The sequence below is a fragment of the Odocoileus virginianus genome, chromosome 9 (genome assembly GCF_023699985.2).
Source record: "Odocoileus virginianus isolate 20LAN1187 ecotype Illinois chromosome 9, Ovbor_1.2, whole genome shotgun sequence".
In the NCBI taxonomy this organism is placed as follows: domain Eukaryota; kingdom Metazoa; phylum Chordata; class Mammalia; order Artiodactyla; family Cervidae; genus Odocoileus; species Odocoileus virginianus.
The window spans coordinates 39,466,627-40,040,294 of NC_069682.1; the positions used below are offsets into that span (position 1 = coordinate 39,466,627).

The window sequence follows — 573,668 nt, forward strand, 5'->3', positions numbered from 1 at the left end:
GCTCCCATATACTACTGTGGGCAGGCCAATTAGCACAATGTGTAATGAGTAATTCGGACACGCGTCAGTCCTAAGTCCTTTCAGTTGTGTCCGACTTTTTGAGACCCTATGGACCATAGCCCGCCAGGCTCCTCTGTCTATGAGATTCTCCAGGCAAGAATACTGGAGTGGGTTGCCATGCCCTCTTTGAGGGGATCTTCCTGACCCAGAGAGCGAATCCATATCTCTTAGTCCCCTGCATTGGCAAGCAGGTTTGTTACCAATAGCACCACCTGGGAAGCCCAATTTAGCCCTATGGATCCAAATATTTAAAAGAAAAAAAGGCAAAGGACATATCCTCTACCATTGCAATTTCTTTTCTGGGCATTTCCCCCACAGATATACCGACACATGTACACAGAGATAGTCCTTGGGATCCTGTAGTATTAATCATGACAGCAAACTCGTAGAACAAGGGACAGTGCCGGTTAAGTGTTGCCTGAAAAACCACATCTCCTGGCTTGGCCTGTGTTGGGTGTCTGAGACAGTGAATAATATTTTCTGACCTAAGATGGAACCACGAGACTGAAAGAGAAAGCAGCAACTTTATAGAGCAATGACGAAGTTTATTGTGGGTGACATACACAGGCATTCGAAGCTGCACTCTTTGCTGCCAAAGGGGTACAGGGGAACTGAAAGGGACCAAAGCTAAAAATAGAATCTGACTGTGGGGAGAAATAGTGTTACTGATGGCAACCAGAGGTTCTTTCTCCCCTGGGGAGGAGGGTCTCAGTGACCTTTAACCATCTACACAAAAGGCGCTCTTCCAGGGTTCACAGCAGTTGAAGGCCTGGCAAAACACTGATGGGAACTTACCTGGCTGGCATTCGTCACTTATGAGCCAGCTAAAGTTAAGTCACCCAGAACAGGGAAGTGGTAGCACTGTGAGCCCAAGGTGGAGCTGATCAAACAGAGTCAGTGTTAAGCCACACAACCTGGTAAATGAGGCCAGTGTCCCACCAGGTGCTGGCAGTGAGGAAACGCACCCCCTTGCCCACGCCTGGCCTTAGTACTTTTGTACCTACATCCACCTGTCAGCACCCACTCACTCTCAACTGCCCATGCCTCAACAACAAACTCAGGAAGATCCCGGGATTCAGGAACCACCAAGTTCTCCCAGGGCCAGGCCTGCAAGGGGCGCACAGACACCCCATTGGCAGGGTGCCGTCTGTCACGAGGGCGCATCCACAGTAAGAGATGCTGGAAGGCCGGCCGCACTGTGGCCAAGAGAGGAGACTGGCCGAGGGGACACGTGGGCAGCCCTGCCAGCAGGACCCTGAGGAAACAGGGCTGCGTGAACGGCTGCTCTGACCAGGAGCAAGGAACCGGGGCCGCTTCCAGGAAGAGACAAGAACATGGGGGCCACGGCACTGCCTGGCCTGTCGTGGTGGCATTTTCTACTGTGAATTACCTTAAGGGAAAAGAGGGACTTTAGATGTCGTGGGGGGGAACCCGAGAAAAATCAAAACTTCCAAGGCTAGTCAAGGTTGTGAGACTGCAGGGCTGACTCCGGCCAAGCAAGATGCAGACCTGCTCCGCCGTGCCGCGGAGGAGAGCTAGTCAGCCACACAATCGAGACCGCGTCATCCAGGACTACACCAACCCGGCCCACGACGCCTGCGCGCTGGGCCGCCCCAGCCACCCCACCCCGCCTCCATGCTGCGCCTGCGTACTTTGCCGCCCCGCCCCCCGCCGCCACGCTGCGCCTGCGCACTGGGCTGACGCGGGGCACACGGGGGCGGGGCCGAGGCTCCCGGGTCCTCTGCCCGCGGACCCGGGGGGTGGAGGCCGTGCCGACACTGGTGTGGCAGGACCGCGGGGAAGCGGCCTCGGAGGCCTGTGAGCTCCCCGGGGACCGGCACTCCGCTCCGCAGGTGGGGCTCAGGGCGCTGAAGGGTAAGCGGCGGGTTCCGCCGGCCCCGGGGTGCGGATGCACGTTCCCCGCCCCCTCCCCCCCACCTCTCCGGGCACTGTGCGCTTCGCCCCGGGGGACGGGGCAGATCTGGAGCCTCCGGGGTGCAAACCCGGAGCCCGGCTACTCCCGTCTTCGGGCGGCAGCGCCTGGAGGTGTCCTCAGGGTCACTGGCACCCCGGGCTCCGCTGATGTCTGTGTTCTGGCACGGGAGTGGACAAGACCTCCCGGGTGTCCACCCCGGGGAGCCCGGAGCCTGCCTCATTCATTAAGCCGGCGTCTGCCGACCCGCTCCCAGCCCGGGCGCAGAAGACCCGACAGGGGCCTGATCAGCAGGGGAGGAAAGCCTATTGACACCTACCAGGGGGATTCGTGTTTGGTTATGCGCTTTAATTTTTGGATAGGTTTTCAGCATCTGGGCAGTCATTTGCGCGCACGGCCCTTTGGGGAACTTTACCCTTGAAGAAACGGGCCTACAGATCTAAATCGGATAGAGCTTGTATTTCGCGAGCCGACCTGCCAGTCCCCAGCTCCTAGAAAGCTTGCCCGGGGGGTGGGGCGGGACATCGCTGCGCTGACCTAGGACAGGGGGAGGCAGCCCCACCCCACTGCTGTAGCCAACTGGGAGACAGGTTAGCTCAGCCAAACCTCTGTTTGCCTTTGTGCAGCTACATCCTGCCGCACCACCAGCCGAGTCCTCATTCCCCACCACCTTGCCTTATCAGCGCTGTTCTAGACTCTCCTTTAAAGAGCAAAACTGAAGGAAAATTATTTTCTTTGGCGATCCTCTCGGGAGGTGTCGGTAGTGTCACCGAAATGTGACCCACCTCCTGCGACTGTCTTAGCTCTGGACAAGCCCCTTACCCCAAGGAATGAAACTGGCTTTTAGGCTCCAGCCTCAGGGACATAGCTGTTCCTGGCTCGGGCCCCCTCAGAATTATGTTCTGTTAGACCTGTTTATGCCACCCTGAACTTGCTGTGTAACTTGAATGATTGTGCTCAGTCATGTCTGACCTTTTGTGACCGCATGGCCTGCAGCCCACCAGGCTCCTCTGTCCATGGGATTTTTCCAGGCAAGAACACTGGAGTAGGTTGCCATTTCCTCCTCCAGAGGATCTTCCCCACCCAGAGATCATCGAACCCGCGGCTCCTGCATTGGCAGGTGGATTCTTTACCACTGAGCCACCTGGGAGGCCCCCTGTAACTTTAATGATTATGTGTATGTAACTTCACGTGTTTTCTGGTCATCTGAAGTAGCCTTGTATTCACAGGGACAGGGAAGTGATGAATGAAGCACGTTTGATTTGGATTCAGAAGCCTGAACCTCCTCGGCCTTGAGGTGTGCCAACCGTGTGATCCCAGGCAAGTCTGTTTACAGACATTCCTGGGCATTGGTCCTGTTGTATGGAAATCAGTCATCATGGGGTATATAGGTGCCCGCACTGTGGGCTCTGGTAACAGAATATATTCATAGCGTGTTTAAAGTGGTGTTTTTAAAATGGGTAGACAAATTTAATTAAGAGCAGCCTTTGCCTCAAAATGTAATATTCTACCCGTTAATCTGATTATGTGTACTATGGCTCTCAGGCTAACATAGGACATGATGAAATTTGCTCATAAACAATAAAACAGTGAGCTCAGTAAGTTAATTATCCCTATGACATGCTCTCTGCACACAGAGAAAAACAATAATTTCTGGACCTAGCCTGACCCCGTAGGGACAAGAAAGCTCCCCTGCCCAACCTGAAGGAGGAACTAATGATGGAAGCATCACATCTACTCAAGAAAGACCAGGAAGTTCTCCGCCTTCCCACTTTTCCTTTGATTAGAAAACTGTAGCCCAGTAAGTTCTCAGGGCATGGCATTTCTCGCCCACCCGCTTATAAGCTTCACAAGTTACATTCTAATAAATCCCTTCTTATCTTAAAAAAAAAAAAACTGATTATGTAAAAATAAAACACTTTCAGAGTTGTAAGATGTTAGTTAGCAAGATGGTCCTTGCTAACCATCCTTGGAAATAGCTGCTTTAGAACTTAATCTGTAAGTACTTTTTTCAGAGATCACTTAGCCATGGGAAACTTTGAGTTACTATAACCTAAAAACAGGAAGCCTCTGAAAGGGCCTGTTCCTGGGTGGAGCTGGCTGCTGGAGGATGGCTGCTCAAGCACCAACCCCAAACCTAGAATCTCTCACAAGGCTCAGTTCTGTGTCCAAATGGAGTCCTGCCATCATTTCAAACTCCACATGTGGAAAACCTGGTCACTGCCATCTCCTGCCGAAACATTCCCATCTCAGATGGCCATCATCAGGGTCCTGAAGCATCCTCCATGCCTCCCGGTGAATTGCTGCATCATCAGCTAGCCTTCCTCACCTGCAGGTGTTGGCTGAGCAGCTGCTGGTTTCTGGCCTTGTGTTGTGGTCGGGAAATCAGGATGAGTGGGCTGGTCCCTGCTTCCGGAGAGGCCCCTTCTCTCCAGAGGGCAGGAAGGCATAAAGGAACCGCAGCTTGCTCAAGAGTGGGAGGGGAGAGCACCAAGGAGCCTGGATCCCAGCTGCAGAAGCTCAGGGAGGGGTGTGCTGTCTCCCCTCCATCCCCAGGCCTCCAGGCAGGCCCCCCCCAGCAGGGGCACAGGGACCCCCAAGATTTGGGCCATGCTCCAGGGGCTGCGGGCATCCAGGTGTGGCTGAAGGACTAGATCCCCTACTGTTTTGTCTGTCCTCCCCCAGACATCCTGGGGGTATCATGAGTCCACCCAAGACTGCTCCCTGCTGTCCAGACCTGGCCTCCACTCCCCCTCCCCGGCAAGTGCAGTCATGCTGTTCTCCAGCCCTCCTCCCCCACTGTCTTTTGTATCCTGAGCACCGAGCCCCACCACTTACAGGTGAGACCAGCTCCCTGACCAGGGGCTCACCCATGGGCATGCACCCTATTTCCCACCCAGCTAGCACTGCTGTCTTCCCTCCCCTGGGGTGTCCACTCCACCTCCCACAACTGACAGTGAAGGTGGACAGATGGTGGACGTCCCTGAGGACAGGGGGAGCCCAGACAACCAGGCGCCTCCCTTCTCATCCTCTGAGCCTCTGGTTCCTGCCTGGTGCCTCCATTGAGCAAAGGCCTCCATTTTGAGGTGCGCTGAACCAAAAATAGTGGGGCCGAATCAATTTATTTTGTCAGGGACTTTGAAAGCTCATGGGCATGATTTCCTTCTCGGCAGAAACATGCATGTGAATGAAAGGGGGTATCTGCTATGAAACTCCCAGAATGAGCTGTTTCTCTGATCTTGTATGGCTCTGGAGTCCCCAAGGAGAAGGCAGTGGCACCCCACTCCAGAACTCTTGCCTGGAAAATCCCATAGACGGAGGAGCCCGGTGGGCTGCAGTCCATGGGGTCGCTAAGAGTCAAACACGACTAAGTGACTTCACTTTCACTTTTCACTTTCATGCATTGGAAAAGGAAATGGCAACCCACTCCAGTGTTCTTGCCTGGAGAATCTCAGGGACAGGGGAGCCTGGTGGGCTGCCATCTATGGAGTCACACAGAGTTGGACACGACTGAAGTGACTTAGCAGCAGCAGCAGTCCCTAAAGGACCAGAGTTTAAACCTTTGGAAAGTAAATTACCAACGTGGGAGGAAAAGTGAGACTGGGGAGAATGAACTGGATATACGTCTGTTCCCTTGAAAAGTCCAGGGACACCGCGTGCACTTGGCTTTTAAAATAGCACCGAGTCTAGAGCCGTCTGCCTGGACCAGCCCCTGGAGGGCACCATGGGCCTGGGGGCTGTGGCCCTGGTCGGCACCACCAGGAACATCGATCTTGGACAGGTTGTCTAGTCTTTACAAATCTCAGTTCCTCTTCTGTTCCATGGGGAGTCCACCATCCAGAATCATTCTGAGAAGCAAATGAAGCTTCTGATTCCACAGGAAAAATGCAGATCGGCGGGGAGGTAATTAATATTTATTGATTATTATTTATTTGGCTGTACCAGGTCTCAGTTACGGCATGTGGAATCTAGTTCCCTGACCGAGGATCGAACCTGGGCCCCCCCACATTGGGAGCGCAGCATCTTAGCCACTGGACCGCGAGGGAAGTCCCTGTGGAAAGAATTGTGGTTGAACAGATTTTGTCCCTGAACACAGGAATTTCCCACTGGCCTGGAACCTCACAGCCTAGCGTGTTTTTCCTGCCCCTCTCCCTCCCACCAGCTGCTCTAGCACCATCTTCCGCACACGAAGAAATGAGAAAAATACCAAACAATGGGAACCTGAGGATGACGAAGGTGGCGTACCCGCTGGGGCTGTTTGTGTGCCTGTTCATCTACGTCGCCTACATCAAGTGGCACTGGGCCTCCGCCACCCAGGCCTTCCTCGGCATCCCCGAGGCGGCCACGGGGGCCCGGAGGGGCCAGCAGGCCCGCAGTCCCCCAGGACCGGCTGCCCATGGACCTGAGGTCTCCTACGGCATCATGTTTGACGCGGGCAGCACCGGCACCCGTGTGCACGTCTTCCAGTTCAGCCGGCAGCCTGGAGGTACTGGGCAGAAAGCCCCGACCGTGTCCCCTGCCCTCCATCTCACAGCAGAGCACAGGCCCTGGGGTGGACCGGACCTCCCGCCCGGGACTCCCCGGGGAGCTTGTCGACAGGGCTGGTTCTCGGAAGTCCCCGATGTCCTCACTCACACTGGTGTCTGGTGACCAGCTAAGAGCAGCTGAGATCTCAGAGGGTGTGGGGGTGTCCTGTCCCCTCCCAGCGTCCCCAGCGGGTTGGTGGCTGGGACCATGACTTAGGCCAGAAGTCACATGGGCTGAGTTCAAGGCAGCTGGTAGCCCCAGGTTTAGGCCAGTGGGAGCCGAGAGTTCAAGAAAGTCAGGTACATGAGCCAAGACACGGAGCTGCCCACTGGGGCCAGACAGCAAGGGGGTGCCCGATGGCCGTGGCCTCAGTGAAAGGGGAACTGCGGCCATCGCCCAGGGGCCTGCTTCCCAGGTGGGGGCTGGGGAGGGATGAGGGTAGAGCTGGGCATCTTTACCTGCTGGCTTCTCCCATGGGGAGACCCCCAGTGTTGCCCAGTACCCCCCACCTTGGAGAGTCAGTTCTCCAAGTTCACCAGTTCACCAGTTCTCACATCTGGGGTCCCTCTTCTCTGCTTCTGTGCTGACCCTTCTATGCGTTGAGCTGACCTGGAGGCACTGGGCGCCTTCAGGAGGCCCCTGTAGGGCTCTTGTGGCACATTTTCCCACTTTTCATCTGCTTTACTTTTAAACTTGTTAACAATAGTTAAATGTTCATATGCTGGACTTTGCCTACCTCCAGAATTGATTTGAAGCTAAGTTTAAGGCAACACATGTCAGCGTATAACCCTTTAGTAGCCATGTTCTGGTGTAGTTTCTTTGGAGAGATGTCCTTGCAAAAAGTTTGTCCCTGACCTTTCCTCGTGTCTGTATTTTGACAACACTGCTCTGCTTCGGTGTGCCTGGGAACACTCTCCCCTGGTGTAAGCACATGAGAATTTAAGACACTGAATTTTTTAAAAAGAAGAATGAAATATTCTTTAGAACCTGTAATGTGTCCATGCTAGAATCAAGAAAATTATTTTACTTTTCTAGTTTGAAATCATTTGCCCTGCTCCTCTGCTTGTTGAATCAGCAAGAACTAACTGTGTTAAACTTTAACCACTTTAAATGGATAGGTTTTTTGTGTGTAAATTATACCTCAGAAAAGTTGATTTGGGGACTCCCTGGTGGTCCAATGGTTAAGCATGCATTGGACTCTATGCTTCCAATGCAGGGGACAGGGGTTCAATCCCTGGTTGGGGAACTAAGATCCCACATGCCTCGTAGTGTGGCCTAAGTAAATAAATAAGGTCCTTTTTTTTTTGAGAGGAAAAGTTCTAGCTGAAACACTAAGTATAATATTCCTCATTTAGCCAGACTAAAGAGGCAGAGTTTAGAGAAGAAACAGCGAAGGTTGTTTTCAGATGTCTGCCTTAAAAGTGTGGCTCATCATAGTTGTAGAGATTCCTGGATTTGTGTTTATATTCACACTTGTACCTTGTATAAAACATGATTTTTCTTTAGAAACTCCCACCTTGACCCATGAAACCTTCAAAGCACTGAAGCCAGGTCTTTCTGCTTATGCTGATGACGTTGAAAAGGTAATAGTTTTCTCTCATGTTTCTTTGTTCATCAAGTTTGTCTTTTGTAGCCTTATTACAGTGACTCTCTTCCTCTCAGATGCAGAGTGGTCCACCCAGGGCAGCATCTCTGCTGTGCTGACCTGGGATGCTCCATAGCCTAGGGGGTCTGTGGAGGACACTGGTATCCATGGGAGGCCCCCATATATACACCACACCATATACACTGCACATGTGTGCACAACCACATACATATCACACACATATACACACCACACATGTATACGTGTATACATACACGCACACAATGACACCACACATACATCACACCATATGTGCAGACACACACACTATATATATACACACACACATACAACCACACTACCCCACATGTGTATATGCACAGACACATACACGCATACACAACCACACACTACCCCACACGTGTATTTACACAGATATACACACACATACACAACCACACACTACCCCACACATGTATACACACACCACATACATATACCACACCATATATACAGCCACACACACCATATATATATACCCATACACACAACCACACACCGCCCCACACGTGTATATACACAGACACATACACACACTGGCCCTGGTCCAGTGTGTGGCGCTCAGCATACCAGCAGGTGAATCTTTGGTGTCGCTCTTCGTGGATTTTAGGGCCATAAGGGACCCTGGAATTCTCTCATGGTGTGCCGAGGCCTTGCAGCTCACCTGGCACTGCCCGAGGTGGCCAGGCCAGAGTGTAGAACCCCGGTCCAGCCCATGCCCGCGCCAGCTCCACTTGAGTCACTGTTTCTGTCAATTTGTAAAGTCAGGAAAAAATACATTTACAGGTGTATAAAGCCTAAAGGGTGGGGAGCAACCATGACCATGCTGCGGGTGGACCAACCCTGCTTTACCCACCACGTCCACAGAGCACCCCAGGGATCCAGGAGCTACTGGACGTGGCCAAACAGGACATCCCCTTTGACTTCTGGAAGGCCACCCCCTTGGTCCTCAAAGCCACAGCTGGTCTGCGCCTGTTGCCAGGAGAAAAGGCTCAGAAGTTGCTGCAGAAGGTGAGCACCTCCATTTCCCCCAAGGGTTGGCTGATGATAACTGAGACTGTGGAGCATCCATCCACGTCCAAGCAGGACCCTGAAGAAGGTCTCACAGGAAGGAAACATGTCAACATGTTCACAGTGTCACCTTAGGTGGAGGGCTTGTGGATGAATGATGCTTTCTTCCTCAAGATGTTTAAAGCCATTCATGTTTTCTAGAATGAACCTGTTTTATAAAAAGAACAAGTTTGTGTGAAAAATAATATGTTTGAAGGGCTTCCTTCCATCCAAGGACTTGCTGTGTGTCTGAGGCAGTGGGACCTGAATTCTTGAAATTTCGGCTCAAGCTGGTCACCCTCGCAGGAAGGGCAGGCCCCTCTCTTGGTTTGACGCTCAGGTGGGACAGCTCAGGAGGCTGTTGGCATGTGCCCAGGCACTACACCTCCCGAAGGTGGCCCTGGAGCCTGTCTTTGACAGGGGCTTGTAGAAGTCTTAACCATCAGGAATCAGGGAAAGTGTTCTCAGCAAAATGGTCCTGCTCCAAGCTGTTTCTGCACCTGTCAGCTACTAAATGACGTTGTTGCAAGCCTGTCAAGGTCCCTTTATAGAAACTACTTTCATGCGCTCAAGTCAGATTGTGGGACACAAGTGCAGACATGCTGATGTTTCTGTATATCTGTTACGGCTAAAACATGGAGAAGGAGCTACAGCCTAATGCAGCTCTCCCAGCGTCCACCTCCCCTGTGCCAGGCCATCCCCTGGGCACATGCCCGCCAGTCTGCATGGGGGCCCAGGGCTGGGATCTGCCCCATGGGGCTTCCTGCCGCCCCTCCTGTCCTGTCCTAACGCGGGGCAGTGACTGGGGTCTGGGAGTTTAGATTCTCAAGGTTAAAGATGCGTCTTTCTTTACACTTAGGTGAAAGAAGTGTTTGAGGCATCGCCATTCCTTGTGGGGGACGACTGTGTTTCCATCATGAACGGGACAGACGAAGGTAGTTACTGAAAGTGCCGCAAGCCCATCCCTCGAGGCGGGCTGCATGCAGCACTGCTGTCAGCATCTCGCTGGAGCCTTCCCTGGCCAGAGGCATAGACACTGGAGTGACAGCCCTGCCCCACCCCCCTGTCCACAGTCTGACCATCTCAGAGCCTCCTTTTTGGGGCCAGTGTTAGGTTCTCCTCGTGACTGGCTGCCAGCCTGGCACAGATCACAGTCCTGAAAACAAATCCTCTCTTCTCAGAACATTTAGAGAGAATCCCCAGTTGCTGTGTGAGTACATTGCTGTTGCCTTATTTCCAAGAGCATCGCTTAATAAGGTTCCTTACCAGCCCCGACTCTAAATGTGACCTTAAGAGTTTGTGTGGGTGGAAGGAAAGAGAACATTTGGTTCTCGTCCCTTCTCTTCTGAAAAAAGGCAGTCAATAAAGAGTGGGAGCGCAGGATGGGACATTTGGCCAAGCATTCCGGCTTTTATTGTGGTGTCTTCTAGAGCAGTCTGCCAGAAGCCACTGTTGGCTCTGAGTGACGCCCGTTCCCGTAGCCAATCCAGAGGCTGAGAGTAGTGGGGAAGTGGTCTCCTCATGCCCTTGAGCCCCCGGTGCTGTAATTACAGCCTCTCAGGTGCCCTTTGTGACCCTATCCTGCAGGTGTTTCTGCGTGGATCACCGTGAACTTCTTAACAGGTGGGTTCCCTTCATCACAGAGCCCACTGTTCACAGACCCTGGTCTTGAGAGCAGGAGCCTCATTTCTGCTCTTTAAAATAACTCCCCAGGGTTTTGCAGTGTTACTCACCCCAGCGTGGGGCGGGCCCCGAGTTTGTGGATGCAGGTACTAGGGGTGGTTGTGGCCTGCGGCAGCAGCATCCTCATTCCTGAGAAAAGCCCTGAGTCACCCCAGTCAATGTTGAAAGTGAGGCAAGTGCCGATTACCTTATAATTGAAGTCCCGCTGGAGGAAGACCAGGTACCAGGAACATGGGTCCTTGGAAACAGGAGTCGTTTGTCTCAGATGACTCTCTGGATGTGGGTTTCTGTCCCTTTGTTGTAATTATGGACATGCCCTGCATGTCTGACAGTGGATGAGAGGGAGGGAAGTTGCCTGCTGGCTCTGTCACCCGGGAGTGGAGAGCCATGCCAGGGGCAGGTCCAGAGCCCAGGTGAAAGCTCAGATGAAGGCCCCACCAGGCAGCTGCTCTTCGTGCCCTCCCCCAAACATGTGGAGATTTTTAAGTGGCTGCAGCCTCTGCTGTCTTGTTCTTCTTTCCACGGAAGGGCCTAGCTTCTGACCTCTCCCCTTTTTTCTTTTTTTTTTTCTGTTCTGTTTATTAACTGTCATTGCCATGTGGATTTTACTTCCGGTGCTGCAGGCAGCCTGAAGACCTCCGGGAGGGGCAGCGTGGGCATGCTGGACCTGGGCGGGGGGTCCACCCAGATCACCTTCCTCCCGAGACTCGAGGTAACCAGCCCCCACCCCCAAGGCTGCCTGCCCTGTGGGGGAGCCGCAGCCCCCTGGAGACCCGTGAGCTCAGCTTCCCTCCTGGGGGTCATCACACACAGTGAATCCTGCTTAGTTTGATTTTAACTCTGCCTAGAAAAAAAAATAGGAATTTGCTCTTTGCTGGGGTGATAAACTATTAGCAGATACTACCTGGAGCCCTATGGGCAGAGAGGGTGGGGTGGGTTCCTCCCTGCCCACCAAGGGCTTCCAGGGAGGGGCCATCAGTCTGACTCACATGGGACAGGGTCATACTCCTTTTCAGGATGGACTCATTTCCAGTTAAGATTGCATGGTGTTTTTAAAAAGTACTTTCCTCATCCACCACTTTTTATTTTTATTTTTTAGTTTTAATGGAAGAACCTTAAATATACTCAAAACTGTTCTGATTAGGCCATATTTCTCAAAATGGATAAATATCACTCAAAAAGAGGGGAGACATGGGACTTCCCTAGCAGTCCAGTGTTAAGACTCCACTGCCGGGGATGAGGGTTCCACCCCTGGTCAGGGAGCTGAGATCAACCCCCCAAAAAAGGAAAAATCCAAGTGCTTCATTGCTTGGTCTAAGCTGTTTCATGGCTTGTGATTTGATGAAAAGCTAATTGAATACATCTGTGCATATCCCTGCTCTCTCAAATGAATTGAGGGAGGTGGGGGATGGTTTTAAAGGCCAGCAGGAAAGGAGCGCTAATCCTGTGTTCTTCCCAGGGCACCCTTCAGGCCTCGCCGCCCAGCTTCCTCACATCCCTCCAGGTGTTTAACAGGACCTACAGACTCTACTCCTACAGGTGCGTCCTCAGGACTGAGGGTGGACAAGGGCTCAGCTTTCCACCGCAGGCCTCCCCTGGGGAGTGACCAGAGCACTGTCCGCAGACTCAGTCCCCGGACCCTGCCGTGGACCCGTCTGCAGCCTCCCCCTTCCCCTGCGGCCACCCCCTCCCCCTTCCTCTTCCCTTTTCCTCCTTTTAAAATTCACCTGAAGTATTTCTGCTTTTGTATGTGTTCTCTTCTGCCTCGGAAGAGGCTTTTGGGGAAGTGGGGAAGAGCCCATGGATTGTGCAAGGGTTTTCTGGGTCACCTTCTTGCCACTGGCACCTTAAGTAGCTTCTTTCCACGAGGCCTGTCCGCACCATGAAGGTGGAGGCCTGCCTGTCACACTCCGCGGTGTCCACAGCTCCTGATGGAGCTCCACCAAGGAAGGGTCTTGGCTTATTGAGCCGAGGAGCTCCTGGGAGAAGCAGGAGGCTGCTGCCCTGCCCAGCCCCGGCCCCCCTGCCGCCTTGGGTCCAGTGGACAGGCCCAGGCGCGTGCAGAGCGGCACCTGGGCCTCTGGGCGGCCTCTCCTCACCAGGGCACTCTCTCCACAGCTACCTGGGGCTTGGCTTGATGTCGGCGAGACTGGCAGTCCTGGGAGGCGAGGAGGGGAAGCCTGGTGAGTGGGGTGCAGTGTCCAAAGCCCTTCTGGCCAACAGGATTTGGGAGCCTTGGAGAGTGTGCCCGTAGACCTTGCTGGGGGCCCCTGAGGACCTCCCCAGTTACTTTTTAAAGAAAGATGGCTAGTGAAGTGGTTTCTGAATCACTAAGGGAGAACGTCTTAGGAACCTAAGAAACAACACCATCAGCATCGGCTTGTTTATAAGGATTTACCACGAGGCAGCTCCTGAGATCATGCCCTGTGTTCTCCTGCACTGGAGGGAACTTGGAACAGGCCTGACCTTCCTCCAGGTGTGGCATTTGGGGACAAAGCCTTTGTCTGCTCCCAGGCCCTCTGCATGCTGTCCTGTCCTGACGCACTTGGCTCAGACAAGCCAGACATTGCCAGCAGGCACTTGAGTTCCTGGAATATTTAGGGAACCGTGTACCCAAGGCAGGCCAGGGCTCTGCTCTGAGACCACCTCAGCCTGTCCCCCCAGAGGCCTTGGTCAGACGTGCACAAGCCCACACTTGTTCCCCTGGAATCCTCTTTCACACATGTCCTGCTTCAGCACCTATATTTCAGATCCTGCCATTTACACTTCTAACAGTGTCCCCTTTGTTGCAAACCAAAACCGTGTCCGTGTCTCACAAACACCTACAGCCTCGTTCTGGTCTAGAAAACATCCATTAGTCAGCGGAGGATGGCAGGCACCCACTTACCCGTCTGCCCCAGCCTTGGGGTCCTGTCCCTCCTGCACCCCTCCTCTGCCCCATCAGAGCAGCAGGGGAGCCATGTTTCTCCCCCAAGTGTGATGGCAGCTCCTGCCTTATGAGCTGTCGTCACTCAGCAGACCACACACCAGACTGAGCGGTTGCAGACAACAGTCCTTTTTATCTCCTGCCTTCACAGGCAGTGGCATCCCTGCTGGGGTTCCTGGGGTCCTGTGGGGGCTGTTCCACTGGTGCGGGAGGGCCCATACCAGAATCAGCAAGGACAGGGGCGCACTCAGCGGGAGGCCAGCCACCGCCCTTCCTCTGCCAGTTGTGGGCCCAGCTGCACAGGTTTCTGGTGAGCAGGTACCCGCTGCGGGTCCTGGCCCCACCCCTGCTCCATCACCTGGAACCTGGAAGCCCCTCCTTGGCAGTGAGCTGGGAATGGCTCTGCTGGGGTTTCTGCCCCCCTGCTGCTGACCTGGGGTGCTCCCAGAGGTCCAGCCTCACGGCAGGAAGGAAGCGTGTTCCCTTGACCCTCTGAGGCTCTTGGTGCCATGGGATGCCCTCCATGGGACTCATCATTCTTCACCTCTTCTCTTCTTTCAGCTGAGGACGGACAGGAGCTGGTCAGCCCCTGTCTGTCTGCCGGTTTCAGAGGAGAGTGGGAGCATGCTGAAGTGACGTACAGGATTGCAGGACAGGAGGCAGGTATGGCATGGAGGAGGGCGGCTCAGGAGGGTTGACGGCAGCCCCTTATCCCCCAGCACCTGAGAGAAGCGGGGGGCCTGTCCAGCCTCCTTCACAGACTGGCCTGTACTTGCCCATGAGATAAACAGCTCTGGAGCTCCTGCCTCCCGCGGGCTCCCTGCACAGGCCTCCCTATCTGCCGCCAGATGCTCCTCCAGAGGCCAGGTTTCCTAGCAGGCCTCCAGTGAGGAAGGGCCTGGACGTCCCCCAGGCTCAAGCTGACAGCCAAGCCCGGCTGTGGACTGTGCCACCCTGGCCCGTGCTCCAGCGAGGACAGGAGAGGCCGAGGAGCCCCTGGCCTGTCTCACCCACAGCGCCCCATTGCTCTGTGCTCCGAGTTTCTTCTGAAAGGGTTACTGAGGTACCGTGTCCAACCTGGACATGCCACTGATGGGGCTGTTTCCACAGACAGCACTTCTGACCTCAAATGTGGGGTTTTCCCCTGCCCATCCAGCTCTCTGGATACCCAGTGGGTATCCTGTGATTCAGCTTAGTTCTGACACTTACAGAGTCAGGGCAGAGACCCCTCGGGTTGAGCCTCCCTCCTCAGACACCCTTTGCAAGTGCTGGGCCCACATTCCTCTGACTGACCTGTTACAAATCAGGGGGTCCTCTGACCCTGTCCTCAAATCCAATAATTTGCTGGGAGGGATCACAGATCTCTGGGAAACACGTTCCTGTCGCTGGTTCCTTCTGAAGGACATAGCTGGGAAACAAATGGGAGAGAGGCAGAAGGCAGGCATATGGGGAGGGTGCCTGGAGCCCCCCGCCTAAGGGTACTCCCCCACACACACACGTCTCCAACCCAGAAGTTCTCTGAACCCCTTCGTGAAGGCGTTTTCCAAGGCTTCTTGCAGAGGGACTGATCAATTCAGTGGCCGGTGGTGACTGACTCAGTCCCCAGCTCTCTGCCCATGCCCTCCGGGGGCACTGAACGTCCGACTCCTCTAACCACCAGCCCCCATCCTGAAGCCCTCGAGGGTCCCACTGGGAGTCACCTCATTAGCACAAAATTAAGGCTTATTGAGAATAACAGGACACCCCTCTCACCCTCACCACTCAGGGCCTTACAAGTCTTTACAAGCTCTGTGTCAGGGACCAAGGACGGAGAGCAAATTACTATTCTTGATTATCCAGCAATAAACAGGAGGGGACTGGGAAGGGGGGTCGTGGTTTAAGGACAACCAAGGAAGCCCTCATGGCATGAAGAGACAAGATGTGACAAGCTGGGCAATGAGCTCCAAGCTGAGGGGGCAGCTCACCAAAGGCCCTGAGCTGGCTGCTGCATTTAAGGAGCAAGGAGGAGGCAGTGTGAGGGTCAGAGCAGGGAGAAGGCAGGGAAATGAGATCCAGAGGGCGAGGGGGAGCCTTCGGGGACCACGGGGCAGCTGGATGGAGCTGCTGTCAGACGTGGAGCAGGGCTCGGGCAAGATCAGAAATGGGTCTGGGCATGGGCTGTGGGCCATCCACATCCACTAACTCAGTCTGTGTGTGTCACACTTCTGAGCAAGTGTCATGACCAGTCTCGTGAGCTTGGCAAGCTGCCACTGAGGCCCAGCCCCCCTTCTCTGTGACAGGAGAGGGTGCAGGCCCCACCCAGGTGGCTGGTGAAGTGGGTGCAACGCTACACATTTGAGCTGAGTGCAGGGCAGGCAGGGCGAGCGTGGGGTGGACCCACTGGGTTGTGTGAGGGCAGCACCAGGAGCCCAGCCTGAGGCTGCTGGCCTTCAGGATTGGGGCCACCCTCCAGCCACCTTTATGCTCACAGTTTCTCCCCTTGACCTGGCCTTAGCGCGTGGCCCCTGAAAGGTTGCTGGTGAGCACCCCCAGGTTGTGGCCACCTTGGGCCGCGTGGTCAGATGCCCAGAGCCCCATGACTGCTGAGTCTGCTTTCCCTTCATCCCAGCGGGGAGCCTCTACCAGCTGTGTGCCCGCCGAGTGTCCGAGATCCTTCGAAACAAAGTGCACAAGACAGAGGAAGTGAAGAACGTGGAGTTCTATGCCTTTTCCTACTATTACGACCTTGCCGCAAACGTGGGCCTCATAGGTAAGGGTGGGGCTGGGTTTGCTACGTAGGGGCCTGGGGTGTGGGACCTCGGGCAGAGGGCTCGCCAGTCACATCAGGGTGGTGGGAGGGCAGGGACCTGTCGTGAGTAGAGTGTACTAGGCCTCTCTTTTATAAATAATTCAGTTCTCTGAGCTGCTTAGTGCAAGAAGGCTTCCTGGCTGTTGGTTCATTCTCCTCTCACTTGTTGTGATTCTCAAACCCTCAGCTGCTGGCACCCAGGCTGGCACCCACTCCTCAGACCACCCTCAGGAGCTTATGTGTGTCACCCTGACCCCTTCCCGACCCGCGAGTGCCATCAGAGCAGAAGACGGCATTGGGAGTCTGGGACTGGTGACCCACTAGAAAGTCTCGAGAGGGTCACGAGGTCACTTCACTGGGCCAGGACTGGAAATGACTTTTGATGAGATAGATTAAGGGTGTCAGAACGTTGTCCATGGCAAAGATGAAACATTAGTATGCATAGAAAATCGCGCTAGAGAGACAGAGGCCATCAGGTTGGCTGTGCTGTTGGGTCTCATGTGGGCTACGGCCAGCAGGATGAGGCTGGGATGGGGGAAGGTGACCCCTCACCTGGGCCCAGGTCCCTCTCTCTGGGGCATCTGAGCAGCTGCCCTGCCTGCAGGCTCCCCTCAGCTGGAGCCAGGGCACGTCGTCCTCATTCTCTGATGCCCAGACACGCAGCCGTCCACCTCTGGACCCCTCCCCTGGGGTGCGTGGGCCCTGGGGCCTCGGTGCCACCTGCTCCGCAGCCCTGGTGCCAACGGGGCGCTTGGTCTCATCCACAGATGCGGAGAAGGGAGGCAGCCTTGTCGTTGAGGACTTTGAGATCGCGGCCAAGTATGGTGAGTGGCCTGGAGGCTGGACACCGTCCCAGGCTCGAGGCAGGCCCTGGCCCCGGAATTGCTCTTCGGCCCCTGCCTGTTGCCCAGACAAGCCTTCAGGGGTGTGAGTGTGTGAGGGGCCACTGAGCTGGCCAGACGCCAGCCCGCTGTGCCCTGTGTGGTGGGGGCGGGGGTTTTAGTCCTGGGGTGTGAGGCATGGACTCACCTGATTTCACTTTTTCTGATTCTGTTTGGCTAGGGTAACCTCAAGCCCCCAAAGTGTCCCAGCAGATTCACAGTTGCCAGGGACCCCTGCACAGCAGAGCCCAGAGAGGGGGGACCGAGATCTGTACCCCTGGGGTGTGGCCGGGGGCGGGTTGCCCACCCCTCCCTCCTCACTCCCCACCAGCAGGTGTGCAGGCCGCTTGTAGCGGTTCCACCCTGAGTCCCTTTCCCAGTTGCAGGTCCAAGGAGTTAAACTCTGTATTTCTCCATTGAAAGACCTTCCCCTCCCCCTGCCCCCAGAAAGGCTTCTTTTCCATCATCCTCCTCACTTCTGGGTTTGTCTCCTGGACACCAGCGGGAGAAGGCTCTGAGCAGAGGCTGTGGGTGGTTTGTCCTCGTGAAGAGGGGTGGATTGCTCTCTCTCAACAGCTTCGAGGGTGTTTCCAGTCCTCAGGAGGTTGGGGTCCACACCCAGGAGAGGTGGCTGGGGTCACCGGGTGGAGACAGGGCTGGGGTGGGTGATGGACCCCGGGCTGACCTCGAGTCCCTGCTGGTGCTGGGCTCTGACCAGCAGGGAGGCCCTGGGCAGTGCAGGCCCCGCGTGGGTGGAGCTGGCGGCCTGGGCCCGGCCCCCCACCCAGGAGCTGTGTCCCCCGCAGTGTGCCGGACGGCAGAGACCCGGCCGCCACCCAGCCCCTTCCTGTGCCTGGACCTCACCTACGTCAGCTCGCTGCTCCAGGAGCTCGGCTTCCCGGGGGACAAAGTGCTGAAGGTAGGGACCCTGGGGTGCCCCCTCCCTGCCCCTCAGGAGCACGTGCCCACCTTCCCCACACCCATGCTCCTCTCCCCGCTTGTCTCTTCAAGCTGACCCGAAAGATCGACAACGTGGAGACCAGCTGGGCTCTGGGCGCCACTTTTCATTACATCGACTCCCTGAGCAGACACAAGAGCCCCGCCGCGTAGCCGCCAAGTTGCCAGCCGTCCCCGCAGAAGCGCAGGCTCTGTGAGAGCAGGCCCCTTTAGGACCCCTAACTTGCGGGATGGGGGCCACGGTGCCGGCCGGGACCCTCCTCCCCACGGCCACACACGCCAGCCCCTGGGTGCGCTGGAACGCAGCCCAGGCTTTGGCTCCAGGTGGACGGTGTCCAGACGGGGCAGGGGGAGCAGACTGAGGCCAGGGCGGCCCCGCTGCCATCCACACTGTCCCATCTCAGGCCTGGGGCGGCCGTGACACGCATCCTATGGCAGGAGTCTTGTTCTGTGCTGCTCTCCAGCGGGCGTCCCCCTGGGCTGGTGGGCCTGGCGTCCCCGGGGGTGTGGACTGTGACATCATCCAGAAGCCGCATCCTCAGGGCCTCAGGCTCAGCTGCCGAGTTGGCACTGAGCGTGGGAGGTGGGGCTGGAGGGGATGCCTCTCTGTGGCCCACCTGCCTGGGCTCCCCGAGGAGTCTGAATGTGAGTGTGCGCTGCTGTGAAGAGTGTGTGTATGTCTGTGTGTGACATCTGTGTGGTGCCAAACACTCACGCAGAAGCTGTGTCCTGAGCCGTGTATGGGTGTGTGTGAGTGTGCAGTGCTGTGAAGAGTGTGTGTGTGTCTGTGTGTGACGTCTGTGGTGCCAAGCGCTCACGCAGAAGCTGTGTCCTAAGCCGCGTGTGTGTGTGTGTGTGTGTGTGTGAGAGAGTGACGTCTGTGTGGTGCTGAGCGCTCGCACAGAAGCTGTGTCCTGAGCCCACTGGATGTATCGCTGCCTGAGCCTTTGGCCGCCGAGCAGTGTCCACCCGGCCACAGCCCCGGATCCACCCTCTGGCGGCCCAGCCCCCACGGGCTCGCGGGGTGCTGGCCGAGCCAGGCACAGGGCTCTATGGGCCCCAGGCCCACAGCTGCTCCTGTGGTGAATGTACAGTTCTCGAAATAAGCTGAACCTCATGTGTTCCACTTGAAATAAAGGGTTTTCCAGGGTTTCTGCTCCTCTGATTCCTCTTGGTGAGCATCAGCACTGTCCCTCCACCCCAGCGCCCACATTGGGCACGGGACGTTCCCGTTCACCGAAGTTGAAACAAAAACCTGCCCCCGTGGGTGATGTGTGATGGCAGGATTAAAGTCCCGTCAGTGCCTCTTGGGGAGACAGCAGCAGCAGGACACACAGAGGCTCCACTGGGCACTCCTGGTGTCCCCTGTCCGGGGTGGGCCTGTGGAGGTCTAGGCTTTTCTGGGGTCCAGCAGAGCAGAGCCCCCCTCTGAGACTGACATCTGCAGGCTCATCACCTCCAGGGCCGAGTGGTCTGGAGCGGGCACTGACCTCCAGCTGCAGTGTGTCTTGTGAGGATCTGGTTTTAATCAAGGGCCAGCAGAAGTGGGTCACAGCCAGGACAAAGACCAGACAGACCCTTCCTACGCCTGAAGGTGTAGCCTTTAGACCCCTACGGCTGAAGGGGTCCAGAGTGGCATGACTGCTGCATAAGCCCACATGTCAGGCCTTCAGGGATGGAGCCCTGACCTCTGAGTGTGCAGGACCAGGAAAGAGAGACAGGTGTGAAACCCGAGAAGACCTGAGCCTGCCGGACAGACATGGGGAGTCTGCACCCTCTCCCCAGGGGCCTGACTAGGTGGGGGTTACCACATCCCCAACTCCAGAGGGCTAGGGGCAGGCCATCAGGACACAGATGCTGAAAACCGGAGCCAACAGCCCTCTGCCCAGTGGGTTCCCCAAAGTGTCAACCTTGAGGTGGGGGACATAGGTCTGCGTATGGACACAGCAGGAAAAGACAGTGGGGAGATGCTTTCCCCAGACAGAAAGCCACCTCCGGACTGAAGCCTGAGGATCCACTTGACAAGGAAATGAAAACTGGCTCCCCGCATCTTGCACCCCCACCTTGGCGGGCCTCCCAGCCCCTTCCTTCCACGATAGCTAGAAGCTTAGCTACTGTGCAGACTCCAGAGGCCAGGAATCAAAAATGCATGAAGGCCAAAGTGAAAATTGATTTGGTCCATTTATAGGTTGGTGATCTCACGTCTGAAAAAGTAAACAACTGGACGTCACCCAAGAGAGTCCCAAATAAGTCATGGAACATTTGCCGAGCAGACTATGCAAGTCATTCACTGTCTTTGTGATAATAAAGCAGGCTCTTGTTTTTTCAAAAATAGCCAGACAATGCACATCCCAGCACGTTGTGGGTGATGCACACGGGCAAGAGGTTCCCACCCACGTGCCCTGCCCCATGGGTCCTGCACCCACCTTCCCACGCTCACTCAGAGTAGCCACCCCGTCTATATGACAAGACCCCGTGCTTTCCAGCTTGCACTCCTGCATACGTGCGTGAACCAGCCTGACACTGCAGACCCAACGGCAGCAACATGCGAATGTGCCTTGTTTCAGGGTGCTTCTCAGAAGCGTATTTTAATAAGGAGTTTAAAATCTAAGTTAAATTGCTGCTTAAATTGAATGGTGGTGGAGAGGTGTGGATTGACTGAAATTAGAAAACAATGGGATTAAGCTGAATCTTTCTCCCTAACATGAAATGTACCCTCTGAATACTCAGAATCATTCAATTTACTTCCCCTTCATCTTCACAGGGTTAAACATCGAGAAAATAGGAAATATACCTCGAGCTCTGTGGTCTTAGGTGACTCACTGAGGGGTTGACCTCTGGGGTCGGGTTCTGAGAGGCTGTTGTGTGGAGTTGGGAATCTATCTTCCCCACCCTCGTGAAGAGGTGGGACGAGTCTTGAGAGAGATTAACGTTGTGGTTGAAGGGGCAGCCTTGTCAATCCAGAGAACTGCTCGAGTGACAAGCACCCGTGAAGATCAGGGCCCTGTTGGGAGCCAAGTCCTTTAAGAAGCTACACTTTCTCCAGAAGACAGTTCTGAGAACCCCTAGAAGAGCTCTGGGAAGGACTTCACTCAAAATGCTCCCAAGGGCTTGCCTACCACTCTTTCCCCATCTCACGTAGGAATGAGTTCCCCAGCCAAGACAGTCTTAAACTGTTCTTTTCTTAATTGAGGTTTAGTTGACGTATAACTGGGTTAGTTTCTCTCTACGACATAGAGTATATGTTGTGGGATGATCACAGTAAGTCCAGTTAACATACATAACATACATAAGTCTAGTTAACATAACAGTCACCATACACAGTTACAGAATACCTTTTCTTGTGATACCTCTCCTCTTAGCAGCTTTCAAACAAGCAATGCAGTATTGTTAACTATGGTCACCATTCTGTATGCTACATCCCCAGGACTTTTATAACTGGAAATCTACCTTCTGATCTATTTCACGCCCCCCACCATGTCCCACCTCTGGAAACCAGCATTCTGATGTCTGTTTCAATGACTTCTGTTTTTTAGATTCCATGTGTATGGATACTTCAGTTGGTAAAGAATCTGCCTGTAATGCAGGAGACCCCGGTCTGATTCCTGGGTCAGGAAGATCCCCTGGAGAAGAGATAGGCTACCCATTCCAGTATTCTTGGATTTCCCTTGGGGCTCAGCTGGTAAAGAATTGGCCTGCAATGCAGGAGACCTGGGTTTGATCCCTGCGTTGGGAAGATCCCCTAGAGAAGGGAAAGGCTACCCATTCCCGTATTCTGGCCTGAAGAATTCCATGGACTGTATAGTCCATAGGGTCACAAAGAGTCAGACACAAATGAGCAACCTTCATTTTGTGTGATCATACAGTACTTGTCTTTCTCTGTCTGACTTATTTCACTTAGCATAATGTCCTTTAGGTTCATCCATGTTGAAAATGGCAAGATTTAATTCTTTCTTATGGCTGAGTGATATTCCATTACATACATAAACCGCATCTTTATCCATTCATCTGTTGATGGACATCTAGGTTGCTTTCATATCTTGACTATTGTAAATAATGCTGCTATGAATGTCAGGGTGCATGTATCTTTTCTAATTAGTGATTTCATTTCCTTTGGATATAGTCCCCGAAGTGGAATTGCTGCATCATATGGTAGTTCTATTTTCCTTAAAAGGAAACTCCATATTATTTTCCATGGTGAATGCACCAATTTATATTCCCACCAACAGGGCCCAAAAGTTCCCCTTCTCCACATCCTCGCCAACACTTAATTCTTGGCTTTTGATGATAGCCTTTCTGACAAGCATGAGATGATGTCTTATTGTAGTTTTGATTTGCATTTTCCTGATGGTGAGTGATACTTAGCATCTTTTTCTGTGTCTGTTGGCTGTCTGTATGTCTTCTTTGGCAAAATGTCTGTTCAGATCCTCAGCCCATTTTTAATCAGATTGCTTGGTTTTTTGCTATTGAGCTGTATGAATTCTTTGTGTAATTTGGGTATTTGCCCCTTATCAGATATATGATTTGTAAGTACTTTCTTCCCTTCAGTAGGCTGCCATTTTGTTTTGTGGGTGGTTTGCTTTGCTACGCGGGGTGAGAACATTTCAAATTGTGACTATTTTGCCAAATTTCCCTACAACTCCAGTGGCAATCAGGTGCCAGCTTCTTGAGCTCTCACCAACACAGCTCTGGTCAGGCTGTTTGCTCTGCCATTCTAGCAGGTAAAAATGATAACTGATAATTTTACTAGGCACCATTCTAATTCATCTTGTATGTGTATGTCTAGGAGTATTTCCTTTTCTGTGAAACATCTGTTCATGTCCCTTGACAATTTTTCTATAAGATTATGGTCATTTTCTTGCTGATTTTTAGGAAACTTTTATATACCAAGGAATTAGCTATTGTGACAGAATATGTTGCAAATTTCCCCCATTTTATTAATATTAGTACATTTTTACTTTACAGTATTTTTTCAATACACAGTTTTACTATTTTAATGTATTCAAATGAATCCAATTTCTCTCTGTCTCTTTTTGTGGCCATACTGCTTGTGGGGGGTCTTAGTTCCTCGACCAGGGATTGAATCCTAGCCATGTCAGTGAAAGCACCAAGTCTTAACCACTGGACCACCAGGGAATTCCCTAAATTTGTCTAATTTATGACAGTTTTTGTACAATTTATCTTACTTGTTGAATGCCGGGTTTTGTGTCATCATTAGAAAGCGTCCCCCACTGAAAGAGTTTTAGAAGTTAGCAAAACAATTTTTTTTAAGATATAGTTTTCATTTTTACATTACTTTCAGTATCCCTGCACATGCTTTGGAATACTCTCAAGGAAAACAAATCATTGTTTTAGGGTGGATTTGATTTTTAGAACAATTTCATAATCGTTGGAGACAAATGGATAATACCATTTTGGGGATAAAATCAAGGATGCAATAAAGTCATGAGGCGATTCCCTAAAGGAATTTTCAGAAAGTGTCCAGAATCATCACAGGTCAGTAATATAAACACTGCATCTCCCAAGGTAAGCACTGTGAGAAGCCACACCTGGATGTGCAATTTCTGGTAAAGCTGATTTTAAATGCCTTGTTTGGAGACCATGAACTGTGAAGAGGGTTCATCCTCATAGAGGAAACTCTTGTTTTCTACCACTCCACTCACCCCTCGATCTGCTGTCAGCGCCTCACGCTGAAACCAGACGTGTGGGCATTTTCCCACCAGGCAGTTCTCCGAGCCCAGCTGGGTGTCCTGCAATTCAACTCTGACACCATCCACCCGGAGACGGCGCCAGACCACGCAGGTAAGGGCTCAGTCCTACACGACCACCCGCCCTTCAGAGGCCCTTCTCAAGTCCAGGTACTTGGGATCAGACCTGTGCTTCCGATTGACCAGCTCTAAGTCAGAGGTCCCTGCAACGCCCCCCTCAGATTCTGTAATTCTCTAGAGAGGCTCACAGAATTCAGGAGAACAGTTTACTCCTTATTGCCAGTTCATCACACAGGATACAAACCAACAGGCAGACGGAAGGGACAGGAGGGGAGGGCATGGGGGAGGGTGAGGAGCGGGTGAGGAGCACCCACGCTCCCTGGGCACACCACCCTCCTGGCACCTCATCACCCTGGGAGCTCTCCGAACCCTGAACTCTGCGGATTTTTATGGAGGCTTCGTTATATGGGTTTGGTTGACTAAGTCACTGATTTCCAGCCCCCATCCCCACCCCAGAGGTTGGGCCTAAAAGAGGCAGACTCCCTGAGCACTCTAATCCTTTGGTTGGTTGCCCCGGCAACCAGCCACCACCCAGATGGTTACCTGGAGGCTTGCCAAAAATCACCTCACTAACCCAAGTTCAAGTATGATTGAAGGGGCTAACAGGACTGAGGATAAGAGACCAAATACAACAAAAGATGCTCCCACTGCTCCTATGCTTATGAACGCCCCAGAGTTTGGGGACCTGTGAGCCAGGAACAGGACGAAGACCAAACATATATTTTGTTCTATAAATCATGACATCACAGTCCTGGAAAGAGGTTTTAGATGGGCGGGGATCCGACAGCCCCGTCTTCAGTACTGTAAGGGTTGGGACTTCCCTGGTGGTTCAATGGTTGGGACTCCATGCTTTCATTGCCCAGGGTGCAAGTTCAGTCCCTGGGTAGGGAACTAGGAGCTGGCAAGCCAAATGGCACAGTCTAAAAAAGTAAATAAAACAACCTGAAAGGTTTATCAGAGCCTGGCCCCGCCTGTGTGGCTCCAGAGGCCAGAATTCAGACTCAGAGAAGCTGGTAATGGGGAAAGATGTCCTGAGAGAAGATGGCTCTTGATTCAAGGTTCAGCATTCATGGGTACCCAAAAAGGGCTCCCTGCTGGGGGATGAGAGGTCAGCTTCGGTTGCCTCCCTGGCTGCTTCATACTTCCCACTTCCTTGGATTCACCTTGAAAATTATGTTGAGTGTGTGGCCAGATAAGCAAACCACATGCTGCGTCCCTTGGTTCTGAGCTACAATAACAACTATGGCCTGTGTTGATGGAGCGCTTACTGGGTGTCAGGCATGGAGCCAACAGTCCATCATGCAGCTCAGGGGCTGGGATGTCTGAGCTGAAGGTCAGTGACAGGAGATGAAGGGGGTCCCTTGCACCCAGGTCTGCAGGCTTCCAAACCCCAAACTGGTGTGCCTCCCAAGTTAAGAGTGTCTCCTGATGAATTTTTCATCACATCAGGCCTTGCATGTAACTATTTATCAAAAGTGGGTTTCCCTGCTGGAGAATCAATCATTATGCTACTCATGAGCATGGAATATTTAGAAAAATAAAGAATCAAGAGAAATTTTTTAAAATTAGCTCCAGGATTTCCCTAGTAGTCCAGTGGTTAAGAATCTGCCTGCCAATGCAGGGGACTCGGGTTTGATCCCTGGTCTGGGAAGATTCCACATGCAGTGGGGCAACTAAGCATGTGAGCCACAATTGCTGAGCCCTCACTCTGCAACTACCGAGTCTGCGCCACAACGAGAGGAGTCACGGCAATAAGAGGCCCATACACCACAAATGGAGAGTGGCCCCCACTCCACAGTTAGAGAAAGCCCGCACACAGCAGTGATGACCCAGGTCTGCCAAATAAAAAAAAAATTTTAAAGAATCACATTAAAAAAAGAAAAGAAAGAAAAAACCCAGCTCCAGGCTTGACTGCCTCTGTCACTTTGGTAGTCCAGATGTCTTGCTTTGCCGCATTATTGACTGGTGGATACAATCGTCTCTTTAAGAGCCTGAGTGCAGCCTGTAAACCTTAGTGTCTGCCTCGGGTGGATGTGGCTAGGAAGCAGACATCTCCAGTATGGCACCCTCTCCGGAAGCTTCTCTGAAGGTCAGGAGGGCGCCAGAGTGGTGCATTTGTGGCATAGAACACAGGCAGTGGGATGGCTCCAAAGATACCTTCCAGGGAGAGAGGTGATCAGCCTATGCAGCTGATGGTTCTCCAGACCCTCTGGAAAGCAGCTCCAGATTGAACGGGTTTGCACAGAAAAATGCTGTAGTTCAGGGCCTGCAGATCCTTGTTCTAAAGCAACAAGGGGAGAGAGGAATGTAAACCAGGCTTTTCAGCTTTCTCTTCTCTTTAGAGAAGAGATTTAAAAGAATTTTTAAAAATGACTCTCCTTGCATTTGGAATATTATTTGGCAGTAAAAATAGCATTATCTATAACATGGATGAACCTTGAAAAAATGAGGCCAAGTGAAAGAAGCTAGACACGAGATCACATAGTGCATGATTCTGTTTACACAAAACGTCCAGAATAAGCAAATCCATAGAGACAGCAAGCAGACAGGGGGTTGCCTAGGGCTCGGGGATGGGGTGAGGGGAGAACTGGGAATGGCTCCTAATTGGTGGGGTACACGGTTTTGGGGGGTTGATGAGAAGGTTCTAAATTTAGGTTATGGTGATGGTTGCATGACTCTAAAATATTAAACACTGTTAAACACTACTGAATCAGGCTCTTTAAGAGGGCAACTTATGGAATATAATTATAAGATGGTATTTAATATACCATATATAATATCTCAATAGTTCAGTGTGCTGAGTGCCCAGTTGCTCAGTCATGTACAACTCTTTGTGACCCTGTGAACTATAGCCCACCAGGCTCCTCTGTCCATGGAATTTTCCAGGCAAGAATACTGGAGTAAGTTGCCATTTCCTCCTCCAGGGCATCTTCCTGACCCAGGGATAGAATTTTAGTCTCTCGTGTCTCCTGCATTGGCAGGAGGGTTCTTTACCACTGCGCCAAAATAGAGCAGTTTGAAAAATGAAGACTAGAACTCTGGGAAGGCAGCTACCTAGAACAGCACATTTCCACTAAACAGTTCCCTCTGTGGTTAACCACATCTTATCATTTTGTTCCAGTCTGAAAGCACAAGGTCCTTTCTTCCTTTTTCAGCTCCTAGGCATTTTTAAAAAAATTGATTTCTCTAAGTTTACTTACTTTTAATTTAATAGACATATAACACTGTATTAGTTCAGTGTGTACAAAGGGGGCTTCCCTAGTGGCTCAGATGGTAAAGAAACTGCCTACAATGCAGGAGACCTGGGTTTGATCCCTGGTCAGGAAGACCCCCTGGAGAAGGAAATAGCAACCCACTCTAGTATTCTTGCCTGGAGAATCCCATGGACAGAGGAGTCTGATGGACTATAGACCACATAGAGTCAGACACGACTAAGCGACTAAACAGCAGTAGAACATCAGTACAAAGTAATGATTCAATACTTGAATATATTGCAAAATGATCACCACATCTCTAGTTACCATCCACCACCTCACATAGTTACAATAGTTTACCCTGGGGTTTCCCTGGTGGTCCAGTGGTTAAGAATCTGCCTTGCAATTCAGGGGACACGGGTTCAGTCCCTGGTCCAGGAAGATCCCACATGCCCCAGAGCAACTAAGCTGGTGAGCTACAACTACTGAAGCCTGCAAGCCTAGAGCCTGTGTTCAGCAACAAGAGAAGCCACCACAAGGAGAAGCCCCCACACGATGACAAAGAGTAGCCATGCTCTCTGCAGCTAGAGAAAGCCCTCCACAAAGACAAAGACCCACCAGTCAAAAGATAAATAAATAAATCTTTTTAAAAATTTATTTTGTTTTCCTTTTGATGACAACTTTAAGATCTACTCTCTTGCATGGGTGCACGCTCAGTTACTCAGTCGTGTCCAACTCTTTGTAACCCTATGGACGGTAGCCCACCAGGCTCCTCTGTCCATGGGATTCTCCAGGCAAGAATACTGGAGTGGGTTGCCATGCCCACCTCCAGGGGATCTTTCCGATAGGGATGGAACCTGAATCTCTGTGTCTCCTGTACTGGCAAGTGGATTCTTTACTACTGAGCTACTTGGGGGAGAAGGGAATGGCAACCCACCCCCGTATTCTTGCCTGGAGAGTCCTAAGGACAGAGGAACCTGGCGGGCCACAGTCCATGGGGTCAGAGATTCGGACACAACTATAGTGACTTTGCACACATGCATGCACCTGGGAAAAGCCAAGATCTACTCTCTCAGCCACTTTCAAATATGCAATGCAACATTAGTTGCTATAGTCCTACTGTATGTTACATTCTCGGGACTGTTTTTTTTTTTAAATTTCTTTCTTTATGGCTGTATCGGGTCTTCATTGCAGCCTGCAGTCTTCTCTCTGGTTGAGACTCATGAGTTTGGTTGCCTTGCAGCATGTGGGAGCTTGTGCAGCCCCGCAGCATGGAAGGTGGGCTCTTAACCACTGGGGAAGTCCGTAAGTTTGCACCTCTTCACCCATCTCACCCACCCTCAATCCCCTACCACTGGTAGCCACCAAATCTGTATCTTTGAGATTGGTTTTTTTTTTGTTAGTTTGCTTTGTTGTTTAGATTTCACATAGTGAATTCGTGTAGTACTTAACATTCTCTGTCTGAGTTATTTCACTTAGCATAACATCTTCCAGGTCCATCTGCGTGGTCAAAAGTGGCAAGAAGATACCTTCTTTTTTCTGACTGAGTAGTATTCCATTGTATACATATACCACATCTTTATTCATTCATCCATCAGTGGATACTTAAGCTGTTTCCATATCTTGGCTATTGTGAATAATGCTGCAATAAACATAGAGATGCATATGTCTTTGAATTAGTGTTTTTGTTTTTCTGGTAAATACTCAGGAGTGGAATTGCTGGCTCAAACAGTAGTTCTATTTTTATTTTTTAAGGCACCTCTATACTGTTTCCCATAGTGGCTACACATTCCCAGCAACAGTACTCAGGTTTTCCTCTTTTCCATATCCTCACCAACACTTCTTTTCATGCACTTGGCCATCTGCATGTCTTCCTTGGGAATCGTCTGTTCAGATTCTTTGCCCATTTTTTTTTCTTTGCCCATTTTTTAATCAAGTTATTTGCTTCATTTTTGTTTCTGTTTTTGCTTTGCTACTGAGTTGTAGGAGTTCTTTATATATTTTTAATATTATCAGATATGTGATTTGCAAGTGTCTTCTTCCATTCAATAGGTTGCATTTTGTTGTTGATGGTTTCCTTTGCTGTGCGGAAGCTTTTCAAAATCTTGTACACTGGAAATTGTAAGACATTGATGAAAGAAATTGAAGAAGACACAAGTAAATGGAAAGGTATTTCACGTTTATGGATTGGAAGAATTAATATTGCTAAAATGTTCATACTATCCAAAGCAATCTAAAGATTCACTGCAATCCCTATCAAAATTCCAATGGTATTTTTCACAGAAATAGAAGATTCCTAAACTTTGTATGGAGACACAAAAGACTCTGAATAGCCAAAGCAATCTTGAGAAAAGACAAAGCCGGAGGTATCGTGAACTATAATAACAATATTATAATAATCAAAATGTTGTGGGATGGGCATAAAAACAGATACATAGATCAATGGACCAGAATAACAAGTCCAAAAATAAATACATGCAATGTGGCCAGTTAATTTACAGCTAAGGAATCAAGAATATACAATGGAAAATGGACAGTCCTTTCAATAAATGGTGCTGGAAAAACTGGAGAGCCAAAAAAAAAAAAAAGAATGAAACTGAACCACAATCTTACACTACACACAAAAATTAACAAAAACTGGATTAAAGACTTGAACTTGAGACCTAGAAGAAAACTCCTAGAAGAAAACATAGGTAGAAACTCACTGACGTCAGTCTTGGCAATTATTTTTTTTTATATGACTCCAAAAGCAAAGGTCATGAAAGCAAAAATAAACAATAAACAGGAAAAAGCTTCTGCACAGCAAACAGAACTAGCAATTATCTGAAAAGGCGACCCCTAGACTTTTTTCAGTCTCCTTGTGGTCTCCCCTCAGGCCTGGGGGCTGAGAAGATCCTCTCACAGTTGGAGTGAGAGGTCAGGTCAGCTCTTTCCTAGTGAAGCCGTGGATCCTGCAGGGGTTGGACTCATGGGGAGGGGCCCTCAGCTGCCCTCCTGAGTCATAAAAGATTGCCTAAAAGAAAGCAGGAGATTTGAAAATCCAGAGAAGAGGGATACTGACCTTACCTCCCCGCCCCCCAAATTTCCTTGTGGAACCAAGGATTCTCTTGTTTTCCCAGTGAGAGTGCCTGGTAGGACTCCACCCAAAGCAAACAGCAGGGCTAAAGGGTTAGCAAAGCAAATAAGGTTTCAGCAAGAAACCTTCCTTCACTTCCCTGTTGGGTGAACTCTTCTCACACAGAACCTAGGCTGGAATTTCTCTGAACTGAATGAATCTCAGAAGAAACTCAGTGTCGCTTCCCAGAGGCCTGGATTTTCAAAAGCTGCCTGTTTGACGGAGCCTGTTTTTGGTACTTAAGCTCTTTCTAGCTTTTACTGCTGACCTAGGGATTTTTTTTTTTTTTTAAGAATATCTTTATTGAGGTATTTTCCCGTAGTAAAATGTACCGGTCTTAAGTATAGAGTTCAAACAATTTTGACAAATACAACCTGTAGCCTACATTAGTCTGTCACCCCAGAAAGTCCCCAGACAATCCCCCTACCCTTGGTCCCTAGGGGACTGTTCTGAATTCCATCCCAACACATTCCTTTTGCCAATTCTGGAACTTCATGTAAATGAAATGGTACAGTGTGTGCTCTTTTGTGTCTGGCCTTCTGTTCGGCATCAAGTTTGTAAGATTCACTGGTGTCGATTCATTCCTTTTTACAGTTGAGTTAATATTTCACTATTTCAATATCCTGTTGACAGTCACATAGGCTATTTCCACTTTGGGGTAGTAGTGATAAGGCTCCTGTGAACCTCCTTGCACTTTTTGTAGGCATACATTTTTTATTTCTCTTGGATGAATACCTAAAAGTGGAATGGTCGGGCCACATGCTAAGTGTCCATCTGACGATTTGATAAGAACCTGCCACACTGTTTCCAGTGTGGCTCTAAAGGTTACTCTCCCTTGAGCCGTATGCTTCAGTCTCTCCATGCTGTTGGTCACTTTCATGTTGAGCATTGTAACAGGTGAGTCCTGGGACCTGCTGGGGTTTTTATGTGTCTCCCTGATATGACCTAGTGAATTTTAAAGAGGCTTCAAGAATCCTGCCCAGGCCAGCCACCTCTCCCACCCAGTGCACCCTGCCTTGCATGCGGCAGGTAGAACCACAGGGATTTGCTCTATCTGGAGTATAATCATGGAGCCTAGCGTGGCAGGCCATACTGGAGACATGGGGCCCTCTCAGAGGAGCACATGTTCTAGGCCAGGGGCAGCACCCTCTGTAAAGGGCAGATTCAGGGCCCACAGCTGACATCAGTCACGATGCTCAGCTCTGTCGTGGACGTGTGAAAGCAGCCTAGACAAAATGCAGAGGAATGAGTGTCACTTTACTTGTAGGCAGTGACGTTTGAATTTCATGTAATTTTCATATGTCATGAAAATTACCCTTCTTTTGATTCGTTTCAATCATTTAAAAATGTAGAAAGTGTTCCTAACTTGAGGGCCATACCAAAACAGGTGGTGGGCCAGCCTGGGCCAAGGGTAGGCAGAGGCAGTGCCCTGAGATGCAGCTTGAAGCCAGGCCGGCAGCCTTCACAGCAAATCTGCCCCACCAGGAAGAGGCTCCCCAAGGGCGAGGGCTGTGGAGGGTGAGAACCAGACCAGGGAGGCATGTGGATGTCGGCTGTGTGTCCTTCACCTCCTCTCACAGCCCCCCAGGCAGACCCCAAGCTCCACCATTTGGGCACTGCTTCTCTCTCTCCACCCCCAGCTCTCTCACTGACCCTGGCTCTGACTGCTTCCACTTTGGCCTGGTCACCTCAGAATGCCTGCCCATTAGCTACAGGGGGGCCTGCCCTCACCTGTTATCTCAACTCCCCCAGTTCAGCCTGGACCTGCTCGGGAGGGACTGAGACTGCTTTAGCAAGATCACCTGGCCAGGGTCATGGTTTGCAGAAGCTGTGCTGAGCTCAACCTTCTGCTGAGGGACTGGCCAGTCCACCTTGTCGGGGGGGATGGTTCTGGGGAGTGTCTGGGAGGCAGGGGAGCCCATGAGGAAACTACCATGGGAATCCTGGCAAGAGGACCCAAAGGAGTAGCTGAGGATGGGTAAAGAGACTAGAAACACTGGGCACAAATGGCTGGAGGCACCAGACTTCCTTTTGGAGGACCAGCTCTAGAGAGAGAGAGAGAGAGTGCCATGGAGACACCCCCCCACCCCGGCTATGTCCATCCCTAAGGCTCAGCACCAGCCTTAGGTCTGCAGTCCCAGAGACTGGCCAGTCCTACACCCTCATGTGAGTGGAGTCCTGAAGTGCTGCCTTCTCTCAGGCAGCATTGTTCCTCTGTGCTGTTGGATGTGGGCCATCGTTCTCACGGCTCTGGGCTATGCAACCATGGGAATATGCCACAATTTATTCAGCAGCCCAGCACTGGTGGACATTTGCGTGGTTTCCAGTTTGGGACTGTTGCGAATATTTGAATGTTACGGGCATTTCTGTACATGCCTTTTGGTCGGCTTAAGCATTCATATCTGTTGGGTATTTTCTTTGGAGTAGTATTGCTGGGTCAGAGGTAGGTGTTTGTTTAGCTTCAGTGAATGCTACCAGTTTTTCCACGTTCCACCTACCTGTCAGGACTCTTGTTGATGCAGAAATCACAGAGGCTAAGATAGGATCAAGGAGGAGCTGCGGGAGCAAGACTGAAGCCAGGGACCGGAAGATGGCCCTGGGGGACAGCAGCGGGTAGTGCTGGTGAGAGTGAGTGAGGGGGTCCCAGCCCAGGACCTGCGGGTAGGAACTAGCCGAGAGGCTTTAGAGAGGGTGAGGAGCAGGAGGAGACGCCGTCTCGGGGGCGTGGACAGGAGAGAGATGCTGGCAGGAATGGGCCACAAGCCCAGGACCTCACGCTCACCTTTGCGCGTGGAGAAACTCAACAGTACTCCTTCCCGCAGGCATAGGTACTCCGCCCCTTCTGCGGCCCCGCCCTCCAGCAGGCCCCGCCCCTCCTGCGGCCCGGCCCCTCCAGCAGGCCCCCGCCCCACCCGCGGCCCCGGCGCTGCGCGCAGTCGCGCCCGCGGCCCCTCCCCTCCTCGCCGGCGCGGCGCACTGCGCAGGCGCGGCCTGGCGGCTGGTGAAGCCGCAGCATCCCTGGCGCGGGCGTGTCCCAGCGGCTCTCTTCGTCCTCCTCCTCCTCGCCGTCCTTCTCGTCCCCATCCTCCCGGGCGGCCGGTGCGATGGCAAAGCCGCTGACGGACGGCGAGAGGCGGAAGCAGATCAGCGTGCGCGGGCTGGCGGGGCTGGGCGACGTGGCAGAGGTGCGGAAGAGCTTCAACCGGCACCTGCATTTCACGCTCGTCAAGGACCGCAATGTCGCCACGCGCCGCGACTACTACCTGGCACTGGCGCACACCGTGCGGGACCACCTGGTGGGCCGCTGGATCCGCACGCAGCAGCGCTACTACGAGCGCGACCCCAAGGTGAGGCGCGCCGGGGAAGAGGGCGCCCGTGGGGAAGACGGCTGCAGGGTGACTCGGACGGGGAAGCGTCCGCCTGCAATGCGGGAGACGCGGGCTCGGTCCCCGGGTGGGGAAGACCCTCTGGAAGAGGGCACGGCAGCCCAGTCCGGTGTTCCTGCCTGGAGAATCCCATGGACACACGAGCCTGGCGGGCTGCGATCCGCGGGGTCGCAGAGTCGGGCATGACTGAGCGAATCTCTGTCTTTGTGTCTGTCCCGGCTGGAGAGAGACCTCGGTGAGGAGGGACCTCCAGGGTCGGGGGAGAGACCCCCAGGTGAGAAGGGACGCCTCTGAGATGGGGAGAAACCCCGCACCCCCAGGTGAGGAGAGAACCCTGGGTAAGGAGAGATCCCTGGGGTGGTGAGAGACTCCCAGGGCGGAGAAGGACCTCTGGTGAGAAAAGACCCCCCCGGGTGAGGAGAGACCCCAGTGAGGAGGGATCGACCACCCTTGAGATGGGGGGGAGACCGTCCCCACCCTCTGCCCCGGGTAAGAGGGGACCCGTGGGTGAGGAGAGATCCCTGGTGAAAAGAGACTGGGTAAGGAGGAACCGCTGGGGTGAAGACACACACACCCGGGTGAGGTGGCCCTGCACACACACACACACACACACACACACACACCCTGGGTAAGGCAGCCCTGCACGCACGTGCGTGCACATGCACACACACACACACCCAGGTGAGGTGGCCCTGCACATGCACACACACACACACACACACCCTGGGTAAGGTGGCCCTGCACGCGCGCACACACACACACACACACACACACACACCTGGGTAAGGTGGCCTTGTACATACACACACACACACCCCCTGGGTGAGGCGGCCCTGCACTTCGCACACACACACACACACACACACACACCCTGGGTGAGGTGGCCCTGCACACAGTTTCGTCTGCACCTGCACACCACACGCTAAGCGCCTGAAGTCGAGCGGGGGGCCTGCTGTCCTGTGGTGGAGTTGGGGTCACTGGGAAGCCTCTGAGACTGAGGCCCTCAGGGATGGGCCCTGCCTTCCAGGAGCACACACCTGCTCTGGAGAACTTGTCTTAGCTGAAGGTTGGTAGACAGTAAGGAACTGTTGATTCTTTTTACATTTCATACAAGCATAGGTTTGTGGTAGATGAGTACAAGGTGCACAAGAGAGAACTTGTTCATCACGTCCATTACTAACCATGTTAAGAATGCAGGTGTATGTCCTGCATCTTCTCCTGTTCTTAAATAAATATGCACACCTTTCAAAAGCATATTGAGTGTACGGTTTTGTGGCTCTTCTGTTTCATTCATCAACATTTGTAACACTTGTAGCTTTTTCAACAGCTTTCCAAGTAAATATGATTCTTCAGTATCATTGATAATTTTCAGTCTGATGCATATGTCATAGGCTTGGCCAGGCCCCTGCTGCCAGTTTTGCTTGCTTGGTTTTTTGGTTTTGTTTCTTGCCTCTTGACCATGGAGCATTTTACCCTTTCTTTTATACTAATGTAGAGTGAAAACTGATGAGGGAAGGACACACCTGTAGACCTAACACCAGTTTGCAAAATTTGATTTGCAGTGGACACCTGGGCACTGGGCAGTTGCTTTGTTGATAGTATTTTTGTAGGGCGTTAAGAAATGTTTAATAATTGCTAAGTCTGAGATCGGTTGCTTTTCCAAGATTTTTCTGGGGCACTCCTTTTTCTAAAAGAGTAGTGGTAAAAAAGACAGTTTTGTTAGAATACTAACCAGCCTCTTGGTGTTTAGTATGCAAAACAGTGAAGTCACACCAAATGGCTAAAACAGGTTATTTCAATGAGGGCTTGGGTCGACTTTGCCAGGGAAGCTGGCCAAGAGGCAGGACTCCCCCAGAATTCCCTGTTGGTGGCAGAGCTCCACTTTGCAATATCATTGTTATTTATGCAGCAGGTGACAAGCGACATCTCTGCCTGCACACTCAAGGGCATTTCCCTGCAGCTGAACCAGAATGTACCACAGCACCCAAGGGACCTGTTAGAGTCTTTATTCTATGTTTAGATCCAAAAAAGACTGGTAATGGCCTCAGGGATTGCGGAAATAACCTTTCCTGAACAGGATTAAATTCCTCTAACAAAACAGGTTTGCTGATCCTCAGTGATGGCTGCGGTGGCCATAGGCATAAACATTCCTCTTTTAAGGAAACCACAGCCTGTAAATGGAAGGTTGTTTGCCTCTCCTGGATAGGAAGGTCCTTTGAAAGTGGAAATTTCTAATTTGACTGCTTCGATCTGTCTGATCCATGTTGAAAATAGGCTCATCATCTCCTTTTCCTGCAAAAGTTACATGTTTGCTTATAAAGCTGGGGTCCCCAACATTTTAGGGACCAGGGTCCGCTTTCATGGAAAACGGTTTTTTCACGGCCCCTGGTGGGGTGGGAGGGGATGGTTTCTGGATGATTCAAGCACGTTACATTTATTGTGCACTTTGTTTCTATTATTATTACATTAGCTCCACCTCAGACCATCAGGCATTAGATCTCAGAGGTTAGGGAACCCTGTTGGAAAGGATAAGAAACCCTGTTTTGTTAGAGGAATTTAATCCTGTTCAGGAAAGGTTACTTCCGCAATCCCTGAGCCCATCACCAGCCTTTTATGGATCTAAACATAGAATAAAGACTCTAACGGGTCCCTACAGTGCTATGGTACATTCTCATTCAGCTGCAGGGAAATGCCCTTGACGTGTGCAGGCAGAGATGTAGCTTGTCACTGCTATAACCTCTGATCCCAGGAGGATCAGAGCATGAGGGAAGGTGGGAGGGCTTTGGCAGCCTGATGATCTGAACAAGAATCAGACTGCTTTTATTTAATATTTTTATTTACTTAAAAACAGTTATGCAGGTCCTTGTGATTATTGGAGACAAAAATTCGAAAACACAGATAAGCCAAAAGGATAACTGTAATCTCACCACCTAGTGATAACAATGTAAATGCTACAGATAGCTTGTGTTCCACATCTCTTTTTCTGGGCAAGTAGAGACACTTGTTTTTATTACACAAAATAGTGCAGTGCCATGCTGCACCTATTGTTTCGTAACTCTTTCAAGCATTCTATTTTTGGTAATAGTAGAAACAATTGAAGCTCAGTGCTCAGAGGAAGAGTTTTCAAATAAGCTGCCTGGCCAAGCAGCAAGTCAAAATATCTGGCTAAAATTTAAGAGGTCTGCACTTGGCAGGACTCAGCGCTTAATTCTAAAGAGGCTCCAAGAGACTGAGGAGATGGGGAGGTCAGGACTCCACTCCAGACTCGGGGACGGAAAAGAACTGGGTGGTAAGGGATGGCTCACACAGATCCAAGCCCCTCAAGGCCTGGCTTTACCACTCAGATTGTTCCACCCTGGGCTGGGGTAGGTTTCTTTCTTGGTCTCAGTTTTTTCATCTTTAAAATGAGGAAGGTCAAGCTAGGTAATCCATTTCTGAGTCCCTTTCCTTTCTAAAATATCATAGTTTTGTGTTTGCCGGTAAAATGTTTCCATTTTACATTGACATTCCATCCAAAAAGAATTTGAGAATGCTTGAGCAAGACATGATACAGGGGCTTCCCTGGCAGTCCAGTGGTTAAGAATTCGCCTGCCAGTGCAAGGGACACAGATTTGATTCCTGGTCTAGGAAGATTCCACATGCTTCTGAGCAGCTAAGCCTGTGTACCACAATTACTGAGCTCGTGTGCAGAAACTGCTGAAGCCCAAGGTCCCTAAAGCCTGTGCTCTACAAGAGAAGCCACTGCAATGAGAAGCCTGAACACCACAACAAAAAAGACCCAGCACAGCTAAAAATAACAAATAATTTTTTTAAAAAGATACAATACAAAAGGCTCAACTTCATAGAAGACCTCAAAGAGAAAGTTGGGGCAAAAGACAGTAAGGGTAGGAAAGTGGATTAAGTTCAGGTGTAAAGTCAGGACACAAAATGCCAACCTAAGTTCTGGCAACCAGAGCATGTGTCAGGTTATGCCCAGTTATGGGAGTCCTCAGTCTCTACTAGAGATTCTAGAATGGGCAAGTGGGAGATTTCTTCCATGGATCTCTAGAGCAGACATTGTACAAGGTGGACAGCTGGACTGATGGCACCCCTGCAGTGGATGGACTGGTCAGTTTCCCATGGCTCCTTCCTCATGAGCTCTTGGCATAACCATCATGGTAGACTAAGAACAGAAGCTCTACCACTGGGCCCAAGCTCTTGTCTTAAATATTTCTAGTAAGATAATCATAAAGAATACAGTCAATCTTATGGTTTTAATGGATTTGGGAATTGAAGGAAGATAATCTAGAGCAGTGTTTTATACCCTTGGCTGCCCACAAGCCCCACTTCTGAACTTCTGTCCTAATAAGGCAGGAGTGGGACCAGCACTGGGATCTTTTTGACCCAGGCAGCGGTTCTGATGTGTTTGCACTCTGTGCTTCTGGTTGTGGCTGTGGTGCTCTGATGTGTTTGCACTCATCTGTGTGAACTTGATCTTGTATCCTGTGGACAAGCCTCCCTGATAGCAGAGAGCTCAGAGTTACTTTCTGTGGCTAGAAGCTGGGGAGGGACAGGCAGTTCGTGTTGCTGATTACCCTGACAGCTTGCAGAGCAGAAGGTCGGGTGAAGCCATTGTCTATGAGATGGGGAAACTCTGTGTGTGTGCCACGATTTCTCATAGAAGGCAGCCTAACCTCTGCTCCTTCGGGCTGTGATGGTTCATTTTCTGTGTCAGCTTGGCTGGGCTGTGGTGCCCAGATATTTGGTCCAGTGTTAATGTGGATGGATGTTTGTTTGAAGGTGTTTTCTGACTAAACGTGAGAGTAATGTTTGGTCAGTGGATTTTGAGGAAAGTGGTATCTTCTGTAATGTAGATGGGCCTCTATTCTCTTGAAGACCTGAACAGAGCAAAGACTGACACCCCATTTAGAGTCCAAATGCCACTCCTCCATACCTCACCTCGCCAGATTTCGGTCTTGGACCTCCGTGATTATGTGACCCAGCTCCTTAAAATAAGTCTCTATGTGTATGTCCTGTAGATTCTGTTTCTCTGGGGAGCCCAAGCTGCTGTGGATGGCAGGCCCTTTGTATCCTTATGAAATGTTGTAACCCATCTCACTTCTGCATCCCAGCCCTTTTTAGATGATTTTTTTAAATTTATTTTTTGACTGCATCACATGACATATGGGATGTTAGACCCCCCACCAGGGATCAAACATTTGTGCCCTACATTGGGAAGGTAGAGTCTGCATCACTGGACACCCAGAGAAATCCTTGATGATTTTTTAAATGTTTATTTTACATGATTTCAGACTTTCAAAAGTTGCAAGAATGATGTAAGACTCCCCATATGCTCTTTATCCGAATTCCCCGTTTTTAACTTGTTTATTATACCCTTCTCTCTTTATACATAACATTTTTTTTTCCTGTGAACCATTTGAAAGTAAGTTTTAGACTTGATAACCAACACTTTCCCTCTAAAAACTCAAATATGTGATTGGAAAAAATCAGGAAGACTCCCTTATATTAGCAGAGGACTTAGAAAAAACTTGGGGTGTTCACACCATCACAGTGTTGTCACCTGCAGACCTTACTTGGCTTTGTTGGTTGTCCCACTGATAAGAAATACAAGTGAGAAGACTGAGAGGACTTTATGCATCTTTTCAGATACACTGCCTTCCCCACTCTACCCCCACCCCCTCATTAAGCGGAGCAGGCTCTAACCCATATGGAATCCCATATATTTTAAGACACAAAGCAGGTAAACAGCAGGCAATAGATGGTTAGCTTTTTCTACCTTATAGAGAAGGGGGTTCTTAGACTATGGCAAAAGGGCAGGAGAAATGAATACAGAAATTTAGAAAGGTGATTGGATGACAGAAAGGTTTCACTAGATCTTCTGGAGTGGGAATTACATATAATTTCGGTTTTAGCTGAGTGTCTTTTCTCAGCCTTGAAACATCACTACAAGGTGAAAGTAGCTCTGTTTACCGGGCTTTCCAGGTGTCGCTAATGGTAAAGAACCTGCCTGCCAGTGCAGGAGACATAAGAGACGTGGGTTTGATTCCTGGGTCGGGAAGATTCCCTGGAGGAGGGCATTTCAACCCACTCCGGTATTCATGCCTGGAGAATCCTATGGACAGAGGAGCCATAGGGTCGCAAAGAGTCGGACACGACTAAAGTGACTTAGCAGGCACGCACAGCTCTGTTCACAACACTGAGTCATAAGCTGAGTCACAGGTGGAGCTTGACGTGGTCCAGATCACTTAATATAAATTGATCAGGCTCTGGCTATCAGTCAGTGACCAGGAGGCCTCCTTGACTGTCTGGCTCTGGGATGGGCCAAGTGGACACTTTGTAGGTAGGGCCTAGCAGCATGTGAGGTGGACGGCCCAGGACTATAAAATTGACATCATGGAGTGCAAAGTGAATCTGTTCCCTGCAGAACTAAATGATCTCTAAGATCCCTGCAAGTTCTCATATCCTGTAATTTTATCCTATTTTACATTTCCCAGATTTATTTTGAGCAAACAGACCTGCATTCTAATCCTAGGTAACAGTACCTAAAGTAAAAAAAAAAAAAAAGAAAGAAATTTGTGGTCTACATTGAGACACAGCCTGCCAGCTAGGGGAAACCAAGATTCCTTGGGATTGCACTCCAAAGGAGCGTGCTGAGTGTGACTTTGTAGGTTGGGCCTAAGACGTCTGGTAGATACCACCCTTCCTCCTCCTGCGAGCAGAGTTGTGGTTTTATATAGAAAGCCGTTTCCTCCAGAAAGCCCCTGGGACGCAGTGGTGTGGACGTGGAGATGTGCTCAGGTCAGGAGTGAGCCTCAGCTCTCTGGCCAGTTGGGGGGCTACCCCCCTCCACAGCAGCTCTCCTCTTGCAGTGGGATAACAAACACGAGGGGGCCTCGGTGGCTTTGGAGAGGCCGGGGTGGGGGGGCCCACCGGAGCTGACCTGTGTGTTGGGTCAGTGATCAGTGTCCCTGTGTCATGTCAGGGCCAGTTCTGTCTGGTAGGAGCCTCTCTGCACTGGGAGAGGGCAGCTGGTGAGTTAAGATGACAGGAGACTGTGCGGCTGCATGTTCCTGGCACAGATAGAATCGGGTTCTTGGTGGTGGAGAAGTGGATTGCCCCAGTTTGCACCCAGCTTCATTGCCCTGAGTGTTGAGAAAGTTCTTTGTTTCTTCTCCTGCAGAGCGTTCAGACCCTGCTGTTAAACAAGGGCTCTAAACACACTTCTAGGAGAGGGAGAAGAAAGCCCAGTTCTATTATTATTAATCTCAGTTCTATAGAGAGCAAAATGAGGCTGTACCTATTTACATTAAGCTCCATGTTCATAGAATTCATTAACTCCTAAGACTCTTTGTGAAGTTACTCCATGGTGTCCGACTCTTTGCGACCCCATGGACTGTAGCCTGCTAGGCTACTCCGTCCATGGAATTTTCCAGGCAAGAGTACTGGAGTGGGTTGCCATTTCCTTCTCCAGGGGATCTTCCCAACCCAGGGATTGAACCCGGGTCTCCCACATTGCAGGCAGATGCTTTACCATCTGATCCACCAGGGAATCCCCCTAAGACCCTTTAGCAGATTAATATGCTATATAATATTTGCATTGATCATGTTTTCATCTGTTTTTGTCGAAGAGCTTTGTTGATGCTTTTCTCTGATGTTACCTGTTGGGGTGGGCTCAGCATGTAATAAATAAAGCCAATTGACAAAAAAAATCAAGCCTGCCTCTAGGCCATATAACACTTGTTACAGCCGTATTGCAAAGAATGAATGCAGCCAAAAGGTTCAGTGACCTAGTTCAACCCTGGAGATGACCCCCCAGAGGTGTGTGGCAAGGTTAAGGGGTTCCTGCTGTTCTCTGGCTCCAGGAGATGAGTGTCTGGTCCTCAGTCAGCACCCCTGAGCTGGGAGGCCCTTTCCAGGGTTGCAAAGATGGTGCCAGGACACTGGGCCGGGCCTGGAGGGCTGTGGGCTCACAGCAGCAGAGTTTGGGGCCAGCAAGTATTGGCCCTTTGCAGGTGAGCACCCAGGCTTTTTCTTGGACCAAGCCTGTGCCCTCAGCTGTTTTTTGTTTGTTTTTTCCAGAATTACCACCCTGTTCTACAGGTTCCACACCCCTCCCCGAAAATCTGGCCTGGTGAGGGGCCCAGCATTGCTGAGTCCAGGGTGGACATGGTGCTCTCAGGGACATAAAGGGACCAGGTCACCCCATCTGCCGGGGAAGGAGCCAGGATGGGACCCAGTCTGTGTGGTTCAAATGCCATCGACCAGCTTCTCAAGAGCCTTCAGTTTTGATGGTTTCACGCCAGACTATCTTAAGGAAACTGGGGAAAGCAAAATCAACATGTGTGGTGAAGTTATAAAAGTACTCCTCACACAGGCAAAAACAGCAGCAGAAAATAAGGCACCGCCCCTGAGACCAGAGCTCCGGCCAGGCGGGGCCTTCAGAGGTGCCTGGCACAGGGCTGACCCTGGTCGGTCCCTTCTGAGTGGGGACAGTGCTTGGGGGGCCCCAGTCCCATGGGTCCCTGCTGTCCTCTTGTGCAGGGGGCCACAGGAGATTCTCCCCGGCCTGTTTGCAGAACTAAGTACACTGCTGAACCCTGGGCACCTGTGTTCAACTTGGGAGGAAAGTGGAAGAGATTCAAAGATTTTAAGGCTGATTGCAATGTTTTATGCCTCAGCACCCATCTCTTAGGAAAAGAGATAATCAAGCTATTTTCCTAGTGCTAGTTAAAAGTTGGAAAGATCAAACTACAACTTTAAAAATACATATTTGTATGAATAGTTACAGGCAAAACGAAAACATCTCAACCATATCCCTGACCTGCCAACTTCTTATAAAACCTCTCGGGAGAACCCCAGAAGTTCAGTGGGGGAAAATGCCCCTTGTGTGTGCCTGGGAGAATGTTCACTCACTCAGATCGCTAGATGCTGTCATCTCGGTGTGTTTGCCTATTGGTTACCAAGCCTCATGGGAACCCGTATACTAATAAATCAGTTCAAGTGTAGGGTAAATACTGTCCAGGACGATGAAAGTTCAGGAAGAGGCAATGGGCCGTGAACAGCAGTGATGGCCATGGTGGGTAGAGAGAAGCTTGTTACACCGTGATGAGTCTGTGATTTAAAGGACACTGGAATGTGGATGGGAATTTTGAAGCCAGGCATTCATATAATCAAAAAATGTGGAAGGCTGTCTGGGACCGAAATCTCTGTGTTTTTTTTTGTATGCATGCATGTTCTTTTGATTTGTAGATTCGATATGTATGGAAAGTTTTCTTAAATTATATTTTTTAAAAGTACGTTTCTTTATTTGGCTCCACTGGGTCTTAGTTGTGGCATTCAGGATCTTTGCAGTTGTGGCCTGTGGGATCTGGTTCCCTAACCAGGGATCAAACCTGGGCCCCCTGCACTGGGAGCATGGAGCCTTAACCACTGGACCACCAGGGAAGTCCCCCCAAGGCCTTACTCTGGATGACAGGAAGCAGCATGGAGGTCCCGTATAGGAACAGGACTCTGTGGGCCGGATCTCGATCTGCCACTGCCTTCCGTGGCCCATTGGGTGGTTGTAGCGGGGGCAGACAGCCCCAGGCATGGGAAGCATTGGAATCCTGCATGATCCCCAGCAAGTGTTGGTGGTCATCTCTTCTTTTATACAAAAGTTTATCTCTCAGTCCCCCAAAGCCAGCAAATAGGCAGCAGGTGGAAATAAGCAGACATGTCCATCCATCTGTCCCACTGTATTGGCCTTGCTGTTGGCGCTGAGTGCCCAGTGCAAGTGTCAGGAGCCAAGTGCAGACAGGGCTCGTCTGTCCTGGGGGTCAGTTCCCCACCACCACCCTGTCCCACCTCCCTGCCCTCAGGGGAGGTTCCTTTTTGTCCCCTGGGGGACTCCAGAAGGGCAGTGCACAGAATCTGCTTTTGAAGGACCCTCCCTGGGGGGCAGCCCCTGGAAAGGTGGGGTTGGCCAAGGCTGAAGGGAAGGAGCCCATTTTAGGGGTGCAGGTAAGCGCAGTGTTGGCTGAGTGCAGCCTCTCAGAAGGTCCGCTCTGCACTGGGATCTTCACGTACGTGGGGCTGAACCAGCTGTCTCAGATGCCTCCTCTTGCTCCCTCAGCGCATCTACTATCTGTCCCTGGAATTCTACATGGGCCGCACCCTACAGAACACGATGGTGAACCTGGGCCTCCAGAATGCCTGCGATGAAGCCATCTATCAGGTGTGGTCCTTGGGGCCGGGCTGCTGGGGTGGCCTCCTGTGGGCACCGAGCCTTAACCCAGGCCCTGTGGAGGCGAGTGCTGCCGTCTGGGACCAAACACTCGGGCATGGGCGGGGGGGGATGGGTGGTGGATGACGCGCCTTTTCAAGGAGAGAAAGTGAGGCCTGGATGGGAGCTAATGCCCAGAGGGCAGAGACGGGGGCGGATTATGATGCCGAAACTCGAAGCTTCTAGACCATTGCACATCACATGTCTACCCCACATGGCAGAAATGCCTGATATTGTTCCATTTCTCTTTACTTTATTGAGCTGGTGGCCCACCTCGAGCTTCCCTCTCCTACCCTAAAGACACTTGTCCTGCACCTGCTTGTAAAATTGACCTTCTCTCCTACTCGGAATTGTTGTCGTTCAGTCGCTAAGTCATTGACGACTCTTTGCAACCCCATGGACTGCAGCACGCCAGGCTTCCCTGTCCATCACCAACTCCCGGAGATCACTCAAACTCATGTCGATCGAGTTGGTGATGGCATCCTATCATCTCATCCTCTGTCGTTGCCTTTTCCTCCTACCCTCAATCTTTCTCAGTATCAGGGTCTTTTCCAATGAGTTGACTCTCTGCATCAGGTGGCCAAAGTATTAGAGCTTCCATGGACAGAGGGGCCTGGTGGGCTATAGTCTATGGAGTCGCAAAGAATGGGACACGACTGAGTGACAAATACAAGCAATAGAAAATACAGGGAGGCATGGATCTTTTTAAACATTGTACATTCTTTTCCCCTAAAATGCTGTTTCACTTGCTGCTTAGCTTTTAGTTAAGCTTGTGTTGGGGAGATTTCCGTGATGACGGAACTTGAGAATCTCAGGCACATGTTGGCAGTGCCTGCCTTTTAGGCAGGACGTGGGTACCAGAGTCTGTGAGCTGGAGTGTCGATGGTGCAGGGCTGGAGGGCCTCCTCCCCAGGCTCCCCAGTTACAATGCAGTGTGAAAATAAAACACGCGAGACTTCCCTGGTGGTCCACAGGTTAAGACTTGACCTTCCAATGCAGGAGGTACCGGGAGCTAAGATCCCACACGCCTCATGGCCAAAAAAGCATAAAACAGAAGCAATATTGTAACATGTTCAATAAAGACTTTTTAAAAAATATTTAAAAAAAGAAAAAAACATCCCACTGCTGCATCACCCCAGGCTCCAGTTCCAGAGCGGGTTCCACTAAAAACTAGAAATTCAGAAGAAGCCATTCTCTCCTGAGTGTGCTATCAAGGACACACTTAAAATTACAGGAAAGTTTAAATATACATGGAAATTGACTGCTATGATGAACGTCTTCACACACCATCATCACCTGGCTTCCCCAGTCCTCAAGCCCAAGTCATGGCTGGTCTTATTTCTCGTACAGCCCCACCACTCCCAAGTTATTTAAGAGCCAATATCAAATGTCATAATAGTTCACATGTAAATATTTCACTCGATATTTCTTTTCTTTTTCTTTGGCCAAGCTGCACAGCTTGCCAAATTCCTCTATCCTTCACTATCTCCCAGAGTCTGCGCAAACTCATGTCCATTGAGTTGGTGATGCCATCCAACCATCTCATCCTCTGTTGTCTCCTTTCTCCTCCTGCCCTAAGTCTTTCCCAGCATCAGGGTCTTTTCCAGTGAGTCAGCTCTTTGCATCAAGTAGCCAAAATTCCTATTTTATAAATAAGTTCATTTGTACTATTTATTGGTTTGCACATATAAGCAATATCACATAGTAGTTGCCTTTCTCATCTGGCTTATTTTGTTTAGTATGATAATCTCTAGTTGCATCCATGTTGCTGCAAATGGCACTATTTTGTTCTTTTTTATGGGTGAGTAATATTCCATAGATACACACCACATCTTCTTCATCCATTCATCTTTCCATGGACATTTAGGTTTTTGTTTCCGTGTCTTGGCTATTGTGAAGAGTGCTGCAACAAACATCGGGGTGCATGTGCCTTTTCAAGTTAGAGTTTTCTTCTGATTGATATATGCCTAGAAGTAGGATTGCAGGATCATATGATAGTTCCCTTTTTAATTTTTTGAGAAACCTCTGTACTATCCCAATGGCTGTACCAATTTACATTCTCACCAGCAGTGTAAGAGCGTTCCCTTCTCCCCACATCCTAACACCAAATTTTTTTTTTTTTTACTTTTTCAACCACTTTGTTATTATTTTTGTTTTAATTGGAGGCTAATTACTTTACAGTATTGTAGTGGTTTTTGCCATACATTGACATGAATCAGCCATGGGCTTACAGCAAATTTTAATGTTGTGTTCTGAAGTCTAAAAGAAAGCAGACTCTAACCTCTGATTGCTACAAGCTCACAGGGTTTAAATATCTTTCTACCTATTACTTGAGGGAAAATATGAAGTACTATTAAAATGTTACCTCTCTTTCTGTTCACAGTTGGGACTGGATTTGGAAGAACTGGAGGAAATAGAAGAGGATGCTGGCCTGGGGAATGGAGGCTTGGGGAGGCTGGCAGGTAACCCCGGCCCCTGTCCAGAACAGGCTTTTCCTAACACAGTGCTTGGTCAGTGAGCAGCACACAGCGAGGCCATGGTCAGCCGTGCTCCCAGCGCTGGCCTGTCGGGGCAGACTGGTCACTCAGAGTGGATGGGACAGTGTGTCCTCCAGGTTGAAATCTTTGCCACCAGTAGGAAGAAAAAAATGCAGCTTATGCTATTCTCTTTCATACAAGGGGTGCTTCATAGTTATGGAGACCAGACTTGCCAATCCTGGGGACCTGGTGCAGAGAGGTTTCTGACATACCTGCCACCTTCCTGATGGGGAGGAAGACAAAGGGATAGAATCACACACATTTACGAACATAGCCCAACTTAAAGCACCTGCTCCTGCCTTACTGCAGTGAGCTGACTGCCCTGAAGAGGCAGAGCTGTTCCTCTCGTAGCTGTCGCTCCCTTCTCACCCAATTTGAGAGCAGCCTCAGTTTGGTGGTTTTTTTCGTTTAGGGTATTTTTCCCCCCTTGTTTTAATTATTTTTGCTGACCTTTATGGGGTGAAGGAGCTGGGTTAAGAACTTGGAAGTGGAAGCAGCAGTCCCAGTGAGGCTGGATCGCACTGTGTCCTGCTGGGCTCTTGGGCCCAGAGCTTCTGGAGCAGAAAGGATCAATTCTGTGCCACCCTGGAGTGTGTGGGGCCCCAGAGTTTACAGTACCATGCAATGGCCCCGCCTGCCCCTTCTGAGAGGCATCCTCCTGTGAAGGGAGCAAATGCCCTAACATTGATCTCTGTGTGTGTGTGTTTATGTTTTCAGAATCCAAGTTAAATTCTGCAGACATTATAAGTGCAGCATATGTTTCTGGCAGATGAAACATCCCACAGATCTTCACCCTTGGCCGGGTCTGCCCCACATCCAGGGAAAGACCCTGTGCACCCCACTTGAGGGTGGGGATGGTGTTTGGGGCCGAGTTTGGCCGTGTCCTTTGTGTTTGTCCACCTTCCCACGCCCTTAGGTAGTCCCCACACTGATGCTGTTTTGGCCATAGGCTCTCAGGTCGAAGAGCCTCAGTAGTGGCCCAGCAGCCTCAGCCTTTCCTTTTCATGAGACCTGAGGCCAACACGTCCCCACGGAGCCACTGCCTGCCACCCTGGGGGCTGCTCCCCCCACCACGGGGTGTCTGCTTGCCTCGGTGTCCGGGCCTGGGCTCTGAGGCCTCGGATCTGCTGATTGTCCCTGTATTTGGACTTCCAGCCTGCTTCCTTGACTCGATGGCCACCCTGGGCCTGGCGGCGTACGGCTATGGGATCCGCTATGAGTTTGGGATTTTCAACCAGAAGATTGTCAATGGCTGGCAGGTGGGTGTGGTTTTCTTCCTTCGCTCACTTGGCGGCCCGCGGGCACACAAGAAAGTAACGAGGCACTGTCGGATCTGTGTTTCTGCTTCTCCAGGGAGGCTGTGTTCCGGCCCTGGGCAGAGTGGAGGGGGCAGGGGGTCGGTGCTGAGGGCCCTGGGCGCTCCGTGCTCTGCGTGCCGTCCCCTCAGTCAGCAGGGCCTGTCACCCGTGCGTTCTCATTGCACGTGGCTTCTGTGTGGCGACAGGACACCTGGAGGGCTCGGGCCAAAGCCTGACTGGGCCTCTTGTATTTGGGAAGATGCTGCTTCTGCAGACAGCTCGTGGTCCTGCTCCGCAGAGGGGACCAGGCTCTGACGTTGGCATCTCACTGATGTACAGGAAAGGAACACCTTCCTGCCACCAGGAAGTCAAAGGCAGGACCAGTTCTGTGATGAGTGTCTGCCTGCTCCAGGCAGAAGGGTCTCGCCTTCTATGGAGTCCTGAGAGAGGGACTCGGGAAGCAGTAACCTCAGCCACATCACTGTCCCCAACCACGACTCAAATGCTCCTTCTTGGGACTTCCTTCCTTTCTGTCTCTGTGACTTGGCTGTCCTGGACGTGTGGTATAGACAGAGCCATCTTTCTTTTGTGCCCTGACTGTCCTGGTCACATCGTGTAGATGGAGTCACATGGTGCGTGCACTCTGAGTAACATCTCGAGGTTCGTCAGTGTGCCTCAGGACTTCTCCCTTTAACTGCTGAATTCAAGCCATTCTTAACATCTTTTTATTTTGGTCTGTTCTTCTGCATTTTATATGAATTTTTTTAATAGTCTGAAAGTGAAAGTGAATGTTGCTTAGTCGTGTCTGACTCTTTGCAACCCCATGGACTATACAGTCCCTAGAATTCTCCAGGCCAGAATACTGGAGTGGGTAGCCTTTCCCTTCTCCATGGGATCTTCCTAACCCAGGGATTGAACCCAGGTCTCCTGCATTGCGGGTGGATTCTTTACCAGCTGAGCCACAAGGAAAGCCCAAGAATACTGGAGTGGGTAGTCTATCCCTTCTCCAGTGGATCTTCCCCACCCAGGGATCAAACCAGGGTCTCCTGCATTGCAGGCAGATTCTTTACCAGCTGAGCTACCAGGGAAGCCCTAATAATCTGAAGCATTCACTTTTTTTTTTTTTTTTTTTTTGAAGCATTCACTTTTAAACCGAGAGCCTTGACCAGAATTGGGAATCTTTACCTTGTAAATCAACTGCAGTTGTGTTTCCATGCTGGGGCTCATCGTCTGGGTGGCGTGGTGGTGCAGGTGGAGGGCAGGGTCCACTGGTGCCCAGGTCCGCCGCCTCCGCCTTCACCTGCCACCTGCCCTCACCTGTCGCCCCCCCACCTGCCGCCCCCACCTGTCGTCCCCGCCTCACCTGCCGCCCCTTCAGGTGGAGGAGGCCGATGACTGGCTGCGCTACGGGAACCCCTGGGAGAAGGCGCGGCCGGAGTACATGCTGCCCGTGCACTTCTACGGGCGCGTGGAGCACAGCCCCGAAGGCGTGCGCTGGCTGGACACGCAGGTACCACAGACACTTCCCGGGGTGGGGGGCTGAGCCCAGGGACCCTCGGCTTACCTGTGGGAGCTGCCTCCCCACACACTTGGTCGGGACGGTTCAGACCCCGACCGTGAAGCTACTTCTGCTGTTTAACAGGAGCCGTGTTCAGGGTGTTTTGTGGCGAGGAGGTTGGTGCCAGAAGGGGCTGGGCACTGCGGGGGCGGTGAGAACAGCTCTGCATCCAGGGGGCCGGCGCTCGCTCACCGTGTAGCCCTGGCTCTCAGTAGGGTCTCCCAGTGCAGCTTACCGATTATTTGGAGCCATCAGCGCCCTGGGCAGGGAGCCCTGGGTGGATGTCGCAGAACAGAGCACCCCCACCCAGCTGGGCCCTGGTAGGGGGACCAGGGCAGGAACACCAGGCGCTGGAGGAGCATGGTGCTGGCCCCGGTGGGCATACACACAGAGTCCCCCCGGCTCAGAGATGGGAGAGTCAGAGGACGGCTTTGTGGGGGGCGGGGATTGGGGGATAGTTTGCAGTGAGTAAGAAAGAGTCCACTGTCCAGTGATCTGGGCAGATGAGCAAGAACAGGGCAAGCCCGTGAGCCACAGGTGTTCTTGTGGGCTGTCCAGATTTGAGTCTGAACTGGGACTCAGGCCAGGCAGGCTGGCGACCCAAGATGCCAGAATAAGTTGTATTTAGTTTTAAAAAGTGGGGAAGGGGTCTGGTCTTCTAGGTGTGTGTGCCTGTAGAAGATGAGTGGACGAAGGCCTGGAGACCCCAGCGGGATGCGGTGAGGGCCTTCCCTTGGGCCCGGGCTGTGGAGAGGGCTGGAGCGGTTTGCAGATGCTTCACAGGACTGGTCAAGGCCAGGGTCAGGGACAGGGTTGGGGGGAGATGGAAAGGAAGGATGAGGCTGGGGAATAGCCCCCCACCCAGTCCTTTGTGGCTCTGGGAGCTGCCTTCACACCCTGAAGCCACCCTTGGAAGTGGACTTGAGTGTGAGCAGCCCCACAGGTGGACCTGAGGGCAGCGGGGACCCGAGGCAGGGGTGCCTCTGTCAGCTAGAGCGAAATGGTGCTTCCGGGCACACAGGGATGGGGAGAAGGGAGCATGCAGGCTGCCTTGGTTTGCTGGAGTTCGAGGCCAAGGCCACAGGAGGAGTCTCCATAGACGTGGGGCATGGTCAGAAACAGCGGCTATGTGCGGGGAGAGGCTAAGTGAGTCCCAATATCGAAGTCGCCCACGCAGAGTTGAGGGACGAGAGGGCAGGCGTGGAGGGTGGAGGCCAGGGACGCAGGAGGAGGGGCTGCCCAGGGCCCAGTGACCATGGACACTGGCGTGGAAGGTAGAGCTGGAGGAGGCCTGGAGAGCGGTTGGTGGTGTTCGGGCCGGGAGGAGAGAAGCCAGAGGAGGGCGGACGGCAGCCACCAGCGGGCGGCTGCTTCTGTGAGGGAGCCACCCCAGCCTTGGGGGGCGCGGCCCAGGTTGGGGACCACACTTTCCCTTGGCAGGTGGTGCTGGCCATGCCGTATGACACCCCGGTGCCGGGCTACAAGAATGACACCGTCAACACCATGAGGCTGTGGTCTGCCAAGGCGCCCAACGACTTCAAGCTCCATGACTGTGCGTCCCCTCCTGTCCCCACCTGGGGCCTGATCCCACATCAACCCTGGTTGCACTCACAGCCCATGGGGCCCCCCAGCACGGGAGGGCTGAGGGCGGGTTTCCCCATGAGCCTTAGGCTTCCCAGGGACCCTGCGTCCTCCCGAAAGAGCCAGGGCCTGGGGCTGGGAGGGGCCGGGCAGCAGAGCAACCGTGGGGCGCCTTCTGCTCGGGAGCACTTGTCCTCAGACCCATCAGGGCGCTTGGGAGCCTGATAGGCTCGCAGATCCTGACCCCACTCTCTGCCTTCAGTCAACGTGGGCGGCTACATCGAGGCGGTCCTGGACCGGAACCTGGCCGAGAACATCTCCAGAGTCCTGTATCCCAACGACAACGTGAGCAGCTGCTGTGGCACCAGGGGGAAGGGGGCTCTCATCTGTGCTGCCTCTCAGTGCGGGAAGCTGGGCTCCATCAGGGCCCCCGTGCGCCTCACACTGGTCTCAGCTGACCTCCCGAGAGTGAGGACGGACACGGCATCCCCGACGGGGCCCAGGAGCCCCCGGCCTCACACCTCCAGTCCTCCCCATAAAGACAGGGCCGCGGAGCCCTCAGACCTCACCTGCCCCTGGAGTCTGCTCTTCAGCACCTGGTGTGGCTCCCTAAGAAGCGGGGGGTGCACTTGTCGGGTGGGGCCGGCAGTTCCTGTCCTGCAGTGATGCCTTGAGACCCACATGGTCGTGGTTTGAAAAGCTCTTTGTAGGTGTTTCCCCACATGCGAGACGGGGGTCTCAGCGACATGCTCCATGGCCCCCAGATTCTTAGCAGATGAACCCTTAGGGTTTGCCCAGCTCTGTGGGTGTGGTTTCTTATTTTACCAGCAAAATATGTGCACGCAGCAGCACAAGGCCCTGGGCTGAAGGGCTCACAGGATAATGCCCCCACTCCCCATCCCACCCCCCAAGATTGCAAGCAGAGGCTCCCACTTTAGGCGTGAGGCCTCTGGAGGCCCGCACCCCGGAGGTTGTGTTACTGTCCTTGGCCCCTTGCAGGGCGCTGTGACCCTGTCCTGGCTGCCTGTGCACTCACTCCCTGTCTGAGGGTCACTTGACCTTGGCCCCAGATCTGGGCTGGACCCCAGCCTGGCCCCACCCTGGGTTGGGGGCCCCGGGGCCTGAGGCCAAGACTGAGCCCAGACATGTCCTCTGGGCGTGTCCGCAGTTCTTTGAAGGGAAGGAGCTGCGGCTGAAGCAGGAGTACTTTGTGGTGGCCGCCACCCTGCAGGACATCATACGGCGCTTCAAGTCGTCCAAGTTCGGCTGCCGCGACCCTGTGAGGACCTCCTTCGAGACGTTCCCAGACAAGGTGCGTGAACAGAGGGCCAAATGGGGAGCCAAAGCTGGGCCATTTCCGGGCAGGGCCTCCTCCTTCCAGCTGCAGCGGGTCGGGCCGGGTGGGCAGCAGCTTGGTAGCCTGGGTCTCCATGTCCCCGGGGACCGGGCCTGGGATGCTGTGAAGGGCCCCGTCGGGCAAAGCAACCAGGTTGCAGGCTCAGTGGAGAGGCCAGCTGCCCACATCCGCCAGGCAGGAGCAGCATTCTAAGGTGACCTGCTCCCTGCTCCTCGCCCAGTTTCCACACTGGGACCCGGAGCTGTGACCAGGCTCCGCGGGTGGGCAGCTGAGGACCCCAGTTCTGCACAAGCAGTCGAGAGGACTGAAGGGGTCGCCCCGTGTCAACGCAGGTGGCCATCCAGCTGAACGACACCCACCCGGCCCTCGCCATCCCCGAGCTCATGCGGATCCTGGTGGACGTGGAGAAGGTGGACTGGGACAAGGTGAGCACCGAGCCTGAGGGCCTGGCGTGGGGTGAGCTCCGTGCCCTCCCCGACGGCAGGGGAGGACTGGGCTGGTCCTGGGACAGGGAGCGGGGCCTCCCTGGGGGCCTCAGGAGAAGAGAAGGACGCTGTCCCTGGGAAGACAGGCCCGGGGGTAGGAGTACGTAAAGGAGCGGGTCTGGGGTTTCTCCCAAGGGCAGAAAGCTGGGTACAGGCAGCAGGGCAAAGGCCAGAGAAGAACCGTTTTCTGGACAAGAAAAGGATCCTGACACTTGTTGGAGCTTCTCACGTTTGCTTTGTCATCTTAGAACTGTGGCCAAAGACCCAGAGGTGTTCAGCTTACAGAAATACATCGTTTATTTATGGGCTTGTTCTCCTCACTTCACTTATTTTGGTCCTAGACTCTTCAGTGGGGTTTTCTTGATATCACTAAGTCAACATATAAAGCCATTTTTCCCCCTTTTTTAGTGCCAGAGCCCCTTTCTGGTTCGGGGTGCACCTGTGGGTGGGGCTGAGCCGGTGCGGTTCACCTCTGGCCAGCAGAGGGCGGGGCCGCGCACTTCACCAGCTGTCCCTGGACCACGGGTGTGAAGTCAGTTTGGTGGAAATAAAGCTGCCTGGAGCTCTGTTGGGGGTTTGCAGAGGAAACTGGGGTGATTCCCAGGTAGTGAAGAGGTGCTCGGTCCCATGTATGCCCTGGGTCATGTCAGGAGAGTGAATCGGTTCGGTGTGTGTGCTGGGTCACAGCAGGAGAGTGAAGGGCAAAGCACTCACCATGGGTCTGGGAAGCTCCAGGCCACAGAGCAGAGACATGCAGCTGGCAGGGCCCTCCCTGGTGGCATCTGAGCGCCTGCCTCTGGCCCTGCACGTGCCCCTCGGCTTGGTGTCCAGCAGCTGGTCTTCTCTATTCACTGTGGGGTTTCTGGAGTGTTGCGAGCTGGTCTTCTCTGAGCACTGTGGGGTGTTCTGGAATATTGTGAGCTGGTCTTCTCTGAACACTGCGAGGTGTTCTGGAGTTTTGGGAGCTGGTCTTCTCTGTTCACTGTGGGGTTTCTGGAGTTTTGAGAGTTGGTCTTCTCTGTTCACTGTGGGGTTTCTGGAATGTTGTGAGCTAGTCTTCTCTAAGCCTTCTCTAAGCTAGTCTTCTCTAAGCCTTCTCTAAGCCTTGTTCTGGAGTGTTGTGAGCTGGTCTCTGAACACTGTGGGGTGTTCTGGAATATTTTGAGTTGGTCTTCTCTGAACACTGAGAGGTGTTCTGGAGTGTTGCGAGCTGGTCTTCTCTGAGCATTGCGGGGTTTCTGGAGTTTTGGGAGCTGGTCTTCTCTGTTCACTGTGGGGTTTCTGGAGTTTTGGGAGCTAGTCTTCTCTAAGCCTTGTGGGGTGTTCTGGAGTGTTGTGAGCTGGTCTCTGAACACTGTGGGGTGTTCTGGAATATTGCAAGCTGGTCTATTCTGAACACTGTGGGGTTTCTGGAGTGTTGTGAGCTGGTCTCTGACACTGGGGTTTCTGGATTATCACAGGCCTGGGAAATCACAAAGAAGACTTGTGCGTACACCAACCACACGGTGCTGCCTGAGGCCTTGGAGCGCTGGCCGGTGTCCATGTTTGAGAAGCTGCTGCCGCGGCACCTGGACATCATCTATGCCATCAATCAGAGGCACCTGGACGTGAGCACGGCGGAGTGGCGGGGGTGCACCTGCAGGGCCCGCCCGTCCTGTCATGATGGGGGGAGGAGGGCTGCACCTGCTTCCCTGGGCCCTCCTCTTCACTCCCCATCGCACCGTCAGGCCTGGGACAGGTGCTTCTTGAATAGAAGAGCCTCTCCTCACAGAGGACTTGGGGCCTGGGGGCTGGCCCTTGGCAGAGGTGTTGGCTGGTCTCCACACTGGGAGCCCTGCTTTCGGGGTTGGGGGGAGCCTTTTTTTCTATATCTGAGGAGGTTCAGATGTAAGTGTCTTTTCCTGGCACGCCAGAGGCCTTTGTCCTGAAACATCACTGCAGCATTTGGGTGATGGGGATAAAGTCACCGCTGAGACATCACTACAGCATTTGGGTGGAAACGCTTGGGGGAAAAGTCACCTGTGTCTTTTCTCTGTCAGGCATAGAGAGGATGCTGGTACAGGAATGGGGGAACTTAGGGTTCAGGTGTGATGATTTTCCTCTTTTTGATCTTTCGGTGAAAGAGTGGCTGTTCTCACTGGTAGACTGTGGTTACATCCTGCCTGGACCACTGGACACAGCATCTTCATGTCTTCCTGTGGGTCACACAGCACCTGCTCGCTCCACCAAGTCCACAGGCTGAGCCCGCAGCTCAGGGCTAGCCAGCCTGGGCTGCAGCCACCCTGGGGGAGCAGCGCCCGCCCTCCCACTCACCGCTCTGTCCTTGCAGCATGTGGCCGCCCTGTTCCCTGGGGACGTGGACCGCCTGCGGAGGATGTCGGTGATTGAGGAAGGGGACTGCAAGCGGATCAACATGGCGCACCTGTGTGTCATCGGGTCCCACGCCGTCAACGGCGTGGCAAGGATCCACTCGGAGATTGTGAGGCAGTCAGTGTGAGTGGAGGGCGCCCTTCAGCTCCACCCGCAGTGCAGTGGCTGAGGCCGATAACCTCCCAGAGCTCAGTGGTGGGAGGGTGAACCTCTCGCTCAATGGACAATGCTGGGGGCTGAGCCCTCTTGTCACCAGGAGCCCCTCTGGCTGTCGGTGTTCTCCATCTGTCCAGGCAGAAGGTCTGCTCCTGGAGCACGTGCCTGGGGATGAGGGGCCCGGGCCGGACTGGGGGAGGTCAGGGCAGAGGTCAGGCCTGGGGCTTGTCTCCGAGAGGAAGGAGGGATTCCGAGGGCAAGTTCCCTGCTCCAGCCCCTCTCCGTGGGACAGGATCTCGGAATTCCTTCTTTTAGTCCTCATCCCAGTTCTCAAGTGGGACACCTGCCATGATTGCGCCTGGCGGCCTGTGTCCCCAGTGCTGGCCTGAGGCTTTGTGTGATGTTTTTATCCCCGCTGTCTGTCCGCAGCCTGCTGTCAGGACCACTGGGAGGAGGCCAGGCTCCAGCCACCTGCCGGGGTGGTCAGGCTCCTGGGGAGGCAGAACAGCAGGCTGGGTCCGGGGCCCCTCCAGAGGGCCCTATGCCCTTTGCCCGCCTTGTTTGAACCAGCATTTGCTGAGTCGCCTGTGGTCTGTGTGCTTAGCTTTAAGGATTTTTACGAGCTAGAGCCGGAGAAGTTCCAGAATAAGACGAACGGCATCACGCCCCGCCGCTGGCTGCTCCTGTGTAACCCGGGGCTGGCAGAGACCATCGTGGAGGTGAGGCCGGTGGCCCCCACTCCACCTGGCGCTGTGTGGGCACGACCCACCCCCTTGCATGTGGAGAGTGGAGGCTCCTGGACAAGGGGGTGGGCACTGCCGCCTACAGGTGTGACCCGCCTGGCGGTTGGTCGGCAGCCCTGGCGGCCCATGCAGGAGTTCAGAGGGGGTCCTGGGCTTCAGGTCCAGCTTGTGAGTCCTGACGAGATGTGTGAGCTGTGGACACAGTCATGGTTGACTTGTTCCCGTGTTCTCGAGCGGCTCCAGTGTGCAGGACCTTCCGGGAGGGGGTGTGGTGGAGAGGAGCGGCCAGAGGGGATGCAGAGTGCAGAAGCTGTGTCGCCCTCACGGTTCCGCAGAGGATCGGGGAGGGTTTCCTGACAGACCTGAGCCAACTGAAGAAGCTGTTGCCGCTGGTCGGGGACGAGGCACTCATCAGGGACGTGGCCCAGGTCAAGCAGGTAGGCCTGGCATGGGGCCAGGAGCTTAGCCCCCACTTGGCCCTGTGGAGGGGCCCCACGTCCTCAGGGAGAGCTTGCCTGGAGGGGAAGCACATGGGAATCAACGCAGGCCCCACATATCCACTCGAGGTGCTGTGTGCATCCTCAGGGCCCCCGCAGCTGTCTCATGGCCAGGCTTTCTGGACAGCCTCTGAAGACCGAGACTGACCCTCTGTTGCGCCACTGGTCTGGCCCTGGGGGCCCAGAAATAGTGTTCGCTTCAGGGTCTCCGTCCCTGTCTTCTTGTCTCCTTTTTCTGCTTTTCTCACCCTCGCTTCTCCCCCAGGGTTTGCCTGTTGGTCTGGTTTCTCGCTCAGCTCTGAGCTCTCGTGCAGATCCACTCTCAGGGTCACGCTTCCCTGCTTCCGCCCACGTGGACCCCCGGCCCTCCGTGTCCTCCCTGGGACGGCCCCTCCCTGCTGCATCTCTGACGGGCTCACAGGCTCAGCCCTGTGAACACCCCACTGTCCTTGCCGCTGTTCTCCCAGGAAAACAAGGTCAAGTTCTCCGCCTTTCTGGAGAAGCAGTACGGGGTGAAGGTCAACCCCTCATCCATGTTCGACGTGCACGTGAAGCGGATCCATGAGTACAAACGGCAGCTGCTCAACTGCCTGCACGTGGTCACCTTGTACAACCGTGAGTGCCCTGCCTGCACCCCCGCCACCCCGTGGACCAGACCTTTTTCTCACACGCTTGATCTGACGTGACACGTTCACTTTAAGCAGCGGCTTCTGGTTTTCTGTGTTCAGAGCAGAGCAGCTACAAGGAGTGAGATGTGAACTCAGGGGTTGGGGAGCTTGAGGCCCAGGGGATGCCCTGCCTCTGGGGTGGGGCCTTCGGATCCCTGGAGGCTGGGTTGTAGGTTCGGTGTAGCCTTTCACATTTAGTTATTGTTATTAGACTTGTCTAAAGTTACCCGGAGACACTTTACTCAGCAAGGGAGGCATTTAAGGTGCACTCTTGGAAGATGAAATAGTATGTTACATCTCTACACCTTAGTAACATTTAAGTGGCATTTAATTTTGAAGCAAATGTGAATCAAAGAACCTCCCCAACCACAAAGTCACTATGAACATTTTCTAGTTCTATAAATGAGGTAATAAAACGTCAAAGAAACCTGCTAGTTTTTAAATTTTTGTAACATAGTAGTAGTAACATAGTAGGAGCAATATTATCATAGTAATATTAATAGTAAAATAGCAAAGTGGATCCTAGTTTTGAAAACGAAGGAACCACAAATGCAGCTCCTCTGGAGACTGTCAGCTCCCCAGTTCCCATGAGGGAGACTTGGTCCCGAGGGCCCCACCCGATCACTCCTGAGACAGTTCAGATGCTGGTTTCCGTTGAGCGGCTCTGACCCAACGCTCAGAAAAGGCTCAGGGGAGCGCCCTCCTGTGAATGTGACGCAGGCATCTCCTGGGTCAGAGACGGCAGTTCCTGAAGACCTTGTTTTGTGCCGTGGTTTGCTTTCACTGTTGTGATTTTCTGCATTTTCTTTGTCATTGCCCCAGCGGTGCCCTCGAGTCCCCTGCTCCCGAGCAGCAGGGCGGGTCTCCCGGCGGCCTGCCCTCTGTCACTGCCCCCTCTGGTGGCCCGGGCCGCCTACTGCCCACCCCCCTCCACCCCCCACGCCGCCTACTGCCCATCCCACCCCCACTCCCCACGCCGCCTCTGCTCGGGGCCTTGGCAGCATTCGACAGGGCTGGCAGGGCGTGTACCGCCTGCCCACTCATCCGCTGGTGTGCTCAGTGGGGTTGTGGTCTCCCCACGGGCAGCCCCCTCGCTGTGCCCTGACTTGGGTCACCGTCTGCTCTGAGGGCCGTCCGGTCGCCTTCCTGCTTGGCTCGTGCGACCCGAAGTCTTCCGTGTCTGTGGCATCGGCGGCCTTTCCCAGGAAGGGTAGCTGGGCTGAGGTGACATCCTCAGCCTCCCTGTCTCCTCGGGCAGCGGGAGGGTGGTCCTCGGGGTCAACACTCTGGGCCGGCACTCATCCGGCTGAGCTGTGTCAGCCGCTGGCCACCGCGGTCAGTTCTCTCCATGCTCACGGCTCTCTGAGCGTGTTGGTTGGTGTCTTCTATCCCGGCTAAGAAGTTCCTTGAAATACGTGGAAACCTGGATTCGGCTTCCTCCTCCCAGGGCTGCAGTGAGCTGTGTGGTTGATGCTTCTCCCACCTTCTTTTTGCCCATCGATGGCATGCTCTCTGCTTTTCTGCTCCCTGCTGTCTGCTGGTCCTGCTCCATGCTCTGTGCTATTCTCTGTGAGTCTCTCCTCCCTGTGGTTTCTGTGATCGGGTCACACCTCATGGGGCCGTTCTGCATCGTGGCCCATGTTTTCCCTATCTTGGTGTTGCGTTTCGGGCCATGGTCTCCCGTCTGCATTGACCATCTTCACAGGCTGGAGACTTAGCGGGGTGGCTTCCACTTCCCTCATCTGTGGCGAAGCTGTGTGTTGGGGTTGGAAGAGCTGCATCAAGACCCCGGCCGGAGCCTCATGAGCTCAGGGCAGCTGCAGGCCTCCCAGCTCCAGATGCTTCTCTGAGGCTGTGTCCTCTCTCTGTGGCATGTCCCCTCTCCGAGGCCGTGTCCCCTCTCTGAGGCCGTGTCCCCCTCTGAGGCCGTGTCCCCTCCCCGAGGCCGTGTCCCCTCTCCGAGGCTGTGTCCCCTCTCCGAAGCCGTGTTCCCTCTCCGAGGCCATGTCCCCTCTCTGTGGCCGTGTCCCCCCTCCGAGGCCGTGTCCCCCTCTGAGGCCATGTCCCCTCTCTATGGCCGTGTCCCGCTCTGAGGCTGTGTCCCCTCTCTGAGGCCACGTCCCCTCTCTGAGGCCACGTCCCCTCTCCGAGGCTGTGTCCCCTCTCTGAAGCCATGTTCCCTCTCTGTGGCTGTGTCCCCCACTCTGTGGCTCCAAGTCCAGGCTGGCTCAGGAGGCGTCGTGGCCTGTGGGCCTATGCCTACCAGGATGTCCAGGCCCCTCTCCGAGGTTTCCCTGTGGGAGAGGGGCTGACATAGTCCACCCACCCAGCCCTCGGGGGCTCTTTGCCTGCCTCCTCCCTTCCCTCCCCAGGAGGCCAGGATTCCTGAGACCCTGCGCTTACAGCCCCATCTCCCACCCATCTTGTGCCCCGGCAGGACTTGCTCAGTGATCCGGCATTTGCATATTTTTCTTCTCTACAATGTAGCTTGTGGTTTGGGGCTTTTTTTTTCTCTTGTTCTCTAGGTCACTCTGTCCGCTATCTGGAAGCAGGAAGATTCAAAACTCAGGGACTACAGGAGCCTTAGGTCAAAGGTTAAAGATCAGCCGTGCCCTTAGTGGATACTGTAAATCTCGTGGCTGATTCCTGACCCTGGTGAATACTGTTCAGGGCAGCCCCGCACCTCTGTAGACACCACCACCCCGATGAAATCTGAAGACCCAGTGGCCCGGCAAGGACAGCCCATTCTGCTGGGGCTGGAGGCGAGCTGTCTGCTCCTGTGCAGGAAAGCTCTGGGGGGCTTCTCACCCTCTGTCCCAGCAAGGGGGGCGCTTGGTCTCTCACTGACACCCCGCGCAGGCTGACAGTTAATCACCACTGTCCCAAGGTCAACCCATTTTTGAGTGCCCATCACATGCAAGGGCCTTCAGTCCTGGTCACCAGACCCAAAAAGAGCTCCTGTCTTGGGCTGTTCCAGACACAAAGGCGCAGCTTTTCCACTGAATCTTCTGGAAGAATCTGCTCCTGGTTAGTCTTTGGCACCAACCTGGACGCAGTGCAGAGTTCTGTAAACGGAAGCTCCTGGCGGCACACCGCTTGCGTCAGGCTGGTCTCTGAGGACACTTGTTACCAAGGCAAGCACAGGGCTCAGGCATGTCTGGCTCCAGTTGCCTTACTTGGTTGTCTTCTGTCTGTCTTACAGGAATAAAGAAGGACCCGGCCCAGGCCTTTGTGCCCAGGACTGTCATGATTGGGGGCAAGGTGAGGTGACGGCTTCTTTGCTCTTGCTTGGTGTTGGGCGGGAACATACAAACCACCATGCTTTTCCACAGTGTCCCTGTATCTGGGCTGGACGCTGCAGGTGGCTAGGCACCGACCTGCACACAAAGCCCAGAGGTCCCTGCCCCAGTGATGACTCTGGGCCAGGACGTTCAGGTGTCTCATCAGCTCGGCCACAGGAAGGGAGCTGGATGGGACCCCTGCCTGCCCAGGGCAGTGGGGTGCCCAGGGCCAACCTCCAATGGGGAAGCACCCTTCCTTGTTGTGATTGTCAGCATTCCACATGTCCCATGCACTTTTGTGCTGAGTGGACACCGGTCACTGGCTGCTTCATGAGCTAGATGTGAGCCTGCTCTCCGCCTGGCCTCACGCATTTTATTTACCGTGGCACGTGCTTTAGGACATGTGATCACAGACTCCCAGTGTGTCGCCAGAGGGCATCGGCAGGTCCCACCACAGGTCTCTGGACTCTAGCCCCCATGTCCTCACCCTCTGCCACTTTTCCACAGAGCCTGGGCACAGCTGCTTCATGGGGCTGCTGGCGGGCCCAGGTTTGTTCTCTGCTGCGACTTGAGCACCTCCACAGGTGGAGGCATGTGGGCTCCCCCAACTCAGACAGCAGCTCACACCCGCCTTTTTCTGTCTCAGCCCCCCCCACCCCACCCCTGACTCCTGTTCCTGAAACAGATTCTGGACAGTACTCTTTCATTTGTCAGTATTTCCATACGCATTTCTCAGAGATGGGGACTGTCAAAAAGTTTTAAAATGTTTTTTAGAAATGAGAATCTAGAGAAAAAAAGAATCGTAGAACATCTGCAAACCTGTTGCCTGACTTTTGCTAAACCTTTTCGAAGTAGATTACAAACATTTCACCCCTAAGAACTTCATTAGTTGTCTTCCCAATGACGTTTTCCTGCAAAACCACACAACGCCACCATCACACTTACAACACTTGACAAGAATTCCTCCACGTCATTAAATATCCAGCCAGGGCCACATGCCTGGCTGTCTTATTAGAAATCTTGAGTTTGTTTGAATCAGGATCCAGTAAAGTTCTCACATGGCGCTGGGCAGCTGTGTCTCATCCATAGGTTTTCGTGCACATCCCCTCTTTTTTCCTCTGCAGTTTTTTACTGAAATTGGGTTGTCTCCCCCAGACCATGTCCCTCTGGTATCTCCCAGAACCTTCATGGGTTCCCCGTGTTTCCTGTAGTTTGGTAGTCAGTTCTCAGGGGTCCTTGTTCCCTCTCTCCATTTCTAAAAAACAAACTAGAATCAGGAAACCAAGCTTGAGGCTGACTGATCTGTGCGTGTGGGTAAAGGGCTGTCACGAGAGGCGCTCACTTGGCACCAAGGGGGCGGCTGGGGTGCTGTGCCCTGTGGGCCCGTCTGTCAGGTTGAAAGACACACAAGGATGCCATGACCTCAGCCCCCATGGGGCCCCCTCCCACCAGCCGAGCCACTCAGCTGGGCTCGTCCAAGCCGGGCTCCAGCGACCCTGCCCTGAGCACAGGGTATGTGCTGTGTGACCCTTTCCCTGTGGCAGGCAGCGCCCGGCTACCACATGGCTAAGAAGATCATCAAGCTGGTCACGTCCATTGGTGACATCGTCAACCATGATCCGATTGTGGGCGACAGGCTCAAAGTGATCTTCCTGGAAAACTACCGGGTGTCCTTGGCCGAGAAAGGTGAGCCCGCCCTGCCTGGCTGCAGCGGGTGGTTCTTGCTGGTCAGGGCCTGTCTTGCCTTCAGGCAGATTAATGGCCCTGATACCACGTTCCCCAGCCAGAGGGGCCCCGGTCTGGTAGCCAAGGCCCTGGTCTCTGTACTTCCTGCCCTCCCCTCCTCATGCCTCCGCCCCTCAGCTTGGCCTTCCTGCCCCTGGGCTCGCTCTTGGTGGCCCATGCCCCCCACCCTCCCCCTGCCCCAAGGATGATTCTGCTTGTCCCCACCTGTTCACTCTGGCCTGCATCTGCTCTGGGGGCATCTAGCTGGGGCCCTCCACTGTGGGGGTCCTGGGTACGTGTTGCCACCCAGAGAAGGGCCTGTGGCCACATGTGGCTCAGAGTAGGGTTCTCCTGAGCTGGACTGGCCTTTCTAAGGCAGCCGCTTCTAGAGACCTGGCAGAAAATGCTAGGAAACCTGAGCCTGGAATCGTGGCCCAAGTTGTAGCCCCTCTGGTCCAGGGGACTGTACGCTGCCCTCCTGCATCAGTGGAGGGCAGGCTATCACACTCCTTCCCCCTCCAGTGCAGCTTGGTCATCAACATCATCCCTGTGGTCCCACCACTGCCCTGGACCATCTGTGGCACCAGGGTTGTGTTGTGGTTCGTGCTTCACTGAGCTTCTCACAACGTCTCAGGCCCTATGCCGCCTGGAACTCCCAGGCTAGCTCTTGCACTTCCTAGAACTGACCTCGGGGACAGCCTGGGGTCAGGCCTCATGCTCCCCAGCTCTTGGACTTGCTGTAGTCATGTGTCCACCATCCTGTCTGCCCGTGTCCCTCTGTCCGAGGGGCCGGGGGTGTCTATGTCTCCATCCCAGCACCTGGCCCTGACCATGAAGACGGGGCTGGACTCTGGACTTGGCTGACCCCGAGTGCCCACTGACCGGGTCAGAGAAGCAGCATCTGTCAGCCCTGAGGACCCGCTGAGGATGCGGGAGCAGGGTCGCTGAGGCAGGCAGGATGGAAGCCGTGCTCCTGCCGCCATGGCAAGACACAGGAACCCACGTGTGGGAGAAGCTGCCCGGCTGCTGGGGGGTTGTGACTCGGCTGCTTTGCCCAGGCTGTACAGAGGGACTCCCAGGCATAAGGCCACAGGAAGACTGTCCCCAGTCCTCTGCTCCTGTGAGAGTCGATTCCTTTCAAAGTCATTTAAGGAGCCTATGGGCTGATGGACTAAGACAGCAGTGATGTCAGGATACAAGGGAAAGAATACCCAACCCAGCTTTGGTATGGCCCTGGTCCACAGGTTCTAGGACAGAGGTCCTCTGCCACCTGCAGGGCTTCTCGGCATCTCCACGTGGACCCACTGCCTCGAGCTGCCCTTGGTTGGGAAGGGGAGCTGTGCAGGGTGGGGGGCAGTGCATGGTGTCCCCTGGCCATTCCTGTTTCTCTTTTGCCTCCTGACTGATGGGTCTTGTCTGCGCCCCACTCCCCGCAGTCATCCCCGCCGCCGACCTGTCTCAGCAAATCTCCACCGCGGGCACTGAAGCCTCAGGCACGGGCAACATGAAGTTCATGCTCAACGGGGCCCTTACCATCGGCACCATGGACGGGGCTAACGTGGAGATGGCCGAGGAGGCCGGGGCCGAGAACCTCTTCATCTTTGGCCTGCGGGTGGAGGACGTGGAGGCCCTGGACCAGAAAGGGTGGGTTCTTCTCGAGGCCTCCATCTCCTCTAAGTGTCCTCACACCCGTGGATACCTTGAGGGGGTCCCAGCTCAGCCTAGTTGCCTGAAATCCCTCAGGGGACCCGGGGAGGCCTCAGGCACCAGGGGCTGAACCCAAATGGTGGGAACCGTGTCAGCCTGCAAGCACTGCCCCTTCTGGCCTTGCCCTGTGTCTGCCGCACGCCTCCCTCTCCCCGGATTCCCTGATGGCTCTCAGGTCCGACTTCACATGTCATTTTCTTCTGCAAGGTCCTGGCACGGATTGGGGGTGGGGGCTCTGCGGGACCCTTTGAGCAGCCCCTCCTGAAGGACCATCTCAGCCACCACATGTTTGTACCAGGAGGAGGTGGAGGTGACGTGCCCTCAGCAGCCAGCCCAGCCTGACTGGGCCTGGCCCTGCCTGCTCACGAGTCCGCCGTCTCCTGCAGGTACAACGCCCGCGAGTACTACGACCGCCTGCCCGAGCTGCGGCAGGCCGTGGACCAGATCAACAGCGGCTTCTTCTCCCCCAGGGAGCCCGACTGCTTTAAGGACGTTGTCGACATGCTGCTGAACCATGACAGGTGGGATAGGACCCTCGTCCCTCCCCACTGCTCGTTCAAGACCACACATCATTTGGGGTGAAGCCTGGGCTTCAGTGAGGCTCACCCCCACCTCAGCCCACCACCAGAGGCTTGGCCACATCCAGGCACTTGGGCTTGTGGGGCCTCTGACTGTGCTTGGCGAGCCTCAGAGCCTGGTGATGGGATTGCATGACAAGCAGGAGGTGATGTCACGTCTGTGGGTGGATGGAGGTGACGTGCCTGGGATGCAGGGAGCCTGGGTGTTAACCACTCCTGGGAGTCCAGGAGTGGTTCAGGTGGAAAGAACTTGTGAGGCTGCAAGTCTCCACGTGGTTCGTGTTTTATGACAAGGCCACTGACACGGGGTGACGCTCCTCTGGGCACAGCCTTGCTCACTTGTCACAGGTCGACAGTGGCATCTGCCTTGACCACAGGCCTCTGCTCCACCCTGGTAAAAGGCAGGTCTGCTGAAGGCTGAGAATCGACCTTTATTCCACTTTCGGTTCCTGTGGGTTAGTCTGTTGTGTTCCAGTGAATGTCATCTGCTGGCTTCTGTCAAACCCAATCATAACTCCATGCACATCTGGGGCTGGGCGCTCAGCCCTGCTGATTCTGGGATCTAGGAGAGATTTTACAGGGTTCTATGAATCGTGATCCTGAATCAGTTGTAAACAAAACACATTTATGTGTCATAAATCCTGTACCACCAGTTGTCAGCTGACGAGACCTGAGAACAGGTGGTGGTGAGTCTACATCCCCTGGGCCCCCCTGGAGGTGGAGGGGACCTTAGTCTGTGTTCCTCTAGCCCAAGGGCACGGTTTCTTTCAACAGCATGGGGCTATAATAAGGTTTTTCTAGAGTAGTGTCTCCAGGACAGCACTGCTGCTCAGAGAGCAGCCACTGTGGCCACCCCTGTCCTGTAGAGCACAAGGATGCAGCCAGCCAAATCTGGGGGCCCTTTTTCTGACCTCCCATTTGCCACCTGCCCAGCCCAGCTTCCTGTCTCCCATTTCAGGTTCAAGGTGTTTGCGGATTATGAAGCGTACGTGGCGTGCCAGGCCCGGGTGGACCAGCTGTACCGGGTGAGATTCTTGGGCCCTGGCAGGGAAGTTGCAGGGTGGGACCGTGTCCTGCTGTCTCAGGCCACTCCCGGGAGCTCACAGCTGACCTAGTGGCCCAGAGCAGGTCAGGCTTCTTCCTCTCTTGCTCAAGGACTGCCTCAGCTGGGCAGCTGCCTGGGCTATCACCTGGGACCCTTGGGGCCAGGCTGCTGTCCACACCAGCACACATGCCCCTGCAGCCTGGGCGCCGCCACAGAGCCAGCGGGCAGGGCAGGACCTTGCTCCCAGAGGCGCTGCCACACCCCGGCTCAGTCTGACCGCCTGCGCGCGTGTGAGGAGGACATGAGGGGCATGAGGCCTGAGGCAGGAGACGCGGATCGTGGGCAGCGAAGACCTTTGTGCTTAAAGGGAGGTGAATGGTTTCTCAGGCAGTGGACGGGTCACCAGCGAGCAGGGTGAGGACCTGCAGCTCCAGGGCGGGCACGCTGGAGCTGGCTCTCCACTGCCGCCCCAGGTCCCGCCTCTGTGTGACCTGCAGGGAGCGGGCACAGCCAGGGGAGCCTCCCGGGAAGACTCAGCTCCTGAACCTGGGGAGGTGACAGGGTGTCATAGCCCGTGCACCTGGCCAGGCTTGGCCGCAGGAGGGGACACTGGCAACGGGGGCGTGGCTGTGTAGTCGCTGCCCAGATCGTCAAAGCAGGTTTTTGGACACAGCCCGAGGGGCTTGTATCTCACCATTCCCCTCAACTCAGGAAACAGCTCCTGAAGTCTCCTCCTGAGACAGGACAGGAGGGGGCCTGGGAGGCCAGGTGACCCTGGGCTCAAGGAGGTACCCTGACCTCCCTTCGAGGAGTGCCCTCCTGGCGCTGGCTGCAGTCTGGGGGCGAATCCCCTCCTGGCAGGGTGTCTGCATTGTGTGCACTCTGCCCTGGCAGGACCCCTCAGGCTCCAGGCCGTCTGCTCACCTGGAAGCTTTCCTGGTGGGTGGGCCCCCTTCCCAGTGAGCTCTAGCTGTGAGGGCCTGCCTTCCATCAGGCTGCCCAGGGCTGAGCGCATCTGGGAACAGACTGAGGTCACTGAGCGCCAACCTCCCTCTGCAGAACCCCAAGGAGTGGACCAAGAAGGTCATCAGGAACATTGCCTGCTCGGGCAAGTTTTCCAGTGACCGGACCATCACAGAGTACGCCCGCGACATCTGGGGCGCGGAGCCGCCTGCCCTGCAGGCCCCACCGCCCAGCCTCCCCAGGGACTAGGCCCCAGCCTCGGGACCAGCTTTCATCCCCTTGCTGACTCTGCCCGTTGTCTCCAAGCATTTTGCTAGCGCCCTGCTTCTTTCAGTGCCACTTCCAGGAGGGTTGGGGGAATCGTGGTGGTGGCTTTGAGGGGCTGGGGTGTGGAGATGCCCCCTCATTGCCTGCCGGAGAGCAGGTCCCAAGCACTGACAGGGCTCGCCCCCCACACACCCCCACCCCCCAGGATGCCCACTCAGCTTCCCCACAGCCCTGTACAGACCTGTGTGAGCTCGTATTCAGTTTTGAGCCTCTGCACTTTGGAGTCCAGTCAGGTAGCCATGACAAAGCTTGGGCAAGCGTGTGTTTCTGCAGCACACAGGCTGGCCGTCCAGTCTCTCCCAGCCCAGCTCTGCCTCCTGGCCCTGCTGGGAGGGTCCAGGGCGCTGGGCCATGTCCTAATAGCGGCCATGTGTGCACCTGACCCGGGGTTTCCAGATTGAGCAGGTAGCAGGGCCCCAGGGGAACTGAGGGTGACACTGGTGAGGACACCTGTGTCCAGAACCAGGGGCTTCGGTCAGGACAAGGCTGGCTGGTGCAGAATTGGTTCAATTTTGCTTTTTCAAAAGATCTTCCACAAGGAAATGAAACTAGCTGAGGTTTTCCTTGTTTTAGCAAGGGAAAATAGCACTTTTGAAGTTTATGCCTAGAGAGGCAATGCTGGGGTGTTTTCACTTGGGGTCCCCACCTAACTGGATAAGGCTGAATGCCCAGCCCTGCACCAGGCCTGCACCCTCCCTCTGCCCGTCAGGCAGGAGGCAGCAGGACAACCTGGTCTGGAAAAGGACTGGTGGGCCCAGAGGGGAGCCCACCCTCCATTCTACCCAGACGGCAGGATGGCACCAGGGATGGCGGCTGAATGGTGGGAAGGATGAAGCCTGGGAGCAGGCGGGAGCTGGGGCAGAAGCTTGTGGAAGCTCTGCACTCTCACATGCTGGACCTGGGTGGCTTGGGGTTCTGCCCTCACCCCACCAGAACTGGGGGGTCTGCAGTCGTGCCCCCAGCACCCATTGCTGCCCGCTCTTTAGGCCAAGTGTGACTGTCACTGTGCCCCTCGCTGTCACTGCCTCGTGTGAGAAAAGCAATTAAACCTGCTTGTGCTCAGATGCTCTGGCCTCTGTGTGTCTCTGCACCCAGGGCGCTGCGTGTCCCAGCCTGGATACACTATGGCCCACCGCTCTGGGACTGGGGACAGAACGTTCTCTCACCCAGCTGCTGTGGGACTCGGAGCCCCGTGAGCCTGAGTCATCAAACCCAGCATTGCGAAAACGTCAGCTGAGTGTTGGCGTTTTGGGTGTGAATTGTACTGCTCTTTTGCACCTGTCTTTTGCCACCCACTCCTGGTCCTGGGAAGTGGAACTCCTGGGGACCAAATCATTCCCCTCCCCAAACTATATGGCTGCAAGTTAAATAAAAAACCCAGTGAGATGTGAACTCAGGGCTCAGTGTTACCCAGAGAGCCCAAGTGTTGGGGGAGGGGCACCTGGTCTCGGGTCTGGGGCAGCTCCCAGGACACGTGCTTCCATAGGCTGTGACCACAGATCAATGTGGGCATCTCGAGCTGTTCTTGACCACAAACTGACTTTGTGACTCAACAAAGGGTCAGTCCTACTCCACAGTTTAAGCTGAGCTTCTTGGACTGAGGTAATAAGCGGAGACACCCCCAGGCAGAGACATGTAGACCTAATTACATGAAAGGTGTCGAGAGCGGGAGCTACCTGCTCAGCAACCTTGTTATGCTTTATCTTCAGGCTGTCAGACCTGTAAAAACACTAACAGCTTGTATTTTTACTTTATATCTTACTTTATCCTCCCCACCCACCCCCCACGGTAAAATCTGAGGCAACTTACACAGACAAAATTTAAAGAAAAACAGGATGAAGGCTTGAGCCCAGGCAGAGCAAGCGAAGTGTAGACAGTCTCAGATGGCCTCGCTGGTCAGGACGAGCAGGGGATGTGGCCCTGGGCTGTGGGGCTGCCAGGAGCCCCAGTGACAAAGCCTGAGAAGCCCATGGGGGCCGCCCTGACCACATGGGCTTTGTGCTTTAGTTACATGAAGGCAGTGTCAGATCAGGATAGGCATCCCAGAAAGCCAAGGGGACGTGAAGCTGAGGACCAGGTGGCTCAGAATTGCCATGGGCAGCTCTAAGGTGTTTTGAAGAGGGTGTAATCTCCTGTTTCTGGGCCTCCAGCCAGTTCACAGCTGCTCACAGGCCAAGGGCAGTAAGGGAGAGAAGGCAAATAAGCTCCTCCCCACCCCGGGGAATTTCTGCACTGACTCGAAAGTGTCAGAGCCTAAGGATCTAGGGGAGGAAGACCTGCCTTTAGGAGAAGGTGAAAGTTACTCAGTTGTGCCCGACTCTTTGCAACTCCATGGACTGTACAGTCCATGGAATTCTCCAGGCCAGAATACTGGAGTGGGTAGCCTTTCCCTTCTCCAGGGGATCTTCCCAACCAGGATCAAACCCAGGTCTGCATTACAGGCAGGATTCTCTACCAGCTGAGCCTCAAGGGAAGCCCAAGGAGAGTGAACCAAAGTCCTCTGCCTTGAGACTAGCCCTGTACTGTACGGTGTGCAGCCCCCTTAGAAAGCCACACACCATCTCCCTCTGGTGGTGAGAGGAGGGTGGTGAGTGGGCACTGGCGTTGTGCGTGGGAGGTGGGCTTGGCCAAACGCCACGACCAGTGAGTGAACAAGCTGACACTCCCAGGGCAGAACGGGAGTACCTGGACTCCAGCAGCCTGAGTCCTTTCACGAGTAGCCAGGGGCTCGTCCCGGGTCTCTGAGGGAAATCCCACTGCCCATCCATCAACACAGCAACATTCAATGAGCTTGTTAACTGTAAGGTTGAAAGGCTCACCCACAAAGACCTGGTTTTAGGAAAAGGCCATCTGCCCCACCGGAGAAGACAACCTCCCCGTGAACATGCCTCCGACACAACACCCCTCCCTGCGGGACCTCAGTGTCTGCAGGAGCTGGAAGAAACCCTGCAATCCTTGGCCTTACAGAGCCACCCCCTCCTCACATGGCTGGGTTCAGAGAGTGGCCTGGGGCTGTGGGCACAGCCTGGACACCGCTGGAGGCAGCAGTGAGAAAACAGATAGACCACCACCACGATTTTATTCTTAAATAAATGCTCAGTCTAAGGCCTGGTTAGGCAGACAAGTGGGTGGACATCAGAGGAAGGCAGGTCACCGGCCCCTCCCCAGCAGGGAGCAGCGGGGCGGCCCAGGGAGGCAGGGACAACGAGGAAGGCAAGCAGGGTGGGCAGGGCAGGAGGGGCTGGTAGAGCCATGAGCGTCCATTCTGGAGGGAACAGAAAGAACCCACGTTCGCCCACGTTCTCAAGGGTGGTGCCAGAAAGCTCAGCGTGGTCCCAAGACCCCTCACCTCCTGTCCCAGGCTCCCCGTGCCTGGCTCAGGAGGTATGGGATCAACTAGCCAATGGCCAGAAAGTTCTGTCACTGTCTTCCCAACAAGCCTTCCGGCTGAGGGGCAGCATGAGGGGGAGAGGGTCACATGCCGCCTCCGCGTGGTCCACAGAGACCCCTGCTCCCCGCCACTCAGGACAGTGCCTCAGGTCTGCCAGGGCTTCCCCTGGCATCCGTGTTCCCTCTCCAGGCGCATCTCTGGGGGGCCAGGCTGGCAGGAGGAAAGGGGGACGAGGGCAGAGGCCTTCATGTTCCCAGGCACGAGCAACTCAGTGCTGGCGTCCCGGTTCCGACTTCCCCAGGAACTCCCTGGAGCAGAGGAGAACAGCTGTCAGCCAAACCCCTCCGGGCCAGATCGGAGACCCCGCCTCCCACCGTCCTCCCACAGCCCACCCGGGAGGCCGCAAAGAAGCTCCAAGGACCACACCCTGCGAGGCAAATGGGCAGGGTGCCAAGGGCAGCGCCAAGTCAAGTCCTGACGGAGTGAGGACAGGTCACTGCACCCCGATGCTGGAGCGGCTCTCTGGTCTACATTTTCTGTGATGTGTGCCTTTTACAGGGAAAAACCACAGTCCCAGAGCAATGCCATGCTCTTACCATCCCCTCTCAGCAACACACATTCCATGTGCCAAGAAATGTCAAGACCAAAGAGCTGTGCCCCTGGGACTTCGAGGGCCTCACATACCAGTGGAGTTCCCCAGCACACATTTCTCCAAGGGCTGATTCCAGCAGCCTGGGCTCAGCAGAGGCCCCGCAGCCGGGACGTGGGGACAGCCTGCACCCCCGAGTGGGAGGCCAGGAGCGTCTGGTCCATCGAAACCCTTCCCTCTGCCATCCGGGCACCCTCATTCCCAAGCTTGGGACAGGTGGCTGGGCTGCAGCCCACGTGCCGGCCTCCCTCCCTGAGGCATCTGGGGACCAACAGGCTTTAGGGGAGCTGGCCCAGACCTGCATTACCCCTACCACACAAACCCCATGCAGGGGCAGTGACCTGACAGGCCTGTGGGAGGGGACAGGGGGGCCTGAGCACAGCAGCCGTGGTGTCCTCACTGCCCAACCACACACAGGGGACCGCAGCCCAGCAGGCCACACGTGCTGACACCAGACCCCCTTGACCAGCCTGGCACGACTGTCCCAGCTGTGGCCACAGGGGCTTGCCCAGCTCCCGCATGCCATCCTGCGTGGCGGATGAGGGTGGCGCCTCACCTCAGGATCCGCGGGAGCTCGGGGCTCTTGTAGATGTACTTGTGTCTGTAGCCGAGGTCCGAGTGGAAGGGGATGAACTGAACCTTGAAGTCCCGGAAGCTGCGTGATGGCGCGGCGATGTTGTAGAGCTGGGGGAGGGAGAGGAGGGTCGGCGCCCGGGGCCTGGGGTGACCTGCCTCAGCCACAGGACCCTTGGGCCACCCCTCAAGACCCTCTCTGTCCTCACCCCGTCTCAAGACCAGCCTTCCTCAGGGGCCCTCAGCACCCTCAGGCCACCTGCCCCGGGATGCCATGGTGGCCTGAGTGCCCAGGGCAGCCTGACGGCTCTGTCCCAGGGCTGGGTTGGTCGTATGCCTGGGTCAAGGCCCATCTAAAAGCTGGCTCAGGGTCTGTGGCACCTCAGCCCCTCCTTCCAGCACTAGATGGCCAGGTCCTAGGCACAGACCTGTTCGGAGGCAGCCTGGGCCCCCTGCCCTCTAACCTGCCCCTGCCCCTCACCACTGCCACGGTCAGAGGTGCTCCCTCCCACCCTACTCCCTACCTACAAATCTAATCCTGCTGCCTGGCAGCAAAGGCAGATGCAGCAAAAGCAGACACAGAGGCCCCACAACAAGAGGACGTCTGAGGATGTCAGCCCCATCCCAGAGGCAAGAGAATACGTGAGAGTTCTGAACCATCAACCTCCCCTGCCTTCTCCCTCACAAGGGGCCCGGCCGGCAGCGGGACCCTCTTCCACAACTGCCTCACCCGAACATGAGTCTGCCTGACACCCACCTTTCTGCCAAGCTGGAAGGGCACGACCGGGTCGTCCTCGGCGTGCAGGATGAGCAGGGAGCAGGAGATGTGCTTCACACTGCGGGAGTGGGGAGGGAGAAAGGCACTGGATGGCCAGGACAGGCTGGGCCTCCCGGGTTCCCAGACTGCCGACAGCAGGGCCCAGTGAGGGAGCACTTCACCGTGGTGCAGAAGGGCTCAAATTGCCAGGCACTTTTAATACAGAACTAGCAACTGATTTCTTAGATGTTTCCATCAGTATCTGTTCTAGGTGACAAGTGTCAATCAAATCTAGAGATAAATTCATTCACCAAATCGGGTCCCTGAATATTTCCTGGAAATTTAAAAAGAAAACAAACAAACTTTGCCAGTACACTATTCTTAAAAAATTACAAATGACATTTACAAACTGACTAACAGGTGGGCCAGGAAACTTACCGCAAATGAGCATTACTGGACACCGGCTGGCAAAAGAGCCACCTCTAGTTTCTCTCTTGTGTATACAACATTTAATTCCTGAACGTTTCAAATAAATGAACATTCTCAAAATGGTCACTCAATCCAAACCCTTCAGCAAATCGCCTACCGAAGGACAGGCTGCAGGACTGGTAGGCCCTGGGCGTGCCTAGCTGCCCCTCACTGAGGCCTCCCGGGGAGCTGGTGGACGCAGCAGACGCCTGCTACTGGCAATCTCATCCCGATCTGGGACTTTGTGCGGCAGCCCCAGGGCAAGCCTAGCACCTGGCAGGACCAGGCCTGGCTGTGCACCCAGCCGTCTGGCAGGCTGCACTGCTGCTAGTGGCACACAGATCACCCACGCACCACATTTTACTCCCACGGCGAAGTGCTTGCCAGTGTGCAAGACATGCTTTGACATTCTACATCTTTTCATAAGTTCCACCCGCCAAGCTGGTCCTTTGTTTCTCCAACTCTTGAGGCCTGGCTCACATGCAGTCACCTTGGCAAGTATTTGGGAACAGACCTGCCCACCAAGCAGGGGCTCCTGACTTCCAGGGGGTGAGGCATGGCCAGCCCCACCCCAGCATTCATACTGGCTCAGCTGGGGGACAGCCACAGGGTGACTTTCTCACTGTCATCACTTTTGGAGGAAATCCAGTTTATTCAGGTAATTCTTCTTTTAAAAATGAATATTCACTGAATATTCAGATAAAAATTTTATTTTTTTAGAATAAATTAAGGCCATGAAATAAAGATATCACAAAGATAATGTTACTTGAACTTGAACGTTGTTCAAAGAAAGAGCCCTAAAAATAGAATATGTAACTTCTGGTTTACTTAACAGAAATATATATATATATATATATTTTTTTATGCCATAAGTTTATTTACAAACGTATCTAGGATGCTGAGTTCAAGGGTTTGATCCTTTTAAGAGACTGCACCTCTTAATATGTTCCTCTTCATATCTGTCTCATGGGTCACTTTTTAAGCAGTTGGTGTCTCACTATAAAGAAAGGTGCAGCAAATCCAGACCCAAAGAACAAAGTCATCATAGCTAGTAACCTCCACTTGTTTTCCACTGAAAATGGTATATTCTTCCCTGGACCCTCCTTGTAGTGGCTCTGACGAACCACAGAGGTTGTGAACCTCCGGATGCTCTGTCCCAACATAGCGCTGTTGGAAGCTCTACAAAAGATCAAGACTGAAGGCGGAAGAAATGGCGGCCGCAAAACGCGTGCTGCTTCCTCACGACCTTGTTCCCCCAACTGTCAGAAATATTTTTAATATTAACCTTCAGAACTTCTTTCCATAACTAAACACAAATCAAATGGCTAAGGCAAAGTCATTTTTTGAACAACGGTTACTCTTGCTGCTTTAACACCTGTTCAGGAGTTCTGGTTTTGACAAATAATTTTCAAGTAAAACAGTTCTATGGACCAAAGAATACGCTGTTTTCCTATTTCTTTAACTCTACAAGTCTTTCCACCTTCCTACTTCCCTTTCTCTACCTGACGTTCCCTTTATAGAGATGTGTTGCTTAGAAAAGACCCCTACATGTCCAGAATCCCACCCTCCTTGGTTAACATGACTCAAGACACTTATTCTGAGGGTTCTTGGGGTTCTTCTAAATTCTCTCCCACAGTACTCACTTTTCATCATTTGCAAACTGAATTCCACTGCTTGTGATGGGATCAAGGAAGAACCAGTCAAACCCAGGGAAGTATCGATAGATCTGGAGGTGACATGTTGACAGAGAATCAATTACTATACCGCCGTGGGGCTGGGGTCACCCCTGCTTCCAATCAGGCTGACTGGTGGACCCAGAGCTGAGGGGGATGGGTGGTAGCCAGGGTCACCCCTGCTTCCAATTAGGTGGCCCCAGAGCTGGGGGGGATGGGTGGTAATATACCTCCATAGGGGCCGGGGTCACTCCTGCTTCCAATCAGGCTGACTGATGCCCCAGAGCTGGGGGATGGGCAGAACTATACCTCTGTAGGGCCAGGGTCACCCCTGCTTCCAATCAGGCTGACTGGTGGCCCCAGAGCTGGGGGTGGGTGGGGGGTGGATGGCGGTCCTGCTATCCCTCCCCCAACCTTCAGACGCCCAGTCAAGAGGCCCCAGACTGGCTGCGGGGGATTGCCCACAAATAGGGCTCCCACACCCAAGCCTCAGGGACCAGGCTTGCCACACACAACAGGCCACAACGCCCAAGAAAATGGAGGACCGTGTGATTCGGGAGAAGAGCAATATCAAAGAACACCCAACAAAGGACTCTTCTGTCTGCAACAGGCAGCGTGAGGTCAGGCAGGGCTGACACGGTGCCCCTGGACACACAGAAGCAGTGGGAGGAGGAGGAGGAAGCAACAGGACACAGAGGGCCCCCCTCTGGACCCAGCCTGTAAACGGAGGGTCTCAGGCCTTGAGGCCAGCCAATGAGGACCCAACAGCACGGGATTCCCACCAAGGGTTCTCTGGGGCACACAGCAGCTCCACTCCCAGCCCGCACTGGGCCCCAGGGGCAGCAATGCCAGGTGGGCAACCTGTGCCATGGGGCAAGGCCTCCTGTGGGTCTAGCCTCCCTCAGACAACCTGACTGTGACCACACCCTTCTACCTGGCATGAAACTATAAATATCGTGAGTGGCTCTGCAGTCAGGCCAGTGCCCAGAATTAAATGAGAATTAACTTTCAATAACGTCTGTATTTATTAGAATACTTAAATAATTTTTGACATTTTAATTTACTTATATGCATATTTACTCATTTTTATATGTTATAGCTATTATTTCCATTACATAAATAAGTCTGTCTTTAATAAGCTCTGTACTTGCCACTGAGAACGGATGGCTCTTGGCTTCTTCACGGATATTAGTGAACGGAGATTCCAAGATGAGGGCATCTGGAGGAGTCTCTAGATAAATAAGACCAACAGGGAACTGGGAGGTGAGCAAGAAGCCCCAGTGGGACACTCCTCATGCCACCACCCCCTCAACAGGACCACGGACCCCAGGTGCCCACCTGGCTGGCCCTGCCCCTCAAGTCCTCCCGGGGTCACGTGAGGGAAGTGGTCTCAGGAGACCCTGAGAGCCATGTCTGCTGAGGCTGCCTGTATGGAGCCCAGCCCCTGTCAAGGCTCTGCCAGTTGCCAGAGAATCTGGGGAACAGGGTCAGGCCTTCGGGGGGACTGCTCAGGCCCCCATTTCAACCCCTGGCTCTCATCTCACCACCCCGTTCATCCACCACCCCCTCTTCACAAGAAGCTGGCAGGGCCTGGAGCACAGCCGGTGCCCAAAGAGCCCTCCTGCGTGGGAGCCAGGCCACACCCGTGGCATAGGAACCTACGCAAGTGCCTACCTCGCTCACAGAGGCGCCGCACCAGGTTTGTGGCCACTCTGGAAAGAGGGAAAAGTTCAGCTGGATCATGACAAAAACTATTGCAGACGAGACTGTTCCTGGGGAAGCTAGAACCGGCGCGGTGACGGGTGGGGTTTTGGGTGGGGGTGCGCAGGGGCCCAGTGGCCAGCCCCTCCAACAGGGACTCCGTGATGGCACCTCCACGGCCCCGAGGCACGTGCTGCGCCTCACCTGGAACCGCCCCTGCAGGCTGCACAGCGATGCTCCAGTTCACACCTGGTCCTACAGATGCAGATGGGAGGGGCCCAGAGCACTGTGGGACCCAGGAAGCCCTGGCGGTGGGGAGGCGGCCCCTGAAGGGGGCGGCACCTGCACTCTGCCCGGCCTAGGCCTCCTGCCTTCCCAGGACCAAACTGGGCAGGTCCAGGCAGACACCCACGGCGGGACGGCCTGCTCCCCTCTGGCCAGGGCTCACTCCACCCACAAGGACGGGCCAGGAGGGCCAGTCCCAGACACCGCCCAGCCTGCAGCCAATGTGTCCAAAGGAAAGGCAGCAGGAAAATAGAGTTGCTGAAGGTCTGGGGCACCTTTACACTGGCCCACATGGAACAGAACGCTTCCTCTTTTAGCAGATGGAACAAGGGAACCCCAACTGCTGCCTCCCCAAGTTTTTAAGTAATGACACCATGTGTGGGCCAAAGGCCCATGCTCCTGGATGCGCTGCGTAGCACAGCCATGGTCGGCCAGGCCTGGGGAGCCCGAGTGCCCTGCACTGTGGGGCTTCATCCCCAGCGCCCAGCAGGACTGCTGGAGGCTGCAGGACACCAGGGGCCCCTCTGGCAGCCGGGGCTGGAGAGTCGCCGTGCAGACCTGCTCCCGCCACTGCCACGCTGGGAACTCTCACCCGGTGCCGAGAGAGTGGCCCCAGATGTACACGGGGTTGTCTCCACTTCGCACTTTGATCCAGTCAAAAACATGGAGTGCATCATATGTCATGCCCCGCTCCGACGGCGTTCCCACTGAGTCACCCCAACCTGGGAAAGCAGCATCAAAGAGGACGTCACGGGACTGCAAGGGGCAAGCCCCCCTCCGCCCCCTTCTCAGCAGAAGGCCCAGGCCATCTGGGGCCTCAAGTCTCAGCCAGGCCGGCTTGTTTCTCCCATCTCCTCAGCTGTCGCAATCTCTGAACCCAACCACCACCCTCACCTGAGTCTCAACAAGCAGAAGTAGACAGGGTGGTCGGACCACAGACCCCTGGCACCAACACCTGGGGCTTGGCCAGGCTCAGCTGTTGACAGTCCAGCCCGCCCCGGCCTTGAACCCAGCCCTGGCTCTGTGGCCCAGCTGTGAAGAGGCTTCAGGCGGGGCAGATTCCAGGCTCAAGGTAACGCTGACCCACAAAGGAAGGGGCTCCTAGCATCCTGTTTGCATCACAGAGCAAAGCCAACTAAACTCTGACCTCCCAAGGGCCCTTCCCTCCAGATTCTGGAAAAGTCAAATGTGACTGTCATTTCCAGCAGCTCAGCAGTGAGTCATCATCAAATGATCTGAAAGCACCACAAGGCTCATAGAGAGCAAGTCCTGCAACACAAGCAAAACCTAGAGGCAGGGGCACCACAGGCCACCTCCCCGGGGCGTCCCAGACCCAGATTAGCGGAGAAGCCAGTGCCAGGAACAAGGCCAGAGTGAGGGCTCAGAGCCCGAGCTGGGGCAAGGACAGAGACAGGGAGAAACAAGAGAGACGGAGACAGAAATGAGAGAAAGAGACGGGGCAAGGAGCCACAGGCAGAACTTTGGTCTCTTGTACAGCTTAGAAAGAAAGAGACTCAACAGGAACTGAAGAGAGGAAGTGTTAGATGGGACCTTATTTCTGTTAGACAAGCAGGAAGGTGAACAAGGGAGAGGGTTGCCCCCTCACTGCCCTTAGGCAGCAAAGGCAGGAGGGAAGGATATGCCTCCTGTCGGAGTTTCTTCAACCCAGCACCTTCCTCCTAACGGAACACTCACAGAAGAACCACCCCGCACTCTAGGCCGGTGGAATAATGGCCCTCAAAGACATGCACGTCCACACCTGGAAACCTGTGCCTCTGGAACCTCACACAGCAAGGGCAGTGAAGGGTGCAGAAGGAAAGAGGCTGCCAAGCAGGGGACCCCGAGACAGGACAGTGTCCTGGTCAGCATGAGCCCCAGGTAATCCTGGGTCTTTACGAGCAGAAGGGACAGAGTCAGGACCAGAGTAATGCAGATTCAAGGGGCCACAAGCAAGGAACCAGTGTGGCCTAAAGAAGCTACAAGAGGCCAGGAACCTGACTCTCCTGGAGCCTCCATCATGACCACATCTTGACTCATCCCAGTGACTAAAGACTTGGAACCTTGACGTCCAGTGCTTCAAGATAGTACATCCATGCTGCTTTGGGACGTTACACTTGTGGCAGCTGCGGCAGCAGCAAGGGGAGACTCTCCCAACGTGCACACCCAGGCGATGCCAACAGCTGCTGGGTTTGCGGGTGTGAAGCCCCACCTCTCCCCAGCCAGGGTGAGCTGGACGAGAGGCCTCAGCCCTACATCCTCTCCAGGCAGGAACTGTCTGAGGCACACATCACCGCTACTGCGGCTCCCCATTGACACAAAGCATCTTCCTCACGCAGCAAACTTCGGGAGGCAAGGAGAAACATGGAGGAACAAGAAGAAGAGTCCCTCTTTCCTGTCTCTGTAACTTCAATAAGACAAGCTCTGCTGAGCATGAAACAGGCCCAATACCCAGCTGTGGGGAAAGTCTGAGTCCCATGAAGAGGAGACAGCACCTTTGACACGTGAAAGGGGCCGGCAGAGGGCACGTGCCGGGGTTCCAGGCAGCCGTGCCTCCCATCTGGGGGAAGATGCACGCAGGATGCACCTCCAAGGACCCAGACCCTCCACTACCTCCACACGCTGACAATCTCACAAGGACTGCAGGTCACAGCAGAGCCACCAGCCTTTCAGAGTGACACCTGGTCACCCCCTACACCAACCTCGAAGAGGCAGGGTGAGCAAGGAACCCTCACCTCTGTAGTCAAAGGTGACCACGTGGTAGCCGAGGGAACTCAGCACCTGGAAGTGAAAAACAAAAACTGAACAACGTGGCTCTGACTAACCCACCCAACCTCACTCGAGGGAACTTAGTGAAGGCCGTCACCTCACCGCCCCATCCTGACGGGACCTCCCAAACCCACATGTCAGCCACTGTGGGACACTCAGGAAGGCAGAGGCCGGCCCGAGCAGCACCCCTGCCCTCTGAGGGGCTTGCAGGCTGATGGCTGTCCAGGGGTTGCCAGGGGCTCTGACCACTCAGAGACCCAGGAGGAAGGATCCTGCAGTGTGGAGTTCACACCTGGTAACCCTTAATGCATCCTAGCATTGTTCAGATTTAAGCTTCCGTTGAATTTTTCTCATTTAAAAGAAGAAAATCTCTGAGGATTAGGTGACTGCTTTCATGAAGTCACTATTCACAGTCCCACCCAAGCCCTGGCTGGGTGTGCGCAGAGCCACGAGGAAGCTGCCACCTACACCAGTGACACCACCCTGAGGTGCGCTCCCATCCCCGAGGAGCCCAGGGACTCCCAGGCCACACAGGACCTGCACCCTCTGGAGCCACAGCTGTTCAGTCACCTACCCCACCCCCACCTGGATCCAAGTCGCTCCAGGGAACCAGCCCTCCCACAGCCCAGAGCCGTCCAGTCCACGGGGTGCTGGACGGCCGCAGTGCCCACATGTCTGCCTTGTCCCTTTGGCCCTGTTTCCAAACACAGATCCACCCGCGAGGAGGGTGACAGGCGTGGTGGCCCCAGACGCTCCATCAGCAGCACGTGTCAGCTCGAAGACCCACACACCCTCTGACGACAGCCACATGGCGGGGAGGGTTTGCACACGCCCTGGGGCCCTGCACCACCACATTGGCTGGGAACCTGCGTCAATGGTGCCCTGTGCCTGGTGGACATGAGAAACCCCAGTGCTGGCAGAATTCCTGAGCCACAGCCCAGAGGACAGTGTAGCTCTCGGGCCCCTCGGTGTTCTCCCATCATTTCCTATGTGAGTAAGTAACTTTACAAACGATTGCAAATCACTTTATGTTAACTTGTTAATTTCTGGCATACAAGCCACAAAGTCCATTCACCCTGATCTTGGAAACTATCCCCAGAGGCAGCAAAATGGGAAGCACTCCATGTGGAGATGTCCGTAAAAAGCAAGATGAAAAAGACCAACAGTGATTAACTCAGACTATTAGGAGGAACTCCGTTCTGTTCATGACTCCTGGAAAGAACAGCCAGAGGCAGTAGGCAAGCAATGCTCTCTCACAGTGAGGGTGGGCACTGCTCCAGCCATCTGTCCACTGCATGGCCTCTTCTGTGTGCCATAAGCTAAGGGCACTGCTCGCCGTTGGACGCCATGAGCCAACCTCACCTACCTTATAAAGCTCCACCCGGTGGTCACCACCTCTAGATCGTCAGGGAAAGGAAATAAGAACAGCTGTTAGTGCATTTTTTCAGAAAGGAGGCCCGGGATGAACACTGCAGCATCTGGGCACTTAGAGCCTGGTCCCCAGATCCATGTGGGAGGGTGATTGACAGGGCACCTACGTGGCTCCCAGCTGGACTCCACGTATGGTGCCAGGCAAGGGACCATCTGAGCATTGTGGGGATGTTTCTTAATTATTACCTCACCTCTGGTTTGACTAGGTGGCAGAACCTAGGAAACACAAAGGCCCCTCAGCTCCCCAATGTCCAGGACCACAGGTGAACAGATGGGACACACGTCCTCGCTGGCACACACACCAGGGGGACGGGCCACAGGCACCTCCTGCCTCCACCTCCTCACCCACGGAGCCACCACCGACCCTCAGGGCACTCCTCCTTGGCTGTTCACGCCCCCACCACCAGGTGATCTGGCTCTTCCCCACCTGCTCCTCATGGTCTGCTGCTGCGCCTCCCATCCTGCCGTCCTTCCACACACGTGTGCCCGCAGGCAGACGCTAGGTCAGAGGCACCATTGTGATCCGACAGCCGCGGAGAGCCTCCCAGGCCCTCACTGGCCGCCTAATGCCCACCCCTCTCCGGGCAAGGCCTGTCTGCCTCTGCCTCCCACTTCCTGCGCAGAAGCTGTCCAGCGGTTCCCTGCAGACACCCCAAGGGGAACAGGGCTGCCTGATGAGTGGGAAGCACATCAGTAGGCAGGCTCACCCTCGACAGACTTCTCTGCTCTTTCCCTTTCTCATAATGAGCATTTGTGCCTTTCCGGTGTGTGTGTCGAGAAAGTGTCCTCAGGGGAGGTGAGAAAAAGATGGAGGAAGAAAGCCAAAATAACCCAGAAACAAACATCAAAGGGCTGAGTTTCAAGACTGGAGAGAAATAATGCAAAATGTTTTCAGTTATCTTTGCAAGACTTTCTCACGATTCTTTTGTAAGATCTCCAGTATCCTACCCTGAGCAACAAGAGAGGTTCAGAGCAAAATGGGGTCTCAGAGAATCCTTGGAGTACAGGCCTCAGGGAGCCATGGCTGCTGCCATCCTGCCCGAACGGGGAGGCCACCAAGAACTGCACACTGTGCTCTCCTTGGGGACGTGGGGAGAGGGGGGCAGCAAACCTTCAGAGTCACAAGATGCCTTCCATCCTGAAGCTACAGACAGACTTTGTCTTCTTTACCACGTGACTGGTAAGAACGCCCAACTTCCCTCATTTATAGAAAGAGGCTACAGGAGCTGTTTGCAGTCATTTGCTCTTTGAAAAGCGGAAGAGAAACCCGCCACAGCTTGTCCTGGACAACGGGGACGCGGGCTGCCAAGTGCGTGCTGAGTCAGCAGCTCAGCTCTCTGGGCTCAGGGCACCCTGGGGGCCACGTCCCAGACATCCTGCTGACCCTCTGTGCAGCCCCTCTGCCTAGACACCCACTGTGGCCTGCTCTGTCCCCCTCGCTGGCTCTGCCTGTGAACTGACAGGCCCCAGCCCAGCCCCATGGAGCCTGACTCCTGCAGCTGCAGGGGCGCCCTGAGGGGTTTCAGGCAACACGTGCTCAGGTAACGCCCTTCTTCTTCTGCCCCTCTGGCTCTCATGCAGATTCCTCTCAACAAGGCCGCAGTGAGGACTGGAAGGAGCCCTGTTTAAACAATGGGATCCAAACCCACAAGTCTGAAAGATGACCACTGAATCTGCCCTTGAAAAGCTCCCGGGATGACCGTGGGTAAGGACGGCTACACAGGGACGCGCTTCCTTGATGGCCCAGTGGGATGTGCTGGCATTGCCGGCTCAGGGCTGGAGGTACCTGGCCTGGCAGCGTGGCAGGGCGCCCCTCGAAGAAGCTTGTCCCAGACTGCTCGGCTGGGGTCTCTCCGTGTGCCCCCCAGGAAGTGTGCCTCCCCTTCCAGCAGGGCACGCTTGCCAGTGAGAACTGTCCCCAGGATGGCAGATGCTGGATGAGCAGGGGCGACTTCCCAGGCACATCACGGCCTTGGAGAGTCTCAAAGCCTCCCAAGGGGCTGTGCCTCCTGTCCACTGAGGAGCCTGGGTCCCTAACCCAGGAAGAGCGAGTCCCCCTGGCTGAGGCTCTGGGCTGCTCAGGCGGACACAGCCACCTCCATTGTCACCCCAGGTAGCGCTTCTGACCAGGGCTTTCTGGACACAGCTGCCAACCTCCACTCAGCCGGCAGTTCCCAAGCAAACAGGCCCGGCCCACCTGGCATGCAGCCCTGCCCTGCTCTGGGCCTGTGGGAACAAGGGTTCCCAACCACCCCTCTCAAAGCCCAGACGAGACCTGGCTTTCCCCGAGCTCTCAGGACGCCCGTGCCCAGGTGCACCCTCTCTCCCTGCGGCAGGCCCCTGCTCACCTGGTGCCCGCGTTCCCATGCAGGTACAGGATGATCGGGTGGCTGGAAGACAGGGCATCCTCGTACCACATCTGGTCCTTCCCCTGGGCATTCTTCCACCAGACAGCAGGGACCGTGTGCCTGGAAGCAGCAGCAGAGGGGAGCGGCAGGTGACATGCCCGCAGGCAGGATGCCCATGGCTGGGGACAGCTGGGCAGAGCAGGAGGCTAGGGGGGCAGACCCCATGCTGTGAGGGCACCGTCTGGCAGCTGAGGACACTGTCTGACTCGCAGAAGGTCCCCCTCTTGGCCCCAGGAGCTCGCCCCGGCAGCAGTGACTCCGTCCATAGAAAGGGAAAGCCACGTGAGGTAAGACCCCCTCCAGCTGGGTCAGAGCACGGAACGGGCACTGAGGCTGTCCCACATCCCCTCACACTCGCCCATGTTTATAAGCTACATGGAAGTGCATCCATGAGTACTCGGGACAGTTTCGTCTGTCACACATGCTAATTCAGTTAACACTGGTCTTTACAGGCTGACTCGAAGCCTGGCTGTCCTTAAAGCACCATTTCTAACACAGAGCCTGTCCACAAGCCATCTTGGCATTAGACTCACCTCTGCAGGAGGCGTCACAGGCCCCGGTGGGCAGCCTGGATTCTTGTACACCTGGCCAGGCATGCAGACACTTGGTCTATGTGGCCAAATCCTCCTTCAGAGAGGTGCTCTGATTACCCTTAACTCAGGACACATCAAAGTCACTGCTCATCATGGGGGAGGGTCTGATTTAACACATTTTTTTCTGTAAATGTATTCGTTTGTGGGAAGCCTTAAAAACACTGCATGACTGATTTCTTCTTCTCCAGGTCTAAGTGCCAGCATCTTGTTTCTGATGTGTGTCTGACCATTTCACAGGATAGCATTTTGGGTGGTTCTGACCACTGCAATTACCACTCTCCCATAGTTACAAACCTGTGAGAGAGACAGAAAGGTGCACTTGGCAGATGCTGGGAGCTGACATGCCTCCAGGAGCCAGCCTACCCGAAACTCGGAGCTCTGAAAAAGGCCCTGGCAGCTCTCTGTCCCTGGGCTCCGGGTCTGCCAGGCAGAGAAGGAGCTGCTCTCCCCGCTCCTTGGCCGTGGGAAGACCTGGCGGGGCGCCAGGGAGGGCAGTTGGTGAGCAGAGCGGCTGCCGCCCCAGGGTCCGCGCTGCCGTCAGGATAGCACTGGGTGTAGATGTGGGTGGGCAGAGGCGCCCACCTACACACAGAGCTTGTCATTCCTGGAGACCCACATGGTCATCACCAACACGAACCTTCGCGGGTAACTGCCCAGATACCCATCCTGTCACACGACTGCTCTGTTTGAGGAAGAAGCCTGGCTGAACCCACGTCTTCAAAGCACAGATCCTAGTAACCATCAGGAAAGTCGCCAAGTCCCCCAGACAGCTCTGAACAAGACGTGCAAGCTTGACTGAAGACGGACATGCAGAGCAGCCTACATGCACATGCTGGCCCTGAATGCTCCACTGAACCACACCAGAAACGGCCACAGGCAATCCCTGCCTCAGCCACTCAAACCAGAGCCTCTCTGGGGTCAGAGACAAGGCTTGATCACTCAGAGATTTTGTGCAATAGAGTTTAAGTATAAAAGGGATAGAGAAAGCTTCTGACATACGCATCAGAAGGAGGCAGAAAGAGTACCGCCTTGCTAGTGTTAGCAATGGAGTTATATACTCTCCAATTAGTTAATACAATGAATCAAAAGAATGTCTGGAGGTTGTAAAGACCTCAGTAGACCTACTCCCATAATTTACATTTTAAGATAACAGGATTAGCCAGAAGGTTTTTTTCCAGAGACTGTCCTTAAACAGGATACATTATTGTTATATAATCCTAAAGAATGTAGAGGAAAAAAAGTTTGTCCTTTCTTTCTCCTTGAGAATTCCAGACCCCTCTCTCCTTGGGGACCCCTGGACTTCTTATCAACCTGCCTAGGAAATGACTCTCTCACTTCTCTGAAAGACAGGTGTGGCTCAAGCCTGTGCTCATGATTCCGTGATACAGTCTCTTTTCTGGCTTTCTTTCCCCCTGGAAATAGGGCTTTCTGCAAAAACTGCCAGGGGAAGGAAGCATGCTGACTGAAACCGCCCACCCTGGCCAGGTATCATAGTAACCATTTGTGTGAGTTATTTTACGACAGGAAGTTCTGGTAAGAAACACGGAACTAATAAGCCACCACTAACCAGAAGAGTTCGGGAAAGGTCTAAACCACGTGTCCAGCCACCACCCAGAACCCTTCACGCTGGCATCCATCTTGGTTAAGCAATGAGTGCAACCCCCAGGAAGGACTCTCAGTCAGAGTGATTGGTCAGAGACAACCAGGAAACTAATCCCATCACCATAAAACCCAAGACTGCGAGCCACGTGGCAAAGCAGTCCTCCCGGGTTCCCTTTCAATCAAGTCTCTTGCTTTGTCAGCTCATGAGTCTCCTCAGACAATTCATTTCTGAGTGTTAGACAAGAGCCCACTCTCGGGCCCTGGAAGGGGTCCCCCTTCCTGCAACAAAAGCAATCTGGTTTACAAACCCTTTGCTGTTTGAAAACCTGAGAACAGAGTTGATGCAGCTGTCAAGAGCTCCATTATCATGGAATCGAGCAGAGATTTTTCCTTTGGAAACAGATAAAGATAAAAATGGACAAGCAACAACAGTTTCAGAGCCTGCTGTCAGGACAATACTGGCCACGCCTCACAGGCCCTGCTGCCTTGAGGCCACACCGCTTGACCCAGTAGTCCTGGGGCCAACACTCACCAGACTCCAATGGTCACGTCTTCCTCTGGCTGGAGGTAGTAATTACAGGTGTGATTCAAACCTTGATCCTGCGGTTTTTTCAAATCAATGAAATAGGGAACCCGCACTGTAGGGGACAAAGAGATGGAAACAAGGATTAGGGGGGGTGTTACTTTGACAACAAAGGTCTGTCCAGTCAAAGCTACAGTTTTTCCAGTAGTCATGTATGGATGTGAGAATTGGACCATAAAGAAAGCTGAGTGCAGAAGAATTAATGCTTTTGAACTGTGGCATTGGAGAAGACTCTTGAGAGTCCCTTGGACTGCAAGGAGATCCAATGAGTCCATCCTAAAGAAAATCAGTCCTGACTATTCATTGGAAGGACTGATGCTGAAGTTGAAATTCCAATACTTTGGTCACCTCATGCGAAGAACTGACTCATTGGAAAAGACCCTGAAGCTGGGAAAGATTGAAGGTGGGAGGAGAAAGGGATGACAGAGGATGAGATGGTTGGATGGCATCACTGACTCAGTGGACGTGAGTTTGAGTAAACTCCAGGAGTTGGTGATGGACAGGGAGGCCTGGCGTGCTGTAATCCATGGGGTCACAAAGAGTCCGACATGACTGAGTGACTGAACTGAACTGACTGAACAGACCACCCTGTATACAGCAGAGCTAAAGCTCTCAAATACTTTCTAGAACCCTAATGCCTGGGGCACTGGGCCCTGCAGCGTCAGGAGCAGGTGTGGGCAGGTACATCTAGAGATCCTTCAGCAAGGGTGAGGTCCAAGCAGAGACCAACCTCAGAGAAGGTTGTTCAAGGTGTGAGAGGACACAAAGGAAGGAAGAAGAGATCCTTGGGGGACCTGAGGATTGGCCTGGCCATGAGAGGCTGGAGAAAAGAAGGCTGAGAACTGAAGGCTGGGACCAGGGTGCTGGGGGAGGGACTATGGGAAAGGTGACAGAGGGACATGTTTTTTGGACCTGCAGCCACGGGCTTGATGACCACCAGAATGTGGGTGTGGCCAGGCGAGGGGGACACTGAGGTTTCTAGTGCTGCCACTGACAGAGTGAGGCCCAAGATGAAGTGTGGGTGCAGGATGTAGAGGAATCCACAGGACCCAGAGCCCAGGAAGAGTGGAGAGAAGTTATGGGGAGGAGACGGCAGCTACTCATTGAGCCCTGAATTTACAGGGGACCTGCCAATAGGGCAATGACTGAGGGACTGCGGTGTACCCACCGATGGGAAGCCCCGGGCCTTCACACAGAGACAACCGATACCCACAGATCTGGAGGAACCTCTATGAGTTACAAGTAGGTGAGAAGAGCAGGGAAGGACAGTTAAGATTACTGTGATGCTGCTACGTGATCCCAGGTCTTCAGTGAATAAACAGGCCACACCAGCATCAACACCGAGTGCGGCCTGGAAAACACAGAGACACACTCCAGGCTGTGAGTGGGAGTTTAAAGGTGTGTGTGGGGTGGAGCATATCCTTTTTGTATGAAAAAGTGAAAGTGTAAGTCACTCAGTCCTGTCCGACTCTTTGTGATCCCATGGACTACACAGTCCATGGACTTCTCCAGGCCAGAATACTGCAGTGGGTAGCCTTTCCCTTCTCCAAGGGATCTTCCCAACCCAGGGGTTGAACCCAGGTCTCCCGCATTGCAGGCAGATTCTTTACCAGCTGGGCCACCAGGGAAGCCCAAGAATCCCTTGTATACCACTGCACTTTTAGTCTTTGAGGTGAACACCATCTTTCAAGTTTTATTTAGTTGAAAAACAAAAACAAAACAACTTAAACCTTGAGATGGAATTCACTCACATTATAAAATGGCAATTCTCAGAAGGGGTAGCGACAATGGAGTGTGGCCATGACTTCCAGCCAGTCTCACCTTCAATACGGAAGTCACGCAGGTTTTCTCTGGTGAAGGGAGTAGTGTCCTTGAGTAACCTACCTGGTCACGTGGCATCAGAGCCCAGCATGCCCACCTGCCATGCTGTCGCCTCCAGAGCCCAACTCCCACCCCAGGGCCTCTACATTGGCTGCCCTGAATGCTCTGTCCCCACATACCTGCATTCCAACTCTCAATTCCTCACATGTCCCCATGGCTCAGAAAAGGTTCACTGAAGAAATGAAACAGCCAACTGGTGAGGCCATGGGAACACCTACACACTCCTTCCCCTCGGGCTGCTTTTGAACCTCCAACTTCTTTATCCATCTCTTTCCCAAGAAGCAGGCTACATTCTAAAAACTTAAAAAGGAAACTGACACTCAAAGGAGGTGGCATCTTACTTGCTGGTGCACGTTCCCTGTACTCCAAACACCATCCCCGAAATAGGCAGGTATGACCATGACCACAGTGCTTGCTCAAGCATGATGCACATGGGATGACTCTGGGATTTGCACCCAGGCGACCAGACTCCACACTCTTGACTACTCAATAGGAAGTTGGAACAGTAAACCGATTCTGGTCCTGGTGGACCCTGAATGCTCTCCAATTGGGTCCCCTCAAAGGACGGTAAAGTCCTAACCCCAGCACATCAGAAGGGGACCTCAGCTGGAAATAGGGACTTCACAGAGATAGTCAAGCTTAAGTAAGGTCATTTGGTGGACCTGATCCAACATGACTGGTGTCCTTGTCAATAGAGGGAATCTGGACACAGGGACAGACAGAGGGAAGACAACATGAAGTCCCGGGGAGAAAGCGGTCCTGTGATGGAGGCAGGGGCAGCAGTGATGCAGCTACAAGCCAAGGAATGCCAGCCACCACCAGAGGCTGGCAAGAGGGAGCCTGGAATTTCAAAACTCCAGAACTGGGAGAGAATACATTTCTGTGGTTTTAAGCTCCCCCATCTGTGGTGTTCGTTATGCTGTGAAGGGACCAGCAGGCCTGGAAAGGTCTCCCTGGACACATCTCTTTCAGATGCAGGCTCCCGCTCCTGCCACACCCTGACTGCTCCGCTGGGCAAGCCAAGGCTGCAGCATCGTGTACGACTGAGGGGAAATGACTGAGGGGAAATCAATAAAACTCCGAATATGCCCAACGAACCCAGATTCAATCAACTCTACCCCTGAGACTGGAGATTCCATGCCACAGAGGAGACGGTGCTGCCGAAGGCACCGCTGTCAGGTCTGGCAAGTTCTGTCCCAGAAAAGGTGGCCATGTGGTTGAGTGCCACCCCAAAGCTCCAAGGGCTCCCCAGCAGCGAAGAGTGTCTTCCTGGGATCAGCAGTTAATCCTAAAAGCTTCCACGGCTGAGAAATCTAGAACCAAGATACTCGATTCTGCTCTAGGACAGGCTCATTCCACAATGCTCATCCTCCAGTTCACTTCCATTTCTATTTTAGAAATAACCATGGAGGGGCTTCCCTGGGAGCTCAGTGATGAAGACTTTGCCTGCGTCCGCCAAGGACAGAGCACCGAGCACGCCAGCAGCCCAAGGTGGCAGGGCAGGAGCCGGCAGGGTGACCCAGCTCCGCATCACTGTCAGTTACAAGCTCTGCTGCACACAGAGGTCGGTGCACAGCCAGCAACCCAGCACACAGGCCCAGGCAGCTTTCAGAGCCAGGCCCTCTGGGGTCCCCTGCTTTCCCAGCTGTGTTATCCACTGAGCATGCTGTCATTTATCAGCAACCACAAATGTCACGGGGGTGACTAAGAAAGGCTTCTGAACAGACATGCTCGGTAAACAGTGAGTAAATACATGAACGAACAGAAAACAACTGAGTCAGCCATCCTTTAGATGCTGGTAGGGTGGGAGGCCAGAACTCCTGGGCTTCAGGGGACATATTCAACCACCTGAAAACTATAAACACTGGGGCCACGCCCTATCCCAGGCACTGAGTAAAGAGCAAGAGCAAAGAGGTGGGGCGCCAACAAGGGAAGGGCCCTCCTAGCAGGGTTTTATCAAACTCCAGCTGCCCCATGGACTCTGGGCTTCCAAAGAAGGAAGAGATAAGGAAAGCGATCAGGAGTCACCAGAATGGCCAAGGGGAAGGAAAAAGAGGAGGCTGAAGGATGGCCATCCCTTGAAAGCTGCAGTGGACAGGCTGTTGCATTAACAACTAAGTAATTCAGATATTAACTCTTAATCTCCAAAAAAAGGCCCAGAGCGGTGTGTAGAGAAGAGCATTTCTACACCAGCCTCTGAAATGAAACACTCCTTCCCACCAGGAGACAGCTCTGGATTCCAGGGGAAAGACTTCGAGAACCGGCTGGTATCACCCTGACATTGCTGGGGGCGGGGGAGCTGACTTTTGAGTGTAGGTTTTGAAAAGCATGTATATTTATGTTTAATTGTACAGACACACACACAAAAGACCAACAGGAAATAGACAACAATGTGACAGCAATTTTCTCTCAGCAAGTTTCATTTTCTTCTTCATGCCATTCAGAGCTTTTCAGTTGATTTAGTTTCAGATAGATTTGTTACAAACTTAAGAATACTTTAATCATGTTTTGGGGCTCAAAAGATCGTTCTACTTCCTTCAACATCCAGATAGAAACCCACAGCTCACGATTCACACCCTGAGAAGAAGGAAGCTGCCCCAGAACACACAGGCCCTCCAGCAGAGCGAGGTGAAACTACCATGTTACTGCCCAGAAGACCCCATCTCCACAGGGGAGGGCAGGGGCCCTGACAGCTACCCACCATGCAGCAGGCACAGGGCGAGCAGTTGGGGACAGGCATCTCTCTGCGGGGGTGCAGGGCGGCCCTGCCAACCCCTTCTCTTCTGTGTCTGGAGCTTAAACAGGAGAATCCAGGAACATCCTGCCATTTCATTAGGAAATCAACAGTGCAAAATTCATGAGCTGCATCTAAAGTGACCCCAATGATGGAGCTAAAGAAAACCAACTTAATTCAGAGAGCTGCTGGGACCCACAGTGCAGCAGCCCAGAGGGCAGCTGGGCAGGGCTGACTCTAAGATCTGCCATCAGGAAACCTGAAGCCTGTGGCCTCATGTTTGCATGTAACCCAGACTCTCTTCCACGCTAGGCTGACTGGACACTTAAAGGACATTACAGTCAGAAAAACAGAACCTTCTTGATTTTAGTATGTTGTGAGCTCCTTCCAAATTCGGGCTTCTCACAAGCAATGAAAACTCAGAGATAATAAATTCCTAGAAGTTTAGCCATGTTTCTGTTAGAAAAATCAAATCTTTCTTAGTGTACTGACATGTGTTTTACACTTACTTTCAGACAGCCAAATGAAAACTTCTTTTATATTTATTATATTTTATTATCCGCCTTACTATCTCTGTTCCTCTTCCTCCTCTGGCTCCTCTTGATTTCTTGGCTGCCCCAGGAAGCACATGGGATCTTAGTTCCTGGACCAGGGATGGAACCCAGGCCCCTACATTGGAAGTGCAGAGTCTTAACCACTAGGCAGCCAGGGAAGTCCCATCCTGCTCCTCTTTAGAGCACAAATTCCTTCTCAGCAGTGACATCCACTTTTCTGTGATCAAGTCTACTGCAGACTTAACACCCCAAACTCATATGTCCCAGTGCCCTGCAGAGCCTGCAACACTGGTGTTACTTAGGTGTTACCCAGCCGCGCCCTGCTGCCCCAGGCCAGTCATCACACAGGACACCTCAATACCCCCAGTCTGTCCTCTCCTCTCCCCCCCCTTCACCAGCTCCCCTGCTGCCTCAGAGCACCAGCCTGGTTTCCCAAGCCTCCAGTTCCCACACACACGAGTCCGAACCCACTCTTTGCAAACTGGCACAGCTGCAAGAACATAGAGACCGCTTCACCTGCCCCAAATACTCCCTACACCCAGTGGCAAGGCCAGCACTCACGGGGCACTGCTGTGTGCCAAGCACCAGGTTCTATCCGCAGACCCCCAACACTGCAGGTGCGGTCCCTTCCCTCCTGGCCTCATCTTGTGGGTGTAAGAAGATGTTCCTTATAATGATTATTCCTGGCAACTATACACTTTCCACTTCATAAACCAGATACTTCCACCCTTTTTCCTCCCACTTGTCCAAAAGTAAACATATAGCATAAAAAATAAAAACAAAAACAAAAAAACAACTTTGGAACACACCAGGTCCAAGTTAACTGAAGGGGATTATAATCTAACTTCTAACCCTTACCTCTAAAGCCAGCATACAATTTCATAGGAAACAAAGCAGCATGCTAGGGTTTTTTAAGGGGAGAAAAAAAGGTGTAGGTGTGTGTGTGTGTGTGTGTTTTAAAGAAAAAAGACCAGATTTGTGTGTGTGTGTTAAAGAAAAAAGACCAGATTATTTTTTCAGTCACTACAGTTTCAGTGACCACCTTTTCCAAGGACAGCTAACCTCCTAGACTGCACTACAGACACAGCAGCCCCAACATGACAGCTTCAGAAGACTCTACATGTCATCAACACTTCTACCCACCTCAGTGAAGAAAGACCCCCAGACATGCAGCCGTCATCTACGCACACAAACGCCAGCCCTAAGAGAAATGCCCTCATTACAAACATCCCTTAACTGGGAAGGGGCACAGGGAACCTTTTGGACAGTAGAAAGGCTCTACTTCCTGAAAGTGAAAGTCACTCAGTCGAGTCCAACTCTTTGTGACCCCATGGACTATACAGTCCATGGAATTCTCCAGGCCAGAATACTGCAGTGGGTAGCCTTTCCCTTCTCCAGGGGATCTTCCCAATCCAGGGATCAAATCCAAGTCTCTTGCATTGCAGGTGGATTCTTTACCAACTGAGCCACCAGGGAAGCCCTACTTCCTGAGCTGAGTGGTAAAAATATAAATACATAAATCACTATGAACATGAATTCTTACTAAAATTAAAATGAAAATGGACACACAGCACTTACCGAAATTCAAGAAAATCAGTTTGGCCTGTATCCCAGGACATAGTTTGATGAGAAATGGAATGGCCACGTACAATCCCAGGACACAGAAAAGTATCTTCCTCAGTCGGAAGCACAGGCCCTTTCGCCTGCAAGAGAAAAGCAGTGCACAGGAGTGAGTCCACTATGGTTTAGTAACAGTATCGTCAAAAATCACTCACCAAGACCCACACCTACTGTGCCCAACAAGAATATCACCGAAGACGAGAGCAGCCTCCCACTTGCGTGTGCCTTGTCATTTGCCCAGAACTCTACCAGAAGGGTAAAATTTGTTTCTTGAAAGCCAAAGAAACAGTCCTGCTGATTTCCTATGGGGGCCCTGGGATCCTTCAGATCTTCAGAAAGTGCCCAACCTCATGTCAGACTGTGGCTGCAACTTCCCCTCAGGAGAGAGGCTGCCTCTGGGCCTCTGATTCCCCTCCAGCAAGCGGGCGTGGGCTCCCCAACAGAGGAAGCACCTACGCACAGAACCTGTCAAACCAGATCCCAGGAGGGAGCAGGGGGCTGAGGACAGGACAGTGGCCACGACTCCATGTTCTCATATTTCTGCCTGCATACCTTCCGGAGGCCCCTGCTCCGGAAGCCTCAGACCAGGTCATCAGCCCAGGTCTCAAAACCCTCTCTAATCCACAACCAGCTCCAAGACTTTCCTCACTCTGGTCCTGACACCCTGTTAAAACGGGTTCCTAGCCCAGAGATCCTCAAACTTGGACTATGGGCCTCTTGACAACTGAAAAACTGAGGGCCCAAAAGACCTTCATATGATTTGTGTTTATCACTATTTGTTTTATGAGACACTAAAGAAAAATTTTAAGTATCTATTATACTAAGTCATTCAATAATAATAACCCATGACAAGTTAATATAATTAACATCTGTTATTTAAAAAAGATTAAATTTTCCAAAAGGAAAAATTTTAGTGAGAAAATTTTTTACAAATTTCTTCAAGACAAACAGCTTAGCAGAAGACAGATGGGTTCCGGTACGTGCTTCTGCATTCAATCCGCTGCAGTATGACACATCACGTAGCACCCGAAAAGCTCCTGGGACCCCACAAGAGATCAAAAGTGAAAAAGGCAGCCAGTGCTACCACAAAACCTCTCTGACATCAAAGATCAACCTCAGTGGGGGTACTTATATCTGCGCTATTTCAAAAAAGTATTCAAGGTGGTTTAAAAAATATACCTAGAACTCATTAGTTCTAGGTATGTGAACTCATCACATGCAACAATACGGAAGGCTATAAAAGCATCAGGCTAAGGTAAATAAGACGGATACAAAAGACTACACACTGTATAACCCCATTTGTTAAAAATTCCAGAAAAGGCAAAACTACAGAGGGCAAGGAAGCCTGGCATGCTGAGGCTTAAGCGGTCACAGAAAGTTGGACGTGACTAAGTGACTGAACAACAACAACAACAGGCAAAACAGCAGAATAGTGATCTCCAGGGCCGGGAGGAGAGGGAAGGAGAGATTACAAGGGGTGAGAGGCAACTCTTGCAGTGATGGACAGGTTCATTATCTGGACTGTGGTTGTGGACACATGAATGCATACACTGGTAGATTTTATCACATGTAAATCAACACTCAACAAAGCAGACTGATATAATACTTCAGTACAGCTGATGACAAATACACATATTTGATAATGTAATCCTTTCACTCAATCACCTGGCTCATCCTCCAGTTGTTACTGAGCACCAGGTACTCCATGGGCAGTGGACAATAAGAGCAGAAGAGGATGCATCTGCCTCTGTGCTGTGCTCTCAGCTCAGCGGGGCAGACGAAAGGCTGTGACAGCACACCTGCACAGGGTGATCTGACCTAGTCTGGGCTGCCAGGGAAGGGCCACTGGTGGAAACACTAAGTCAGGAATAGAGGAGTTAGCCAGGTGGCGCAGGAGAAGTTCAAAAGGGCATCTTGGGACTTCCCTAGTGGTCCAGTGGTTAAGATCCACCTTGCAACCGGGGACGTGGGTTCCATCCCTGGTTGGAAAACTAAGATCCTACATGCTGTGGAGCAACTAAACCCACGCGCGCAAAAACTAGAGTGCCCACATGTCAGCTGCAGCAACTGAGCCCGTGAGCTCTGGAGCGCCCACACCGCAGATACTGAGCCTGCACGCCACAAGAAAAGATCCTGCATGATGCAACTAAGACCTGACAAAGAAATAAACACATATTAAAAGGGCACTTAAAGTCCATGCGCAATCTACACTTTCACTAACAAAAGGCATATGATGCGGTGGTTAAATGAAAGCTGTGGAGTTAAGGTGATCTGGGCCAATACCCAGTGTGCCACTCACTACTGTCATACCCTTCTTGAACAAGAAATACATATATAAATAGAAATTTCAAAAAACTATGTATCTGCACCAGTGAGGCTCTTCTACATGAAAGTCGTTTTCTTCTAGATTGAGTTATGATTATTACCATACACATGAATCAAAATGACAAATGTTTCATTTTTGATAAATCATTACTAAGCATGTGTAAGCTTTTACTGAAAACGCATCTCTAAATGAGATGGATTCCACCTCTTTCCCAGATGCATCATGTCTCTTTCTATATATATTACTTATTGATATAGAAAAGGGAAGGGTTAACATTAATTAAGGCGGGAGGAAAAGGGGATGACAGAGGATGAGATGGTTGGATGGCATCACCGACTCAATAGATATGAGTCTGAGTAAACTCCGGGAGTTGGTGATGGACAAGGAGGCCTGGTGTGCTGCAGTCCATGGGTTCGCAAAGAGCTGGACACGACTGAGCGACTGAACTGAACATTAATTCTAGTTCTGTTTTTTCGGTTTTTGAAAAATATAAATATTGAGAACTTATTCACAACAGTAAAAGGGAAAGGAAGTTTACTAGTATTACCAATTTTTCAGGGTTATATGCCAAAAATCACACAGTGGAAAATACTCAAGTCCTTTTTCATTTTTGTTGACAGCTAAGAATTTTACACCACTGGACTTGTACCATTTTATGCAGTCATTAGATAGTCACTTAGTTTCTCAGCTTTTACCAAGAACTGAGCCCTCTCTTCCTCTGTGCCTTGACCTTGACCTGCTTTAGTAAGAATTCTGTTAAGTCACCCCCATATTGATATCTCATCAAGCCCCTCATCCCCACCTTTGATGTCCAAACCACTGACCTGCTTTGCAAGATCTTCCCTACCCTTGACATCTCAACTTTTTCCATCCACTGACCCCCTAACTCTACTTTCTGTCTGGAAATCCCAAGCTGTCTCCTCAGAAGGCACTCCAGACAGGACTGCATGCGAGACTGACCTTTCTACTGACTTCTCTGTCCATCCTGCCAGGTCTTTCCCCACCTTCCTACAATCACTAGGGTTTTAGGCCTCTGCCTCCCTGGGGGGCTGTTAAGGGACTCAGGTCTTCACACAGCCTCTATCTGAGTATGAAAAGGAAAAAATGACACACGGGAAACAAGTTGGGTATTTTACCCACTCAGCTGAGCTATGGAAACACCCAGACTGCTGCTTGTTATTTTTAAGAAGTCCCTGACTTGAAATTTAGTCCATTGCCTCCACAGATTACAAATTACGGGAAATGAAAATCTTAAAAGTTAAATATTGTACAAAAGCATTAGTCCTCATCTTGGGCAGGTAACCTTAAATTGTTCCATTTGGCCCAAACTAAATTCAGATAAAAAGACAATTAAAGCAGGGCAAAGACGAGAACCAACTCTTATGTTACCTAATCTGGTGAGCTTGGTTTGACTATGGTTATGCTGACTGGTGGCTCAGCTGTTAGGACAAGTGCAGTAACATGTGTGTGTGTGTGTGTGTGTGTGTGTGTGTGTGTGTGTAACCTACAGCTGACCCTTGAAAAGTGAGGGGCGTAGGGGTGCCAACCCTCCATGCAATTGAAAATGCGAGTGTAACTTAGAGCTGGTCCTCCATTTTTGCTATTCCACATGTGCAGATTCAACTAACTGTGGATCACGTGGTACTGGCATCTTTGGTGAAAAAACCAACCCGTGTATGAGTGAACCCACACTATTCAGAACCATGTTGTTCAAGGTGCCACAGTATTTGTGATGTTTTCCTAGCCCCTGGGTGGTATTACCAAGTTAATTTACAAAATCCCTTAAAGGAGCTCTGCTCCAAATGACTTAAAGAGAAATAAGTGCTAAATTAAATATTCCTAAAACTCCCAGACACATAAGAAACCAAATATTTTTCAAGTTCATGTATAAATAAAACCAGTTTAGTAGTGTCACTTTAATAAAAGCAGTTGTCCTCTTGAAATGGAGGGAAGGGGACAGGGCACAACCTTTAAAAGAATGACAAGGCCATAGGACATGACAAAACTGGTTAGAACCAAGTAGACCCAAGATAGCAGGAGATTCAACTTTCAGTAGACCTTGAGCCTCATTATATGCCCATTGTAATACATTAACTAAATGACACATCAGCCAGCACCACACTTCTGAGGCTGACCAAAAAGGCCAAAAGTGGGTGGTGGCCCAATTTGAGGAAATCCCCACCCCTTCCCTGAAATAAATGGAATAATCCTCCCCCTCATTGTTGTTGTTCAGTTGCTCATTCCTGTGACTCTTTGCAACCCCATGGACTGCAGCATGCCAGGCTTCCCTGTCCTACACCATCTCCCAGAATTTGCTCAAAATCATGTCCATTGAGCCAGTGATGCCATCCAACCATCTCATCTTCTGTCAACCCCTTCTCCTCCTGCCCTCAATCTGTCCCAGTACCAGGGTCTTTTCCCACGAGTCAGCTCTTTGCAATAGGTGGCCAAAGTAGAGCTTTGGAGCTCTTTGGAGCTTTAGTTTCATTAGCTTCCCCCCTACCGTTAGCTTATGAGTTTACCTGGCCCACAAAACCCACATTATATTTTGGTGCCTCTTGATGGCCCACACTCTGAGGAGTGTGTTTCTTTCTCAGTTAATTCACTTCTTACCTATCACTTTGTCTCCCAGCGAATTCTTTCTGCAAAGAGACATAAAGAATCTGGGCTTCATTAAGTCCTGACACCAAGTGTGTGACCTCAGTGAAAAGAGTGTTTCTTGACCGGGTCTGACTCCCTCACTTGAGTTCAAGTCCCATCTGCGGTGCACATCTCCACCCTGAGTTATTAGCATTAAGTATAACATGAGCACACTTTATTTGACAAATAAACCCAGGTAGAGTAACAACCTAATATAATCTACTATTAACAGATTTTTAAAATTATAAATTCAACCTAAAAGTATAAGTAGATCTGCAGTGAAATTGCTTGAAATCCATTATTTCATGTATACCAAGTGCAGCAATAAAACAATAAAAAAAATGAATTTAACTTTCTAAGGTTTTTTACCTTCTAATTTTTTTGAAATCTGCCTAACACACGTGTTATAAAAATAATAAATAGGGAAATAACCTGACAATGATTAGCTTATGGCAATTTCATGAACAATCCAAGTATAACTGTTAAGAATCAGTGTGTTAGGTTGATATAAGTGAAATAGAAATTGTATGAATGGATTTTTCAACAACAGTTGACCCCTCCAGGACATGAAAGTCTTTCTGCATCTTCTGTTCCTAGGAAACAGGCTTCACTCAGCCTCTTTGACTTTCTCTGATTTCCAAAGGGCAGATTCAGACAGTTCCTACTCAGGGAATGGAGCCAAAGCAGAAACAGTGGAGGGGCAGTTAAGAATAGTGCAGCCTTGGGACAGGGTCCTGGTTCCGCCTTTAGTTCAGAATCTGTATGTACTGCAGAGACAAAGGTCTGTATAGTCAAAACTATGGCTTTTCCAGTGGTCATGTATGGATGTGAGATCTGGACCATCAAGAAGGCTGAGAGTTGAAGTATTGATGCTTTTGAACTGCGGTGTTGGAGAAGACTCTTGAGAGTCCCTTGGACTGCAAGGAGATCAAACCAGTCAATTCTAAAGGAAATCAATCCTGAATATTCATTGGAAGGACTGATGTTGAAGCTGAAGCTCGAATACTTTGGCCACCTGATGTGAAGAACTGACTCTTTGGGAAAGACCTGTTGCTGGGAAAGATTGAAGGTGGGAGGAGAAGGGGATGACAGAGGATGAGATGGTTGGATGGCATCACCGACTTGATGGACATAAGTCTGAGCAAGCTCTGGGAGTTGGTGATGGACAGGGAACCCTGGCGTGCTGCAGTTCATGGGGTCGCAGAGTCGGACATGACTGAGTGACTGAACTGATACTGATCTTGGCTTGGCTCTCTAGCTTCAAAAGACTTAAAAGTCTAATCTGAGATTCCTTATGAAACGTTCTAGCAAAGGAAACTTTTAACAGGCTTATGTGGCCAACTGGCATTCTTGATGCACCTGTATAAATGATTAGACCAATTTAAAAAAAAATCTTGAATTTGAGTATCTTTGCTCAAAGAAGGACATGACTGTACAAAGAAATTTAATGTTTCAACAGAAAACTAACACACCCTAGTGGGTTATTTGGATTCTAGTCCTCTTCATTATTTTTGACCTTTTATGATCTGTCTGTAAACTGGCCTAGATCCTGCCCTCTTACACATTTTATCAGTCTTTACCAAACTCTCAATTCTTTGGTTTTCCTTCAAAGGCTGGTTACAACCCTCCTAACTAACATTTCTAATTTTCTACCTGATGCAGGAAAAAGCCAATTCTGACTCCAAGATAGATCTGTTTCTTTGACTTTAATCTTTGCTTTTTTTTTTTTGGTATTATAACCATACATAATGGCTTGCCTCAGGGGACTCTGCCTCTCTGCCTTACAATTAAACAAAAAATGCCTTTATTTAGCTCACAGGGAGATAATCTGACCCTGCCCACCGGTGAATGGCTGTAAGAATGAAGAGATTAACACATCCTGACCCCAGGCTGCAATGTGTTCTCCTAGAAGTTAACAGCAGTTAACTTTCCCTTGACATCTTGGGTTGATCAATCTTTGAAAGTGAAAGTGTTAGCGTCTCAGTCCTGTCTGACTCTTTGCAAACCCATGGGCTGTAGCCTGCTAGGCTCCTCTGTCCATGGAATTCTACAGGCAAGAATACTGGGGTGGGTAGCCATTCCCTTCTCCAGGGGATCTTCCAGACCCAGGGATCAAAGCCTGGTCTCCTGCATTGGCAGCCAGGTTCTTCACTGTCTGAGCCACCAGGGAAGCCCAGGGAAGACTTGACCAATCTTTCAGTTCAGTTCAGTCACTCAGTCGTGTCCGACTCTTTGCGACCCCATGGACTGCAGCACGCCAGGCTTCCCTGTCTATCACCAACTCCCGGAGTTTACTCAAACTTATGTCCATCGAGTTAGTCATGCTTTCCAACCATCTCATCCTCTGTCATCCCCTTCCTCGCCTGCCCTCAATCTTTCCCAGCATCAGGGTCTTTTCAAATGACTCAGCTCTTCACATCAGGTGGTCAAAGAATTGTAGTTTCAGCTTCAACATCAGTCCTTCCAACGAACACTCAGGACTGATCTCTTTTAGGATGGACTGGTTGGACCTCCTTGCAGTCCAAGGAACTCTCAAGAGTCTTCTCCAGTACCACAGTTCAAAAGCATCAAATCGCTCAGCTCTCTTTATAGTCCAACTCTGTCATCCATACATGGAAAACCATAGCTTTGACTAGATAGACCTTTGTTGGCAAAGTAACGTCTCTGCTTTTTAATATGCTGTCTAGGTTGGTCACAGCTTTTCCTCCAAGGAGCAAGCGTCTTTTAATTTCATGGCTGCAGTCACCATCTGCATTGATTTTGGAGACCAGGAAAATAAAGTCTCTCACTGTTTGCATTGTTTCCCCATCTATTTGATCAATCTGTAGTCAAAGGTAAATAAATCTTGCAATTAGAGCTTCTGGTGAGGGTGGGTCAATAATCTCATCTTCTCCTGAGAGAACAACAAAATTGCAACTAGCTGCCGAACAACTTTCAACAGTAAGGCGCTGGAACCCATCAAAAAAAAAAAAAGATACTCTGTGTCCAAGGACAAAGGAGAAGCCACAAAGAGATGGTAGGAGGGGTGCAATCACATTAAAATCAAATCCCATACCGGAAGGCTGGGAGACCCACAAACTGAAGAACAAATAATACCAAAGAAGTTCTCACACTGTTTCGAAGGTTCTAGACCCCACATCAGACTTCCCAACCTGGGAATCCAGCAAAAGGGACTGGGAATCCCCAGGGAATCTGACTTGGAAGGACAGCAGGATTTGATTACAGAACTTCCACAGGACTGGGGGAAACAGAGATTTGTGGGGGTCACAAACAAAACCTTGTGCACACCAGGACCCAGGGGAAGGAGCAGTGACATCACAAGAAACTGACCCAGACCTGCCTGTGAGTGTTTGAGGGCCTTCTGCAGAGATGCAGGCCAGCAGTGGCCTACCACAGGGACAGGGGCACTGGCAGCAGCAATCCTGGGAGGCACATGTTGGCATGTGCCTCTTTGTTCGCCTTTACTCTTACTTATGGGACTTCCCTGGTGGCTCAGACGGCAAAGCGTTTGCCTACGATGTGGGAAACCCAGGTTCAATCCCTGGGTTGGGAAGATCTCCTGGAGAAGGAAATGGCAACTCACTCGAGTATTCTTGCCTGGAAAATCCCATGGATGGAGGAACTTGGTAGGCTACAGTCCATGGGGTCGCAAAGAGTGGACATGACTGAGCGACTTCACTTCACCCTTGCTTACCACAGAGCCCGTAAACTCCAGGACTGGGTCGCCTCAGGCCAAACAACAGGGAGGGAGCACAGCACAGCCCCTCCCTGAGAAGAAAATTCAATTAAAGATTCCTTGAGCACGGCCCTGCCCGCCAGAGTAAGACCCCAGTCTTCCCCATAGCCAGTCCTTCCCATTAGGAAGCTTACACTAGCCTCTTATCCTCATCCATCAGAAGGCAGACAGAAGAAGCAGGACCTACAATCCCATAGCCTCAAGAATGAAAACCACAATCACAGCAAACTAACCAAAATGATCACAGCCTTGTGTAACTCAGTGAAGCTATGAACCATACTATGCAGGGCCACACAAGGTAGACGGGTCATGGTGGAGAGTTCTGACAAAATATGGTCCATTGGAAAAAGGAATGGCAAACTACCCCAATATTCTTGCCTCAAGAACCCCTCAACACTATGAAGAGACAAAAGATATGACACCAGAAGATGGGCCCCCCAGGTCGGAAGGTGTCCAATATGCTACTGAGGAACAGCAGAGAAATAGCTCCAACAGAGGAAGGCCATGGAAAAAGGCTGGGCAAAAGGGGAAACGACGCTCAGCTGTGGATGTGTCTGGTAGTGAAAATCCAATACTGTAAAGAACAATACTGCATATGAACCTGGAATGTTAGGTACAGGAATCAAGTAAAATTGGACCGTGGTCAATCAGGAGATGGCAAGAGTGAATGTTGACATTTTAGAAATCAGCAAATTAAAATGGACGGAAATGGGCAAATTTAACTTAGATGACCATTATATCTACTACTGTGGGCAAGAATCCCTTGGAGGAAATGAGTACCCCTCATAGACAACAAAAGGCTCTGAATTACAGTACTTGGCTGCAATCTCATAAACAACAGAATGCTCTGTTCTTTTCCAAGGCAGACCATTCAACATCACAGTAATCCAAGTCTATGCCCCAACCACTAATGCCGAAGGAGCTTAAGTTGACTGGTTCTATTGAAGACCTGTAAGACCACCTAGAACCAACACCAAAAAAAGACGTCCTTTTCACCATAGGGGATTCAAATGCAAAAGTAGGAAGTTAAGAGAAACCTGGAGTAATAGGTAAGTTTGGCCTTGCAGTACAAAACGAAGCAGGGCAAAGGCTAACAAGAGTTTTGCCAAGAGAACGCACTAGTTATAGCAAACACCCTCTTCCAACAAGACAAGAGACAAGCCTACACATGGTTCAGCTGCTCCCAGCACCTGAGGCTTCACTTCCCACAGGCCCTCTGCAGGGCGGCTGGCACAAGTCCTCAGAGTTCCCTGGGCAATAAAGGCTTGGCACCTGCAACATTCCCTGTGCAACCCAGCCTGTCTGCTTCCAGACGGACAATTCCCATGTGCGGCTCTGACACCCAGTGGCTGACAGCTGTTGGGAACTGGCCACCCTCTCTTTCTTGGCAGTGTAATCTCAGGCAGTATAGCTACTGCTGAGATGAGTGTGCCCAGCTCTTCAGCCCTCCAGGCACCAACCCAGGGACTGCCTCTACCTCCATGGGCCGGGTAAGCCGCTCTCAGAAGCACCCAAACAGGCAGACAGGCTGCAGTTCTGGGAAAACGTGTGAAGACCAGGAGGCAGGTGCCGGAGCGGCACTTGCTACCCTCCAATTTCCCAACTGGATCGTGACTTGTCTTCCTGACTTACTGCTCCCCAGGCAGATGCTCCAACCACCTGCCCAATCCCTCTGCCAACAGAGGGAATAGAGTACTGGGTGAAGACTCAGAGCAAAGCCCCCTCCAGTAAAACACCCCCTCAGGCCGTGGGGGCCCCGACATGCTTCCCTCCAGCGGGAGCCCCCAGAAGTTTGAGGTACCACGCTCCCGAACCTGGGCTCCGAGTGGCAGTGGGGACAGAGCTGGCCTGTCCCTCCTCACATTCCAGACGCCAGGGCCGATCGACTCTCTGAGTCTCGGTCTCTTCAACTCTAACGGACGGAATCTACCTGAGAGGCCAGCTGTGCAGAGCAGACCTGCAGGTGAGAGGCGTGGCGCAGTCACAGTCTCCGTCTTGACTCTGGGGAACACTGAGATAAATCGAGAGGGTCTCCGTCACCACATTAGTACGTAAAAGCAGTAGTCTGACACTTCAGAAATGACCCTGAACTCTGTGTGCAGCATCAGAAGGGAAGCGAAGCGGAACTCAGGTACCGGGCAGTGGTGGGGCGGCCAGCCTGCCCAGGGTGGACCCTACCCGGGCCTGGCAGCTCAGAGTCAGACCCACCTCACCCTGAAGCCCTCGGGCCCCAGCCCACACACACTCTCCTAGCAGTCACAGGACCTACCTGTTCAGTTTAAGTGGTGTTCCGCTCCCGGCCCCCAAGGACACGTCCCAATGAAGGGAGGCGGGTCACGGCGCTCTGAGCTCAGTGCTACCCAGGCCTGGGGCTCCTCGACTGTCACCTGCTCAGAAAGGCTGCTGCTGTCAGCTCATGCCCAGAACTACGTGGCGGTCATCAGACGTGAGCACTGTTATCTCCGGCTCTGGGCCTTCCTAGGCCACGACTTTCCCCTGCAGTTAGGGGCGGCCTAGTGACTTGCTTTGGCTCAGGAAACGTGAGTGGAGAGATATGTCTCTTCTGGGTGGACACTTCAGGAGGAGCAACAACCCACAAAGCAGAGCGAGAACACAGGGAGCTGAAGGCCTGCCAGCCCGGCTCCTCGGCAACGCTGGCGAGAAGAGTCCACGCTGGACCCCCAGCGGGCAAGAACCACCAGTGAGCTGAGGGTTCTGCTCCATGACCTGGTCTGCCCTGACAACACTCGGGTCAGATCAACAACAAGCAAGCCTGAAAGGACTGAGTTCCCAATCTGTGTGTCTTATGTGTCTCCAGGTAGAATCTCCCAGACAAACCAAACTAACACGTCCAGAGCTAAACGAACACTTGGGCTTCTGTCCTCTCCTTCTGCTTCCCCTCCAGTTTTCCATCTCAGCAGATACCTGTGCCCGCAGCAAACCCTTAGCAGTCATTCCTGACCCCTCTTCTTGCCCTACCTCCACTTCCAACGCCACCAAGTCTCCAGAACATTTCAAATCCATCCACCTCTAGTTCCCTTGCCTGCTGCCTCTCTGCTCCAGGCCAGCCACATATCTTGCCTAAACCAGCAGCCCTAAACTTTTCGATTACACATTCAACCAGTAACATTTCTGAAGCATGCTCTCAATATACATGTACATATTAAATTATGCACATGTACAACTGGGTGGTTAATATCTGAATATGAACATAATTAGAAGTCCCAATATTTCCTTCCCATATCTTAATGACTGTCTCACCCATCTCCTGGGTGAACCTACCCACTTCTAGAGATCAATACCTTGGCCTTTGGAAGAGACTTCTTAAATGGAACCACCCCCAACCTCCACCTGCCTGCTACATAGCCAGAGAGAGCCTTTGAGTCTCCTCAAAAGAAGACTTGGTCATAGCACTGCTCCTATTAAACAATAAGATGCAAGAGCATCTGAAACAGGTCCCAGGAACACTGTGCACCTCTGACTGTCCAGCCCTCAGTCTCCAGCACAGGCCTAGTGCTTCCCCACTTCCTCGGACCTTCCAGCTATGTCTCGGGCACAAGTTTAGTTGCTTCCCCACTTCTGAGACCTGTCCACATCCCCAGCCCTGTTTTCCCTCCAGGTTTCAGCTTCAAGGCTGTTTGCTTCAAGGTCTCCTTGGCTCTTTATTCTAATTCCTCTTACAATCATTATATTTTAAGAATATTACCCCTCTGTCTGACATTATATATATTAAAATATTTTCCTCTACCATTTGTCTTTTTAACTGGGAATATTTATAAGAGAACTTCTAACGTCTTTTCTGTCCTTATTGAAATACATGCAAGTTTAGAAAAGGATGCTGAAAATCTCAGCCTTCTTCCTCAGCTCCCTGAGAAGCGGTGAGCTCAAGAGCAGCCTCCCCACTCTGACCACCCTCTGCTTACCACCGAGTCCCTGGTCCCTAGTCCCTGGCTTGCTGTTTGCAACCGTGGACGATCTGTGTTCCCAGGACCTACTCATGACCGTGCACTCTGCTGTCCGTACAGGGAAATTGAGGCAGACTGATCCCAAACAGAACTGCATTAAATCTATTTGGGAAAGAAACACCATCTTTGGACTTCCCTGGTGATCCAGTGGTCACAAATCTGCCTGGCAATGCAGGGGACATGCGCTGGATCCCTGGTCCAGGAAGATTCCACATGCTGCAAAGCAACTAAGCTCCTGCACCACAACTACGGGGCCCAAGCACCTAGAGCCCATGCTCTGCAACAGAGGCCATGGCAGTGAGAGGCCTGCGGACTGCAACAGACCAGCCCTTGCTCGCCGCTAGAGAAAGCTGGATCTGGGGTTCAGTTCAGTTCAGTTCAGTCGTTCAGCCGTGTCTGACTCTGTGCGACCCCATGAATCGCAGCACACCAGGAACTCATCACAAACTCCTGGAGTTTACTCAAACTCATGCCCGGTGGCTAACACATCACCAGAAGTTTGTACTCACCCTTTCTTAGGGCAGAGCTATTTTCCTCTTACAAATTTTGTATATATCTTTCCAAAGCATTATTCCTTATAGGTATTTTTGGTTACTGGCGTTTTTGGTCTTCTCTTCCACTACATCTCACAACCGATTTTTGTTGCTTTTATCAATTAAAGCTATGGTCCCAGCACCTTAACCTTCTGCCTCCCACACAGGGGACCATGCACCCACACACCAGGGGTGGCATGCAATGATGGGGGGAGAATCTGTTCATGTCAGGGGAGATGGGGGTAGAGAATTTACCACTTATGCTTCAATATTTTTAAAATTTTTAAATATGTTTCTTGTATATAATAAAAGATGTCAAAAATGGAGGGACTGTATTAGCATGAACAGGCTACATCTCACGGCAATAACGACCACCCCCAAATACAGCAGCATGAACAACAGCTCACACTTCTTGCTCTGGCTGCATGTACAGCACAGGTCACCAGGGGCTTCTGCTAGTCCTCGTTGCTCAGGAAGCACTGCCGCTTCATGACATCATCAACTCCACAGACGGTATTAGGAAGGATGGCACGGAGAACCAAGAACTGGCTGTGAAACACTTCTACCTAGAATCACATGTCACTTTCTACAGATCACAGGACCACATCTTTGCTTCAAATGGGCAAGGCCTGGAACTGGAAATTCAGGGAGTGGCAAGGACATGCCCACACGGTGGAAGAGCTACGAGTGCGAACACAGCTCTCACAAACGGATAAAGTGAGCTACTTCACAATTTCACATTGGAAAAATTTGCTCGTTAAAGGAGCCCTGAGTAAATTTTTTAACAAAGGGCTATTTTTAGATGCAAGTGAACCTGCCTTCTCACTTTTGTTTTCTTATCTGAGAAGCCTTGCCCTTCTCAGCTCTTTACTCTATTAGAAGAGTGCACACAGGCATTGCAAAAACCCCTACTTAACCTCATTACAGATGCCCGGGACATGTTCTACCTCCAACAGCCAAGGTGCCCAGTATGGATGGCGTGGGAGTCCCAGATAACACTGGCTCATCAGAAAGCCACAGGGGCCAATGAGGCTGGCTCCGGGGACATTGCCCCCAGGCTCCTGGCTTCCCCTAGCACCTGCCACGGATGTGCAGGCCATGTCAGCTACTCCAAAGCTTCCACAAGGAGGGGGTGCCAAACCAACCAGGAGGTCCCAGAGGGTGACACCCACCAGAGAGAAGGCTCTGCACCAGGCCTGTGAGCTTAAAAGTCCACTCCTCAGCACCTCACTGTGTCACTAACGTGGTCAGAAAAGGAAAGGAACATCCTGGCTAACTCATTAGTTTCCCTCAACTGACATCTGCCCAATATTTTCAACCCATGCCATTTCCTTGCTCTAACAGTCAGGCTGTGTTGCAGCCCTAACAGAGGCAGGAGCACTCCAGCTCTGCCTCCAGTGGCTGTGTCACCCTGGACAAGCTACAATGTCTAACTATCTGTGCCTTGATTTCCACATCTGTGAAATGGGGTTACAGTACCTTTTGAGATAGCTGTAAGCATTTAAGTCAATACAGGGGATTCCCTGGCAGTCCAGTGGTTATGACTGAGTTCAAGCCTTAGTTGAGGAACTAAGATTCTGCAAACCACATGGTACCAAAAAAAAATTTTTTTTTAATTATTATAACCCCCCTTTCACTCAAGAAGAAGTATTTGTCCTACACTAGAACTGTCAATAAGAGACAGTACAAGTCTCTAAACAAGGCAGTACCCACCCTACCAACTATTAATAGAAACTACCTGCTCTCCAGGGCTAGTTTCATAGCAAAAAAGTATCTGAGAAAGTTCTGAAACCTGTAGCAATACAAAGCAAAAAAATAAGGACTTAACAATACAGGTGGGACTTCCCTGATGGTCCTGTGGTTAAGAAACTACCTTCTAACACCGAGGGATGCAGGTTCGATCACTGGTCAGGGAATTAAGATCCCACCTGCCACAGGGCAACTAACCCGTTGCACCACAATGACATGGCCCGCGTGCTGCAATGAAGACCCAGAGCAGCCAAAAATAAATAAAAACACAACCAACAATACAGGTAGTTCAATTATCTCCCCCAAAAGCATAAAAACTAGGGAAATAAATTAACATGTAAAATAGGTGTCTCTTGTGAACATCTTTTAAACACAAAAAGTAGATGGAGTGAGTGGACATGAAAAAAGCACTATACCCCTCACTCTATAATGATACATACTGCTGCTATGACCTTGTTGAAATCTTAGTACAACTCCATGAAGCCGGTAAAATAGGTAACACTCCTCTTTTAGAGATATGGAAACCAGGCTCACAGTATGAATTCATTTACTCAAGGTAAGGCCTCATCTGAGAATGAGTTCTTGTCCTGGGACTCTCAGTCTGCTCCCTTCTTTACATTCCACCAAATTTTCATTTGAAATGAATTAAATTGCATTGTCAGAAATCCAAAAAAAATTGAGAATGAAACTTGATCCTCAGCTTCCCTAGTTTTCTCCCTGCCAGGTTCCTCCGTCCATGGGATTCTCTAGGCAAGAATGATGGGGTTGTCATGCCCTCCTGTCAAAGAGGTCTAAACCAAGACAAATTACAATTAAAATAGCAAAATTAAAGATAAAGAGTCTTAAAAGTAGCAAGAAAAAAAAGCAATTAGTTATGTGCAAGAAAACTCCGTAAGCTGACTTTTCAGCAGAAATTTCACAGATCAGAATGAAGTGACATGATATACTCAGTGATGAAAGGGACAAAAAATCTATACCTGTAACCAAAAATATTTTACTTTACATATAAGCAATAGCTAAAAGAATTCCACACCATGACACTGGCATTGCAAGAAATGTTCAAGGGACTTCTCTAAGCAGGATTTTAAAAAATGGGAAAACAAAAAAAAAACCTTCAGAACTACAAATGTGAAAATTATGAAAGGAAAAATCTCATTGGTAAAGGCAAACACACAGTAAAAGTAGTGCATCAACCACTTATAAAGCTAGGAGGAAAGACAAAAGCAGCAAAATCATCTATGTCCACAGTAAGTAGTTAAGACATATACAAAACAAAAAGTCATAAAATACGCTATCAAAAACACTAAATAATGTGGGGGAATAACACACGGTTTTTGGAGTGCATTTCAACTTAAAAGATCATCAACTTAAAATAATAACACATTATTACTAATTGTGTGTGTATAATTGTTATATATGAGCATCATGAAAAGTGAAAGTGAAAGTTGCTCAGTCATATCTGACTCTGCAACCCTATGGACTATACAGTCTATGGAATTCTCCAGGCCACAATACTGAAGTGGGTAGCCTTTCCCTTCTCCAGGGGATCTTCCCAACCCAGGGATTGAACCCAGGTCTCCTGCATTGCAGATGGATTCTTTATCAGCTGAGCCACAAGGGAAGTCCAAGAATAATACAGGAATGGGGAGCCTATCCCTTCTCCAACTGATCTTCCAGACCCAGTAATCGAACCAGGGTCCCCTGCATTGCAGGCAGATTCTTCACTAACTGAGCTATCAGGGAAGCCCATGAATATCTTGGTTATGAACATCATGGTAACCACAAATCAAAAGAAAACCCTATAACACAGACACACACACACATGCACTCACTCAAAGAGAAAGCAACCCAAATATATCATCAAATCAGATGGGGGGAAAGAGCAAAAGAAGGAACAAATAAGAACTATAAAAACAATCAGACAAGAATTAACAAAATGGCAATAAGTATATACCTATCAACAATTACTTTAAAAGTAAATTGATTAAATACTGTACTCAAAAAGACACAGAACAGCTGAACAGATAAATAAAAAACACAATCTATTTATACGCTGACTACAAGAGACTCATTTCAGATCTGAAAACAAAGAAACTGAAAGTGAGGTAATGGAAAATGGTATTCTATGCAAATGGAAACAAAAAGAGAGTTGGGGCAGAAATATGTATACCAGACAAAACAGATTTTCAAATAGACTATAACAAGAGACAAAGAAGGACATTATATAATGACCAAGGAATCAATCCAATAAGATATAACAATTGTAAATAAATACACATCCAACATAGCAGCAACTAAATACATAAAGCAAATATTATCACATTTCTGACTGGAGGATTTTTGCAGAAACTATTGCCGGTAGCCGGCGATTTGTTATGTAAATGAATACTGAAATGTCTCTGGTCAATAATGTTCATGTAACAAAAGATATATTAATACATCTCTGGTCAATAATGTGTTAACAAATATAAAGGGAAAAACTAACAACAACACAATAATAAGAAGGGTCTTTAACACCCCACTTACATCAATGGACACATCATTCAGTGATGTGTCCAGTGAAAAAAATCAATAAAGAAACATTGGCCTTAAATGACCCATTAGACCAGATGAACTTAACAGATATATCAAGTCTCAACAAAGTTAAGATGGAAAGCATACCAAGGATCTTTTCCAACCACAGTGGTATAGAGTAGAAATAGACTACATGGCAAAAAAAGCAAAAAACACAAACACATATGGAGGCTAAACAATATTCCTTCTAAACTAACGCTGGGTCACTGAAGAAATCAAAGAGGAAACTTAAAAATACCTGAAGACAAATGAAAATGGAAATACAATGATCCAAAACCAAAATCTATGGGACAAGAACAAATTTAAGAGGGAAGTTTATAGCAACACAAGCCTACCTCAGGAAACAAGAAAGATCTAACTATCTAACCTTAAATCTAAAGGAACGAGAAATAGAAGAACAAACAAAACTCAAAGTTAGTAGAAGGAAATAAACAATAAAGATTTGAGCAGAAATAAATGGAGACTAAAAAAACCAATAGAAAAGACCAATGAAACTAAGAGCTAGTTCTTTGAAAAGATAAAACTGGCAAACTCTCACCCAGACTCCTCAAGAAAAAAGAGCAGGTCCAAACCAATAAAATCAGAAATGAAAGAGAAGGTATAAATGATACCACAGAAACACAAAGGATCATAATTGCTTACTACAATTATACACCAATAAAATGGACAACCCAGGGTAAACGGATAAATTCCTAGAAACATTCAATCTCCTAAGACTGAAACAGGAAAAAACAGAAGATACAAACAGAAGGATTATCAATCATGAAACTCAATCAGCAGTGAAAAAGAAACTCCCAGCAAACAAAAGTCCAGGATCAAACGAATTTGCAGCTGAAATCTACCAAAAATTTAAAGAATATCTATCTTTCTCCAACTACAGCAAATAAGGAAGAGGAAAGTGTGCTTCCAAACTCACTGTACAAGGCCAGCATCATCTTGGTACCAAAATCAGATTAGAACACCACAAAACAAGGAAAATATAGGCCAACATCCCTGATGAATACTGATGTAAAAATCCTCAACAAAATATTAGCAAAATGAATTTAAAATATTAAATTACAGTCAATAACATTAAAAAGATCATATACCATGATCAAGTGAGATTTATCCCAGGGTTTCAAGGATGTTTCAATATCCAGAAACCAATGTGATACACCATACAATAAATGGAAAAATAAAAATCATATCATCATCTTAACAGATGCAGAAAAAGCTTTTGACAAAATCCAACGTGCATGTATGATAAAAACTTTCATCCAACTGGGTATAGGGAAACACACCTCAACATAACAAAGATGTGATACACACACAGACACAATAGGATATGACACGGCCATTAAAAAAAAATGAAATCTTGTCATTTGTGACAACTTGGATGGACCTGAAGGTTTTATGCTAAGTAAGTCAGACAGAGAAAGACAAATACCATATGATTTGTCTTGTACATGGAATCTAAAAAAAAAGAATAAACATAATAAAACAGAAACAGATAGACAGAGAACAAATTGGTAGCTACCAGAGGGGAGGTAGGTAGGTGGATGAATGAAATATGTGAGGGGGGTGAAGAAGTACTTCCAGTTATAAAGTAAGTCATAGGGATGAAAAATACAGCACAGGGACTAGAGTCAATAATTCATAACTTTGTAGAGTGACAGAGAGTAGCAACTTAGCATGGTGATGCTTCTGTAATGTATAAAAATATCGATTCATCACTATGTTGTACGCCTAAAACTAATGTAGTAAGTCAATTACACTTCATTTACAAGGAAAGAAGGAAGAAAAGGGAAGGGGGGAGAGGAAGGAGATGAAAGGAAAAGAAAAAAGAGAATAAATTCTACTTGGTTGTTTTCTGGGTTTTTGTTGTTGTTCTTCAGTGTTTTAAAGATGCTGCCCCAAGGCCTTCTTTCTCACCTTTCTGACAAGAAACCTGCTATCACCTGCATATGTGCTCTTCTATATACAGTCACCTGATGAGAAGAGCCAATTCAGTGGAAAAGACCCTGATGCTGGGAAAGACTGAAGGCAAAAGAAGAATAAGCAGCAGAAGATGATACAGTTAGACAGCATCACCAATTCAACGGACGTGAATCTGAGCAAATTCCGGGAGATAGCCAAGGACAGGGAAGCCTGGCGTGGTATGGTCCATGGAGTTGCCAAGAGTTGTACACAACTTAGTGACTGAACAACAACAATCCAGTAGCTCACAATATGATTGTATTTGGAAACAGAGTCTTTAAAGAGGTTAAAATTTTATCTGGTGTCCTTATAAGAAGAAACCTGGACAGACATGCAGAGGAAAGATGACCTAAGAGGAGAGAGGCCCTAGAAGAAACTAACGTTGCCAACACACTGATCTCAGACTTCTAGCATATATGTATAAAGTACATTAAAAATTTACTGTTTTAGAGACTCAGTCTGTAATACTTTGCTAAGGCTGCCCAAGCAAACGATTACATCTGGTAATCCTTGATTTTGAGCATTACTTTGCTAGCGTGTGAGATGAGTGCAACTGTACAATAGTTTGAGCATTCTTTGGCATTGCCTTTCTTTGGGATTGGAATGAAAACTGATCTTTTCCAGTCCTTTGGCCACTGCTGAGTTTTCCAAATTTGCTGGCATATTGCATGCAGCACTTTCACAGCATCATCTTTCAGGATTTGAAATAGCTCAACTGGAATTCTATCACCTCCACTTGCTTTGTTTGTAGTGATGCTTCCTAAGGCCCACTTGACTTCACATTCCAGGATGTCTGGCTCTAGGTCAGTGATCACACCATTGTGATTATCTGGGTTGTGAAGATCTTTTTTATACAGTTCTGTGTATTCTTGCCACCTCTTCTGAATATCTTCTGCTTCTGTTAGGTCCATACCATTTCTGTCCTTTATTGAGCCCATCTTTGCATGAAATGTTCCCTTGGTATCTCTAATTATCTTGAAGAGATCTCTAGTCTTTCCCATTCTATTATTTTCTTCTATTTCTTTGCACTGATCACTGAGGAAGGCTTTCTTCTCTCTCCTTGCTATTCTTTGGAACTCTGCATTGAAATGGGAATATCTTTCCTTTTCTCCTTTGCTGTTCGCTTCTCTTCACAGCTATTTGTAAGGCCTTCTTAGACAGCCATTTTTCTTTCTTGCATTTCTTTTTCTTGGGGATGGGCTTGATCCCTATCTCCTGTACAATGTCACGAACCTCTGTCCATAGTTCATCAGGCTCTCTGTCTATCAGGTCTAGTCCCTTAAATCTATTTGTCAGTTCCACTGTATAACCATAAGGGATTTGATTTAGGTCATACCTGAATGGTCTAGTGGTTTTCCGCACTTTCTTCAATTTAAGTCCAAATTTGGCAATAAGGACTTCATGATCTGAGCCACAGTCAGCTCCCAGTCTTGTTTTTGCTGACTGTATAGGGCTTCGCCATCTTTAGCTGCATAGAATATAATTCATCTGATTTCAGCGTTGGCCATCTGGTGATGGCTATGTGTATTCTCTTGTGTTGTTGGAAGAGGGTGTTTGCTATGACCAGTGTGTTCTCTTGGCAAAACTCTATTAGCCTTTACCCTGCTTCATTCTGTACTCCAAGGCCAAATTTGCCTGTTACTCCAAGTGTTTCTTGACTTCCTACTTTTGCACTCCAGTCCCCGACAATGAAAAGGACATCTTTTTTGGTTGTTAGTCTTATAGGGCTTCATAGAACTGTTCAACTTCAGCTTCTTCTGTGTTACTGGTCGGGGCATAGGCTTGGATTACTGTGATATTGAATGGTTTGCCCCGGAAATGAAGAGAGATCATTCTGTCGTTTTTGAGACTGGATCCAAGTACTGCATTTTGGACTTCTTTGTTGACTGATAGCTACTTCATTTCTTCTAAGGGATTCCTGCCCACAGTAGTAGATATAATGGTCATCTGAGTTAAATTCACCCATTGCAGTCCATTTTACTTCGCTGATTCCTAGAATGTCGACATTCACTCTTGCCATCTCCTGTTTGACCACTTCCAATTTGCCTTGATTCGTGGACCTAACATTCCAGGTTCCTATGCAATATTGCTCTTTAAAGTATCAGACCTTGCTTCTATCACCAGTCACATCCACAAAGGGGTGTTGGTTTTGCTTTGGCTCTGTTCCTTCATTCTTTCTGGAGTTATTTCGCCACTGATCTCCAGTAGCATATTGTGCACCTACCAACTTGGAGATGAGCACACAATTGTACTCATCTCACATGCTAGTAAAGTAATGCTTAAAATTCTCCAAGCCAGGTTACAGCAATACGTGAACCATGAACTTCCAGATGTTCAAGCTAGTTTTAGAAAAGGCAGAGGAACCAGAGATCAAATTGCCAACATCCGTTGCATCATTGAAAAAGCAAGAGAATTCCAGAAAAACATCTATTTCTGCTTTATTGACTATGGCAAAGCATTTGACTGTGTGGATAACAATAAACTGTGGAGAATTCTGAAAGAGATTATGGGAATACCAGACCACCTGACCTGCCTCTTGAGAAATCTGTGTGCAGGTCAGGAAGCAACAGTTAGAATTGGACATGGAACAACAGACTGGTTCCAAATCGGGAAAGGAGTATATCAAGGCTGTATACTGTCACCCTGCTTATTTAACTTATATGCAGAGTACATCATGAGAAAAGCTGGGTTGGAGGAAACACAAGCTGGAATCAAGATTGCTGGGAGAAATATCAATAACCTCAGATATGCAGCTGACACCACTCTTATGGCAGAAAGTGAAGAACTAAAGAGCCTCTTGATGAAAGTGAAAGAGGAGAGCGAAAAAGTTGGCTTAAAGCTCAACATTCAGAAAACTAAGATCCTGGCATCCGGTCCCATCACTTCATGGCAAATAGATGGGGAAACAGTAGAAACAGTGGCTGACTTTATTTTGGGGGACTCCAAAATCAGTGCAGATGGTGACTGCAGCCATGAAATTAAAAGACGCATACTCCTTGGAAGGAAAGTTATGACCAACCCAGACAGCATATTAAAAAGCAGAGACATTACTTTGCCAACAAAGGTCCATCTAGTCAAGGCTATGGTTTTTCCGGTAGTTAGGTATGAATGTGAGCTGGACTATAAAGAAAGTTGAGCCCTGAAGAATTGATGCTTTTGAACTGTGGTGTTGGAGAAGACTCTTGAGAGTCCCCTGGACTGCAAGGAGGTCCAACCAGTCCATCCTAAAAGAGATCAGTCCTAAGTGTTCATTGGAAGGACTGATGCTGAAGCTGAAACTCCAATACTTTGGCCACCTGATGCGAAGAGCTGACTCATTTGAAAAGACCCTGATGCTGGGAAAGATTGAGGGCAGGCAGAAAAGGGGATGACAGAGAATGAGATGGTTGGATGGCATCACCGACTCAATGGACATGATTTTGGATACATTTCAGGAGTTCGTGATGGACAGGGAGGCCTGGCATGCTGTGGTCCACAGGGTCGCAAAGAGTCAGACACAACTGAGTGACTGAACTGAACTGAATCCTTGATTAGATATATTAGACATTGTGAATTTTACTTTGTTGCATACTGGCTATTTTTATATTCCTATAAATATTACTGAACCTTGTTTCAGGATGCAGTGAAGTTACTTGGAGACGGTTTGATTCTTCTGGGGTTTGTTTTTGTGATTCATGCTGAGCGCACATATGGGCTGAGCAGCACTCTGCTGAATACAGAATACAACTCTGGATGGCTCTCCAGAGTTCTCTGTGCCACTGTCTCTCCCTGGTCCTCTGTCCTGTAAACTGTAGGCATGCAGGTGTCCCCAGGCTCTCAGCACCTCATCCACGGCTCAGGGAGTCAACCAGGCTCTCCACATCGCTTTCCCCTTCCCTGAGCTACAGTGGAGAAACTCTCACATACACAGCGGGAAGCTGGAGCTGTTGTAGGACTCACTTTGTCACCTTTCACAGACCACTGTCTCTCACTGCCAGTGGCCAGTGTTTGGAAAGCTTGTTTCATGCATTTTGTCTGGGCTCTGTTGTAGTTATTTCGGGGTAAATTTAGCCCCTGTTACTCTATCTTGGCCAGATGTGGAAGAATCAGATTTCTATTAAAAAGTGTCTATACTTAGTTTTCATCAATTCTTCCAAGACTGCAACAATCAAAATTATTAAGAAAGAGTTTTTGGCTTTATTTGCTATGTTAATAGGTATATCCCAAGACACATTTTCTATTATAATAAATACTTCATCATATATGAGTGTATATATATATATATATATATATATATTCATTCCATTATATTTTCTCATATTCTCTCAGAAGGAACAAAAAAGTAAATCCAAAATTCACATCTGAAAACTGATAGTTGGACTAAATTCTACCTAATTTATAGGTGGAAACCTGAAGAACAATCTTCAAACTCTTACTCAAACACAGTATTGGGAGTAATTTCACTGGACAGAACTGAAAACTTAATACACAAGAGCAATCCATAAATTTTCCCAGAGAAGAAAACAAAAAGTCATGAGGATGTTGGCAGAGTTTAACAGCTGGTTGTCCTACTGTGAAAAGGCCTTATTCTCCTGACAGTAACAAGGATGTTTTATCACTACAACATAGCTTATTTTCAAGCGCTTTATACATAATTGCATTACTTACTGTTGAAAAACAAAATTCACCTGAGCAAATCTTAAAAGATCTTACTGGCTTTATTCAACAATTCATCAATTGGGCAGCATCTCACATAGTAAACATGAAGCAGCTCCAAAGAGCCATACAAAATGAAAGACTTTCCTAGGCAGAAGGGAACAGGAACAAGGAAGCTTTACGAGACAAAATAACTGGGTTTATTCCAAGGTCACTTTCCTTTAGGAGGCGACAAGGTTCTAACAGGCAGATGACCTCATCAGTGCTGACCAGGTGATTCCCAATTAACTGGTTTAAGAATTTGAGCCGAGACTGTAATAAAATTTCTGTCTGGTGATGTGGGGCTTATTTAGCATAAGCAATTCCATTCTGGGTATGTTATCTGCTTTTTAAAACTACCTTGCTCTATTTTTCTTCATAGCACTTTACCACCTCCTTTAAATTTACTATATATTTACATCTACCTTTTTTTTGCTATCTTTCTCCCTCAAGAGGGGAATGTGAGTTACACAAGGACTGGGAACTGTCTGACTGTAACATTCTATTCACAGCCTCCACCACACAGTAAGTCTTCAACAAATACTCACTGGATGAAGAAAAGAAAAATCATGCTAGCAATCTTCTGTAGAGCTGCCACACTGCTAATAGGAATTATCCACAGGACAATTTTACTTTCTCAATTATATTCTGTTTTAAATATGTATTAGGAAATCCTTTTCATTTCTGCAATCAGAAGAAAAAAAAAATGAGAGGGGAACAGAGAGAAACAGACAAGATCCCTCTGGGGCTGCCTTTCACCATGGCGACTGCCATCTCTCACAGTGGCCTCACACCAGGATCCCTTCTCAGTCCCTGCAGAACCTCCCTGGTGCTTCCTCAGGAAGCCCTGGGCTGTACCAGCAGGCTCCCAGCTGGCCGACACCGTCTCTTCCTTCTGGAGCCCAAAGCCGGTATCCAGTGTCCTAGGATGGCAGTCTTATTTTCCTTCCTGTAGGTTCTGCTGTCACGTGCCTTGTCAAAGTGTGCTCTGTCCCTAAACTGTGAACATTTATTTTATCTACAGATAGCTTGATATGCCAGGGATGCATTGAAAAATTAGTTACATCCTGTCAGAGAAGTGGAAGCCTAAAACACGAGATATTCTGAAGATAAATCAGTACAAAAAAATGACAGGAGTAACAAAGGACAAATGTGAGATCAGACTATCCGTCTCCAGCCATCCTTGCATTGTCTCTACCACAGACATCATGAAAATGTCACACATAAAAACTGACAGACAACAAACTCCCTGAGGATTGGCACTGCCTTCTTTCATCTTTCTCAGTGCCTAGCACGATTTTAAACAAACAGAAGCAAGTTAACTGTTGGTTGAATAAAATAAACCTATGAGCATGAAACACTGACAACACCACTTTCAGGTAGGAACAAAATGATGTTCCAGGCCCAAGAAAGGCACAAGTCAAGCATGAAACAGTAAACAGTCTATGCTATACACATTATTAGGAGAAAGAAACAGCTGAAAGTTAAAAGCCATACATGTATTTTAGGGCCCTGAACTATAGCATCCAAATGACCTGCTTCCACTCTGAACATCTTTCCCTTCCCATTACAAAGAATTCAGTCAATTCATCTAAATCTTGCATGGAGATCCAAGTTTGCTAAGGCCTGAAAAGAATTTCAACTTTCTTTTCTTTACCCTAAAGCTCAAACCAGTCAATCCTAAAGGAAATCAACCCTGAATATTCATTGGAAGGACTGATGCTGAAGATCCAACACTTTGGCCATCTGATGCGAAGAGCTGACTCACTGGAAAAGACCCTGATGCTGGCAAAGACTGAAGGCGAGAGGAGAAGGGGGAGACAGGATGAGATGGTTGGATGGCAAAACCAACTCAATCAACATGAGTCTGAGCAAGCTCCGGGAGATGGTGAAGGACAAGGAAGCCTGGTGTGCTGCAGTCCATCAGGTAGCAAAGAGTCAGACACCACTGAGCGACTGAAGAACAACAAAGCTCAGGACAGCTTTCAAGATTCAAGAACAAACCCTAAACTCCAGCATTCCTGAGTTGTGCTTGTATTTCTTCACTGACACTCTTTCTCTGTCTTCATCTTTGCAAAATGCCACTCCTCACACTGACACTCATCTACCCCCTCCTCTTTTCACCTTCTCAGGGCATTTCCTGGTACACCAGGGCATACCTGGAAAACAGAATACACATAAAACAAAGCCCACAAGCACCATCTCAAGACAAATTCTGCTAGAAACCTCTATTTGTGTATTAGCAAAAACCTGAGGGGCAAGAATTCTGCTTATGAACCATATGATCACTGATGTTGCCCTCTGTTCATGTTGATTTTTTCTCCACCTCAAATCCAGCTTAACACCCTCCTCACTGGCCTGCGTGTGGAGTCCTCAGGTAGGGGGTGCGAGGGGAGCTGCCCTCAGACCTCCCAGGACCAGGTCGCACTCAGCTATATAGAACACACAGCAAGTCACAGCTGCAACGACTTCCCATGAAAACCATTTCCGTCATCCACTGTTGCAACACCACAGGTTAGAGAAGTGAGTCTCTGCCAAGGAGACTGTCTGTCTTGATAATGAGACTTTAGCAAATGGTAGGAAACATCCGATTAGGCCAAAGATAGAGAGCTAAGACTGGGTCCAGGTGGAGAGCTGAAAAAGAAACACCTGTGGTAGCTCCTCTCCCCTGGGCAGAGGGCTTTGCTCTTATTTCAGAGAAAACAGAAGCACCCAGAGAACTTCCAATGCTGTCCCACACAACTAACCACCTCCCTGCAACTTCACAGCACCCTTGGGGATCCCTAACCTGTCTCTGAATCCCAGAGACATCATGCCACCAGCAGCTCTTTCATACTGGAGCCTCACCCCGCTTCTATAAGGGAGATTTTTATCCCCACATCACGAGGAAGAAATAAGCTCAGAAAGTTAAGCAATTCTCCCCAAGACACAAACCTGAGAACACTCACTTGAGACTATGCAAACTTTCCTCCAAAATATCAAATGATACTAAGATGGGCACCAAGCCTAAATAACAGGTCTTTCTACTAACCGGACATCTTGGGCGGGTTTCTGGGCATCACACTTCCTTGTGTCAGCAGCCTGACACTCCAGACACTGGCCCTCAGTTCAGGAAGAAACAAAACACCTGTCCACCCTCCATGTGGACACTCAAGTTCTATGGCATCACGTTAAGCATTTGACTTAATCTGTCAGTTTTCAAGATTGTATTACAGTTAAATTTTCCCTATAAACTGCATTTTGGAAGGAAAAGTGCTCTTCTGGGAGGAGCAGGAGGAAGACCTGGAGTCTGGAAAGGTGTCCCATCTCCACTGCTATCAGCAGAACCCTGAGGTGATAACCCATCTAAGCCTCTCTCCAAGACTACCTCTATGATAAGTGTCTTCTGGAGCTCTTAATCTACCTAAAAAGTAACTCCTGCATTTGAACAGTCCATGCCCAACATTACTGTAGAAGACAGGCACTCTCTTGAGAAGGGAGAGTACTCATTGGCTGAAAGGAACTGGGAAGTAAGCAGAGATACAGGACTCAAGTTCCAGGGTCCTGAGTTTCAGGGCTGCAATGTGTCCCTGCTAAGATAAACCACAACTGGGAAGAGAGGGACTCAGCTGGGAGCCCCACTTAAAGCACCATAACATAGCCTCCCTGGCTGCTTGTCATGGTCCAGGAACCGACTCTACTCTGGGGAGGGGGAGGAGAAGAAGGTGGAGGAAAGTAGACTTTAAGTACAAAAGCTAGCTCTGAGAGCACTTTCTTCTCTCCACATGTAAAGAAAGAGATACTAGGCACAGAGCCTTGTCTGGTGAGCTCCCTATTTACCCTCAGGAAGGTGAACCACCTGGCTTTCTGGGTTATGGTAAAGCCTTCTGCAACTCTGCATGAAGTTCCTTCTTTTGGGTCAAGGAAGAAACAAGGGTGAAGCCTGCATTCTTCTGTATTTTACACACAAAGGTCATCAGACATGAAATCTCCCAGGCAGTCCACTGATTTTGATTATCTGGCAGATTTGGACAGTCTAGTTCATTTAAACACAGACCTATACATCTCACCAGGCTTCCCAAATGGCCCTAGTGGTAAAGAACCCGCCTGCCAATCCAGGAGACACAAGACCCACAGGTTTGTTCCCTGGGTCGGGAAGATTCCCCTGGAGGAGGAAATGGCAACCCACTCCAGCACTCTTATCTGTAGAATCTGGACAAAGGAGCCTGGTGGGCTACAGACCATGGGATCACAAAGAGTCAGACACAACTGAGCATTCATCTTGAGTCTTGATGCCTTTACTGAATAGTGCCAAGAACTCCAGGATTACAGAAGAGAAGATCAAAGGCCCGTAGAATCCCTCATTTGCCTCTCCTACCAGACATGTGCAAAGCAAAAGCAGTATCCAGTCCCTCCTTTCAGAGTGCAGAGCTAACCTATAAGCCAGATGCCTTCCAAAATGACCCTTTAGTCCAACTAAGTCCAAAACAAACCCAAAGGGAGCTACATTCAATATTCTGTAATAACCTAGAAGGGGAAAGAATCTGAAAAAGAATATATATATATATATATATATATATAAAACTAACACATTTCAAACCAACTATACATCAATTAAAAAAAAAAAACAACACCTGGTTTTACCTCCAAGGTGGTTGTCTTTATCTGTATTAGTCTAAAAAGTTTATCTAAAAAGTTAAGAGGTCACGGACACACACCCAGCTACTGTTCAGGAAAGACTGAAAGATCTGGATGCCCTGGATGCCCTGGAGCCACATTCCTGCTGGGCAGTCACAGGAAAGAAAGCAGCTCTTGCTGCCCTCTTCAGAGAGAGAACGTTCTCTCCACTTCTCCACAGTCTCAGCGCCATCCTGGGGTCCCAGAAAAATACACACAAAATATTTTTTTATTCAGGAGAAAATTCAAAATTTTTCTGTGTGTGCACACATGTGCTACAGCAAGGAAAAAGAGGGGAGGGCATGTAAATACCTAAAATAGGAAATAAGACTAGGGAAGAGCCCCAAGTATAGGGGAAAAGCTAAATGTAACATGATTTTCTACAGACATATAAACCACCAAAACTGAACCCAGAAAGAGACTGCAAATCTAAGAAACTATAACAGTTATAAAAATGCTACAATCTAAAAAAGCACCATGTTCAGGAAGTTTTACAGGTGAACTCTACCAAAATTTAAAGAAAGAGGTCATTTCAAAAGTACAATATTTAAACTGGCTAATGAAGAGAAAGAGAAAACTTCTAATAAAGCTATAAAAAACACTAAAATCACTTGGTAAAGATGGCATTAAAAAAGAAAATTACAAACTAGTCATACAACTAACGGTGTAAAACTCCCTAGTAAAATATTAATAAATAGAATCTGTCTACATAATAAGAGTTATTATTGATGATTCAATAATATAAAATGATGACTCAATGATATGAAATCTATTACTACGACTCAGCATATTAACAGGTCAAGAGACAAAATTCATATGATCATTTGACAGATGCTGAAACAGCATTTAATATAATTCAACAACCATTTTTGATCTTAAAAAAAAGACAAAACAGCAGCAACACACCCCTTAGTAAAATAACTAACTTGGCATAAACACTGAAAGAATTCTCCTTAAAGTCAGGAACAAGATAAGGATACTCAGTATCACCCCTATTATTCAACCTTGTTCTGGAAAAACAATGTAATCAAAAAAGAGGAACAAAAGACATAAAAAGTAGAAAACAGAATTATTATTAATATTTGCAGCTGATATAATAGCATACCTGGAAAATTCAGGAACTGCAAAAACCATCTGAAACTAAGATTATGTAAATTGCTAGATACAGAATTAATAAGTACAACTAGTAACAATGTATAATATAAGAAAATAAGAACAAGAGATTAACTAGAAGTACACTTAAGAAATGTACAGGATTTTAAAACTGACTTAAGAAGACATTTCTAAGACAGGGAAATGTATATGTAGACTCATGCTCAGTTGCTCAGTCATGTCTGACTCTTTGTAACCCCATGGACTGTAGCTTGCCAGGCTCCTTTTGTCCATGGAATTTTCTAGGCAGGAATACTGGAGTGGGTTGCCATTTCCTACTCCAGGGGATCTTCCCCACCCACATCTCTTTGTTTCCTTCATTGGCAGGCAGATTCTTTACCACTGCACCACCTGGGAAGCCCAGACAGGATACTAAATAATATTAAATTAATTACAAATAATAAATTGCTAGTTTTGATACAATTCAATAGTAGTATTGGGGTTATATATATTTCAAAATCCTTATTTGCTCAAGATACACTGAAAATATTCATGGATGAAATCAGTTGTTTTACAGTCTAGTCTCCCCACCATATCAAAAGTGGAGGAGAGGAGGAAGAGATAATTTAAGACTGGCAAAACATGGAAAACTATTGAAATGAAGGGACGGGCTCATGGAGGTTCATTATACTGACTCCTCTACTTTTGTCTATTGAAAATGTGCACAATAGAAAGTTAAAAGAAATGTGCAGGGGGACCCAAACAAGGATGGTTCAAGATGTAAATAATCCCAAAGATGTATAATAAGCTTACAAAAACATACAGAAGCTGCCACCTAACCACTAAGAAAGGCAAATTAAAGTTACAAATCAGATGTTGATTTTCAGCAACCAAGTAGAAAAAGATCAAAATATCTGGTAATATTCAATATTTGGGTGAGGAGACTGACACTAGTGGAGGGTGTACCAATCATACAAGTTCTTGGCAGGGCACTTTGGTCTTTCCTTTCAGTCATCAGCATACACCCCTTGGCTCAGCAATTCCACTTCTAGGAATCTATTCTGGATATTCATTCAACAAAATATTTTCTCCCACCTAAGATGTGCCTCTGAAGACAGAGGCCCCAAGAACAATGTCCCTGCTCTCACAGGGTTTCCATTCTCCTGTGGGAGACTATGCACAAAGTCAGTCAAGTGTGCAAGCAATTAAGGGGGATGAAGAAACAAGGAAACAGAAAGGGGCTGGTGGGGGCCCAAGGGCTATTTTGGATGTGCTAGTCTCAGAAAGCCTCTCTGAAGAGGTGACAGCTGAGCAGAGGCCAGGCTGAAGGAGAAAACTCAGGAGGGGAAGGTCCAGGAGAGTATTTCAGGCAATAGGGAAGGAACCATGGGGTAACACAAATTTGCCCTTCCTGCCGTCTGCTTTTCTTTTTATTCTCATAACAGCCTTTTGTTTATCCAAAGGAAGTGACACCACTAGAATGTCTCTCTTTGTCCTCAACTCAAAAATAAAAATAATCAGGCTCCTTCAATACAGTAGATCTTTCAAGGGAGATTGTTTCCCCAAGCATTACTGTGCATCACAATTTGTCTTCTTCAAAGGAAGAGCTTACAACCTAAGTGTTATGTCAAATCTGTTAATAAAAGTGCATTAAAGCCAACTGTGCATTTTTAGTGCAGATAAACCTTTCCACAAAAGAGATTATCTTCACAAGAGATGCTGATCAGTTGCTACATAATTTTACACAAAAACAAAAATTCTGCCGATCCCTGGACTTCCAGCAGGAAGGGAAACCACTGACTGAGATGTGTATATAGTTTAACCTCGTGATCTTTAGGCAATTAAGTTAACATTTTTAGGGGCTCTTTGGATAGCTATTTTACACTACAGACGCCTGTGTCAATTAAGGCCATTCCAGGGGATCTCAAAAGCAGTGACTCTTGCTACAACATCTGAGAACATTACATACTAACTTTTTCAGTCACCAAGAAAGATCAAGACTTCAAAACTGTCATTCCTGATAAGTTCCACGAACAGCCAGATAATAAACACACCAGCCTAAGGGGAGAGTCCAGCCGGCGTGAAAAAACGCCCTTCTCTCAACTGTGAGATGAATTCAACGTCAACGCGTTCATCTCCCCAAAGGGAGGCCGAAAACATCTTCCGGACCGGACAGCGCTTCCCAAGGGGTCGACTCGGGTGGACACATTCCACACACCAGAAGCCAGCGGCTGGGGATCGCCGGGCATCCACCTGCCCTCTGCATTCGAGGGCGCAGCGCCCCGCTACCTCGCACCCCACCGAGCCCTCAGCCTCCCCGAGAAGGTGGCGCACCCCAGTGCCTGCACACTGCGGACCCTTCACCGTCCCCAGGGGCCCCGCGGGCGCCGGTGAGCTGCCCACCCCGTGGGAGGGACGCTGGGTCCGCGCCGCGCGCGAGCTCCCCAGCCCCGCCGGGCATCCAGGGGCCCCCCGTCCTCTTCGGGAGGCGCTCTCCAGCCGGGCGCCGGGGGGGGGGCCCGCAGGCCCAGTCGGGGAGCCACCAGGGATGGGCCGGCTCGGAGAGGCCGGCGGGGCGCACGGGGCGGGCAGCTCCGAAGGGGCGCTGGCCCCGGCCGCCCCCGCCGCCCCTCACCTGCCCAGCGCCCGCTTCATGCCCGCGTCCGCGGCGCAGCGCTGCTCGGCCGGCCCCGGGCCCGCCAGGCACAGGTTCTGCTTCAGGCGGCAGTCGGCGTCCAGCGCCGCGGCGGCCGGGCCGGCGGAGGGCGAGCCTGAGGCGGCGCGGCGTTCATGCTCCAGGGCGACGGGCTCGGTCCGCTTCCTCATTCCGTGGCCAGCACGGCCAGTCTCGCCCTCGCCGCCCGCCGCCGCCGAGGGGAGCCACCGCCGAGGTGAGCCGCCGCAGCCCCCGCCGCGAGCCCGCCGCCCTGACGTCCCTGCCGGCCGGCGGACCCGCCCACAGCCGGTCAGGGCTGCCCAATGAGCGTCGGGAGGCCGCCAACCCGCACCGCCCTCCCAGGCCCGCCCCCTCCTGGCGCCCGCAGCCATCTTAGAGACGGGCAGAAGACGCCGTCGCGGGCGTCACTGTCCGGGCGTGACGCCGCGGCTGGGCGGTGGAGCTGCGCTGCGTAGGGGTCGCGCTAGGTCCGAGCCGGGGCCGCCGGCTTAGCTACCCGAAACGGACTCTGATCCCCCGTCCCAGGCGCTCTGACTTCCCTCAAGAGTAGAAACCCCCGAAAGGGTCTTTTAAGGGTTTACACAACGAAAAGAGAAAGGTGACATCACAAGTCTGTCCTAATAATGCTTTACAACTATTAAATTTTCCCACAAAGCCTTTAAAAAATATGCGATCAGGTAGGTTTGTTTTTTAATTTGAAATACACATGTATATATTTTTTTCTTTGGGGCCAAACATGAAAACCGAGCTGCTAAAAAACCAGTATTAGATTTTTTATAAAGCAATTAGAACTAGTCAATGAGGGAAGAATCCGTTCACAAATTCCCTGTTGTGAAACACAAAGTAACAATTCAACAGCTCTTAAAAACACAAAAGAAAGTAGTTTCATCTATTAGTTTTATAACTTTGGCTGTCTTTAATATGGCATTATTTTTGTACAAATGAGCTACAACCAAGAGATTTGCTTGTTTGTTACAAAGTAACTTGTAATTTCAAAATTTGTGCTAGTGAAAACTACTTATACCTGATGATTTAAAATTAATTAGAAATGTCTTTAGAAATTCAGTAGCTCCTTATATTGGCTTTCTAATGACACTTCAGTTCAGTCGCTCAGTCGTGTCCGACTCTTTGCCACCCCATGAATCCCAGCATGCCAGGCCTCCCTGTCCATCACAAACTCCCGGAGTTTACTCAAACTCATGCCCATTGAGTCGGTGATGCCGTCCAGCCATCTCATCCTCTGTCGTCCCCTTCTCCTCCTGCCCCCAGTCCCTCCCAGCATCAGGGTCTTTTCCAACGAGTCAACTCTTCGCATGAGGTGGCCAACGTACTGGAGTTTCAGCTTCAGCATCAGTCCTTCCAATGAACACCCAGGACTGATCTCCTTTAGGATGGACTGGTTGGTTCTCCTTGCAATGCAAGGGACTCTCAAGAGGCTTCTCCAACACCACAGTTCAAAAGCATCAATTTTTCAGTGCTCAGCTTTCTTCACAGTCCAACTCTCACATCCATACATGACCACTGGAAAAACCATAGCCTTGACCAGACGGACCTTTGTTGGCAAAGTAATGTCTCTGCTTTTTAATATGCTATCTAGGTTGGTCGAAACTTTCCTTCCAAGGAGTAAGCGTCTTTTAATTTCATGGCAGCAGTCACAATCCACAGTGATTTTGGAGCCCCCCAAAATGAAGTCTGACACTGTTTCCACTGTCTCCCCATCTATTTCCCATGAGGTGATGGGACTAGACGCCATGATCTTAGTTTTCCATGTTAAGCTTTAAGCCAGCTTTTTCACTCTCCTCTTTCACTTTCATCAAGAGGCGTTTTAGTTCCTCTTCACTCTCTGCCATAAGGGTGGTGTCACCTGCATATCTGAGGTTATTAATATTTCTCCCGGCAATCTTGATTCCAGCTTGTGCTTCTTGCAGCCCGGCATTTCTCATGATGTACTCTGCACAGAAGTTAAATAAGCAGGGTGACAGTATACAGCCTTGACGTACTCCTTTTCCTATTTGGAATATCCAGTTCTAACTGTTGCTTCCTGACCTGCATACAGGTTTCTCAAGAGGCAGGTCAGGTGGTCTGGTATTCCCATCTCTTTCAGGATTTTCCACAGTTTATTGTGATCCACACAGCCAAAGGCTTTTGCGTAGTCAATAAAGAGAAATAGATGTTTTTCTGGAATTCTCTTGCTTTTTTAATGATCCAGCAGAAGTTGACAGTTTGATCTCTGGTTCCTCTGCCTTTTTTAAATCCAGCTTGAACGTCTGGAAGTTCTTGGTTCATGTATTGTTGAAGCATCCCTTGGAGAATTTTGAGCATCACTTTGCTAGCGTGTCAAATGAGTGCAACTGTACGATAGTTTGAGCATTCTTTGGCATTGCCTTTCTTAGGGATTGGAATGAAAACTGACCTTTTCTAGTCCTGTGGTCACTGCTGAGTTTTCCAAATTTGCTGGCATATTGAGTGCAGCACTTTCACAGCATCATCTTTCAGGATTTGAAATAGCTCAACTGGAATTCCATCACATCCACTAGCTTTGTTTGTAGTGATGCTTTCTAAGGCCCACATGACTTCACATTCGAGGATGTCTGGCTCTAGGTCAGTGATCATACCATTGTGATTATCTGGGTCGTAAAGATCTTTTTTGTACAGTTCTTCTGTGTATTCTTGCCACCTCTTCTTAATATCTTCTGCTTCTATTAGGTCCATACCATTTCGGTCCTTTATTGAACCCATCTTTGCATGAAATGTTCCCTTGATATCTCTAATTTTCTTGAAGAGATCTCTAGTCTTTCCCATTCTGTTGTTTTCCTCTATTTCTTTGCATTGACGCTGAGGAAGGCTTACTTCTCTCTCCTGGCTATTCTTTGGAACTCTGCATTCAAATAGGAATATCTTTCCTTTTCTCCTTTGCTTTTCACTTCACTTCTTTTCACAGTAAGGCCTCCTCAGAAAACCATTTTGCCTTTTTGCATTTCTTTTCCTTAGGGATGGTCTTGATCCCTGTCTCCTGTACAGTGTCACGAACCTCTGTCCATAGTTCATCAGGCTCTCTGTCAGTCAGATCTAATCCCCTAAATCTATTTCTGACTTCCACTGTATAGCCATAAGGGATTTGATTTAGGTCATACCTAAATGGTCTAGTGGTTTTCCCTACTTTCTTCAGTTTAAGTCTGAATTTGGCAATAAGGAGTTCATGATCTGAGCCACAGTCAGCTCCTGGTCTTGTTTTTGCTGACTGTATAGAGCTGCTCCATCTTTGGCTGCAAAGAATATAATCAATCGGATTTCGGTGTTGACCATCTGGTGATGTCCATGTGTAGAGTCTTCTCTTGTGTTGTTGGAAGAAGGTGTTTGCCATGACCAGTGCATTCTCTTGGCAAAACTCTATTAGCCTTTGCCCTGCTTCATTCTGTACTCCAAGGCCAAATTTGCCTGTTACTCCAGGTGTTTCTTGACTTCCTACTTTTGCATTCCAATCCCCTATAATGAAAAGGACATCTTTTTTGGGTGTTAGTTCTAAAAGGTCCTGTAGGTCTTCATAGAACCGTTCAACTTCAGCTTCTTCAGCGTTACTGGTTGGGGCATAGGCTTGGATTACTGTGATATCGAATGGTTTGCCTTTGAAACGAACAGAGATCATTCTGTTGTTTTTGAGATTGCATCCAAATACTGCATTTCAGACTCTCTTGTTGACCGTGATGGCTATTCCATTTCTTCTAAGGGATTCCTGCCCACAGTAGTAGATGTAATGGTCATCTGAGTTAAATTCACCCATTGCAGTCCATTTTACTTCGCTGATTCCTAGAATGTCAACATTCACTCTTGCCATCTCCTGTTTGACCACTTCCAATTTGCCTTGATTCATGGACCTAACATTCCAGGTTCCTATGCAATATTGCTCTTTACAGCATCGGACCTTGCTTCTATCACCAGTCCCATCCACAACTGGGTGTTGTTTTTGCTTTGGCTCCATCCCTTCATTCTCCTCAGTTATTTCTCCTCTGATCTCTAGTAGCATATTTGGCACCTATCGACCTGGGGAGTTCCTCTTTCAGTATCCTATCATTTTGCCTTCTCATACTGTTCATGGGGTTCTCAAGGCAAGAATACTGAAGTGGTTTGCCATTCCCTTCTCCAGTGGACCACATTCTGTCAGACCTCTCCACCATGACCCAACAGTCTTGGGTGGCCCCACACAGCATGGCTTAGTTTCATTGAGTTAGACAAGACTGTGGTCCTGTGATCAGATTGGCTAGTTTTCTGTGATTATGGTTTTAGTGTGTCTGCCCTCTGATGCCCTCTCGCAACACCTACCGTCTTACTTGGGTTTCTCTTACCTCGGACCTGGGGTATCTCTTCACGGCTGCTCCAGCAAAGCGCAGCCGCTGCTCCTTACCTTGGACGAGGGGTATCTTCTCACGGCCGCTCTCCTGACCTTGAACGTGGAGTAGCTTCTCTCGGCCCTCCTGCGTCCCATAGAAGCCGCTCCTTGGAGGTGGGGTTGCTCCTCTCGGCCACCGCCCCTGCCCTTGGGCATGTGGTAGCTCCTCTCGGCCGCGCCCCTGACCTCGACAGTTAGAAACTGCAAATGAATTTCACTGACTATATTACTAAAATGTCACAACCAGCATTCATATTTGTCCAAACATACTTTTGGTGAATTCTTTAAAATAATGTAGAAGCATATACTGATAGATTGGGAGTCCAGAAACTAAAGTTGGAAACAATTTTTACTCCATCACTCACTAAATTCTTTTCAATCAATAGACAGACAAAAAAGCTAGGAAGGGAGGACTAGAAAAATAGAGTAAGGGTTACTGAGTCTTTCTTGATGGTATCAGGCCTAGCCCATCCAATTCTCAACTCTTGGTTCACACTCCATGTAATCTTTTCCAGGCTCTGATCTTATCCAGTGTCACCCGACAATAGTGACACCTACACTAGTATTTCTGGTCCACACCTCTTCCTTGAACCCCATGCTCCTTGTCTCACTCGTCCACTCTGATATCCTATAGGCACTTAAAATTATGTCCAAAGTTGAGCTCTCAGCTCTTCTCCCACCCCAACTCCATCCATAACCTTTCCCACCTCCAGGATGCTAAGTCCATGCTTGTAGTTTCTCAGGCCAAAACCTTGGGATCCTACTTGATTCCTCCCTGCTTATGACATAGGAGGTCTATCACCAAGCCTGGTCAGCTCTCCTTTCACAATCTGTCCAGGGTAGACCATTTCTCACTACCTCCACCATGGGCCAAATTGCCATCATACCTCACTTGGATTATTTATTTTTTCATTTTTTGCTGGGCTACATGGCATGCAGGATCCTAGTTCTCTGACCAGGGATCAAATCTATGTCCCCTGCAGTGGAAGCATGGAGTCTTAACCACTGAACCGCTAGGAAATTCCCTACTTTTGGAGTGGGGTGGATTATTTTAATAGCCTAAATGGTCTCTTGCTTCACTTTTGTCTACTTAATTCAGTGGCCACAAAGCTTTTTTAACAACTCTAGATTCAGTTCTGTCAGTTACGTGCTCAAAATACTTCAATGGCTCCCTACCTTAATGAAAATAAAACTGAAAAGCACGAAATGGGTCAAGAGCCCTACCTGACTTGGCCTCAGCCACCCACTCACCCAGCTCCAGCATCACTGCCTCCATGCTGCTACAGGGGCCCCCCAGGATATGGGTGACATGTACATGCATTGTCAAATCCACATGGCGAACTCCCATTTACTTAAGGTCTGTACCTTCTCTGAACGCAAACTTGAAACCTTCAGGCCCTCTCACTGTCACTTTTCACCTTTACTGACTTACACTCTTCTTAGCACTTTTCACAAATATACTTGTCATCAGTATATCTGTATTTACTGTTACCCACACTAGATCTTAGGCTCTGACAGCAAGGACTCTGCTGCTTTATCTTCAGTGTCTAGAAGAGTGCTGAATAGGCACTTCATAAATAAATACTTGCTGAAGGAATTATGAACCATCACAACCCCTCAGAGGCAGGTACTATTACCCCCCACCCCCACCCCCAACACAAAGATAAAGAAGTCAGTCTCAGGCCTGGAGTCTTAAATTGAAAAGGTTTATGACAAAGCTCTAATACTTTGGCCACCTGATGAGAACAGTCAACTCCTTGGAAAAGACCCTGACTCTGGGAAAGATTGAAGGTAAAAGGAAAAGAGGGCAGCAGAGGATGAGATGGTTGGACAGCATCACCGACTGAATGGCCATGAACTTGGGCAAACTCTGGGAGATGGTGAGGGACAGAGACCTGGCATGATGCAGTCCATGGGGTCACAAAGAGTCGGACACGACTGAGCGAAGGAACAACAATAGGGCAAAGAAAAGATATAGATACTGGTGTTCTTTAGATTACAGTCCTGGGACACCCAGAGTCAGCGCTGTCAGGTTTGAAGTGGTGACTGTTCTCAGCTGTTGCTTTGGGTCTGGGCTCCAGGTGCCAGTATGAACTAGACTGCAGAGACAGGTATGGCTTTACGCCCTTCATGGACACTGTTCAGTGTGGCCACATGGACGTGGCCAGACTGCTCCTCGAAAAGCACAAGATAGAGAAACGGTTTGGTTCAGTCCCTTCAGTTATTCCTACAAGTTTTAGCCCAGGGGATAAAGAGGAAGCATGGTGATTCAGATGGTGGGTTCAGATCTCAAATCTGCCACCTTCCCTGCTGTAGGCCCACTTTACCTCCTTAAGCATCAGTGTTTCCATGTGTAAAACAGACAAGTTTCAGTTTTTCACAGGGTTACTATAAGGATAGAACAATGTAAGGTACAGAAAGCAGTTAGCAAAATGTCTTTAGCACTCACAGGCAACCAGTCCCTCACTCCAGGGCTGCAGAGGGAAGCGACTGAGTTCAGGGACACAAACTTTCCCCTGATGGCAAGGGAGTGACACCCAGGATCTTCTGGCTCCCAGGAAGCATACTGGAAACCCTCAGTGTCAGTTTCCAACCAAAATGGAAGCTGTGTCAGCAGTTTTTCTTTCGTTACATCTTTCTGACTCATCGTAATATTTTCTCCTTACACAGAAAATTCATAAAATTTTGAAAATGTCTTCTGTATCATTTAAAGTCTCCCGTTTCTCATTTACTGACTTCTGTGTTTTAGACAAGTCTCAAATCCTCCCCTATTGATTATATTACTTTTAAAACCATTTTTGACCAAATCAGATTAAAAGGAAAAATGTTCAGATCTAGAATAGACAGACTCATGGGAATGAATACAAGACTATGAAATCTGTGCAGCTGAAGGAACCAGAGTTTCTATCAGGGGCACCCGGCCCCTGTCTCTACTGCTGTGGGTGATGCCCTGAGCTGGGTCCTCTGTCCCCACCCAGCCCTGCACCTGGCCTGCTCGGGGCAGCATGCGGCCTGTGTCCAGTTCCTCCTGAGCTCCGGGCTCCAGGACTCTCCGGACATCTCGGGCGCCCTGGCTCAGCATCTCACACGGAGCCCCGACGTCCTTCAGTGCTTCAACCACAGCACGATGGCTGAGGGCGTTTCCAGAGGTAGATGATGAATCCACGGGAACACGTGTGCTGCTGCTTCAGTCGCCAGCAGGTGCAGTGAAATAGGCCAGGAGCCGGTGTTTTCTACACACCCCCTTGGGTGGAGGACTGCCCCCCTGGGATGAGGCGGCTGGCTTCCTGGCTTGATGACAGCCCATTGCACAGTTGGACTCTTTTCAGGGTCTCTGATTCACTTCTTCTACCTTTGAGTGGAGTCTGGAGTCGATGATGGGGATGAAGTCGGCATCTGAAATCCTTAGAGAAGCATGAAAATACAGGGTGGGGACTTCCCTGGTGGTTCAGAAGTTAAGACTGCGCTTCCACTGCAGGGGCCAAGGTTCAATCCCTGGTCGGGGAACTAAGTTCCCCACATGCCTCAAGGTACAGCCAAAAAATAAAATAGTTGTTTTAAATAAGAAAATCCAGTGTGCAGACTGTTATATGTGTGTGAGATGTTTTGTAATAAATCGCCTGTGGCAAGGCCTTGGTAATAACATTTAGAATATAGCAACTTGCCTTTGCCTTGAGCCACAAAACATGACTGGCCTGTTTACTTTCTTCTTTCACAGGCTTTTCATTGGCCAACAGTAGTTGAACTTTTGGTTTCAAAGCCAGGAAGGAAATGCTGGGATATTTACATAGACATGACTTCCCTGGTGGCTCAGACGGTAAAGCATCTGCCCACAATGCGGGATACCTGGGTTCAATACCTGGGTCGGGAATATCCTCTGGAGAAGGAAATGGTAACCCATTCCAGTACTCTTGCCTGGAGAATCCCATGGATGAAGGAGCCTGGTGGGCTACATACAGTCCATGGGGTCCCAAAGTGTCTGACACAAATAAGCGACTTCACTTTCACTTTCTTTCTTTACAAGCAGTTAATGGAAACACTTCTATATTCTAAGCTCTGCTTCTTAATGTTAAACATTAAAACATTTAATGTGCACTAAAGTAATTAAACATTTAATGTTTAATGTTGAAACACTGGACTATAATGTTTGAATCGTGAGATTATTTTTTAAGTGCCAAGTTCTGTATTGGCTCACTTTGGATAATAAATGCATCTAAAATATATTGAAGATATTTTCAAACCTTTTTAATAACCTTGTTCGAAGGATGGTGTTTGTTCTTGAAGCCACAAGTCGAGTGTCCCGTCCTACCTGCCCACGGAAAGTGATTTGTGACTCTCCAATAAATGAGACACGTGACATCGTAACTTTAAGAAATTCTGTAGCAACTTAGATTGGAGAGGAGGAGGCCTCCAACATTTAGAATCTTTTTCTTTTTTTTAATGCAAAGAATAATTATCAGTCCCAGCCAATCTGTTAAAGAAAAATGTATGTGTCAATCACAAGCAACTCAGTCCCCTCGTTCAGAGTAAATCTGGTGGGAACTTAACAGACGTGGCAAGAATGCCCAGTTCTTCGTTCTTCCCAGATGGCACTGGGGCTGATTTTTATCTCTAGCAACCAGATACATGCTCTGGTAGAAACATGATGGGCTTCCCCCGTCACTCAGTGGTAAGGAATCTACCTGCCAATGCAGGAGACATGGCTTTGATCCCTGGGTATGGAAGATCCCACGGAGAAGGAAATGGCAACCCACTCCAGCATTCTTGCCTAGGAAATCCATGGACAGAGGAGCCTGGCGGGATACAGTTCACGGGGTCACACAGAGTCGGACACGACTGAGCGACTAACACAGTAACAACAGGAACACGACTGTGACCTCTGAGTCACACACTCTCCACCTGTGCCTCCTCGAGCTGCACCTTTCCTGTTGCCCCGGAGGTGTCTCTGGGTCACTTACTCTGGTCTGAGGGTGGCCTATGAGGAGGACCCCTACTTGCAGGTGGGACAGGAAGACCCGCCGGGTGCTGCCCGTCACCCCTCGGTGCACACGTGACGCAGCTTCTCCTCTGCAGTGACTGCTCGCAGGGGCCTTCCCGTCCGAGCTGTGCCCCTGATGTACGCACTCACCGTGACGCTCGTCTGTGGGGTTGCACTTGGTTCCCCAGGACGCGGCTCTCCATCGGAGAGGCTCCTGTAGCTGGACCCAGGCCATCAGACGTGCTGCCAAAACCACTGGGGAGCCAGAGAGGACAGTGGTAATGGTACCATTCACTGGCAAAGATAGGGCAATGATACAATTACACCTGTTCCTGCAATAGTGACGCACTGAGAATGCTAATACAGGGGTGGTGATCATTGACATCATTCCCTCACTTCCTAATTGTAGGTAATTTTCTCACTTCCTTTGGGTCTTCACTGAATGGGGCCCTTCCCTGGCCACATGATCTAAAATTCCTTTCACTCCTTTAATGTTATATCTTCTTCCCTTAGTTTATGCTTTCTCCATAGCCCTGACCACTCAGGAACACACCATACAACTTGAGTTGTTTCTTTTGTCTACCCTCTGTCTCCTCAGCTAGAAGGTAAGCTCCTCGGCCAGGGTTTCTGTGTCTCTTGCTCACTTACTGTATCTACAGGGCCCGGAACAGCCCTGGTACGTGTGATCTGGATACGGTCAGTGAGTGGAGGATGACTCCCATGGTCTTGAGTGCTGACTGCATCCTGGATGCTGTACTGAGCACCCTTCCTAGCCAGCCTCGTCCTTCCCTGGCTCTTCTGCAGTGCAGCCCTTCTGACCATCCTCGGTCTCAAGCATCCTTTCTCATCCTGACCTGCCCTTGGTCCCCTGCTCATCGGCACTGCTGGTCCCTGCCACCAGCTTCCAGCTGCTGCTCTAGTTCACAGGGACCTAACTGCCAATTCAGGTGACGTCCTTTGGCCCTCCTGTTCCTGAGGCTTTCAGTTCAATGAGTGATCACTCCCACCTTCTGGAAGCTGGTTTCCTGTCACCTCCAACAACCTGTTTCTGGGCTTTGCTCTCTGTTTCCTTTCCCGTCTCCATCAGGCCCTGACCTGTAAGGGCTTCTGTCCCTGCTCCGTCCTGCACAGCCACGTCTCACCCACTCTTATCCCACTGCCCCTGACCAACGAGTCCCTCCAGCCCTGACCCTCTGCTGCTGGCTGTATGTTTTTGTATGGACGTCCTAAGTTGGCCCCACATCCAGCTCACTTAAAACCTAGGCTCCCCTAACATCAAAAATTTAGACTTGGGCCCCAGGTCGCGCCTTCATCCTCCCAGGCCCAGACTCCAGGGGCACTGAGTCGCTCACCAGCTTTTTGCTCTATTCCACCATGACTTGCTGCCCCTGGCTATTCTTGCACCAGATAGGCACATGGTCGATCATCAGCTCCTCGTCGGCCGAGGTGAAGAAGACCTCCAGAGTGCTACACACGAGCTTGGCCCTAATGAAGCTGCCCTTCCCTTCAGCAAGGAGACAGTTGACCATGAAGGGGGTTAACTTGAAGAGATTCAGCTTTTTTCTCAACTGATATCTGGAAGGCATGTCCTGAGGGCACAGGGTGGGCTTTCCTGGTCATGTGGGACTTGTGTCCCCCACCTGCCCCCATCTCTCTGATGACACCACCAGGTCCCTGGCAGCGGCTCATCTAGGTGAGGAAAAATGCTTAAAGGGCTGAGTGCTTCCAGGCCACGTGGGACTGGAAAGGGCTCCATTCGGCTTTCCAAAATTCACATCTAATAACCCAGGAGACAAAGTGGCTCACAACAGACACTGCTCTTCCACAGTGTAGACAGGACTCCAAGAGGCCCCAGGGGGACCTCAAAGGTCCCTGAAGCCTTCCTATCCCAGGGAACACAGCTCAGAGGCCCCAGGAGCCTAGATCAGGTGCCTCTTAGCCTTGTCCTTTCCTCTCCTGCTTCCAAGGAGAGTCTTATCTGAACGGGTCAACCAAGCCATTGGTGCCCAGGACTGCAGACAAGTCATCTGACCCATGCCTAAACTCCAGACACACAAGCCCGCCTCCCTGGGTGACAATGTATCTCTCTGGGGTAAAAGTATAAATCACTAAATCTTTTGTTATACTCCCTGCCTATGAAGGGAGATTAGGCACTAAGTTCTCTCCTGTGAAAAGCAGTAACCAGACGTGATGGTGACAGCGGCACCAGGAAGCTCACTTGAGCCCGATGTGATTGCAGGTCACAGGGTGGACATGACCACAGGCCACAGAGTGGAATGTCTTGCAGATGATGTGGCTTGGGAAGATGAGCTCTGGCTGCCTGGTGATGATCTTATTGAAGGTCAGGTATGGAAATCTGCTCTGAGACCACTTCTCGGCACATGTGACCAGGGTGGAGGTCTTCCCAGTGCCTGGAGATGCCAAGAGGAAGGGGGTCACCTCTGAACAGGAAGATGCATTCCCACAGTGCCCTAACAGGATCTGCCCATGCTCATCTCGCCGCCAGCCAGGCACCCAACAGCAGCACACTCTTAGTACCAATGAGAACTAAACACCAGGTGGTGAAGGGAACAGCAGAGTGGAGGCAGAGCCACCCGGGTTGGTGTCAAGGCCCTGGTAGCTCCAGCGAGGGGCCCCGTGACCTCCCTGGGCTTCAGTCTGCTCCTCAGCCGTGTGCCTGTAACACACAAGAAGCAAACGCTGTATAAGCAAAGCTCGAAGATTGACTAAGCACTTTAGGAGCCAGGCAACACAACTAGCTAACCCTGGCAGAACACTAGACATTGTATTTGGGGATGCATGTTCAGACCAGAAAGTGGGAGGCCCTTCTAGGCTTCACTGTACAGAAACCCAGGAGCTCCTGACACTGTCTGAACAGGAAAGTCACATGACCAGCCACCCCACAGCCATCTGTGTCTGAGCAGATGTGTTGATAGGTAACAGGCTGGATCAACCCCCACCAGATGGGCCATCTGTCATCTAGGGCGGATGCTCCCTGGAGTGGTAAGAAAAAGCAATTATTCCTTAACAACTGTTTTTTGGGTGATTTAATTGCAACAGTTCAATAATAGATTAAGGTAAAGACACTCCGGCAGGTGGCAGGAAGGGGGACACAGTGACGAGAAGTCTTCCAGGAATGGCAGCCCCTTACCTGCAAATGTCATTATTTTCACCACCTGGAGAGGCTCCACTTCGTGGCTTAGGGTCAGCTGTTTGTTCATGTGTCAGCTGGATGGTAGTTTTCTTGCTGTAATCATTACAGAAGACAATTAGGGAAAGCGCAAGAAATTGAAAAGAACAGGTGATAAACTACCGAAATGAGGCTGGGGTTGCTCCTGGCTTCCAAGACATTTAAGAACCCCTGATGATAGATTCTACAAGATGGAGGCAGAACACAGAGGACTATTTCCAGCTTCTCATTAACTCACTGTGTGTCAGCATGAAGCCCTTCATTTATCTGGTCCTTTCAAATAACCCAAGTTGTTACCAATACAGTGGTCTGCCTTGTAAAGATATCCTTACTGATCAGTGTTCAGAAGCTAGATGACCATCCTCTGCTGGGACTGCTCAACAGAAGGGGAAATTGGGTGAAATGCTTTTTAAAATTCCTTTCAAATTAAAGAATCTGTGGCCTTTTATTTCTCTAAGGGACCAATGACAAAGATTAAGGCTTCAAAGCAGAGACTGAAGGAAGATTTTGAAAATAAATCTAAAATAACTTTTAGCCAAACTTGACCACCAAGACACATTCTTCCAAAGAGAAAAGGTGACACCTCCCCAGCCCTCCCCACAGACTCTTCACATATGGCAGGGGCAGCGTAGAGGTCAGGGAGGTGTTGGCACATGTAGGCCTCTACCTCGGTAAGGAGGTGCTCCATCAGACTCCACAACACCCGTCCAGGGTCCACACTTAGGGAGCACTTCGTGGTGTCTGTGTAGCTATAAGACATTCACAGCAGCGTCCGTGGGAAAGACGATCCATTAAATCCTGACATCTCTCGGAAAGGACTTCAGAAACCAACTTCCTCCCAGGAGACGGTGACTTACCAGATGAGGCTCAGCATGTACAGGTCTGACTCCTCCTCTATGCCATAGCTCAGCAGGATGCCATGCACCCTGCTGATAGTTTGCTCTTCACTCATCAGGTATTGGTGATACAACTTTTTCTAAGGAATGAACTAGATAGTTTAAGAAATCCAAAAGAGCATGCAGGCAACGGCTATCAGAGCACAAATCAGGCTACAAACATACAGATAGTTGTTTAAAAAACAACTGGAGCCCACAACTCAAAAGCTGGAGAAAAGGGCAGAAACATTACACATCCTTTAATTTGAAAGGAATTTTAGTTGGAAACTAGGAAAGGGGTGGGGGTTCATTTTTGGTTTCAACTTATTATAGAATCTGTGAAGAGCTAGTGCTTCAATTTTCCTATCTGAAACAGTGTCTAGTTCCTGTTGGGACACTAATGACTCAGAGTTTCAAAGAGGATTAAACAACATGAGAGCTGTGGCTATAATAGCATTAAACAAAACACACTTTAAGTCAAAAATTTGACGAGACAAAGAAGATTATAAAATGATAAAAAGGATCAATTCACCAAGAAGATATAACAATTATAAATATGCACATACCAAATAGAAGAGCTCCTAAATCTAGGAAGAAAACACTGACAGAACTGAAGAGAGAAACAGACAACAGGATAATAACAGGAGACTTCAATACTCCACTTTCAAGAATGGATAGAACAAACAACACTAGATCAACTGGACCTAACAGACATATAATGAACACTCCACCCAACAATATATAATCTTTGCAAGTACACACAGAACATTCTCCAGGATAGATCACATGCAAGTAAAAGATCACACGAAAGAAGTCTTAACACATTTTAAAAGAATGAAATTATAGAAAGTATGTTTTTCAATCACTAAGAATGAAACAAGAAATCAGTAGTGGAAAGAAAACTGGAAAACTCACAAATATGTGAAAATTAAAAACAAAAACATTTTTAAAGCAACCAATGGGTCAAAAGGAAATCACAAAGAAATTAGAAAATACCTCGAGACAAATAAAAACACAGATACCAAAATGTATGGGATGAAATGCAAGCAATGCTAAAAGTTAATAGCTATAAGCACTTATATTAAAAAATAAGAAAGATCACAGGGACTTCCCTGGTGGTCCAGTGGCTAAGACTCCAAGCTTCCAATGAAGGGGGCCAACGTTCCATCCCTGGTCAGGGAACTCGATCCCATGTGCTGCAACTAAGACACTGTGTAGCCAAATCATAAATAAATAAACTTATTTTTAAAAAATAAGAAAGACCACACATCAGCAAGCTAACTTTACACCTAAAAGAACGAGAAAAAGAACAAACTAAACCCAAAGCTAGCAGGAGGGAGGAAACAATAAAGACTACTGAGCAGAAATAAATGAAATAAAGAATTTAAAAATATGGGGAAAAATTAATAAAACTAAAAGTTTTCTTTTTTTAAAACAAAATTGACAGCTCTTAGATATATAATGGGAAAAGGGAAGAGCTGAATAAAATCAGAAATGAAAAGGAAACATTACAACTGATGTCACAGAAATAAGAAGGGTTGTAAGAATACTTCAAACAACTGCAGGTCAATCAAATGGATAATCTAGAAAAAATGAATAAATCTTTAGGAACGCACAATCTACCAAGACTGAATCATGGAGATACAGAAAATCTGAACAGACCAATAATGAATAAGGAGATTGAATCAGTCATCAAAAGCCTCCCAAAAAGGAACAGTCCAGAAACAGATTGCTTCACTGAAAAAGTCTACTGAACATTTAAAGAACTAATATCAATCCCCCTTAAACTCTTCAAAAAAACTGAGGAGGAGGGAAAACTTCCAGACTTATTCTGAGGCCAGCATAACCTTATACTGAAGCCAGACAAAGACACCACAAGAAATAAAATGAGAGCTGTGACAAGGTCACTGAAAGTAACTCCATCATGTCATTGCTAGCGATGATAAAAAGAGTACTGTTCTAACATTTCAGGAGGTAAAGATAAGCTGAGATGTGTTCCCAAAATCTTCTCAAGCAGAGTGGAGGGAACCCTCACACATTCCCATTCCCATCAGAGATCTCAATTAAGTGAGTAGATTTACTAACCCAAAACAAAGTTCACAATTCACAACTAAAAACAGAACAATATTTCTCTGAAGGTAGGAGACAAAAACCCCAGCAAAGAATGGAGCAAGTGTGATGTGAAATTTCCTCCAAAATGTTTTGGGTTTGGAAGAGAAATGTACTGAGCCTTGACATACCCATCTTGCCCTCAATCTCTAAGGTTTTAAACTTCAATACATTTGAAGAATGGGTTAAATTCTCCACCTCTGGATTACTGCCAATGGCTGGTCTAAGGGACATACAAGTTAAGCAGAACATTCTCACAACTTCAGGCTTCCTGGAGACGTGAACCTGGTAAGCATAACGACTAAGGGAAAAACAGGCTGTGGGCTAATGGTACTGGGAAATCCTTTCTGAGAGCACGGGGCTGCCCCCTGTGTCATCCTCAGAAGGTACTCCTGAGACTACACACAACATGCATTCAGTAATCACCTCCTATTAATATATATATATATATATATAATATTGGGCCTCCCAGGTGGTCTGCCTGCCGATGCAGGAGACAGAAGAGATGCGGGTTTGAACCCTGGGTGGGGAAGAGACCCTGGTGGAGGGCATGGTAACCCACTCCAGTATTCTTGCCTGGAGAATTCCATGGACAGAGGAGCCTGACAAGCTATAGTCTGTAGGGTCGCAAAGAGTCGGACAGGACTGAAGCGATTTAACAACAAAATATCGTGAGATCCAATGGAGAATGCACAAACAGGACAATCAGCCCTCCAGCCATGCTCTAATAGCTCAAATTAAGGAGGAAGCCTCTTAAGACCACACCTGAAGTAACAGGCTTGAAAGTGAAAGTCGTTCAGTCGTGTCCGACTCTTTGAGACCCCATGGACTACACAGTCCGTGTAATTCTCCAGGCCAGAATACTGGAGTGGGTAGCCTTTCCCTTCTCCAGGGAAAGGCTGGATCTCCCAACCCAGAGATCGAACCCAGGTCTCCCGTATTGCAGGCCGATTCTTTACCAGCTGAGCCACAAAGGAAGCCCAAGAACACTGGAGTGGGTAGCCTATCCCTTCTCCAGGGGATCTTCCCAACCCAGAGATCAAGCCGGGGTCTCCTGCATTGCAGGCAGATTCTTTACCAACTGAGTTATGAGGGAAGCCCACAGAGGTATAAATCGCGTATAGCGGCACAAAGAAGAGAGACAGGGTGAAGTCCGTGGGATGGAGCAGAGGAGTTACTCGGGGAGTGGAGCCTGGAAGAGGTGAGACGTCCACAGAGACATGAGGGGGCCCTTTGGGCTGGCTGGACGTGGGGTGCAGATCAGACCAAGCTAAGGAAGGTACCATACGGTAAACAGCCGGGATCGTTTGCCATGGACAGAATACAGGGATGGACGGGAAGAATAAACAACATGCTGAGACGCACACAGAAAGGTCTCAGGTGCTTCCAGGGGTTGGGATCTGATTCCGGAGGACAACGGGACACGAACATTTCTGAGGAAATATTTTCTGAGGAAAATTTCTGAGGAAAGGTCACCGTCAGGAGCACGCTTTAAGCGAGGCGGCGCCGGGCACTTTTAGAGAGAACTTCAGAGAACTTGGAGAAGGAAATGGCAAACCACTCCAGTACCCTTGCCTGGAAAATCCCATGAATGGAGAAGCCTGGTGCAGGCTACAGTCCATGGGGTCGCAAAGACTTGGACACGACTGAGCGACTTCACTTTCACTTTCAGACAACGAGGAGCGCGCTCCGTACCAGCGGATCACTGACGACCCTCCTCCAGAGGGGCACACACGCTCAGGTTCCGGGAGAGGGCTTTCACCCGCAGGAAAGGCAAAGATGTGAGCGGGCTGCGGGTGCGGCTAGGGGCAGGGCCCCAAGGAGCCCGCAGGGAGAGCTAGAAACGGTGTCCCGACCAATGTCCTCCACCTCCTGGTCGGGAGCTCCAGGCTGCGCGCAGCGCCGCCGCACACCGTCCTCCGCTTCGGGCCGCGCTTCCACGAGCCGTGAGCACAACAGGCGTCCCCGAGAAGAGCTCCCCCCCGAGTACTCCGCCGACCGCCTTCACCAGCTCCGCCGCGGCCGCCGCCGCCGCCGCTTCAGCCGCCGGGAGAAGAGCCCGCCGGCGACACTGACGGAACGTATCCCCGGCCAATCATAGCGCGCATACGGAGGGGGAGCGCTGACGGACGACTCCAACAGCCAATCGGAATGCGCATCCTCACTCTTCCCCCCCCCCAACCCCGCTAGCGGGCCACGTCCAGTCCGAGCTTCCGCTACCGCGGAAGAGGCGAGCAGAAACTTCACCAAGTTCCTCGAGGCTCTGGGTCCCACTGAAGGGCAGCGGCGGGCGCGGGTGGGCGGGGGTCGAGGTTGTGGGCGGGGTTGTATTCAGAGGGCGGGGCCGTGGGCGGGGGCCGGGCCGGAGGCACGTGTGACCCAGGCCTTCAGCGGCAGTCCAGCGGGTTCGCCCCAAAGTGGAACCAGTGCGGGCGGCGGCCTCCGCGGCGGCTCGCGGGGCGCGTAGTCAGCCAGAGGCCTGAGGGTCTGGGAGGCTGGGGTCGTCCGGAAGAGGGTCCCCAGGGGCCAGACGGTCCCGGGGGAGGATCTCGAAGGCGGGCCCCGGCGGAGGCGGGGAGGGCCCGGAGGAGGGTCCCGGGTGGTCCCCGGCTGGCCCGAGTCCGCGGCCATGGCCGCGCCCGCCGACCCGCGGCGGCTGTGCCGGCTGGTGCAAGACGGCCGACTGTGCGCCCTGCGCGGGGAGCTGCAGGCGGCGGGGCACGCGGGCTGCGCGGGGCCGGCCGGGGATACCCTCCTGCACTGCGCCGCCCGCCACGGCCGCCGGGACGTCTTGGCCTATCTGGTCGAGGCCTGGGACATGGACATCGAAGCCGCCAACCGGGACTACAAGCGGCCTCTGCACGAGGCTGCCTCCAGGGGTCACCGGGACTGCGTGCGGTACCTGCTGGGCCGGGGGGCCGCGGTCGACTGCCTGAAGAAGGCCGACTGGTAAGTGGTGGGCCTTGCAGAGAGACCCCCTCCCCTCCCTGCTGATGGCAGATTCCTACTCTTGGTCGGCCTTCACACCGTAGCCGGTCAGCCTTCCCCTACAGAGCAGAGCATCGTTTCTGCCCTTGTGAAGTTAACTGTTGCAGCCTTCTGCTCCAGACTGCCTCCCGTGATAGAGCAGAGAGCAGTAAGGAGCATGCTCAGATAGAATAGACTCGAACTACGACTTGCCTGTAGGTACTGCGTGTTGCATGGGCCCCAGATGGGATGTTCTGGAAACATCTAGCTAAATGATTACTGCACCCATGACACTTTTTAACTTTCCGTTTTGAAATTCCTAATTATCGCTTCTCAGAAATTTCCAAAGACAAGTGGGGAGTTCCATGCACCTTTCCCCAGTCTTGCCCCAAAGTTAACATCTTGCTCCAAAGTTAAAGGGGGAGTACAGTAATAAAAAGAAGAAACTGACATTGCTACAATCAGGACACTTACTCAGATTTCACAGTTATACAGGTGAGCACAGGTAAGTGTGTAGGGTGCTCTGTGTGGCTTATTACATGACCACCTTCACAGGCACAGTGCTCACATCTAGTCCGTCAGTTCAGTTCAGTCACCCAGTCATATCCAACTCTTTGGGACCCCATGGACTGCCGCACACCAGGCTTCCCTGTCCATCACCAACTCCCAGAGCTTGCTCAAACTTACATCCATTGAGTCGGTGATACCATCCAACCATCTCATCCTCTGTTGTCCCCTTCTCCTCTCACCTTCAATCTTTCCCAGCATCAGGGTCTTTTCCAGTGAGTCAGTTCTTCACATCAGTTGGCCAAAGTATTGGAGTTTCAGCTTCAGCATCAGTCCTTCCAATGAATATTCAGGACTGATTTCCTTTAGGATTGACTGGTTTGATCTTCTTGCAGTCCAAGGGACTCTCAAGAGTTCTCCAACACCACACCTGTAACCATCACATGAAGTAATTGCATTCTGTTAAAAGATCCACATGGTTTTCCATCCTCACTATGTCTGTCCATGCGCTTAGATGTTTGAACACCTGAAGGTTCATAACATAATGAAGTTCCTGAATGAATCCACAAGGAATCCCTGATCTTATATAAAAAAGAATTGCATCAGACAGCCATATAGCTTTATAAAGTGCATCTTGCCCACTGGCATGGGGGAATAGGCATCCTTATGTTTTGAGGTTTGCGCTTTGGCTGCGACTTAGCAGCAGCAGCAGCAGCAAGCACAAGACATTTTCTTCTGCTGCTAGTAAGTTGGTCTAAAGATAGTGGAGGCATATTACCTCTTTTAAAACAATTCTGTGCATAAAGAATAGCAAGGAGAAATAAGATAGCCTTCCTCAGTGATCAGTGCAAAGCAATAGAAGAAAATGATAGAATGGGAAAGACTAGAGATTTCTGAACTGAACTGAACTGAACTGTGGATAAAGAAACAGCCTCCCCAAACAACCATCACAAGGGCAAGTTTCACTTGATTGTGGGCTTAGAAAGTGCAGTTAGAGAGACATTTTTGACTGTTCTCACCTTGCTGGCTTCTCCAGTCCCTTCTTCCCTGGAGTCATTCCCTCTGAGAAACCCCTTCTTGAAGATTCCAGCCTTCATTCATCCAGGTTTCTCCCTCTTGATTTTTCATTCACTCTCATTACTACATTACCAGAAATAAAAAACTGAAACATTTTAAATGTAGCAGTGTGTACATGACCATCTCAAATGCCCTAGCTGTCCCAATAAGGACATACTGTATAGCACAGGGAACTTTGCTCCATGTTATGTGGCAGCCTTGATGGGAGCGGAGGTTTGGGGAAGATTGGGTCCATGTATATGTATGGCTGAGTCCCTTCACCGTTCACCTAAAACTATCACAACATTGTTAATCCGCTGTGCCCCAATAAAAAATAACAAAATGAAAACAAAATTGTTGATGATTAAGTAATACCAAGGCAGTCTCAGGACAAATCCTGGCTGACACCCATCTAGTTGTGTTGAGCTCCGGCTGGCCCAGACCCTGGGGATAGGAGGTAACCAGGGTCTACCTGCTTTCCAGGGGTCATGGGCATGAGAGGGTTCCCAGGTCACTCAGGGAATACCCTGCCAATGCAGACAATGCAAGAGACACAGGTTTGATCCCTGGGTCGGGAAGATCCCCCAGAGGAGGACATGGCAACCCACTCCAGTATTCTTGCCCCTGGAATCCCACGGTCAGAGGAGCCCAGTGGGCTACAGTCCATGGGGTGTCAAAGAGTTGGACATGACTGACTGAGCACGCACACACACAGGAGCAGATGAGAAGCAGAAGTATAGAATCAGTTTGGTGGGAGGAGAGGAGTTGACAGTGATGTAGTTCAGTCTCCCCAGTGTGGACACACATCAAGTCAGGAACTTACCGTAATATACCGCTGTTCTACCTGCTCTATCAGTGTAGGCTCCTTTCAGCAAGGTGCTGTGTCAAGTGCTCCTTTTTTCTTTTATTTATTTATTTATTTTAAAAATATTTATTTGGCCCTGCTTGTGTGTGCATACTTAATCTCTCAGTCATGTCCAACTCTGCAACACCATGGACTTTAGCCCCCCAGGCTACTCTGTCAGTGGGATTCTCCAAGCAAGAATCCTGCCATTTCCTTCTCCAGCAAATGCTCTTTTTAAAGTTGTTTCACCACAGTTTAATAAAGGGTTACAGATTGAAGTGAATGGGATGATCTTGCAAAGTGCCTCTTTTGCAGATATTCAGCACAAACTGTAACTTTGATGGGTTCTGTCCCAGTTCAGTGCTATACTAAAAACTAGTTCAGAAGCACTTTCACCTCCTCTGTGTTTCCCACTTTGTAGGGGCACCCATATCACAGTCGTTTTTCCCTGGTTATTTCTGCCAGCTTCCTCACGGCAGGCAGGGAAGTTGCCAGCCAAAGCTGTTTGCTTGCTTCCCAGACCCCCTGAGTCCTCCAGGTCTTCTGTCTCCGCCATGGGTGTGCATTTTTCTGAAGCCCCAGTCCCGGGCTTCCAGGGTCTCAGCTGCTATTCCACCTGACAGCTTGTCCCATCGGCCTTAGGACTCCTCTGATGATGGCCTGCACGAGGAGAAACCTCGAGGTGATCCGGGATCTCGTGGAGCACGGCGCCAATCCACTCCTGAAGAACAAAGACGGCTGGAACAGTTTCCACATTGCCAGCCGCGAAGGCGACCCTCTGATCCTCCAGTACCTGCTCGCAGTTTGCCCCTCTGCCTGGAGGACAGAAAGCAAGATCGGGAGGACTCCACTGCACACGGCAGGTGTGGTCCAGACCTGCCGGATGTCCCCCGTGGCGGGGGTGGTACAGGGGAAGTAGGGGGCAGGGAACACAAGCTATTTTGGGGTGTTTTGGCAAACAGTTTCCAAAGCCAATGTCACTCGGCCCTCAGCTTGCACTTCTTTCTTGTTTTAGGTGACTTTTCACTTCTATCTGTCTTCTCCTCCCCAGTTAGTTAGATGGTGATGGTGGTGGTGGTGGTTTAGTCACTAAGTTGTGTCCAACTCTTGTGATCCCCAGGGACTGTAGCCCACCAGGCTCTTCTGTCCATGGAATTCTCCAGGCAAGAACACTGGAGTGGCTTTCCATTGCCATCCACAAGTTAGATGGTGGGCTGCTTCTGTTCCTTACTATGTCTCTGACCTTGGGCAAGGAAATTAATCTCTTGAGCAGGTTTCTTAGCCACAGAATAATGGCAGCAACGAAGCCCATATCATAGGGTCATGGGGATTAAGGTGCACACACATCACTCAGCATAGCGCTCTACACACAGTGAGCTCAGGATGGCTACAGCTGCTGTTTTCACATCATTATGATGATGATGATTATTAAAAGCAGAAGGAAAGGGGACTGTCCCCTCATATCTTCAGCAACACCTGCCACGGTGCTGTCCATTTAAATAAATACAAACGAGAGTCTGCTCAGTCGTGTCTGACTCTTTGCCACCCCATCAACTGTAGCCAGGTTCCCCTGTCTATGGGATTCTCCAGGCAAGAGTCCTGGAGTGGGTTGCCGATTCCTCTTCCAGAGGATCTTCCCGACCCAGGGATTGAACCCACGTCGCTTGCACCTCCTGCATTGACAGGCAGGCTCTACCACTAGCGCCACCTGGGAAGCACATGGGTCCTTATAATTAAATCCCGAAGCCCAGTGGATTGTGACTCATCCAGTGATAAGGTCGAATATAATTCTGGGCCACTCTTTTGATTTTTTGGAGTAATTATCCTTAACTCTGGACTAAATATTTGTAGATTATCTTAAATTAGTTAAAAGCGAAAGTGTAGCAGTGTAAGACGAAAGGGGCATTAAGTAGCTCAGGAATCCAAATAAAGACGTTTAGACCGTAATTGGTAGCCTACTGGGCAGTACCTTGAACTTGAATACAGGGCTTTTAGACTTCTCGGAAGTCAAGACCTGTGACATGATATCATTGAGGAGGTAGGCACACAGTTGTTCTGGTCACTGGGGGCAGTTAGGAACCAAGGTATCCTTTTTAAAACTTTGAACATAGGGGCTTCCCTGATGATCCAGTGGTTTAGACTCCATGCTTCCACTCAAGGGGCATGGGTTCGATCCCTGGTTGGGCAGCTAAAGTTCCACATGCCTTTCAACAGCCCCCCACCCCCCTAAAAAAGAAAAAAACTTTGCATATGAGTGGAAAAGCTTCTCTGCTCATAAACTGATGAGCTCCCCCGCTCTTGTGAAGGAGCAGTCAGCACCCAGTCATTCACACAAAACAGTGGAAAACAGAGAGTCAAAAATCTTTGTTATGGAGTATAGTTATTTTTAGGAGCAGAATTAAATTCCTGGTTATTTTGTCATAGATTACTCTTACAATGTTTTACATTTCCTAGGCAAAAACTGCCTGGCCCTAGGGATTTGTAGCATGAGGATGAGGATGGAGGTTTAGAGTTAAATGTTTGCCAAGAAAGTCTCATAAAGACAGGATGATAAAGGGGTAGCCTTGTACCCATTAGGTGAAAATAGGACTCTTCCCCACTCCTCCAGCTGAATCTGTCCTTTTCTGGGGGCGGTGGCAGCAAGCCTAACCTAATACTCCTTCCTGGGAGGTGCAGCTACAGGGCCAGGGCAGAGAGAGGTGCCAGGAGGGAAGAGGCATTCTAATTTTGCACTAAAAAGCTCTCATTCTCAATTCTCTCCTCCCAGCAATGCATGGCTGTTTAGAGGCAGTAGAGGTGCTTCTTCAGAGGTAAGAACAATACAGCAAATTGAGGACAATATATGCTAATTCTGACAGAGTTAGTATCATAAAGAGTTGCTGCATAAAGAGCTCAGACAAATTGTTCAGAAAGAATCTAAGGTACCAAGAAGGAAATGAAGAAAGGACATAAGCAGATAAAGAAGGTGAAGCAAAAACAGCTAACAAACCTGGGGAGAAGTTATCCGTTTATCTGTTCATCCAACAAACATTTGTTCACTCACTTGCACGTCAGTTTTGGACACATTGAGTTACATGTACCTGTGAGACACCCAGGAAGAATTGTCCAGCAGGCGGTTAGACACAGATCTAGGCCCAGAGAATAGGTGTGACCGAGATATAGGAGTGGGCCTCGTTGGCATAGAAGTGACGATTGAATCCAGAGGATGGAAGAGGTTACCTAGGAGATGGTGAGTGAAGAAGAGGAGGCCGAATGCAGTGCCCTGAGAGCATCGCTGTGTAGGGCTCACCTGCTGCATGTTGGGACATACGTGTTGTCTGCAGTCATAAATACTTCATTCAACCAGCGCTTTCTAAGTGCCTCCTATGTGTTAGGCGCTAGGCAATAAGCAGTAAACACAGTCCTTTCTCTGGTTGCCTGCAGGCTAGTGCGGAAGCCGAGTATAGACACACCATCACAGAAATGTCATAAAATTACAAGTTGTGATAATATTGCAAAGGGAAAGTCCACAGTTCTGTGCGGGAGCACCAGTAGTCCCTGTAGATCTGGGGGGAGAACAACTCTGTGAGGTCTCCTTGAAGCTATGATTCAAAGGATGCCTTGGAGGTGGCAAGGTGAAGAATGGTGCTGGGATGTTCCAGGCAGAGGGTCCAGGAAGGGCAAAGGCAGCAAAGAGCCAGTAGCTAGAGGAGCAGGAGGAGGTGGGACAGGAGGATTGTTGGAGGTAGGAACAGAAGAAGATGGGACAAGTAGGAGATGGGGCTGAGAAAAAGGGGAACTGGGTAGGACCACAAAGAAGATAGAAACACAGTAGAAGGTAGAAACGGAAGAAGATTGGACAGCTAGGAGGTGGGGCTGAGAAAAAAGGGAGACAGATAGGACCACGAAGATAGGAACACAGGAGAAGGTAGGAATGGAAGAAGGTGGGGCCAAGAAGAAGGACCACAGAAAAGGTGGGAGCAGAGAAGCAGGAATGGAAGAAGGTAGGACTGGTAGGCAGTGGGGCCAAGAAGAAGGAGAGATAGGTAGGACCGCGAAGAAAGTAGAAACAAGAAGAGAAGGTAGGGATGGAAGGAGGACAGATGGGGTGTGGGACCAAGAAGTGAGACCAGACTGAAGGGGGTCTCCTTAAGCACAGGGAGGAGAGGCCCGAGGAACCTGGAGAAGTAAGTAGGTTCCACGTAGTCCTGACCTACAAGGTCATGTTGAGCTTTGTAGACTTTGTCCTTTGTGGTTAGGAAGCAGTTAAAGGTTTTAACCAGGAGTGGCCATAACCTAAATATGTGGTGAAAAGATTACTCCATTGGTGGTGAGAACAAAATGGCTGGGGTGGAACTAAAGAGAGAAAAATAGGTAGGAGGCTGTTGCCTGTTGCCTCCGTCTTGAGGGGTGAAGATGAAGCTGGAAAGAAGGATACCAATTTGTTTCACATGCTGGCTGGAGAATTGAGAGGTTTTGTGAGCAATAAGGGGCGACTGTAAAGCTCTGCATAAGAATCTGGAGAGATGACGATCCCTAAAATGGGATGGGATGTTGGGGGAGGAGCAGGTTTGCTGGGATACCAACGTGCTCCCCAGACGCTGAGGCGGGGACACAGGGCAAGCACATCAGGTCCTCATGGATACTCTGTAAGGCAGGTGGGCCAGAGTCAGCGCTGTCAGGTTTGAAGCGGTGACTGTTCTCAGCTGTTGCCTTGGGTCTGGGCTCCAGGTGCCAGTACGAACCGGACTGCAGAGACAGGTGTGGCCTCACGCCCTTCATGGATGCCGTTCAGTGTGGCCACACGGACGTGGCCAGGCTGCTCCTCGAAAAGCACAAGGTAGAGAAATGGTTTGGTTCTGTCCCTTCGGTTGTTCCTAGAAGTTTTAGCCCAGGGGATACACAGGAAGCATGGTGATTCAGATGGTGGGTTCAGATCTCAACTCTGCCACCTTCCCCACTGTAGGCCCCCTTTACCTCTTTAAGCATCAGTGTTTCCATATGTAAAACAGACAAGTTTCACTTTTTTCACAGGGTTACTATAAGGATTAAATAATGAAATGTACAGAAAGCAGTTAGCAAAATGTCTTCAATAAACAGCAGCTGTTTCATAGTAATAATAACAACAGACTCTCCCTAGTGACTATACTTTTTTGGCACCTTAGCTTTGAATCTTAAGCACTTCTTTGGTTAGAGCATCCTTTGAGAATCCGACAAAAGTTCTGTATGACCTACCCAGAAAAACATATGTAGACGGCAGAGTTTTGCCAACACGTCAAAAGGTCTGTGGACCCAAGTGTCTGTGCTTCTTTTTGCTCATGTCCGTCCTCACCTCCTAGGCTTGCGTGTCAGCTGAGGACTCACTGGGGGCCCAGGCGATCCACCGGGCAGCGGTCACTGGGCAGGATGAAGCCATCCGATTCCTGGTCTCGGAGCTTGGCGTCAATGTTGATGCAAGAGCAGGATCCACCCATCTCACTGCGCTTCACTTCGCAGCTAAGGTTTGTTTCTTTCCAGAATGGTGTTCCAGCTCCATAAGGGCTTGCCTAACCCTGTTGATGAGTAACCTGTAGTCCTGATTCTTCTGCTCCATCTCTTTGGAAGAAAGAATTTGCTCATAACATACTCTTGAAATGGTCCTGATTCTGAAGTCCTGGGTTCCTTTACATAGAAACCTGCCTCTGTTTGTTTCTAGGTAAAAAAGAAAAGCCCTTTACTCCATGTAATGCCCGTGCTAGGTGTTCCCTCCTACCTTTTTTGTTTTCAGGAATAATGTTATTTGAAGCCATAAAAATCCATCATATGAAATTCCTAGCTCTTTATCCTTTTACTGGATTTCAGAAGATTTCTTTAGCTAAGAGGAGGGAATTGCATTTACTGGGCTCTCTGACTGATATATGAAGGGATTTCCTGGCGACTCAGTGGTAAAGAACCCACCTGCCAGTGAAGGAGATGCGAGTTCAGTCCCTGGGTCAGGAAGATCCCCTGGGAAAGGAAATGGCTACTGTCAACTGAAAAAGATGTACAACTTTAGAGTTTCGAGTTAAGTTTTATTTGGGCCAAAATGAGGACTACAGCCTGGGAGGCAGCATCTCAGATAGCTCTGGGAGACTGCTCCAGAGCAGCAGTGGGGGAAGGCCAATATATACATAAGGTTTTGGTGAAGGGGGAGTTCCATACCATGAAATACTCATTTTACAAAAGGTTTTTCTGTTAGTCATGAAGATCTGATGTCACCATGAAGAGATTTAGTGCTTCTCTAGATATGAGGAGATACAAGGATTGAAATCATAAAATCTGTTCCTAAAAACATCCAACTATCTATAAAGACCTGTCCCACCAGACTCCCTGGAGCACAGAGGGCCTCACTCCACCCTGAACTCCCTCAGGGATTGTTGAAGGTCAATAGCTATAGCAGCATGGGGTTCAATCTCCATAGAGACAGATGGCAAATGTCTTTGTTGTTCACTCATTGTCAGTGCTCTTGTTAAGTGCCAATTTGTAGTTGACACTACCCACTCCATTATTGTTGCCTGGGGAATCCCCGTGGACAGAGGAGCCTGGCGGGCTACAGTCCATAGGGTCACGTAGAGTCGGTCACAACGACTAAACAACCACAACAACTGATGCATGAAGTGTTAAAGGAGTCCAGAACTTTCTGCTAGGAAAGTAGTTGGCTTTCACCCTCCTCTTTCACAAGATGTGAGTGTTTTGTGTATAATCTTTAACATTATTGGCTGCCTGCCTTTCCTTGTTTTCTAACCTCAGGAATAGATGTTCTTCTGGGGACCTGCACTCTCCTACCTATGTTCCCCTTTGACAACATGGGTATATAGTTGAGGGTGGGCTGAGTGTGTGGTCTGGGGCCACAGGGGGACAAAAGCGAGTGGGAAGATTGAACCTGCAGCCTCACTTTCCACCTCAGCAGTTACTGATGGGCTGACTGGCCGGATGTAAGGTGTGTCAGTTGCTTCACAAAGGACGGTGCCAGCTGTGATAAGAATCCTGTCCGGGGAGGTTACATTGTGTTCCAGTCTATTTTCTCCCCTAAGGGGTTAGCAAAGAGCGTGTTTGCTTGGAAGATTTAGAATTGTGTCTTCTAAGAAAATCACAAGATTTGAACTCCTTACACTGAGATGAAACCCAGCCGTGCACCACTTTGTGCGTGCTCAGTCATGTCAGATTCTTGTGCGACCCCCTGGACTGTAGCCCACCAGGATCCTCTGTTCATGGGATTCTCCAGGCAAGAAGCCTGGAGTGGGTTGCCGTTTACTTCCCCAGAAACCCAACGATAGTGGTCAATAATTTGGCTTCAAAGTTGATTGTCTCTCTTCTAATAACTAAACACCACCTGCATCTTTATTTAATGATTGACACTGGATTTTGATAGTAATGTGATGAGCCTTCCTTTAGATATGAAAATTCAGTTTTAGCAGGTAAGTACTTTTGATGCTTTCAAACTATGGTGCTGGAGAAGACTCTTGAGAGTCCATTGAACAGCAAGGGAATCCAACCAGTCAATCCCGAAGGAAATCAACCCTGAATATTCATTGGAAGGATGAAGCTGAAGCTCCAGTACTTTGGCCACCTAATGTGAAGAACTGACTCATTGGAAAACAGCCTGATGCTGGGAAAGATTGAAGGTAGGAGGAGAAGGGGGTGACAGAAGATGAGATGGTTGATTGGCATCACTGACTCAACTGACATGAGTTTGAACAAACTTCAGGAGATAGTGAAGGACAGGGAATCCTGGCATGATGCAGTCCATGGTCACAAAGAATTGGACATGACTGAGCAACTGAACAACTACTTTAGAAAAAGCACCTAATATGCAGTAGAGTTTGTGTTTAAGGCTTGCTTTTGTCATCACTGCAGTGGTAACACATTTATTTCAACACTCAGGAAGGTCATGTGAGCACAGTCCAGACGCTCTTATCCTTGGGTGCTGACATCCACTCCAAGGATGAAAGAAATCGATCAGGTATGATCTCATTTTACATGGACTTTGAAAATTGTTAGTAAGCTGAATGTAAACAAAATTAACAGTGAACTTTTGTGTTAGAAAAATTAGTCTTAAAATATTATTCCTCAGCTCAGTTGGTAAAGAATCTACCTGCAATGCAGGAGACCCAGGTTCAATTCCTGGGTCAGGAAGATCCTCTGGAGAAGGAAATGGCAACCCACTCCAGTCTTGCGTGGAGAATCCCATGGATGGAGGAGCCTGGCAGGCTACAGTCCATGGGATCGCAAGAGTTGGTCACGACTGAGCAATTAAACCACCACCAAACAAAATTAACAGTGAACTTTTATGTTTGAAAAATCAGTCTTAATATTATTCCTCTAAAAGCTCAGTACCTTTTAATTCAAATAACATATCCATTTGCAAAGCTATAGAACTATTGCTATTACCATGGCAGCAATGATACTTTACTGCCGCTACTGTGTTCATAGTAGCTTAAATCACTTAACATATGTGACATCCAAGCGCTTTCTTTTTCAACTTTTTGTTTTGTCTTGGGGTGTAGCCGATTAACAATGTTGTGATGGTTTCAGTGAACAGTGAAGGGACTCAGCCATACATACACATGCATTGATTTTCCCCCAAACCTCCCCCTTCCCCCATCCAGGCTGGTGCACAATACTGAGCAGAGTTTCCTATGTCAAAGCGCTTTCTGTGTTAATCCGTGATCACACCAGCCCCCAGGGTGTCACGTGGATTCTTCATAGGCCGTCTCTCTTGGAATGTATTTTAAAACCTTAATCACTATAATTTTTTAGATTTGAGGCTCAGATATTTTTAGACCTAACCCCTTAGTCTTGGGCTTTGGAATAAACTTTCTTAGTAGCATTCTGTGCACCAGTGACCATCTTGCCAGGGTTTAGTTTGACCTATGATGCTTCAAGGCTCACAGGTAACCCACCTCTTACTCCAGGGCTGCAGATGGAGGCCACTGAGTCCAGGCACACAAACTTTCTCCTGATGGCAGGGGAGCAGGACCTAGGCTCTTCCAGCCCCCAGGAAGCAGACTGCGAACCCTCAGTGCCAGTTTCTAACCAGAGTGGGAAGGCGTGTCAGCAGTTTTTTTCTTTCCGTTACATCTTTCTTACTCATAGTGATATTTTTAACTTACACAGTGAATTCACAAAACTTTGAAAACGCCTTCTGTACCATTGAAAATCTCCTGGTTCTTATTAATTTGCTGTGTGCATGTCAATCGTGTCCGACTCTTTGTGACCCCCTAGATGGTAGCCCGAGCCAGGCTCCTCTGGCCATGGGATTCTCCAGGCAAGAATACTGGAGTGGGGTGCCATGTCCTCCTCCAGGGGATCCTCCTGACCCAGGGATCGAACCCGGGTCTCCAGCGGGTCTTCCACTGTCAGGCAGATTCTTTTTACCACTAGGCCACCTGGGCTCCCTGGTGGCTCACATGGTGAAAAATCTGCCTGCAATGTGGGAGGACCAGGTTTGATCCCTGGGTTGGGAAGATCTCCCTGGAGAAGGATATGGGACCCCACTCCAGTATTCTTGCTGGAGAATCCCATGGACAGGAGAGCCTGATGCAGGCTACAGTTTGTGGGGTTGAAAAAGAGTCAGACATGACTCATGAACTTACTTCTGTGTTTTAGACAAGTCTCAAATCTTCCCCAATTGGTTCTGTTACTTTTAAAACCATTTCTGACCAAATCAGGTTAAAAGGAAAAATGTTTAGATCCAGAGTAGACAAAGTCATAGGCATGAATATGGAACTATGAAATCTGTGCAGCTGAAGGAACCAGAGTTTCTATCAGGGGCACCCGGCTCCCCTGTCTGTACTGCTGTGGGTAAAGCCCTGAGCTGGGTCCTCTGTCCCCACCCAGCCCTGCACCTGGCCTGCGCGGGGCAGCACGCGGCCTGTGTCCAGTTCCTCCTGAGCTCCGGGCTCCAGGACTCTCCGGACATCTCGGGCGCCCTGGCTCAGCATCTCACACGGAGCCCCGACGTCCTTCAGTGCTTCGACCACAGCACGATGGCTGAGGGCGTTTCCAGAGATAGATAGTGAATCCACGGGAATGCATGTGCTGCTGCTTCAGTCGCCAGCAGGTACAGTGAAATAGGCCAGGAGTCGGTGTTTTCTGCACGCCCCCTTGGGTGGAGGACCGCCCCCCCGGGATGAGGCAGCTGGCTTCCTGGCTTGATGACAGCCCGTTGCACAGTCGGACTCTTTCCAGGGTCTCTGATTCACTTTTCCTACCTTCGAGTGGAGTCGATGATGGGGATGAAGTCGGCACTGGGAATCCTTAGAGAAGCATGAAAATACAGGGTGGGACTTCCCTGGTGGTTCAGTGGTTAAGACTGCGCTTCCACTGCAGGGGCCCAGGTTCAATCCCTGCCCACCCCGAGGTACAGCCAAAAAATAAAATAGTTGTTTTAAAATAAATCACGTGTGGAAAGGCCATGATGATATTTAGAATGTAGCAACTTGCCTTTGCCTTGAGCCACAAAACATGACTGGCCTGTTTACTTTCTTCTTTCACAGGCTTTTCATTGATCATTACAGCGGTTTAGCTTTTGGTTTCAAAGCCAGGAAGGAAATGTTAGGATCAATTTACATAGATGTTTACAAGCAGTTAATGGAAACGCTTCTATATTCTAAACTCTGATTCTTAATGTTAAACATTAAAACATTTAATGTGCACTAAAGCATTTAATTAAACATTTAAAGTTTAATTAAACATTAAACTTTAATGTTTTAATCCTGAGGTTATTATTTTTTTAATGACAATTCTGTAGTGGCTCGCTTTGGATAATAAATGCTTCTAAAAACACATCAAAGATATTTTCAAACCTTTTTCATAATCTTGTTTGAAGGATGGTGTTTGTTCTTGAAGCCACAGGTCGAGTGTCCTGTCCCACCTGCCCACAGAAAGTGATTTGTAAGTCTCCAATAAATGAGACACTTAAGAAATTCTGTAGCAACTTAAATTGAAGAGAGGAGGAGGCCTCCAGCATTTGGAATCTTTTTCTTTTTTTTTAATGCAAAGAATAATTATCAGTCCCAGCCAATCTGTTAAAGAAAAATGTGTGTGTCAATCACAAGCAACTCAGTCCCCTCGTTCAGAGTAAATCTGGTGGGAACTTAACAGACGTGGCAAGAATGCCCAGTTCTTTGTTCTTCCCAGATGGCACTGGGGCTGATTTTTATCTCTAGCAACCAGATACATGCTCTGGTAGAAACATGACGGGCTTCCCCCGTCACTCAGTGGTAAGGAATCTACCTGCCAATGCAGGAGACTTAGCTTTGATCCCTGGGTATGGAAGATCCCACGGAGAAGGAAATGGCAACCCACTCCAGCATTCTTGCCTAGGAAATCCATGGACAGAGGAGCCTGGCAGGATACAGTCCACGGGGTCACACAGAGTCGGACACGACTGAGCGACTAACACAGTAACAACAGGAACACGACTGTGACCTCTGAGTCACACACTCTCCACCTGTGCCTCCTCGAGCTGCACCTTTCCTGTTGCCCCGGAGGTGTCTCTGGGTCACTTACTCTGGTCTGAGGGTGGCCTATGAGGAGGACCCCTACTTGCAGGTGGGACAGGAAGACCCGCCGGGTGCTGCCCGTCACCCCTCGGTGCACACGTGACGCAGCTTCTCCTCTGCAGTGACTGCTCGCAGGGGCCTTCCCGTCCGAGCTGTGCCCCTGATGTACGCACTCACCGTGACGCTCGTCTGTGGGGTTGCACTTGGTTCCCCAGGACGCGGCTCTCCATCGGAGAGGCTCCTGTAGCTGGACCCAGGCCATCAGACGTGCTGCCAAAATCACTGGGGAGCCAGAGAGGACAGTGGTAATGGTACCATTCACTGGCAAAGATAGGGTGATGATACAGTTACACCTGTTCCTGCAATAGTGACGCACTGAGAATGCTAATACAGGGGTGGTGATCATTGACATCATTCCCTCACTTCCTAATTGTAGGTAATTTTCTCACTTCCTTTGGGTCTTCACTGAATGGGGCCCTTCCCTGGCCACATGATCTAAAATTCCTTTCACTCCTTTAATGTTATATCTTCTTCCCTTAGTTTATGCTTTCTCCATAGCCCTGACCACTCAGGAACACACCATACAACTTGAGTTGTTTCTTTTGTCTACCCTCTGTCTCCTCAGCTAGAAGGTAAGCTCCTCGGCCAGGGTTTCTGTGTCTCTTGCTCACTTACTGTATCTACAGGGCCCGGAACAGCCCTGGTACGTGTGATCTGGATACGGTCAGTGAGTGGAGGATGACTCCCATGGTCTTGAGTGCTGACTGCGTCCAGGACTGCGTCCTGGATGCTGTACTGAGCACCCTTCCTAGCCAGCCTCGTCCTTCCCTGGCTCTTCTGCAGTGCAGCCCTTCTGACCATCCTCGGTCTCAAGCATCCTTTCTCATCCTGACCTGCCCTTGGTCCCCTGCTCATCGGCACTGCTGGTCCCTGCCACCAGCTTCCAGCTGCTGCTCTAGTTCACAGGGACCTAACTGCCAATTCAGGTGATGTCCTTTGGCCCTCCTGTTCCTGATGCTTTCAGTTCAATGATCGATCACTCTTGCCTTCCGGAAGCTGGTTTCCTGTCACCTTCAACAACCTGCTTCTGGGCTTTGCTCTCTGTTTCCTTTCCCGTCTCCATCAGGCCCTGACCAGTAAGGGCTTCTGTCCCTGCTTCATCCTGCCCGGCCACGTCTCACCCACTCTCATCCCACTGCCCCTGACCAACGAGTCCCTCCAGCCCTGACCCTCTGCTGCTGGCTGTATGTTTTTGCATGGACGTCCTAAGTCGGCCCCACATCCAGCTCATTTAAAACCTAGCCTACCCCTAAAATCAGAAATTTTGAAAACATTTAAATCAACTATACCCCAGTATAACATAAAAAGTAAACAAAAAAACTCCCAAACTCCCTACATTCATTCCAGAGCCGGCACAACACCCCTCCCCTGGCCTCCCTGGGGCCTTCCTTGGAAAGGAGGCCTGGCTGTCTGGTCGACTCCACCCCACAGTGACTCCCTGGTCCCGGCTTCAGCTCTGCACCCTGACTGACGCTGCTGCAGTCCCTTAGACCCACCCATGGCGCTCTGCCATGACCCAGCGCATTGACCGCTGATGCTTTCTCCCTGTGTCCCCTTCCAGAGAGTGGCTGCCACCTGCCCCGGGGTTTTCAGCACCCTGCCCATGACCAGCACCCGGAGGCCACAGGCGGTCCTTCTGAGAGCACAGCTGACCCACCTGAAATTTTAGGGTGGAGGCTGGGAAGAAATACAGTTTTGTCATTTGAAAATAGCTGAGACTCCACACATTTTACATATATACGTGTAAAAAATATATATATATGTATATATGCAAGATAGTATTTACAACAAAAAAAAGTTTAAAGGGATTGCAACAGGGAAAAGAAAGTGCAACTCACATCCAGAAAATGAGAGCACTGTGCCCGTGGCAGTGTATCCAGCTTGCCATTCCTAGAGCCACCAGAAGGTGGCGGGCCAGGGCAATATTGCATTTATTCTCCCAGGATTTTTTAAGGTTCACTGATTAAGAGACTCAGAGAAGGCAATGGCACCCCACTCCAGTACTTTTGCCTGGAAAATCCCATGGACAGAGGAGCCTGGTGGGCTGCAGTCCATGGGGTCGCGAAGAGTCGGACACGACTGAGCGACTTCACTTTCACTTTTCTCTCCCATGCATTGGAGAAGGAAATAGTAACCCACTCCAGTGTTCTTGCCTGGAGAATCCCAGGGACGGGGGAGCCTGGTGGGCTGCTGTCTATGGGGTCGCACAGAGTCGGACACAACTGAAGTGACTTAGCAGCAGCAGCAACAGCAGCAGTTAAGAGACTAACTAGAAACCTTGAGTGAACAGATACAGCCTGAATGCACTGGAGTATGTCTGTTTGGATTAGTCTCTGATAAGTTCAGAGCAGCTCTCAGAGCTTTAGAGTGTTCTCCTATCCTAGCTTTTAGCATGCATGGGCTTTATTTTTCCCCGTTTCGTTGAAAAATCCATCATCAACCAAGATTCAGGTGAACATGAAACACCTAGGAACAAAGTCCAACTTGCTGGTTACCTTGTCCCTTAGTCCACAGCTCTGGGCCTCTCACATGCTCCCCGCTCTCCCTGCTGATAAGAGCTTAGCTAGCTTAGTTTAATCATTTAACATTCAGTTCAGTTCAGTTCAGTCGCTCAGTTGTGTCCGACTCTTTGCCACCCCATGAATCGCAGCACGCCAGGCCTCCCCGTCCATCACAAACTCCTGGAGTTTACTCAAACTCATGCCCATCGAGTCGGTGATACCATCCAGCCATCTCATCCTCTGTCGGCCCCTTCTCCTCCTGCCCCCAATCCCTCCCAGCATCAGGGTCTTTTCCAAAGAGTCAACTCTTCGCATGAGATGGCCAAAGTATTGGAGTTTCAGCTTCAGCATCAGTCCTTCCAATGAACACCCAGGACTTATCTCCTTCAGGATGGAGGCGTTGAATCTCCTTGCAGTCCAAGGGACTCTCAAGAGTCTTCTCCAACACCATTGTTCAAAAGCATCAATTCTTTGGTGCTCAGCTTTCTTCGCAGTCCAACTCTCACATCCATACATGACCACTGGAAAAACCATAGCCTTGACCAGACAGACCTTTGTTGGCAAAGTAATGTCTCTGCTTTTTAATATGCTATCTAGGTTGGTCAAAACTTTCCTTCCAAGGAGTAAGCATCTTTTAATTTCATGGCTGCAGTCACCATCTGCAGTGATTTTGGAGCCCCAAAAAATGAAGTCTGACACTGTTTCCATTTGTCTCCCTGTCTCTTTCCCATGAGGTGATGGGACCAGATGCCATGATCTTAGTTTTCTGAATGTTAAGCTTTAAGCCAACTTTTTCACTCTCCTCTTTCACTTTCAACAAGAGGTTTTTAGTTCCTCTTCACTTTCTGCCATAAGGGTGGTGTCATCTGCATATCTGAGGTTATTGATATTTCTCCTGGCAATCTTGATTCCAGCTTGTGCTTCTTGCAGCCCAGCGTTTCTCATGATGTACTCTGCATATAAGTTAAATAAGCAGGGTGACAATATACAGCCTTGATGTACTCCTTTTCCTATTTGGAACCAGTCTGTTGTTCCATGTCCAGTTCCAACTGTTGCTTCCTGACCTGCATACAGGTTTCTCAAGAGGCAGCTCAGGTGGTCTGGTATTCCCATCTCTTTCAGGATTTTCCACAGTTTATTGTGATCCACACAGTCGAAGGCTTTGGCATAGTCAACAAAGCAGAAATAGATGTTTTTCTGGAACTCTCTTGCTTTTTTGATGATCCAGCGGATATTGGCAATTTGATCTCTTGTTCCTCTGCCTTTTCTAAAACCAGCTTGAACATCTGGAAGTTCTTGGTTCACGTATTGCTGAAGCCTGGCTTGGAGAATTTTGAGCATTACCTTACTAGCATGTGAGATGAGTGCAATTGTGCGGTAGTTTGAGCATTCTTTGGGATTGCCTTTCTTAGGGATTGGAATGAAAACTGACCTTTTCCAGTCTTGTGGCCACTGCTGAGTTTTCCAAATTTGCTGGCATATTGAGTGCAGCACTTTCACAGCATCATCTTTCAGGATGTGAAATAGCTCAACTGGAATTCCATCACATCCACTAGCTTTGTTCATAGTGATGCTTTCTAAGGCCCACTTGACTTCACATTCCAGGATGTCTGGCTCTAGGTGAGTGATCACACCATTGTGATTATCTGAGTCGTGAAGATCTTTTTTGTACAGTTCTTCTGTGTATTCTTGCCACCTCTTCTTAATATCTTCTGCTTCTGTTAGGTCCCTACCATTTCTGTCCTTTATTGAGCCCATTTTTGCATGAAATGTTCCCTGGTATCTCTAATTTTCTTAAAGAAATCTCTAGTCTTTCCCATTCTGTTGTTTTCCTCTATTTCTTTGCATTGATCGCAACGGAAGGCTTTCTTATCTCTCCTTGCTATTCTTTGGAACTCTGCACTCAAAATGGGAAGGTCTCTCCTTTTCTCCTTTGCTTTTCACTTCTCTTCATTTCACAGCTATTTGTAAGGCCTCCTCAGACAACCATTTTGCTTTTTTGCATTTCTTTTCCATGGGGATGGTCTTGATCCCTATCTCCTGTACAATGTCATGAACCTCTTCCATAGTTCATCAGGCTCTCTGTCTATCAGATCTAGTCCCGACTGAAATAAAAATCACTCAATGAGAAAAGTCTGCAAGCTGCCAGGGCAGACTTGTGGACACAGCAGGTGAAGAAGAGGGCAGGGCACATGCAGAGAGACTGAAGCGACTTAGCAGCAGCAGCAGCAGCATTAAGACATATATGTTAGAATGTATAAAATAGACAGCCAGTGAGAATTTGGCGTATAGCACAGGGAACTCAAATCCAGTACTCTGTGATAACTTAGAGGGTGGGCTAGGGAGGGAGGTAGGAGGGAGGTTCAGGAGAGGGAACATATGTATTCCTACAGCTGATTCATGTTGATGTGTGGCAGAAACTAACACAGCACTGAAAGGCAATTATTCTCCAATTAAAATATAAATTAAAAAAAAAGTCTGCAGGTCAAGAAAAACATGCCCTCCAAAAGCAAAGAAGGAACCATTTGCTCCATGAGTGTGGATCCCATATACTCTCAAAACCCTCCCCTTTCCTGACCTTATACATGTGCCCATGGGGAAGGCAGATCAATAAAACGTTCATACACATCATTGTTCCTTCTCAGAGCTTCCGTCCACTCTATCCACACCTCCCTTGTTGCCTCCATTAGTTAGGATATCAGTTCTGCTCCCATAGTTAAGATCCAAAATAACAGTTGCATACCTACAAATGTATTTCTGCCCCAAGTAAAAGCCTGGGTAAAGCCAACCCAGGGTGAGTTAGGACAGCTGGGGACAGGCAGACCCTCGGTGCCAGTGGTCCAGGCCCTGACCCTGCTCTCCAGCCTATGAAGGGAGTCATGTCCCCTTTGAGGAAGGGCCGCAGTGTAGCCAGAGTCTAACGGACACTGTGGGCCAGAGATTGTCTGGCGTCGATGCTGCTGGTTGGCAGCTCAGGTATTTGCAGGGGCCTCCCTCAGAGGCCTCTTTCTATGGGCTGATGTGAGCGTCTTCATCGGGTGGGGGCTAGGGTCCCAGAGGTGAGCATCCAGAGAGGGGAGAGTCCACACTGCCTTTCCCCATCTGCCATCGGTCAGGGTTGGCTGGGGAAGTCTTGCCCAGCTTCAGGGGCAAGGCGGACAGCCTTTACCTCGGGAGAAGGGGTTTGGGGAGGGTGGACAAGTTCCAGACCAGGTGGGACAGCAGGTGGGCCTGGAACTGCTGTGAGAGCCACTGTCCACACCACCTCCCCTACATCTATCTGGCCTGAATTCCTATAATGGCCTCTGACTGCTCCTGCTTCCTCCACTTTTATGCTTCCCTTCATGTAACTCTCATGAGCAGCCCCCAAAGCTGATAACACACCTGATGGTTTCCCCTGCTTGCAGACTCATCGTCTCCACTTGGGGTGGAGCAGTCACAGTCCCACACTGCCTGTGGGCCCCTGCCTCCCACCCACCAGATAGAAAACCTCTCTCTGGGTCCCACTTCCCTGCCTTCAGTTCCCCAAACTGACTAGACTTTCTTACACTTCGGTGTCGTCTGGAAATTTCTCTTGACTTGTCCTGTGGGTTCCTCCTGTTCATCCTGGCCCCTGACAGCCTCAGAGCAGCCCTCTGCCACACTCTGTTCCATCCTTTCACACAACTGCTCATAACTGGCCTGAGAACACCAGGCTTTTCTGCAAAATGAAAACCCACAAGATCAGGGTCCACGCCTGCTTTGCACTTGACATAGGTGCGTGCGTGCATGCTAAGTCGCTACAGTCATGTTCGACTCTTTGCAACCCCATGGACTATAGCCTGCCAGGCTCCTCTGTCCATGGGATTCTCCAGGCAAGAATGCTGGAGAGGGTTGCCATTTTCTCCTCCAGGTGGCATAGGCGGGCCCCACGTAAGTCTCTGTGGAATGAGTGAAGGGTCAGTGAGGGGCAGCGAAGAGGGGACCAGACTCTGCCCTCAGGAAGCTGACATCTGTTAACAGGAGCAGGGCTTGTTCTGTGGCTATGTCAGGGCTCTGTGTGGTGGGGCCACGTAAGGAGATGGCTTCTTGAAAGACATGGCATCTGGGCTGGGCCTGGAAGGGCGGAAATCATGTTGATTTTTGGAGACGGTGGGCAAGGGTTTCCTGAGCAGAGTCAACACCTAGGATGTGATACAATGAGGTCATGGTTGCCAGAGAAGATGCAGTTACATTTGAATTTCAGATAAACCACGAATGCTTTTTTATTATAATACATCCCAAATATTTCACAGGATGTAATTCCACTGAAAAGCATTGGTGGCTTATCTGAAGTTTAGATTTAACTGGGTGTCCCAGATTTTGCCAGGTCTGGCGACCCTGAATGAGACCCCAGTTCACAGAGAATACTTGCCTCTCCCAGTGGGTTTCTGCTGAACAGTGGTGCCTTTGTTTCCCATCTCACAAGCCAGGGACAGAGACCTGTCACATGAAGAGTCACACGGCTCCTCTAGTCATTGCTGCCCTGGCGATGCTGTCTTCAGGTGCCCCCAAACTCACCGCTGCTGAGTCAGGGCAAGTGTGTAAGATAAAAGGAAGGAAGCAGACTTTGGTGGCACAGAACTCTGTTTAAGAAACAACCCTGCATCTCCCCATTCAGGAGAATTCAGACCAAGTGACTCAATGTTCTCACCTATAGAAAGGCCACGATGCCAACCTGCCAGAAGGGTCCAAGTATAGTACCTGGCACATTGAAAGCACTAAGTGAAGGCCTGGCTCTCTGATATCCGTTATTTGCTTTGTAACCTCTCATTAAAAGCATTGCCACTGCTTGTCATGTAGTGTCAGTTTCCCCCGTTGCAACAGAGAACAGTATTATCAAAATTTCTTTGAGTTTTAAGTCTAAGAGTCCATTCAGTCCAGTGAAGGCTCAGCAAAGTTCAGTAACTTATCTGCTCTTCAGCCAAGCATCTGAAAACCCAGCTGGCCCCCTGCCCTCTTAAGTCACGGGCTTGACGCTCCATGCATGTCCAGTCAGCCAGACTCGAGCTCTTGAAGGCATCAGAGTGCATCACTGCTTCTTTCCAATAATCGAGAGGTTTTCTCTCTTTTAAACATCAGTGACAAGGACTTCCCTGCTGGTCCAGTGGCTGAGACACTGCATCCAAAGGCAAGGGGCTCAGGTTTGATCCCTGGTCAGGGAACAAGATCCTGTATGCTGTAACTAAGACCTGGTGCGGCCAAGATAAATAAATAAAAGGTTTTAATAAATAAATATCAGTGAGAATTGTGCCAAGGCAGGAACTTCAGTTTCCCTTTCAGCTACCTGAATATAATCCAGGGAAAGAAAAACCTGAGAAATTATCCGACCTCTTCTCACTGGCCTCAGCAAGGAGCTTGACTTCCTGGTGCGGTGAATTTCACACACACACACACACAGGTCTTACTCTTTTTTTTTTCCCCAGCACATAGAACATAACAAGCAAACACTTTTACTATCCAGGCTTCAATCTAGACCAAAAGTGGGTTGCTAACAACAAGACAGTTTAGCAGCCCGGCCACACTTCCGCTGCTTTGCCTTTTGGTTTTCACCTCAGTGTCATTTCTCCAAATCAAAGGCGCTCACAGGAGGGGAAGCTGCAGAGCCTGAGGGCGTGTACTTGGCACTCCTCCACCACTCGCATCATCGCTGGGGTTAATTGATCTTCGTCATATTTCTTCCAGATGTCAGGGTAGCATGGGGGCAGGGGCAGAGAAGCAGCGACTTGTGACTGCACTTCTCAAACGTCCCAGCTTTGCAACCCACTGCAACAGCCTGGGCTGGTTCACCCACTTGCCAGAGTCCAGAGATAGGACAGGGGTCCCCAGAGCTCAGGGAGAAACAATAATCTTCCCTCTTCTCTTAATCCAAAAATGGGGTGGTGCTCTCTGTAGGCAAGCTGCTGTTCAGTCGCTCAGTCCTGTCTGACTGTGACCCCGTGGACTGCAGCATGCCAGACTTCCCTGTCCTTCACCATCTCCTGGATCTGTAGGCAAGTAACATCCTTTAAAAGGATTAGCCTATGAGGAAGTGTGAGGGGCAGGGACAAAGGAGGGACAGAAAAAGAAAAAAAAAAGATCAACCCACAAAACACCTGGAACCAGTTCTTCTTTACAAGTGGTTTTCAAATCAGTAACAAGACTCAGTTCTCTAGGTATTTTCACCAGAGCAAATCTCAAGACAGATGGTCCCCCTGGCCAGCTGAAGGGTAGATAGGTCCAAGGCTACGTTACAAGTGAAATACTCAGTTCTGCAGGAAGACTCGAAAAATACCTCTGAGTGAAGTAAGAGGAGGCCATGCTGAGGCTGTGATTTAGTGTGTTTCGTGCGAGATTTGAGAGGGTGCTCCCCGAGAAAGAAGCCATTACTGCCTCCAGGAGGGAAGAGGAGGCTCCTGGAGGCAGGGGCTCCTTTGGGTTGACCTGCGTGTGAGATGAGAAATAAACCCCCAGGCTCAGAATTGTGGGATTCCTGGACCAGCAAAGACTCACAGTGAAGAGGAAAATCGCGTATATATGGAATCTATAAGGATGGTACTGATGAACTTATTTGCAGGGCGGGAATGGAGATGCAGACATAGAGAACAGACGTATGGATCTGGGGTGGAGGAGAGGGGAAAGAGAGAGGGGGACAGATGGAGAGAGCAGCATGGAAACGTACACACTGCCACTTGTCAAATAGCCATATGACTCAGGGAACTCAAACCACAGCTCTGTGACCACCTAGAGGGACGGGATGGGTGGGGAGTGGGAGGGAGCGGACATACGTATACCTGTGGCTGATTCATGCTGATGTATGGCAGAAAACGACACAATATTGTTGGGTAATAAAGCTATTATACTTCGATTAAAAACAATTTTTTAGAAAAAGAGAGACGGAGAGAGATCTCACAGATAACTGTTGATAAGACCAGTGATGAGGTCCAGTTTCTCTAGTTTATCCCCTCTGAGGTGGTCTCCATCCTTCCTGAGCCCATGCTAGACAAGCACAGCCAGCTTCCACCCAGATAAACAGGAAGGAGAAAGGAGAGAGAGAGAGAGAAGGCAGCTATGGGAGGAAATTAGTACTTCCACAGATGAAAATAGCTGGTGATTCCACATTTTCACTGCAGGAGGAAGAACAGCTGCTCTTCCCACCCAAGAGCCCAGTGACTTGTGAAAAGCTAAATACAGTGCTGGTTCAGAATCGAGTCTGTGCTGTCCTCAGCGTGAGCCCAAGTGCCAAGGGTTAGACTATTTTTTAATGCAGTTACCAAAAAAACAAGCTAAAATGGGTGATTTATTCAACAAGGACCTACTATGTATCACAGGGAACTCTACTCAGTGTTCTGTAGTAGTAACCTCTATGGGAAAAGAATCTAAAAAGAGTGGATGTATATGTGTAACTGTATCCCTTATTGTAAATCCTAAAACTAGCACAATGTTGTAAATCAGCTGTGCTCTATTATAAAATAAAAACTATATTACAGAAAGACACTAAAAATAAAATAAAATGGGTTATTTGCATTTTTTATTCCTAACTACAAAATTAAAACATGATCAAGTGCAGGGAAACATAAAAGAGAAGAAAAGGCTTAAGATTTTAAATGTTTATGAAAATAAAGTGTATGCACAGAAGTAATGCAAACAATACAGAACTACAAACACAGAAAATGAAAGTTCCCTGATAGCCTTCCTGGAACCAACCAGAGCAAATGATTTAGTGGACAGTTTTCCAGATTTTTCTCTGTATATGTGAAATCAAATATATACATTTATGTTGTTTAGCTGCTAAGTCATGTCCAACTCTTGTGACACCATGGCCTGTAGCCCATGAGGTTCCTCTGCCCATGAGATTTCTTTCCCAGAACAAGAATACTAGAGTGGGTTGCCATTTCCTTCTTCTTGGGATCTTCCTGACTCAGGGATGGAACCCAGGTCTCCTGCATTGCAGGCAGATTCTTTACCAACTGAGCCACCAGGGAGAGTATACATTTGTGGAGTGGGGGTAGTTTTACAAAAATCTGATCATGATTTAATACTTTCTTTTGGGAGTTCACTTTCTTTTTTCTCATAACTACATCTTGGACATCCTTCCATGCTAGTTCTTTATAGACAAACTGTATACTACATAACTGCTACACAGGGTTTCACTGAGTAGGTATAATTGCAGGTGAATACTTTAACCCGAAATTTATCTAATAGCATTATAGTCATACCAAAAGGCAATTTCAAGGGCTTCAATGTCATCATACTCTCATTACATAAATACAGTGTTTGCCATTTATTCTTGTTTCCTTCCTGCCTTCGTCCATCTGCACACACTTCTCATCACTTGTTCATTTAACCCAGAACTTCCCATGGAATCCTTGCTACCAAGGGCTGCTGGGGGCCGCCAGGTCCTAAGAAATGGGCATGACTAAACAAGCAAATGTGTTAAGACAACATGTCATTGTTAAAACCCTCTTACAGTTAAATATAAGTAGGTCTTTTGTACACATTTTAAATACCTTCCTGAAAAAGCAAAAGGCTTTCATTTCCGTCAAATACTTTTATAAAGGCAGAATTCCCTTTCCCTGTCCTGGGTCTGTTTTGTCACAGCATCTGGGAATCCCAGGGGCAGGGTGTGGAAGGCTCTGCTGGGTGTGGTGTCCGTTGGTTTGTGACAACATTTAGCCAACTGGTAACTTTACTTCAGGGTTTCTTGGTGGCTCACTGGTAAAGACTCTGCCTGACAATGCAGGAGACATAAATTCAATCCCTGGGTTGGAAAGATCCCCTGGAGAAGGGCATGGCAACCCACTCCAGTATTCTTGCCTGAAGAATGGACTCCATGGACAGAGGAGCCTGGTGGGGTACAATCCATGGGGTTGCAAAGCGTTGGACACGATTGAGCAATTAAACATTACCTCACAGTGCTCTCAATTCCTCTGGGGCCTGACAGGAAGTGGACTGTTTTTTCCTGTAGATCATCTGTGATACTGCTACCCTACAAGACTCGTCAGGTGTAGATGCTACAAACACATCACTATTTAAAAATAAAGATGGGGTGAGGAATTGGGAGATTGGGATCGACACATATATGCTACTGATACTATGTATAAAATAGATAACTGGTGAGAACCTGCTGAATAGCACAGGAAACTCTTCTCAGTGCTCTGTGGTGACCTAGATGGGAAAGAAATCCCCAAAGAGGTAATATATGTACACATAGCTGATTCACTGCTGTGCAGTAGAAACAAACACAATATTATAAAGCAACTATGTTGTTGTTGTTTGCTCATTAAGTTGTGCCCGACTCTCTGTGACCCCATGGACTATAGCCCGCCAGGCTCCTCTGTCCATGGGAGTTTCCAGAACAAGAATACTGGAGTGGGTTGCCATTCCCTTCTCCAGGGAATCTGCCCAACCCAGCGATCAAACCTGCATCTCCTGCATTGGCAGGCGGATTCTTGCCTGCTGAGCCATCAGGGAAGCCCCCCAAAGCAACTATACCCCAGGAAAAATTAATTTAAAAAATAAATAAAAATAAAGATAGAATCAGGGACTTGGATTATTATGAGAGCAGAGATGTGAAACTTCTAGCAGGTAATAAGGTTCATTCTTTTGTGGGAAAGTATGTGTCCTATGTTAAGGAATTAAATAGTTTATATATTTAGAAAACTCAAGAACATATTTAGAAAACTTGAGAACAGATTGATTAAAGAAATGTTCACCTGCTGGAGTATGGGGAAGTCATTCTGGCTTATCCCTGAGTTAATTCGAATTTTATGCTAACTAAAATAGCCTGCTTATGGTCTATCAAACTTACATTGTACATCTGCTTTAGTTATTAAAGAAGAGGACACACTGATCAGAAATAAAGACAACCCATGATAAAAATAAAGATTAAATGCCCGTCTTCCTAGGACTAATGCTGGCCCTTCTTTGATGCTAAGGCTGCCTTCTCTGGTGCCATGGCCGTCCTGACTCCCAAGTACCTGCTGGTCTGTTCTTTTTTTTTTAATTTGAAACCTCCTCCCCATAGAAAATACACACCCAAATACCTCCCATCTCTCTGTAAACACACTGTTGCTACTGCAAAAATTTCATTTTTACTCTGTTGAGACATTACATCATTTAGGAGGGTCATTTCTCATTATATGACATTATATGTCATTTCTTCAATAACTGGTTTATAGTAGTGGGCAGTTTATTAACATTAAATTTAGACCCTGCAGATCTGAGCGAGGGGGCGTGGAGGCAGCAAGGCAGGATGGAATGAAGAGCCCTCTGGACAGGCCCCCTGTGTCCAGACACAGAGGTTACTGGCCAAAGGAGGCCCCACCAGCCCTTCTTGGAATCCTTCACCAAGCCTTCATCATCCTGTCTGCCTCCCTGGCCATGGTCCTCTGCCTTGTCTCCATCTGTGCTGGCAGTGGCTCCTGGCCGACAACCTCCCCTTCAGACTGTGGTACTTCTGGGCTGCATTGCCTCTGAGACCCAAGTCAGGCCCACGTGCCCAGGCTGGTCTCAGGCATGCTGGTGGCCTGCATCGTGGCCACCTTGGCAGTGGTGGTCACCATCTTTGGCCTGGAGCTCCTCATAGTGTCCCAGGTGTGCACGGATCCCCTTTCACAGCACAAGTGGGCTGTGGGCTCCACCTTCATGCTTGTCTCGTTTGCCCTCTCCTTCGTGGGGCTCCTGAGTTTCCTGACCTTCTCAGGAGCCAGGTCACACTCACAGGCCTCACCCTGATGTTCTGGAGTGACTCCATGGCCTCCTTCCTCCTCTTTCTGAACCCTTGCATGTCAATAGCATCACCCATATCAACAGCATCATGCATCCCTGGGGCCTGCCTACAAAAGTTTAGGGTCCCCTCCAAGGACATCAAGTTCTACCAGAAAGTGTGGTCAAGATGAGACTTTTCCAGACTTTTCTGCTGGTCCAGGGGTTAAGACTCTCTGTGATTTCAATGCAGGGGTCATGGGGTTCAATCCATGGTTGGGGAACTTAGATCCCACTTCCCACGTGGTGCAGGAAAAAAGATTAGACTTTGCCAACATGTGACATTCAAACTGCTGTCTCTTGGCCTTGGGGTGGTCTGGCCAGTGGCCCAGGGGCCTTTATAGCTGGTCTGTAGCCCAGAGGTTAGGTGGTGCCTCCAGTAGCACCAGCTTAGCCATGGCCATGTTACTAGGCTGTTGATCTTACAAGAATAAACATATATTAAAATCTAAAAAATAAATAAATTTAGAGTATGAAGCCTTTGATTGTGTAGATCACAACAAACTGTGGAAAATTCTTCAAGAGATGGGAATACCAGACCACCTAACTTCCCTCCTGAGAAATCTGTATGCAGGTCGAGAAGCAACAGTTAGAACTGGACATGGAAAAAAAAAAAAAAAAAAAAAACTGAACATGGAACAACAGACTGGTTCCAAATAGGGAAATGAGTACGTCAAGGCTATATATCATCACCCTGCTTATTTAACTTATATACAGAGTACATGATTCAAAATGCCAGGCTGGGTGAAGCACAAGCTGGAATCAAAATTGCCAGGAGAAATATCAATAATTTCAGATACACAGATGACACCACTCTTATGGCAGAAAGCAAAGAAGAACTAAAGAGTCTCTTGATGAAAGTGAAAGAGGAGAGTGAAAAAGTTGGCTTGAAATTCAGTATTCAGAAAACTAAGATCATAGCATCCACTCCCATCACTTCATGCCAAATACATGGGGAAACAATGGAAACAGTGAGAGACTTTATTTTGGGGGGCTCCAAAATCACTACAGATGGTGACTGCAACCATGAAATTAAAAGATACTTACTCCCTGGAAGAAAAGCTATGACCAACCTAGACAGCATATTAAAAAGTAGATGTTACTTTACCAGCAAAGGTCCATCTAGTCAAAGCTATGGTTTTTCCAGTATAGTTACATATAGTTTTTCTTGGACTATAAAGAAAGCTGAGCACCAAAGAATTGATGCTTTTGAACTGTGGTGTTGGAGAAGGCTCTTTGGAGTCCCCTGGACAGCAAGGAGATCCAACCAGTCCATCCTAAAGGAAGTCAGTCCTGAATATTCATTGGAGCTGAAACTCCAATACTTTGGCCACCTGATGCGAAGAAATGACTCATTGGAAAAAACCCTGATGCTGGGAAAGATTGAAGGCGGGAGGAGAAGAGGACGACAGAGGATGAGGTGGTTGGATGGCATCACAGACTCAATGGACATGAGTTTGAGTAAGTTCCTGGAGTTGGTGATGGACAGGGAGGCCTGGCGTGCTGCAGTAATGGGGTTGCAAAGAGTCGGACACGACTGAGTGGCTGTACTGAACTGAACTGATGAATCCTATCCTGCCACTAACCAGGTGTTTACCTTGGCCAAATACCAACCTCCCTAAGTCTGTTTCCTTATTGGTACAGCAGACCTAGTAATTCCTGCATTATGTAGTAATTATGAGGACTAAATGAATCAGCTTATGGTGAGTACTAGCCAGTGCCCGGCCAAAGCAGAAGCACAAAGCAGTGGCTTGAATCTTTGTCAGAGACCTTGAAAGAATGGACAGGTGGAAGAGGATTCATGGGGAAGAGAAGCAGGGGTCTGCTATTAATTAAAGGAAAGGTCTGGTTGGCATGGGGGCTTCTCCAGTGGCTTAGTGGGAAAAGAATCTGCATGCAATGCAGGAGACACAGGAGATGTGGGTTCAATTTCTGGGTCGGGAAGATCCCCTGAAGCAGAAAATGGCAACCCACTCCAGTATTTTTGCCTGGGGAATCCCATGGACAGAGGATCCTGGCAGGCTGCAGTCCATGGGGTCGCAAAGAGTCAGACACAACTGAGCACATGCTGTTGGTTGGCCTCAGAAAGGGGCCTTAAATGGGGAGGGAAGCCTAACACAAGGGGAGATGGGGGGTGCCGATGCCTTACCTTTTGTAAGTGTTCTGAACCTTCAGGGAGCACACCTGCATTAACTCCTGGGCCACACCTGCCATCAGGTTCTGCTTGATTCCATCGTCAGGTACATCCAGGCAGCGGCCCCTCGCCTCCCCCGTCCCCACCCTCAGCAGCACTCAGCCCAGACCTGATGGGCAGGACTGCCCAGGGACCCTCAGACACAAAATGAGGTGCTCTGTGCGATGGAAAGAAACCTCGCACCTCACAGGGTGGCAGTTCACCCCCAGAGGAGAATGTGGTTTGTACACTCTGCTTCACCCACACAAGGGTGGCTTTGTCCTGTCCAGGAGTCGCACTGCCTCCCCTGATGCTGTGCAACCTCCCTGATGGGGCAGGGGACATGGGGTCCTTGGAGCACAGCCCCGCCTCCCGCCTCTGGACAAGCGAGCTCTAAACAACTCCAGCAGCACGGATGGCCCTGCAGTGCAGGCCTGTCTGCCTGGTGAGCAGCCCCAGCCTTCTTGTAAACTGGAAGGAAACGGAACCATGGGTCCCTGCACACAGCTGCACTCAGCTCCATTGCTCAGACAAAGCATCTATCTCCCCAGGGGAAATCTGTGCCCAGACGGCTCTCCAGACCCTACCTGGCACTTAATCACCCCTCCTCCTCTGCTGGCCTGAGTCCTCCACGTGTTGTTTAACTTACCTACAATTTCATAGGCGTTTTTCTTTTGTTTTTCACAGAGGTGAAATTCACATTATGTAAAATGAAGCATCTTATTTATTTATATTTATTTATTTGGCTGTGTCAGGTCTTAGTTGCAGCACGTGGGATCTTTAGTTGCGGCAGGTGAGATCTAGTTCCCTGACCAGGTATCAAACCTGGGAGCAGAATTGCTGGGTAATTCTGTTTACATTTTGAGGACCTGCCAAGTTGTTTTCCACAGTGGCCACACCATCTTACATTTCTGCCAGCGATGTATGAGGGCTCCTGTGTCTCCACCCCCGTTGTTTCGCTTTTCAATGTGACAACCATCCTCAGGGGTGTGTTCTGGTATCTCATGATTTTGATTTGCATTGCCCTCATAACTAGTGATGCTAAGCATCTTTTCATGGGCTTGTTAGCTCCATGTATATATCTCCTTTGGAAGAATGTCTATGTAAGTCCTTTGCTCATTTTTTAAAAATGGAGTCTTCTGTCTTTTTATTGTTTTTTTTTTTTTTTTTTTTGGTCTTTTTATTGTTGAGTGGAGAGATTTCTTTACACACCCTGGAGGCATTCGTATGTCTTTATTGCTGCTCTTAACACATTTCAATCTCTTACCTGTTTGCCTCCTCTGCCAGGTACAGAGAACCTGAAGAGCAGGGCCTATGCCTTAAAAAAAAATCCTCTAATTCCTGGACCTTAAATAAACTACCATGAACATATAACATGAGTTTACACCTGTATATATAGAGAATGTTTCTGGAAAGATGCATGAGAAAGTTAAGAGAGGGGCGTGGAGGTCTGGGGCAGAAAGAACAGATGCTACTTTCCATTGTATACTCATCTTATTTGACTATTTTTTAAACTATGTGTGTTATCTTTAAATCAAAAATTAATAAAAATATATACCACTGGCTTTTTAAGGGTGAACTGCAGTGTAAGTATTCTGACACCACAGAAACGCTGGGCTCTAAGGTCCATACCTGAGGAGTTCTCCTGCCCACCAGCTGAGCTGCAGAGTTGGTCAAGGCCAGGTCCACATGTCACAGGAAGAGAGGGACAGTCCTTGTGCAACACAGGGTCCCTATGTGCCTCCCACCTGGGGACTGGTGCCTGTGACCTCAATGTGCACATAATGCTATCTGACCAACATGCTTATTTTCAGAACAGTTTTCTAGGATGCAGCTGGGTGAGCAACAGGAAGGGGCTCCCTCTCTGTGTCCATGGCCTCTATCCACATCCCAGGCCCTGGTACTCTGCATCTTGAAGTGAACAAAGACCCCAAAGAGAAGAGCCCTGAGAAACCCAGCACCTGATAGTGCTTGGAGGACAGAGAGAGACAGAGAGATCGAGAAAGAAACAGAAATAGAAACAGAGAGACACAGACAGTTAACCATACTTCAAAAAAAAGAGAAAAGCTTAAAACACACACATCCCCTGTAGGCCAAGCACTGCCTCTCTACTTTACCTTAACCTTCATCATTCCCTATTTTTAATATCCCAACACACTTCACTTATTACTTGCAGCTCTACAAACTTCCACCATATTACTCCTGAAATCTGAAAAACAATAAGCTTGGAGATACAGCATCAATATCCATATGCTAAGAAAATAATATTATTTTTGTTTCATGGGAAAAAAATTAAAACACACACACAATGTTAATGGGATTCCACTGCTAGAGAAATTTAACTTAATTAACTGACAGATGGTGGTTAGAGGTGCAAGCTACCTAGACTTTCTTAGGTGTGGGTTTCTTCATCCATGGAATGGGGAGCTTTTGTGGGCCCTCCCAAGTCTTTTCCCATCTGTTCTAGAACCTGGCGACTCTATAATGTTTGAAGAGGGTGGAGCCATCAACATCAGAGACCTGAAAGCGTTAAGATGGAACAGAAATGAGATAAACATGATGACAAGCTCATCTGAGTGTGAAGGATGACAAGAATAAAATGACTTTATCGCTTCTCGGCCTTTTGGCTAAGATCAAGTGTGAAATGACTTCAGCTCAGATCCACAGATGGACACATCAACATAGGCCCCTGTCCTTGTTTGGAAGCTGCTTTTATTTCCACAGAAGAGGAAAGGTCCAGTTGTTTTTCGATGTGCAACCATAGCCAGTAAACCCCTGTGGCCATAAAAGCCAGAGGAACCAGTGAGACCACTGTAGGCCCCATCGCTGCCAGGACGTGTGACTGGTGGTCACTTAGAACCTGCAGTGCTGTGCAGAGCAAGGGAGGGGTCCAGGAAGCATCTACCATCCCCCTAGAGCATCACCGAAGAGATAGTCCTCCCTGAATCGCAGTTTTCTCAGTCAACAAATGCCATTCAGATTCTTTCTATGTTCTAAAGTGAAAATGCTACATTTTATTTTTGTAAAATGATACTCTATCCCAAAGCATTTAAAAAACTTTTTTATTATTATTACTGTTGTTTTTAGTATACTTTATGTTTTAGGGCAGTTTCAGGTTCACAGCAAAACTGGGTGGAAGAGGACTTCCCTGGTGGTCCAATGGCTAAGACTCCACACTCCTAGTGCAGGGGGCTTAGGTTCGATCCCTGGTCAGGGGACTAGATCCCACATGCCACAGCTAAGACCCAGAACAGCCAAATAAATAATTAATTTTTAAAAATTGGGTGGAAGATACAAGGATTTCCCATATACCGCGCACTTCCCCAACTCTGGGTACCGTGCCCAGAATCCCTTTTGTTTGACTGTGGAATGTTTGTATGCCTGGTGTGCCAGAACCAGGGCCTTTCTGACTCAACCGCCTGCCTTTGTGTAACGGAGCAGGGAGACCTCTAGCCAGGTCTGCTTTCACCCCTGCTCACAACCTGGCCTTTGAGGTTCCCCTAACTTCTTGTCTTTTCTGGAGTCTTCTAGCCTGAATGAATTTGCTTCTTAATGCCTTAACTCTGTGCAGTCTCTAACACACAGAGCTTCGGCTTCCTCTGGCCTGTTAAGTCAGTCAGGTTTGCCCATCTGCTTTCCATTCTTCAAAAATTCCATCAGCTTCTTTCAACGGCTGATCTCTTTTTCTATTCTCTTTGAACTTATGGGTTTATATCCTTTTTTATTCCTTTAATGCCCTTTTAGCAAATTTTGAGGAAGGAGTCAAATTAAAGGCATGTGTTCAATCTGTGAAATATTATCTCAGGTTCCTCCTTCTATTTTATTATTGTGTCCCCCACTCTGCTCCCCTGTAACAGAGAACAAGCCTGACTCCATATTGGATCTATTCCTTTAGCTCCAGCTCTGTGCTTTGTTGCCTGAACTTAGTCATGTTGGCTCTGCATCTTTGTAAAAGAACATTGCCTGTTGTTGCTCATTTGCGAAGTCGTGTCTGACTCTGCGACTCCATGGACTAGAGCATGCCAGGCTCCTCTGTCCTCCACTGTCTCCCAGGAGTTTGCTCAAAATTCATGTCTATTGAGTCCATGATGCTAAGAGGGTGTTGCCTATAGCCAGAAATTTATAGGATAGCTCATTCTCAAGGTCCTGACATTTAAAGGTGTAACACTTCCCTTTCATAGATAAGAAGTTGCAGAACAGACAGTAACATTTGTCTTATTGGAGGTTTATAGCAACATTGTGACCAAGACCGACATGGATAGCTGCAAGAACAAAGGATTCTGGCTCTAAGATGTTAGCAACAACCAGTCACAGCAACTCCCCTACCCTTTTTAGTATAAAATGAGCCCTGAATGAATTCTAACTTGGCTAAGATAGTAAGTTACTAGAGAAGACTCTTGAGAGTCCCTTGGACTGCAAGGAGATGGAACCAGTCCTAAAGGAAATCAACCTTGAATACTCACTGGAAGGACTGATGCTAAAGCTGAATCTCCAATACTTTGGCCACTTGATGTGATGAGTCAACTCATTGGAAAAGACCCTGCTGCTGGTAAAGATTGAAGGCAAAACAAGATGGGAAGGCAGAAGATGAAATGGTTGGATAGCATCACTGACTCAAGGGACATGAATTTGAGCAAACTCCAGGAGACAGTGGAGGACAGAGGAGCCTGGCATGCTGCAGTTCATGGGGTTGTAAAGAGTCAAACACAACTTATCGACTGAAAAACAACAAGAAGATGATTCTTTGGGATGCTAGCCTACCATTTTCTCTGTCAGCTGGCTTTATGAATAAAGTCGCTGTTCCTCGCCCCAAAATGTTGTCTCTCTTGTCTTGGCTTCTTATGCAGTGAGAAGCATGAGATTGACCTGGGTGACGTCTCTGACATGGACCTGCTCTCCAATGAATGCAATTCCAAACCAAGTATTTAAACCCAAGTATATTTGGAACAACGTGTAAGATGCATATATTCTACAATTTTACAATACAGTCAAGGCATAGTACTGGGATGCTCAGTCTGTCTTTGGCCTCCCTGGCTTGGCTACATTGTAGTTTAATCCTTCTGATTGCTGCTGGGAGCTTACCTTTAACTCTTTGTTGCTGCATATTAGAATCCAAGGAACATTTTGACACATACCCCAGAATATTTCTTTTTGGTATGTACTCAGGGGTAGAAAGCTGGGACATAGGGTTTCCGCGTGTTGAATTTATTAAATACGGATGTATTCTTTCCTAAATGGCTATGCCAGTGAGAACTTCTGAGCCCTCCTGAAAGAGGGTATGAAGGCAGTGCTTCTCTAACTTATAAGGACCTCTCTCTGGGGAAAGCATCTTGAGTTTCCAGCATCACTGGGAGATGCTGATGTAGACTGGGAGGGACTGGGGGAGCAGTACACTGTTTGGGGAGATGGGGAGAGATTAATAGCTGTAAGCTCAGCTCACTTTTAATCTTAACAGAGTTACTCTACATAGCTATCACTGCATAGTGGGTCTTTATTTACCAGGTAACCCAATAATTTCTTTTTCTGTTATCTAAGAGTTTTTTTTTTTCCTTTTGGTAGCTGTCAAGACTGACCTCAGAATTTTTTCCCAGGACCATGAGCATCTGAGAGTCAGTGGTCAAACTGTGACAAACTGTGAGTATTCCAGTAAAACACAGGCATCCGTTTATGAATGCCTGTTGAGAAGACCCAGTCCAATGTTCCAGTCTGACATGCAGATAACCCCTAGTCATACAAAGAAGAGAACTGATTTAAAAATGTTAACATTTAAAATAATAATTAGATATAAAAGGTTAAATGGCTTTGAAAACAAAAGCAATACTAAGCCAAAGTGGGACTATACTATTACTATTATTACTATCAGTCTGGAATTAAAATATACCTCTGGGTAGACAGGACCAATCTAAGCTCACTGAGGCTTCACACAGCGCCTGCCTCAGAGGAGAAAATTGAAAACAATTAAGGTATTTTTATTTCAAAGGCCTTCTAGTATAAGATTTGGGGTTAATATGAAAGGTATAGAGATATCATAAACATATCTCTAAGAAAAATTCCCCCTAAACCTCCTACAAATACAGTACATAGAGTCAGACCAGAATAGCTTGCTGGGGTTAAGGAAGTGGAAAGACTCTTCTATAATATCTGTCCATCCCTCTTATCTGGGAACAGTATATACCCCCTCCTCCGGCAGCCAGATTCTGCCATGTGACCTGAAGCCCTGCCTATAGTTAATTGGATTGAATTGGACCCAGATCCAAGCTGAGCCAACCAGATTCTCTCCTTCTAGAAATCTGATACTGGGTTATGAAAAACTAGATAGTCTAGTTGGTTTGGAGGTTCTCACTCACATCATTTTTCACCCCCTGGGAACACTGACAATATCTGGAGACATTCTGAAGTCACAGCTGGGGTTGGGGGAGAGGGTGGATGTTGCCAGCATCAAGGGCATAGAGGCCAGGGATGCAGCTAAACATGCTCCAGTGCCCAGAACCACCCCCAACACAAAGAATCAGCTGCCTAAAGTCCGCACCGGGTAGCAGAGAACTCTTGCTCCCATGACCTCTGAACAGGCAGCAGGCATCTGAGGAGACCAGGGCTGCCAGCCAGTATCTCCCTTGCACATCCCAGGGGAGAGGCGACCCACCGGGAGAGTACAGCAGAGAGGCCAGACAGAGAGCAGCTGAGCTCAGAGACAGCCTTCCAGTTGCTGATTCCTGCTCCTTCCAGACTCCTAACTACATTTTTGCCCCTTTGTCTTTCTAATATATTCTCCTTAAAAAAAAAAAAAAAAAAAATATATATATATATATATATATATATATATATATATATATATATATATTTCACCATGCTGCGTGGCATGTGGGATCATATTCCCTGACCAGGGATTGAACCCACACCCCCTTTCATTGGAAACTCGGTCTTAACCACTGGACCACCACAGAAGTCCCAATATATTCTCCTTTTATATGTAAGGTAGCTTGACATGGTTTTTGATACTTGAAATCAAAGTAACTTAATAGAAGAAACATTCAAGTGAATGGTTTTAAAATGCTCTAAGCAACACTGAAGCTTGGGCAGCTTAAAGATCTTTCCAGTCTTTTAGAATGAAACAAATATGTAAAGTGAAATGGCTAACTGTCCTTACTTCATCCCATGAGGTTTCTACAATTAGGTGCTACAGTGAGTCTTTCTAAAGGGCAATGGCATCTAGAACGTGCCTTCCCTGTACTTGTGAGTCTTTTGGGAACCAGGACACCTGGCTTACCTGCTCTACCACCACACCTGAGCCCCACCCTGAGCCCCACCCAGTTCCACCAACTCCCAGTCACTGTACAGCTCTATAGAGCTGCTACTGATTACACTTGCTAATGAGGTCTATTTTGCATATTATTTTGTTATCTCCATGCCCATCATCAGTCTTGGGACTGATTTTTACTTCTCTATCTATAGGAATTCAATAAAAATTGTGATTTAGGTTAAATCACTGAGATGGTCTTTGAAACTGTTTCTTCCTGGAAGCTATATTTTTCTTTATGTTTTAGGAAAGCTATGAATTCATTCATTTATCCACATATACAGTTTCTTAGGTGTCACTGACCCCTGTGGAAATCTGATGGTGGATCCTCTTTCTGGAAAAATGTACATGGGCACTATATTTTACATACAAATGTGAGGGTTCACAGACCACTGAGAGGCCTTCATACTTACCCCTCAGATCATGAGACCTGCCTTATATATTTATTTAGTGCCTACTATGATACCGTCCTTGGGGTTGCAAAGAGTTGGACATGACTGAGCGAGTAACACACACATGCACACACACACACGATTCAGATGTAAGGAATGAGAGGATGAAAAGAGAGAGTTGTATTCTTGAGAGGAACACAGCATGGACCACAGAGCAGTAAATACCCACTTGGCACCAGGTGACGAGTGCCAAGAGAAAGTGATAAAACCATGGTAGCTCAGAATAAAGGAGTTTAATCCAGAGGAGCATTAAGAAAGGATTCCTGGAGCATGTGACATCTGCACTGAGGATCCTAACAAGCAAGGTCAAGTAGGAGGAGAAGGGAGGAACGTTCCAGACAGAAGGAATGCCTGGATGTATGTCCAGAAGGGAAAAAGCCTGATGAGCTCATGAAATGCGGAAGTGTTTAGAGCAGCTCTGACCCCCGTCTCTCGGTTCCCAGCTGTATGTCTGATTTTCTCTGTGTTGCCAGAGGCTGAGTCAGCTGATCACACCAACCAGATGCCTGTGCCAGCTCACTTCTGGTGCTTCTGGGGAGGTGCTGCTGTGGGATGCCTGGGGGAAGACTGGAGGCAGGAGGGAGGGAGGAACCATGTTCCCTGCATTTAGAGCATCTCTGGTTGCGGGGAGGGCAGCAGCAGCACCAGTGAGTGGAGAGGACTCCTGGGCTCCTGGGGCAGAGGTGGCAAAGTGGCTCTGCAGCGGTCGTAATCAGTAACTGTGCCGGGTCAGCCAGATGGTCTGGCCACCGTGAGCCAGGCTCAGGTGACACACTCCCCTCCTGCTCCAGCCTAGTGCTCCAGGCGCTTCCTCACCTCTGGGTAACCTTTTTTTGCTCCTTCGGTCTGTATAAGTTTTGAAACTAGTTCCCTATATTTAACTGCCTCTGTTCAAAATACCTAGAGCAGCTCTATTTTTGTGACTGGAAACTGACCGATAGAGCCATGGGTCAGAAAAGATGGTGGAGGAGAGCTGGGGTGATGACTTGGTTGACCAGGTAATTGAGGGCCAGGTTACTCAGGCTCCTCTTAGGAAATGACCAGGCATTTGAACTTTATGCTAAGAGCCATGGAGATCTGTGAAAGATTTTGAAGTCATGGTTGACTCAGTCACTTTCTAAGAAGATCACTTGAGTTATAATATAGAAACCACTGAACTGAAGGAAGCTTTTGCAGTTATCTAGGAGAGAATTTGATGGTGGCTGGTACTAGGGTAGTGGCCTTGAGGATGAAGAGAAGGGACTGGAAGGCTTTATTTTTTCTAAAGTTTCATTTGGGGGGCTTTCCTGGTGGCTTGGTGGTAAAGAATCTGCCTGCCAAAGTAGAAGACAGATCTTCCCTGATCCGGGAAGATCTCACAGGCCATGGAGAAAATAGGCCCATGCACCTAACTAGTGAGCCTATGCTCTAGAGCCTACATGTCGCAAATACTGAAGCCCGTGTGCCCTAGAGCCTGTGCTCTGCAACAAAAGAAGCCGTTGCAATGAGAAATCCATGGACTACAACTAGAGAGGAGCCCCTGCTTGCCACAACTAGAGTAGAGCCCGTGCAGCAAGGAAGACCCAGCACAGCTAAAATAAATAAATTACTTTAAACAATTATTTGGCTGTGCCGGGTCTCAGTTGCCAAGGGTGGGTTCTTGGTTAGAGCACATGGGATCTTGCTCCCTGATCAGGGATTGAACCCAGGCCCTCTGCAATGGGAGCATGGAGTCTTAACCACTTAGCCACCAGGGAAGTTCCTAGAAGGCTCGTTATGAGGTGGAATGGCCAGAACATAATGGGGCATTGTGCCAACTAAAGGTGGCTGCAGATTCATTGACACTTTCAGCTGGGTTCTAGCTGCTCCTCTTGAATTTGGGTGTGCTCCATAATGACTGTGACCAAAGAATTGAACAGAAGGAACACGGTGGCAGCTTCCAGGTCCAGATCTTAAGAGGCCGGCAGCTTCTACTTTCTAATTTCTAGCTTCTTGGAATTTCTACTCTTACAATTGCAACTGCCATACTTTGAGAAGTGCAAGCCAAATGGAGAAGTCACACGTACGATGCTGCTCTGGTTGACAGCTCCAGCTAAGCCCCCAGCCAGCAGCTGGTGTCAACAGTCAGTCACATGAGTGCCATTGTGGACGTCCAGGACACTCGAGCCTTCAGATGACCCCAGCCCCAGCCCCAAACAACTCTCACACGTCTGAGCCCATTCAACTCACAGAACCATAAGAGATAACAGTATCAATGCATTGCTGCTTTAAGCTACTAGGTTTATTTGTTTTATAGCCACTGAATTTTAGGGTGATTTGTTACACAGCCAAAGAAAACAGGAGTAGATGTGGAAGGAGAGAAGGAAGACAGAATGAGGATAAAATCTAGAATTCTGGTTTGGGACCAAAGTGGAGGCATCACTGCTGAGACGGAGACCAAGGGCAGATGAACAGTTTGGGGGGTAGGGGGTGGGGGTGGGGGAGTAAATGATCTTTCATATACTAGAAAATATATATTTTAGGAAATTCTTTTTTTCTAGACCCTGACGTGTTTTATCATCACCATCATCCGGACTTCAAATAGATTTATGTTTTACTGATCCCTACCTTTGAGACCCTCTAAAACATGAACTTTAGCATCTTCTGCTGTAAGAAAAGCTGTGCTTCTCAAAAGTCTCAAGAGGAACTCATACCTATTTAATCACATTTAGTCCTTGTAGATGTAGGGATCGACTTCCAGGTCTCTCTATTCATTCACCAAATATTTACCTATCACCTGCCAGGGACTCAGCACTATTCTCTTGCGCACGAGACAGATAACGTCCCCATCTTCATGGAGTTTACATTCTGAGTGACAGGCAGGCAAAAAACAAGAAAATGGTCATCAATTTGATTTTAAAAAAGGAATGAAAGAAATAAGCAGAGTGACAATAGAGAATAAAAGTTGAGGGGAACTTGCTTTAAATAAAGTGGCGAGGGAAGATTTTTAAGCTGAAACTTAAGGAAGTGGAAAGAACAGCCATGGGAAGAGGTGCAGGAGGGGGAAGTGAGGGTCGGTAACCACAGGACCGCCAAGAGTGCAAGGCCCTCGGGTGGTTAAAAGCTACCCCAGATTCTAGGAACTGAAAGACAAGTGTGTTTGGAGTGAAGTGAGCCTGAAGTACAGCAAGATGCAGTTGGACAGAGGTGAGAGGCAGATTAAAGGATACCTTTTAGTTTGATTTAAGGATTTGCATTTTATTCTAAGTATAAAAGACAGGCAGAAGCATGGACATGCTGATTCATGTCTTAAGAAGGTAAACGTCAGAATATTCAGGAGCGGGAAAAGTGAGTGAGAGGTTTTGGACAGAGAAAGATGACCTGGACTAAGGTTCACTCTATAATTTTCCTTTCCTTGGACTCTTATCTCTTCCTTTGCGAAGTGCAGGCAGGGGCTTGGAGAAACAGATGATGAAAATGTTTCTGTTTCTTGGAGAAACAGAACTGGAAATCAGCAAACAATGATTCCCAAGCACCAAGTATAAATAAATAAGACTCTCTCCGGACTCCTCTTGCTTTGGGTAAAGATTTGAAAACACTTTCAAGGTTGATGGTGTTTTCCACTCCTCTCCACTAACCTGCTTCCCCCAACCTAAGGTTTCCTGCCATCAGGAACTGCCAACTGTGGTCTCTGAGACACTGAACCAATTAGTGGCTTTTAAACCACTTCACCATAGATATTTGTTGTCTCCCAAATTCCTTGGCAACTGGATTAGGTGGGGTGGAATCTGAATGGATTCAGTCTGTTGAAGGTTAGCATTTTTTTCTTTTTCTTTTTGTCTTCTGCAGGGCAACAGGACTTATCTACCAACAAAACTAAAGTGTAAGGGATAAGACTGAGGAACCTTATTAGCCTTAAATACTGTTTCCTTCTCCAATACCTTTGAGTCTTTCAGTAACTCCATGTGAGTATCGATAAACTTTCCTTCACATAAGGCATGGCAACACAAGTCAGCAGATATGTGTAAAATCTTCTTCAATATGCAGAGGCTGATGGCAATATGTGAAAAAGGTTCTGCGGGGCTTCCCTGGTGGATCAGAGGATAAAGCATCTGCCTGCAATGCGGGAGACCCAGGTTCGATCCCTGAGTTAGGAAGATCCCCTGGAGAAGGAAATGGCAACCCACTCCAGTATTATTGTCTGGAGAATCCCATGGACAGAGGAGCCTGGCGATCTACAGTCCACGGGGTCACAAAGAGTTGGACACGACTGAGCAATTTCACTTCTTTCATTTTTATTTTTTTTTAATTTTTTTAAATTAAAAAAATTTTTTTTTTCCATTTATTTTTATTAGTTGGAGGCTAATTACTTTACATCATTACAGTAGTTTTTGTCATACATTGAAATGAATTAGCCATGGATTTACATGTATTCCCCATCCCGGTCCCCCCTCCCACCTCCCTCTCCACCCGATCCCTCTGGGTCTTCCCAGTGTACCAGGCCCGAGCACTTGTCTCATGCACCCAACTTGGGCTGGTGATCTGTTTCACCCTAGATAATATGCATGTTTCAATGCTGTTCTCTTGAAACATCCCACCCTCGCCTTCTCCCAGAGTCCACAAGTCTGTTCTATACATCTGAGTCTCTTTTTCTGTTTTGCATATAGGGTTATCATTACCATCTTTTTATATTCCATATATATGTGTTAGTATACTGTAATGGTCTTTATCGTTCTGGCTTACTTCGCTCTGTATAATGGGCTCCAGTTTCATCCATCTCATTAGAACTGATTCAAATGAATTCTTTTTAATGGCTGAGTAATATTCCATGGTGTATATGTACCACAGCTTCCTCATCCATTCGTCTGCTGATGGGCATCTAGGTTGCTTCCATGTCCTGGCTATTATAAACAGTGCTGCGATGAACATTGGGGTGCACGTGTCTCTTTCAGATCTGGTTTCCTTGGTGTGTATGCCCAGAAGTGGGATTGCTGGGTCATATGGCATTCTTTCATTTTTTAATGAGTCAATATTTTTGGTCAGTTCAAAAACATGGCGGCGGTGGTGGTTTAGTTGCTAAGTTGTGTCTGACTCTTGCGATCCCATGGACTGTAGCCTGCTAGGTTCCTCTGAACATGGGCTTCTCCAGGTGAGAATACTGGAGTGGGTTGCCATTTCCTTTTCCAGAGGATCTTCCCATTGCAGGCAGATTCTTTACTGACTGATAAAAGCATCCCCAGAGAGATCCCTGTCTTCTTCCCAATGTGAGGGCACAGTGAAAAGACAGGGTGAACCAGGAAGTTTGTCCTCAACAGACAAACTTTGACCTTATATTTTCTAGATTCCAGAGCTGTAAGACATATATTTCTGTTGTTTGTAAACATATTAGATATATATGACACTGGATTACTTAGCAAAAGCAGGACTTTCTTAAGGCATCACCTGTTTAGCCAAAGTCAGTTAACATACAATCTGTTCACTAGTCTAGTAACTTTGCACTTGATTTTTGTCTACTTGTAAAAATTCATCTGAATTAAAGCAAACTCTGGGAGATAGTGGAAGACACAGGAGCCTGGAGTGCTGCAGTCCCTGGGGTCACAAAGAGACCTAGGCAACTTAGCCACTGAACAACAGAAATTCATTTAGCCACTAATGTATACAAATCCAGTTAAGACTGATGTACACTGAAAGAGTTTTCTTCTTCCCTCCCCCCAAACGGCCCATTGTCTTATATAATATACCCTCTTAAAACTCTATGTATGGATGAAGAAACATTGTAAAAAACTGTTGCATTGTCATGAATCAGAGTGATTTAAACGGGAAGGAAGGTAGGTCTGTCTCCCACGATTCACTTTAAATAGCTCTTACTTGAGAATAAATCTTCAAGGAAACACCAACTCTTTTGTCTGCATACTCAGGCTGAAAACACCGGATCTGCTCTTTTCGGTTGAGAACATAAGCCATCAGGGCTGGAGATGCCAAATAGAAACCTGAAAAAACGTGTTTGCAGGGCTGGGCCAGCTCGGGTATGGAAGGCAAAAACCAGGTAATCTTTCTTTTCCTACACTCTGTGGCCTAAATCCGTTCACGTGCTGGTCAGCTATCTTTACAGCTGTTTTAGATTATAGCTCTCAGTAGGCGCAGACCTGCTTCCGATCAAATCTGCCCTTCCCCTATATGCTAAAGTTTCCTTTTCAAAAGGAGAGGTCTTTTTTTTTTTTTTAAATTCTTATTTCCAAAGCCTGCACATGGGGCAATGCATCAAGCAAGAATGACATTGGGAGGGAAGTTAAGAAAAAAAAAAAAGTGATTTCTGAACTCCTTAAAATTCACTGGGTCCTTTTTCCTTCAGAAAATGGAGGTTGAATAAAAAGAAAAGCAAGACAAGTTGCAGAGAACCAACTAGGCGCGCAGAGGGCCGAGCCGCAGCCGGAGTCGGGCCGCATGGCGTCAGCTCTCGGTCTGCGGGGCTGCGGGAGGCCGCCCGCGGTCCCGGGGCGAGGTGGGGGGGGGGGCGGCAGTCCCAGCCACGTGGTCGCTGCGGGCCCAAAGTTCAAGGGCAGCCGCAGGCGCGCCCCAGAGCCCGTTGGAGAGCGGGAGTGAAGAACCGGACAACTGCCCCCGCGTCGGCCACAGGCTCGACCCCGCCCCAGCCCTCGAAGGCCGGCGCGCGGCCGCCCCCCCACCCCCAACCACGGCGGCAGCACTCTGGGAACGGATCCGAAATCCACCAGGGGCTCGGCCAGCCCTTTTCTCGCGAGAGGTGGGAGGGGAAGCGGGTCGGATGGGCGACGGAGACGTCGCCAATGAGCGAGCGGGAAGGGCGTGATCGACGGCTTCCTCCCGGCCTCGCCCCGGCTGCGGAGGCCGCGGTCGCAGCCCGCCTCTCTCTCCCTCGCAGCCTTCCCTACCCTCCCCGCCCCGTTCTTCTCTTCCCGTCTGAGGTGGCGGCCGGCTCTCTGCTCTCCAGCTCCGTATAGCCTCTGCCCCCGCGTCCCTTTTCCCTCGGGCCCCTTCCGGCCTGAGCGCTCGCCCCCCCGGCCTCCGCCTCCTCCTCGGGGCAGCCGCAGCCCCAGATCCCTAGAGCTCTGAGCCTTCTCTGGGTCTCCGTCCGCGCCCAGCCCCGCCATGAATGAGGAGTACGACGTGATCGTGCTGGGCACTGGCCTGACGGTGAGGAGGGGCGGCGGCCTGGGGCCGGGAGGGGGCCGGCCGCACGCCCTGCTCAGCCCCGTCCTTCCCGCCCCCCCCCCCCCCTCCACCCCGCGCCGCGAGGCTGGGGGTCTCCTCCCGGAGGGTTCTCTCCGGGCGGGCCGGGCCTGCAGCGGGGCCTGCGGGGAGGGGACACCGCAGTGTGCAAAAGCCCGGCCCGGGCAGGTGCCGGGACGGGTTGGGGCGGCCGAGCAAGTGTCGCTGGGGAAGGCGAGGCCGAGAAAGCCCCGGTTGCGGCGTCGCTGCGCCTTCCTTGCCGGTCGAGGGCCTCTCGTCTCTGGAGACGGAAAGGAGTGGGGGAGGGTGAAGCCTAGCCCGGTGGCGTTTCCTCCTCAGTCTCCAGGCCCCGCTGCTAGTCAGTTTCGGTGACCAGTCACAGGTAACCGCTGTTAGATAGGTAATTCAGGTCAGTGAACTTAAACTTTTTTTTTTTTTTTTTTTTTGGAGAAAACTGGTTTTCTTAGCCTCCTCCCCCACCCCAGGTGAGAAGCATTGTCAACTCCTGTGTAACCACCCTCCCAATCCCGCTTGAATGACCATGGGATTGGAAATGAGTTTTCCTTCAAATGGGTCTCACCTGGCTTTCGCCAGCCTTATGTGTGGTCTGTCCTTGCCCTCCTCGGCTCTTCTGAACCTTTTCCCCTGAGAAAAGGAGTTGGTGATGAGTTGGTTGGTTGCTAGAGGCCAGGTGTTCCTGTCACCGTGGTAAATGTATTTTCCTAGCTGTCTGCTCAGAGGACTTCAGGTGATATTTTGCAGATAACGCAGGCAGGAGTTGTACTTCTTTTCTGTGCTTTTTTAAAGAAAATGAAGACAGTTCATCTTGCAAAAGAATTCCATTTGAAGACAGGACCGTTTCCATTTATCAAAAGTTTTTTGGAAATTTGAAATACTGACATGGGGCTGGCTGCTTCGTTTTAGAAGATGAACCCTGATTTTGATCTTGTGTTTTCCATATGAACTGATCTCGAAGTCCTGAGTCATTTGATGTAAATGTGTTGAAACGCATTGTAATCTCTCAAGATTTAAAAATTTTTTTCAGGTAGCATTCCAGAATAACTTTTAGATTTCTCTGGACAAGAGAAAACTGTGAAACTTGCATTTGGCTAATATTTTTATTAAAAAATTGTTGGAAACTTACAGTGATACTTTGCTGGCATGTTATTTTCTGTTTATGGTGACCTATGATGATTGTTGGGTAATACTCATTTCTGAAAGCTTCACTATGTTTGACCAGTCCAGAAAAAGACGGGACTGGCTGGGAAATTGTACAACGTAGATGAGAGTGATGGAATGTGAGATATTGGGTTGACTTTCTTTGGTGAGCTGTTGGATGCCTAAATGAGTAGGCCTACCCACTTCAGGGTTGGTTTCCCCGCCTGCGCCCCCCCCCCCCCCCTTTCCGAAGTGCTTAATTGGGATTCTGAGCTGAGCTTAGTAGTTTAGTTTGCCCATTGGAATGGGCACTGTTGCTACCAGCCTTTTGTTAGAGCTAGTTAGTTCCACTGTGTTTCTACCGTTACTGCTGGTCTTTCAGATTTGCTCTTGATTAGGTCAGTTAAACATGGACAAATGAGTGCAAATCCTTCCTCACGCAGGTTTGTTTCTTTTTTTTCCCTCCTTTCCCTTTTTGTCCCCTCCTGCTGGTTTCTACATGCCTAGCTCAGAAGGATCACTTTGTATCAAAGCAGACAGTCTTACTGTATAACAACCAAGTTGCACCTTATTTACATTTTCACTTGGATTAATTGTGACCTTTTTGATGAATGGTAGGTGCATACTTAGAAATCAGAGCAATTTCTGCTGTCATTTGTATAGCTGTGATAACTATTTCCTGTGAACCTTCCTAGAGTGTTGTTGCGAGATATTCTTTGAGAATTGTATCAATTCAGAGCAATCATATTATTACTGTTGTATTACAGTCATTGGTAGTAGTGATGATGGGATGATTTTAATAATGATAAATCTTTTACCTTCATTTTTATTGATAAGAGAACTTTGATTATTTGAGACCACCAACGTTAAAAACCCTCAATTTATAATTTGAGTATTTGGTGTGAAAATACCATTTACTTAATTTTAGACTTATAAATATTTAGTGCCTGAGATTTAAGAACCTGAAAACAGGCCTATGTTATCAGTTATGGATACCAAATATTATGTGATTCTTGTGTGTTAATTACTTTTAGTGCAATTAACTTGTTACTTTTAAAGTGTAAGGAAGTTTTGGGGTTTCTCTTTTCTAATGTGGCCATTGTGTTTTATGGATTATTATGTTTAAAATGAGGTCATATTAGTGCACCAATATTGACAGTAACTTTAAAGAAGGATTAAAACAGTTTGCTATAAACTAGAGCAAAATCTTCATTCCGTCTATGAGAAATGCAATGTTCTATATAGTTGAATTTTTTAAGTAATTGATGGTTTTCCCTTTAAAGACCCATAACTATTTTTTTTGAGGTATAGTAAGTGAGGAGTGTATTTGTAAATGTACTGAATCATAGAAGTGCCTTTTCAGAACCAGAGTCCACAAAACACAGTTGGGAAATACCACTTTCCCCAATCAGCCGAAGCAGTTTAAAGACAGCACAGTGGAAAAGTTGAATTGATCTGGGGATTAAAGATAAAAGAACCATAATTTTTAGATTATGAGACTGATGCGCTGCCCACTGTGCTAAGAAGGCGCTTCAACCATAATTTTTAGAAAAAAGCTTTCAAATGATATCACAGCTTCTTTAACAGACTAGGGAATGTAATGAACACCTGATAACAAGATTTCACACTGGGAGGGTTAATTACTGAGTACTGCTGTAACACAATGGAGCCATTGAGGCCTTCTGAGCTCTGTGGGAACTTTGGCCTTCTTACTAAGTCCTCTTAGATGGCTGGGCTTTGGTAGTTAGTTCTACAGTCTGCTTTTCCTTTTTTCCCCTCTTTGCTTACTTTGGTGGGTAGACTGGGGACCATGGACATCCTCTGACCACTAATTTGCTGTATCTGATTGACTTTGGGCTTGGCAATGAATTCATGAATCTTAGAAATTGTGTGCTTAGTCTAAGAAATAGTAATACATAATAAAACAAGGGCAGCTGGCTCCACAGCTGCTTGTGCTTCCCAGCGCTATTTTGTGTTTTGTTCTGCATGGTAATTTTCGTAAGGACCTGTGAATCAAAAAAGACACGTTAGTGATCTCTAACCAGGTTATTCTCAGAATTATTTGTTTAAAACATTGTTTTATATCCCAGACATACTTTTCCTCTTTCCCCTGTATTAAAATTTGTCATGTCAAAGACTTTTTATACCTGATTTTAAAAAAATCTTGAATTGCCATTTTGTATTTGCTCCTTGAAAATCTTTGCCATTGCTGTTAGAGTTCTGTGGACAAAGGACATTTTGTCCTCTGCAGTAGTGATCACAGGACCAATATATGCAGTCGTCATATTTTTGAAAGGTATAAATACTGTGTAGGCAGTCTGTATTTTAAATCAGCCTTAAGCATACTGGTCCAGTAGAATAGAAGTAAATCAGACATATATCAGCATTTTGAGGTAGTAGTGAGACATTGGTTGGAAAGACCACTGGGTAAACCTGTGGCTCACATGTCTATGACCATTGTGCTCATTTGTGGTCAATATAAAGGTAAACACACTTGTCTGTGAGTAGCTTCTTGTCATATGAGGGGTAGCTGTAATACGAGTTAATGTGAGAAAGTGCTGTTAAGAGAGTTCAAATGTGGGAGAATACTGATACTGGAATAAAAAACTTTCATAAAGAAGGAGGTATTTAAACTGACTTTAAAACATAATAAGCAGAGTGGGGAGGGGGTTTAGATGAAGGTAATCAAAAGGTACAAACTTAGTTATAAGATAATTAAGTATTAGGGATGTAATGGGTAACATGATAAAGAGACCACTGCTGTACGTGTTAAGTGAAAGCTGTTAGAGTAAATCTTTAAGCATTCTAATCACAAGGAAAAAATTTTTTCTATTTGATGTTGTATCTACATGAGGTGATGGATATTCACTAAACCTACTGTGGTATTCAATTCAAGATGTTTGTAATTCAGAGCATTATGCTTTACATCTTTACAGTGCTGTAAATCAATTAGAGCAATACTGGTAAGCTTTGAACACAAGGAATGATTTTTCTAGGCAGAAAGAGCAGTGTAAGTCATTATTAGAAGAGAATCTATGTTTAGGGGATGAGGGAGTTGGGAAGAAGGCATGTCACCAAGGATGTTGAAGACAGTAGGCCCAGAAGTTTGAATTTCATCCTCTAGCCAGTAAGAGAGGATTTCAGCAGGAATGATATAATTAGAACCAAATTTCAAGATAAATTAACTTTTTACAGACATTTGAAGAAACATTCTGTTGAACACTGGCATTCATTTTTATTATGTTATTGCTGTAAGATACATACCACTGAGATGAACTGATTTAAGTTTTCTGTTTAGTACATTTTCCTTATATTTTTAGACAGGTAGTTTTCAAAAGGCACTTTTCTTTAACGTGAGTTGTTAGGTACCTTGTTTTCCAGATCACATTTTTGTTTGCTTTTACTTTCTGGTTGGTTTTTTTTTCCCTTTAATTATACCAGAAATTTAAAATGCAGGAGGATTTAGAGTGTTCATGGAGCTTAGTTTGGTCACTTGAAAGTTGTATCAAAATATTATGTGTTCTGGCTCTATTCTCTTCAAGCCTAGGTTGCCCTTAAGTAGGAAGCCACTGAGGTGGGGGTTGTGTACAGTATAACTAATTGGTCCTTCTTGGCCATCACCACACCCACACATCTACAGAGACTAGAGTTTTGCTGCAGCTGAACTTTAACCATTTTGTTTAATCTGGTTACTTCTTTATGTAGGACAGCATGTAGATGCCATTATCATAAAGAACTTGGATTCTGGGCCTGAGCCCAGTTTGGATGAATAACCTTGCCTGAGATTGCCGTGTGCATCTCATTAGTGCATGCCTGCATTCATTCATTCACTTATGCATATTGAGTACCTGACATGCTCTCAGCCCTAAAAGTAAAAGATAAACAAGGCATGATAGCAAAAAATAAATCAAAAAAAACAAAAACTTGGATTCTGAAGATGGTTTTTAGTTCTGGTTATTTTGGATGAGTCTGTATATTTTCCTGGTTTGATCCGTGAGTGGGGAAGATCCCCTGGAGAAGGGAAAGGCTACCCACTCCAGTATTCTGGCCTGGAGAATTTTGTGGACTGTATAGTTCAGGGGGTCGCAAAGAGTCGGACACGACTGAGCAACTGAACTGAACATATACCCTATACTCAAATATGATTCATGTTATATCAGTGAGTTAATGACTTTATTCCATGTTGTAAATTTTAAAGTATTACATTTTTGCCACTATGTATTCTCTTGGCAGTGTAAAGCAATCTTTTATTGATGGTTTAGTAGAATCAGTGAACCTGCAAATTTGTTAATTAGCTTTTATCATGTTTGCTCCAAGGCTCTTTAAAGGTAATTAGTATCAGGTCTTTGGACTGTGGAATCTTTATATTATTGGGTTCTTTATTAGGCCTCAGTCTCCGGAGGTTGTTTTAGAGCCGTGGTCCAGGTAGTGGGTCATGCTTACTTGCAGTGGAGTGTGAAAAGTTATATATAGAAGCTCTGCAATTCTCAAAGTTGCTGCTGTGATTTTGCTTCCGAAAGTTGAACCATGAAGTCTGCTTTTGTCGACTGGAAATGTGACTATTTGGTTTTCCTCTGTTGATGCTATTATCTGTTTCTGAGATTGTAAATATTACATCTACTTTCATATAATATGTTGAATCATATTTTAGTGCTTCTTTTGATTTTTAAGCAAGGGACGTGGTTTGGATAATGCTGGAGTTGAGTTTTACAGTTAAAATACCTTCGGTTCTGTTTATCAAGACCTTAGTTAAGAAAGTTAAAAGTCAATCTGTGGATGAAGGTATCTGCAGTACATGCAGCCAATAAAGCATTTATATCTAGAGTATATAAGGAATTTTTATATAACAGTAAAAAAGAGCCCATTTTAAAAATGGGCACAAAATATGAATAGACACTTAACACAAGTGTTGGGCAAGATATGAAACAACAGGAACTTTCATATGTTGTTTGCACAAGTAGAACCATTTTGAAAAACTGGCAGTATTTGTACTCTGCTTGATACATATCCAACAAGTGCATGCATAAGAAAGACACTGAGAATGTTGATAGAGCATTATTTGTAACAGCCCCAAACTGGAAACTTTCCTAGTGTCCATCAGTAGTAGCCTGGAGGAGTAGTTGTGGCATGTCTGTGAGGAGTAGTCATTCAGTAGATTCCTCTGACTGTTACCGTAGCGTGCTCCATGCTGCAGCCCCTGAGAACTTACTAGAGATGCAGAAGGTTAGGCCTCACCCGAGATACATGGATTCAAAATCTATAGTTTAACATGATCCCTGGGTGTTTAATAATAAAGTTTGAGCAGCACTGCTTTCCTCGGGATTCTTGACATTGATCCTGGAGCAGCAGTATTAACCTTACCTGGGAGCTGGTGAGAAATGCAGATTCTCAGGCTCCATGAGGACCTGCTGGCTCAGAAGCTCTGTGGGGGTGGGGGGCCTTGCAGTCTTTTAACAAGTGTCAGGGTGATGTGGGTGCAAAGTGAACTTTCAGAATCTGCTTCAAATTTACATTTCTAACAAATTCACCGGTGATGACCAAGTCAGGAGCACGCTGTGAGATCCCCTGCTGGTGGAGTTAGGCAAACCTGTGTAAGTCCACAAAGTCGAATTGTAGGTTATCTGGCCCTGTAGTTTTCGACACAACTTACAGTGCTGTTGTGGTACAAAGCAACCAGTGTATAAAGGAATGGCCGTGGGTGTAAGGAAGACTTCATTTATAAACACAGCCTGCAGGCTGGGTTTGGGTCCTGTACTGGGGGACCCCTGCTGTATAGCAAGAGTAAGAAAATTTAGACTGCAGGTAAATCATGGATGTTGACTAAAAGATGTATACTACAAGATTTCATTTATTCAGAGTTCAGAAACTCTGGAAAAACAAATCTTTGCTCTTAAAAGTCATGAGTGTGGCTGAGCCTGAGAAGTGATTGTGGCTAGAGGTGGCCTACTGGGGTACTCAAAATGTATTGTTTCTTGATCCAAATATAAAAAGATGCACCCTCCTGGAGTAAAATTTGAACCTGATAGTAACTAATTTAAAATATTTAAAAACAGTAAAATGAATAGTACATTATGGAGGAAAATTTGAAATGTGTATGAATTTTTTAAGGTAAAGATTTCTGAATCAGGCTTCTAGGGGGAAGAGATTGTTCCCTGTTGTCTGGAGTCTTGGATAAATTTGAGAAGCACTAGGATTTATAAAGTTACAGGGGATTACCTTTGTCTTTAAAAAAAAAAAAAAGCTATTGTCACCTAAACTCTGGTATAATGGTTTTGAGTGAATGTGTATCCCATCTCTGTTTCTTCTCGTTAATCCATTAATTGGATTCTTTCTTAATCTACCTCCCCCCATCTTGATTTGATATGTCTCAGTATACTCATGCTTTATTTACCTTTTTTTCTGAGAGTGATCATTTAATCAATCGGATGGTTCCTGGATGCTTCATTTAGAGCTCTAGTTTTCAAACTCTTGGTCTCAGGATCTACTTATTCTTAAAAATTGAGGACCCTGATGAGCTTTTGTTTGTAAGAGTATCTCTCGGTATTTATCCCATTAGAAATCAGTGCTGAGAAGTTAAAAAATTTTTATTAATTCACTTAAAGATAGAAAAGATAAACTCATAATATGTTAATGTGAAAAACAGTATTTTGAAGTATAGCTGTTTTCTAAAACAAAAAAATGTCTTGCCTGCTTCGATGTTCAGTCTTTTCATGGTTTTTGTCTTAGTTAAAGTATATGAAGAAAATTTGGCCTCCCTGGTAGCTCAGTGGTAAAGAATCTGCCTGCAGTGCAGGGAGACACAGGTTCAATCCCTGGGTCAGGAAGATCCCCTGGAGGAGGGCATGGCAACCCACTTCAGTATTCTTGCCTGGAGAGTCCCATGGACAGAGGAGCCTGGTGGGCTTTTGTTCATGGTGTCACAAAGAGTCTGACACGACAGAAGTGACTTAAACATTCACACACATGAACAAAATGAGGCTTTAGACAGATGTGTAGTTGGAAGGAGGAGGAGTATTTTAATAGCCATTCAGATTGTTGTGGCTATGCTTTGATTTATACCAAAACATGAGTGGCAAGTTTTTTTAAAGATTAATTTGCAATATGAAATTTGAAACCACATCAGTGAACATTGTATACTTTATTAGATTAAAATACATTAATCTAGCTTGAACTCTGAATTCCACTTTTAGCCCACTGTTTGATTTTGTAACATCATTGGTCACTTGAAAAGTACTAGTTTACTAAGTATTGCAGATCTTCTGAATTGTTGACACATTTCATTGTGCGATATCAAAAATTCATATTTGTTAATGTCACTGACCCTGGAGAAGGGCATGGCAACCTACTCTGTTCTTACCTGGAGAATCCCATGGACAGAAGAGCCTTGTGGGCTATAGTCCGTGGGGTCGCAAAGAGTCAGACATGGCTGAAGCGACTTAGCATGGATGCATGCAATGTCACTGATGTTGTCTGAAAGGGTCTGATGTGCCCCTGGTATGGATATGTTTCCCAAAATTCAAATTTTCAATAAAGATTTTTGACTTTTGTTTTTGGCAGCAAACACTATCAGTTAATTTTCTTTGACATTCATTTTTGTGAAAATGTCTGCCCAGTACTTAAGTCTGAGTAATCATAGTTTGTCAGTCAGTTATTTGTCCAAGTAAAAATGATGATCCATGAAAAACATAGCTAGTTCAACTTATAAATCAGTCACCCAAAAGGCTTTCCTAGACCCAGCATTGCTTTATATATACTTCCCATTTTGCTACACAGGATATTTAAAAGATGGGTGTTTAACAGAGGTGACTTTTTATGCTTCATCAAGGATAGTTTTTTTTTTTTTTTTTTTTAAGGATATTCTTAAGTGAAACAGACCTTGCTTTTTTAAACTGTGAGTGCCTTGTGGTGAAGAATATAATGACTAGTGCAGTTGGAGCCACTGCCTTCATTTTATCCACCATTGCTCTTGCAAATGTAACCCAGTGGGAAAAACTGAATAATGTCTTAGTGTTGCTAAGAAAATAGTTTTAACCTTGGGACCCAGAGGAGTCCACTGACCACACTTTGAACTCTGGTTGTTTTAGGGGTTTGTCCTTAAAGTTACATCAGACATTGCCTGTACAAAAAGCAGTAATTACTAAAAGAATGTTTAATGACAGGGTTATTAAGAAAATTATGTTTGAGACATGCTACAGCACTTTTCCTTCCTTTGAAGATGTTTATCCTTTCCCTTTAGGAATGTATCCTGTCAGGTATAATGTCAGTGAATGGGAAGAAAGTTCTTCACATGGATAGAAACCCGTATTATGGAGGAGAGAGTGCATCTATAACACCGCTGGAAGATGTAAGTACTAGAGTGAATGAAGGTGCCTTTTGTGCTTTGTCTTTTCTTCGTGAATCTCTACTTGCTATGGATGGTTTCAGTTCTGTTTTTTTAATAGATTATCTGTAGTGTCATAATTTCTGGGAGCTCCTCATTTGGGGCTTGTAGAAGAAATGTTCCATAGTCCCTCTGTTGTCAGTCAGAGCAGGTACCTGTTGTCTCTTGGAGGTAATAGAGTGTAGACTGGATGGGGTGCATGGGGGCTACTTCTTGATGCAGACCTGACACACACCAGTGCTGATCACAGCCACTCAAAAGATTTTATCCCTGTGTTTTCAGATGGCAGATAGTTTCTGTGGGCTTTCAATCACAGAGCTGGGCTGAGAGAACCCAGGTTATATGACTCCAAAGCTTAGCGCCCTTTTATTTTATGGAAATATAGTTGATTTACAATGTTGTGTTAATTTATGCTGTACAGCAGAATGCTTCAGTTACACATATGTTTATATCCATAGGCACACATTCTTTTTCATATTTTCTTTATTATTTTTTGGCTGATCCCATGTTGTTGTAAATTTCATTAAATTTCAGCTGAGCTATTTAAAATTCTAAAAGATGATGCTATTAAAATGCTGCACTCAGTATGCCAGCAATTTGGAAAACTTGGCAGTGGCCGCGGGACTGGAAACGGTCAGTTTTCATTCCAGTCCCAATGAAAGGCAATGCCAAAGAATATTCAAACTACTGTATAATTGCACTCATTTCACATACTAGAAAGGTAATACTCAAAATCCTTCAAGCTGTGCTTCAACAGTACGAGAATCAAGAACTTCCAGATGTACAAGCTGGATTTAGAAAAGGCAGAGAAACCAGAGAAAAATCACAAACATCGGTTGGACCATAGAAAAAGCAAGAGAGTTCCAGAAAAATATCTATTTCTGCTTCATTGACTACGCTAAAACCTTTGACTGTGTGGATCACAACAAACTGGAAAATTCTTAGAGATGGGAATACCAGACCACTTTACCTGCCTCCTGAGAAACCTGTATGCCATACAAGAAACAACAGTTAGAACTGGACACAGAACAACATTCCAAATTGGGAAAGGAGTACTCAAGACTGTATGTTATCACCCGCCTTATGTAACTTATGTGCAGAGTACATCATGCAAAATGCTGGGCTAGATGAAGCACAAGCTGGAATCAAGATTGCTGGGAGAAATATCAATAACATTAGATACGCAGATGACACCACCTTGATGGCAGAAAGCAAAGAGGCCCCAAAGAACCTCTTGATGAAGGTGAAAGAGGAGAATGAAAAAGTTGACTTAATACTCAACATGCAGAAAGTGAGATCATGGCATCTGGTCCTAACTTCACGGCGAATAGATGGGGAAAAAGTGGAAATAATGACAGATTTTATTTTCTTGGGCTCCAAAATCACTGGGGAGGGTGACTGCAGCCACAAAATTAAGATGCTTGCTCCTTGGAAGAAAAACTATGATGAACCTAGACAGCATATTAAAATCAGAGCCATCACTTTGCTGATAAGGGACCGTATAGTCAAAGCTATGATTTTTCCAGTAATCATGTATGGATGTGAAGAGTTGGACTGTAAAGAAGGCTGAGTGCCAAACAATTGATTCTTTTTCAATTGTGATGCTAGAGAGTCCCTTGGACAGCAGGGAGATCAAACCAGTAATCCTAAAGGAAATCAACTCTGGAAGAACTGATGCTGAAGCTTCACCTGATGTGAAAAGCTGACTCATTGGAAAAGACCCTGATGCTGGAAAAGATTGAGGGCAAGAGCAGAAGCGGGGTAGAATATGGTTCAATAGCATCCCTGACTCATTGGACATGAGTTTGAACAAACTCTGGGAGATAGTAAAGAAAGGGAAGCCTGGCTTATTGTAGTTCATAGGGTTGCAAAGAATCAGATATGGCTTAATGACTGAACAATTAACAACAACATTTTTTATGGCTGCATAATACCCCATCATGTATATGTAAAACATCTTCTTTATCCTTTCCTCTGTTGATGGACATTTGTTTCCAGGTCCTGGCTATTGTAAGTCATGGTATAAGGAACTTTGGGGTGAATGTATCCTTTCTAACCATGTTTTTCTATACTTCAATAGTACGAGAATCTAGGACTTCAAATGTACAAGCTGGATTTAGAAAAGGCAGGAACGGGATTGTTGAACCTTGTGGTAGTTATTTTTAGTTTTTTAAGGAACTTCCATACTGTTCTCCATAGTGGCCTTACCAATTTACAGTCTGACCAGCAGTGTAGGAGGAATTCGTTTTCTCCACACCCTCTCTAGCATTTATTATTTGTAGACTTACTGATAATGGCCATTCTGACCAGTGTGAGATGATACCTCATGTAGTTTTGATTTGTATTTCTCTGATTGTTGAACATCTTATCGTGTACATTTTGACCATCTGTGTCTTTGGAGAAATGTCTGTTCATATCCTCTGTCCATTTTTTGATTGAGTTGTTCTCTTTTGTAATATATGTGAGAACTTGGGTTCCCCCCACCCCGCCACCCTCACTTGGGGTTTTTATTGAGTGAAACTTTTGTTTATTTTCTTCCACCTTAGCAATAGGATTCATGAGTTTGAGTGAATATTAAATTTTAAGTTGCAAGCTGCTTTTTATCTAGAGCCTCAAACTTTGCAGAACTAATACTTCAGTAACAGTTTGTTCTGTATTCTTGCTAGTAAAGAGCAGACACACACCAGCTCTGCAATATTTATTTTACCATCTATTAGTTTAGTAATGTATTTAATTTATGGATGTGTTAGAATATTGCTAAGTGGCCTGATTAAAAATGAAATGCCCTTGTTGTCCTTTACCTCATGTTGGTGGTATTTAGCTATATCAGAATCACTTCATCAAAAATAGTTGCATAATGAAAGTTAAATTTTGTCACATTATGGGTGTTTTTGTTTTGGTTTTAGTTATACAAAAGATTTAAGATACCTGGAGCTCCACCAGCATCCATGGGCAGAGGAAGAGACTGGAATGTTGACTTAATCCCCAAGTTCCTTATGGCAAATGGTAAAGAATTCCAACTTAAATTTGTGACAGGACATTGACTCTGATTTGAAAGTAGAAAGTAGCTGTTGACTCTTAAGAGAGTATTATTCCAGGTAGGTGGAAGTGGATTTTGTTGAATGGAACAGTATGGTGAGTAATAGGGGCCGTTAAAGACTTCAAGGGTCAGTACGTTAAGAATGGAGGGAGGAGGCACTGACTTATCAGTAATTCGTTTTGGAGAAACAAGATTATGCTCTGGCATCATACCCGTCAAAATTGTGTTTGTAACAGACTTTCCTTTGATACTTGGTGACAATCTTAGATAACTGGGCCTTCAGAAACATCCATTTTAATATTTTTCTAGTTTGTAGGCTTTCACTGTTATTTTTTCATTTTAATTGTTGATATTTTTAATTAGAGCAGCTACGTATCTATAAATTGCTATGATTTTAGGATCTTTTTCTAAGAGGTTGAAAAGCTAAATTGTAGTCTATGTCCCATGAAAATGTTTGTGCCACCCTTTCCCCCTTGGAATTTGTGTTCTATAGTTTGTTTCAGTGGAAAGATCTTATTTGAATTTAATCTTGAATTTAAAGTTAAATAATTGAATATTTTCTTGAGGTTAATTGTAAATACAAAAAGTTTATTACTTAAATTATTAAAATTAGAAAACACAGATTAGCAGAAAGGAAGTAAAATTTGCATAACCAAAATCTTATCATCTTGAAACATGGTTAATATTTTGGTGTATAATCCACCAGTTTTTTTCCCCCCCTTCCCAGTTAACATCTTTTTCAATCATTATACTGTGAATATTTGAGAGAGGGAGGGAGGGAGGGAGGGAGGGATGGAAGTGGGGTGGGGTGGTTGGGGGGTGGAAGAGAGAAGTCTCAATTGTCCATTCTAGGAAGTATAGCATGGGGATTCAGGCAGGGCTCTTTTAAGACATTTCCTTTATATTGCCAAATTTTACTTTCGCTGGTAGACTGTGACTGCTGCTTCTCCAGTACCTTTACCATGCCCAGATGTGATTCACTTTAGGTTTTGTGAATTTGGTCATACTAAAAGATGGAATAATGGATTTTTAATATATATCTGCTTACTGGAGAGTGAAATGATTTCTAGAGTTCATTGGCTTTCATGCCCTTTAGTGCTTTCTGCTTTGCACATTTTTCTGTAGACATTTTTGTGTTTTTCTTTATTAATATAATAAAATAGCTCATTATAAAGGTTGTTAAATGCCCTTTTAAAGTATGTTGAAAGTATCTTTTCCAGTTTGTCATTGGCCTTACATATAATTCTTGTGTTTTATTTCTGTACAAAAGCTTTTAGTTTTCATGCAGTCATTGGTTGATCATTCTGTTACTGGTTTTGATTTGAAAGGCTGTCTTTAAAATTTCAAATTCGGATAGCTGCTTCTAATGGTATTATGGTTTCTTTTTTCCACTGTATAAATAATTCATCTATTTTACTGAATGAATAAATTTATTACCCCTTTATTTGAGAAGTAGGGATAGAAATTTGTTTTTCAGATTGACTGATCAGTTGTCCCTCAGCATCATATATCTTTTCTATTCTGATTAGGAAACGTTCATCATGTATTAAATTCTTACATGTGAGTCTCTGTTTTATACTGATTTATGGACTAATTAATTTACAGTATATTGAAACATCTGACTGCATAAAGTTCTCCTCATTACTTTTTTATTCTCAGAATTTTTCTGATTGTCCTTATATGTTTATCCTTTCAAATGAGTTTTAAAATAATTTTGTTTGGTTTCTCAAAGAAGTTTACTACTTCTAGTATACCAAAATGTCTTTTGGTTTATCCTAGATTTTTCTTGATCCAAAACTAGTGTTCATTTTAATAAATATAAATTGACTTAGAAACTGAAAAACACAAATTCCTGGAAAACTTTGCCTGAGTTGCCTCTCTTTAATATGCAGTAGGAACCTTAAAGAAACCCAGACCTAATCGTAATAGTGCTGTAATTCTAAACCTCATACTTCTAATAATTATTGTATAATTTTTACAAAAGCAAGTTGATAAAGTTATTCACCTTGAAGTTGTAACATTTAAAAAAAAGGCTAAATTTGCCAAACAATAGGTCTGCATTCTGATTGTCCTATTAGAAATGGCTTTGGGGACTTTTGTAGGAGCTAATGGACGATGCTAAGAAAAAATTGGAAAGCCATTAGTATCAGTAAACTACTTTTCTTTCTGGTAACTTTTGAAAGTAGTAAGATGTAAGTAACAGTTTGAATTATGTGACTCCTACAGGTCAGCTGGTTAAGATGCTGCTTTTTACGGAGGTCACTCGCTATCTGGATTTCAAAGTGACAGAAGGGAGCTTTGTTTATAAGGGAGGAAAGATCTACAAGGTTCCTTCCACTGAAGCAGAAGCCCTGGCATCTAGTAAGTAATTTCATATTAACAGAATATTAAGACTTTATAATGGAAAGGGATCTTAGGGATAAAATTCAAAGTCTCCTGCATTAGCCATGCCCTCACTCACCCAGTCAACACAGTCAACGGATGTCTGTTACGTGCCAGATGTTGTTCTCAGCAGTTGACAATATGTCCGTAAACAAGATTTTCAAAAGTGCCTTCTCCTTTGAAGCCTGGAGAGCTTTTATCTGGGAGCCTGTTGCTGGTGAAGCTCGGCCTTCTTGGGTCTAGGGTCTCTCTTCAGATGAATAATTCATATGCATCGCTGTCTCGTGGAGTATTTCCTGTGTGCTAGGCTCTGTGGGAGACGCTTCACATTCTTATTGATTTGTGAAGCCTTCGTGAGGTAGGGTTTCCAGTTTATAGGTGAGAAACCTCAGGCCTGAAGTGACGTAGGAAGTGAGAGGCCCAAAGGCACAGGGACCCTGGTGGGATGCTGCAGAGCCCGTGAGCTGATGGCCGTCTGCGCTGGCTGCCAGTGCCGCTGTCCCGCCTGCTGTCCTGGCGGCATGTCTGGTCCCTGGTACTGTGCCCCCTCTTCCAGCATCTCCGTTCCTAGGAGTTCCCAATGAGGATGAAGTGATTTTATTTCTTGCCCCAAATCACTTCCTCTACTGGCTCTTGAAAGACTCCGAGTTAACATCTTCTGTGCTGAGTCTTATTAAATAGCAAGCACCCCTAGAAAAGACCTTCTGTCCTTTTAAGGTGATTTTGTTGCCATGAGAAATAAGCAGTTTGAGGAAGGATAAATGTGTATAACTGAAGGGCAGATAAATTTTCTAAGTGCTGTAGGAGTTCAGAGGAGGGAAAGATTTGCTTTTGGAGAACAGGAAAAGTGCCAGTAATTTCTCCATGAATTATTTTGGCATTAAGAGTGGGAAAGATTTCTCACCTAAAAACCTTGTTTTTTTGGCAGTTCCTCTAACTCCATTTATTTACTTCTTACTATTAGGGGAGAAAATATTGGGCTTAAAGTGTTGAAAGACACTCTAGCTAGAAAGTAGAAACTAGCACTAAGGATGGTAGCTGGGTTGGCAGTGACAGATGGTGAGGAAGGAGCGGCTCCTGGTTGAGTGGACGGAGTCCTTGCTGTGAGCCTGGGTTAGAAATCAGTCTTGTCAGTGACGCGAATCTGATGTAAATAAAGTGTCCTCATAGAAATCAGAGTCCAAGAGTTTGAAGATTCTTTTAAACATCGTTTGTGGTATGATTTTTTATTTAAAAGTTTTACACTCTCTTGAGCTCTTAGCTATATTAATAGCTTCAGCCACCTCCTTAATTTAAAAAAGGTTGAAGGATTTAACCTTTTGAGTTTTATTTTTCCCTTTTGATTTAATATTTTCATATGTAAAACAGTTACATGACTTGAAAGTCAAAGTTATATTAAAAAATATATTTAGAGTCTTGTTATTACCTTTGCTATTCCATTCTTTCCACTTTGTTAGGTGGTCATTTTTACTTATTTCTGATTTATCCTCGTGTTTCTTTTTGCAAAAATAAGCAAATGTATTTCATCTGTATATATATATATTTTTTATTTCATCTGTATATTTTTAAGGTTAGATTTGTTGAGGTTTAATTTACGTACAATTAGGATTTACCTGTTTCAACATAGATTATTATGAATTTTTGCTAAATCACTGTCTTATTTGTCAACTGTTTGTATTAATGGATAGGATTTTGAAGGTGGAATGACAGGAAGGTCAGTTCTAGGCAGAATGAATAAACAGGATAGGAAACGTGTAGATGGTGGGAAGTTCAAGAGAAAGATAAAACCATTGGTTATACTTTAATAATAGCTAACATTATGTACAGGCACTGTGCACTAATTATTTGTGTGTATTGTCAAAGTTGATTTTACATAGCCTTTCACAGCAGCCCTTTGAGATGTGCTATCCTTGGCTTATACATGAGGGAACACTGAGGTATACAGGTGTGAAAGAACCCATGAATCTCATAGCTCATGACTGGTGAGAACTAGTTTGAAGCCACATTTGTCTGACTCAAGAACCCTACGCTTAACCACTGAACTATGTAGTATGTAAATGTATAGCTTTTCAGATATTTTAACAGCTGCCTCTCAACCTCTTAATGCTTTTTCCCCTCTGTGTTGCACTCCATGGACTGTATGACCCCATGGACTGTAGCCTGCCAGGCTCCTCTGTCCATGGAATTCTCCAGGCCAGAATACTGGAGTAGGTAGCCATGCCCTTCTCCAGGGAATCTTCGTGATCCAGGGATTGAACCCAGGTCTCCCACATTGCAGGCAGATTCTTTACCATCTGAGCCACCAGGGAAGTCCATGTAGTTTGTAAATACATAGTTTCTCAGATATTTTAATAACTGGCACACACCCTCGAATTCTTTTTTGCACTATGCTGCACATTTCCAGTGCCTGTGGTTGTTTCTTATATAATATGCTGTCTAGTTCTCTTGGCTACTTTTCTTTGAAAATTCTGACTTGCCGAGATTACCGTATATATGACAGAATTGAGCCAGACCAGACCTGATGCTTCAAATGTTGTATGCCGACTCAGTTTCAGTGGAACTTTTACTTTCCTTGGCCAATATATTTCCATTAACATAGCCTTGGTGGAGATAATGGAGGACGAGGAGTCTGGTCTGCTGTAGTCCATGGGGTTGCAGAGAGTCAAGCAGGACTGAGCGACTGAACAACAACAAGAAGCCTAAGTTTTTGTTGGGTTTTTAAGGAGCTGTATATAATGTTGGTTCTTGTGGTAGGTCATGATGCCAACTAAAACCTCAAGGTTCCAATAAGTATTTGTTCATTGGTCAAATGTTTTAGTCAAGTAAATGAGAAAGATATTTGGCCCCTAGAGTAATGTTGAACACAGATACTTAGAAAAGTTTGAGACATTTTCCTGAGTAGCTTTGAAATGTGCCCAGCAAAACCTCGTGTCCTCAGTTGAATCTTTAGCTTGCTTGTTCTCACTCTTCCTGCTGTGAGGCATCTGTTTGTCGGGGGCACCTTTGAGAGCACAGAGCCAAGTGACCGGGGGCTCCTGGTGGTCAGGAGGTATGCCTGCTGCAGGGCCAGCTGCAACCTGGGGTGAGGCTGTGGAAGTCCACCGTTGGAACGACGCATCGTGTGCTGTGTCTCAGTGCTTTTCCTGTGACATTCATTCTACTCCATTTTTTAATTCTCTTGTCAAATGTTACACCTGTTAATTGGAATGCTTTTCCTTTTCTCTTACTGAAACTGCTCTAGATTTCTGTAGCTTTTGTCTTGACATAGGTGTCTGTTTTGGTAAATAAATCTCAGTGTGCAAGTGCATGAGAGAAGGTAAACCCATTTGAAGTGAATGCACAACTCAATGGACTAATTGTGAAAAAGAGTTTTTGTAGTCTCTATCATATAATTTGAGTATTTTCTTTATATATTGTGTGTCCAGTATATGAATGTCAACTTCTTTTATCTTCACTCCCACTGGACATAAATTAGTTGGAGTGAATATTTATTGGGCACTTGTTACACAGCAGGTACCCGACTAAGAAGGTCCGGGGTAGGGAGGGTGCAGCAGAGGAGATAAAGTAAACAGAAGTGCTTTCCCGTTTGTGCTTCCATTAGTGGGAGGCTGGCTGTGCATGATAAGGAAAAGCATTTCAGCTGGTGATATAATCAGATATAAAAACATATCAGATGGTGGTGGAGATGAAAGGAGAGGGTGTGGGCAGGTCTGCTGTTTTAAATAGGGTGACTAGTGAAGGTGTCATCATATAGAAGTAGCTGTTATAAAAATTACATTGTAGGAAACATTACATGAATCTTTTAAATTAGGACCTTTTCAGAGTGAGCCTCAGGTCTCTCAGATGTTGGTGATCACACGGGGATTTGGTTCTGATGTGAGGACTGGAGGAGCAGCTTAGAGAGGCTCCTTTGTGTTGGGAGAGGATCCTGTCAGGCTCAAGGCTTAGAGGAGGCGGGGAGAGGAATCAAGAGGAAAGAAGAGAAAAGAATGGGGAACTGAAGGAAACACAGTAGATTTTCATTTTTATTTTAGAAGATGCTATGCGGTAACTCCACAGTTAGCTATTGGTAAGAGCTCTAGATTCCAACAGATGCGTCCACCAGAGTGACTCCTGAGTTGTAAGTGTGTTGGAGTGGTGACTTGTGTTTTCTATGGCTCTCACGCCTTCCCCTGATGGCTATACTTGTGTCTTAAGTAGCATAATAGACTATTTCTTTTTAGCCTTATGCTTTTTACTGTGTATAAAATTTAAAAGCTAAGTTATAAGTATTAATTAAAAAGGTTAAATGTAGTCACGTGTCATAAATTGTCTCATGATCACTTTAATTTTCAGGTTTGTTGATTTCAACTATTGTCTTGGGGGGAAAATGTTTAAAGTATCAACATATTCAACTGTCAGTGGATATAAAAGAAATGGTTAAGAATTTTTATGTAAAGCTCCAGTTGTTTTTAAAGTAGCTGTATGGTTTAAAGAAAGGGGCAGCAGGAGAGGGACCCAGGAAACTTTGTTCTGTTTCGACCTTGTCTTTCTAACAGCTGTTCACAGCACTGGGAATCCTGACTGGTAGGAGGAGCTGAGGGCTTCTTACATGGTGGCTCATAGCTTTCTCCTCACCTCTTTTTTAGTGTAAAAAGCAGTGAGCTGCCTATCTATCTAGGACTTCATTAAAGTGATTGGAAGTGTCACCAGCATCTGAATTTCTCTGAGGTCATTTTGTTCTCGGTATCTAAGCTGCTTTTCTATTAAATGCCAGAGTGTATCTTAGCATACAGAAAAAGAAAAAAATGAGCATTTAGAATTTTAGGCAGTTGGAGTACAGATCAGAGTTGTGGAAAAGAACATTCAGATAGATTACTTCATGAGTAATAGTTTTTCAAAGTTGTATTTGTACCTAATAAATATAATTAAACTTGTTACATTTAATTAATTATGGGTTATAATTACTTGTAATTGTAGAATTGAAAACTTAATAGCTGATCTGTTGTATTTATGGGAAGCCCAGGTGTCTCAGTGGTAAAGAATCCGCTTACCAATGCAGGAGACTCTAGTTCTATCCCTGGGTTGGGAAGAGTCCCTGGAAGAGGAAATGGCTACCCACTCCAGTATTCTTACCTGAAGAATCCCATGGACAGAGGAGCCCAGTGGGCTACAATCCATGGGGTCACAAAAGAGTTGGACACAGTTGAGGGGCTAATTATGACAAGTTTATTTCAGAGTGTTATGAAACTGTCAGTTTATTTTAAAGGTTCCAAACTCCTGTATTTTAAATTGCACATTGCATTGCAAGAGCCTAAGATAGCAACATGGGATATTTAGACTTTGCTCTCATACTTTCTTTTCTTCAGTGTCCTGTTGTGAGTGTGTCTTTTTGAAAAATTCTTTTTTAGGCCTAATGGGGCTGTTTGAAAAACGTCGATTCAGAAAATTCCTGGTATATGTCGCCAACTTTGATGAGAACGATCCTCGAACTTTTGAGGGCATTGATCCTAAGAAGACATCAATGCGAGAGGTGTATAAGAAATTCGACTTGGGCCAAGATGTTATAGATTTTACTGGTCATGCCCTGGCACTTTACAGAACTGATGAGTAAGTCTTCTGGTTTTTAGATTTATATTTTTCTTGGAAGTTTTCACTGAATTTCCCAATTGTGCAGAGTGCAAATTCTAACAAAACAAGTACATAGCTATATTATACTATGAAAAAGAAGTTTTAACTTCAGTTTAGTGTTAGAGCCTTATAAGTAAAATATGGAAGTATTGAAATCCTTTCAGAAAACGATTTTAAATTGAGCAGAGGAATGCAAACCAGAGCACTTTTCTAATGTTCATTTCCTTTTGTCTAGCTATTTAGATCAGCCATGTTGTGAAACCATTAATAGGATTAAACTTTACAGCGAATCTTTGGCAAGATATGGCAAAAGCCCGTACCTTTATCCACTCTACGGCCTTGGAGAACTGCCACAGGGATTTGCACGGTGAGAGCCCACCTTTAACTTTGTGCTGAAACCCCTCTGATCCTGAGCTGCATTTTAAATTTAAATGGTAGCTTACGAGACATGGTTGTGAATAATGAGACAAGGTATCTGAGGGTAGGGAGGTGCTTTTTATTTTTAGTGCAGTAAAACTTAATACAATGAAACCATAGATCTATGGTTTAAAAAAAATGAGTTGGACATATACATAGACCTGTGTAACTGAAACTCCCGTCAAGGTGTGGGACTTCAGGAAGTTCCTTTGTATCTCCTCATAGTCACCCCAACCCCCACTGTAATAGCTGCATTTGTAATTTTTATCACCAAGGATCGCTTTTGTCTCCTTTTAGTTTATATAAAAGGAATATGTGCTCACTTTTACCTGGCTTTTGCTTAACAGTATTTTTGAGATTCATCCATATTGATGCATGTGCTGGTAGTTGTTTAAAAAATACTGAGTAGTATTCCATTATGTGAACTGTGTGAAGGTACCACATTGTCCTGTCAACGGACATCTGCGTAGTTTTCAAAAAGTTTTGGGGTGTTACGAATGAAACTACTATGAACTTCTTTGTAACAGTGTGTATGGACCTCAGTTGCCACTTCTGGGTACATACATGTCCAGGTGTGTAATTGTTGGTTGCTATGGCATATATATGTTTCATTTGATGAGACACTGCTCAACAGCTTTCCAGAGGGGTTGTAGCATTTTGCTTACACTTAGCAGTGTGAGAGTCCTGGTTGCTCCATACCCCTGCCAGCGTTCAGTATTGTCAGTCTTTATCAGCAGGTGTGAAATGCTATCTTATTATAATTTTAATGTGCATTTTCTGAGGACTAATGTTGATCACTTTTTCATGAGCTTGTTTTGTGTAATTTTGTGGTGTGTTCATTTGTTTTGCACATCTTGTTATTTCTGATTAGCTGTTAATCACAGTGAGTTTCAAAAATTTTTTTTAAGTTTTTTCAATAGATCTAGAATTTCCATGTTTAAAATATAGTTTTCATTTTTATGGTGAGGTTTTCTGTTTATTAATTTTGACTTATGAATATGTAATATTCTTGAACAGATCTTTGAACAAGGATATTTGTCCCTGTACATTTTTAAAGTAGCTGCATTTAACTCCCCGCATGTTTTAACATCAGTAATTTGTGCATCTGTTTCGATTGCTTTTCTTTTTTTCATGCGTATAGTAATCTTTATATAAAAAAGTTATATTTTATAATATGTCTATTTCACATACTGATTGGTATACATTGTAGAGATGCTGTATTCTTTCTGCGATGAGTTGATTTTGAGTTGCAGTTAAATTATTGACCATTCATCTTGAACTTTTGGAGGCTTGATTTTATACTTTGTTGGTAGGGGGGTCTTTTGTCTGGCTGAATCCTTAGTCTTAGCATAGTTAGTTGTGGTCCTTTTGTGATACCATTGAAAAGTGCAAGAAATGTACTAAGTTCCTCTAATACGGCATTATCAAACTCATTTATCCTTATGGCCTGTAGCTGTGGTCTCCGCTTAGGTGTTTTTGCTTTTCAGCTGTTGCTTTTAATGGATTCCTTGGGAGTCTGTCATGTGTATAAGCATTTCTGGAGTTATTTAAGGATTTGAAGAGATTTTGTAATTTGGCTGCTTCCCATTTTGGAAGAATTTTTTCCCACAATTTTTATCTCCTCGTGCAGGCCACATTCTGTCTATGGCAACTTAAATCAGTAAGCCTGTGGACTGGGAGGTTGGTTCTTTCAGGGGAAGAGCCATACAGACCACATGAAGATCTCATGCAGCTGCTTCCTTTCAAGTCTCTTGTCTAGTTTCTGCCTGTTTTTAGTCAGTATCCAGTGCTTCCTGATCGTTTTTTGGTTGTTCAGAGTTTTATTTATATGCAAGAGGAATAGACTTATAAAGCTGTTCTCTTGTTACTGGTCAGTGTGGGTTTTTTTTTTTTTTTTTTACACTACATTCATAACTGAATGTGAGACACACCATTTACATGGTTTTGACTGTTTTAGAATTGATGCTTTAATGACTTAAACGAATGCCTTTTGGAAGGAAATTGAACAAATATTGTCTATTATTCATGAAAGTCTAAGGAGACTAGTAGTTTAAACAGTTTATAAATTACTAATTGTAAATACTTTTTTCCCCCCAGGCTAAGTGCTATTTATGGAGGTACCTATATGCTGAATAAACCAATTGAAGAAATAATTATGCAGAATGGAAAGGTGATTGGTGTAAAATCTGAAGGAGAGGTAAGTAGCTTTTACAATTAAAAAAAATATCATATTCTTGTAAAGAAAACTTTATTGTCTAGTAAGTACTTAACTTGGTATGGACATTGATCCCGATTTCAGACCACATATGTTTTCTTTATGGTAACTGGGTGTTCATAATGACTGAAAACTAATTACTGGTGTGCTTTTGTTTAAAAATTTTTTTTCTATTGTGTGGATTGTTGCTTAATACTAAAACAAATTACAAATGCACTCTAAATGGTAAGTTTTATTTATATGGTGTGGGTTGGGGCCTATCTTCCAAATTTTCATTTAAATTTAGCTTTATTTGTGCCACTTACAATTTATTGGTCGAAATGGGGCTTGGCCAATACTGTTTTATTGTTTATTATTAATACAATTAATAATGTCAATAATAATTATCATGAACATTTATTATTTGGGGTTTAGCCATGGAACTGGCCAGGAGTTTTGAACAGTGTTTCTCAAATTTGAATATAAATTGTTAATTTCGTTAAAGTACATTTCTTTTTCAATAGTTCTGTGGTGGGTTTTCATTTTCTTCCAAGTTCTCAGGGGGTGCCATTGCTATTGATCTGCAAACCAGACCATGTTTCATGAACCATCAACTTTTACAAATAGAACTGTTAAAAAAACTCAAAAACCATGTTTAAAAAAAATATTTTGGGATTCCTGATTGTATTCCATGGGTTCAGACCATATAATCTATACTCACTAGTTGACCCTCTGACCCTTTATTGTTGTAGAGCTTTTGTAGCTATCTTGTGCTTTCAGCATACACGTAATAGATGTTTAGGAAATAGGGGTGAATATTTTAATCTGATATCTCAAGGTTCTTTTTATTCATTCTACTTTGTTTTAGGCAACTGCTTCCTCTTAGGACATTTCAGTGCTTTGATATAAAGAAGAAAACTATAATAATACAATACTATTATTATGCAATAATATAATAATGCAATATAATAAATTATCTTGCAACTTAAATTTTACTTAGGAAGTACAGTCTTAAAATGAGAGTGATTATGGTCTGTTTGTAATATTAGTACCATTTATAAAGCATTTATTTCTCACTGGGTCCATTCACATAAAATGACATTCCTTGAACAGTTTCATTTCTAGCAGTATGTGAGCCCTCTTCTGCCCAGTTCTAAAGCTTATATGTCTGAACACCATGCAACACATTTTCTCTATTTGAATAAGATTTAAAATTCATAGATTTGCTCCAGGAGAACTTAGGGATAGTTGGCAAAGCTAGTTTTAATAATTATCTCTAATTCACTAATTATCTGTGGTTAACTTGATGAAGATAACAGATATGATGTTCAGGGAATAGTGGCATCATTATACCTTCTAAAAACAGTGATGAACACTGAGTATTAGAAAGTCTTCAATGTTTTTTGTTGCAGATTGCTCGCTGTAAGCAGCTCATCTGTGATCCCAGCTATGTGAAAGATCGAGTAGAAAAAGTGGGCCAGGTGATCAGAGTCATCTGTATCCTCAGCCACCCCATCAAAAACACCAACGACGCCAACTCCTGCCAGATCATTATTCCACAGAACCAAGTCAACCGGAAGTCAGGTACGTCATGGAGGTCAGGCAATGTCTGCATAAATTGCAGCTTTTATCTGTTCTATTAGAGTGAAGAAACTTTACACATGGAAAATGTGATGGATCCCTTTTAGCTCATAGAACTCCTAAACCATCACTTTGAAATGGACACGTTAGGCCAGGAGCCCCGCCTTGACTTGGACCCATCTCTTGGGGCCTCCGTTCCCTCCTCTGTAGAATCGAGAGCTGGACCCTATGAGTGTGCTGTCACTCTCGTCTGAACGTTGTATGCTTGTGGGAGTTTATGCTTATTAGTTGACCTGATTTCACTGTAACTTTTAGGCTGATGACAGCACTACTTTTATGTCATGATTTGTCGATATCTATGCTTGTATTTGCCTTTAGCAGTGTGCTAGAAAACAATTGATTTCTCTGAGTAAGATCACAACTTAGCTCTGAAATCATAATTTTGCATCTGTTTGCTTTAGCCATTTGTTTTCATCTAGTAGCTTTTCCTGTCTTCCTTTCAGTTAGAGCCCTGAAGCTTTTATTTATAAAAACTTCAACTTAAAAGGAACTGTTAACCTTTAAATGGCCAACTGTATTCTTTTTTTCCATGTAAGAAATCAGATCACAGGTTATTAATTACTAAAACAAAGGGACTTTGACTAAAGTAGTCTTTCAAGGGTTCCCAGTAGATCACAAAGGGACTTTGACTAAAGTAATCTTTGAAGGGTTCCCAGTAGATCTCAGGGTCTGGGAGAGAGTCAAGGCGAGGACTTCCCTGGTGGTGGTGCAGTGGTTAAGAATCCCCCTGCCAATGCAGGGGCATGGATTTGATCCCTGCTCTGGGAAGATTCCACATACTGCAGAGCAACTGAGCCCGTGCTCAGCAACAAAAGAAGCCTCTGAGCTTATGTCAACATAAGAGTAGCTTATGCTGTTTGCAATTTTATATTGCTTAAAAAAAATGAGAAATCAGTTAAACCCCACCTTAGCTAGTCAGAACCTTTCTAAATACAGGGTTCAGAGAGGAGAGACAGGTTTCCACAGTGAGCTGTGGCAGCTGGGCAGACTCATGTCCACGTCTGCCACTCCCCGCCACATGGCCCCTTCCTTCATCTCCAGTAGGCTCAAAGTGGCTGAATATTTGCATCCTCTGTGTACGACTGTGTTTGCCTCCATATAGAACTTGTCTCAGAAGATAGTCTGTCCCAAGTAATGTTAACTCACAGCTTGCTAAAGTTGGGGTGAAACCGAGTGCACACCCAGGCCCCATGTCCACAGGGCCTGGCAGTAGTGGCTTTGCTTACTTCCAGATATCTACGTCTGCATGATCTCCTCCGCACACAACGTGGCTGCACAGGGCAAGTACATTGCCATCGCCAGCACAACGGTGGAGACCAAGGAGCCCGAGAAGGAAATCAGACCAGCCCTGGAGCTCTTGGAACCAATTGAGCAGAAGTAAGTGCTGGGTTTGTTTATGCCAGCTCACACCCAGGACCGCCTGGCTCTGTGGTGTTGAGAACAGTGAGCGCAGCCATCAGCTTTTCCCAGCCTCCTTGCCTAGGATTTGAGTGTCAGGCCCAGCAGTGAGGGGCGTGTCAGCTCCCTTGCTGACTGAGTTCTCTCTCCCCTCCAGATTCGTTAGCATCAGTGACCTCCTTGTACCAAAAGACTTGGGAACAGAAAGCCAGGTGAGTGGCTATCTGAAAAGGGTAATTACCAGGCTTCATTGGGCGATGTCACCAGATAAGTCTCAAGTCTCTGTGATTTTCATTTCCAGATCTTTATATCCCGTACCTATGATGCAACAACTCACTTTGAGACGACCTGTGATGACATTAAGGACATCTATAAGAGGATGACGGGATCTGAGTTTGACTTTGAGGAAATGAAACGCAAGAAAAATGACATCTATGGGGAAGACTAACAGCAGTACATGTTATCATCTAATTAGGACAAACTTAAAATTTGGCAAATGATGCATATTGTATGAAATCAGTATTGTAAGGCCTGCTTTTGTAATCAAAACTGAGAGATTGCAGAACACTGTACCAGTAAATAATCCTCCCCTTTCTAATATCATGTATTAACTTGTTTTCAAGGAGTGGCTCTTCCGAATTGGCAGGTTCCCACGTTCTGTTCAATTTAACCAATACTGGCTTGTGTTTTCTAGTGAAGGATCAGTTTTAAAACCTTGTGATACTGATACAGAGAACTTGATACAGTATTTGTATCTTTTAATCAGTGTAGCCTTTGCAGTTATGAGCTTCCCCTGCTCAAGAGCTGGGTCAGTGCAGCTTGCGTGCCATCTTGTCCTCTTGATGGTAAGGAGGTTCAGAACTGAATGTCTGTAACTGGGGACAGCGTCCCTCACTCCTCCCCACCCCTTTCCGTTCACGTCATGTGTCAGGACAGTGCCCACCCAGCCCAGCCACAAGCTTGGTTTTTACGTGGGCCTCCAATTCTAACCAAACTCCAGACTTGGAGAGTCTTTTGGAGGAAGCCTGTGTGCGGTGTTTTAACCTATTAAAACTGATGAGCGCAGAGGGGAAAGAAACCCATCATAAAGCAGGTAAACGTAGGAGCTTCTTCTGTATCCCAGGTGTGGCTTCTTCAACGGACCAAGCTGCAGCGCAGTATTGATTTGACAGAACCTCTGCTTCAGTGATGTCTCCAAATGATTTCTGTACTGCAAATAAAGCCAAACTCTGGAAACCATCTCCCTCTTGTCGGTCTTTTGTGTCCTGACGACTCGGAGCTAGTGAATACTGCACTGGCCTGACAAGCTGCTCATCTCCTTCACTAGAGCTGGAATCAAGACGTGGGGACGAGCGCCGAAGACCCCCCATAGATGGTGGAGCGCCGCCATCAGGCTGCACTGTGAGTAGACCCTGAATTACATCCTGACACAATGCTTATTAGACCCCCTAGGAATCCCAAGTAGCGGTTTAGAAACACTCTTCCACGAGAGATAGCGGACCCTGCCAAGTGTAGTAGGTGCTTTAATACTTCCATTTATTTCAGATTGTTGCTGCACATAGTTTCAATGGTACCCCCTTTCCTCTGGATAGTTTGAGCCTCACTTTATGCTGTTACTACATCAGAGGAATGAGGACATTGTGACTCTTCTCTTGGTCTGAGTGTTGATTCTTACAGATGAGTCTGAAGGACACAGACTAAGGTAGGTGCTCTGCTCTGTTAAAGGATTTAGGGTAATAACAACTTAGATTACCCAGGTGGTTACTTTAGCTCAGTTTCTGTCTCACACTGCCCACTTTTGCGGGGCTTGTCCTGCACACGGTTTGCACCTCCTTGGATGACATCCCCGATCACCCCAGTTGAAACCTCTGCCCTCTCTAAAGAGTTATCTAAAATTCCTACAGGCCACCCCCTTGTCACACAGTAATTCACACCGAACTGTTAATGCAGCAGAGGTGCCCGCCAGCCTAGTGATAAGACAGAGAGCACCAGCATGTCTTCATGTTCTGCATTCGGCATATTTATTGAACAGTAATATGTTGGTGCCAGGCCAGTGGATACAGGGTTGCCAAGGGCGAAGTTGTACCAGAGCTCAGCCTGGGGTACCCACCCTCTCGGCCTGGCTCAGCCCTCAGTCACAGGACAGATGGCCTGGCAGGCGCCTGTGGGCCGCTCTGTGTCTTCAGCAGAGGAGGTGGCAGGGGAGGTGCCACGCTGGGCAGGTGGCAGGTGTGTTGGGCACATGCTCTCTTTTTCTGTAGTGACTTCTGATTAATTCAGGGTACCTAATTCAGTTATGGTTCTCTTACTAGATTCTTGTCCCTGGGGTAAAAATTAACTGGTTGGGTTTCTAAGTAAGAGCTAGGATAAACACAGTTAAAATTTGATCGTATTCCTTCTCCTAGGAAGACAACAAGTGAAGTTATTAGCACGTTGGGTTTAGTGGGGGCACGATATCAGGCAGGTAAAGGACTTCCTAAGGGACTGGCCTAGTGTGACCCCAAGAAGGCCAGGCCTGGGGGTGGGGGGGCGGTCCTGAGCTGTCCCCTGCTGGATCCTGCTGCTCCGGCCAGCTACACCTGGGATAGGGGAGCACAGGCAGGTCTGTGGGGGTGACTCCAAAGGAGTGAGGCCACAGTGAGGTAAGTGGGAGCATTCCTCTGGAAGCAGCTTATTCTAAGTGGCCTAAAAAATTTAAACTGCTACAAATCTTCCCTAACATTTAATTTTTACTATAAAGTCATTGCAGAAGCAGTTGTATGATTTTTAGTTGTCTTTATTAAAAAAAAATTAGTTACAAAAATCTTTGTTCCAAATAGATACTATGTATCGTACAAATGTTTTTTGCTTGGTTTTGAGTTTTAAAGATTATTGTAGAAATTATTTCTAATATAAATAAAAGATTATTTCTTCCTCAGAGGATTGATTTTGTAGTGCAGTATTTACATAAACTGAGTAAGTGAAAAGTGACAGTTCATAAATTTGTACCATTTAGGAAAAAACTGTAATTTCATGTAGTGTAGCATGACTAACAGGAAATATAACCACTTAAGATTGTATGTGGTAAAACCTTTAAAACAGGCTGTCACATGCATTACAGATGCATTTTGACCCTAACATGCAAAAACAGAGCTACTGGTGTATAGGTGTATTTTTTGCTACAATTCAGTACACTTGTAAAATTCTTATTTTTAATGTTAAGTTCAATTAATAGCTTTGAAAGCATTCTGTTCAAAATGAAAATAATATTGAACACTGCGGTCCAAAGCTAATGATAAGTACAGTGCTGCTGTGAACAAAGTCGTTCTAGCAACGTGTAAAACATGAAGGAAAACATTTCCCCAGGTTGCAAAACACTGATTTGAGATTTCAAAGATTTTCAAAGAAAAGGGAAAATACTAATTTGTTGTCGGCATCGTCGATGTCTAGGTAAGCTGCAGTTGAGCCACCTGGATAAATACAAAATTGATAATTCTGTCTTTAAAACAAAATAACCAAAAACTGTTCCATAAGTAGGATGCTATCTACTGGGGAAGATATCCAGGAGTCTAGGTTACATTATCTTCTGTCTGCAAGTGAAAACGTTCATCATTTAGAAAGTAGTTATTCATTAGTGATACTTGAGAAAGTCCCCTTTATGCCAAACCAGCAGCAATTCCACCCCTAAATAAACACTTTAAATTTAGAGCATGATATGTAACATACAAAACAGTTTCTGAGCAACTGGTTTCTCATAGACACAGATGTTGGTATCTACCCCTGTCAATTCCGGCTCACATGGGAGTGTTTGGGAAGTGTTCTTACCAGTAGCTACTCCGAAATGGAGCTGCTACTTTCTGTATATTTTCAATAAAGTCATTTACATCTGTCACAAGGATGCCACTATTTTCAAAGACTTCTCTGGAGACCACAGGCTTTTCTGTAAAAAGAAAAATAACTGTTTTGGTGAACAATTCATTAATGTATATACAGCTTTTAAAGTAGCAGAATCCCTTTCATAAAAACTACATGGGAGGGGAAGAAGGAGCCCGTGTCAAATGAAAAACAAAGTTGAAAACTTTGGGGTCAGCTGCCTCAGGGATGGGGTGCTAAAACCATTGATGGGCCTTCATTCCTTTAAGTCTTTAAAACCGTAGATGGTTTCACTTAATAGGCCTTTATCTAAGGAAATAAAATCTGCTCTACTCGCCCGAGTAGTAGTGTGTGGTGTGTTCAGGCTGCTGGTGACTCCACCTGGAAGGCCATTTCTTGGCTGATGACAATCAGGTAGCACTAAGGCTGTGAATTACCTGTTAGGAAGACAGCAAACCTGGCGTGGATGTGCTGAACCTGCAGGTTCACCAGACATTTCAGATGCTCAGCTTTGGTTGATGGTCGAGAGTCACACTGGTGATAGTGAAGCAGCTCAATGATGTTTGCACTCTGATACGATTTCAATATTAAGTTCTTTTTATGTGCAATTGAATCCACTCTGAAAATTACAATGTTAAATTTAGATTAGTCTAAGTTTGTGAAAGGTTTTATTTTCCTGTATCTTAATTTTCAGTTTTATTTCTAAACTTTTTATCTTCACTATAGTTAGTCATACTCCTTCCCCTTTCATCTGGTCTCCACTTGCTCCTGATCTTGAACCTTCCTCACCTCCCCTCTGAAGTGCTCTCGTAAGGAAGCCCTGTGAGGGCTCTGCCCCTCCCTGGCAGCGCTGACTCTCAGGTCTGCTCCCTTGGTTCCTCGACTAAGTATACACCTTTCCCCAACCTCCGTGCTCAGCCATTTTCCCCTCAAGATCTTGTGCAAGTCTATGACCTTGTGGCAGCACTTGACCGATGCTGGTCCAGAGCTCAGGGAGCACTTCCAGGTGAACTCAGTGGTTCCCCACCTGCCCCAGGCCTCACCTTCCATGAACGTCTTACCTCACATCTTCCTTTAGCTTTTTATTTTCCCTGTAGTGAAGCAACCACTTCCATCTTCCATTTCCATTTAGTTTTTCTAGGATTTTGACAATTTCCTTCAGTTGAACTAGAGACAGAACAAGTTTAACAAGAGAAGATGTGTTTTAGGATTGCTGGCTGTCTAGTCAAAGCCCAGTGATTTACCTGTAAGAAATAAGGCCCTGTGCTTGTGTGTTCACCATCACTGCCCCCTCTTTCACAGGGCAGGCTTCTCAACCCAGCCCTGCCCACTCATGCTGCTGCAGGGGAGAAGTACAGGAAGGGCTGTAGTCATATAGACCATGGACATGGAGAAGTGGGTCCTGCTGCAGCAGGCTTCGTAACAGAACCTATAAATATGTGCAACATTGATGATCTAAGTTAAGGTTCAGTGCAGAAGTGGTATCCATATTTAGTTCTCATGTGCCATCAGAGCTGCAGAGACTTCACTGTATATAAAGTGCTGCCCTGTGCTCTGACATCCTTCTGTGTCAGTCACTGCTCCAAGAGAAAGCAGATATGAGTGTTCAAGCAGGTAACTGAGCAGACTGAGTAGTGGTTTTTAGATTTCTCTGGTATTGACAAGATGGGAGCGTTGATGGCAACAGAAATGGAGGGAAAAGGGCTCATTCTAAACAAATACGTAGCTGACGATTTGCCAAAGGGAGAAATTGAATATAACAATCTCTAATGCATAGGAATAGTTTAGCTGCATTACTGAGTGGTCTGGTGGGGGAGGTAACTGGTTAATGCAAAAGATGTTAAGAGCACAGTGCTTAGCACAGCATATGGCAGAAATTAAGCCCTCAGTATATGGTGACTGACGTTATTCTAAGTCAATAATTTATTTCTATTTGATGAAATATTTGGGTCACTGGGCAAGGAGAAACTGATTGACTATATAAGAAAGGAAAATAAGAGACTCACCTAACGTTAAAGTCTCTAGTAGTTTGTCATCTGATACCACAAAGCCTCCTGTCCGAAGCAGCTCTTGGTAGGTGTCATTGAGGACATCTTCAGGGCTGTCGACTCCCGCAAAGACGACCCTGGGAAAGTGCTTCAGCTTCAGCAGAGAAGGGATCTGTAACATAAGAGGGTTCCCAGTGAAGACAGACTCATGGGGTCACTTCTGCCACTTTTACCCAAGGGCGTCCGGACTCAAGAACAGCTGGAAATACCTTTAACCCTGACGACTGACCCGTTAATTACACAGTGGTCTCAACTCCAGAGGTGGGAGATGGAGTTTGGGACACCTGAGGTTTGGGAAGTGTATCAGCAGGTGGCAGGCTCACCACTGTCTCCAGCTCAGTGCAGAGTCTGCTGTGGGTTCAGTTACTGCGTCCTGATGCAGGGCTGCTTGTCCCCAAAAGGGGCTCGACCTGGCACAATTACTTTTATTCAGTTAATAGGTAACCATGGTAACAAAAAGTTAAGAAAATTTTCACAAGTCCTTTTAAAGCAAGACTTGTTTCTGTTAGATATCCAGAGGTGCAGATTTATATTTCAGGTGGAAAATCAGTCTCTCTTCATTGACATTCTCCCTTAGTTACTGTGAAGATGTTCTTAACTTGGAGACGTAATTTGCCTGATGAATACCTTAGTAAATGACAACATTAGTATCAGCAGCACAGTATCTCAAACCCATTATCTTCCCACTTAGATTCAACAGTATCGGGTTTTAACCTCTCCCCTAAATAAAAAGGCACTGATGAGGCTAATTTCAGAATAACATAAAAAATGCTCGGAATACATTTCTCTGTAAGAAGGTGACCTCCAAACCTACCTGATGCAGGTGGGATGCTATATCTTCATTTCTGATGATGACTAAGAGTACACCTTTCTCTCTCTGAAATACTTGACAGAAATGCTGAGGTTCGATCTCTGTGTGACCTCCTTTCCTCAGGATATTCTGAAAGATTTGCAGATAGCTATTATTTAAGAAAGGATACTTGCACAGAACTGTTACAAAACTGCTGACAGAAGATATATAAGAAAGCACATCTTAATTACTAAATTATGTCCTAATAAGGCACATGAATGGCAGTTTGTCTTTACTACTAGATGAGCACTTTATAATGAATCTTTTATGTCCATATCAAAGGCTGATTCTTTGGAAACATCAAACACACATACTCCCTCTGAAGGGAGTCACCCTGGGGATGAAGATACTTACTTTAAAACTGCCGCCTCAGTCAGTGTTTCCAGGACTTTGACCAGCCCTGATGCCTGTGCACTGCTCTGAGTATCACTAGCGAGGGCGGATGCTGGAGAAGCTGGCAGACACTTGGACGGTGTAGGCTCTGGGGTGTGGGAGGGGTTGGTGTTACACTGGGTCTGGTTACCAGGGGTGAGGGGCACGGCTGTATTCCACAGAATGGCTCTGCAGTAAGCTTTGTTGGGAGGATAAGCTTGTGTAGTTAAAGAAGTTCCTCGACCTTGTTCTCTGATTTTGATGCTGTTTCTGTCTGGAGGATTCTGCAGGGTTGCCAGTAACACTGTCCATCATTTGTTATTTCTTTTATAAAAATAAAGTGTTAACTTTGGTCAGTCTCCCTTGGATCTCAAGTCAACCTGAATTTTGACTTTCAATTCTTTATTCAAAATGTATGGTGATGCTAATACAACACTGTAAATCAACCATGTGCTAAGTTTCTCAGTTGTGTCCAACTCTTTGTGACCTGATAGACTGTAGCCCACCAGGCTCCTCTGTTTATGGGATTCTCCAGGCAAGGATACTGGAGTGGGTTGCCATGCCCTCCCTCCAGGTAAATCAACTATACACCAATAAAAATCTAAAAGTAAAATGAAAAAAAGTATGGCAATGTATTTTCAAAAATACTCCTACAGACGAGATTTCTTTTAATAAAGAGCTCACTAAAATATCTAAGTAGCTAATATCATCCATCACTTCACGGGGCCTGACACCCCATCGATGCTCTGGGACAGACGAATTTTCCAGGAGAGCTTTCTGAGCTACAAATACTGCTCCTGATTACACTTTATTTGCTAATTTATTTTACAACATGTCCACTTGCTCACTTGAATAACACAATTTGTTATTTTCTGTTGTAAGTAGTGGTCATGTGACAAAATATTACCATGAAGCAATACAGTCACTGTTGAAACAAGTGTGTGTTATCTAGAAGTATTCCTGCTATAAATAAACTAACATTCTTCCAGTTGCTCCCGTATGGAAACCAGCGTCACTTGTGCTCTGCTGAGGACATAAGAACCAAGATCTTGCACTGATACTTTTCAGAGGGAAGCAAGAAGAAAGCAAGTGTTCTGCTCACTGTGGCAGAATAGGGACTTGGCCCTGACTCATGTCAGTACATGTCAAGGTATGGCTATGCACTCAGCCAAAGAAAATCAACTCTAATTCAAGGTTAAAAAAAATTATTTCCAGATTACTTTTGGGAGGCGAAACACCTTCCAAAAAAGACTGAAGGCCATTTCACGCTGTATTTTTTACCAACAAAACTGCTTCCCAAAATGGTGTGGAAATGGGAGCAATAATGGGGGTTGAGGAGACCACATCTGGCAGCCATCTGTGAAAAACCATGGATAGCAAAAGGAGCCTTGGTCGGGAAAAATACCAGTTACACAGAAGATCAGATTTCACAAATTTGGAAAAAATAAATACTTCAAAATCATATTTAAATGATGCAAAACTGGACCCATCAGCGTCTCCCAAGGACACTGTTTCTGGCTCAGCCACCTAGGGAGCTTCGTGAGGCTGCTCTCTCTCACTCAGCCACCCTCCGGGCGTTGGTGGTGGGGAGACGTTCTCTATAGTGCGGCTGCTCTTTCAGAAGCACTTCTCAGCGCCTTCCAGGGGCCTAGGGTGGCTGTCTCGGTGCTGCTGTGTGATCCTTTGACCCGATGGTGACCACTATGCTCTGGGAGGCCCCCTCTACCCTTTGGGGAGCCTCTTCAGGCCAAGAGGTGCTCAGTGACTGTGACACGCCCACACTGACCAGGCTGACGGGGAGGACGCCCAGGAGGCAGGCACACAGGACCTTGCCCTGCTCTGTGGCGGCCTCGGGGACAGGGAAGGACTGAGCTGAGAAGGTGAAACACCACACTGTGGCTTTCTGAAGCTGAGAATGCTGTATTATTTAAAAAACAAAAACAAAAACTTGGACCCGCAAAGTAATAAAAACTGTAGAAAAATCTGGCATCTTACCTTTGTTCTTACAAAGAAGGACTTGTCTTCTGTCTCCACAAGGTGGAAGAGGAAGGTGCTAGAAAATGCCTCCCTCACCACTCGCTCCAGCTTGACGCGCAGGCTGGAGCACAGGTCGGCTACCAGGTCCTCATAGGAGGCGGGCTGCGGGCCGCAGACACACAGCTCGCGGGGCACGGCCGCTCCCAAAGCCACAGGCGGCTCCGTGTCCTGGACCACCTGGCGGCTGCCCAGCATCACCTTGTTGAACTCTGCATACTCGCTGAGAATGACAGCAATGTCGTTGCGCGAGTCTTTCAATGTACTGTTGTATTTCAGCTTGTGGAGGTGGAAGGAGGCTGTCTGATTCCGGTCTGAGTTTGTGAGGTGATTTCTACTGTGGCCACACCTCTTCTTCCAGGAGGGGCAGTCCACATGGTTGGGCATCTGATGCACGATTGTCACCACGAGCGGACTCCTGCTTCGGGAGGCGGGAGGCAGCCCCGGGCATGTGGGCATTGGGGTCCCAGGAAAAGCCCCGGTGGTGACCTGGGCTGGGGGATCCTTTGGAAAGGCGCCGGGCAAAAGGGCAGAGTGCCGCGCGGCTCCCATCTTCATAATTTGTTTCAGTTTGTGTGCAAAACGCAGGTGCTCCAGGTCTAAAGTGTTCTGGGTGAGGTCTGTCCCTTGCCAGGCATCTGCCCAGGAGCTGAGCAAGCCGCACGGGGCAGTGCCGGTGGGGCGCCGCCTCAAGCTGTGCAGGGTTCTTGGGGTATCTCTGAGCTTTCTCGTCACAGTGAAGTTGGCGTAGCTCCTGGGGACCCCATAGACATCTCGGATTTGGACATAACGGGGCACACATGTAGCTTCCTTCTTTAGTCCACCCAGCCGACTTCTGGGAGGAATGTTGGTCTTCAGCCCTGGAACCTGGCTTGCGTAGCCCCAGTTGTGATCACTGGTGTTCAGGCTCAGGAAAGAGTCGTAACTGTCTTTGGATGCACCTTCTCTTTTCCCGGTGTGGCCATATTGTGAAGCACAGGACTCTTCTGTGTTGTATCTGGGGTGTCCATACTTACCCAGAGAGTCCTGACCTGAGTCTCCAGAAAGGGGTTCATAGTAGATGTCAGAGAGCACGCCCACACCCATGCCTCTGCCTGTGCCTGCCTCGCCCACACTCCCACCTTGCAACTGCTCTTCAGAGACCCCACCAGCGGGAGGTACGCCAGATCGGGGAGCAAAGGACGCAGGGGTCTCTGGACCGGCACTCTCGCCACAGGCTGCGGTACCTGGGTGAGCATCAGCCTGCAGATACGTGGGGAGAAGTCCGCCACGGAGCAGATCCCATGCTGCACACGGGGACTCCTCCTGCAGCAGGCAGGCCGGCTCCTGTCTGCCTTGTGGAGAGGTGGCGAGCAGCTGGGGGCCGGCACCTCCAGGATCCACGGCTCTTCCCTGTAACTCGACTCCACTATCCTCACTGTCGAGCAGATGGGTCATCCTGACGACAGGGGCTTCCTGGGTTGGTAACCCTGTCCCTGTGTTGCTGGGGCCTGCGCTGTAGGCTGTGGTGGGCCCGCCCAAGGGGGGCGTAGGCTTGGGGAGCTCTGGGTGCCCGTGGGTCTGTGCACCCTCTGCTCCAGCAACCGGGTCGGAGAGCAAGGACTTAACCAAGATGTAACAGCATTCGTGTGTTTTCACATCACTGCTCAAGATGTCTTCAGGAAGGCTCTGAGTGCTGGTCACCACAGCACCTGGTGTGGCTGTAGAAACATACATGTCAGCAGAAGACTTGTTTTCAGGGGTCTCTGCAGGACTGAAAGGCTCACTGGTCTCCAGGACACGATGATGTGGGTGGGGGCTGCAGGTCTCCACACCCGTGGGCTGCGGTGGGTGTCCTGACGCTACCAGGTTTTCTAGAGAACCTCCGTACGTGACAGTGCAGGCAGGCTGGGTTACCATGGCATCGCAGTCTGGCCTCTTTCCTGAGAGAGAGAAGCCCTCCCCACATTTACTCCGGCCAGTTTCCTGAGTGATGTCACCAGGAAGGATTAAGAATCTACCTTTTTTTCCTGCGTGGTTTTGTAATCGTAGAGGCATTTCAGCAGAAAACTGCATCTGCTGTACCTGAGCTGAGTTATCCTGTTCCACTGGACAGGTGGCAGCAACAAGAGAACTTTCCTTTTCTGTTACGGCCAAATCTCCTGACTCGACCTTGGAGAGCCAGGTGCTTTTCTCACTGAGTGCATCACAGTGTTTCAGACCACGTGGAGATGTGGCCTGAGCTGGTGGTGCTTCTTCCACTGTTGCCTGGGGGTCAGGGCTGGAAGCTGGTGACACTTCTTCAATTAAGGAACTGAACGGGAAGTCAGAGGCAAGGTGAACCTCCTCCGCAACCTCCAGGGTACACGTTTCTTTAGAAAGTATGAAAGCCACTGTCTGTAAATCACCACCTTTTCCCTCTTTGTTTTCTGCTGGTTTCACACACGTGTTAGCAGCAGAGTTCATGTCTCTGTTTTCTATGAAAGGAACCTCTTCGGGCACAAATATTTCCTCTGCCATCTCCTGAAGGCCTATGTGGGGTAGTGGGGCCTCCTGCAGTTGCTCTACTTCACCAATGGGCGCTTCTTCCCTAGGACTCATGGGTGGTGGTAGGGTGAGAGTGAGGTCAAGGTTGGAATCCTCCTCTGATACCTTGAGGCTGACCTCCTCTCTATTCACAGACAGGCCTGCTTCTTTGGTAAATGTGGAATTAAATGATTGAAAACTAGTATTTTCACTGTTTAGACCACTCTTGTCCTTTAGTTCTGAAGAGCCACACAGAGTATTCTTTATTGATGCGATATAGTTAAGGGAATCCTTTTTCCCCAAGGGGGCAGAGGCTGACAATGGAACTACCTCAACCTGGGACGGCTCTATTATTTCTTCCGAAGAGATGCTCAAGAGATTCTGCGTTGGGAGAAGGAATTCTTGAGAGAGTTTCATTTCTCCTCTGGGTAACGAGTAATTTGAACTTTTAGCCAATGGTAACGCTTCTGTTACCATGGGACTATTAGATGGTGAAAGTGAGCCTGCCATAGCCTGTCCCTTCTGTAAGGAACATGTTTCTTCAGCAAGTGTCTCTCTACACACTGATGAGGCATGGAGATACTGAGTGCCCTTTTGTCCTGACACCACCAGTGAGGAGTTGTCCCCAAGGCCCTGCATCTGTGACTTTTCAAATGTGGACACGGGATGTCTAAGGCTTGCAGCAGGTGACACCTGTTTAGTCAACTCCACGTTAAAGGCTGTAGGTTTGTCAGCTCTGTTGACAGCTTCTGTCTGTACTGGCACATAGGCACTTTTTTCCAAAGTGAGTGTAACTGGTTCCAGATTAATCATCACGTACCCCGTATCACCCTTCCCCTCCAACAACGGCTGACATTCTTTGTTTATGGGGCTGCTACACTGGATAAGGCCCTGCAGAGCATCTGCTTCTGTTTCCCTTTGTGCATGAAAAATATCAACTTTGCTCTCAAGGGTGCTATACACAGACTTCTGACAAATCATTGATGGACTGCTGATCTCATCATAAGTCTTGGCAAATGTGGTTTGTGGGGCAGTATCATTATAAGAGGTCACTTGTGTGTTATCAAGAGGCTCAAAGGTTTTATCTTCACCAGGAACAGAAGGTCCATTAGCTTGACTGCTTCCAATGCTAGGAGGCACAAGATTGGAAGTCTCCAGTTTACCTGATGACTCTTGTTCAGCTTTCCCCCTAATTATCTGAAATGATTAAAGCAAAAGAAATAAATTTAAAAAAACCAAGATTCTAAAATACATAGTTTTTAAAAAAGAATTTACATATGTGAAGAACAGACAACGATTTTAGCTAGCTCTGTCCTTTTGAATCTTCCCTGGGCAGAAATCAAGCAAATCCCTCTCTTCTTACATAGGCTTAAAATACACCCGAGAGAGAGATTTTTTTTAAACACACACACACAAGAGCTCCAGTAAACACTATTCTAGGTAAGACATAATATTATTCAGCTCAGAGAGAATAAGTAATTGGCCCCAAATCACACTACTAAAAAGCTACATAATTATGGCTGGCTCCTAGATCATCTGACCCTTATGATTTTTTTCCTACTTTCATTTCTTCAATCAGGATGGTAGGTAAGCTCCAACAGCACACAACATGGAGTTTGAAAACTTAAAAGTTTTTGGCCTTATAATTCTCTACACAGTTAGAGAATCCACTTTCCTAAAAGAAATCAATACCTTGTTTTGAAAGTGATTTTATGTACAAAAAAATTTCTTCAAAAGTTATACAGCATTTTTAGTATTCAGCTTTACTGACCTCGTTATTATAAGAACAGATGAAATTCTGGCTTTCTGGGCTTTCCTGGTGACCCACTGTTGCAAACATTTCTTTCTGTTCATTCTGCACCCAGAGCTCCAGGCCTCTCACGGGAGGCGGCTTTGTGAAAGGACGCACGGGGTTGGAGCCAGGGCAGGACACCTCAGCTGCACAGCCTCTGGGAGCCTCGCTGGCCTCCAGCAGAGGATCTACGGAGCACCTCTCTACCCTGGAGGGCTCCTCGATTTCACCAAACTCAAATGACTCTAGTGTGCTATTTATGGACACGTATTTTGCTGGGTTGCTGTGTTCTACGACTTTCCGGGATGACCGCACAACTTTGTTCTGTCTGCTGTAGAACAGAGCCACCCACATATGCAGCAGAAGCTTCACCTCTTCCACGTTATCCGGTAAATCAGTATTCCAGGGCCTGAGGGTTTAAAGAAGGAGCAAATGAAAATCATTGAAGATGACTCTTCTAGATAACTGTCATATCATAAAGCAAATGCCTTCATTATTAACCTTAGTTTTTATGTTCAGTTTTCTTTTAAAAATTACATGAGCATGAAATAAAAATAAGACAAAAACGAAGTTGATTTAACAAATAATTACAATGCATCTCATCCCTTCTTTTTACAGAGACAGAGCAAGGAGCTGGAAATCAGAGTTTTAAGTGACTTCTTTCAAAACACAAACTCTGTGAGTGGAAGAACCATGATCAGAACACAGGCCTCTGGGTCTTCCCAGTGCACCAGCCCTGAGCACTTGTCTCATGCATCTAACCTGGGCTGGTGATCTGTTTCACCCTTGATAGTATACTTGTTTCAATGCTATTCTCTCAGGACGGGGAACACATGTAAATCCATGGCTGATTCATGTCAATGATGACAAAAACCACTACAATATTGTAAAGTAATTAGCCTCCAACTAATAAAAATAAATGAAAAAAAATATTAACTCTAAAAAATAAAAAAGAAAGACACAGGCCTTCCCGCTCTGAGCCTGGGGCTCTCCCCAGATTCAATGCGAGCTCTCCTGGGACAAAACAGACACCTTATGTGAATAATGGCTTCAGTGACTTCCCAAATACTTATCTCCTGGCTTCCAGAAAGTCTGGCCAACTCGTTTCTTTTCTAATTCTACATGTCTAACAGTTGGGAAGTCTGAAGATTAAAGTAATCAGGCAGTTCAGCAGAACTGCACTATTTTCAGATCCCAGCTTTGAAGACTCTCCGGAAACCAGAAGGGAGACAGAACACACTTCTGGCCATGTGCCAGGCCAAAGAACAGCAGAGCGAGTGCAATGAGTCAGAGGGGTTACAGAGCGGGGCTTCAGTGAAGCAGGGTTCAGGGAAAGGAAGTGACCCTCCTGAGCAAGTGCAGGCTCTTAGGTGTGAACTGGTCCTGGAGCGAGGAGAGCAGTCCGATGGAATTCAGGGCCCCGCACAAGCATTGTCCCCCTGCCAGGAGCTGAGGTCACAGGCCAATGCTCACTGCTAACAGCGGTAGTCACTGTTCAGTACCAGCCTGTCACCGTGCAAACCCTCATCACATGGCTATTACTGAACTTGTTAAAAGCATTGCCCACAGACTGTCACCCTTCCCAGGTGTCATCTGGACACTGATGAGAAATGTAGACTCTTTAGGCCCTACCCCAGAGTCAGAACCCACAGTTCAGTGAGCTCCCAGTTTGAGTATCAGGAAGGGCCAGAAGTGCTGTTCTGAGAGCTGGGGGAGCCTTGACTCCACACGGAGGCTGGTCCACGCTCCAAAGCCAGTGCTCTTAGCTATCCGCTATTCTGCCTTGGTCCCTAAGGGAGATTTCTAGAACAACCCCATGTAAATGTGCTCACTCACAGCAATGTGACCAACCTGACAAGCTACAAGTTTTGTTTTTGTTTTTTAAATTATTTATTTACTGATTTGGCTGCACTGGGTCTTAGTTGAAGCACATGGGATCTAGTTCTCTGACTAGGGATTGAACCTAATCCTAATCCTGTTTGGGGAAGGAGGAGTCTCAGCTACTGGACCACCATGGAAGTCCCCAAGTAATTCTTTAAATGTTTCTTCTGTGATTCAGTCTGCAAAGCATTACTCCCTTACCTCACTATTTTCCACCAAGATCTTATTTACATATTACAATTCAAGGACCAGAAAGACTCATGAAGGAGCATCTCAGTGATCCACTCTCAGTATTACTCCCCATTTACTGGATTTTACACCCTTCTTTCTCCTTCCTCAGACTGAGCACAGCATCCCTTCTCCCTGCATCGAGGTATCTACCCAGTGTCGCCCCTACTCACCCATGCAGCGCTCTGACCACAGTCTTCTCCAGCGGGTTGTTGGTGTACTTGCTGTCTAAGCTGAAAGAGTAATCTGCTTCGCATGTGAACGTGACCTTAAAGGAGCCATCACAGCAGAACACCGTGTGTGAGGAGCAGCAGAAGTCCTGCGGGCCAGTGGGCAGCAACCTGCTCCTGTGCCTGAAGGCCAGGGCCATGGAGAGCTTCTGTAGCGGGGACGTCATCTTTGGGCGCAGGAGGGGTGTAACCTTCCCCACAGGGGTCCCCATGTCAGAGCCTTTGGTGCTGCTCTTGGCAAAGGCCAAGCCTGGGCCCCCCCTCTTTGAATGTTCTGCAAGGAGCAGGGCGTAGGAATGCTCCGCAGCCACAAAAGAGGTCTGACTTGCATTGGAACTCTCGTGGGTCTCCTTGGGAAGTGCTGGCTGGGCTTCTGCAGGGGTCCAACTGCCAGGACCCAGGCTCTCCTCCTCTGGGCTGACCATGGGGTCTGACGACAGATTACTCTGGTCAGAGGAGGGCCTGGCTAACGGCCCACCTTTCTGACTTTTAACTCCTCTGTGGTATTCGTGGTCTGATGTCCCACGCAAAAGCTGTTCTTTAGAAAGTGGAACACTGTTTTGCGGCAGCTCCAGGGAGCAGGGGAGGTTTCTGGGCTCGGGGGATGGCGTGCTGGAGGTAGCAGCACTCAGAGCCAGGTCAGCCAGCATGTTTAGGGCCTGGGAGTCACAGCCGACAACGGAGGTTTCAGTCGGGGCTTTTGGGGCCACTGTGACATGTTCTGGTTGGGCTGTATTTATGCTAATAACATCTTGACCACTGGAAATTTCTGATTGAAGCTGTAAAGCAGTTTCTCCTCTGGCTTCAGTGTAAGAGAAAAAAAGACAAATAACATTTGATTTCCATAGAACTAATTCTTTGTTGTATTACTATAGCTCAATGAAAGTGAACAGTTAAGGGAACATATTCAAGAAAAACTTCTTAGTATGTTGCAAGGTTTGTATTAAGTTTTTTATTATCAGACTGAGGTCTTGTCCAGTTCCCTGAGGCTTTATAATGTGTTTTCCAGAGGAACAAGTCCTAAGGAGTATGCATATTAATTTAAAAAGAAATCACCCTTTGAAACTGCATGTACTGATCTACACACAAGGCATACTGCTCAGCTAGAGAAATATACAAAGACAAAAAAAAAAACCCCAAAAAAGAAAACAAGACTTCTGCCTTCAGACGGCTTACAGTCTAGTGAGAATCTAAGAGTTTCTAAGTTTAAAGTGTATATTATAGAATGTTAACGTACTTCCTTAGAAATCATTTCACAAGTCATTACAGAAATCACCTAAGTTCAAAATAGAGATGATTTTAACCATACTGATGTTTAATTATAATGTTATGATAAGAATAAAACATGAGAACTGTTTTAAGAATATTCTGAATTGCCAATTAACTTCAAGTTTTAAAACTTCAGTTTTAACATTGAAAACATTTCTTCTCTGCTCTGCAAAAAAGCAAACCTCCTTATCTACTGATAATTCTTTCAGCAGATAGTCAAATCTCCCCATGTGCCTCTGGTCAGAAAACACACACTCAGGTGGTTTACTTGCCTTCTTAAAAGTGGTTATCACAAAGGACAAAGCTCACAACAGAAATAGGCAGTGAGTCCCTGTAGCAGGTGGCTGGATGGACAGAAAAGCCAACTGTGCCCCCCTATTTATAATTAGTAGTAGCAGGTCTGACATGAATTACCAACCTGTCTTCAAAGGCCAGTGACAATACGTTTACAGAGGAAACTCTGGCTTATGAGGTCATTAAACAGAAAGATGAGAGTGTGAGTATGGTGAGTAGGGTGGAATTAATCAAGCACTGCCCAGTTTGTATTTAACATATAAAGCTCCAAGGGAGTGAGGTAGGAAAAAGTGACCCAGAGAGTTGTCTCATGAGCCCCCTGGGTGTACTGGAAACATGAAATCCATTTTAGGATCGATATGTCTACTGACAGTTCATTCTACCCTTTAATACCATGGCTTTTACACCGAGTGCCATTCTGTATAGAATCAAGCGAAAGAGTCCATTTTAATAAGTATGTGTCATTTCAGGTAACGGAGAAGGCACTGGTGACTCACTTTAGTACTCTTGCCTGGAAAAATCCCATGGACAGAGGAGTCTGGTAGGCTGCATTCCATGGGGTCGCTAAGAGTCAGACGCGACTGAGCGACTTCACTTTCCCTTTGCCCTTTCATTCACTGGAGCAGGAAACGGCAACCCACTCCAGTGTTCTTGCCTGGAGAATCTCAGGGATGGGGTAGTCTGGTGGGCTGCCGTCTATGGGATCGCACAGAGTCGGATACGACTGAAGCGACTTAGCAGCAGCAGCATTTCAGGTAAATCACTTAAGTGACTTGTTAGACATTTTCAATTCATTAAAAATACAATACTGATTATCTCTTTTAAGAAATATAGATAAGAAGATGCCAAATAAATTATAAAAATAGAGATTTCAATAAATAAAAACTATATTGAAAACTTTAAAAAGGACAGAAAACCATTAGTTTCAGTAACAAAATGACTAAGCCTTCTTAAACTCTAATTTCTCTTTTTTTTTCTTTCAGTGTTACTTTTTAAAAAAAATTCTTTATTTATTTTTTCTAATATTTCAAGTAAAAGAAATGAAGCAGATTAAGATATAAAAGAAAAATTAAGACATTATTTAAAAGGTGGTAATCTTACAATTTTAACTTGGAATATGGCTTCAGTATGTATACACATTTGCAATACAAATCAGTCTTTTCCTGAATGCACATTGTGAAAACTTTGCATTTGCTGCCAATGCCATCATATACCTCCTTCCACTAATGGACTAGCCTGCGAGTATCTGGAGGCCAGTTCAGCACAAAGAATTCTAATGACATGGCATTATGTATGTGTCTGTGCTCATCCTGTCTACAAACTAATTGGAAAGACAGGACCAAGACACACTAGATGACTGGAACAGTATGTTCTCGAAAGCCCAAAAGGAACTGAAAGAAAGGAGAGATGAGTGCAGATCAGAGCCCCAGGAAACGCCTCCATGTGACTGAGCTGAGCACAGGCGATGCACAGCAGTGACCCCAGGTGTGGAGTGTGGGAGCCTGGCATGGGGAAACGGCAGGGGAGAGACATGGAGCCTTGGGGAGACTACCTTGTGATCGCCTGGGGTGACAAGCAGAGTCAGCCTTTGGTATGACTCTCTATAGGCTGTACAGTGATGATATTTCAGGACATCTTCAGTCATAAACAACTTTAAACAAACTAAGGAAAGGGACTTCCCTACAGGTCTAGTGGTTAAGACTCCGTGCCTCCAATGTGGGATCACAGGTTTTGCTGCAGTGAGGTGCACTAGAAAACTTAAAAAAAAAAAAAAAAGAGGAAAGAAAAAACCAAGTTCATCAGTAACACCATCACATCAACAAAAGTTTCTTTCCCTGAATTCCACCTAAGATTTTTTAAAAATCTAAAGATAGATAAGAGAGAAAGCAGAATCATTAGATTAGACAGAAAACTGATAGGATTACAAAGGTACGAGGAAATGAAGGTTTTTCTAAACAAGAAACAGCACCACATAGCACAACAGGACTCAAGACTGAAGACCCTGTAAATGGCACAGATCTTGCCATGTGGTGGGGGCTCCACTGCACTCAGAGAGCGTGGGCATGAGAGTGGCTGCAGCGAGGTCAAAAGCCAAGGCCATGATGACTTGAGAACTTTCCAGTGATGAGGAGCTACCAGTAGGTGGAACACACACGCTCACATAAGGAGATTCCATTATCCTCTTCCACAAATGCAGAAGTAAATAAACTTAATGCCTTTTAAGACCAAATACAGCATTCTGGATTCTTGACTGCTTTGAACCACCTCTTTACAGTTCCCTCTGGACAGACTTATAACTTCTTTTTATAACTGATTATGGTCCAGAAAAGTACTGCCATATGCTACCTGCTTGTGAATTTAGTCACTTAAAAGACCATTTATACTTTAACTCTGGTAGTCTGGTAAACTGAAAAGTAGGTTTTACTTAGTAAAGGCATGAATCTTCACACCTTCCTAATTGATTCACGACAGGAAACCAAGTTACTCGTCCTGTCAGAGTCTGAACTACAGAAGACAGCAAGAACCTGACAGACGTCAGCTGACCTCATACTGGTCAATATACTATCTTGCAATCTCGGTTAGTCTGTATTGTGGTGTTGAGATATATAGGAAGTATGTTTCTTACCAGGTTGTGGCTGTTTTCTGAGTCTTGGATTCTGATTGCCTTTTACTATATTTACTCTCTGTTTTTGTGGAGATTTCTTCGTGGGTGGCTTAGCCGTTGGAACAGGGGTGTCTGGAGAGGTCTCTCGTCTCCTTGCCGTTTTAGCATTCGTTGCCACTGGAACATCTTTAGAACTAGGAGCTTCTTGAGCTTTCCTATCCAGTTTGGTTATCTGCACAAACTGTGCAGTCAGCACTTCAGCACCTTATGCAGAAAAGACACCGTTTTTTAAGAGGTGGGGGCTCACATATTTATCAGCATAGCTTTCTCCTTTGATTTCTTATGTTGTATTGGGGATAACTTTAGTAATGGGGAATAAAATATAAAATTTGGGATAATTCATTAACAATTTTTTTTTAACAAAGCAAGAGTTAAAAAGCTCTCACGTAAGTATAAAAATATGAACTTGTTAAGTTTGGTCTATATCCAGATTAGAAGAAAATATCAGAGTAATAACTTTATAAAAATAAAACAACAGTTTTTGTAAAAATTCCATAATCTTTGCTGACTGATGTGACAGGTAAGGCTGAATATTCTAGTTCACAGCACTGGGACAAATAACTCAATTTACAAAAAAGCAACAAAGCTCCCATGAAGTGACATGGTTGAAACCGTAAGCACACTGCAGAGATGAGACTGCAGATTCACAAAGACCTTACATGTTTTTCTTTACTACACCTAAATATTAATACCAAAGCCTTAACACCTGCCTGAAAAATCACCTCTTAAGAGAAGATGGAGGAAGGTACAATGAACAAAGTCCTCATCTGATTTAATTCCCTATCAGCCTACTACCCTTATAGCAGAAAGCAAAGAAAAACTAAAGAGCCTCTTGATGAAAGTGAAAGAGGAGAGTGAAAAAGTTGGCTTAAAACTCAACATTCAGAAAACTAAGATCATGGCATCCGGTCCCATCACTTCATGGCAAATAAATGGGGAAACAATGGAAACAGTGACAGACTTTATTTTTTTGGGCTCCCAAATCACTGCAGATGGTGACTGCAGTCATGAAATTAAAAAACATTTGCTCCTTGGAAGAAAAGCTATGGTTTTTCCAGTATTCATGTATGGATGTGAGAACTGGACTATAAAGAAAGCTGAGTGCCGAAGAATTGATGCTTTTGAACTGTGGTGCTGGAGAAGACTTGAGAATCCCTTGGACTGCACAGAGATCCAACTAGTCCATCCTAAAGGAAATCATCCCTGAATATTCATTGGAAGAAATGAAGCTGAAGCTCCAATACTTTGGCCACCTGATGTGAAGAATTGACTCACTGGAAAAGACTCTGATGCTGGGAAAGACTGAAAGCGGGAGAAGGGGATGACAGAGGATGAGACAGTTGGATGGCATCACTGACTCAATGGACATGAGTTTGAACAAGCTCCGGGAGTTGGTGATGGACAGGAAGGCTGGCGTTCTGTAGCCCATGGGGTTGCAAAGAGTCGGACACGACTGAGCAACTGAACCGAACTGAACTTACAAAATGCTCAGCTTTACTTCTTAAGGAAAGAGCTAAAGGTGGAAGGAGATGAGAAAAAAACTATTAATGATCTGCTTCTATCAAACATAGCAAGTGTTTCAGTGCTTTAAGAGTTTAAAAAAAATGTTAATAAATGTTCCCTGTGAAAACTGTTTTTCACACTGTTTCCTGTGAAAACTGTTTTCCATACTGTGTATATAAATTTATCATACCTGTGAATGTGTGTATATATTTTAAAATCACATCATATAGAAAATACTGTTTCTAATTGCGAACAGAAAAATGATACTAAACAGTATAAGAATGTGATGGTTATTAGTGAAATGTAAAAAAGAGGCCAACTTCATGTTTCTGAAAATTAGAGGAATAAGTGGTTTTTTAAAAAGCTTTCAGGCTCTCAATGTTGAACATTTCCCTGGGTTTAATTATTTTCTTTCCTACTAAACTAATAAAGGCAACAGAGTAGCATATTTTTGTTTCCAGAATAAGACTTCTGATTCTACATCAGTTACAATTTTAAAAAATGTTGCCATAAAAAAGGCAAACTATAAATCAAGCAGGAAAATGATAGTGAGACTGAAAGTCACTCAGTCATGTCCCACTCTTTGTGACCCCATGGACTATATAGTCCATGGAATTCTCCAGGCCAGAATACTGGAGTGGGTAGCCTTTTTTTTCTCCAGGGGATCTTCCCAACCCAGGGATTGAACCCAGGTCTCCTGCATAAAAGTGGAAAATGGTTAATATTAAATTGAGAAGAGAAAGGAAATAAGATGAGATGATCAAGATGAGGGGGCGTGTTAGATCTGCACGGGTAGGAAGTGAACACCTCTCATGAACCAGGTCCTGGTAGGAAAAGGGGAAACACAACCCTACAGGGACTACCCTGCTTATCTGCATCATTCAACAGCACGTCTCTCAAACTGCGCACGATAACCCATGGGTGGACTGTCAAATTAATCTACTGGGCTGCAACCAGAATTCTTTATTAAATGAAACAGAATATATCAGATTATACTGCACAAAGTTAGGGTAAATGTTTTCTGAAATTTCTGTTTCAGTATGTATGCATTTGCATATACTGGACTAAAACGTAAAACATATTTCTTACAGTGGATGAAATTTAAAACATTTTGAGAAATAGTGACAACATATATGTTGAATTATAGATACTATATTTAATACCTTTAAGTATATTCATATAGAGAAGAAAGCCAATACGGCTGGCCTGGAATGTGTGCGGAAACAGCGTGTGTGTGGCTGCTTCATGCTTCCCTTCTTTCCACCACCTTCCTAAACACACACACCATTTCTCAAACTATAATTGGTCAGAAATAACTATTTGTTAAACCAAAGGGTAAAATCTTAATTATCTAGGATCCTGGGGGATCCACACATCTCCAGTATTTCTTCTTTAGGCATCAAAAGTATTAAATTTACAACATGACAGACAGGGCCAGCTAAGACACACGCTCATAAGCACCTTCCCGCTTTGCCTGCGGTCAAGTACAGAGACGATGGGGAAATGCCTGAGGGGCCCTGGCCACAGCCTGCTCGCCCTTCTTGAAGGGAACATGGAGCGTAAGTTCCCTCAGTTCAGTTCAGTTCAGTCATGTCTGACTCTCTGCAACCCCCATGGACTGCAGCATGCCAGGACTCCCTATCTATCACCAACTCCCGGAGCTTACTCAAACTCATGTTCATTGAGTCGGTGATGCCATCCAACCATCTCATCCTCTGTCATCCCCTTCTCCTCTTGCCTTCAATCTTTCCCAGCATCAGGGTCTTTTCTAATGAGTCAGTTCTATACATCAGGTGGCCAAAGTATTGGAGTTTCAGCTTCAGCATCAGCCCTTCCAATAAATATTAAGGACTGATTTCCTTCAAGTACCCTAGTTTTAAACAAATACACTACACATATCCGAGGGGGCTCTAAGCCAGAGTTGTGCTGTCTGCTGTGCTCTGCTGGCTCAAGCGCACTTCACTAATGCTAAATGGCTCTGGATGCGGGCTCCTACTCAGTTTTCAGGGACAATAAAACCACTTATGAACTGTTTCTTTACATACTTCTCCAGACCACTGGACAGTGTTTCAGTAGGTCCGTATGAGATAGCAGGTCCAGGTGACCACCTTTAGAATACACCAAGGATTAGAACTCTGCCCCAGGGTACTCTGGTTGTGGAGGCCCGGGTGGACCCTCTTTAGATGTGCTCAGGCCATCATTCAAAACTTTCTACCAGTTGCTCTTAGTGTGCCTGATATTAGGAGATCCTGTCCAATCTGTCCCAGGGCAGTTCAGAAACTGAAAAACCTTATTTCTTAGAAAGGTAAGTAAATAACTAAGTGGCAACTGGAGCAGTTTTACAAGTGAATAGGAGCTTCTGGTGGGCAAGCTCTTGTCCTGTTGACTTTCACCTGTCAGCTAGATCACTGCTCCCCAGCTCTAGTGTGCATACAAGCCACCGGGAGAAAACTCCTCACAGATGTCGCCAAGCTGTGGTCCAGGACGGTCACACAGGGACAGGATGGAGACACAACGTTTGAAAACCCACATGATGTGCTTACCTCTTTTTCTCCTCTGAGGAAACTGTCCTTTGACTAGCTTGAGAGTCGTGGTAGAGGCGGGACCCTTGTTTCCTCCAGCAGGAGTCCTTTTGGGGAAGGGTCGGTACAAGTTCACCCTTTTACTCTGTACCATGGGCAGAGTGCTCGCCTTTCTCTTGGGCTGCACTCTCAGATTTGGTGCTAGGCTCAGCGGGACCAGAGCTCCCTGTCTTGCTTGAGACACATCTTCAGAGTTATTTCCAGTTTCTGTATCTTTTCTTCCTTCTGCCTCTGAGTCGTGAAATTCAGGATGTGGAGTCATCACTAAAGAAAAGCCTGTATTGCAAATCCCATCTGAAATACAAGGAGACTGAGGACGCTCTGCCAATAGACTTAACACAGTAGACACTCCCAAAATGTACCCGCTCGCATCTGAAAAGTAAGACTTCAGCTGAGTTAAAGACTGTAAAGGGAACTTTTCAGCTGGAGGAGTCAAGTCAAAAGCACTGGACACTTGGCCAGAGAAGCCAGTTTCTTTAAATCCATCCTGGGAAGCAGCAGTTAGTGGAGAGCTTTTGTTCACCTTGGACAAGTCTTGGAAATTATGCTTTACTAATGTGTTTAGAGAGATTCCTTTTCCAGAAAGTGATTTCTTTGCTTCTAGCAGGGCACAATTGAGGGCAGGCAAAACAGGCACGACCTTCAATGAGATGTCATCTTCAACTTTCAAGTCTGTCAGACCTAAAATATATATGCATGTATTAAAAACCTGAAGTTCTTTTTTTTTTCAAAAATCATGCAGAAAAAATGCTTTACATTACAAAATTATAGGATGGTTAAATATGATGCAGTGTTTCAAATGGTAATTTAAACAGCAATTAATAGAAGGTTTATGAATGCACTTAATGAATATATATTATCTTCATATATATGAAAATACATACACACAGAATCAAAACAGAGTCATTCAGGAGGGATGATAAGATGAGAATGAAGAAGGCAGGCCTGACTCCAGCTCTGAAAAATAGCACCAGCTCTTAAGATTTGGCAGAATTGCTTTTCTGTTCTTATCTGTACCTTATATGACCTACTTCAAACTCTCTTAACAAGGTAGTCAAAGGTGCAAATGTCCTTTGGTTCGCATTTTGACTTTCTTTCTTCTTCTAGCTTTCAGTTCAGTTCAGTTCAGTAGCTCAATCGTGTCCGACTCTTTGTGACCCCATGAATCGCAGCATGCCAGGCCTCCCTGTCCATCACCAACTCCTTGAGTTTACTCAAACTCATGTCCATCGAGTCAGTGATGCCATCCAGCCATCTCATCCTCTGTCGTCCCCTTCTCCTCCTGCCTCCAATCCCTCCCAGCATGAGATATAATTGAAATACAGTACTGTGTACTTCAGAATTTACAGCATAATGATCTGACTTACCTACATCATTTAAACAGTTACCTCAGTAAGTCCAGTGAACATCCATCATACCAGTAGATACAAAATTAAAGAAGTAAAAAAATTTTTTTCCTTGTGATGGAACCAACTGAACTCAAAGTAAACCCCTAAGTAACCCTCAAGTTAATATTATGTAACTAGACTGACTAGTCTGTATTCCTCAATGAAGGAAGAGTGGTGATGGACTCATTAAAGTGATAATCAGGCTGACACCTGACAGCTCTGCATGACAGGCTAGACTGTGCTTATTCTCCAGTTTTACTTATTATCTCCCCTTACCAGAGCCTTTCTGGACTTTGTTTCCTAACTGCCCTCTGAAATTCTAATATCACCGATCTACTGTATATCTATTTATATCCTGCATGAGCAATACTTTTTGCCCCTAATAGACAATTCCTGGTCCTGGGGAAGGAGACAAGCAGTCCAGAGAAAGGCAAGTGCTTCTGTGAAGACCTTAAGTCCTACTAACAGGGAGACTATGATAAAACTACTTCCTGGCTATTGCTCTTCAAGAACAACTGAATCCAGTTTTGGACATGCTGAATGTGAGTAACATCTGAGACACCTAAATGGAAAGAGATGTCAATAGGCAGGTGGATACCTGAGCGGGGAGTAGACTTGCAAGGATAAGCCTGTAGAGATGAAGGATTGACCAGGGAGAGTAAAGGGGGAAAGTTATTTCAGAGAAGAAAACAGTTGCCAGAGTCATGTGCTGCTTGAGGTTTAAGATGAGGACTGAAACGTGGCCCACAGCTGTCGTGGACTGCCTGTGCCCTTACCTGTTGCTGATGGAGGTGAGTGGAATAAATGTAATCCATGCAGACCTGTCTGCTCCTCTCCAAAACCTACACAGAACGAGAATCAGAAGAAAATCAGGTTGCTGATTTGATAAAAGTAAACATATTGGAAAATATTTTTCAAAAAAGTCCTTACCTGTTTCGGACATTAAGGCTGATGATATAAGTAAAATGAAAAATTCTCGATCTTCTAAGCATTTGATTATTGCCTTAAACATAAAAAAGCAAGAAAGAAGATTCAGTTCCCTTCTCCTCCTACCACATTCTTCAGAGATTTTTAACTTTATGAAAAGTTAAGGAAAAAGATTCTTGAAATGTTAGTATTTATGGGAAGCAGAACAATTTTGCCCCCAGTATCAGAAATTTCAAGTCCCTTACTGCTCAAATAATCTTTGCCTTGTTAGGGCAACATATAATAAATAACTGGGACATCAAGGGTTAGTTTTCGGATTGTGTTCAACTATGTAACAAATCAATCAGAAACTTTTTTCCTTGTCACCTTTGACATTTGCTGTGCAAGCAGCTGCTCTATTTCCCGTTAGCCACTACAAATTCAAGGTCAACCAGACCTATGATTAACATCAATAAGCTCATGTTAACACAAAACATATCACAGAATCCTGCAACTAGAAAAACTGGAAGATATCATCCATTAAAGGAATCCTTTCCACAGCATACTAGAAGATGGGTAATAACAGGCAATAACATCATTAGGTCCCTGGTAATAAGAAATGCAGACAGAAAATGCAGCTCTTCTTTCCCATTATTCACCATTTCAAAAGCCTATATACACATAACAAAATCCAATGTTCATATAATAATCACTGAGTTAAAAAAAACAGAATAAAATATACCACTTCATGAAGTGATAAAATACTGTATTTCAAAAATTGACAGGTCATAAGCCTACAAATCTGATAAATTAATAAATCATTCACTAACAACTCAAGTATGAAAAAAAGACTTCTAATTCTTTATTAGAACACCACCCACAGGAACCATCACTATGGTGCACCTCCATATGTTTCTCCCAGTCTCTGTGTATCAAGTTCTCAATTTCAGGGAAAATAATAATTATATGTTAAATGGATGACTCTTACCAACTGTTCCCTTTTAATGTATTCTATTAGTTTATCTACTTTCTCCCCCTGTTTGTTTGAGAGCTCCACCTCATACATATTGAAGCACAGGTCTTGAAAACAGACTGTGGAAAAAAATCAGAAACACAGAACATTTTTTATTTTAAAATACTATGATGCTTATTTTTTTTTAACAACTGATTTATTCATTTTATATTTTAAAAGAAGAAATAGGAATACTATTCAAAAAACATGGATCATTCAATGTTCTTGGTTATAAAACCCCTTAATAAAAAGTTACTATATACAGTATTTAAAAACAATGCTTTTATTTATACTACACAAATATAAAGTTAACAAGACAAATAAATATATATAAATAAAAACATCAATGTTGCCATGAATTAATCTAAATGACTAAGAACTTTCCTTCTCATGTTTGCTGCTTTATTTCTTCATTTAAAAGTACAGGTGACCCTTGAATGCCTCTCCCTCAGCCCTCTGCACAGTCAGTTATTTCCAATATATGATTACCCTGGGTAATCATGATTCCACACCCAGGGATTGGGTGGTACTTTAATATGTACTACTGAAAAAAAACTGCTTATAAGTGGACTTAAGTGATTCAAACCTGTGTTGTTCCGGAGTCAGTGGTAAATAAATAAAAACAACCATAAAACCTCTGTTCTCCTTCAAAGTAATGATTATGAGTTTCCAACTGTTTGTAAGTGTATCTCTGCTTAATTTCCTCAGTATTCTATATTAAAGCTAGTCTCTGCCATATTAAATGAAAACTACTATTCATCACTTTGAGCTGGCCTCCCAGGAACTGAATCACATGGTTACTCTATCCCTTTCACAAAAGACCCTTTTAAGAATCACTTAAGGGAAAAACAGAAGTAAGGAGGGAGAGAAAGTATGTGTGTGTATGAAAGAGAGAGTGGAAAACAACCGGAACAAAGCTCAGGACACGCAGTGTACCATAACATCTGAACAGACCTTTGTGCTCCATGTAATTCTGTTTTTTAAAAGCAGCTTCTGGTAGTCTCTCTTTCAAAGATGACACTTTCATTACATACTTAAAATCTAGTTCATGTGGTCTAAAAAACAAAACAATATCATGTAATAAACATTGAAACTAGAACTTCATAACTTTTGATTTTCTAATATAAATGAAAACAAAACTATTAAAATCATAAAAATTCTTAAATCTATAAACTCTAAGTCAAATAATGCATATATTCATAAATACTAGAGATTTTTGGGTATATGAGCTTATAAATTGGCTTCCCTAGTGGCTCAGACAATAAAAAATCTGCCTGCAATGCAGGAGATCTGGGTTCAATCCCTGGGTCAGGAAGATACCCTAAAGAAGGGAATGGCAACCGACTCCAGTACTCTTGCCTGGAGAACTCTATGCACCGAGAAGCCTGGCAGGCTATAGTCCACGGAGTCACAAAGAGTCAGGCATGACTGAGGAGTAACACTTCATAAACCATGGTCTGCAAATATGCTCACATTAACTGAATGCATGCATTTTGTTATAACCAAAATATCCAGAAGTGTGGAAGAATTATGTATTCTGGAATGGAATGAGAATCTTCTAGAAATTATACCACATAAGAGTTGAAAGCTTTCGACAATACAGGACTGCCTACCATGCAGGGCCACAGAAAGAACCACATCTAGCACCATTTCCTTCTTTAAAATTTATTTAGAAATACTTGTACACTTACAGATACCTCCTTTTCCCCCTAAATACTTCTCTCTGTGTGCACTTTTACGAAAAACATTTCCTTCTATAACCCCCCCGCCACACACAAAAAATATACCTGTCTGAATGCAGAGTTCCAAAGAATAGCAAGGAGAGATAAGAAAGCCTTCCTAAGTGATCAATGCAAAGAAATAGAGGTAAACAATAGAATGGGAAAGACTAGAGATCTTTTCTAGAAAATGAGAGATACCAAGGGAACATTTCTTTTTTTTTCCAAGGGAACATTTCATGCAAAGATGGGCACAATAAAGGACAGAAATGGTATGGACCTTAACAGAAGCAGAAGATATCAAGGTGTGGCACTAATACACAGAAGAACTATACAAAAAAAGATCTTAATGATCCAGATAACCATGAGGGTTTGATCACTCACCTAGAGCCAGACATCCTGGAGTGCGAAGTCAAGTAGGCCTTAGGAAGCATCACTAGGAATAAAGCTAGTGGAGGTGATGGAATTCCAGCTGAGCTATTTCAAATCCTAAAAGATGATGCTGTTAAAGTGCTGCACTCAATATGCAGCAAATTTGGAAAACTTCAGCAGTGGCCACAGGACCAGGAAAGGTCAATTTTCATTCCAGTCCCAAAGAAAGGCAATGCTAAAGAATGCTCAAACTACTGAACAATCACACTCATCTCACATGCTAGCAAGTAATGTTCAAAATTCTCCAAATGAGATTGGTACGTGAATCATTCAACAGTATGTGAACCGAAAACTTCCAGATGTTCAAGTTGGATTTAGAAAAGGCAGAGGAGCCAGAGATCAAATCACCAACATCTGTTGGATCACAGAAAAAGCAAAAGAGTTCCAGAAAAACATCTACTGCTACTTTATCGAAGCCAAAGCCTTTGACTGTGTGGAACACAACAAACTGTGGAAAATTCTTCAAGAGATGGGAATACCAGGCCACCTTGCCTGCCTCCTGAGAAATCTGTACACAGGTCAAGAAGCAACAGTTAGAACTGGACATGGAACAATGGACTGGTTCCAAATTGGGAAAGGAGTATGTCAAGGCTGTATACTGTCACCCTGCTTATTTAACTTCTATGCAGAGTTCATCATGCGAAATGCCAGGCTGAATGAATCCCAAGCTGGAATCAAGATTGCCAGGAGAAATATCAATAACGTCAGATACACAGATGACACCACCCTTATGGCAGAAAGTGAAGAAGAGCTAAAGAGCCTCTTGATGAAAGTGAAAGAGGAGAGTGAAAAAGCTGTCTTAAAACTCAACATTCAGAAAACTAAGATCACAGAATCTGGTCCCATCACTTCATAGCAAATAGATGGGGAAACAATGGAAACAGTTTTTATTTATATAAAGTCTCTAAACAGAGACTTTATTTTTGGGGGCTTCAAAATCACTGCAGATGGTGGCTGCAGCCATGAAATTAAAAGACGCTTGCTCCTTGGAAGAAAAGCTATGATCAACCTAGATAACATATTAAAAAGCAGAGATATTAGTCAACAAAGGTCCATCAAGTCAAAGCTATGGTTTTTCCAGTAGTCATGAATGGATGTGAGAGTTGGACTATAAAGAAAGCTGAGCACCTCGGAATTGATGTTTTTGAATTGTGGCGTTGGAGAAGACTCTTGGGAATCCCCTGGACTGCAAGGAGATCCAACCAGTCCATCCTAAAGGAAATCAGTCTTGAACATTCACTGGAAGGACTGAAGCTGAAGCTCCAATATTCTGGCCACCTGATGCGAAGAACTGATTTATCGGGAAAGACCCTGATGCTGGGAAAGATTGAAGGCGGGAGGAGAAGGGGACAACAGAGGATGAGATGGTTGGATGGCATCACTGACTCAATGGACCAGCTCCGGGTGCTGGTGATGGACAGGGAAGCCTGGCATGATGCAGTCCATGGAGTCGCAAAGAGTCGGACATGACTAAGCGATTGAACTGACTGAACTGATAAAACCACAAAACAATTAGCAAAATCAAGACATCAACGATACAGTACAGTTCTTTAATCTACAGCACTCACTAAGGTCCGGTAACAAAAGGCGCTGCTTGCTTCTGGTCCAGAATCCAATTCAGGATGACACACGACACTGAACTTATGTCTCTCTCATCTCCTTCAACCTGCAACAGCCTTCATCTTCACTGACCTTGATATTTCTGAATAATACAGGCCATTTACTTTGCAGACTGTCCGTCAATTTGGGCATGTCTAATGTTTCCTCCTGATTAGACTGGCAGGAACACCACAGACATGACATCGTGTCATTCTCTGTGCATCGTGTCAGGAAGCTCCTGATGTTTCCTTCTTTCCTGGTGATGTGAACTTATCCACTGAGTTAACATGGCATCTGCAGCTTCTTCTATTATAAAGTCTACATTCCTTCCTTTGTGAGATATGTAAATTCCACCAAACTTCCACCTACTTTATCAAGCCTCCATTGATCATTATGATGCTGCCAAAATGTGATATCCTAATTTCATCACTCTTTCTACACTTACTGCTGCTGCTGCTAAGTTACTTTAGTAGTGTCCAACTCTGTGTGATGCCATAGACAGCAGCCGACCAGGCTCCCCCGTTCCTGGGATTCTCCAGCCAAGAACACTAGAGTGGGTTCTACACTTACTAGTTGTACTCTATACAACTACTGAGCCTGTGTGCTGCAACTCCTGCAGCCTGCATGCCTAAAGCCTGTGCTTCTCAACGAGAGAAGCAGTTGAGAAGCCCGAGCACTGCAACTAGAGAGTAGCCCCCTGCTCGTCATAACCAGAGAAAGCTGCACAAAGCAATGAAGGCTCATGCAGTCTAAAGAAATAAGCACAAAACTTAAAAAAAAAGCCAATAAAAAAATTATTTCTAATAGAACGCTAACTTTCACTTTTTATTTCAGTTAAAGCATGTCTAACTTTCAAGGCGTTTGGGGGCAAACTAAGTAGATTAAATAAAAAAGTATCACAAGATGCCCAGAAAAAAATACTGTAATTCATTACAATATAAATACATGTAACAGCTCCTCTATTTACTACTACTCTAGGAAAATCAAGTGAAAATTAGAAAATTAGATCCTGCATATCTTAATAAAAACTATAATAGAATTAAGTGACTATAATCTGCATCTGTTATCTAGGCAAGTACAATTTGTTTCTCACAGAAAGTCAAACTTCCAGCATTAAGTAAGTTAATTTAGCCTGAGAGGTTATTTTTCCAAGAATGGATTAAGATGCTAAAATTTTAAAGGTGATTTATTAAATATTACAAAACTAAAAAGTAGGGACTTCACTTTGCCAACAAAGGTCCATATAGCCAAACCTATGGTTTTTCTAGCAGTCATGTACAGATGTGAGAGCTAGACCATGATGAATGCTGAGCACCAAAGAACTGATGCTTTTCAACTATGGTGTTGGAGAAGACTCTTGAGACTTCCTTGGACAGCAAGGAGATCAAACCAGTTAATCCTCAAGGAAATCAATCCTGAATATTCATTGGAAGGACTGATGCTGAAGCTCCAATACTGTGGCCACCTGATATAAAGAGCCGACTCACTGGAAAGACCCTGATGCTGGGAAAGATTGAGGGCAGGAGGAGAAGGGGACAATAGAGGACGAGACGGTTGGATGGCATCACTGACTCAGCGGACATGAGTTTGAGCAAACTCCAGGAGATAGTGAAGGACAGGGAAGTCTGGCGTGCTACAGTCCATGGGGTCACAGAGTCAGACACAGCTTAGCAACTGAACAAAAATAAAACTAACTTATTCCAAAGCAAAGGTCAGATTTAGATTTGAATTTAGGTCCCTTGTGTCACGGCCCTGTACTCTATACATCTCCCAAAGAATAACCTAAAACCAAGTACAGCTGGTATATTTCATACCAGTGCCAACAAGAAGGACCTCAAAATGAGAAATGAAAAGTTAGAGAAGCATTAGTAAAGGGCATTAATTCAACACTTACAGTTGTTTTGGAACCACTGTACCATAGGAAGACCAAAGAGTTATATCACACAGCAGACAGCCTTGTATAATTAATTTCCCTTTCCATGGAGAGATGAGAACTGTAAGAAATGAGGTTAAGAAAGAAACTGATTATTTTATTTTTGAACAAAACATTTACTTAAAGAAAAAACTAAAAAATAACCAAATAATTTCTTACCATTTTCTCTGAGTTCAAGTCTAGGGAGGGAAAAAGAAGCATTTTTATAAGAGCAAAGAAAACAAATCCAGTAAAACAAAGTATGCACATAATTACTTACATGCTTTTATGATCATGGGCTGGTGCTGCCATCTTTTTAGGTTCCCTGTACTGAAAAGCTACAATCAGGTAAGGACAGATCTGTCTGGGTCGTGCAGTAACAGTGCTGCCTGAAAGTTCATAGAGGTAATACTGAAAGAAGAAAAGTATTATGAGGATAGCACTACTTCAACCCTACCCAACCTCCAAATTTAACTCATTAGATCAGAAAAGTATCTTGCAAATGATTTATTCCCAGAAGACTATACCTGACTCAGTTCAAAGGTGCGAAAATGACTTGTCTTGTGAGAAATCTTGTTAATATTTGCAGCCACATGGCAATCATAGCCAGAAGATGGGCTAGTATAGTTAGCTGTATAATTCTCAGGCACAAACTTGACTTTTCCCTAGAATGAAAATATTAAGACTAATCAAATATCTTCGAATAGGAATAATTTTACTCTAGGATTTATTTTTAGTCTAAATAAAGATGTGGATGTGTTTTGACTAACAGTAAACTGTGTTAAGAACTATGGCTCTTAAAAAATTATCTTAAGACCAACAATAGTTTTAATTATCCATGAACCCCATTACATTTGTATTTAGCCTTTAAAGTTTTTTGTTTTTTCACAAACTCTGATATAATTTGGCATCTTTCTTAGGCAAACATCCACAGCTTTTTTCATAGTATTAAAGGAGTACATGAATTAGCCCAAATTTAGGAGAACCATGCCTTTCAACTGGAGAAGAAAATGGCAACCCACTCCAGTATTCCTGCCTGGGAAATCCCATGGACGGAGGAGCCTGGTGGGCTATAGTCCATGGGGTCGCAAAGAGTCGGACACAACTGACTAACATGTTAACTTAATTTCTTTAAAAGAGAAATTACATAGTCCACCAAACAGACTCGCTATTCAATGACTATATCATAAAAGATGAAAAAAACTAAAATGTCAAAAGATGAGTTCCAAACTGAAGTATTAAATTATAAACTGTAAATTGCTGCTGCTGCTAAGTCGCTTCAGTCGTGTCCAACTTTGTGCGACCCCATAGACGGCAGCCCACCAGGCATCCCTGGGATTCTCCAAGCAAGAACACTGGAGTGGGTTGCCATCTCCTTCTCCAATGCATGAAAATGAAAAGTGAAAGTGAAGTCGCTCAATTGTGTCCAACTCTTAGCAACCCCATGGACTGCAGCCCACCAGGGTCCTCCATCCATGGGATTTTCCAGGCAAGAGTACTGGAGTGGGGTGCCATTGTCTTCTCCGTAAATTGTAAATTAAGAGACCAAGATACTCCTCTTCCACCAGCACCCAGTAAACCAGCAAGGAGCAAAAGCCCAGTAAAGCACTTCACAGGCCAATAGCCCTGATTACTCAACAGCTGATAGTACTTTTCACTATGGAATCTCTTCATCAAGGGGTACGTATCTCCCAGAAAAAGGAAAAAGAGAACTGTTGAGTTAGTTTATCATGCAACAGAAGGTCATACAATGATTTTAAAAGCTATCTTGAATAACATAATGACATAACATGACAAAAATGAAAATACACAAAATAGGTACCAAAATGAGGTGCAAAATAATAGGCAACTTTTATTTTTATGTTTACAAGATACACTATTTAAATATATATACATATATATATGCTTGCTATTAAGGTCCCTCCTCTTCAGTACGTGGACCACCAAGAACAATCCTCAGAAGACTAATCACATGAGCGGTGCTCCAGTGAGCAGTCAGAGCCTGCATCCTTCTTCCCACCAAACTGGGCAGGGCTGGCTTCTGAGCAGTGAAATAAGGAGGACTGAGAGCACATCGCCAGAAACTCAAAACTAAACAGCAGGGTCTGCCAGGCAGGGTAGGGGCATGAAACCAATGGTGAGGCACAATCTGACATAAACTTGGTATCTGAGCTGACAGGCATCTGGGCTGCAGCAGAGCTACAGTACCTATCACAGAGCAGGAGAGGGAAACATTAAAAGGGGAAGAAATGGCTGGGAGCCAATGAATGCTACTTTCCCTTCAGTTCTTGGGGATGAATTTTGGAATATGGAGAATTCACACTCTTAAAAAATCAGTAGTGTTAGGTTTATAGCCGAAGAACTTAGTAGGAATGCTAAAACAAAAGCAAAAAACAAAACAAGACCACAGAATACATCCTCAAAAAACCCCCTGACCTCTAAAATCAGTTTTCCTACTATTTGAGTGGAAATTCTAATTGTGTGATTCACTTATACTGCAATATTTAAGGGAATTAAAAATTTTCTGATTATTATTTATAGGTATCACATGAAGCTATGAACAAGATCTCAATGTTTTAGGGGTAACAAAAATGCATAAAGATTTCTCATTTTGACAATTTAAACCAGACAATGAATGCTGCTTTCTAAATTCATCTCTTATAGCTGAAATCATGTTTTATAAACAAGTTACTCATTCTACTATTTAATGTTTAAAAAGTGACATTGTGGAGCAGGGTGAGGAAAGCTTCTCACTAAATGCCTGCTGTATTATTTAGAAGCTTTCTTTAAGAAAAAAAATTCACAGATATCTATTAAATGAGTAAAAAAAAAAGCTTTGTCCTTAAACGAAAGCAAAAAGAGCAGTTATTTTTTCTGATTCTGAACAGCTGTCTTTGGCAAGGACTATGTTCAGCAAATGATCTGCAAAAAACATGATCACAGACTGATAAACTTTCATTAAAAAAAATTACACAGAAGCAAATTTAGGCTTTACCTTAATTATATTAAAAATTACAACATAACCAGACTTCCCATGATACCAAGGTCTTGCATGAAGATAGTCCGAATATTTGGAAATGTACACACCTATAAAAGTATAAAAATAGATTAATTTATACTTTAAGAAGACTGTTCATACATGGGTTAAACTGAACAAGATGACAAAAGGGACAAATAAAAGGTAACCTTAAAAAAGCTATTGAAAATGCTTACCTTTTAAAATCTATTTGAGATATTCTACAGGTATGGAAAAACATCAGAGCTAAGATAAAATATATCTGTTTGACAACCAACTTCCTATTCGGGTACAGTAAGTGAAAAGGGATGAATGTATCACAATTTTGGAAAAGTCTGTTTGTCTGTTTTATTCTCCATGCAATCTTTCAGTGAAAAGGCCTGTGGTAATCTGATTCTCAAGTTATTTTTTCCAGAAAATCTCAGTAAATGCTCCTATTTAAGAATGTGTGCTGAGGTTTACTACACAGCAGGTCTGTGCCAGATCTTTGCCTTTAAGCAGCGTGTTCTGCTGGACTGTGAATTCCAGTCAGCAGAGGTTAGATTTTTTGTTGTTGTTCACCACTGCAGCCTCATCACAGACCATTGCTGTTTAAAACAGAAGTTGGGTCTCAAGTGGGTAGAGACTCCTGTAGGTTGAGGCAGGGGAGGATGATCCCCACACAGAAGCAGCAGTGAGAAAACAGAGGAAAGAACCCATTTCAGGGATATTCCTGAACTGAGGCATCACTTGCGAAATAGAAGACACAACGGTGAGAACATGGATAGAATGAACAAGAGTTATAGACATGTTGTCAGAAGACTGGATTCCAGTTCCAAGTTCTTTACTTACTACTACTACTAAGCACATGACTGAGTAGTACGTCACTTAAGCAGAGAGGATGGGTGTGGGTCACAGATACAAAAATCACAGGTTTTTAGGAAGATTTAAAAAGATCCATAAACCTTTAAAACTATAATACACTATAATAATATAAAGGCTTATTTTCATATATTTCATTCATTTTACTTGAGCCAAAAACTATAAACATACATATCCAGTAGTGCTATCTTATCATCACCCCCAGCATGTGAAGAAGAATGTGTATTTGTAGGAACAACGCAGCCTCTACTCTACCTACTGAAACCAGGCTCTCAAAACATCAACAATAAACTCATGCAACTGTCATGTAGAAAAATGACCTTGATTTTCAGAGGTATAAGCTGAGGCACTTGCTTGTAACTCACTTCCACATTTTTCAGGAAAAAAAAAAAGTTTTTAGACAAAGGAAGAGAATTAATACAAAACATTATCTGGTAAATGTAGGCGATGGGTATATCATACCATGCTACTTTTTTTCTACATTAGCATTTTGCATAATGAAAAGAAGGAGGTGTTAAGAAGAATAGGGGAAAAGGAACAAAGGTTTCAGGTAAACTGTTAATTTGAGTTGTGAACTCATCCTCTTTCATGTCCTTTAGCAGAGCTGAACAGAAGTTTAAAAACATTTGCTGCACACAGAGTTACCATACAAGCCAGCAATTCCACTCCTAGGTATAAACCCAGCAGAAATGAAAATACTTGTCCACATAAAGACCATATGTACAAGAATATACATAGCTTTTTAAAATGATAGCTAAAAAGTAGAAACAACGAAGTGTCTACCAACTGCTGAATGGATAAAGAAAAAGTGCTACAATGGAATATTATTCAGTCAAAAAGCGAATCAAGTATATGAGACAACATAGATGAATCTCAAAAACACTAAGTAAAAAAGCAGTTACTCACTAAAGGTCAGATATGATTCCATTTATATGGAATGTCTGGAATAGATCAATCCACAGGGGCAAAAAGGAAAGCAGTGGTTGCACAGGCTGGTGGGAGGGGAGGTGACTGATGAAAATCGTCTAAAACTGACTGTGCTGACGGTTGCACAACTCTGAATGCACTAAAAAAAAAAAAACCACCGAACTGTGTACTTCAAATGGGTGAATTGAATGGTGAATTTTATCTCAATAAAGTTGTTATTACAAAGAAAGAGCCAGCAAGAACTTAGCCATGAAGCCCCATAGCCTTTCTCACCCCTGATCTCCAACTTCTACAGCATCTGACACTGCTAACACCCCTCCGGACACCTTCTGCTTCCTGTGAGACTCCACCTCCAGATTCTTCATCCACTGGACAGCTCTCAGCTCTTCCTCTTCCTGTCCTCGATCCATGTCCCCATCCCTTGGTCCCATAACCATCTAAATAAAAGTTCTGTTCTTCACCATCTGTGCTGCCCCATGTAACAATATCTTTGGCTTCAACTAACATAGGAATTCACTGGTGGCTCAGATGGTAAAGCATCTGCCTACAGTGTGGGAGACCCGGGTTCAATCCCTGGGTCGGGAAGATCTCCTGGAGAAGGAAACAGCAACCCACTCCAGTATTCTTGCCTGGAAAATCCTAAGGCAGAGGAGCCTGGTAGGTTACAGTACATGGGGTTGCAAAGAGTTGGACATGACTGAGCAACTTCACTTCACAACATGCACCCTCTGCCACCTTGAGCCCCAACCTCTAGTCCTCATCCCTCTTCCAACTGATTTCACCACCAGCAGGATAGCTTCCAGAACACTTATGATGACCTACTGTTTCTCAAATAGCTTACTGAAGGAGGTGTTCATTTACTGCAAGAGGTGTAAGCTCCATGCTAAGCACTTTACATAGTCTCATAATCCTCACAACAAATCTAGAAGATAGTTTTATCTATTTACAGATGAGGAAAGTGAAGCTTAAAGAAATTCGGGCTAAAGCACATTCTTAATGATAAGACTACCTTTCTCCTGTGACTCACCAGCCTATCTAAAATCTCTCCTCTATTGATAATATCAATGCAGTGTAAATTTAACACTTTATTTGATTATTTCTTTTCTCTACTTCTCACATCCCACAGTTGCCATCTTTGGTCAGTACCATCTATTCTCTATTCCTATAGCCATAATGATAGTTAGAAGGAAAGCCTCCTTAGCCCCAGATGATAGCACTGATCTCTTGGCACTGAAAGATATCTTCTAGTCCAATCATTTTTTAAAAGATGGAACTCCTAATAGAAAACCTTAAGTTCTTAGATTCAAAGCTCATATATATATTTAAAGTTCTGATTCCAAAGATTATTTACCATCAATGAAACTAGCTTTTAATACAGGGCTCTTGTGTAATTAACTAAATCCCATTTCACCTTGTGAAAGAAATTCTCCTTCCTTATAGACCATACCTTTCGCTGGGTCCCCCAGAGTGGTGATGGCACTGCTGCCCACACAGAGTCCATGCTGACATACCAACTTCGCCTTAAACAAAAGATCGGTCTTTGCTTATTATCATGTTTTAGAGAGTCAATGAAATAACTCTATAATTTACATACAAACTTTCAATACAGAATCTGTACACTATATGCATTCATGGTACAAAGCAAGTTTCTATAAGGCAATTGTGTTTCAGTTACTATGAACAGTTTAAACTACACCCCCCCCTAAAATTTTTTCATGAAGTGTTACCATTTCTGCTAACGAAAATGTCACTGGCAAAACCAAATTAAACAAGCTCACAGATTAGTCCTCTCTTGAAGATTTCTTTTTCAATTACAGCTTGGGAATCACGAAATTTGAAAATGCCTTACCCCCAGATGACCTTTATTTTTTTTTAAAGAATGAACCCCTAACATATCTTATTTGGAAGTCAACAACTAAATAAACAAACTCTCTGGTATTACTATGTAACCATAAGGTACATGCTAATGTTAACTCTCCTTTAGCAAATCTACCGCCATTCTTTAAAAAATCATGATCCCAACCAAAATACTACCTGTGAATTACTTTAAGCTGGATCACAGATCTCTGGCACTGATGAAGGTGTATCTAGAAGTCACACACATCTTTGGAGATATACCTGCACACAGCAGTTTCTTTCTCCACAATTTAGGTATAAGCAACAATATGGATGTTCAGTTTTCAAAACAGCATGAAACAATTCCGAGTAACTAGAATGCTGAAAGTGTTCATCTTATCCCCAAAGCTATGTAATTTAAACTTGAAAAAACTTCCATGAGAAATAGAAGATATCTATGTAAACAATGATCCAGAATGGAAAAATATCCATTCACTCCATTAAAAGGCATTATTAAGACTTAAGAAGTCTGTATTAATTGAAATCTCACTACATGCTTACAAATGTATTCAAGATAAAACTAAAGAAAACCTTAAAAAATTGTAGAAATGAAATCTCTTTCATGAGAAGCTTTCACTGTCATTTACACTGCTATCCAAAAAAGACTGATGAACTGGTACTGTTATAAATTTTATAGAATCAATGTTTAACTTTAATGAGATAATTCATTCTGTACCTTAACATCAAAAAATTAATTTTCTAAGACCAAATTTCCTTACCTGACTTTCAGTTTCAAACAGAAGAAACCCATAAGTTTCTTGAAGCTCTTCGTGAGTATAGTTATTTGCTTTTTTTTCTTGGTAAAAAGTTTTGTACTGTATAAAGAGAGAATAATCAAATGTTATAAACATTTTGCCTTGCAAATTAATTTTTAAAAATGCATTAACTGAATTCCTCCTGCTAAAAGATTAATGAAATTTATTATTTTTCTATTCCCTAGAACATATAATTACCTTTCAAGTGATTATTACCAAGGATCATTTATTTTGCTAAAATGTGATAGTTAAAAAGAACTAGGCTCAAATATAAAAAATAATGGCTCTATTTCTTTAGAACTAAAATAAAACTAACCACAGACACAGTGTGTACCAAGTACCTCACCTCATTTAAGAAAATGTCATTTTTCACCAAAGTCACTTGACTGTACTGAAAACCATGCTCAGATGCAGAGTCCAAGTAAGAAGTATGGAGAATTGAAACTGTCCTCTGGAAGAGAGAGTCTGAACTCAAGGATACTGTCTCAAAAACTGTAAAACACAAAAATAATGCAACTGTTTAAGATAATCAAAGGCTGAGGAAAGTGACACACTAAATATCACTGACCAAGTCATTCATTTCCTTCCTGCACAACTTAGACATTTTCATTATGTTCTGGCTACCATATCTGGATTATCTTCAAAGACCTCATACTGGATAAAAATAACCTAAATGGATTATAATAGTGGATGAGTTACTTTTAATGCAAGAGTAAATCCTTTTAGGTTTAAAGCTGGGTGCTGTAACCAAGGTTGTAAAAGCAGATGTATCTATAGTGTCAAGCTGGAGGTCAGAGACTGCTTAGATCAATGCTTCTTGTTCCTAAGTTTTTGTAAATCTAGGCCACATTTTCATAAACTTAACCTTCTCAGTGGCTCACCAAATCCACAGGGAAATCTGTGAGGTTCCTTGGAAAGGGGCTACTACTGCACACTCATTTGACCCTGGAGTACAGAATGAAGGGAGCAAAGGCTAATAAGTTTTGCCAAGAGAACACACAGGTCATAGCAAACACCCTGTTCCAACAACACAAGAGAAGACTCTACACATGGACATCACCAGATGGTCAATATCAAAATCAGATTGATTATATTCTTTGCAGCCAAAGATGGAGCAGCTCTATACAGTCAGCAAAAACAAGACAGGGGAAAAAAAAAAAAGACAGGGGGCTGACTGTGGCTCAGATCATGAACTCCTTATTGCCAAATTCAGACTTAAACTGAAAAAAGTAGGGAAAACCACTAGACCATTCAGGTCTGGCATAAACAAATCCCTTACAATTATACAGTGGAAGTGACAAACAGGTTCAAGGGATCAGATCTGATAGACAGACTGCCTGAAGAACTATGGACAGAGGTTTGTGACACTGTACAGGAGGCAGTGATCAAGACCATCCCCAAGAAAAAGAAATGCAAAATGGCAAAATGGTTGTCTGAGGAAGCCTTACAAATAGCTAAGAAAAGAAAAGAAGCAAAAGGTAAAGGAGAAAAGGAAAGATATACCCATGTGAATGCAGAATTCCAAAGAATAGCAAGGAGAGATAAGAAAGGCTTCTTCAGTGATCAATGCAAATAAATAGAGGAAAACAATAAAATGATAAAGACTAGAGATCTCTTCAAGAAAATTAGACACCAAGGGAACATTTCATGCAAAGATGGGCACAATAAAGTATAGAAATGGTATGAACATGACAGAAGCAGAAGGTATTAAGAGGTGGCAAAAATACACAGAAGAACTATACAAAAAAGATCTTCATGACCCAGATAATCACGATGGTGTGATCACTCACCTAGAGCCAGACATCCTGGAGTGTGAAGTCAAGTGGGCCTTAGGAAGCATCACTACGAACAGAGCTAGCGGAGGTGAAGGAATTCCAGTTGAGCTATTTCAAATCCTAAAAGATGATGCTGTGAAAGTGCTGCACTCAATATGCAGCAAATTTGGAAAACTCAGCACTGGCCACAGGACTGGAAACGGTCAGTTTTCATTCCACTCCCAAAGAAAGGCAATGCCAAAGAATGCCAACTACAGAACAATTGTACTCATCTCACACGCTAGCAAAATAATGCTCAAAACTCTCCAAGCCAGGATTCAACAGAATATGAAACATGAACTTCCAGATGTTCAAGCTGGATTTAGAAAAGGCAGAGGAACCAGAGATCACATTGCCAACATCCGCTGCATCATCAAAAAAGCAAGAGAGTTCCAGAAAAACATCTATTTCTGCTCTATTGACTACTTCAAAGCCTTTGACTATGGGGACCACAAAAAACTGTGGAAAATTCTCTGAGAGATGAGAATACCAGACCATCTGACCTGCCTTCTGAGAAATCTGTATGCAGGTCAAGAAGCAACAGTTAGAACTGGACAAGGAACAACAGACTGGTTCCAAATCGGGAAAAGACTATGTCAAGGCTGTATACTGTCACCCTGCTGATTTAACTTCTATGCAGAGTACATCATGAGAAATGCTGGACCCTGGATGAAGCACAAGCTGGAATCAAGATTGCTGGAGAAATATCAATAACCTCAGATATGCAGATGATACCACACTTACGGCAGAAAGCAAAGAAGAACTAAAGAGTCTCTTGATGAAAGTGAAAGAGGAGTGTGAAAAAGTTGGCTTAAAACTCAACATTCAGAAAACTAAGATCATGACATCTGGTCCCATCACCTCATGGCCAATAGATGGGGAAACAGTGGAAAGAGTTACAGACTTTATTTTTTTGGGCTCCAAAATCACTGCAGATGGTGACTGCAGCCATGAAATTAAAAGACACTTGCTCCTTGGAAGAAAAGTTATGACCAACCTAGACAGCATATTAAAAAGCAGAGACATTACTTTGCCAACAAAGGTCCATCTGGTTAAGGTTATGGTTTTTCCACTAGTCATGTATGGATGTGAAAGTTGGACTATAAAGAAAGCTGAGCACAGAAAAATTGATGCTTTTGAACTGTGATGCTGGAGAAGACTCTTGAGAGTCCCTTGAACAGCAAGACGATCCAACAAACTATCCTAAAGGAGATCAGTCCTGGGTGTTCATTGGAAGGACTGATGCTCCAATACTTTGGCCACCTGATGTGAAGAGCTGACTCATTTGAAAAGACCCTGATGCTGGGAAAGATTGAAAGTGGGAGGAGAAGGGGACGACAGAGGATAAGATGGTTGGATGGCATCACCGACTCGATGGACATCAGTTTGAGTAAACTCCGGGAGTTGGTGTTGGATCGGGAGGCCTGGCGTGCTGCAGTCCATGGGGTCACAAAGAATTGGATACGACTGAGCAACTGAACTGAACTGAACTGCACACTCAGCAAACACATCAGAGATTGTTTTTCTCTGAGCCTTCCTCACCAGCCCAGAAATGTCTACTGAACTTTACTTCTTACGGATTGTATTACAAAATCATTTTATGAAAATAAAAATTTATTATTTTTGAAAGTGCTTTTTTCAAACCATACCCATGTACTATCTGAGAGATGCTAGGCTACCTCTCCCGTGAAAGCCATGTTTCCCATAGTTGAGAATTAATGACCCAATCAAGCAATTCTCCTGGTTGGGCCTTTGTCCTTTTTACGAGTCCTCACTCAGCAAGAACTGAGACTAATGAAGTCTCATAACATTTAACTATTTGCTTTGTTTACTCCTTTCTATTTGGATCCTCTATTCTCTTTAACAAGGTGGGGAAAAGGATACACACAGATTACTTATAGAGAGAACAGAGTAATGTGTATAACACTGGAAGTTTTGACCTTACAGTATAAGTAAGTACATTAATATGGTTTCCTACTTTTATCAGAACTCAGCCAATTACATTAAAGTTCAAAAGCTGAAGAAAATATAAGCTTTTTAAATAATTTATGAACAACAGATTTAAAAAAAAAACCCTAGACTATTACAGAAATTAAAACAAACATTTCAGTAAAATTAATTTGGACTAAACTGTCCTAGGACTTTAATTCACAAGGTAATTTGAAAACACTTTTAATAACGAAACTTCCTAGAATCAAAAATAAAAGATTATAAATAGCAATGGAGAAAAAGAAGAAAAAACATTTTTATTTTTCCTCAGTTTCACCTTCTCTCTTTCAACATTAATATAATGAAGTGAAAGCAAAAGTCACTCAGTCATGTCCCTTTGTGACCCCATGAACTCTAGCCTGCCAGGCTCCTCTGCCCATGGAATTCTCCAGGCAAGAATACTGGATCAATATACCAGTGCTATTTAAAAAAAAAAAAAGAAAGAAAAGGCTATTCTAAAGAGTTTCAAATAGCAAAACGCCAGTGATAGTAATTAAAAAGCTATGGCTTTGTTCAGCTAATAACTCAAAACAAACTGCGAAACCTACGCACTTACAAGTTCATTTTACAAATAATCTGTACTGCTAGCTCAAATGAAAATCAAGATTCCCTTAAAAAGCATACTTTTGGGAACCCAGTATTAATATTTAATATTTTTTAAAAGACTGTATTTTAAAAATCTAAGTATACTCTTAGGCTCCATATCTGTGAAAGATTTTGCTTACAAGATACAAAAGTTCTTGTAGTTCTGGAAATGAACAAACTATGATTACCAACTATCTTAAACTGTACACAATGTTAACAGATAGGCACAGATTTTAAATTTCAGAAGCAGTAAATACTACATATTTCCTCAATTTTGAGTGTCAATGCACAATAATAAGCTGAAACCTGGGAGAAATAATGCAATTAAAAAAAACCCCGAAAACCTATCTAACACAGTGTGGGGAATACAGTTCCCAATAAAGCTATGACTAATGGTAATGATTTAAAATAAACAAGGCAGAACAAGTAAGAAATGACTTATTTTGTACTTTCATACTATAATTTCTAAGACTATTTATGGTTAAAAATGCTTCCCCTTTTAGGTTAGCACTCAATAGCCATACATTATAAAAGTAATAATTTTATAGTTGACAGAAGGAAAAGCATATCAAAAGAAAAGTTAATGGAAAACCACGGTAAATCCTGAATCTTTTATGATTTCATAATAAATAACCTCGATTATACTCTCAAGAAAGCACAAGTTTCCTGCTCTATATCTAAGGAGATAGATGAGAATGTTTATTGAGAAGTCTCTGCCCACACAACGCACTCTCATTTAATCACCTAAGAAGTGTACAAAACAAGGAGCACTAAATAAATGGATAGTTTTATCTTTTTTGCTGAGCAATACACATGCTTTATTTAAACCATTCAAGAGTATCAAATATTAAGAGAAAGAAGAGGGGGCTATTCTACAAAGAAATTTAAACATCTAAGAGGATACCTTGAAAAATATGATTGTAAAGTGTAAAGAGTGTCCCTTAAGGCTTAAGTGACAAACAGAGTGCACATGGAAAAAATTTAAGTTCAATCGAAATGGCTGTAAAAACGGAGTTAATGTTCTTTACTGTAGCACCTGGCTTTGGGTACATTTCTCCTGCCTGGAAAATCCCATGGACAGAGGAGCCAGGTAGGCTGCAGTCCAGGGGGTCTCTAAGAGTCGGATACAACTGAGCGACTTCACTTTCCCTTTTCACTTTCATGCATTGGAGAAGGAAACGGCAACCCACTCCAGTGTTCTTGCCTGGAGAATCCCGGGGATGGGGGAGCCTGGTGGGCTCCCATCTATGGGGTTGCACAGAGTCAGACACGACTGAAGTGACTTAGCAGCAGCAGCTCTGCTATTCGAGGATTTAATCTTAAAAGTTAGGTCAAGCTTGACACGAGAAGTTGGACTCTGCTCACAGTGCCCTGAATCATCTACCCCATCTCAAACTCCATCAGGGATACTGAGTGACTGACACGAGGGACACTTTTTTCTCTTTCTAACTTCTAATAAGAGAGACAAGGAAATTATAAACCAATTTCTCATGCTATGTCACAAGCATCTGTTTTCCATTTTATAAGCATCTGGTCTGAAAGCAAATAATGAGATGAGCAAATGGCAACAACTTAGGTGTCAGAATAATTCTAATAGAAACTAACCACTTCTACAACTCCCCTGGACATATCCTGTCTGTGATTAAGCAACAGCATTTCCACTCTAGATGCCTATATAGTTTATCTCCTCTAAGTAGGTCATTTGATAGTTGCTGAAGGAAAAGCCTTAGGTGAATAACAGTCCTTAATCACCTAATTTGAAAATGTATTACCTTTAAGATATCAAAGGACTGTTAGTTTAAGATAAATACAACTTCTTCAGAACACAATTTGTCAGGAAGTAACAAAAACTTAGGGGAATGGCAAACCACTTCAGTATTCTTGCCTTGAGAATCCCATGAACAGTATGAGAAGGCAAAATGATAGGATACTGAAAGAGGAACTCCCTAGGTCAGAAGGTGCCCAATATGCTACTGGAGATCAGTGGAGGAGTAACTCCAGAAAGAATGAAGGGATGGAGTCAAAGCAAAAAGAATACTCAGTTGTGGATGGGACTGGTGACAGAAGCAAGGTCTGATGCTGTAAAGAGCAATATTGCATAGGAACCAAGAATGTTAGGTCCATGAATCAAGGCAAATTGGAAGTGGTCAAACAGGAGATGGCAAGAGTGAATGTTGACATTCTAGGAATCAGTGAACTAAAATGGACAGGAATGGGTGAATTTAACTCAGATGACCATTATATCTACTACTGTGGGCAGGAAACCCTTAGACGAAATGGAGTAGCCATCATAGTCAACAAGAGTCCAAAAAGCAGTACTTGGATGCGATCTCAAAAATGACAGAATGATCTCTATTCATTTCAAAGGCAAACCATTCGATATCACAGTAATCCAAGCCTATGCCCCAACCAGTAACGCTGAAGAAGCTGAACGGTTCTATGAAGACCTACAAGATCTTTTAGAAGTAACACCCAAAAAAGATGTCCTTTTCATTATAGGGGACTGGAATGCAAAAGTAGGAAGTCAAGAAACACCTGAAGTAACAGGCAAATTTGGCCTTGGAGTACAGAATGAAGCAGGGCAAAGGCTAACAGAGTTTTGCCAAGAGAACACAATGGTCATAGCAAACACACTCTTCCAACAACACAAGAGAAGACTCTACATATGGACATCACCAGATGGTCAACACCGAAATTAGACTGATTATATTCTTTGCAGCCAAAGATGGAGAAGCTCTATACAGTCAGCAAAAATAAGACCGGGAGATGACTGTGGCTCAGATCATGAACTCCTTATTGCCAAATTCAGACTTAAACTGAAGAAAGTAGGGATAACCACTAGACCATTCAGGCATGACCTAAATCAAATCCCTTATGACTATACAGTGGAAGTGAGAAGTAAGTAGATTTAAGGGACTAGATCTGATAGACAGAGAGCCTGATGAACTATGGATGGAGGTTCGTGACACTGTACAGGAGACAGGGATCAAGACCATCCCCATGGAAAAGAAATGCAAAAAGGTAAAATGGTTGTCTGAGGCGGTCTTACAAATAGCTGTGAAATGAAGAGAAGCGAAAAGCAAAGGAGAAAAGGAAAGATATTCCCATGTGAATGCAGAGTTCCAAAGAATAGCCAGGAGAGAGAAGAAAGCCTTCTTCAGCCATCAATGCAAAGAAATAGAGGAAAACAATAGAATGGGAAAGACTAGAGATCTCTTCAGGAAAATTAGAGATACCAAGGGAACACTTCATGAAAAAATGAGCTCAATAAAGTATAGAAATGATATGGACCTAACAGAAGCAGAAGATATTAAGAAGGGGTGGCAAGAATACACAGAAGAACTCAGAAGAACTATACAAAAAAAGACCTTCACGACCCAGATAATCACAATGGTGTGATCACGCACCTAGAGCCAGACATCCTGGAATGTGAAGTCAAGTGGGCCTTAGAAAGCATCACTAGGAACAAAGCTGGTGGATGTGATGGAATTCCAGTTAAGTTATTTCAAATCCTAAAAGATGATGCTGTGAAAGTGCTGCACTCAATATGCCAGCAAATTTGGAAAACTCAGCAGTGGCCACAGGACTGGAAAAGGTCTGTTTTCATTCCAGTCCCAAAGAAAGGCAATCCCAAAGAATGCTCAAACTACCGCACAATTGCACTCATCTCACACGCTAGTAAAGTAATGCTCAAAATTCTCCAAGCCAGGCTTCAGCAATACGTGAACCAAGAACTTCCAGATGTTCAAGCTGGTTTTAGAAAAGGTAGAGGAACCAGAGATCAAATTGCCAATATCCGCTGGATCATTGAAAAATCTAGAGTTCCAGAAAAACATCTATTTCTGCTTTATTGACTATGCCAAAGGCTTCGACTGTGTGGATCACAATAAACTGTGGAAAATCCTGAAAGAGATGGGAATACCAGACCACCTGACCTGCCTCTTGAGAAACCTGTATGCATGTCAGGAAGGAACAGTTAGAACTGGACACGGAACAACAGACTGGTTCCAAATAAGAAAAGGAGTATGTCAAGGCTGTATATTGTCACCCTGCTTATTTAACTTCTATGCAGAGTACATCATGAGAAACGCTGGACTGTAAGAAGCACAAGCTGGAATCAAGATTGCGGGAGAAATATCAATAACCTCCGATATGCAGATGACACCACCCTCATGGCAGAAAGTAAAGAGGAACTAAAAAGCCTCTTGATGAAAATGAAAGAGGAGAGTGAAAAAGTTGGCTTAAAGCTTAACATTCAGAAAACTAAGATCATGGCATCTGGTCCCATCACCTCATGGGAAATAGATGGGGAGACAGTGGAAACAGAGTCAGACTTTATTTTTTTGGGCTCCAAAATCACTGCAGATGGTGACTGCAGCCATGAAATTAAAAGACGCTTACTCCTTGGAAGGAAAGTTATGACCAACCTAGATAGCATATTAAAAAGCAGAGACATTACTTTGCCAACAAAGGTCCGTCTGGTCAAGGCTATGGTTTTTCCCGTGGTCATGTATGGATGGGAGAGTTGGACTGCAAAGAAAGCTGAGTGCCGAAAAATTGATGCTTTTGAACTGTGGTGTTGGAGAAGCCTCTTGAGAGTCCCATGGACTGCAAGGAGATCCAACCAGTCCATCCTAAAGGAGATCAGTTCTGGGTGCTCATTGGAAGGACTGATGCTGAAGCTGAAACTCCAATACTTTGGCCACCTCATGGGAAGAGTTGACTCATTTGAAAAGACCCTGATGCTGGGAGGGATTGGGGACAGGAGGAGAAGGGGCCGACAGAGGATGAGATGGCTGGATGGCATCACGGACTCGATGGGCATGAGTTTGAGTAAACTCCGGGAGTTTGTAATGGATAGGGAGGCCTGGTGTGCTGCGATTCATGGGGTCACAAAGAGTTGGAGACGACTGAGTGACTGAACTGAACTTAACAAAAACTTAAATGGGCATCCCAAATAACCATTTCATTCCTGGGAATCTATTCCTCAAAAATTCTAGCTAAGTGCAGAGGTGATACGTACAAGGATGTTCCACACACCAGCATCTGTAACACGAAGAACAATGGAGATAACCTAAGTGAACGTTGCTCAGTCGTGCTGGACTCTTCAACTCCATGGACTGTATAGTCTGTGGAATTCTCCAGGCCAGAATACTGGAGTGGGTAGCCATTCCATTCTCCAGGGGATCTTCCCAACCCAGGGATCAAACCAAGGTCTCCCACAGTGCAGGCAGATTCTTTACCAACTGAGCCACCAGGGAAGCCTTGGAGATAACTTAAACTGCCATCAACAGCAACTTTTGCAACATCAACCTTGCAACTATTAAATAAAAACAAAGTAAATCTGTATATACTAATGTACGAAGATATCTACTGTATACTGTTGAGTGAATAAATGCATTATATAATATTATTTTCATAAAAAATTATGTATTTGAAAGTATACAGAAAAAATCTAGAAAGAGATGGGAAATCCAACAGTCAACAGTGTTTATGCTAATGGTGACTGGGGAGTGGACAAAAAGGAGACCTTGTACTTTTATCTTACATATGTTACTACAATTTAGATTTTTTTTATTATAAGCATGTATTACTTCTACTATTTAACATACCTCAACTTAAAATCAAGTAAAATAAATCATAATTTCAAAGAAATACAGAGTGACAATTTCTCTTGAACACATACCTTTTCTGATGCAATTTGAAAACTTAATTACCTATCAATTTTGGACTAATAATTACAAAAACTTTGCAGCTACCAGAAATTATAATTTTTTTAAAAAGTCCTTTCATTTACACGATCTAAATTAAAAATTTAAAAACTGCATTGTTCAACTCTGGATTCATTAGCAATAACTTAAGACCATTTGTTTAATACCCACTCTTTTCTGATATGAACCCTGTCTCAGTCTTCTCTAAGAGGGGATGCAGCTGGGAGGGTGGTCTTAATTCATTTTCACCAAGTATACCCCCAGAATTCTTGACACACTCCTGTTCTCTGTTAATGTCATAAATGCTAAAACAAAAAAAGAAAAAATTAAATCATAAAGTGAGTAGTTCTATTTTGGGCATATCTACTATATAAATAAATGTTTACTGAGCATTAGGTATAATTTTGTAATATTTACTTTGTCAAGTCTCCAGAGCTAAAGGCTAAAGTTCTACTGATTTGCTCTATAGGAAGTAATAACACACATAAACTGAAATGCTGTTTCTCCAGTCCTTTAATTTCTAAAGGAAATTTTCTTCACAGAAATAAATAGGAATCACTTTTGCCTTACTGAAAAAACCTTTTAGACAAGATCAGGGTGGTACAGTCCCAGATGGGGAAAAAAAACCTCTCAAAGTGAAGAGATTATAGAACCACACCCATGTTCTACTGATTGGAAATAATAAAATCAAACAGAACACAAATAAAACCTCTCTCTATCCCTAAATTAGTAGTATATGATTCAATCTTCATTAATTGAAACTGTTAGTACTGACTATTATGTATCTATTACTATGCTGTACGTTGGATTTCATGAGACAAATCAAAGTGTCTCATTGAAAAAGTGTTTACAATGAAAGTGCCTGTGAAGCCCAGGGATCTTAGAATGTGCTCACAAAATATTCCTAGAGTGACCTTTGGGAAGCAAGGGTTGTGTTTTCTGGTGACAGTGGTCTCAAAGAGCAAACCAGTTGAGTTGGAAACCTCTTCCAACTCAAAGAGGTGGAAGTCAAGACCCTCCCAAGCCAGATTACACTTGCAAGTTACAAGAGGAGTAACAATAAAGGCACCATATTTTAAAAAACAATCCTTGATGAAACAGATCGCCAGTCCAGGTTGGATGCATGAGACAAGTGCTCGGGGCTGGTGCACTAGGATGACCCAGAGGGATGGGATCGGGAGGGAGGTGGGAGGGGGGTTCAGGATGCGGAACACATGTAAATCCATGGCTGATTCATGTCAATGTATGGCAAAAACCACTACAATATTGTAAAGTAATTAGCCTCCAACTAATAAAAATAACTGGGAAAGAAAAAAAGAAAAAAACAATCCTTGGATGAAGGAGCAAAGGAGGGAACACTTAAGACTGAAAACTGCTCTGTTGCATCATTACACTGAACTCAAACACATCTTCAGAGCTAGAATAAGATGAAGGCAGGGAGAGAGCATCTTTTCCTTTGTCTGTTGTGAGAAAACTTTCCCAGAATTCTCTCTGCAGGTGGCCATTCTCACCTCACTGGCCAGAACTGAGTCACATGTTTTTACTAAATCAGCCACTAACCACGGAGAGTAGATTTAGCATAATGAGCTTAGAGTAACTAATATTCACACAGCCCCACCACTCTCATCCTCCCATGCCACTCCTGAAGCATAAGATTCCCCCCAAATCTAGGCAAAACTGTGATCTGGGGGAAGGTAAGAAAAGGGGAGATAATTATTGGAAGGTGGTCACTGACATCATCACACTAAGGTCTTAGGACAAGTCAGTGGTAGGTGTGCACTAGAATCCTGGTCTCCTAACTCACAACTTAATTCTCCTCTTGACATAAATAATGAATGGATATCATCAATACTGCTACTTTTCTAAAGAATCTTAAATAAATCCACACAACTCCACCTGAAATCCTTTTTGAAAAAAAAAGTATATGTAATTATACATATTATTTTCTTTGTAAAGCATACTGAATTTCCCAAATAAAGAACTGCTTGCAGTTTCTCATAGTATCATGCTTCTATCTCTGCATTTGCTCCTACTGCTATTGCCTTGAAAATGTATACACTAGTACTCCCCTTTTTTGGTTTCCTTATTATTTGAATAGGTGCCCAGATTTCAAGTATCAGTGCCTCTCCGAAACATTTCATGACATGTCCCATCTCAATGACAGTGGCTGTTTATATCATTATGTACCCATTGTATTGTGTTCCAGACTCTAATCAATGTGGCTATTTTTAGGAGAGTTCTTCAGCTTTATTACCTAATCTCTTCCTGTTTTCTGAATAATTCCTCTTCTAAAAAATATAATCTCTTTTGTCACGTAAGTTTTATCTTTTTTCTCTTTAAAGATACTACTGTTTCACTTTGTTAAAGTTTCTCCTGTTACCTGCAGTAAATCTAATTTCTACCAAGCTCCTTAATTTTCTACTTGTTTATTCCTGCTTGGTCTGTGTTAAGAGACTTCCAGCAAATGACTGGTGATCCTTGGCTGTCTGTTTACCTTTAACTGTGAGGCACTTAAAGCTGACTGAAAGTCTAACGCATGAGCACCACTTCCTGACCAGCAGCTGTCATTCTTGCAGGAGATCTGATGGTGATGCAGCTGCTGGTTTAATCAAGTGAACTCAAAAAGCCCTATCTGTTAAATATTTTGTTGTGGGTTGAAAAGTTTCCCCCAGAAAAGAATCCTTTAATACCTGTTCAGGGGAAGCATAAATGGCTCATATGGTAAAGAATCTGCTGGAAATGCAGGAGACCAGGGTTTGATCCCTGGGTAGGGAAGATTCCCTGGAGAAGGAAATGGCTACACACTCCAGTCTTCTGGCCTGGAGAACCCCATGGACAGAGAAGCCTGGTGGGCAATAGTCTATGGGGTCACAAAAAGTCTGACATGACTGAGCAATTAACACACTATAACACACAAAAACTTGACTACTAGTTCTGAGAACCACACAGAAAAAGACAGCTCTGGTTTCACCATTCCATATGTTGACTTTCACTTAATCCTTATCTTTATTTAGGATCTACCCCAACCTCAGTTGTCTAGGGCCTGCCTAGTTCATGTCTCCTGACTATAAACCTTCAGTCTTCTGTCAGGGTAGAAAGAAAGTGGCTATCTGGGTGTGTGGAGTGAAGAGGATCAATCACTTCTATTTCTATTCCACCGGTATTTCTACCTTGAGAAAAGCTTGGTACCTCTACATCCTGATCCTTTCCCAGATTCTGTGAAGGAAATCAGCTTGCATCTCTTGTTAGCTTACTCTCTTCAGCACTGCCTAATCCAGTAAATCATTTAGTAGTTAACCACCTTCTTTCCATGAGCTTCCCCATAAAAAGTGGCTCAATGGTAAAGAATCTGCCTGCAATGCAGGAGATACAGGTTCTATCCCTGGGTCAGGAATATCCCCTGGAGGAGGAAATGGCAACTCACTCCAATATTCTTGTCTGGGAAATTCCATGGACAGGGGGTACATGGTAGGCTACAGTCATGGGGCCGCAAAACAGTTGGACACTACTGAGAGACTAAACAACAACATCTTCTTTCTAGTTTCCCAAATATTGATTTATCTTCTCCTTTCTCATTCTCTTGATCTTTGTCGATTTCTATCTTTATTCTTTTACTATAATCTTAGTGGGATTTCCAGAGGGGTGAACAATTGGACATGTCACATAACTGAAGTATCTACTTAATATGTCTCAATAAAAAATGTGCAATATACCATCTATCATAGTAGCTACTATTACCATTATTTTTATTTCCACTTTTATAATTATGAAGACTTCACTTTATTTACTTAAGTATTTACCACAGACCTAATTACATATCTTCAAATATTAATTTAGAAGAATTAATTTTTAGTGCATATGAACTCAATAACCATTTACTCAAATATATGAAAAGAACAAAGTAGATCATCAATACTATTCTTTTAAAGCACTCTGTTTCCCCCCTGGAGTACTTATCATAGTTTATAATAACATAATCATAATTATTTCACCAATGTCTACTACCCTAATAAGTCAAGCCCTATGAGGACAGGAATCATGTGTTTTATTTACTTCTGATTATCCAGCATCAAGCCCAATGCCTGGCACATAGTGGATGTTTAGTAAATATGCATTTGATAACTGAAAGGAAAAATTATACTTATGCAATTTAATCTGTTCCAAAATTCAGAAAAAGGAGCACAGCTTCCCAATTTGTTTTTACAAAGCAAACACTAAAATCTGACAAAGAAAACACATAAGAAAGGAAACTACAGATCTATCTCTTATGAATTGTTGTTGTTCAGTCACTAAGTTGTGTCCAACTCTGTGTGACCCCATGGCTTCCCTGACCTTCACTGTCTCCCAGGATTTGCTCAAACTCAGGTCCATTGAGTCAGTGATACCATCTAACCATCTCAACCTCTGCCGTCCTCTTCTTCTTTTGTCTTCAATCTTTCCCAGCATCATGGACTTCCCTGGTAGCTCAGATGGTAAAGCGTCAGCCTAGAATGCGGAAGACCCGGGTTCAATCCCTGGGTCGGGAAGATTCTCTGGAGAAGGAAATGCCAACCCACCCCAATACTCTTGCCTGGAAAATCCCATGGACAGAGGAGCGTGGTAGGCTACAGTCCATGGGGTCGCAAAGAGCTGGACAAGACTGAGAGACATCACTTTCACTTTCATCACTTTCCCAGCATCAGGATCTTTCTTAACGAGTAGCGCTTTGTATTAGGTGGCCAAAGTACTGGAGCTTCAGCTTCAGCATCAGTCCTTCCAATGATGACTTAGGGTTAATTTACTTTAGGATTGACTCCTTGCAGGCCAAGGGACTCTCAAGAGTCTTCTCCAATATCACAATTCTAAAGTATCAATTCTTCAGCATTCAGCCTTCTTTATGGTACAACTCTCACATCTGTACATGACTACAGATGTGAAAAACCACAGCTTTGACTAGATAAACCTTTGTCGGGAAAGTAATGTATGTCTCTGCTTTTTACCCTGCTGTCTAGGTTTGTCACAGCTTTCCTTCCAAGGAGCAGGTATCTTTTAATTTCATGGGTGCAGTCACTGTCCACAGTGATTCTGAAGGCCAAGAAACTAAAATCGGTCACTGTTCCAAAGTTTTTCCCCATCCATGTGCCATGAAGTGATGGGACTGGATGCCATAATCTTAGTTTTTTCAATGTTGAGTTTTAAGCCAGCTTCTTCACTCTCCTCTTTCACCCTCACCAAGAGGCTTTTTAGTTCCTCTTCACTTTCTGCCATGTGTGGTATCACCTGCATATCTGAGGCTGTTGATATTTCTCCTGGCAATCTTGATTCCAGCTTGGGATTCATCCAGCCTGGCATTTTGCATGATGTACCCTGCATATCATGAGCACTAGGTCTTTCCTCATGGCTCAGACAATAAACAATCTGCCTGCAATGCAGGAGAGCCAGGTTCAATCCCTGGGTCAGGAAGATCCCTTGGGGTAGGAAATGGCAACCCACTCCAGTATTCCTGCCTCCAGAACTCCATCGACAGAAGAGCCTGGTGGGCTATAGTCCATGGGGTTAAAAAGAGTTGGACACAACGGAGCAACTAACACTTTCACCCTGCATATAAATTAAATAAGCAGGGTGACAATATACAGCCTTGACATCCTCTTTTCCCAATTTTGAACCAGTCTGTTGTTCCATGTAAGGTTCTAACTGTTGCTTTCTGATCCACATACAGATTTCTAAGAAGACAGGTAAGGTGGTTTGGTATTCCCATCCCTTTAATAATTTTCCAGTTTGCTGTGATCCACACAGTCTTTTTCCATAGTCAATGAAGCAGAAGCAGATGCTTTTTTCTAGAATTCCTTTGCTTTTCTATGATCCAATGAATGCTGGCAATTTGATCTGATTCCTTTGCCTTTTCTAAACCCAGCTCATATATCTGAAAGTTCTCAGTTCATGGACTGCTGAAGCCTAGCTTCAGGACTTTGAGCATAACCTTATTAGCATGTGAAGTGAGCGCAATTATCCAGTAGTATATACATTCTTTGGCACTGCCCTTCTTTCGGAGTGGAATGAAAACCGACTTTCTGGTCCTGTGGCCACTGCTGAGTTTTTCAAATTTGCTGACATGCTGAGTATAGCACTTTAACCGCATCATCTTTAAAGATTTGAAATAGCTCAGCTGGAATTCTATCACCTCCACTAGCTTTGTTCGTAGTGATGCTTCCTAAGGCCCACTTGACTTCACACTCCAGGATGTCTGACTCTAGGTGAGTGACCACACCATCATGTTTATTTGGGTCATTAAGACATTTTTTGTACAGTTCTCCTGTGTATTCTTGTTACTTCTCTTAATCTCTTCTGCCTCTGTTAGGTCCTTACCATCTCTGTACTTTACTGTGCCCATCCTTGCATGAAATGTTTCCTTGGTGGTGGGGGTTTAGTTGCTAAGTCATGTCCGACTCTTGTGACCCCATGGAGCACAGCCTGCCAGACTCCTCTGTCCATGAGATTTTCCAGGCAAGAATACTGGAGTGGGTTGCCATTTCCTTCTCCAATGTTCCCTAGGTATCTCCAATTTTCTTGAAGAGATCTCTGTCTTTCCCATTCTATTCTTTTCCTCTACTTCCTTGCATTCCTCTTTTGAATACTAAAATCCTAAAATATATGTACTGGCAAAGAGAATCCATGAGGAACTAGAATGACAACAGAGGTTAATTAGGGTATATTCTTGAAGTGTATGACAAACCACACTAATAAGTCAAAATTATCATGAGGGGCTGCTGGAGCATGGGTTGAAGGAGGAGAACCATAAGTCAGTGTGTCCAAAGGAAGTTACTGCATACTTCTTTCGAAACAGATGACTTACACAAGTGTTTGTTGATACCCAGTATTTTTTCATTTATGTAGTATTAATTTGGCCATACTTAGCCTAAAAAAAGAAAAAAAAAAAAAAACAACCAAATTGACGCTCCCAAATAAATCTATTCATTTAATGTAACAGAAAAATGTCCTGCCATAAACTTTTTAGAAGAAAGAAAAGCTGATTACAAAGAAGTATTAATATGTGTGTACACACACACACACACACATATAAGGCCTTAAGAACATATACCATGATTTAAATGGTGGTTATCATCTGTATAACACTTACCAATATCTGATCTTTTTCTTGTTTGATTATGGTCCCACCACTAGATTATTATAATAGCTTTGTGAATACAGGGTATCTTTTTCCATGCTGTACCCAGTGCCCAGAACAGTGCCTGGTACAGTTAGGTTTCAATAAACATCCACATAACCAGTGAATCAATCCATATTCCAGATCACTTCATTTCCCTACTTAAGCCCTGAGACCCCACTGCACACTCTGCTCAGTGGCCCTGTGAAATCCAGCCCCTGCTACTCCCTCCACCTTACCTGATCCACCTTCCCCTGGCTTTCTACTAAGGTCCAGCTACTCTGGTCTTTCCATTTAAGCTCTTTGCTCTTCTCAGGCCTTTGCACTTGCTGTTATTTCTGACTGGAATGTTGGGTCTTCTGTTATGACCGTGGCTTAGCTCCCTCTCTTCTTTTACTGAAAACTAGAAGTTATTTCCTCAGATAAACCTCTGATTACCCCCACCTAAAGTAAGCATTTTCTTTGAAGCATTCACTACTTCAGCTATCTTGTCAACTTACTTTTGAGGTGTGTGTTCCTCTTCTCCATCAGCATGTAAGCTGCACACAGGTAGATACTATTTTGCTTACAAAGCCCCCCAGTACCCAGCAGAGCTCCTGGACCATGGTACCCAATACTCTACCAAGTCACCTTTGAGTGGGTCAAATACAGCTAATTTTTGTTTCTTTTTTTTTTTACAGCTTTATGTACCTGAAATTTTATGTAAGCATAAATATAATCTGGGGAAATAAAGGTATTTTCATTTTGGAAAAAAAAGATCTCCCATTGCCCTAAGTAGTAGTAAATTAGTTTTAAAAAATGAAGACAAAGCAAACAAATGGAAATAGCATTTCCCATAAGCCCAAACAGTAAGAGACCCATTAGACAAAGCTCCTGTATTTAAAACAGAAACTACTATAGAATGAGAAACATATGATTTTCATAACAATCTTAAAATATATAAAAAAGTCTGCCATGCACAAAAGTTTAAATGTTTTCTAACGTCAAGATAATCACGCAGATAAAGAATAAAAACCAAGGTATTCTTGCTATTATTTGGAATCACTGCTTTAAAGGACAGTTCAAAGGATGCCCTAAAATACTACATGTTCCCCCCACACACACACAGTTCAAAGGATGCCCTAAAATACATGTGTACACACACACACACACACACACACACACACACACACACACACACACACACCCCACACACACACGAGATGTGAGAAGCGCTGCCATCTCTCTACCAGCTTGGCAAGGGTCTCCCCTTTACCATGCAGGCAGAATTCCACCAGTTACAGCAAAGATGCTCCGTAAACCTGACTTCCCAGGTAGCTCAGTGGTAAAGAATCCACGTGCCTGACAACGCAGGACAACACGAGTTTGACCCCTGAGTCGGGAAGATCCCCTGGAGAAGGAAGATGTCAATCCACTCCAGTATTCTTGCCTGGAAAATCCCATGGACACACGAGCCTGGCGGGCTACAGTCCACGGGGGTGGCAATGAATTCAACAGACAGCTCCTGAGCCCTAGCACCTCGGCGGCACTACCAAAGCTTCACTCCCCACAGCCCGCCGAGGGTGGGACACCTAGAGCGACCCTTCTCCCAGTCCGCTATGCACTCCGCCATCCTGGAAGCACCGCTGGCAGGCAGTTCACCCCCAGGTGGGCGTCGACCCCTCCTCCTCACCTCATGATGCGTGTGGGAGGGGGCTTCCCTCCGCCCCGCCGGCCCCGCCGGCCCCCTCCCAGCGAAAGCCAGTGTGGTGGGTGGCGCGCACCGCGCCAAGCCTTTAAAAGTCAACCGGGCGGGGTGGAACGGTCAACCCACACCCGCACAGGCCAGCCGAGGAGCGGGTGGGAGTTGCGGGTCGGGCCGAGTGCGGACAAACAAGCAGGGCTCCCTCGGTCCTCTGTCTGACGTCTCCCAGAACTCCTAGGTGGACAGTTTTACTGTCATTTTACAATGATCGCTCCAAGCTTCAACTGCCTCGAAGGTATCTCGCCCACAGGTTATTCAGTAACTGTTCAGGACTGCAGATCGCAGACTTAACCTGAAATCCACATCTTTTCACTACAGTGACCCCGTTATTTTAACTCATCGCTGCTATAAAGCTTTCCCGTTACTGTCTACGTAAACTCACTGATTATGGTTTCACCGAGCTTTGTTGCGTAGTTGATAAACGGTCTCCTGGATATGGTTTATGGATACTCCATATATGCCCAGGAGATGCTGATTCCAGCACCCAGGGTCGGGGTTGGGGGTGCTTGTCCCTCCCACTAAGCCACCGCAGCCCTAACAACATGGACTAAAAGTAAAACTGGTGTATGTGTGTGTCAAGTGTCTGGCCTGGTCTAAGGACATCTTTTACTTTTGGCTCATGTTTTAATCAAGTAATTTAATACAACCATATGCATTTCCCGGACCATATCTGCATTTGCTAGAGAAAAACTAACCAGGAGCTCCGAGAGAATCATTACTGCTATGGTACTGTACAAATAGAAAGCATACAGGGAAACCTTAGCTCACAAAGCAAGTTACTTAAATTCATGAAGAATTATGTAGATTAATTACTATGTAAAATAGCAAAATAACTTTGGGTATTTAGTATATGTAATGAGAGCACAAGTGCCTTCTTTGTAAAAAAATTACTCCCACTGCAAAAAAGTTATGGCTTGGCAGTATGATTTTTTCATTTAACTGTGACTTACTTTTAGACAGATGCTTATAATCATATTTTTCAAATTCTGTTCCCTTCCTTGCTATGCTGTGTAGTCAACAGATTTTTTGGAGAACACTTTTCCATAGTCAAGATTATGCACTTATTGGAATCACTTCAAAATTTATATGGTGCCATTTTCAGACATCTGTATAAAGGAAACTGATGTTTGTTCTGGCTCATCAAATTAAGCTAAATTTGTGCTTCAATATTAAGCTATCAATCTGCAATGAAATGACTGCATTAAAACTCATTACTGTATTTACTAGAAGGATACTGTTAAGTAGTTTTGTCCTGACAAGAAAATCCTAAGAATAAATTTCTTTCAGGGTCAATGACATTTTAAGACCCGCTTTGGATTATTTTGATTATTATATATAACAAAAGGGAAAGTGATACTTAATTTATGCCGTAACAATGTTTTTTTTTTTTTTCATCCTTAATTGCCACCGCCCCTAGATAAATCACATAAAAATGCTCTGGGCAAAGAACACGACTATTCACTAATGATGGCTCACAGAGAAGTAGGGGATAACCACAGAGTTGAGCAGGTGCTTTAACTGGCCAAAACAGGTCTCAGGAGTTGGGGTTGTGAATATTCTCTCTTTCAATAAGGGAACAGGTATACCCAAAGGTTCTAAACAGCGTCTATCTCACCATACCAGGGAAGGCAGAGTCTTCAACAGAGAATATTACCAAGGGATTTAGTTACCCAATTAAGTTTTAAAAATCTCATTAAAGAATCTCATTAAGAGAAAACAGAAAGTATGCACCAGACACTTCTTATAAAATTTGTAAATAAAAAAAGAGAAACCAAATTCAAAAAACAAAAGGCCAACTGAGTTAATCAATAAAACCCAAAAGCTGATTCTTTTGGAATAGACAACCTTTAGCAAATATAATCAATAAAAAGAAAAAAAAAATATCAACAAAAGGAGGCTAACCACAAACATAGGGGAAATGTCTAAAATTATAAATTATCACATGCTATTTACATCACTAAATTTGAAAATCATGAAAATATAATTTACTAACATTGGTCTAAATGGAAGAAACATCGGAATAAACCAATTATGATGAAAAAATGGAAAGAGTAGTTGCAGTCCTACTCCTCTCCAAAGACCAGTTTCCAAGTTTTATTGTCAAGTTCACTTTTCACTATTCAGATTAACAAAAATCCACGAGTTTGGCAATGCAGTCTGTTGGGGAAACTGTGGAAAACAAAGGAAAAAAGAAGTAAAAGGCCAGGAGAAAATATTTACTATGAAAGTTATAAAACATTTATTTATACAGTAGATAAATGTATCAATAGAATATAAAAATGGAAACCCATAGTCTAGGAATTATAAACAGCCAATAAACATATTTCAAAACACTTCCAATACAGACTTAAGAAAGGCAAATAAGTCCAAACAAGATAAAAATACAGTGAAAGGGCAGAAAGCCAAAAAACAAAGAGAAAAATGTCAAAGCAGTCCGAGAAAAGCAACTAAAAGACCGACAGCAGACTTTTCAATAGCAAAAATGAAACCAAAAGAGAGAGAAATGAGATCTTTAAAGTGCTAAAAGAAAACAACCGCCAACCTAAACTGCTATATTCAGCAAAGACATCTTAAGTGATGGTAAACCAAAGGTATTTTCAGGTGAACACAAACTGAGAAAGTTTGTCATCAACAGACTTTCAGTAAGTTATTCTAAAGCATATACTTTAAGCAGAAGGAAAAGGCCCTAGATGGGTGGTCTAAAAGATAATCAATGAATAACAGAGAAAGCAGCAAAAATACACTGCCTGCAAAACACGACAATAATTCTAAATGGGTCCTCTCTTCTTCCTATTCTGGTAAGAATATTTATTTATTTATTTATTTATTTTTTGGCTATACTGCATGACATATGGGATCTTAGTTCCCTAAGCAGGGATTGAACCCCATGCATCCTACATTGGGAGCATGAAGTCTTAACCAATGGACTTCCAGGGAAGTACCTGGTAATATTTTTTTAAAAATTAAAATACATGATAAAAAATGTAAGTCATGAGGGGTGAATTAAGTTAAACTTCTAAGATTTTTTTATTATCTAAGAGGAAGGTAAAGATATTGGTTACTTTTAGATTCTGAAAAGTCAAGGATGCATGATATTTCTAGGATAACAATAAAAAAGTATAAAATTTCCAAATTAGTATTTCGGAAAAATGAAGTGGTAAAAGATATTAAATAATTATTTTTTAAAATAACAAAAACAAAGAAAAAAGAAATATAAAATAGTCAGGACAACTAGCACAAAGGGCAACTAAGCAAATATAGACTGTGTATCCCAGCTAAAAATGTTTTAAAATTGCATTAAAATTTCAACATATGCTCTTTAAAAGAAACATGTCTGAAATACACGTGTTTACAAATCTACAGTTACCTCAAAATAGTTTAATAAATGAAAAATGGAAAATAAACAAAAAATATATGATAGAGATAATCACAAAGCCATAAAAGGATTCCAGAGAAGGCAAATATAACTGAAAAACTACAGGCAAGATGAATTAACAGAGAGGGAGGCGGTGAATTGGGAACAGATATATGCAATGTCAGAAGTAATCAGAGAAATGCAGTTTAAAACTATAGTAATAAATCATTTCCCTTCCACCAGACCAGCAAAATTTTAAAATGTTGGACAATGCCAGATGTAGAGAGCCTGGGGAGCAAAGGGAGGTTTCATTCACGATCGGTGGAGTATAAATCAGAGTCATCATTTGGGAAAAGTCAGATACTATCTAATGAAATTGAACTTGCACATATCCTCCCAACGGATCTAGCAGTTCCACTATTAGTATGCCTAAATGACACTACTGTATATATGCACTTGAAAAAATGACCAAGAATGTTTATAGCACCACTAATTATTGTAGCCCAGTGGTGGAACTAACCAGTATGTTCATAAAAAATATTATACTTCAACAAAAGTGAATGAATCACAGGAGTGGTTCCCAAAGTGGTGATGATAATGTAGGTGATTTTTTTGATATTCTATATTGAAATGTGTCATCATTTGGGAAATCTACATAATTCAGTGAATTAATATCTTTCACACGACCAATGCATGGGTAAAACATCTCTTTAAAATGCAAGCTAGACTAACAGGTTTTAATGTCACAGAGTTTGAGAAGTTATTTGATTTCAAATTCTACACTGTGGCTAACCTTTCAGAAACTGTTAGGATTTGATGAGTATTAAAGAATAATATGAGATGGTTGGATGGCATCACTGACTCAATGGACGTGAGTCTGGGTAAACTCCAGGAGTTGGTGATGGACAGGGAGGCCTGGCATGCTGCACTTCATGGGGTCACAAAGAGTTGGACACGACTGAGCGACTAAACTGAGCTGAACTGAAAGAATAATATAACTATTTAAAAGATTATCAACATACTCCTCCTTCTTTTAAATGTATAGTTCGGTGAGGCCAGATTTTCTGCATCTACTTCAACCAAAACAATATATTGCAATAGATTGAATATAGAAGCAAACATGAGATTCTGGTCATGAAAGATATTTGGGAAAACTGTAAAACAATGCCATTCTTGCCACTAACTTATTTTGGAAAAATTATTTTTCATTAAAAATGTTGTCTAAGACTTACTATTATTATTACTATTTTTTAGAGCTATCAATATACCATATGCTTATTGGCATAAGCAAATGTACCAATATCTATATTTAAAATTGGTTAGTTTCAATATCTAATATGATTTAATCCACATAAGCAAAAGATCTTTGAGGTCTTCAATACTTTCAGTACTTGTAAAGGAGTACTAAAGTTTCTGAACTGAACTACAGGTATACACTTCAACAGGGATGAATCTCAGAAACATAATGCTTAACAAAAGTAATTCACAGAATATGCAATATGATTCTACTTAAAGTTCAAAAACAGGTGAAAGTAAACAATATGTTGGGAAAAGATACATACACAGTTGCTAAAACTGTAAAGAAAAGCAAAGGAATAATTAACACCATTCAGGATGACCATGGTGATGGGGGCAGAGAACCCTTTGTTTCTGGGGAAAGGCACACATCAAAAGCTTCCCAGTACTTGTAATGTTCTATCAAGCAGAGTATACAGATACACTTTTCTTTTTAACAGTACATATAAATGGCATATTTCATTACAAAAACATTTAATATAAGAAATGAGACATACCTATTATCCTAGAAGGAAAAACTCAAAAGAATGTCTCTTCTCAAATTAATCTACAAATTCAATGCAATCACAAACAATATCGCAACCAGATTTTCTATAGAACTTGAAAAGATGGTTCTAAATTTCATCTGGAAGAAAAATGCAAAAGAAGAGCCCAAAGCTTTTCTTCAAAAGGAAGTACCAAAATATATCTTAAAGCTACAGTAATTAAAACACTGCAGTAACAGATAAATGTGTCAAATAAGAAACTAAGAACTTAAAACAAAACAGCAAAGGATATGTTTGTTACCCAAAAATGTTTAATATTCTTATTACCCAAGGAAGATAAACACTTAAATGAGATGTTATTTTCAAATGTTAGAAAGTTAGTAAAATATTACCATCTGGCTAGTGGGGAGATAAAACACACCTTTTGAGAGAGTGAATATAAAAGGGTACAATCATTTGAGGGTAATTTAATAGCATTATTATCTATCATCCTCAGAAGGAATCAATTCTATGATTCATAAAAATACTTTGATGAGCAGATGAAGCAGCACTTATAACTGCAGCATTTAAGTTATAGGGAAAACTTGAAAATAAATGTGCATCAATAGAGGAATGAAAGACTTATTGGATAGATACCATATCTATTGAATGATACTAAATAGATATACCACATTGCATTTATTTAACAAACACTACGTCTCAGGCAAGCTTTTAGACACTTTGTAGATTTTAAATCGTTTAAGCAACTATGTCTGGGTTACAAGAGATGCCCCTGATATAGCTCTTTTTAAAACACAAAATTTCAAATACTGCTCTTTATCTTCCTCAAAACAGTTGGGAACAAACACAAATTTCTCCAAACTGGGTTAATTATTTACTGATGTACAGAATATATTTATAGAGCTATCTGGTTCTATTATAGAAAGCATCTTTTTCAACAAAAAAGTATTCTTATACTGTTAAGGAATAGCAGCTTTGTTATAAACCTCCTGAGTAGGCTTACTACCAATCTCAGAGCCCATAATATTAAATATCATATCTACACCCCTATCCCTTTCTAGAGCTTCTGAAGGGGAACACCACTGGCCCTTGGATCACCAACGTTACTGCAACTAACACCATATGCTAGAGCAACCCTTAAGTCTAGAATATATTCTGAAAAACCTTAACCGTTCTCCCTTGAGGAACAATAAAGGGTAAGAGAGGTGCGTTTAGGTTTTTAGATTTCAAATAGGCAAGTGGTGATTAAGTGAAACAAGGCTTTTCGAAGGATCTTCCCCACAATCCAGCCCAGGATTCTTGCCTGGAAAATCCCATGGGCAGGGGAGCCTGGCGGGCTACAGTCCACGGGGTCGCAAAGAGTCGGACACGACTGAAGTGACTTGGCATGGCATGCCACGTCCCCCACAAATACTGCTTGGTGCCACCTTCAAATTGCTGGGTTGCATGGACCAACCTATGGTGACGCGATACTTCAGTTTTCAGCTAAAGGAGCCTCCCTGAAGAAAGATCTCTTCCTTCTTTTACGTCTACCTTAAAAAGAAGAGGTCACACAGGGCCACCAAGAGTCCACAGAAAGGAAGCGGAGGAGCGGACTTTACCAGGGTTCCTGAGGAAAGTGCTTCCCAGCCAGTCCCGGCCAGAAGATCAACGCCTCCACTCAGGGTTCTCACGGCGTCCGTGAGGATGCCGCGGTCCTCGGACAGGCAACCCCGAGGAGGCGCCGAAGCCGCCCGAGACAACGCCTCCCAGAGGGGCGGGAGGAAATCTGAAGCGCCACACACCCGGAGGACGCCGAGCGCCTGGAGACAGGTGGAGACCCGAGTGTCGGCGGCCGGGAGTCCGCGCAGAGGCAGCCCAACAAAAGCGGCTCTGAAACCACCGCCCCGCGCCCCGCTCATCCCGAGGAACGCCAACAAGCCAAGAAGGCGTGTGTCAACCCAGCAGCCGCGCGAAGCATGCAAAGTGGACAGCAGTTTAATTTTCCAAAAGAACAAAACAGAACGCGACAACGGCGAGCTCTCTTACTGCATATACCCCCGCGATCCGAGCGGTCACGCCGGGCACTCAGCCGCGAAGGACCCGCACCTGCCGCGTCCCCCGGGGCGGGCGTCCACGAGGGGCGGCCTCACCTGTTCTCTGCGCCGCCGCCGCCCCAGCGGACCTGACCTCAGGGTTCAGTTTCCTCCTCATGCTGAGATGCTGTCCGCGCCTCCACGCGCTTTTCCTCCCCTCCCGGCCTCGCGTGACAGATCCCGTCGGACCCTGAGACCGAGCGGGGCTCGGGCCGCCTCGGGTTCGGGAGACGTCCGCCGCCCCTGGCCGGGACTCCCCTCCTCCCGGTTTCCACGCGGCCCGCGTCACAAAAGGCTCGTCAGCGGCGCACGGGACCCTACACGTCGCAGCCCGTCCTGCTTCTCCGCGCCAGTCAGGAGCGCCGCCTGGGCGGCGCAGAGCGGCCGCGACGCGCCGGCGGGAGGGACGCGGGCCCGGCGTTCCAGGTTCGGAGCCCGCAGGCTCCCCGGCGCTGGTCAGCCAAGCGTCGTCCCTGCCCGCAGAGGGTCATAAGGCACGGACCCCGAAGCGCCCCACTCCCTGAGGGAACATGTCGACTTTCCCAGAGACTGACGCTGGAACCCGGAAGTAAAACCCCATGCCCACAGGAAGAGGAGCTGTGGGGGGAGAGAAAGTGAAAACTGAACTGTGGCGGCCTGTTGCGGCGGGTGGGGGTGTGTGTGGGGGGGGGGTGGTGGTGGCAGGAGCCAATCGCTGAGGAGAAGCCGACGCGCAGGCGCGGGCTGCGGCCGGCGTCCACGCGGCGCTCGCTTCTCTCCTCTGAGCAGGCGCGAGGCCTCAGCACGGCCCGGGATTGGATGACGGATTCTGGCGGGTGCGGCGGCGTAGCGGGGCGTCTCGCGAGGAGGACGCGTCACCGGAAGCGGAAGGCGCGCAAGGGGAACCGTGGAATCCCGGTGTCGATGGCCCCCGCACACGCTGTGGGATGTTTTTTGCCTCACGGTTGGGAGTCTACCTCCTTTAATCTCCTGCTCCAACTGCCGCACCGACGCTTGTTTTGTCTTACCCTGAATTGACGTTTACGGAATCACACCTTTGTTGCAGTTTAAGAAACGTTGCTCCATGGAATATTTCTTATATGTGCTCGTTCTCAGGGAAAGCACCTCTGAAAGTTTATAAATCAATGCAAGGTTCAGTTCAGAAGCTCAGTCATGTCCAACTCTGCGACCCCATGAATCGCAGCACGCCAGGCCTCCCTGTCCATCACAAACTCCCGGAGTTTACACAAACACATGTCCATCCAGCCATCTCATCCTCTGTCGTCCCCTTCTCCTCCTACCCCCAATCCCTCCCAGCATCAGGGTCTTTTCCAGTGAGTCAACTCTGCATGAGGTGGCCAGAGTATTGGAGTTTCAGCTTCAGCATCAGTCCTTCCAGTGAGCACCCAGGACTGATCTGCTTTAGGATGTACTGGTTGAATCTCCTTGCAGTCCAAGGTACTCTCAAGAGTCTTCTCCAGCACCGCAGTTCAAAAGCATCAATTCTTCGGCGCTCAGCTTTAGCGTTCTTCTACCAATGAGAGATACTAAGTGCTGCACACACTTAACCGTGAATCAGGCATTGGACCTCATCGTGTTGGGAATGGAATGACTCACTTATTCAGTAGCACCTTTTAAGTTGTTTGCTGTGCCCGGCTACTAAATTAGGCGCTAAGATTACAGCTGTGAGTAAGCTAGACAAGGACCTTGCACATTGTGGTGCTTATTCTAGAGGTGAATGACAAACAGTAACAAACTACGTTCATCTCAAGAACAGATTTCATTTACAAATACTGCTGTGAAAACAAGCCAGAAATGCTGAGGATAGGGTTGGAGCCTGGAGGCTGGGGAAGAAGAGGGAGAGCTCCAACATTTCACTGTATAAAGGACATTTGGGGTCAAACCTCAATAATGAAAACAGGCCAAATCAGCTTTTGGAAGATGCAGAGGAAGAACTTTCTAAGCAGAAGACAAAGCAAGTACAAAAACCCTAAAAGTGAAATTATGTTCAAGAACTGAGGAAAGTTGGCTGTCAGTTTGGTTCAGTTCAGTCGCTCAGTCCTGTCCAACTCTTTGTGACCCCATGAACTCCAGCACACCAGGCCTCGCCGTCCATCACCAACTCCTGGATTCCACCCAAACCCATGTCCATTGAGTTGGTGATGCCATCCAACCATCTCATCCTCTGTTGTCCCCTTCTCCTCCTGCCCTCAAATCTTTCCCAGCATCAGGGTGTTTTCAAATGAGTCAGCTCTTCTCATCAGGTGGCCAAAGTAATGGAGTTTCAGCTTCAACATCAGTCCCTCCAATGAACCCCCAGGACTGATCTCCTTTAGGATGGACTGGTTCAATCTCCTTGCAGTCTAAGGGTCTCTCAAGAGTCTTCTCCAACACCACAGTTCAAAAGCATCAATTATTTGGCGCTCAGCCTTCTTTATAGTCCAACTCTCACATCCATACATGACCACTGGAAAAACCATAGCCTTGACTAGATGGACCTTTGTTGGCAATGTAATGTCTCTGCTTTTTAATATGCTATCTAGGTTGGTCAAAACTTTCCTTCCAAGGAGTAAGCGTCTTTTAATTTCATGGCTGCCATCACCATCTGCAGTGATTTTGGAGCCCAGAAAAATAAAGTCAGTCACTGTGTCCACTGTTTCCACATCTATTTGCTGTGAAGTGATGGGACCAGATGCCATGATCTTAGTTTTCTGAATGTTGAGTTTAAGCAAACTTTTTCACTCTCCTCTTTCACTTTCATCAAGAGACTTTTTAATTCTTCCTCACTTTCTGCCATAAGGGTGGTGTCATCTGCATATCTGAGGTTATTGATATTTCTTCCGGCAATCTTGATTCCAGCTTGTGTTTCCTCCAGTCCAGCATTTCTCATGATGCACTCTGCATATAAGTTAAATAAGCAGGGTGACAATATACAGCCTTGACATACTCACTTTCCTATTTGGAACCAGTCTGTTGTTCCATGTCTGGTTCTAACTGTTACTTTCTGACCTGCATACAGATTTCTCAAGAGGCAGGTCAGGTGGTCTGGTATTCCCATCTCTTTAAGAAGCAATCAAATATAACTGATATTTTCAAGGTACACAGAATCGGCATGTACAAGTTCCTGGTTTATCACAAAGCAAATGTTCATGAAACCACCGCTCTGGTCAAGAAATAGAACACTGCCAAAACCCCAGGAGCTCCCTCTTGTGATATCTCTGGATCAATACCCACTACCCTTACCTACCAGCAAACCTAACAAGCAATTTAATTTCCATGGTAATCTCTTCTTTCCTTTCTTAGTAGATTCACTGTGTAAATATGCAACCCCTAAACTTTATCATATAGTTTTGCTTGTAGTTTGAATTTTATATAAATTGAATGGTTTAGTGCCTGGTTTCTTTGGAGTAACATGATGAAACTTAACGTTTTTGTGTACACAATTCTTTCATTTTCATTGCTGTCTATGTAGGTCTGGATGTAGTACATTTTATTTGATATGTAGATAGACGTTTTCATTGTTTCCAGTGCTTGGCTGTTACGAATAGTACTGCTTGAACTTTCTTATTCATGTCTCTTTGTACACATGGGCCTCGTTTATGCTGGGTATATAACATGATGGAGATGCTGTACATGATAATTTGGATTTTTGCTTCAGCAGATACTTATTCCTTCCCTCTTCTACTATTAGTAAGGTTTACTTTTCTACCCATTTATATTGTTCTTGGTCATATGGATTCATTTGATTAATAGGCTATCAGCAGACATGACATATGCAGGAGTCTTTTTTTTTTTTTTTCTGACTAAGCAAGAGACTTTATTGGGAAAGGGCACCCAGGTAGAGGCCAGGAGGGTCAGGGAACCCAGGAGAACTGCTCCATCATGTGGCTCACAGTCTCAGTTTTATGGTGATGGAATTAGTTTCCGGGTGTTTTAGGCCAATCATTCTGACTCAGGGGTCTTCCTGGTGACGCACCCATTGCTCAACCAAGATGGATGCCAGTGAGAAGGATTCTGGGAGATGGTAGGACATGTGTATGCAGGAGTCTTAAGTGTGCTTGCATAGTTTATTTGGCTCCTGAGGGTAGCTGATGCACATGAGGAGATTGAAGTCTCTTGCTGCTGTTGCTCCTGGGCACTCAGAACAAGCACTTATGGAGCAGATGTGAATTCAACCTGTAGGCCAAACCCATCTTTGTTATCATAACCTTAGACATCCCACATACTTTTGAACTGTGATGTTGGAGAAGACTCTTTAGAGTCCCTTGGACTGCAAGGAAATCAAACCAGTCCACCCTAAAGGGAATCAGTCCTGAATATTCTTCGGAAAGACTGATGCTGAAGCTGAAACCCCAATCCTTTGACCCCTGATGTGAAGAACTGACTCATCGGAAAAGACCCTGATGCTGGGAAAGACTGAAGGCAGGAGGAGAAGGGGGTGACAGAGGATGAGATGGTTGGATGGCATCACTGACTTGATGCATGTGAGTTTGAACAAGCTCTGGGAGTTGGTGATGGACAGGGAGGTGCTGCAGTCCATGGGGTCACAAAGAGTTGGACACAACTGAGTGGCTGAACTGAACTAGACAGTGCAAGCTTTCCAGGTGGCACAGTAGTAAAGAATATGCCTTCCAGTGCAGGAGATGCAGGAGACGTGAGTTTGATCCCTGGGTTGATGGGGAAGATACCCTGGAGGAGAAAATGGCAACCCACTCCAGTGTTCTTGCCTGGAAAATCCCACGGACAGAGGAGCCTTGTGGACTACAGTCCATGGGGTCACAAAGAGTTGGACACAGCTGAACACACACACACACAAAAGACATCCCAAAGATTGGTGAGTATGAGAATTAATGCTGTTGTCCTAAGTCACTGAGTTTGGGGTAGTATATTATATAGCGTTACTGTGGCAATAAAGAAGGCTTATGGTCAACTTTAATCAAGTCAAACTTCTGGCAAATTGGTTTTACAAAGTTACATTTCCATAAGAAGTGTATGAGAATTCTAGTTTCTCCACATCTTGGCCAATATTTTTAACTTTATCTACTCTGAAGGGTATGATGTGGTTTGAATTTGCATTGCCTCCCACTTTGTTCTTTTTCCGATATTTGAATAGTTTTGGATATTTTAAATTATTTGAATTTTTCTGTATAAATTTTAGAATCAGCTTATTTTCTACCTCAAAAGAAAACAAACAACCCTCCAAAAAACTCCACAGCTGCTAACACTTCGTCTGGGATTGTGTTTAGTATATAGATAAGTTTGGAGAGAATTAACATCTTAATATTGCATCTTTGAATCCATGAACATGGTATCTCTGTTTATTTAGGTATTTCAGTTTTCTCTAAGCAACGTCTATATTTTTCAGCATACTAGTCTTGTGCACATTTTCTTATATTTATCTCTTTATAGTTTTATGGTATTTTAAAATTTTAATTCACAATGGCTATGTGCTAGTATATAGAAATACAGTTGATTTTTCCCATAGTAACTTTACATCTTGCAACTGCTAAACTCACTTATTAGAGCTAATAGCTATTTGTGTGTGTATGTATGATAAAATAAAAATACTTTTCTTTGTTCCCAATCTGTATTTTTTCCCTATTGCATTGTTTAAGGCCTCAATGCAATAAAGATATGAGGTGAGAGCAAACATCATTGATCTAGGGGGAGAAGCATTCAATATTTCACAAAGGTAAGTATAATGTTTCCTTTGGTGTTTTCTGTCCTTTTTTAGGTTGAGGACTTTCCCCTTTGTTCCTAGTTTTTGAGAACTTTTATCATAAGTGAATATTGAATTTTATCTGCATCTATTGAGAGGATTGTGCAGTAAAAATATCTACTAATATGATAAATTACATTAATTTATTTTCAAACATTAAGCCAACCTTGAACTCCTGGGAGGAACAAAGTTTATTTAGAATGCCTTATCTTTTCTCTATATCATTGAGCATGAATTGCTGTATTTTGTTAAGAATTTTAGTATGTATGGTCCTGAGAAATACTGGTCCACAGTTTGCTTTTCTCATAATATCTTAGTTTTGGTATCAGGGTAACTCTAGGCTCACAGAATGAGTTGGTTAAGTATTCCCTCATCTTTTAATTTCCAAAATACTCTAATTAAAATTGGTAGTGGCAGGAGAGGAGAGAAAAAATGGAGAAGAAAAATATTTCAAAAAATAATTAAAAAAAAAAACCCTCATCAAATTGGTTGAAAAATAATATCCACATCTAGGAAGCTCAAATAAACTCCATGTGATACAAATTCAGAGTCACAAATATACATATCATAGGGAAAAAATGCTCAAAGACAAAATCTTGAAAGCAGCAACAGCAAAATAACATCACTTACAAGAGAACCCTGGTGAGATTAACAGATGACTTCTCAGCAGAAACAATGGAATCTAGAAGACAGTGAGATGACATATTCAAAGTACTCAGAGGAGGAAAAAACTGCCAACCAAGGGTTCTATATCTAGCAAATCTATCTTTCAAAAATGAAAGTGAATACAAGACTGTCCCAAATAAATAAAAACTGAAAGAATTTTTGCTAGCAGATTTGCTTTACAAGAAATTCTTCAGATTGAAACTAAGTGACCACAAATGGTAATCTGAATCGACATGAAAAAGCAAAGAACACTGGTAAAATTAATTACATAAAGATTGAAAAAACATATAAATGCTTATTTTCCTCCTTTATTCTAATAAATAATTTAAAAAAACATGGAAAATATTTAGACAATGTAATATTGGGTTTATTGGGGATTTAACATGTAGACATGAAATATATGTATACTACATTTGCTAATAAAAGCAAGATGGAGTTAAGTGGGGGTGAAGCTCCATTGGGCTAAGGAAATGACAACAGATGGTAAAGTAATATACTTATAAGTATTGTTGAATTTGTAACATAAGTAGAAGTAATATGTATGACAATAACACTGCAAAAAGAAAGGAAAAGATTAGAGCTTAATAGGTATAACATTTTTACATGTCACTGAATTAAGCTAGTATAAATCTGAAGCTTATTCTGATAAAATATATATGGTAAACCCTAGAGCAACACTAAATATAAACAAAATTAAAGAAATGAAAATGCTACAATAGAAAATATTCATTTAATGCAAATTAAATTGCTAACATCTGCTGTATCATCAAAAAAGCAAGAGAGTTCCAGAAAAACATCTATTTCTGCTTTATTGACTATCCCAAAGCCTTTGACTGTGTGGATCACAATAAACTGTGGAAAATCCTGAAAGAGATGGGAATACCAGACCACCTGACCTGCCTCTTGAGAAACCTGTATGCAGGTCAGGAAGCAACAGTTAGAACTGGACATGTAACAACAGACTGGTTCCAAATAGGAAAAGGAGTACATAAAGGCTGTATATTGTCATCCTGCTTATTTAACTTCTATGCAGAGTACATCATGAGAAACACTGGGCTGCAAGAAGCACAAGCTGGAAACAAGATTGCCAGGAGAAATATCAATAACTTCAGATATGCAGATGACACCACCCTTATGGCAGAAAGTGAAGAGGAACTAAAAAGCCTCTTGATGAAAATGAAAGAGGAGAGTGAAAAAGTTGGCTTAAACTCAACATTCAGAAAACTAAGATCATGGCATCTGGTCCCATCACTTCACAGCAAATAGATGTGGAAACAGTGGACACAGTGTCAGACTTTATTTTTTTGGGCTCCAAAATCACTGCAGATGGTGATGGCAGCCATGAAATTAAAAGACGCTTACTCCTTGGAAGGAAAGTTTTGACCAACCTAGATAGCATATTAAAAAGCAGAGACATTACATTGCCAACAAAGGTCCATCTAGTCAAGGCTATGGTTTTTCCAGTGGTCATGTATGGATGTGAGAGTCGGACTGCGAAGAAAGCTGAGTGCCGAAAAATTGATGCTTTTGAACTGTGGTGTTGGAGAAGCCTCTTGAGAGTCCCTTGGACTGCAAGGAGATCCAACCAGTCCATCCTAAAGGAGATCAGTCCTGGGTGTTCATTGGAAGGATTGATGTTGAAGCTGAAACTCCAATACTTTGGCCACCTGATGAGAAGAGCTGACTCATTTGAAAAGACCCTGATGCTGGGAAAGATTGAGGGCAGGAGGAGAAGGGGATGACAGAGGATGAGATGGTTGGATGAACCAACCATCACTGACGCAATGGACATGGGTTTGGGTGTGCTTCGGGAGTTGGTGATGGACAGGGAGGCCTGGTGTGCTGTAGTCATGGGGTCACAAAGAGTTGGACATGACTGATTGACTGAACTGAACTGATGGGACCAGATGCCATGACCTTAGTTTTCTGAATGTTGAGCTTTAAACCAACTTTTTCACTCTCCTCTTTCACTTTTATCAAGAGGCTCTTTAGTTCTTCTTTGCTTTCTGCCATAAGGGTGGTGTCATCTGCATATCTGAGTTTATTGATATTTCTTCCGGCAATCTTGATTCCAGCTTGTGCTTCATCCAGCCCAGCGTTTCTCATGATGTACTCTGCATATATGTTAAATAAGCAGGGTGTCAGTGTACAGCCTTGACGTACTCCATTCCTGATTTGGAATCAGTCTGTTGTTCTATGTCCAGTTCTAACTGTTGCTTCTTGACCTGCATTCAGATTTCTCAAGAGGCAGGTCAGGTTTTCTGGTATTCCCATCTCTTAAGAATGTTCCAGTTTGTTGTGATCCACACAGTCAAAGGCTTTGGAGTAGTCCATAAATCAGGAGTAGGTGTTTTTCTGGAGCTCTCTTGCTTTTTGATGATCCAATGGATGTTGCCAATTTGATCCCTGGCTCCTCTGCCTTTTCTGAATCCAGCTTGAACATCTTGAAGTTCACGGTTCACGTATTGTTGAAGCCTGGCTTGGAGAATTTTGAGCATTCCTTTGCTAGTGTGTGAGATGAGTGCAATTGTGCGGTAGTTTGAGCATTCTTTGGCATTGCCTTTCTTTGGGATTGGAATGAAAACTGACCTTTTCCGGTCCTGTGGCCGCTGCTGAGTTTTCAAGACCATCGTCAAGAAAAAGAAGTGCAAAAAGGCAAAATGGTTGTCTGAGGAGGCCTTACAAAATCCAACTATATAAATATAGTTAAATGTGAATGTATTAAACAAACCAAAATGGAGATGAGCAGAGAAATCAATAGAATTGATTAAAAGATTATATAATGGGATTTCCCTGATGGTCTAGTGGCTAAGACTCCCAGCTCCCAATGCAGGGGGCCCAGGTTCCATCCTTGGTCAGGGAACTAGATCCCACATGCCTCAGCTAAGAGTTCACATGCCTCAACTGAAAAAAGAAAATCCCACATACCACAACTGAGGATCCCAAATGCCTCAAGGAAGATAGAAGATCCCAAATGTTGCAGCTAAAACCTGGCACAGCCAAATAAATTTTTTTTTTAAAGATGATATAACTGTAATCTGCAGGAGACACACTTTAGATTCAAAGGTATAAATATATTTAAAAGTATAGATGTATATTCACCCATAAGAAAACTGAAATGGCTATACTATTGCTTTGGCCAAAAAGATCATTTGGTTTTCTCCTTAACATCTTATGGAAATAGGCTTGAAATGTCACTCCCAGACCTGGGGCAAGGAATTTCCCCGAGTTTGGAATTTGGATAGATGGGGTTCAAACCCTTGTGGATATAGCTCCAGTGGTCCAGACTGGAGGTAAAGACTCAATCTCAGGGGATACTTCTCCCAGGTCTCTCAGCTGTGTGCTAGTCCTTATGTATTTCCAGGTAGGATCATTCTTGATATGTTTACTTTTCAGCTCAAACTAACTTCTGCATTTAGGCTCAGTGTAGGTCTAGTGATGTGACTGCAACAAACGTTGGCAAGGTTAAATCTCAACTTTGTAAGCTTGTTTGCAAAAAAAAAAGTTCAATTACTCAATTGCCTACTTGGAATCTGTAAACAGATCCTTTATTTCTGTTAGGAGATTTCAAAAAGCATGGTGTGTGTGTGTGATGTGAACAATTTGGAATATATAATTTCTCTGGAAAGATGAAAGAACCAGGAGCTTGCCAGCTCTGGTAGGAAGTACATCTTTAAAATGAAAGCATGTGGGGGTGGGGGTGGGCGGGATGAGCTTTGCCTAGCTGCTGCTGCTTCAGTCGTGTACAACTCTGTGAGACACCATAGACGGCAGCCCACCAGGCTTCCCTGTCCCTGGAGTTGCCTAGCTAGATCAATGCAAAGAAAGGTAGTGAGTTGTGGCAGCTGGACACTTTTTACACAGGGACACATGGACATGTTCTGCACATGGACATGTGGGCACAATTTGCAAGCACACAGATCTTTTGCTTACAGAGGCAGGTTTTGCCCGTGGATTCTTGGACATGTGGAAACGCTTTGCACACAGACACATGTTCTGCACTTAGACACGTTTTGCACACCGACACGGACGCGCTGCGCACGTGGACAAACGGGCATATTTTGCATGTGGACATACATTGTACCCGGACACGTGTTTTTCAGGACGCCCGTACAGGTTTGCACACTGATCCCTTCTGCACATGGACACATGGCACGGTCTGCACAAGAGCAAATATTTTGCACACGAACGCACGTTCGTCCAGAAAAGCCCGAGGCGGCGACCGTGGAGTCGGACGCAGGTAGGTGCGGCGTGGCGCTGGCCCGAGGCCCGTCCTGGAGACGCGCCGGCGGGGCGATGAACTACAACTCCCGGCTCTAAGCCACCTCGGCCGGACGCGCTGCGACGCCAAACGGCCCCGCCCAGCGGGCGGTGCGTTATCCACCCAGGTTCCCGCGGCGGTGCGAGTGGCGGAGCCGCGGACTGGGGCGCGGGAGCCGGTGTCATGGAGCCCCGCGCCTCGGACGGTAGCTTCCTGGGCGATGTGGGTACGTGCGAGGCGCTGGGGGCGCGGGGCCGGCTCCGGGGGCCGAGAGCTGCATCTGGTGACATTCGCCCCCAGCGGGGACGCGTCCTGCTCTGAGGGGTGGCCAGGGGCGTCTGGCCGGGACTGGGTCGGTTGGGTGGGCCGTGCCCTTAAAGGAGCAGCTCCGGGGGTCCCGTGCAGCTCAGACGCGGTTTCTGCGTCCCGCTCCAGGTTCCCCCGTCGTCCCGCGGGTCGCAGGGCTGGTCATCCTTGTGACTTCAGAACCGCAGACGTAAACCGGCCCCCCCCCCGCCCCCCCCAGCTTCCCGAGCGCCCAGCAACCTGGGGAGGATGCTGGGCTGTGCGTGGTCACAGGCAGATTCCGAGGAGAACCTAAGAAGTGCCCACGTGGGACCACTGGTAGGGCAGCCGTGGTACCAGGGTTGGAGCAGACTGCCTTCCAGGCACCCAGTGGGAGGGTTGTGCGCGGGGTCGTTAGCATCCTACAGAGACACCCAGGAATCCGATCAGGACGGAGCGTGTGCCCGTGTCGCACTGTGTGAGACATGCGAACTTGATTCTTGGTTGAGCCTTCCCTAGAATAAAATGGATGCGAGGGCAAAGGGCCATTCTCAGGGGAAGCAAGCCTCCCTGCCTACCGAGTAATTCTAGGGCAAATGACGTGAGCAGTGAAAACACTTTGAAAGCCTGGAAAGAAAAATCTATACAGTACTTTTATGCTCATAAAAATGTAGTGCGAATAAAAGTGAGAAGTCTTAAGGGTAAATTTAGCTTAAGAGGAATTGCAGTCCTAGCAAAGCAAAGACATTTTAATGATGTTGCAAAACAGCCACCTTCAGCAAGACCAAAGTCATTTAATAAGCATCTCTGTTTTTACTTGGCATTCTCATCCTAGGCAAGCACAGGACTTTGACCCTGCCAGTGTGAGCTGTGTTTGGTTGGTTCAATGAAACAGGCAATGAACAGCTGACCACGGACACCTATTTAAACACAATTTAGTATTTTTGTTCATGTACAAGGTTCAGTGGCTTCCCTGGTGGCTCAGTGGTAAAGAATCCTCCTGCAATGTAGGAAATGCAGGTTCCATCCCTGGGTGGGGAAGATACCCTGGAGGAGGAAATGGCAATCAATTCCAGTATTGCCTGGAAAATTCTGTGGACAGAGGAACCTGGTGGGCTACAGTCCATTGGGTCACAAGAGTCAGGAATGACTTAGTGACCAAACAACAATAACAACAAGGTTCAATAGCACTGCATCATGCCTGGGTATGTTTTTTGTACAGTTTAAGGAATGTATCTTTAGAGAATAATCAACTCTGAATATTCATTGGAAGGACTGATGCTGAAGCTCCAATATTTTGGCCACCTGATAGGAAAACCCAACTCATTGGAAAAGACCCTGTTGCTGGGAAAGATTGAGGGCAGGAGCAGAACGGGGCAACAGAGGATGAGATGGGCAGACAGAATCACTGACTCTGTGGACATGAATTTGAGGAAACTCTGGGAGATAGTGAAGGACAGGGAAGACTGGCATGCTGCAGTCCATGTGGCCGCAAAGAGTCAGACACGACTGAGTGACTGAACAGCAACATTCTAAACTAATGGAGGATGCAAAGTTTCTGAGGTTCATGGCTATTTTTGACTTTGCCATGGTTTTATGTCATGTATTTCTTCCAAAATACATTTCATCCTGCTGACATTTTTATTCTCAACACAAATGAATAAACTCAATGTGTTGAATCCAAAACAGCGCTACCATCCCATTAGAAGCAGAGGACCATCGTAGGAACTTTAACTCATGTTAATATTCTGATCTCAAATTCTCTGTGTGTGGTATACTCTAACCAAACCACGTAGCCTTAATATAACACTATAACACTTCACAGAGGTAAAGGCAGCAGTCCTATAATATAGGCTTACCAATAAGATAAGAACCAAGAATTTAGGGCCAGTCCCATTATAAAGTGAATCCAGTCTTTGTTCCTTAGCAAATGTAATTCACATCATTGTCTGTTTGCAAAGTTGAAAAAGTGACTCCTGATTTCAGCATCTGTACTCATGGGCTTCTGACTTGGAAGCTAGAGGCTGGCAGAAGATGAAAGGATTCTTCGCTTATCCTCAGCCTCTGGGGTGTTGGGAAGGTGGCATGGAGAGAGAGAGGGGGAGGCAGCCCTGGGACCAAGACACCCAGGGACTGCGGTGAGAGCCACTGAGCTGCTCGGCTGTGTGCAGGCACTGACTATGAGCCCTGCAATGGCTGCAGGACACTCATCGTTATCCATAAGTTAGAGGTGAAACTGAATTCGCACAGCCAGCAAGTCACAAAGTTGAGGGTTTTTTTTTGTTTTTTTTTTTTAATATTTATTTGGCTGAGCTGGGTCTTAGTGGTGGCAAGCAGATTCTTCAGTTGCAGCATGTGTGGTCTAGTTCCCTGACCAGGGATTGAACCCGGGACCCCCTGCATTAGGAACACAGAGAGTCTTAGCCACTGGACCACCGAGGGAGTCCCCAAAGCTGAGGTTTTAATGCAAGCAGTTCTTTTTGGTTTTGCCTGTTTTATGTTACAAGGCTCATGTCTCTCTTGTCAGATAAGATCATCTGTAATCGATGTGTAGTGCTGGGTGGGTTTGTGACTGGGATGGATGCATGTTGTCTGCATCCAGGTTCTCAGAGAGCTGGGGAGCACCTTTACCATCTATCATCTCTGCATGATGTCGCTTTCAGGCTCTGAGAAACGTCTTTGCCTCTGGGTGTCCACAATCAGGATGGTAGGTCAATCTGCATCCCCACTCAAGTCTCCAAGTTCACCCTTCTGTTGAGTCTGCAGAATCCGATGGGTTTTGTTTGTTTGTTTGTTTTCTCTCTCTTTGTTTTTGGCCTTGCTGGATGGCTGTGGGATCCTAGTTCCCCAACCAGGGGTTGAACCCGGGGCCCTGGTAGTGAGAACACTGAGACCTAGCTACTGGACTGCCAGGGAATTCCGGGATTTCATTTTCTAAAATTAGAATTGTAGTGAAAGTACTTTAAGAGATCTAGATAATCGGTGCCCTGGCTGGGAGATCAACTTCCTTGAAAATCTTCTCAAATTGTGCATCTTATTTCTGCCTTAGAGAAGGCTGCATTCTAGAAGTGTCTAGTTAGTGGAGAATCCTCTGGGCCATGCATTACACTACGAATAAAAATGTTTGAAGGAAATTGGGTTGATTTTAATACCAGTTGGTGTTCTGGGCACTCACTGTGGCCAGGAGTGGCTGCCAACTACAGCAGTACAAAGGAGTTTTGATTTTTTGGTATAACCGTCCTCCCCAGCTCACACCCCTGAGTCCTAAGCACTGTAGGGAAGGGGTTGGGGCGGCACATTATTGGATGAGTGGTCAGGAAGGTTGTGGAGGGAGGGCAAGGGTCTGATTCCAGCATTTCTCATAAAATGTGTTTAAGAAGCTCTTTTCCTGAGCACTTGTCTCATGCATCCAACCTGGGCTGGTGGTCTGTTTCACCCTTGATAGTATACTTGTTTCAATGCTATTCTCTCAGAGACAAGTGCTCGGGGCTGGTGCACTGGGAAGATCCAGAGGGATGGGATGGGGAGGGAGGCAGGAGGGGGGATTGGGATGGGGAACACATGTAAATCCATGGCTGATTCATGTCAATGTATGGCAAAAACCACTACAATATTGTAAAGTAATTAGCCTCCAACTAATAAAAATAAATGGAAAATAAATAAATAAATAGATAAAAAAGAAGCTCTTTCCCTCCCTTTCCCTGGCTGTCTTCCACTGCTTCTGTAACCTCTTCCCACTCGTCTCTTTTGCTTTCACTTTTTCGCTTTCACTTTCGTTTTCCCTCTTAACTAAGCTTTGCCTTGTTCCTGTAGGAAGGTAAACCTTTTCTCTTTAAAATTTTTACCCAATTTAACACATTATAAAAACCATGAGGTATGCCACTTGACCTCAAGTTTACCAACAAACAATATTGGGGTACTGATAATGAAAACACTGAAAAAAGACCTTGCTCAAAAAATCTCTTCAAAAGCAACAAAACTCTCAGCCCCAAGTGCTAAGTAAAGGTTTCTATTAATACATATGAAAATGAAGATTTCTGTCTTCCCTTAGAGTCAAGGTGACTGGTAGTTTCAAGCACTGCTACTGCTAAGTCACTTCAGTCATGTCTGACTCTGTGCGACCCCATCCCTGGGATTCTCCAGGCAAGAACACTGGAGTGGGTTGCCATTTCCTTCTCCAATGCATAAAAGTGAAAGTGAAGTTGCTCAGTCATGTCCGACTTCGCAACCCTACGGACTGCGGCCTACCAGGCTCCTCCTCCTCGGTCCATGGGATTTTCCAGGCAAGTGTACTGGAGTGGGGTGCCATTGCCTTCTCCAAGTTTCAAGCACACTGACCTTGAATTCGGACAGCTCTGTAAGACGCGTGGTCGTAATCAAGCATTTAATAAGCACCACCTGTGCCCAGCTATCTGCATGCATGTGTCATTGTTCCCCAAGGCATCTCACAGAGAGGTTTACCATTCTCAGGTGGTGGTCTCTCTGTCCTTCTGGGTCTTCCGCCCTATTTTGTTTTTTCACTCCTTTACTATTAGATGGGTGGGTACACTTTGCCATGATTTCTAGGTCCTTTTAGCTCTTCAATTCATCTTTTCTTTGTATCCCCAAATCCTTGGCCTTCTAGGACTTTGGGGGACAAGTCACTGGGGACCCCTGACTTTCCGGAGAGCCCACTGAGAGCAGGCCTCGGAACACCAGCTCTGCTGTGGCTTCAGTGACCGCTCACCCTGGCTATATCCCCATAAAGGTGCCCCGCAGCTGTGCATGGGGTAAGGGAAAGCTTACCTGACATCATTTCAAGAATATTTACTGGGATATTTGGGGAGAAGGCTTATTTCAATCTCTGCAGTGAGGGTCCCAGGCTGCCCTTCATGACAGACTTGGAGCCAGATTATGGCCCAAGTGACACTGAAGGGTGCCTGGTGGATGCTGAGCTGTTGGATCCGCTTGTGATGGAGGTGTTCTCTGTGGTCTTTGGAAAACACTCTTTGTTAGAATGAAGCTGCTGCGTGGAGGGGCTGCCTGGCTGGGGAGGAGTGGTCAGGGTCAGAGTCAGGGCCAGCACAGGGGCCGGGCTCTGGACTCCAGACAGTCGGGTAGGGCCGATGGGAGCTCTGCTCTGCATGTGGGCCAGAGGCCTGGCAGGCCATGCCTGCTGGAGGGACAGGCTCTCGGGGAGGGCCAGAGGGCCTGTGGCTGAGAACTGCTGTTTGGGCTCAAAGAGCTGGATTCTGGGCTCTGGATGACTAAGCGGGATACTGGTAAATTGGCTCTCTGGAGAAAAAGGAAAAAAAAAAAACAAACAAAAGGAAAAGCCTATTCTAATTTGCTGCTTCCCCTGGTGTAAATATTCACCCGTGCTGACTCCAGCTCCCAGAGGCTTCCACCCGGCCAGATTGCTGGCTATTTGGATGGAGGGTCTCGAACACCCACCCCTGGGCGGTGTGTAGAGGAGGCAGGCGGTGTCTTCCGGGGACTGTGGCCTTGGCTCTCTTGCAACAGACTCCCGTCTGACTGATGCCCTGGCACGTGGCATGGCTGGAGTGGGCAAGGCCACAGGCATGGCCCAGGTCAGTGTCCGGGCTGGGCAGGCCTGTGATGGGCCGGTCGAGGGGTCTACTCTGGCAGTGGGAGACTGACCTGTCTACAGCGGGGGAAGTTCAGTCTGGCAAGTAGAACAGGCTCCTAGAGAGAATGTGTTTGTTCAATACCTGTGTGTCAGGTATGGTGATGGAATGGGAGGTGGGCAGCTGAGGTCCTCCCATGAAGATGCTTGTGGAAGGGGAGGAGGGGAGTCAGGGGCAGGTGTGTGTACGGGGGGTGGGGGGCTGCACACTGGAAGGTTCCATCAAGGAGCTGAGACCCAGCCTCAGTGGGGAGCAGTGGGGCTGAGTGGGGGACAGCACAACTGGACCCTCCATCACTGGACCCTCCGTCAGCTACCTGAGGCTCCGTGCGATTGGTGACAAGGGTGTGTGTGTGGGGGGGGTGGTGAGATGGGAGGATGTGAGGGGCTGGGGGAGCCTGGAAAAAGGGGCTGGGACACCATCCTGGAGGGTCTGTATTCCTGGCCTGCAAAGGCATGTGGATTATGTGGATTATTCCAGAGACAAGAGCAAGGGTCTGAAGCAGGCCCCGCCATGACCTGCTGATGACATAGCTGCTAATTCTAAGTGGGGAGTGCTAAGTGGGAAGTGGGGAGGGGAAGACCAGAGGGGGTGTGATAGGAGGGAGGGGTTGATGGGAATGGGGAGCCAGGAGACCGATTATGTGGTAGGGCTGGGATTCAGGGGAAGTCTCATCCCAGAGGGAGGGTCTCAGGTTTCCAGGGCGGCCCCTCTCCAGTACTTTGGCCACCTGATGTGAAGAAACGACTCATTGGAAAAGACCCTGATGCTGGGAAGGATTGAAGGCGGGAGGTGAAGGGGACAACAGAGGATGAGATGGTTGGATGGCATCACTGATGTGATGGACATGAGTTTGAGCAAGCTCCAGGAGTTGGTGATGGACAGGGAGGCCTGGCAAGCTGCAGTCCATGGGGTCACAAAGAATCGGACACGACTGAGCAACTGAACTGACTGACCCTCTCCCAGGGGAGTGTTCCAGGGGTGGGGGCACCCTGTCATATGTGGGGTCCAGGCACAGGGCTGGAAACAGCTTGAGCTCAGTGGGTCCACTAGCATGCCTCTCTTCCCTGCAGGCTCTTTGCTTTAAGGTTGATAAGTATATTCCGACCCTCCCAACCTTTTCACTGTGGTAAGGGCGGGCATGCAGTGGTGGAGGGGGAGGGGTGGGGGCCACCGAGCTTCCCACTGCCAGCCAGTGAGCCTTCATGCAGCTGCACCTCCTTTCAGCCACAGGGCACCCCATGTTCTTTATCTCTGGGGTGGCTCTCTCCTCCCCTTTGCTTCCAGGGGTCTTCAGAGACCACTGAAACTGCCACTTCCCCCCAGCTCCCCCTTGCTGTAAGGCTGTCCCCTCTTGATGACACCCTGTGGTTGGTACCAGCTATGGTTAACACCTCCCCCACCGCTGGGGCCTCCTCCGTCTTTGTTACTTCCTTTTAAAAAGAATTTTTAAATTTTCACTCTGGCTAAAAAAACCCATAGAAATGGTGAAGATGGTCAGTTTTCATTGTGCAGTTCAGTAGTATGAACTACATGCACATTTTGGTATAATAGAGTTCTAGAATGTTTCATCTTTTAACATGGAAACTCTGCACCTGTTCACCTCCCCATTGCTCCCCTTCCCCTTTCCCCCCAGCAGCCACTATTCTATTTTCTGTCTCTATGACTTTGACTCTGGGAACCTCATGTAAGTGGAATCATACAGTATTTGTCTTTTTGTGACTTGCTTATTTCACTGAGCGTCATGTCCTTGAGGTTCATTTATGTTGCAGCCTGTGTCAGCGTCTCTTTCCTTTTTAAGGCTGAGTAATATTCCATGGTATGTATATATCATAGCTTCTTTATCCATTCATCCATCCATGGGCACTCAGGTACTTTCCGTATTATGCTATTGTAAATGATGCTGCAGTGAATGTGGGTACTTATATCTTATCAAGTTAGTGTTTGCAGTTTCTTTGGATAAAAATGGCTGGATTGTCTGGTAGTTCTGTTTTAATTTTTGAGGAACCGCAGTACTCCTGTCCAAAGTACCTGCACCATTTTGCTTTCCCACCAACAGTACACAAAGGTTCCAATTTCTCCACGTCTTTGCCAACATCTATTTTCTGTTCTTTTGATAGTAGCCATCCTAATGGGCGTGAGGTGGTAATCTCATTGTGGTTTTGATTTGCATCTCTGACGATTGGTGGTGAGCATCTTTTCATGTGCCTGTTGACGATCTGTATATCTTCTTTAGAGAAATATCTCAGTCCTTTGTTACTTTTTTTAACAGGTTATTTATGTTGTTGAGTTGTAGGCATTCTTTATTCTGATATATACAGTCCCCCTTCCCATCGGTGCCTTTCACTGTTGACTGTGGCCCCCAAGACACATAAATTCTCTCCTTTGTAATCATATCTGCTGCTTCTGATCTCTGCCCTCAGCTGCTGCTAAGACAAATGTAGCCGTTATTTATAAATTAGAAAATATGGTTCCCAGTAAGCTGCACTTCCTCTGTAGACTGATCAGAAAGAGATACAGTTAGATTTTCTTTAAAAAATTTTATATCCAGGCTTTATAATTCATATTAGTAATTCCTCCCATTCATTTGTCCCTTATTCACTCAACAAGCAAGTCATGTGAGGGGCTTTGTGGGGCCTCACACTGTGCCAAGCACTGGGAATAGAGCCAGCAGGTGACGCCCGGCAGGCTGGCCATAGCCCCACCTCCTCTCTGATACCTTGCCGACAGGCCCTGGACACCCTGGACACGGGTCATCTTGCTTCTAAGTTCCTGTAACTTGACCTGTTTCTCCAGTACTGGAGTCATCCTGTGGTTTTGAATTGGTTGTCCACCCCCTGACCATGACGGTGAACTGCTTGCTCACTGTCATGTCCTTCCATCTTTGCGCTCCATGGTGGGGGAGGCTGTGTCTACCTGCACCGGCTGCACAGTGGATGCAAGGGTCTCCCCTGCACCCATCTTCCTGAGCTGCACTTTCCTCCTTCCTGCAAAACCCAGGGCCCTGCAAAACACTGCTCTTCTCTTCTGAGGGTTGCAGCTGCTCAATCTGCTCCCCCGAGATTGACCTGAAAGTGATCCACAACCGCTTTCCACTACCTACCCCCTCCAAAGACAGGCACTCAGGTGGCCACTCATTCCAACTGGGAACATACTGGGGTCTATTTCCGGGGACAGTAAGTACAAAGTGCCCCAAGCTTAGATTCTGCATCTGTGGGGCTCACATCTCCTGAGGCCTCTCTCCTGTGCTTGCAGACACCTGCCTTCTTGCTATGTCCTCATGTGATCTTTGCTTCATTCACCCAGATCCCTGGTATCTGTGTGTCCTAATGTCCTTCTTTTTCTAAGGACACCAGTCATACTGGATTAGGGCCCACACTAATAAGCTTGCTTTAACTTAATGACTTCTATAATTATGTCTCCAAATACCATCACATTCTGAGGTGTTGGAAGTTAGGGCTTCAACATATGGATTTGGGGGACACAGTTCAGTCCATAACAAACTGTATGCCAACAAATTAGATAACATAGATGAAGTACACAAGTTCCTAAAAAGAGGCAAACTTCAAACTACCAAAACTGACTCGAAAAAAAAAAAATTCTAAATAAAAAACTTAAAGAAAGCCCAGACCTAGATGTCTTCACAGATGAATTTTCCTAATATTTAAATATTTAATACCAGTTCTTCATAAACTCTTCCAAAACTTAAAGGGGAGAATACTTCCCAATTCATTCTCTAAGGCCAGTATTACTTTGACCCCAAAACCAGACAAATACATCAATCACAAGAAAAGTGACTCTTATGAACATAGACCCTCAAATCCTCAGAATTACGTGTGAACCAACTCTATCATATAAAAAGATTATACACCATGACCAAGTGGAATTTATCCCAAGAACACATGGTTGGTTGAACATCTAAAAATCAATTAATGTGTTACACCATTTTGATATAATTAAGAAGAAATAGCCAGCATGATCATTGCCATAGATCCAGATAAAGTACTTTACAAATCCCAACACCCTCTCATGATAAAAACACTCAAAAAACTAGAAATAGACGAGAATATACTTGACCTGATAAAGGACATCCATGAAGACCCACAGCTCATGTGATGCTTTGTGGTGAAGGGCAAAGCTATTTTTGGCTGCACTGCACAGCATGCTGGATCTTAGTTTCCCAAACAGGGATCAAACCTACATCCTCTACAGTTGACGCATGGAGTCTTAACAACTGGAGGACAAAGATTTTGCTCCAGGACCAGGAACAAGGCATGAGGTGTCTTTTGGTACTTCTGTTCAATGTGCAGCTGCACGTTCAAGCCAAAGCAATTAGGTAAGAAAAAGAAAAGGCATCCAGATTAGAGAGGGAGAAGCAAAGCTACCTCTGAATGCAGATGACATGATTTACCGTAGGAAATCCTGAGGAATCTGATAAAACTGAATAAAAAGAAGTCCTTGCTTTGAAGGCTCTCCCAGGCAAGGACAGGGGAAGTATAAATGCCATGTTATGTGTATATTGGTGCGAGGGTTGTGGAAGATGTATTTCCTGGAGAAGGAGATATCTCAGTTGGGTCCACGTGGACAGTATAACATCTAAACTAAGGAGATTGCAGAATGGATGGCTGGGGTGGGGGCAAAGGTGGGCTTCTCAAGCAGAGAAAATGTATGCAGAGACACAGGTGTGCTAGGGCAGGGAACCACAATGAGCCAGCAGTGTGGCTGGAAAACAGGCTTGTGGGGGGCAGTGGTAGGAGAGGGGTCAAGGAGGTGCCTCCCCAAAGACTTGGACTCTGCCCCCAGGCACTGGGGATCACTCAAGGATTTTGAATAGGGGTGCCTGGACCAATTACACTTTTCATGTATACAGTGGCTTAGGTTTCATAAAGGGTCCTGGGGTCATACATGTGTTCATTTGACCTGGACAGAAGTGGCATGGTCTTAGCATTACCTGTTTTCCTTTCCAGGTTTCTGGGTAGAGCGCACCCCTGTGCATGAGGCGGCCCAGCGGGGGGAGACCCGACAGCTGCAGCAGCTGATTGAGAGTGGGGCCTGCGTCAATCAGGTCACAGTGGACTCCATCACGCCCCTGCACGCGGCCAGTCTGCAGGGCCAGGTGCAGTGCGTGCAGCTGCTGCTGGCCGCTGGGGCCCAGGTAAGCCACTCTGTAGCACAGACTCCCACCCCCACCCCTGGAGTGGCAGGACAAGCTCTAGAGGAAAAGAGGCTTGGGAATACAGCACACAGAAAGAAAGGAAACCACTGCAGGAGGCTGAGAAGGAAAGGAAGGAGGAAACCAGAGTGGGCTGTAGAGGGGGCCGATCTCTATGGCAACCACACCCTGAGGACTGGTGAGGAAGCCTGTGGACTGGCTGTTGGGAGGTCATTGGTAACTGGGAGGTCACTGCAGATCTGGCTTTGCAGATGGGCCAGGCTGTGCACCTCTCAGAGGCCAGCTGCCTATGGGGCTGGTTGGGCCTTGGCTGCAGGAGCTGTTTGGGTGCAGAGAGCAGGATGATTACATGGGATGCTGGCAAACCAGCTCTGGAAAGGCCAGGTAGAAAGGAACAAAAGCAAGACTGACTCACTGCTTTCCCTAGTTAAGGACTCACAGCCGTACCAGGCATCGAGCTGGCGGAATTGCTGGGTCTTTACCAGCAGACTGGGCAGGCTGGTAGGAGCTGGCTTGGCTCCCATGGGACAGTGATGGGGGGAGGTGAAGAAGAAGGGAAGGCTGTGCACTGCTCACTCTTCCCAGAATTTGGCTATGACAGCAGTTCCAGAGGAAATGGAACAAGCTTCAGCGTGAATCCAAATAACAGCTGAATTTGGACGAATTCTAAGCGTAGTCTGCCAGTTTGGGGAGTTGCCTTTTCCTGCTCTGTGATTTTCCAGCTAGAAGAGGCACGGTTAGACAGTTTTGGGCACTCCTCCTAGATGGGGCTTGAATTAAAGCTGGTTTTCCTACCCTGCCTGTGCTAATGAGGTGTTGGGGTGGTGGAGGGAATGAGGCTGAGTTGAAAGAAAAGCCCTAAATCGCTTGCTGGCTGTACTTAGGTGCCTGTAGGCACGCCCTGCCGTCTGTCTGTGAATGCACTCGCCTGGTATGGTGCCTCAGCATGTAATGGTGTTCTTCACTCAGTCGTGTCCAACTTTTTTCAACCCTATGGACTGTAGCCTGTCAGGCTCCTCCGTACATGGGATTCTCCAGGAATACTAGAGTGGGTTGCCGTTCCCTTTTCCAGGGGACTTTCCCAACCCAGGAATTGAACCCCAGTCTCTTGCATTGCAGGCAGACTCTTGACCTTCTGAGCCACTGGGGAAGATATGTAATAGAAAACCTAAGGACTTAGGAGAACCACGCAGTGTCTTTGAAGAGATGAACATGCATCAGAGTGTGAGTGGCCGGCACCCTCTCCTCCACCCTCTGACACTTGTTACCCTCCCTCCAGGTGGATGCCCGCAACATTGACGGCAGCACCCCACTCTGTGATGCCTGTGCCTCGGGCAGTGTCGAGTGCGTGAAGCTCCTGCTCTCCTATGGGGCCAAGGTCAACCCGCCCCTGTACACAGCGTCCCCGCTGCACGAGGCCTGCATGAGCGGTGAGTTGGCAGAGGCCTTGATGCCAGGGAGGTTGTCCGATGGCTGGTGAAGCCATGGAATCCGGTGATGCAGTGCTTTTCCTCCTGGAGATGCAGTGCTCGCCCGGACTGAAGGCCGGGTTCTAGCCAGTCAGCACCTTTCAGATGCTCACCTGGGAATCGGGTGCCCCCTGCAGCCGCTCACCTAGCAGGCTGCCCTAAGAGTCCCTGATCTGGCAGGAAGAGGAGGCCCGGACACATCCTCGAGGCAGATGCTCTCTGAGGAGCTGGGCGCTGGTGGTTTTTAGCTGCCCCTGGAGAAAGGATGGATTTCAGAGGGTGGGAGGACGCAGCTGCTCCAATCTCACTGGGTCAGACACGCTCAGGAGAGGAGCTATGACAGGCAGAACTGGAAATTTAGGGTGAGACCAGAAGGCCAGAAATATTTGAGAGACTAGACTAGGCAGTTTGGATTCCACTGTTTGGAGCAAAGTTTGCACACCTGTCCTGGGCTTTGGCGGGCGCAATGCTCTGGCTTGCTGCGCTTGTTGGGACCTGGGCTCTTCTGTGGCTCCCCTGTCTCTGCTGCTTGCACCCTGAATCCCACCGCCGGGTCACCTTTGTCGATGGGGACCGCTTCAGGCAGCTCTGAAGGTTTTTGAGTAGATGCTGAATGCTAGGAACATTTTTGAAAGATTCGTTTAGCAGCCATCCATCCATGCACAGCATGGGGAAGAGAAGTTTTTTTTATTCCTTCACTCATCTTAGGTTCACTGGCAGGCTCCTGCCAATGAGAAGGACAAGCGACAAGGGACGGATTAAGAAGAGAAAACCAAGCAGAAGTTAGTGTGTGCATTGCACATACACACAGGAGAGCTCAGACAGAGGGTGGTTAGATTTGATGTGGGGGAGAGGACAGCCCAAGGTCCAGGTCAACTCAGGGTGAGGAGGAGGCTGGCTGGGGAGTGGAGAGGACCTGGTCATGGGGGACGAGTCCACATGAAAATGGCCATAGCCTGGTGGTGGAGATGGAGCAGGCATGATCAAGAAATGAGAGAGGATGGAGTCTGGGATGGATGGAGCCCGACCCCAAACTTGAGTTAAAGATGCTGGAGAAAAGCCAGGAAAGAGGCCAGAAAAGTGTCATCTGGGAGGAGACAGGGAACCCTGCGGTAGGAAAGTTTAGGGAAGTTCATCCAGGCAGCTTGGCATTTCAGATACAGCTTGGGGAGCAACCAAAGGTGGGGAGACCCTTCTCTCCACGGGGGTGGGGAGCTTTGCGTCCACAGCTGGTGACCAAACTTTGTGTTCTCCCAGCGCCGGGTACACGTCCTTGCCGCTCTTCCCTTGTCCCCTTGCCTGGCGGACTTTGGGGGATGGCGTCGAGCTCCCCAAGGAAGGACTCCCACCCCCTGCTCCTGTGGGTTGCAGCTCACCTCCCCTGTCTCCTGCTGCCGCCAAGCTCGCTCCAGCCACGCTTGTTGCTTCAAATACACGCGGCTTTTTTCTCCGCGTGATCACAAGGCTTTCTCCTCTGCCTCCGTTTCTTTTAAGGAAGTTCCGAGTGTGTGAGGCTTCTGATCGATGTTGGGGCCAACCTGGAAGCGCACGACTGCCACTTTGGGACCCCTCTGCACGTTGCTTGCGCCCGCGAGCATCTGGACTGTGTCAAAGTGCTGCTCAATGCGGGTTCGTAGTCTTTATGCCCTCCCCCCCAACCCCGCCTCCCGCCACCGACCCCTCCACCCCAGCCCCGGGCTCAGCGCAGCCGCGTTTCCACCTGCGCCGCCCGCTGCCGCAGAGCGTTGACTGCGATTCTGGGGAGGGGCTGCTGCTTTCATGTCCGTATTTCTTGGCGATCTTTGACCCCACTCCCGACCCCCGGCAGGGGCCAATGTGAATGCAGCGAAGCTCCATGAGACGGCGCTGCACCACGCGGCCAAGGTGAAGAACGTGGACCTCATTGAGATGCTCATCCAGTTTGGGGGCAACATCTACGCGCGCGACAACCGGGGGCGGAAGCCTTCGGACTACACGTGGGCCAGCAGTGCCCCGGCCAGGTGCCTGGAACACTATGAGAGTGAGTGTGTGCACAGTGGCTCCTGGCGCCGCGTCTGCGCTCTGGGATTGCGGGGCCTGCTTGCGGGAGCCTCTGAGATGATAACGATCGGGTCGTCCCTTTACTCAGACGGGTCCCTGCGATTATGCAGATACAGGCCCGGATCTTCAGCCAACAGAGGACAAACCACCAGCTAAGACAAGGCCTTGTCTCTGGGGCACATTTTTAAGAGTTTACATGGAATAGCAGTCACAAGAGGCTTTCAAATACCAAGTGGGGAAAAAAAGCACATTGATTAAACATTTTGCCAACCTGACGCAACCAAAATCCAGCATGAATTGAGAGTCTAATACCATCCACATCTGTCCAGAAAACATTTTCTAGAAGGTGTTTTCTCTTCCTGCATCCAAATAATTTAGGAGGAAGTAACTGGGAAAAGGAATGTCACCAGTAATTCATTTTCCTTTCAAAGAGGTTTTTCTTTCATAACATTTCGTAAGTTGAGAATACTCTCTTTGGTTAATATATATTGATATTTGATCAAACACTCATGGTCCTAAAGGCAGCTGTTGGGGCCAGGCTCTGCTCTGTACGCGTTCCTATGGCCCAATGGTCAGGGGCCTCCAGGCATGTTCCTTCTTTGGCCCTGGTGTGTGTCCCTCATGAGCTGTAGCTCCAGGCTTCATCTGCAGGCCTGTGGTCCTGACCCTTTGCCCTGTGGGTCAGTTCTTCATGGGTCCCTGTGGCTGCAGAGGGACAGAGCAGAGCCCCTGGAGCTTGGAACTGCCGGGGTGGGCAGCCAGCCTTGGCTGCCTGAACCCTTGCCCAACCCTCATCTGTCTGGAAGTTTGACAAATAAGCCTACTGGCTGCAGATTACTGCTTTGCCGACGAATCCATGTGCTCAGTTATAACATTATGGCCCCGCCCCCAAAATCACAAAAGCCAAAAAAAAATCCCCCAAAAGCCCAAAGCCCACAAAATGAAATCCCAGGGGCCATCAGCTGAATTCTATTTCCTGATCTTCTGTCCTGGGTCCCAGTCCCTGGCTGTCCTTCCTGGCTGCCTTCCAGAGAGGGTATACAGGGTTCATCATTTCTGCAGGAAAGGGGAGGTGTCTGCAGTTCTGTCCTGGCTCTTGTTACGCTGAAGGATGCTGCACTCCTTCCTCAAGCTGACCTCACGTACATTCTGTCTCTTTCTGCAGAGACCCCTCTTAGCCTGTCTCAGCTCTGCAGGGTGAGCCTGAGGCGGGCAGCCGGCGTCAGAGGGCTGGAGAAGATCGCCAGGCTGGACATCCCTCCCCGGCTCATTGACTTCCTCTCCTACAACTGAGCTTCAGGTGTGAGGTCCAGGTGGCTGGTGACTCAGGGCTGAGGGGGGCTCTCTGCCCTCAACGTTGGAAACTGTGCCGCTGCTGTGAAGAACAGCACCCCGAGTCCCTCTAGGCCGACCTGTTTCATCTTCTGTGCAGACCCTTGGAGGATGTTTCCAAGGCCCTGGGAAAGGCCCGGGGCTGGCCCTCCCTGGACTTCAGTCCAGCTTCCTCTGGCTTCCTCCTGGCTGTGCCAGTGTCTCTCTTCATGACCTTCCTCGGAGGGACTCTCAGGACAGACTCTCCAGAAGCACGGGGTGGGGCCGGGTGGGGCTGGGAGGCCAGGGCTCTGATTCCAATTCCACACACCTGGGAGGTACCACCCCTGATTCCTTCAACATCGGGTGGCCCTGATGTGCAAAGGGAGGAGCCTGCACTGCAGGGGGTGGGCCCCTGGGAGTGGGTCCCGGCCGGGCCCGGGACAGTGCTTTGGGGACAGCCTGCCCCCTTGGATGCTGTTTTCTGGAGCCACGGTTGGCACCTTGTGAGACCCACCTGTGCCCAGGTATGCCCATCACTCAGGGGGCTTTATACAGGTCTCAGTGGGGAAGCATCAGGCTTCTGATTCCCACAGTGTTTCTTAGGAAGTTTTTCTTCAATCTGAGGTCTCAGCTCTTTTAAAAAGTGTATGCAGATGATGAAAACTTTTAGACACATGCGCTGTAGCACTTAGATTTCGTTAACAAGTCTGTAAAGCAACAGGTAACAGGAAGGCGTCTTAGCACATCCTCCCTGAGGTAGTGATTTCCAATGTGAAGCACCATTGGGAAACTCTTTAGAGACTGTTTTTCATCTTTCTACAGCTGCTAAATGAATCCTTTGCCCACCCCAAGTTTTGCTAATTTCCTGAAGCTCTGCAGTTGGCAGAAGAGGTCACGTCACCCTCTGCCAGGTCAAGTGTTGATTCATACATTTTTTGTGGGCACTTAAAGAACATCTGAGCTTCAGGCACTGCCTTGGTGCTGTGAGCTGGACAGGAATCAGACTCGTCATCCAGTCAGGGCGAGAAAGTGTTGCACAATCTGTTTTTAGTAATAGAAAGAAGCAAGTAATTCTACATTATAAACCATGAGGTGACATGACATAGTATGTTCAAACTGTATCTGTCTGCTTAAGATTCTGTATCATAATTTAAAATCTCAGGGGTTAAACTAGAGGACGTTTGTATAAGTAGTTGAGGTCTATTTGGTTTGAGGGGCAATGGAGAAAGTACCTGTTGTAAACTCTCTTGTGGGTCAGGCCTCAAGCCAGTGTCCCCAGAAATGTTGACCTCACCAGGTTCCCCCGGAGAGTGTGGGGGGAAGAATGAGCCTGGTGGGTCAAGGTCACGCCAGCTGTGCTGACGGCCAGGGGCTCCTCTTGGCAGGGCTACATGGGTGGGGCCCACACGTGGTGGAAAGTTCTGTGCTGGCAGCCGTGGGTATTTTCAGCTCCACTGCTCAGGCTGTTAGGATGGTGCTTCCTCGTACGAGGAGATAAGAGCCGCTCCCATTTGCTGCAGGTGTAGATATGTGTTCTGGGTCAATCAGTGTATCCGTGTGCACTAATCACACACACACATACAAATCGCTGGGTTCTGCCCTTTCATCTTTGTAACAGGAACTTGCCTTGGTCCGTGAAAGCTGCTAACGTTTCCACATGTGGGACACCGGGGGCAGAGCCTGGTTCCTGCACTCCCTGCTCAATAAAAGTGGTCGGGATGAGTCCATCCTTGTGTGCACCTGGCCCTTTTCTTATTGGGGGCGGGCAGAATCACGGGCTGGTCTTCATCCAGGGAGAGCCAGAGGGGCTGCTGTCATCTCCCCTGGGTCTCGGCCAGTCCTGGACGTGGGTCTCCCTCACCCCTCTTCTAGCCGCTCCTCTCCTGTTGCTGGTCTCCATGCTCTCGCGTGTGGGGAGACCCTGCCCAAGGGATCAGATGACTAACATTCCAGGGCTTCCTGTAGCTGCCTCCCACTTTGTTGAGGTGTAACTGATGAGTATAGACCCCTCCGTAGGACTGGCTGAAGACACATCTCAGCCCTCTGAGCCTGGGTCTTCCCGGCTGAAGGAGAGGGATCAAAGATCAGACTTTGATCATTGAAAGGATATGATGATCAACCACCAAATCTCATGGATGAGAATTATGAGCCAGTTAGGCTCAGATGTTTTTATGAAGCCAAAATTCAGTGATGAGATGTTGCCTTTAAAACAATGACATGCTTCTCAATGTTAAAGTCTTATGTATGACTGTACTTTATTGTATGTATGACTGTGGCTTTGTTGATGTGTAAACCTCTTCCCTGGTGATGCCAGTGGTAAAGAACCTGCCTGCTAATACAGGAAACATAAGAGACATGGGTTCGACCCCTGGGTCAAGAAGATTCCCTGGAGGAGGGCATGGCAACCCACTCCAGTATTCTTGCCTGGAGAATCCCATGGACAGAGGAGTCTGGCGGGCTGCAGTCCATACGGTTTCAAAGAGTTGGATATGACTGAAGCAACTTAGCACATGCACATATCTTACAACCAGGTAAACAATTCTCTTCTGACTTTGAGGTAGGACCACCTATTTCAGGAGTAATCTACTCAGAACACCCCTCATTTTACATTTTAAAACTCAAATGTGCACATAAGAAACTATATTCAATATGCTGTGATAAACCATAATGGAAAAGAGTGTGAAAAAGAATATATATACAGACTGAGTCACTTTTCTGTACATCAGAAATTAACACAACACTAAATTAACTCTACTTTAAAAAATTAAAAAAAAAAACCTAATGTGCAGCTGACAGATTTGGAGAAAATATATGCGATATAGTAACAAATGACTACTGATCAAAATATGTAAGGATATTCTATAAATCATTCAGAGGAAGATTAACAACCCCCCCCACAGCAGGCAAAGACTGTGAACAAGAGATTTACAGAAGAGGAAACCTCAAATGTCCCATGACAGGAAAGGATGGTCAGTAGTGATGACGGAAATGCACATTAGTGAGTACACACTTCAATGAAATGATACCGTTAAGTACCATCATCTTAACAAAAATGAAAATGGATATTGGGCAAATGGCAATTCAGACAGCCAACTGGGGTATAAATTGGTACGTGTGGTTTAGAAAGCTGTTAGATGGTATTGCTAAAAGTGCTTATACCACAATTGTACAGTAGCTCTACTTTCTGTTTTTTTCTTCTAGTTGCATTGTAATTGACATACAGCACTATATGAGTTTAAGGTGTACAACACACACAGTGAAATGATGAGCACCTTAGATTTACTGAACGTGGATCATCTCATATAGATACAACATTAAATAGAAAATTGTTTTCCTTGTGATGAGAACTCAATTTACTTTTTAAACAACTTTTATATAATACATAGCAGTGTTATCTTTATCATGTGTGTTACATCTCTAGCACTTATTTATCTTGTAACTGGAAGTTTGTCCTTTTTTAAAAAAAATTATTTTTGGCTGCACTGGGTCTTCATTGCTTTGCAAAGGCTTTCGCTAGTTGCAGCGAGTTGGGGCTACTCTGGTTTCGGTTCACGGGATTCTCACTGCGGTGGCTTTTCTTGTTGTGGAGCACAAGCTCTTGGCGTGCAGGCTTCAGTAGTTGCAGGGCATGGACTCAGTAGCTGTAGTTCATGGGCTCTAGAGCACAGGCTTAGTAGTTGTAGTGCCTAGTTGCACGGTGGCATGTGGAATCTTCCTGGATCAGGGATTGAACTTGTGTCTCCTGCATTGGCAGGAGGATTCTATCCACTGTGCCACCAGGGAAGTCCTAGAAGTTGTCCTTTTTTGACTACCTTCATCATGCCTTCCTCGTAGTATTTCTGTTTTGGCAAATATACCTGAAGGAACCCTCACGTGTTTCATAAGCAGATGAGTGGCAATGTTTAGGGTCACAATGCATGTCAGAGTGAAAGACCTCAGCATCAGAGAAGCTGTAGAATAAATTTGCATATTCACTTAATGCTTATGCGCTATGACTGTTAAGATGAATTAGTTACATCAGTTTAGTTCAGTTCAGTCGCTCAGTTGTGTCAGACTATTTGTGACCCCATGGACTGTAGCATGCCAGGCTTCCCTGTTTATCACCAACTCCCGGAGCTTGCTCAAACTCATGTCCATTGAGTCGGACATGGTTTACATGGTCTGCCACTAATAGATCTAAAAATTATAATGGCCAATGAAAAAAAACTGCCAACCTTATTTAAGTATAGTATGAATCCATTTGTATAAAGTGAAATACAAGATATACTGAGCATCTAAGGATATATGTGTGTTCAGTGATATCGCAGAACCCACATGATAACCTTTGAGTCTAAGCATTTGAGTTCCTTTATTCAGGAAAATGAGCTTAAGCCTGGCTCCCATTGCAGAGCTCACCGGCCCATGTTGTGAGCAGCTGTGCTGACCACGGGAGTGCCAGCAGGCTACCTGCTTCTCCACTCTGAAGCATTGACTGTCCTTTCCATGATGGCCTGGAAAATGCTTCCAGACCCTGCAGACTTTTTTTTCCCTCCTTTCTCAGTATGAGTACCATGTGGCATTGACACCTAAGCCCATGTTATGCTGGCATCAAAAGTCTTGTGATCTCTGGCAGCTTGAATGCAAATATGTCTTAAATTGGTCCAATCTAAACAGGGACATTAGAAGCCTAATGTCTCAAAACCACAAATAAAGGAGGAGAAGCTGTGACAATCTCTCTCTCATACACACATCTCCTTCTTCATACACTCTGATTTTCCGGCAGCTGGTCTCCAGGTGTGCGGTTCTCATGAACCACAGACTTCAGAAAAGAGAACTGGCAACAGCTCTGAGCTGGGTGTGCAAGTAGCATAGCCCTCTGCTTTTTGCACGATCCACAGAGAAATTTCCCCTTGCTTCACGGTGTTCACCGAATCTGGAGGCTCATTCTGCCGTGGTGGAGACAGGGTGCTGGATGAATGAGACGAAGAATGTCCTCTTGGCCCTTGGTCCACTTTCCCTTTCATTCCTTCCTTCCACACATCCTTCCTTCCATCCATCTACCCTTCTTTTTAAATTATTTTATTTATTTTTGGCTGTGCCGGGTCTTCGTTGCTGCGGGGGCTTCCTCTAGTTGCAGTGAGCGGGAGCTACTCTCTAGCTGTGTGTGGGCTTCTCGTGGTGGCTTCTCTTGTCGTGGAGCAGAGGCTCTAGGGTGCATGGGATCAGCGGTTGTTGCTTCAGGGCTCCGTAGTTGAGGTGCCTGGGCTCAGCTGCTTCATGGCACGTGGGATCTTCCCAGACCAGGGATCAAACGCATGTCTAGTGCGTTGGAAGGCAGATTCCTTACCACTGAGCCACCAAGGAAGCCCTGTTTTGTTTATTTTTTCAAACTGATTATTCTATCTTAGGTTCTCCACTGGGCACTGAAGATACCAGTAACACCACCAAAAGCAAAAGCTGACACCCCAAACAGAAGCACAAGTCCTGGCCCCGAAGGACCTGAGTCTGTTGCTCAGGGAACAGACATAGGAAGTATATCTGGGAGCGGAGGCAGGAAGGGGTCGTGAGCCCCACACGGGAAGGAGGCCCAACTTTGCTCTTAGAAGAGAAGGAGAGAGATGACCTTGACTCCGTTTCTCATGTCTTGGGTAAATAAATATTTACAATTGCATTCATTTTTCTATCCATGGTGCTGTGGAGTTTACCAAGCTTTATAAGGACTTGTAGTATTGGCAGCACTCTTCTGGAGCCAAAGACTGACTGATACAGCTTCTCTTTTGTTTCATTTCATACACTTCTCCCAAACACAGAAACCAGAGAGTGAAGTTTAACCCCGTGGGATTTTACACATGTAAAGTGTTCACTATAAACATTTCTTGTGCTTACTGCTTCCAAAGGCCTGGAGGAGACTTTTACAAAGGGCCAAACTGGGAGAAGGGAGCCAGAACTTCTGCCTATGAGTCATCATGCAGAACACATGTGGGTGATTTTAAACATTGAAATTAACTGAGCTATAGGCGAAAAATCATCACAGGCTACCTTCAAAGAGTCTAATCATTAGTCTTTTTTTTTTCACTCTTCGTTTGGAGAGTCGGAGGGGTCCTTTGCTTCTTTTTTTTTTAAAAAAAAGCACAGAGTGGGGAATTCCCTGGTGGTCCAGTGGTTAGGACTCTGCTTTCTTACTGTGGAAGGCCCGGGTTCAATCTCTGGTTGGGGAACTAAGATTTCACAAGCCACATGCCTCCCCAAAAAGCTGAGTGTATACAGCGGAAAATAGGATTCAGTTCTGTTTAAGAGCTGACTGAGCAGGGGCTAAGGGCAGCACAGTGAGCGGCTGGAGGAGAGGAGCAGAGGGGAGCCAGTGGGAAACACGGGGCACTGGGTCCTGCCCATCGGGGTCACCAGTTCTACCAGCTGCCTCTGCAGCCTCTTCCCAGGGAGACTGGCCAGACCTCTCAGGACAGGCCGAGAGCAGGACGTTGTTTCTGACATGTACGGCACGGATCAGAGCAATGTTACCTGCAAGGCTGGAGGACACACCCCCACGCCTGTAACCGGGGGCCTCACCTGGAAGGCGGCCCCAGGAGCAGCTCACACACCTCTAAAGCAAGGGCTGCCCAATCTGGGAGACTTGATAAAGCTGAAGGACGTTTCTAATCACAAGAGAACTGTGACCTGAGACAGGGGACTTGGCTTTTTACTTGAACACACTTCTTCACGGAAACAAAGGTAATGAGTTCCCAAATCAGCCTACAAAAACACATTCCTTTGTGTTCTAGAAACATGTAATCGGTTTAATCATTGCTTTGTGATGATGGTTGCAGCATCCTGTGAGGGTCAGCCTGGGTCACAAAGGACTAAAACCCAAAGCCAGGCAGCCAGCTGACTGCACACACACAGGCTTGGCTCAGGGATGTGGGGACCCTGCTTGGGGAGGGGTCGCCACCCCTGAATGGAGGCATGATGGACCTGAAGGCTGGATTGTGAAGGATGTGAATCCACTCGATTCTAAACATGATCTCAAAGACAGTCTGGGGCTTCCCTACTGGCTCAGCAGTAAAGAACGCGCCTGCTAATGCAGGAGACAAGGGTTTGATCCCCGGTCCGGGAAGATCCCACATGGCGCACAGCAACTAAGCCTGTGCACCACAGCTGCTGAGCCTGTGCTCTAGATCTCGGGAGCTGCAGGCGCTGAGCCCAGGTGTCCTAGAGGCCACGCTCTGAAATGAGAGAAACCACAGCAACGAGAAGCCCCACAACTAGAGAGGAGCCCCTCCTCGCCGCAACTAGAGAAAAGCCGGAACACAACAACAAAGACCCAGTGCAGCCAAAAATAAACATATAAATAAAAGTATTTTTTAGAAAAGACAGGTTTTTTGTTTATATTGAACTTGAGGGAAAGCAGGAGGAGGAAACTTTGAGTGAGATGCCCAAGGCACCTTTGGTTTTAGAAGTTTGTAATGTGGGTTGTTCTACTGACATAACTTTAAACCTTCACCTTGTCACAGGTGTGCTTCTAGGATTTCCATGCATCACAGAAATGACACCAGTATGACACCAAAAATGGGAGAAGAGAGAGAGAGAGATAAAATAATAATGAGAGAGAGGAAAATGAATATTAACTTATTGGGCACAAGTTGGATGAAAGAAACAATTCAGGGGTGAAAGGGATGTTGGAAATTTGGCCCAGCAGAATTTGGTTTATTTTCCTGGGCTCCAAAACCACTGTAGATGGTGATTGCAGCCATGAAATTAAAAGATGCTTACTCCTTGGAAGAAAAGCTATGACAAACCTAGACAGCATATTAAAAAGCAGAGACACTACTTTACCAACAAAGGTCCATCTAGTCAAAGCTATGGTTTTTCCAGTAATCACGTATGGATGTGAGAGTTGGAACATAAAGAAGGCTGAGCCCTGAACAACTGATGCTTTTGAACTATGGTGCTGGAGAAGACTCTTGAGAGTCCCTTGGGCTGCAAGATCAAACCAGTCAGTCTTAAAGGAAGTCAGTCCTGAATATTCATTGGAAGGACTGATACTGAAGCTGAAGCTCCAATACTTTGGCCACCTGATGCGAAGAACTGACTCATTAGAAAAGACCCTGATGCTGGGAAAGATTGAAGGTGGGAGGAGAAGGGGACGACAGAGGATAAAATGGTTGGATGGCATCACTGACTCTATACACATGCATTTGAGCAAGCTCCAGGAGATGGTGAAGGACAGGGAAGCCTGGTGTGCTGCAGTCCATGGGGTCGCAAAGAGTCGGACATGACTTAGCGACTGAAAAACAACAAGAGCTTGGTTACTACCTGGAGTAACATTCAGGGACAGGATGCCTCTGGGTGGGATGGGAAGAAGGGACGCTATGAAGTGAGTGATGGTTAATTTTATGGGTCAACTTGACTGGGCCAAGGGATGCCCAGGTAGCAAGTAAAACATTATTCTGGGGTGTCTCTAAGGGTCTCCTTGCAAGAGATGAGCATCTGAGTCAGCAGACTTAAAGAAGGTCACCCTCATCAATGTGGGGGCACCATCCAGTCCCTCAAGTCTTGAAGAGAACAAAGATGGGGAGGAGGGGGTCTGCTTTCTGCCTGACCACTGAGCTGGATGCGGGCGTTCTTCTGCCTCAGACTGGGACGGGCACCATGGCCTCCTCCCATCCCCAGGCCTGCAGGTGGACAGAGGGGCTTTCCGCCTCCATGACGGAGTGAGTCCCATGTGATAAATCCTCCCCTCTCTGTATTCATGGGAAAGCATATCCCACTGGGCCTGTTTCCCAGGAGAACCTTCACTAACACAAGAAAGGAGTATTTGCAAATGTGACCGTCGTGATTCAACATGGTGGATGGTGGTGTCTACTGAACAAGAACCTAGGACTCACCATTTGCCAAGCAAGAATGCGAGTTAAAATCTGGCATTTATTAAAACCTGTAGCAAACTCTGCTATCTACTAAGCACTGTCTTCTGTCAGGGGTAGGGCAAGCAGGCAGCCAGGCTGGGATTTCCAGGGTTGGGGTAGATGGATCTGAAGCATCCAGGCCCACACCCTGATTTCCCTAGGAGGAGATGCAGGTGGACATGGGACTTTCCTTGGCTTCTCTTCCAGTAGTTCCCAAACTTTTTCCTGAAACAGAGTCACCTGTGGGGCTTGTTAAAACAGACTGCTGGGCCTCCTCCCTGAAGAAAACCTGATTCAGTGATTCTGGGCTGGGGCCCATAAACCTGCATTTTCATGTGTTCCATGGGACACAGCGGCAGCTGGAGGGGGTGTCAGGAAGACCCACACTGGGGACCACTGCTCTACCAGCTGCGGTTTCCTCTCCACCAGGCTCTCAAACTTTAGTTTCGAGGCCCAGCTCAGTGAAATCGCCCTCAACACGTAGTCTTTTAGGGAGACGCATGGAGCCTTGAGACGTTCGGCATAGCCGAGGTCACTTCCCATCGTGCTTCCTGGGGGTATTGTAGGGAGCCAGGCTTCTGGGGCTGGGGTCCTGGGAATCTTACTTCGAAGGTTCCTGGCCACAAAGAACAGCGCTGTGTTTCTCTCTGCTGCCGTCAGCATCGACTTCCAGCTGCAGCCCAGTGCCTGAACTGCAGGAGTGAACATGGTAAGCACCTGTACTCTGTGCTGACAGATGGCTCTAGTCACAGCCCAGAGTGAATCACTACTTTCCTCGGGATGTTCTGATGGCTGAAGGAGGTGATGGATGACCGGGAGAGAGCTAGAGACATAGATAAATCTCTGTCTTACCAGTGAACCAGGGCAGGCCACTATGGATTGGGTTTCCTTTGGTGGTGTTTTTTTTTTTTTTTTTCTGGATGTCATGCCTTTTATTTTAATATTTTTACAAACATGTAACATCAAGCAAGACTGTATACTGGAGTAAGCTTACACATACAGATAAAGAGAATAGAATTGAGTACATATGCTAACTCTTATATTGACAGTCAACAAAATGATTTTTGGCAAAATTGCCAAAATTAATATTTCCGAGCGAATCCAGGCCCCTGGGAGAGTTCTGCCCTTGAGCAGCTTCAAGAGGTAAAGGAGAGAGTGTGTTGCCATTTTCTCCTCTGAAAAGAGCAGAATAAAGGAGTAAAGATGGGGGAGGTTTACTCTGGAGGCCAAGGGGACCCTTTGAGGGACTTTAGTTGGGGGATAATGGGGTGGGAGCTAGGAGACAGACAGACTGACAGCGGAGGCTGCAGGTGTGAGGTCCAGGGCCCTTTAGAGTTTCTCAGAGCAGGGGAAAGGGAAGGGGACGTGGCCACAAGGGAGAAAGTGGTGAAGGTCATGCCCACAGCTCAGAGGTAAAATCAACTGGACTGAGAGACTGACTATATATTAAGGGATTGACTGGATTAAGTCTGGGTGGTGGTCTTGTGAATTTAGGCCTGAGTTCCTGGGAAAAGAGTGGTCATTCTCTCTCTCTCTCTCACACACATACACTGAAGGGATTATTAGATGGAGCTGGCTGACCGCCCCCTTCACTCAACTTAGGACCTGGTTCCCCCTGCAATGTCCCCACAAGACCAGCTGACAAGACCCTCCGCAGGTTAGGGGATAATGTGTGCCAAACCCAACCTCCCTCCAGAGGCTGCCCCAGTCCTGCTGGCTGAGAAGATGCCCCCTGGTCTACAGCTTGGACTGGTGCCCTGGGCCACTGCCGTGCAGGTGCCACAGGAGCAGGTAAGCACCTCTCTGCAATGAGGGCCGAGGTTTGTCTGTGTCTCTCTTGGAGCCACATGTTAAGTCCTTGCTCTCTTGTCCTCCTTTGGGACAACCTAACCCAACACTTGGTCCTGGACCCAGAGGACACTGGATGTGTAGGAGGACCGGCCACTGGGCAGAGCAGAGGCCACGCTTGCTCGGACATGGCCTCACGCCAACACTTAAGGGGCAGGGAGATGGGAGAGGAGGCAGAAAGAGTCCCCGTTTGAGCCAAGGCAAAGAAAATGCTCTTTTCCAAAATAACATATTCTCCGGAAATCAAACACTCAAAGGAAGATGGAAGCTTAAAGACCAACATGCTTTGCCTGGAACAGTTCAGTCCCGTGGCCTAAGTGAGCCCGGAGCCCCGTCAGGGCTGATTGGCATTTTACTTCCCTGGATTAAAGAGGGCTTTCTGATGCAGACCAAAGAGAAGAAATCCGAGTAACAGAATTCACAACTCCTGGGTCTGTTCCTGCTTCTCAAACAGCACATCAGTCAAGGAGAGTCTGAGGCCTGGATGCACCCGCCTGAACATAGGGAAGGAGCTTGCCAGGTGGCCTGGCACATCCTTATACCCCAGGCTGGGAGCTAAGCTACTTGCTGAACTGTGTTTGCCTCTCTAGGACACTTACCCTAAAGCCTACTTATCTCCCAATACAGTAACATGGGAGTTATACATTCAACATGAACTGGGGGCAGGTGGGGGGGAGGGGGATATAATTCTGTCCTAAACATGTCAATACTCAGTTTATTTCCTCTATTATGTGAGACTCTAAAGATCAGGGGCCATAACTTCCTCAGTATCTGGCACAGAGATAATCCACACATAGTGACTGAATGAATAGATGAAGGCGGGGCTACAGGGCTGCCATGGACAGCTGCCCAGGCTGTGTACTGCACAACTCTTCTATGGTATGTGAACAGCCTCCTGGAGTTATGTAGGACTATGTCCAATTTGATCACCGTGCTCCTTCTTTTAAAGAGAATTTGGGATGTGCTTTTTTTCTTAATCTCCCCAAAGTTGCTCTGCTATGTTCCCGTAGCTGTGAAAGTACATATGTACAAGTGTAAGTATTATTGCATCAATTAGACTATGAGTAGCAAAAAGCTGACCCCATGTCTTCAACACAGGAGGATTTATTATTTTTACATGGTAAGTCTGGGGGTAGAGAGGTACTGCCTTTGGTTTAGAGCAGAGGTTGGTAAACTTTTTCTGCAAAGACTGTAAACATTTTCAGCTTTTTGGAACATATGGTCTCTGTCACAACTACTTTACTTTATCATTACAGGGCCAGGTTGGCCACAGATGAACTGCATGGCTGTGTTCCGATAAAACTTACTTTACAAAAATGGATGAGGCCAGATTTGGCTCATGGGCCATAATCTGCCAACCCAAGTATCACGGAAAGTTGAAAAGAAAGGATGCCAGGGAGGAAAGATTTGAGAAACAAAGGGGCCGTGGTCAAGGTGGTCCTGTACTGCATACAGTTCCTAAACTCGCAGACCATGCCAGCTGTCTCCCACAGCTGCCCCAAATTTTGCCACTCTTTAGGGTTTCTGATCTTCAAACCAACACTGGTCAGGGTATCCTGGCAAAGCAGCCTGGCCTCACGACCTACCCACAGTGCCTGGAGAGTGAAAGAGGCTGCAGCGCCTGTCCTCAAGCCAGAGAGTCAGTAAAAACCAGTGATAAGGCCAGTGGCTTCCACATCAGCGGCCAGTCCCACCATGATGGGACTGTGGTCAGTCAGTGATGGGCTGGCTCCCAGAAGAGCACAGAGTAGATCCTTCGGACCTTCTGTGACTCCCTCTAAGGCCGGTCCTCTCTCCCCTGCAAACGAGTCTGTTTCTCCTCCCACGGGGTACTTAGGCCTGCAAAGAATTATGAAGGAGGTAATTCGTCTCTGCCAGCTTGGGCTGTCACAGCTCAACACAACACTATAGTGCAGGCTGGGGTCATTTCTCACTGTCCTGGGGGCTGGAAGGCCTAGATCGGGGCAGCAGACCTGGCCCTGATGACAGCCCGCTTCCCAGCCTGCAGACGGTGGCCTTCTTCATGGGTCCTTGTGGGGTGGACAGAGGCAGCTCTGGTCTCTTCCTTCTTGTTGATTGTTATTGTTTAGTTGCTCAGTTGTGTCTGACTCTTTTGCAACCCTGCCAGGCTCCTCTCCCATGGGATTTCCCAGGCAATAATACTGGAGTGGGTTGCCATTTCCTTTTCCAGGGATCTTCCTGGATTAGGGATCGAACCTGTGTCTCCTGCATTGGCAGGTGGATTCTTTACCACTGAGCCGCCAGGGAAACCCCCTCTTCCTTTTTGTAAGGACACTAACCCCATGACTCTCAAGGCCTCATCTCACCTTAATCTTCTCCCCAAAGCCCCACCTCCACGACCATCACAGTGAGCATTAGGGCATCAACACAGGACTTTTTGGAGGGGGCCACAAACATCCAGTCTGTGGCATTATTATTAAGCTCCCATTTCTATGTGTCACAGGAGTTGTATTGGGAATGTATTCCTTTCTTCTCTGCTTTTCAGATGAGAGACGTTTCTGAGAGGTTAAACCACTTGTTCAAGGTTGTCTGTCCATCTCAGAGCACAGACGAGACAATCCACTCCATGTAAACAAACAAGGATAGCCTCATCGTGTTTCTTCTCTGGAAATAATTTTTTTTGTTTTTTGTCTTAAGAACTCTCTGGAGGCAAGGGCCTCCAGGTGAAATGGTGACTGTCCTGGGCCCGAGGGACTTTAGCATTCACGGTCTCCTCCTCCATTTAAAAACACACACACACACAAATTACATTTCATGGCTGTATTGGCACAGAGGGCTATAATACAGCTGGATTCATTTTCATACATTTGTCATTATTATGTTCATTTTTTCCTTCGAATTTTAGAACTTTTGAGCTGAAATGTTTTCACAGACCCTTAGGAGCACCAGGGGCCGAGCACCGCAGCGTCTCTGCCTGGAAAGGTTGGCTGGGGATTTAGCCTCTGGGTGGGCTGCCGGGGGGCTGCTCTGGGGGGAATGCTGAGGCCAGGACTAGGGGAGACCCCTGAGCCAGCTTTTTAACCTCAGCAGGAATCTCCCTTAAGCTTGGGGTCCTCTACATGTCTGCAGCTTTCAGGATGAGCTAAGCATTCACCCCCAAAATTCTCGCCAGTCACTGGTGGAGCCTCCATACACAGAGACCCTTAAGCCTCACCTGTGGGGTGAAAGGTGCCATCAGGGCCAATCCCAGGTGGAGGGTCCCCAGCCTGGCATTCTGACACTTGGCCACAAGGGGGAGCTGATGGTCCAGCCTGCTGACGGGCTGCCCAGGCCCGGTCCAGGTTTGTTGAGCTGTGCCAGGCCTGGGCCTGAGATGGGTATTCATTGAGAAAGTTGCTCTCTCCCTGCCACCCTCAGCGACCCCTGTAATTCTGGGGGGGCACTGAAGGCAACTCAGTTCCAGCTGGGCTGTGTGGCCCCGGGCGCAGGAGTGTCACCTTCTCCATGGCCTTGGGCTCCTTACTGAAACACTCAGGGTGTACTGTGAGGATGCCTGAAATCAGTTCTGCCCTCGAGTTTTACTTCTGTGGGAAATATAGCCGGGCCAAAGCTTAGCTGCACAAACAGCTGTGGGTCCCAAAGCTAGTTTCCTATTTCTGCTTTGCTGTTTCCTTGCCTGGGCAACCTGGGCCAGGTCACTTTCCCTCTCTGGTTCTCATTCACTGGCTATAAGAAAGAGGCCACCGGCCTGTCTGGAATGTCCCAGTGACCTCTGACTTCTGCTGAGAAAGGTTTGGATGCTGGGTCGGCTCAGATCATGGCCCCTGGGCAGCCCACACCTGGAGACCAGAACCTCTGCCTTCTTCCTCCGAGGCCTGGAGGAAGTGTTGCTTCTGGGGGTGCAGAAGCAACCCTAGACCCTCCCAAGAAGAGCTCTCACTGGCTCTGCCTAGACCTCACTGCGATAAGGGATGCTGAGTTGTTGCTTTTTGTGGGAAGCGTCTCCACAGCGCTGGGAATTTTCCTGTATCTGAACACCCAGTGTCCTCAGCCCCTGGCCCGGTGGCTGGCACAGTCCCCACGATGAGCAAAAGTGGTATGCAGGAGTCAGCTGGGTGCAGATAGAAAATGCAGGGTTCCAGGCCTGCGGTGTGTTCTGTAGGTCTGGGTGGGGCCCCCAAATCAGCATTAGAAATGTTGAAAGAAAGAATAATTTTCATAGTGGGGTATTTTTTCCCTCTATCTCTTTTTGGGTTTCTTTTTGTTTTAAATTGTATCTCAGCACCTTGGAATTTTGGGAAGGGGATGTAAAAATAGCCATTTTTCAGAGCCAGGCTTTTCCATCTCATGTTTAGTCTGGGGCCGCAGTCACTCTGGAATGTGATGGTGGCCTCGCACGCTGGGCGCCCCTTAACTTCCTCACGCTCTCCGCCCCCTGCGCCTGCCCGGGCCAGCTGGGCTGCCACCAGAGGCCTCTCCAGGCTGGCTGAGGGCACTCCTCTGGCTTTTCTCCTCCTGGTGGGCCTTGGAGGCCAGAGCCCAAATTCTGCCCCTTGATTGCCCCAGCAGGTGAAACAGTCCACTCCAGAGAGCGATCTACACAGTCACAGAGCACTCTGCACCCGAGGGCTGCCTCCATTACCCCCTCCACCTCCCAAACCCAGCCCTGGCCAGGTGGGGTGAGCCTGCTGACCCTCTTCCTGCCTTGGGGTGCAGGCCTGCCCCCCGCAGGGGTGCCCAACCTCCAATCTCTGCAGGGCAGGAACCCCTTATCAGGACCCTGCCACCCCCACAGCCTGCACCCCCCTCTCCCCGCTCAGTAAAGCCAGGCTCTGAAATCAGTCATAACAAGCCCACCAAAGAGAAAAGGGGGGAACATTTTTTTTAAAAAAATGTTATCTTGGCCTCAAAACCCAGAAGCGGATTCCCTTCCAAACCACATAAAACAGCCAAGTGACTAGGCTCCCACGTGCGGGCTGTGGGCTCTGCTTGGCTGGGCGAGGCAGGGCGAGGCTCTAGAAAGCCCTCTGTTCGGGGAAGTGAGGGGTGGTGAGAGGTATAGGATGGGGCGCAGGGAAGGGCAACCTCCTTCCACAGGGGTCTGGAGGAAGCGGGCTGTGGTCAGACCTGCTCTCATCTACCCGCTGGGCGACCGCCGCCAACCCGGGCCTCTCAGAGCGTCTGGCTCCTAAGTTTCCTGTGAGCTCTTTCCACGTGTTTCCACCGCAGGCCCGGTGCAGCTCAGCCGTCCCAGTTCCCTGGGAGGGGGCCCGGCCCCTCCTCTCCCCTCCCCTCCCTTCCCGGCTCACCTCCTCCAGGAGGCCCTCGGGTCTCCGGGTCTGGGTACCGAAGCGCCTCTGCCGCTGGCGCAGGGGGTGCGCCGGGGAAGCCCCGAGCATTCACTCGGGACTGACCCGGGCGGTCAGCCCGCTGCTGCTGCTGCTACGATTGGTGAGGCTCGAGGCCCCTCTTTTCCGCACAGCGCGGGGTGAGGACGTTCACGTGAACAGCTGGTGCCCGAGCCCACCCGCCCGCGCGTCTCCGCGTTAGGCGCGCACCTGCCCGGCTCTCTGCAGGTGGGCGAGCGGCAGTGCCAGACCTGGAGCTGGAGAGGCCTCGCTGCCAAACCGCAGGAGCGGGGCCGGAGCCTGGACGGGGACCCACACTACCTAGCTCGGAGAGCTCGCCGCCTCCGGTCTGGTATCTTCCTTGCCGGGAAGAGGAGATGCGGGTGCCCCCACGCCCTGGGAAGCAGTGTGGGCCGGTGGGATCTGATGGGGCTGGCCAGGGTCCGGCCTCCACGGCTGCCTCCTCTGATCCTGTGCCCTTGAAACCCCTTCCGGGAGCGCCCTTCCAGGATAGGACAGCCCCACATTCTGTGCCCCTGGACCAGACGCTGTGTGCAGCTCAGGCCAGCACCACCCCTGCTCCCAGCCAGGCTGCAGGAGGTGGGAACAGCCTTCCAGCTGCGCTCTGCCCCTGTTCACCTGTGGGATGCCAAACAGGATGTAACCTTCTGAGTTCCTGCTTCCTTACCAGGAAACTGGGGAGAATCGTGGTTCCTACCTCCAAGATTCTAAAAAGACTTATTATTTAATCTTTTCAGGATGATTTCAAAGGAAAATGCTGGAGAAATGGTCCTCATAATAGTTCGTTTTATGGAAGTCTTCTAATACACAGTGCAGCCCAAGGGTTCCCGTGAATTATCCTGTGACGTCCCCAGACTATGTCTATGGGGTGGCTAGCACTGTGATCCCTGGTTGGCTAAAGAAGGGTGACTGCCTATAGGAGTTAGGGACCGTGCACAAGGTCACTCACCTGATGGTGGAGCTGAGGTTCCAGTCTGGGTGTTGGAGTCCAGAACCCACACAGTTTTCCGGCTTTATTATGGCATAGTGAAAGTTTGAGGTGTACCTCTTGTGAACCCACACCTGTAATCACCACCCTGGCCCACCTTCCAGCATGGAAGGACGGTCAGCCCATGCCTCCTCTGCTTTTAATACTTATTTTTAAAAAATATTTTAATATTTTTCATAGTTGCAGCATGTGAGCCCTTAGTTGCAGCATGTGGGATCTAGCTGCCTGTCCAGGGATTGAACCTGGGCCCCCTGCATTGTGGGCAGAGAATCTTAACAACTGGACCACTAGGGAAGTTCCCCTACCTTGTTTTTAGAGAACTCAGAGCTCACACGCTCATCTGGCTTGTAAACTCCTTCAGCCTCTGCCTCCACTTAAGCATCCATCCCGTGTCCCCACGGAAAACTGTGGATGCCAGACAGCAAGGGCCATCCCAGAGACGAGAGGATTAGAACATGGGATGAGGGAGGGGTTCTGTCTGTCCGTCCCCAAGAAAGTCAATACGAGAAGCAGAACCAGAACCTAGATTCATGGTGTCCCAGGTGGAGCTATTTACGGAGGGACAGGGCCTCCCCACCTGCCTCACCCCAGGCACTGAAAAGAAACTCATGGTGGGGGCAGGGGGAGTCATCACACACAAGCCAGGGAGCTGGCTGAGCACCCTCCAAGCATAAATGACTGTGTTTCCAACAGGTGAGCATCTCCTACCAAGAAAACCCACTCCCCAGATTCCTCCCTCCCCAGACTTCAGTACGCAGAGTGAGAGAATGCATCAAAATGAAATGACAAAGTGAAATATATTCCCTCCCCCAAACACCTTGCATTAGAGAGACCTGAAGGGTTAAATAGCTGGTGGAGACCACACGAGTTTAAATTCAGGCTGCTGTGGTCAGACGGGCACCTGGTCTTGAGAGGAGAGGAGAGGGTGGGAGGGCATGCAAATGGAAACTTGGCAAGAGCAGAGAGCTCCTGTGAGTTGCGGCCAGAGGAGGTAACCTGAGCTGGTGCGAGCAGAAACTGCGGGAAGGAGCAGGCTTTTCCAAGAAATTACAATGGGATCACCTTCCAAGGGGCTGGGGGCCTCTGCAGACATGATGTCATTGCCCCTCCCCCCTGGGCTTCTGGGGGGACCTGGGGCCTGGGTCTCTGCCCCATACTGAGTTCAGAGAAGACTCTACTTGCCAACTCTCCCAGAGATGTTAGGGAGAAAGAAAGAATGGGAGTAAAAGAAAAACAAGAGCTAAGATACCTAAAGAAGAATGAAAACTGACTGCTAATCAGGCTCCTATTTGAGTCTCAGTTATGATGAATTAGTTAAGGGCTTCATGAAGATCCCATATCTCAAGTGGGGTTGTTATAGGAAGGTCCTGATTGCATCTGAGTGGTGACTATGAAGTCTGAGAGCTGTGACATCTCAGCCCTTCATCCTCTGTGGATGCAGGGAAAGAAGAACCTGTATCCAAGGCAACCAAAGGCCACACCCATGAGTGTGGGCTGTGCTTTCTCCTTTCTTCCCAGGCCATGGGGGCAGAGGTACCCATATTGGGGATGGGTGGTGGAAAGAAGAAATCAGTGTCTCCATGTGTGTGGTCTCGGGGCTGTGGTCTGAGGCAGACGTAAGAACATGGTGTCCTCCCTGGTAACAACAGCGTCTGGTTCCCTTTGCTTCTGCCTACTTAAAAAATATTCACAACCTTAAAGTTGTGAGTTATTTTTTATTCAATGGGAAGCGTTAGGACTTAAGCCCGGGTGGTATCATCTCAAGGGACCCTAAGAGAACTGCTCTGAGGAGGCAAGGGGGAACCTAGGTTATGTTGAAGTTTTGCAACAAAGGGCAGGTAGTCTGAACATCAAAATATTATTGTTCATTAAAGAAAACCAGATATCCCAGGTGGTGCTAGTGGTAAAGAACCCACCTGCCAATGCAGATAGACTTAAGTGATGTGGGTTTGATCCCTGGGTCAGGAAGATTACCCTGGAGAAGGAAATGGCAACCCACTGCAAGAATCCCATGGACAGAGGAGCCTGGTGGGCTACAGTCCATAGGGTCGCAAATAGTCGGACACGACTGAAAAGACTTAGCATACATAGATATCCCAAGTTAAGGAATTTAGTGCTTTTCTGTGTATGGAAAGATGTGAGAGTCTGGGCTTGCTGAAACCATTCCTTTCGTATGAATCTCGGCAATCTGGGGCCAGTATCTTGTGTTTTTACATCCTGAGCTTCCTTGGGGCTCACCGGGGGGTAGCTGTAATCTGATGGCTGGCAGATGGCAGGTATTCTTCTCTTTCCTGAGTATCCTTGGGGCTGACTGTGACCTCCTTGTTTACTACCATGGAAGGAAATACTCCATTTCTCACCTGAAGGTACTCGTGGAGTTCCAGCAGCTAGGGCAGGATGGGCTGCAGGCAGCCGTGGTGTGCATCTGAAATGCAGGTGTGTGTGGGGGGTGTAGACCCTACAGAGACTCCTGGGAGCCGCTGCCTTTCAACCCTCCTCTTTTCTAACTCCCACTGTCTATTCTGGCTCTGGGCAGCATGCCTCTGTGGGGACCAAGGGACTTCTGGCAGGGAGGAGGGCTTTGAAAGCCACAGGGTTAGTGATGAGACAGGGCAAAGCAAATCCAACCAAAACATGGAGCTTAGGGTGGGCCGGGCATGGCAGATTTCAGGATGATTCCATGACTGTCAAGGGCAGGGTGTGGACCTCAACACACCCGGGTTCCTGGCAGACCTTGATTTCCTGAAAAAGCTCCACAAAGCAATCCCTAAGCCACAATGCACTGCCCTCTGCTCTATAATCACAAGCAGAAGTTTTGGGGTTGATGGATTCACCTGCGATCCTCCTAAAGACCATGGAGGTTTCTGGTCCCCTTCCCCGCCCCACGTGGCTCCCTGGGTTGGGTGAGCCCAATGGCTCCTGGCCCTGACACAGACTCGATGGGCATCCTCAGGGATGCCACCCCAGCTCTGATTGTCTGGGGCCTCATGTCCATCCCCTCCAGCTACAAAGAGATCCCAGAGTTCAGGGTGGGCTGTCCACCTGGAGCTCTAGGATGGAGCAGACCGTGTGGTCCTAACCACCCCCAGTATAGCTTCCAACCTGGTTTGTCCTCGTTCTTCCCACTTGCAGGGGTGAGGGAGGCGGAGTCCAGAACCTGACAGATCTCAGGTGCTGTCTCAGGGTTGCTGAAGGGGCCACTGAAGAGGCACCTTCTGGGTGGGGGACCTGGAAATGATGAAAGGCTCTCCCAGCCTCCCACCGCCTCTGCTGGGACTGGAGACCTCAGCCTGCCACATGCATTTAAAGGATGTCATGGATTGCTTGTTTGTCTGAATTTGTTCCCTGGTCAGTGGGGCTGGGGTTAGGGTCTGCCTATCCCTGGCTCACTGGCCCCTCCACTGCCTGTTCACACGTTGGGTGTTGGGCCCTTAGGACCTTAACTGTGAAAGGTCAACAGTCCCTTTGATTGTTTCCAGGCTGCCTCCCCTCCCCCTCCCATCGAACAAACAAAAAGCACCAGCAGACAGATCATATTGATGGCCCAGACCTGACCTGCATGGGAGGAACATTGCATCCTGGCCAGTGGGTCCAAGGGGATTGTGAACACAGCCCTTGTTTCTGCTTCTTGACTATACAGGTCACCCCATGGAATGGCTGGGCTCGCAGACTTTAATAAGGATGAAGGGAGACTGGGTTCAGGACGCCTCCAGACCTCTGCTTTTTTTCCCCCTGCTTCTGCCCAGAGGCATCAGATCTTTCCAGGCCCATCCTGGCCTACTTTCACCATCTTTACCCCGTCTGGTTGTGCATGACCAACCACAGAGGCCATGTCTTTGATTCTACGCTGAAGAGAGTATTTCCTGGAGACCAGGGGTGCGGGGTCAGGAAAAGGAGTCACTACCCACGGTCCACAGGGCACAACTGTTTGGGAATGCAGATACCCACAGCAGCCCCGCCTTCCTGTTTCTGAGGATGACCTGAAGCGTTGAAGACTTTCCTCTCTGAACTGCTCACCTGCAAAGGGAAGTGGTCCAGGACTCAGTTTCTCTTCTTCCTCCTCCCAACATGCACACACAACATATGGAGCAAGCTTTTTCTCCTGGCCAATCTCGGTTTTTACCTTCGGGGCAGGGGTGCTGCCTGATCCCTCCTTGTATCCTCGGGGCCAGACATAAAATCTAGCATGGAGTGTGTTCCTGAAGTGTTGAGTGAATGATGAGTAAGAGTCAGGAAATGCCAGGAGGAGAGGAAGGAGGACAGGGAGGTTACCTGCAGAGCTGGAGGTGGGGGAACCGTGGAGGAGATGGGGGATTGGTGAGCTGGATGAGAAGGTTTACAGGACCGTTTTCTCTTTTTGTTGTTATCTGGAGACCTGACTGATTCCCCTTCTGGAATGTTTACTTGAGAAGCTGAAGAGAGAGGGAATTACCCAGAGAGATAGCAGGTTTCTCTTCTCAGTGGCCCAAAGCCAAACAGATGGTTGAGGGCAGGGCCCAGGGCATGGCCCTTCAGTGAGCCAAACAGCCTTCACCATGAGAGCCAGGCTCTGGGCGGCTCCAGACAGGCCTGTGAGCTGGTGAGGGCTGATGCGGGGCGATGAGTCACCCATTCCTCATGGCATAGCTGTGGCCTTCCAGGAAAGGTGCTGGACACGTATGCATAGATACACACATGCAACTTGTACACCCAAGGGCATGGATCAGCCACACCAAGCTGATACTACAACGCTTTCCCCCAAAACCCCACGGTTCCTCCAGCTTGCTGGCTTAGCAGAGTCTGGGGCGTCCAGAAGGGTGGGACCAGTTGGACAGGAGATTTGCTGAGATGCTGCTTCTCTTTGGTGATGCTAAGGTGACTGGGATAAAGACCCTGGTCACCTGGGGCTCCTGCATGGTGAGCAGAACTGAAGAATGTGGAGGCCCACAAGTGTGTCAATTAATGGCAAGAGTGCTAACAAAACTCTGAGGATGTGAGACTCCAGTGGGTCTGCTTGGCAGTCACAGAAGTTATATGTGTTAGAAATCACCAGTCACTTACTGAGGAATGATCAGTCTGGTACAGTGGACGTCAGCTTCCTTCTACACCCACATCAGTCCCCCAGCGTTTCCCCAAAGCTTGTCCATTTTGAGTTTACCACAAATGTTTTTATGTACCCAAATCAAAGGGATTCCCTGGTGGCTCAGCGGTAAAGATTCCACCTGTCAATGCAGGAGATGTGAGTTTGATCCCTGGGTTGGGAAAATGCCCTGGGGAAGGGAATGACAACCCTTTCCAGTATTCTTGCCTAGAGAACACCATGGACAGAGAAACCTGGGGGGGTCACAAAGAAAGGCCCCGGAAAGGAAAGGAAGGGTTCAGACTGAATGCTTGTCCCCCACCAAATTCATATATTGAAGCACTAACCTCCAAGGTGACCGTGTTAGGCGGTGGGGCCTTTGGGTGGTAATGAGGTCATGGGGTGGGGTGGAGCCCTGAGGATGGGATTAGCATCCTTATAAAGAGACCCTAAAGAGTGCCTCTCCAGGTGAGGACATACCGAGAAAACACTCTCTATGAACCAGGAGGCGGGTCCTTACCAGACGCAAATCCTGGCCACACCTTGATCTTGGCCTTCAGCCCACAGAACTGTAAGAAATAGACTTTGTTGTTTATCAGCCGCCCGGTCTGGGTGTGGTGTTTCAGCAGCTGAGCTCGCTAAGACAAAGCGGTGACAGTAAACTTCCCCCGGTCCTGCTCCCCACACTGGGGCCACTGGACAGAGGTATGGGTTCTGGAGGTCATGTGGAGATGCCTCTTTGGGTCTGAGACAGTGTAATGACTGTGCTGGGGCATCAGTGGGGCATCACTGCCTTTCCAAGCACCTGGGATCAAATCTCAGCTCTGCCTAACCCTGTGACCTGAGCCAGAATAGTTCACCTCTTTGGGCCTTAGTTTTCTCCACCATTTATTGGGGATAATAACAGAACTGACCGGGGGTGCCCAACACCCAGCTTTCATGGTGTCTCTGACAATTCACATGCATTTTAGTAGGGGGCTCATAAGATTGTTGAAGGTCCATTCGCTCTCAGACCCCTCTCTCCATATTGCCGGGGTTACAGCACAGGGGTGCACATGGAGAACTCAGATCTGCCCCATCCTGCTGCTGGGAGGCTGTCCACAATGGCGCACGGCCTGGACGCCAAGATGAGTGTCTTCAGACGTGAGCAGAGGGACCAAGTGTGGCAAGCCTTGTGGCCTCGACAGGCAGTGGGGGAGGTCCTGGCACAGAATGTTGGGCCTGACCCTCAGCTCTGGGCCCAGTGGACTGTTTGGGGAGGAATCACTGGTTTTCTCCTGTCTGGAAAGGATGCACCAGTCTTGCTACACCCCTCCTCTCATCAGGGATATGAGGACAGGGAGCTGACTGCCCAGTTGCCCGGAAGAAAAATGAGGCCTCGACGGGACCCTGTCCCCGGTCTGTGGCCACGTTCCTGTGACCGTAAACCACACCAGCCTCCTTGTGCCTTCTCCCTCCTCCTCAGCTGTGCATCCCGACCGGTAAACAGCAGTGACCACAGGCAGGCACCGCTGGCCCAGGCCAGCTCCCCAAAACTCCGAGGCCTTGGGAGCCTGTGGACACTGAGTGTGTTCCATGAGAGCTCAGTGTGTAAACGAGTGTGCGTGGACGGTGGGGAGGGCACAGATGCCCTCGGCTGCCCGTGGTCCCCACAGCGACGGCAGTGGCCAGGTGTTCAGAAGTGAGCCAGGAGGTCATTGGGAGGAGACCGCTGGGTGAGCCGGCACTCAGGTGACTCACCGACCATGGATGCAAAGAGAGAAGTTCAAACTTCATCCCCGCAGACGGGGAACTCCCTTCTCATCCCTGACACAGAGCCCCCTGTGTCCTCAAACCCAGAGTTGCCTACACTCAGACCCAGTCTCCCTCTAGGCTCTCATGGCGACTAAGGACAGGACTTGCTGACTCTGCACCCAGACTCTTCCTTCCCAGAGGTAGTGGACCAAATAATCAATGGTCCACATCTGGCCCTTTTCAGAATGAAAGAGTTAACACAGTACTGACGCAGAACAGGAATGGACCCCAGACTCTAGTGCAGGGACCAGGAAACCCGATTGCAGTCCAGCCCTGCCGTTCATCTGTCTGGGCTGTTTCCTCATGGTAAAACATTATTTTACTGGGATATTTTCTGTGTCTAGTTACCCAACAAACGTCAGCTGCTTTATAGGAGTTCATCTCATTGTGTGTGTGTGTGGCAGGCGACCTACTCCACTTATTGTAAAATATCCCCAGGAGGAAAGACCTTCTTAGCTGAACTTACCTTTTAAGGGGCCAAGCAGGTTGTCCAGCATGCCAGCCTCAGCGATGCTTATCCCACAGCCAATGGGGTTTTAACAGTGAAACCCAAGCATTGTTTCCCCTCATCCCCATCTCTGCTTCTCTCTAGAAGGAACAGTGGTTTCTCATGCTCAAGTTCCCATAAATCTCTTACCCACCCCGCCAAGCCAAACAAAAACAAAACTGTAAATGATCTGAGACCAAAATAGGTGCTTCCTGATTCCACTCCTGCAGGCATTGCGGGTCGTTTAACTGAATCGCTAAACGCGTCTTCCCAGCAGCCCCCACCCCTGCCATGTCCTCCTCTCTGTCAGACTCTGCGCACCTCGGGGCCCCTGCTGGCCCCTGGCCCTTCCTCCTCAGTCGTGTCTCTCACTCTCCTCCCTTCCATGTCCCCAGCACTGCTGCTGCCTTCCAGTGGACTTTTCTGCTTTTCCATGTCATCAGACACTTCTCCTGGAATCTCTTGGTTCATCATGTTGCTCATTCTGCTCAAGGATCTACAACCTCAGCATGTTATGGGGACAAGTTGGGATGTCACAATGGGAGATTTGAGAGGTTCCTGCCCGGTGGCACCTGAATACCTGCACAGGGGGACTTGGTAGGGCAGTTGGCTAGAGGGGACGGATTAGAACTTGCCTTGGAGTGACCTGAAGTAAGCATGATATGTTTATAACTGATGCAATAATTGATGCAGGCAAATAGCAAAGATTTCTAAAGATGGTTTCACTAGAGTGCTTCATGGATCAAGAAAAGCCACATCATGGGAAAAACAAAAGCTGCCCGGGTGGTCTTATCACTTCTGATTCCTGGCGGTCCAATCGCGTTGTGATGTACTCTCACCTGTCCTTGTGGCCTGAAGCCAGAAGGTTGGGGGATGTGGGGTGTGTCCAGATTTCCAGATTCTGAGACCTGATTCTTCACACTTTCTGGTAAAGAATTTGTAGCTCACGGGCTGCTAGATGGGAAGTAATTGTCACGGGAGGGGACATCATGGTCCCTGCCACTGTGTTCCGGTGGTCTGGCTGGTATTGGGATACCTGGGCCTGAGCCCACAGCCTGTCCACTGTGGGAGAATCTGCCTTAAGGTGCTTTAAGAAGGTGGGGACTTCCTTGGCCATCCAGTGGTTAAGACTTCACCTTCCAATGCAGGAGTTGTGGGTTTGATCCGACAAGAAAGAAAGAAAGAAAGAAGAAAGTGAGGTCGCTCAGTCGTGTCTGACTCTTTGCGATCCCGTGGACTGTAGCCCGCCAGGCTTCTCTGTCCATGGGATTCTCCAGGCAAGAATACTGAAGTGGGTTGCCATTTCCTTCTCCAGGGGATCTTCTCATCACAGGGATTGAAGCCAGGTCTCCCTCATTGCAGGCAGATACTTTATCCTCTGAGCCACCAGGGAAGCCCCATGTTCCCACAAGCCTTGTGGCCAAAAAACCAAAACATAAAACAGAAATGATACGGTAGCCAATTCAATAAAGATTTTTTAAAAAGTGCCTTAAGAAGGTGAGAGAAGCAGAGATGTGACAGTTTTAACTCGAGGGGGTGAGGTGTGTTCTGATATAGCCATCAGGGCTCATACTGGGGACATTGGTGTGCCCGATAGGACCTCTGCAGGGCCTGCCTGCAAGGGCCGTGCCCACTCGTCAGCACGATTTTGGTTTTGAGGGCAGAGCTGATTCCCTGCTCCTGCACCTTGCATAGGCCCGCGGGCTGGTTTTGAAGCCAGATTGTATTTTCAGGTGGAGACAGACATGACTTATTAGGTCTTTTTTTTTTTTTTTACTGCCTAGGTTTGTCATATCTTTCCTTCCAAGGAGCAAGTATCTTTTATTTATTTTTTTATTTTTTATTTTTTATTTTTTATTTATTTTTTTTTCCATTTATTTTTATTAGTTGGAGGCTAATTACTTTACATCATTACAGTAGTTTTTGTCATACATTGAAATGAATTAGCCATGGATTTACATGTACTCCCCATCCCAGTCCCCCCTCCCACCTCCCTCTCCACCCGATCCCTCTGGGTCTTCCCAGTGCACCAGGCCCGAGCACTTGTCTCATGTACCCAACCTGGGCTGGTTATCTGTTTCACCCTAGATAATATACATGTTTCAATGCTGTTCTCTTGAAACATCCCACCCTCGCCTTCTCCCAGAGTCCACAAGTCTGTTCTATACATCTGAGTCTCTTTTTCTGTTTTGCATATAGGGTTATCGTTACCATCTTTCTAAAGTCCATATATATGTGTTAGTATACTCTAATGGTCTTTATCTTTCTGGCTTACTTCGCTCTGTATAATGGGCTCCAGTTTCATCCATCTCATTAGAACTGATTCAAATGAATTCTTTTTAATGGCTGAGTAATATTCCATCTAGAACAAATAATTTCACAATTTGTATGGAAATACAAAAAACCTCGAATAGCCAAAGTAATCCTGAGAAAGAAGAATGGAACTGGAGGAATCAATCTGCCTGACTTCAGACTCTACTACAAAGCCAGTCATCAAGACAGTATGGTACTGGCACAAAGACAGAAATATAGATCAATGGAACAGAATAGAAAGCCCAGAGATAAATCCACGAACCTATGGTCACCTTATCTTCGACAAAGGAGGCAAGGATATACAATGGAAAAAAGATAACCTCTTTAACAAGTGGTGCTGGGAAAACTGGTCAACCACCTGTAAAAGAATGAAACTAGAACACTTTCTAACACCATACACAAAAATAAACTCCAAATGGATTAAAGATCTAAATGTAAGACCAGAAACTATCAAACTCCTAGAGGAGAACATAGGCAAAACACTCTCCGACATAAATCACAGCAGGATCCTCTATGACCCACATCCCAGAATTTCAGAAATAAAAGCAAAAATAAACAAATGGGACCTAATGAAGCTTAAAAGCTTTTGCACAACAAAGGAAACTATAAGCAAGGTGAAAAGACAGCCCTCAGATTGGGAGAAAATAATAGCAAACGAAGCAACAGACAAAGGATTAATCTCAAAAATATACAAGCAACTCCTGCAGCTCAACTCCAGAAAAAGAAATGACCCAATCAAAAAATGGGCCAAAGAACTCAACAGACATTTCTCCAAGGAAGACATACAGATGGCTAACAAACACATGAAAAGATGCTCAACATCACTCATTATCAGAGAAATGCAAATCTAAACCACAATGAGGTACCATTATACGCCAGTCAGGATGGCTGCTATCCAAAAGTCTACAAGCAATAAATGCTGGAGAGGGTGTGGAGAAAAGGGAACCCTCTTACACTGTTGGTGGGAATGCAAATTAGTACAGCCACTATGGAAAACAGTGTGGAGATTTCTTAAAAAGCTGGAAATAGAACTGCCATATGACCCAGCAATCCCACTTCTGGGCATACACACCAAGGAAACCAGATCTGAAAGAGCCACATGCACCCCAATGTTCATCGCAGCACTGTTTATAATAGCCAGGACATGGAAGCAACCCAGATGCCCATCAGCAGACGAATGGATGAGGAAGCTGTGGTACATATACACCATGGAATATTACTCAGCCATTAAAAAGAATTCATTTGAATCACTTCTAATGAGATGGATGAAACTGGAGCCCATTATACAGAGCGAAGTAAGCCAGAAAGATAAAGACCATTACAGTATACTAACACATATATGTGGACTTTAGAAAGATGGTAACGATAACCCTATATGCAAAACAGAAAAAGAGACTCAGATGTATGGAACAGACTTGTGGACTCTGGGAGAAGGCGAGGGTGGGATGTTTCAGGAGAACAGCATTGAAACATGTGTATTATCTAGGGTGAAACGGATAACCAGCTCAGGTTGGGTACATGAGACAAGTGCTCGGGCCTGGTGCACTGGGAAGACCCAGAGGGATCGGGTGGAGAGGGAGGTGGGAGGGGGGACTGGGATGGGGAATACATGTAAATCCATGGCTAATTCATATCAATGTATAACAAAAACTACTGTAATGATGTCCACCCAGCAATTCCACTTCTGGGCATACACACCAAGGAAACCAGATCTGAAAGAGAAACGTGCACCCCAATGTTCATCGCAGCACTGTTTATAATAGCCAGGACATGGAAGCAACTTAGATGCCCATCAGCAGACGAATGGATGAGGAAGCTGTGGTACATAGACTTATTAGGTCTTAGAGGCAGTGGCACTCAGTTCGGCTGATGCCTCTCCTGGGACTTACTGTGTTGTTTTTGACCGGGTTCTGGGGGTGAGGCCACCTCAGGAACAGCACATGGATCTCACGCCCGCTCCGGGCATCCCGCTCCCCGGGCCTTGGTTTCCCTCTCACCTTCAGGTCTTCGCTGGAGGAGCCCAGAGTGAAGCAGGCCCTGGAGGAGGATCTGTCCAGGCTTCTCTCCCCACTAAGGAGGCGGGGTGGTGCTTGGCTGGACTCGGCCCTTGGGTCTGTGGTGTGGGTACTGGGCAGAGGGCTGGGGCAGCTTCAAGCCTGAATGATGCTGGGGCCCCTCCTTGAGGGCTCCTCTGCCATCCAGAGGGGACGGATGGGAAAGGCAGATGGCTGCACTGTGGTGGACAGGCTGTGGCCTCAGGCCCAGAGATCCTGACACCCACCAGACCACCAAGAGCTGAGAGATGAGGCCACAGAGTCTGTGCAGGGAGCAAAGGCTTACTGGTGATTAAACGAGACGATACATGGAGAAAATGCTAGGCAGATCACAGGTGCTTAATCCTAGTTATTTTATGGGATTTTGTTGTTCAGTTGCTCAGTTGTGTCCAAGTCTTTGTGACCCCACGGAATGTAGCACGCCAGGCTTCCCTGTCCTTCACTATTTCCTGGAGCTTGCTCAAACTCATGTCCATTGAATCAATGATGCCATCCAACCATCTCATCTTCTGTCACCCCCTTCCCTTTGTGCTCTCAATCTTTCCCAGCATCAGGGTCTTTTCCAATGAGTTGGCTTTTCGAGTCAGGTGGCCAAAGTATTGGAGTTTCAGCTTCAGCATCAGTCCTTCCAGTGAATATACAGTGTTGATTCCCTTTAGGATTGACTGGTTTGATCTCCTTGCAGTCCAAGGGTTTCTCAAGAGTCTTCTCCAGCACTGTAGTTTGAAAGCATTGATTCTTTGGGGCTCAGCCTTTTTTATGGTCCAACTCTCACATCTGTATGTGACTACTGGTGACTTACATTTAAACTCCTTTTCTGGTGCCTCAAGTCACACCGGTTGTTATAGTGGCCTTTCTCTTTCTCCCAGATTTCTGTCTTTTTCTGTTTCTTTTGGGATCTGGAAGTTGATACCATCGTTCTATGACTCACTTGTCATCTTGTGTCTTTATCATTCATGTCTGCCAGGGTCAACGAAGCATGGAATCCTAGACTATGCCTTTTCGAACATTGTTTTTGGCTACACTGGATCTTCACTGCTGTGAAGGCTTTCTCTAGTTGCGAAGAGCAAGGGCTACTCTTCGTTGTGGTGCGTGGGCTTCTCACTGTGTGGCTTCTCCTGTTGAGGAGCACAGGCTCTAGAGTGTGGGCTCATCTGTTGTGGCATGTGGGCGCCATAGCTGTAGTGAACAGGCTTAGTGGCCCCATGGCATGTGGGATCTTCCCAGACCAGGCATTGAACCTGGAACGTTTGCATTGGGAGGCAGATTTTTATTCACTGGATGACCAGGTAAGTCCTAGACTATTTTGTTTTTCTGAATGTTTTGGAAAGAGCTGAAAGAGATGAGTAGAATCTTCCTTGCCTATTCGGTTTTTTTCTTCCTTACTGTTTTCCCTTCTCTTTCCCCCTCCTCTCTCTTGCCCCAAGCTATAACTTGATAAGATAAAAAAGCAATGGAAACAGAAACCTAAAATTAGGCATGTATGCACAATGCTTCTGCTTTGGGCCGTGGAAAAAGAAACCATGCCCATATTTCTATTTTTCCCAGGATCTGAAGAACAACCTTGGCTATTTGGGCAGTTGGCTATTCCTGGGCACACTTCAGAAATAACCCGTGTTTATTTATTAGTGGGTATTTATAACAGTATTTTGGAGCATCTCTCCAATAATACTGCAAAGGAGCATGAGTTCCAGCCCTGGCGAGGGACGTGGTAGAAAGGAAGGGGTGTCATGGCTGTTGGGGTCACCCCACCGACCCTCAATAATTCTGCTTGCTGGGGCCCCAACACGGGGAGGGGCATGGGCGACTGAGCAACAAGGCTATAAGCTTGTTCTTCCACAGAGGCTTCCCTGAAAGGAGGTCAGAGCCGGAATTGGATTACTTCTAGCATTTGATGGTGTACACGGGCACACACACACAGCATACTCAAGCACACACACGGCATTCATGTGGACACACACACACAGACACACACAGATACATACATGGCATACACGTGCACACACACAATGTGGCATGCATGTGCACACACGGTATACATGTGCACACATGGCATACACATGCACACACACAGACATACATGTGTACACACAGATACACACATGATATACATGTGCGTGCACACACACACACACACACACACACACTCTGGGCTCAGAGATTCTTGAGTCACAGAAGGATGGTGGATTCCTGAGCCATCACCCACAGACCTGAGTGACCAGGAATGTTGCTGGCCCCTGGGCACTGACATCATCCCCACTTCTGGATCTGGGAGGAGCCCTCTGACCCCCAGGTCTTAGGGCAAGTATTTTTGGCCTCAACTCATCCTGTGGCATTCCCATGGCTCACTGGAGGGAGTCAGAATTTCGGGGCGGGCCCCATTGACTTTTTCCAGTGTCCTTCTCTGCCTCTGCCTGTAAAATTAGAGACTGTTAAGATGAAGCCCATCAGTCCAGCATCTTCGTTTGGTTGGTGAGCTTGGAAAGGCTGAAGGTCAGCTGCAGATCCGCCCTCCTGTTGGCTCCCCTTCCCCTGCCGACCTCATCCCTCCTGCTCTAAGTCTGTTATAGCAGTTCCCAAAGACCCTGATCTCGGGACCACCCTCACTCTCAAAAATTACTGAGGATACCCAAGAGCTTTTGTTTATTTATGTTGTAGACAAATTCTCGATGGGTGCCTATGTTAACAGTTAAAGCTGAGAAAGTTTAAAAGTGTATGATTCAACCTCAGTTTGATGCTCTGTGATGACCTAGAGAGGTGGAATGGGGGTGGGACGGGAGGGCATATATGTATATGTGGGGCTGTTGTGCAGCAGAAACTAGCACAACATTATAAAGCAATTGTCCTCTAATTAAAAAATAAAGAAAAAGGTATATGATTCATTAATTCATTAAAATGCATGAATAAACTCATTGCTTGTTAAGACAGCATATTTTATAACTAATAACTATGTTTTCCCAAAAGGAAATTTAGTGAGGGACTTCCCTAGTGGTCCAGTGGTGTCCAGTGGTTAAGCCTCTGTGCCCCCAATGCAGGGGGCCTGGATTCAATCTCTAGTAGGGAACTAGGTCCCACATGCTACAACTAAGACCCAACACAGTCAAATAAAAATAAATATAAATAAAATATTTAAAAAAATAAGTGAAAAGAGTGGTGTGATTCTACATTTTGCAAATGGTTTTCATGCCTGGCTTTGTAGACGACCATGGGACTGTTATATTTTGTGTATGCTTAGTCGTTCAGTCATGTCTGACTCTTTGTGACTCCATGGACTGTAGCCCGCCAGGCTCCTCTGTCCATGGGGATTTTCCAGGCAAGAATACTGGAGTGGGATTTCATGCCCTCCTCCAGGGGTTCGTTCCAACCCAGGGATTGAACCTGGGTCTCCCACATTACAGGTAGATTCTTTATATCTGAGCCACCAGGGAAGCCCTCCTCCATCCAAAGACTGGGGCATATTTCCAGGGTCTTGCATAATGCAAAAGCTCTAGGGGGCAGTTCTGTGGCCTGACACCCAGTCTACACCAGAGCCATGGAGATGTTCACTGTCCAGTCAAATGACCCATTGGCCCTGCGCCTCCACTTCAAGCTTGAGGCGGGAGGGGGTTCTGCCCCTATTTCCACTGCCCCCTCCCCTCCAGAGGAGCCAAGACTGTGGGCACAAGGCCACACTGGTTTCTGCCCAGGAACCATGATCCTCTCTCTCATTCCTTTTTTCTCTCCTTGATTCCTTCCTTATAGGCCAGATCCTTCTCCCTGTAAGTTTCTTTAAGACCTTGTCTCCTTCCCGTCCTCTACTCAAAGCCAGAGAAAGGTGGAGGCTCTTTCTGCTTCCCACTTACCTTGTGCCTCCCTTGTTTAGTTGTTAAGTCATGACTGGCTCTTTGTGACACCCCTGGACCCTAGCCTCCCAGGCTCCTCTGTCCCTGGGATTCTCCAGGCAAGAATATGGAGCCGGTTGCCATTTCCTTCTCCAGGGGATCTTCCCAACCCAGGAATCGAACCCATGTCTCCTGCATTGGCAGGCAGATTCCATACCACTGAGCCACCAGGGAAGCCACCACCTTGGGATTAAGCAATGCCCGACATCCACGGAGTACTTGATGCATGTTGTTATTCCCATTCTCGCTGCTTTTACTCGGAAGGTGTTGAGACGAAGAGTCTGAAATGGAGAGAGGAAAATTCGGGAAGAGAAACCCTCTAGGGTTCACATTTCCACATGTCCCGTGAGGATGACACCATGCACCCCCCTGTCACCAGCTGCTTCTGTGGCCTCTCGATGCCCAAGTGCAGGGCTGAGGAGTGACCCCCCAGCCTGCTTCTCCTCTGCCACCACTCCTCTCTCTCATATCACATTCTGTATTTTATCTATGGAGCAGCCTTCTCCGGGGTCATCCGCAGATTGTGAGAATCAGTGAGGTCTCTGGAAGCTTCTGCACAGCCCCTAGGTCTGCCATCCTGCCTGTGCTCAGCCTCCCAGAGACAGGCAAACCTGCAGACACCCGCTCCTCCCCAGCCCCTGTCCTCCTTCAGGTGACCACCCGCCCCACCTGTTTCAGTGGCATCAGCTATGAGCTCAGTGCCTCTGGGAAGCACCCACTGCGGTCTGATGGAGCTGACTGCCAGGCCCAAGCCATTGCCATATGGCTAGTCCGTCTTACAGAGTCGGTGATGATTCATGGAAGGATAGGTGTGAATGGGCAGAGACTGCTCACCTCCGTGCAGGCTGAGAGCATCCTCTATGGGATGAAGGTGGAATTGCCCCTTCCTTTCCCATCAGCTGAAGCCTATGGGGTGGCTCTGTCTTAGCCAAGCCCCATTCATTTGCCCATCCCGATGGGGCTACTAACGCATGGTCCTGACTAGCTATGTACGTATGAGTGTGCACATCATGTGTCCCTGGGCACATGACAGACAGAAGGATGCAGAATGAAGTCTTATTTTTTTCTCCTAGGCTGTCAGCTGAAGGTCCCTCCACCAGGCCTTGGGGGTAAGTCTGGGAGAAATGTGGCTGGTGAACAATTAATCTAAGAATTGATGCTTTTGAACTGTGGTGTTGGAGAAGACTCTTGAGAGTCCCTTGAACTGCAAGGAGATCAAACCAGTCCGTCCTAAAGGAAATACCCTGAATACTCACTGGAAGGACTGATGCTGAAGTTGAAGCTCTGATACTTTGGCCACCTGATGTGAAGAACTGACTCATTTGAAAAGACCCTGATGATGGGAAAGACTGAAGGCGGGAGGAGAAGGGGACGACAGAGGGTGAGATGGTTGGATGGCATCATTGACTCAATGGACATGAGTTTGAGCAAGCTCCAGGAGTTGGTGAAGGACAGGGAAGCCTGTTGTGCTGGAGTCCACGGGGTTGTAAAGAGTCAGACATAACTAAGTGACTGAACAGCAACAAAGTGGAAAATAGTCTCTGCATTTTTCTTAGAGTATGACCTCCATGGATGTCAAGCCTGGTGAAAGCTGCTGCTGGACTCCTTTGTAAGGCCACGCTGGTAACTGCTGAGGGCCCCTGGTCTCCTGTGTTCTCAGGACAAGGAAAGCCTGATCCCAACTGCGGCTGGACCTAGATCCCCTGTGTCTGACAGCCTCATCCTCCTGTTCCCCTGGCCCAGAAGCTGGAGATGGGAGGGATGCCTTCCAAGCTGCACCAGGTTCAGGGCAGAGAAGCAGGGTTAGCACTCAGCCCCACCGGCCACAGACCCTGGCTTCCTACACAAGCTACATGGAGTGGAAGGACGGGGGCTCGAGTCAAGAACCACAGCAGATCAGAGCTCAGGAAAAATCCATGGTGTGGTGTGTCTGATTCTGAGCAGATTCACTCGAGGTGAATCAGAGGTGAGTGAAACGCCTTTGAGAGGAAATGACTTCCCTTGTGGCCCCTCCTTGCCAGGGCACCATCAGTCACTCTCAGGAAACGGAAGAGAGTGAAAGAGGAGACAGCCTGCAAGCTCCTGGTTGCAAATGTCCCTTTGCTTCCAGGATTTAGTGGAACTGTTATGGCCGTTGAGGCTCCTGGGGAGCTGGGGTGTGTTTTGACCAAGTCAGGCCCATCCTGTGAGGGGTGGGAGTTCCCTGAAGACTAACCTCCCTACACTTTCCAGGGTCCCTGGTCCCTGCATAATTTTGCCTCTTCTGGGGGACAGGGTTTCCGGGAAGCCAGGACATGGTTGCCAAGAGGCTGGAGAGCCTGCCTTTAGTGGCCCAGGGCGCAGGGCTTTGTAGTGCAGACCCAGGCTCCTGTGACTGCGCTTTTGTTGTCTTGGACTGTGGACTCTGGGAAGGAACCAGCCCTCTGTCTAATGTGCTTAGTCCAGTCCGGCAGCCCTCATGGCTGCTATACGATGACTTCTAATATTGGGCGTGAGTTTTTCTGCCAATGATTTATTTCCATACTTCCTAAAGGCACCGAGAATCCGAGTTCTAGTTAGAGATGGAAGGAAATTTGGATTATTTAAACTCTTCATCTGACAAGAGGAAACTGAGGCTCCACGCCTGTGATGTGCCCAAGGCCATGGAGAAGTTCATGGAGAAACCGGGACAAAGCCCAGGTGTCTTCTCTGGCTGGTCCACTATGTGTTTTATAGTTTCTAATAGGCTAGTTAATAGCAACTCTATTTTTCATATGCTTTAAATAATAATAATAATGGCATATTATTTCCATAACTCTGAAAATTACTCCTTAAATTTGGGTTCCAGGTCTCTGTTGCCTGACCCTCGTAAAGTTAGGTTTGAATGCAGCGTAAATGCCCCGATGCAAAGCTTTGAGGGTTAGGCATCATATTTGGGGGGTTGATTTGCCTAAAATCTAGATATTTTTTTCCCTCTTGTGTTCTGTGAACACAGGATTCCATCTCCACACATCTGTGAATTGTTCCCGGCAAGACTGTCCTCATTTCATCTCACACCCCTCCTCTGTAACCCCATTGGCAACACCAAGGTCTATAATTGATGTGGTTTGAAGACCCAAGTCCAAGTAATAAAGACGATTCCCTGGTGATGGTCTGGACGACGCAAACGGATCCAGCGTCTGGCTTTAATGGGAGCGGGAAATTGCTAACAGATGATGGTCAGGCTCGCAGGCTTGTCTCAGGCCTCCAGCGAGAACCCTCTATGACAGCGGGCTCGTCCCCCACATGTTCCCCAGACGTGGGTTATTTACAGGACGCCCGGACCGTGATGCTAAATGCATAGCAGCAGGGGCTGCGTGTGTGCTGGCTGAGGTCATGGTTATTCATTTCAGCTGTGAAGACATTTGGTTTATAAAACCCCAGCGACTCCACTGGGAGGGACTTTCGGAGAAGAGAAACAGCCCCTGAGTTCTCTTCCTGTCTCAGCACCGGTGGGACCAGCACTTACATCACTGGCCCCTGTGCAGCGAGTGGTCTGGGGGCCAGGGAAGGCCATGGACTCCCTCTGGGTGAGTCTGCCCTTTTGGAGGAAGATGGCATGAGTTACAGTGATTTACAGCAGGCCCACCAAAAATGTGTCTGATGGGTATATGCCCCAACCAGAAGCACAGGAACTGCTAAGAAACTATGTGATGGCTCAGAAACAGACATTCTGGGGGCTTTGCGAGAGGCTTTTGGACAAGCTGGTTTCCGGTTTCCTCCTCTGTGGTATCAAAGTGCGCGGGGGAGGACCAGGCTCTTTCTCAATCCCTCTCCAACCCTTACATTCATTGTGCAAGCCCGTGGGTGTGTTCAGTTGTGTACCACGTGGGTGTTTTAACTTACTTATTTATTGGCACACCGTGAGGCATGTGGGATCTTAGTTTTGTGACTAAGGATTGAACCTCAGCCCACTGTCGTGGAAGCACGAATTCTTAACCACTGGACTGCTAGGAAAATCCTCCTATGTGGGGGTTTTTTAATCTACCTGCCACCTCTCCCATGGTAGACCCTTCCTGGAGGTCAGGGGCTACATCTGGGGGTACATGGCTATTTTTCTACATTTTCTTACCCCTGTGGGTTCAGTACTCTGGAACCAAAGGGGTTAAGTGAGAGGCAGGAGCATTATTTAGAAGAGTTTGAAATCAGCCTCGCTCCCCTCACCATGTCACAGATGCCATGGTAAACGAAGAAGAAAACGGTGGTAACAGGCTGTCCTACTTGGCAGGTAGAGGGCTTGCGTTTCTTTATTCAAAGCCATCCAGGTCGATGGGTGACAAATATTGGTCATCATTTCCAAAGAGGAGCTCTCTGTAGCCTCTGCACACAAAAAAAGGAATCACCATCCATGAGCCCCTTGTGAACACATCCAACAACTCACAGACAAAGACAGTTGTGTCCTGAATCAGTGCTTTCTTTAGCAAAGTGCAATTTAGCAAAACTGTGTTCGTGCAGAGAAAAAAGACTTGTGGGATGAAGTGGTGAGAATACCCAGGACTTACCTTTCCTTCTGCCTGTTCATTTGTATTTTCTATATTTTAACCACAAACACAGGTGAATTATTTCAAGAAAAAAAAATCTCAACCCATTTAATCAGTAACTTAGGAATGATACGGGGCGTCCTGCCCCATTCCCCCCAGGACTGTGGGTTTCCTGCCACCCCCAGGGGCAGAAGCACCTCTCTCCCTCCCTCTTGGTTGGGGTTGGGCAATTCTACACAATCCTCTTAAATCAGCACTCACATAGGATCATATGACTGCATCCTTCGAAACAGTGGGTCTTGTGGGATCTGCTTGGCCTGGGAGCATTTCCCCCCCTTCCACAGCAATTTCAGTTCAATTCTACATCATGTCTGTGCACCCTGTACTCTATTCTTTCTTGTGCTGTCCTTGTAATATTTCAGGTCCATTTGTAAGCTCATCTCTCCATATCTTTTTTTTTTTTTAAGGTTTTTTCTTTTATTTTTTATGATGTGGACCATTTTTAAAGTCTTTGTTGGATTTGTTACAATATTGTTTGTATTTTATATTTTTGGGTTTTTTGGCATTTGGAATCTTAGCTCCTCCACCAGGGATTGAACCCACACCCCTGTGTTGGAAGGCGAGTTCTTAACCACTGGATCACCAGGGAAGTTCCTCAGCTCTCCAAATCTCCAAGCAGGTCTCTTGAAAGTGGTACCTGTGTCATCTTCCTCTCAAGTTTTCCTTCTTCCTCCCTCCTGCATTCTCTCCCTTTCTCCTTTCCTCTCTTTCTTCCTCTCCTCCTTCTCTCTTTTGTTTTCTGGTTTTATTGAGCTATAATTGACACACAACACTGGGTAAATTTAAGGTGTACCAAGTAGTGACTTTGTATGTACAGCAAAATCATGATGACAATAAGTTCAGTTACAACCAAGCATGGAATGCCTCATGAATTTGTGTGTCATCTTTGCTTGCTCAGGGTCATGCTAATTGTCTATGGATGGCTTCCATTTTAGCACTCATGTTATTTCTAGTGACCTAGCTTGGGGCTTCCTTTCTATGAAGCCTCGAGAAATAAATGCACAATGCAATTGAGTTTGAACTACACTGCTAGCATCCTGTCTGATTTCTGAGAATCTGTTAGTCGAGGACTTTAAGGCATCTGGAAGAAGTTTGCTGAATATGGCAGAGAAGGGGATGAGTTCCGAACGTCAGGCCCTGACACTGTGAGCAGGCAAGGTGTGCAGAGAAAGGCTGTGAAGCCTCGGTGGTCATGGGTCACTGCGTTGGCTCCTGGGTGGTCGAGGGGCAGGTGTGGCCTGGAGAGGCTCCCAGAGCTGTCCCTGATGGAAAGCACAGCCCTGGAACCACCACATTCTCACCCAGTGGGGACTTGGCCGCACATCCTGCGACAAGCACAGCTGTGGGCCATGAAGGTGTCGGGAGGCTGTGGGTCCTGCCCTGGCCGAGAGGCCTCAGCCTGAGTTTCGGGCACATTCCAGGGGCCACACTGGCAGTGCTCTGTGTGGGCAGCTCTCTGTGTGGGCACCGGGCACACAGAGGCCAAGTTGGCCTCCCCTTCGCCCTCCGCTGGCCCAGCCCTGGCTCATTCGTCTCCCACAGCTGTCGGCCAAGAACAACAGGTGAAAGCAGGCCAGCTCATTGTCCCAGGAAGCCTTTAGCTACGCCTGTCACCAGTTCGCCTGGCGCAAACCTCCAGCTTAGGGCAGCTCGCGTTGGGAGGCCAGCTCTCTGCACGACCATGACCCGGAAAGACCTCCCTCCAGACCCAGCCTTGAAAGTTCCCCACGTCAGGGCCTGGGAAGCTGTCCTGGGGCCTCCTGAGGGGCCGGGTGAAAGGCAAGGACAGGTGCAGGCCCTGATGACCACAGGTCAAGGGGTGCATTCTGCCTCCAGACCCGGGATCCTGTCACCAACAGGGCACCTTCGGCGTCAGCTCCCTCTGTCCGTCCACCCCACCACCACCGAATCTTCAAGTGGGCCACTTGGGAGTGGTCATTGTGAGTCTTCCTCTTGATTTCTTTCCAGCAGTTTTTTGGTACCTTATGTATGTATGAAGCCTTGAGAAATAAAAGAAAAATGCAATTGTGTTTGGGCCTCACTGCTCACATCCTGTCTGAATTCTAAGAAACTGCGAGATGAAGACTTCAGGGCATCAGGATAACTTTGCTGAACGTGACAAAACCAACCAGGGAGACTGAAGGTCAAGACCCTAATGAGGGAAGCCGTGTGGGGGAGGTGCGGGGGTGTGATGGATTGGAGGGACCCTTAGGCCTGGGGTGGGGTGGGGGGTGGGGTCTAACCTTGACCTCAGTCACTGTTTGGTCCTCTTGCACCCACAGCATCCCCCTTCCCCCTTGAGAAGGATGGCCAGCCATGCTACCCGCCTCCTCGGCCTGCTTTGATGGCTCAGACACACGTCACCTCTTTTTCACCTTATTACTTTTTTTCCTTCATCTTTTGGGAAGGGGGCACGGGAAGCAGTGAGTATGAGGAGGAACAGAGTCACAGTGAGTAGAAGACTGGGAACAAGTTTTGGAGACAGGAAGCCCTGCCCCCCAGATCATGAACAGAAGGATGGAAAGAAAGCACAGATGGTTGGTGGGGCTACGCACGGCACCAGGTCAAACTTTAAGTGAAAGGCATGCTTCTGAGCAGCCTGGGGTTGGCCCTTCAGAGGGTCTGTGGGTCTGTCCTGGATGCACACAGTGGGGGCGAAGGGAAATTGGGCACTGGAGGGTGAGTGCAGGGCTGGGGTCTGCCTGCTGGGTGGGGGCCCTTCTTCTTCCACCCCTTGGGCTCCTTCTGCCATCATCCTTGGTTTCTGCAGGCAGCACCCCTGCCAGTCACATGCACAGGAGGAGGGTATCAAGCTGGGGCAGTCTCCCCCAAACCTGTTCCTCCTGTCCAGGCACCAGCCTCGCTCTTCATGGACCTGCTTACAAAGGTGTCGTTTAATAGGCTGCTAAGTCTTGGTGGCCCACTCTTGTATCTTTGCCTGAGAAATCCCAGGGACAGAGGAGGCTGGCAGGCTACAGTCTATAGTGTCGCAAGAGAGTCAGACAAGACTGAGTGACTAAACAGCAACAAGAAGTCATGGAGAGGCCATCAGCAAAATCCCATGCAGTCCTGGCCAAACTTGGGCACTGTGGAATCCCCTCTGCTCTCATAGCCGCTTTTACCGCGCGTGCATGCATGTGTGCTAAGTCGCTTCAGCCATGTCTGACTCTTTGTGACCCCGCAGAGTGCTGCCCACAAGGCTCCTCTGTCCATGGGATTCTCCAGGCAAGAATACTAAGAATACTGGAATGGTTTGTCATTCCCTTCTCCAGGGGATCTTCCCAGCCCAGAGATCGAGCCTGCATCTCCTGCATTGCAGGCGGATTCTTCACCATCTGAGCCACCCGGGGAAGCCCTGCCTTTATGGTATAGAGGCTTTTTTTTTTTTTCATTTATTTTTATTAGTTGGAGGCTAATTACTTTACAACATTGCACTGGTTTTTGTCATACATTGAAATGAATTAGCCATGGATTTACATGTATTCCCCACCCCGGTCCCCCCTCCCACCTCCCTCTCCACCCGATCCCTCTGGGTCTTCCCAGTGCACCAGGCCCGAACACTTGTCTCATGCATCCAACCTGGGCTGGTGATCTGTTTCACCCTAGGGAGAAGGCGAGGGTGGGATGTTTCAAGAGAACAGCATCGAAACATGTATAGAGGCTTTTTTGATTCTTGCCATTGGTTGTGCTATAATACCATTCACACTTTTGTTCCTGTGTTCTATCCAGCTAGATGATAATTCTGTTTGCTCAGAGGCTGTGTCTTAGGAAATTGAAGCTCTGGGATGTCCTGTAACAGTTTCTGATGAAGTCAGTAGGCTGAGTTGTCATCACAAAGCATCTCAGGGTGAGCACTGGGCCAGCAGGGATCAGGCTGAGCACAAGAACCTTCAGACCTGCATTGTTCTCATGGAAAACTCTGCCAAGGGACTTCCATACCCGCAGAGAGCAGGGGTGGGTGCGGAGGTGTCTGATCAGTCAGAGGCTTCAGCCACTGGGTGGGAACTGTCCGCAGCTGGGGTTATGGCTCCCCAGGACAGACTTGCAGTGGCTACTCGCTAGGGACATCTCAGACTTGCCTGTGTGGAGGAACCCACCCTCTCCCCCAGCCCAGCCCTTGCAGCAGCCAGAGGTAGCCAGCTGGCCTGCAGCCTGGTGAAAGGCTCCTGAGGTCCCATGGACACCTGTTTCCCGGCCCTCAGTGTCACCCCTCCAGGTGCCCCTCCTTCTTCCTTCTGCCCCCACGCTGGCTGACCCAGCTTCCCTGAGCCGTCCTCCCCTTCATCTCCTGGGACCCAGTGCCCCAGGTCACCACACAGCCATGGGGGAGTCGTCCTGGCAGCCCCATTAACAGGCTGCAGAATAGCTTCACTGAGCCCACTGGGGACACCCAGCCTCCTGGTCCCCGCTCCCCACTCCGCCATTACCCGGTCTCCGCTGTGCCCTCGAGGGGCTGTCACTCAGTGCCCTGGAGTGCAGGCATCCCCTCTATAGGGCCCCTCTCGAGGTCCCTCAGGTCCCCCTCAGTCCGACTGTGGTTGCGAGTCCCGAGGTCAGGGCCACCCCTGAGCTGAGGCTCCAGCGGGGACTCTAGGGCATCTGGGGACTCTTGCGGGTGAGGCTCCAGGAGGTGGGGCCTGGAAGGCAGGCTGTCTGTGCTGCTGCCAGACTTCCTCAGAGAACAATGGAAGAGAAGATGCCATCTTCCCCTTGGGGAAGCTGGGGGCGGTGCGGTAGCTACAGGTCTCCAAGGGGTCAGCCAGGGGCCTCCAGAGTCTCCTTCCTGCTCCCATCCTCACCCCCCAGGGCACTTGGGCAGCTCCTGTGGGAGGGGTTGCTTCCCTGGCTTCCCGGGCTGATGTTGCTCATGGGTAGGTGGGTGGGTGGGAAACCCTCCAGTAAAAGTCACTGCTGAGTCATCACAGGTCATCTCTGGGTGCCTTCACTGTAAGATCCTTTGATGAAGACCCTGTCTCTGCTTCTGGAAGATCCCAGGCTACTTGCGGACAGTGTAGACCCATGTGGCATGTTGTGCCATGAGACAGTGCGAGGCCAGGGACCCTGGAATTCATGACCCTGATCTGAATCCTGACCCAGCTGCTCACTGTCTGTGCACCTGTGACGTATAGGGGACTGCTCCGGGCTGAGGTCCCTCTCACCCGCCCCAGCACATGGGGATGAAGACTGAGCATCTACATTCCAGAGCTGTTGTGAGGGTTCATGGAGTGACTGTTGGCAAAGCCCTTAGAAGGGCGCCCGCATCCCACACTCAGTGTTGGCAGAATAAATAACCTGTTACTGAATAAACAGCATAGGCGGCCACGATGAGCAGAGGGGAGACGGAGTTCCGGCTTTAAGGCAGAGCCTAGTTTCAGTTGCTTTGAATCTGGTTCGGGTTTGTGGAGAGGCCCATGAGGAGGTGGTTCCCAGCCAGGGAACTTGAGTGTGTGCCTGGCTGCTCAGTCGTGTCCAGCTCTTGCAGCCCCCTGGACTGCAGCCCGCCAGGCTCCTCTGTCCACGGGAGTCTCCAGGCAAGAATACTGGAGTGGGTTGCCATTTCTTCCTCCAGGCAATCTTATCCACCTGGGCATTGAACCTTGTGATAAGCGTTTAGAGACCTGGCCTCCCGGCCTAGAAGCCGGCCTTGGGGACAGAGGCCTATACCCTCGAAAGGTGCTGTGTAAACCACTTACTTCTCTCACAAGTGGTGGCTCCCGAAATCAACACCAATGAGACAGGAGGGAAGAAGGCCGAGCACAAACTTCAAAAGAGTGACATAGCCATTGAGTTCATGACAGAGACTGGTTAGAACTGGTTAGGCCCAAGAGGGCAGAAGGTTCGCCTTCTGGACATGGCGCCTTGTTACATGCTCAATGTCACGCATTAGCACATTAACAACACACCCGTGGACACCAGGACCTATCCCAGGCCACCCACAAAAGGCCAAAAAGTGGGCTATGGCCCAATGCCTGGAAATCCACACCTCTTCCCCCAGTTAGTTGGAGTCATCCTCCCCTTCATTAGCCTATGAAATTACCCAGCCTGTAAAAGTTGTCCACCCCATATCTCAGGGCCTCTCACCCTCTGAGATGGCCCATGCTCTGTCTGTGGAGTATGTGTCTCTGTCAGTAAATCTGCTTCTTACCTATCAGCCTCTCAATCAGTTCTTTCTGTACCGAGACATAAAGAACCTGAGTGTCATTAAGTCTTGAGACAGGTGTGTGAGCTCAATGAAAAGATGGTGGGTTGGAGTCCCAGCCCAGGGGTTCAGGTCCCACTCTGAGTTTCGGCTGGGTTCGAGTCCCATGTGAGATGCAACTGGGTTCAGGCCTCGGAGAGTGAGGGAAGTGGGGTGTGGGCAGACTACAGGCGAGTCTTCCAGGGACTGGGCGAGACCTAGGGGGGAGGAATAGATGTAATGTTCCATCCACACCAGCTCCATCCCCCTTGCATCCTCCCTGTGGGAAGGGGACAGCCCCACTGGCTAGAGAAGGAATAGAGAGAGAAAGCCAGCTTCCCTCTGCTCCAGCATAGGTTGACTGTTGGCTATGTGTGTAAAATGGGATTTCCCAGCACCCACTCTCCCTGTGGACCAGCCACAGGAGCGACAGCCCTCTTGTCAGTGAATCTTGCCGACGGCAACATCATGGGCTAGGGGCTCACAACCTCAGGCTGTCTTGGGGAAAGGAGTCACTGATTTCTCTCACTGACTCATTCCCAGGGGCTAGCTGGGTGTCCACTTCACGGCTATCAGGAGGAAGGCACAGCCTGACGGCATCAGGGGTGACCAGGGTTTGGAGGTTGAGTTGCCTGAGCATTGAGGCTGGCCAAGCACTTGGAGTCTAGGGCCCTTCAGGCAGAAGCAGTTTGTCAACTCTTTGACAGCATGAGGCAGCTGAATCACCGACACCGGCAGCAACCTCTTAGAAACGACGACCAGGTGGTTCCCCCGGAGTGACCGGCTCAAACTGCGCTGAAATCCTAGGATTGTTATTGCCATTAGAGTTTAGAGACCACTGCCACCCAGAGAGGTGAATAACTTACTCAAGGACACACAGCTTATAAATGTTAGACTGAATATTCCAACCCAGCTAGTTTAACCACACCATTCAACAGCTCCTGGGTTGCACAGTTATTTGCATTCTAAACACAACACTGGGGCCTGCGTTCACATGGCATCAGTCACCTTAACTTCCAAGATCCTCATACAATGCCAGGGGGAGTCCCAGCTTCTAGGCAGCATGGGGAGTGGGTGATAGGCAAGCACACAGGCATGCTCTGGTCACCTCTGCTTTCCAAGGTGTCCTGTTCTGACCTGCTCACATGGGGTTTGCAAGCTATCAGAACCCTCCAGACAGTTTCTGGACATAAGTTATCACTTAGAATGACTCGTTTTGGCCCATAACTCTAATGTAAGAAAGCCTCCTTTACCAGTTCAGTCCTCTGAAGCCTGTTAGCCCTGCCTTGCTGCTTGTCATCCTCTGTGGATTTGAGCAGCATGATTTTATTCCAGTCTCTGATTAAGACAGCAAAGGAAGACAGGCTGGGCCCAAGACAGTCTTAGACCACAGATAGGCCCCTGTGGACCCTTCTGTTCATGAATCCGAAGGCAGAACTTGGGAAGGTCCTCACCTCCTGCCCTGCCCTGGGGGACTCCTCTCCCAGCTGTCCCCTTCTTCGCCTTCCCTCCCAGGTCCTGTTCCCTCACTTGGGGGTTGTCCTCTGGGCAGGTTCTGAAACCAGAGCTGCAGCATTCTCTCTTCAAAGCCAGTAGAGTGGAACAAGCCTGCCTGAGATTCGGATTACAGCCCTGGGGCTTTGGAAGGCCAGGGGCCAGCAGCAGTTGTTGCCTAGGCAACCTTGGGTGCAGAAAAGAGTGGGCCCTGGCCTCCAGAGGTCAAGCAGTGGAGGGGGAGGGCCAAGGGTCAGGCCAGGTCTGCTGTTTAGAGGTGACCGTCCCAAACGTCAGTGTTGGGTCCCTCAGCCTGCTCCTGATGGCCAGCACCCCGCACAGCACCTGGCTGCATCCCACTGACAGGTGGCCCTGAGTGTCTGCGCATCAGGGGTCCACCTGGCCCTGTGGAGTCCTTTCTTTTGTCCACATCCTCCCTCCCACCTGGCTGTCTTCGGTCCCATCAGCCCCTTCTTTCTTCCTCTGCCGGGACTCTTTTTTAATTAATTAATTAATTTTTGACTGCACTGGGTCTTGGTTGCTACGTGTGGGCTTTCTCTAGTTGCAGCGAGTGGGGGTTACTCCCTAGCTGTGCTTGGGCTTTTCATTGCTGTGGCTTCTCTTGTTGTGGAACACAGGCTTTAGAGCATGTGGGCTTCAGAAGTTGCAGCTCGCAGGCTCAGTAGTTGTGGCACACAGGCTTAGTTGCTCCCACAGCCTTGTGGGATCTTCCTGGATCAGAGATCGAACCCATGTTCACTGGACTGGCAGGCAGATTCTTAACCATGGACCACCAGGGAAGTCCCTCTGGTGGGACTTTTTCTCCCTCCTTTCCTAAGTATGAGAACATTAGCATTAAAAGACTGAAACAGTAAGACAAATTAAACTTCAAATGAGAATGAGGCCTCGGGAGGGGCTGATGGTGACCACCTGTTCAGGTTTACTCTGTAACCTCAGCACTTTGTCCTCCAGTGGGCCTGTCCCAACAGCATCTGACCCAGGTCAGTGATTGGTGGGATACCCTTGAGGACCCCTGGAGAGTGTCCTCCTTGGGGAAACAGAGGGGCTTTGCTCTTTGAGAGACATAACCCTTCTCTGCTCTGCAGGCCCCTCCACCCATCCCTGGCAGCTGTATCTCAGGAGGCAAACTTCATGCCTGTCCGGTTCCAGCTCTTTTTCCTTACAGGAGAGGAAAACCCTGTACATCTAGATACTCACAGAGACCCCTTGACTGAGCACAGGCTTAAACTAGGGCTGACTTTTCATCTTTGTGTGTGTGTGTGTGTGTGTGTGGTCGGACCTCATGGAGTGTAGAATCTTTGTTCCCTGACCAGAGATTGAACTTGGGCCCACTGCAGCAGAAGCATGGAGTCCTAACCACTGGATGGCCAGGGAAATCCCCATGGCTCACTTCTTTAGGTGCCCTCTGCTTTGTTCCCATCACCCTGCAGGCTCATTTCTAATCCCTTGATTTTGCAATACTGTTTTGGGTTGACTTCGTCATTCTTAGGATAACCTGATCAGAGGAGTCACTTGGAAGTGGAAGTGGAGAGTCAGAGAAGGCTTTTCAAGAGCAGGGGCAGCCCGGGGTGGCCTGCAGTGGTGGGTGCCGTGCAGGAGGCAGGTGTGGGTGGTGGGGATGGTGAGTCACCCACCTGCAGCCAGGGGCACGTGGGGTGACACCTGGCATGTGGAGGAAGTGTCCAAGCATCCACCTGGTTGGTTGTGTGACTGGAGCGTGCTAGAGAGTCTACAAACCACTGTCCTTATCATCACGGGATGTTTACAACAGTCTAGGGAATGGCAGGGGCTGGTAAGGTGGTCACTGGCCTTGCTCTCTGCATACTTTGGACCCGAGATGGTGTCGGTCATTAAGGAGGTGGTCCTCCTGGTGGGAGGCATAGAGGGTGTGATGGGCAAGAACTTAACCAACCAAGAACTTGGGCCAGCCTCCCATCCGTCGGCTCCCCCTCTGCAGAGGCATGGGCAGCCAGGAGTTGTCCTCGTTAGATAACGTGAGAGCATGAAGATCTGGTGGATTTGTCAGGCCTGGGGATGCTGTGTGCTGCCCCTCCCAAGGGAGCAGTTGGGTTTTTGTCCCTGGCTTCCTCCGGGCAGGCCTTGGAGCTAGGAGGAGCAGGAGGGGGATGACCTGGGATGAGTGGTGCAGGTCAGGTGCTGCAGTAAGGCCAGAGGCGGGATGTTCTGGAAAAGATGCAGTGGCCAGGCCTCCGATGCCCAGTGGAGGCCAGATGTGCCTCTGGGGGTCGTTAATGGCCACCTCTACCACACAGAGCCAGTCTCCAGGAGCCCTGGGGTCCTCAACCACACCATCTTCTGGGGACCCTGTGAGCACTTGGCACAAGTCCTGACAGGTCGAATGATCACTCAACAGCGCCCCATCTTTCCAACCAGAAGACCCAATCACACTGACTTAAATATACACGGATGTATTCCACCAGCATCCAAGCCTTCTCCCTCCCCTGTTGGCCTCTGGAAAGTCCCTGCCGCATGTGGAAATGTCTCAGATGCAGTGAGTTCCAGGGGTGGTGCTGTGAGTCCCAGTTTGTTGTTGCTATTCAGTCGCTCAGTCACGTCTGACTCTTTGCAACCCCATGGACTGCAGCACACCAGACTTCCCTGTCCATCACCAACTCCTGGAGCTTGCTCAAACTCATGTCCATCAAGTTGATGGAGCCATCCAACCATCTTGTCCTCTGTCATCCTCTTCTCCTCCTGCCCTCAATCTTTCCCAGAATCAGGGTCTTATCCAATGAGTCAGATCTTTGCACCAGGTGGCCATAGAATGGGAGCCTCAGCTTTAGCATCAGTCCTTCCAATGAATATTCAGGATTGATTTCCTTTAGGATGGACTGGTTTGATCTCCTTGCTGTCCTAGGGACTTTCACTTTATTCTTTGGCTTTTAAACCAGCCTCTTGCCTGTCATAGGGTTTCTCTCTCCCGCCATCTCATTTCCGCCGGGGGCCTGGCTTTGGGCTCTGCCCTTGTTGAAACCATGTTTGTAAGGCCTCCGAGTGACTCAGAAGCCTGTCATCCGCTTGTGTTTAATCTCTGAACTTTGGTTTCCTCATGCTGTAATGCCAGCGGGTGCGGCCAAGGTCACCAGGGGGAGGCTGGGGAACCCTGGGGTGCGGGCTAGGTTCCTTCTTCTTAGGGAGACACAGAGCCACTCTCTCTGGGGTCAGGGCTGCCAAGAGCTTGTGGTTCCAAATCTTGGTCCCTCTGAGCCTGGCTTAGCTAGGGAGGGTGGTCACCCATTCAGAGGCCTGCAAAGCGCAAGGGTGGCTGGGACAGAACTGGGAGAGGGTGAACACAGCCCCTCGGGCCTGGGAGCGCTGGGGGCCCTGCACATACTTCGAACCTCCTGCCAGGACAAGGCCAAGGCTGCCGGGCAGCAATTCAGTGGAAGTGAGTCCTTCCCCTGGGGAGGCCATAGGGAAGCCCTGTCATTACCAAGTCCACTGCCAGAGGCAGGAGGAAGGGGACACACAGATGGGACCCCTTTCGGCTCTGTGGTCACTCTCCTGCCCCCTCATGCAGAATCTACTGTCTCCTCCTGCAAGGTCTCCTCCCCTTACCCCTGGACCCCAGGTGTGAGCAGGTGTGCCCACTTCCACAGGTGTGTGGGCAGGAGCTGGTGGGAACTCAGCCCCAGTCATACCCACAGCTGGATTTCCTCTCCCTCTGCTTTCAAAATCCGAGACAGAGCAAGCTTTCAATAAGCTGTGTGAATAGATATCATGTTTATATAAAGGAAACCTTGCTTCAATTACTTTGGCTTCCTGACTTTGTCCCCATCTACCTAAAGAAGATCCTAAATCCCATGCATGGCACTCACTAAGTGCTCAATAAATACTTGTTGAATGATTCCTGCTGCGAGAATTCTTTCTTCCAGCCTGGCCACATGAGGAGTGATGGTGGCACAATCCATGTCCCGAGAAGTCCCGAGAACAGAGCTGTGACTCAAGAGCACGGGTTCCCCAAGGACACAGGTCTGGGCAGCGTCCGCATGGGAGGGCGCACATCCCCACATGCCACCTGCAGGCACGATCGCGTATTTGTGTAAATGGGTGATGAATGAGCCATGTCCTTATTGGTAAGTAGAACTTTATCACAGCGCGATGAGCTCCGTGCAAGCCCTTCACCTGCTGAGCCTTTGCCCGGCTATCCAGAGAGCTTGAGTAGCTTGTTCAGATGACACAGCTGGTAGAATTGAGATGCCCCACGCTCCCACCCCAGGTCAGAGACCAGAGCATGAAAGTCTTCTCCCATGTTCACATGGAGAGTAGAAATTGCAGAATGGGGTTGTCCCCTGGTGACAAAGGCAAGTAAGTCCATAGACATGCAGAACTGATCCGACCCCAGACTAAAGGGGCTTAAGGATACTTGTTTCCACTCCAGGAGTCCAGCCCACACTGAGGACATGTGATCATGGTTACACATTACAGATCAGATGTCCCATTTCAGCAGATAACCATCATTTCAAAAATGAATAAACACGCTCATTGGAGGGGCAGTCAGCCTCACAACAGGTTTTCTGGAGCTCTTTTGGAAGCTCTACTCCAGACCTTCCCTGACTTCTTCCCTCTTTCCCATCAGAGCACACCCACCATGTGCCTGTCCTCGGATGGAATTGAAGAAGGACTAGAGAAAGGAGTGCTGGGTAATCAGAGCATACCCACCATGTGCCTGGTGTTGGATGGAAGTGATGAAGGACTAGAGAAAGGAGTTCTGGGTAAAGATGAGCTGTTAACAGGCTCTGCTTTCCCTGCTAAAATAATCTGTAATCCTGTTAAAATACTTATATTTCCATCAAGCTTTGAACTGGCGATCTTGACATTGGAAATGTTAGGCTATGAGGCTGCTGGAGAAGGGACTTGGGGAAGGTGAATTTCTGAGATGACATTCGTTACGTCATCTCAGCCAACTGATCAACCCCAGGGATGACTGAATGTATCCTGTGTGCACAGATATCTGCAAGGCAAAGCTCAAGGCCCCCACAGCAAAGAACAACCAGTCAATGAGAAATGGGGCCTCCTGGTCCACCCACTCATGAAGAGCTGCCCCCTGCCTAACATTGCTGAGCTGAACTTAGAGTCTGATCCCCCTTCAGCTGAGTCTTCACAAGGAACTGTAGTTCTATCTGACACCCATTTCCAGCTTTGTGAGAGGCCCTGAGCCTGGAGGACCCAGCTCAGCCACATCTGTATTCCTGACCCACAGAAACTGTGAGATAGTAACTGTCCTTTCAGGCTGCTAAGCCTTAGGGCAATCTGTTATAGAGCAATAGATCATGTATACAGGGTGATCTAATGGCCATTTGGGACTTCTAATTGCAGCTACCTTTAGCACCATCCTAACCCTCCATGGGCCATGCCCAGTTAATTTTGATCAAGCAAAGATCACAGGCTTTCAACCATCGCTGATAATTGTCATCACCTGGGGAAATTGAAACAATAACACAGCAAAGACTGATGCCTGGCTTTCACCCCAGAGATTCTTAATTATTTGGCTGGGAGTGTGGTCTGTCCAATAAGGGTTTTAAAAGATCCCCAGGAGATTCTAACTGGAGTAAACTTGGGTAACCACTGTTATAGACAATAGTTTTCCCCCTTAGTTCCTCTAGTGTGCTGTACGCAGCTGCTCAGTTGTGTCCAACTCTTTGTGACCCCATTGACTGTAGCCTGCCAGGCTTCTCTGTCCATGGCATTCTCCAAGCAAGACTACTGGAGTGGGTTGCTCTTTCTTACTCCAGGAAATTTTCCTAACCTAGGGCTCAAACCTTTGTCTCTTGTGTCTGCCTGCATTGGCAGGTGGGTTCTTTACCACTAATTCCACCTAATCAGTACAGTGGGTCCTCATGACACATGATTCTGTATTTGTGAATTCACCTACTTGCTAAAATCTATTGGTAACCTTATCAATACTTGCAGTACTTTGTCTGATACCAAGTGAGCAATAAAGGACATACATGGAGAGAGTCCAAAACACATAAAACACATCAGCTGACAAAGCCTGAGAGAAGCTAGCCTATGTCTGCTTTTCCCTAGCCTATATCCACTTACTTACACATGCATCTCCCTGTGCATCTCCTCAGAGGTTTTGACACTTCCTTCGCAGGTGTGCGGTCTGGACCCTTTCTCTTCCCTTCTAGCCTCTTCCACAGATCAGGGGTGGGGGTGGTATTTTGACACTTCTGTGGTCGAAGCCAACAGAACTGAGATGCTCTCAGTTTGCCCTCTGAGTACTTATTCTGTTTTTCTACAGGGATGTGATATGGTGTGACATGTCCACAGTTACACAGGTTGATGAACTTCTACATATGGACACCCCTGTGAAGTCATCACTGAATCAAGCTTTCAATATCACTTTAGATCTCAGATCTCTTGATCATTTTAGGTCTGAGCCACCTACCTCCTTTTTCCTGGTGAGGGACATTAGGTATGACCTCACCTGTCGGAGAGACCACACCTACTACGCCATGGCCAGGAGTGGCTTTTCTGTTTAGGTTCAATAAATGGCTATAAATTAATAAAATTCATGTGATAGTCTTCCTATCGCCAAACCAAACAAAACGCACACAGGGATCGGGAAAGGAGGGTTACTCCCTTTAATCGCCATGAAAAACGTCGGTATTACTTAATTAGCTGAGTCTTTGAAGATGAGTCTTGTAGGAATGTAAGTCTTGAGCAAGGGAATGTTCCCCCTTAGCACTAAGCAAACATTCATGGATGGTTACTTTTACAAAATTTATTTACATCTACACCTTCTGAATGTTTTGGCCTCACAAACACGCTGATAATACCTTGAGACATCAAATGTGCACAGTATGCTTGCTTCCCACAGGTTACAGCAAGGTTTGTGAGAGGGTTTTCGTTCTTGCCCATCTTATGTGGATTTATGGCTGGCTTGATTTTTGAGCAAAGTCACCCAGCAAAGCAGTTTCTGATCATATGTGTGAGAAAAACTTCCAAATAGTTACTGTCAAATGTAATATGCGTGTTGTTGTTTAGTCACGTCTGACTCGGCAACCTCATGGACTGTAACCCACCAGGCTCCTTTGCCATGGGATTTCCCAGGCAAGAATACCGTAGCGGGTTGCCATTCCATTCTCCAGGGGATCTTCCTGACCCAGGGGTTGAATCCATCTCTCCTGCTTTGGCAGACAGAATCGTTACCGCTGAGCCACCAGGGTGTGTGTGTGTGTGTGTGTGTGTGTGTATTTACTTAAAATATATGAATTTATGGGGACTTCCTTGGTGGTTCAGTGGATAAGACTGTACTCCCAGTGAAGGGGACCCAAGATTTGATCCCTGATAAGGGAACTAAGATCCCAAATGCTGGAACCTGGCACAAATAAATAAAAATAAATATTAAAAAAAATTTTTTTAATATTTACTTAAAAATGTATATTTAAGATGGCTTATGATCTTGCCTTGTAGATTCTGTGGTGTGCAGGGACCCAGAACAGCCCCGACTTGGTCCCTGGAGGAGCCGACTCCAAAGGCAAATAACCCATTTCCTGCCCTCCAGGGAAGGGTTCCCTGCCCTCAGCTAAGCTCTCCAGTGCTGGAGTCTTCCTGGCATCAAGGAAATAAATGGAAGGAGCGCTTCCCAATGATCCTGGGTGGGAGCTGAGTTTTGACTCACTTTGACTAACTCAGGACAAGGACAAGCCCCTGCCTGCGGGCCCATTCCTGAGAGGAGGTGGGTGGGTGGAAGGGTTGCCATGGTGACAGCTGGTCAACAAAATGAAAGAGAAAAGAGAAATCTGGTTTAGGATGAAACATGAGTCTTAAAAGGAGGCAGCGTGTGGATGTGGGAGGAGGAGGGGAGGAAAGGCAGGGGGTGTATCTGACAGCTGGAGGAGGGCCCATCACACGGTTATGAAATCCAGCCTCTGAAATAACTGGCCGTGGGCCGGAACCAGAGCCAGGTGCAGTGACCACCACGGTGAGTTGGGAGGTGGTGCCCTGAGCTAGGTGAGGAGTCTGTTGGCACGTCCCCAGCTTCTCTGTTAGAGTCCTGGACGGTCTGGCCCAGATTAACTTTGAACCTGTGTGTGTTTGCATTCTGCGGCTTTTCTGGAGACACGAAAGGAAGATGGCCCACAGGAAATGAGTTTTCCCCACCCCTGGCACTCAGGTTCTACCTCTTAGGTAGAAGATCATGGGCATACCTCACTCTCTGAACCCCAACGAGACAAAGGGAAAGCCATCATCCCAAAGGAGGACAGATTCTCAGGGCACTGTTTTCCCCACCCTTCTCCTGGAGGGCACAGGGAGTGAACAGCAGGTGTGGGAGGAAGGAGCCCGAGGGGTTTGGAGGCCCCATGGGTGCAGCCACTGAGAGGCCCAGGGGCCTGGGGATGAGCGGGTGGTGTGTCCCCAGGGAGTGGGGGCTGCAGGAAGGAGGTCGGCTGTCTGAGGGGGTCAGCCATCACGTAACAGCTGGAGTCTGATGGTGCCATAACCAATAGCAATGGGATGACCCAAACCAAGACGTGGGAGCACTGGAGCATCTCCAGTGAACCTCACAGAAAGGTCCCTCAGCCAGGCGGGAAGACTCTCAGAGATGATGAACCACGGGCCATGGTGGGGGTGTGACCCCTGCCTGCCTCACCCCAACGGTGTCATGGCTTCTCTTTCTGTGCAGCTGATGGTCTGCCCATGCTGAGCTCTATTTGCTTCCTGGAGGCAGGTTGGAGTCCTTGTAGCCCAGCCAGCCTCACCAGCAGCTTGTCTCTGCCCCCAAGACACAGGGTCATTGGCCAGCAGCCCCCTGTGTCCCCTCCCCCAGTCCATCAGCAAGCCACAGGTGAGGGCAGGAAGTGATGAAGGGGAGGTCAGAGAAGAGTCTCAGTCTCATCCCGCCTGCCTCCCCACACATGGGGGGACAGCTGACTCCACCCTGAGTCACGCCTTCACAGCCAGAGACACCTCATTCCTCGGCTTTATCCGTGCAGACAGACTCCTTAAGCCTCTTTCATCTGTGCTGAGGAAATTCAGAATCCAGTCACCCAAATCTCCATCTCCTTCTGGAGCAGGACAGACATGTGTCTGTGGCTGATGGATGTGGGTGGAGGCATTGGGGGGCACATATGGGCATGGTCCTCAGTGCACAGCTTTCCAAATGTTCTGGAAAATCTGGGTGAGCCCCTGCTCCCCACCCGGACACCCCTGGGCCTCTGCTGGCTGGCTAGTGCCCCCGAAAGTCTCATTAGTGGTGGCTTGGAAAAAGACCTAGGGCTCTTTATATACAGAGATCATTCTAGAAAACTTGCAGCCCCAACCAGTCACCAAAGGCAAAGGAAGAAGGAAATTTATTATGCTGGCATCAACCACACATGGGCCAGGAAGCTGTTCAGTGCCTTTTTGTGTGGTTCTGATAAAAACAGTTCTGCCAGGTAGATGACACAGAAGCAATGTGGGTGTTCTCCAGACCATTTCGTGGTCCACATTTCCTGCCTCTTCTCCCCCTGGTCCTAGATGGGGGATGTGGCTGAAGAGATGGACGCCTCTTCCAGGCTAGCCCCCAGGCCTCGGGCAACTCTCTGCCCTCCACTCTTCCCTAGTTGGCTGGTTAGGGCCGCAGGTGGGTTGGAGGATCACATGGCTTTGCTTCAGTAAGAAGGGCTAGCTTCACTGCATTTAGTCCCCGAGGCCTGGGGCTGCTTGTTACAGCAGCTGGTGGTTCCTTGGCCTAATACAGCAGGAATCACACCCATTTTATACACTGCACAAATGGCCCAAAAGAAGACACAGAAAGAGCTCAGATCTCCCCAAAGCCCCCTCTCTTTGGTGAGCTCTGGGCTGCTGCCTCTGGTGGTCATTGCACTGAGGTTCCAGTAGTACCTGTGTCCTCTCCTGAAATGCCTGTGACCTATCCTCCCAGGGGCCAGCGTTGGTCTGTGGGGTCACAAACCTCAGGGCCGAGGGCAGCAGGATGGTGATGCCCAGCCTTCCTGATGTCGGGGACTGCCCCTTCAGGGCCTCCTTGTTCCTTTACAGAAACATCCCAGGTGGGGAAGAGGTTTGGGGGCCCGACTCTGGGGACAGAGGTACAGAGAAAGCACAGGACTGTGACTACCATCACTCAAGGGTTTCAGAGAGGAAAGAGCCAGGATCCCCGAGGAACTGTTTAGGGGATGGGACTCCCCAAGGGCACGGGCTCTTTGCCAGGACTCTTTGGGGGTCTGTGCTGAGTGCCCCACCCCCCGACCCACTCTGTGTCCAGGCAACACAGTGTGAAATAAACACAGACTGGGCTTCTAGTTTAGTCTGGGGGACCATTCATTCCAGCTACTGTAACAAAACACCACAGGCTAGTGTCTTATAAACAAGAGACATTCATTTCTCCCAGCTCTGGAGGCTGGACTTCCTAGATCAGGGGACCAGCAGGTTCAGTGTCTGGTGAGAATTCTCTTCCTGGTTCATAGACAGCATATTCTTGCTGTGTCTTCACCTGGAGGAGGGTCGGGGGACTTTCTAGGGTCCCTTTATAAGGACGCTAATCCCATCCTGGGGCTTCCACCCTCAAGATCTCATCACCTCCCAGGCACCCCACCTCCTGACATGATCCCCTTGCTGGCTAGGAGCTGACACCTGGATTTTTGGTGGACACACGTCAGTCTGCAGCAGCAGCGAGGTAAACCGGCAATGACTATGCCATGTGAAAAACGCTGAGTGGACCGCCTCGGAAGCATCAGAGGAGAGATGGCCCTTAACCAGCCCCAAGGGTCAGGACACGAGAACTGATGGGGGAGTTGGTGCTGGGGACAGAGAGGGAGAGGGAGCCCCGGGCAGAGGCCAGAGTGGGGCCACCATCTGGCCAGAGCAGAGGCTCTCTGGGGTCCTTGTGTGCTGGGCCTGGCGGAGGAGGGCTTTTAGGAGGAAGGGGAGGGGGCCCCCACTGGGAACTGAGACTGTAGGACACCCCGAGGGCCTGGGAGCAGGGGCCCGTGTCACCAACTTGCACTCTCACTGGCTCCGTTTGCTGCCTGCGGGTTGGGAGCCAGGTCAGGATGCAGCCTGGGGACCAGGCGGAGGCTGCTGCCAAGGTCCCGGCAAGAGACGACGAAGACCAGGGAAGGCTATGGAGCTCCGCCCCCTACAGCTTTCCAACCAAGAGCAGCTTCGGTGAAGGTGGACCTGGCGTGGAGGTGAACTCCCATGGAGGGTCAGGAATCACAGGGCAGTGGTCACGGTCTGGAGCAAAGAGGAAGCCATGGAGGCACCGCGAACTTGGGAGGGGACCATCAAGAGAGGTAGGATGCCTGGGTTGGGACCCTCGCTCTGCCGCATGGAGTTTTACCCCTCGGAAGCGTCCTTCACCTTCCTGCACCCCTATTTCCCCATCTGTGAAATGGAAGTCTCTCCCCAAGGAGTGTGGTGAGGACTGAAGTAGTGCTTCAAGTAGTAACACTTCTCACTTTGCACCCAGGCAATGAGAGGTATTGCTACTATTTTTATTACTATTATCACCGATGGGATGCTGATGTGATAAGCAGCCAGAGTGGACATTGTCCACTGAGTAAAGTCCAGCGCCCTGGGCCCCCACATGCTCTGACTCACCTTTCCCATCATCCCCTAAGGACTGGATGACCTTTCAGCAGATGCTCAACCAGCAGGTTGAATAAAGGAGAGAATAAACCCAATGCATGCTCTCCCTGACCCTCTCCCTGACCCTCCCCTTGACCTCTGTGTGCCACGGCCCTTGGCCAGCCCTTCCTCCAGCCACCCCATTTGGCCAAGACGGGAATAAACCAGGCCTAAGGAGCACTGAGGATCAAGGTGGGGAAGTTCAGTGACCAGACCTTTGAAGCTGTAGTCACGGCTAAACATTTTCTCTGTGGATCTCCTCTTGCCTCTTGACCTCTCCACACCTCTGAGCTTCCGTGAATCAAATCATGATGCCACTTACTTGCTACGTCACCTCGTGCCTTGGGGGGTTATTTATGGGTGACAGTAATAACCCACCTTTAGAAAGAAGTGGTACCTGCCAGGGTCCTGGGCACCTCCTCATCTAACCTTCCCAACAAACCTTATCCCCATTTTACAGATGAGGAAACCGGACCTTAGTAACTTGGCAGTGAAGCGCAGACTCCAATACATGGCAGAGTTGGACTCTGACCCCTCTTGGGGTCGGGCCAGTAAACTCAGCTCCTCACCTCTGGAAACCACATCCTGGGTTCTTGGAGAGCCAGTGTCAGCCAGTCGTTTTTTTGCTATTCTCAACGAACAGCCATGGATGGATTGCTTGACCTGAAAGACTGTTTTAAATAAAACAGAATATGTTTCTCTTAAGGCGTCCAATCATTTAAAAGATCATTTCCAACTCATTTCCAAAACGCCTTTGGCCAAGATTAGTCCATTACCCCCAATCTTGCGGTCACGAACCCACCCCCCCCCTTCCCCATCCATGCACGCTGTCTGGATACCAAGCCAAGAGCAAGAGGCAGAGACTCAAATCTATTCCAGGCAAGGACTTAAGGGACTTGAGGTGAAGTTCTGCAAACAACACTGCATTTAATTTTAGATGAGAACTCGACTGGCCCTTGCCCATTTGCTTTGATGATGCGTCATTGTTTAAAGCTGAAATATTCTTTGCATTCCCCTCCCGAAGCTGCAGTTATATTAGAGGCTGGCTTGACAGACCAGATGTTTATGATTGTGCGTGTCTACTGATCAGGACCCTCTGCCTGGCATTTTCCAAGCCACCCAGGAAGGTGTGTTTTGTCCAGAGTGAGAGAGTATCTGTAAAATGTCCTTTGAATAAGGACTGTGAGGTGTTCTGAGAAGTCTTGACTTTATTTAGACATTCTGTTTCTTCACAGTTTCCTCCCCAGAGGGCCCTTGGCTCTCTCTCCAGACTGTGTGTGTGTTAAAAAAAAGGCACCACGTGGGGGTCTGCGGGTCTTTGTGTGGGGCTTCATGACTGCAAATCAGGGAAACACAGATTTTTCTTATGAGGCAGATTGCATCATTCATACTTGAAAATCCCACGTGGAGCCACTTGATTAAATATTTACATGGTCCAGGTTACCCAGAGGTATTGTGGATCTTGGAGAAGAGTACAGGGGAAAAAAAAAAGCTCACTTAATCAAAGATCAAAAGTTCACCAATAGCTGTGGTCGGTGCAAAACTGCACTGAGGGTAGACACTCCAAAATGTTTTCTGACATGCTGTTCTCAGTTTATTAAGCACTTCACTGAGCCATTCTCTATGGAGGGGAAGACCCATAAAAGAGTTCATGCACTTACCGTGCCACCCCCCGCCAAAGTGCATCTATATAAAACTGAGTTACGGCTGTAGGACAAACCTCCCATACAAGGACCTTTGGGAGAGGATTTCGGGTTGTACCAACTGTGATTTATCGGGGCCCCATTCACTGAAGCTTGCCATAATCTGGAGTTGGAGCCACACCTCCATCCTCTAAAATCTCTCCCGCTTCCAAGACGGTGATTTCAGGCAGGATGCCCTGGTCCCTTGTAAAGGACCAGACAGCCGGCCAATTCTGTGATGCTGAAAATACCAGACTGTCCTCAGATGCTGGGCTCGATCCAGTAAAGCATCTTGGAAAGCATTTTCCTTGTGCCAGACATTCTTTATTACAGGAACTTTGGGAATTAAAGGTGAAGTCGACCCCCCACATACCGAGTTTCAACTTCCCCGGGGAGGAGCCCAGGGTGTGGAGATGGACCATCAGGATGGTGTCTCCTTCCCGTGTCCAGGTGGAGACTGTCGCCTTGTCCCTGTTTCTGCCCAGTAGCCTGCTCCTGGGGGCACTGTGCCCGTCCCTACGCAGGAAGGGGGCCTGGGGATCCAGTCATGGATGGGGCTTGTGTGCCCAGAGTACAGGAGCGAGGTCTAGCCCTGTCCATTCTTGGCCGCTGCCCTCCCAGCTTCTGATTGGAGCTTCCTGCCTTGGCCCTGGGCTCCTCGAGGCTGGGATGAAGATGAGAGATGCAGGGGGCAGCGGTGCGGTGGTCCTGAAGGGCCTTTTTGCCCAGGTACCATCGCTGGCCTTCTCTGGGGGTGCATTTGTTTTCTGGTAAGTGGCCAGCACAACAGCCTTGTCTGACACGGGGACACCCTCTCTAGCCAGGCTCCTCTCTCCTCTCCCAGCTCTATTCCCACCATGCACCCCCCGCATCCCTGCTCCCCACAGGAGCTGCCTCCCTTTCGGGTGGGCCTGTCCTTCTGCCTCGTCTGCTCAGCTCCTGGGAAACCTCGGGCCACCCTCCCAGGCCACGATGCAGAAATACCACCCGAAAGTGCTAGCCGGCTTCTGAGCCTGCGGGGAGGCCCCCCAGGCAGGCGCTGAGTTCCATCTTCTCCCAGGCTTGGGTGGCCCCAAGACCACACTGTAGTGGTGGCCCCATGAGGGTATCCAGGGTGCGAACCCTCGGCCAAACAACTTGGTGAGGTGTTCTCTGAGACCCCTCACTTTGCTTGTGAACATGATGTGGGGCTGGGGAGGGGAAACGTTCTGTGTGCTCAGACTCTAAGAGGAAAAATGCCCACAAAGAGCACGTGACGAAGCGCTGGCTGGACAGGGCGGGCAGGGAGGTGGGCACGGAAGATCTCCAGGAGGGAGAGGTCAGCGGTGCTTTCCTCCTGGAACACCAGGTTGAGTTTGTCTGGGATTGTAACAGGACAGTTGCTACTTTCTTCATGAGCCGCCTTTGATGTATTGTTTGCTCCATTAGCAAGATCAGACATGCCCAGGGCTTCCTCTGCTGCTCTAACAGGACATGAGCTGAGATGAAACACTTGGCCTGGCTGAACTCAGGGAAGGTCTGGTTATCAGGGGAGTAAAATCCAGCCTGAAGGACGCCGGGTGACTCATAACACCAAAGTTTCTCTGATGGGCATTTTTTATTTGGTGAGGTGTCAGCGTACAGCGTGGGGACTCCCACACGTGGGGAGTCCAGCAGATGCCTCAGGGGGTGTGCACAGCCAGGGGTAGGATCTGGGCTCCCTGTGAGGGAGGACATCCTGATTACCAGAACCTTCTCCCAACTCACAGTGGAGAGCTCCCTGTCCCCAGAAGTGTTCAAGCAGAGTCTGCACAACTCAATGCTTCTTGTAAGTCCTGCTAAATTCAAAGCTCCAGGAAGCACAGGTCTATAGAGACCTCAGAGCTGCCTGATGGTTTGGCATCTCTGATGGTTATTTAACCTGACGCTGTGGTTTTCATGAGCTGGACCATCATTTCTTCACCAGGGGATGACTGATGCTCTTAAGGCTCTGTTCTCTCCCTGTGAGGTCAGATAAAGGTTGAGCCCTTATCGTAGGAAGGCAACAGGAGCAAGCGACAGGCTGCTGCTTATGCAGGGAGCAAGGGTTGGAATTCACATACCCCTGTGTTTTTCGAGCCCCCAGAAAAGACTCCCACAGCAGCAGCTGCACCAGCCAGAGCCCCCGTGGGTGGGGGTACCCAGCCCTCCCAGCACAAATCGCGAGGCCTGCCAAGGCTGCAGGATGCTCGTCACAAGGACTGCTTTATTCCAAGGCCTTGGCTTTGGAGGGGAAGGACAGGACGTTTTCACCTCTCTTGCAGTGGATTTTTTTTTTTAAACTTGTTTTTTAGAAAAATTTAAAAAATTTTATTTCTTTATTTGACTGTGCTGGGTCTTTTTTGTTGCTTGCGCTTTCTCTAGTTGTGGTGAGTTGGGGTTACTTTGCACTGTGGTGCTTGGGCTTCTCATTGTGGGGGCTTCTTGTGTTGTGGAGCACAGGCTCTAGGGCACAGACTCAATAGTTGAGGCGCCCAGGCTTAGCTGCTCCGTGGCATGCTGGAATCTTCCTGGATTAGGGATCAAAGCTGTGTCTCCTGCATTGGCAGATAGATTCTTTACCACTGAGCCACCAGGGATGCCCTGCAATGGATTTCTACAGGATAGCAGGTGCTTATAACATTTTAAAAAATGAAAAAAGTGTATTTCAACATATAAAATAAAGTTTAACATTTCTCACTTGGAGCAAAGTAATCTCCATTACTGTGCGGCTCCGTCAAGGGCTGGACTGGGTCATTAACTTAATAACAATCCTTTGAGTCCTGAAGCCTTCTGTCATCCTGAGAACAGGACAACAGAGGACGAGATGGTTGGATGGCATCGCTGATGTGATGGACATGAGTTTGAGCAAGCTCTGGGAGTTGGTGACGGACAGCGAGGCCTGGCGTGCTGCAGTCCACTGGGTCGCAAAGAGTCGGACATGACTGGGTGACTGAACTGAATTGAGTCCCGAAGCATGCCTAGTTCATTGGATCAGTGCAATGGAATGATCTGGAAAGGACTGCATAACTAGTCAAGCGAGTGTTGGTTTTATGAGTGACCGGTGGTGGGATGGTGGGGAGGGGTGTTTTAGATCCAGGGTCTCTGAGGAAACATAGGATCATATCTTTCCTGGGCTGCAGGGCATTAGGAATCTGCTAGTCCACCATTTTCTTTTTGAAAAAATAGTAATTAAAAAAAATTTAGTTTTTATTCTTTTTTTAAAAAAGTAAATTTTTATTTATTTTTTGGCCTTGCTGCGTAGCATGTGGGATCTTAGTTCCCTGACCAGGGGTTGAACCCGCATCCCCTGTATTGGAAGCACAGAGTCTTAACCCCTTGACTGCCAGGGAAGTCGCCTAGTCCAGTATTTTCTGACTGTGTTTCCTGGAGACCTCGGGGTGGGGGTTGTCAATGGGGGTTTTCTCCCACCTCCTCTTCAACCGGAATGCTTCTGCTTTGCTATGCTGTATAGACCTGGCCTGCAAGGGCTGCTTGTGCATCATGTTCTAGACTCTGGAGCTCAAGAGAGGAAAATGTCCATGGGCCTCTCTCCTTCGGAGCAGCCAGGCCTGCTGGTCTCTGTGGGGATGGGGCAGTGAGGTGCCCAGGCTTTTCTGACAGAAGCCAGGGGTCCTAAGTATAAAGGCAGTTGGGGTGTATGAGGACACGGCAGTGGGGGACCCCGGGGAGCTGAACGTTTCCAGTCAGGGTCTCAGATACAGAAAGAGGACCAACCGCTTCCCAATCAGGGACCGACCGCTCCAGCCCTGGGATTCTAGACCTGCCATCAGCAGTCCTCTCTTGGCCAGTCTCAGAGTCCTGCACTTCCTGACCTTGTGCGGAAACGTGGTATGTGTAGACAGTTCGCTGGGTTGTGGGGGCTGTGGGTGACGGGAAGTGGGGGGTGACTGTGATAATTACACTCTCAAAGGCGGAGAACCCCTGCTGATGTTGGCTACACGGAGACCTTGAACCCCACTTCCTTGTTCCTTTCTTCCCATAACCCCACTTCCTTGTTCCTTCTCCAGCTGTCCGCGTGTTTCCTTCAGGATGGGATCAAGGTGCCCTCGAACCTTGGAACTTGGAATCCTTATTCTACACTAGATGGTTTATTTGTGTGCCACGGGAGGTTAGAGGGGGGTGGCGGGGATTCAGGGAGGGAGGGAAATAGGGCATTCTGTGTGTGTGTGTGTGTGTGTGTGTGTGTGTGGTGCGTGTGTGTGAGACTGTATGTGGTATGTGTGTGTGGAGTATGTGTGTATTTGGTATGTGTGTGGTGTGTGTGTATGTGGTGTGTGTGTGTGGTGTATGTGTGTTTGGTATGTGTGTGGTGTGTGTGTATGCGTGGTGTGTGTTCACATTTGGTATGTGTGTGTAGTGTGTGTGTATGTATGTGGTGTGTGTGTGTTTATGTGTGCAGTGTGTGTGGTGTGCCTGTGTATATGGTGTGTGTTTCTGTGTATGTGGTGTGTGTGTGGTGTGTGTGTGTGTGTGTCTGTGTATGTGGTATGTGTGTGTGTGTGTGAGACTGTGTATGTGGTGTGTGTGTGTGGAGTATGTGTGTGGTGTGTGTGTATGTGGTGTGTGTATGTGTGAGACTGTGTATGTGGTGTGTGTGTGTGTGTGGAGTGTGTGTTTGGTGTGTGTGTGTGGTGTGTGTGGTATGTGTGTGTGCACATTTGGTATGTGTATGGGGTGTGTGTCTGTGTATGTGGTGTGTGTGTGTCTGTGTATATGGTGTGTGTGTCTCTGTGTGTGGTATGTGTGTATGTGTGTGCTGTGTGTGCACATTTGGTATGTGTGTATGGTCTGTGTGTATGTATGTGGTGTGTATGTGTTTGGTATGTGTGTGTGGTGTGTGTGTGTCTATGTGTGCAGTGTGCGTGGTGTGCCTGTGTATATGGTGTGTGTTTCTGTGTATGTGGTGTGTGTGTGTGGTGTGTGTGTGTGGTGTTTGTGCATGTGTGTGTGGGGTGTGTGTGTGTGGTGTGTCTGTGTATGTGGTGTGTATGTGGTATGTATGTGTGTGTGTGTCTGTGTACATGGTGTGTGTGGTGTGTCTGTGTATGTGGTGTGTCTGTGTTATGGTGTGTGTGGTGTGTGTGTGTCTGTGTATGTGGTGTGTATGTGTGGTATGTGTGGGTGTGTGTGTGTATGTGATGTGTGTGTGCGGTGTGTGTCTGTGTTATGGTGTGTGTGGTGTGTGTATGTCTGTGTATGTGGTGTGTGTGTGTGGTATGTGTGGGGGTGTGTGTCTGTGTATGTGATGTGTGTGTGGTTTGTGTATGTAGTGTGTCTGTGTCTGTGGTATGTGTGTGTGTCTGTGTCTGTGGTATGTATGTGTGTGTGTGGTGTGTGTGTGGTGTGTCTGTGTCTGTGGTATGTGTGTGTGTATGTGGTGTGTGTGTGGTGTGGTGTGTGTGTGGTGTGTGTGTGTCATATATGTGGTGTGTGTGTGTGGTGTTTGTGCGTGTGTGTGGTGTGTGTGTCTGTGTGTCTTTGTAAGTCTGTGTGTGTGTGTATGAGCTGGCGGTTGTGAGCTGGCTGTGGCTTGGGGTTGGGCACCGGTGCTTCCTCTGTCTCCCTCCCTTCTGTCTGGACTCCAACTCTGCTCTAAAGACATCTTGTCTGTCCTGTGATCCGTGCTGCCCCCCAGGGCATGGCTCCAGTGGCGTGCCAGCAGCCGGGGCTGCCGGCAGCAGCGGAAACCAAGACGGGGCTGGAAAAACATTTGTTTAATTAGTAGAAATGATCTGTGTGAGCCTCCAAGGGCTCAGTGTCCGCGGGCCGGCCCAGAGCTGAGCCTAATGACTTTTCCTGCAGGACTGTTTCGGGTTCTGAACTGAGTCATGGGTGCTGGGCTCCAGTCTGAACGCCAACCGGGTAGGGGGTTGAGACGCGGCCCTGCTGGGGCCCTGTGCTTGCCCTGGACAGGCGGTGCTGAGCGCACCTGGGGAGCCCCGAGGGACACGCGGGGGCACTGGCTAACATAGCCCGGGGGATGGGCAGGGCCACACAGACCTCCCCTCTCTGGCGAGGGGTGCTGCTCTGCGGGTGTGGACTGCCAGCTTAGAGGAAAGTGTCTCCAGGAGGATGACCTGCGGGGAGCTGACCCCCATCAATCACGGGACCCGTGTTCCCTCAGCAGCTGTGGGTGTGAGGGAGGGCAGGAGCCTCAGGTGCTCAGAGGGAAGTCAATGGGAGTCACCGAGGAACACGGAGCAAGGAGAGTGGTGGCTCACCGAGTCATCTCAGAGCTGGCTTTAAATCAAAGCAGCCTGGTGGCTCATTTGGTAAAGAACCTGCCTGCAATACAGGAGATCCAGGTTCGATCCCTGGGTCAGGAAAATTCCCTGGAGAAGGAAATGGCAACCCACTCCAGTTATTCTCGCCTAGAGAACTCCATGGAGAGAGGAGTCTGGTGGGCTACAGTCTATGAGATAGCAAAGAATCAGACACAACTGAGTGACTAACACAACATGGAAATACCAAGGTTCCACAGAGAATATACTGGAAAGAGAGGGGCGATAAGGCCTGGAAAACCGACCAGATCTCAACACTGAGGTCTGGCTCTCTGGGGACCCTTAGATCCCTACAGAATGGGTCACGTCATTCTCAGACCCTAAGACTACTCTTGTCACCCTAGGACCCCTCTCGGGACTCTGGACTGTCCTGTGTCCAGCTTTGGGGTGAGAGCCCTTGAGGTCACCTTGGAGCAGCATTGCCGTCTCCCAAGAGGAATTTTTACAGAAAGGTAGATTTTTCTCCTGGGCACCTGGGTGTCATCTGGTCACCCCTCTGTGTCCATCCTGCGTCCTCCCCAATCCTGGCCTCAGTGAACCCCTTGCTCTTGGGCTCTGGTTGGAGAGTATAGTGAATGACCTATGTTTATGCAGACATGTACACCATGTACAAAACTAAACTAAATGGATTAAAGACCAAAGCTAAGACCTGAAACTATAAACTCCTAGAAGAAAACAGCAGAGTACTCTTTGACATACATCATAGCAACATTTTAAAAATCTATCATTCAAGATGAAAGAAACAAAAGCAAAAATAAGCAAATGATACCTAATTAAAATTAAAAGCTTTTGTACAGCAAAGGAATCGGCAAAGCAAAAAAGACAGTCTCCTGAATGAGAGAAAATATTTGCAAATGATACGATCCACAAGAGGTTAATATCAAAAATATATAAACAGATCATACACTCAACACACACACAAAATAATCTGATTAAAAATGGGCAGAAGATCTTTTATCTTTCTAAGAAGATACACCGATAGCCGACAGGCACAAGAAAAAAAGCTCTACATCATTAGTAATCAGAGAAATGCAAATAAAAACCACAATAATATATCACCTCACACCTATCAAAATGGCTACCATCAGAAAGTCTACAAACAGCAAACACCAGAGAGAACGTGGAGAAAAGAGAACCCTCTTACACTGTTGGTGGGACTATAAATTGGTGCAGACATTGTGGAAAATAGTATGGAGGCTTCTCAAAAACCTAAAAATAGAACTACCATATGACCTGGCAATTCCACTCCTAGGTATATATCGAAAAAATAAAACCAAAAAGCACAAATTTGAAAAGATACATGCACCCCAATGTTCATAGCATCATTATTTACAATAGTCAAAGTATGGAAGCAAACAAGTTTTCATCAATAGAAGAATGGATCAAGAAGATATGATACATATATACAGGATAGAATATTACTCAACTGCAAAAAGGAATGAAGTGCTGCCATTGGCAACAACATGGATGGGCCTAGAAGGTATTAGGCTTAGTAAAATAAGTCAGAGAAAGACAAATACTCTGTTACCACTTATATATGGAATCTAGAAAAATTCAACAAATGAGTGTACATAACAAAACAGACTTAGTGCTATAGGCAACATGCTAGGGGTCACCAGTGGGGAGAAGGAAGATGGGAGAGGCACAATAAGGGTAGGGAATTAAGAGATACAACTATTATTTATAAAATAAATAAGCTACGAAGATATGTTACACAGCACAGGGAATTCAGCCATTATTTTATTACTATAAATGGAGTATAATCTATACACATAGAGTCACTATGTTGTATACCTGCAACTAATATTATAAATCAACTATACTTCAATTTAAAAATAAAATAAATGTCATCAAGACAAAGAGAGACCCTGCTGGCATATTAGCCAGGGTTCTCTAACAGGATACAGAAGGGATTCATGCTAGGAATTTGCTCACGTGATTATGCAGACTGAGACGTCCCATGTGGGAGGCCCAGGAGATCAGTGCAAGTCCGAGGGCAGGAGGGCCAGGAGTGCCCGCGCCCGAGGGCAGGAGCGGACGGACATCCCTGCTCATTACCGGGAACGAGTTCCCGTCCTCCACCTTTCCATTCCATGGAGGTCTGCAGAGAATTGAAAGGGGCCCACCACACTGCAGGGCCGGGGATCTGCTCCCCTCACCGCCGACTCAATGCAAGTCTCTTCTAGAAAACACCCTCACACCACAGGCAGAAATCAAGCTTGCCAGCCATCGGGGTATCCTACGGCCCGTTCGGGGACACCTGAAACCAACCACGAGCCCAAATGGAGAGAGAGAAAAAGGGCCAGGGCTGGGCCCTGTGGTCACCCTAGCAGACTACCTCACTCCACCCCTGGTAGAGCCTCAGGCCGAGCTGATGAGGGAGGAAGGAGTGGGGAAGGATGTGGTTCTTTCCGTGTGAATGCGAGTCGTGTTTTTATGAAGAAGTGGTAGAAATACTCCGAGTCTCAGAGGCAGAGGGGAGGGGAGCTGAATTCATTCGTGGCTTTTCCGACACATGTAAAAATGATCTCATGGCCCCTCAGACCTCCGAGGCTGGGGTTCTGGGTCCACGTTTTCCCATTCCCAGCTGTTCCCTTTGCTGCCTCAGCTTTGGAGGTGTTTCTGTAAAATTATTTTTTGACCTTTTCAGTCACCGGCTTTGTAATTTTACACCTTAGGCAAGTATCTGTACTGAATCTTCTCTATCCAAGTACCTGGCCTGGGCTGTCTTCTGTCTGAGCCCTGCCCTGCACCTTGGCAGTTTGGGGAGTGAGTGAGTCCACCCTGGCCCGGAGGAGGGGGCTGGGGAGGGGAGGTGACCGGAGAGATGCTGCAGGGGGCCAAGAAGAGGCAGGAGGACTCAGGTCAGCAAGTAGGCAGGGAGGAGGGACTCACGTCTGCTGCCCGAGGACTTGCAGCCAGGTGTGGTCAGGTGCCTGGGTCCTGCTGGGAAGGGAGGAATCAGGAAACCTCTCCTGTCTCTGTCCCAGGCTGCAGGTAGGGGCGGCCGATGTTAAGTGTGGGTACCACAGGCTTCGGGCCCTCCTGGTCTTTCTTTGTCCACCTCCCTGCAGAGAGCTGGGTCCACAGAGCCTGTCTAACTCCCAACCCCATTGCAAGCTGCCCACTGTCACTGCCTGGCCCCCGGTGCCTTCAGGGGCCCCGTTAGGACTGAGAGAGGAGCTTTGCAGGGTCCAGCCTGGCAGAGACAGAGTTATTCCACGCCCAACTTAGGACCCCAGGCGCCCGGATCCTGTCCCCCTGGTCTGTCCTGATCAACCGGTTCTCCCAGCAGCTCCAACTGGTTCTACAGCTGTGTGGGCTCATGCTGGGCCCTAAAATGAGGGCCTGGCGGGCCTGAGGCAGGCATGGAGGCTTCCTGTTATGCACCCTCAGCACCTCAGAACCTGACTGTATTTGGGAACAGGGTCTTCACAGAGGTGACATGTTAAGACAAGCCCCGTAAATCTGGCCGGTATCCCTACAAGAAGAGGAGGTGGGGACTCAGAGAGATGCCAGGAGTGCATGCGCCCAGAGAGGTGGCCGGGTGAAGAGGGCAGCCGTCTACACAGCAAGCAGAGGGGCCCCCAAGGGGACCAGCCCCCACACTGGAGAGGGTGGCTGTGTGCTGTCTCAGCCCCGTGTGCTGTTCTGTCGCGGCAGGAGCAGACTAACCCAACCCCAGCCTCTTCTCTGAAAGCTTGTTCTGGCTTCCCTCTGTGTTAGTTTCCCAGGAATTAGGCAATTCCTATGATGATCTACTACAAACCCAGGGCCTTGAGGCTTCCCTGGTGGCACCATCGATAAAGAAACTGCTGCAGTGCAGGAGACCCAGGTTCGATCCCTGGGTCGGGAAGATCCCCTGGAGAAGGGAAGGAATGGCAACCCGCTCCAATATTCTTGCCTGGAGAATCCCCATGGACAGAGGAGCCTGGGGGACTATAGTCCTTGGGGTTGCATAGAGTCGGGCACGACTGAAGTGACTTAGCATGCATGCATGCATTGGAGAAGGAAATGGCAGCCCACTCCAGTGTCCTTGCCTGGAGAATCCCTGGGACGGAGGAGCCTGGTGGGCTGCCGTCTATGGGGTCGCAGAGTTGGGCACAACTAAAGCGACTTGGCAGCAGCAGCAGCAGCCAGGGAGAATCGTTTACTTGTCTTTTTCTAGAGGCTGCAACATCCATGGCTTGGGGCCCCTTCCTCATCTCCTTCACTCTCTGAGAGCTCTTGCTGCTGATCTGACCCTCCTGCCCCCCCTCTTGGAGAGAGAAGTGTAGTTTCAGTCCAAACCAGAGTCAAGGGAGCTGCTGATTGAGGGTGGGGAGGACAGTGGCTGGCGTGTGATGACCCTGTGGTTATTACTGTTGTGTCCAACTCTTTGCAATCCCATGGACTGTAGCCTGCCAGGCTCCTCTGTCCATGGAATTGTCCAGGCAAGTATACTGGAGTGGGTTGCCATTTCCTTCACCAGGGATCTTTCCGATCGAACCCACATCTCCTGCATTGGCAGGCCGATTCTTTACCACTGAGTCACCAGGGAAGCCTGACCCTGTGGTTACACTGAACGTAATCCAATTGCATAACCTGGGTGTCTCTACCTCAAGATTTCTAGTTTAGTCACAGCTGCAAAATCCCTTTTGCCTTGTGAGTAGGTCCCAGGGCCTGGGATCAAGATGACACCTTGGGGTCATCCCCTACAGGGATGCTGAGGGGTTCATCTCCAACCCCTCATCACTTGGACTCCCTAACTCCCTCCTCCTTGCAAATCTCCAGGAGTTGCTGGGGAAGCAAAAGCTATGACGTCTCTTGGCCTCCCCCACCCTTGGCCTCTGTTCACACATTGTCCCCACGTTGTCCCCACCTGGACTGCCCAGTGCAGGGCCAGTGAGAAGAAAGGCCCAGTTCTGCTCTGCAAGTCCCCTTGAGTGCAGGCGCTCAGCCAGGAGGGGCTTCGATGGTGCCTGAGAGACCCCACCAGGGAGAGTCGAATGAGCTGGTTACTAAGTGACTCATCTGCTTCTGATCAGCAGCAGGGCCTTGGAGGAGTTTTGCCAGCTCTAAATCATCAAGTGTTCTCACCTGGAAAATGGGAACAGTGGTGCCTACCTCGTTGGGTTATGGTGCGAATTAATTGGAAATTTCTTTTTTGCATGGGAAGAGCTCAGCAGAAAGTTCGGCACTTCCTCGGGGTTCAGAGAATGCTGGTTGTAGTGATGACAGTCAGAATTTCTACTCTCTTTGTCTGTTCAGCCCCACAGTGTTGGGAGGTTGGTCCAGGCCGTCCTGTTGCACGTGCGTGCGTCTGTGTGCCTGTGTATGCGTATATGCATGTGTATGTGCGTGTGTTTACAGGACTGGGAGCTGTGACGCTGGCGGCCCAGGGCGGTGGTTCAGTAAATCTCCCAGTGCGGCCCTGATTCCTCCAAGGGCCCCTTCCAGACCCCTGCTCCAAACGCGGGCTCTGGAAGGGCCTTTGCTACCTGCCCTTAGTTCAGGTTCTCCACTCAGATGAGGGGGAATTGCATGAGACTGGTTTCATACCTCCTCCCGATGCCCTGTCCTCCCTCAGGGTTGACGCCCATCGTTAGTTACCCACTGTGAACTGCTGAGCTGGGCGCAGCCGCATGGTGTCCCAGGGGCGCCTTGCATGCTCAGGGAAGGGGCCTGTGTGTCACCTTCCAGCGGTGCGCTGGGAGAGGGGGTGTGTGTGTGACTATGGGTGAGTGTGGGGGGGCTGGTGTGAATATGTGTGAGTGGGTGTGTGAGAGTGCAGGCCGGGCTGGCCCCACCCTACACCCCTGAGGCTGGAGGCGAGTGTGCAGAGCTCAGGGGGCGGGGGTCTGAGAGTGAGCCTCCTCTCCTCCCGGAGGCTGGGGAACTGACCTTCCCCCGCAGTTATGGAGCCATCATTTCAGGCTTGGCTAGTCTGCTGCCTCCATGGAGGCCCTGGTCGTAGGTCTGGGAAGGACATGGGGAGCTGGGCTGTCCGGGGACCGGGCAGTGCAAGAGGGAGCAAAGACCAAGGGTTGGGCTCACCTGGTCCCCGTGGCCTCCGGCCAAGGCGTGCCACCCTGTGGGTTTCCGTTCCTGATGTGGGATGTGGGCCGCGGGCTGTGGGCCCAGACGCCCTGAGCGTGGGGTTCAGTGAGCTAATGTGCGTGGTTTCCAGCCAGACAAGAAGGGACTCAGTGCCCTGCCTGCTGAGTACCTGGTGCTCAGAAACCCCAGAACTACTGGATACCTCACCTGGCAGGGTGCCCACTACCCGGCTCTACCCACAGCCCAGCCCGGGCTCCCCTCCTCCCACCCGTCTGCAGTCTCTGCCCCAGGAGGCCTCCAGAAAGTCCTGCCAAAAAGCTCCCTTACCAGGGCGAGGCGGCCCCAGCCAGGTTCCTGTTTGCCTAAAGCAAAGCCACAGACCCTTCAAAGGAACCTAGCAAACCCGGATGGAACGGCTTGTTTTTTTCTTACACAGAAGGAGAAGTAGACAGAAAAGTGTGCTAAGTCAGGCTCCACTGAACTCACAAAAGCCTCTTTGTTCCAGCTGAGATGGGTGAAAAAAAATCACAGACTGGGAGAGGATGTGTGCTGGTTTCTCTGTTCCTGGTGTTTAGGTAAGACCAGCCCCACCTGGCTTCCCTCCCCACCCTGACCCGAATCCTCTACTCATCAACCCTTTCGTCTGCCTTAGAGATGGCCCCCCCAGCCAGCAAGGACTTCTGGGGTCTTTAGTGTTGGATTTTCATTTTGCAAATAATGATACATGATACTTATGAATTGATAAAGGTCTGCAAGTACCTGTGCCCATTTTGTGGTGTTGGCAGAGATGCAACTAAAGCTCCCATTGAAGGTTAACCAGCTGGTCCCTGGCTGAACTGGTGCTGGAAGCTGGTCACCTGGGACTCGGTCTGAACTTAGCCTGTGGTCCTCCACCATCATTCCTGGCTCTGATGTGAACAAGTCTGCTTGTTCCCAAATACCACCTTTTTTTTTTTTTTTTTTGGTTGATAGTAGAAAGAGACCTATATTGAGATTTATTCGTTCCCATGAAGTCATAAATGCCTCCAGGCAGGTCACTGTGTGCCTGGTACCCCCTACAGTTGTTCAGTGCGCAACCTGGGAGACGCAACAGGGCAGGCCTGCTTCCAGGGTTGATCCAGTAGTGTTAACTCATCCCTCTGGCATGTGGAACAATGCTCTTGGAGGGAAATTATGCCTCTGCTCCTGAGATTGGGACTCCTAAGGCCCACAGTCCAGTACCACTGGGCCCAGTAAGGGCTTCTAGGTTCTGGACACCCCGGCTGAAGCTGCAGGAGGGCTTGGGCTGAGCTGGGTGAACAGGAGAACCCCCTCGGGGAGCAGACAGGAGGGCGTTTCCGGGGTGCTCTGATGAGGCAGAGAGCTCAGAAGCTGGACACGGAAGAATATGTATAGTTCCTGTCTTGACTCAGAGGGGACCCTGTGAGTTTATTGGCCGCCTTCCCATTAGAAGCTCCATTTTCTCACCTGTTCAAAGCCAGGCAGAGCTCCTCGTGGGCTCATGTGTGGGCCCACTGATCGCTGGGTCATGGAAGAAGGCCCTGGGCTTGTGGGAAGACCCTCAGAAAGGCTGCCTTGCCCTGGCCATGCTGCAGGACTGAGGGCAGAGTAAGGACTAATGGTGAGGATTTCTGGAGGGCGCATTTTATTCCAAAGGAGGGAAGGATTTTCCATCAGTAAGAAGAAAACTCCACAATCGGGGTACAGACTCCTTGGCACCTCAGTCCTCTCTGTCCTTCTGTAACTGAGGCACTGCTGAGAGTGTGTGTGTGTGTGTAAGAATGAGCGCACATGTGTGTTTAGCTTAATGACACATTAGAAGTGTGCTGTGCTATTACACTCATGGTTTTTTTTAAAAAAGGAATCTTTATTTATCCTCAACTTCTATTAAAGTATAAAGATATGTCTTGAGCCAACCAACTACTGATCCCCAACCAACAAGCTATCCTCAAAACTCATGACTCAGAGGACAACCCAGTTAAGGAATTCTTCTCAAAAGGTGATCCCTTGGCCAGACTCATTTGTGTCTGGGTGTGTCCACATTACAGAAGCATTCCTACACTGATACGCCAATGCTGAGTGGGGTAGGCAGGTGAGTATTAACTTCCTTTTGCAAGAGAGGAAATAAACACCTGCTGGATGTTGCACGGCCAGCAAGCAGCTGGCCTGGGAGAGACAGCCAGGCCCTCTGGTTCCTTCTACCAAGCCTTGCCCAAGAGAGGGGTGGGCTGCCTTGAGAGTCCCTGCAGCTCCAGACAGATCAGAGGGTGGTGGGACCAATCCATCAGGGGCCCCTGGAACCCAGATTTGTACCATCCAAGCCTCCTCCTGCCCTGCTGGTGAGGGCAGAGGTTAGCACAGTTTTTAGTTTAATTTGGCAATATGCATCAGAAACTTTAAAGATGTGCTATGATCTGATCAATTATTTTCATGGCTAGGGATGCACCTTCAAGAAATAATCAGAAATGGGAACCTAGATTAAAAAATTAGACACAGGATTACCATAGGATACAGCAGTGCCCCTCCTAGGAAACAAAAACATGTGTCCATTAAAAAAAAAAAGTTGTATGGGACTGTTTATCGCAGCTCTATGTATATCAGCCCGAAAAATGAAAACAAGCCAATGTTTATCAACTCTTGAATGAAAAAATAAAACATGACATATTCATGCAATGGAATATTATTCAGCAACAAAAAGGAATGAAGGACTTCCCTGGGCTGAGTGGGAAGAATCTGCCTGTCAATGCAGGAGACACAGGTTTGATCCCTGTTCTGGCAGGATCCCACACCCCACAGAGCAATTAAGCCCACGTGCCACAAATACAGAGCCTGTACTCTGGAGCCTGGGAGCCACAGCTACTGAGCTCAGGTGCTGCAAATACAGAAGCCCGAGGGCCTAGAACCCGTGTTTCACTTCAAGAGAAGCCATCAGAATGAGAAGTCCTCATACCACAACTAGAGAGAAAGCCTGTGCAGTATGAAAGACCCAGCACAGCCAAATATAAGTAAATAACTAAGAGCTGAAAAATAAATAAATAAAAAGGAACGAAGCCCTGACACTTGCCACAACACAGATGACTCCTGAAAACATTTAAAGTGAAAGAAACCTCTTATGAAAGACCACATGTTGTATGATTCCATTTATATGATATGTCCAGAACTTGTCTCTATAGGGAAATTGATAGAGACGAAAGTGGATCAGTGGTTGCTGAGGGCTGAGGCAGGCAATCGAAGAGGAACAGAGATTTGTTACTACTGGTATAGGGCTTATTTCAGGGGGAACACAAATTTTCTAAAATGAGATTGTGGTGATGATTGTGCAACATGGAAAACACCGAAAAACATTAAATTGTACACTCTAAATGGGTCACTTGTATGGTATGTTATTTATATCTCGTTAGAGCTGTTTTTTAAAAATGGACACCCGGATGGTGTTCTCAGCATTTTAAAATAATAATAGCAAAATATTTAAAAATAATTCCTAGGAAAAACAAATAATTAAAAAATTATAATCTATCCATGAAACAGTGAAAATGTTAGTCGCTCAGTCATGTCCAACTCTTTGCGACCCCATGGACTATAGCCCACCAGGCTCCTCTGTCCATGGAATTCTCCAGGCAAGAATTTTGGAGTGGGTTGCCATGCCCTTCTCCAGGGGATCTTCCCAACCCAGGGATCAAACCCAGGTCTCCTTTATTACAGGCGAATTCTTTATTGTCTGAGCCACCAGGGAAGCCCCAATCTATCCACAAATGAAATGTAAGCAGTCAACAAACATGTAAGACTCTTTTAGAGAAAATACTCATGATAGATGATTAAAAATAAAATATAAAACATATGTAAAATATGATTCACATTTTTTTTCTAATTTAAAAAATTAAATGTTTTATTTTAATTAAAAAATTAAATGTTTTAATTGTAGGTTTGCACTGAGTTTTAAGAAATAATGCAGAGAGGTCCTTTTCCACTTTTCCCTATGGTAATATTTTGCAAAACTATAGACAGTACAATACCACAACCAGGATCCTGAGATTAACACATGAGGCATGGAATGGCTCTATCACTAGCAGGATCCCTTGGTATACCCTCTTGGGGCTAAACCAACTTTCTGTACCCATTCCCATCTTAACTCCTGGCAACACCTAATCTGTTCTCTTCATCTATTTATCTGTCATTTCAAATTATACATGGAAGTGTACAGTATACAACCTTTGGGGATTCAATTTTTTTCTCTCAAAACATATTTCTCTGGAGATTCATCTAGGTTGTGGCATGTACCAATCATTCATCATTCCTTTTCAGTACCGAGTAATAGTCCACATGTGAAGAGCGATGCATTCACCCAGTGAAGGACATCGGGCTGTTTACAGTTTTAGGGCGTAATGAAACTACGCCCTGCGTAATAAACATGCTGTTTAGTTGCTCAGTCACGTCCAACTCTTGCAACCCCATGGACTGTAGCCTGCCAGGCTCCTCTGTCCATAGGATTTTCCAGACAAGAATACTGGAGTGGGTTGCCATGTTCTTCTCCAGACTATAAACATATGTGTACTGAAATCTTAAATATATGTTTTTATTTCCATGGGATAATGCCTAGGTGTGCAATTTCAGTGTTGTGTGGTAGTTGCAGGTTTAGGTTTTTAGTTTTTTCCTTTAGAAACTGCCAACCTGTTCTCCAGAGTGGCTGCACACTTTACCCCCTGCCTGCAATGCATGTGTGATCTAGTTTCTCAGCATCACTGCCAACGGCTCCTGCGGTTTCTGGCCTGGCTCCCGTCCTGCAGCCTGAAGGGAAGGGCTGCTGAGGGCTGTCAGGCGCACGAAGGAAGGACAGGCTGCAGGAAGGCTGATTCCTGAGAACAAGTTCTTACCTAGCGGACAGAGAGGAGAAGACAGTCCAGGAAGGTGGAGGTTGGTTGTATTTGCAAAGTAGTGGAAGCTCCAGGGAAAGCTGGAGGTGGGGTGGGGAGTCCAGAGTGGAATGTGAAGACCAGAGACAGTAGCAACCGAGGTAAAATACAGAGTAAAAGTGAGGAGGGATGGAGGGGGTAGAGATCTCCATGTAGAGAGACGCCTGTGACAATAGGTGAGAGGAGGAGAGAGAAAGAGACCAGGAGAGAAGACAGCATAGTATAGGTCTAAAAAAGGGAAGAATGGAAGGAAAGTGATGGGCGATGGGAAGATTTACAAAGTGAGTTCAACACAGTGAGGACCAGCAGCAGAGAACAACATGAAAAGTCTGGCAGAGAGAAGTCCACACATGGTGCGGGGGGTGGTGGAGGGGAGGTCAGAGCTAAAAATAGGGCACAGAGTTGGCGTCACCACATCTTTTTTTGGCATTTCTGAAGAGCCTGACTGAAGTGTTTGGGCACAGACCCGAGGTGACCTGAGGGGCTGAGAATCTCGGCCACATAGATGACTTATCCTTACATATGTACCTTCCCCAAGACCTGCACTGACCCTGGGGAAAAGGAGACTCAAGCTTCTGCTTCTGGGCCCTCCGGGTGGGACTCCGTCCACAGCCCGGGAGGGGCCCTGGGAGGTGTTCCTGTGGCCGCGTGTATGGACAATTTGTCAGCGGGCCCAGTCACAGCCACCCTCACTTTCCTCCTTGACTTAGGCAGGTTGCGGTCACTCCGTGTACAGTTACACCATCCACACATGTCCTGGTATAGACGCGGCCTCAGGGACGCACCTCCCACCAGAGGCCTGTGATCCTACAGCCATAGGACCACAAAAGCCATGGGTGATGCCAGGGCTCTGGGAGGACAGAGCAGTGAACAGAAACGAAACTCCACATTTATGGAGCCTGAGGCTGGGCTGCAAAAAATTCTTGCAACTATCAGATGTAACACAGTAAGGATTTGGTTCCTCTCAAGGCCTAATCAATACTGAGGTTCTTGTCTGTCAGGGACACACGTGGTGACATAGCGTGCGTGGGTTGCGGTGCAGCCACATCCCCTGGGGGACACAGGGTCTCCGGTCCTGGAGATGGTTTAGTTCTGCAGCCCACCTGTGGTGCTTTTGCTAAACATTAGCTACATGAAGGCAGGTGTTTCTCATCTCTAGTAAACAACATAGTGCCGGGCACGGAGCAGGCAGTCAACAAATAGTTGTAAGATTTACAAATGAATGAATGAAACACACACTGAAATCAGTATCTGATAATTCCTTCTCCAGACTCTTGAGAGTCCCTTGGACAGCAAGGAGATCAAACCAGCCAATCCTGAAGGAAATCAACCCTGAATATTCATTGGGAGGAACTATTGCTGAAACTCCAATACTTCGGCCACCTGATGTGAAGAGCTGACTCATTCGAAAAGACCCTGATGCTGGGGAAGATTGAAGGCAGGAGGAGAAGGGGGCGACATAGGATAAGATGGTTGGATGTCATCACCGACTCAACAGACATGAGTTTGAGCAAGCTCTGGGAGATGGCAAAGGACAGGGAAGCCTGGTGTGCTGCAGTCTATGGGGTCTCGAAGAGTTGGACATGACTTGGCAACTGAACAAAAAGTTCCTTCTCCAGGTACTCTGACTGAAGATTTATCTACAGGACAACGTGGTTCTGGATGAGGGACCTGTCCTGTCCCCCTCCTACCACCCCCCTTCCAGCAGGTTGATGGAGATTAGACATGAGAACGTTGATGGGACCAGATTCCAACACCCAGCTTCATTCTCCTTGAAGTCCCTAGGTTCTAGGTTAAAGAAATCTTGCTTTTATCTGGTTCTTTGGAGTCTCCTGATTCCCTGCAGTTTTTTAAACACAGGACTTGCTTGTTGCAAAACCTCCTTGCCTGTTTTTGTTCCCTTCAGTAGAGACCTTGCCTTGGCGCCAGAACTGAAGTTTCCTCACAGGTTTTGGGTTACAAAGAGTCCTTCTCCAGCCCCGGAGCATTCCCGCTGGGAACACGGTATTATTTTTTGAAGCTGTGACTGTGCAGAATCTGAGGCTTGGGTAAGGCCGCAAAGGCTACAGATCCAAGGAGCAAAAATCCACTTTTAAAATTACGTAGAGGACTTTGGACCCAGATTTTTATTTGGAGAGCCTGGTTCTTGGAAATGCAGCTGGTCTCTCTTGGGATGTCTTAGAAATGCTCTCATGAATAGTTTCAGGCGTCTGCTCTCCACCCCCTGTTGCAGAGCCTGCTAGAGGGGCTTCTTGAGGTACAGGGATGGCCCCCCTTCCCATGTAGGTGGTGCTCCTGAACTGGTGTATTTTCTCTTTTGGGGTCCTCTGTTGGCCTCTCAGAATCTGTGCTATTGTGAAACTCTGATTCACCCAGATCAAAATGTTCCCTGAGGATGTTTAAAACCATTTCTTGTGGCTCAATTCTTCCTGGAAAGGAATATCATCTTTGTTTTTTTTTTTTTTTTTGCCACACTGCCAGGTTTGTGGGGTCTTAGTTCCCTGACCAGGGATCGAACTCAGGTTTCCTACAGTGGAAACGTGGAGTCTTAACTACTGGAATACCAGGGAGGTCCTAGAAGACCATCTCTTTACCAGCTTCTACCTAACCTCCCCCCTTTCTTTCTTTCTTTTTTTAAAAAATAATCTTATTTTTTATTTTTGGCTATGCTGGGTCTTCATTGCTATGAAGGCTTTTCTCTAGCTGCAGAGAGCAGGGGCTACTCTCAAGTTGCAGCTCCCAGGCTCCAGAGCACAGGCTCAGTAGTTGTGGCCCATGGGCTTGGTTGCTCTGCGACATGTGGGATCCTCCAGGGCCCCATGGATCGAGACCATGTCTCCTGCACTGGCAAGCAGAGTCTTTACCCCTCAGCCACCAAGGAAGCCCCCTAACTGCCCCTCCCACCCCTTTCTGAATTGAAAGACCTTAATCCAATCCTTTTGGGGTATTTTCTTTCTCTCTTTTGGTGGTGCTGATGGTGAAGGGAGACCCCAGGCTGATCACACTTTCTGGGCTGTTAGCACTTCTTTTCCAATCAAGTCTATTGCCCTAGCTGAGACGGCCCAAAGAGAAATTCTGGGGCCTCCAACCCACTGTGGAAGGGGGGACTGAGGATGGGGCCTGAGGGCAGTCCCCTGGCCTGTCCAGTGACCCCCAGTGAGGGAGCAAGGAAGTGGGGTCATTCATGTCTGGGTTCTCTCCTGTCCCCAGGGACCGATACCTTTAGAGTAGTCATCTCCCCCATTCAGTACTGTGAATTTCAGTGGTGCTTTCTGGGGAAAGAAGCTCCCAGATCAGAAGAGATCTGACCCAGCCTGAAACTCAGGGATTGGAAAGACAGGCTTCCTGGAGGACTGAGCATCTGATAAGAAGGATGGACAGGAGGTGGTTGCTCGTTTGTGCCTCTGTGCTGTTCCCATGCTGTTCCCGACACCTAGGAATGGCCAAGCCTGTCTGCCTTCATTTGCTGGACGACAAGGCATCTCCTCCTCCACTTGCCCGCTTCCCCCCCCCCCCCCCACCGCCACCTCCCAGGCACTGTCTTGTAACCGCTTGCTTGCTTATCTTTCCTCCATCCACCATGAGGTCCTGAGTCTTAATCATCTCTGTGTCCCCTGAAGCCTAGCACATACACACACGCACACACAGGCACAGGCATGCACACAGTCAACAATGGTAGTTGAATGAGCAGCATATCATTTGCACACAAGTCCGGTTTGGTCCCCGAGCTTCATTTTTAGAGATGCCGTTTTCAGCACAGGGGAGCTTCCCTGGTGGCTTAGTCAGTAAAGAATCTGCCTTCAAGGCAGGAGACCCGGGTTCGACCTCTGGGTCGGAAGATCCCCTGGAGGGCTGCATGGCAACCCACTCCAGTATTCTTGCCTGGAAAATCCCCATGGACAGAAGAGCCTGGCGGGCTACAATCCATGGGGTTGCAAAGAATTGGACATGACTGAGTGACTAAACCACCACCACCACTATTCAGCACGGGGGGATATGGCCCCATTCTCATTGGCATTGGTCACCGCTGGTCATCCCTGGCGTCCAGTGACGCATCACCAAGAAGGACTTTGAAAAGCTGAAGTGTGTCAAAGGGTGTGGCAGCCTGAACACGCATCACACAGATCCTGCAGGGAGTGAGAGGCGCTTTGCAGAGGAAAGGGTGAAGGGCAGAAGTGATGGACCCCACAGCTATGCAGAGAACTGACGCAGAGAAAGCAGGGCTCTGGGGTCGGTGCAGGGTATGTGTGCGCATGCGCTAAATCAATTCGGTCATGTCTGACTCTTTGGGGCCCTGTGGACTGCAGCCCGTCGGGCTGCTCTATCCATGGGTTTCTCCAGGCAAGAATACTGGAGTGGGCTGCTGTGCCCTCCTCACCCAGGATGTAGGCAGAAGGAAGAAATGCACATTTCAGACCCATGTAAGGAAACACTTTCTAAGGATAAGAATTATCTGACTGTTGGCCAACTGGCCTGGAACTCTCTCATGGACACGTTCAAGGAGATGCAAACCAGCCCTCTGTCAGGTCTGGGCCTTTCATTCTGGATGGGAAACTAGCCCAGATGACTCCCGAGGTGGTGTGCAGACCTAGGATTCTTCAAGTCTAACACGTAGCTTCTGGATGCCTCCTTCCTTCTGAACTGAGTGCCTGGCTCCTTCCCCTCCCTGGAAACTCCGAAGCTGCTAGAAAGATTGGAAGCCTTGAGAAGGTGTTGAGGGAACCACGTGAAACTCCTTCACTGATTGATTGTCCCCATGGGCGCTGTCTCCTTTGGGCATGGACACCCTCCCAGCCTTTCCGGATTAACTCAAGTGCATCTCCCAGGACCAGCCCCTGACATTTCTGTCCCCTGTACTTAGGAGGAGGTCCCCAGCTCCTGGCATCTGGTCGGGAGGCCAAGGGAGGTCTCTGACCACTTGCTTCCCCTCTCTGGGCGGGTCCAGGCATCTGTCCAAGACCCCAGTTGCTATAGAAACAAAGAAGATGGTAGGGAGGTTAGCAGGTGAGTTGGGCCCTGATCTTTCTCAGAGATAGGTGTTTCCTTTTTTTTTTTTTTGCTTTGTTTTCTGGTGGAGAAACACACCTCGTATTCCCCATTCATATTCATCGTGGGTAATCTCCACCCCACACGTGAGTTTTAATTTTAAATTTCTCTAGTGGAACAATGGAGTCATTTTTAGCCAGCCAGTTTGGGGCGCCTTTGAAGGGCCCCTGGAATCTACAAGGATCCCCAGGAGCCGGCGGGGCTGGGCTGAGTTTGATTTAAAATTGGAAACAGGAGGCAGAGGAGAAGCTTTATATAGCCTGGGAGGTCCAGGAGCCCAGTGCTGATTTATGACTGGCCTGCTGAAAGCCCATGGAAGCCGAGGTAATATTTATAAATTCCTTCCCCAAGGATGGATGGAATGTTCTGAGCTGCAGCGGAAAGCACCTTTTTGGGGATGAAGGGAGGTGGTGTAAGTGCAGTTATTCAGTGATCCAAAGGAAAAGGGAACGAGGGTGTGGAGGGGCTGCTCCACATCTCTTCTGGAAGCACGGGCTGGTCCACAGGCCTGGGCTCCTCGCTCATGTCTCCGGGGCCTCCCTCCCATCCAGGAGGGCGTGGGGCGTCCTTTCTGATGCTCTAGACCCCCCACCACCCCATCCTACTCAACAAGACCAGGGACCCACGCCTGACAAATGCGGTGACTGCATTTTACTAGTGAAATGAATACCTGGGTGTCTGGGGACGGGACAGGTCCTGGTGCTGTGGGGAGGGAGGAGGGAAAAGAAGATGGGGTGGGGAGACTGAAGACAGATGCGTGTGTAGTCCAGGAGCCCGAGTCCTTGGCGAGACTCAGAATGGGAGTGGTCAGTGCCCTGCGTGCAGGTGGGCACCGTAAGGGATCCCCACCTGTGAGCCGTCGTGAGGGACTTTTGGCCACTACAGCGTGGACCCACCAGCCAGGGCAGGGGACCCTCAGCCTCAGACAGCACCGCCCTCTGTGTGCCCCTCTGGCCGGCATCCCTGTTCTGACCATGGCAGTTGGGGAGAGCGGCCAGCAGGCAGCCAAGCTGGCCGATGACTCTCCTGGAATGAGATAGGACTGTGGAAAACGTTTTTAAGCATTGTGTTAAGAAAGCAAAACCCAGGGAGGCACAATCCCCCTCGACCTTGATGCCGGATTCGCACCTGCTGGCAGAAGGGAGGCCCATGCATCACCAACCCATGTGTGCTGGTTCCCCGAGGCTCAAGGTCATGAGAGGTGAGCTGAAAACAGAAGGGCTCTGCTGTCTCTGGGGAGGGGGCAGTGGTTCCAGCCTGTCTGGACCCTTCACCTGCCGCCCAGCCTCTGGGCATCACCAGCAAACCCACGGGAGTACCAGGAGGTCTTTCCAACACCAGCCGCGTTCCTGCCCTGGCCCCACGGGTCTCCATGAAGGGCTCTAAAACCTGTTAAATGCAGGCACAGAAATACCCCAGCCCTTGCAGCTGAGGTGCGGGCAGGCACACAACCCCTATATTTCAGGGCACCCCATAGGATGGGGGGCACTGAATGCCAGCTCCCCAGCCAGCTCCGCGCTGGTGCCTGCAGACCCGTGGACTGGGCAAGGAGACTTGGGACCCTCACTCACCCCGCTTCTCTTCCTCCCGAAGTGCTGAGGGCATGTGCCATGGAAGGCACAAGGCCCCTGGGGGGGATGTCACTGCTTCTTTTGGCAGGGGGGCCCTGGTGCCCAAATGAGCCTCTGAGGTGATGGACACTGGGCTCTGCCCACGGCATTGCAGGCGCTGCATCCATGGCATCTGGATATGCCATCCTCTCTTACGGGCTTGTTCCCAAGTCTGTGCCTGCTGGCGCTCAGCCACCCCTGGCTGTTGAGGTGGGAGGGGGCTGAACCCAAGAGACCCCATGGTCAGAGCCCCGGCTCCCTTTCCTGCATGGAGGGGTCTCTGTGGTTGTCCTGTCTGGACCACTTCCCGTTCCAGATTCCAACTCTTCCCTTGAACATTTTCGAGGGGTGGACATGCAGTGTTGGGGCTGGAAGGATGATAGCAATGGTAGCTGCCATTTATCAAGCACCTACTGCATGCCGGGCGTGTTAAGAAGATGATATCCTCACAAGTGCTGGAGGAGGCACGGTTCTCATCAGGTCACGTGGAGGCCCCAGGGGCGATGGGTGGGGAGGGCAGGAGCGAGGTCGGGGGGCACAGACATGCCTCTACCCCCAGCTCTGCCCTTTCAGCTGCTTGCTTAAGCTCTCAGTGTCTCGGCTTCCTCCTCTGTAGACGGGGAAGCGATGAAGGGCGACTCCTTGTAGGGCGGCTGTGAGTCACTGTGCAGGCAGTGTGCCCACAGGGGGACCCAGTGCCGAGTTCAGCTATCCCCACAGGGAGGACAAGTGACTTGGCCCAGTTGGTGGGGGCAGCAACAACCACCAGAAGGCCAGAAATGCCAGTCTGACCAGGCCCAGAGCCCGTGTGCTCCCCTCTACACATGAGGACCCGTGCGTGTGGGGAGGGTGTCGGGAAAGAACTCATGGAGACGGCCCAGTGGCTCTGTGACTGTCCCAGGGCTGGCAGCCCTTCCTGATGGGCCCTGGGGTAGCGTCCACCCCTTGAAACACTGATGCTGTCTCTGACAAGCCCCTTGGCCTCTGGGTCATCTGATGCCTCTGGGAGCCAGGGTTTAACGCAGGAGGCACGTCTCTTACTGCTCTGGCATCATGGGGGCCTCTCCAGTGCTGGAGTCTTCACTCTACACTTCCCAGCAACTCCATTGTGAATGCAGAGAAACCACGGACACAGACCAGTGTTCCTTCCACCCTGCAATCCGCTCAGATCTTAGAGCTCTATGTGGATTTCTAACCACCTTTTGCTGCCAACTCAGCCATTTTATTTGAAATAAAAATTCAAGATTCACCTTGCTGAGACCCCTCTCTTTGCTCTGCCCACCAGTACAAGATTCCATCACATTTCCAAAAGGCACAAAAAGAGAGATTGCTGCCTCTTGGAGCTAGCAAGGATCATTTCTGTCTGAACCAGGGAAAAAGAAACAGGGCAGGAATGCAATCGTCTTCTATATTCCCCTGCGGTCTTTCTCCCTTTCATTAAAATTTCCTTCCAAGAAGGTGAATATAAACCCATTGGAACTGACTCCTGGCTTCAAGAGATGAATCACCATGGTTTGGGGAGACAGAAAGGAACCAGGGGGTGTGTGGGGAAGGGAGGCCGGAACCTGGTTGTCAGCTCCGGTCAGCCCAGGGCCTGGGCCACCCCCTCCTCCTGAATCAGAGTGGATGGATGGGGGTGCTGGTTACGGGTCCTGAGCAGAGGGCCTTCCCCGGGGACATGTGGTTGTGACTATCTTCCTCTGACCCCTACCCAGGGCCCCCCTCGACTGTCTGCTCCTGAGGCACTGAGCATTTGAGGTTTGCTGGTCCTGGGAATGGCCTGGGTCATCCTGAACGAGGAGAGGGTGGGGAGGTGGGCAGGAAAGGGAGTCAGGGCGGAAACCTGGATCGGTCAGCCAGCCGGAGAAGGAGCAGTGCCTGGAGGGACAGGGGTAACAGAGACAGGACATCCGGGCAGGGGTGGGCTGGGAGAGTGGCCTCACTCGAGACCAGCAGGTGCACAAACTCCTCACAGTTCACCTGCCCATCTGTGTCCACGTGCACTGCCTGGATCATCTCCTCCACCTCCTGGTTGTTCAGCTTCTTGCCCATCCGGGTTATCACGTGTCACCACTCAGCTGTGCTGACCAGAACCTTGCTGTCCTTGTTAAAGATGCGGAAGGCCTCCCAGATGTGGTCCTTGCTGTCCCCAGCCTTCACCTTCCAGGCCATCAGGCCCAGGAGCTCGGGGAAGCCCACAGGGCCCCTGCTGTCACAGTCCAGCTCACCCACCACTTTCCGGAGCTCGGCCTGGGTGGGGTTTGGGCCCAGTGACCACAGGATGGTTCTGAGCTCCTGCATGGGGATGGCGCTATTGCCGTCCGGGTGATACAGGGAGAAGGCCTCCTAGAACTCAGCCACTTGCTCCCTGCTCGGTTGCTCGGCCACGACCATTGCCGGGAGGTGGCTGTGAGTGTGGAGGTGGCCAGGCGTGCAGGGAGGTGGCCGTGTGTATGTGGAGATGGCCTTGTGCACGTGGAGGTGGCCAGGCATGTGGACAGGTGGCTGAGAGCACATGGAGGTGGCTGTGGTGCATGAGCCCACAGCCAGCGTTCTGGCCCCAGCTTTCATTTGCACTTAAAAGCACCTGGGTTGTCCCTCCCCTTGCATGCTCCCCACTCTGTGGTTGCCTGGAGCCCAGGTCCTGTTGGAACAGGAGTCCAGAACCAGGCAGCAGGTTGGCCAGCTGGTTGCACTGATGCCAGCAGCTCTGGGAATGGACAGACCCTCACCCTCACTGGCTGGAGCTGCGGACCAGCTCCAGAGAAGTGGGTGGACAGCCTTGAGAGGGATGAGTTCTGGGCTTGCCTATTGGACTCGCCTAGTTCCCACTCCTCCCTCTCCAGTCTTCATACCTTCCACACTCAGTAAAACCACCAGCCCTGAGCCCTCTCCTCCCTGGGAGTTTGGGTTGGGTTTAGATGATGACCTGTGAAAGAAAGACTTGATAAACTAAGTGCTATAGCCGGAATGTGTGTCCCCACAACATCATACATTGGGAGGATGTGTCCATGAAAGACCACGAGGGCAGGGGCAGGAGAAGCGCTGGCCGTGGGTGTGGAGCTGACACGGTGTTGGGGGGGACCACGGGCCAGCGTGCCCGGGCCACATGTGCCTGACACTGTTCGGTGGATGGGCTGCCATATTCTGTGTTCCGCCCTCCTGACCTGCAAGGGGTAAGTGGCCAGCAGGAGTCTGCAGGTTTCTGGATCAGAGCCTGCGTGGACTCCTCATAAAGCAAGTTGAAAGGGAGCTCAATAAGGGTTTTAGTGTTGTGCCTGACTCCCAGAACACAGTACTGTGATGACTGAATTGTTGCAACCTGCTGGTTAGGAAACTATGACAGAGGGAATGTTTTCAATTTCCTGAGCTGTGTGTTTTTCCCCTTGTGACCTCAGGGCAGTGATTCCCTTCCCTGAAGAATCTATTTGTGGTCTTCAGTCCCATTTATACACTTAAGAATTACTGGAGACTGTGAAGGGCCTTTAAAATTGTCTATCAATATTTCCTGCATTTGAAATGAGAACTAATAAAATTTTAATCTATGTAAATGTATTTGATGTATTCATAACTTTTTGTAAGGACTGTAGAATTTTATTTAACTTTTTTTGCTAGAGTGTAATTGTTTTACAATATTGCTTTAGTGTCTGCTGTACCACCCTGTGAATCAGCTGTAAGTATATACATGTCCCCCCCCCGCCTTGAGCCTCCCTCCCACCCCACCACTCCCCATCCTACCCCTCTAGTTTGTCACAGAGTACCGAGCTGAGCTCTCTGTGTTTTACAGCAGCTTCCTATAGCTACCTGTTTTATGCGCGGTAGTGTGTGTGTGTCAAAGCCTACTCTTCCACTTTATCCCACCCTCCCCTCCCCACCCTGTGTCCACAAATCCGCTCTTTGTGTCTGCCTCTCTATTCCCGCCCTGCAAACAGGCAAAAAAGAAACAAAAAAACAAAAACAGCGTCGTTTTATAAAAAATAATTAGGGGCTTCCCTGGTGGCTCAACAGTAAAGAATCTACCTGCCAACACAGGAGATGAGGGCTTGATTCCTGAGTCAGAAAGATCCCCTGGAGAAGGAAATGGCAACCCACTCCAGTATGCCTGGGAAATCCCATGGACGGAGGAGCCTGGCGGGCTGCAGTCCATGGGGTCGAAAACAGTCAGACATAACTTAGCAAGTAAACGACAACATAAAAAAATAATTACATTTCCAAAACAAAAAACAAGAATCACAGTACCTAAAAAACATAATTTTGCAAATCTCCTTAATGCCTGGCTTTATAAAAGCTTGTCTGCTTCTGGACTTGGTCTGTGGGCAGGTGTTTTGATTTGAAGTATATGATAATTCAGCTTCACATGTTATGCACACCTGGCAAAGGAGAGAACGTTCAATGACCCTTGCAGAGAACTGTGGTTCTTCTTCTTGGATACCATATCAAAAATTGACAGGTGGTAGCTTCTTAAACCTTCACTGTGGTATGGACTCGGAAACCATGTCAATGAACTTTCATCCTGTTCCGTTGAAATCCACTGGTTGCTCCTGTGCTCTGAGTGATCTTTCACCCGCTTGTGATTCAGTAATGCCATGCGTCGGCCAATTGGAAACTACTAGTTTACTGAGTTCTGCAGATCTTCTGAATGTTGAATCACTTTATGCATAGTTTAAAAAAATTACAAAGGCCTCTTGTGTCTCCTGCATTGGTGGGCGCATTCTTTACCACTAGTGCCACTGGGGAAGCCCCCACGTTCATCAATATCACCACCAATTCCCTTAGAAGAGGATCTAAGTATTGAGAAGTCTCAAGGCTGTTCCTGATTTCCCCCGCGACCAGCACTGGTAGCTCAGATAGTAAAGAATCTGCCTACAACGCAGGAGAGCCCGGTTGGGAAGATCCCCTGGAGTAGGGAATGGCAACCCACTCCAGTATTCTTGCCTGGAGAAGCCCAGGGACAGAGGAGCTTGGGGTGCTACAGTCCATGGGGTCACAAAGAGTCAGGCACGACAGAAGCGACTGACACAGACCCAGACAAAAGCCCTCCACAACAGGACGGGCCTTGCACTCGGGAGATGTCATTTGCTGAATGAGTGGAGGGCCGGGTCATCACTCGGGCAGACTTCTTCCACCTGAGGGAGGCCTGGACCTGTGTCGTCCCTTCCAGCCCTTCCCTCTGGGTCAGACCTCATGGGGTGCCCCCAGGTGCCCCCGCCCAGGTGCCCGCTTCACTCATGTGTGTGGTCTGACATCTCTTCTCACTGTTCACAGGTTTGCCATGTGGCTCCGTGGGGGCGGGTGACTTCTGTGTTGATCCCTGGGAGCAGCTGCTGAGGTTTCCACTCTCTGGCCTTCACACCCCAGGCTTCCCTGCGGCTTCACATCCCCGCACTACTAGAAAGGCCCACTCCCGCCCACACAGCATTCCTGCTGTTCTGGCCTCAGGAAGACAGACTCATCTCCCAGCTCCCTGCAAGCCATCTGGTCACCTGGGGCACTTTGATCCGACTCAGTCTTTATTGCGAAATGCTGGCCTGGCTTCATAGAGAGGCCTGAGCATAGTCGGGGTGATGCGGGCTGGCAGATCCGGGGAGGGAGGACTTCTCTCCTGCAGGCCAAATGTCTGGGCGTGAACCCAGCGGGACCAGGCAGGAGGTGCAGGGAGGCTCAGGACAGAGGTGGGAGAGAGTCCTGGGAAGGGAAGTGTGGTCCCAGGACCTGGGGTAGAGCCTCCACCTTCTCCCCTTGTGGCTTTAGGACCAACAGCCCCTCGGAGTCTCCTCGGTTCCAGTGCACGCGTCCAAGTGTCAGTGCAGGACTGTCCCCGTCTCGGGCTGTCTCTGGGGTGTTCGGTCTCCACAGGTCAAGTTCCTACCTGTGACTTTCCATCACTCAGTCTCCTAGAAATGAGCAGACATGCCTGGGTTTGCAGAGAGCATGCAGCATGCTCTGTTGTTGTGGGATATTTGCAGTTCACAGTCTAAAAGTAACAACACTGACACAGACAAACACAGGATGTGGTGGTGGGATACCGAGAGTTGAGTTCAAGCCCATCTAGGGACAACAAGTAGCCTCTACCAAGCACGTGGTCTGGACCAGTGCTTTCTGGGGCTTCTTGCTTTCTAAGGCTGGGAGGGGCCAGTGACATAAGCACATCTTTGCTCAACTTTCTGAGACCGTGGGAAAAGCAACACTTTCTTAGTCGCTCTTGTTGCCAGGAAAGGGTCTTTGCAGCTAGTGGGGGGGGGCCTTCTGTGGGAACCTGTGGGGGTCTGGGATGTCCTTTCTCACCTCCCTCTGAAGGCCGTTGCAGCCTGGAGCCTGACCAGCTTGGGAAGGATGTTTGCTCGGTCTTGGTCTTGTGTGAGTCATCAGGACTCCTCCAGGCCTGTCTTGGGCTGTGCCTTCAGTTCAGGGAGGCGACCATTGATCTGGATCAGAGCTGTGCAATGTTTAATTAAAACCTGATAAGCAGCCAGGTGCGTCACCCTCCAGGACATGGGTGCTGCTTCCCACCTCCTGCTCAGGGTTATAGGCCACCGGGGTGATTCGTGTTTATGATTTGAGGCCTCACCTGCGGAATGAAGTCCACTGAGTGTGGAGGAAGCCCAGCGCTCAGGTTGCTCTGAGGGTTCCCTGTGTCTTCCTGGGCCGCTGTGTCCTCCAGGCAGGTCCTGCTGCTTTCTCCAGGTGGCTGGTCTATAAGTCTACCTCCATGGTGGACTGGAGGGTGCCCCCCAGGGTGCCCCCCTGCCTCTAATCCCTCCAGCTCCTCAGCAGCTTACCTGCACCCACAGTGTCTCTGGGGGCCTCAACCTGCTTTCACACCCCAGGTGACATATTGTTCAGACACTTGGTCGTGTCCGACTCTTCGACCTCATGGACTGCAGCACTCCAGGCTTCCCTGTGCTTCACTGTTTCCTGGAGTTTGCTCAAACTCATGTCCATTGAATTGGTGATGTCATCCAACCATATCATCCTCTGTCATCCTTTTCTCCTCCCGCCCTCAATCTTTCCAAGCATCAGGGTCTTTTCCAATGAGTCGGCCCTTCACATCAGGTGGCCAAAGTATTGGAGTTTCAGCTTCAGCATCAGTTTTTCCAGAGTTAATTTCCTTTAGGGTTAACTGGTTTGATATCCTTGCAGTCCAAGGGACTCTCAAGAGTGTTCTCCAACACCACAATTCAAAAGCTTCAATACTTCAGTGGTCAGCCTTCTTTATGGTCCAACTCTTACATCTGTACATGACTACTGAAAAAAATCATAGCTTTGACTATATGGCCCTTTGTTGGCAAAGTGATGTCTCTGCTCTTTGATATGCTGTCTAGGCCCTAACGTAGAGGCCTGTGTTTAATTGCTGAGAGTCACTTTGGTTAACTCAGGATTAAACTGTCACCCAAACCAAAACACATCAGTGCTACAGCTCACGAAAAAGTAGCCAAACAAGACAAAGTCTCTTCTTGGACTGCCTGCTTTCCTGGGGAAATGATGGTTTCTGTGATTCCTGTGGACTTGGTAACTTTTCCCAAGTAGCTCACCCTGCAGTCACTTACTGCCTCCTCTGTGCTGTGGGCTGGCGAAGGGGTTCCGGCCTGGCCTTGGGGTGAGGCCAGTGGAGAGCAGGCTGGGTGTGGGCAGGGCTAATGTGTGTGACTGTCCCCCTTTCAAACTTGCATTTGATGGTTTCAGAAAAAATGGACTAAGTATTACAGGGACTAATGTTGCTGAGGAGCCAGAACTCCACGCTACGGATCTTTTGATACTGAGATGCACTTGATAAGTGGCTAAGGAGGCCCGTCTGTTCCGTTGAGCCCTCGTCACCACCGGGGTGTGGTAATTATGTTTAAGAGAACAAGCTGTTTTCCCCTGAGGGTCTGGGACTCACTAAGAGGCAAGAAAGGTGTTGGTTCCAAGTTCCAAGCTTTTGAAGTTTATGGGGTGCGTTGTCAGTCACTCGGTCAATTCCGACTCTTTTCGACCCTACTATAGCCCTCCTAGTCTCCTCTGTCCATGGGATTCTCCAGGCAGGAATACTGGAGTGGGTTGCCGTTTTCTCCTGCAGGGGATCTTCCCAACCGCAGGTATTTAACCCACATCTCCTGTCTCTCCTACTTTGGCAGGTGGATTCTTTACCCCTGAACCACCTGGGAAGCCCAAAGCTTATGGTGGTGATGAAAATCTTCACGTTTAACACAGGAAAACGTGTGTCGTGCAAGTTCAAGCATCTATGGGTGGACACTTGTGCCCGCTGGTGAGCAAGTGAGGTGTGGTTGAAGCAGGAGGCTTGGGGCGTGAGCATGGTACCTGGAGAGGGCATCAGAAGAGAAAAGTAGTTTAGCTCGCTTTAAGGTCATTCATCCCCTGGATTTGAACTTGCTCTTGGAGACACTTGGACTCTGCAGAAGTCCTTCCAGAGATGCCGAGGGAGCAGGAGGAGGCCAACGGGAGCTACTCTGCTCCCTTCCTTTCCTCCCACCAACCAGGAAAGCCTGCCTTTAGCCACTTCACTCATGTTTGACAAGTCAGACTCTCCTGACTCCCGGGCCTCACCTGTCAGCTGATCGCAGTGAGGCCCAGAGCACCTTGCATTCATGCTTGGAAGGGTCAGAGAGCAGCTGGAACATGAGAGCTCAATGAACATGAACTGCTCTCTCTCAGACCAATAAGGCTTCATTTGAAATGTGGCTCCACTGCTAATGAAATTCTGAAAGCCACCATCCAGTGCAATGCCCTCATTTTCCAGACCTGGTAACTCATCAAACATAAGTAGTTACCCAGGACTGTGCAACTGGTGAGTGAGGGACAAAAATGTGCCTCATAAGGAGGGTCTCCTGGCTCTGGGGCGAGTCTTCTCTGTGCCTCCCAAGACGGCTGTCCTTGGAGAATAGACCCAAGGGTGTTTCTGGCCTCTGAGGGGCCCTCTTGCAAGCCTCAGCCCCTCTGGAGGTGGGGAGAGTGTCTGGTCACTGGAGGCTCTCAAGGTCAAGCCCAGCCCTGGCAATGGGCATCTGTTGAATGGATGACGAAGGCTCTGCTCGAGGCCATGTGGCTGGATGGAGGCCCCATTGGGATAGAACTCAAGTCTCCTGGAGTGAATGATGGAGTGAAATGGGAGGAGACTGGGGGGCCTTGGTGCCAGATGTGGCCTGTGTGGTGGGGGGGATGAGGTGGGGGAAGGGCTTGTGACTTCAACCTACTAGCACCCTAGGGAGAATCAATGCAGTCCCGGCTCTGAGAGCACAAGCAAAAAGTCCTCCGTGCGCCCCCTCCACCCTGGATGAGGAGACAGGAGGTGTAAGAGCACCTCGGGGTCTGACATCCCACCCCCTCCATCCCCTCCACCTTCTACTTCCTTGCCCAGGCCAAAGGCTTCGTGCCTGGACTGAGTTCTTGGGAGAGATGGGGCTGAGAGCCGGAACATCTTTTTTCACTAATGAGATGCCGGCAGAATCAGCACTGTAAGCACAGATGGAGGAGAGATGCAGTCCTCCTGGCGCCTGGGCTAGCTGGCCACTCTGCGCTCCGCTCTGGACAGATGCCATCAGAGGTAGAAGGGCTCGGGCTTCGCAGTCTGGCAAGCCCAGATCCAAAACCCTGGCTTGTCCATGACCCCGTTTTGTGACTTCTCTTGAGCCTTAGTTGCTTCATCTGGGAGCAGGAGTGAACAGTGAGGATGAGATGAGGTCACCCTCAGAGCCCTTCTCAAGGCACCTGGCACACAGGAGCACAGGTGTGAGGAAGACTATCACCCTCTCCCCCAGGTAAACGGGGGGGGGGGGGGGAAGCACAGGTGTGGGTGTGGCTTTACTGGGTCAGGCAAATAGGCGCTGGCAGGTATGGAGGGACAGCTGGGGACAGGGCGAAGCTGGGGCTGCCACCCCTGCTGACCATAGATGTAAAAGGTCCTCATCAGCCCATCGCCGAGGGCGGCCAGAGTCCCGGGGCTGTATGGAATCAGGTGCAGGAGAGAACAGAAACATGCTTCTTCACTGTTGACCGGTGACAACGGGTCTGTCGGAGACTCCAGAGCAGGAAAGAACAATTTCCCCGAAGAAGGAAGCAGTCTGAGAGACAGATTCTGTTTCTAGGAATCTTGGTTGGCTGGACAGGATTGTGGGAAAGCGAGACCCCAGCTCTGGTGGCAGAGAAAGGGCTTCTGGGATCTTGTGATGAGGGAGGAGGGGGGCAGGGACGCTGACCCAGATCCTGGGCGCCGGGCTGAGCCATCTTGGCCACGGGCAAGAGGTGACCTGCCGGGTTGTGCTGTGTGCTTGTGTGGCTGGAGCAGAGCTGCCCCCACTCCCGAGGCGTCAGCCCTGACCTGGGCTAAACCAGCACCCCTGCACGGCTCGGGCAGCATTCCCCAGACAAGCACAGGGAGACGAGTGTCCCCTGCTCAGGACTGGGTCCCCATTTTCTTTTTTTAAAAAGAAGGATTTATTTTTTACGGCACCGAGTCTTCATTGCTGTATGGGTTTTTCTCTAGCTGCTGAGTGGGGAGGCTACTTTCCAGTTGTGTCTTCTCTAGTGTGGAGCAGGGGCTCTAGGGCACTTGGGCTCAGTAGTTGCGGTTCCCGGGCTCGAGAGCCCACACTCAGTAGTTATGGCACACAGGATTAGTTGCGGCGCAGCACATGGGATCCTCCTGGATCAGGGATTGAACCCATGTCTCCTGCATTGGCAGGTAGAGTCTTCACCACTGAGCCACCAGGGAAGCCCCCCATCTTCTGCTTTGTCAGGCCCACCGTGCTGCAGGCAACTCCGGGCTTTTCCTCAAGTGACGTCACCAACAGAGATGGAGAGGACGCCGTGGGACTCTGGGCGGGAAGTGGGGAGGGCCAACCAGAAAACAGCAAGCCAGGACAGTGTATCGAGTGGCCAGCACCCCGCCCGAGTCCCAGTGGGTAGTAGGGCATTGCAACATAGCTGATGGCCACACTCATCTCCTCTGACCACCGGAGGGACGTTCCAGCCTGTTCTACAGTGATGGGAAATAAAACACGTGAGACCTTAGGAAGATTTCCTCTTGGCATGGTTAAAGTGAAAGTGCCTTTCCCGGGATAAGTGCCTATCCCGGTGTCCTGGGATAAGTCTCAGCCCTCTGGAAGCACTCAGTGGAAGCACTTCTTACAGAAAGTGCTGGAAGACAAGTCCACTGTTACCGGGTCAGGCATGTGCGTGGACAGTGAGTGGAGCATGACATGCATCCTGCCAAGTTCCCCTAAAGAGGGGAGAGGACAGTCCTGCCAGCCTGCCCTGTGCAGGGTAATTGTGGGCCCTGAGAACCCAGCCGCCCAGGCCGGCAAAGAGTTGTGGGTGCAGAGCAATCAGACGCAAACACGTGATGTGATGTCCACCCCCTGGCAGTCCCAGAATCACACATCTGCTGCAACAGAGACCTGGAAAGTTGGCCTCCAGCCTCTGATCATGTCCTGTAGAATGTGCTCATCCAGAGAATCCGCTCCTCCACCAGGAGCACCAACCCTGTGAGGGCTACTAGGAACAGGAAACAATAGAAGCACTAGGAGTGAGGCAGGACAGACACTGTCCCTGCACCTGGGAGCCCAACTGTTTAGTTCAGATTAAGACTTTCTGAGACCTTAGAACAGCCACCCTGGTCCCCTTCAAGGATGCTTGTCCTTTGGCCTGGAAGCAAATGCTGGGAGGAAGCGTGGAGGTGCCAGGTGGAGAGCAGCACTTGGGCAATGGGGCAGCAAGGGACAGCACAGTTCCTATTATTGAGTGCCTTCTGTATGCCAGGCTCTAAGCGACTGCCTCCTGTCTGCTCGTGTCACCCTGACATCCCCGACAGCCCATAAAGCCGGCACTGTGTCGTCTCCTTTAAAGGGAGGCCCCTGGAGTTGGGGAGGTGAAGTCACCCACCCCAGGCTGGTGGGGAGGCCAGCCCCACACCCCCTGCTGCCCAGACCCAAAGCCATGGACAATGCCCTGCCCAAGTGGAAGCGTTGTGTTCAGGGTGGGGGCCCAGTGGGGGCAGCAGGCTGGAGCCAGAGGGCGGGGATTGTCTTGTGGGCAGCAGTGACCCCTAAACAGTGTCTTTTCCCTCTTTTTGGAGTGGGTCTCCTGGGTAAGATCGGGGCAGGGCTGTTCCCGGGGAGACTGGCTCAGGCGGACGGACAGGCAGGTCCCTGCAGGTCTGGGAGGCAGAGGAGCCTCAAGACCCGTCCTGCAGGTTCTTGGTGTTTTGCTCACAGAGCCCAGACAGCAGCGGGGTGCCGTGTCCAGTCCCTGGGAAGTGGAGCCACCCCCGACCTGGCTCTGCACACCTCCCCCGCATAATCAGCTACACACATTCACACACAGACACTTATGGCTACTGAGTATGTGGGTTCATTGCCCCGAGGGCCTCAGGACTCATCTGGCCAGCCTGAAAGAGGTTCCCTTCCTGTCCCAGCCTTCTCCATCATCTTTCCTCCTGTAGGACCGGGGTTGGGAGAAGTCAAGTGTCCCTGGGAGACAGAGGTTGGGGGCAGGAGTGGACGAGGCCCTGGAGAGCAGGCTCGTTGGCCCACCTGCTGGAGTCTCCTCTGTCTCCCCCTTCCCTCTGCTCCAGGCTCTCCTTCCTCTGTAGACCAAGCACCCCTCCGAGCAGCAGGCACAGCCATCCTGCTCCCCTGTGGGGACCATGGCCTCCCTGCTGGGTCTGTAGCCCCTCCTCCCTCCTCCTGTGCCTGAGGGCTGCCCAGGGTGTGGCAGCCCCATCTCCTCATCCTCAGCCCCCAGCCTCCCAGGCGGCCATCCTTGTCCCCTTACCTGCTGGCCTTGAGAGCAAGATCCTCTTCCAGTGAATACTTCTAGAAGTGTTGGTTCACACCAAATGCAAACATGAGGACTGCATAGTCAAAGCTATGGTTTTTCCAGTTTTTCATGTATGACTGTGAGAGTTGGACCATAAAGAAGGCTAAGCACCAAAGAATTGATATTTTTGAATCAATTGGTGTTAGAGAAGACTCTTGAGAGTCCCTGCTGAAATTGATGCTCCAATACTTTGACCACCTGATGCAAAGAGCTGGACTCATTGGAAAAGACCCTGATGCTGGAAAAGATTGAAGGCAGGAGGAGAAGGGGATGACAGAGGATGAGATGGTTGGATGGTATCACCCACTCAATGGACATGAGTTTGAGCAAACTCCAGGAGACAGTGAAGGACAAGGAAGCCTGGCGTGCTGCAGTCCACGGGGTTGCAGAGTCAGATATGACTGCGAGAATGAACAACAAAACACAAGGTGGTTATGGAATAACAGCACCTTCTGTTGATCAAAGAAGCTTCAAGCTTTGATCCTAAGAGGCCTGATCAGATACAGGGACTTATTATCCTATCTCATAGCTGAAGATACAGACACACAAATTAAGTCCCCAAATCAAGGATGGAATTAGAACCCAGAGTTCAAGTCTCCTGACAGTATCTGCAAAGCTCTCCACTTACAGTGCAGAATCAGCGATGAGAGTAAACGAGATGAGAAGAAAAGGAAATTTAAAGCATAGATTTATATCTTCAAATATTCTTTAAAAATAAGCAAGGGAGCTGGACTGGTCCCAGTAACCAGCGCCCCACCCTCCCCACCTGGCTTATGAAGCTGGTCTCCCAGGAGAATCCACACCCTCCACCCAAGACAGTCATTAGTTTCATTGAGAAATTGATTGCTCATTATGTATTGGCCTCTACACTCTTCTGCTCTGAGATGAGATAGTGATCATCTTCATGATGTCTGTGTGCGCTCAGTCGTGTTTGACTCTTTGCAATCCCATGGACTATAGCCCGCCAGGCTCCTCTGACAATCCAGAGAATTCTCTGGATTCTCCAGGCAAGAATGTTGGGATGGGTTGCCCTTTCTCCTCCAGTGGATCTTCCTGACCCAGGGACTGAGTCCTGGTCTCTTGTGTCTCCTGCCTTGGCAGGCGAGTTCCTTACTACTGAGTCACCAGGGAATCCCTTCATGTGAGGAGTTGGGCAACCAGAAGGTTTCCTGTCTCTTTCTGCATCTGGGTCCCCTGGACTCAGGGTGGCTGGGGGTGGATGAGCAGGGCTAAGAGGTGGAGAGGTGTTTGCCTAGCTGCCCTCTAGGGAAGGACAGAATGCTGTCTGATGGGCTGAACCAGAAGGAGAGGAATTTACTAATTTCTCAGGAGGACAGAAGCAGTCTGCTCCTCCCCTGGAGGCAGAGCTGGGGCAAGTCAGGGGATTTATAGGGATCTTGAGGGAATCTGCTTGAGAAAGTTACCATGGGGGCCCCAGGGCAAATGTCCCTTTACAGCCTTGGATCTCAGGGATAAGGACTTGGGTACAGTCCCCAGGGCCTGAGGTCTTGGTCGAAACTGCTTCAGAGCAGTGGGCAGAGATGATACAGATAAGACCATGCAGCCCGGGACTTTTTCTGCTTCAGTTCAGTTCAGTACAGTTCAGTCGCTCAGTCGTGTCCGACACTTTGCGACCCCATGCTTAGGGCTGACTTAATAAAACCGTAAGGCAGACCAAGTACACAGCTTCAACCAACCTCTTCTACATCCTCCCACCCCTGGCATGTTTGGGGGCTGCCCGATCCAGCCCATCTCTCTCAGGCAGGACCCCTCTGGAGTTATAAGTGAAGGGTCCCCACCTTCCTGGGGTCTCTGTAGAGAACCTGGGACTTGGGACAGAATCAGAGAAGCTAGAGGGGAGCTAGAGGAGAGGACCTTGAGGGATACTGGAGGCTTCCTCTCGCCTCTGAAATCACACTTCGAACATTCACTTCATAAATGAATCTCAGCAGTACTTGCAGCAGGCTCTGCCCGCCCCAGCTCCACCTTTCTCCAAGCCAAAGGCAGGCAGATGCGTCCCTACCTGAGGACCTGCCGGCCACTGTGGACTGAAGAGTGATGATGCCCACAGTGCATTCTGGGAGAATCCCACTCAGCTCTACCACCATAGTCCACCCTGCAGGATGGGGGCTGGACAGCCCCAGAGAGAACAGGAATGCTGGCCACAGCCCTCCTGGTCCGCAGGGCTGTGGGAGGCTCCTCTCCCCTCCCCATGCCAGTCTCTAAATTTGGAGAAGTTGTCTTGAGACCCCCATCTTGAGCTTGGCTGGACTGTGAGAGTGCCGTGGGCACTGTGCTCTGCTGCCGGGGTGGGCGAGGCCTGGCCACATTGGTTCTCTGCAGCCTCTCCTGGGGCGGGCCCGCCTCTCCAGTTCCTGCATTTCTCGTCTGTCTGCAGTCTGCTGTCCCTCCCTGGGAGGAGGATCTCGCCCCGGGACGTGGGGTGGGTGGGGAGAGTCCTCCTCCCTTTGCTGGGATGCGCAGAAAAGGAGGGGGTTCCCAGCAGTGGCAAGGCTGCCGCCTGAGCTGTGTTCTCAGACACACACAGCCTTGGTCCTGAGCTGGTCCCAGCTCTGACGTGAGCCCCTCGAGCAGGTTGACAGCAAGCTGGCAAGCTCCGTAGCAGGTGTGAGCAACATGGCAGAAAAGCTGTCTGAAGAGCAGGTGGCAGAGTTCAAGCAGGCCTTCGACAGATTCGACAAGGACAAGGACGGCACCATCAATGTGCAGGATCTGGGCACCGTGATGCAGGAGCTGGGACTGAAGCTGTCAGAGGCTGAGCTGAAGGGGATCATCACCCAGCTGGACACAGACAACAACGGCGTCATCAGCTTCCAGGAGTTCCTGGGAGCCATGGCTTCAGAGCTTCAGACCTCGGCCACAGAGGAGGGCCTGAAGGAAATCTTCCGTGCCTTAGACCAAGACAACGATGGCTACATCAGCGTGGACGAGCTCAGGCAGGCCACGTCCCAGCTGGAGGAGAAGATGTCTCAGGATGAGCTGGATGCCATGATTCGGGAGGCAGACGTGGACCAAGACGGCCGGGTGAACTACAAGGAGTTCGTGCGCATCCTCACCCAGAACTGAGGCTCCCCACCCCCTGCCTGCTCTGCTGCCCCCTGCCTCCGCCCGACTCTGGTCCCACTGCTGGGTCAAACCCTGCTTCCATGTGGGGACAGTCGGTGGTAGGCGGGAAGGGCTTCCCCGCGGCCTGGGGTCTGATCTGTCCAGCCAGACAGAGAGTGCTTGAGAGATGGGGGTGCGCCCTACCTTGCAGAGCTGTTGTGAGGAGACCCAAAGTGATGCGCCGGTTGGAATAAAGGGATGTGAGCTCCAAGGTGTACGACTGTGCTTGAATGGGGGTAGAGGGGGGCTGGGGAGGGTGGGGGTTGGGTGGGGTCGTTGAAGGGTCCCAGCGGGGGCATGTGGGGTTCTCTTGAGCCTCTCCCCATTCCACTCAGCCCTAGTGGGGAACCCTACGACTCCAGGAGGCCCATCTTTGATGCCCATGGTTGAGGAGGGTGGTGGGAGCACTATGGGTGGGATGGGGCAGATGGGACTCGAGTGCCTGCCTGAGCTCCCATCAGAACCTAGGGCCAGAGTCCAGACCAGGGCTGGGACACGCCTGCCCCACTGGTGGTGTTTATCACGCTTTGCATGTAGCCAGCTGAAAGAAAACTCTGTGTGTGTGTGTGTGTGTGTGTGTACTGCATTTGAGATATGGGGAATTCTAGAGCCAAGTTGGGTGCCCTGGAAGACCAGCCCTGCCTTACCTGAAGGAGGGTGGGATGGTCAAGAAGTGGGAAGGATGATGGGGTGGGAGATGCTGAGATGGGGTAATGGGAGGGGATCACACTTGGGGGGTGGGGGGTGTTTCCCATCAGATCCTAGAAAGACATGGCTCAGGGAGGAAGATGCCCCTAAACCCTCTGCTCCAGCCCTTCGGGGCCCTTTGGGGTTGGGGCTCTGAAGCAACTCCCTGGGTGTGCGTGTGCCCACAGAGCAGCTGGGGAGAGGCCGGAAGTCAGAGATGGGAAGAGCAGCCCCCTTCCACCCTCTGAGGTCAAGCTGAGGTGGCATCGGAACTTGGATTTTTGCAGCATTGCTGTGTGGTTCCTAAAAACCATCCTGGCCAGAGCCAAGGCAGAGGTTCTCAGTGCAGGGCGGGGAGAGACAGAGTCCACCTACCTGGGGGGCTATTGCAAAACACCTGCCCAGCCCTTTACCCTCCCCTCTTCCTGTTCGAGGGCGAATGACAGAGCAATGTACCCGTGCAGAGGGGGTGGGGCCAGGCCATCGGGGTGTGCTGTAGCACTGATGAAGTATTCCCACTTAGGGATATTTTCAGTGGGTCACTGGGGCCCCGTGACATCACACCTGCTGCACGGTCCATCCTAGCCCTGTCCTCGGGGTCTCCCTGCAGTCCCCTGCTCAGGCCTGAGCTAGAGTGGGGAGGAAGACAGAGAAGAGAGGCAGGAGCTCTGGTCCCTGAGGGTTCCCAGGGCATGAGTGGGTGTGGCTTCTGGTGGAGATAAGAGGGAGATGAGGCAGGGGGCGGAGGCTGCTCCTCCCTCCCAAGATCTCAGGGGTGGGACATCCAGGATGGGGTGGACCCCCCCAGAAAGTCCCCATCCTCTTAGGGATGCAGGTCACAGAAGGTGAGTTTCTAAATGAGAGATTCCTAAATGCCAAGTTGGTCCAGGGCGAAGGGCTCCAGGCTCTGCGTGGAAACAAGGAAAATAAAGATGTTTGGATGAACTTGATGTATTTAGTTTTTGAAGTTCTGAGAATATGCTCTTTCTATAGTTCAAATGTCCTTTCTTTAATGAAATGACTCCGATGGCAGATTTTTTTTTTTTCCCTTTCATGTACTTCCTTTGAAACATGGGGAATCCCATGTTAATTTTGATTTGTTAATTTTTAATTATCCCAGTTAATCTTACTGTCTTGTGAGGCCACAACCTCTGAGAAGAACATCTCCCAGCCTGTGGCACATAAAACTGATCTTCGTCCCTTAAAAAAAAAAAGAAAAAATAATTCTTCTGACTTTGAAGAAGCATGAGGCTCATACCTGGGAAGAGCAGACTCCAGGACTGCGGGGGAGGAGAGGAGGAGGAGAAGGGTGGGGAGGCAAGAGGAGGAGAGGGAGGAGGGAACCCGGAAGCACTTAGTTCCCTAGGCTGGCTGGTGCTAGGATGCTAATGTATGTGTGTGTTTAGTCACTTCAGTTGTGTCTGACTCTGTGACCCCGTGGACTGTAGCCCTCCTTCTGTCCAAGGGCTTCTCCAGGCAAGAATACTGGAGTGGGTTGCCATGCTCTTCTTCAGGAGATCTTCCCCACCCAGGGATTGAACCCGGGTCTCCTGCATCTTCTGTGTTGGCAGGCAGATTCTTAACCGCTGAGTCACAGGGCAAGCCCAGGATGCTAATACATGGAAGCTATTTTACTCTCCATATCCGTGTGTGTAAAGATGTTACACTGAGAATAATGCAAGCAGTTTATGGATGGTTAGAGCTCGCAGAGGGAGAGAGAGAGATGAAGCCACCAGCGGCCTCTGGCTGGTGTGTGAACTTTGAGGCTCATCCCTGCTGAGCTGTTGCTGAAAAGGGCTTGCTGGGGCCACAAGACAAGAAGAAAGACGCAGCAGTTTCTCTTCATGTGTTGCCCCGGGGAACAGAGAGGGAATCGTGAGTCTGGGAGAGGAAGTGACTTGTTTCAGGGCTCTGATGAGAGAAGGACCTGGAGGGACTTCAGGGTTCCACCGGCACAGCTGATTCCCATGGAGATTCCTGGCAGCCCCTCCCCTGGAGGAAGTAGGCCTGGGCGGGGTCTGCTGGGTGGGCTGGTGGGAACCAAGGCTGGACCAGCCTCTCGAAGCTGCGGGCCTGCGTTTGAGTGCCTTTCTTCTTCCGCCTGACACTGCAGGGGCTACGGAAACGGCTTCACATCGACTCCAGGGGGCCTGAGTGACCTTGGAGTGGGGACCCCAGGTTACCCAACCCGCTCAGAAGCAGCCCCACCCAGTCTAGACCCCAGGGGAACTGCAGAGCCAGGTGGAAGTTCCTGGCTCTAGGTCACATCAGGAAACCTGGGCCTCCAAAAGCCATTTTTGTGAAAGTCCACTTGCTAAGACTAGTTCTGCAAACTGTCAACTTGCTGTTCATCCCCAATTTACCAAACAATTATCTCTAAGGACGCTAAGGATTAGAGATTCACATCGGATAAGATGCTCTGAGCAGTTTCTAAATATTTCTCTGAAGTTTTCTTTGTTCACTTGGATATTTTAGTTTTTAGTTTGTGGCTTGAAAATTGGTTTTGTTGCTGTCAGTTCACGTCAACATTGAACCATAACCTGACAGAGATGAGTGGTCTCTGGGTTTTTCTTTCTTTTTTTAGTATATTGGGGAAGGGAACTGATTCCTATCAAGATGGAGTAGCTAAACCCGTGGCCTTAAGAACTGTAGGTGGATGGGGTGGGTTTCTCTCCAACAGATTTTCAAAATAGACTGTTGCTTCAATACTCCTTTCAATTTACAAATTTGTTAACTGCCTCCATCAAAGTGATATTTTGCAGACGTTTTAAGTATTTGATAATTGCTCATGTCTGAAATGTGAGTCACATGTTTCATTCAAACTGACATTTGGCTGAGCAGAGCTAAACTGACACATCTATGGGAACTGGCTGGGGTGAAACCACTTTGGTGAAAACAAAACTAATTTCAACTAAAGCAAAAATTCCCCCAAATTCTTCGAGGTAATAATTTTAATGAATTATGGCTTTTTGTTGTTGTTCAGTCACTAAGTCACGTCTGTGAAGGACAGGGGAGCCTGGTATGCTGCAGTCCATTGGGGTCACAAAGAGTGGGACACACAACTAGAGCAAAAATTCCCCCAAATCCTTCGAAGTATTAAATTTAATAAATTATGCTTTTTGTTGTTGTTCAGTCACTAAGTTGTGTCTGTGAAGGACTGGGGAGCCTGGTGTGCTGCAGTCCATAGGGTCACAAAGAGTCGGACACAAGTGAGCAACTGAACACAACAACAGGGTCTGTAGAGACACAGGGAGGTTTGTTACGGGAACCGGCTCACCCATTATGGAGGCAAAGCCCTAGGACCTGCTCCCTGTGGGTGGAGGCCCAAGAGAGTTCAGTCCAAACCTGAAGGCTGGGCTTCAGGGGGCTGACGGAATACACCCTGATGTCAGCCTGGAAGCTCAAACCAGGAGACCCCAGTCCAAGGGCAGGGGGAAGATGGAGGTCTTGGCTCAAACCAGGGAGTGAACTCGCCCTTCCCCTGCCTTTCATTCTGCTTGGACCCTCAATGGATTGGGTGATGCCCCCCCCTCGCCCCCTGCCACTGGGGAGGGAATTCTGCTGAACCAGGTCCAATTCCCATCACTACTGTACACACCCCTCCCAGCTGCACCCAGAAACATCTCCTCCAGCTCTTGGGGCAACTCTTATCCCCACCAAGATGGCACACAGAATTAACCATCACTCGGTGGAGGAGGGCAGTAGGAGATTCCAGGGCAGGTAACTGGCAGAACAGATGACGATCTGGATGTCAGACCTCTGGTTCCAGCTGATAAGACTTCAGATCGATGCTCTTCTCTTCCCCCGCAAAGTCAGGAAGAGCAGGTTTTCAACAGGTTCAGCTGTGCTCCAGGTCCTCAGGAACACTCTAGATTAATTATCCAGCCACATTTGCTCTGTCACCCCGTCCAAGTTCTGAGCTTTGGGGTCATCAACACGGCCCCATCGCCCGGATTCTGCTAGGTGGTCACAGTCCAGAGGGCACAGCCCTACATCTGAGAAGCCAGGGCCTGCCTCCTCCTTCCTGGCATCGGCCAGCACAGATGACCTCATCTGCTCCTCCCATGCTCCGCTCCACATTACCACAACCTGGGAAAGGGCCCGTGCCTCTGCAAGCTCCTTCTTGCTCACCTGCAACTGTTTGTTATCTCTGGCACTTGGGTCTCTTTCCCGCCTAGACGTCCCCGCCTCAGGGCACAGCAGGAACTTTCCACATCATCCCTTGTCGGTCCAGCCCAAGCCTGCCTTTGCTATAAGCCATGATTCCTTTTATATGCTAACACTAACAAGCAGGTACTCTTTCTACCCCCTTCTGATGTCTATGTCAGAAGCTTTCTCTATCTCCTTTATACTTTAATAAAACTTTATTGCACACACACACAAATTTTTTTTTAATTTAAACTTTTTATTTTGTATTGGAGAATAGCCAGTTAACAATGTTGTGATGGTTTCAGGTGAACAGAGAGGGACTCAGGCATACATACACATGTATCCATTCTCCCCCAAACTCCCCTCCCATCCAGGCTGCTGCCTAACACCGAGGAGAGTTCCCTGTGCTGTAAGCAGGTCCTTGCTGGTTATCCATCTTAAAGATAGCAGAGTGTACTATAAGCCATGATTCTGAGTGCTGGCTGCCAATTAAAGTACCTGGAGAGCTTCGGAAAAGGTCACGTGTGGCCCCCCAATGTTCTGAACCCACAGTTGGTCCGGGGGTCCTTGATGTTCTGGGGTCCCTGGCTTGGCCCTTTGCTTCATGCACGCAGGTGCTTGGTGGCTGAGGTGAGAAGGTGAGAAGAGAATGAAGCACGTATTTGCCCCCAAAGCCACGGTTCTGCCTAGTGCCCCTGGCCCAGGCCTCCTCTGCCCCACTGGGCAGGGAGCGGTGCGCTGGGAGAATCGGGGTGGTGAGCATGGCCCAGGCTGGAGGCTGCTGTCACCCACGTCAGGTCTGAGTCACTTTGGGAGCCGATGGTGCTCTCCCGGGTGACTCACAGCCCCCATGCCTGCTTTGCTCCCCAGAGCCCCGGTCTTTCTGCCTGGCTGACCTAGGACCCAGATGGAAGTCAGATCCGGGAAGGGGGTTGCAGGTGTTCTCAGCAAACTGAGTTTTCCTGCATCCAGAGCGGTGGGTACCCACGTGGGTGCTGGTGATGCTCACCTGCTCACTCATTCCTTCCACAGCATTTCCTTGAGCCGCACACTGCCGTGGGTCTGAGTACAGGAGGGGGCGGTCACAGGAGCCCCAGGAGGAGACGGAGCTGCCCCAAGTGTGCAAACAGGAGCCAGTTCTCCCCCAGAGAGCTGGGCTCTTGCTCAAGCTCAGATTCCTTCCTTCATCTTCCCATCCTTCCCTCCCTACAACATATTTCCAGGCAGAGTGCTGTCCAGCCCTGGTGATGCAAGAGAGTGCCCACGCTGGGGACAAACCTGGGCATAGATGAGAGCTGGAAGAGGGGGCTGCCCACTGGAGCACTGCCCCCACCCCGCCAAAGATGGGGGACTCATCCTGCTGGAGGCAGAGATAGCTGGACAGGACGTCTCAGTGGGACTCTCAGCGTTGTGGGCTTTGAAGACCACGTGGGTGGTGGGCATTGCGAGTGTCCAGCAGTTGCTCACAAATGTGTGTTGAGGCCCCTAGGCCCCTGAGGGTGGAGTCAGTGAGGTTCTCCTGCTGCCTGGGCGTGCATCCGAGTGGCCGCCTATCCCTGACCACATGTGGAAAACACATGATGCAGCACTTGTGGTTTGTTCGGTGAGAACACCATTTGGGGAATAACAGGGGTCCTGGGGGGAGAAGAGTTGGGAAGCATTGATGTGAGGGTCTCCAAGACCCTCTACTGCAAGGCCAGTGGGGGAGGAAGGAGGAGGGTCCCAGGCCCTGGGGGTGAGAGCCCGGGGTTGGGTGGGACTCAGATTCTGACCTGAGCCTTGCTTGCTCTGCCTGCTGCTTGTAAGGACGATGGGCCAGTCGTCCTGAGTCCACCTGGTATCGGAGAAGGCTGGGAAAGAGCACAGTGGAGACCCTGCCTGAGTCTGGGGGGCCTTCACCCATCCCCCACTCCCTGAGGCTGAGCCCCGTCTGCCCCAGCATGGGGGTTGGGTGGCAGGTGATCCTTGACATGAGGACCCAGCCCTGGAGCCAGGGCTCAGCTGCTCTCTGGGGCAGTGGCCCAGTCGATGACGGGGGTCACGGTCCTCGAGGGGAAAGAAGGTTGGACGAGGTACCCAGTCACCAGGAGAAGAGCCCAGGGAAGACCGTGGATTGGCGAGTGGGCCGGGGGTACCAGGATCTCCCCCTAGATGCCCAGGCTCACTTTACCAGCGGCCTTGGAAGGAGAGAAGCTGACTTGGTGCTGACCTCAAGTTAGATCTTAGCCCTGATTTTCTTGTTTGCAAAATGGAAGTGGTAACACTTTCCCCCTGAGGGCTCTATTAAGTGGTACACAGGGTCCAAACCACCTCGGACCTGGTAGAACAGGCACAGAGGCGGCTGCATGAGGCCTGGTGGTGTGTGTGTCCTGTCACAGGCTCCCAGGTCCCTGTGGATCCCCAAGCCCGAGATGATGGGCTTGTTTTACTCCTGCAGCTCTGGGTGGAGGCTGAGAGGTCTATGGGGCTCTGCTTCCTCCTCTGGGTTTTCCACGCGGCAGGGAATTTCCTGGCAGGAACCATTGCGGTATCTGTCAGGGCCAGTGGGCAGGGATGTTGGAAACACAGCCATTATCGCTCCCCAGACAATGCTGGTGTCTTGCTCTGTGGGTTGGTGCTGGCGAAAAAAGAAAAAAAAATAGACTTTTTCAGCACATACTTTCAGACCAGAGGATTGTACATGTACATTATGATTTTTATGGGGGAAGGAGAGGGGAGAAAGAAACAGAAAAACAATTAAACCAGCAGTTCTGTTCTTTGCTTTTTTGTTGTTAATTTTTTGGCTGCTCCACGTTCAGGATCTTAGTTCCCCAACCAGGGATTGAACTGGTGCTCCCTGCAGTGGAAGCACGGAGTCTTAACCCCTGAACCTCCAGGGGAGTCCTAAACTGGTAGATCTGAAAGGAAGTCCATTGCTGACCAAAGTTTGGGCCTGATGGTGCCCGAGGTGGTGTGAGGACTTAACCTGGCAGAGGTAGCTGAGGAGAGAGTTGGCCTCCCCCTCTGAGGGGGAGTGTCCCGGGCAGGACTTACTCCTGGTGTTTTGCTTTCAGGACGCTGATTGTTACTGTTTCCTCTTATTTATAGTGAGGAAAGCTGGCTTTCCACTTATAACCATGGCCTTTAAAATACATTTACTGAGTGAAGAATGTGTGGAGTAAAGAACAGCAGGTAGCGAATGGTACAAAAAAACCAGAGAATTGTGACGGTGGTTCTAAATGACCCGGCCTCTGGAGATACCCATGTGCCCAAGCCTTTCATTGTATTGAAGACTGGTGGAGGCCACAGGAGAGGTGGGCTTGACCAGAGTCCCAGGAGGGAAAGATGGGGCCTTAGTGCCCTGGAGAGACCGGGGGTAGAAACAGTGATGACGTAGGAGAAAAGGTCAGAAACTCCCCCAGTGTGAGGGCTGAGGCGGGGGCAGGAACAGCTGAGGGCAGAGGACCCTGGACTTCGCCCCCCTGCAGGGGCAGGCTCTCTGGCCCTGGGTAGGGCCCCAGCATGGTCACCTCCTGCCCCATTCTCAAGCCCAAGGGGAGCTCGGGACTCAAGCTGGAAGCCAAGATCTGGCCACAGCCACAGGGGGACCCTTTAAAAACACAGCTTCCAAAACTTATGATCCTTTTCAAAGTTTTTCAAAAACTTTTGGAGGTCTCAAAACTTGTTTTTGCTCATCAGCACAAGCACCGGGAACCACTTTCTGCCTCGTGACCTATAGGTTTCCACCCAGCTTCGAGGACAAGAGTATCCTCCTCTGTAAAGTCAAGAGATTGAGTAAGAGCGGGCTGTTCAAGGTCAGCTTGTGGGCCTGGTCCAGTGGGACGCAGGATTCAGGGACAGAGGGCGGCAGGCCTCAGGGCACAGTCCATGTTTGTGACCTACTCCCCTGTTCGCTGCCCTGGGAGGTTGGCCTTGGTTTCTCTCCCTGAGGTTTACTTTTTGCTCCCTCTGCTTTGGTCCAAGCCCCAGGACATGAAAAGGGAGAACAACCTCGTTTGAACTCTACCTCCTCAAAGGTGAGGGGCTGGGGTATTCACAGGGTAAGGATGCGGTGTGGTCTGAGGCATGGGGAAAGGGGAAAGGTGATGGGAAATAAAAGGTGAGTTTCACTGTTGTTCTGAGCAGGTCTTGACTAAGCTGCGGGCTTTTCCACAGGACGCTTGTTCAGCAGATGGAGCAGTTAGCAGATTCTGAAGGTGGCCTTTTGGGCCCCGATGTCTCAAAGGTTACCAGGCGGACACTCGTGCTTGCCCAGTGGGAGTCTTGGTGGACCCAACCAGCCTTAACTGGCTGGAGCCTGAACCAGATACAACTGACTCCAAATTCTTGGAAAACAACTCGGGCAAACATCTTATTATTTGTGCTCGGTGATGTGTGGAGGACACGCAAGCCTTTTGTGGTGGCAGTGAAAGCAAGCTTGATAAATGAGGACAGGTACAGGTGTAATGGATTTAACGATTTCCTTTGGTTTCAAAACCTTAATAAACATGAGTGTGCGCTTGCTAATTCTCTTCAGTTGTGTCTGACTGCGACTCCATGGACTGTAGCCCACCAGGCTCCTCTGTCCATGGAATTCTCCAGACAAGAATACTGGAGTGGGTTGCCATGCCTTCCTCCAGGGGGATCTTGCCAACTCAGGGAGTGAACCCGCACCTCTTACATCTCCAGCACAGGCAGGCAGGTTCTTTACCACCAGCGGCACCTGGGAAGCCCCAATTTCAGTTTCTCTGGGAGCAAAGTAGCTAGTAGCTCTGGACCAGTGTCTTTGATGAGGTTGCCTGTGGCTGGGACATCCCTGGTGGTCCAGTGGCTAAGACTCCACGCTCCCAATGCAAGAGGGCCTGGGTTCGATCCCCAGTCAGGGAACTAGATCCCACATGCCAAAACTAAGATCCAGTGCAGCAAAATAAATAAAAATTTAAAAAGAAGGCGGTGGCTGAGGCTACAGCATCTGAAGGCTTGGCTTGGGGCTCAAGATTTCCTCCCCTGCTCGGTGGCTCCCTCACGCTGTGGGCAAGCTGATGTTGGCTGTGGGCACGAGGACTCAGTTCCTCTGCCTGGGGGCCTGTTCACAGGCCAGCGTGAGCATCCTTACAGCCTGGTGTCTGGCTCCCTCCAGGACCGAGCAAGGCAGAAGCGGCTTCAGAGTCACGAGCTGTCACCTCCGTCTTATTCTGTTGGTCATGCAGGCCAGCGCTGAGGCACTCCAGGAGAGGGCGGGGGAAGGTCTGAACTCCTGAACGGTGGCTCATGGCAGGCCTGGCTGCCACAGGGCCCTCACAGCACTGAGGGTCTGCGTGGACCAGCTTCCATCTGGTACCTTGACTCTCGCCAAGGCTGAGCCGAGATATCGTGGCCTTTCTGGTTCATCCAGTAGATACGTCTGAGCACTTTTTCTGTGTCAGGAGAACTGGTGGGTGGGACGCAAAGGACAGTAACCTTACAGACCAGTAGAGAAGGTGATGCTGACAGTGGGAAGTGCTCAGTGTCATGGGGGCAGTAACAGATCCCTGGGGGGACCAGTGGGGGGATGGGTCAACGGGGCCTCGGAGGCGCAACCTGGAACAGGTGAGGCCTAGCTGGGTCTGAGGGATTGAAACCAAGGATTAGTCAAACCCATCGCACCTGTCTTTACTCATCAAGGTGGTTTTAATTGCTGCTGCAGACGTCTGGCTCGTCCTCCAGGCTGCAAGGCGCCGAAGCAATAAGACGCTTGCTCCGGTCATTTTCAAGAAAGCTGGAGTCAGCTGTGTCTAGTTCTGCTGAGCAAGAGTCAGCGGTGTCCAGTTTGAGCTGAGCTGGTTGAAACTGGCTGGGACCACTGACCTTTCAACTGAGTGTGTGAACGTGCAGAGGCCTGTTGCTGAGCTACGCCTGTGCAGAGCGAGGATCGTGACACCCTTTCCATCACCTTTCCCCACAGTGCCGGTGTCTCAGACGACCTGCTTCTTCAGTCTTCATCCCATAAACACACAAGCCCCTTGCCTGAGGGGAACTGGATTTGAGGTTTGTTTTCCCATCTCCTTGCTTGGTGGCCTTGCTGATGGACCCTCTCTTTGGGGCAGACCTTGATGTCTCAGTGTTTTGAGTTGCTGTGCACCCAGGTAAAGAGGAGCCTGGTTCAGGAAGGGTAGGAGGGAGAGGGAGGGGGAAAGAGGGGGAGGGGGAATGTGTGGAAGTGCAGGGAGGAGGAAGGAAGAGAGGGAATGGAGAGCGAGGGGGAGGAGGGGAGGGGAGGGGTAGGGAGGGGAGGGGGTAGGGGGAAAGGGGAAGGGGAGGGAGGAGAAGAAGGTAAAGGAGGAAGGGGAAAGAGAGAGGGAGGGAAGGGGAGGAGAGAGAGGGAGGAAGGGGGAGGGGAAAGAGGGAGGGAGTAGCACTCTCCCAGGTCGGGGAGCCCGCCTGGCTGCTCAGGGTGGGGGGCTTAGGGTGTCACTTTCCACAGCTCTGACTGAAGAACCTCATTCCATACCCTTTGGACCCATGCTGATCAGCAGGCAGATGCCAACAGCTGCCCTTGCTAGTCTGTTCCTGCAACAAAGAAAGTGACTGGAAAGTTCTCTGGAGCTCCCGCCCTGGAGGACCTGGCTGTGTTAGTGCTGGAGCATGGCTGCTGAAATAGTTTCCACTTGTGGAAAAGATCGCCTTACGCCCCTGCCCTGCAGGCACGCAGCACGTCACGTTTCAGGGACTCTGCCCAGTCGCTCAGATGCGGTCCTGAAGTGTGTACTGACATGCCTGTGGGTCTCTTTCCCTTGTTTTGGAACAGCACGCTGCCCGCTGGGATCAGGGACATGGAGGTCTGAGAAGCCTCTCCTGACCCGGGCCTGCTGTGCCCCCGAAGCATGAAGCTGTGCTGCTCCCTGTGAGATGCGGGCACCTCTGATGCTGTGAAAAATTCACCACTGGATATTCATTGACCCCTGTGGTTTGTGAGGTTTGTTCCATGTGGCTTCACGGCCTCCTGTCTTAGGCCACACGTTCCTCTGGGCAGAGACTCTGGGCAGACCCCCTCCTGTCCTGGGGCTCAGTAGGGCCCTGAAAACACGGTGGTGGAGTGGGAAGAAAGCGGGGGGTGAGGGCGCCCTCAATTCTGCAGAGTCAACCTTGGGGGGTGCCTCCTCCTGCCCGTCTGCTCCCTGCCCCTCCCCCAGTCATCACAGCTTCCACGTCTTTCTCTGGCAGGTGGGTGAGGAGCTGAGGGCCGAGCATCATACCTGGAGATGGAGCCTGGCAGGGAGAAGATGAGCTCATGTTGGCAAAGTTGCATGCTGGCAGAAAACAGCCTGTTTTCCAGCCCTGGGGCAGATTCCAGCTTCTCCAGTCACGTTCAGTCAACAGCTGTAGCCTGAGAAGCCAGAGGGGAGAAAGCTACTCCAACCAGGGGGGGAGGCCTGCTGCTTCCTGATCCCATCATGCAGCCCCGCTGGGGAGGGGCCGGAGTGGGAGCCCCCCGTGGTCCTCCATCCTCGAGTACAGAGAAGACAAGAGAGAGGCAGGATTTCTGCCCAGGGCTGGTCCACCCCAGCTCAGCTGAAACACAGACATCTCCAACCCAGACTCCACAGGGGTGGACAGAAGGCAGTTTGGGGCCCCTCCCACCCAGACTGTGGGGCAGGCCCAGGATGCATGCCTGTCTTAGATGCTGACCCTTCAGGAGTGGCTGCCCTGGATGGGTTGGGGCTGGCATGAGAGCCTGAGATCTGGCCTCTGGGTCACTGTGCTGGGCACCTGTTGGCCATGTTTGTAGAGCATGCACACTGTTACTCCTGATCTCTGCAGACTGTCCTTGAAGGATGTGTGCTCCTAACAGCACACTGGGTCTGGGTAATTTTTTTCTTTGTCTTAAAAGACAGACTTCTAAGAGTAGCTTTAGGTTCACAGCTAAACTAGGTAGAAAGTGTGACGTTTCAATATTCCTCCTCCCTCACACCCACAGCCTCCCCGTCATCATCTCCCCCGGTTGGTACTTGTGTTACAACTGATGACCCCACATGGACATGTCATCATCACCCAGAGTCCATAGTTGACCTCAGGGGTCACTGTAGGTGTTGTGTATCCTGTGGGTTTGGCCAAACATATAATGACATGTATATTATCCATCAATACAGTATCATACAGAGAAGTTTCACTGCCCTAAAAATCCCCTGTTCTCCACCTGTTCATCCCTCCCTCTCCACAAACTCTCAAAATCAGACCTTTTTATTGGCATAGTTTTGCCTTTTCTGTAACATCAAAATAGTTGCAATCACATAGCATGTAGCCTTTGTTCCATGTCTTTTCATGACTTGACATCTTGCTTATTTTAGCATTTAATAATATTCCCATCTGGATGCCCTGTAGTTCATTAATCCATCACCTACTGAAGGACACCTTGGTTTTCAAGTTTTAGCAATTATGAATAAAGTCGCTGTAAAAAAGCACCCATGTGCAAGTTTTTGTATGGACATGAGACTTTTAAGGGACAGGGAGGTGGTTTACTGTCTGGTCCTCGCTGGAAGCTTCCCTTGTAGCTCAGTTGGTAAAGAATCTGCCTGCAATGCAGGAGACCAGGGTTTGATTCCTGGGTTGGGAAGATCCCGTGGAGAAGGAAATGGCAACCCACTCCAGTATTCTTGCCTGGAGAATCCCATGGACAAGAGAAGCCTGGCAGTCTAAATTCTATGGGGCCACAAGAGTCGGACATGGCTTAGTGACTAAATCACCTTGCTGGAAGGTCTCAGGGTAGGGCTGCGTGGATTAGCTTCCCTGGGGGACCTGGAAATATCTGCTTTCTCACTGGTTCAGCTCCAGGGGGAACCCATGTCTGTGTGTCTGGGAAAGAGGGCAGGCGAAGGAAGCCACTGATGGAGAGGGAAAGGCAAGGCAAACAGGGGAAGAAAGAGAAAGAGAAGAAAAGGCTGTGTGGATTAAACCAGAATCCAGATTTTTCTGATCCCATTGCCAAACTGTAACAGGGGACACGGATGTCGAGTTGTTGAGGCAGGTTTGTGTGTCTGTAAGAGGGCAGAGAGTAGACCATCTGTATTTTATGAACATTCTGCTTTTATTATGAAAAATGAAGCCTGGGGGTTCAGAGGGGGTTAAGAGATTAAGGACTTGGATACAATCCTGGAATTTCATTGAGTTCTTTTTAACTTTTGCATTTTTAATGAACAATTTCAAACATTTCTTCAAAAAGATATGCAGAGTATAATGAATTCTCATGATGCCTCATCTTGCTTCAGCAGTTCTCAACTTATGTGGTTTGGTTTCCTTTCTATCCCTAACTATGCTCTTGCCCTATAATTTTGAAGGAAATCTCAGACCTCATGTGATTTTTATCCATAAAGATTTCAGTGTGTCTCCCTAGAGAGACTGCAATCATAGTACTTCTGTTAAACATAAAAACATCACCATATCTTGTGCACTTTACCCAGTCAATTCTGGATATTTTGGATTGTTTTATTTAAAAAACAATTTGTTCGATTTAGGATCCAAATAAGTCCATACATACATCGCAATGGTTTGATATGTCTCTTAGATGTAGGATTCCTCCATCTTTCTCTTTGAATTAATTTTACTTTGCTGAAGAAACTCATTTGTCTTAACTTCCTGCAGGTCAAACTCAGGCTGACTTTCTTGGCAAGACTGCTTAGGTGGGGGGTGGGCCCCCTGTCAGGAGGTATGGTGGTCTTTATTAATGGTTGACATCTAGATCCACCAGGTCATGAGGGCTTACAAAATGGTGGTATTCTATCATGCCTTCTTCACTGATTAGCTGGGCCACTGCTCTAAAGAAAACATTCCCTTCCTCAACTGTCTAGTTACCCTGAGATATGGTTTGTGGAAGAAAGGGCAGAATAAATGTTTATCAGTTTTCAAAGGAGTTGGGTTTCCTGAGATACTCCAAAGGGCATTTAAAAAGTGGTTTTCTTCTTATGGATTTTGCAGCTCTGAGTTTAAACACTCATTATCCCAGTGAATGTGTCCATTGTCTCAAAGCCTCATGATAAATAGGACTATGGACACTGAATCTGAGGAAACTACCTGGTAAGTCTGAAGACTTGCAGTTAGTTCTGGATTTGCTCATACATGCAGGCAAAACCCCAAGCCTCTTTGATCTGGGAAGGTCTCTGATCTAGGATTGAGGGAGATTTTCTTTGCTAGGATATTCCACTCACGGGAACTGGCTTCACTGGACAGAGGGATGTGATTCTTTCTAGGGTGTTCTTTAATGTTGATTAAGAAAAGTCCAAGTTTGCAGGATGTTATCAGCTACTTTCACCTCCAGGACTTGTAACCCTAACAGTATACCACCCATCCAGTGGTATTGTCTCCTGTGGGACAATGGGACAGTGTCTCCTTGAGGGACCGGGAGTTCTGATGAGGAAGAGAACCAGAGAGATGCCCACTCTGGTCTGCATCTCAGTTACCAAGACTGAACAATGGCAGCCCAGACCAGGCATCTGTTGATGGTTGTAAAATGAACTCAGCACATTAGCGTCAGGCATATATACAGAAAACCAAGCACTGTGCTGGGTGTGCACGTTCGCCCAAGCACTAAACGTACAGGAGAGCTAAGTCAGCACAAGAGTGGCCAGTCACCTGGATCAGCCAAGGAGACGCCAGTCTTAATCGATTCAAAGGTAGGACTTGGTGACACTGGTGCCCCGCTGGCTGACGATTCACCCAGGCGCCCGTGCCTCCCCTCCCATTGTGCACGCAACCAGACCAAAGGTTCAGAAAGACCACCCTTTGCTCAAAACAGACAAACACAGTGTTTTGAGTATTCTGCTTGTATATATTCAACTCAGACTCTGTGAAGAGTTTAAAGGCAAACTGAGAAGATAGTAAGTAGATATGTCAGTACTTCCTACATATCATTTGCATAATGGCTACAGGTTGGATCAGTGATGACTTAAGAGCTGACTCATGGAATTCTCTGTATCAGAATTACTGGGGGGGGGGGGAGTGTTGACAAATATAAATTATGACCCCTGTACCCCACCTCCCCACCTCCCACACACTGATTCAGTAAAACAGGTGTGGAAACTGGGGGAGGGGAGCTGGGGGTGAGGCCGTTACCTTTATTTTTTTCAAAGTACCCCTCATGACTCTGATGCCCAAACAGGCTTGAGAACTACTGCAATAAATAATCAGAGATTTTCAAATACAGATGCAATTTCTGAAGGGTGTTCATTCTACACAGTTACTCAGTTTCTGGGTCTTATTTCTTCCCTAGAGCGATCCCAAGAAAGCTATACAGTTTCTAATAAAACATCTTTTGATTAAGAACATCTGAACTATTGTTTCAACAACTTAGGAAGCTTATCAAGGTAACTCTGGAAGAAACTGTATCTTACAACATCTCTAGGAATGATTAGAAATCTTGCTGATTTCCGATCACAACCACTGGGGTAATCTACACTATTGGGTTTGAATTTGCAGAGCTAGAAACCTGAGTTACCTAAATTAAAATCTGAAATTAATTAATGAAGGTCCTTTGTTACTAGCTTGACTACTATATCCAGAAAGTGGCCAGGTGTTCCGCTGTCTTCAACTGCTATTTCTGATTAGAGTGTGTTCTAATTGGTTTAATAAGATTAAAAAAACTTGACCTAATCTAATTTTTCTCTTACTTTTTGATGCATTTTGAAGGCATATTTGTGACCTTCTAAAACCTCTGTGAGGCTTGTCATCACCTCCTTGGCTGTAGCAGCATGTTCTGGCAGAGGTCCAGCAAACATCCACCAGTCAGGAAACCTTTAGGGTGATTATGGGTGTGACTCTTTTTTTAATTGTACAATTCATTTATACAGAGAAATCATTTGGAATTAATTATTTACAGTCTTTTTCAGTTTTCATTTCCACTGGCCAGATACAGTTCACATAACAGTCCACGTTTACTGGAACGGTCACCATAACAAATCTTCCACGACATGGGTTTTCAGTCCTCCCCCATCTAAGACAATGATTGCATTTGAACAGAAACATTTCAGCGTAAAACACCAATCTCTTTTCCCCTCTTAACGAATAAATCTGCCAGAATGCATCTAATATGGTCAAATTTTCAACACATTTCTTTTCAAACCCCTTATTTGCAAGTACTGTAAATCAAGGCAAACACAGTTCACATCCCCCAAGCCTTCTACGACTTACTACATACTCTCGACTTCAGCTTTTACTATCTCTTCTCAGAAATGTCTGGCACAAGCAGACATTTTTACTTTAAGACAAAACTACACTCTTTTTCCATCTGTTTTTTTAAAAAAAATACCTATTACCAGTCAATTGCCTTCCCTCTTGCTTTTCAGAGAATATTAACTTTCCATGAAATCCTTAAGATGGTTTTCTTTCAGTAGTTCAGAACACACTGAGTCATTTCATGTGTGTCCACCACCCTGAAACACTACATTTTAAAAATCGCAATTTTCTTAATTGGCTCAAAAACAGTATGGCTTGATTTCACTTGGTAAAGTTAATATGATTTAAAAAAACACACACACACACACATTTTTAATCAAGGGAGAAAAATACTTTAAAGACATGCCAATTTGAAAAGGGATCAAAGTAAAAAAATAAAAAGGAAATACTAAAAACTACTTTACAATAAAAAAAATTAAATAATCGGCAGGTTAAATCAATGAAAAATGAGGAATGTGCAGTGAAAAACAAACTAATAAAAAGCATTCCAGTTGGCAAAATGGAAAACCTATTAAGTTTTGTTTGTTTTCCAAGGAACTTATGTTTCAATGTAAATTTTGAAATATTACAGACATTCCAAGTAGATCTTAGATGCCAATGTTACAATTTCAAATTCTGCATGCAAAGTTCATCAAAGAAACACTGGTAAAATCCTGGTATTTGCAAAATTTTAAGTTTTGGCAAATACTGTAAGTATCACAATTGGTATTAAAAAGTCATGATGAATGCAGAATGAGAATACCCGTTAAGTATTTCATTTGATTAAAAATACCAGGTTTGCATGTTCTAAATGATCTGAAAAGGAAAAAAACAAAAACAAAAACAAAAAACTGCAGTTTAACAGTAATCTGTATATATATCTTTAGCTGCCATTAAAAAAAATAAAAGAACAACAACCAAAACCAACCACACACACAGAAGACATGAGACGGTACTAAGTAACGCTGCCGTGCTCATAGGACAGAAAGAAAAACTGTACAAGGTCATAAATAAAGTCTCTCCCAGCTGCTAGCCAGAGCTTCCTTTACACCAGGGTCTCCTTCCGCTTGCCACCGACCTGGGCTTTGTCCCTGGCTTTGCGGAGGCTGGTCTGGGCTCGGGGTGCTTTTACGCCCGTAGTGTTGTCTGCTGTATGAACCGGGGCGCCACACTCGGCAGTGTCTCCATCAGCTTCGCCCTGAGTCATGCTGGAGGCCGTGGACGCCTGTCTCTGGGCCCTAGCATTGCTGGTGGTGGTGGGGTTCTCCCCGCACTCCTCGTGGAACTCCGAGGGGCTGGTGGCCTGTTGGAAAGGGGCGATGGCGGTGCGGATGCAGCTGAACCACTGCTGCTTGTGGAACACGTCGTTGGCTTGGAGAGTGTGGGACTGGCCCGGAGAGGGGTCTTGGAAGCGAACTCGGAAGATGTTTTTAGCTAGAAAAATAAACATTGACAAAAGGAAATCAGATTTAGAAAGCTTATCCTAGATGATGTGGTCAGACTACATGAGTATGGGTGCTGGTCTCGCCACAGCAGGCACATCTATCTAGGAGGCAGTGCCCTACGTATTATGTATGTATGAGGCAGTGCCCATGTGTATCAGGTACACATGCTGGAGTCAGAGCGCCACAGCACCTGACAACTCAGCGAGTGGACCAGGTCGGGACGACAGAACCCATTTCACGTTTAGTGTTTTGTCTGGGGACAGATTCCTAATTATCATAGCTGAAATCATTCAGGTTTAGAGTTTATGATCTTTGAAACCATTTTAAAGTGTGACTGGTACCTTTATCTGAGTTGCCAAAAGCCCCTCGGAAGGACCCTCCCATCCTCACGTCTCCATCCTGCAGGTCTTCCAAGACTAGCTCCTGGACAGGGATGGGCTGCCGGTAAACCTGGTAGGAGTGACGCTCATTTCGAGTAACAGGCCGAGTCAACACCAAGATGTCTTGAAATAGGAAAATGTACAGTTTCTGGAGAAGCAAGAAACAAATACTTCTTAAATGTAGAACTTTGTGACTTTGAGTGAAATCCATTGTTAAAAAAACGTGACTGGATCTTAATTTTATCAAATTGATTTACTAAGATCCCCTTACAAATGACTTCATAAAGATGGTGCTTTAAAAGCAATGCACGTTCTCCTTGGAGAGTTTTTCTCACTGTAGACTATACACAACTTTTCTGTCCATGTGTAACATTAGATCAGCAGCAGCTGAGCAAACGCCACTCACCACAAAGACCTGTCAGTGGCGGCGTGACTGGAAATACCAGGACTGTACACTACAGTCTTCTAACAGGGTGAGAACTTAAAAATGTAAGCTGGTAAAAATGTTAATGGTTCTGTTTTCTCTAAACAGAGACAAACCTAAGCTTTTACAGAACAATGAGGCCTTGTAAGAGAAATCAGAGATGGAAGATTAACTTTTTCCAAAAATAACCTCAACTTATGAATTGGGCTTCTGAAAAGCACATGATGAAATAAAAAAAACCATTCCATGTGTATACTTAGTTCCAGCAGGTACCTTTGTAACTAAGATTGAGAAAAGAAGTCTGCTATCATTCTGTCTGCTGTAAAAGTTTGTTTCATAGTGCTAAAAACTTCCAATACTATAAACTCTTCAAAAAATTATTCTGAAGAATGTACTTTTTTATTAAACATCATAAAACTAGTTAAGTTATTTAGAAAGGAACCCCTAGCCAAACAAGTTGACTTATGCTTCAAAACTAAAAAATAAATTATTACTGACTCTTCACCAAGACATTTAAGTCACTTACAGAAACCAACTATTTACTTTATCAAAGCTGATAACATAAAATCCAGTTACTTTCAGTATGTGATGAGTTTATTTTATAAACCTGCTTCATAATTCAAGTGGAAAAAACTAAACAATGGGAAAAGGGCAGGAACTGCTCACTTCATATTAATGTTAGATGCACTTACGTGTCCGTTTTTATTTTTCAGTTCCCCATGGCAGAGCAACACTTTGCTTGCTTCAATTCTAGGGTCCTTCTGCTTTTCATCCAGATACTCCAGCTTGTCAATGTAATATTGGCATTCTGATTCACCTTTCTTCACGTTGATATCAGAGAGAACTCCTTGTATTATCAGTATCTAAAAAATTATATATATATAAAGAAATCAATGGTGCATTTTCAGCATATTAATTTATCCTTATTTTCCTACAGGACTAAAATGTTGCATTAAAATGATAAAATTTTACAGCTTGAAGGGACCCCAGGAATCAGATAATTCAGTCAATCCCTTCATTTTACGCTGTCAGCCACACTGGTGATTTGCCTGAAGTCACACAGCTAGCTAATGGAAGAGGTCAGATTAGAACCCAGTCTCCCGACTAAAACATAAATAAAACATATGTTACACCTTTATACTAGTGCACAGTGAGCTAACCCACGAGAACTGAAAGTTCATGTACTCATTCAGCATGCAGAGGCTGTGAGGGGATCGCTGTGTATCTTTCTCAGGCAAGCTAACATGCAAACTGGCAAAGCACAGGAACCACTTCTTGGGCTACTTACAGCCTCCTGCAGGAGCTGAACATCTGGGTGGTCTTTGGGAGTATGTCTAAGAATCTCTTTCAACAGTAAAGGGTATTTGACAAGGCGGCTTCGAGGAATATCCAGGAAGCTCCAGAGATCCAGTTTTCGGCTGAAGGGAGACTCCAGGCACCGTTGGAGAAAGTCCTGGACTCTTGGGTCCTGTTTCTTCTGATCCAGAAGAGCCTTGGCTGCCAGCTGGTTACTGCAGTAGCCTTTGTAGGCATTCAAGCCCGGCAACTAAACAGCAGTAAGAGAAATCAAAGTATAGTCCAGTAGTGAGATTGCAAGCATACGACATGAAACTTAGAGCTATTCGTGAAAGTTTTAACAAGCTGTGAAGATTCTCCTGCAGGTGATAATGGGTGACTGTTCTCTCACTTGACTGTACATGCAAAGGCTGTCTTTCATCACCAAACCTCAGCCGTCCCTCCGAGAACAGGGCCTGGCATCGGCAGGCACTCAGATGTTAACTGAGAGAGTTAGACAGGTAATTAACAGCATGTAACATGGGAATTCTGTTTAAGGAGGAACATATTCTTAAAACAAATGAAACAGTGTCATTCATGATATGTTTTTCTTAAAACAGTGACTGTAACTTCTATGTACATTTGTTCAGTTTTAGAGTCACATTTATCTGATTTTAGAATCCACTAACTGGATCAAATCAATGTGATCCTGATCACAAGTGACAAGCCCGCCCTGTCTGCATAAACATGCTACATACCCAGTTCACAAGAATGTGGCCAACGTGCTCCACTGTCCCGCCAGGCTTGGTGGCTTCTCCTATTCTTGCCAACAAATCTGAAGTGTAAGAAAGCAGAAATTCCAAGAACAAGTTTACTTAAAAACAATTCAGGGAGGAGCAAGACAGGAGTAGGGGATTAAGGGGTGCAAACTACTGTGTATGATATAAGCAAGCTACAAAGACATACTGCACAGCACAGGGAATTGTAGCCGTAACTTTAAACGGAGTATAATACTTAAAAATATTAATCACTATGTTGTACACCTAAAACTAATTTTGTAAATCAACTCTATGTCAATAAAAATTTTAAAAATATGCTGAATTAAATTAGAAGTTTAGATTTAAAATTGTTGTTGCTGTTCAGAATCTTACGAAAATTAGGGAGCACACCTTACCTTCATGCAGAGGTATATAAGCATCCAAATCACCAAATATATGTGTGAGCTCCTCTTCTGACATAATAGACAGCTTTAACATGGGGTCGTGGTAGGCCTGTTGGAGGGGAGAAGTGCGTCACACACAGATCAAGCAAATAAAACACGAAGAGAGGTCGGCATGTGAATCAAGCCTGACTATGTAAAAACCAGAGTGGATATTATTTTATACCTAATAGAAATTAAAGTACACGTTAATCTTGACAAACTCTTCCTGATATTCATATTTGAAGAAATGCCTCTAATAAACCTCATCTGAAATTAGTATTCACCAGTAGATATTCTCTACTTTTCAACTTCTAAAGGTAACACCCTTAAGAATTTGTGGAACATAATTTTTAAAACCTATGGCACAGGAGAGAAAGTTCTTTACTGACCTTTCTTGCAAGTTTGAGGTCCTCAATTAAGTCCTGTTCCCCTCGGGACATTTCATAGATTGCCTAAAAAAATCCAGCAAACATCACAGGTCACTCCTTCCTTTCAGAAAGGAAAATCACATACAATGCATAGTTACCATTATTTAATTGATGCTTGAACAGCGCTTTTCAAAGTGACTCATTCTGAACACTATAATTCAGAATGGAACTTCTAATAAGAGGATGCCATACGTTTCATATTCTACCCCATCAGGGTGTTAAACCAAATGACCACCACCCTCTGCAAGTGCTGAAAACGGCCACTCAAATGCAAAAATGCAATTCTACCTTGCCGGAGGTGTTAGTTTGCTATTCTTCTGGCAAAGCACATGTTTAAGAATCAGAGTCTATGTTTCAGTTTATGCTAGTGCACACAGTTTTGCTGTGGGGCGCACACCTCTTGACGTCTGATCTCCCTGGAGGTTAGAGACTGCTTCATGCTGCCGTCTAACGTCTCCGACCACAGGGCGCTGCTTCTCCTCTTGGCAGGCACTGGGACTGTCGACCTGCTAGAAAACTTTTGGGCTGAAGCTGGGGATCTGCTGTCACCACGAAGGGTAAATGACTTAAAAGAAAAGAAAAAAGTGAAAAAGAAAAAGCTTTGGAGGATACAGAAACTATTTTTTCCTCAAAAAAAAAAGGTTCTGACAATTTCTTTATGCATAAAAGTTGTTTATGTCAGCTTCAATCTGACAGTATTATAAAGTATTTGTCAGTCAAAATTACTTTCTGGGAATAAAAACTATCCAAGTTCTTGCTTTGCTCTAAGATGTAAACTAATATAATGAGATTATATAAATAGTTTTGACAACAACATTACTTAACAGCTTATTCCAAAAGAGGAAAATTATATTTAAGTATAACAGTACAAACCTGTCTGTACAGCTCAAAGAAAATGCAAATTTTAGGCTTCTATAAAAAGTCACCTCACTGCCTTACTTGCTCCTACCTGTAATGTTTGACCAAACCGCCTGACAGCTCCATTTCTTACAGGAGAGATTAGATTTGCCAAGGATGTGACCCGAGCTAGAGGTCGCACTCTTTTATTGCTTGGTTCCTGTGAAAACAAAAACAAGTTATACTAAACATGTGTTTAGGTATAATGATTTCAAGCAAGTTTGGACAAAACGTTAAGATCTCTCAAAAGTCAGATATTTATACAGTATATACAAGAAACATGGAACTCTGAAAGTCAATGTTGTTTCTCACTGTTAAAATATGAAGAACACTATGAGGAACAGAAAATTAAAAAATAAATGGTACAAGAAAGGTCAAATATCTGAACATCACTGAGAACATAACATATCATTAAACAACAACAACAGCAAAAAAATCCAAAATTAAAACAAAAGAATTAGATTCTAAAATCCCACAGAAACTTTTAGCTTAATATAGAGAGTAACTTTAAAAAAACACCTTCTTATTATGAAAAATCAAACATTCACAAAAGGGGAGAATTGCATAATGGATCTTGGTCTAACAACTGGTTTCATCTGTGCCCATACTGAAATATTTTACAGCAAATGCCAGACCTTCTATCATTTCACTCTTAAATACTTCACTTAAAGAACAGCCTTTAAATGAAGGCATCTGACATTGGGATGAGTCAGCTCCAAGGCAGCCAGGTCCCTGTGGTGGGAGGTGTTCAAGCACAGGTAGAACAGTGGTTAAGAGGAGGCTGAGCCTCTGGACTCAGACCATGTGGGCCCAAATCCTGGTTCTGACACTTGACAGGAAATGTCCTGATTCCCAATGTTCTCATCTGTAAAATGGGGTTAACATGAGAACTTCTCTTATAAAGGTGATATGAAGATTAAATAAGATGTTTAAAGGGTTCAGAATAGTTCTTGGAACATACTGAGTTTTAGCTATTACTGACATCCTTTCTCAGGAATATTTCCACTTACTATGCAAACGCTGGTATTTATAAATAATTTGATCCTCTCATACATTTAATTATCAAGGAAAAATATACACAGATTGAGAAAATATAATTATTTTACATATATTGCTTTTAAAACAATAATAATATAGCAAACACATCATTTACCAAAGATTCCAAAACTTTACAAACTGCATTTCTTTAACTTTACAGCTAGGAGAGAGGAGGCACTCCACCAGGTGACTCACACAGCTGCCTAGGTAATGAAGGTTAGATCATAAAACAGTCCTACCCTTTATAATGTCTATGGTGCATAATTATTTGTTTGTAAGTCTTGGTGCCTTTGGCAATTGTGGCATACTTGACAAAATTTTAATGAGGCTACAGAAGGGTACTTGATGAAAAATTATACAAAACTCACTACTGAAAAATGACAGATGAAATTTTTTTCTAAAAAATCTTTGCTATGACCCAAGTCATGAAAAAGAGCAAAGTGAGTAAAAATAATCCCTTGAGAATAATTTGAGCATAGAATGGCAGAAAGGGTTAAAATCCTCCGGAAAGAACTTAAATGATGGAATATCCAAATAAGCAAAGAGACCTATCGAGGCTCCGAAGGTGTGGACAGTCAACCATGGCCAGGAGGCTCTGCAGACAGACCACACATTCCAGGCCCCTGGTCAGTCCTGAAGAGGTAGTGCAGCAGGCCAGCCCCCACCCCCACTCCAAATAAGTGACTCCGAAGTAAAACTGTGACTATAAAGCCACAAGTGTGCGAATGTTAAATGAACTGAAAAAGAAACCTCCCGAGATATGTACTAAAATGATGCACTGTGTGGTTGAGGACATGTGTGAATGCCTTTACCAGACCCATCTGTACAAGACTGAAGGGACATATGTGCGGGCAGAAGGCAGGCAGAAGGCATTCCTTTCTATTTAGTAAAGGCAGGACAAAGACGCTTCTGTGTGAACAGAGATAGAATTACCTCACAAAGTAAGATATGCCAGCACCAAGGAGAAACAGAGCAGTTGTCAGAAAGATCTGCTTCACCGATTGGAAGGAGAGGTTAATTCCTCATCCTTGTTTAGAGCATAACCAATCTGACTTCCTGGTAAATCATAAAATATTTAATTTCAATTGAAAAGTCTCTGGAAACATGCTCTTCCCAGTGAATTTGAAAGGAAAAGTTAAGTTTAGCTGGAAGGAAAGGAATTTCTGATATCTATTTTAATACATAAAATAAAAACTTATCTTTGGATCAGTCAGTACAACTACTAATTTCCTGGTAACGTAAAACTGCGATATTTAAAATGAAAACTACTGAATTTAATTTAGGTAATTAAATGTAAAGATATCTAAAGCATCCTTTTGAAACTAAAACTGAAATGTGGATTCTCTCTCTGAGGGCGGTGGGGTATATGTATGGTGTTACATATGTTCCCAGCCCTTGAGAAGCTCACCCATAATCTCACTGCTTCACAAAGGAGATGCCAGTCTCAGGAGTGTATCTAATCTAAAACGTCTGGGAGGAGCGCCTGGCTAGCTCTGTCACAGAGCAAGATACTCTTAAGTCTGTACCAAAGTAGTGCTGAATCAGGAGTACACGGAGGAGGGCTTGGGGTGAGAGGGCATCTTCGTACTTTCCATACTGGCTTTTGGTATCTGAAAGTAATTTTCATGCCTTACTAAACATTCACATGTGAAGAATGCTTGTAAGATGCAACACAAACTTTTAGCATATACTTATTACAAAAGTACAGAAAACTTTAATGAATAACTAATTCAAAAAGTATGATTGAAAGGCAAAGATGTAATACTGAATATGGCTCACTAATCTCAGGATAAACACATAAGAAAAAAATCAGAGACAACTGTTATGGAAAAGTGCTATAGGTCACCTATAAGGTAGGGACAACAAATTGTCTTTTACGGGTTAGAATTTGGTCTGTGTGAGCTACAACCAAGAGCAGTGTTTCTTTAGAGGCTGAGACGAGCCATCTAACCTGCCCTGGTTTCTGGTGGGGAGTGCTGGGAATCCACCCATGTCTGTCCCTCTGCAAGCGAAGGAACAGAAGGTAGGCATCTACCTGCCTTACCAGTACCCAAATAAGGCTTTCTTCCTGGTTTTATTGTCATGTCATTTTTGTTTTGAAGTGTTGTTAGCAACACTTCAAACATAGTAAACACTTCAACACTTAGTAAACATAAGAAGCTTAAAGAATGGGTACAGATAGTGAAACTGGATACCCTCCTTCAAAAACAAAAATGATCTGAAAACCCAGGGGAACAATAAAGAACATGAACAAGTTTCACACGTTCAAGGAACTTTCTACTGTCGGCAACCTTTCACTAGGGCTAAAGTTCACTTAGAGGGAAAAAACCCAACACCCTCTAATATAAATTTATGTTGTTTATTTAAGTTAGCTTTTAACCAGACTATCTAGGTTAGCCAGGCAATCATATGTATTGTTATAGGGAATCTGACTTGAGACCTAGTATTTAATCAATCTATTTATTTCACTAACCCAGTTGTACTCAGATTTTATGCCTTAAAATATTTTCTGTATAGCTACAAACAGAAAATTCTTAAAAACAATTTAAAGTCTTTTACTGGGATGTACCTTGTGCATAAAAGCAACAATATGGAAAAGCTCTGAGGTGAACCCCGTTTTTTTGTAAAGAGGTTTTTTTTCTCCTCAGGATGTCACATAGAGGATATACTTCTTTGGGGGGGGGTCATCTTTTGTAGAATCAACCAAATCAAGACACAAAAAAACAAGTAAGTGTTTGGGTGTACTCATTTGGGTTACTGGATAAGTAATTTTCTCCTCTATTTGGCAAAAGCTTTAAGAAGAATGAAAAGAAAAAGTTATTTATAAAAAGATAAAAATGAGTTATGATCACATAGGATTTCTTCCCTTTCCTCTTAGTAATAAATAGTCAAATATAGTTATTTATTTAAGGCTGTGCTGCTAAAAGCCTGATGACATTCCTGGTGTTTTTAATCTTTGGAATAAAGGTATGCCGTAAACACGGTCAGTGTCTGATACCAAACAAGACTAGTTCCGCTTTAGTATTTACACTGATGACCACTTTTGCGAAAACTGAAACACAAAAGCCAAAACCAAACAGAAAAACGAAAACCAAAGCCAAATCACGTCTTTTAAAGATAGCAGCTATTTTAACTACCAAAGGTGTGTGTGTGTGTGAGAGACACACAGCTTTGGTGAGACACACAATACACTGCGCATATTTAAAATGTATAATTACGTAAGTTTTGATATAGGTACATGGCCACAAAACCATCACCTCAAAGCAGCGGCATATAGTTAACTGAATACAGGAGTGATATTTCTATTCCATCAGCAATGACAAAGTACATACCATAGAGTATATCTATTGCTGTTATATATATATAGAACGAGCACATAGCATTAACTATTAAAATTAAATAAGTGGCATAAAAGTCACTTAATCTGATAAATGTTCATAAAGACCTTAAAAAAGTACAATAACTTTAGGTAATTAAAGCAAGGACAGGCATAAGTACCTAAATAATGATTCGCTGGCTTAAATAATTTAACATATTTTTCTTTCTGAAGGACAAAGCCACACACAACGAACTTATTAGATGTAGAAAGAAAATTAAAAATGAACGCTGGCATTTTGTTCACTAGCATTAACTTGTAACTAAGGGATTCCTACTTTCTGCTTACTCCACAGCCCAGTTCCTAAGACTGACTAGGTAACAGAAATAAATGCAAGACAAAAAAAAAAAAAAAAAAAACAACAAAAAACACCCCAAAACAAAATCTAACCAAACAAAAAACTGAATTAAACATCAGAAATGTGACCAATTCAACCAAACTGAAGTATATACATTTAAAATATTTTTCTTTTGTATAAAAGTTTATATACACTTAAGTAACGCTATGCATAAACACATTTCAAACCTACATGTGAATCAAGGCCACTTTAGTGCTCAGTAAGAGCAAAAGTTCAGTTTAGCGTCATACTGTTAATACACTGTTAAAGAGGGTAAGTTTCGTGGCGTTAGAAACCTTCCCTGGGCTGTTCTCCTCCAGTCTTACCTCCTGCTCTCGGAAGGACTGGTTGTTCACGTCGAGGACTCGTATAGTCCTTTTAATGGGCAGGAGACCTCCGACCTCATCGTGCGCCACCATGCTTCCCTAATGCCCCCGCACCCCCAGCCCGAATCCCCCGGCTCCTCTTTGCTGGCTCCTCCCGGCGGGGCGCTCAACCGGCCTGCGCAGCCATCAGCCAGTCTCGGCGCTGCTGCAGTTTCTGCGGGCGCCCGCCAGGCTCGCAGCCTCCAAGCTCTGGGGGCGGGGCGGGATAGGTGGGCGGGGCCCCGGGGACACGTGACAGCCTTAACTGACAGCAGGGCGCACCTAGGCTTCTCCGCTATCCCTGCCAGAGAAAGCTCTCTATCAGTGGTTTTGGAATTTCTACAGTGAGGCCAGAGGGGAAAAGGAAACTGGGTTAAAGTAAGGCTCTTCCTGACTTAAAAAGCATTCCCAGAGACAAACAAACTGCTTATCCAGGTTACCTTTTCTAGTACTTAGCTGCAGACACGGATACTTTTTCTATAAAAACGTGTTACCTAAAAAATAAATTATGGACTACTTGACAACTTTAAGAAAATCGTAATTGAGAGTTAAATAACCTTGCCTCTATGAAGCAACCCTACTTCTGTTGGTTTGGCAGGCCTACAACTGAGCAGATTTTATTCTTTGACAGTAAGTACTGTATTCCATTTTGGAAAGTAGAATTTTCTCTTAATTATATGCTACTGTGAGCCTGCCAATGTAGGAGACTCAAAAGACATGGGTTTGATCCCTGGGTTGGGAAGATCCCCTGGAGAAGGGCATGGCAACCCACACCAGTATTCTTGCCTGGAGAATCCCATGGACGGAAGAGCCTAGAGGGTCCTTGGGGTCACAAGAGTAGGACACGACTGAGCGAATAAGCACACATGCACTATGAATGACAGGATGCTGGTAATTTGTGAAAACAATTCTTAGGATTTATTCAGTTCAGTAGCTCAGTCGTGTTTGACTTTTTGTGACGCCAGGGAATGCAGCACACCAGGCTTCCCTGTCCATCACCAATTCCTCCTAGAGCTTGCTCAAACTCATGTCCATTGAGTCAGTGATGCCATCCAACCATCTCATCCTGTCATCCCCTGCTCCTCCTGCCTTCAATTTACTAGGATCAGAGAAATCAGAGGCATCTCTGTAAAGGCATTATTCTAGATGATGCAGGTGATAGAAAACAATAGGTTCCACATCCACTCCTGAAGTGCTAAAAGATCATTGTGTAAAGCAAGGCCACACAAAGAGATAAGTGATGCAAGACAGCTTCTTACAAGTCCCAAATAAGTTGTACGGCTAGTGAGGCGTTCAGAAACCACTTCCAGGGCCTTCCCAGCTGAGAGGAGGGTGGGAAAGACATTGGGGGAGGGGCTGTAAGATGTTGTTTCAGGGCTTGGAAGGTCATGTTGTGTTTGCCATAGGTTTAAGCAAGGGAAAAGTGCAAGGCCTTCCCAAAGGAGCACAGGGAGCAAACTCACAGCATGAGGTCACAGGCTTTGGATAGAGACAGATGAGCACAGGGTTTTACTGAGCAGGTGAGAGAGATAATAAGAGGTGTGTTGTAAGGTGGTGTTTATGATGGTTTAAAAGATGGCTGGAAACATAACGCAAAAATCATAGCCAGGTATCAAGTACTTTGCCTAAGGTAGGCCAGTGGGAAAAGCAAAGGACAAGTGCGAGACAACATGTGCAAGAAGTTAGAGATTCCGATGACTGTAAAGTTAGGAGGGTAACTGTTAATGCAAATAAAGAAGAATCAGCTTTGAAAGGACATTCTGAGTTTCATTTTGGATATTCTGAGTCTGAGGTGGTTGAAAAACATGAAAATAAAACTACTGAGTTAGTAGTTGGAAATGTTGGACAAAGACTCATGAAGAGGTCAGAGAGTGGATTTAGACGGGGGAGTCAGAGACACAGGGATCAGAGTTGAAGATCTGAGAGTGAATGAGATGCCTGGGGGAGAAAAGCTGGACAAAAAGAAAAGAGGCCCAAGGATCTAACTTTGGAGACATGCCAAGGGAAAAAGAATTTTGCAAAAGGAACAGTCAAAAGGAAGGAAACAAAACAAGATGTCAAGGGAAGAAAAGGTGTTAATTATGGCAAAAAGGTTACAAAGGGTAAGAAAAGATTCATGGATTTACTGATTATAGGTCTAATGAAGACCTCAAGTGTGCTAGTTCAGCAGAATAAAGACAGAAGAGAAACCACAAAGGTTGAAGAGTGAATCAAGCAGAACAACAGTAGGCATAGACTATAATGACAAATAATCTATAAAAAACAATTTATTAAGATTTGCAGAACAGTGTTACTTCTTGCAGGGAGGAAGAATGCTATCCTTCCATAAACACCAATGTGCTTTGCATTTAGGATGGTGTTAATAATCTGTCTGCTTTGAGACTTGGAAAGAGTGATGGCGACTGGCTGTATTTCATCAACTAATCTTTATTACCAAGTCACACCTGGGCAACATATGTGATGCATGGGGCCTTAAGAGAGGCTGCTTGTAGTAGACAGTTCTCTGCTACACAGCATTAAAGTGGAAGCACCTTAGAGATCCTGGAATCTTGTCCCCTCATTTTACAGGTGAGAACACTGATCTGCTTAAGCCCTAGGAGCTCATAGGGTACAATAACCTGGTTCAATTAGTTTCATTCATTAATACATAGTTGCAAGTAAGGTCAATACCTTGTGGCTACTTAGTTTCATAGGGAATAAAGGACTTATGCAGAGAGGGGGTGAGGGAAGAAGCTGCGAGGGTGTTCTCATGGTCTCTCACCTGATGTCCTTCTCCAGGCTGTTTTTCTATTTAGTTCTGATAGAGGTAAGGCCAAGGTAACTGGGGGGAAACGACTCTCTCTCACTTCTCTCCTTCAGTAAGGATGTAACGGATAAAGGTAGAAATAGCCACGAAAGCCAAGGAGGTATAGTGATAGTCCCAGTGGAAAAAATATCTCACCTCACCAAACCTAAAACCTTAGCTTCAGTGTGGTTTGTGGTCTACATCTAATTTAGACAACTGTAGAGAGCATCTATAAAAGCAACAGTGACCCTGGGATTCAGTTCAGTGAACACTCTGAGTGATGAGTCTGAGGGACTCTTGACTCTAACAATGCTCTATTAAAATCCAATGGCTGAAAAAGGTCCCTTGTGACTGCTAACTCACCCTCCTAAGAAAATTTAAGAGGAAAATGGACAGTGGGGAAAAGAAAAGGGGAATGTGAGTCCTTATTCTGTGCTGGAAGCTCTATGCATATTATCTTATTCACCCGACTTTATGAAGTATGTATTATTACCTTCATCTTACAGATGGAGGAAATCAGGCCTCAGAAGTTTGAGAAACCTGTCCCAAGTTTCAGGGGTCATCAGTGACTAGACAGGTTTGAATCTGGTCTGCTCAACTGCTGCTGCAGTGTCCCTTCCCCATGAGACAGTCTGTGTAGCACCTTCAGCTCAGTGCTCAGGCATAGCTAGTTGTCATTCTGTGAGTTAGGAGCAGAGATGAGTTTAAAATCCAATCTCTTAGTCCCAGGCTACTTTTGCTAAATAACTGCCAACAGTTTACAGGGAAGCAAACCATATAAACCATAGTAGAAAGATTATTTGTATTACAGGTAGGTAAATAAAAAGGTAATAATGAAATAGTTCCAGCTGCTTAAGTTTTAGAAAAAATCCTATTTCAATCAACAGGTTACTTTAAAGATGCTATTAACAGCAATTTGAATTTCAACAACTGGCATAATTGGAACACAAACTGGTTAAGTGTCTTGTCTTTGTGTATAAAATCTAGAATTTATAAACATAAAAACAAAATTACATTATCTAAAAATAGTAATGCAACTTTGTTAAAAAAAAAAATCAAGTTTTTGGTAAAATTACTATTTTCCAAAAACCAAGTGTAATGATAGCCTCTGTTCATCTGTTCACATGGTACCTTCAATGCTTACTTTCCTAAAATTTGAATACTGTGAAGAGAAAGATGTTTTCCATCTCTACAGACAAAGGACTATTAGCCTATTTACCTTTTTTCCTCCTTTTAATGTGAAATAAGAATTCTGGAGTTTAGAAATAAATTAAAGCTGAAGAATAATCATTACTTTTTTTGGGTCTAGATACTATTTGTTCTTATTTACTTTTGTCTGGAACAATAACAAGCAATTGGAAATTAGGCTAGGAAACCCTTCTTAAAGGTAAAGAAGAAAACAAAATCTAAGTTCTCTGCTGCCCTCTACAAGGGACAGTGTGAAATGCAACTGCCAACCTGCTTTTCTTCAACTTTGTAAGGATCTTACATTGAGGTCAGTAAAATGTTTATCTTTAAGCCCTTGTATAGCGCTCATGTTTTATATTGCTAAATTAAACATATTTTAAAATTGTACAAGTATATAAAGGGATTGCAAAGTTCACAAGATATATTTTAGGGACTTTTTATAAATATAAAAAACTATGTTCAACTTTAAAACTTGAGTTCAAGATTACAAAAACTACTGTACTTCACTAAAAATACTTGAGTTAAAAATAGAATTTCAAATCTTACTAAAAAAGGAAACACTGATTGAAATATTAACAAAGTAGGACTTCTGAGGAATGAGAGTTCCACAATACCTAGTAATGAGTTAAAAACAACACCAAAAAAGGCATTCACATTTGGGCGAGATGCGTATGAAAGAAGTCAGCAATGAAACTATATGTGGATAAGCTTTACGAAGAACTTATTTTGGGAAAAGATCAACTCAGATCAGTTAATACTATGAGAAAGACTATAACCAGAATAGCTGACAGGCGAAGAAGCTTGGTATTATCAAAACCACACTTCTCTTTGCAATGATAACCCAAGCAGCAAACAGAATCAGATACTGCTGCTGTTAGTGATGACTTCTTATCTCAAGTGTACAGGATAACATTTCTTGCATCATGTAAGATGGCCTGTGCTTATGTATTAATACCATAATGTTGAGTGAGATTTCCAAATTTTTTCCCTAAAACTCAGCTAAGGCCCAAACCCAAAGATCAAATGCACTGCTCTGAGCCAGTCCTGTGTTCTCAGCCCACATCTCATTCCAGCAGCTGCTGCAGCAATGGCTTGGCCTCAGACAGCCCCTGACCCCAGCTGTGTCGTGTTCCCACCCTGGGCTTCTCAGAGACAGAGAGAGGCATTTACACATGGTTACGTGGAAGTGTGAGGGATTAACATCCCTTGGGACACCCACTGACTAATGGAGCACAGAAGCTGGTGGGTAAAAGCTCCCCCGTGAGTCCCCTGAGAAGACAACCGTGTGGTGTATTTTATTTGTGGCTCTTTAGAAGGTCCCATAATTAGACACTTGCAGTAGCCGCCTCCGTGTTCCTTGGCAACACACCTGGAACCCAACTACCTGTCCACTACCTCATGTCTCAGGCTCGGATTTCTGGAGAGACCACGGGCTGAGACACTGACATGGAGACTGGCCCTAGAGACCAGACACTCGGGATGGGAGTCTGGAACTGGTCACTCATGGATGAAGTGGTGACAAGGACCCACAGGTATGGACTGGTACAGATGGAGCAGTGAAGCAATGGCATATGTAGCAGGGGTGACATGGGGGCAACAAACTGTAAGGACTACAGAATTGGCTGGCTTCTGTTAATTACTTTAAGAGACTGAAAAAGAAGATGGTAACCTTCATGTTCTGAGTCATTACAGAGGGAAGGGCAAAGTGGGAGCCCCTGAAATTTAACTCCCTACCCCTGGACCAAGGTAAGAGACTGAAGCAATATTGCACACCGAGAGAAACTGCAGAGACAACCATCAAATTTGGAGCAGGCAAGAGTGGTAATCTCTACTGTACCTCTATTAAGCCTCCTGCAAGGAGGTGGTGGTTCTTTCTCTGAAGGTTCAGATTTGGGGATCTCATTTTCTTAAAAGTTAATAGTGCATTGAAGGGTTACATTTTGAGTATTGTATACCAATTTGTAGAATATAATGATATACTCTACAATTTTAGATTACACCTAATACTAAATTATGTATTTTTATTCTTTAATGACTATGACAGGCAACTGGTATTTTAATACTATGAAATACTATAAAAAAGCATGAAGTAGCCCTATATATATTGACAAGATATAGATTTAAAAAAGCAAGCTATAGCATATGTACAGTATACTCATATATGTCATCATTATACACACTGTGTGAAAGTAGGTAAATAAAAAGGGCCTAGAACACATAAAATATTAACTAGTTGCTTCAGAGGATGGAGGTGAAAACTGGAGACTTGAAAAGTTTTAATTTTGTACAAGGACAATGCATTTGTGTTACTTTCACAATGAAAAAACAGACAAAAGTATTTTAGATCACACAGCAGTTTAGACTAGACTAGTCTAGACTACTAACCTAGACTTGCTACACAAACAGAGGATTATATTTCAGAAAATCATTCCAAGAATCCAGAATGTTGCTTCTGTTGTTTTTCATGGGAGATAAATAAATTCTTCAGCCTATCATTTATAGCCTTTGACTAAGTGGTCAATTAGCCCTCTGAATTTCATTTCTTAGTTCTTCTTCATATATTGGACTCTCTTCAAATCACTTGTTCATCATTATGTTAACATAACTGATCTTAATTGTTGGTACCTGTAGATGCCCCTTCTCTATCTGGGCTGGTTTTCCCAACTTCACGTTTGCTTTCCCAAACACCCAACTCCAAATCAAGACCTCCACAGTATACGCTGGGCTGGAGGAAGCACAAGCTGGAATCAAGACTGCTGGGAGAAATATCAATATCCTCAGATATGCAGATGACACCACCCTTATGGCAGAAAGTGAAGAACTAAAGAGCCTCTTGATGAAAGTGAAAGAGGAGAGTGAAAAAGTTGGCTTAAAGCTCAACATTCAGAAAACTAAGATCATGGCATCCGGTCCCATCACTTCATGGCAAATAGATGGGGAAACAGTGGAAACAGTGGCTGACTTTATTTTTCTGGGCTCCAAAATCACTGCAGATGGTGACTGCAGCCTTGAAATTAAAAGATGCTTACTCCTTGGAAGGAAAGTTATGAACAACCTGGACAGCATATTAAAAAGCAGAGACATTACTTTGCCAACAAAGGTCTGTCTAGTCAAGGCTATGGTTTTTCCAGTGGTCATGTATGGATGTGAGAGTTGGACTATAAAGAAAGCTGAGCCCCGAAGAATTGATGCTTTTGAACTGTGGTGTTGGGAGAAGACTCTTGAGAGTCTCTTGGACTGCAAAGAGATCCAACCAGTCCATTCTAAAGGAGATCAGTCCCGGGTGCTCATTGGAAGGACTGATGTTGAAGCTGAAACTCGAATACTTTGGCCACCTTATGAGAAGAGCTGACTCACTGGAAAAGACCCTGATGCTAGGAAAGATTGAAGGTAGGAGGAGAAGGGGACGACAGAGGATGAGATGGTTGGATGGCATCACCGACTCGATGGACATGGGTTTGGGTGGACTCTGGGAGTTGGTGATGGACAGGGAAGCTTGGCGTGCTGTGGGTCACAAAGAGTTGGACATGACTGAGCGACTGAACTGAACTGACAGTAGCTTCTGTTACTGTCATAACGCCTTCTAATACCAATTGGTACTTCTGCACAGTCTACTATAATCTATGCAGGTATGATTCTGTCAGAGGTTCTTGTTTCCTGTTTGCATACAGTCTTATCTCTAAGATCCAGTATAGTATTTGAAATATTGTGGGTACTCTGTGAATGTTTGTGGTATTAAAAAAAAAGAATAAAAGAAAGAATTTAGATCAGATCTCAATGAAGTTTTGAGTATACAAAGATGATGTTGAATAAATAATTATTTCAAATTGTTTCCTTACTATAGTTGTACACAAATCCTTGGCTTTGGAACAAATGGAGATTGCATATCACTGCATTATTCTCTTTGCAGCTGGGCATGTATTTAATGCAACTAAAAATTTATAAGGATTTCCTTCTTGAATATAATTCCTCAGTTTTAAGGAGGTTAACAACAGTATGTACAAATATACAACTACTGCCCTAAAATGTACTATTAATAAATTCTGAATGGCAACAGAAGCCTGTCTTTGGCTAGTTGGTGAATATTAGTTCATAATATAATATCTACCCTAAAAATTATAGTAATTCAAGTAATTCCCATAAATTCAATGTCAGTAAAAACTGCTAAAATGACATCAGGTTTAGAAGAGAGCTGAATTTCCCTTTCACCAGACTGGGGACAAAATAACACGAGGCAAAGACCATATGACCCACAAAGGCTTGGAATAACTTTTCATCCAGGAAGAAAAGGAGGCCATTTAGCCTATGGGTGTGAGGTGAGGGTATCAAAAGGACATGGGGAATCACCCTGCTGTACACCTTAAATTTACACAATGCTGTACGTCAATTATATCTTACTAGAGCTGGGGGAAAAGGACATAGGAGCCATCCTGAGAAGGCATCCGGAAGCCAAAGATGGGACAATGTGAACCCAGTAAGAGTTAACAACTAAAATGGATCAAAACACAACAAAAGTGTTCATATCCATGAGTTCATAGTACTATTAAAAAGGAAAATCGCTAGTTACTTTTAGAGGACTTTAATACTAAAACTCATTATTTTTGAAAACTGATAAAGAAATCAAGCACTTGTCCAGCCTTTATTATAAAACAGTACTCTGAGTAACCAAGGTTGATGAGAGGAATTTTCTCTTTACAGAAGTGTTCCAGTTAATAAAGAGCTGATAAAGGCACAATAGAACTATTCTGCAAAGTCAATGAATAAATGAATCTAGGCAATGACAATTAATCTTTGATAATCAGGCAAATTAACCAGATTTGCTAAAATGTTGAGGGGCAGACCTGTAAAAAATCTAATTTTAAAAAAATACCTGTCTTTAAAAAGAAATAGCAGCTCCCATCATTAAACATGATGGCAAACATTTTTTTAAAAACCTCACTTAAAAAATGTATAATTTTTTCATAACAATCTTTTAAAACAAGGTTCCTTAAAACCAAGGTGGTTCTGTAAAACTTCCAAGTGACAAGAGTGAAATAAGTAATTCCAGGACAGCAGAGGTTTGGACTTTAAACTACAGTTTTACAGAAGAGGAGACATAATTGTTTCTAAGTGTGCACTGAGCTCTGGTTGATCATACATCACACACTGAAAACCCCTGGGCCACATCTGGCTTGCAGATAAGTTATTTGGCTTGCACAGTTGTTAGAACAAATCTGACCCAACATTTAAAATTTAGGATTTCATACAAAACCCCAGATTTGGGGCTAGGGCACAGGAGAAACTGCCTGTTAGAGGAGGGGCATGTGCTCTCCCATCCATCAGCTACCCCCCCTTCCTCTGCACAGATGACAGGCCTGGTCTCCTCAGGTACAGGAGCTTGCGGTCACTACTGTTTTGAGTGACATTTTCTGCTCATTCTTCACAGAGAAGTAGAACAGAAAAAGGAGGGTATCTGTAACAGCCAATACTACTCAGTTCTGCACTTAGAAAATGCAAAATGCAAAAAACTCAGCATTTGCTATTTTCATAGCACAGAAATAAAGTGCTATCTGCATATTCTTAAAAGCTTTTCTTTGCCAGAGCAGTAAGGCTTACCTTCAGATCAAGGCTGCTAAGGCTTACGACATCATCATCTTTCTCTCTTCGTTTTCTTTTCTATAAAAAAAAGGAAAAGATTTCATTCTTATATAGAAGGAGAATCACTTTTAAAAAGTGAAGCCTTAGGCTGTATTCATAAGAAAGCTATCTTTATGAGGGATACTCATAATTTATCACTAGCACATACTATATACTTTCTAAAAAGTTCCCTCAGATTGAATCATCTGCTGTGAAGTGATTCCACTCTACTAAAAAACTTATCTGAAGTTTTCCAGAACAGCACTCTTATGTAAGTCAAGCCTATACTTGTTAGAGAAAAAGTAAAATATATTTTATATATACAGGCAGAAGTATTTTTAAAAAGGAACACATTTTATTTATTCTATGAGGGGGTGATTTCACTAGGAAAGAAATATCCTTTTCTCCTGGTCCAAGTAATTAAGGTTTGCTGCCCGAAGCAGGACTTTTCAGCTGGAAGAACATGCACGTACGTAGAGAACCTTCCAGTAATCATTACCACCTTCCTTCAGCCCTACAAGTGCCAGCAGTGACCAAACTGTGTATATAGCTTAACTTCTAGTCCCGAGTCAATATTGCTGGGAAAGATTGAAAGCAAAAGAAGAGGGAGGCAGATGATGAGATGGTTGGATGGTACCGACTCAATGGACATGAACTTGGGCTAACTCTGGGAGATGATGAGGAATAGGGAGTCCATGGGGTCACAGTCATTCATGACTTAGCAACTGAACAAAGTCAACACTGAAAAAGAATCCTTAAGTAACATTTCTTCTGTATCTCAAAATAATTTTCAGATTAAATATGACATAGCCCAGCTCCTGTGAACTCTCAACACTGAGCAGCCAGGGCTCCCTCCTAGGACCTGGCCCCTCCACAGAGGAGGAACTGGGAGAATAGAATCTACACTGCCCAGGATGGGGACAACTGAGAAAAGGAAAGATAAAGTCCAGGCAGAAGTGGGGGAAATACATGGAAGAGAACGTGGCTAGCACTTTATCATCATGTATGTTGCTATGGTAGGTCTCAGGCTAAGTACAATGTTCTATTCTATATTCTAACCTTGGTTTGCCAAGACTTTTACCATGATTGGGTGTTGACTTTACTTTTCCACTCTTACTTCTCCTCCTCTTTTCTTCAGTTCACTCTATTGTTCTTTTCCTCACCCCTTGAGTTAGATGCTTAATTTTTGTTCTTTTCCTTTCTCCAACTATATATTTAAAAAGTAACAAATCTCCCTCTTAAGTTTTCTTAATCATATTTCAAAAGTGTTAATACATGAACCATGAGATATTTCTTTTTTCATGGAGACCTCTATAGAAGTGTTTTCACAAGTGAGATGCACCTATCTCAGAGTGATTGCAAGATATCTTCCCTAGAGTACAGGAGTAAAATATTAGAACTTCATTTCTATGTATTTCTTTTTTTAAAAAATAATTATTTATTTTTTCCATTTATTTTTATTAGTTGGAGGCTAATTACTTTACAACATTGCAGTGGTTTTTGTCATACATTGAAATGAATTAGCCATGGATTTACATGTATTCCCCATCCCGGTCCCCCCTCCCACCTCCCTCTCCACCTGATCCCTCTGGGTCTTCCCAGTGCACCAGGCCCGAGCACTTGTCTCATGCATCCAACCTGGGCTGGTGATCTGTTTCACCTTAGATAATATACATGTTTCGATGCTGTTCTCTTGAAATATCCCACCCTCGCCTTCTCCCACAGAGTCCACAAGTCTGTTCTATACATCTGAGTCTCTTTCTATGTATTTATTATTCCTTAAAATGAGCTACTAAAATTTAATATACAGATGACAAGCTCATCATCACCCACATTTTAATTTAGAAGTCAATCCCCAACTGTGAAATTATTCTGGATATCTGAAATACACATTATGTCCACTCTCATTAACCTCACCCTGAGTATTGTGTTTTGATACACTAAAATATCAAATTAAATACAAGAGAACAGAATACAAATGAAGCATGTATTATTGGACCATCAGCACATCATAATACACACACACCGGTAAAGTTTGGCATACTAGAAGCAGAATCATTTTTGCTATTTCCCCCAAATAAAAAAAGCGTAACAATCATGATCTCTTTGTACATATTTTATTTATATGAGTATTATGAAGCAATGAGGTTTTAATTATTTAAATTAGTTTTTAATTATTAAAAAGCTCCAATTTTCTGGTGTTAGTTTCCATAAGGTTGGATGCCTCTGGAAAGTCTCCTAAAAATAATGAAGCAGTCCCTCTATACCAAGATTATTAATAACAGAAATAATTCATTCATTATATGTATTACCTACAATCATTTTTATATTTTTAAACAAAGGAGAAAACTGTCAGAGTATGTACATAAAAATATTAGTATATTCATGTTTCATAATGTATTAATTTTAACACTGGTAGAAATAAGAGAAAGAATTGAATAAAGATGAATAGATCCAATACTTTTCAAAATATATTTTACATTTAACTGAAATAAAAATTTCAGTCTGTTAGCAGAGAAGAGTTAAATTAGGCTGCCAAAGACAGTGATAGAAACTCTGTACCTTAATATTTTCAGAGATGTACAGACAGCTAGACTGAAGGACAGCCCAGGAATTATTTCTATCTAATGTCTTGAAATAAAAACCCAGGTGTCTACTCACCAAAGTGAAATCCCAATGGGGGCCAGGTGTTAAAAATGTGAAGGAGCTACCTCTCCGAAGGGAGTATCTGTTAACAGAAAATTCAAACAAATATATTGAGAGTAACTTCAGTAAAATTAAGCACTAACAGGTAAGAAGCTATCTTTTTCATAGTTTCAAAACTCTTCAAAGTAGCCTTATTAATCATTCAATTTTAGAAATAAGAGGGAGAGTATTTAAAAACAAAACCCACAAAAACGGAAATAAAAAAATCAGTGTATAGGTTCTGGTCACTTTTGGGAATTTTCAGAAATATTACAAAAGTGAAAAAGCCTTTATAAAACTAGTAGATTAAACTAATTCACCAAAACAAGCAGAGTTTATTACAGAAACATATACATGGCTCAATGATATGAAATATATTTTACATATTTCACTAATAGGTTAAGTAAGAAAACAGTAAATGATGCAACAAATTACTTGGTAAAATTTGGCATTCATGTTTAATATTTTAAAAATAATAGTAAAAAAACTCAACATAATAAACAAAACTTAAATGCATATATTTTGTAATTATGTGTAAATCTCTTCCATGTACTGATATATATTTTTTTAGTGTTATGACTTAATAGACCAAATTAAAAGCTTTGAATAACTATATCTGAGACAAAAGTCTTAAGGTTAAAATTTGACTAGGATGTTGTTCTTTACTACTAAGTGACACGGGCTTCCCTGGACAGAGGAGCCTGGTAGGCTCAGTCCATGAGTCGGACACAACTTAGTGACTGACCAATCCTGCCTTCAATCTTTCCCAGCATCAGGGTCTTTTCTTATGAGTCACCTCTTCGCATCAGGTGGCAGAAGTATTGGAGCTTCAGCATCAGTCCTTCCAATGAATATTCAGGATTGATTTCCTTTAGGATTACTGGTTTGTTCTCCTTACAGTCAGGGACTCTCAAGAGTTTTCTCCAACACCACAGTTTAAAAGCATCAATTCTTCGGCCTTCAGCCGTTTTTATGGTCCAACTCTCACATCTATACGTGACTATCGGAAAAACCATAGCTTTGACTATACGGACCTTTGTTGGCAAAGTAATGTCTCTGCTTTTAATGTGTTGTCTAGGTTTGTCAAACATGTAGAAAATCACAAAACATAGGTGGTGCAGGAAATGTTTATAAACTATGTGCATGTGTTCAGTCACTCAAGCTGTGTCTGACCAACTCTTTATGACCCTGTGGACTGTAGCCTGCCAGGCTCCTCTATCCATAGGATTTTTCAGGCAAGAATACTGAAGTGGGTTGCTATTTCCTCCTCCAGTGGATCTTCCTGACATAGGGATTGAACCCGAATCTCCTGCTCTTTACCACTGCGCCAACTGGGAAGCCCTTATAAACTATACTTATGAGAAAAGCAAAGGTTATTAATTCAGAGCTTGCTATAGCAAGGGAGCTGGCCACCATCACTGGTGTTTAGGTAGACTGAATGGCAGGCTGGGGAATGAGGAACAAGGGAAGGCTTCAGGTGTGTTCTGACTGGAGGCTGTCAGCAGGGGGAAGGTGCAGGCAAGCTAAGTGGGACTGGGGCTCCTACGTGATTTACTGGGTGCAGACAGGGTTTGCTCGAGTCAGTTTTAAGTCGGAAGTGAAGTGTTAGTCACTCAGTCATGTCTGACTCTTTGCGGCCCCACGGACTATAGGATCCTCTGTCCATGGGATTTCCCAGGCAAGAATAACCGAGTGGATTGCCAGTCCCTTCTCCAGGGGATCTCCCTGACTCAGGGATCGAACCCAGGTGTCCTGCATTGCAGGCAGATTCTTAAGTTGGAACCAAAGACAAAAACTGGGGAAGCTGGCTGTTGCTGATCAAGTCTTGGCCATTTGGGGCCAATTATTACAGAAGTTATTGCTTAGCTCCTGCACTGTCAGGCCACTGTCCACTTGTGTATTCCGTCTCTCACCTTCATTCTCATAGTCACTATAAGTTATAGAAACACCACAGATGGTGGTTATTTCTACAGACATTTACAAGCTTAAATCAAACACAGGCTTTTGTAGTTTTCTAAGCTAAATATAAAGCAGAAGTTTGTTTATATTTTGACAAGGAGCACAAGTGAAATTGGCTATAAGGAGAAAGAGGACAGCAAAATGGCTTCGCAAAAGAATTAATACTGAGGTAACTGCAAAACTGAAGCAAAGAGAAACTGCAATCAGCAAAGCATATAAGAGCCAGGCAGGCTCTGTGGGGAAAGGGAAAGGCACATGTGAAGGGGGAGTGAAATGAACTGTATACAGGAAACTGCAAGAACTCTTTATGTTTGAGCATCAAAAGAAATAAAACAGGGCTCCATCATGATAAAAGGCCTCATGTACAACCCTTAAAAATATGAACTTGATCTTGAATACGTATGGCAGCTGTCAGCAATTGAGTTCTAAGGAACAAGAAGGCTGGGTTGGAAGAAGGCAGCGCTGGTCAGGAGGCCGGTTAAGAGGCAGTTCTGATACTGCTGACAACAGATGGCGAGGGGCGGAGGGACAGCAGCAACGGCAGAGAGGGGAGGTGACTAGAGAGGGCTCAAGGTCCGGTTGGAGAACTCTCCCTTCCTCCCAAGGCCTGTCCAGTTCCTGGGAAGGGTCCTGGGACAGTGAAATAGGATGCCACTAATCATAATTAGAAACAGATGCAGAAAGATCTTAAGATATTTAAAGCAAATGCTCCCTAAATAATTATTTGTAGCTCAAAAATTGTTTTAAGGGCCTCTTTAGTGAAGCAGAATAAACTAAGGAACTGATGATTTCTTGCCACTATAGAAAAGTCAAGTAACATTGAAGATTGCACGATTTCTGATAAAACAGTTAGATATCAGCAATAAATTATAATTCATATGACCAAAGAATACATAGATAAGAGTATACACAGATACAGTACTATAATCAAATGCCAAAGGATTACAGGGCAAATGGAACCTTCATGTTATGATTACTTTTTGAAAACACTGTTCCAGGTATCATGTACTACACAGAGCCACCACTGGGGACTGGGTTGAGAAGCAAAAATTATGATTTCTCAGAAGATTATTTTTAAAGTAATACAAATATTCATTACAAAGTAGTAATCATAGTGGCACTCTGAGTGCTTCCTTTCAGATATAAGACAAGTAGAACACAAAACCAAAGATATTCATTGCTTTATTCCCTAGAATTGTCCATACTGACCTCAGAATGAATTTGATGTTTAAAAGCTGGAAAGAATTAGCTGTTAGGAATTTTAAACACACTGCAAACTGGAAAAATATTTCCAACTGGATGGCAAGATTGTTTCCAGCACCAGCTGTAATCAGCTTTATAGTAATGCTATTTTTTCCTATTTGAAAAGCAAGTACCTATTTATTTTGAGAACTCATGGAAAATAGGAACCCAAAAAACAAACTGTGCCCTGAAAGTATGTGAGTCAGTGCCAGCTTTCAAAAAACTTGGAAAGATAGTCATTTCTTCATAGGGGTCACACTCAAAATGTAGCAGCTATTTTAAATCCTTGTGGGAAAATTTTTTATTTCATAAAACATTAAAAGTGGCCTTTAGAAGATATGCAGTACAGTCCATTTAAAAAGGAGCTCAAAGGCTGAAATAAGAAGTGACAGTTCATCTTTTTAAGAATTTTTGTCCAATTTTCTTTTTTCATATATCCAATTAATTACTAACATTTAAGGCATAACCTGAAGGAACTAGCTTGATATATTAAACTGTGTTTCGTATTAGCCCCACTGATTACTCCTGGGTCTTTACATACTTCTTTTTGTGTCATTTGATGTATTTTCAAACTATGTAAATTATTTTTACACTCAACTAGATTTAGTCTAAACAAAGCATAAATAAAATGGTACAGTTGATGTTCCACAGAAAATCACCTGTTATTTCATTCTCAAGCCAAATTATATTTTCAGAGATTATGACTTATGTCATTGCCCTCCTCTATCATGGCAGGTAATTAACACGGGCATACTGCAAAACATGCAAATGTGAAAGATTATATTGGGTGGTTTTATTTATATGGATGTCCAGAAATAGAAATTTACAGACATGGAAAGCAGACTAGTGGCTGCCTAGGCCTGGGGGTAGAAGGACTGACTGCAAACAAACTTGAGGGAGTATTTGGGATGATGAATGATCTAATGGTGGACTGTGTCTATACACTTACTAATAATTACTGAATTGCACACTTACAATGGGTGAATGTTATGATATGCAAATTATGTCTCAATAAAACTGTCAAACAGTACAGTCATTTTGATGTGGGAGGAAACAGCCTTAGGAGCTAGTGGGAGCATCCTTTTATTTTCAGAATCTATTAATATAAATAGTAATAATGATGATAATCCCGGGTTATCAAGGACTGGCTCAATTTCTGTTTAATTTGGTGTTTTAAATGTTTTGAAAAAACAGTCCATCCAAGAAGTTAAATTCTCTTAAAGGGAACAGGAACCCTTAGCTCAAAATTAACAGAATTTGGTTTAAGAATATACATTTAACTCTGGATGTCCACTCTACAAACCCATCAGTTTCACTAGAAAAACAAAAGTCAAAGATTTAGCATCTAGTCAAGAGATCCACCTCTACAAAACTGGTAACAGATATAACTGCTAAATACTCCTTGATAGAGGGTAAGTTATAGTTCTTAGTGTTTCCTGCAGAAAATGAAAACAATGATACCTAAGATTTATGGAGCATTTGCTATATCTAGGTACTGTTCTCATGTTTTACATGAATTACTTCTTATAATTTCCACAACCTTACGAGACAGAGACTACAAAGTGAGATTTAAAAGAGATTAATCACAGCCTGATGAGACAGATACTACTAATGAGCCAGAAAGTATAAAGTGAGGTTTAAAGAGCTTAAATCCTCAAGAGTCAGAATTTGAACCCAAGGAGTCTCACTGTAAAGCCTAAACTCTTTAAACACTAATGTTTTATTCAGCTTTGGATCTCAGTCTAAAAGAATGTCCATTCTCAGAGAGAGTAATTAGCTGAATCAAGCCGGGGCTAGAGCAGACTCAGTGTCAGGAAAACTAGGTCAAGAAGCACGCTGCTTTCTGAGTTCTGAGCCATGCAGCCGGGCCCAGGGTCGCTTGTGGACAAGACCCTGGCCTATTACTACCCAGAACAAACAGAGAGGGACAAGGAGGAGGAGAAAGCAGCCGAGAGCCATTGCCGCAGAGCAAGCTTAGACCCCCAATGGATTCCAGCTGTCTCTACTCGCTTTTTCTCCCTAATTATCTTGCCCCAGCCATGTCCTATGGTAGTCAGCATTCACGTTATGTTCAAAATTTTCTTTTATCTCTGTGTGAAGCAATGCCCAGTTTCAGTCTTTAGCAGAGGCAGATGAGCATCATGATCGTTATTTAACTTGGTACAGCAGGCCCTCTCTCTCAGGTTCTGCAAGTATTAGCCATTCCAACTCCTGAGCTCGTTCTCAAGTCTACTACCCGTTTCTCATTTGGATGGCTGGGATTAACAATTAGCAAAGATGTGGCTGAAAATGAGCTCCAACCACGTGGACAGGCTGATTAAATGGCAGGCCTGTAAACAGCAATGTGCATGCAAATATGTGTACAAACACACACGTGCTGGATCACTCTGCTGTACACCAGAAACACAATTTGTAAATCAACTGGACTTCAGTTAAAAAAAAAAAAGACAACCCACAAAATAGGGGAACGTATCTACAAACCATGTAGGGACTTGTTATCAAGAGTAAAGAGTTCTTATATCTTAGTAATAAAAAATACAAATAACCCAATTTTTAAAATGGGCAAAGGATGGCTCACTAAAAAAATGGCCACATACGATTTCATTCATGTGAAATGTCTGGAACAGGGAAATTCATAGAGACAGGAAGCAGGTTAGAGTTTGGGGTAAAGAAGAGAGAGGCGTTAGGGAGAGAGGTATGGGCTTCCATTTTGAGGTGAAAAAAATGTTCAAAAATTGCCTGGTGATGGTTGCATATGTCTAGAGGACATTCACACGTCCTGAATCTAGAGGAAAACAGTGAATTGTACACTTCAAGTGGGTAAAACTGTATAGTATGTGAACACTGTTTTCTAAAAAGGTGATACTTTCATTTTCTTTTTTTTCGTCCTTCAAAAAAAAAGAATAGAGAGTAATGAAGTAGGACAACTTCATTATTCTCCTAACGATGCCTATGGTGGTGGTTTAGTCACTAACTCATGTTGGAATCTTGTGACCCCATGGACTGCCAGGCTCCTCTGTCCATGGGATTTTCCAGGCAAGAACACTGGCGTGGGTCGCCATTTCCTTCTCCAGGGGATCTTGTTGACCCAGGGATCAAACCCATGTCTCCTGTGTCTCCTGAATTGCAGACAGATTCTTTACCACAGGGCTACCAGGGAGGCCTATGTCACAAAGCTGACATAATTTACAATCTCACCTAAAAAACAGAACCCTGGTGGGAAAGCCCCCAAATTCCTGCTCATAACATCCCACATTCCCCAAACTTACCCCAAAGGCTACTGTCCACAGCTCTCAAACAGGCTAGACTCTACCTTTACACTTAGAGGAGTCCATCCTTCTCTGTCTTTCTGGTTGCTTGTTTTATCACCTTTCTTCCCTCCTGTCTCTTCAACCTCTCTTTGTACTTGCTTATTCCCCCATCCGCCCCATATCAAGTTCACCCCTTCTTCAGAATCTACCCCACAAGCTGGTGTTACCTCCATTATTCTTTCTTGCCCTTGGGTTGCAGTGAGACTTCCTGAAAGTGTAACCCAGTGTTTCAAGTTCTCCAACCTCACCGCCAGCCATTAGAGTCAAACACTCATCCAGGCGACTGCAAATTGACTTCCCACCAATGATGAATTCACATGCGACTTTTAATTTGGTTCCATAGTTGGGCTGCAAGGGTCCACAAATTTTGTGTATATGAGTACTTGTTTGGGGGCTAGTTTTCATCAGATTTACTGTCTTGGCATACAAGGCTCCCCTCAGTGATGTGGCTCTTACTTCTTCAGTATCATCTCCAATCACTACCTCCTCTCTATCCCCATCTCAGTCTCCTCCCTATACAGTCAGTGTCATGATACCTTCAACTCTTTATGCTCGTTTGTGTAAAGGGCCTTTTAATATTTAAATGCTTCCCCCTACATATCACCCATGCACATCCACTCTCTAAATTGGCCCTCCGAGACTCAAGGGTTACAACAGGGAATCATTTCCTGTCCTTTCCAACCAGAATTTCTCCTTTTATTTGCATCTATGGCATCATATACCTGACACGATAGTAACTGTCATCATACACAATTATGATTATTAAGTTTCTTCCCTATACCATTGTAAGTTCTTCTGTAAGAGCAGAAATTGGTTAAGGCTGCTTCCAACAGGCTAGGCCTTATTCTTTTAAGTCCACTAAGCCATTTTCTTAGAAAAGCTTCTCTTGTTTACTTAATTACATTTTGAAAACGATTACTTTCTAATCAGAGCTGTGTACAATGCATATGGTGTTCGCTTCTCTGAGGAAGCACTTCCTAACACTCCCTTCTCTTGTTAGCATTCTTTATCTAGAAAGAAAGGCACAGTGTGTTAGCCTCAAAGACTACTGTATTCCTCCCAAGACAGCTTGACACTGACTTAGACCATGTAGAAATTTTCCAACAGGAAAGAAGAATGCAAGCTTGCTACTGCCCTACTCCTTATCTACAGCACTACCTTCCCCTCCTGAACTATAAGTTCCCTTCTTATTTTTCCCAAGGGAGGGCAGTCTTGAGGGCGCTAGCCTACTGCGGCCTCCTCTGCCTGGCAAAACAAAGCTACTCTGTTCAACTTCATCCAAAACTCTTGTCTCTGTGTTTCTATCTGGCACCAGGGAACAGAGGCTGGGATCTCAGCAACACTCCCAGAGTAAGGACTGTATTTTGCATCTCCATATTTATAGTGTCTGACACTTCCACATTTCTGGAATAAACCACACCTCATTCTCTTCTCAACCCACTACATTCTTAATAGTTTAACTATTTTATGGAAACTACTGGAGGTCAATATACTCTTCTCACGACCAGATTCAACAGTCACTCATTCCTCATCTCACTAACCTGTTCATTCCTTCCTTATCAGTAACACTTGACAAACTTTCCCATGTCCTTTCTCAGAACCCTTTCGCCACTTGGCCTCCTGGACACTGATCTCACCTGGTTCCTCACCAGCTGCGGCTCCTCCGAGTTTGCTCATCTCCTGGACCTTTACATGTGGGGAGTGTCTCAGGGTTTGGGCCCCAAACTCTCCTCTTTTCAGACTATCAAGATGACTTCCCAGTGCTGTGATTTCAAGTCTATTTGCTGATATGCCCTCAATTTATATTTGGTTACACAGATCTGTTTACTTTGTGAAATTTCACTGGGCAAAACACTTATGATTCATGCACTCTTTCATTTGACTTAAACGTCAAAGTGTTTTTTTTTTTTAAAGAGAAAAAAGCAAAAAAAGAGAAAAGGGGGAAAAAATTGTTGTGATACACTCCTTAATAGGAGCCTCATAACATATTCCAAAGCAAACTTCTCCCCAGATCTTTCCTCTCCAGGAACATGGAAACCTGCTCTTCTGGTGCTCAGATTAAAAACCTCGGAATCATTCTTCATTCCTCCATCTCTCTTAACTCCACACTGAATCCACGTGCAAATCCTGTCAGTGCTACTTGAAAAATACATCCCAAATAGGAGTACTTTCCACCATGTTTACCACTCAGATGTCTCAAACTGCAATAACCTCTTCATTAGTCTCCCTGATTTTCTCCCTGCCACATTACAGACCAATCCTTTTAAAATACACATCACACAATTTTCTATTGTCTCCCAACCACAGACTCAAACTTGAAGTCTTTCTGGTGGTTGGCCATATACTACCCGGTCTGACCCCAGGCCTCTCTGTGACCTCGCCGTCCACCTTTCTCCCTTTGTTTTGCTCCACTCCAGTTACCGTGGCTTCTCTACAGTCCTTGAACACACAAAACAGGATTCTACTTTGAAGCCCTGCACTTACAGACTTTCTCTCCACATCTTCACGTGGCTGAGTTCCTTAATTCCTTCAGATCTCTGCTTAAAGGGCATCATTACCATGGAGGAGACTTTTTTGATCTTTTAAAAAGAGCAACATTGCCCCTCTCCTTGTCTCTGCCTGCCCTTAACATGCCTTAATCCTCCTCACAGGATGACCACCTGGCATTTCATCATCGTCTTTCATCCCTAACTAGAATGTAAGCTTTGTGAGAGCAGAAACTTCATCTGTTCACCAAAATCTCCAATATCTACAACAAAGTGAGGATCTAGTGAAGCGAAATTATTAGTTGTTCAGTTGTGTCCGACTCTCTGTGACTCCCACAGACTAGCCCTCCAGGCTCCTCTGTCCATGCGATTCTCCAGGCAGGAATACTGGAGTGGGTTGCCATGCCCTCCTCTGGGGATCTTTCCAGGCAAATGCTCAAAAGCTTTACTGAATGAATGCAGAATGAATTTATCACTGTTCTTCTTCCCTTCACTACATGGTCCTGATTCTATTTCTCAGTCTTTGGGATGATGACGTCTTTCTGCTCTTTCACTACCTCTTAGATATAAGTTGTAATCAGTATAAAGGTTTCAGGCAAGAATTATCCTAATCTTCAAAATAAAAAATCAATACCTAATGAAAAAATCTAGTTCTCTGCATGATGACTTATTAACAGTGAGTTTACAAATGCCCTGTCCAAGAAAGGAAGGTGTTTTCCTTTCTCTGAAAAAATGGCACATCCAAGAATGACTGGAATGTAACGTCAATAAGGAACTGTAGTTTAAGTAGCGGACCACAGGAACTTCTGAAAAGAGAAGCAGATATGGAATTACAGATAAAAATCAGGAAATAACTGTTTGTTGCAAGCTCCCTGCATACAGGCTCACACAATGACCTCATTGAATTGCACAACTTGGAGGAAGTGGGTACTATTTCAACCCCATATGCCGGATGAGGACCCAGTCTTAGAGATGAAAGGTCCAACGACCGGTCACAGGAACCTAGGGCCTGCAGCATCCTGACGGAAAAGTAATGCCCCCAGCCCTTGTTCACCGCTCGCTGGCAGACACAGCTTCTAACACCCTCGGTAGGTGTCCTCCCTTTGCAGACGCATCGGACAGAATGAAATGTGTCAACAGCTAAAAAGTCCAAGACGGGCCTCTGCGTCCTCTTTACCAGGGAGGCTGGGGCCCTGAGCTGCGCCCTGATCACGGACTTGGTCAGAGGCTCGAAAGGAGGGACTCTGACCTCGGCGAAACTTTTCATTTTAATGCTTGCATTTAATGCTTGCTTTTAGGCTAAAAGTTTGGTGTCTGGTAGAACTCCTCGGGGGCTTCCCTGGTGACACAAGAATCCGTGGTGGTAAAGAATCCGCCTGTCAATGCAGGAGATGCTGGCTTGATCCCTGGGCTGGGAAGATCCCCCGGAGAAGGGAATGGAAACCCACTCCAGGATTCTTGTCTGGAGAATCCATGGACAAGAGGAGCCTGGCGGGCTGCGGTCCATGGGGTCGTAAGGAGTCGGACACGACTGAGCGACTGAACAGAAACTCTCCGGCTCCAGGAACGATTCCAGTCCCCTGAGCCAGCAGCTCTCTGTGGGCGTTTAGGAACCGCCCCTCCTCCCCCACAATCCAGCCCGAAACCTGCTGGGTGTGCAGAGAGGACCTCCAGCCCCTGAGCCGGGAGGGGAGGAGATAAGAGGGAGGAGGAAGAGGAACCGGAGGTAAAAATAAAGGAGGGTCAGGAGATGGGAAGAGGGGGACGAGGGGAGAGAGGAGGAAGGAGAGCAGGTAGCCCGGCTCTTCCCTGCCCCCGGCCCCTTCCCTGCCCGCCACCCCCTCCCCAGCCTCGGGCCCGACACCCCGAGTCCCCAAGCGTCGTCGACCCTGCGCTCACCTGCCGTCCTGGCCGGACCCGGGGGTGTCGGCCGCTGGCTCCGCGGCGCCGCCGGCGTTGAGACCCGAGGCCCTGCGGCTTCGCCTCCGCGGCCGGCTCTGCTCCTGGGCCTCCAGCTCGGGCTCCATGGCGTGGAGGGGGCGGCGCGGTGGCTGGGTGCCCAGGAGGCCCGCTGGGAGCGGCACGGCGCCCGGCCGCTGCGGCCCGGAGACGGGTTCCTGTCAGGACGGCGCCGCCACCTCCGCCGCCGCCATCTTCCGGGGTTTGAAAATGGCGGCCGCGAGGCGACCAGCCAATCAGGGGACGCGGCGCGGTTGCTAGGAACGTGGAGTCCCGCCCCTCTCCTCCCTTCGGGCGCTAAACTGCGCGGAATCTGTGAGGGGGAGCGTGGTCCCCAGGGTCGAACGGCTGATGAGCTGGTGGTCTGGGGTCTAGTTCCTAAATCGCCAAGGCCCGATTACTAGTGTATAGTTCATTAGGACTTTCACCACAAGTCAAGGGAAACTGGAAGCATTTTCAGCTCAGTTCAGTCACTCATTCCTGTCCTACTGTTTGCTATACACCATGGACTGCAGCACGCCAGGCTCCCCTGTCCTTCACTATCTCCCAGAGTTTACTCAGACTCATGTCCATTGAGTTGGTGATGCCATCCAACCATCTCACCGTCTGTCGTCCCGTCTCCTCCTGCCTTCAATCTTTCCCAGCATCAGGGTCTTTTCCAATGAGTCAGCTCTTTGCATCAGGTGGCCAAAGCATTGGAGTTTCAGCTTCAGCATCAGCCCTTCCAATGAATATTCAAGACCCATTTCCTTTAGGGTGGACTGGTAGGATCTCCTTGCAGTCCAAAGGAATCTCGAGAGTCTTCTCCAAAACCACGGTTTAAAAGCACAATTCTTCAGTGCTCAGCTTTCTTTACAGTCCAACTCTCACATCCATACATGACTACTGGAAAAACCATAGCCTTGACAATACGGGCCTTTGTTGGCAAAGTAATGTCTCTGCTTTTTAATATGCTGTCTAGGTTGGTCATAGCTTTTATTCCAAGGAGCAAGCATCTTTTAATTTCAAGGCTGCAGTCACCATCTGCAGTGATTTTGGAGCCCAAGAAAATAAAGTCTTTCACTATTTCCGCTGTTTCTCCATCTATTTGCCATGAAGTGATGGGACCAGATGCCATGACCTTAGTTTTCTGAATGCTGAGTTTTAAGCCAACTTTTTCACTCTCCTCTTTCACTTTCATTAAGAGGCTCTTTAGTTCTTCTTTGCTTTCTGCTATGAGGTTGGTGTCATCTGCATATCTGAGGTTATTGATATTTCTTCCAGCAATCTTGATTCTAGCTTGTGCTTCATACAGCCTGGCATTTTGCATAATGTACGCTGCATATAAGTTAAATAAGCAGGGTGATAGTATGCAGCCTTGATGTACTACTTTCCCGATTTGGAACCAGTCTGTTCCATGTCCATTTCTAACTGTTGATTCTTGACCTGCATACAGATTTCTCAGGGCAGGTCAGGTGCTCTGGTATTCCCATCTCTTGAAGAATTTTCCAGTTTGTTGTGATCCACACAATCGAAGGCTTTGGCATAGTCAAAGGAGATTTGGATAAACTTTAGCAAATTCATCAGTGGTTGTGCGCAGATTTTATCCCAGGGGATTCTGGCAGGCCTGTCACACCTCCTTTAACCCCAGAAAAATGAAAAACTGAAAAGAGACTGTGGTGCTTTAAGTGTGCAGCCCTCAGGTGAGGTCATTTCCTGCTCTGTGATAAAGCTTACCTGGGCGGATGCCTCCTGTCATTACCTCGGGCAGTGGGGCACCTTCAGATCAGCATGGTAAGTGCTATTGTCAATAGTTGTAGCAAATTTTACTCATGTTGTGTCTTTCTTTTCCCCACCAAATAATTCTTCATAGATTCTTCATACTGGAGACAAAATATTTAAAGAGACATTTGTTTCTTTCAATATCTGTGTTTGTATTAGATTTAAATCTACTCTGAATTTCACCTGTTCATCTTTAATTCTGCTGCTTTGGGGAAAATCTTCATTGATTTGCCTTCAGTGGAAGCACTAAGGCCCACTTGACTTTGCATTCCAGGATGTCTGGCTCTAGGTGAGTGATCACACCATTGTGATTAGCTGGGTCATGAAGATCTTTTTTGTATAGTTCTTCTTTGTATTCTTGCCACCTTTTCTTAATATCTTCTGCTTCTGTTAGGTCCCTACCATTTCTGTCTTTTATTGTGCCCATCTTTGTGTGAAATGTTCCCTCGGTATCTCTAATTTTCTTGAAGAGATCTCTAGTCTTTCCCATTCTATTGTTTTCCTCTATTTCTTTGCACTGATCACTGAGGAAGGCTTTCTTATCTTTCCCTGCTATTCTTTGGAACTCTGCATTCAAATGGGTATGTCTTTCCTTTGCTTCTTTGCCTTTTGCTTCTCTTCTTTTCAAAGCTGTTTGTAAGACCTCGTCAGACAACCATTTTGCTTTTTTGCATTTCTTTTTCTTGGGGATGGTCTTGATCACTACCTCCTGTACAATGTCATGAAGCCCCATCCATAGTTCTTCAGGCACTCTATCAGATCTAATCCCTTGAATCTATTTGTCACTTCCACTGTATAGTCATAAGGGACTTGATTTAGGTCAGACCTGAATGGTCTAGTGGCTTTTCCTACTCTCTTCAATTTAAGACAGAATTTGGAAATAAGGAGTTCGTGATCTGAGCCACAGTCAGCTCCCAGTCTTGTTTTTGCTGACTGTACAGAGTTTTTCCATCTTTGGCTGCAAAGAATATAATTAATCTGATTTCAGTATTGACCATCTGGGGATGTCCATGTGTAGAGTCAGTCTTCTCTTGTGTTGTTGGAAGAGGGTATTTGTTATGACCAGTGCATTCTCTTGGCAAAACTCTATTAGCCTTTGCCCTGCTTCGTTCTGTACTTCAAGGCCAAATTTGCTAGTTACTCCAGGTATTTCTTGACTACCTACTTTTGCATTCAAGTCCCCTATAATGGAAAGAACATCTATTTTTGGTGTTAGTTCTAGAAGGTCTTGTAGTCTTCATGGAACCGTTCAACTTTTAGATCTTTCTTAACCTTTGGGGAGAAGAGAGGTTGAAAGTCATGACCTAAAATGAATTATTCATGTTCAATAAATCGCCAGTTGCCAAAGGTACTGAAGATGAATTATCAGGCTGTCTCTAGGAAATAGTAAATCTGATTCTGAGACCTCCTGCCTCCCGGTGCAGAGGGGACAGCATCTCCTTAGCAAAAGAGAGTGAAAGTGCTTCATCCTCTAATTATAATAAAGGACCACATCACCTAAAGGATCTTCTTAAATGAAAAAGACAATTTAACAATTGCTACACGGTACATTCTTTGGTTCAAAATACTGTTTTGTAGGTGTTCAAAGCCTTTAAAAATAGCTTCTTCTTTCACACCAGAAAGGGAATCTATCCCAAGAAATAAAATTATATACACATTGAAGGGTGGCAGAATGTGCTGCCCTATATATGCCGCTTTGGCAGCAGGATTATTTTGAGCTGAAGAACAACAGGTGCCAGAAGCACCTTTTGACCTGCCCTTTCTTCCTAAAAGTGGGAGACAAACTTCCCTTGTGAGAGGGGCCCTCCCGGCATCAGGGGGAAAGACACATACTTGTCACCAGAGATGAGCAGAGCCAAGAGACAGAGAGCTGTGTGCAAACAGACCTTGTTTAAGTAGCTCCTATCTTCCTTTGGTGGCCCCGTGTATTTTACCTACTTTTCCATAATTCCCTCTCATTGTCCCACGTCATGCATAAGCACTGAGGTTTTGCTGCCTTTTTGCATCTTTGCTTTCTTATGGAGGCTCCTCTGTACATGTCAAAGTCTGTTTGCTTTTCTCCTGTTGATCCATCTTCTGTCGTTTATATTCTCATGCTTACTGGATACCCTAAGAGGGTGAAAGGCAAAGGAGAAAAGGAAAGATATACCCATGTGAATGCAGAGTTCCAAAGAATAGCAGGGAAAGATAAGAAAGCCTTCCTCTGTGATCAATGCAAAGAAATAGAGTAAAACAATAGAATGGAAAGACTAGAGATCTCTTCAAGAAAATTAGAGATACTGAGGGAACATTTCACACAAAGATGGGCACAATAAAAGACAGAAATGGTATGGACCTAACAGAAGCAGAAGATATAAAGAAGAGGTGGCAAGAATACACAGAAGAACTTTACAAGAAAGATCTTCATGACCCAGATAATCAAAATGGTGTGATCACTCATCTAGAACCAGACGTCCTGGAATTCAAAGTCAAGTGGGCCTTAGGAAGCATCACTATGAACAAAGCTAGTAGAGGTGATGGAATCCCAGTTGAGCTATTTCAAATCCTAAAATATGATGCTGTGAAAGTGCTGCACTCAATATGCCAGCAAACCGAGAAAACTCAGCAGTGGCCACGGGACTGGAAAAGGTCAGTTTTCATTCCAATCCCAAAGAAAGGCAATGCCAAGAATGCTCAAACTACCGCACAATTGCACTCATCTCACACACTAACTCAAAATTCTCTAAGCCAGGCTTCAACAGTACGTGAACCATGAACTCCCAGATGTTCAAGCTGGATTTAGAAAAGGTAGCGGTACCAGAGATCAACTATCCAACATCCATTGGATGATCAAAAAGGCAAGAGAGTTCCAGAAAAACATCTATTTCTGCTTTATTGACTATGCCAAAGCCTTCGATTGTGTGAATCACAAGAAACTGTGGAAAATTCTTCAAGAGATGGGAATACCAGAGCACCTGACCTGCCTCCTAAGAAATCTGTATGCAGGTCAAGAATCAATGGTTAGAACTGGAGATGGAACAACAGACTGGTTCCAAATTGGGAAAGGAGTACGTCAAGGCTGCATACTGTCACCCTGCTTATTTAACTTATATGCAGTGTACATCATGTGAAATGCCAGGCTGTATGAAGCACAGGCTGGAATCAAGATTGGTCAGAGAAATATCAATAACCTCAGATATGCAGATGACCACCACCTTTATGGTAGAAAGTGAAGAACTAAAGAGCCTCTTGATGAAAGTGAAAGAGGAGAGTAAAATGTTGGCTTAAAACTCAACATTCAGAAAACTAAGGTCATGGCATCTGGTCCCATCACTTCATGGCAAATAGATGGGGAAACAGTGGAAACAGTGAGAGACTTTATTTTCTTGGGCTCCAAAATCACTGCAGATGGCGACTGCACCCATGAAATTAAAAGACGATTGCTCCTTGGAGGGGGATTCCTGGATAGCTCAGTTTGTAAAGAATCTGCCTGCAAGAGACCCTGGTTTGATTCCTGGGTTGGGAAGATCTGCTGGAGAAGGGATAGACTACCCACTCCAGTATTCTTGGTCTTTCTTTGTGTCTTAGCTGGTAAAGAATCCGTCTGCAATGGGGGAGACCTGGGTTTGATCCCTTGGTTGGGAAGAGTCCCTGGAGAAGGGAAAGGCTACCCACTCCCGTATTCTGGCCTGGAGAATTCCATGGACTGTGTAGTCCATGGGGTCGCAAAGAGTCAGACAGGATGGAGAGATTTTCACTTTCACTTGCTCCTTGGAAGAAAAGCTATGACCAACCTAGACAGTGTATTAAAAAGCAGAAACATTATTTGCCAACAAATGTTGGCAAATCTAGTCAAAGCTATGGTTTTTCCCATAGTCATGTATGGATGTGAGAGTTGAACTATAAAGAAAGCTGAGCACTGAAGAATTGATGCTTTTGAACTGTGGTGTTGAAGACTCTTGAAAGTCCCTTGAACTGCAAGGAGATCCAACCAGCCAATCGTAAAGGAACTCAGTCCTGAACATTCATTGGAAGAACTGATACTGAAGCTGAAGCTCCAGTACTTTGACTACCTGATGTGAAGAACTGACTCATTTCAAAAGACCCTGATGCTGGGAAATATTGAAGGCAGGAGGAGAAGGGGACATCAGAGGATGAGATGGTTGGATGCCATCACCAACTCAATGGACATGAGTTTGAGCAGACTCAGGAGTTGGTGAAGGACAGGGAAGCCTGGCATGCTGCAGTTGATGGGGTTGCAAAGAGTCAGACATGACTGAGCGACTGAACTTGCACTAGAATCATGACACAGGGAAGAAAGGTTTTTTTTTTAAAAATTAAAGTTTAGTTGATTTTCAATATCATGTTAATGGACAGAAGTGATTCAGATAAAGGGATATACACCATATATATTTTCTATATTCCTTTTCAGATTTTTTTCCCTTACAGGTTAGTACAAAATGTTGAAATAGTTTTTAGTTTTAGAAAGAGTGAGAAGTTAGAGAGTATGAAGCCAATAGCTAAGAATCATCTCTATACCGCTTTGGAGCAGTTTGAGTAAAGCAGTACAGAAATGTCATCTAGGGAGCTGGTCTCCATCCAGACAGGCCTTCAGAACATGCAGGGATGTCAGTGGTACCTAAGAAATTGCTGACATTTGATCTTTTTACTCACAGAAACAACAATTTCACCCTTTCAACCTAGTACTTCGTTGAGATTTTCTGAAGTTAGAATCTGTCCTTAGCTCTTTGATGGTGTAGAAGGAAACAGTCCTTTGGGGTTTGTGATCATCAGTTCCCACAGTGACAGGTATTCCAGTCACTGGATGGACATCCCAGGATGTCGACTGGGATTCTCAGTGGGGAGGGGTTTCTTATCAGTAACAAGAATACTGTCGTTTTAGGCAGAGCCTCCCTTTCCTATTTTTAGACACTTGGTAACCTACTATTTTGTTCAGTTACTCACAAGTATTTATTGAATTCCTACTATAAGATGTCCTGGCTACACAGCAGGGAAGTGATGAACAGAAGACAAACTTTACTAGGTACTGCAGAAATAGAGCTGAGGAGAGTGGATTAGTATGAGGGCTGGCTACTCAAAGATGTGAAAAGTCTGGTGAACCATCTTGATCCCATAAGAGATCAACTTTCTGTTGCTAAATCCCGGTCCCGAATGGAATGTCTTACTCTGCCTAGGACAGTGCTGAATACATGACAAACATTCCCTGAATCCTCTTTTTCTTATTATTTTTCTTGTAATAATCAGACTCTAGATTTCCCTCCCAGAGAAGATGTTCCTGTTACCTTAGTTGGACCTAAATATCACCCAAATTCCTTTAATCATGGATTTACAACCATAGATTTACAAATACTGTTTAGGGGGGTTTCCTTCTAGATTATTTCCAGAATCTTCAGCTGTATGCAATTACACCAATCACTGTGTAGGTTGATATTACATATATTCAACAACTATTATACTAATATAAATTAATGTGTAAATCAATCATTCTAAAGCCAACACAACATTGTAAAGCAATTACCTTCCAATTAAAAATTCAAAAACAGGATTCAAAGAGGCAGTAACAGATATACACAAAATGTAATAAAATAGAAAGTAAAGTTAAGGAATAAAGAGGAAAAAAAAAAATCAAACAGTGTTTTTGTAAAACTACTTACCAAGTGAAACATTCATTGGTTGTCATACATTCTTAATATGAGAGGAGGATTATTTTTTTTAAAGACATTTGTTATTTTCAACCTAGGTATATGTTGGAAGCAGATTTGGATAAACTTTAGCAAATTCATCAGTGGTTGTGCACAGATTTTATCCCAGGGGACTCAGGCAGGCCTGTCACACCTCCTTTAACCCCAGAAAAGTGAAAAACTGAAAAGGGACTGTGCTGCTTTAAGTGTGCAGCCCTCAGGTGGGGTCATTTCCTGCCCTGTGATAAAGCTTACCTGGGCAGGTGCCTCCTGTCATTACCACGGGCGGTGGGGCACCTTCAGATCAGCATGGTAAGTGCTGCTGTCTATAGTTATAGCAAATTTTACTCATCCTGTGTCTTTCTTTTCCCCACCAAATAATTCTTCATAGATTCTTCATACAAGAGACAAAATATTTAAAGAGACATTTCTTTCAATATCCATATTTGGATCAGATTTAAATCTACTCTGAATTTCACCTGTTCATCTATAATTCTGCTGCTTTGGGGAAAAGCTTCATTGATTTGCCTTCAATGGAAGCACTGAGGCAAGCTCTTCTTTCTTTAGTTTTTACATTTGCTTTAGATCAAATGTGCTGACCTTTCTGTAGGAAATCAGTAGCTTTGCTTTTAGTTACACTTTCAGAGTTTCTGGGGACTTCAGACTCAGGTTGCTCTTGCTAAGCTCACAAATGCGTGGCCAGGTGAAGTACAGGGACCTCTGTCTTATTCTCTCTTGAGTGTAGTTCTTTTTGGACAGTAATTAATACAGTTACTTACAATAATTCTGTTTGGAGACCACCTTTTAAGATCCACTTTCCTTTCATTCTCTCTTTTTTAGTTGTCATATAGTTGCTTACAATATTATATAAATTACAGGTATATAGTATAGTGATTCATTATTTTCAAAGGTCATACTCCATGTATAATTACTATGACGTATTGGCTATATTCCCTGTGTTGTGTACTATATCTTCACAGCTTATTCTTTGTACATAATAGTTTGTACTTCTTAACCTCCACCCCTGTCTTGAACCTCCCTCCATCCCTCTCCCCACTGGTAATCAGTAGTTTGTTCTCTTTGTGAGTCTGTTTCTGTTGTTATATTTATTTGCTTATTTTTTTTAGATTCCATATATAAGTGATAAGATGCAATCTTTGTCTTTGTCTGACTTTGTAATACACTTCAGGTCCATCCCGGAGAAGGCAATGGCACCCCACTCTAGTACTCTTGCCTGGAAAATCCCATGGACTGCAGTCCTTGGGGTTGCTAAGAGTCGGACACGACTGAGCGACTTCACTTTCACTTTTCACTTTCATGCATTGGAGAAGGAAATGGCAACCCACTCCAGGGTTCTTGCCTGGAGAATCCCAGGGACGGGGGAGCCTGGTGGGCTGCTGTCTACGGGGTTGCACAGAGTTGGACATGACTGAAGTGACTTAGCAGCAGCAGCAGCCATCCAGTTTACTGTAAATTGCAAAAATTTGTTCTTTTTAATAGCCGAGTAATATTCCACTCTACTATACCACTTGTTCTTTGTCCAGTCATCTGTCAATGGACATTTAGTTTGCTTTCATTTTTTGGCTATTGGTAATAGTGGTGCTATGAACACTGAGGTGAATGTGTCTTTTCGAATCAGCGTTTTTGTTTTTTTGGAATACAAGGAGTCGAATTGCGGGTTAAGTGGTAGTTCTATTTTTAGTTTTACACAGTGGCTGGACCAATTTAGATTCCCACCAACAGTGTAATCTCTTATGATCCAGTCACAGTAAATTTTAGTATCTTAGAATTTTTTAATTCTTCAATGGAAGCAAGTATTCAAACTGCTTTTTTTCATCTTTTATCGTCTCTCCCTGTTGGACACTCCAAATTTAAGGATGTTTGTTTTATATTGTTTTGATCTGAAAAATTATGCCTTTCTACATGAGGAGTGCTTGCAGCAATGGAAACTCACTGTGTTTTGATTGTATCAACTTTGATATTCTGGGTGTGACCCTGCAAGCTATTTCCATTGTGGAAAAATGGGTGAGCGATCCATGAATCTACAATTCATATCTATCTCAAAATAAAAAGTAATTAGAAAATTGTGCTGTCCTAGTAATTCCAGTAAGTTTTAAAGCGCATTTATTAGTGCTGGGACATCACTACTGATATTTGTGGACATCTTTTTTTTTTTAAATAGTGTGATTATTTTAACAGATAGTTTGGAAAGGAGGAAGAGGCTAAGAGAAGAATAAGGTGGAAATAGCCTTCTGTCCCTAGGGACATAGTTATGAGCTAAACTCAGCTGCTTCTGCAACCAGTGTGGGCAAGATTTGTCCTTCTTGGGCCAAGTATTCTTGCTAAGTTCAAAAGGCTCAGTCTCACTCCTATGTATGCATCATACAGGGGAATAGTCCCCATGAAGAACAGCGATTTTTTTTCCATGTTGGTGTTTATTTTTACTGTGAATAATTAAGAGCAAGTGTCCTGTGGACTGGTGGATTGGGTAGAAAACAGTCAGGGGAGGATGTTGTGAGAGAAGGCCACATGTAAATGGTTTTAATGATGTAGAAACAACAAAACTCCACCCCACCCCCACTGCTTTCAAGTTTGTACCTGAATCTCGAGATGTAGGTAAGTTTTGATCTGATTACAGTAGCTGATGTACTGAGATCATCTTGAGTCCTTCCTGAGGGGAGAAGAGAAAGCTGTGCTTTGCAGATGGGATGTGAGAAGGCTGCTGATGGAATGTGCTGTTTAGGTTTTCCTGTGCCAGAAAGAAGTTGGAAAAATTGGTTGATACTAAGTGAGGTTCACTGCCTTTGTCATGAGAGACATGGTGGCACAGAAAAGCAACAAGAGGGAAGTTCTACTTGACTTGTGCACTGGAATTCCTCATAAAGCACTGTTAGGCCATATGACTCAGAGAGACAAAGTACAGAGTTTGTGCAGCTAAGCAGGAACAGAGTCCAGGTCAGATGATGGTGGTGTGACCAGCCAGAGAAACTACCCCCAACCTCCAGCTGGTGTCTTTTTGTGGTTCAGTCTCAGTCACTTTGAATGGTGACAGCACCCATGAAATTAAAAGATTCTTGCTCCTTGGAAGGAAAGCTATGACAAACCCAGACAGCATATTAAAAAGCAAAGACATCACTTTGCTGGCAAAGGTTTGTAGAGTCAAAACTATGGTTGTTCCAATAGTCATGTACAGATATGAGAGTTGGACTATAAAGAAGGCCGAGTTCTGAAGAATTGATGCTTTTGAACTGTGGTGCTGGAGAAGACTCTTGAGAGTCCCCTGAACTGCAAAGAGATCAAACCAGTCAATCCTAAAGGAAATCAGTCCTGAATATTCATTGAATGGACTGATGCTGATGCTCCAATAGTTTGGCCACCTGATGCGATGCGCTGACTCATTAGAAAAGACTCTGACGCTGGCAAAGATTGAAGGCAGGAGGAGAAGGGGATGGCAGAGGACGAGATGGTTGGATAGCATCACTGACTCAATGGACATGAATCTGAGCAAATTCTGGGAGATAGTGAAGGACAGGGAAGCCTGGCGTGCTGCAGCCCATGGAGTCACAAAGAGTTGGACTGAACAACAACTCAGACCTCGGGAAAGTGCAACCATGGACGGACAGACGAGGGCAGGGTTGCCTATTAGTGGATCAGAGAGACAGCCTGAAGGGTCCTGATATTGCAGCAAATGGACTATTTACCCTTCTGCATAGACTTTTTCCATGACAATTGGCATTCAGAACACAATGACACTAAAGCCAGCAATTGCTGTTCTTTTAGATTTTTAGGATTTAACTTTTTCTCCTGGCTCTAACATGAGTAGATACTTAAATTACAAAAAAAAGTTGTTTGCCTTAAAAAAAAAGGAGTGAATGGTGATTTAAAAGTGTGAGAGGAGGGGGAGGCCAATGGAAATGAAGAAAATAGGTAAGTTTAAAGAGGATAAAGAAATTCTCCCCAGATATGACTAGAGTTAATGTTTTAATGCATTTTAAAGACTTTTTCTATGCTTATTTTTATTTTACTTCATTTATTTATTTTTATTGAAGTATATATATATATATATATGTATATATATATTCTTTCATATTCTTTTCTATTATGGTTTATTACAGGCTCAGATGGTAAAGAATCTGCCTGCAATGCAGGAGACCTGGGTTCGATTGCTGGGTTGGGAAGATACCCTGGAGGAGGGCATGGCAACCCATTCTAGTATTCTTGACAGGAGAATCCCCATGGACAGAGGAGCCTGGTGGGCTATATATAGTCCATGGGGTTGCAAAGAGTTGGACATGACTGAGCGACTAAGCACAGCACATTGAATATAGTTCCTTGTGCCATACAATAGGACCTTGTTGTTTATCTGTTTTATATATAGTAGTGTGTGTATGTTAATCCCAAACTGCTAATTTATCCCTCCCCACTTTCCCTTTGGTAACTATAAGTTTGTTTTGTATGTCTGTGATCTGTTTCCATTTTGTAAATAAGTTCATTTTTATCATATTTTAGATTTCACATATAAGTGCTATCATATGATATTTATCTTTCTCTGTCTGACTTACTTCACTTCATATGATCATCTCCAGGTCCATCCATGTTGTTGCACATGGCATAATTTCATTCTTTTATTATGGCTGAGTAAGCTCATTTTTAAATGTATCTGACATCATACTTTATGTAAATTACATAACATATGCTTTTCATTCAATATTTTAACATAAGCATTTCCCATGTCATATAGTTTTTATTTTTGGGGGGAGGGGTAAATATAAAAGTTTGCATAACATGCCATTGTATTATTTTCCTTTAAATGCCACCAAAAAATGAATGGTTAACTATATTGGTTCTTGGTTTTTAACCCTTGCAAATAATGATACTGTGAATGCCACTCTGCTTAAATCTTTTCATTTTAGATTCTTTCTTTTGTAATTCATTCGCTTATGTCATTTGCCCATTTTTCTAATAGATATATCAAGTATTTTTAAAATGATGTATATAAAATTGCCTTCTACATAGCTCTTACATATGAAGGGTTATATATAAATCCTTTTTTATATACGTCAACATTTTTGCCTATTATGGTATGGAGTTTCTGTATTTTGGGGTTGTTAAATCTCTAGCTTGTTTCCTTGGTGAAATTTGCTCTACTTTTAAGCTTAGAACATCCTTCCTTATTTAGAGCACATAAGAAAAGTAAAATCTCAAGATATGAAATGATAACATCTTTAATTTACTGCAGTGGATTTTAATATGTATCAGGCTGTACATCAATTTTGGTTTTATTCCTTTCCAATAACTAATTTTTTTCTGGGTGAGTAAGCTTGATTTTATTCATATATAGTATGTCTTAACTCATTCTTAGCTCATCACACAATAGGTGCTTAATTTATGTTTCTTGAATTAGAGTCCTTGATTCACTTGTTCCTTTTTTTTTTGCTGCATCACACAGCATGTAGTATCTTATTTCCCTAACCAGGGATGGAACCCATGCCCCCTGCAATTGAAGTGTGGAGTCTTAACCCCTGGACCACCAGGGAAGTCTAGTTCAATTATTCCTGAAGCTTACCTGTATCCTGGTTTTTGGTTTCCATGACACAGCCTTCATTAGCCTTATCATCAAGTTCTCTTGCTGGCATAGGCTAGCCTGGTTTCTGTCAGTCATGAGCAGACATGCTGAGTGATGTAGTTCATGTTGTCACGTTAGGAAGATGCACACACACAGTTATAACTTCTTACTATGGCTCATTTCAGAGGGAGTGCCTGTCTATCCACATTGGCCAGGCCGGTGTCCAGATTGGGGGTGCTTGCTGGGAGCTCTATTGCCTGGAACATGGAATCCAGCCAGATGGTGTTGTTCTCAATGGTGGTCAGGATCCGCTGGCACCTGCTAAAACAGAGCCCATGGGTGCATCTTTCGATTCCTTCTTTTGTGAGACCAGAGCTGGGAAGTATGTGCCCAGAGCACTCTTCATGGACCTGGAGCCTACTGTCATAGGTAATATACGTTCCAGTGTGCTTAACTGGGTCCACAACCCAAACAAACAAGTACAGAGACTGACATGACTAGCTGCGGGCCTGGGAACTCCAAGAACTGTCCACAGTCACCAGGAGCCGGGAGAGAGGCAGGGGGCAGTTTCTCCATCAGAACTTCCAGAAGGAGCCAACCCCGCCAGTGTCTGGACGTTGAACTTTTGGCTTCCTGAACTATGAGACCATAAACCTCCCTTGGTTTTGTTTGTAAATTAATTAATTTTATTTTTGGCTGTGCTGGGTCTTTGTTGCTGTGCTCAGGCTTTCTCTCCCTGCGGTGAGTGGGGGCTACTCTCTAGCTGTGGTGCATGGGCTCAGTCACTCTGTGACATGTGGAATCCTCCTGGACCAGGGATCGAACCTGTATCTCCTGCATTGGCAGGAGGATTCTTACCCACTGTACCACCAGGGAAGTCCAACCTCCCCTGTTTTAAGCCACCAAGTTTGTTGTCATTTGTTAGGGCAGCCCCGATAAACTAATAAAGGGTGGGATGATGGAAAAACATGCTTTCCATTTATGTGGGAATAATTACACCTTTTCCTAGACTAAAAAAGCCAATTGGGCAGTTTAAATTAATTTCTTCCTATGATATTGGTGGAAAGAAAGGGGGCTGGGCACGAGTTAGGGGTGGGTTGGAGTGGGTGGCACTGACCTCCTGTCCCCTCTGCAGATGAGGTGCGTGCAGGCAGCTACCGCTCACTCTTCCACTCTGAGCAGCTCGTCAGTGGAAAAGAAGATGCTGCAAACAACTATGCCCGAGGTCGCTACTCTGTGGGGCCAGAGATCCTCGACCTGGTGCTGGAGAGGATTCGCAAGCTGGCAAGTGGCTCCCTTCTCCTTCCAGGGCCATTCAGAGTGCCCGGGGTCCCTGGGGACCCACCTAGCCAGCACCAGCACTTTCTGGTTTCTACCCTGAAGCCTCCCACACATGCGCATGCTCAGAGCTGGGCTGGTCCTGATGCTGGAACTGCTAACCTTACTTACAAGGGAGGGGAGAAGCCTCACACTTACTCCAAGGGCCAGTCAACTCCTTTGTTTGGTTTTCCTTTTCCCATGCATGAAGAAATGTTTTATTTCATCCCCCCCACCCCCCACTTTACTGAGATATAATTGACATATGGAGTGGAGTGTGTTTGTTGCTCAGTCGTGTCTGACTCTGCAGCCTCATGGACTGTAGCCCACCAGATTCTTCTCTTCATGGAATTCTCCAGGCAAGAACACTGGAGTGAGTTGCCATTCCCTTTTCCAGGGGATCTTCCCGACCCAGGGATTGAACCTAGGTCTCCCACATTGCAGGCAGATTCTTTACCATCTGAGCCACCAGGCAAACACTGTGTAAATTTAAGGTGTACAGCAAGATGATTTAATTCATATTATCAAATATACATATATATTATCAAATGATCACCACCATCAGGATAGCTAAGACATCCAGCCCTCACATAATTACCTTTTTTGTGTGTGGTGACAGCATTTAAGATCTATTCTCTAGGACTTCCCTCGCAGTCTAGTTTAACCACTGTACTTCACCTTCCAGTGCAGGGGATGGGGTTTGATCCCTCCTCAGGGAGCTAAGATCTCACATGCCTCTCAGCCAAAAAAACCCAAAACATAAAATGGAAGTAATATTGTAACAAATTCAATAAAGACTTTAAAATGGTTCACATTAAAAAAAAATCTTTAAAAAAGAAAAGATCTATTCTCTTAGTAGCTTTCAAGTATACTATACAATGCTGTTAACTACAGTCACTATGCTGTACATTAAGCCCCCAGAAGTTATTAATCTTGTAACTGGAAGTTTATACCCTCTGACCACCAGCATCTCCCCCCCCGGCAACTATTATTGTTCTCTCTGTTTCTATGAGTTTGGCCTTTTTTGATTCCACATGTCAGTGAGATGATTCAATATTTGTCTTTCTCTGTCTGACTTATTTCACTTTGCTTAATTGCCCCTGAGGTCCATCCATGTTGTCGCAAACAGCAGGATTTCCTTCTTTTAAACGACTAGCCACCATCTACTCTTGCTTCTGCTGACTCATGACTTGTCTGGTTATCAGAGACTTCCCTCTGAAACTTGGCATTTTCCAATAGTGACCATGAGTTGTAAAGTTAACAGGAGGCACATCCTCCCTGGAGATCAGTTCCTCCATTTACTGACAGTGAATTCTTCTTTAAAATCCTGTCTGGAGAATCCTCTGTCTAGTAAATTTTGGTGTTTGGCATCATCATTAGAGAATACGGTGCTTTTTTATACCAGCACAGTAGATTGGGTACAAAAGTGACGGATATTTCATCTACTGAGGGGTGGTGGTGGGGAACTATATTGCTTCAATATTTTGCTTGTCATTTTCTTCATTATTGATAAACACCTTACTTTAGCTCACATATACATTTGTACACTCATATACCTATACTTTAGCTCACATACATGTACATTCATAGAGGGCAGCAAAAGTCAGTGGAATGTTTATGCCCAGCTTATAGCAAAAACTCTAAAGCATTTCCCCCACTCCAGAAGTAACCACTCAAGTATGTTTCAAAGTAAACATGTTTGTGATGGTGATAACAACGGTAAACCAAAACTTTCTGTTTTTGGGTACTGGTTGTATCCCACAGTTACCACTGCTTCTGGGTTTATTTGGCTGAATTCTCATTTCTCATTTATGAATACTTTTCCCAGGTGGAACACTGCAGTGGGCTTCAGGGGTTTCTGATCTTCCGAAGCTTTGGAGGAGGCACTGGGTCGGGATTTACGTCTCTCTTGTTGGAGCATCTCTCCGTAGAATACAGTGGCAAGACTAAATTGGAATTCTCCGTCTACCCAGCCCCAAGGATCTCAACCACTATAGTGGAGCCTTACAACTCCATCCTCACCACCCACCCCACCATAGAGTACGTGGACTGTACCTTCCTGGTGGACAACGAAGCCATCTACAACATCTGTCATGGCAAACTTGACCTTGAACGCCCCTCTTATGCCAGCATCAACAGGCTGATCAGCCAGGCAGCATCTTCGATCACTGCCTCCCTCCGGTTTGAAGGCATCCTGAACGTGGACCTGATTGAATTCCAGACCAACCTGGTGCCTTACCCGCGGATACACTTCCCAGTGACCAGCTTCGCCCCCATCCTGTCTGCCGACAGCAACCACCACAAGGAGCCGTCTGTGTTGGATATCACAGCTGCATGCTTTGAGCCCTCCCACCAGCTAGTCAGGTGTGACCCTCGCTTGGGGAAGTACGTGGCCTGCTGCCTGCTCTACAGAGGGGATGTGGTCCCCAAGGAGGTGAACGCGGCGATTGCGGCCACAAAGTCCAGGAACTCTGTTCAGTTTGTAGACTGGTGTCCGACTGGATTCAAGGTGGGCATCAATGATCGGCCCCCCCGGGAGGTGCCAGGAGGGGACCTGGCTGAGGTCCAGCGGGCAGTCTGTATGCTGAGCAACAGCACAGCGGTTGCAGAGGCCTGGGCCCGTCTGGGCCACAAGTTTGATCTCATGTTTGCTAAGAGGGCATTTCTGCACTGGTACATCAGGGAGGGCATGGAGGAAGGCGAGTTTGCAGAGGCCAGGGAGGACTTGGCGGTCCTGGAGAAAGATTATGAGGAAATGGGGAGGAGTCTCTGATGCAGATCTGACCGGTAACAATGAATGCTGAGTTGAAGTGTCACGCTTTATGTTTCAAGGCTAGAGTTCCCTTGATGAGAAGAAAAAGGAAATTAAGTCAAGCAAGACCCCAAGTTCCATGCTCAATCAAATGGGGGTCAACATTAAGTCTGGACTTCCCTGGTTGTCCAGTGGTTAAGAATCCACCAGCCAATGCAGGGGACACAGGTTTGATCCCTGATCTGGGAAGATCCCACATGTCGTGGAAAATAAATAATTAAACAAATAAAATACCAACAACGTACCACTTTGCCTGTTTTCAGCTCACACTGTTGTTGCCACAGAGGACAATGACTGCAGTTTGGTGGAAATGACGTTTATAAACACACACTTTTCACTGTGTTCTCATACACTCCAATCAAGCTAGACAGCTTGCCCCTTCCCACAGTTTTCTCTCTCTTGACTGCTTCTCTCTCTCTCCTCTCTCTCTTTCTTCTCCCTGCTTTCTCTTTTCTTTCCTTCTATGACTGTAGGGTATAATTCCAACTTCGAACCCAGTTCAGGTGTCACCTATTGCGTGTAGCCTCTTTGGAATTCACTTACTTTAACCCAGAATACAGGGAGAGTGAAGGTACCCTGTGAAGTTTCCCACTGTGTTTAAAATACTTACTCATAAAATATATTTTTTCATGTAAATTTTGTGTATAGTAATTTGAACTTTTATTAGGCTGGTTCCAAATTGGGAAAGGAGTATGTCAAGGCTGTATATTGTCATCCTGCTTATTTAACTTATATGCAGACTACATCATGCAAAATGCTGGCCTGCATGAAGCACAAGCTGTAATCAAGATTGCCGGGAGAAATATCAATAACCTCAGATATGCAGATGACACCACCCTTATGGTAGAAAGTGAAGAAGAACTAAAGGGTGTCTTGATGAAAGTGAAAGAGGAGACTGAAAAAGTTGGCTTAAAACTCAACATTCAGAAAACTAAGATCATGGCATCCGATCCCATCACTTCATGGCAAATAGATGGGGAAACAGTGGAAACAGTGAGAGACTTTATTTTCTTGAGCTCCAAAATCACCGCAGATGGTGACTGCAGTCATGAAATTAAAAGATGCTTGCTCTGTGGAAGAAAAGCTATGACCAACCTAGACAGCATATTAAAAAGCAGAGACATTACTTTGCTGACAAAGGTCTGTCTAGTCAAGGCTATGGTTTTTCCAGTAGTCACATATCGATGTGAGAGTTGGACTATAAAGAAAGCTGAGTGCTGAAAAATGGGTACTTTTGAACTGTGGTGTTGGAGAAGACTCTTGAGAGTCCCTTAGACTCCAAGGAGATCAAACCAGTCAATCGTAAAGGAAATCAGTCCTGAGTATTCATTGGAAGAACTGATGCTGAAGCTGAAGCTCCAATACTTTGGCCACCTGATATGAAGAACTGACTCATTGGAAAAGAGCCTGATGCTGGGAAAGATTGAAGGCAGGAGGAGAAGGGGACGACAGAGGATAAGACGGTTGGATGGCATCACTGACTCGATGGACATGAGTTTGAGCAAGTTCCGGGAGTTGGTGATGGACAGGAGGCCTAGTGTGTTGCAGTCCATGGGGTCGCAAAGAGTCAGACACGACAGAGTGACTAAATTGAACTAGAGGCTTTTTACCAAGTGAAAATGTTTTGTTTACCTGTGCTATTTCTCTATTTAGACACTAGAGGGCGCTAGTGAAATGCTTAAATGCTCGGTTTATAGGGAAGCCAGGCGTACTCTCACAGAGTCGGACACCACCAAGCTACTGAACTGAACTGAAGGGCATTTGTATCTCTGTATGTATGTGTATGCATGTGTGAAAACACATTTAAAAAACTCAGAAAAGACCTTTTAGAAGTTTCCTTTTATTTTTTTTTAAATTAATAATCTACTAAAATTAAGATTAAAAGCCTAATAATTTCTTAAATTTTTAAGTTCAGTTTGTAAATCTTATTTCTAAGTTAAGCAACATTTAAATAATCATTTTAAATATGTATGAATTTTTGGTCCCCTTTGCAATCTTAAATGCTTAAATACTTTATGTTATATTCATTTTAATTTATTTTATTTTAAGAACTTTAATTATCTGACCTTCCCAAGAGCTCTAGTTCTTTTAAAATCACATAAACTAAACTATAAATGTGGTGATTGGTATTCTTACATTCTCCAAACTGTCTATAAATTAATAAGATTTTTATTTAAGATTTTTATTTATTTTTATTTATTTATTAAGATTTTTATTTATTTTTATTTACATGTGTAAATCCTTTGTTGTAGCCATGTGTTCCAGGAAACAAACTCACTCAGAAGGACAATGCAGATAGTGGAGTGCAGTTTATTACACCAGTGGGCCCAAGGCAGAGTTTCCTCTTAGCCAAGGACCCCGACCAGCATTTGTGAAAATCTTTTATACCCCATGTGTATGTGTTGAAACCCACCACCCCAAATTCCTTGAGACTTACATAAACAAAGGAAGGGTAAATATAATTCCAATAACCCCATCATTCATGTGCCATGTGTTTAGACAGTTAAACAATTAGCCAATAATCAATAAGCCCGAGGTTACACTCCGATAGGTACAGAAAATTTATGGCCTGTCTGAAGGAAGGAGTGATTAGTATATGTGTTCTCTTAGGTGAGGAGTAACCTGGATACAATCTGCAAGGTTCCCCTGTCCGGAGGGGTTCTTATCCTTCTGTTGTCATTTCCATAGATACTAAACAGAGTTCTGAGTCCATTGGAGAGGTGGCCGAGCATGATCAGCATGAACAGGCCTAAGATGGAGTCCAGGCCCTATGAATTCCTTCTTCACCTGTACTCAAAATATGTATTTAAATTGGAATTATCACTCAGTTGTGTTCGACTCGTAGCAACCCCATGGACTGCAGCCTACCAGGCTCCTCCATCCATGGGATTTTCCAGGCAAGAGTACTAGAGTGGGTTGCCATTTCCTTCTCCAGGGGATCTTCCTGACCCAGGGATCGAACCCAGGTCTCCCGCATTGTAGACAGATGCTTTACCGTCTGAGCCACCAGGGAAGTCCTTCTATTAGGCCAAATACTCTCAAATATTATGCACATTGCACTTTAAATTCTAAATATGCACGGATTCCTATGTCATAAGAACTTTAATGATCCGGATTCAATTCACTCATTCACCAGTTATTTTCTGAACACCTGTCATGTGCTCCTAATTATTCTGACCACTGAGGATAAACAGTGAACCAAAAAAAAAAAAAAAAATTCTTGCCCTCATGGTTTATATGATAGTGAAGTTGGGAGTCTATTTCCTGAGTATGTAAAGATGCTCATTCCTTAAGAAAACACTGTGTCTGGGACTCCCATGGCCGTCCAGTTAAGACTCTATGCTTCCACCGCAGGGGGTGCAGTTTCCATCTCTGGTCAGGGAACTAATATCCCATGTGCCTCGAGGCATGGCCAAGAAAACAAAAGAGAAACACACTGTGTCATCCCATAGGCTTGGGTTATCTTCCAAAGATACCTTTTTCGTCTTTTGTCTTCTCAGCTTGCTGCAGCTCCTAAGTGATGATGCTGTGACAGGATCTTTGTGGCTCTAATGGATGTGCTGAACCCTAGCAACTGTCTGTAACAGGGACTTCATTAATTAAAGGATGATGTGGGATCTTTGTGTCATACACCTGGGACTAGTGCAATGGTGTATATCAATTGCACCTCAACAAAAATAAATTTTAAAAAGAACGAAATGTCCCATAGCACACTTAGATTTGAGTCACATGTTTAGTTTTTCAAGTCTGATTCCATCTGTAATTCTTACAGAGGTAGCTAGCTACACCATTTGATTAGATTTTGCTTTTCTTCAGCTCTTAATATCTATGAATGTCTTTTAGTTTAATACTACATACCTTAGAGCACATGTACCTCCCATTTCTTGGAATTATATAAAGTATCTGATTGAATTCTGGGTATCACTTGGCTTTTGCTAATTATTTTGTTACAGCTTCCAAAATTGTTCTGCTATCAGGAAGCAGGAACCATTTTTGGTCTTTAGTATTTGTTTTTGGGGTTTCTTGTTGGGTAGAACATTTAGAGATCCTGTCTTCCAGGAGCTGGTCTCTTTGGAGAAGGTTCACTTGGCATTTGAGCCTTGTTTTAAGTAAAAGTTTCTCAATCATGTCTGACTCTTTGCGACCCCATGAACTGTAGCCCCCCAGGCTCCTTTGTTCGTGGGATTCTCCAGGAAAGAATACAGGAGTGGGTTGCCATGCCTTTCTCCAGCGGATCTTCCCAACCCAGGGATCAAACTTGGGTCTCCTGCATTGTGGGCAGATTCTTTTACTGTCTGAGCCACCAGGGAAGTCCCCCAAACCCTTTTTTATTTTAAAAAGAGAGCTTAAAACAGTTTTTTCAAGGGAACTCAAACCAGCACAGTTCTCCCCAACTCCCCTGCTCCCACCAATTATTTTACAAAGTGAAATCAAGAGAATCTTGGTTTTACAAGGTGAATTCAGGGGTGGTAGAAGGCAGTGGTAGTGGCCTCTGGGTGTGGCAGTCTCCTCCACGGTTTTTTATTTTATTTTATTTTGATGTGAACCATTTTTGAAGTCTTTATTGGATCTGTTACATTATTGCTTCTGTTTTATGCTTCAGGGTTTTTTTGGCTGCAAGGTATGTGATTCTGGCATTTGCAATGATCTGTCTTTTTTTTTTTTTTTAAATCACCCTCTTGATTGGAGCTTTGTGATGCAGGAACCATGATTTAAAATAAAGCAAAATATGAGAACTGATGTTATAGCACAGAAAACTCTACTCATGGACTGTGATGACCTAAAAGGGAAGGAAATCCGAGGAAGAGGGGAGATATGTACACACATAGCTGACTCACTTTGCTGTGCAGCAGAAACTGACACAGCATCGTAAAGCAACTATTCTCCAATACAAAAAAAAAAAAAAAAGCGAAACAAAACTTTTTAAAGCCACTTATCTAAGTCCACTAGAGGCTGCTGTCTTCAAGGCTTTGCTCATCTAGCCAAAGACCCTAAGAGGAGATAGCTGTGAAGTTGGGTGTGCTTGCAGATACCAACCCCAACTTGGAAGTTCTCCTGGTGTTTTTGGTTGTTCAGGGAAATGTCACACCTGCTTGGGTTTTCTTTGACCAAGCTAATCCCCCCCATTTCCTGTCCTTTGCACCTTTGGCGTGAGCAGAATGCCACCAGCACTGTTAGAACAAAAATAAATGTTAAATATACTTGTGAGAATTCTGTGAGGTCACGTTCCTAAAGAGCGTTCCTGGCACACCAGCACTGAGGGAAGTTAAAGGATTTGCTCAGAGACACAGAAGAGGAGGAACCCAGATTCATGTAGGTATTCTGAGTCTCGGCAGGATTCTTTCTGCTGTGCCATGAGGGTCCCCCCTCCCCCGCCCCGCGCCACCCCCCACCCTGGCCCAAGATGGAAAAAACAGTTGCATTTCAGCTTTTTGAGCATTGGTTCTGTTAAGAGATGGGGTATTTTTCATTTCCAAGTTAGCTTAACATTTAAAAGACTGCACAATTTTGCTTTTTCCAATAATGTCCGCCAGAATCAGGGTTGTTGAGTTAAAGGTAAAGTGAATTTGTGATTTTGATGCGGATTTTCCAAACTGCCTCTCAGAATTCACATTCCCACCAACCATCAGTGAAGGAAGGAGGTTTTGCACCTGGTCAGTCACAGTGTGAGCCTGTTGTCAAACAGGTTTTGACAAATTCTGTAAGAGTTCAGTTTTGCTTTTTTTTAGCAGTGAAGTTTAGCATCTGTTTGTACACTTAAGGATCACTTGTGTTTGTGTGTGTGATGTATGTGTTCCTGCTTATTTTTTTGAGGGAGATTGTTCTTTTCAGTTGTTATTTTGTGTGCGTGTTTGCGTGTGTTAAGTCGCTCCAGTCATGTCCGGCTCTGTGCAACCCTATGAACTGTAGCCCGCCAGGCTCCCCTCTCCATGGGATTCTCCAGGCAAGAACACTGGAGTGGGTTGATGTGCCCTCCTCCAGGCGATCTTCCCAACCCAGGGATCGAATGTCTCCTGCAATGGCAGGCAGGTTCTTTACCAGTAGTGCCTCCTGGGAAGTTATTAGCTCTTTATATATTTGATCAGTAAGATACTTGTCTTTTGCCTGTGTGGCAAACATTTTTCCAATTTGTTGTCTGTTTGTCTCTTAACTTTGTGTCTGATGGTGGTGGTGTGTGTATATGGGGTTTATTTCATAAACCTTGTGTGTATTCATGACTTGTCACCATGCAGAAAGCTCTGCTGCCAGAGGTCATCAGGGTGTTTGCTGATGTCCATTTTTAGTGAGCTGCTTTTCATATTAAGCCTTCTCATCTTGCTCTGAATTCCTTGTATTTTTTACACTAATTGCGATCACCTTGCAGTTCATCACTTATATACTCCCTGGTGAAATTGCTTCTTTTCACATTTTGTTTTTGTCTGTTCACTTAGGACTGTTGACTCATGGACAGCAAGGGCCTCACGCCTCCCACCTCAGTATCCCTCACCAGGCCCAGCACAGGGCTGGACAGTGACCTTCGGTTCAAGAAGCACCTATGACAGACTTAGTGACCCAGGCCCTAGCAAACCAGGGAGGAGCTGGGGGTGTCTCCTGTTCTACCCAGGGGCTCACTCTGTAGCAGACCCCAGGCTGTGCCTCTGGTGGGACCTGGCCACACAGCCAGCTTCAGATCCAGTGATGGCCAACAGGGTCCTGCCAACTTGGCCTTTCCCAAGCTCTTCATGCCTCCCAAGACCTCCAGGGACCATTCTCATTCTGGGAGGGTCAGGAATGGACTCACCTGTACCCTGTCTCACTAGCTGCCCCTTTCCAAGCTCGGAGGCCTGAAGGCAGCCGACTGAAGGAAGAGGAATTGAAACCAGCCAGGGGTTCAAGAAGCCATGGGTTTTAATGTGGGTCAGAGGGGAGAGAGAGTCTGGGGGCGGGGTGCTCAGCGCCCTCGCCTTCCGGCTTGGGCTGGTGTTGGTGTGGGGAGGGGAGGGCCTCCCTGTACTCCTCTTCTTGGGGTCAGAGAGTGGAGTGGAGGGCAGGAGGGCGTGACCTTTGCCGCTCCTTGTGGGGAAGGAGAGAGGAGACGTGTAGGGTAGACCTCAGTGTCTCAGTATCAGTACCGTGGGCTCCGTCTGTGGATCTGGGACAACACGGCGCTGGTGTGCGTAGGTATAGAGGGCTGGGGGGCCCGGCCGGAGGCGGGAAGGCGCAGAGAGGTGGAGAGCCTGGAAACCAGGGCCGAGCCCTCCGATACAAACCGGCGGGACGGGCCAACCCTCCTTGTCCCCCCCCAACCTCCGTCCTCATCCCAGGGGGTCCCCAGCCTCCTCCTCTACTTCTTCCGCCCAATCTGGGCCATGAGGTGGGCATTGGCGGCGGCCTTGGCTCGCAGGTTCTTGGCCTTGGCGATGTTGAAGAGGATGTTCATGATGTTAGTGGGGACGTCCAGGGACAGAGTGACCTTGGCGCGCCGGTCACTCTTGGCCTTGTCCTGGGATGGCCGCCCCTGGAACTGTGCCTGGGACGGGTACTTGTACCGGGTGCTGCCAGCCCCGCCACCACCGCCGCCACCCCCGGAGACAGGGAAGGTCCTTTTCTCTGTGTCCTCCTCTTCCTGCCCCTCCTGGTCCTCCAGGTCTCCGCGGGGCAGGGCGGGGAAGTTCCGCTTGATCAGCAGCGATGTGTCCTTCCGCTGGCTCTTCTCGGCCTCGCGCAGGGCTGTGTGGAGGCAGCTGAGGCTGGACCTGGCTTTGGAGGACCTCTGGGAGAGGCCCGCCTGGGGGGCCCCGAGGAGCAGCAGCAAGACCAGCAGGAAAGGGGCCGGTAAGAGCATCTCTCCCTGCTGCGGAAAAGAGCAATACGTGTGAGAGGGTCTTAGGGCTCACGGGGAGATAGGGCAGATCCACCAGGCTTTGTGCACGTTCAGCTTTGCCGGGTTTTGAAAGCGTGTTCTCTGGACCTGCAGGCCGCATCTCATGGAAATTTGTTAGCAATGCAAAGAATTCTCGGGTCTTAACTTCAGAGGTGGTCGGTCAAAAGCTCTGGGACCAGCAATCTGCGTGTTAACAAGCCTGTTGATGACGAATCGTTGCCAAATGTAGGGATGGTCCAGATGTAGGAACTAGCTAACTAGCACATGGAAAGCAACACAGGCTCTGGAGTTAGACAGAGGTAGGTTCAAATTCCAACTGGGTCCTTGTTTGCCTGAGGGTGACGGGCAGATTACTTAACCTCTGAGAACGTCAATTTCCTTATCTGATAATAATAATGATAATAATGGGGGATAATAGGTACTACCTCATAAAGGTTAAATTAAAATGGAAAAGCTCCCTGTCTAACCAAATACTTAATGAAGCATGTTGATTCATGACTGTTTACATGTAATAATCCCCAGGTGCTATTAGGATAAGATTCAGTACACAGGTGGCCATCTCAGAAGTGATCTCTCTGTATCTGTAAATGTACTATACATGATATAACTAATGAATATAAATCATATGAATATAAATATAGATGTATAGTATGCCAGGTAACTTGATCCTGCAGACCGTTATCTTTGTTGTGTTGCATTTCTGGCTTTTCTTTTTTGTCTGTTTGCTCCACTCTTACCCAGGTAGGCTTATCGTGCCTTGAACTCTAAGTCAGCGGTTCTCACGCTTCAGAGTGTTCAGAATCATGTAAATGGACTGTTCAAACACCAGCTGCTGGGCCACATCTCTAGCATTTCTGAATCAGTAGATTTGGGGCAAGGCCTGAGAATCTGCACCCCTAACACATCCCTAGAGGATGCTGATGCTGTGGGTTCATGGACCACACTTTGCGAACCACTTTCTCAGCGTTCCCATCCATCTCCGAGGTCCTTAGAACTGTGTGCCCAGTTCCTGGAGAACATTTTACAGGGCTCTGTTGACTGCAAAAGAATGGAATTATCCTTTCTTTTGATATTGTGCTCAATACCCAGACTTCGGGTTTCCTCATTCACTGAGGCTGTCCTTAGTTGTTTTGCATAAACATCCAAGAATTGTGGCTTTAGCTGCCTTATGCCTTGAAGGCATCTTAAAGCTTGGGAGCATTCTCAAAGGGCTTGTTAAGCCTGAAAAGATTTAAAAAACCAAAAACGAATGCACAGAGAAAGGGTTAATAATGGGACAGGGGTCGGGGTGGAAGGGGATCTGTCTCTCTCGGTCACTGTCACTCTCTCCCTTGGTCCCCTGCTCTTTTCATGGGTCAGGCTTGGCCTTACCCCCCACTAACTGGCTCAGTGACTAAATGCCCCAGGTCCCTGTGTTCCCATCTGTGAGATTAGGGGACTGAGCTCCACGCTCTCCTCTCTCTTTCTCCTTTTCTCCCTCTCTCTCCAGTTTAGCTTTTTTTTAGCATTTGCATAAAACCATGGGAGATTGTGGGACTTTCCAGGTGGCATTAGTGGTAAAGAATCTGCCTGGCAATGCAGGAGACATGGGTTCAATCCCTAGTGGGGGAAGATCTCCTGGAGAAGGACATGGCAGCCCACTCTAGTATTCATGACTGGAGAATTCCATGGACAGAGGAGCCTGGCGGGCTGTAGTCCATAGGGTCACAAAGGGTTGGACATGACTGAAGTGACTTAGCACTCACCCCTGCATGGGAGGATGTTTGTAGGTTATGTGCAAACAGTACATTATTTTATATAAGGGACTTGAGCATCTGGGGATCTGTGACGGTACTGGAGCCAATCCCAGGAACAGAGAGGACTGTCAAAGAAAAGAAACGTCCTTTCCTCCTTACTCAGGTCTGATTCCTAAGCAAGTTTCTCCTCTTACATTTTTTGGATTCCTTTGCCCTTACCACAGTGCAAGAGTACAAAGGTTTAAGATTTCCCTGCTACCTGCTCTGAAAACACATGGTCCCCAACTAGTTATATTTACAGGGAAAAGTTCTTCATCTTCATTTTTTTCATTTGGGTACCTGACACTCAGCCATTCTTTGAGGGTTATTAGGATAGTGCTTCTCTAGAGATGGACACTTGCTTCTGGGAGCTGTGACAGTCACGTCACACCCAGAATGACAGGCAGTGAGGGACTCATCTGGTCTGAAATTCAAAGCACCTGTGAGAGAGAGCATTCCCAAAGGAAAAAAGTGAAACTAGAGGCAAATGCAGGACACCATGGGCTTTGCCCAGAGGCAGCCCCATTTTCCAGCATCGAGGAAGGCAGAGATAGTTCGCAGTCTGCAAACGCGGGTAAGATGTTGAATTAAAAAAACAATTTATAAAACAGTCACTGCTGAACCCAGGGATCCTTTAAGCATTTTGAATGGTATTATAGTAATGAGCTGCAGACTCATGGAAGCATTTATGTGTCACACACACACTTCTTAGCAATTCACACTTGAGTGAGCAGAGGGGGTTCATTCATGAAAGGCCTTTCCCCCCAAGAGGGAGAAAAGCCAGGAGAAAGTTGACAAGATCTAAACAACACTTGTTACTGGCAGCTTTTGTGTTGCTTTTCTGACTCCATTCATCCTCAGAAGTGGGATGCTGGCTAGATTGCTGTGTTACAGGAGAACCCTACAGACAGGTTTTCTCGGAACACTTGGACATCAAATGGAGACATCAAACAGCCATCTTTATGGCCTCTCCCTTTCAAGGCGGGGGGCACCTAATTATTACAGACATCTGTTCCCTTCCTCCAGTGTCCCCAGTGGCCAGGGGGAAAGGACTCCAGGCTATGAGGGCAGAGGACCTGGGCTGCAAACCTCCCTCACCCTCAAATGCCTTCCATCAGTCACTTAATCTCTTAGTCACCACATCTTAAAAAGCAGACGTTACCTGCCTCGCAGGTGTATGGAGAGAACGAAAGGAGATGCCTTGGCAACCAGGAAATGCAAGCATCTTCCCGGTCGGTCAGGCAGTGGGGAATGGTACCCCGGTTTCCACCCCCATCTTCCCCATCCACCCCATCTGGAAACATGATTTTCATGTTCACAGCTGGACTCTGTTCAGAAAAACACATTTGTGAGAAACCATCCTGCTTCCGGTCTATTAACCTTTTGCAAAGCAGGCCTGTCTACTAATGGGGGGAGGATGCTCTTGCCCCCCTGAGAAACTTCCCCCTGATCCCTTTGGGGCTGCCTTCTCCCCATTTAAAACACAGACCTTGACCGTTCAGCACAGTGCCCCCAGGGGTGCTTGCAACTCTTATCACTCACCCCATCCAGTCCCCAGCATCTCCTGCATAATTAAGGGCAAATCAAGTTATCCTTGGTAGGGAAGTCCCCAACCAGAGCCTTACCTGTGAGCAGATATCCCTCTGAAGTGCAAATGCTCAGTGAGGCAGGCTGGAAGCTTCAGAACCGAGAGGTCTGCCCCGGGAACATCCCCCCGAACTTCTGTCTTCTCTGGGGTCGCCGGCTCCTTTTCTTGAATTATTCGTAAGTGGGCCGTGATCTTTCCTCTCTATGGAAACCACTCCACTCCCTCGTGTGTGTGTGCATATACATAAAAGTGACAGATCATGGGGTGGATCATAAATCCAGACGCCGTGTCTACCCTGGGATGTGATCCCGTTTAAAATACAACCCAAGCAGCTGTGCACGTCATGGAGACGACAAGCTGTCAGCATCTCTGACCGCTCCTACCCACCTTCTCTCCCAGACCTCCCGTCACCGCCCCCACCCCCACCTGCCCTTCCTGCCCTAGCAACTGGCTTCATTGATAAAAAGAAAAAAAACACACTCTGTTGAACTGAGAAGCAGTTTCTTTGAAGAGTTTCATTACTCATCTTCGTTCTTACTAACTTCAGCCTCTCTACCCTTCTTTCTGGAGCCAACACCTACTTGAAAGTAAAGAAAGTTCGTATGCTGTCCTGTGATTCGTTTTTTTTTTTTGTTTTTTTGTTTTTTTTAAAAATTTCTTTGGCATCACTGACTCAATGGACAAGAGTTTGAGCAAACTCTGGGAGGTTATGAAGGACAGGGAAGCCTGGCGTGCTGCAGTCAATGGGGTCAAAAAAGAGTCAGACACGACTTAGCTACTGAGCAATGGCAACATTTATGGTAGCTCAGACTTTAAAGTGTCTGCCTGCAATGTGGGAGACCTGGGTTCGATCCCTGGGTTGGGAAGATCCCCTGGAGAAGGAAATGGCCACCCACTCCAGTGTTCTTGCCTGGAGAATCCCATGGACGGAGGAGCCTGGTGGGCTACAGTCCACAGGGTCGCAAAGAGTTGGACACGACTGAGTGACTTCACTGTGTTTATTATTATTTTGGCTGTTCTGGGTCTTCATTGCAGCATGCAGGTTTCTTTAGTTGTGGCACATGGGCTCAGGAGCTGCAGTGTGTGGGCTTAGGCACAGTTTTCATTTTCACCAAGACCTTTATTGAACAACCTAGCTACATTCCAAATGAACTTTTTGGCCAGCTCAAAGCAAATGACCCCTTTAATAATTTGACTATAAACCCTTTCAAGCCAAATAACACTTTTTGTCTTACAGTCTGCTTTGCTGGATGTTGAAACAGCTATTCCAGTTTTCCTTTGGTTGACATTTGCTTGGAGCATTTTTTCCAGTTTTTTTGTGTCAAAGTTCTTTTGTAAAGGGTATATACTGAAATTAAAAAAAAATCTAATCAACCATCTCTCTATTAAAAGGCCTTAATACAGGTCTCTGTATTAATTTGTACTAATAGTGATCACTGACATGACACATTTGTACAAATAATGATTACTGATGTTTTTGAATTATTTTCTGCTGTTTCATGTTGTAAAACACTTCCTATTTGGTCTGCTTTCCCCTTCTGTTTCTGTTTATTTCTGTTTTTCCTTGTCTGTGTTCTTCTAGATTGATTAAATTTTCATTTCATTTTCCCCACTATTAGTTTGTATATAAACATTTAAAGCTACAATTGGGGCTTCCCTGGTGGCTCAGTGGTAAAGAACAATCTTGCCAATGCAGGAGCCGCAGGAGACTCTGGTTTGATCCCTGGGTTAGGAAGATCCCCTGGAGGAGGAAATGGCAGCCCTTTCCAGTATTCTTGACTGGAGAATCTCAAGGACAGAGGAGTCTGGTGGGCTACAGTCCATGGGGTCGTACAGAGTTGGACACCGCTGAGCAACTGAGCATGCAAAAACTACAGTTCTTGTTCTGGGCACTGATTCACTACACCTCACACATGAACAGAGCCCCCTGTAACCTGGTGAAATTTCTCTGGTTTGTGGGGTAAGGGGAGACCCTTGCCTTGACTCTTGTTTCTCCCAACAGGCAGGACTGATTTAGTTATTAGTAACTGAACTTCTATAATAACAGCACACCCATGATCCTGCATTCACGTCCAGTCCTTTCTGATATGGGTTCTCCAGTGCTGTCTCCTGTCCACCTATCAGGAGTCAGTCTCATTGGACTTTGCATCCCCCTTGAAACCGGCAGCGGTGGGAACAGGTGGGGACAGTTCCAGCCTGTCTCTGTGTCCAGGTGCCGTGGTGAATTACAGACATTTTATGATCCTTTCTGATGGACTTTTAGTGGCTGATTGATTCCTTGAGCAAAGCTCCTGGTAGCCACAGGCTAGAGGCAGCTGCCTCCCTCGGGGCCTCATGAAGCAGCATCAGAGCTTTCTGTCTGGGACTTCCCTGATGGTCCAGTGGTTAAAACTCCATGCTGCCCCTGCAGGGGGTGTGGGTTTGATCCCTGGTCAGCGAACTAAGATCCCTCATGTTGCGTGGCCAAATAAATAAATAGTAAAGTAATAACCTCAAAAAAAAAAAAAAAAAAAAAAAGCTTTCTGTCTCCCTCCAGGGGAAGGGGAGGATGTTGGCTTCTTGGGTGAATTTGCACACTGCCCCATAGCCACTCTTCCACACGTGGGCATAATCACAGTGCCCTGTTAAGAGTGACCTGTAGACAAGGGGATCAACACCAACAGATACACTTAGGGGACATGTTTTCTCTAGTGACAAGGGAATTGGAAACTCTTCTGAACATCTTACAAAGCAGTGGACTGGGCAGCATGCTCCTAGATGGGCCAGGACGGCAAGCTCACTTGTAGTTCTGCTCATAGGCAAAGTCAGTAGTAATGGTAACCAAGCAGCCCATGTTCTTCCAAGGGTAATACATGCACTTTGCCACTCCCACCCCTGAACATGTTTCAGAATCTCTTATCTACATGTTGTTCAGTTGCTCGGTAATGTCCGACTCTCTGCAGCCCTGTGGACTATAGCCCACCAGGCTTCTCAGTCCATGGAATTTTCCAGGCAGGAATACTGGATTGAGTTGTCATGGCCTCCTCCAGGAGATTTTCCTGACCCAGGGATTGAACCCACATCTCTTATGTCTCCTGTATTGTTGGCAGATTCTTTACCACTGAGCCATCGAGGGGAAGCCTGATACATAGCACGCTATGTTATTATTCAGTTCAGTTCAGTCTTTCAGTCATGTCTGACTCTTTGCGACCCCATAGACTGCAGCATGCCAGGCTTCCCTGTCCATCACCAGCTCCTGGAGCTTGCTCAAACTCATGTCCCTCGAGTTCGTGATGCTCTGTCATCCCCTTCTCCTACTGCCTTCAATCTTTCCCAGCATCGGGGTCTTTTCTAATGAGTCAACTCTTCTCATCAGGTGGCCAAAGTATGCCTGCATGCCTGCCAGCTAATCAGGGACTATGCTTAATCAGTTCACCAATCAATCAATCAGAAATAAACCAGCATGTGCCTATCTACTGTGAATTATAATCTGTTTCCCTTGGCAAGTCTAGGCTTTGAAACTTGCTGTGGTCCACTCCTGCCTGTGTCCGTTTGTCTGTAAGCAGTTCGAGACTGAAGTCTATGCCAGGAAAAGCATCATGAACACAGCATCTGCTATTTAGTAGAGACTCAACAAGTGAGGATGGTTCTCCTTATTCAGTAGCTCTGTGTATATGCATATACAATTGCAACCCATCACATATACCCAAACAGATAATATGTATTTAAAAAAATGTATTTGGCTGCAGTGAGTCTAAGCTATGGCATGTGGGATCTAGTTCCCTGACCAGGGATCGAACCTGGGCCCCCAGGATTGGGAGCATGGAGTCTTAGCCACTGGACCAGCAGGGAAGTCCCAACAGACATTCTTTAGTATTTTAAATGCTTTTGTTTACATGAACTCTTCCAGAATCACAGAATGCTTGGCCTAAAAGAGAGTTCATGCTCTTGTTCAGTCACTTAGCTGGGGTCACACATGGGTGAGCCTTGGAACTCAGGCCTCCAACATCCTCAAGGATGATCTCTTTTGCAAGGCTGGATGAGCCTGCATCTCCAACCACAAGGAGAGAACAGAACTTGGCCTTGAGAGTGAGGGATTGTTGTAGACAAGGAGCCCCATAATTGAAGATAACAGTATTGAAATGAAATTAAAAAGAGAGATTATTAGAGGTTTATTCACAAAGACAAATTACAGGGACTCAGATTGCATTGAGATTCCATTTCATCTCTAATAATCAAGGGAGGGTGAAGGATATGTGTGCAGGTCTCCGCAGAGCAAGGCTGGGTTAGAAGACAGTGATGTCATCACTATAGTCGGTTTTCAAGAGTATAAAATTCTACAGTTTCCATTATAGAGGCAGAAGGAGCAATTCAAATTTCAGGGAGTACACTCGTGTGTATACAGGTGTACAAGACAGAGACAGTAGGGGGAGAGTAAAAAACAGACAATTCTGCAATTTTGGCCAGTAATTGTCATGAGATTAGGGAGGAGAGCTGCTACAAACAGGAAAAACAGGTTCATCCCATGATGCTGGATCACTGGCCACAAGGGCAGAGACCTCCACCACTGACTCCACCTCCAGCCTTTCTTGTTTTGCTCTATAAGCCAGAAAAGAAACACCACTTTGCCAAGTCTGCCTCCACCCAATCATGCCCTGGCTTCCTTAACTCCAAGAAAAGAGAGGGAACATGAGTAGGATGAAAGACTGATGTCTTGGTAAAGCTTTCCCTCTTTATTCTACTATTGCAGAAACATTTAATAAATTCAATCATAGCTCCATGGGATGAATTAGGAGATTGGGACTGACATATATATATATATATACTGTTGACACAGTGTATAAAACAGATAACCAATGAGAGCCTTCTGTATAGCACAGGGAACTTTCCTCAATGCCCTGTGGTGACCTAAATGGGAAGGAAATCCAAAAAAGAGCAGTATATGTATACATATAGCTGATTCGCTTTGCTGCACAGCAGAAACTAAAAGCTCCAATACTTTGGCCCCCCTGGTGTGAACAGTCAACTCATTGGAAAAGATCTTGATTCTGGGAAAGATTGAAGGCAAAAGAAGTAGGGGGCAGCAGAGGATGTGATGGTTGGATAGCATCATCGACTCAATGGACATGAATTTGAGCAAACTCCGGGAGATAATGGAGGACAGAGGAGCCTGGTGAGCTGCAGTCCATGGGGTCACAAAGAGTTGGACAGGACATAGTGACTGAACAACGACAACAGCAACAGCAGCAGCCGAATCTAACTCAGCCTTGTAAATCAACCATACTTCAATAAAAAAGCCATCCCTCCAAGTCAGGTTTATTGTAGACGAGAAACACAAGTGCTAAATATTTAACACTAAGGACTATAGTAAGTACTAAGAACTATGAAGCCAGCTGCTCAAAGTGTGGTCTTTGGACCTTCAACCTCAGCATCCCTGGGAGCTTTTAGAGATGCAGAATCTCAGCTCTCACCTCAGATGTAATGAATCTAACTCTTCCTTTTAATGAGAGCCTCAAGTGAGAAGAATAGCCTTTGGAAGCGCTAACCAAAGGCTGTATCGCAGGAGTATGTTTGTAGACAAGTTTGAGGAATCAGGTAGTTAAATGGGAAGAAAGCCTCAGAAGAAGATTAGAAATGATAAGCTTTTAGTTTGTTTTTAAAATAATTCTCTTTGTTTTTGGCTGTGCTGGGACTTTGTTGCCGCTTAGGCTTTTCCTCTAGTTGCGGCGAGTGGGGGCTCTGCTGTAGTTGTGTGGTGTGGGCTTCGCATTGCGGTGAGTCTCAGGGCAGAGCTCTAGGTGCAGGGGCTTCAGTTGTTGTGGTTGTGAGCTCAGTGGTTGCGGTCGTGGGATCAGTAGTTGCGGCTCCTGGGCTCTAGGGCGCAGACTCAGTAGTTGTGGCGCACGGGCTTAGCTGCTCCTGGGCGGCTATGTAGGATCTTCCTGGACCAGAAATCAAACTGGGTTTCCTGCATGGGCAGGCAGATTCTTTACCACTGAGCCACTGTGATCAGCTTTTTAATCCTTTGTAGAACGCAGGCTGACTTTACCCCCCAGTGAAAGCCCAGTGTTACTTTGGTCCCATTAGGGCCTGTAACTTTGGGAAGGACACCTTTTCACCATGGTGAGGGGCCAAATGTGGATGAAATTAAAAGTATTGTTCAGTAAGACACACCCAGAAATAGCTTGTTGGGCCTTGAAGGCGGTGTGGACCGCAGGTCCCATGTCATCAGACCAAGGCGTGAGAAACTGAACTGGTAACCTGAGAAAACATGGGTGCGTGAATTTGTGGCCATAACATAGGTGTTATTTTATATTCTGCCCTTCTCCCTCTCTCCCTGCATTTGTGAACATTTAAAAATCTGCTTTTCTCTCTGTTTATCCCACACTTGCTTTCCACCCACTCTCTGTCGCGGGGCTGATGACATCTGTTCCTTCCTGTCACACTCTGGACGGTGGGCAGCTCTCAGGATTGCTCATGTTCCCATTTGGGAAGGGAGGTCTCCACAGTCATCTTGGTGAGCAGCGGGTGCCTGCTGAGGTCCTGGGGTCTGCAGGAAATAGCGCTGATGTTACACGGTGTAGAAGGTAGAGAAGCCTGAGCTGATCCTGAGCTGCTAACGAGAACATAACCGCACCCTGGAGTCCCCCTGCAGCAGCTCAGAGGTGAAAATGAGATCCTGCCTCATGATGGTCCATTGTTCATTCCCACCAGCTGGTCCTTCTCCCCCAAGCTTGTTTTCAACCATCCAAACCTTGTTATTGAAGATGGCGGCTTCTTAGTGCCTTACCATGATTGCAAGCCCACTGTCCCCCTTGTAAAACAAGCATTTGTGCTCAGTCGTATCCAACTCTTTGTGATCCCATGGATTGTAGCCTGCCAGTCTCCTCTGTTCTTAAAATTTTGTAGGCAAGAATACCGGAGTGGGTTGCCATTTCCTCTTCCAGAGGATCTTCTGGATCCAGGGATGAACCCATGTCTCCTGCATTAGCAGGCGGGTTCTTTACCACTGCACCACCTGGGAAGCCCTGTAAAACAAGGCAGTTGCCCCAGTAACTTTCTGTGCACTCTTTTTAAACCCCAATTGTTTTTAAAAGTTTCCAGGAAAGTAGAAATGAGTGTGATGAACAAAGGTATACTCCTTATCTAAATTAACCAAATATCAACATTGTGAATCTGTATGTGTGTGTGTGTGTGTCGGGGGTGTTGTATGAGAAAATGATCAGCTTTTTAAGTCTTCGAGAAACATGGCTTGACTTGCATATGCCTTGAAATTTGAATTGCTCCTTCAATATACTAAGAATTGTGGCATGTATTCAAAGCAGCATACAGAGGAAATTTATAGCTTTAAATGCTTATATGGGAAGAGAAGAAAGGTCTGAAACCAGTGATCTAAGCTTTCACCTAGAAAAAGAAAAACAAATTAAGTCCAAAGCAAGGAATTTAAGTAGTAAAGATGAGAGTCAGTTCAGTTCAGTCACTCAGTTGTGTCCAACTCTTTGTGACCCTATGGACTGCAGCATGCCAGGCTTCCCTGTCCATCACCAACTCCCGGAGCTTGCTCAAACTCATGTCCATAAAGTTGGTGATGCCATCCTACCCTCTTATTCTCTGTCACCCCCTTCTCCTGCCTTCAACCTTTTCCAGCATCAGGGTCTTTTCCAATGAGTCAGTTCTTTGCATCAGGTGGCCAAAGTCTTGGAGTTTCAGCTTCAGAGTATATATATATATATATATATATATATATATATATATCTTAGAGTATATTATATATATATATATATACACACACACACAGTGTGATATATATCATTGTGTATATATACATATATATATGAAATAGAGACTAGAAAATGAGAGGAACAATGAAAACAAAAGCTGGTATTCTTCACTAAACAGACATTTCTCCAAAGAAGACATACAGATGGCTAACAAACACATGAAAAGATGCTCAACATCTCTCATTATCAGAGAAATGCAAATCAAAACCACAATGAGGTACCATTACATGCCAGTCAGGATGGCTGCTATCCAAAAGTCTACAAGCAATAAATGCTGGAGAGGGTGTGGAGAAAAGGGAACCCTCTTACACTGTTGGTGGGAATGCAAACTAGTACAGCCACTATGGAGAACAGTATGCAGATTTCTTACAAAACTGGAAATAGAACTGCCATATGACCCAGCAATCCCACTTCTGGGCATACACACCAAGGAAACCAGATCTGAAAGAGACACATGCACCCCAATGTTCATTGCAGCACTGTTTATAATAGCCAGGACATGGAAGCAACCTAGATGCCCATCAGCAGACGAATGGATAAGGAAGCTGTGGTACATATACACCATGGAATATTACTCAGCCATTAAAAAGAATTCACTTGAATCAGTTCTAATGAGATGGATGAAACTGGAGCCCATTATACAGAGTGAAGTAAGCCAGAAAGATAAAGAACATTACAGCATACTAACACACATATATGGAATTTAGAAAGATGGTAATGATAACCCTATATGCAAAACAGAAAAAGAGACACAGATGTACAGAACAGACTTTTGGACTATGTGGGAGAAGGCGAGGGTGGCATGTTTCGAAAGAACAGCATCGAAACATGTATATTATCTATAGTGAAACATATCACCAGCCCAGGTTGGATGCATGAGACAAGTGCTCGGGCCTGGTGCACTAGGAAGACCCAGAGGAATCCGGGTGGAGAGGGAGGTGGGAGGGGGAATCGGGATGGGGAATACATGTAACTCCATGGCTGATTCATGTCAATGTATGACAAAACCCACTACAATATTATAAAGTAATTAGCCTCCAACTAATAAAAATAAATGAAAAAAAAATAAAAACAAAAGCAAAAACAACAACAACAAAAAAGGTGGTATTCTTCAAAGAGCAACAGAATTGATCAACCTCCAGCTAGACCATGAATAAAAGAGAGAAGACCCAAATTACTGATATCAGTAATCCAAGAGGGACTTCATTACTGACCCTTCAGGACAGTAATAACTGTGACAAACACCTCTCTGCCCTTAAGTACATTGACTTAGATAAAATGGAAAGATATCTTCTGTGTTCTTTGTAATGCTGTCACAATGCAGAGTTCTTTGCTGCGTACTAGAACAGGCACCCGGTTCCATGATCTTTTACTTCATTCTGACTAATTGCCAATTAAAGCTCTGCATTCACTCGAGTCTCTGGTTGTCACCTTTCTCCAATGCCCTAACCTTTGCTGGCCCTCCTCCACTGAGTGTAATATGCAGAGAATTAGATGTAAATGAGTATATATCCGTATAGAAATGAATTTTCTTCAGAAATATTTGCAAAGGGAGAGTAGGTGGGAGCAACACTTAAATGTCAGTAATAAATGTTTCAGTTTTCAGTTCAGGAAGAGCTTCAGAGATGACCTGTTTTGCCCTTTCAAAACAATAGGACTAGTTAACTGTCCCGTTTGGAAGAGGAGCACACTGAGTTTATAAAAATAGGTTTTACATGATGAAGGAAATTTGAATTTTTGGTAAGGTCATTTGTTCACTTAAATATTTATTGAATGCCTATGGGTGTTAGGGACAGTCTTGACTTCTGAAGATTGAAGATGGAGCAGGACAGTCACGATTCTTACCTTCAAAGCAGCATCTTTCAGAACAAATGATGAACTCATTTCCTGTTGAGAGAGGATCATTCCTGTTCATCCTTCACTTGGAAGATTAAGTGTTAAGATTAAGATTAAGATTAGATGTATAAGAACTGCCAGATCAAAGACGGTTCTTTTATAATTTTTAAAGCCACCAGGGAAGCCCAAAAGATATGATAAGATTAGACAAATATCGCCAATTGTCCTCTATAGTGATAAGTAGCAATTTTCAGTCTTAATAGCAATATATCAGAATGCAAATTAAGGTCTCTTGAATCTGAAGCACCTGCCAGGTGGGCTGGAGTAAGCTGAGGATGGATAAAGAGGAAGTGACTGGACAGTGGGATGACCATTTCTATAAGAGGGAAAGACAGGGTACATTAAGGACATCCAAGTCCAATCTTGGGGGCCACCAAAAGACTCAGACATCAAAATTCACACTTAGTATGAGAGGTGAGGATGAACAGGACTCATCCATTTCCAATAGGAAATAAGTTCACTGTTTCTCTGGGGTATGTTGCTGTCTTGTTTAGTCTCTAATGTTTCTCTCTCTAAATCTCAGATGAAGATAAGATTTCCTGTCTCTCTGCATACATGAAGGGATGGTATTTTTCTTCCCTTTTCTTCATCATGCACTTAAAAAGAAAGTACTTTTATAAAAATTTTTCATTTCATACTGGAGTATAATTGATTAACCATGTTGTGATAGTTTCAACTGTATAGCAAAGTGATTCATTTATATATTTATACATTCATTTATTCATTATACACACATGTGTGCCTTGTATGCTCTGTGCTCAGGTGCTCGATTGTGTCTGACTCTGAGACCCCATGGACTGTAGCCCGCCAGGCTCCTCTGTCCATGGGATTCTCCAGGCAAGAATTCTGGAGTGGGTTGCCATGCCCTCCTTCAGGGGGTCTTCCAGGGGATCTTCCTGACCCAGGGATAGAACTTGCATCTCTGGTGCTCCTACATTGGCAGGCGGATACTTTATCACCTGGGAAGCCCCAACACATGTACCTATTCTTCTTCCAATTAAACAACAAAACACTTTTAACAAATACATTCTTTATGATTGTTTCCCTCAAGCAAAGACCTTTGATGGATGGTTTAATATCCTCCCCTCAGATCGGCTTCTGATAGAATGAACAGGAGGGCAGAAAAGCTTTGAGAACACCAACATAAAACGGTTTCTTAGTACACTCCATCAAGACTTAACTCCAAATGGTATCGCAGCCCTGATAACCTTAGCACATCTGAGAACCTTTGCCCCTGTCTGGGCTGTGCGGGAGGAAATGTGAGCAAGCTGTCCTGAGGAAAATGAAGTAAGGACAAGGCTGAGGGGAGAGAGACCTGCCAGTCTCGGCTGGGCCTCCACTGCCCCCAGACTGATCTATGACTTCCTTAGAAGCTTCACTAAGAAATGTGCGTGAATATCCATCAGCTTGTTCAACTTGAAAAGAAGAAATATGGGTGACAGTCTGGCTCAACAATATCTAGGGAGCATTTTCTGGAATACGATTCCGTATTGATATCTGTGTTTGGGTCCTCACTACTAAAACAGAGGAGAGAGAGTCACTCCACCCTCCTCTGTGACCCCTACAAAAATTGAGGAAATAGAAATCACACAATTCAGTCTGGGAGACATACCCTTACATTTTTGAGATGCTTTAGAAATCAAGTAGTTGCGATATGAATTGGGTATATGTCAGTGTCCTTGTTAGGTAAGACAATACCTAGTCTGTGGACAACAAATGACTCAAGGAGGTAAAAGAGATGTATTGATGAAGCCTGCATGTAGTAACAAAAGGGTGTGAGTTTTTCCTTTTCTTAAAGCTTTTTCTCTGGATGTTAAGAATTACTGTTATAGTTGGGAGGCTGGCATTTCCAATTTGATCAACGTTTTTTGAAGACAAACCACATGAGAGGTCCTGCAAGGGACACAAAGATGAACAGCACTGGCACTTGTCCTCAGGGCTCACAGTGTACGTGTGTGTGTGTGTGTGTGTCTGTGTGATTAGAGATTAAAAAAAAAATAGCTACCAGAAAAGCTCCCATAGATTGAGTACTTCATATGCCTGGCACTACTCACAGTTATTTTTATTTATTTATTTATATTTTTTATTTATTTTATTTTTTAGGCTGGTTGCATGGCATGTGGAATCATAGTTCCCAGACCAGACATGGTCTGAATGGGTATGAATCCATGCCCTCTGCATTGGAAGCTCAGAGTCTTAACTACTGGATCACCAGGTAAGTCCCTCTAAGTTATTTTTAATCTCATCTAATCCTTTCAACAACCATGTAAGATAGGTATGATTCTCTATTTATGGTTAAGTGATTTTCCCAGTTCAGTTCAGTTGCTCAGTCATGTCTGACTCTTTGCGACCACATGGACTGCAGCATACTAGTCCTCCTGGTCTATCATCAACTCCCACAGTTACTCAAACACATGTCCTTTGAGTTGGTGATGTCATCCAGCCATTTCATCCTCTGTTGTCCCTTTCCCCTCCCGCCTTTAATCTTTCCCAGCATCAGGATCTTTTCAAATGAGTCAGTTCTTCACGTCAGGTGGCCAAAGTATTGTAGTTTCAGCTTCAGCATCAGTCCTTCTAATGAGTATTCAGAACTGATTTCCTTTAGGATGGACTGGTTGGATCTCCTTGCTGTCCAAGGAATCTCAAGAGTCTTCTCTAACACCGCAGTTCAAAAGCATCAATTCTTCAGTGCTCAGCTTTCTTTATAGTCCAACTCTCACAACTGTACATGACTACTGGAAAAACCATAGCTTTGACTAGACTTTGTTGGCAAAGTAATGTCTCTGCTTTTTAACATGCTGTCTAGGTTGGTCATAACTTTCCTTCCAAAGAGCAAACGTCTTTTAATTTCATGACTGCAGTCACCATCTGCAGTGATTTTGGAGTCCCCCAAAATAAGGTCTGTCACAGTTTCCATGGTTTCCCATCTATTTGCCGTGAAGTGATGGGACCAGATGCCATGATCTTAGTTTTCTGAATGTTGAGTTTTAAGACAATTTTTTCCACTCTCCTCTTTCATTTTGATCAAGAGGCTCTTTAGTTCTTCTTCACTTTCTGCCATAAGGGTGGTGTCATCTGCATATCTGAGTATTGATATTTCTCCTGGCAATCTTGATTCCAGCTTGTGCTTCATACAGTCTGGCATTTCACGTGATGTACACTGCATATAAGTTAATTAAGCAGGGTGACAGTATACAGCCTTGACACAATCCTTTTCCTGTTTGGAACCAGTCTATTGTTCCATGTCCAATTCTAACTGTTGCTTGTTGACCTGCATACAGGTTTCTCAGGAGATAGGTCAGGTGGTCTGGTATTCTCATCTCTTTAAGAATTTTCCAGTTTCTGGCATAGTCAATAAAGCAGAAGTAGATGTTTTTCTGGAACTCTTGCTTTTTCGATGATCCAATCACATTGGCAATTTGATCTCTGGTTCCTCTGCCTTTTCTAAATCCAGCTTGAACATCTTGAAGTTCATAGTTCATTTAATGTTGAAACCTGGTTTGGAGAATTTTGAGCATTACTTTGCTAGCTTGTGAGATGAGTGTGATTGTGCAGTAGTTTGAGCGTTCTTTCGCATTGCCTTTCTTTGCGATTGGAATGAAAACTGACATTTTCCAGTCCCGTGGCCACTGCTGGGTTTTCCCAATTTGCTGGCATATTGAGTGCAGCACTTTGACAGCATCTTTTAGGATTTGAAATAGCTCAACTGGAATTTCATCACCTCCACTAGCTTTGTTCGTGGTGATGCTTCCTAAGGCCCACTTGACTTCACATTCCAAGATGTCTGGTTCTAGGTGAGTGATCACACCATTGTGGTTATCTGGGTTATGAAGATCTTTCTTGTAAAGTTCTTCTATGTATTCTTGCCACCTCTTCTCAATATATTCTGCTTCTGTTAGGTCCATACCATTTCTGTCCTTTATTGTGCCCATCTTTGCATGTAATGTTCCCTTGGTATCTCTAATTTTCTTGAAGAGATCTCTAGTCTTTCTCATTCTATTGTTTTCCTCTATTTCTTTGCACTGACCACTGAGGAAGGCTTTCTTATCTCTCCTTGCTATTATTTGGAGCTATGAATTCAGATGGGTATGTTTTTCCTTTTTTCCTTTGCCTTTAGCTTCTCTTCTTTCTCAGCTATGTGTAAGACCTTATCAGACAACCATTTTGCCTTTTTGCATTTCTTTTTCTTGGGGATGGTCTTGATCAATGCCCCCTGTACAATGTCATGAACCTCCATCCATAGTTCTTCAGGCACTCTGTCTATCAGATCTAACTTGACAAAACATGGTCCACTGGAGAAGGGAATGGCAAATCACTTCAGTATTCTTGCCTTGAGAACCCCATGAACAGTATGAAGATGCAAAAAGATAGGACACTGTAAGATGAACTCCCCAGGTCAGTAGGTATCCAATATGCTACTGGAGATCAGTGGAGAAATAACTTCAGAAAGAATGAAGAGATGGAGACAAAGCAAAAACAACACCCAATTGTTGATGTGACTGGTGATGGAAATAAAGTCTGATGCTGTAAAGAGCAATATTGCATAGGAACCTGGAATGTTAGGTCCATGAATCAAGGCAAGTTGGAAGTGGTCAAAGAGGAGATGGCAAGAGTGAACATCGACCTTTTAGGAATCAATGAACTAAAATGGACAAGAATGGTTGAATTTAACTTCAGTTCAGTTCAGTCACTCAGTTGTGTCTGACTCTTTGCGACTCAGTGAATCGCAGCACGCCAGGCCTCCCTGTCCATCACCAACTCCCAGAGCTTACTCAAACTCATGTCCATCAAGTAGGTGATGCCATCCAGCCATCTCATTCTCTGTCATTCCCTTCTCCTCCTGCCCCCAATCCCTTCCAGAATCAGGGTCTTTTCCAATGAGTCAACTCTTCTCATCAGGTGGCCAAAGTATTGGAGTTTCAGCTTCAACATCAGTCCTTCCAATGAACACCCAGGACTGATCTCCTTAAGGATGGACTGGTTGGATCTCCTTGCAGTCCAAGGGACTCTCAAGAGTCGTCTCCAACACCACAGTTCAAAAGCATCAATTTTTCGGTGCTCAGCTTTCTTTATAGTCCAACTCTCACATCCATACATGACCACTGGAAAAACCATAGCCTTGACTAGACAGACCTTTGTTGGCAAAGTAATGTCTCTGCTTTTTAATATGCTATCTAGGTTGGTCATAACTTTCCTTCCAAGGAGTAAGCGTCTTTTAATTTCATGGCTGCAATTTAACTTAGATGACCATTATATCTACTACTGTGACCAAGAATCCCTTAGAAGAAATGGAGTAGCCATCATAGTCAACAAGAGTCTGAAATGCAGTACTTGGATGCAGTCTCCAAAATGACAGAATGATCTCTGTTTATTTTCAAGGCAAACCATTCATTATGACAATAATCCAAGTCTATGCCCCAACCAGTAATGCTGAAGAAGCTGAAGTTGAATGGTTCCATTAAGACCTACAAGATCTTCTAGAACAAACACCCAAAAAAGATGTCCTTTTCATTATAGGGGACTGGAATGCAAAAATAGGTAGTCAAGAAGTATCTGGAGTAACAGATAAATTTGGCCTTGGAGTACAGAATGAAGCAAGGCAAAGGCTAATAGAGTTTTGCAAAGAGAATGCATTGGTCATAGCAAACACTCTTTTCCAGCAACACAAGAGAACACTCTACATATGAACATCCCCAGATGGTCAATACCGAAATCAGATTGATTATATTCTTTGCAGCCAAAGATGGAAAAACTCTATACCACCAGCAAAAACAAGACCAGGAGATGACTGTGGCTCAGATCATGAACTCCTTATTGCCAAATTCAGACTTAAATTGAAGAAAGTAGGGAAAACCGCTAGAGCATTCAGGTATGACCTAAATCAAATCCCTTATGATTTTCCCAGGGTCATGTGCTAATAAGTGAAGGGTCACTAGAGAATTCCTAGCTAATTGAGATGGGGGCTCAGAGGAGGAAATATCACATATGAATAAGAAGATGTCAAGAGCTTCATCAGGGAGGATGTTTTTGCAAGGCTTGGACATCAGGGAAAAACTCTGAAAGGCAAAGACTGTGGTTGTGGGGTGTGGAATGTATTCTTGGTGGAGGGAATATTTGAGCAAATGCCGAGGGTGTTCGTGGAACAGCGAGACTGATGGACTGGGCTGTGGTGGGGTGCAGTGAGAGACAAGGCTGGAGAGACAGAACATTTTGGGGATGACTGCTGCAATGTAGGGGACATAAATGACTGTGGTCTTAGCTGTACTCTGAGGAGGACTGTCAGCATTAATATTGGAATCTTGGAGTGAAGGAAGCAGTTAGGAGTGTGCCCTAAGAATTTCATTAAAGGTAATGAGAGTCTTAACTAGGGCAGTGGCTTTGGGAGTGGATGGCATTATGATTTTTAAGATGAGCATCCTGTGGGTTATTTGGTTTTAGGATTCCCAAGGAAGAAATTGTGCCTATTTCCAGTGGGTGAACCCTGACTATAAATACTCTGATGGATAATATGGTTCTACTAATTCTTCTAGAAATTATACTAATATATGTCAATACTTTCCAAGCAATGTTGTTTCCAAGTAGCTCCAGGAGCTGTCTGCTGATGCTAAAGGCAAAGCACAGGTGGTAGCATCAGCCCCCAGCCTGCAGTCACCTGGGCGAGGCCAGCAGCTCAACCCCTCACTCACCGGCTGCAGAGGGCAGACTGGGGTGGATGCTGTACCTCCTGGTGCCCACATCACTAAGGGATTAATCTCAGGAGGCTGAGCTAGGTCATACAGGGGTCCTTCTTCTCAGATGTTAACTATTCAGTACAGTTCAGTCACTCAGCCATGTCTGACTCTTTGTGGTGTCAACTGTATGTGGTGGAAAACTAACTTCCTCTACGAAAGTTTTCTGCAGGCTGGTCTTTTCCTCTTTGATTCTGCTGTATCACCTTATATGTCCTCTCATGAGACCACTTATCTCATGTCACTATTACTATCTCTTTCCCCAGCTTCTGCCTCTATTATCTTGTGAGTTTCCCAAGGTCAAGGACTGTGCCCTGTTTAATCGAGGACTTTTATCCCAAAGTTGAGAACTAAGGAGATGAAGCTGACTGAAGGTGGATGAGCTGTTAGAAGGAGCACACCATTTTGGGGGACCAACTTTGACCAACAGGGACCAGGATCAGAGTGACAGAAGCCTTGTGGAGGAGGGCAGGCCATGGTGGGAAATGTCAAGATTCCCTGCATGTTGAGTGCGCCTTCTCCTGCCCATCCTAGAGCTTCTCCTATCCACCACTTTTTTTTGTTCAAACCTTGGAGGGTATTTTTTTTTCTTTTAAATCTTAATTAATTTATTTTTAATTGAAGGATAATTGCTTTACAGAATTTTATTGTTTTCTGTCAAACCTCAACATGAATCAGCCATAGGTGTCCATATGTCCCCTCCCTTTTGAAACTCCCTCCCATTTCCCTCACCATCCCACTCCTCTAGGTTGATACAGAGTCCCTGTTTGAGTTCCCTGAGACATACAACAAGTAAACCTTGGAGAGTTTTCAGCTTGGTATTTACCACAGAGGTCATTCCCTTTTAAAACTAGAGGAGCTTGGCAGATTGTCCATTAAAGCTATGCTTTTCACCACAATGTAGCCAAATTCCTCCAGCCATAGCGGAAGGAAACTTTTGACCTTCTTGGTGTGAAAATGAGGAAGGAGGTGAGTGTTGGAGTGAGGACAGCAACAAGCAAAATCTGTGGGGTACCCACCTTTCCATCTTTGAGGAGACATTGGGCAGAATTCATCTGACCAAATTTTGTTCTTGGGAGCAGGTGAGGTTTTGTTATCCTTATTTTACTGAAGACATACCTGGATCCAAGGTTAAGAGGTTAAATCATTTGCCCAATGGCTAGTAAGAACCTAAACCTTATGACTTTGAAGGCAAGATTCGTTTTCTCAAACTCTCAGAAGCTATTTGAGCAATAAAGATATCACTTGAGGTTCCTTCGAGGAGTGAGTCAGCGTCCCCACTGTTTCACATTGACGTAAATGCCTTTCTTTTCTGGGCTCTGGGATGATCAGAAGTCATCTTAGATGTAGACATGTAGACACGTCACATTGTTAGGGCTAAAGGAAGGAGGATATGGACTGTCACCCCCACCCCCAGGGGTAAAGCCATTTCCTGCCATCCCACTACCCTTCCACAGGAAGGCCTTCTATAGAACAGTGCTCTAGAGAAATGACATCCTTTTCTGAAAGTTTAATATCTTTTAATTTTGCTGAATACTCACTAGTTCTATTTCTTTTTGTTACAAACTCAACAGCAAACTCATTAGTAGCTTATTAGCCAGGGCTGTTGAAGCTGAGCTGATGCGGTTAAGGAAAATTAGTTTCTGAAGTTCGGTCAGTGCCGGAAGTGATCCTTGTTGGGGCTAATGAGAGCTTGATGAATGCCACAGCACAATTGACAAATGCCAGCAATCAGGGACAATAAGACCATTAATGAATTTAAATAATTCCAACAAAAAGGTCACACATTAGTCAGGGATAGGATGAGCAGAAGGAGAATGTGGGAGTCAGAGAGTAATCTCAACAGAAGTTCAATAAATTTGCTAAGTTTTAGAAAGGAAACAAAGTGATGCTGAAGCCAACACTCCTGGGCAATGGTAAATACAGTAAAGGAATCCTGATGCTAAATGTTAAAGAGGTATGTTGATTCTTGATAACTTTATGATTTTGATAGAAATGATTGGTAAACTTGGATTCACAGGGAAAGGGAAGAAAGGGAAAAATTTCCACTCTTAAAGCTCTTAATTCTGTCCTTAGCTATTGACTCTCTCATGTGATTCTTGTTTTAATTCTATGAGACAGTTAAGGTGTTTCAGTCTAGGGTGGCTTTGTGTGTTACTTAGTTCAGTTCAGTTCATTTGCTCAGTTGTGTCTGACTCTTTGCAACCCCATGAACCACAGCACGCCAGGCCTCCCTGTCCATCACCAATTCCCAGAGTCCACCCAAACCCATGTCCATTGAGTGGGTGATGCCATCCCCCTATCTCATCCTCTGTCATCCCCTTCTCCTCCTGCCCTCAATCTTTCCCAGCATCAGGGTCTTTTCCAATGAGTCAGCTCTTCTCATCAGGTGGTCAAAGTATTGGAGTTTCAGCTTCAACATCAGTCCTTCCAATGAACACCCAGGACTGATCTCCTTTAGGATAGACTGGTTGGATCTCCTTGCAGTCCAAGGGACTCTCAAGAGTCTTCTCCAACACCACAGTTCAAAAGCATCAATTCTTCGGGGCTCAGCTTTCTTTATAGTCCAACTCTCACATCCATACATGACCACTGGAAAAACCATAGCCTTGACTAGACACACCTTGGTTGACAAAGTAATGTCTCTGCTTTTCAATATGCTGTCAAGGTTGTTCATAACTTTCCTTCCAAGGAGCAATCATCTTTTAATTTCATGGCTGCAGTCACCATCTGCAGTGATTTTGGAGCCCAGAAAAATAAAGTCAGCCACTGTTTCCACTGTTCCCCATCCATTTGCCATGAAGTGATGGGACCAGACGCCATGATCTTAGTGTTAGAGGCAGCACAATGATGGATGATGAGGTGACTGTGCCATCTCCAAAGGCCGCCTTCAGCCTCCAGTTTGAATGCTGCAAAATTAGATCCATGAACCTATGAAAGGTTGTTGCTGAACCATGCAAAGACTCCAGGATTCTTGGCCTCCAGAGAAGAATTCAATCTGGGGCCAGAGACGAGGCTTGATCACTCAAAGCTTTTGTGTAATCAAGTTTTATTAAAGTATAAAGGAGATAGAGAAAGCTTCTGACATAGGCATCAGAAGGGGGCAGAAAGAGTACCCCCTTGCTAGTGTTAGTCATGGAGTTTTATACTCTCTAGTTAGTTAATACAGTGAATCAAAAGAATGTCTGGAGGTTGTGAAGACCTTGCTAGACCTACTCCCATAATATACACCTTAAGATAACAGGATTAGCCAGAAGGTTTTTTTCTAGAGACTATTTTCAAGCAGGACACATTATTGTTATATAATCCTAAGGAATGTAGAGGGGAAAGTTTGTCCTTTCTTCCTCCTTGAGAATTCCAGACCCCTCTCTCCTTGGTGACCCCTGGACTTCTTATCAACCTGCCTAGGAAATGACTCTCTCACCTATACAACAAGGGACTTTGGTTCAGTTAGACCCCAAATAATTTGAAGTCTCCCTGTCACAGGCACCCCATTTTATAAATACCTGCACTTCCATCTTACTTGAGTCCTTTGTACTGAAAGGAGATCAAACCAGTCAATCCTAAAGGAAGTCAACACTGAATTTCATCGGAAGGACGCATGCCGAAGCTGAAGCTCCAATACTTTGACCACCTGATGTGAAGAGCCAACTCACTGGAAAAGACCCTGATGCTGGGAAAGGTTGAGGGCAGGAGGAGGAGGGGATGGCAGAGGATGAGGTGGTTGAATGGCATCTTCGACTCAGTGGATATCAGTTTGAGCAAGCTCCAGGAGATAGTGAAGGACAGAGGACCCTGGCATGCTGCAGTCCATGGGGTCGCAAAGAGACGGACACGACACAACTTAGCGACTGAACAACAACCACCGTCTTGCCTAAGGAAGTCATTTCTTCTCTTTAGGTTGATGAATTCCTTTGGAAAACTTCAAAGGCAGAATCTGTGAGGCTGAAGCATTAAAAATACATATTTTTATTTAAATTTACATAGAGTAGAATTGACATGTTTGTGTGGGTGTATTTCAGCTTTGCTTGCCAAGTAGCAAAATTTCCATTGTATTTCACAAAACAAAAGACCTTTGCAGGCAATCTGTCAGACAAAATAACTACTGCCAGAAAAAAACTGACATGCCTGGTGAGGAGTATCACTCAAGTCCAGAGCAAAAGCCTTTGCGATAGCAGACATGATAGACAATCTGTCTGTACATGCACTTTGTCCTGAATGAGAGACAGAACAAGCATTCTGTATATAACGTTAAGATCTATTTACTCTTGTAGATATGTGTTCTTAAGAATGTTTGATTCGGCTGTTTCCTCCAATGCTTATGATTCCCACATTTATATAGTCATATCTTTGGCAGTACCTGTCTTCTAATTCAATTGCCCACAGTCCTTTTCAGTGTCTTTTCTGCATCTCACATTTCACTTGTACAAAACTGAGTTCTGATTTGGGCTGAAAGTTTCAACCCTCTACTCAGTGACTGGTTCCCCTGGCTGGTTCCGAGGGCTTTTTTCCAAAAGTCACCTTATTAGCATAAACTGAAGTGTGGTTGAAAGGAGCAGGGGCCCTGGTTCAATCCTTGGTTGGGGAACTAGGTCCCACCATGTTGTTCAGAGGTGAAGAGTCTGCCTGTCAGTTCAGGAGATGCAAAAAATGTGGGTTTGATCCTTGGGTGGGGAATATCCCCTGGAGTAGGGAAGATCCCCTGGAACAGGAAATGCAACCCACTCCAGTGTTCTTGTCTGGAAAATTCTATGGACAGTCCATGAGGTTGCAGGGTCAGACATGACTGAAGAGACTGAGCACTCCTGGAGTCCTGGGGCTATGTGCTTATGGTCCTCAAGTAGTTAATATCTTCCATTGTTGGAGATGGGGAGGTTTTTTACATCTGCAAAACAACTCAGGAAATGTGCATTAAATACTATTATCTAGGTACTTTATAGAAGAACTAAAGCAAAGGATGGAGGTGGGGTGAGGCCTGTCCTGGGAAGGCCATATGAAGTCCTGCTTGGTTACACTTGGGCTGTAAGTTACAGGAATCCTAGCCTTGTTGAGAGAAAAATAAAATGTTAGGATCTAGCTTATGGTGCTTCCTATTTGATATATATTTGGTGTGTGAATTTGTTATTGTTAACCATGTCATTTATAGGTTTATATTGTGGGCACAAAATTGTAGACTTATACAAGTGCGTTTAATGGCAAGGAGGATCCTAAAGGTCTAAATCCTAAAGCTCAAAATCTAATCCTATAAATTCAGAGGAAGATAAAAAGAACCAGGGCCTCTGAATTCATCAGCAGGAATTGAGCTCAGGGGTATGGTTCTGGGGTGCTCTTTGCTCAGCATAGTTTAGGGATGTGTAAGGGAGCAATTGGAAGAAGCACAAGCTGGAATCAAGATTGCCGGGAGAAATATCAACAACCTCAGATATGCAGATGACACCACCCTTATGGCAGAAAGTGAAGAAGAACTAAAGAGCCTCTTGATGAAAGTGAAAGAGGAGAGTGAAAAAGTTGACTTAAAGCTTAACATTCAGAAAACTAAGATCATGACATCCGGTCCCGTCACTTCACGGCAAATAGATGGTGAAACAGTGGCTGACTTTATTTATTTTTGGGGGCTTCAAAATCACTGCAGATGGTGATTGCAGTCATGAAATTAAAAGACGCTTACTCCTTGGAAGGAAAGTTTTGACCAACCTAGATAGCATATTAAAAAGCAGAGATTACTTTGTCAACAAAGGTCCGTCTGGTCAAGGCTATGGTTTTTCCAGTGGTCATGTATGGATGTGAGAGTTGGACTATAAAGAAAGCTGAGCCCCGAAGAATTGATGCTTTTGAACTGTAGTGTTGGAGAAGACTCTTGAGAGTCCCTTGGACTGCAAAGAGATCCAACCAGTCCATCCTAAAGGAGATCAGTCCTGGGTGTTCATTGGAAGGACTGATGTTGAAGCTGAAACTCCAATACTTTGACCACCTGATGAGAAGAGCTGACTCATTGGAAAAGACCCTGATGCTGGGAAAGATTGAGGGCAGGAGGAGAAGGGGACGACAGAGGATGAGATAGGTGGATGGCATCACCCACTCAATGGACATGGGTTTGGGTAGACTCTGGGAGTTGGTGATGGACAGGGAGGCCTAGTATGCTGTGGTTCATGGTTATGGAGCACTCAAAAATATGAACATGGAGCTGTCCAGATCAATTTCACTAAAAATTTCCACCTTCATTATCTCAACTCTTCTGCATAACTCATTATTTTAAATTAAAAAAATGGCTATTATTACATCACCTTTAAACCATGATGGCATTTTAGAAGATTAAATATTTGTCTCAAACTCATGTAGAGCTACTTTCAATTAGGTATCCTTTTAATATCTTCTGACATAAATGAATACTTTTACTATAATTTTAGGGCACATTTCACTTTGTTTAATACTGTATGATAGGACTTCCCAGGTGGCACTAATGGTAAAGAACCTACCTGCCAATGCAGGAGATGCAAGACATGCAGGTTTGATCCCTGGGTCAGAGAAGATCCCTTGGAGGAGGAAATGGCAACCCACTTTAGTATTCTTGCCTGGAGAATCCCATAGACAAAGGAGCCTGGCAGGCCACAGTCCATGGGGTTGTGAAGAGTTGGACATGATTGAGTGACTGAGCACACATACAATATTACATGATAAGCACCTTGCTCTGTATCTGTCTTCCTGTATCTTAAAAAAATGGCTGCAGAATATTTCCTGAAGTTGCTATATTTTGTCTCTCCTCAATTTGTGAGTGTTTTGTTTAAAAATTTTTTCTTGTGACTGCCTTGGTACACAATACCTTTAGTTAGATAGTGTCCCCCCTGCCGTCTTATTTCTGAAGTATTGGCTTGGGAACAAATCCCCAAGATTCAGTTCAGTGGCTCAAAACATAACATTAAAAATTCTTATTGAAATATATAGTTCATTTGCAATGCTGTGTTAATTTCTTCTGTACAGCAGAGGGACTCAGTTATATATATAAACTGGTAGGGGGCTGAAACCTCGGCCAGAGGGGTCAGGAGTTGTGCTAGAGCTGATAGGGGTTGGGAGGAGGGGGCCCTGCACACCGGAAATTTTGAGAAGCTCTGCCAACCGAAAATCCATCCATATCAGCATCGTTATCCGTGGAAGGCACCTGGGGAATCGCTATCCCCAGGTGGGGCCATGGTGTCTAATGAAGGCAGGAATAAGGCAAGTCCTGATAGGTCTCATTCTCCAACTGGGGTGAATGGACAGACTTATACTTCGAGTTTTCTCTGCTCCCTCCCTTCTCTCCTGTCAGGATGTGGATGCGAGAGCGGGGCTGCAATTGTATTAAGCCCAGCATTGTGACTGATCTGTGTTCTCTGCATCTGGAAATCCAATCAAGGTCAAATCTGATCACTGAGGAACAGAGAAACTCATTTAAGTCATGGGCTGTGCTGGGCAGTTCCATCAGTTTCCATGGGGGAAGGAGGTGGTACTGGTCCTACACACCCAGAGAAGGGACAGGGCCTCTGTCGGGAGGACGGATAAGAGAGGTTAAAACAGAGCAGGGATGCAGTCCTGGGACAGCATCTCTCCACGCATGTGAGGCTCATGAGCAGTGCTGTGCTCCCTCCTGGTGAGGACCTCTGTGTCTGTTCTCTGTCCTCATCCTTGGAGCCCTGAGAGCAGGCAGGGTGTCACTTTAGAAGCCGAGCTCAAAAGTATTTCCCTACGGTCCGATCGTTGTGTCCGTAATCAAACCATTAGATATCTCCTGCCCTAATACCTGTCAGTCTTAGATGCAAATGTCATGGAAAGAGTAATTCCTCCAACCATCACTGGAATGGGAAGCCTTGAAAAGCTAAACAAGGAGGTGATGGGACAAAGCCATTTAGGGGAGAAAGAAGGGGAGCTAAGAGTCCACTCAAGACAAACCAGACCAGCTTCACAACCTTGTCCTGTGGTGGCTCTAATTCCAAACACTGCTAGGGTCATTTCATTCTAAAGTTGGTATTTTAGGGAAGTGAGAAGAATAAGCTGGGCTGTTGGAGCCTCTGGTCTATGAAAGCTCACATTCTAAGACTTCAAAGAAATTCCCTTCTTTTCTTTGCTAATGTTGAGACTTACTTCATGATAAAAATATATAAACTTGGGACTTCCCTGGCAGTCCAGTGGTTAAGACTTCATCTTCCATTGCAGGGGGTGTGAGTTCAATTCCTGTTTGGGCAGCTAAGGTCCCACATGACTTGTGGCCAAAAAATCAAGGCATGAAATAGAAGCAATATTGTAACAAATTCAGTGAAGGAGTTTAAAAGTGGTCCACATTAAAAAAAAAATCTTAAAATACACACACATATAAAGTCCATGCAGGAGGAGTCACACCTATCTTGTTGGCACTGTAGCCCTGGCACAGACAATAAATTGGTGAGCAAGATGTGTGAACCACTGTGTTTTTCAACCTGTAACACCTCCGAGGGAAGAAAGCTCCAAAGATTGGCTGCCCACTGCGTAAAACAACATTTATTTTGCTTTGTTATTAAAAAAGAAATCAATATTTCAGGTTCAGAAGAAAAGGTGGTTCCTTTGTAAGTGGTTTTCAATTTCTTTTTCCTTTTTTTAAAAATTGTTTTTGTTTAAAGTAGTGCAGTCATTTGAACAAGTGCAAATTTACTTAGAACTTTAATACAGAAAATGTATATGAAACAGGCTGCTTCATTCACAGTGGGGCAAACTTCCCCTTTATTAACTCCACAAGGCAGCTCAGATGGTATCAGAACCCTGGCCCCCCTGGGAATTCAAACAACCCCTGGACCTTCCAACTCCATCACCTTCTCCATGAGTGTTTCTTTCACAAACACCCCATAAATGTCTAAAGAAGCAGAGTTCACATTCTCCTTTCATCCATTTTACATGGATTTTACACTCACCAATGTTAGGAAATGATACTTTTAAAAAAATCTAAGCTCATTTTTTTTTAATGCTCCATCTCTGTTTAAGAGAGCATCAGATGACTCTAAAGTGACTTAAAATTCAGTCACCTCTTTTCAAAAACCATCATAGTCTTTTTTTGTTTATTTGTCTCTTTAGAGTCAAGCTCTAAATGAAAAAGTGAAGATATATAAAATTCTTGGTTGTTTTATGTGATCATTTATCTAACTTTATACGACTAGGTCTTTGGAATGAGTAGAGATTAAATTTTTTAAAAAAAATTCATTTTTTCCCTTCTGAAAACAAAGATACACACTTTTTAGGAGCAGCTTTAGGTTCACAGCAAAATTGAGGGGAAGGTACAGAGATTTTCCATTCCCCCTGTGCCCCCCAGTGTGCACAGCCTCCCCCACTATCAATATCCCCCACCAGATGGTACATTGTTACAATCAATGAACCTAGGTTGACACATCATCACCTAAAATCCAGAGTTTACATTAGGTGTTGCTCTTATCCAGTGAGCAGTATTCTGTGGGTTTGGACAGATGTATACTCACATCTATCCATCATTACAATAGCAAATGTAATTGGATCACTGCTCTAATAATCTTCTCTTCCACCAGTTCAACCCTCCCTTTCTCAAACCGCCCCCCCACCGCCCTGCCATCGACTGATCATTTTACTGTCTCTGTAGTTTTACCTTTTCTAGGATGTTATGTAATTGGAATCATAGGCTGTAGCCTTTTCAGATTGACCCCTTTCACTTAGGAATGAGCATTTAATATTCCTCAATGTCTTTCATGGCTTGATAGCTAATTTCTTTTTAGTCGTGAATCACATTTCTTTTGTCTGGATGGACCACAGTCTATTTGTCCATTCACCCTCTGAAGGACGTCATGGTTGCTTCCGCTTCTGGCATTTGCAAATAAAGCCACTGTAAGTATTGGTATAGGCTTTTGCATGGACAAACATTTTCAGTTCATATGAGCCAATACCTAGGAGTGTGATTGCATCAGAGTATGTTTAGTTTGGTGAGAAACTGCAGACAGTCTTCCAAAATGAAGCTATTGGCTGCTTACTATCTGTTGTTGCCTCTGAGTCTCATTTCCTCACCCTATAAGCAAAGATTTTGAAAGTAAACAGACCTGAGATCTGTCAACTACAAACTGGCACTTGCCTTGTGCTTCTGCAAGGATTATATCATGTGCTGCTCCAGCAGCTGCCTTCCAACACCCCCTGAAAAGTGCTCAGGGGGGAGAGCAGAAATGAGGTGCTCTGTACTTGGGGAAAACTGGCAGGACAGGTTTTCAGATAGATATTTTCAGGAGCCAATTTTATCAATCTGTCTTGTATCTCCCCATATCTAGAAAAGCACTAAAATCCTTCCTGGTGAAGACTGCTCTGCGTGACTAGCAACACTTAATAAAACCAGTAGAAACCATCTGAAAAAACATGTGCTTGATTGTACTCCCCCTTCACCAAAATCACATATATATACTGACCTTCCCCCCAACCTCTTTCGAGCAGTTTCTCAGAGCTGCAGTCCTCATTTTGCCCCCAGTAGAACTTAACTACCAACTCTCATGTTGTACATCTTTTTCAGTCGACAGCTCAAATCCTAGTTCTCTCATTTACCAGCTTGCCTTTAGTGAATTACCTTCTTAAAGCTTCTGTTTCTTCATGTGTATAATGGAGAACACAGTATTTACTTGGCAGGATTTTGGTGAGGATTTAATGAGGTTGTGTATATGCAAGTGATTTCTGCCTGGTAGGAACCCAGTAACCGGGAGCCATCCTTCCCTCCCCTGCTTTGAATAGCCAACAGGCATGGCACTTGCCTCCAGGATTTCCTCTAAGCTTGCTGGGGAAGTGGGGGGTGTTAACCACTCCAGAGCAGATGGCTCTGATTCACTGATTCAGTAGTTCACAGCAATTCTTTCAAACATCATTGCTACAAATAATGAGAATCAACAGTATCCAAAAATTTCTTTTTCTCTATCCATTTCTGGGACCTAATACCGTTTGATTGTACTGTGTTATCCTCCTTATATATTATTGGGTTTGCTTATTTTGTTGAGGATTTTTATACATATGTTCACGAGGGATATAACCCTGCACTTTCATTTTTTGGTGATATCTTTGTGTGGTTTGGTGTCAGGGTAATAAGATTTTAAATTACGAATTAAATTTCGCTTATAAATACATGGCTAGGATATATAGGGGGGGCTTCCCTGGTGGCTCAGATGGTAAAGAATCTGCCTGCAATGCAGGAGACCTGGGTTTGATCCCTGGGTCGGGAAGATCCCCTGGAGAAGGGAAAGGCAACCCACTCCAGTATTCTTGCCTGAAGAATCCCATGGAAGGAGGAGACTGGTGGGCCACAGTCCATGGGGTCACAAAGGGTGTATAGAGGACACATGATCTACCCTCTTTGTAAAATTTAAGTACAGAATACAGTTTTTACTTTGTCACTACGCCTTACATCAGGTCTCCAGAACGTACGCATCTTGTTACCCTGAACTTTGTACCCCTTGACCACTTCTAGGCACCCACCCTTCTGCTCTTTGCTTCTACGAGTTCACCTATTCTAGATTCCACAAACACCCGAGATCATGCAGTATTTGTCTTCGTCTTATCTCACTTAGCATAATGTCCTCCAGGTTCATCCGTGTTGTCTCAAATGGGGAGAGCTCTCTCTTTTTACGACCAAAGATCAATAATGTCACTTCCCTGGATCCTGCCCTTTGGGAAACTAAAGACTTAAGGAGGATTGGGGTCAGAGGTTATTTACATCCTCTGTGTGTGTGTGTGTGTGTGTGTGTGTGTGTGTGGAGCATGAAGCTCTGAGTCAAGAAGTCCCTGCCGAGCTTTCATCAGGGATCAGATGCGGAAGTCCAGGGGGGACAGCTATGCTGTCATAGCGATTGTCAACCATCTGTTGAACTCTCACTCAGTGCTGGGCACTGAGATAAAAATTTCCCACATATTTATTTATTTTTATTGAAGCACAACTTATTTACAGTACTGTATTAGTTTCAGGAGTACATCAAAGTGATTCAGTTACATATATATTTATATACGTAAATATATGTATTCAGATTCTTTTCCATTATAGGTTATTATAAGATACTGAATATAGCTCTCTTTTTTCATTAAAGTTTCTTCCAAAGCCATGTTGCGTGGTTATTAACATACAGCACCTGCCCTGTGATGAAGGTACAGGAACTCTTCCCACCTAGGGATGAAGGAGCCGTATCTTCCCCATCATCACACAGGTTGGAAGTGGAGACCCAGGGTCTGAGTTCAGGTCTGTTTGCCTCTGAAGCTTTGACTCACTTTGTCCTCCATCCACTTTGGATAAGACCTACTTCCCTCCTCTGCTCCCCCTCCACAGTTTGCAGGGGGGCAGCTTCCCCATTTAGAAACATCCTTTATATTCTCCCAGTGCTTGGGGTCAAGGGCACACCGCCTCATCCCTCCTCCATTCTTCCCAGCACAATAGCCCTGCTATTATTATCATCAGTATTAATTAGTTTCCTATTTAATGCGGGAAGAGACTGGCAGTTGGGAGGTGTCCTCAGGTGATGGATCCCTGCCCCGGGCTCCCTGCCCTTTAGAGAAGCTGATTCACAGACTGTTTCCTTATTACTGGGAGGGCTGGGGGTGGAACTATCCTATTTCTGGTTGCCATCAGCATTTTTTATTTTGAAGACTTTTTGAGAAATGGGTTTACTCAAACTCTCTTTCTCAAGAGTTGTCTTCGGGATTTGTTGGTCCTTGCTGAAGGAGTTTCTGAGCACTGTCTAAAAGAGAGAGAAGAGATGTAGATTATCTGAACCAACACTTAACCCTCAAGGATGTTTAAAAAAAACTTCAGAATGCTGCCTTTGGGGAAGATCAGAGGAGGAAGCCAGATAGGCCAGGTACTCTGATGGAGGCTCCAGCGGGGATCTAATAGCAGGAGAAGGAGTTCGGTTTCTTCCTGACGTGGTGTGTGCCAGCATGCTGAGTCACTTCAGTCATGTCTGACTCTTTGCAATCCTATGGACTGTAGCCCACCAGGCTCCTCTGTCCATGGGATTTTCCAGGCAAGAATACTGGAGTGGGTTGCCTTGCCCTTCTCCAGGGGTTCTTCCCGACCCAGAAGTCAAAGCCTCATCTCCTGCATAGGCAGGCAGGGTCTTTACCACTAGCGCCACCTGGGAAGCCCTGGTGTAGTGGAATTAGTCAAACCAAGGTGTGTTCAGAGCCCAGATGGTAGCTCTGAACTAGGAGTCATCCTTATGACCATCTGGAGAACTTCTAGGCTTCACCCACTACAGACTCTATTTCAGAAGCTCTTGTGGGGTCCTGGCAGGTATGTTTTGACAAAGGTGCTAGGGAAGATGGTGCACCAGCCACCACTGCCCAGAGGAGGCAGGCCCTGGGGTCTGTGGTCATTCACCAGCATCGTGAGAGAGCCCGACCTGATTAAATAGCTCATGTAAAGTGCTTGCACTGATTGTCTGGACTGAACAGTTGTTATTACTCTCTCTGGACCAGAAGCAGGGTGGGTACTCCTGGGACACAGAGGGGAAGTAGGGTCAGGGATGCCAAAGGCCATTGAGCCAATGACAGCGAAAGGCAGTCAGGCATGACTGGGGAGACCCAGGATTCGGGCATTAAGGTTGGAACAATCTATAAATGAGACATGTTCCCAAGGGATGCAGGTAATCCAGGGCCTTGAACACCTGACTCTATGGTGTGCCCCACCCGCGCCCTCCACTGCTCCCAACTTTGCTCTCTACTCCTGTCTTTTCAGCCATGCTGGTTCCCTGCCCTGGTTCTGACATGATCCCCCAGACATTTTCCTTTAGGAAATCAATTCACTCTCTGTGCCCTAGTACCGTCGTGGTAGATTGTCAATTTCCTGGGTGACTGGTATTAAAATGACTTACCTTAAAAAAAAAAAAGACTTACCTTCCCTTGTGGCTCCAGGCACCATCTCTGGCCACAGAGAAAGGAGATGGAGAAGTAGTCAGCCCAAGGGAGGGAGGTGGACCCGGAACTGCTGTGGGTGTGATGAATGATATGAATCTCTCTTGCTGGCAGAGTCAACTTTTTCATTTAGCCCCAAGTGACCCACCCCACTTAGAAATGTAGTTGTAAATAGATTCACCACTGAGTTTGGAAAATGAGATTAACCTGATGGCAGAGCTGTCTCCTTTGTTTGGGACAGCCAGGGATCCAGGGTGTTGAAGGTCATGGAGGAGGGATGAAGTGCTGACCCCCAGGTTGGTCCCCCACCCTTCCTGCTCAGGTACTGGCTCTGCCAGCTCCAACCTGGCCCCTCCTGGGGGCTGAGATGCCGAGGTCTGCAGACATCCTCCCCTGTCCAGACTCCCAGCCTGATGACATTTGGTCTTTAACTTATGGTCCTAGTGACTCTCTTTACTCCAAGAGTGGCAAGTAATGTATTCATTTGCTTAAACATAAGAGTAAAAATCAGGAGATTTAGTGTCAGTGTTGTTGTTGTTCAGTCGCTCAGTAGTGTCCAACTCTTTGCGACCCTATGGACTGCAGCACACCAGGCTACGCTGTCCTTCACTGTCTTCCGGAGCTTACTCAAACTCATGTCCATCAAGTTGGTGATACCATTCAGCCATCTTGTCCTCTGTCATCCCCTTCTGCTCCTGCCTTCAATCTTTCCCAGCATCAAGGTCTTTTCTAATGAGTGGGCTCTTCGCATCAGGTGGCCAAAATGTTGGAGCTTCAGCTTCAGCATCAGTCCTTCCAAGGAATATTCAGGATCAATTTCCTTTAGGATTGGCTGGTTTGATCTCTTCACAGTCTTTGATCTCTTCACAGTCCAAGGGACTCTCAAGAGTCTTCTCTAACATTACAGCTCAAAAGCATCAATTCTTTGACGTTCAGCCTTCTTTAGCGTCAATAGATTTAACGAATTTGCCCTTCAACGTAGTTACACACAGTTTCCTTCCGTCAGCTGCGTGTGAATGTACAAATTCCACATGCTCCTCCATGTCATCAAACAAGCACATGTTCCCCAGGCTGATGAAGAAATAGTTCACTTTGCTTTCATCTGCGTTTCCCTAGTTATGAGTCAACCACCTTCTTGTACATTGACTGGACATTTTTGCTGCTGCTTCTTTGAATCATTTGCTTATGTTCTTTGCCCAAGTTTTCTATTTCTATAGTCTTTTTGTCTTGATTTTAGGAATTATTTCCCTTTTATGGCTTTAAGTTCTTTGCTAGATAGCTGTGATATTTCTCTGGGTCTGTTCCTTGATTTTAATTTTCCATGTGGTCTCTTATTAGAAAATAAGGGTTTTAAATTCTGATGTCAAAGGGATCAGTCTTTCCCCTTTTGGCTTTTGCTTTCTTGTGCCTTATTTATGAAGATTTCTCATCCTCCTGGAGAGAGTCTCCTATATTTTTCTTGTAGTATTTTTAAGATGTTGCTTAATTATCATTTTAAATGAGGTTATTCATCTCTTTCTCTTTTGGGGGAATACTGTGAAGTGGGGATTTAACTTAATTCCTTCTGAAACAAACAGCCTATGGTGCTATTGCCTATCAGGACTGCTTCTTCATCCTCCCCCATCCTGTGACCCTCCTGTGAAATTGTGTGTTCAGGGTGTTACTAAATTCCATGTCTACTTTGCTTTGTGTTCTGTTCCTTTGATGTATTTGTTGACTCCTGTCTGGTAACACTCAATCACAGTACGTCCAGAATATTTGCAATCTTAGGACTGGCTGCATATCCTGCTCTTTACCAACACTTTTCTTGGCTCTTCCTGTGCACAGGAATTTTAGCATCAGCATTGATTTTGATATTCTTTGCTTGTTTCCATTCCTTTCCCAGCTGGATTTTTCACCCTTTTCTTGTTTTACCCCTTGCTTTATCACTTTGTTTACCACTTGCTTTATCACTTTATCACTTTGTCACCCATGTTTCTCATTTTCCTCCATTTTCTTTGAGGAGGTGACCAGAAGCCTGCAGGGGAAGTCAAGGAATCTGAGTTTTAATGTGAGTTCTGTCTTGAGTTGGGCATGTGACTTCAGGCAAGTGGTGCCTGCTCTCTGGGTTTTAGAGTCCTTTTCTATAAAATGAGGGAGTGGATGAGACTAGTTCTGGTCTTCTTTTTCCATAGAACACCTCATTTCTTCCACGCGACTCAGTTCTGCTCATCAGCGTAGGACATAGCAAAGCCTCCATTTCTCTCTCTGCAGCCTCCCATCCCCACCTCTGTCCCCTGCCTGCACCTGCCTTCCCTCCAGGGATGGGAAGGTGTGTGATGACAAAGTGCTTGGACTCCATATTTCCAGGCTGCTTCTCAGCAGAACAAAGAAAGGGGGGCTTCTGGGGGTTACCACGGGGAGGCTGAACTCTCCCAATGGGCTGCTCTAGCTCCCTTTCTCTGAGTTCTGCTTGAAGACACAGAGGGCCTCCCTGCCCGGCTCACCTGGGGAGCATTAGCTGACAGCTCCCTACCCACATGACCACCGCCTGTTGGCAGTGAGGCATCCATCCGCAACCTTGCAAACTGGCAGGGCTGTGTTTACCTTGGCCGGCTGTTGTGTTTGCGTCTCTAACTGCATTGATCACAGTTAGGGAGTTAATGAGGCAATAGATGCTCTTCTGGGTAATTCAATGCTCAGTGAAGGTGAAGCATCAGCTCAGGCTGTCTACAACCTTGTTTGTCTAGAGGGAATTCTAGCAGGCCACCCTGTTCCCGTGAATGTTCTATGATTGTGGGGAAGGTGTGGTCCCTTCACCTGGGTGGCGACGTAAGCTCTCCAGACATTTGGGGGAGGGGGCGTGTGTGTGGCCGCTCTGGTGTTATAATTTCACTGTTGGAAATTTTAAAATGTTTAACATTTTATATACAGTTTTAAAAGATTATATTCCACTTTCAGTTATTACAAAATACTGGCTACACTCCCCGTGCTGTATGACTCATCCCTGTAGCCCATCTTACGTGCAACAGCTTGTGTCTCCCACTCTCCCACCCCTTTGTTGCCCCTCCCTCACTCTCCCCACTGGTAACCACTAGTTTGTTCTCTATATCTGTGAATCTTCTTTTTCATTATGTTCACTGGTTTGCTGTATTTTTTTTTTAAAGATTCCACATATAAGGGATATCATATTGTATCTGTCTTTATCTCACTTATTTCACTGAGCATAATGCCCTCCAAGTCCATCCATGTTGCTACCTGCTCTGTTGCTCAGTTATGTCTGACTCTGTGACTCCATGGACTGTAGTCTGCCAGGCTCCTCTGTCCATGGAATTTTCTAGGCAAACACAGTGGAGTGGGTTGCCATTCCCTACTCCATCATGTTGCTACAAATGGCATTATTTCATTCTTTTTATGCTGAACAATATTCCATTGTGTATACATATATAGTAGTAGTAGTAGTAGTTTAGTCACTAAGTCATGTCTGACTCTTGCAACCCCATGGACAGTAGCCCACCAGGCTCCTCTGTCCATGGGATTCTCCAGGCAAGAATACTGGAGTGGGTTGCCATTTCCTTCTCCAGATCTATCTATCTATCTGTCTATCTATCTATCTATCTATCTATCTATCTATCTATCTATCTATCTATCTCACATCTTCTTCATCCACTCTGTTGGTGGACTTGGAGATTGACCCCAGAAGCAAGAAACAGCCTCAATCCAAGGTTGGATGTCCTATTGGGGTAATTTCCTGCCACTGATCACTGGTGCCCGTATGTACACAAGGGCATGGCCCCTGCCAAAATTCAAACAACTTGCCAAGAGCATCCCCAGCCTGGTGGAGCCTCAGCTGCCCCTGCTTGCAGGTGAGCTTCTCCCTCGGCCCAGTCTCACCATCCTTATCTTCTCACGGGTGTGTCTCCAAGGGTATTTGCCCAAACCTTCTACATGCAGCTCTGTGTCTCAGGGTCTGTCTGGGGACCCTAACTTCAGACACACCGAGGAAACACATCCTGCATCATCAACCTGGGTACCAGCACCCTCCTTGGGGTTAGTTGCTCCCACAGCTCTGCTTCCTTCATGTGGTGTCTGACTAAGAGTGCTCACGCAGTGCTCATGGAATGAATGATTGAAAACAAAGCGTGGTGGATGGAGATATTTGGAATTATGTTCAGGCACATGAAAAAAGAAACAAGACAAATGGATTAAAAAGTCCCTTTAAAGGCAATTCCTGAGAAAGCATGGCAAAGGACTCTGGGGCAGGGAGTGTGTCAAGAGGGTACAACTTTTACTATATTGCCTGTTGGGCGTGGTTGTTATCTTTTCAGCAAAAGGACTTCAGATTTGGCAGGTGGGCAGTGGGGACCCAGTGCTGTGGGTCTGTGATCTGAAGTGGGTGGACGCTCCCAGCTCCTTGCTGACTCTCCCTGGGACCCACAGCCGGGTCAGGGCTGTTCTTGACTGAGTTGTGTCTTCATGCCATTCCCTGCACCCCCCTCAGCCCTGTGCTCTGCTGACACTGGCCTTGAGCTTCTGGCTCAGGTCTCATCACTCCCCGGCATCCCTCCTACCAAACAGGTCTGCTGGCTGTGGGACATCATCCAGGGACTTTGCACTCAATTTTTTCCTCTTGAGAAATCTATATGCAGGTCAGGAAGTAACAGTTAGAACTGGACATGGAACAACAGACTGGTTCCAAATAGGAAAAGGAGTACATCAAGGCTGTATATTGTCACCATGCTTATTTAACTTCTATGCAGAGTACATCATGAGAAACACTGGGCTGCAAGAAGCACAAGCTGGAATCAAGATTGCCGGGAGAAATATCAATAACCTCAGATATGCAGATGACACCACCCTTATGGCAGAAAGTGAAGAGGAACTAAAGATCCTCTTGATGAAAGTGAAAGAGGAGAGTGAAAAAGTTGTCTTAAAACTCAACATTCAGAAAACTAAGATCATGGCATCTGGTCCCATCACTTCATGGCAAATAGATGGGGAAACAGTGGAAACAGTGGCTGACTTTATTTTTTGGGGGCTCCAAAATCACTGCAGATGGTGACTGCAACCATGAAATTAAAAGATGCTTACTCCTTGGAAGAAAGCACTCCTTGGAGAATGCTTACTCCTTGGACCAACCTAGACAGCATATTAAAAAGCAGAGACATTATTTTGCCAGCAAAGGTCTGTCTTATCAAGACTATGGTTTTTCCAGTAGTCATGTATGGATGTGAGAGTTGGACTGTGAAGAAAGCTGAGCACTGAAGAATTGATGCTTTTGAACTGTAGTGTTGGAGAAGACTCTTGAGAGTCCCTTGGACTGCAAGGAGATCCAACCAGTCCATCCTAAAGGAGATCAGTCCTAAGTGTTCCTTGGAAGGATTGATGCTGAAGCTGAAACTCCAGTACTTTGGCCACCTGATGCGAAGAACTGATTCATTTGAAAAGACCCTAATGCTGGGAAAGATTGAAGGCAGGAGGAGAAGGGGGTGACAAGGATTAGATGGATGGATGGCATCACTGACTCAATGGAGATGAGTTTGAGTAAATTCCTGCAGTTGGTGATGGAGAGGGAGGCCTGGCATGCTGCAGTCCATGGGGTTGCGAAGTCAGAAATGATTCAGCAGCTGAACTGAATTGAACTTTCTTCTCTCAACCTTGAGGCCACTTTCAGGGGCTGCTTGAAGAACCCAGTTTGCGATGAGCTCACGACATCTCCAAGGGCAGGAACCTGGCCTAGAAGGAAAGAGTAATCATTCCTGGGATTTTGCAACTTCTGTTGACCTTCTCCATGGTCACAAGGCGTTCCACATTTTGCTAGACTTTTTGTTCCTTCCCTCACTTGGGCTCATTTCTGGTACAATTGTTGTCCAATGCTTGGATTGGAATGTCCCAGGGAGACAATAAGTAATAAATTAACATTTTCTGAGTGCTGTTGATGTGATAAGCTAAGGTTTAGGTTATATACATCCCAATACTTCTAGGATGTGCTGCTCAGGGAGGGTACCTAATTTGTCCCGTTTACTGCAGGTGGAGGAAAATTTCAGGAGGTTGCCGAGGTGACTGCGAGTCAGGGCTGGGTGTTGAGCCCCACAGTCAGGCTCCACAGTCTACTTTCTGGGAGCCTTGATGGTGCCATCATTCTGGGTGTGCCAGGTCACTTTAGCTTTGTCCATCTCTGTGGGGCCCCACAGACTGTAGACTGCCGGGCTCCTCTGTCAATGGGATTCTCCAGGTGAGAATACTGGAGTGGGTTGCCATGCCCTCCTGCAGGAGATCTTCCTGACCTGGGGATCAAACCAGCATCTCTTATGTCTCCTGCATTGGCAGGCAGGTTCTTTACCACTAGCCTGTCCTTCTGGATAGTGTAATATTTTTCAAAGCACACCAGGTCACCTGGGTTATAATCTCAGTTCTGCTCTGCACTTTATGGGTGAGCTCCAGAGAATCAACCAGATCTCCTGGGCCTTAGTGAAACAAGGGAGCTTGCCTTAGAGATTCCCACTGGCTGGAGGATTCTAAAATCCCCCTTCTTCCCTCCACTGGTTCAATTGTCCTCTCCCATCCCATCTTCTCATTCTTGACATAGAAAAGTGAAAATGAAAGTGTTAGTCGCTCAGTCGTGTCCAGCTCTTTGAGACCCCATAGACTGTAGCCTGCCAGACTCTTCTATCCATGGAATTCTCCAGGCAAGAATACTAAGAGTGGGTAACCATTCCCTTCTCCAGGGAATCTTCCTGACTCAGGGATTGAACCCTGGTCTCCTGCATGGCAGGCAGATTTACAGTCTGAGACACTTGGAAAGCCCATAGAACACTGGTGGTATTTGGGGAGAAAGGATAGTTTCCTGGTGCAAAGAAAACTTCAATGCCTACTTCCTTTCAGGGATGAGGTGATCAGCTGGTTTGCCACTGGTGCCAACTCTTAAATATGCTTATTACTGGTATGAGCACCTTGATCAGCAAAGAAACCCTGTGGATCTGGCAAGCAGAAGAAGGCAGGTTGGTGTTATTCTCTCATGAGCTGTGGGAACTAATAGGGAACTTGATACCATTTAACGGCCTCTCCAAGGTCAAGACAGTTAATTGCTGCTCTTTTAATTTCTTCCTGGTGTTGGGGAATATTAACTGGTTAGCATCTGCCGCTCTAAGTCTTTGTACAGCACTTAGAATTTCCTTTAAGGGGCAATCAAACAAAGAACTCCATGTGCTGGCCATGGAATATGGTTTAGCCACCAGCTTGGCCAGTGATGGCAGTGTGGCATCCTTCCCGGGGGCCTGTGGCCTAGCTTTGGCCTGAGACCTTGTTTTCTCTCAAGAGGTACATATCTTACAGGTTACATACCAAGGTGGTATGCACGAGTTTTTCCCACAGGTGTGGGGTTATACAACTCTTAATAGAGAAACTGTTATTTAAGAGCAGGTTTGCTTAGAGCAAGCAAGAGAGTTTCTCATTTTCTCATTTCTCTTTTTGGCAAAAGTGCTAGAAAATATTCAATATTGGGACTACTTTGGTAGTCCAGTGGTTAAGACTGCACTCCCACTGCAGGGAGTTCAATCCCTGGTTGGGGAACTAAGATCCTGCGTGTTGAGTGTTGTGGCCAGAAACAACAACAGGAAATATCCAATATCCAATATCTCTACTCCCTTTCCATCTTCTTTTAAATCCACTCCCATGGAGCTTTCTCCTCCTTGACCCAGGAAATCCTTCTTCTCAAGGACACCAGTGACCTCCATGCTGTCAGATTATGCAGTCCATTCTCTTCCTGTTTGGCCTGACCTGTCAGCAACTTTGACCTTCTGGGGGCCTGGAGGGATTCCCCACACACAGGGGGTGTGCACTGAGCCCGGAGGGATCACCACCTTTGCAGCAAGAGGAATCAGCCCGCTGTTTGTGGAGAGATGTCACTCTACCCTGAAGACGGCTTGCTGTGAACACAGCTTGCTGTGAACACAGCCAGAGAAATCCTTGGGAAAGAGCGATGAGACCACCAGTACATCTGGTGAGAGTGTGCAGGACATCTTGGCCAGCGCCGACCGCCTCTCCCAGTAGTGTTTTCCAAAGGCGAGCCTTTTCCAGTTCTCGAGTCCAAGTCTCCAGCCTGGCCCTAACCACTGATCTCTGGCAAGTATATCAATATTAATACACACCTCAGGATATATGGCAAGTTGAGTGAGGCCCATGGGCCCTCATCATGTGCATACTCAGTTGCTCAGTCATGTCTGACTCTTCCCGACCCCATGGACTGTAGCCCACAAAACTCTTCTGTCCATGGGATTCTCCAGGCAAGAATACTGGAGTGGGTAGCCATGCCCTCCTCCAGGGGATCTTCCCAACCCAGGGATTGAACACTTGCATCTCCTGCATGGGGAGGTGGATTCTTTACCACTGTGCCACCTGGGAAGTCCCCTTATCTTGGTAATGTTTTTAAATCCAGAAAATAAAGTAAAAATACACAGGATTGCAGAAGACAGACACTATTGAAACTCAGTTCTATTGGTTTCTTGTTGCTGCTGTAACCAATTAACATGAACTCAATAGCTTCGAACAACACAGATTCATCTTATCGTTGGGGAGGACAGACACCCAGAATGGGTCAGCAGGGCTGCAATTTTTCTGGAGCTTCTAGGGGAGAATGTTCCCTAGATGTTTCTAGTTGTTGGAAGTCGCCTGCCCTCGGGGGCTCCTGGCTCCTTCCTTTCTTGGAAGCCGGCAGTTCCCCTGCTTCCGTCTTTGCTTCTGTTGTCACGTGGCCCCTCTGGCTCTGCCTTCTGCCATCCTCTGATGAGGAGGCTCATGATTATATGGGGATCACCTGAATAATCCAGGACAGTCTTCCCATCGCAAGATCCTTAGCTTACACCTCCAAAGTCTTTTGTTAAAAATTTTATTTTATCTATTTATTTGGCCACACCAGGCCTTAGTTGTGGCCTGCAGGATCTAGTTCTCTGATCAGGGATTGAGCCCAGATCACTTGCATTGGGAGCATGGAGTCTTAACCACTGGATCACCAGGGAATCCCACCCCCACCTTTTAAAAAAATTATTTAAAAAATTATTTAACTGTGGGCCATATTTAAAGTCTTTATTGAATTTGTTCCAAAATTGCTTCTGTTTTACGTTTTGGTTTTTTGGCCCTGAGGCATGTGAGAAATCTTAGCTCCCTGACCAGGGATCAAAACCTGCACCCCCTGCATTGAAAGGTAAAGTCTTTACCACTAGACCCCCCAGGGAAGTCCCTTCCAAGTCTTTTTTTTTTTTTTTTTAACTTTATAAGGAAACATCTTGTAGGTTTCTGGGATGAGGAAGTGGACATTTTGGAGAGGCCATTTTCTTATTGCAGTGGATTATTTACCAACTGAGCTATCATGGAAGCCCTGTGTCTCCTTAGTAGCTAACAAAGCATCTTTATTATCTCATAATCCACAGGCATCTTTGTTGTTGTTTAGTCACTAAGACATGGCTGACTCTTTGCAACCCCATGGAGTGTAGTCCATCAGGCTCCTCTGTACAAGGGATTCTCCAGGCAAGAGTAGTGGAGTGGGTTGCAATTTCCTTCTCCAGGGAGAAGGAATTTCCAATCCAGGGATTGAACCTGCGTCTCCTGCATTGGCAGGCAGGTTCTTTACCGACTGAGCCACCCTGAGATTTGTCATCATATTCTCTGTTTTCAATGACAAATTTCTGGGGGGCAGAGGAGAATACTGTGCTTGATGGTTTGTGGAATTTCCCAAAGCCTCATGGGGAGCTGGGCAGTCTGAGTGGATCACTGTTACCTGGCCTGCCCTGCCTGGCTGTTATCTGACCAGGCAGCAAAGATGGGAGACAGGGACCCTCAAGTCCCATCACCTCCGCCAGCCTTGCCTGTGGGACCCACGGGGAAACCCAGGTCTTGTCAGTTTCCTTGTCTGTGGAATAAGCTGGTTGACAGGAGTTTGAAAGTGTCTCTAGGTTTTCCTCAAACTCTTGTCTGCTATACATAGTCCCAATCCTGGGCTCATGCAATATCTCAGCCACACGCCAGGGGGAAGCATTGGCTAAAGTGTTAAGTTCACGTCGGCTAGACTCTAGCTTGCAAGTTTATTTTGGTTTGTTTGAGCAAATATTGGTGATGAGGATGGTGGCAGAGTGAAGGCTGTTTATCTCTTTAGGGCATGAGAGTTGCTTAATGTCATAGTTTGTTTGGACTGGAGGCTCCCTTAGCCTTCCCAGAGGGGCACATGAGTTGGAGGGCCGGGGTTGGGGGGAGGCGTCCACCAACTTTTTAACCCTAGAAGGGACGATGCAAGACTTTTCTTTGTAAAGTGGGTCAGGATCACTTCCCTTGTGTCTGAACTCCTTCCGCCTGAAATAAGCTGTTCTGATCTTGTCTCAAGTGGGGATGAGTAACAGGAGACTGTATGAGAAAACCTCCAACATTTAAAGTGATTTGTTGTCAATGTTGTTTATTACAGGATGAGCATCTTCAATTTACTCAAACTCTTCTTTCCTCCCAGGATGTTCTGAGTTCTGCCTGTGGCTATGGAGTGAGAGTTTGCGAATAGGGATTCTGACCATGAATCTAAGGTGTAGAGCACGATAGATGAGGGTCTCATTAAGGGATACTTAGAATCATTCACATCCACTGGAAGAGCTCAAAGCCTTGGAAATATCTGTTGTCTTCACTTGTGGAGCACGAAGGGCATGCTCATCCTACAGGCTCTGGTGTGGGGGGGGGGGGAATCCCTCCTGCCTCTTGCAGCTTTTGCTGGTTCCAGGGGTTCTTGGACCTGGACCCCTGGTCCCCAGCGACTGCCTCTTGCAGCTGCATCACTCAGGTCTCTGCCCCCATCTTCTTGCAGCCTCCTCTTCTCTCTATGTCTTCTTTTCTGTCTCTTATAAGGACACCTAGGGCTTCCCTTGTGGCTCAGATGGTAAGGAATTTGCCTGCAACACAGGAGACCTGGGTTTGATCCTTGGGTTGGGAAGAGCCCCTAGAGAAGAAAATGGCTACCCACTCCAGTATTCTTGCCTGGGAAATCCATGGACAGGGAAGCCTGGTGGACTACAGTCCATGGGGTAGCAAAAACGTTGGACAGGGTTGAGGGATTAACACACATCCTTAGATTTGTGGATCACCTGGATAATGAAGGATAATCTCATCCCAAGATCCTTAACTTAATTACACCTGCAGAGACCTTTCCCCGAAATATGTCATTTATAGGGTGGGCGTATCTTTGGGGGCCACCCATTCAATCCACTCTAAGACCTCTTCACTTTTCAGCATGGAGCTCTGTGTTATGTCCTCCCTGGAGACTTTTTTTTTCCCTGTTTTTTTTTTTTTAAATTTCATCCTGTGGACCATTTTTTAAACTCTTCATTGAATTTGTTACAGTGTTGTTTCTACTTTTTATGTTTTGGGTTTTTGGCTGCAAGGCATGTGGGATCTTAGCCCTCCTACCAGGGATCAAACCCACATCCCCTGTACTGGAAGGTGAAGTCTTAGTCTTCACCTTCTTCACAGACCCCATTGACTGTAGCCTACCAGACTTCCCTGTCCATGGATTTCCCAGGCAAGAACATGGCAAGTGGGTTGCCATTTCCTTCTCTAGGGGATCTTCCTGACCCAGGACAGCAGGGAAGTCCTCTCTGAAGAATTCATATGCATTTTTATGTATGAAGGCAGATTTACAGTCATGACTGATGATATTAAGTAGCTCTAGGATGCATTCCCTGCTAAGCTGAATGTTGCAGAGGTTAGTGATGCTCCACCTCGTGACCTTCATTCCTCAAATCTAAGATGTAAACGGTTGTATGATGCACTAAGACGTTCTACCTAAGAAAGAAAAAAACTCTGTTCATTAGACAATGGCATACTATCAATTTTAAGATGCACTTTGGCTTCATTTTATGTGAAGGAATGTGCAACTAATGAAATACAGGATAGCCTAGAAAAAGTCAATGTGAATCATGAAAGTATTAAACTTTTAGTATAAAGAATTTCTAAAGTGACAGAGGTTATTTTGCCAGAAGAAGAGACTCTTCAGAGTAGGTATCTTCAATATTGGGCTTCCTAAATAGTACTAGTGGTAAAGAACCCACTTGCCAATGCAGGAGATGCAAGAGATGAGTGTTGTTTGGTCCCTGGATTGGGAAGATCCCCTGGAGGGAAGGCATAGCAATCCACTCCAGTATTCTTGCCTGGAGAATCCCATGGACAGAGGAGTCTGGTTGGCTACAGTCCATGGGGTCGCAAAGAGTTGGGCATCAATGACTAAGCACAGCACACAGCACAGGGGCTTCAAGGTCCAGCAACAATTATTCCTTTTTTTTTGCAAAGAAGGTTTTGTAATTTTAGATCCAGGGCAAGATTAGAGGATAAAGTCCTACAAATTGCAAAACTCTTAGGTTTGTTTATGTGACCCTAAAAAAAAATTATAAACAGTGTTTTGGACATAGGAGAGACTCAGTAAGTATTTGCCTAACTGAATTCCAGTTTCGACATCTTCTGCAGCCCCGTCTGTGCTAATCCCAAGGTTCAATGATAAAAGAGCGATTGCATTTCCCCAGGAGCAAGCTTTAACTACCTAGTGATGCATTCAGTTCACATTCTTACATAATCCAGTGTTCTGTTCCATTTGCATGTAGTGCAATAAGAAGACCAACAGGTAATGTTTACATAAAACATTAGAGTTGCTTAAAGAGGCTCCTTTAAAAACACACCCTGCAGAGGTTTCTCCATACCGGTCCTCACTGAAGCATTCATGGTTACCAAGCGTGATCATCCAAAAGCGTTTCTGTACTATTAGCTCTCTAATCTCCCTCTTTTAAAAATACTGCTGACTCACAGTGCACAAAGCTCTTGGACAGCACAATAGGACTGTTGAGGGTACCGCCTTGGACCTCAGAACCACTGGGCAGTTTAGGAACCCCACCGTCCTATTGAGAGCCAGAGTCCATGGACGATTTTGATTAGAATCTGGCATTACTTTCTGAGAAAACAGAAGAGTGAAACTTGGATCTGCTTGAACTTATTAGCTTCTTGAGATTTCTGCCTCCTTACTATCAAAAATAGCACCCCACCCTCTTTCAAAAATACTGCTGACTCACAGTGAACAAAGACTTTTAGAGCAGGATAGAGGGATGGAAGCACAGCCCTGGGAGGCTGCACAGACTCTGAGCCAACAGGTTCCCTCTTTTGGTACCACTGGATGGAAAGGAGCTCTCAAAATGAAGGCTACTACTTTAAAAATTATTCTATTTCTTGCATCTCTCTTCCACTGTTTTCACGACCAGTGTGCGTTTTCCTAGGAGGCAGGGGTGCGGCCACTGACCAAGAGTTTCTTGGGGCACTTAGATTTTTAAGATTTATTATAAGGTGTGTCTGCACTTGGTATGGAAACCAGATAAGATAAAGGCAATTAACAAATTTCAGTCCTAGGAGTAGCAAATATTACCCTGAAAATGGCAGGAAGGAGGGGTGCACTGCCTGTAAATAATGTATTTAGATAATTGAGGGTCATAAAGCATAGATCTTTCATCTTCTCTCCCTCACCCAGCTGCCCACAGAGGCAGAGACCTATGGCCATATTTAGGGCTGGTTAGGGAGAGCAGATTGGAAATTGTGTGTATGCCTCTGTGTGTGTGTGTGTGTGTGTGTGTGTGTGAGTTAAGAGTTGTGTTCAGCAGAATTTTTCCTTGTGCAAATATATTTCTGTGTATAAACATTGTTTTTTTTTTTTTTAATTTAAATAAATGTAAGGCTTCTGAGAGCCTACAGTTGGAAGTGTGTGGTGGTCCCCTATAGGAATGTTCAGTCAGGGTCCACCTTGTTGTCCTGAGGGCTGAGCTCTCTGTCCCACTGATGCCAATGGAGAGGCCTCCTGCAGGAAACTGCCCAGTTCCTGTGCTCAGGGGCCATTGGTCTAGCTGGCTCAGACGCTTGCACTGAACTGAAACTTTTCACCATAACAAGCACCAGGTTATGAGAGACTCTGAGAAACACTCAGAGAAAAGAAGAAACAGATTTTGTGGTAAAACAAAGCTTTGGTTCACTCAAGTAAAGGCTGGTTCTTTCAACCTTGTCACTACCCAGCCCCTTCCTTGATTTCCACAAGGCCGTCCACCCACCTAGAATTCCTCGTGTTGTGGGGGAAAACCTGCTCAGCCTCTTTTCCAGGTTCTGATTCATGAGCGAGCCCTACTCCCCTGTCCCCTTACTTATGCGTCTCCCCCGAGGCTGTTCCCCAGGCTGGCCTCTGGCGTGAAGGTTTCTCTCCTGGGGTGGGCACGCAAGTCTGTAGAGGTGACTCTGTACCATTCAATCCTGCACCGGGGGTTCCTGCCAATGGAGAGGACAAGCTTGTGCTCCCAGTTTCTTCTTCCTGTAGATTTTTCCTTCCAACGTCCCTGAGTTGCAAGACAGTGGAGGCTACAGAGTTGCCCTCCCACAGCACTTCAAAATCTCGGTCCTGGATGGCAGGGGTGCGGGGAGGCTAAAGAGGGAGGGGATATATGTATACACATCCCGATTCATGGTATAGCAGAAACCAACACAATGTTGTAAAGCAATTATTCTCCAATTAAAACAAACGAGGGCATCCCCATTGTTTGGCACCAATGGATGATATCACTGACTTAATGGACGTGAATTTGAGGAAGCTCCAGGAGATAGTGAAGGACAGGCAAGCCTGGTGTGCTGCCATCCATGGGGTCGCAAAGAGTTGGACACAACTTAGTGACTGAACAAAAACAAAAAAAACAAACAAAATCTTTGTCCTTTTTTCAGAGAAGATGGTTGTCAAGTGCCAGGGCAAGATCTGAGGATATAGCTCTGCAAAAGCAAATTGCAAAACTTTCAGGCTTGTTCTTGTGTGCACAACCTGGGGGAAAAAATAGCAAGTGTGTTTGCTGATTCATTGTTTACCTAACTGAATTCTAGTGAGGACACTTAAGCCACAGAAATGTTGCTAATCCCAACATTTGGCAAAGGTGACTTGAATATTGTGAATGCTGAAGAAGTCTTGCATTTCCCCAGGAGAAGGTTTTAACACATTCTAGTTCTCCTAGTCTGGTCACTGTCTTCAGTTCAGTTCAGTTGCTCAGTTGTGTCCGGCTCTTTGTGACCCCACGGACTGCCTCATGCCAGGCCTCCCTGTCCATCACCAACTCCTGGAGCTTGCTCAAACTCATGTCCATTGAGTTGGTGATGCCATCCAACCACCTCATTCTCTGTCATCCCCTGTTCCTCTTGCCTTTAATCCTTCCCAGCATCAGGATCTTTTCCAATGAGTCAGTTCTTCACATCAGATGGCCAAAGTGTTGGTCATTGTCAAGTTCAAATAACCCTGTGTCCTGACTTTACTGAGTGGAGCACAGAGGAAGGCTATATTTCATCAATACCAAATTCTGGGCCCTGAACCAGGACCAGCTCAGTCGATCAATGTTACTCTGCTGGCCCTCTTTTTATTGGTTAGTTAAGATAAAGTTTTTTCGGTTTTGCAAATTTTTCTTAAAGGACTGGGAGCCTTATCTTTGAAATGTAAACATCAGAGAAAAGAGGTTCCTGTTTCTCTGGGTGCCTTGATCCAAACAATAATTGCCTGTTGCCACAGAGGGTTCATTTTTCCTTGGGATAAAGGCAATTAATGAGCACAGATGGCTGCCCCAGTGACCAGGTCAGTTTAGGATTAAACTACGAAATAAGGCATCCCAAATGTTGCATTATCTCATCTGAGGACAAAGTTATCATGTATCTTGAGACCATATCTGCTGAATATATAAAATATATGTCAGAATATTTCAGAACATATATCTGAATACATAAAGGGATGAGATTCCATCCTGTCTTTATAATCTCATTAGCAAATTATTTTAGTGGTCACTGCAGCTTGGTTTAATGCATACTCAATAACAAAACCGTTTCTTTTCTACATGTGTGGAGAGGAATTTCCTGGGTTAGTCCGAGATTTTCTTTATAACTTTCCCTCAAACATGACTGTGGAGAAGTTTGACTATCAGCATTCCATGAGAGGTAAGAGAAGATTGCCATTGGATGTCACTATGGGCTCAGAATTTCCATCTTCAGTGAAATAATAAAGGAGACAGAACCATCTCTCCTTCCTGAGTCCTCCCAAGGGTGGGCGCTGTCCAGTTACGCCTGCTGACATGGGTGTGGGGACTCTTCTCTCCTTCCCGCGTTCATCTCACTTAGGGAACAATGCCAGCCTTGGATCCCAGAAGCACTGGGCAGTTGAAGAACTCCACCTTCCTATCGAGGGGCAATGTTCATGGACATTTTCAGTTAGTACCTGGCATTGCATTCTGAGAAAACAGAAGAGTGAAACTTAGACTTGCCTGTGTTTTTTTAGTACCTTGAAATTCTGCCTCTTTGCTGTCAAAAATATCACCCCGCCCTCTTTCAAAAATATTGCTGACTCACAGTGAACAAAGATTTTTAGAGCACAGTAGAAGTGATAGAAGCACAGCCCTGGGGTTTCTGCACAGGCTCTGAGCCAACAGATTCTCTTTTGGTCCCACTGGATGGAAAGAAGCTCACAAAATGAGGGCTGTTACTTTAAAAATCATTCTATTTCTTGGATCTCTTGTGCAGTGTTTTCACAACCAGTGTCCAGCTTCCCTGAAGGCAGGGATGGGGCCACTGACCAAGGGTCTCTCTTGCACTTAGGTTTTTAAGGTTTATCATAAAGTGTGTCTGCATTTGACATGAAAACCAGATGAAATAAAGGCAGTTAACAAATTGCAGTCCTTGAAGTAGCACATATCACCCTGAAAATGACATGAAGGAGGGATGCACCACCTGTATATATGTATTTACATAGTTGAGGGTCAGAAAGTGTAGATCCTTCATCTTCTCTCCCTCCCCCAGCTGCGCACAGAGGCAAAGACCTATGGCCAAAGTAAGGGCTGGTTAGGGAGAACAGATTGGAAATTTGTGTGTGTGTGTGTGTGTATGTGTGAGAGAGAAATAGTTAAGAGCTGTCCTTGTGCAAATATATTTCTGTGTACAAGCATTGTTTTTTTAAAAAAAATATGTATAATACTTCTGAGACCCTGCAAGTTGGAAATGTGTGATGGTCCCCTAAAAGGACATTCAGTCAGGGTCCACCTTGTCCTCCTGAGGGCTGGATTCACTGTCCCACAGATGTCAACGTTGAGACCTCCTGTAGGAAAGCGACCGGTTGCTGTGTTCAGGGGCCATCAGTCCACCTAGCTGAAACTCCTGCTCTGAACTGAGAATTTCTACCTTGAAAAGTGAAAGTGTTAGTTGCTCAGTCGTGTCTCTTTGCAACCCCATGGACTGTAACCTGCCAGGCTCTCCTGTCCATGGGATTCTCCAGGCAAGAATACTGGAGTGGGTAGCCATTCCCTTCTCCATGGGATCTTCCCAAACCAGGGATCAAACCTTCATCTCCTATATTGGCAGGCAGGTTCTTTACCATGTGAGCCACCAGGGAACCCCTTTCTACCATAACAAGCACCAGAATATGAGTCTTTGAGAAACACTCAGAGTGAAGATGAGCTAAAGAAAGCTTTCCTTTAAAGAAAGTTTTATTTGTGGTAAAATAAAACTTTTGTTCATTCAAGTAGAGTTTGATTCTTTCAAACTTGTCACCACCCAGTGCCTTCCCATGACTTCCACAAGGCCATCCACCCACCCGGAATTCCTTGTGTTGCTGAAGAAAACCAGCTCTATGTCTTTTGCAGGTCCTTCAACTTCGCCACTTATTTTATTGAAGCTTGCAAACTGGAAGGACACTAGAGTTTACTGTTGAGGTGGAGGACACAGTCTTGTAAAACCTGATAACGGCAACCATATTCCTTTTCCTTATAACATTCTATTGATTAGAAGCAAGTCATAAGTACTACCCATCCTCAAGGAGAGGGTATTTCACAAAGTCATGACTACCAGTCAATGAAATTGGGTATCATAGGGGGTGTCTCCCTGTGTGCCCAGTACCCCTCTTGTGGACCAGGAGTAGCTTGAGAGCATCCATCTCAGTGGTGGCCTTTGAGAAACCTTAGAGGAGAGACATGCCTGAAGAAAAGATACATTTCTTCTCAATTACAAAGGGAAGCTGGCTCCTGAAAACTATTAGCCATAAGGTGTGATAGTAATCTCCATACATATTTCAGGATACTGTTTAAGTGCAAGTTTTGTGAGACCTTTTAAAAGAGGCAGGGAGCATGAGAGCCTGGTATGACTTTACCAGGGAAGAGGCTGATTTATTCTCTTTTACTGACAATGTCCCTCAGCTAGTGAATCAGGAAGGCAGGAAGAAACTGTACCTCTGCTTTCAACAAAGCATTTAGGTCAAAATTCAGATAAATTTTGCAAGGGGTCTTCAACAAATGTGATCTACTCAAGGCTATCAACATTGATGGAGAGAATTTTCTCATGACCTGACACAGAACTTACTCCTAATTTTTAACAGTGGAAATGTAAAGGGCATACTCATCAAATTTAGAGCTGATAGAGGGATGGAATAAATACTAACTATATGGGATAACAGAATCAAGGCGGAATTCTAACCTTAACCACCCAGGGGGATGGGTCAATAATAATAAGATAAATGCAGTGTTATGTTCTGTGGTTTGCTCTAAGATGTCAAACTGTACAAATACTGGGTGGGAAAGCATGACATGATTGTAACATGAAGCAACAGTCCTTAGAGGTTTTATCTAGCACAAGCTCCTTATAAGTGTAATTTCACTAACGGGGACTTTTGACCTGCATTAATAGGGGCTATAATAATGTGAGGGCACACAAGAGAAAGTGATTAACCTCACCTGGCAAGGTCATAGGCATTGTAAAGAATATGGGCTGTAGCTCATGCTTTTAGGATAAGTATTCACAGTGCTGATGGAAACCAGGTGGGAACAGAGCAGGTTCTTCTAGGAGGAGGTGATGGCTGTGACAGAGGCATCTCAGAGATTAATGGAAAGACTTTTCTGGGGAAGGGTGAACACAACTAGAAGGGGAAGGGTGTTGGGGTGGGAGAAGCAGGGGCTGTGACTGATCTGGGAGAGCTCTTTCCTGAGGGCAGCAGAGCATTGGAGGGGCCTGACAGGGAGGTCGCTCTCTCCACCAGCTTGCTGAAGTTCAAGGCTGTGCCAAATTCTAGAGGGACGTGTGAAAGGAAAAACCTGTGTAAAGTTTGGTCAAGTGCAGGTAGACTGTCCAGATGGTCCAACTATCTCTTTATCTGGAAAAAAAGGATCTTTCTGTCTAAAGCAATTCCCTTAGAAACGTTTGGGATTGATTCATGGCAAGCCTTTCTTTGCTGATGTGGACAGAGAAGGAGAAGGTGTGGGAAGGAGAGGTGAGAACTCAGCAGAGGGTCCCAGCCTGGTTCAGCTGAAAGCTGAGGACAGACACGGCTTCCCTGTCCCCTCTTCTTGTCTCCATCCAACTGGAAAGTCCTCCAGTCCCCAGGGAGAGGCCAGCTCCTTGAGGGAGAGGTTGATATGATTCTTCCTTCCTTCCAGGTGTTTGACTTTAAACTGCCTGCAGAAAATATGTTCAGAGAAAAGGGAACAAGAATTAGTAATAAAATGATTTAGTTTGCAATCTAAATGCAAACTAAGTCTTCATTTTAGTAATGCAGATTACTGAATAACCAGTGTTTTACTAAACTATAAATTAAGAAAATAATAATCCCATTTATGTTGTATGATAATTCAAGTGTATGTGGTATCTCTTCAATAGATTAGAAGTTCCTTACTGGAGACACCCTGTATTTTAGGGGTGCTGAATATTTTTTTTTTTTGAATGAATGCATGAAAAATAGCAGCAAATTCCGTAACTGTGATCCTTCTCATCATCTAGGGTCAAAACTTCTACTTGGGGCTGAAATGATCTCCACAGTTAGCCCTAGGTCTTGCGCCTTCTTATAAATTGTAACCTGAATCAAACTACCTGTCACTGTGGAGTGAATATTACACAGAATGTTGGGACTGGACATGCAGGTGCTGTGTGCACATGGAGCAGACACCCACATGTGTGTGCTTGGTGGGGGAGATGGCAGGACATGGTTGTAAATTTAGAGTTTTTAGTCTGTCCATACTGCATTCAGATAAAGCCTCTCTTTGACAACATGACAGAGTTAATAAATGAATCCACCTCTTTCTCTTCCAGTGGCGTCGGTCACCCTGAGTACCCATTCTCTGAGAAATATTGACTCTCAGCTCTCACTGCGGTTCTTCAAAAATTTCTGGCTTCTAGGGCTGTGAAGAGGGTTTTTGTACATAGAGGAGGTGCTTAAATGAAGTGTCTGAACTTTTGGAAGCTTGCCTTTCCTATTTTTTAAAAAAGCATTTTATGAAATATAAGACTTCTAAGTAAGGATACTCATTTTTTCTGATGATTAAAATATAACAGGTAAATTACAGAAAATTTGGAAAGTAGAAGGGAAAGAATAGAAAATAAAGATAAGCTGTGATTAATCCATTTAATAATACTTAACTTTAGTGCAAACTACAGGAGATGGTGAAGGACAGGGAAGCCTGCCATGCTGCAGTCCATGGGGTTGCAAAGAGTCACAGGACTGAGTGGCTGAACAACAACAAAACTCTGGTGCAGTGTCCTTATGCTTTTCTTAGGCGAATGTGTATGTGTGTGTCTTTATTTACAAATAGAGATAATCTTCAATCCACAGGCTGTTTACATATTCTTAACATAAGTATCTTGATAAGCTAAAAATAGGATTTAAAAATGCAGTGTTATATTTTGCTTCCTGTAAAGCAGCACATCTTACTCATTTATGTAATTTCTTATTTGTCTACCATATTCAGCATTTTGATGAGTCCTTATGCATTTTGCTGTTCAGTCATCAAAACTTGATTGAACATTCTTTCTTAAGACATTGTTTTATCAGTAAATATCAATAAGTAAAATGAGAAATGTCTTGGATCATTAGTCTAGTGGAGAAGGAAACTGTGAATGACATCAGGAGAATTTAGCTGTTAGAAATGGGTAAGGGCCTGTTGAGATAATTGTGCACAATCTCTCCTGTTTCTGTACATTTGTTAGGCAGAGCCATCAGATACTCTTCATCCCACACTTTTCATTTGTACAAGAAACAGCCTTGAAACATAGAGACAGTGGCTCCCTTCATTGCTCTGGAACAGAAAACGCTAAGTCCAGGAAGAAAGAGTATTCACGTAACACTGAAGTGACAGCAAGTCGGCTGATGAGGGTGGACTTTAGTGAGGTGGGGAGACAGGAGTTGAAGATAAGGCCAGAGAACCAGTGGGGCTAGGGAGTCTGTGTCACGTAGGCTTTTCAAAGGGCTTTCTGTGAGAGAAATGGAGAACGATATTTTGGATTTTGAGCTTAGTAGTTACATGAGCTGACTGACATGTTTTTTAAAAGAATCACTCTGGTTGTTGAGAAGCAAAAGAGGAAAAAGAGCCCTCTTTTAGGACTCTACAGGAATCTAGGTGAGAGATGACATTGGCTTGGACCACAGAAGGAGCAGTAAATGTGGTCAGAGGTATTAGAATAGGGATATATTTTAGGGGCAGCATTAACTAGACTGTCTGGCATGTTAGACATACAGTGAGAGGTAAAGGGGAATCAAAGCTGACTCCAGGTGTTTGTAGTTAAGGAACAGGAAAAGGAGATGCCATTTTCTCAGATGGAGACAATGTAGGGGAGCACACTTTTGTGGGAAGATTAGGAGTTCAATTATAGATCTGTATCTTTGAGATGCCTTTAGGTACCCAAGTGAAGATGCATGCATACAGTTGGACATAGAAGTCTATCAGAGGAAAAGTTTAGACAATATTTATATTTGTGACTTATCAAATTTAGTTGCCACCTAATGTCATGAAAGTAGACCATCAGAGATATTATATTAAACAGTGAGTGGTGTAGACAGAGAAGTCAAGCTTCATGAAGATCCAGCATTAAGAAGGCATTTTTTTTTTAAGTGGAGTAATCAGCAAATGAGGCAGAGAAGAAGAGGTGAACGAGGCAGGAGGGGTTGTTCTTAGAAGGCACGTGAAGTAGATGCTTGAAGGAAAAAAGAGTTCAATGCTTCCAAGGGGACAGGTAAAAGAAGACTGAAACTGACCACTGGATTGGGCAGTTAACCTTGGCAAGGTCAAGTGCAGCTTTGATAGAGTGGTGAAGGCAAACCCTGAGTAGAGTGGTTTCAAGAAATGGTGCCAAGTTTTCAAAGACTTTTCTGTAATGAGGACCAAGGAATTTGGCAGTCGCTGAAGATGAAAATGGAATCAAGAGACGAGGTTTCCTCTTGACCACCTACCTCTGAGATCAGAGGACCAGCCCCCAGAGAGAGGAAAACCTATGATGAAGCAGATGGAGGTGGGATGACTTGAACCACATCTGTATTAGTTACTGTTGCTGCTCCAACAAATGGCTGAAACCTTTGTGACTTGAAACACCACCAATGTGTTAGTTTACATTTATGGAGGTCAGAAATTCAAAAGCTGGTTCAATGGGCTAAAATCAAAGTGCCAGCAGGCCTGTATTCTTTTCTGGAGGTTTCAGGGGAAAATCCATTTTGTTGCCTCTTCCAGCTCCTAGAGAACACTTCATTTTCCATCTTGGAGACTCTCCTGCCATCTCAGATAGCGCATAGATAGAGAATCTTTGATTCTCTTATCTAATCCTATCTTCCACCTCCTCTTCAACTACAACCCTCCCAGGTCCCATGTATAAGGACTTTGTGATTACACCAGCGTGATCCAGGTACTCCAGGAACATCTGCCAACTCATGATTTTAATCACGTTTGTTAAGTAGTTCCCTGACCAGGCTCAAAACCACTCCCCATGCAGTGTAAGCACAGAGTCCTCACTACTGGACCACCAGGGAAGTTCCAGGTTCAGAAAGCTTTTAGCCATAATTTCATCACATCCATTTCTGTCCCTTTTCCTCTCTCTCTCCTCCTGAAACCCCTATCATGTGATTGTTACTGTGTTCTATATGTTAGTTAGGGAAGCATTCTTCTTACTGTTCTGAATTTTGGTAAATGATTATTTTGGTAAATTACTAATCTCTGTATCATTAGCAGATTTTTTCATGTGTTTTTCTTATTGTTTCACTTGAAACAAATTCCTTTGTCTTCTCATTTTGCTTAATTTCCTCTGTTTCCATGAGATTAGTTGAAAAAGTTTCCTGTTCTAGTCTTGTAGGGGTGTCCTTGTGCAGATGTGTCTCTATGCAGTCTGTGTGCCCACAGGCTTTGGGGCAGAGCTGGAGCTGAGCTGGTCAGAAGCCACCCCTTCCCAGGGCCTGCTGGCAACTTTTAAGTTGGTAAGAGGGGGAAGTGGAGGCTAGGGCCAGAGCCCAGTGTGAGCACAGGTTTCTCTAGTGCTCTGTGGCTGTCCCCACCCTACTGGGCTGGGCGGGTCCCAAGGTGCTGGAACAGAAGCCCTGACGGTTGGCCTTAACTTGGTTCCACCCCTTATAAGTGTGCACTACCCTCCTCCCCCACTCCCAACACTGGCTCCTTTGTCCCAGAGGGTGGCAGAGCTGGAGGAAGGTGTGCTGGAGCAGCCCTTGGTGCGGGAGGCTGTGCATGTGGTGAAACCTCAGCACACCATCAGAGCCCCAGACCCTGCTCCTCGGGCCCTTCTGTGATGGCCGCCCTGCCCCATCCAGATGTGTGCGTGTTCCTGTATGAGTGTTCCTTTGTGTGTGTGTTCCTGTGTGTGTGTCTTCCTGTGTGTGTCTCTCTGTGTGTGTGTGTGTGTTCCTGTATGTGTGTGTGTGTGTGTTCATAGTTGGATACTTGAAACAATGGGCAAATACTCACTCTTGGTAGATTTGATTCCTTGTCCTGATTGGCTTTCACTAGTTTGCTTGGCATGCTCTTAGTCCTTGTATCAGCCCAACAGGAAAGTTTAGGGCAATTCAGTTCATTTCTGAGTCAGCATCTGGGTGGCTTTTTGAATCCAGTGTACTTATGACTGTTTTTGAATGCCTTACTATCTCCCCAAATCCACACCCCAGTTCTACTCAGCATTTTATTAAAACATGATATAGTCTATGTCTCCACCCTTATTCCTTTGTCCCTGGCCTGTATATAGCCCCCCTGCAGCTGTAATACCCATTCCAGCTGCTCTTCAGTTTAAGCTCAGTAAAACAGACACCAGTCTCCAGGCAGCCCCGAAGTAGGTTGCTGATAAGGTTTTCTGTGATCATTCTGGTTTGAGGGAGGCAACTGGGAGCTGATCAAGACTGCACTGCCCCAGGCAGGAGGAGAGTACGTGTGAGTAAATACATGGTGAAATTTCCTACCATTTTAGTCTGGATTTTTCCTAGTTGTGTGTTCACTTTGTTGCTATATATCTGTGACTGTTTCCCAGAACTCCTATGAGGTTTTTCAGCTGCCTTCTCTTTCTTTTCTTGCCTTTCCAAGGGAGAAATCAGTCCTCCTAGCTCACCATTTTGCTGATGTCACTGCACATGTTAAATTTTATTTGTCTTCACAACATCCCCAAGTGTTAGTGCATCAGAGTTTCCTTTTCTGTCCCAAATTTGTCAATTTTTTATAAGTTTTTCTTTTATGAATAATGTACAAGATAGTAAATTATATAAAATATGTTATCAGTTACATTATGAGAGTACTCTAGAAGTTATATATGTAGGTACAAGGTATAAACACTCAAGAGTGTTTGTACACTGCACATGGTATCCTAAAGCTATTAAAATTAACTTCCAATAAGTATTTTGCCAAAATGTCTGGTTTCCATATCCTGTTCTGGATTTCACCACTGTCAGATCTGTAAAGCAAATAACTTTGCTGGTGGGAAATGTAAAAAGGCAAATTTGGTTTCATTTGAAGTTTTGATTCTTTATTAAGAGGTAACATTTAAAAAAATGCTTATTAAACACTTTGTGTGATTTGTGTATGTGTGTATGTTTGTTCTGAAAGATAGTTGTTTCAATTGATGTTTGATTGAGATTGGGCTTCATAATAGAAAAATGAAAAACAGTTGCTGTGTGGAAGTTTGACATATGGTTAATAATTGTTCAGCCAGTCTCATCATTACATAATACTTAAGGTTATACGGATTAAAAAAGGAAACAGGTTGCTTAACTCACTTCAATCCTCTTCTTACTCCATGTGTATGGGGTTTAATCCTACTCCTTCTATAATATATGTGCTAACATTGGATGGTGCAGTTGGTGTGTTACCTTTCTGTTATTTATAATTTGTGAAGGTTGAAGAAAAAAATCAAATCACTCTGCTTAGTCAGAGGAGCAACAGACAATGGATCTCAAAAGCCAGAAGGTGAAGCTTAATGATGGCCACTTCATTCCTGTCCTGGGATTTGGAACCTATGCACCTGAGGAGGTAAGAGGAGTGGTTTGGGGTTGAGATATAAATAGTAGTGGATGTGACATGAGAGGAAGGGGACTTGGGTTGTCAAGCATCGAGTTCTTGGGTGATTCTGGGAGGGTCCCGTGGTTTCACTAACGAGGCTAGAACCATGCCCTGTGAAAGGGAGAGAGCATCCAGTCTCCACTCTGCATCAGGGTCTGAGGCTGTGCTCACCTGCAGATTACTCTGGGTTCCCCTCCAGTTTCCATCTCTTTCCCAGCTCGGTAGAAGAGGCGAGACTTGGGTGTCGAGAACACTCACTGTAAGCTGCTTTGCTCTGAGGGGGATTGCAATGGTTGGGTTTCTCTGTATATTTTGTTAGTTCCAGAACTCCTTCCTCCTTCCAAAAAGACATGACCCAGAGAAATGTTTGAGGTAAAATGTCCTGAAGATGAAATGGCTGAAAACTAATGGGAGAAAATTGCTTTTCTACTGTGGGGTGTCTGCTTGGTCCCAGGCCAGACACACTCCAGCTGTGTTTTACCCTGTACTTCTGTTTCTGTTGACTACTTCTTCTGATGGGAATTCTAGTGTCATTTGAGGGGATAAGCTACAGTCTTACAGGCCAGGCTTTGTAATGTATTCTTGGGTTTTGCAGTGTCTTATTATTAAAGTACAGTTCTCAGTGCTTGGACATGAGGGGCTAGTGGACAAGTCTCTAGACTAGAAGCCAGAAAGTTTGCTGTCCATCTGGTCTTTAGAGTATGTAGCTGTGACAAGGGTCTGACTGGTCCTTAAACTTTGTGTCTCACTTCTTCATCTATAAAACAGAAGGCAATATTCAGAGACCCTTTCAAGACAGAAGACAGGGCCTGTTTCCTTGTAGTGCAAAGTGGGATGAGGGGAGGGAAGGGACCAGGCTATACTGAAGCTCATTGGTTCATTCCTCGGTACAGTCCCAAATACCTGAGTATTTAAGAAAAACCAGGACTAGACCCAACAGAGGGAAGTTGGACCAATCATCTAGTTGCTTGAAACAGGAAAGATTCTGAATCACATAAAAAGAAATGGAGTATTATGCAGCATTGAAACCAAAGTTAATCCTGCCATTTGCAACCACACAGATTAACCTGGAGAACACTAAGTTAAATGAGAGAAGCCAGAAATAGAAAGACAAACACTTCATTATCTCTTTACGGGTGAAATCTAAAAAAGTGGAACTCATAGAAGAAGAGAGTAAAGGAATGGTGACCAGAAGTTGAGGACAAGGCTGGGAAAAAGGGAAAGATGTTGGTCAAAGGGACAGACCTTCAGTTTGAGATGAATAAGTCTTGACCCCTGATGTTCAGCATGGTGACTCCAGTTAATAATAATGGATTCTATCTTGAGATTTGCTGAGAGAGCAGATCTTCAGTGTTCTCACAAACACCCTCAAAATTTAACTATGTGAGGTGATGGATCTCCTGGTAGCTTGATTGTGATAATCAATAACAGTGAGTAATTATAAGCAGTACTTATGTTACTTTACCATCAGTGCCATCTGCTGCTGGTTGTAAAGAACCCACTTGCCAATGCAGGAGACATAAGAGTTTAAGGGTTCAATCCCTGGGTTGGGAAGATCCCCTGGAGGAGGACATGGCCATCCACTCCAGGATTTTTGCATGGAGAATCCCTTGAACAGAGGAGCCTGGTGGGCTATGGTTGCCATAAGGTGGCAAAGAGTTGGACACCACTGAAGCAACTAAGCACACATGCGCTTATATGAAAATATCACTTTGTACACCTTGAATAGATACATCTTTTTTGGTGTATTCTGTGTGGCTTCAGTGGTAGCCAGAAGCCATAGAAGCTTCCAGCTTGTTTCTTGATGCTTCTACCATACATCTCATACCTTTGTCAGTTTTGCTTCAAACATCTCACAGGGTAAATCCTATTCATGACTACAACTTTATGTTTAGTACATTGGGTTCTAACAGCAAATCACTGAACCTGGAGGTGGCCTTTGGGTCCTCTAATACCTGTGATCAACCACTAATTGCCTGGGGTTGATGAGTTCCTGGGTGTCCATTTAATTACTGACCAGGAATGTTCAGCCTACTGTCATGGGTTCATCACCATGCATACAGAACTACCCAAAGAAAAGTTGAATCTTGGGAAGATTAAAGCTTGTGCTTTAGCAATCTTTTAACCATGTGAATATGTAAGTACTACCTTTGTTGCTCATGTAGGTACCTAAGAGCGAAGCTCTGGAGGCAACCAAATTTGCTATAGAGGTTGGGTTCCGCCATATTGACTGTGCTCGTCTATACCAAAATGAAGAGCAGGTTGGCCAAGCCATTCAAAGCAAGATTGCAGATGGCACTGTGAAGAGAGAAGAGATTTTCTATACTTCAAAGGTGCTGTGTGTGTGTTGTGTGTGTGCACATGTGGGGAACTGATTGTGCCCAGGTGACTATTGTAAAATAGGATCGTTATTTGGTGACCCATGTTCATTATTACATTCCTAAAGTATTGGAATTCCCTGGTGGTCCAATGGTTAAGACTCAGTGCTTTATTGCCATGAGCCCCAGGTTTAATCCTTGGTCAGTGAAGTAATATCCCAAAAGCCATGTGCTAAGCCCCCCTCCTCCCAAAAAAGTTCCCTGAAGTATTATTAACACAGCTTCCATTCTTTAATCTCTACAGCTTTGGTGCACTTTCCTTCAACCAGATTTGGTCCGACCAGCCTTGGAAAAGTCACTGAAAGATCTTCAACTGGATTATGTTGATCTCTATCTCATTCATTTCCCAGTGGCCATGAAGGTTGGAAATTTGTGTGATCGCTTCTATTTTACTTCTTTTTTTAGAGTGTGTATCAACTTGCATGCATGGTTGAATTAAGATTTGTCTTAGTAGGTTGTAGCGAGGGTTTCACTAGAGTAGAATCCCCCTAATAATCATTCATGATCATCTTTTTACTGAATTTCTTTGAATCCCTTACACACCTCCTGGAGAAAGGAGTTAAAGAATCTCTCAGTGTCTGCCTTAAAAACTTGAGGAAATAGAAACCGCTGAGTTCTGCACACAGTCCTGAATACGACTCCTGAATCTCCAGGGATTTCATGTAACAGAAGTTTGGTGCAGCCATGATGAGCAATGACACAATCTTACATTGAATGTGATGAGTTCTTCTCCTCTTTCACCCTTTCGAGTTGAGCAAATTTGGTGGTGCTCCATCTGGATGGGTCTAAAACTAGCAGACATCCTAGGGACTTGAGAAACCTTGCCTACACTGTTGCTTGTCTTCATGATGAAGTTTCTAGACTGCACTTAGACTTTTAAGAACTGTATTATTATGTAGATGAGAATATCCTGGCAGTCCAGTATTTACGACTCCATGCTTTCACTGCTGAGGCAAGTTGGATTGAGGGAAGGAGTGCAATCCATGTTTGGGGAACTAAGATCCCACAAACCTGAGACAAACAAAACAAAACAAAACAAAAAACCCACAATGAAACTACAACAAAAAACTATGTTATATAGAACTCTTGATTTTAAGTTAAGAATTCTACTCAAGCCATCCTATGCAAAATAGCTTAGAGGACTATGTAGATGGGAAGTCCAAGTCATGGATAGATTTAAGGATCTGCTGTACTCTTCAGAAATGTCTATTTTTTCTATCTCTTATCATGGTATTGGAGGCTTCTCTTGTGGCTCATCAGTAAAGAATCTGCCTGCAATGCAGGAGCTGCAGGAGATGTGGGTTTGATCTCTGGGTTGGGAAGATCTCCAGGAGGAGAGAATGGCAACCCACTCCAGTATTCGTGCCCGGAGAATCCTGTGGACAGAGGAGCCTGGTGGGTTACAGTCCATGGGGACACAAAGAGTCAGAAACGACTGAAGCAACTTAGCACACAGACATATCATGGCATTACTCATGATTTGCTTTATTTTTACTGAACATTGGTGACATTTTCGATTGGTGGCAAATATGGTCTTGGGGCAGCTCAAGGCTCATGGTCATGAACGTTTGAGAGCATGTCTGGATCTTCCACATTCCATATCAACCTAAAGAGAACCTTGCTGGTTCACATGCCTGCCCTAGGGCATCTGATGCTCAGATGGAAAAGGAAGTTTGATTATTTAGTCATATCAAGATTGAAATTTTTATTCTGGAAATTATGTCATGTAACTTACTGCCTTTTCCAGCTCAAGAGAAGCATTTCAAAAGAGAAAAGTAAAAGGAACAGACAAAATCCACAAAAGTCATGGGAATTTCCTTTGAGGACCTAGAAAAACATACTTATTACAACATATATATATATATATATATATATATATATATATATATATATAAAGTGTAAGAGATTAGAATAAGCCTCCCTCCTAAAGACATTGCTTACAACTCCATATATGCAAATCACTTTGCAAATACTAGTATCCAGAATATTATAACACCTACCTCATGAAGGTTTACTACCTGGTGCCAAGCAGCCAGGCTAAATGTAGAGATATTACTTTGTGACATCTCTAAGATGACTACTTCTATTCCAGCCAGGGGAGGAATTACTTCCAAAAGATGAAAATGGAAAAATGATATTAGACTCAGTGGATCTCTGTTGCACGTGGGAGGTGAGTCTGGGGAGAAGAAACTCAGGGGAGGAGCCAGGAGAGGGGGAACCTCTTTCATTTCTTCCACCTGTGAGAATGGGCTGTGGATCATCAGACTCAGCAGTTCATGAATCTTAGGGTTGTGATGCTGGTGTTTTGGGGAGGAAACCATTGCTGGAATGCTCACAGAGAGGAACGAAAGAGGAGAATATGGGGCAGTGAAGACAGGCATCTCTTTCTTTCCATATGATATGTCTTCTCAGGGATTTTTCTAAAGAGGAGATGGTATTTGTTGTTTTTGTGTCACAACTTCTTTTTTTCCTCTTGATAATCAATGCTAATTCTTGATGGGTGACCGTATTGACAGATAATTTTTTGGCATTTATTTTTGCTCTTGCCCATTCTAAATGACTGCTCACCACCCCTTCTTCCCCAGGCCCTGGAGAAGTGTAAGGACGCAGGGCTGACCAAGTCCATTGGGGTGTCCAACTTCAACCACAAGCAGCTGGAGAAGATCCTGAACAAGCCGGGGCTCAAGTACAAGCCCGTCTGCAACCAGGTGAGCAGCTTGGCTCCTTTCCCTCCTGCTCTTCACAACCTCCTTCTTGCACTGGAGCCTGATGTCTGTCTGTGCTCCCCTCCTGTTCATCCTGTTCATCATTCTTTGTGGACAGAATATTCTAGAGAGCAGAGCTTCTGTGAATAAAACCCACAGTGGTATCTCTGTTTGATAAAGTCTGGGTGGAAAAGCTGGGGAGGGGGTCCTGCTAAATTGTGGTGGAGACTGAGGAAAGGTAAAGGAGGCGAAGAAGGTTTTGACTAGTCACCCAGAACTTTGAGGAAGGTGGTGTTTACCTGAGCCTAAAGGGTGTCCAGAAATGGATGTTGAAAGTGCCTGGGAGGGAACTGTGGACAGGAAGGAGGACCACAAAAACATGACATGGGGTGTAAAGAAAGATAAATCAGATAATATTGGTTTAAAATCTGTGTGGGGTTTGGATGGCTGAATCTTTAGTCTTAGTGTTTCAGCTTTTCTGGGTCTTCAGCACTGAAAATGTGCTGATAACTATGAAAGTCATCCAGTTGAAAGGCTGAAGTTAAAGGCTCATGGTGATATTAACAGTCAATAAAATATTTACTCAGAAACATTTACTCATATGTAGAGCTCACCTTGTGATTACTCAAGCTTGGAATAGTTCTGTCATCCATGTCTATTATAAAATTAACTTTTAAGCACACTTTTCTCTATTTTTATCTTGATGTTGATATTTCAAGTTTAAGTTATAGTTTTTCCTTTAGCATTTTTTTAAACTTTTAATTTTCTCTGTTGTATTAATATTACTTTTTCATATAATCTGACACTCTTCTCTGTTGGCATTCTACAGGTGGAATGTCACCCTTATCTCAATCAGAGGAAACTGTTGGATTTCTGCAAGTCACATGATATTGTTCTTGTTGCCTATAGTGCTCTGGGATCCCAAAGAGTAAAAGGATGGTAATGAACCCTAAGAAAGACAACACGGTGTTTACCTAAAATTCAGTTTTTGATGAAATGGTTTAAATCATACAGTACTCAGTGGTCAGGAGATAACTCTCATAGGCAGGGGAAGAAAGGGGAAGGATGGACTGATTTCTTCTCTGTTATCTTCTCATCACCCAGACAGTTTCTCTACACTGTATTAGCTTGTGTGAAAAAGGTGTTTCTTGTCATGTCTGACTCTTCGTGACCTCATAGTCTGCAGCCCACCAAACTCCTCTGTCCATGGGATTTTCCAGGCAAGAATACAGAAGTGGGTAGCCATTCCTTTCCCCAAGGGATCTTTCTGACTCAGGGATCAACCCAGGTCTCCTGCTTGTAGATTCATCAATTACATTAAAATCTGTATATAATCTCCCAATTGAGACCAGAAACCCAAGCTTATGTCATGATTTTGCTTATTAACTAATGAACGCATTTCTAAAAATAGATGATCCAAACCTCACTTACCTTATGTCTAAAGTTGGGACAATAATAACTTCTAGATCTGTCATGCTAGAAAAAATTTCAATTTGAACCAATTATGTAAACATCTGTAGGACAATAATGATGAAATAAATGACTGTCATTCTGGGACTACTCAGGTTTTATCAAAGCTTAGAAAAGTAACATTACAAAATTTTCTGGTATTTTTCTTCTCTTTTTCTACTCATGGTCTTGATTATCAAAGAAAAACAATCTCTGAGGAGTAAAGGAAAAATTCCACGAGTTTGCAGTCCTGGTTTCAACTCAATCATGAATCTGAATTACACGCTGAACTTTGTAAACACAGAATGGGATGTGACCCAGTTGAGGTTCTGATTCAGTTTGTCTTCAACTAAGTCATGGAATTTGTATTTCTAACAAGATTCCAGGTGATACTGATGATACTGGTCCCTGGACCACACTTTGACAAGCACTGGTCTAGAGTGGACTTACTTGGTCTGTTTGAGAAGCCTCTTTAGAAACTGAGAATTTAGTCTCAGCTCCTCAGCATTTCTGAATTTCCTTCCAGGATGAACCAGAGCCACCCCGTTCTCTTGGAGGATCCGGTTCTTTGTGCCATTGCCAAAAAGAACAAGCAGACCCCAGCTCTGGTTGCCCTTCGCTACCAGATACAACGTGGGGTTGTGGTTCTGGCCAAGAGTTACAACAAGAAGCGGATCAAAGAGAACATACAGGTGATGATGAGCAGGGCTGTGGTCAGAGGGATCCTAAGGAATATCCTTCACGAGGGTCATTCTTTGTCCATCTCTCAAGACTGTTCTTCCCTGTGCATGAACGCTTTGTGTGTATTCCTGGTAGTTTTCTCCTCTTGATGTGGCAACAGGAAAGGTGGCATGGCTGGAGAGGGTTAACGTTGGACAGATGTGTGTGCTCAGTTGCTTAGTCTTGTCTGACTCTTTGTGACCACATGGACTGTAGCCTGCCAGGCTGATCTGTCCATGGGGATTCTTTGGGCAAGAATACAGGAGTGGGTTGCCATGCCCTCCTCCAGGGGATCTTCCCAACCCAGGCATCGAACTGGAGTCTCCTGCATTGCAGCCAGATTCTTTACCATCTGAGCCAAGGTTGGGCAGATAACAGAGATTTATTTCCAGTGTTACTTCTGCAATTTATTTGTCACCTTGTGCAAATGACATCTTATTTTCTTTGTTCTCAATTGATGAAATTGTGAATTTTTAGGCTGTTTGGACTGCTCCAACAAAATACCACAGATTGAGTGGCTGAGAAAAAATTGAAATTTCTTTCTCACATTTATGAAGCTGGAGCCTTGAGGTCAGGGGACTTGTGTGGTTGGGTGAGGGCCCTCCTTCAGGTCACAAGCTTCTCCTTGTACCTTAACATGGTGGAGGAGAGAACAGAGTATTTCCATGAATACTAACAAGATTTCATCTTCATACATTTAATTTCCATGAGTTTCTGCCTTTGAGCAGCTCCTCTTCAAGACTTTGTCCACTTTAGCTAGGTTGTTTCTATTTCGACTTCTGTGTAGGAGATGAATATTGTCCCCTTAGTGTAGCTGCACAGAAAACTCTTCAGTTTCAGGATTTAAAGTAGAGATCAGTTATGATTCTCTTGATTCTGTGGTTTGACAATCAGCCCACACTCAACTAAGCTGTTGTCCTCTTGGCTGGGCTCTCTCATGCATTTGCAGTTCAGTACAGAGCAGCTTGGCAGTTCTGCTTTAGCAGGTGGATGTGGCTCTTGTTAGAGGAGCCTGCACGCTACTCTGAATAGTTTTTCATGTATGTTTGGCTAGAGTGTGGTCAACTGACTTGGTCTTTGTCTCAGCACAGTGCTGTGATCCCAAGTCAGTGATTAGGGAAAAAATCCTCTTCCTGTCTGGGCTCAGATCTGGCTCAGCACTTCTGGGAAATATCACTGTTCAATGCCATAGGTTACAGGTCAGGCCAAGTCAAGGGGGATGGAAATTGTCCCCTGATCAATTGTTTCCGTGTTTCCACTTAAATTTGGTTCTGTAATCTAGCTGGAACTGATTATCTAAGATAATATGAAAATAGATACATACACCTTTAGGTATATTTAAATGTAAACCTAAGGTTCCATATTTCCTCACAGATTTTCATTGTCAACTCTGTCATATATCAAGTGTCCAGAAGTACATTTCTAGTGTCTCTCTTCTATTTAACTATTCTGTTTTCTGCAACATGTTATTAAAGTGGAAACTAAGTATGCTTTTCAGAATGATAATTTTTTATTTTTTAAGAATGTCCTGACTGCTTTTGTTTAACTCTCTTTTATTGAAAATTTAGGATCACTTTACCAACTTCTGGGGAATAATACATGCTCAAGTCTTTGGTTCATGTTGCATTGAAACACTAGATCACTTTGGAGAAAATGAATTTCTTTACAAAATTGAGCTTTCCATTTCATGATTATGATGTGAATTTTTAATTATCTAGGTGTTCTTTAATGTTAAACATTTTTCATAACTTTCTCCACAAATGCATTTACATAAAGTTTTTGTTAGATTCAGTCATAGATAATGAATAGTTTAATGTCAGAGTCTTGAATAGGCTTTCACAGGGAGCCTCCTTCCCACAATGCTTCAGCTGAATGTTGTCACCCTTAGAGCATGTTGGGGAGAGTTAATCAGTTTAATGTTAGCTCAGGTTGAGGTATTGAGTCAGGAGTGTCCAAAGGCAATGTGTTTGGAAAAAGAAGATTTTAGTTTGTTTTCTGTCACAAGTGATTCACTTAGAAAGATAAGGGACTGATGTGCTGTAATGTTTGTGAGGTGGACAGAGAAGGAGAAGGTGTGGGAAGGAGAGGTGAGAACTCAGCAGAGGGTCCCAGGTTGTTCACCTGGAAGCTGAGGACAGACATGGCTTCCCTGTCCCCTCCTCATGTCTTTATCCAGCTGGAAAGTCCTCCAGTCCCCAGCAGGGAGGCTGTCTCCTTGGGGAGAGGTTAATGTGATTGTTCCTTCCTTCCAGGTGTTTGACTTTGAACTGAGTCCAGAAGACATGAAAGCAATTGATGGCATCAACAGAAATATAAGATATAACGAGATACTATTGTAAGTGACTTGCAGATATTTCACACATACACTGTTTTCTGTAGCATGCAGGTCAGCAGGAGGAAAAGCTTTTCAAAAACTTAATTCTGGGAAGAGAGTCCTGATTTCCAGTGTAGGAGTAAACCAGGGGCTTCCTACAGACCTCAGACCAGAGGTTTCCTCCAGAGCTCCATCTCTGACCAACAGAAATGTGACTTGGGCCCAGGACAGCCCATCAGTAGAACCCCCAGATTTGACATCATGGTGATTTCACTACACTGTGTCCCTAATTGCTATCCCTAGTGTATCTCCTCTCAGGGCAGAGGGACCCAGGAAACACAAAGTGTATAGTGCCTGTAGCCCACTATTCTTTCAGGGACCTGTGAACATGTTTCATCTTTAATTCTTTTTGTATCAAGGGAAAATGATTATATTAATAATTGCTGTATAATAATGAATCCATCATGCATTACATTCATGTTTTTTTGTTGTTCAGTTGTAAAGTCCTGTCTGACTCTTTTTCAACCCCATGGGCTGTAGCCTACCAGGTTCTTTTGTCCATGGGATTTCCCAGGCATTTCCCTCTCCAAGGGATCTTCCCAACCCAGGGGTTGGACCCATGTCTCCTGCCTGGGCAGTGGGATCCTTTACCACTGAACAACCTGGGAAGGCTGCGTTGATGTTTGCCCATGTACAATTGTGAAATGTTATGTTAATATTTTTCTGGAGGGGATCCAGGCAGGCCAATGTGCATCAGTGGTCCGAAGTCACAGGGGACCTACTTCCATCCCCTCCCCTAAGGGTCTGATGGGTTTTCTCCCTAATGGGCATTTCTTCTCCAAGACATTATCCATTTATTTCAAATTGATCTCTTCATTGGCCTTTTCCCCTATTCCAACTCCCATTTCCTCATCCTTATAATTTCACAAGACTGAATTACAAGTAGGTCATTAACTGACCCTCCAGTGAGTGACTTCTGCATCCTTAGCAGGACATGCCCAGGTAAGATCGGCTGGGTGTTGGTTTTTTGAGTCAACACTTACCCCACTGTAGCTTCTGTCCATCAGGGGTACATCCCTTTGGAAGCCCCTATCACCTGGACTTTGACTTAGTCACTAACATCCAACTCCAGCTGCCTAACTACTGAAGAATGCGATCAGGATCGAAGAGACAGAATAGAAATTTGGAAGGGAGTTTTGAGAAATGAGAGTACAAATTATTGGCAAAATGAAGATTTATCTTCAGTGAAAGATCTCAAAACTGCCCCTGTTGTTGCAAAGCTATATCATGATTCTAAGAAAAGATATGATACTTGGAAAAAACATGGAAAGCTCCTCTTCTCTACTCAAAGGCTTTTAAGTTCTCAAAGGCTTTTAAATTCTATGTTCTCCATCATTAGGCCGTGAGTGCCTATCTTTGTGGGCTCAACTGAATAGCACAGCTCCTGGAACATGGAATTGCTAAAAATGCACTTTATAATGAATTGAATTTAAAAGGACACATTAGAATGAAAAGCACAAATATGGAAAAAAGGAAAAGAGCAGTAATACTAATTGCTGAATAACCAGTGTTTTAATATATTATAAAGTAAGAAAATAATGATCCCACTTTGTGCTGTGCGATTATTGAGGTGTACATGGTATCTCTTCAACAGATGAGAAATTCCTTAATGGAGACACCCTGTATTTTGGGGGGTTCTCAGTATCTGCTTATCCATGGATGTGTGAAAAAGAGCAGCTAATTTGTTCACTGTGACTCTTCTCATCATCTAGGGACAGAAGTTCCACCTGTGTCTGAAATGATCCCCACAGTTAGTCCCGTGTCTTGTGTTCTCATATAAATTGTAACCTGAGTCAAATTACCTGTCATTGTAGAGTGAATATTACATATGAATGTTGAACCTGGACATGCAGGTGCTGTGTGCACATGGAGCAGGCATCTGCATTTGTGCTTGTTGGGGGAGAAGGAGGGACCTTCTTGTAGATTTAGAGTTTTATCCCATCCTGACCACATTCACAGAATAATGTTCTCTATGACAACATGACTGATTTAATAAGTGAATCCTCCTCCTTCTCTTTCAGTGGTGTTGGTCACCCTGAGTTTCCATTCTCTGAAGAATATTGACTCTCAGCTCTCACTGTGGTTCTTTGAGAATGTCTTGCTTCTAGTGTGGTGAAGAAGATTTTTGTACTTGGTGGAGGTGCTTAAATGAGGTGTCTGAAGTTTTGAAAGCTTGCTTTTCCTTTTAAAACATTTAACACTTTATGAAACAATAAAGACTTCAAAGTAAGAATACTTCTTTCTTTCTGATAATTAAGGTAATACATACAAATTACAGGAAATTAGGAAATAGAAGGCAAAGGATCAAAAATAAAAATAAGCTGTGATTAGCCATTTTAATAATACTTTGGTGCATTTTCCTATACAAATGTGAGGTTTTATTTACGAAGAGAAGGAATCTTCAATCTACAGGTTGTATACTTATTTTTTAACTTAGTATAATTATTTTGGTAAGTTAAAAATATGACTTACAAATCCAGCATTATATTTTGCTTACTGTAAGGCAGCAAATCTTATTCACTTAATTTCTTAATTGTCTGCCTAGAAATTGTTTTATCAGTAGATATTAATTAAAATGACAAATTATTGAGTTGATAGTCTAGTGGAGGCTGAGACTGTGAACAAGTCAGGAATATTTATCCGTTAGAAAAAGGTAAGTGCCTGTAAGAGATATTTCTACACAACCTCTCTCATTTCTGTATATCTGTTAGGCAGAGGAGCCAGCTATACTTCATCCCACACAACTTCTCATTTGTACAAGAAAGAGCCTTGAAGCATAGAGATAGTGCTCCCTGCGTTTCTCTGGAACAGAAAATGCTAGTCAAGGAAGTATGAGCATTCATGTAACATTTAAGGGCCAGCAAGTCAGCTGATGTGGGTGGAGTTTAGTGAGTTGGGGAGAGAGGAGCTGAAGAGAAGGCCAGAGAGCCAGTGGGGCCATGTGTCCCCACTGTGAGGACAGAGTGGGGGTCTGTGTCATGTAGATTTTTGAAAGGACTTTACTCTGAGAGAAATGGAGAATTACATTTTGGGTTTTGAGCATAGTAGTTACATGAGGTGATGTTTTTTAAAAAGTCACTCTGTAGAGGAACAAGATGGCACATGAGTAGGTGGACGTGGAGCACATCTCTCTCCTCAGATACATCAGGAATACACCTTCAGACACAGAAGTGCATACAGAACACCATCTGAGAGCGGACAGGAGGACCTGACCAGCGGAAAAGAATATATGGAACCACACAGAACTCCATAGAACAAAGGAATGAGGGGGAAAAACTGGAGTGTTAGTAGGACTGGACCTGCCCTCAGCGCATGGGGGAAGTGAAACGGGTTCAATCCCCACAGCGGGGCAATCGTCTGAGTCAGAAGAGAAACATTTAAGAATGAGTGTGAAGCAGTTGATCTGTGGTAGCCTGAATAGAATGAGAATCAGACAGTTCTTGCCGCAGCCATACATATCCTGGACAGGGATGCAAGTCCCCTAGAAGGCGCAGTGGCTGGGAGCTGGAGCTTAGGGATTGTGGAGCAATCCCAGGCAAGGGCTGCTGTGGAGAGATGGATGAGGGGATGTGAGGGAGGAGACTGTGGTGGGAAATGCCTGTGGAGGAATGCCACGCAGACATGGAAGCAAGGCGATACTGCTGATTCATGCATAGGGGATGGAGCCATCACCATAGCCTCTCTCTCCCCACACACCAGCATGGGCAGCTGAACAATAGAGAGGCTGACCCATTAAGCACCTGAGGCAGGGAACTACAGAGGAGGACCCCACCCACCTTTAAGTGCCTGATTTGCTGATCTACAGAGTAGGTCCCCAGCCCGGGGCGGGAAGGCAGGGCACTGGGAGAGGGGCCTCCTATGTGCCTGATGAATGGAACAACAGAGAAGGACCCCAGGCAAGGGAGCCCTCTAAGTGCCTGAACGGGCTGAGCTATGGACAAAGACTAGCTGAAGAGGCCTTCTGATCGTCAGGTACTGAGAGGGTAACAGGCAGGAAGGCCAGGGGTCTCCAAATGGAAAAAAGAAGCTGCAGGTGCCAGACATTTTTCTCTCTCTTAAGCGGCTGGAAGAAACAAACCAGCGATATGTCTTTCCTTCTCTATACAAATTTAAAAGAGGTTTCACTTAAAGTGCTGTGTTGCCATGACACCTGGTCTCACCTGAAGCTAACTACTCTCAAACCTTGAGTTGACCAATACGTTTCTTTTTCGTATGGAAATGTTGTCTTAAGCTATGTTAATGAACCCCAGACTCTATCTTCAAGTTGGTTCCGCCAAATGGCCTAAATTTACTTACTCAGGTATTGTTCTCCTAATCTATGTAAATGAAATTATTTGTTGGTATTCTGCCCTTCTACAAGATTCAAGTCAATCGTTTTATGGCCAGGGATGAATTATCTGGTATCATTCTAAATTTTATGACATCCTTTTCATTAACAGACTGTGAGTGACTATATAACAGATAGCTAAAGACTAGGAGGGGGGTATTCTTTTGCCCCCTTCTGATGCCTATGTCAGAAGCTTTCCCTATCTCCTTTATACTTTAATAAAACTTTATTACACAAAAGCTCTGAGCGATCCAGCCTCGTCTCTGGCCCCGGATTGAATTCGTCTCCTCCGGAGGCCAAGAATCCCACGTCTAATCGTTCAGCAACAACCTTTCAGTACCAGAGGCTCGAAAAAAGACTCTGATAGGGCCAATACTCCAGTGGCTGAGGCAGTCCGTATCCCTGCACACTTGGCACCACCATGGTCCCCACAACCCAAGCAGCTCTGCCACCTTCATGCTCACCCCTCACTGGGGCAGAGCTGTCACAGGCTAAAAAAGTCTTGTGTCTATGCACATGGGGTCCCTTTGGTCATGTCCAACTCTCTGTGACCCTGTGGACTGTGGCTTGCCAGCCTTTTCTATCAGGTGGCTCTCCAGGCAAGAATACTGGAGTGTATTGGACAATACTGGTTGCCATACTCTTCTAGAACACTGTATTTCCTGCTGCCCTAGCCGCTAACTCTCCTGAGTACCTGGTGCTGCCAGAACCCCTGTGACCCAAGCAGCTGCACCACCTCCACACCTGGCCCTCACTGGGACAAACCCAAGTCCTCCAGGGCACTCTCAGGAGCAAATCCCAGTGGATGACCCATATGCGGAGGTGAAAATGAAGCCACAACTGAAACCCAGGAGCAGTGTGGCTAAGGAAAAGACCCTAAACCTTCTCACCAGCTATATAAGCTGCAGATTAAGTCCACACAACAAACTACGCAGACACTGTGTCTATGGAATATATAAAAGGACACTGAGAGCTCCCACAAAAGAAAACACACTAGCTCTGATAGCTGTGGACATTGGAGGCAAGAACACACAGGAGTAGGACCAATTAGAATCTGAACTGCTCCCACAGCGGGTCCAGAGACCAGCACAGTGTTGGGGGGGGGGCATCCTAGGGAGGTGAGGTGGACTGTGACTCGAAGTGAAGGAAAGGATCCTGATAGCAGTGACTCAAGAAAAACATTTATTATTCTTATATTTTGACTTGTTCTATGGTTTCTTTTGGATCTTTTCTCCCCCCTCCCCCCATCCCCATTGTAGTTGTTAATTTTATTGGTACTATGAAATTTAATTAAGCTTTAGAGGTTTTTTTTTTTTCCAGTCACACTTTTTGCTGTTCTTACAAACCTCTGCCTCTATGTTGGGCTTTTGCCGTTCTGTTGAGTTTTCATTTTTTTGTTTCTTCTTTTTCTCTTTTTAATTTTTTAAAACCTTCCTTTGTTTGCTTTTCCTACTGTTCTTTTCCCCTTGCAGTTAATCTTTAATGTATAGAAATCTTCTTCATCTATATCTATTTAACTTTGCATATCTATTCTTTCTTTCTTTCCTTTCCTCTCAACATATTTGTTAGTTTTGTTTTCATTGCTTTATTCCCCACTTGGCACCTTGCTTTAGTTTTGTTTTCCAGTTTGTGCTTTAGTTAGTTTTGTTTTTAACTGGTAGGTATAATTTTTCATTTCCTTTGTTCTCTGGGTCAATTGATCGTACTTTATTTTTGTTGGACTCTCTTGATTTTGCTTATGGATGTATATGTATATGTGTATAGTCCATCATTTAAATTATTATTTACCTGATTCTGTAACTTTCATTTGTCTGGGGTTCATCTTTGGTTTCTCATTTTTAGGTATGTGCTTTAATCTCATTTATTGCCATAGTAAGCCACTTGTGGAATCTTTGTTTCTGACCAGAGATCAAGCCCTGAGCCTCTGGCATGGGAGTACTGACTCCAAGACCCTAGACTACCAGAGAACTAACCCTAGGGAGTATCAAATAATGAGAACTCCCACAAAGAAAACCACTTGAATACAAGACCTGGCATCACCCAACCACTAGGAGCACTCTGCAGGACACCTCATCCAAACAACAAACAAAACAAAAATATAAACCTAATCATCAGCAGACGGGATTACCACCTCACTCAGCTTTGCCCATCAGAGGAAAATCAAACAAACAACAAAAAAGCAGCATAGATCTCACCCTATATGAAGCTTACACAAACCACTGCACCAACCATGGGAGGCGGGGCAGAAACCAAAAGGAAGAAAGAATTCAACCTTGAAGCCTGGGAAAAGGAAACCTCAAGCATAATAATTAAAAAAGAAAAAAGAAAAGGCAGAGAAACACTGCACAAATGAAGGAACAAACTTTCACAGAAGTCCAAATAAATGAAGAGGAAATAGGCAAACTACCTGATAAGGAATTCAGAATAATGGTAGTAAAAATGATCAAAAACCTCGAAAATAGAATGGAGAAAATGCCCTGAATCAATTAATAAAGACCTAGAAGAATTAAAGAACAAACAGATAGAGACAAACAACACAATTACTGGAATTAAAAATACTCTAGAAGGAATCAATAGCAGAATGTATGAAGCAGAATGAATCAGTGAGCTGGAAAATAAAATGGTGGAAATAACTCCTGAAGAGCAGAATAAAGTAAAAAGAATGAAAAGAACTGAGGATACTTTCAGAGACCTCTGGGACAATATCAAATGCACCAACATACAAATTATAGGGGTCCAAGAAGAAGAGAGAAAGAAAGGATATGAGAAACTTTTTGAAGAGATTACAGTTGAAAATTTCCCCAGAATGGAAAAGGAAAGAGTTAATCAAGTCCAAGAGGCACAAAGAGTCCCATACACAGGATAAACCCAAGGAGAAACACATCAAGACACATACTAATCAAACTAACAAAGATTAAACACAAAGAAAGAATATTAAAAGCAGCAAGGGAAAAGCAACAAGTAACATACAAGGGAAACCTCATACGTTTAACAGCTGATCTTGCAGCAGAAACTCTGCAGACCAGAAGGGAATGGCAGAATATTTTTAAAGTACTGAAAGGGAAAAATCTACAACCAAGATTACTCTACATGGCAAGGACCTCATTCAAAATTGATGGAGAAATCAAAAGCTTTTCAGACAAGCAAAAGTTGAGAGAATTCAGTACCACCAAACCAGCTTTACAACAAATGTTAAAGGGACTTAAATAGTCAAGAAACACAAGAGAAGAAAAGATCTACAAAATCAACCTCTATCAATTAAGAAAATGGCAATAGGAACATATATATCAATAATTACTTTAAATGTAAATGGATTGAATGCTCTACTAAAAGACACAGACTGGCTGAAGGGATACAAAAACAAGACCTATATATATATATATATATATACTGTCTACAAGAAACCCACTTCAGACCTTAAGACACATATATACTGAAAGTGAGAGGATGGCGAAATATATTCCATACAAATGGAAAGCAAATGAAACCTGGAGTAGCAATCCCCACATTAGACAAAATAGACCTTAAAATAAAGAATATTTCAAGAGATAAGGAAGGACACTACCTAATGATCAAGGGGTCAATCCAAGAGGAAGACATAACGATTGTGAATATCTATGCACCCAACATAGGAGCACCTCAATACATAAGACAAACAGTAACAGACATAAAAGGAGAAATTGACAGTAACACAATAATAGTAGGAGACTTTAACATCCCACTCACACCAATGGACAGATCATCAAAACAGAAAATTAATAAGACAAGTCTTAAATGATACATTAGATGAGATGGATCTCATTGATATCTTCAGGATATTCCATACAAATGCAGAAGAATACGCCTTCTTCTCAAGTGCCTATGGAACATTTTCAAGAATAGAGCACATCTTGAGTCACAAATCAAGGCTTAGTAAATTTAAGAAAATTGAAATCATATCAAGCATCTTTTCTGATCACAACACTGAGACTAGATATCAATTACAAGTAAAAAACTGTAAGAAACACAAACACATGGATATTAAATAATACATTTCTAAATAACCAACAGGTTACTGAATAAATCAAAAGGGAAATCAAAAGATTTCTAGAAACAAATGACAAGGGAAACATGACAACTCAAAACCTATGGGATGCAGCAAAAGCAGTTCTAAGAGAAAAGTTTAGAGCAAATAAAATCCTACCTCAAGAAACAAGAAAAACATCAAATAGACAATACAACTTTACACCTATAACAACTGGAAAAAGAAGACCCCCCCCCAAAAAAAAATTAGTAGAAGGAAAGAAGTTATAAAGATCAGAGCAGAAATAAATGAAAAAGAAATAAAAGAATCAATAGTAAATATTAATAAAACTAAAAGCTGGTTCTTTGAGAAGATAAACAAACCTGACAAACCTTTAGCCAGACTCATCAAGAAAAAAAGAGAGAAGAATCAAATCAACAAGATTAGAAATGAAAAATGAAAGGTTACAACTGATAATGCAGAAATATAGAGGATTATAAGAGACTATTATGAACAACCATATGGCAATAAAATGGATAACCTGGAAAAAATGGACAGATTTGTAGAAAAGTTCAATCTTCCCAGACTGAACCAGGAAGAAATAGAAATTATGAACAACCCAATTACAAGAACTGAAATCGAAGCTGTGATAAAAAAATCTTCAAAATAACAAAAGCCCAGGACCTGATGTCTTCACAGGAGAATTCTATCAAATATTTAAAGAAGAGCTAATGCCTATCCTTCTAAAACTTTCAAAAAATTGCAAAGGAAGGAACACTTCCAAACTCATTCTACAAGGCCACCATCACCCTTATCCCAAAACCAGACAAAGACAGCACACAAAAAGAAAACTACAGGCCAATATCACTGCTGATCATAGATGCAAAAATCCTCAACCAAATTTTAGCAAACAGAATCCAACAACAAATTAAAAAGCTCATACACCATGATCAAGTTGGGTTCATTCCAGGGATGCAAGCATTCTTCAACATATGCAAATCAATCAATGTGATACACCATATTAAAAAATTGAAAGATAAAAAGCATATGATCATCTCAGTAGATGCAGAAAAAGCCTTTGACAAAATTTATGATTAAAACTCTTCAAAAAATGGGCGTAGAAGGAACCTATCTCAACATACTAAAGGCTATATATGATAACCCTTCAGCAAACATTATTCTCAATGGTGAAAAACTGAAAGCATTCCCCCTAAGATCAGGAACAAGACAAGGGTGTCCACTTTCACCACTATTATTCAACATAGTTCTGGAAGTCCTAGCTACAGCAATCAGAGAAGAAAAAGAAATAAAAGGAATCCAGATCAGAAAAGAATAAAGCTCTCATTGTTTGCTGATGACATGATACTGTACATAGAAAACCCTAAAGATACTATCAGAAAATTACTAGAGCTAATTAGTGAAGTCAGCAAAATTAACACAGAAATCACTTGCATTTCTATATACTAACAATGAAAAATCAGGAGAAATTAGGAAATTAAGGAATTAAGGAATCAATCCCAGTTGTTATTCAGCAAAAAGAATAAATTATCTAGGAATAAACTTAGCTGAGGAGACAAAAGAACTGTACACAGAACATTATAAGACACTGATGAAAGAAATCAAAGATGACATAAACAAATGGAGAGATATTCCATATTCCTGGATGTGAAGAATCAATATTGTGAAAATGACTATACTACTAAATGCAATCTACAGATTCAATGAAGTCCCTATCAAATTACCAGTGACATTTTCCACAGAACTAGAAGAAAATATTTCACAATTCAAATGGAAACACAAAAGACCCCCAAATATCCAAAGCAGTCAGAAGAAAGAAGAATGGAGCTGGAGGAATCAACCTTCCTTACTTCAGGTTATACTACAAAGCTACAGTCATCAAGACAGTATGGTACTGGCACAAAAACAGACATATAGACTAATGGAACAATATAGAAAGCCCAGAAATAAACCCATGCACCTATGGGTACCTTATTTTTGACAAAGGAGGCAAGACTATACAATGGGGCAAAGAGAGCCTCTTCAATAAATGGTTCTGGGAAAACTGGACAGGTATATATAAAAGAATGAAATTAGAACACTTCCTAACATGATAAACAAAGATAAATTCCAAATGGGTTAAAGACTTAAATGTAAGGCCAGAAATTATAAAACTCTTAGAGGAAAACATAGGCAGAACACGTGATGACATAAATCAAAGCAAGATCCTCTATGACCCACCTCCTAGAGTAATGGAAATAAAAACAAAAGTAAACAAGTGAGACCTGATTAAACCTAAAAGCTTTTGCACAGCAAAGGAGATTATAAGCAAAGTGAAAAGCCCACCCTCAGAATGGGGAAAATAATAGCAAATGAAACAACTAACAAAGGATTAATTTCCAAAATATACAAATAGCTCATACAATGCAAAACTAGAAAAACAAACAACCCAATCAAAAAGTGGGAAAAATACCTAAGCAGACATTTCTCCAAAGAAGGCATGGTGGTGGCTAACAAACAGATTAAAAGATGCTCAACAGCACTCATTATTAGAGAAATGCAAATCAAAATTACAATGAGATATCACCTCACACAAGACAGAATGGCCATCATCAAGAAGTCTACAAACAATAAATTCTGGAGAGGGTGTGAAGAAAAGGGAATGCTCTTGCACTGTTGGTGGAAATGTAAACTGATACAGCCACTATGGAAGATGGGATGGAGATTCCTTAAAAAACTAGGGATAAAAGCACCATATGACTCAGCAATCCCACTCCTAGGCATATACCCTGAGGAAACCAAAGTTGAAAAGACACATGTTTTCCATTGTTCATTGCAGCACCATTTACAATAGCTAGAACATGGAATCAACCTAGATGTCCGTTGATAGATGAATGGGTAAAGAAGTCGTGGTACATATACAGTGGAGTATTACTCAGCCATAAAAGGAATGCATTTGAGTCAGTTCTAAAGGTGGGTGAACCTAGAGCCTATTATACAGAGTGATGTAAGTCTGAAAGAGAAAGATAAACTTTGTATTCTAATGTATATATATGGAATCTATTAAAATGGTACTGAAGAATTTATTTCCTGGGCAGCAATGGAGAAACAGACATAGAGAATAGACTTATGGACATGAGGAGTGGGGAAGAGAGGGTGAGATTTATGGAGAGAGTAACATGGAAACTTACATTACCATATATAAAATAGATAGACAAAGGATTTTGCTGTATTCCTCAGGAAACCCAAACAGGGTCTCTGTATCAACCTAGAGGGGTGGGATGGGGAGGGAGATGGGAGGGAGGTTCAGAAGGGAGGGGATATATGTATATCCATGGCTGATTCATGTTGAGGTTTGGCAGAAAGCAACAAAATTCTGTAAAACAATTATTCTTCAATTAAATAATAAATAAAATAAAGAAATGTGAAAGCAAAAGAAAAAAAAAGTTACTCTGGTTGTTATATTGAGAAGAGAAACAGGGAAAAGAGCCCTCTTTTAAGACTCTACAGGGAGGAGGAGCCAAGATGGCGGAGGAATAGGACGGGGAGACCCCTTTCTCCCCTACAAATTCATCGAAAGAACATTTGAACGCTGAGCAAATTTCACAAAACAACTTCTGATCGCTAGCAGAGGACATCAGGCGCCCAGAAAAGCAGCCCATTGTCTTCGAAGGGAGGTAGGACAAAATATAAAAGGTAAAAAGGGAGTCAAAAGAGCTAGGGACGGAGACCCGTCCCGGGAACGGAGTCTTAATAGAGGAAGTTTCCAATCACCAGGAAACCCTCGCACTGGCGGGACTGGGGGAAGTTTTCGGCAATATAACTGGGAGGAAAAATTAAACAAGGCCCATAGATTACGTGCCTAAAAGCAACTCCAAGCAGAAAAGTACCCCAGACGCCCGTACCCGCCAGCAACAAGTGGGGGCGGAAGGGAGAGGAGCGAGCGGCATTGCTTAGGGTAAGGACAGGCCCGAAGACCCTGAGAGCAATCGGAGGGAGCTTTTTTAAACTGTGGGATAGCAAGGGTCAAAATTAACCGGCCCGAACATACTGCTGGCAGTTGGCAAAACAAAGGGACTGAGAAACTCCAGAGAAGAGCCGGCCCATCCCCGCTGGAGGTAGGAGGCAGGGGGGAGGGGAAAAGGGCAAACTCAGCCCCTGAGAAGCCACCCCCTCCCACACTGCAAACAGGCCCCGGTTCCTATCTAAAGACTTCCTGAGGCCCGACTGGCGGCGCGCGCTGGGGCCGCGGAGGGAAAAAGCGCGCCATACCGGGGGAGAGTGTGCCCAAGCCTCTGGCTGCCTGGGCTGCTCGACGCGGAGGGAAAAGGCGCGCCGCACCCGGGGAGAGTGCGCCCAAGCCTCTGGCTGCCTGAACCACTCAGGCCGGGGAAGGCACAAAACGCAGGCACAACCAAATCCGCTCTTTTGTGGAGTACCCGAAAATTGGAACCGCACTCAATGCAGGGCCCGCTCCATATAGAGCAGCCGGGAGCCTGAGCAGTGTAGACGGGGAAAGCACTGACACCCGTGAGTGGGGCAAACCCAGTGTGGCCGGAACACGGTGAGTGCTATCCACACAGAGCGGTATCTGTCTGCAGCGCCCCGCCCTCCCTGTAGCAGGACTGAACTGAACTAGCGAACCTAAATAAGAGATCACCTCCATCCGCCTGTGTCAGGGTGGAAATTAGACACCGAAGAGAAGGCAAATAGAAGCCAAATAAACAAAGGGAACCGCTTCAGAAAGGACCGGTGCAACAGATTAAAATCCCTGAAGGTAACACTGACTACACCGGAAGGGGCCTATAGATATCGAGAAGTGTAAGCTGGAAAGAGGAGCTATCTGAAATTGAACTGAACCTACACTGACCACAACAACTCCAGAGAAATTCCTAGATATATATGTATATACTTTTTTAATTAAAAAAATTTTGTTTTCTTTCCTTTTTTTAAATTTTCTATTTTTTCTCTTTTATTTTCTTTTATAATTCCCTATTACTCCCCCATTACTCCTCAACTTTCATTTTCATATATTTTTACGATTTTTTTAATTAGGGAAAAAAATTTTTTTTTTCTTTTTCTTGTTTTTCTCTCCTATTTCCTTTTAAAGTCCTCTAATACTCCTCTATTATTCCTTAATTTTCATTTTCATTTCACTATAACCTTGCCAAAAAAAAAGAGAGAGAGAGAAACCCTATTTTTAAACCGAACTTCATATCCATTTCTAAATTTTTTTTGTGTTTTTGTCTTTGTTTTTAAATATTGTATTTCAAAGAGTCTAACCTCTACACTAGATTTTTAATCTGTTTTTCAGTATGTGATATAAATTTTGGGCATTTAAGAATCCAATATTCAGTTCCCATTTCTATTCAGGAATGTGGTGATTACTCTCCCACTTTTGAATCTCTGTTTTCTACCTCAGAACACCTCTATTTCCTCCTTTCCCCTTCTCTTCCCAATCCAACTCTGTGAATCTTTGTGGGTGTCTGGGCTACGGAGAACACTTTGGGAACAGATAACTGCGTAGATCTGTCTCTCTCCTCTTGAGTCCCCTTTTTCTCCTCCTGCTCACCTCTATCTCCTTCCTTCCTCTCTTATTCTTCATGTAACTCTGTGAACCTCTCTTGTTGTCTCTCACGGTGGAAAATCTTTTCACCATTAACTTAGAAGTTTTATTATCAGTGCTGTATAGTTGGAGAAGTCTTGAGACTATTGGAAGAATAAAACTGAAATCCAGAGGCAGGAGACTTAATCCCAAAACCTGAGAAAACCAGAAAACTCCTGACTACATGGAACATTAAGGAATAAGAGACCATCCAAAAGCCTCCATACCTACACCAAAACCAACCACCACCCAAGAGCCAATAAGCTCCAGTACAAGACATACCACGCAAATTCCTTAGCAACACAGGAACATAGACCTGAGTGTCAACATACACGCTGTCCAAAGTCACACCTAACACATAGATCCATCGCAAAACTCATTACTGGACACTCCATTGCACTCCAGAGAGAAGAAATCCAATTCCACGCACCAGAACACTGACACAAGCTTCCCTAACCAGGAAACCTTGACAAACCAATCGTCCAACCCCACCCACTGGGTGAAACCTCCACAATAAAAAGGAACCACAGACCACAAGAATATAGAAAGCCCACTCCAGACACAGCAATCTAAACAAGATGAAAAGGCAGAGAAATACCCAACGGGTAAAGGAACATGAAAAAAGCCTACCAAGTCAAACAAAAGAGGAGGAAATAGTGAATCTATCTGAAAAAGAATTTAGAATAATGATAATAAAAATGATCCAAAATCTTGAAAACAAAATGGAGTTACAAATAAATAGCCTGGAGACAAAGATTGAGAAGATGCAAGAAATGTTTAACAAGGACCTAGAAGAAATAAAAAAAAGTCAATCAAAAATTCATAATGAAATAAATGAGATAAAAAACACTCTGGAGGGAACCATGAGTAGAATAACAGAGACAGAAGATAGGATAAGTGAGTTAGAAGATAAAATGGTGGAAATAAATGAAGCATAGAGGAAAAAAGAAAAAAGAATGAAAAGAAATGAAGACAACCTCAGCGACCTCTGGGAAAATGTGAAACACCCCAACATTCGAATCATAGGAGTCCCAGAAGAAGAAGACAAAAAGAAAGGCCATGAGAAGTTACTCGAGGAGATAATAGCTGAAAACTTCCCTAAAATGGGGAAGGAAATAGCCACCCAAGTCCAGGAAACCCAGAGAGTCCCAAACAGGATAAACCCAAGGTGAAACACCCCAAGACATATATTAATCAAATTAACAAAGATCAAACACAAAGAGCAAATATTAAAAGCAGCAAGGGAGAAACAACAAATAACACACAAAGGGATTCCCATAAGGATAACAGCTGATCTATCAATAGAAACCCTTCAGGCCAGAAGGGAATGGCAGGACATACTTAAAACAATGAAAGAGAATAACCTACAACCTAGATTACTCTACCCAGCAAGGATCTCATTCAGATATGAAGGAGAACTCAAAAGCTTTACAGACAAGCAAAAGCTGAGAGAATTCAGCACCACCAAACCAGCTCTTCAACAAATACTAAAGGATCTTCTCTAGACAGGAAACACAGAAAGGTGGTATAAACGTGAACCCCAAACAACAAAATAAATGGCAACGGGACCATACCTATCAATAATTACCTTAAATGTAAATGGGTTGAATGCCCCAACCAAAAGACAAAGGCTGGCTGAATGGATACAAAAGCAAGACCCCTATATATGCTGTCTACAAGAGACCCACCTCAAAGCAAGGGACACATACAGACTAAAAGTGAAGGGCTGGAAAAAAATATTCCATGCAAACGGAGACCAAAAGAAAGCAGGAGTCGCAATACTCATATCAGATAAAATAGACTTTCAAATAAAGGCTGTGAAAAGAGACAAAGATGGACACTACATAATGATCAAAGGATCAACCCAAGAAGAAGATATAACAATTATATATGCATCCAACATAGGAGCACCGCAATATGTAAGGCAAACGCTAACGAGTATGAAAGAGGAAATTAATAGTAACACAATAATAGTAGGAGACTTTAATACCCCACTCACAACTATGGATAGATCAACTAAACAGAAAATGAACAAGGAAACACAAACTTTAACGGACACAATGGACCAGCTAGACCTAATTGACATCTATAGGACGTTTCACCCTTAAACAATCAACTTCACCTTTTTCTCAAGTGCACACGGAAACTTCTCCAGAATAGATCACATCCTGGGCCATAAATTTAGTCTTGGTAAATTCAAAAAAACTGAAATCATTCCAGTCATCTTTTCTGACCACAGTGCAGTAAGATTAGATCTCAATTACAGGAAAAAAATTATTAAAAATTCAAACATATGGAGGCTAAACAACACGCTTCTGAATAACCAACAAATCATAGAAGAAATCAAAAAAGAAATCAAAATATGCATAGAAATGAATGAAAATGAAAAAACAACCCAAAACCTATGGGACACTGTAAAAGCAGTGCTAAGGGGAAGATTCATAGCATTACAGGCCTACCTCAAGAAACAAGAAGAAAGTCAAATAAATAACCTAACTCTACACCTAAAGCAACTAGAGGAGGAAGAAATGAAGAACCCCAGGGCTAGTAGAAGGAAAGAAATCTTAAAAATTAGGGCAGAAATAAATGCAAATGAAACTAAAGAGACCATAGCAAAAATCAACAAAGCTAAAAGCTGGTTTTTTGAAAAAAATAAACAAAATTGACAAACCATTAGCAAGACTCATTAAGAAACAAAGGGAGAAGAACCAAATTAACAAAATTAGAAACGACAATGGAGAGATCACAACAGACAACACTGAAATACAAAGGATCATAAGAGACTACTACCAGCAGCTCTATGCCAATAAAATGGACAACTTGGAAGAAATGGACAAGTTCTTAGAGAAGTATAACTTTCCAAAACTGAACCAGGAAGAAATAGAAGATCTTAACAAAACGATCACAAGCAAGGAAATCGAAACTGTAATCAGAAATCTTCCAGCAAACAAAAGCCCAGGATCAGATGGCTTCACAGCTGAATTCTACCAAAAATTTAGAGAAGAGCTAACACCTGTCTTACTCAAACTCTTCCAGAAAATTGCAGAAGAAGGTAAACTTCCAAACTCATTCTATGAGGCCACCATCACTCTAATTCCAAAACCAGACAAAGATGACACAAAAAAAGAAAACTACAGGCCAATATCACTGATGAGCATAGATGCAAAAATCCTTAACAAAATTCTAGCAAACAGAATCCAACAACATATTAAAAAAATCATACACCATGACCAAGTGGGCTTTATCCCAGGAATGCAAGGATTCTTTAATATCTGCAAATCAATCAATGTAATACACCACATTAACAAATTGAAAGATAAAAACCATATGATTATCTCAATAGATGCAGAAAAATCCTTTGACAAAATTCAACATCCATTTATGATTAAAACTCTCCAGAAAGCAGGAATAGAAGGAACATACCTTAACATAATAAAAGCTATATATGACAAACTCACAGCAAGCATCACCCTCAATGGTGAAAAATTGAAAGCATTTCCTCTGAAATCAGGAACAAGACAAGGGTGCCCACTCTCACCACTACTATTCAACATAGTTTTGGAAGTGTTGGCCACAGCGATCAGGGCAGAAAAAGAAGTAAAAGGAATCCAGATAGGAAAAGAAGAAGTGAAACTCTCTCTGTTTGCAGATGACATGATCCTCTACATAGAAAACCCTAAAAACTCTACCAGAAAATTACTAGAGCTAATCAACGAATATAGTAAAGTTGCAGGATATAAAATTAACACACAAAAATCTCTTGCATTCCTATACACTAACAATGAGAAAACAGAAAGAGAAATTAAGGAAACAATACCATTCACCATTGCAACAAAAAGAATAAAATACTTAGGAGTATATCTACCTATGGAAACAAAAGACCTATACATAGAAAACTATAAAACACTGATGAAAGAAATCAAAGAGGACACAAACAGATGGAGAAATATACCGTGTTCATGGATTGGAAGAATCAATAGTGTCAAAATGGCTATACTACCCAAAGCAATCTATAGATTCAATGCAATCCCTATCAAACTACCAACGGTATTTTTCACAGAACTAGAACAAATAATTTCACAATTTGTATGGAAATACAAAAAACCTCGAATAGCCAAAGTAACCTTGAGAAAGAAGAATGGAACTGGAGGAATCAATCTGCCTGACTTCAGACTATACTACAAAGCCACAGTCATCAAGACAGTATGGTACTGGCACAAAGACAGAAATATAGATCAATGGAACAGAATAGAAAGCCCAGAGATAAATCCATGAACCTATGGTTACCTTATCTTCGACAAAGGAGGCAAGGATACACAATGTAAAAAAAACAACCTCTTTAACAAGTGGTGCTGGGAAAACTGGTCAACCACCTGTAAAAGAATGAAACTAGAACACTTTCTAACGCCATACACAAAAATAAACTCAAAATGGATTAAAGATCTAAATGTAAGACCAGAATCTATAAAACTCCTAGAGGAGAACATAGGCAAAACACTCTCTGACATAAATCACAGCAGGATCCTCTGTGACCCACATCCCAGAATTTTAGAAACAAAAGCAAAAATAAACAAATGGGACCTAATGAAACTTAAAAGCTTTTGCACAACAAAGGAAACTATAAGCAAGGTGAAAAGACAGCCCTCAGATTGGGAGAAAATAATAGCAAACGAAGCAACAGACAAAGGATTAATCTCAAAAATATACAAGCAACTCCTCCAGCTGAACTCCAGAAAAATAAATGACCCAATCAAAAAATGGGCCAAAGAACTATGTTTCTCCAAGGAAAACATACAAATGGCTAACAAACACATGAAAAGATGCTCAACATCACTCATTATCAGAGAAATGCAAATCAAAACCACAATGAGGTACCATTACACTCCAGTCAGGATGGCTGCTATCCAAAAGTCTACAAGCAATAAATGCTGGAGAGGGTGTGGAGAAAAGGGAACCCTCTTACACTGTTGGTGGGAATGCAAACTAGTACAGCCGCTATGGAGAACAGTGTGGAGATTTCTTTAAAAACTGAAAATAGAACTGCCATATGACCCAGCAATCCCACTTCTGGGCATACACACCGAGGAAACCAGATCTGAAAGAGACACGTGCACCCCAATGTTCATTGCAGCACTGTTTATAATAGCCAGGACATGGAAGCAACCTAGATGCCCATCAGCAGACGAATGGATAAGGAAGCTGTGGTACATATACACCATGGAATATTACTCAGCCATTAAAAAGAATTCATTTGAATCAGTTCTAATGAGATGGATGAAACTGGAGCCCATTATACAGGGCGAAGTAAGCCAGAACGATAAAGACCATTACAGTATACTAACACATATATATGGAATTTAGAAAGATGGTAATGTTAACCCTATATGCAAAACAGAAAAAGAGACTCAGATGTATAGAACAGACTTGTGGACTCTGGGAGAAGGCGAGGGTGGGATGTTTCAAGAGAACAGCATCGAAACATGTATATTATCTAGGGTGAAACAGATCACCAGCCCAGTTTGGGTGCATGAGACAAGTGCTCCGGCCTGGTGCACTGGGAAGACCCAGAGGGATCGGGTGGAGGGGGAGGTGGGAGGGGGACCGGGATGGGGAATACATGTAAATCCATGGCTAATTCATTTCAATGTATGACAAAAACCGCTGCAATGATGTAAAGTAATTAGCCTCCAACTAATAAAAATAAATGGAGAAAAAAAAAGACTACAGGAATTTAGATGGGATGTGATGCTGGCTTGGGCCACAGAATGAACAATAAAAGTGGTCAGTGTTGTTAGAATAGGGATATACTTTAAGGGCAGCATCCAGTAGCGTTTCTAACATATTGGATGAATGGTGAAAGGAAAAGGGGAATCAAAGTTGACTCCTGACGTTTGTGATTAATGGACATGTTCTCAGATGGATACAATGGTGAGAGAGCACATTGTTTGTGGGATGATTATGAGTTCAATTATAGACATGGATCTTTGAGATTCCTTCAGGTACTGAAGTGAAGATGCACACATACAGTTGGACATAGAAGTCTGTTAGAGCAAAAATTTAGACAAAATATTTATATTTGTGGTTTGTCAAATTTACTTGCCACCTAAAGCCATGAAAGTAGACAATCAGAGATATTATATTATACAGTGAGTGATGTAGACAGGGAAGCCAAGCTTCATGAGGACCCAGCATTAAGAAGTTCGGATTTTACAATGAGGTACCATCTCACAGCAGTCAGAATGGCTGCTATCAAAAAGTATACAAACAATAAATGCTGGAGAGGGTGTGGTGAAAAGGGAACCCTCTTACTGTTGGTGGGAATGCAAACTAGCACAGCCTCTATGGAGAACAGTGTGGAAATTCCTTAAAAAACTTCAAATAGTATTGCCATATGACTAAGCAATCTCACTGCTGGGCATACATATCAAGGAAACCAGAATTGAAAGAGACACATGTACCCCAATGTTCATCACAGTACTGTTTACAATAGCTAAACATGGAAGCAACCTAGATGTCCATTGGCAGATGAATGGATAATAAAGTAGTGGTACATATACAAATTGGAATATTACTCAGTTATTAAAAGGAATGCATTTGAGTCAGTTCTAATGAGGTGGATGAAACTGAAGCCTATTATACAGTGAAGTAAATCAGAAAGAACAACACCAATACATTAACGAATATATATGGAATTTAGAAAGATGCTAATGATGACCCTGTATGCAAGACAGCAAAAGAGACACAGATGTAAAGAACAGACTTTTGGACTTTGTGGGAGAAGGTGAGGGTGGGAGGATTAGAGAAAGTAGCGCTGAAACATGTATATTACCATAAGTGAAATATATGGCGAGTCCAAGCTTGATGAATGATACAGGGCACTCAAAGCTGGTGCATTGGGACAACCCAGAGGGATGGGATGGGGAGGGTGGTGGAAGGGGGTTCAGGACAGGGGTACACATGTGTATCCATGGCTGATTCATGTCAATGTATGGCAAAAACCTTTACAATATTGTAAAGTAATTAGTTTCCAATTAAATAAATTAATTTAAAAAAGAAGCTGGGTATTTTTTTTAAAGTGAAAGAACCATCAAAAGAGGCTGAAAAGCAGAGGCTAGTGAAGTGGGAAGGACTGTTCTTAGAAGGCATGTGAAGTAAATTATTGGAGGAAAGAAGAGTCCAACACTTCCAAAGGGACAAGTAAGAGAAGACTGAAAAATGACAACTGGATTTGGAATTTAACCTTGGCAAGGTCAAGTGCAGCTTTGATAAGAGTGGTAAAGGTAAACCCTGAGTAGAGTGGGTTCAAGAAATGGCATGAAGAGACTGATGATAGACAGAGTATACACAGTTTTCAAAGACTTTGCTGTATTGAGGACCATGGAATTGAGCAGTTGCTGAAGAAAGTGGAAAAGGCTCCCAGTTGGGGGAGATGACCAACTGTCTCTGAGGTCAGAGGAATGATCTAGCAGAGAGACAAAAATCTATGATGCAGCAGACAGATGTGGGTTGACTTGAACCACGTCTGTATTAGTTACTTCTGCTTCTCCAACAAATGACACAAATTTTGTGGCTTGACACACCAATTTGTTATTTTACATTTGTGGTGGTCAGAAATTCAAAATCAATGGACTAAAATCAAAGGCCAGCAGGCCTGCATTCTTTCCCAGAAGTTGTAGGGGGCAATCTATTTTATTGCCTATTCCAGCTCCTAGAGGACAGGCCTTGTGTTGTTGGAAGAGGTTGTTTGCTATGACTTGAGTGTTCTCTTGACAAAACTCTGTTAGCCTTTGCCTTGCATTGTTTGTACTCCAAAGCCAAACTTGCCTGTTACTCCAGGTATCTCTTGACTTCCTACTTTTGGATTTCAGCTCTCTATGATGAAAAGGACATCTTTTTTTTTGGTTAGTTCTAGAAGGTCTTGTAGGTCTTTACAGAACCTTTCAACTTTAGCTTCTTCAGCATTTGTGGTTGGGGCATCGAATTCGATTACCATGATGTTGAATGATTTCCCTTGGAAGTGAACCAAGATCAGTCTGTTTTTGAGCTTGTACCCAAGTACTGCATTTTGGAATCTTTTATTGACTATGAGGGCTTCTCCTTTTATTCTGAGGGATTTTTGCCCACAGTAGTAGATATAATGGTCATCTGAATTAAATTTGCCCATTTCTGTCCATTTTAGTTCACTGATTCCTAAAATGTCCATGTTTACTCTTGCAATCTCCTGTTTGTCCACATCCAGTTTATCTGGATTAGAGACCTAACTTTCCAGGTTCCTATGCAATATTATTCTTTACAGCATCAGGCTTTACTTTCACCAACAGATACCTCTACAACTGGGTGTTAATTCTGCTTTGGCACAGCCTCTTCATTCTTTCTGATGCTATTTCTCCCTCTTCCCTAGTAGCATATTGGGTGCCTACTGACCTGAGGAGTTCATCTTTCAGTGTCGTATCTTTTTTGCCTTTTCATTCTGTTCATGTGGTTCTCACAGCAAGAATGCTAAAGTGGTTTTCCATTGCCGTCTCTAGTGAACCACATTTTGCAGGACTCTCCACCACAACTCGCCCATCTTGGGTGGCCCTGTATGGCATGACTTATAGTTACATGAGTTACAGAAGACTGTGATCCCATGTGATCATTTTGGTTAGTTTTCTGTGATTGTGGTTTTCATTCTGAGGGCCATAGGATTGAAATTCTTGCTCCCCTGTCTGCCATGTGATGGATGAAGATAGAGGTTTTGCAAGCTTCCTGATGGGAGGGACTGACTGTGGGGAAAATTGAGTCTTACTCTGGTAGGCAGAGTCATGCTCAGTAAATCTTTTATCCAATTTTCTGCTGATAGGTGGGGCTGTATTCCTTCCCTGTAGTAGGAGAGTCACTAGGCCATTCACATATGACCTATATCAAATCCCTTATGACGATATAATGGAAGTGTTTAATAGATTCAGGGGATTAAGTTGATAGAGTGCCTGAACACTATGGATGAGGCTTGTAACACTGTACAGGAAGTGGTAACCAAACTATCCTGAAGAAAAAGAAATGCAAGAAGGCAAAATGGCTGTCTGAGGAGACCTTGCAAATATCTGAGGAAAGAGGAATTGGGAAAGGCAAATGAGC

At 46.4% G+C, this 573,668-nt stretch overlaps 12 protein-coding genes, 5 long non-coding RNA genes, 1 other non-coding gene and 2 pseudogenes across 59 annotated transcripts; 12 read left to right on the plus strand and 8 right to left on the minus strand.

Annotated features, from left to right (window-relative positions):
* Nucleotides 1-1,738: 1,738 nt before the first annotated feature.
* Nucleotides 1,739-19,600, plus strand: ENTPD6 (ectonucleoside triphosphate diphosphohydrolase 6). 8 transcript variants are annotated; one of them, XM_070472250.1, is made up of 16 exons: nt 1,755-1,935; nt 3,223-3,313; nt 4,679-4,833; nt 6,156-6,479; nt 8,027-8,103; nt 9,033-9,176; nt 10,075-10,150; nt 10,803-10,838; nt 11,522-11,610; nt 12,358-12,437; nt 13,017-13,081; nt 14,386-14,487; nt 16,433-16,573; nt 17,380-17,436; nt 18,300-18,412; nt 18,505-19,600. In XM_070472250.1, exons 3-16 carry the CDS (start codon nt 4,695-4,697, stop codon nt 18,601-18,603), a joined length of 1,542 nt encoding a protein of 513 aa, XP_070328351.1. In that variant the 5' UTR covers nt 1,755-1,935; nt 3,223-3,313; nt 4,679-4,694; the 3' UTR covers nt 18,604-19,600. The 8 variants fall into 8 exon arrangements, with proteins under 8 accessions (XP_070328356.1, XP_070328351.1, XP_070328352.1 ...); XM_070472251.1 differs by having other exon boundaries at nt 1,755-1,913; XM_020878054.2 differs by lacking the exon at nt 10,803-10,838.
* Nucleotides 19,601-33,489: 13,889 nt separating this feature from the next.
* On the plus strand, nt 33,490-68,114 carry PYGB (glycogen phosphorylase B). The gene is made up of 20 exons (XM_020878033.2): nt 33,490-33,874; nt 44,025-44,126; nt 46,558-46,636; nt 47,867-47,970; nt 49,388-49,519; nt 51,008-51,119; nt 51,411-51,493; nt 52,317-52,460; nt 52,838-52,930; nt 54,451-54,597; nt 55,320-55,483; nt 56,121-56,235; nt 56,595-56,696; nt 57,224-57,371; nt 60,627-60,685; nt 62,250-62,391; nt 63,867-64,074; nt 64,524-64,658; nt 65,674-65,740; nt 66,820-68,114. Exons 1-20 carry the CDS (start codon nt 33,632-33,634, stop codon nt 66,970-66,972), a joined length of 2,532 nt encoding a protein of 843 aa, XP_020733692.1. The 5' UTR covers nt 33,490-33,631; the 3' UTR covers nt 66,973-68,114.
* On the plus strand, nt 33,898-35,167 carry LOC139036657 (uncharacterized). The gene is made up of 2 exons (XR_011489493.1): nt 33,898-34,496; nt 34,794-35,167. It is a non-coding gene; the product is annotated as an uncharacterized lncRNA (long non-coding RNA).
* A 1,998-nt stretch (nt 68,115-70,112) lies between the features above and the next one.
* Nucleotides 70,113-125,577, minus strand: ABHD12 (abhydrolase domain containing 12, lysophospholipase). The gene is made up of 13 exons (XM_070472259.1): nt 125,256-125,577; nt 92,678-92,802; nt 85,880-85,985; nt 83,093-83,212; nt 80,680-80,710; nt 79,280-79,325; nt 77,140-77,269; nt 76,236-76,273; nt 75,713-75,792; nt 74,532-74,614; nt 72,421-72,499; nt 71,647-71,774; nt 70,113-70,749 (listed from the first exon to the last, which is right to left on the minus strand). Exons 1-13 carry the CDS (start codon nt 125,444-125,446, stop codon nt 70,710-70,712), a joined length of 1,197 nt encoding a protein of 398 aa, XP_070328360.1. The 5' UTR covers nt 125,447-125,577; the 3' UTR covers nt 70,113-70,709.
* Nucleotides 73,568-74,440, minus strand: LOC110127676 (cytochrome c oxidase subunit 7C, mitochondrial pseudogene; annotated as a pseudogene).
* A 5,799-nt stretch (nt 125,578-131,376) lies between the features above and the next one.
* On the minus strand, nt 131,377-143,154 carry LOC110127637 (uncharacterized). Of its 16 annotated transcripts, XR_011489487.1 has the most exons (4): nt 137,814-143,108; nt 134,367-137,339; nt 133,926-133,993; nt 131,377-133,088 (listed from the first exon to the last, which is right to left on the minus strand). It is a non-coding gene; the product is annotated as an uncharacterized lncRNA (long non-coding RNA). The 16 variants fall into 16 exon arrangements; XR_002310842.2 differs by having other exon boundaries at nt 131,377-137,339; nt 137,814-138,601; nt 138,710-143,117; XR_011489483.1 differs by having other exon boundaries at nt 131,377-137,339; nt 137,814-139,937; nt 142,532-143,116.
* A 221-nt stretch (nt 143,155-143,375) lies between these two features.
* Nucleotides 143,376-185,118, plus strand: ANKRD16 (ankyrin repeat domain 16). Of its 6 annotated transcripts, none has more exons than XM_020877956.2 (8): nt 143,376-143,785; nt 146,853-147,073; nt 148,978-149,020; nt 150,921-151,029; nt 151,529-151,690; nt 154,092-154,170; nt 178,772-178,846; nt 184,769-185,118. In XM_020877956.2, exons 1-8 carry the CDS (start codon nt 143,466-143,468, stop codon nt 184,804-184,806), a joined length of 1,047 nt encoding a protein of 348 aa, XP_020733615.2. In that variant the 5' UTR covers nt 143,376-143,465; the 3' UTR covers nt 184,807-185,118. The 6 variants fall into 6 exon arrangements, with proteins under 6 accessions (XP_020733615.2, XP_020733608.2, XP_070328363.1 ...); XM_020877949.2 differs by lacking the exons at nt 178,772-178,846; nt 184,769-185,118 and adding exons at nt 156,048-156,270; nt 156,399-156,607; XM_070472262.1 differs by lacking the exon at nt 178,772-178,846.
* LOC139036656 (uncharacterized) lies at nt 157,186-173,754 on the minus strand. 2 transcript variants are annotated; one of them, XR_011489492.1, is made up of 2 exons: nt 173,189-173,754; nt 157,186-166,298 (listed from the first exon to the last, which is right to left on the minus strand). It is a non-coding gene; the product is annotated as an uncharacterized lncRNA (long non-coding RNA). The 2 variants fall into 2 exon arrangements; XR_011489491.1 differs by having other exon boundaries at nt 157,186-166,314.
* On the plus strand, nt 168,092-171,829 carry LOC139036529 (voltage-dependent calcium channel gamma-like subunit; annotated as a pseudogene).
* A 1,814-nt stretch (nt 185,119-186,932) lies between the features above and the next one.
* Nucleotides 186,933-215,587, plus strand: GDI2 (GDP dissociation inhibitor 2). Of its 2 annotated transcripts, none has more exons than XM_020877931.2 (11): nt 186,933-186,965; nt 197,523-197,630; nt 200,573-200,672; nt 202,933-203,067; nt 208,479-208,677; nt 208,934-209,065; nt 211,213-211,312; nt 212,722-212,893; nt 214,183-214,327; nt 214,506-214,560; nt 214,650-215,587. In XM_020877931.2, exons 1-11 carry the CDS (start codon nt 186,948-186,950, stop codon nt 214,794-214,796), a joined length of 1,311 nt encoding a protein of 436 aa, XP_020733590.1. In that variant the 5' UTR covers nt 186,933-186,947; the 3' UTR covers nt 214,797-215,587. The 2 variants fall into 2 exon arrangements, with proteins under 2 accessions (XP_020733590.1, XP_020733582.1); XM_020877923.2 differs by lacking the exon at nt 186,933-186,965 and adding an exon at nt 187,762-188,092.
* Nucleotides 215,588-216,346: 759 nt separating this feature from the next.
* On the minus strand, nt 216,347-281,680 carry TASOR2 (transcription activation suppressor family member 2). Of its 8 annotated transcripts, XM_070472256.1 has the most exons (27): nt 281,131-281,680; nt 280,600-280,800; nt 279,011-279,138; nt 275,856-276,031; nt 265,146-265,279; nt 255,222-255,367; nt 254,840-254,935; nt 253,672-253,744; nt 250,416-250,507; nt 247,948-248,085; nt 247,701-247,831; nt 247,601-247,620; nt 247,403-247,502; nt 242,714-242,814; nt 241,736-241,839; nt 240,772-240,844; nt 240,618-240,683; nt 238,415-239,134; nt 234,330-234,572; nt 230,084-230,942; nt 227,781-228,210; nt 223,466-227,206; nt 221,063-221,188; nt 220,207-220,360; nt 219,262-219,367; nt 218,638-218,819; nt 216,347-218,267 (listed from the first exon to the last, which is right to left on the minus strand). In XM_070472256.1, the coding sequence occupies exons 4-27, from the start codon at nt 275,876-275,878 to the stop codon at nt 218,149-218,151; spliced, it is 7,977 nt and encodes a 2,658-aa protein (XP_070328357.1). In that variant the 5' UTR covers nt 275,879-276,031; nt 279,011-279,138; nt 280,600-280,800; nt 281,131-281,680; the 3' UTR covers nt 216,347-218,148. The 8 variants fall into 8 exon arrangements, with proteins under 8 accessions (XP_070328357.1, XP_070328358.1, XP_020733522.2 ...); XM_070472257.1 differs by lacking the exons at nt 275,856-276,031; nt 280,600-280,800 and adding an exon at nt 264,287-264,583; XM_020877863.2 differs by lacking the exon at nt 280,600-280,800.
* Nucleotides 281,681-285,461: 3,781 nt separating this feature from the next.
* On the plus strand, nt 285,462-309,333 carry ASB13 (ankyrin repeat and SOCS box containing 13). Of its 5 annotated transcripts, XM_020877804.2 has the most exons (8): nt 285,462-285,886; nt 286,668-286,744; nt 291,541-291,677; nt 302,578-302,765; nt 304,063-304,213; nt 305,747-305,881; nt 306,081-306,272; nt 307,458-309,333. In XM_020877804.2, exons 3-8 carry the CDS (start codon nt 291,587-291,589, stop codon nt 307,583-307,585), a joined length of 885 nt encoding a protein of 294 aa, XP_020733463.1. In that variant the 5' UTR covers nt 285,462-285,886; nt 286,668-286,744; nt 291,541-291,586; the 3' UTR covers nt 307,586-309,333. The 5 variants fall into 5 exon arrangements, with proteins under 5 accessions (XP_020733463.1, XP_020733509.2, XP_070328364.1 ...); XM_020877850.2 differs by lacking the exons at nt 285,462-285,886; nt 286,668-286,744 and having other exon boundaries at nt 291,352-291,677; nt 306,081-306,252; nt 307,458-307,561; XM_070472263.1 differs by lacking the exons at nt 285,462-285,886; nt 286,668-286,744 and having other exon boundaries at nt 291,391-291,677.
* Nucleotides 309,334-378,536: 69,203 nt separating this feature from the next.
* Nucleotides 378,537-385,433, plus strand: LOC139036493 (uncharacterized). Its single transcript, XR_011489254.1, has 2 exons — nt 378,537-378,690; nt 384,296-385,433. It is a non-coding gene; the product is annotated as an uncharacterized lncRNA (long non-coding RNA).
* Nucleotides 385,434-404,928: 19,495 nt separating this feature from the next.
* LOC110128424 (calmodulin-like) lies at nt 404,929-405,831 on the plus strand. Its single transcript, XM_020879198.2, has one exon. It carries the CDS (start codon nt 405,132-405,134, stop codon nt 405,579-405,581), a length of 450 nt encoding a protein of 149 aa, XP_020734857.1. The 5' UTR covers nt 404,929-405,131; the 3' UTR covers nt 405,582-405,831.
* A 9,417-nt stretch (nt 405,832-415,248) lies between these two features.
* TRNAW-CCA (transfer RNA tryptophan (anticodon CCA)) lies at nt 415,249-415,322 on the plus strand. The gene has a single exon. It is a non-coding gene; the product is annotated as a tRNA-Trp (tRNA).
* A 6,887-nt stretch (nt 415,323-422,209) lies between these two features.
* On the minus strand, nt 422,210-457,225 carry NET1 (neuroepithelial cell transforming 1). 2 transcript variants are annotated; one of them, XM_020877791.2, is made up of 12 exons: nt 456,956-457,225; nt 446,035-446,101; nt 443,353-443,412; nt 428,721-428,828; nt 428,169-428,336; nt 427,733-427,795; nt 427,317-427,413; nt 426,901-426,977; nt 426,156-426,413; nt 425,560-425,730; nt 424,405-424,591; nt 422,210-424,052 (listed from the first exon to the last, which is right to left on the minus strand). In XM_020877791.2, the coding sequence occupies exons 1-12, from the start codon at nt 457,081-457,083 to the stop codon at nt 423,664-423,666; spliced, it is 1,773 nt and encodes a 590-aa protein (XP_020733450.2). In that variant the 5' UTR covers nt 457,084-457,225; the 3' UTR covers nt 422,210-423,663. The 2 variants fall into 2 exon arrangements, with proteins under 2 accessions (XP_020733450.2, XP_020733454.2); XM_020877795.2 differs by lacking the exons at nt 443,353-443,412; nt 446,035-446,101; nt 456,956-457,225 and adding an exon at nt 433,746-433,957.
* A 12,254-nt stretch (nt 457,226-469,479) lies between these two features.
* TUBAL3 (tubulin alpha like 3) lies at nt 469,480-474,394 on the plus strand. The gene is made up of 3 exons (XM_020879165.2): nt 469,480-470,452; nt 471,159-471,307; nt 473,169-474,394. Exons 1-3 carry the CDS (start codon nt 470,128-470,130, stop codon nt 474,111-474,113), a joined length of 1,419 nt encoding a protein of 472 aa, XP_020734824.2. The 5' UTR covers nt 469,480-470,127; the 3' UTR covers nt 474,114-474,394.
* A 7,082-nt stretch (nt 474,395-481,476) lies between these two features.
* Nucleotides 481,477-482,515, minus strand: UCN3 (urocortin 3). Its single transcript, XM_070471839.1, has one exon. The coding sequence runs from the start codon at nt 481,975-481,977 to the stop codon at nt 481,477-481,479; it is 501 nt and encodes a 166-aa protein (XP_070327940.1). The 5' UTR covers nt 481,978-482,515.
* A 43,547-nt stretch (nt 482,516-526,062) lies between these two features.
* LOC139036494 (uncharacterized) lies at nt 526,063-530,988 on the minus strand. The gene is made up of 2 exons (XR_011489255.1): nt 529,834-530,988; nt 526,063-526,560 (listed from the first exon to the last, which is right to left on the minus strand). It is a non-coding gene; the product is annotated as an uncharacterized lncRNA (long non-coding RNA).
* Nucleotides 530,989-540,692: 9,704 nt separating this feature from the next.
* On the plus strand, nt 540,693-552,852 carry LOC110127514 (prostaglandin F synthase 1-like). The gene is made up of 9 exons (XM_020877775.2): nt 540,693-540,963; nt 543,159-543,326; nt 543,616-543,732; nt 545,464-545,541; nt 545,957-546,079; nt 546,906-547,015; nt 548,052-548,217; nt 550,498-550,580; nt 552,641-552,852. Exons 1-9 carry the CDS (start codon nt 540,880-540,882, stop codon nt 552,681-552,683), a joined length of 972 nt encoding a protein of 323 aa, XP_020733434.2. The 5' UTR covers nt 540,693-540,879; the 3' UTR covers nt 552,684-552,852.
* Nucleotides 552,853-573,668: the final 20,816 nt, after the last annotated feature.

Excerpts from the sequence above, each read along its gene's own strand:
- ENTPD6 (XM_070472250.1), top strand. The coding sequence starts at position 4,695 with ATGAGTCCACCCAAGACTGCTCCCTGCTGTCCAGACCTGGCCTCCACT. Across the intron at positions 12,438-13,016 it reads TACAGACTCTACTCCTACAG|CTACCTGGGGCTTGGCTTGA; the intron begins GTGCGTCCTCAG and ends CTCTCTCCACAG. Across the intron at positions 13,082-14,385 it reads AGGCGAGGAGGGGAAGCCTG|CTGAGGACGGACAGGAGCTG; the intron begins GTGAGTGGGGTG and ends CTCTTCTTTCAG.
- PYGB (XM_020878033.2), top strand. The coding sequence starts at position 33,632 with ATGGCAAAGCCGCTGACGGACGGCGAGAGGCGGAAGCAGATCAGCGTG. Across the intron at positions 46,637-47,866 it reads AGGCTTGGGGAGGCTGGCAG|CCTGCTTCCTTGACTCGATG; the intron begins GTAACCCCGGCC and ends TTGGACTTCCAG. Across the intron at positions 47,971-49,387 it reads AGATTGTCAATGGCTGGCAG|GTGGAGGAGGCCGATGACTG; the intron begins GTGGGTGTGGTT and ends CCGCCCCTTCAG.
- ABHD12 (XM_070472259.1), bottom strand. The coding sequence starts at position 125,446 with ATGAGGAAGCGGACCGAGCCCGTCGCCCTGGAGCATGAACGCCGCGCC. Across the intron at positions 77,270-79,279 it reads GGTCACCTTTGACTACAGAG|GTTGGGGTGACTCAGTGGGA; the intron begins GTGAGGGTTCCT and ends CTGCTTTCCCAG. Across the intron at positions 75,793-76,235 it reads GCGGCGCCTCTGTGAGCGAG|AGACTCCTCCAGATGCCCTC; the intron begins GTAGGCACTTGC and ends TTATTTATCTAG.
- ANKRD16 (XM_070472260.1), top strand. The coding sequence starts at position 143,466 with ATGGCCGCGCCCGCCGACCCGCGGCGGCTGTGCCGGCTGGTGCAAGAC. Across the intron at positions 149,021-150,920 it reads GTAGAGGTGCTTCTTCAGAG|GTGCCAGTACGAACCGGACT; the intron begins GTAAGAACAATA and ends TCTGGGCTCCAG. Across the intron at positions 154,171-155,122 it reads GGATGAAAGAAATCGATCAG|GGCTGCAGATGGAGGCCACT; the intron begins GTATGATCTCAT and ends CTCTTACTCCAG.
- GDI2 (XM_020877923.2), top strand. The coding sequence starts at position 188,048 with ATGAATGAGGAGTACGACGTGATCGTGCTGGGCACTGGCCTGACG. Across the intron at positions 188,093-197,522 it reads TGCTGGGCACTGGCCTGACG|GAATGTATCCTGTCAGGTAT; the intron begins GTGAGGAGGGGC and ends CTTTCCCTTTAG. Across the intron at positions 211,313-212,721 it reads GTGTAAAATCTGAAGGAGAG|ATTGCTCGCTGTAAGCAGCT; the intron begins GTAAGTAGCTTT and ends TTTTTGTTGCAG.
- TASOR2 (XM_020877870.2), bottom strand. The coding sequence starts at position 275,878 with ATGTTTCTTCCATTTAGACCAAT. Across the intron at positions 254,936-255,221 it reads ATGACATTTTCTTAAATGAG|TACAAAACTTTTTACCAAGA; the intron begins GTGAGGTACTTG and ends CTCTTTATACAG. Across the intron at positions 227,207-227,780 it reads TCTGTTCTTATAATAACGAG|ATAATTAGGGGGAAAGCTGA; the intron begins GTCAGTAAAGCT and ends TAATCATTTCAG.
- ASB13 (XM_070472263.1), top strand. The coding sequence starts at position 291,503 with ATGTGGACATACATTGTACCCGGACACGTGTTTTTCAGGACGCCCGTA. Across the intron at positions 302,766-304,062 it reads TGCTGGCCGCTGGGGCCCAG|GTGGATGCCCGCAACATTGA; the intron begins GTAAGCCACTCT and ends CCCTCCCTCCAG. Across the intron at positions 306,273-307,457 it reads GTGCCTGGAACACTATGAGA|AGACCCCTCTTAGCCTGTCT; the intron begins GTGAGTGTGTGC and ends CTCTTTCTGCAG.
- LOC110128424 (XM_020879198.2), top strand. The coding sequence starts at position 405,132 with ATGGCAGAAAAGCTGTCTGAAGAGCAGGTGGCAGAGTTCAAGCAGGCC.
- NET1 (XM_020877791.2), bottom strand. The coding sequence starts at position 457,083 with ATGGAGCCCGAGCTGGAGGCCCAGGAGCAGAGCCGGCCGCGGAGGCGA. Across the intron at positions 426,414-426,900 it reads GCCACATTCTTGTGAACTGG|TTGCCGGGCTTGAATGCCTA; the intron begins GTATGTAGCATG and ends ACTGCTGTTTAG. Across the intron at positions 425,731-426,155 it reads TTCAGCTCCTGCAGGAGGCT|ATACTGATAATACAAGGAGT; the intron begins GTAAGTAGCCCA and ends ATAATTTTTTAG.
- TUBAL3 (XM_020879165.2), top strand. The coding sequence starts at position 470,128 with ATGCTGAGTGATGTAGTTCATGTTGTCACGTTAGGAAGATGCACACAC. Across the intron at positions 470,453-471,158 it reads CCTGGAGCCTACTGTCATAG|ATGAGGTGCGTGCAGGCAGC; the intron begins GTAATATACGTT and ends TCCCCTCTGCAG. Across the intron at positions 471,308-473,168 it reads TGGAGAGGATTCGCAAGCTG|GTGGAACACTGCAGTGGGCT; the intron begins GCAAGTGGCTCC and ends TACTTTTCCCAG.
- UCN3 (XM_070471839.1), bottom strand. The coding sequence starts at position 481,977 with ATGCTCTTACCGGCCCCTTTCCTGCTGGTCTTGCTGCTGCTCCTCGGG.
- LOC110127514 (XM_020877775.2), top strand. The coding sequence starts at position 540,880 with ATGGATCTCAAAAGCCAGAAGGTGAAGCTTAATGATGGCCACTTCATT. Across the intron at positions 548,218-550,497 it reads GGATCAAAGAGAACATACAG|GTGTTTGACTTTGAACTGAG; the intron begins GTGATGATGAGC and ends CCTTCCTTCCAG. Across the intron at positions 550,581-552,640 it reads AGATATAACGAGATACTATT|TGGTGTTGGTCACCCTGAGT; the intron begins GTAAGTGACTTG and ends CTTCTCTTTCAG.